General features: G+C 39.0%; 2 protein-coding genes, 1 long non-coding RNA gene, 1 other non-coding gene and 1 pseudogene across 9 annotated transcripts; 1 reads left to right on the top strand and 4 right to left on the bottom strand.

The window, feature by feature from the left end:
* Nucleotides 1–53,587: 53,587 nt before the first annotated feature.
* On the bottom strand, nucleotides 53,588–53,693 carry Mir6355 (microRNA 6355). The gene has a single exon (NR_105773.1). It is a non-coding gene; the product is annotated as a microRNA 6355 (primary transcript).
* Nucleotides 53,694–81,591: 27,898 nt separating this feature from the next.
* Gm52338 lies at nucleotides 81,592–85,013 on the bottom strand. Its single transcript, XR_003952597.1, has 2 exons — nucleotides 84,789–85,013; nucleotides 81,592–81,883 (listed from the first exon to the last, which is right to left on the bottom strand). It is a non-coding gene; the product is annotated as a predicted gene, 52338 (long non-coding RNA).
* A 136,973-nt stretch (nucleotides 85,014–221,986) lies between these two features.
* Nucleotides 221,987–457,983, bottom strand: Chsy3 (chondroitin sulfate synthase 3). The gene is made up of 3 exons (NM_001081328.1): nucleotides 456,839–457,983; nucleotides 453,775–454,058; nucleotides 221,987–224,439 (listed from the first exon to the last, which is right to left on the bottom strand). The coding sequence occupies exons 1-3, from the start codon at nucleotides 457,644–457,646 to the stop codon at nucleotides 222,877–222,879; spliced, it is 2,655 nt and encodes an 884-aa protein (NP_001074797.1). The 5' UTR covers nucleotides 457,647–457,983; the 3' UTR covers nucleotides 221,987–222,876.
* On the top strand, nucleotides 387,417–388,130 carry Gm19051 (predicted gene, 19051; annotated as a pseudogene).
* Nucleotides 457,984–556,360: 98,377 nt separating the features above from the next.
* Nucleotides 556,361–571,134, bottom strand: Minar2 (membrane integral NOTCH2 associated receptor 2). Of its 6 annotated transcripts, none has more exons than NR_033764.1 (5): nucleotides 570,761–570,942; nucleotides 567,438–567,488; nucleotides 566,334–566,413; nucleotides 560,906–561,130; nucleotides 556,361–557,765 (listed from the first exon to the last, which is right to left on the bottom strand). NR_033764.1 is itself a non-coding variant. In XM_006525878.4 (5 exons), the coding sequence occupies exons 3-5, from the start codon at nucleotides 566,382–566,384 to the stop codon at nucleotides 557,586–557,588; spliced, it is 456 nt and encodes a 151-aa protein (XP_006525941.1). In that variant the 5' UTR covers nucleotides 566,385–566,506; nucleotides 567,438–567,488; nucleotides 570,761–571,117; the 3' UTR covers nucleotides 556,361–557,585. The 6 variants fall into 6 exon arrangements, 4 of the variants coding, with proteins under 4 accessions (XP_006525941.1, XP_006525939.1, NP_001161397.2 ...); NR_033765.1 differs by having other exon boundaries at nucleotides 566,334–566,394; XM_006525878.4 differs by having other exon boundaries at nucleotides 566,334–566,506; nucleotides 570,761–571,117.
* Nucleotides 571,135–576,716: the final 5,582 nt, after the last annotated feature.

The raw sequence follows: 576,716 nt of genomic DNA, 5'->3' as shown, positions 1-576,716 counted from the left end.
CTATGTGGATGTGAGATGTTTCAAAGGTCTACAAAAATTAGATGTAGTCACAAAATGATGTTTTAACAGCAGGTAATTAAACTGTTTTTATCTTCAGAGAGTCATGACAATATCAACTCCTAGGAATATAAGTTGTGATCTAGCTAAATTATCAGGAGACATATCCTACTGTTTTACTGTTAATAATTCCCAAGGAGAAACAAAATATAACTTAACAAGTAAAGATAAACTCTTCACTTATTTTTAATGATATTATTCATTATCTCAGAGGGCAACTCCCACTGACCATTGTACTTCAGAGAACACTATAATGGTTTAAACATATCTTGAAAATTGAGGGGTTACATTAACATGGATTCATTGATAAGCAGAGAAAATGGTACATCCACTCTTAGATGTGAGCAATAAGTACCACCTACATGGACAGTGGGGCTTTAATGGACCCCTTTCTTGACCTCTCTTGACTATGCTCTAAGAACCATTCCCTACTCATGCTGTTAAGAGCATATAAGTGGCATTACCCCTTCCCCAGTTGCATCTTCTCAATTTGTTTGGTAAGTGGCAATTGAATACAATTTTAACAGGTTCTTATTGGACATACTCAGTGGCGTATTGTGTATTGGAGATTCCAGGTCATTGGAACTGATAGAGGTGAATATCTAGGATTACCAGGTTTACTGACACCTTCAGCAAAATTATATTTGTGGCCACTAATAGCATTTTCACAGTAGAGTTTTTCAGAAAAACAAACAAACAAAACAAAAGAGAACTGTTTTATAGTTCCAAGAGAAGTAATAATAAAATAGGTTATACTTCAAATCCTAAAGATAACCTGAAAAACAAAATGAATCACAATTTGGAAGATGGAATGGAAATAAATATTCAGAAAGGAACTTGGGCATTTTGGGAAGGACAACAGGAATGCAAACTGAAGGTCGAAGGGAGTTCATGGACAGGAGAGGTTTGTCCTGGTCCTGTAGGAGTGCTGGGATTTAAGCAGCGTTAAAAAGGAAGTTGTTCCAGGACAGCCAGGGCTATTCAGAGAAACCCTGTCTCAAAAAAAAAAAAAAAAAAAAAAAAAGTTGTGGGAACTGAAGACTAGAAGTAGATGATGGTCCTTCTAAAGGAGTACAGTACTGTGCCAAGAACAGAGCAAGGAGCACACTCATTAAAACGAAGCAGTAGTCATTAGCTCAATTCAGAATGGGGAACTGGAGTCAGTAATTTTGTTGGAGATGAAGAAGCACATGTAGGCTTACATTTTTTTCAAAACCTGATTTATTTAGGGCTCTTAAATGCTTCAGTCTCCCTTCTAACCCACTAAACATTAGTAGGGGAAAAAGAAGGTTAGTAGGAAAAGGATGTTGTGGAGCTGGTCAGAAGTAGTTCCTTGAGGTGCTTCTACTCTTCTTTGTCAGGCTACCAGCAGTGTAGTTCAATAACAAACACCAAACACAAACCAGTAGTGATGATGCAATCCAGCAGAAACAGCAAGGCTCCCCTGAATCACCAAAAAGCATCAGAAGCAGCCAGAAGCAGCTGGAATAGCACAAAAAATTCTTTGACCTATTTCTCTCTACAAAGTGAAGAGCCAAGAAGACCCCTGAAGACCAGTGAAGACCAGTGAAGCATCACATGGTGTAGCAATGTAAGTGCATCCTCTCTCACTGTGGGTTTCCATTTATATTTTCTAAACATCATATCCTTCTTTAAAGTGTCTGTTTTCAGCAAAACATCACATGCCCTTTCATAAGACAGCTTCCAGAAAAACATGTGACACAATTAATTTGTTAAAGGAACCAGAAAGTTCTACTTCATATACCCTTTTCTGTTTTTTGAAAAGTCTTTTTCTTTAATATTAACTATCAACACACAATAGAAATAATTATGAAAACCATAAAACTAGACCTTTACATCAAATTTTTAAAATGCTGCTTATGTTCAACATACCAAATAATAGTCAAACAAAACAACCTTATATATCTTTCAAGATACAATAATCAAACAGAACAAATCTAAATTTCTATTAGTAAACAGTAATCAAACAACACATTAAATTTTATTAAGATATATTAACTTATGCCAAAGTAAAATATTTAAGTCTAGTATTTATTTATTTATTTATTTATTATTCTCCTTTTCCTTCTTATTCCCCATTATTAGATAGAGGAGAGAGATCCGTGATTTAAACTTTATTTTCTCCCTGGATATAAGCAGTCATTCTAGATGATAAGAATCATAGCACGTCAAATGACCAAAAACATCCATACCACCTTTTCTGAATAGGGGTGTCATATTCTTAAAATTACTTATTTGGAGACAAAGATAACATTTGGGTACCCTGTGAAAATTGGGGTAACGGCCAAATCCCAGGAAAGTTAGCTGTGTCTTTATCTGTCCAGTCTCTGTGTTATGCAGTCTGTGTCATTCAGTCTTTATGTTGTTCAGGCTCTGAGTGATTGATCATTTGGGCTAGCCCTTTTGAAATTGATTTGCATGCATATTTTGGAGAGATCAGTGACTGAGAAAGTCTGTGAGAGTGAATCACCTGGGCTATTTGCTTTATAAAGACTTTCATAACTCAGATGATAAGAGGTTTTCCTTGGTCAGATCTAATCGCTAAGAGCTTGGTTGGTAACCATATTTTTTCATTCCCTGAAGATATATAAGCATAGCCATACACCCAACTTAAAACTACTACAGTTTTCCATTCTAGTGACAGCAGACTCTTATAGTATATTGATTGTCTTAGTTCCTCAGTTTTTTGTGTTGTTTGTTTTGATAACCCAATGTCTCTCTGCTGCTATGGTTCCCTTTTCACAAATATTAAGAAAATTTAGAGTAAACAGCCTTATTTAGTCTGTCCCTGGGCTCTTTATGCTTCTTTTTTTGTTTGTTTGTTTAATAAGCATCTATGTTAAGGTACGGTTAGGTTTTTCTACATTTCCTTGTCCTGTGCAATTATGTGGTATACAAGTAATATGTTTTATATTGTTATATGCAAAAAAGTCACCTTATTGAATACAAATGAGGGAGTATTTTAAATCATAATTTGGTCAGAAATCCCTATAGTTGCCATTATTTCCAATAAGTGTGCAATTATACAATCAGCCTTTTCAGAACTTAAAGCCGTTGCCCATTGAAATCCTGAGTATGTTTAAGTAGTAGGGGGCATGTACCTTTGTTTTCCAAATTCTTCATATATATATATATATATATATATATATATATATATATATATATATACATATATATATATGTATATATATACTTTTTATTAGGTATTTTCCTCATTTACATTTCCAATGCTATCCCAAAAGTCCCCCATACCCTCCCACCCACTCCCCTACCCACCCAATCCCACCTTTTGGCCCTGGCGTTCCCCTTACTGGGGCATATAAAGTTTGCAAGTCCAATGGGGCTCTCTTTCCAGTGATGGCCGACTAGGCCATCTTTTGATACATATGCAGCTAGAGTCAAGAGCTCCGGGGTACTGGTTAGTTCATAATGTTGTTCCACCTATAGGGTTGCAGATCCCTTTAGCTCCTTGGGTACTTTCTCTAGCTCCTCCATTGGGGGCCCTGTGATCCATCCAATAGCTGACTGTGAGCATCCACTTCTGTGTTTGCTAGGCCCCGGCATAGTTTCACAAGAGACAGCTATATCTGAGTCCTTTCAGCAAAATCTTGCTAGTGTATGCAATAGTGTCAGTGTTTGAAAGCTGATTATGGGATGGAACCCTGGATATGGCAGTCTTTAGATAGTCTATCCTTTCATCACAGCTCCAAACTTTGTCTCTGTAACTCCTTCCATGGGTGTTTTGTTCCCAATTCTAACAAGGGGCAAAGTGTCCACACTTTGGTCTTTGTTCTTCTTGAGTTTCATGCATTTAGCAAATTGTATCTTATATCTTGGGTATCCTAAGTTTCTGGGCTAATATCCACTTATCAGTGAGTACATATTGTGTGAGTTCGTTCGTGATTGGGTTGCCTCACTCAGGATGATGCCCTCCAGGTCCATCCATTTGGCTAGGAATTTCATAAATTCATTCTTTTTAATAGCAATTATACAATCAGCCTTTTCAAAACTTAAAGCCATTGCCCATTGAAATCCTGAGTATGTTTAAGTAGTAGGGGGCATATACCTTTGTTTCCCAAATTCTGCAAAATGAAAGCATCCATCTGCCAGATGTCATTTCTTTCAGTATCCCTAGGGACACTACCAGCAGGTAACAGAATTTGGTTGTATACAGAACACACAGGACATTTTCTTATCATTTCTTTGGCTTGTTGTCAAGTTATAGAATTTTTTTTACTTAAAATTCTCCCATTAACATGATATTTTCATAAAATTCTGAGGCTTCTAATGCATATCCTATTGATAAATGGTCAATTTCCTCATTTCCTTGTGCTATTGGACTTGGCAAACTTGTATGGCATAAAATATGAGTAAGATATAATGAATAGTTCTACTTGTGATGGCCTGTAACAATTTCATAAATAAGAAAGTTAATTCTGAGTCTGATTTATAACCTCCCATCTCTGTATTGTTTGCATCAATATGGAAGATTGGTGCCTCTGGAATTTTCTTTTGATCATAAATGGAACAATTCAGGTAGTTCTTTTCATAAACTACATATATGTTTGCTCTTTAGGTGCTTGTTATTAATTTCTCCCAAGTAGTTACTACAAACTCTTAGCCAATCTTCATTGATCACCCATAATGACATAATTTCGCCATTAGTAAGTAGTAGTACAATTTCAGCCAGATCTGTTCCTGTTAATTGATGTAGTCTTAATTTACCTTTATAATTAAGTCAAACATCTTTCTACACATAGCTTCAGTTTTTTACTTTGTTTATGTGCTAGGGAAATCCATTCCATAATACTACTTTCCTTTGCATAATGAGCCCAGTAGAACAATGAGTTGAAGGCAAAATAACCAAATACTATCAAGCTTAGGATCAATTTGAAGACGTATGCTTCTTGTAGTCTTTGTTCTATAAGAGTTAACTCTTTTTCTGCTTCAGCTGCTAGATATCTTGGACTATTTAAATATTTAACTATTTGAATCTTCTTATAATGTTTGAAACAAATGACTTATAAGTATGTAATTCACTTATAGGCCTCAGCCAGTTAATATCTCCCGTTAATTTTTTAAATGCTTCTTACAGATCTGTACCTTTTTGAATTTTTTGTTGACTCGTTTTATAACCTAAATAACTAAGTGAATCTCCTCTTTGTATTTTTTTTTTCTGGAGCAACCTTTAACCCACAGCAAGGTGGAATTCTTTGTGTTTCTTTTTAACATAATCTCAAATGCACCAGCATCTAAATCAGCAAACAAAATGTCATCCATGTAATGAGAAATGATAGACTGAAGAAATTGCCTACAAATTAGTTCTAATGGTTATCACACAAAATATCAAAATAAAGTTAGACTACTTAACATTCCTTGTGGAAGTGCCCTCCAATGGTATCTTTTTATTGGACCACTGTTGTTCAGAGTAGGTACTGAGAAAGCAAACCTTTTCCTATCCTGCTCATGTAAGGCTATTGTAAAAAATAAATCTTTTTGTCTTTGTCTTATGACTACATACAGTTTGGTAACAATTTGGTGATTCTGGTTTTAACAAGTCTACCTGTGAACCACATCAATCTCTGTGCTGTCCTATGTGTACAGCCATCACATCTGTGCTTCCTGTCATCTCCCATCTGAATGAACTTCTGCAGTGACCTTTGTTTTTATGATGTTTCCTGTGTTACCACTAATCCTTCCTCCCTACTCAGATACTTCAGTGATAAAGCTACCCCAACAACACCGGAACAATGACAACACCAATAGATATGCTAATATGAATGGAATGAAAGTAAACCTTAATGAGCCCCACTCCTATCCAAAGAACTGCAAGCAACTTAGGACTGCTCAGAGGTGGAGAATGTACTGTCTTCAGAGAACAAAACTCTGATTGGTAATCTAATGGCATTGGTTTGAGCCCTTCCTCTGCATCCAATCATGGAGTTTATGTTTACATCAGCCAATCAGCCATGCTGTGTCTAAATGACAGAATTCCATTGTGTTTTTTCTTCATTCTCCTGTGCTCACATTCTTTCTGCCCTCCTCTTCACAAGACTTTTATGAACCTTGGATGGAAGCTGACTCGAGAGATGACTCCATCTGTGGCTGAGCACTCAGGCACTGATGCTAAGCACTTTGATGGGTATCTGTTTTTAAAAGAATGAAAGAAGTATGAGAAAATATTTTAAGACTTTGAAATTTCATAAACATGAGAATCAAGATTTTCTAAAAGAAAACGAAATGCTGCTTTAGACATTCTTGCATTTATAGTCTAGTTTGGGTAAGTTTAAGAATTTATTATTTATTGTATTTAAGAATACTATAGATAAAAGCAACTATTTTGTGATGTGATAGCCATTATGTTAATATTAAGAATATCATTTATTTTCCATATCCTTCACACAGATAGACTATATCTAAACTGTCAAATTAAATGAATGTATGAAACAGTAAGGATATTAACAGATTGCCAAGTAAAATGGGAGTAACCTTAAACCTTGATAAAATTCCCATCTCGTCTGAATATTCAGAACATTGAAAGATAAAGCATTTGTTAACCATGAATAGCTATGGGATTGCAGTACTTTGTTATTTTTTTTTATATTTTATATGAAGAATGTTTCACTATTATTATAATACCCAAAAGTCATACTTTGGTTTTAAAAATGTAAATTCCTAGCAGTCAGTGTTTTCTCTATAACTCTGCAACTCAATCTCCTGGGAAAGAACACTAACAAAAAAGTGTTGTGTTTGTAATAATTTGAAGATAAATTATGTTGGAAGGTATGAAATGGGATAAATCTTATAACATTTATAAATGCATTTTCTGTCTCCTGCAGAACATCAGTGAACATATGTATTCCTATGAGAGAAGTGGAGTTCATAAGGAGCTAAATTACTGAAAGATCTGTATTTTTAGTTTTGAGATTGTTTTGTTCTGCAGAAGCAACTAGCCCTGAAGACCGACCTCAAAGTAACTTCTTTTATATTTAGTGAACTAAATGTTTCAAGAGAGTAGTAGAAGGATTTTAAAAGTTTTGTTTGTTGAATGAATGTGTGAACATGGTCTCCACCTGCTCTACCTAGAAGTGGCAATTTTTTTTGTTGTTGTTGTTGTTTTGTTTTGTTTTGTTTTGTTGAGACAGGGTTTCTCTGTAAAGCCCTGGCTGTACTGGAACTCACTTTGTAGACCAGGCTGGCCTCGAACTCAGAAATCTGCCTGCCTCTGCCTCCTGAGTGCTGGGATTAAAGGCGTGTGCCACCATGCCCGGCCCTAGAAGTGGCAAATTTAATGGTTTATGCACTATTGTGTCTCAGATACTATAGTTTTAATAAGTCAGACACAGATCAGTTGGGGTGTAGCAGAACACAGCCTCAACTGGCCTGTACACTTGAAAGTAATGTGATATTTCAATCCCAAGTTCAGAAGTCAGAGATGAAGCGGATTGCGAAACTCACCCTCTGCTAAGCTACTGCTTACTACAAAATCCTTTAAGTCTCAGACAAAGGAGTCCAAGTTTTTAAATGGATTTATATAGAATTACTGTGGTACCAATGAACTTAAAACTTAAACCTGGGAGCTGTGAGTACATAGTATGTAATTTTTCTCAATGCACACTGGTATATATTTTAAAAGAAAAGTAGAAACCCCTTTTACAATAGCATTTATAGATTTTTTTAAAGTATCCTCTTCTCCTTTAAAATGAGAAAATATATAAAGGAACACAATATTATGATACTCACCCCTTAATAATATCCTTCCAAAGCACCAACTATGAAGTTGAACTGAAGAAAGACATCAACTAGTTCTCTGTTTATTCTGCACTGTTTTCTCGTGTACTGCTCTGACATATCAGAAGCATATGTTAGTTGGCACATTCTAACTGTATGGATATTGAAATCGGGCTGCCAGGTAAGGTGGAAGATTAGAAGCCTCCTCGTTATCACCTCATGAAAAGTAAAAGTTGAAATAAAGAGCAATAGGCCATAGGAGAGAAAGGGCTGAAGAAAGAAACAATAAACTTAGTCTTCTCTATGAAGAAGATGCCAACCTGCCTCCAGCTGCTACAATTTCCTCCAGCTGCTTAGGTGGCAGCAGCAGCAGCAGCATCCTGAACACAGGTACCTAAGACCACTGAGTGAGACTTTCTGGAAAGATGCTGTGAACCCCAAAGGCTGATTGACTGAATAGAACTTCAGCGACTTGGAGAAATTAGAACACTGTAAGTTGAGACAGCATAATCTTTGGCTTTCTTTGATCCCCTTAACAACCATTTATTGTTTATGGGAACTAACATTGTTGTGACTGTTCAGTAATTCCTTTGAAATTTATAAACAAACCTGTACTTTCTGCCATCCAAAAGGATAATAATGCTGCCAGATACCATCTGAAGCTTATAGCTTATATTTTTCCATTCTTCTATAAGCTGCCTAGTTGATTTCCAGCTATGTATTTGAAAATTGCCTTGATTTGTGACTTTCCTTTTTCTGTTGCTTTAAAACTTTCTGAGTGTTAAAACATTGGAACATGGAAGTTGTGGTTACCTGAATCTAAGTTCCTAGGCTATGGTCACTCATATTTGGCTCCTGAATAAACAATCTCATATACTATCCCCTTTGGGGTGATTGTTGTAGTACACATACACACAGATGTGTGTGTGCGTGTGTGTGTGTGTGTTTGTGTGTGTGTGTGTGTGTGTGTGTGTGTGTGTGTGTGTAGCACTAAGCTAGAGAGATACCCTGGGTGGTAAAGGCACAAGGTCTGGATCAGTATTGCAGAATAAGAGGATTGGGATATCACAGGCTATGGAGTCAGGTAGAAGTGTGGAGCAGGAACCTGAAGCTGAGATTCTCCACTAACATCCCACAGTTAATTGCCCTAGAGGGGCACTACCTGGACAACACAGGGGTTAGCAGGAAATCACACTGCTAGAAGAACAGTATCCTAATGGGTATGCCTAGGAAGATCTCTTCCAGTGATAGGAATTAATACCAGTGGGTATTTTTTTTTTCAACATACTTAGAGTCTCAGTCACAGAGTACCATAAAAGAAAAGAACGTTCTCTAGACTCCAAAGATGATTCTATAACAGGCAGGCAGATGCCGCAGCTGACCCACAGAGACAAGAACAACACAGACACCAAGACGGGTTCACTCAGCTTCCTTCTTTACTTGCAGCTTTTCTTACTTAGGGCAAGGGCTGTATTTATACAGTAGCGGCAACTGACCTCATCTCGCTCCACACCACCTCATCCAATCAGAATCATACACGCTCCAGGCATGAGCTCAGATCGGTCACAGATAGGCTGACAGATCCGGATCACGAGAAATAATCTAACTTGGCAGGCAGCTTATGCATGCAGTTTCACTGCGCACATTCAGGCAAGGCAGTAAACATGTGGGTTTCACGGGGCCTGGTAATGGGCCAGAGCGCCATCTTGGCCCATGCGGCTGCACCCGCTTCCCGCAGACAGAGGCTCTCAAATCATGGAATTCAAAAAGAAAATGGAGTTTCCAAACAGAAGCCACTCTTAGAAGGAAGGGCACACTGACAAATTTTTTATGAATTACTGAGAATAAAAGGCCCCATCCAACTTGCAGAGATTAGCACAAAAGGCAGTCTAGGGAAAGTAGAAATCACATGTATCCCTGCCTGGATGAAATGGTAAATGACATTTAGTAAATTTCATTTCGTTTTGTTCTTCCGTTTTTATTTTTTATATATTATTATTTGTAATCCGGTATTTTATTTTCCACATATTTTGTTTCAGTTTGCATCTCATCAGAATGGGCTTTCATGGGTATTTTTCTCCGAACCTACTCTGTATTTTCTCTACTCTCTCTCATACTTCTGACCCATATACTTCCATTTCATTCATACTCTCTGCCCATTCCTTTAAATTTCACTACTTAACTATTAGTACCTTACATCCAAAAACACTATAAACTGCATTTCACTTAATTCTACTATCTCTGAACCTTCCTAGAGATTACAGTGGACTATGTACTATCTTCTAAAGGACAGGTACCTTATCATTGTATTTACTACTTCAGTTGACTTCCTCCTAAAGTGCAATAGGGAACATAAATCCAAGAATGTGATAGATGAAATACAGAAAACAACTTCAGAGTACTACTTTCATAAAGGATTAATGACAGCATGAATGACCCAACTAAACTAAGTAAGCAATAGGGCCTAGATGAGAAAGTTACCAAAGTGAGTGAAATGTGGTCAGGAATTTGGAGCAGAAAAATGAAGTGGAAATCTCTGGTTTCTTAAAGAACTCAGTTGTGTTACATGATGTTTTTCTGGTAGCTGTCTTATGAGAAGGCATGTGATGTTTTTCTGAAAACAGACACCTTGAAAAGGCAAGTGGTGGTTTGAAAGAATGTAAATAGAAGCCCACAGACAGTGAGAGGATGCTCTTTCATGGCTACACAGTACAATTCTTTGCTCAACTTTCCTGGTCTTCGCTAGTCTTCATTTCATAGAAGATGTGCCAAACAGCTTCTCGTGGTATTCCAACTGATTCTAGCCACTTCTCTTGGATCTAACTATTGCAATCATTTCCTGTCTGATGTTTGCTATTGGACTAAACTGCTGCTACTGGTTCATATTTGGTGTTTGCTATTTAGCTGGACTGCTGGTATCCTGACAATGAGTGAGATTGCCCCAGGATGTACTTCTAAACAGATCCACAACTCCCTTTCCCTGTTAACCTCTTTCTCCCCTACCTCTGGTCAGTGGGCTAGAAGGGAGGTTGAAATGTTTAAGAACCCTAAATAAAGTAGGTTTTGAAAAAATCTAAGCTTACAGTCAAACAAGAACATTAAGGGAAAATCACTAAGAAATTGACTCTGAAAAAGAACCAAACAGAATTAGTTGAAATTACTTTTAAAAAAGAGAAAGGATTGAAAGAATAAAGGAAAGAAGGAAGGAAGAAATGAAGAAAGGAAAGAAGGAAGGAAGGAAGAAAGGAAGGAAGGGAGGGAGGAAGTGAGGAAGGAAATAAGGAAGGAAGGGAGGGAGGGAGGGAGGAAGGAAGGGAGGGAGGGAGGAAGGGAGGGAGGGAGGGAGGGAGGGAGGGAGGGAAGAAGGAAATAAGGAAGAAAGGAAGGGAGAAAGGAAGGGTAGGAGGGAGGGAGGGAGGAAGGAAGGAGGGAAGGAAGGAAGGAAGGAAGGAAGGAAGGAAGGAAGGAAGGAAGAAAAAGAAGACAAGAAAACAACCTGTAGTAGAAGAAAGCACGTTTAATAACAAGACCAAGTAGAAGAAAAACTGCCAGGGAAGAGTACAGCAGAAAGTCAAGTGAAGACAACAATACACTCAGAAACAAACAATCAAAAAAGATGAATTTGACCAGAATGTCTACGAACTCATAGATACATTCAGTAGAACAAACAATAATCTATTGGTTAAAAGACTGAGTTGATATAAAGCCTAATTACAGTTTATTTGGTCAGTTAAACTACACAAAAATTTATATTCATGCTCTTGGTCCTCTGGGTTCCTTTCCTGTCCCCTACTCTCACATCAGATCCTGTTCCCCTTTTCCTTTACCCCTTCCCTCTCCCACCCAGATCCCTCTGTTCCTCTTCCTCCCTTGATTATTTCCTTTTCCTTCTAAGTGCAGTTGAAACATTCTTATTTGGGCCTTTCTACTTGTTATACTTCTTATGGTCTGTGGGTTATTTCCTAGGCATTCTGTATTTTTTTTTTTTTTTGGCCAATATCCATTAATCAGAGAGTACATACCATGTATGCCCTTTTGGGTCTGATATTTTCTAGCTCCATCCATTTGCCTGCAAAATTCATGATACCCTCATTTTTAGTAGTAATAGTATTCCATTCTGTAAATGAACCACATTTTCTGTAACCATTCTTCATTTGAGGGATATCTGGGTTGTTTCCAGTTTCTGGCTACTGTAAGTAGGGCTGCTATGAACGTGGTGGAGCATATGTCCTTATGGTATGGTGGGGCATCTTTTGGGTATATGCTCAAGAGTACTATAGCTGGGTTTTCAGGAAGAACTATTTTCAGTTTTCTGAAGAACTTCTAGATTGATTTTCAAAGTGGTTGTACCAGCTTGCAATACCACAAGCAGTGGAGAAGTGTTCCTTGTTCTCCACATCCTCAGTAGCATATATTGTCACTTGAGTTTTTGATCTTAGTCATTCTGATTGGTGTGAGTCAAAATCTCAGGGTTGGTTTTGATTTGCTTTTCTCTGATGGCTAAGGACTTTAAACATTTCTTTAAGTGCTTCTTAGCTATTTGAGAGTCTTCTGTTGTAGAGTTTCTGTTTAGCTCTGTACCCCATTTTTAATTGGATTATTTAGTTTTTTGTGGCAAACTTATTGAGTTTTTATATATTTTGTATATTAGCCCTTTTTTTGAATGTAGGGTTAGTGATTTCTTTCCAATCTGTAGATTGCTGATTTGTTCTATTGATGATGTCTTTTGCCTTACAGAAGCTTTTCAGTTTCATGAAGTCCCATTTATTGACTGTTGATCTTAAAGTCTGAGCCATGGATGTTCTGTTCAGAAAATTTCCCTCTGTGCCAATGAGTTTGAGGCTCTTTCTGACTTTCTCTTCTGTTAGACTCAGGGTATCTGGTTTATGTTGAGGCCCTTGTTCTACTAGGGCTTGAGCTTTGTTCAAGGTGATAAACATGGATCTATTTTCATTCTTTTGCACACAGACTGCCAGTTAGACTAGCACCATTTATTGAAGATACTTTCCTTTTTCCACTGTATGTTTTGGGGAGATGAATGGAGATAAGCAACATCGAGGGTGGGAGGTGGGGGAGTCCCTCTAGAAAGAAAATACCAGATACTCGGAGGTGAAAGACTTTAAGGACTCAATGGGGCTGACCTTAGCCAAAATGCATAACATTGGGGAGAGGGAACTCAAAGAGCCCAATAGATAGACAGAGCCCCACACATAGAGACAAAGTTCCTAACCCATAGTCAAAATCTCTGACCCAGAGTTGTTCCTGTCTAAAAGAACTGCAGGAACCAACATGGAAAAGAGACTGAAGGAAAGATGGTCCAATGACCATCTCAACTTGGGATCCATCTCATAGGTGGTCACCAAGGCTTAATACTATTCCTGAGGCTGTGATGTGCTTACAGATGGGAACCTGGCATGGCTGTCCCCTGAGAGGCCTTACCAGCAGCTGACTGTGACAGAAGCAGATACTTACACCCAACCACTATACTGAAGTTGGGGATCCCTAGGGGATTAGGGGAAGGATTAAAGAAGCTTAAGGGGAGAGCAATCCCTTAGGAAGACCATCAGGTCTTAATTTACCCAGACCCCAGGGAACTCTCAGAGACTGAGCCACCATCCAGAAGCACACATGGGTCAGTCTGAGGCCCCTAGTACAAATATACCAGAGGTCTGCCTGGTCAGGACTTAGTAGGAGATGTGCTTAATCCTCAAGAGACTTGAAACCCCAGGGAAGGGGGAGGTTTGGTGGGAGAGAACACCCTCTAGGAGGCAGGGGGAGAGAGGAAGAATGGGGTGGGGGGAGCAAAAGACAAGGCAATGACAGGAATGTAAATAAAATAATTTTAAAAAATTCTAGAACTTAAGGAGATGTTTATTCATCAAAACAGAAACAGTAATATTTATAAGAGGAAAGTGTCAGCTCATGGACAAAGACTAACAACTGAGAATACATCTGATTTCTTATCATCAATGCTAGAAGCCAGAGAAGTACAACTGAATGCAAACAATTGCCAACCAACAATGCTATGTACATCTCTTAAACTTGGTGGAAAAAGAAGAACATTTCAAGGGGTTGGGAAGATGTCTCAGTTGATAACAAAAGCTCTTTCTCTTCAACCATGAGGACCAAGTTCCATCCCTGGTATTCATGTAAATATGTTGGGTACAGCAGCACATACCTGTGATTCCAATAATGAGCAAGCAGAGACAGGAGGATCCCTGGGGCTTTCTAGACAGCTAGTCTAGCTGAATCAGTGTGCCCCAAAATCAATGAGAGATTCTTCTTTAAAAATTAAGGTGAGCAATTGAGAAATACATTCGACAATGACATCTGTCTTTCACTTACTCATACATACACATGTACATACACATCAACATACATTTCTGCACACAACACGTATATGGACACTATTTGGACAAGAAGTAACATTTCAAGAGAAATTCAAAATAAGGAAATTCATGACAACTAAGTCAGCCTTCCAGAAAGAATTTAACAAAATATTATACAAAGAGTGTCTTAGTCAGGGTTTCTATTCCTGCACAAATATCATGACCAAGAAGCAAGTTGGGGAGGAAAGGGTTTATTCAGCTTACAATTCCATACTGCTGTTTATCACCAACAAAGTCAGGACTGGAACTCAAACAGGTCAGGAAGCAGGAGCTGATGCAGAGGCCATGGAGGGATGTTCTTTACTGGCTTGCTTCCCCTGGCTTGCTCAGCCTGCTCTCTTATAGAACAAAGACTACCAGCCCAGAGATGGTCCCACCCACAAGGGGCCTTTCCCCCTTGATCACTAATTGAGAAAATGCCTTACAGTTGTATCTCATGGAGGCATTTCCTCAACTGAAGCTCCTTTCTCTGTGATAACTCCAGCTGTGTCAAGTTGACACAAAATTAGTACAATTGATTCCTTGTCAACTTGACACACAAACAAATCACTACTAAGCCTCAACTCTTACAATCTTATTCATCCCCAAGGTCTAAATAACTCTAAACGTCCCACAGTCTTTACATATTCTTAAATTTTCAATCTCTTTAAAATATCCATCTCTTTTAAAATCCAGTCTTTTTACAATTAAAAGTCTCTTAACTGTGTGCTCCACTAAAATAGTTTCTTCCTTCAAGAGGGAAAATAACAGGGCACAGTCACAATCAAAAGAAAAAATCAATCTCCAACCATCCAATGTCTGGGATCCAACTCACAATCTTCTGGGCTCCTCCAAGGGCTTGGGTCACTTCTCCAGCCATGCCCTTTATAGCACACGAGTCGTCCTCTAGGCTCCAGATGCCTATACTCCACTGCTGCTGCTACTCTTGGTGATCATCTCACGGTACTGGCATCTTCAAAACACTGCATTAACCCTTCAGTCCTGGGCCGTCAATTGCAACTGAGGCTGCACCTTCACCAATGGCCTTCCATGGCCTCTCACAGTGCCGAGCCTCAGCTGCTCTATGTGACCCCTTCATGCCTTCAAAACCAGTACCACCTGGGTGACCATTACACATTACCAAGTCCCGCTGCAGCAGGAGTACAACCTTGTCTATCTCTGGAACACAGACTCTTTGTGCTTTCAGAATACACTTCCCAGAAGATGTCACCTCAACGATGCCGGTCTCTTCTTAATCACCGCTAATTTCTTAGCTCTAGCTAACCAGCTCAATAGTCCCAGTAATGCAAAGTTTTTGCTTTAGTAGTTCTGGTATCTTGTTAACCACAGCTGATTCTTCAGCCCCAGCTAACCAGTACTACAGAATCTTCACAATCAAAACAGCAATGGCCATGAAAAGAGTCTTTAATTTTCCTTCTGAAATTTCACAAGCCAGGCCTCCATCTTCTGCACTGTTCTCAACATTATCTTCCAAGCTCCTACACAACATCTGACAGAGCTCTTAACAATGAATGGATCTTCAAGCCCAAAGTTCCAAAGTCCTTCCACAGTCCTCCCCAAAACATGGTCAGGTTGCCACAGGAATACCCCACTTCTGGTACCAATTTGTCTTAGTTGGGGTTTCTATTCCTGCACAAACATCATGACCAAGAAGTAAGTTGGGGAGGAAAGAGTTTATTCTGCTTACAATTCCATACTGCTGTTTATCACCAAGGAAGTGAGGACTGGAACTCAAATAGGTCAGGAAGCAGGAGTTGATGCAGAGGCCATGGAGGGATGTTCTTTACTGGCTTGCTTCCCCTGGCTTGCTCAGCCTGCTCTCTTATAGAACAAAGACTACCAGCCCAGAGATGGTCTCACCCACAAGGGGCCTTTCCTCCTTGATCACTAATTGAGAAAATGCCTTACAGTTGTATCTCATGGAGGCATTTCCTCATCTGAAGCTCCTTTCTCTGTGATAACTCCAGCTGTGTCAAGTTGACACAAAACTAGGCAGCACAAAGAGTAAGAAGAAATTCCCATCTAGAGAGCATTGAACAAAATACATCTCATGAGAAGAATGAATAGAAAATGAAGAACCCAAAGACTCTGCCATGAATGACACAGTAAAGCAGTACCCCTCTTCATACTAATAAGCAATAATCCATTCAGCCAGAAGAACAAAGAACAAGTCACTCAAAAAGACAACCTTAAACACAATTAGTTTCTAATTACTACTTGAAAGACAAAAAACTAGCCTAGTGCACTAAAAATCAAGATCCACTTATCTGATAACACCAAGAAATATTCCTCATTGGTAAAGATACCCACAAACTGAAAATTCTTAATGGGGAGAAAGAAGAAGTTAATAGAATAAAAGAGACATAAAAGGAGCAGGTGTGTGTGTGTGTGTGTGTGTGTGTGTGTGTGTGTGTTATTGACAGGGAAGATAGGTGATCAGAGGGATGGGGAAAGAAAGGAGAGAAGCCAATACAACAAAGTATGAATAAAAATACCATAAAACTTATTAATTTTAGGAAAAAATTAAAAAGCATGAAATAAGATTTAAATCATGTACATATATATCTATTATATGACTAGATACCAATATAAATGTAAATGGGTAGAAGAAAAGACATTTTGAAAGTGATTGGAAGAAGGAAGATGCATTTTGAAGGACTGGACTTTTTCATGATTTTATGTGATTCAGGCAATTTATAGTTATAGAATATTTGTGAATATCTTTTTTAATGATTTTATTAGATATTTTCTTCATTTACATTTCAAATGCTATCTTGAAAGTCCCCTATACTCTCCCCCAACCCTGTTTCCCAACCCACCCACTCACACTTCCTGGCCCTGGTGTTCCCCTGTATTGGGGCATATAAAGTTTATAAGACCAAGGGACCTCTCTTCCCAATGATGGCTGACTGGGACATTGTCTTAGTCAGGGTTTCTATTCCTGCACAAACATCATGACCAAGAAGCAGTAGGGGAGGAAAGGGTTTATTCATCTTACATTTCCACGTTGCTTTTCATTACTGAAAGAAGTAAGGTCTGGAATTCAAGCAGTCAGGGAACAGGAGCTGATGCAGAGGCCATGGAGGGATGTTCTTTACTGGCTTGCTTGCTTCCTTTGGCTTGCTCAGCCTGTTCTCTTATAGAACCCAAGACTGCCAGCCCAGAGTTGACACCACCCACAAGGGGACCTCCCCCCTTGATCACTAATTGAGAATATACCCCACAGCTGGATCTCATGGAGGCTCTTCCCCAACTGAAACTCCTTTCTCTGTGATAACTCCTGCTGTGTCAAGTTGACACAAAACTAGCCAGTACATCCATCTTCTGCTACATATGCAGCTAAAGACATGAGCTCTGTGGGGGTACTGGTTAGTTCATATTGTTGTTCCTCCTATAGCATTGCAGACCCCTTCAGCTCCTTGGGTACTTTCTCTAGCTCCTCCATTAGGGGCCCTGTGTTCCATCCTATAGATGATTGTGAGCATCAACTTCTGTATTTGCCAGGCACTGGCATAGCCTCACAAGAGACATCTCTATCAGGGTCCTGTCAGCAAAATCTTGCTGGCATATGCAATAGTGTCTTTGTTTGGTGGCTGAATATGGGATGGATCCCTGGGTGGGGCAGTCTCTAGATGGTCCATCCTTCCATCTCAGCTCCAAACTTTGTCTCTGTAACTCCTTCCATGGGTGTTTCGTTCCCCCTTCTAAGAAGGATCAAAGTATCCACACTTTGGTCTTCCTTCTTGAGTTTCATGTGTTTTGCAAATTGTATCTTGGATATCCTAAGTTTCTGGGCTAATATTCACTTATCAGTGTGTACATATCATGTGAGTTCTTTTGTGATTGAGTTACCTCACTCGGGATGATATCCTCTAGATCCATCCATCTACCTAAGTGCCGATTAGTTATAGAATTTTTAATAGCAAATATGCTTCATAAGTTTGTTAAACTTACCAGACCAATTGGTCTGGTAGATTGGATTAACCAAAGGATGCAATAACCCAAAACAGAAGAAAGTGAGGTTCAACTGAATCACAGAACACTTAACCTAAATCAGAATTTCACTTATGGGGCTAATGAGTTTACAGTGGAAGTAATTTTTCATTCACTTTCCCAGTAAAAAACTGCTTAAGCAATCAGTTTATTTGAAATTACCTGGTCACAGTTACTTATGCTTCTAATTGCTGGGAATGGGAGGCAAGGCAAGATTACTGCAAGTTTGAGGATAGGATGGACTTTCTAGTAATCTCTAGGCTACACTGGGCTAATGTGTAAAATTATCTTTCTCTTTCTCTTCTCTTTTTATTTTCTTTGTCTTTCTCTGTCTCTGTCTCTCTGTCTCTCACTCTCTTACACACACACACACACACACACACACACACACCTGCTTGAAATTTGGACTTTTGATGTCTGTCTGGAAGAAGTAATTCACTGGAGGACAATCTTGAGGCTTTATAGACTGGCACCACTTCCCAATCATTTTCAGCTTTCTGAGTATGGATGTACCAGCCATCTCCCTACTTCAGTTACCTTCCATGATCTCTTCACCATGATTGTCTGTACAACTCTGCAGCTATAGGACAAAATAAAGTTTCTCCATAAAGTTCCATTTCTCCATAAAGTTCCTTTTGTCAAGATGTTTTATCATAGCAACAGAAAAATAAGTCACTGACCAAAATGTTACAAAGTAGACACTTACCTTGAGACTGGCCTTTACAACTAGAGTCAAGTTCTGTTATAAAAGTATAAGATAGAATTATTGGTTCAGTCAATCAATGCACAAAAATATAAACATTAATATCTTCATTTTGGGGGCTGGGTAGATGGTTCACTGTGTGTGCTAGCTAGTTTTATGTCAACTTGACACAAGCTAGAGTCACTGGAAAGGAGAGAGACTTAATTGAGAAAATGCCTTAACAAAATCAGGCTGTAGGCAAGCCTGTAGGGTAGTTTCTTTATTATTGATTGATGTGTGAAGGCCCAGCTCATTGTGGGTGGGGCTACACGTAGGCAGATGGTCCTGAGTTCTATAAGAAAGCAGGCTGAGCTATGTGGAACAAGCCAGTAAGCAGGATTCTTCCATGGCCTTTGCATCTGCCCCTGCCTCCAGGTTTCAGCCTTGTTTGAGTTTCTATCTTGACTTCCTCCAGTGATTGACTGTGATCCGGAAGTGTAAGCCAAATAAACCATTACCCCTCCCCCCAACATGCTTTCAGCCATGGTGTTTCACTGAAGCCATAGAAACCCTAAAACTAAGACATTGGGCAAATGTACAATTTTTCAGACCTCCAGGCTGACAACCTTAGTTTGATTCCCCAGGACTCACATGTTAGAAGGAGAGAACCAACTCCTGCATGTTGTGTCCTGACTTCCTCATATGCACTCCGACTCATGTGTACTCATGTACAGCCATAATAAGTACATTAATTAATTAAATTATAAAGATATCTTCACTCTAGGTACCCAATCTTAATTGAATTTTTATGGTTCAGTGTCTTCATAATAAATTTATGCAATGAGGATGTTGAATGACTTTTTTTATGTAATATTTCTTGAATATTGAAGTCCTCACTGAAGAAAGGTGAAGCTGTACCTTTCAAAGTCAATACAGTTGTTCGGGAAGAGCATGTTCAGGAAAACTTTATGGAGGAGCTGACCTCTGACTCAGGATGTAGAACAGCAAAGAGAAATCGAAAGCATCATCCCCTACAGAAAGCATCAGTCGGTGGTTGTGCATGCGTGTCTGCTTGTGAGTGCACACACACAGGCAAATGCAATGGAACTGAACTAAAGACAAACAATGCAAACTCTATCTGAACTGGGCATTTACTGATGTGTTGGCTGTAAAAGAAAAAAAAATCTCATGTTTCAGTTTTGTAGTCCACTGACATTTCCTTAAAACAAGAGTCCACATTTTGTGGTCATTAATTCTTTATTTTTACCTCTTTGAGTCTTCACCAGAGTATTTCCACCCGTGGTGATTGATAACTGCAGGCATTCAATAAATAGGCGATGAATGAATGACATTCTTCCTTTCCCGTAGGCAAAAGTGCAAAGCTGAAGCACAGACCTCCAACCAGTAAAACGCCCATTGGACACTGGGATACAAAAATCTTTGCCTCTTGGACTCTTACCAATTCTTCAATGTTTCTGTAGTTACCCTCCACCCTGTCCCACTGTTCATTCCCCATAATGGCTAAATGGAAAACTCATTTTGTGCTCAAAAGACCTCAGCATACAACGGAGTGTTTAATATATAGCATGCACTGGTGAGTTTCCCCATCCCTGGAAGCACCAGCAGTACTCAGAGCAGCACTGGGTATGAGGAGTGAGGTGGGGGTGGGAGTTTGTGAGCTTGATAAATGAGGAACTTAAATGAAATCAGAGCCTGTTGCTTTGTCAGCTCGGCTTCATCAGACAGTTCTGTATCTGAAGACTTTTGAGTTCTTGCAGCAGTTGCTTTATGATGCTGTCTTGGCCTGAGACTGAAATGTTCCCATATTTATATATGGCTCACTAACTGCTGGCAGTACCTTCAGAGAGGCAATAGGCTGAAATGATTCAAGAGAGCCTCCAAGTTAGGTATAGTGCAGGCAGCACCATGTTTGCTGGTGAGATTTTGTGTGCCAAGGGCATTGAAGAATGTGTGTCTTTAAATGGCCACTTGACAAACAATCTCAGGGGATTTATTCATTTCAGAGCCAGTGAGTGTGAGTATTACTCAAAAAATCAACACATTCTCTTTACAGCCAGCACAAGGACTAGCAGATTCTCCATGAGTTAAATGAAAAAGAAATCTTTCATCGGCTCTGCTAAGAACTACTTGTTTGAGAACAGCCATTTTTCTTCTGATTCTAATTCATTCAGACAGATTAAATGTGCGGTCAGGTCCAAAGAGTCTGAATCAGGTGAAGTGATTTCCTTTTTAGCTTGGAAGGCAGGAAGGCAGTCATTTAACCCATCACCAGGATATATTGAAACAGAACTGGGGAAAAGGGAAACAAATGGACCACATATGTGACTCCCATTAAAAAACAAAAAACAAAAAGAAACAAACAAACAAAAAAGAAACACTTGTATAGCTTGACCCAGGACATGAAAAGTCACATATGAGACAATTGTATTTGGAAGAGAGGAGAGAAACACACTGAAATGTTTCTTTACTGAACACTTTTAAGTAAAATATGCCTAAATCCCGCAGAACATTCATAATAGCATTTGTAATGAAAAGCTCATTCATAATACAGGCTAAGGCTTTGAAAAGCCCTGCTGCCTGTGCTCCTCCATAGTAAATTGCTACACCAGACATATTTGAATTAATATGAGAAAAATTCTCATTATTAATAGGGTAAGGAAATTACAGAGTATGTTTATTTGTAAGTCATGATAGGGATGATGGAACTTTTGAAACCTGCCATAACAATGCCTATTGACTAACAACCCAGTGACGTGAATTATGCCACATCAACTTTGAAGTCGCAGAGCTCCAGACTCCACCACTGTATTGTTACTAATAAAAGCACTACTTAAGCTAGTTTAAACAAGAGGAGGGAATTTATTTATTCATAAAGTTTTAAATCATCTAGGAGAGTCAGGATTCAAGCCAAACTGAATTCAAAGATTAAATGTTCTCAGGGCTTAATTTTCCTCCACGTCTTGGTCTTGGCATGATCTGTCTTTCATGTCCTAACTTTATTCCTTTGGAGGGAAATATCTCTGCAGAATCTCTCAGATTACATTTCAGCCAGGAAAACCATGGATTTATAGAACAGAATTTGAAAACGGACCTGCAAATCGGGACCCATTATCAGCACTGAGGTAATTCTCAGTGACCAAAGGGTCACCAGCCAGCCATTTACTAAATACATTATGGGTGACTAATTTATCCCAGCCAAGCCTTATTCAATTGTAAAATCGGATGACAAGATTAGCTATTTTCTCATGTGTCTAAGGTTGAAATAAGTAAACGGTTTCTAAATCTCTTGGCAGAGAACATAGCAAATAGTGGGTTGAAAATAAATTTTCAAATGCTCCAGGAAGAGCTAATATAGGAAACTAGGATCCTGATCACAGCATGGAACTGGTCATGGCTCTCTGAATTGATCGTGTCTCTGAAACTCTGAAACTGAACTACATCTCTAGGAAAGTGTGACTAAGTACACAGAATAGCTCTCAAATTTGCCAGAGAAAAAGATCTCAGATTTACAGAGAATGTAGTATTTTTGGTAAAAAGAAAGAAAAAGAAAAAAAAATATCATTATAAGAGAAATGAATCTTGGTTTTTAAACCTTTCAACTCCCAGCGGAATAAAAGAGTCATCGACAAAAATGTAATTTCGTGCATTCATAATTTGGGTCTAGAAAATAAGCAAGTTTCTTTATAGCTTGTGGAATCCTTAGACTGGCAGCTTGAAGAAAATCCAGTGGAAAGCAAGAAGGGTAGGGAGAAAGAAGATACAGAACAGAAATTCATGCACGGTGCATTATTTGGGCTGGCGAGAAAGGAAAACATTTCTTATTCCTTTGTAGATAATATGATCTTCCATAAGTACCCTCAGTTGGGGACACAATGTGGACAGAATTTTGGTTCTACAGAACTTTGGTTCTGGAGTCTCTGTCTGAAAGTTCTGTCAAGCCAGAACCCGAGACATACTTTCTGGGGACAAATCCGACTTAGCAGATGAACCATGGTGGATTTCCCCATCACTTTAGCTCCATGCCCATGGAAAAGGCACCCAGAAAAGCACGGCAGACTAGGGCACTTATTGGCTGAGGAAAAGCTTGGCATTTGTCTGCCTTACAGGAGGTCTCAAATTATATGAGAAAAGAATGTACTTTCTTGTTTAATGACATCCAATGAATGTGTACGTATGTGACTTTGCCACAGCGTTATTTAGATTTATTGGTATACTATCTTAGTTTATGCAGGTGGATTTAGCAAAAAGGGCAGAATATTAACAAAAATGGTAAAATAGCAGATACTAAAATAATGGATGTTTTATTTATTTTTTGATACAAGATTTGAGGTTGAGAGGTTCAACTTATGGTGCTAGCAAATTTAGTTCCTGATGGGAACTCAGTTCCCTTCCTTCCTTTTTTTTTTTTCCCCTTAAAGGTGGAAGCAACTTGGAAACTTTGATAAACCCAATTTTTCTCTCCAGGAGAGCGCTGTTCTCATGACCTTCTCAAAGGCGTTAACGGCCTTACACCATCCATGAATGTATTTCAGCATGTTTATTCTGAATAGATATAAACTAATCTTACTGTGGGGTGAAATTATGAATTGAGTGAATATAATGAAATCACTATTATAGTTATCTAGAATAATTTCTGCATAACATAATGAAGAGACTTCCCGATGATATCTCCAGAGTAAGATCATAGAGAAGTAAAGGATTGCCGTCACCTGTGTGAAAACTGATTGTTAGAACTATCTATCTTAATTTCACTTATTGTTGCCACAATAAAATACTAGGACAAAAGCAATTTAACGGAGAAAGGGTTTATTTTCTCTCCCAGTTCCGAGCAGAAGTCCATCACTTCAGGAAAGTTTGGGTGGCAGGACCTTAGAAAGCTAATGACATCCATAGTCAAAAGCGGAGAGAATGAATGCATGTATGCATTCTTGTGCTCAACTTGTTTTCTTCATTCTTAGTTCAGGATCTTTTGCATAGGGAATGGTATCACCCACAGTGGGTGGGTCCTCCTACCTTGATGAAAGTAATTAAGATAATCCTCCACAGGTTCACAGGACTATATGATGTAGACAGATCATTTGTTGAGATTACTCTCCCAGATGATTCTAGATAGTGTCGAGTCTTTAATTTAAAGGAACCACAATACTATCTAAAATTCAGAGTCTGACTTAGAATACAAAGTTTTAGGGTCGTTTAAGGGTGTTGCTATCAGCAAATACATTTTACCTCTCACTAACATTACCATTAAACCAGAAAGTAATTTGCTGTGGTTATATAATATCTAAGCATGTATTTTCTCTTTGTACTTTAAATAGGTGTGTATGTGTGTGTGTGACTAATAGGAAAATAACTGACTCTTCCCTATTGCGTTTAAATTCTTTATATAAACTGAATTTTCTTTTAACTTCAGAAAATACAGACCAGATTCTTTCTCTCCTAGCAGCAACATCTATCAGTTACAAATAGCTCCTCAGCTAAGAGGAGAATTCCATAGCCCCTTCTCAACCAATGCTGAGATTTTTGTCTGGCTTGATTTGTGAAGGTTTTGGGTATGTAGTCAGAGCTTCTGTGAGTTCATGTGTGCAACAGTTCTGTCATGTTCAGCAAATAGACTTTTACTACAGATGTTGACTACATTTGGCTCATACAGTCTTTTTGCTTTCTCCTTTACAATGACCCCAAGTGTTGGAGAGAGAAGGTATGGAATAGATGTGATATTTAGATGTGAGCACTCCACATCTGTAGACTTTTATTCTCTGGATACTGACCAGTTATTGGTCTCTGCGTTAGACACTATCTGCTCCAAAAAGAAGCTTCTCAGGTGAGAGATGAGAGATGGACTAACCTATCGGTACAGAAACAAGAATTTAACGAAACAGTATAAAACTAAAATTTATTGGCTCAGTTAAAGTGTGTTTTGTGAAATGGTAATTCATATCTAGAAATCTGAAGTTTTTTCTACATCATTGTTCATAAGATAGTTATTCATAAAAACATTGAAGTAGAGTAATGTAGCTGACAATTAGTCTGATGGATGCAAGCATATTAGGTTCAGGTCCCGTCCAGATATGGCTCAATACCCTTTTGTTCTTACATTCTTTTAACTTGATGCATTAGTTACAATTTGAGAAGACTTTAAAAGGGATTTTCAAGAACTATGGCCCAATGTTGCCAATGTAAAAAAAAATGTCTTTCAAGAGACTGAGCTTGATAGCAGCATGAGAGAAATCTTCTGTACAATTAAATTTATTGGAAGCAGGGTCATATTTGAAGTAGAATTAGAAAAAAAACTTTTGGAAATAATATGTATTTGCATGTATATATATAAATGTATGTATTTTTATATGTGTTTAAATGTGTATGTGCTTGTATATGTGTCTGGATTTGAATGTGTATGCATGTGTGTATGTGTGTATCTGTATGCTTGTTTATATATATGTATATTTCTAGGTGTATACATGTGTATGCTTATGTTCATGTGTATGTGTGTCTATTTGTATATTTGTGTGCCTGTGTGTATATTTGTATGTATGCAAATGTGTGTGCATTTGCATGTGCTTGTGTCTGTGTGGAAATGTATGCATATGTGTGTGTATGTGTGTGTATGCAAGTGTATGCGTGTGCAGTTTAGGTGCTGATGCAGTATGCATGGACAAAATCCAAGACAAGATGTCTGTTTTCTTGCTCCATAACTCCCTGCCTAATTCCCTCGAGGAAGGTCTCCTATTAAACCTGGAGCTAGGCTGACAGTCCTAGTGACCTTCCTGTTTCCACAGGAAGGGTTGCAGGTGTGTGCTGCCACATCTGGCTTTTTATGCATGTACTGGGAATGCAGTACTCATGAGCCATCTTACACACTGCACCATTCCCCACCCCTCCCCCCTGTTTCATGATTTACTAAAGTCATTCAAGTGGTCATAAGACACAGCTTTAAACTGACCACACTGGTAGCTAGAATATTTCTGTTTCAAGGACCTCAATATTTATCCACAGATTATGTTTCAATTTTCTAAATTCTTTCCCATTAATTCAATATCTACAAAATAAAAACATTTTAGTTTTGATAGTATACTTTGGCTGGCAAATTTCCAATTAGAAAGTGATTAGCATTCAGACATGGTTGCGTCCCAATGAAGGCTTCCAGACAAATAGATGTGTAAATTGAATAAAGGCTCAGTTCCATCTCATTATTGAAGTGCACCATTTTGGCAATGTCTTTGTTAGGTCCTTTGTTTTAATAAGAGCTTGGCTGACAGTTTCTGGTCGATGGGCTGTGGGCTTCACTTCCATCCACCCCACTGTGCACTTGGAGATCACTGAATCCTGCTCCCCTTCCCTTTTGACCTATGCATTTGGAGCACCCTGTAATGGATTTGGCTGCCTGAGCCTTGGCGAGATGGTTCCAGAGCTCCTCCAACCACTGCTTCCAACCTTAATGCACTTGGATTGTGTTGATGAGCCCCAGCTGTGAGTTTGATTATTAATGCTTCCATAAAGCCTTGCTGCTTATTATGATTTTTAGGGCCAGGGGAATCACAACTTGTATCTTAACTAAACAGATTATAATTTAAGTGATTTAATTTATCTAACGATAGTGTGGCTGCACTAGCATGTCTGCCCGAGTGAATAACAAAGAGATAAACCCCTTATATGCTGACATTATAGCTCTGCTCATTGGAGTACATGATTCAGAAGTCATTGATATAAACTAGGGTTAATCAGCAACATATCATTCTCATTGCAACACATTTAAGCAGCTGGCATTAAATATCACATACAAGAGTATTAACTCTTTTTTATTAAATTATTTTATAATTTTACATTCTAAAAGTCCCCCCCTTCGTGGTCCCCCTATGTTTTTCACTCTATGCCCCCTTCCCCCTGCCTCTGAGAGGATGCTCCCCCACCCACCCACCTACCCTATCCTCACCCCTACCAGCATCCCTCTTCCCTGGGGCATCTAGTTTCCACAGGATAAAGCACATCCTCTCCCACTGAGGCCATACAAGACAGTCCTTTTCTTCACATGTGCCCTGGGGGCCATGAACCATCCCATATATGCTCCTTAGTTTTTTGGCTTAATATCTGGGAGCTCTGAGGGGCCCAGGTTAGTTGACACTGTGGTTTTTCCTATAGGGTTGCAATCCTCTTCAGTTCCTTCAGTCCTTCCTCTAACTCCTCCATATGAATTTCTAAACTCAATCCAATGGTAGGCTGTAAGTATCTGCAATTGTTTTAGTCCGTTGCTGGTAGATCCTATCTGAGGACAGCCATACCAGGCTCCTGTCTGCACACACTATATGGCTTCAGTAATAGTGTCAGAATTTGGTGTGCACACATGGAATGGATCCCAAGTTGAGCAGGTCATTGGGTGGCCTTTCTTTAAGTCTCTGCTTCATTTTTGCCTCTGCCTTTCATGTAGACAGGAACAATTCTGAGTTAAAATTTTTGAAGATGTGTGGGTGGCCTCCTGCCTCAACTGGGGGCCATCTACTGGAGGTACTCTCTTCTGGTTTCATCTCCCCACTGTTGGGCATTTCAGCTAATGTCAACAGTCCTCTTAATGACTATGGGATTCATTTTAACCCAATATATTAGACATATGAATAGATTGTCTTCCTGTTTACTAGTAATCCTGACATTTCTCAAGATTTTCTTTTCCTTAGTTTTGATAAATAAATTTCAGGATAAAACACGAGTTTTACTATTTGGGGAAATAGTAAGACATAATAATATGTCATTTGACTAACTTGAACTACATTTCCAAGAATTCTGTTTTGTATGTTTCTTATCAGTATGGGTCTTAAGATGACTTTTGCAACATTTTATAGGAGCAGGGAAGGAGTCTGGGAAGATGGTTCAGTCATGCAAGCATGAGGACCTGAATTCAGATTTCCAGTACCCAACTACAGAGCTGGGCCTAGTAATATGTGCCTCTAAGCTCAGTTCTGGGGATCCAGGTGGAGACCTGGAGCTCATTAACCAGTTATCCAAGTCTTCAAATGTCATGTTCAATGAGAGATTTTCTTTTAAAAACATGGAAAGTCTCTCTCTCCTCTCTCTCCTCCCCCTCCCCTCAACACACACAAACCACCTGATATTGAAGTCTAGTGTTCACATGCACACTCACCCACATGTGCCATCTGTGCATATACCCATATCTGCACTAACATGGATACAATACTGAAGCTCGGCCAATTAAAACCCTGTCATGATCCACAAAAATTCAATAAAAGGAAGATTTCCATGCTCCCCAATTTAAGAAGCCAAGAAAGATATGATAAAAGAAAAAAGTGACTCTTATATGAAATGATCATATTGCAAATGCACAGGAAAGTTCTGGAGCAAGTATAAAGTACTACTCCAGTGAGTCAGCCAATAATAAGGAAGCGCTGCATTTCCCTTGCTGTAAGAAGTGGGATAGATAGAACACCAGGCCAGGCACAACGCTCCCTTATGCTAAAGCCCAATATTAGCAAGGTTTCACTCTACTAAATTCCATAAAGGCTGAGAGAAATGAGGAAACTGCAGACAATATTTAAAGCCAAGTTGGAGTTCATAAGATTAAAGCCAAAACCCCCTCCCTTCAAACTGGAGCCTCTTGGGTAGGAGCAGGAGGAAGTTACCCAGGTGATCTGCGCAGCTGAGGGAGATTACCCAGAGGATCTGCACAACTAAGGCACCTGACCACCAGGACTCCACAGTGGAACACATCTTCACCATAAACCCAACACCCCTGAGAGAACATTCTTTTGAGGACTTTGATAACTATAGAGAAATCTGGGTCTGCATCGAAGCTTCAAAAGGAAGGGGATTCTCTTGTTGGAGACCAACTGACTTTTCCTTTGATGCCATGGTCATTCACCATTCAGAAAAGCCTAGGATCTTTAGGAAGTACACTAAATCTATTCCGTGTGAGCTCTACTTTATAAATAGAACTACAAAGTCTAGATGGTAACACATATCTTTCTATGGTTTACCAAACATTTGGAGTCCACTTTGGGGAATTACTATTTAGGGATGAAATATTCCTTTTAAATGTTTCTGGCAATACACCAGGGTCTCTGATGCATCTGTATTATGAGTTAGACATTCTTTCAAGCCTGCTAACACAAGACTCATTCTGCATCCCTTTCATCAAAGAAATACTTTGAACTTTGTGTCTTATAAGAACTATTTTTCCTAACACTCTACCATAGATAGTTACTCCTTTATAGTTACCCAAATCTACTCTACAGATTTGAAAAAAGTATGTTGAAACCCCTGAAATAATCACTGGTCTAAACACTGCAGGAACAATAACCATCCACGTGATGAGGCCAACTTGCCAGCATTCAAAGGATTTTTTTTTGGGGGGGGGGAGGGGAAGACGTTGATTTAAGTAAGCATGGATGATTTTTAGATATTCAAGAGTTCAATGAGGGAAGAAATCACAGAAGTTGGTATAAATCATCCAAACAAACAAAACTCAAAAATTAGAATTTGAAACTGAAGAGGTGACGATTGCTGCAGCCTGTGAGACAACTTGAATAAAGGAGGAGTTGCCTTGTATGGATGACCAGAGAAAGCAGAGTGAGATAGACTTAATATTTGTCGAGGGTACTGAGAACATGGCTGAAGCAAGGACATAGAGTCAACTGAACGTAAAGTGCCAGAGTTTGAGAGAACTGACTCTAATTTTCAAAGTTTTAGTGTGGGCAAAGTGCTTTCATATGTTTTCATCTGAACAGGAGAAAAAAAATTCTTTGATGTAAGAAAGCCACCTGATTCGGAAAGCTTCATTGTTGCATTAGGTTAAGAAATTGTCACCTCCACTGCAGCTTTTGGCAACCACCACCTTAATCCATTGGCAACCATCTTCATCCAGGAAAGTGGCTTGTGATTCACTGGAGAATCGTATGATCCTTAATATTTTTAAGCAATAAAGTATTGTCTATTAGATATTTGAATATTTTATACTTAAATCTATTACACACAAGGCAACAGAATTTTGTAAGCACGGTTTTTATGTGAAATGAAAAGCACCCTTCCAAAATGTGTGCAACTTGCTTGATTGGGATATTTGATTTATTGAAGTGGTCCAGAACAAAATCTGCAGTGTGCCTAAATTCTATACAGTTTGGAATATCTTTAAAGCCATCACATTTTGCAACACTATCATCTACAAAATATTCTGTTTGAAGAATAATTCTAAATAAAGTGACATAAATCTAGCTTAAACAAAAGAAATACAAGAATACATCAGTCATAGATCAACAAAATGGAACCTGTAATTACAATAATCATGTCAGATAAAATGGAATTCAAGGTGACAGGCTGAAAGGACTGCCAATTTTGTATTTATTAGAAAACAGTTCTTGAGAACTAAAAGTAGGGCACAAATATGGCACCTGCATCTGACAGTGGTACCTGGTAAGCTTCTCTGTGCATTTCATGAGAAAGACTTCATCTGAATGTCCAAAGGCAGAGAAAGAGAAAATGACATTATGATTAATGTAAAATTATCAGACAAAAAGTGGTTAACAAATTACATCTCAGAAGTCTGCAATGGTCATATGAGAAGGATACAGGTTAAGCAAGTCAATTTAGGAATACATTTTGCTGGTCTTGTAGTCACAGTTTCTTTTGTAGATGTCCTTGAACTCCTGATCTTCTTGCCTCCACGTGCTAAGAACGGCATCACAAGCAGGTGCCATGCCACTCTACCCATACAAATGAGGATATGTTAAGGTTGCACATAAAGAGCTATAATTATGTGAGGATTTTTACAGGATAATTTCTAAAGATGTGTTCTTTCTGAGCAGGTAATTAGATTTTATTAAAGCTCTCTGACAGTTTTCTAGCCAGTTGTTTCATATGCAAATAATTGCTCTAACAATATGTGTTTGTAATATAAGCAACAGCATCACCACAAGCACTGAGGACACTGGCTGCAATCTCAGCCTACAAGAATGGCTGCCAGAATAATAAAGCTAACACATTTCTGCTGCCGAGGCTAGCTAATAATGCCAGGAGCTAGATTTTCAAAAAACAGTTTTGCTGATGATGCCGTGGCTTAGTTATAAATTGAAGAAACTGTTTTATGATTTTTCTTGTTGATTTCCCTTATACAACACCCAGATTCATCATAGAAACACAAAGAGTAGATTCTGGGGAGATGGCTCAGTAGCTACAATGCTTGTCTTGCAAGCAGGAGGACCTGAGTTCAATTCCCCAGCATCTGCATAAGAAGCCAAGTGTGAGAGAATTGTTTGCCTGTGATCTCAACATCGCGAAGTGGAGACAGACTCATCGTCCAGTCTATTCAATCAGTAATACCAGGTTCACTGATAAGCTGTTTTAAATAATTTTGATAAGGCAACTGGAGAAGCAATTACTTTTTGTTTGCTTAGTTTAGTATGACATTCTGCTGTCAAGCCTGGGAACATCACAGTAGTGTTCAAAGGAAACAAAAGGCTCAGTTGATTAAATTTATGAAACGGCAGCTGGCCTGATTCTACTGGCATTGGAAACAAATGGTTCAGTTTGCTGAAGTTGACTAGTAGCATCTGGATAAACAGCTACAATTGTAGTCACCATCTGATTTTGGATTTAGCAACACTCTTAAATATACATGGGCATACAGAGTTTATATGCTGATAGCATTAAGTCCCTATAGGAAGAGGCAGCCCTTGGGCATCTGCTTTGTCCTTCCTACTGCTGTGATCCTCTGAACATTAGACTCTCAGGTTACTAAGCAGACATTCTTGTTCTGAATTTACCAATGGGAAACATCACCACTTGTGTTTATGAACCCATAGAACACTGTAAGGTTAAATCTGATCAAATCCTTGTGTTTAACCTGACTTTTACACTGTACCTTCAAAGCTTGTGTACTGGGTAGGAAGGGCAGATAGCAGTTATTCTGCATTACATAGAAACAGCACCCACTTAATACATCTTCATCTACCTGTGGTTTTACTCTTTTTGCATGATCAAACATCATTAAAATGGCAGTACAGAAGAGGATGCTCACAGTCATCTATTGGATGGAACACAGGGCCCCTAATGAAGGAGCTAGAGAAATTACCCAAGGAGCTAAAGGGGTCTGCAACCCTATAGGAGGAACAACAAGATGAACTAACAAGTGCCCCCCACAGCTTGTGTCTCTAGTTGAATATGTAGCAGAGTTTGACCTACTAGGCCATCAATGGAAGGAGAGGCCCTTGGTCTTGTGAAGATTATATGTTCCAGTCCAGGGGAGTGCCAGGGCCAGGAAGTGAGAGTGGGTGGGTTGGGGAGCAGGGCAAGGGGAGGGTAGAGGGGCCTTTGGGGATAGCATTTGAAAAGTAAATGAAGAAAATATCTAATACATAAATAAATAGGTCCATGCACAAGCCCCTGTGTTCTGAAGATATGTTTTAACTTAGTACACGTTTATGTTTCTTTTGTATTTATAACTTCCATTCGAGCTTCTGTCCTATGATGAGATGCTACATCAATAAATGTCTAAAGAAAGGACCAAACTATATTCATCAAATAGAAGAGGCTGCATCTCCTGATGAAGAATCTCTGTGAGATGTTGAAGCTGGTTTTGAAGAGCCATTTGCTAAACCCAAGTGTCCCAATACCCTATTCCCTATATCCAAGTCTTCAATGTCCTGTAATTACATTGGCAACAATCTAAGTTCAATTAGCTATTTATCAACTGGTCTTATATTAGTATTTGTGCTCAGTTTTATGTCAAACAATGTATGGCATGGCTTTCAGTGCCTTGAAAGCTCAACAGCTGTGATTACCTGCACAAGACTGCACTGTCCACGTTCTGCCATGGAGTTGGGGGAGCTCATAATTGCCTACACTTCCTGAGGATCTATATGAAATTAATAGCTGGTGGAGGAAAGAGACATTTTCTTCAGGGGTATGGCCATGGGTAAGGGTGCTTATATATAATGCCCCACCCATGCTAATCTATATTAATTGAACTCATTGGTTCACTTGCTTGCTGCAGGTCTATAGTCAAGTTTAAGGGTTCTCTGTTCCTTCCCCCCTGTTTATCAGAATCTGAGTTACAGACTTTGGATATTTGTTTGTTTGTTTGTTTTTTAGATATTTTCTTTCTTTACATTTCAAATGTTATCCTCTTTCCTAGTTTCCACTCCAAAAATTCCCTATCCCCTATCCCCTTCCCTCCCCCTGATCCCCATCCTACCCACTCCTATTCCTGGCCCTAGCATTCCCCTATACTGGGGCATAGAACCTTCACAGGACTTAGGATCTCTTCTCCCATTGATGACTGACTAGGCCAACCTCTGCTACGTATGAAGCTAAAGCTACAAGTCTTACCATGTGATTTCTTTGATTGGTGGTTTAGTCCCAAGGAGCTCTGGGAGTACTGGTTAGTTCATATTGATGTTCCTCCTAGGGGGGCTGCAAACCCCTTCAGCTCCTTGGGTACTTTCTATAGCTCTCTCATTGAGGACCCTGTGCTCAGTCCAATGGATGGCTGTGAGTCTCCACTTCTATATTTGTCAGGCACTGGCAGAGCCTCTCAGGAGACAGTTATATGAAATGAAAACTCAGCATAACACAGATTGTGGGAGCCAGTCAAAGCAGTTTATAGAAAGTGATTTATATCTGAGGACATGCATTATTATAAGAACAAATATACCTAAGTGATGACCTAGCTGACCATTTTAATACACTAAAGAAAAGAAAAAACAAAATACAAAGCAAGCACCAAAGAAAATATTAAAAATTAGTACAGATATCGATGGAATATTCTCCAAAGTATATACCAATAGTAGAAAATGAAGCCTCATTACAAAATTAAAATTACACACTCAGATTAAGTCAGAAATAACATCAGTACCAAAACAAACTACTTTAAAAAATTCAAAAGAATGTTGGGGAATCCTATGAAGAAATGCATGCTGAACAATTAGATATAATTAATGAAATAAAAAAACACTCTAGAACTCACTCAGAAAGGAATGGAAAATATAAATATAATGCAATAGAAAAATGACAGCATTAGTAACTTCACACTCTCTCAAAGGAACTCAAGGTCTAGCTCACTTAAATAGTAAATTCTAGGACATCTTTCAAGGGAAACTAATCCAAACTTTTACAACCTCTCTCAGATGTAGATGAAAAAGGAATAGCTCTCAACTTATTTTAGTGTGGCTATTATCGTTAACACAAACCCCAAACTACTCAAAAGTGCTGGTCAAACATCTAAACGTACTGACTCACATCTACTTTTAGCATATTTTTACTAAGCAAACAAATATTCTCAGTAAAATACCATCAAGATAAAGCTAGAGCTGTTTTAAACAGCTTTACACCCATGATTAAAATAAGTTTACCAACCAAACATCATATATTATAAAACAGAAATAAAGAACAATCACAGAAAAATCTCTGTATGATTAAAGACACTTGAAAAACTAAGATATCACAGACATCTTATCATAGATAGAGGATGTTTCAAGTGAAAAATGTCCTCTACAAAGAAGCCTGTCCTAAGATTGAAGCACTATTCTTCCTGAAATCAAAAACAAAACAGAGTTGCCCATCCTGAGCAATTTTCTGTTCAAAGCTGTAGGGACATGCATGAATTCCAGATAGGCCTGGACTAAGATTCATTCCTTCTAGATGCCTTTGTGGTTTAACATTGGCTACAAAGGATTTTATTGTCATTAATTCCTCAACATCTGTTACTCTTCCAACAGAGGTCCATGTCAGATCAATTAGGACGGATCTCACCTGCAGATGAGGAACAGTAAAGAACCACCAGATAATCAATCTTCACAGATTCAACAGAGAACCCTGCTTAGAGACAAAAGGGGAAGTTGTCACAGGTTACGTAAAACTATAGCAGGCATGGTGGAGCTTGCCTGTAATGTCAGCATTTAGGAGACTGAAACAGGATGATCATAAACAAGAGACCAACTGGGCTTCGTAGAGGTACCCTGTCTCAAAAATAACAACAGAATAGAGCCACTTTTCCCAGATGATTCAAAAGTGTGCAAAGGTAAGACAGTATAGAGAAATGAATCTTGCACACAGTTACCTGACACTAACCATGTTCTAAGCTTGGCTTCTGCTATTATTCTGCTAATGATATTTGTTTCAAAATACAGGCATATTTCTCCTCAACAGTGAGACTTCAAAACAAGGCAGGATATGTGACTAGGAGCTAGAATGGAGATATTTTCAAGAGATTCATGTGCCTTTCCTTTTGACTGTCAGACTAAGGAAACAATACAACCTAAGAAATTGGAATCTCCTTAGAAATCACATGACTGTAGAAGAAAAGAGAGAGGATTGGTTCCAACCACAAAAAAAATTTAAAAATTGTCTTCCAGGAGGATATTTGACTCAGTTCTGACAACCTTTACTGCCTACCTTCTAGGGAAGTAAAGACAAACATTGCCTAAAAATTACTGATAATCACCTTGACCAGGACTGTAAAGCTATGAATATTTCTTTCTGTCTATTTGAACCTAAATATAACATTGTATGACCCTAAAGATGAATTTGCAGATAGGGGAGCATTGACATCTTTTATTTTTTCTCCAATATAGCTACACTGACTAAATTTCCTTTTTCTGAACTTCTCCAATTCTTGTTTCTTTAATAGATCAGAGGACAGGTGGCCTAGCCTGGCTTGTTAGAATGTCAAGGACATAGGTCCTTATGCTAACATATCCAGTAATAATTTTGGGGAGGCAGCTGTAAATATATCTTTTATTTGCCAGATTTGTCATCTCTGAGACCTACTGCTGAATAAGCTCACCCTTCTGAGCTCTTTCTGAACTCTGGTTCTCTGGTTCAACTCAGCTATTCTGGCTCAAATGCCTCTCCAATATGACTAATTTAAATTGGCTTCTCTTGGCTCTGCTTGGGAAAACTGCCTCTGAACTCCATCAAGCTCAACTGCACTCAACTGAGCTCAGCTGTACCCACTGACCTGAACTAAACTGATTCAACTGAAATGACTGATGGTTTCTCCCTGTACTTCTTTTAAGTAGTCTCTCTTTCCTGTCTGTCCCTGTGAGAACTGGGTGTATCCTATCTATGACTCTTGCTGTCAAATCTTTCTCTGGTTCATCACTCTGTCTGTCCCTCAATTAGACATCATTGGGATTAAAGGTGTATACAAGGGCATGTCTGTATTCCAGTAGGATCACACATACATAGACACTTTCAGTGTGATTCCTTGCCAGAATACCCCATGTTGCTTGATTAAAATTCCTCTTCAGGTAGCCAGAAGATGGCACATATTGGGCATTAGCCATTTGCAACTAGTTGATCGTATATAGAAAGAAAACGTTGAATGATTCCACACATCTACTGAAATCACTTAGTTCCAGGAATGTTTTCTTGTCTTTATACCTCAGCAAGCATCAGTTGGCCTCTTGCTGTTGTTTAACCTTTATTTAGCAAGAAAAAAAGTAGAATTGGGATTTAATTCCAATTTATTTAGCTGGCAGTATTGAGCAAGAAAGAAAGTAGAATTTTGACGTTCTTTTAGATTATAAAGAAAGCCTTATCCTTGAAAGATCCTCCACTATTGATGAGCCTCACTTAGTCTTATTTTCTGTTGATGTGTGGCCTCCTTTGAATTACTTCATCTGCTCTTTTGAATGAGAATGATCCCTCATAGGCTCATATACTTGAATGTTTGGTTCGCAGGTGGTAGAATCATTTGAATAGGATTAGAAGGTAAGGATTTTTTGGAAGAGGTGTGTCACTGTGGACAGGTTTTGAGGTTTGTTATCTCTGTTATAGTATCTTATCATGGCAATAAAACAGTAACTAAGACAGTACAATGTTTGGTATTTTGTTTTGTTTTTGGTAAACTATCTGGACAACTGCCATTTCTGTCTGTCTTTGTCTTCAGGAATTGAACTGTTTCTTTCAGTTGAACTTCTTGGGCTATCATGCTATACATTATGAAAAGCCTTGAATTACTGGGTTATCTATTATATGACAAGAAAGGCTTTGGAGCTCTTCTGAGACACTATGGTTGTATTGAAATAAGTAAGGCAGAATAACAAGATTGTTAAGGAGATTTTATCATGATTTTTTAAGAATGAAAAATACTAAGTTTACCATCTTGGTGCCTTCTAGGGAGAATTCTCTTCTCTATATTTGGAAAGTCATTGTGGGAACTGTTACTTCTGTTCTTTTGTTTTTTCTTCTTTTGGAAAAGCAATTAGATAGATGCAGAACTTTAAGTTGTAGAATATTTGACAAACCCCACAAACATCTTGTAATATAGGATGTTAGTTCATGTATGCCTAACTACAGAAACTAAATCTTGAATTGACCATGACTAGGTAGACCAAGGGGTTATCCTGCCTACTATTGGCCCATCACTACTTCAGTTCCAGTCTCTTCTGCAATATTCACAGATAATAGTAGTTTTCCCCAAAGGGGCCATAACCTATGTATCCACAGGTTCCAGGCCACTTTGTCAGTGACATCTTTGTGTCATATTTCATTAAGTGGATATCTCAATCCAATCAAAAAGTAGGTGGTTGCCTCCATAACATTTGTGTCAGTATTGCTGGCAGGTTTATATTATAAGTCATAAGGTTCACAGCTGAGTGGGCCTCTTGATTACTTTTCTCCTCCAGTGCCATGACTAGGGATAGTACCTTCTGGTACTATGCTGTCCATAGGCATGAGGCTTTTAGTTAGATATTAGCTCCATTGCTCTGTATTTGATGGCATAAGTGATGTCTTTAGCATTAGAGCCTTACCATCAAGTTGTACAGGGTAACCAGTAACAATGGCAATACTCCGTGTAGGACCCTTTTACTCATAAATATACATTCCATTCTTAATGGAATAAGATATCTACCTTGTGTATTATCTCCTCCATTTTATTATTTCTACATAAAGCAACAATATGAGAGCTCCAATGTATGGCTAAGGGGAAGCTTTTTATTTGTATATTTGAAGGAGAGAACTACTAGTGGCATCTGAAAGTACCCAGAGCTGAGAGAAAGAGTAGTGGACTGAAAACAGCCATCAGACCAGACCTGGCCATGAGAGAAGCAGAAGGAAGGCAGAACATGGGAGAGTGTGGAAGTTGGGAGGGAAATGTAGAGAAGGCAAAGAGTGCAGACCAAAGAGAGAGAGAGAGAGAGAGAGAGAGAGAGAGAGAGAGAATGAGCAAAAGATCAAGCAGAAAGAATTAGCATAGCTAAAAGAGCAGTGTTATAAGGAAAATGAGCCACTGAGAGAAGAGAAGCTCCTAAGCTGCAGGAAGTTTAGGATGTCAGGGAGATGAGTATTGCTGAGAAGAGCCAGCATGGCTGTTCTACAGAAGAATGGACAAAAGGGACTTGTGATACTGTGGGAGCCTGTAGGTGAGCATGTATTTTGTTGTGCTAAGAGGTATCACAGATGGCCATTTGTCCCTTTTGCCACTGATAAGGGAAATGGCTCTATTTTATAGAGGGAAACAGGTTTCATGAGTTCCTGAGTAATGGTGGCTTTTGTCCAACCAGAAAAATTTGGAGTTTCCATTAGACAGAAACTTCATTTAAATTCTTTACATATATGTGTATATTTTGGGAAGATTCTGAAACTGTAGGTTTCTATATGACTTTTAAAAGGCCTTTAATATTAAAATCAGCCTTCCCCATTTTCATTCTCTTTTACGCTGTCCAACCATTCCCCTCCCCATTTAAACTTCTATCTTAGTTACTTTTTTACTACTTTGACAAAATAGCATGACCAAGGCACTTTATAAAAGAAAGCATTTAATTTGGAGTCTCGTAATTCTAGCGGGCAGCAGAGCTGGTGTTTATTATGACAGGGAATATGGCAGCTAGCAGCAGGCAGGCATGGAGCTGAAGTAGTAAGTGAAAACTTATATCTAATATCATGATGCAAACACACACACACACACATACAGTCATGATAGAGAGAGAGAGAGACAGAGACAGAGACAGACACAGATAGCTAGGAAAAAGACAGGCTTTTGAATACTCGAAGCCCATTTCCTTAAACACACTTCCCCCAACAAGGCCACACCTCCTAATATTTCTTAAACAGTCCCATCAACTAGCAAACAAGCATTCAAATATATGGACCTGTGGGGCCATGCTCATTCAAATCACAATAGTGTCATGTCACAAATCCAGAACAGGGATGCCATGGTGCTTGCCATGATGGTTATCAATTCCCCTGTCATCTAGAAATGCACCACATCTGACTGTAGGTAGGCCCATTGTTTTGGTTTTAGTTTTCTTGGCTCTAGTAAAATATTCCTTAAGCCCATGGAATATTGTTCTGCAGTTCAACAAAAAGTTACTTTTAAAGAAATAATAGTGTAAATGCTAGAAACCTATCAGGTTTTAAGTCATTCTTTTATGTAAGTCAACTAAGAAATTTTAATGTATACAATTTTTTTTTCACATGGCCAGGTTTCTTCGACTATTCAGAGCATATATTATGGGGAAAGCTACCAAATTAAAACCCATCTTCTTCATCTAGAAAGGCATAGAAAGTGACTTATGCTAGGACACTGTATTGCAAATGAGTAAGACTGAGAGCACTGAGGTACAAGCTAACAAAAGGAAGCAAAAGAGGCCAGAATTGTAGAAATTACAATGTGTCAAGGGCAATCATTGGAAAATGATTCATGAAGCCTTCAAAGTAGACAAATGGCCCATGTATGTCATTACCCTAAAAGCAGCTATTTTCCCTTATGATAGCTTTGAGATAGAGGTAGGAGGCAGTAGAGGCTGTTGGCAATTACTGATTTTATTCCGTAATACCTGTATGATTATAGCAATATAAGAAAAACATAGTTGCAGCTAAAATCCAGTTTCTGTGCTATTTCCTTTAAGGCACAGTTGGCTGAGGAACCAGCATTGAGTTTCACTCCAGCTAGATTCTCACTGCACTCACATCACTCATAAATTAAAACTCTGCTTCAAAGTCCTCTATATTTATGGAATATCTGGCATATCTGAAATATTGTTTGCCATGAATGTGTCCATTTATTCTGGAGCTTTCCTCAGACATCACATTTTGAATGGAGGAAATAACTGCTCTTCTGAGGACTAGGTCATTCTACGACAGGAAAAGATAACTGAAATTTATAGTGATATTATATCTAAGAGGTACATTTATTCTCTTATATGAATCATATCATATATTTCTCATTGAACATTCCCATTGCATTTTAAGAATATTCTTTTGAATGTTTAAATATAAGATATTAAATGTATCTAACACTTTACAAATTTGTGGTCTGAGACCCCGTAGTTGTGTTCTCCTGTGTCTCATCAGGTTGTTGACCTCCCATGAAGCTACAGAACACAGGGCTAGAAAGCATCATGGCACCCAGCACTCACATCACAGGCAAACAAACTGAGGTCAGGAGACAGTGATTTTCTCAAGATCCCCTTTTACTTAACTGGAAGTATAGGGTAAAATCTTAGCTCTTCAGTGGTCCTCATTTTACCTGACTGAGCCTCAACTTCAGGTTGCTAAAACCAAAAGCACTCTCAGCTTCTAGTTTCAAAGAGCCAGCACAGCAAAGCTGCTTCTCTAGAGGAATAGACTTATGGATTTATCATTCCATCCCCATTAAATGTTGCTTTAGCTGAGTCCTTGGTGTCATTAAAAGCTTCCCTCTGAGACCTTACTCATGAAACAAGGGCTTCACAAATGCACAGTAAAGGGCAAAGACTGTTGCCTTGATAATCTTCTTCCATGTTCTCCAATAGTTCTATGCCAGGAAATAGAACTTGGCAAATTGGGGAAGGGAGGAATAGAAGTCATAGCACAGTAGTTCACAAGTAGTTCTATGCCAGGAAAAGTGAAGAGAGGGCACTGGCTGGCTGTCCCAACCCAACTCCAAGAGCATTCAACTTCTAGAAAAATGTGCTCACTCATGGAGAAGCTGTTGCTCCCATTCTTAACTCCATGTCTTTTGGGGTGATTTGCCTTGCCTGGTGGGGCAAGCTTCTCTTTTCTTGCCAAATGAATTTACTTTATTTACAACAAACAGTACAGTCAGTCAAACCAGAAACAATGCAGGGAAAGAAAAAGAACATGAAGTTGGGTAGGTAGGAAGGATGGTGTGAGGGGAGTTTAGGAATGGGAAATAATATGATCAAAATATATCATATTAATTTGAAATAGAAATTTAAAAAAAAGAAATGACATTTAAGTAAAGCAGTAAAGACTGTAAGAGGCTAGTAACAAGGAACTCAAATACAAAGGGAATTTAGCCTAGTGGGACAGACAGCTGTATGCAATGAGATGAACTGGATCGATGATTAGAACCAGGGAAGTTGAGAGACATTACAAAACAACTAGACTCCATAGAACTGAACACATCAGACTTAGCTGCAGAATACACAGGTTTTCTTCTGTTACATATGAGATTTTTGCCTGGGAATGAGTGTGTAAACTCCAGCATAAATTAGGGTTTGATGCTTTTAAAATGATATAAACAACACAAAGCATATCTCTTATCCCAACGAAACAGAACAATTAAATGTCAAGAGAAAATCTGAGAAACTCATGGATGCATAAATTTAAAAAATACATTACCAGAAACCAATGGGTCAAAAAAGAAATCAAACAGGCAATCAGATTTATTTGAAATGAATGAGAAGAAAAATACAACATATACAAACCCTGGATTATGTGACAGCATTGTTCAGAAGTAAATGTAGACATGAATGATACATCAAGGGAAAGACCAGATAATCACCTACAGACATGCATGTGCACTAGTCTCAGGGTTCAGTTGTCACATGTTACCTACCTCAAGACAAGAAAGAAGAAAAAAGAAAGCAAATTGGAAAAGGGAGGAATAGAGGTCAGAGCAGAGACTGAGAAACTATATAAGCAAAAGTTGCAATCTATGATATAAAGGCTAGTTCTTTGAGAAGATCAATAAAATTGACAAACTGTTAGCTCAGTCTTTAGATCAAGAGAAAAGAAAAAGATCTCAAACACTCAGAATCACAGGTAAAAAGAGGGTCTATAACACTGAGTCTAGAGAATGTAATGCCAAATATATCATAACAAATGAGATTGTTTAGACGAGGAAAACAAACCAGGGCAGGAGATAAAGGAGGTTGTGAGAACCAAACTTTATTTTTGCGAAACTGTTTTGTGACAGTTTCGCAAGAACAAGGGCTCTGGGGTGCTAGTGGTGTTAATATACAGATTATCTTTTGGACTCACCAACTTTTCCCTACCTCCCATGTCTCTTCCCAGAACAAATTGATAGTAATCTCCTAATTGAACCACTTGAAATAGCAACCTGTCTGAAATTCTGTTATCAGTTTATTATCTGTTTCTGACTTTGTGGCTGTACATTTATTTTCTGAAAATACCTCTTGCCTTCAAAGAGATTAAACCTTTTTCAGACCTCACAGCCAAGTTCATACTGCACCTTAAGATCATTTAAGGCTCTGAAATTTGACCTGCTTTCCTGCTGTATACTCAGTCTTTTAAGTATGATCTTCCTTCAAGAGAACATGTAAGCAACTATACTATGCCTTGGATTTCCCATTGCAAACAGCCTTGAAAACCTAAGATAAATTCATAGCTTTAAGTTTCAGTTACATTATTATTATTCCGTGTTCCTGGCCCAAAATGAATAAGTGTGTGTGTGTGTGTGTGTGTGTGTGTGTGTGTGTGTGTGTGTGTGTGTGTTGTGATAGTTGCAGAGTGAAACCATCAAGCTGGACCACTCTGAGTATAAAAAAGTTTATTGGGGACAAATTGCCAGGCTGTCTCACAAGAGTATAGAACCATAACTGGGCAGGAAAGCAATCTGATTTTAGATGATAATCAGCAGGGTGGGGTGAGACGCATGAATTGCTGCATGCTGTTCAGGGTATTTGGGAACTTTGCCTATTGGAGAAAGCAAATCATTTGCTGACAAATAGAAACCTGGCTCACAGGTTTCAGAGGAATGATAAGTTCAGGTTCTGCATACCCTGTAAGACTCCTTCTGTTTACCCAGGAAGAATCTGGCCTGGGTTGGATCCAGGCCACCCTCTGTGTACACTGTCAGCATCACTGCCACTTTGGGGTCCCACTTTGTGATCCAACTGTAATTATTTGCTGAAAGTAGCTAACAGGTTGGAAATAACTTTAAACAAAATAGATATCTCCTAAATGTTGCAAACAGTGTGTGAATATATGTGAATAAAGTCCGTAGGAAGTTTTAAGTGCTTGTCAGGGTCGGCTGTAGTCAGTACAGTGACTTTTTCCCTTGTAGATCAGTAATCACAAACTAGAGACAGATGAAAGACACAGGGAGGGAGGTAGAAAATTCAAGTTTGGGCTCAGTCTTGGTCAAAGTAATCCCACAGGAAGTTTCTGCTTTCATTTCTTCAAGTGACTTTGATGAATAATCTATCAACTACTTTGTAAGTAACTGACCCCTGCGCTAAGCAACAACTGTCTTGGGGAGTTCCTCTGTGTCTTTTTAACAAAAGAATCATCCTAGATGGGCTTGTTGACTGGTTACACCATCTAGTGGAGAGGTGGGGGAAGTCAAGAGACCCCCACCTGGTTATCCAGGTGGGATTATAATGTAGTTCTATCTTAACTGCATGTAATGGCTATTTCTGGTTGTCAACTTGACTATATCTGGAATGAACTGCAATCCAGAATTAGAGGGAACAACTGTGACCCAGATCTTGAGGCTGGAAGACATAAGTTTCTGACCTGGATCTTGGCATGGTTATCTTGATACATAGTGGCTATGAAGAGTTTAGGCCCAGGCAAGGTAGTACACACTTTTAATCCCAGGAGACTGAGGCAAGGAGATCTCTGAGTTCAAGGTCAGCCTGGGACAGAGAAAGTCCCAGATTCAGGCCTGGTGGTATACAGCTTTAATTTGGGCAACACTTTCTGCTGGAGTCCTACATAAGGACATTGGAAGAAGGAAGTTTCACTTTTTTTTCAACTGCTTGCACTTACGTGCCAGCACATCTGTTGGAACCTACTACAGAAGACCAGCTCAAACGAGTAGCCTCATGGGATGGAGCAACTAATAGATTCTTGGACTTCCCATCCACAGCTGCCCATTGTTGTGTTTGTTGAATTACAGACTGTTAGCTCATCACAATAAATTCCTTTAATATATAGAGACATTCAATATGTTCTGTGACTCCGGAGAACCCTAACTAATACACTGCACATGTAAGTTATTAAGGGAGGGAGTTAGAGCATATAGGCCAGGGAAGACTAGGGAAGGGAAACTTCATCTATGTGGCTACAAGGAAACCTACACCCCACTGGACAAAGGTTTTCCAGGTAAAGCCTGTTGGGGTGGAAGAAGTTCATACATTCCTATAAATAACCCTTTTCATATGCTCTGTAAGAAAAGCTAATAAAATCACTGGTTCCTCAGAGTGAACTTTTCATGCCTTTATCTGTCATATAGACATCTGTCATATAGACATATATCTGTCATTTAGACAAACGGGTATATGTTTTTTTTATGTCTCCTTCTGGAAAGAATTATATGAGAATAGTTGATTCCTATTTATTTATTTACTTACTTACTTACTTTCTTACTTACTTTCTTACTTATTTTTGAGATAGGGTCTCTGTATCCTGGAAATTACCATATAGACTAGGATGACCTTGAGATCACAGAGATCTACCTGCCTCTGTTTCCTGAGTGCTGAAATTAAAAGTGTACATCACCTCTTCAAGAAGTGTAATACTTTTAAGGATAGACTGATCATCTTATCAGGTCATATTCCTAATTTGTACTGCTCAATTTCCTCCATTGTTCTTAGAAAAAGATGAAACGTGATTAGAAGGCCCCACAACTGGCTTCTGATATACCTTACCAGTTAGTTAACTCTCTCTTGCCCCGATCTGGCCACCCCTAACTTCTTATACTGTTATAGTTTTGTGTCTAAATCACCAGCAAAAGTATTTCAGAGAAAACAACAGTAAGGAAATAATAAACCAGAGTGAGAAACTGCATCTGCTGCAGACTTCTTGGCTCATAATAGCAAGACCAGAAAGAGTTTCTGTCACACGTTTTCTAAACAATTGTATCCAGAGATTATGAAATTGACTCTACAGGGTCTTCATATATGGCTCAAAGTCTCCAAATCCTGCATCTAAGATGCTTCCCAAAGCTTCTCCAGCTGCGAATAACGTTTACAGTTCATTGGGTAGTATATCTTTAGTGATCAGTGAAAGCTATAGTTTCAAGCCCTTCAAATGATCATCATCACTGGGGATAGAGCAAATAGAGGTTTTCCTCTATATTCATCCAACTGATATTTATAATATGCTTCTGACATATAGAAAAAAATTAAAATTTAATGAAACAAAGGACTTCTTTGTTTAAAATTGAAAACATTTTCATACTTTTGATTCATAATGAGGCTGCTTTTCAACTACTACTTAAATATTTCTCACAACTAATATTGGTGCTGCATAATGCCCTTCTTATCAGTGAACATGAGCAATTTGCTTTGTGTTTAGTTAAGTATATTATTTGCTCTGCTTAGGTCTTTGTAAACTTGGCACAAGTCAGAGTTATTTGTGAAGAGGAAACCTCAATTAATAAAATGCCATGGGTGAGCCTGTAGGTATTTCATGAAAAATGATTGACATGGGAACTCCCAGCTCAAGGTCTGTGGTTCCATACTTGAGCAGGTGGCCCTGAGTTGTATAAGAAAAGAGGCAGTGTTCTTGGGAAGACTGTTTCTTCCAAACATCTCAGCATTCCTTAGTTACATGTAGCTCTTTGTGTGGGCTGAGGTATCATGAGCTCCCTAGATACCATTAGCATATCTATGGTAGTTCTTGTTCATACCTGAAAACATGTATACTTACGTAACATTATACAGATGAGCAGACAGTACTTATATATTTAGAAATATATATGTATGTGCATGTACCCCTATATAATATATTAATAATTCATTCATATTTATATGAATAAAACATTATATATATATATATATATATATATATATATATATATACACACACACATATATACAAACACACATATATACAAACACACATATACCAATTACTGAATGAAAAACGAGTCTGTGATCATGAAGGAAAACAAGGGATTTATAGGACAACATGGAGGGTAGAGAAGGAATGGGGAAATGATATAATTATATTATAATATCAAAATTAAACAAGTGAAAAAAAAAAGAGAGGACAGACTAAAGAAGCCAGGAGGAGCAAGCCAATAAGTAGTTTTGCTCCATGGTTTCTGCATCAGTTTCTGCCTTGAGATCCTGCACTGATGTACTTCATAATGATCTATGCTATGTGAAAGTATGAATGAAATAAGCCCTTTCCTCTCCATGTTTGTTCTTTCCTTCCTTCCTTCCTTCCTTCCTTGCTTCCTTCCTTCCTTCCTTCCTTGCTTCCTTCCTTGCTTCCTTCCTTCCTTCCTCCCTCCCTTCCTTCCTTCCTTGCTTCCTCCCTCCCTTCCTTCCTTCCTTCCTTCCTTCCTTCCTTCCTTCCTTCCTTCCTTCCTCCCTCCCTCCCTCCCTCCCTCCCTCCCTCCCTCCCTCCCTCCCTCCTTCCTTCCTTCCTTCCTTCCTTCCTTCCTTCCTTCCTTCCTTCCTTCAATGGTGTTTCATTACAGAAATAGAAACACTAAGAAAGACACTATTCTTCAATCTTCCATGTTACCTGGTTTATTCAATAGCTCCAGAATTGGGAAAAACAAAACAAAACAAAACAAAACAAAACAAAACAAAACAAAACAAAACAAAACAAAACACGGGCTTCTGGCTTGCCACTGCTCTGTGGCCTGTTCTATTCTCTGTCTGTCCTAGAAACTGCAGGTGCTATTGGCACACTTGAAATCACCCTCTGTGTATTTATGGCACAGTTTTCAACTAGGTATTAATTTCTTGGGAAACCGTTTTATTATTTCTAATTCTGAAGAGTCACAGGGGCGGCTTTTCTTAGCTAAAACAACTATGAACCCTTAGCCACTACTGTTGATATATCAAAGGGACTTCTGGGAACTCACAGGCTAGTTTATGTTCTGGGTTGTAGCTGCATTGGTGCTGCTTGTTTAGTGAAAGCTCACCAAACAGTACACCTTACCTTTTATTCAGTCTTCAGAATGTGTATCATATACTTATAGTCTTATTTTAATAATGTCTGTCCCAACATATAGACTTAAAAACTATCAATAACTGTCAAAAAAATATTTCAATGAATACCCTATAAAGTTTAATCTATCTGTTATTTTATTAAATAATAACAAAAAGGACTAGAAAGTTGGCTTAGCAGTTAAGAGTTTATACTGCTTGTACAAGAGCCCCAAATTCTGTTCCCAGCATATACTTTTGGAAGCTTGCTACAGTCTATGTTCCAGACCAGAGCATCTAACTACCTCTTCCGACTTCCATGGACAGGGACATATGTGTACATACTCACACAGACACATATAAGTATATGTATATAATAAGTACATATACGTATATGTAAGTACCCATAATTCAAAATCAAACAAACTTTTAAAATAATAATAGTAACACATGACCAACCCTAAAAATACCTTCTTTTTTTTCTGAGATCTGAACACACATTAGGAAGCATAGCCGTCACTTTAGAGACCCTCGAGTTGTGTACAATGAACACAAGAGGTACATACTTCACTCTTGTTACTCTTGAGGTTTTTCCTGCATTTTTTATTGCCATTCTTACACTTTCCATTGCCTGCCAATTTTCCAACTTCATCAGAAAAATCATGTTGCTTTTCAGCCATGACTTAGTTTTAGTGAGGCCCTCCTTAATGATTCTGGTTCCATGTCCCAGTTGCATGAGTGCCAAACTTTTAATAATGCCTTTTAAATTATAGCTTGTTGTAAAGGTTCACTTTTTACATTTGCAGAATGTACACATTAGAGGGTCATGGATCACGTTTGCCTTTCTTTCTACATATTCTTCTAGAACCGCTTAGTATAAAAATGTAAGGAAGGATAATTCCTAGAAATCTAGAATTGCCTTGTTTTTCATGATCAAGATATCTATTCAAGGGGCTAAATGATTAACACTCAAGGAAGCGTAGATTACCAATCACTGTGCTGGTTAATCTGTATAAATCTTGATGTCCTAAGGATGACTAAGTAAATCTCTCTCAGACTTATATGATTACTGCAGGGCTTTTCATCCTTAAATCAAATATATTTTGATCATGGTACAAAGTTGTATTTATATACACACTCAGCCACTGTAGAGAAGAGAGAAGGGATGTCTAATGTTAGGAGGAAACATGATCCCTTTGTCTTTGAGGAGAATGACTATGAAATGCCCAGGCTTCTTTACAGTCCTTCCTTATTCCTCTCCATGTAGAAACAAAGTATCTGTTGTTATTTGACAAATATCTGAAAGTCATTGATTCATGCTGTTTAATTAGCAGAGATCATTAATTAAACATCCACAAGCACTGGGGGTTAATTTTCCTTTCCTTTGACTCTGTACAGCAAGGCAGTTCTCCCTGGCCAGTGTATCAGCTCAGCAGTTGCACTTTCCCTTGGGTGACTTTCAGCAAGTGTTTTGATCTGCAAACTAAGCCTCAGTCCCCCTACTGGTTTTATCAGTGCTAAAGTCAATATGTGATGGGCATCAGTCTACCTTCCATTTCTTATATCTTAAATAATTCTAGATCTAGGACAGGGGGAAAATTGTTTTGTTGATTTTCCCCACACTCAGCAACATCACTATCTACTTCTTTTCTTGGCTTTTCTTGAGATTTTCTGGTCGCTGCCACCATGACACCGTATGCCTAAAAGACCTGAGTCCTTTGCATGCTCTTTGAATGGGACTGGATTATCAATATGGCTGTGGCTACTCTGAGCACTGAGAGAAAGGGGCACATGTACACTGGCATCCAGTTCTTACATTATCAATACTGATAAATGAACATATCAAGGCAGAGTCACTTAATTTAACACACTTAAATCAAAGCAAAAGTTCAAGTGTTACATGTTAATTGGGAAACTTTACCCTTGTTATTTCATTCTGTCGTGGCATAGCAGAAGTTCCCTCTTTCTCTGTTTAAAAATTAATTAATTAATTAGTTAATTAATTAATTCCATATATTTATTTATTATACAAGGGTTGGTATGCTATCCTGTAAGTCAGAGAACCTTGAGGGAGTTGATTCTTTTGTTCCATCATGTGGGTTCTGGGGATAAAAGTAGCCTCTTCAGGCTTGGCAGCAAGTACCTCTACCCACATACATGTGAGCCATTAACACACTCACACACACACATACACACACTGAACTACTTAAATGTTGTATTGTCTCATAAAACTGACAGTTATTTCTCTCAGCTGAAACAATGACAACAGCCATGGACCACTAATAACTGCTGATGTTGGAGGGAACTTCTCAGGACTTGACAATCTATTGTTTATTCTGGATGGTGGTTAAATGGTATTTCAAATTTAGTGCCATTGCACCAAGTGGTACAAGTTAGAGTTTGTTCACTTTACGGTAGGTATGCCAGCTCAAAAGAAGCTTATGTTCAAAAGTCAATCAGAAGTAAGAGGAAGTAGACAATATTTGATGTAACATTGCAGATCTGTTTAATCCCCACACTGGAGCGGAAGAATACAGAGAAGTCTTACATCCTTGCAACATTTACAACTTCTGTCCTGTTGTCACATGACCCCCCTATACACATGAACAGTTGACATCTTATAAAAATATTAAAAAGTAATCACAAATGCTGGCAAATTATTTGACACCTCCTGTATTCGCTTGGTTTCTATTGCTGTGATAAAACACAAAGGCAGAAAGCAACTTGGGGAGGGAACAGTTGCTTTGACTTCCACAGTATGATCATTGAGGGGAACCAAAGTAGGAACTCGACCATGGCAGGAATCCTGAGGATCATGGATGAGCACTGCCCACTCAGCTAACTATCTTTTATGACCCAGAACTAACTGCCTAGTCATAGCACTCCCAGCAGTGGACTGAACCCTTAAAGATGAATAATTTTTAACAGTGCCCCATAGCTTTGCCAACAGACCAATTTAATAAAGGCATTTTCTTAGTGGAGGCCCTCTCTGTTCTGTCAAGCAGACAGAACCTAACCAGCATGACCTCTAAAAATATTTGTCAAAAATGATACACTAGAGTTGGGCAGATAACTCAGTGGGTAAAGGCAATTGATGCTAAGACCTAAGAGCTCTGTATTTGCATGCTGGTCAGGAATGAATGAATGAATGAATGAATGAATGCTGGTCAGGATCCACTTTGCCCCTTTGCCTGTGATCTCAACCATCACAACTGGTGGATCCTGAGAGGGGAAGAGAGGCTCTAGCCAGGACATAAAGGAGTTGAAACATCAGATGGTGGTGAACAAGGGGAGAAGTGAACAGGGAGAGAGGTGAGAACAGACTCTGGGAAGGTAGCTTTAGTGAGATGGCTCATTTTAATTGGGAGAAGATAACCTTTGGAGGTTGAGTAAGGGCTATCAAAAAATGAGTGTACATCATTGCCTCGGGGCGGGGTTGCTGGGGATGTCTCATTAACATGAGGAAGAATTCCAGGTGCTATTGGACATGACAGGGAAGAGGAAGTTTCACCTGGCTACTCTGGCTATGTGAACTCTGGTGGAGCAAATGTGGGGCCACAGAGCTACATGTGTTGGGACATGCAGGCTTGGGACAGAGGATATCAATACTACTCCTGCCAAATTCAAGATGAAATTTCTGGGCTTTGGAAATGCCTTGACCTCACTCTTGCTCCTGTTCTGCTCCTCATGGTTCCACAACTCTCTGGGCTCACGTCTGCAGACTCTCATTCTGTCTGTTTCGCAATTTGTAGCTGCATGTAGGAAAGTAAAGTAGGCCATCAGACCTTTCGGGGTCCCAGGGTCCCAGGGTCCCAGGGTCCCAGGGTCCCAGGGTCCCAGGGTCCCAGGGTCCCAGGGTCCCAGGGTCCCAGGGTCCCAGGGTCCCAGGGTCCCAGGGTCCCAGGGTCCCAGAGCTGGATCCTAGAAATTTGCTTCTAATAGATAGGAAATTGGAGTTATCAGATATCATCAAAACCCCCACTATCAGTATCTTATACACTCTATCTAGTCCTACACCTCATACCTTTTAATTTAGTAGTTCACATTTGTGATCCTTCATGGTTGAGACTGATAGCCCCACAGGAAGAATATATAAATGAAAACCGTGTTCAAATCAATCATAAAGACATTTCTTAGAGTTTTAAACATCAATTTTAAACATCAATTTTTTTCCTAGACTGTTTCCTTTCTGCCTCTTGAGATTAAACTCATTCTCCAGACATGGTTACTTTCTTTCTTTTTTTTTTTTTTTTTTTTTTTTTTTTTTTTTTTTTTTGAGGATCAGCAAGAAATTATATAGCAATGTACTGTTTTATATTTTTTAAAAATATAATGGACAATAGAACAGAAAATATCCTGGTAAGAAAAAATAAAAAAGGACTTATCCAGTGGCCAATAATACAAACTCAACTTGACCTCACTTAAGGAAGCAAATGACATAACAGCACACAAAGAGACTTAATGGCTATACTAATAAAGAAAGCAGGGGTTCTATTTATACAAATGTCAAGGACCCAGCACATTCTACTAATTGGCCTCCTAGTATGTACATTCCGACCCCTGAACACATGCTGCTTCCCACAGGCACAATTTGTTTTCTGATATTTGTTTAGTGTAGTTTAGTTCATCATTTACACAGATTACCTTTTATATCTTAACACAGTTATACAAAAATTTCGGAGTTATTCAAAGCTGGAACTAAAAACTAAGGCCACTTGGCTTCCTCGGTAATAACCATTTCCATCAAGATTATCAGATCAATATCTGTATTCCCAGGTTTGTTCTGCTTTAAGTACATAGGCACATACTCTTAAAACTTAGAGAGAGATAAGTGACACTTTTTTTTTCACAAGTCTTGCCAATATAAAATGTAGAAAATGTTCTGCCACCTTCATGTGTTCCTAGGCCATATGTATTTTCTGCTGTGACAATTGCTATTTTACTCAGTGCCCTATTTTCATCAAGCTGTTATTTTTATTACTTAGTAAAAACCATTAAATATTTTAGTATTTAATCTACTATCTATATGCGTATGCTTGGCACTGTAGCCACTTATTGTTTAATACTGATGGCAGTGAAAGTTTTTGGTGATAGGTATATTTTTTCCATTGATTAATTAATTAACTCATTCATTCAATAATTCATTCATATCCCAATAACTGCCCTCCTTCTAGTCCTCCCTCACACAATCCCTCCACCCACTCCACTCTCCTTCTCTTTCAGGAGGTTGGGACCTCACTGGTTATTTACCCCCCTCCTGTCACATGAAGTCTCTGCAGGGCTAGGCACATGCTCCCCCTGCAAGACCAGACAAGGCAGCCCAGTTAGGAGAACAGATTCTATAGACAGTCAACAGCTTTTGGAACAACCCTTGCTCCAGTTGTTGGTGGACCCACATAAAGACTGAGCTGCTGGTGGCCTAGGTCCAGCATGTGTATGATCCTTGGTTGGTGGCTCAGTCTCTGAGAGCCCTCTATGGGCCCAGGTTAGTTTACACTGTCGATCCTGTGGAAGACCTATCCCCTTTCTTCCCCTTCAGGGTCCTCACCCTAACCTGTTCATAAGAGTCCCTGAGTTCTATCCAACGTTAGATTTATATATATATATATAGATAGATTTAATCAATGTAGCTTTTTGGCTTATAAGTTTGTTTTACATGGTGTTTTTTATTACCTATAGACATAAACTTATTTTCCTCTTTATTAAGAAGTTTACAGCTAGCTTACTTTAGATCTATGATCCAGTGAGAATTCCTGTGTATGGTTGAAGTCAAATGCTCATCAATATTCCCAAAATTGCTTAAAGAGCTCCTAAGTTTTCTATTAGTTTAAAGAGCTATAATTATTGATCACTGATTTTCCAGGATAGATAAGTTTGAAAGTTCCATGTCAATTAATTATTTTCTCATAGAACAAATTATTTCACAGTGTGCACTGAAATTAACTTGTTGGTTTCTACACTCTGCTGTCACAGACTAATGGGGACCATAGTTACCCTTCCAGTAAGCACCACTACAAAACTCAACAAAATAACTAGATCAGTGAGTAGTTTTTGAGACTTTCAAGACATGTGGGGGAAAAAATCAATAAAGAATAGGAAGTAAACAAGGTTGATTCTACATCACTGTAGCTTATTGCCTGGCTGTTCCAAGTCCAAAGGAAGAACACCAGCTCAGGCTGGACGACTTCCTCAGAAGAAGATGGAGCACGAGTCCTAAAAAATCCATAACATCTCTTCATGGCCATTCAACAACACTCTACTTAACTAAGATCAACATAAAAAGTCCTCCCAAGGCATGTAGCTACATTACAGAACAGAATCAAAGCACCAAGAAAATGTACTACTGTGGTGTAGAATATGTAGAGTTGTAACACCATAGTGAAATATTGTAATGATGCAATGATGAACTATCATGACTGGAGACATGTTGATGTCACAATTGAGCATAGTAGTGTCATAAGGATTCATGTGATGAAACAATGTACTGCTATGGTTGAAAAATGGAGCACAGTGACATTACAATTCAATATTGTGATGGCACAATTTAGCATTATCACGAGAAGATGAGCCAGTGTAATATCACAATGGAGGATGGTGATATCATAATCGAGCACTATGCTGGCACAATCAGCATCATAATAAAACAGTACAGCACTGTGTTGGCACAATATGGAGTTGTGATATCACATTGGAGCATTGTGATGTCACAGCATAGCTTGTGATATTGAAAAAAGAATTGTAACATCATAGTACAACATTATTATGATACAAAAAGACCTTGTGTTATTGCAGTTCAGTATTGTAATATCATAATACGGCATTGCCATGACATGGTAGAGCAATGTGATATGGCAGTGTAGCTTCCTGTGATAAATATAGAACATTCTGAAGGCACGAATGCAATGTTATGATATGATAAGCATGGTGAGTATTGTAATGGCACATGGAGCACTGTGATGACAAAATACAATATTGTGTTAACAATGTTATCAAGGTGTACTAGCATAATATGAAAATGCAGTGTGTGATTATATAATATACAGCTGAGAATTAACATGATAGAATCTACTCTTTTAATGGCACAGTGAAGCACCCTGACCGCACAGAGAGGTGTTATAATGGCAGAAAGGAACTTTGTGAGGTTAGAGAGTATGGAGCATTGTGATGTCACAATCATCTCTGTATTTATTGAGTACAGCTTTTATGGTGTTGAGCTATGCTCCCTTTAGCCTTATTTTATTCAGGATTTTTATCATAAGAATGTGTTGAATACACAAGACCTGTTCAAGCTCAAGCTACAAAGATCTCAGCATAAAGGTGGAAAGAGGAACACATAACCCCACCACTGGCTGAGGGGCTATTAGCACTTGATAGCTATTGGGAGAGGAGGAGCCTATTAATGTGAACTGTGGTAGGTGGGCCACATGACAGAGCAAACCCCACCCATAAATACAGACTGGACATGATGAAGATACAAAAGGAAGAAAAAAAAGGCAGATGGGTAGGGAGGGAGGGAAGATATTTGAGGAGTTGGGTAAGAGGGTGAACATGATCGAAACACAATTATGGAATTCTCAAAGAATAAAAACATTTTTAAAGATGCGTTAACTTTAAAAAGAAGAAGAAAGTTTATATTTATACAGAAATGTCCAGGACCTAAGGATATATAAATCACATAGGCTAGCAGTCTATAAGAAAGGCAGAAAAACAAATATAACACACACACACACACACACACACACACACACTCACTCACACACACGGGGAGAAATCAGAAAACTGCAGCCTAATAATAGAGAAAAAAATCAATCAGCATCAGTCCAGAACTGAACACATGTCATCATTAACACCGCTGACATAAACAGTTCTTGTAGTTACATTTCACGGGTTCACAAAGCTGAAGAAAGGATTGAGTGGGGTGACCGGACAGAGAAACACAAAAACAGATCGCAGTCAGAATCCTAGACTGAACATTGTGGTCAGAAATGAAAAATCCTCCGGATGAATTGATAGCTGATTAAATAACACAGCCAAAGTTGTTGAACTTGAAGATACAGCCTTAGAAGCTATAAAATATGAAACAGAGCAGGATAAAAAAGTAAAGAAAATGGTGAGCTATGGGACTGCTTCAATCAAGTAAGCTAGTTAATATCCCAAAGGAAAAAGATCAGTGAATAAGAGTCAGCTAAAACAATTGTAAATAAAAATTTACATGTATCAAGAAAAGTATTATACAAAGTTTTACAAACCCAAAGCCAAAGAAGACAGTTTTAAAAGGTAACCATACTATTCTGTGGTCTACTCTAAAAATCAGGACACAATCCAGACAAGGACGGACAAACTCCATAATATGAGGAATAAAGATATGAATGTTATTAGATTTCTCACCAGAAGCACCGCAAATCTATAGGTCTTGCAAGATATTAGAGGAAAATGATGTTATTAAATCTATTTTCATTAAGAGACTCCAAAGTCAGAAAGAAAGAACTGCAAAGAACATGAAAATTGGGAAAGATGAGTATGTTATTGTTTGTTTGTAGTGAGGTGAAATGTATATGAGCAAACTGATTCAAATCTGTAGTATCTGTGGTCTGCTCATTGAATTCCAAGTATATTTCAATAAAGCCATTAGTTAATATTTTGCTTTAGAAATTATTCTCATATTTTTGTGAGATTATATCATCATACTGTTGTGTTGTTCCATAACTATGCTTCATTTTGCCATCAAATGATCGATCTACTGTTGTCAGAACGCTGCGTTTTAGACTCACATGGTCATGTCTCATTCTAATGTCTATTGGAGTTTAATCTTGAATTCTACTGATACGTGGTGACACATACAAAGATCTGGTATTTAATGACTTTGACTCTATTTTCTGTGCACCTTGTTTATTTCTGAACTAGTCTAATTGTATCAGATTGCAGTTTTACCATTTTCTATGTCTTGAATCTTGGATTTTTGTGTTCATACCTATAGTTGCAAAAGTGCTCTAGTTAACTATACTAAATGTAAATGAAACAAAAAAGGAATCACTCTTTCTGTTGGTATTCTGTGTGGACTCCACCCCCACAGTTACCTGGCCAACAGCCTGGTAGGCCTGGCCTACTAAAAAGGGAGCTGCTTGCCCCCTCCTCTCTCTCTCTTTCCTCTCTTACTCTCTTGCCCCTTGCCCCCTTGTTCCCCCTCTTTCCCCTACCCCCTCCCCATGCAGTTATGACCAGCCTCTACTTCTCTATTCTCTCCTTCTCTTTACCTTTCTCTGCCTCTGCTACTCTCTTAACTTCCCTCCCCATGCCCTGAATAAACTCTATTTCATACTATACTGTCATGTGGCTGGTCCCTCGGGGGGAAGGGATGTTTCTTCATGGGCCCGCCCAGATATCCCCTTCCCCCACACCCACATAGAACATATATTAATACCCTTTTTCTTTCTATGATCACAATACTTTCCCCGAACAATAACATCCAGCTTCCAATAACATTTAGCTACTATACAAAAATGTCTATTTAAAGTATAGTATCTCTGGATGACCAGATTCAAAACTGTCTTCTCAGAGTCTTCTGCACTGTGATTGACTTGAACAAACAAAGTTGAGGGAAAGAGTGTGAACTATTCATTTAGAAATAGAAGAATCAATAATGGTGAGAGCAGATTTCATCCTAGACCTCATATCCTTCCCAGATGGGCAGACACAGCGATATTTCCCCAACCTGAATATGTTGCATGATTTTTCCCTCTGTCAAAGTAGGTGCTTAGGAGTTAGCCCACTATAGCACATGTCTCTCCTTGATGCCTTCAATTAGTACTTCTAAATCATGCCAGGAAGATTTCCACATTGGTGACTATTAATACAGCAAGTCAACTGCTGCCCATAACAGATTTTATGACTTAAAGTTAACAGTGGTATTACACAGCCTGAAAGAGGCTGCTGGATCCCAGGTGTACTTGACTATCCAACTTGTGCAAAGCTTCCAGCAGCTCACTCTTTCAGACTCAATTAGCTAGCGATCAAGGTCAGAATTCTTACCAATAAAAACTCTTTATTGAGGCAGTGTTTGAAACCCTACTCCTTAGCAATTAGCTTCTGACTTCTACCTTGTCATCTGTTTTCAACTAAAAGGTCTATGTTGCTTTTTCCAAATAACAATAAAAATCATAAACAAGGATTGTGGATGTCTTTTCAGTCCTCTACCTTCAAATTTCATCCTAGTTTTAGGAAAGCACACTTGAATGTAAGCAATTTATGCTGACACACCATGAGGACCACAAAGCACTTGGTCTTTGAAGAGTCCTGGAGATCAGGTGCTCTGACTCCATTCCTTGTTACTCCAAATCTCCCTAATTCCAATTGTATTTCTTATTCTTTTCCATGTTAGATTGCTTGTATTTATTTTAAATGGAGAATTCAAGTCAGTCGGCAATGGGGAATTTAAAAATTCTAATCTCACAATTCGATTACATAATTTCGATTATTTTTTTTTTAGGTTTTTACTTTTTAAAAATTTTTCTTAGGTATTTTCTTCATTTACATTTCCAGTGCTATCCCAAAATTCCCCCATACCTCCCCCCACTCCCCTACTCACCCACTCCCACTTCTTGGCCCTGGCGTTCCCCTATACTGAGGCATACTTACTATCAGTCACTGGATTTTTATTTGTTTTATGCATTATATTACTTACTACATGTCTTTAGATACTACAAGAGAGATTGAATTTTAGCCTTTACTCTTTATTATATCTGGAAATTTAAAAAAAGATTATAAACATGTCTATCACATTATGTTTTTCTACCAATCTCACAAATTTCTATGATAGTTAACATGTAGTCTAGTTAGGTTAATATGTAGTCTAGTTAGGTTAATATACATTTTAAAATCTTCTTTGCACCATATTTTTGTGGTAGTCATAGTTTTATCAATGACAATGAATGATAAATGGAAATAAACTACATTAGAAGAAGTATTAAGCAAGTTATTAGCATATATATATATATATATATATATATTCCACAGGCAGGGCAGGCTTTACGAATCCAAACTCCAAGGAGCTTCCCATGATTGGGAGACAAATTATGGGGAGGAAAATTTACAGTCTTAGGCTTACATGATCCCGACTTACTGATCTCCAACAATAGTGCCATGTAGTATTTAGACACTAAAATCCTTCATAGAAAAATCAGCAGACTTCTTTTGTAATATTTGGCCAAGATTTTGGCTTCTTGTCGTGTTAACCCAGTTTAGTAACACTAATCATATTTGTGAAATACGATTGGCAGCCTTGAAATCAAGAGCAGTTTTCAGAGAAAACTGTCTGTTAACTAGAAAAGTGTAGAAAAATCTTTAGTAGATGAAACTTAATGCCTATGATCAGAAGGAGACAAAAGCTTTGAAAGCAACAAAATCAATGTTTGACATTGCTGATGCAAGCCAGCCATTCACTTGTGTTTACCACACTGGTAATGTCCTCCCTCACCTCCCACATTTAATAGGAAAGCCATCAGATAAATTCAAGTCAACACTTGCTCAAAAATCAAAGCTTCTTCCCATCTTTGCTTAAAGAAAAACCATGCTTAAAATATTAATAGGTTACCAGGCAGTGGTGTCATATACTTTTAGTCCCAGCATTGGGAGGGAAAGGCAAGTGGGTCTTTGTGAGTTAGAGATCAGCTGGTCCACAAGGTGTGTTCCAAGCCAGGGCTATACAGAGAAATCCTGTCTTAACCACCCCCCCCCAATATATATTGATATCGCAATCCAGTGTTGATACATTGTTAATAGGACTCTATTGTAGGTACTCAACATTTGTTAAGTCACCCAATCCTTTGAAAAAAAGAGATCCTAGGATATAATTCTTTTTTTTTTTTTTCATTTTAAAATTAGAAAAGTGAGGCAAACAGAATAGAAAATTTGCTATGGTCGCAAGTCATAAACACCAAACGTGGAGTTCAGTCTCAGACATAAAGATTTTTATTATGTGATTTTCATTGTCTGTGTGCTGCCCTTCTTTCCAAACAACTCCTCAGAACTGTGAATATATCACAAAATATAACTGTGAAAAAGGAGCCTTGCATGTATTTCTAATAATGAAATACTAATGCCTGTTTTGGGGTGGATCTGAAGGAAGAATTTTAATTCCTTTAAAGAAAAGTCCATTAGCTCATTTGGTTTCAGGAGGACTTGCCTCTTATCTGGAAGCCATCCTTCAGATACTGCTCAATTCGTTCTTCACTTTGTCAAGCTTTATCGACTTGGATGCAATTAATCTTTTGAAAGTGTACAATGTGCTACTTAAGACTTCTCTAAGTATGGACAGAAACTGTTTTCCATAACCACTCAGTGAAGAGAGTTCTTGAGGTGACTGGCCCTTTCCTGATGTTTTCAGTTCACAGTCATTTAAGGATACCACACCTGAGGCCGAGTGGGGGGCACCTCCTTACCTCCAATGCCCACCTCAGCTAGAGGCATGGAGCTTCCATCTCTGTCTCAGTGGGTAGAAGCTGTTCTTCAGGGAGTCAGTTCTATCTGTTCAATAAACATCAAAGGGATACCCAGGCAGTCAGTCCTTCATTTTATCACAAGGCAAACTCTTTCAGTTCTTCTCAAGCCATCCAAAGGGGTCTCTGGAACAGTCAGAAAGTGATTTACTGCTGAGTTAAGTAAGGCTGTAAATTCAAAGAGCAGACTTTTACCATAAAGGTTTATAGGCTTGCAAATCAATGTAAACAATTTACTTCAAAGGCCTCTGCCTTGGTTGAAATTTAAGGTTGAAATAGGTTTCAATACTGTCTTGTAAGGATAGGTAAAATTGTCCAGTAGATAATCTACCCATTCACGTGTTTCTGATTATTTTAACTATTTAATCTCTTTTGAGATACACCAAAACCAGTAGTTTAGCGTCCAAGGGGAAGACCAACAAAAATTCCTAGGACTTGAAAGAAGCGACAGGAGCATCGATATGTTTATAGATAATCAAATTAGATACATTACAAGTTTTACAGGTATAATTTGCATTCTTTTCTCTTAATTCAAAATAGATTTCCATCCAACATATTATGACCGCCATATATCCCCTCTTCAAATTCTTCCAAAGTCCTCCCTACATCCCTGTTGGAGACCATACCATGAGAAAGTGAGCCCTTCACAGTCTCCCACCCTTACAAGGCAAATGGCCTTGTGCTAAGGAGTGGGTCTTCACTCCCTTCTCCCTGTTCCCTTCCTGGCACCAGAGGCTGTAAAAGCTGAATTATAGTCCCCTGTTCCTTATGTCTTCCTGACTCCCATGATTTCCAAGGACATGAGTTACACGCTGAGCCCGGCCTGACACCCAAGGCTGTTAAGTAGGATTCCACCTTCTGGAGATAAGATGTAGAGTGCCCACTGCCTGGTGCCTGACTTCAGCCCTCGTATCCCCTGATGCTCACTTCTTTGTTCTTTGTTAATTACCCCTCAACCCCTCCCTATTCCCCTCGATGTATGCTTTAAAACCCGGCCTTTCAGCCTAATAAATGGAGACCTTGATAGGAATGATCTACTTGGTCTTCGCTTCTCTTTTCTCTCCCATCCCATTTTCTCCCAGGTTTGTGGTCCCCCTCACACCCACGAATAACTGAGTCCTGCTGGACAGGACACATCCAACCCCCAAAACCCATTAGAAAATAGATAAATATCTAAAACATAAAAAATAAATAAGATATAAAGCTAATCCAAATAAGACAAAATAAACAAGTGAAAAAAAATAGCCAAACAACAACAAAAAGCACAAGAAACATAGTACAGAAGCAGAAACACACACATTTACACATGTCAAAATCCCACAGAAACACAAAATCAAAAATCATAAAACACAAACAAAAGACCTGTAGGGTTTAGAAAACTACCTAGACAAAGCATTTTGAGACAAAAGAAACCCTCCATCAATGTCTTTGAATTCATTGAGTGTTGGCCACCTACTGCTAGGACTGAGGTTTGAACACCATGAAATTCCCTGGGGGTTTTCTTTGTAAGCAGTTATCAATTAGAGATAGCATCTAGGGTAGAGATGGGAGCTTGTGTCCACTTCTCATTTTAGTACTTGTACCCCATCTGTCTTAGACCTGTGCAGGCCCTGTATATGCTTCAGTTTCTGTGAGTTCATATATGCATCAGCATTTTTGTGTCTTGGAGGACTTGTTCCTAGGTATCTTCCATCCCCACTGTCTCTTAGAATCTTTCTGTCTTCTCTTCCATAGGGTTCTGGAAGCCCTGAAGTGAGGTCTTTGATGGGAACTTCCCACTTAGGTCTGAGTATTCCAACGTCTCTCATTCTCTGCACATTGTCCATTGTGAGACTCAGTTTTTGTTCCCTTCTACTATAGAAGGAAGCTTCTCAAAAGATGGTGACCAAGACACTTATCTATGATTATAGCAAAACATCCCTATCTATCATTTTAATGACTATGTTTCTTTAAAAAAAAACTGTAGTATTTATCATCCCGAAGTCCCTGGACTATCTGATCTTAGTCTCTTCACCATTAGAGCAGTGTCAGAGATGGATACTTAAATCCAATCAAACATTGGTTGGTTACTCCAACAAAGTTTGTGTCACTTTTTCACAAAAAGTATCTTATAGGTAAGTCACCATTGTACATTAAAAGTACCTGGGTTGATGTATGCTTTTCTCCTTTTGATAGCATGCAGAGAACCTTCAAGAACTATGAACATTACTCAGAGGGGTGAAGACTCCAGGTAGGCACCAGATTCATGTCTCCATGTTTGATGAACTACATAGGTAGTCTTCAGCAATAGGGTTTTATTATTAGTTTGTAGAGAGCAACTAATAACTTTGGCAATAGCCTAAGTTGTTTGGGGATGTCTATGGGGTGTTTGGACCAATAACTCAATTAGACGGAACCCATCCCTAGTCCTGGACGTTTCATTTGGTAGTGAAATAAATCTAGTTGGGGCTCTTTCTCCTGTATTATTTGGTGATTTTGTATAGATTTCTTTCATATATATATATTTTAAGAAGTTGGTACTATAGTAGTTATTCATATGACCCCTCAAATGGACCTTAGTTTTAAGTGTTCCTTCCTGTATTCTCCATCTACTGCCTCTTCCTTTCCCCACTTTGCTTAATTACCCATTTCAGTCTCCTCCCTGTCTATTCATAAATATATATTCTATCTTCTATTCTTATGCAGAGCCTTCCCTTCTTTCTATTTCCCTACTCTATACCTAACCTCTGTGGATGTATAGATTTGTAGCTTGTTTATCAAAGACTTAACAGTTAACATCCACATGTAGGAGAATACATACCATATTTGTCTTTTTGGTTCTCGGTTACCTAAGTATGGGTTGTTTTATTTTTTTTCAGCTCTATCCATTTAGAAGCAAATTTCATGTTTATTAACAGTTGAGTAGCTGGGCAGAGGCAGTGCACGCCTTTAATCCCAGCACTTGGGAGGCAGAGGCAGAAAGATTTCTGAGTTCAAGGCCAGCCTGGTCTACAAAATGAGTTCCAGTACAGCCAGGGCTATACAGAGAAACTCTGACTCGAAAAACCAAACCAAACCAAACCAAACCAAAACAACAAAAACAAAAAACAAACAAACAAACAAAAAACAGTTGAGTAATATTCTATTGTATAAATGCATTACATTTACTTCATCCTTTTTTGGGTGTTGTTGTTGATGGACATACAATTTCTGGCTATTGTAAATAGAGCAGCAATGAACATGGTTGAGCAAGAGTCTGTGTAGTAGGATGGAGCACACATGCTTTGGGTATACATTCAAGAGCGATATAGCTAGATGTGGAAGTAGCTTGATTCCCAGATTTCTGAGGAACCACTACACTGATTTCCAGATTGGATATATACCAATGGATGTATGTTCCCTTTAGTCCATAACCTTGCCAGCACACACTGTCATTTATTTTTATTGACCTTGCTCATTCTCACTAATATAAGATGACATCTTAAAGTAAGTTTGATTTTCATTTTCCTGAACACTCAGGATGTTGAACTTTTTTTTCAAGGTTTTTCAAAACCATGTATGTTTCCTCTTCTGAGAACTTCCTCTTTGTATCCATACCCCATTTTTCAATTGGGTTGTTTTCTTGGTATACAGTTTTGGGGGGGTTGTTTGTTTTATATATTAGGCTCCTAACTGATCAGTGGCTAAAACTCTTCCTATTCTGTAGGTAGCCTGCTGCTTTGTTTGAATGACAGTGCCCTTTGCCATGCAGAAGCTTTTCAGTTTCATAGGGTCCCATTTATTAATTGTTGAGCTTAGTCCTGTTCTGTCAGTGTTCTGTTCAAAGGGTCTTTTTCTGTATCAATGCGTTCAAGATTATTCTCTGATTTCTCCTTTCTGAATCAGGGTATCTGGTGTTATGTTAAGACCTTGGTCCCTTTGGAGTTGAGTTTTATGCAGAGAGATAGATATGGATTCTTTCACATTTTTCTACATGCAACCATCCAGTTTGAACAGAATTATTTGGTGAAGATGTAAACTTTGCTCTCTTAAATCAACAAGGGTCATTTTATTTTTACCACTTATGTCCATGATTCACTGTGAAGCAGTTTTAGAGGAAAACGCCTCTTTTAAAATTGATGATCTTGCTCCTTGGGTGAAAAGGATGCACTGAGTTAAATGATTACTAAGTCAGAAATGACAACATACTGGTTCAGAGACAGAACTAGACAGCAAGATTGTTAGAAAGTATTGCCCTTTTCCTTTCTATATTTAGGAAATTTTATTTCTCTGGCTAATGAGTCAATAACACACGGCATCTAACAGAACTACTGTTCTTCTTACCAACTTTTTTTTCTGATATTATTCTAGAGGGCATGGGAATTTTTCTTCTTCTGCAGAACTGGTCCTAAGGAACAGGTTCTGAAAAATAGAAAATCAAGATTCCGTTAAATGGTATTGCATAGTCCTAGAGTAAAAATATTTTTCTTTAACAACATTTGACAAATAAGCCACCTTTTTTCCCTATGATGTAAATGATCCCTATGATATGATGCCTGTACATTCTTGACATATCTAACACTGAGCTATATTTCCAGTCTTGAAGTGATACTATAGTTAATTTTTCAACAGAGTCTAGCATTCACAGTACAGACCAAAATTTCATTTCACAACAGAATTACATAAATATGATATTTTCATGTAGCAAGAGCAAAATGGAAATAGCTAACTTGTGGATTAACCTTTGATCTACAAAATTCATAGTTCTGCAGAAGTTTTGTTTAGCTACCAACACATTGCAATAATATTTGCCATTTTGAAGACTCGTTAAAGCAAAGATCTTTTAAATGATCATTAGCAAAAATGTTATAAAGCACAAGGAAACACATTAGAATGACACTTAATGCATACTTTTCCCCATATACTTCAGTCAAAAAATCTACAAATGTATATTCACTGTTGATTGGCAAATGCATTCTAACATTCTGATATTTCATGGTGGCATGTATATAGCCTTGTTAAATTAATTATTCTATATTCAAAAAGTCATAGTCTAAATCTAGTTTGCCATCAACAAGCTGTCTTTCTGAAATATCATATCTGGCTGACAGCCTGTGGAAAATACTTTTGTTCTAAATTTTGTCTTAGCATTGTGAGCATGATGCTGATATAACTATTCAGTTGTAAATATTCATCAATAATGTATATTATATTCATTCTTGTTGTGAAGCTGCATTCTTAAACTTTCTATAAAAATGTTGACGATGTACCTCAAGAATGTGAGAACTGAGCTTCTATAAATGGGCAATGTGACTTGATGATTAAATAAGTGTGAAAATATAATCTTGGAGTTCAATTGCTACACCACTGACCTATTTTAATTTTATTGTCTTGTGGTGAGTGAGTGAGTTAGTGAGTGAGTGAGTGAGTGAGTGAGTGAGTGAGTGAGTATTGAGTGAGTGTGAGCTCGTGATTAAGTGAGAGAGGATATGTGTGCATGTGTACACCAAGGGTAGATGTCAGGCATCTTCCTTAACTTCTCTCTAACTTAATATTTAAAACAAGGGGGGTTGTTTGTTTGTTTGTTTTTGTTTTTGTTTTAACTGAAGACTGTTAGAAGGACATAGGTAGACAAGAGCTGTAAATTCAAGATCTCTGAGATGATAGATTCTTGTTTCTTGAAGACATTTTGAGGAGAAATTGTGGGAAGGCATAAGGGCGGGTTTATCAACAAAAACAACAAAAGGAAGCAAGGGACCCTAGGGCCCCACTAAACACCTAATACTGAATCCCTTTTGTGGACTCACAGTCTTAGGGTCCTCATACCCCAAAGGGCTGAAGTTATTAATTTTGCATTTCTATGTCTTAGTCTTTCTAGATATTCCATTCTCTCTCCCAGGAAACAAGCTCTCTGCTCCCCAAACTCCCACCATAATCCTTTGTATTTGGGGGTGTGGGGTTCCCACCCAAGATTTTAGAAGACCTTTACTCAAGATCATACTCTGGACTGCAAATCCTGGCATAGGACTCAGACATAGCCTTGATCACCAATAACTCTCAGGGCTACTTCCAAGTGAGAGACATCACCACCACTGTGGCTAGCATGGTGAGAACTCTGAGTTAGCTCCCACCTTCACCAGGAATAAGATTAGTAGGTGATCTGGGCTCTGGTGTAACTTGAACCTCAGATAGCTGAATGCAAAGTTCTCTATAGAGAGCAAAAATGGTAGCTTATATAGCCACTCTAAGGCAAAGTAGAATCTCTCCTTGCCCCAATTCCTGATCATGTTCCAGAGGAAGAAAGGTGAGAGAGGCAATATTCCGATATTCCTCATTCCATATACTGAGGAGAGGTCCATGGGCATGCCACTCTTCTGTTCAATCCTTTTTCACACCATATCCAGCTCTTGGGCCCTTGAACTGTGAATGGCTACGTGGTGTGTGCTGCTGTCCAAAGGAGAGACTTGCTTAATATTTTCTAGTATTGCTTGAGCTATGTGAGCATGATCGAAAAACCTGAAGTAGTCTTGAAGACTTGCCAAGCTTATTGTAAATCTGTGAGAGAAGATGCCTGAAAATCAAATGGAGGCAGCTACAAGTGAGCAACAAGGGGGAGCTCTGTTTTGTGTAGGAAAGATTTGTTAAATACTGGCATGCACATGTGCACACACCAACACACACACACACACACACACACACACATACAAAGAGAGAAAGACAGATAGACTGACAGACAGACACAGACAGACATAGACACACAGAGAGACAGAGACAGAGATGGACATGGACACGGACACAGACATGGACGGGGCAGGGGCAGGGACAGAGATAGACAGACACAGATAGAGACAGAGAGACCACACCCAAGGGACTTTACCTGTTTTTCTGGAACTCATCTAATTCTGGGTTGGCAGAAAAAAAGTGCCTTCCTCCACAAACATGGCCCTTCCACAAGCCCAGGCTCCCCTTTGTCCCCTTGTGTGTGCAAAGCTTTCTGCTAGCTTTGCAAGAGATGCTGAGTTGTGGAGGTACCCAGGCCAAGGAGGGAGTATGGACGATGGTGGGTGGGAGATTACATGTAGGGCTTAGCAGTGAAAGGCTTGCTTAATTTTCCAGTCAGTTTGTATCTCTTCCCCAGCAATGTAAACACGTATCTGTAGAGAAAGCATCTTTGGTGGTTTTAAGGGTGACTTAAGCATTTTGCCTGCCATGTGCAATTTGCATAGGCCTGGGTTCCAGTAGCTGCTAGACAAACTCCTGCAGGTAATAGCTAGAGGCAAAGAAGGATCAACCTATTTGGTTGGGGGCTCCAGATGAGAACTCCCCTGGTCTTATTCCCTGATATTTCTGCCTGGCATTTATCTCCAAGACTCTTTTTCTCTAGTTGAGATACAATATTTTCTCCTTCCCTGTGACCTGCTTTTCTTTCTGCCTCACTGAATCCTGGGCACCCCTACTTTCTTTTCTTGTTTAATTTCCCAGTTGCTGTGATGCAAAAAGACTAAGAAAAATGAGCATTTTCTATTCCCTAGGTTACAGGAACATGTGGAAAATTATTCACTCAGCATGTTTTTTATGCTTGCTTAATGGCTTATAAAGTTAAGAAAAAAAAATCAAAGGAAACATATACTCTTGAGGTTATTTTGATCAGGTAGATCTTACAGAGACAAGCTAAACATGCGGACTCATTAAGGACATGTGATATCACAGAGTCACAACAATAAGAACAAATAACCTGAATGTATTTTTCCCAATCTCCGTCGTTTTCACTGATAAGGAAGGAGAAGGTGCAGGTATCCATGCCCACATCAATAAAAAAAAGTGAATAAATCTCCAGAGGATTCTCTGGAGAAGGAGCCATGGTAGATCTGAAAGTTGCTCCTTGTATCTTCTTTTGTCTTAAAGAAGGGTACTTGTCAGCAAAGGTTCCACTAGACCACATCCCTGTCCACTGGGATCTCTTCGGCCCCGCCTCCCGCTGATGACAGCATTGGGTGGCCTAGCAAGGGCAGTGCTGAAGCGCTCCCCCTGGTGGTGCAGATAAGGGGTAGCTGGCGGGCTGACCAAGTCACTTACCAAGTCAGATCCAGGTCTCTGGGATGCTCATCTATCTTCTTTTGTCTTTGTAGAAATGCCTAACTGATACTTCTCTGCATAGGGCCTGGCCTAAATATAAAGTGGAGGAACAAAACCTGGCCTCTAGCAGGCAGGTGAAACCCGAGGTGTGTAGAAAGTCTCCACAGCTGTGTGCAGCCCCTGGCATGTATAGAAAGCTAGATGGACTAGTTTCTTGCTAGGTGGCACATAAGAGGTCATTGCAGACAATTTCTGTGACAACTTCTGCCAGGTGTTGTAATTAAAGGATACACATTTGGGAAAGCTTCCAGAAACAGCATACTGAGAATATCTGAAACCACTTACTACTGTAGGGTCAGAAGAACAAAAAACAAACAAACAAAAAAACAAAAAAGAGTTAAGGCCTGGTCCTCTAAAGTATGACTACAGTGTTCTGAGTACCTGGAATGATTCTCCTTCTAGGTTCTTGCTTTCCATGGTTAAGGGGGCATGAAGGATCTGGTTTCAATGCCAACCCTATTTGTATTCTTCTACCCCAGACTCCAACCCCTAAGTCTGCTTCTAGCCTGGTTGTCACTGCCAGACACCACCAGAACTCAGAAGATACTGTTATTCTAGTGGCAAAGAGCATCTTTGTAGATGTCCACTATTTGCTCTGTAGATTCTTCTAGCCTTGAGATATTTGTAATTAGGACAGCTTTTTCTCCCAGTTAGATAACCCCCACCAGGAACAGCCTTGTGTTTCTTCCTGCTCAGAATCCACTCACACTAATGTGACTTATTTCTATGTTGCAGGTGCTACTTATTGCAACTTTAAACGTTGGTTACATTGTTGTGCTGTGAAATATGATAAGGAAGGTGGATATGAATTACCAGATATTGTTATAAAATGAGCAGAGTAATAGACAAATAGCAGTGGCTGAATGCAGACCCAGCATGGATCTGAAACCTTGCTGGCTGAGGCTGATAGGACATTTGAGTTGCATGGAGCATGCTTCATCTAGGTGACACTAGACTTAAGGCCTCTGTCACAAGCATAAAGCTTGTATTACCAAAAATTATCTCTGCAAATGGCCTTCAACCTAGAGACAAACTTGCAAGGGAAGAACAACTGTGACTGTTGGCTCTGTATGATAACTGGCTAGCAATTCTGACTGTTTTCCTGAAGTTTCTACCAAGGACTAGTGGGTTCAAGAATGAGAAAGAATGGACTTAGCTATCTTGGCTCTCATGCTTTCCCTAGTGGACTCTTGGCCACATGTGCATGTCGCATGTGTCTTTGGAGCACCTGTCTGTCTCTAGTTCTGTGAGCTCGGATATGAGGTAAATGAGGCTGGAGCAGAATACTGACCATTAACATAACTTGTACTCAGTGAACTTAATAAAAGGAGCATCTGGTCCCTTTCTGAGCTCATGTGGTTTAAACGCTACATCTCTTACCTACACTCATCCCAAACCAAAAGTATGGTTATGGTAAATCGCTCTGTAGACTATAGAAAGGATACTTTGTACTTTTATCAGGTTTACTTTGGAACTTATAAAGCCCCAGAGAGTAACAATATGTTCACAGCTAATATTAGTTTATTATGTATATAATTTAAATTTAACTTTCTTTTATTAAAATGTTACTATGAAGCACCCTCTTCCAAGTCATACAACTACCATAACACCGTCAGCTATACCAACTTGAAAGTATCACCAAAACTAGACTTATTGATTCTTGATTTTTAAATATTATTATGTCACATATGGTGGCTGGATGTTTTTCCAGAATGAAAAAGAATGGGAAGCTTAAACAAGGTACAATGATCTGATCAACTTACAAAAGGTATGTAAAAGGTCACAGACATCAAAGTTGCTTGAGTTAATAAAATTAATTCACCTACTCTCAATAACAATTGTAAGGACTGACTTAAAGAGCAAAAAATTACATCGAATTAATATTTATTCATTTAGCATTTGTTTAAATTTTTCTTTTCTTTTTAAAAATGTTTTTTGATCTTTTGTAAGTTTCACATCATGGAACCCAGTCCCACTCAATTCCCTTTTCTCTTATATTTACACTTTCGCCTTGCAACCTCCCCCACCAGAATAAAAAAAGACAAACAACAACAACAACCAAACAACAAATAAAAACAAAGCATAGAAAACATCTCATTATGGAAGCTGTTCCATAGTATACCCCTTTGTCCACACATCTTCACTTGCAAATGTTCGTTGCAAGGAATCATTGATCTAGTTCAAGATGTCTGGCTTTTGTGACACCATCCATATTGGATTCTCATTGGGACTTCTTCCAATTATCATGTTGTTGCCCTGTGTCATGGAGATCCTGCAGCTTTGGAACAGCAGGACTAGGCCGTTCATGCATCCCAACCCTTCACAGATGATAGAGATTTGGAGGTGGGCCATCTCAGAACCCTGGATCTGGGCCTGGGTGGTAGCTGAGTCAGCCTGCTGGCTCTCCCTTACCCATACCACCAGTGTGAGCTCTCCAATACCGCTCTGAGTAGGCTACTCAATGCTGCCCTTGGAACCAGTTCCCCACACCCATGACTCCAACTCCAGCTCCAGCTTCACTGGGCTGCCCAGTGAAGGCATGGGGCCTACTCTCCCAAGTGCTGCAGGCTGTGAGTGGCTGCTCCAGGTTTCACAGCCTCCAGGCTGGCTTGCCAGTGCCTTTGGGCCAGCTCCACTGGGTTGCCAAGCCAAGTACAGGGCCCCCTCTCCCAAGTGCTATAGCCAGTGAAGAGGCAGGGTTGGCTCTCCCATTCTCATGCCCTGGGGGTCAGCTTTCCCAGTACCGAAGGGGTTGAAGGGGTTGAGATGGGAAAAAGAGAGTCCCCCAACTCCTGTACTATCAACTGGCTCACAAATATGGAGAAACTAGTAAAAGAAGGGCAAGAGGAGCCTGGTAGAAACTTCATGGGGCCTTGACAGTAAATTCCACTTAAGGAGACACTAGTAATTCTAACATGCAGAGAATTCCTTCTCATTTCTTTAGCTAATGCTCAACCACTACTTCTATCAGCCTTTAAAAGGAAGCTTGCAAGCTAGAAGACACTGAAAATTATTCCTATAGAAAGCATAGAACTGGAAAAAAATAGAACAAAAGTACCATACAGTTCATAGGATTTAATTCTGAAATTCTATGATTTGGGCTTGTGATATTTTTTATTTTAACAATCTCTTAGGTATCATTTTAATAAGATAAATCTAAATTCTTTAGTGTTATAACAAGTTGAGAAGCTAAATAATTTACATTTATTTAAGAAGTTTACAAATAAAATTTGCTTGTGAATAATCTTAAAGAGTATATAATACTCTGATACCCCATTATAGGTAAAAAGAGCACTTTTTCTTTTAAAATTAATATTGTCTTCAGAGAATATATTATATACTGTCAAGTATTTCAAAATAAGTATAAAATAAAAAATGTTGGAGTTATTTGGCCTAAAATAAAGACCATCTGCTGAAAAAATACCTTCTATTGAAATATACCAAAGGTTGCATTAGAGAATAAAGAAGTTTGAGTTCTGGTTAAAGGAGGTAACTATGTACCAAGTATTTAGTCCATGCTATATTTAATGTTTAATGATTAGTATTTTAACATGCTTTAATGTACATAAATGTGTGAATTTTTTATTCTAAGAAGAAAATTATGCAATGTTCACTTGAAAATATTGTATATTTTGTGTACATTGTGTATATTGTATAACCAATAAGAAGATAGGTATAGATAGATAGATAGATAGATAGATAGATAGATAGGTAGATAGATAGATGTATGGGTGATGAAATTACTCTGTACTTTAGCGGAATATGTATAAGCCCACACACATATAAACAATTTCAGTTATTTTAGCATCCATTTCATTCTAAGAACACTGATTCAGGAAGTATATTATACAGTCTCCTTAAAGACATGCTCTGTGCTTAAGGTTTTATACACATCATTGTCTTTCTTAAAGTGTGGAAGTATTGTCTGTAACAATGAGTGCCTCGGTGTTAGGATTTCTCTCCTTCTGATATGGTAGATCACTGCAGGGACCCACAGGTATTCTCAGTCTCACTTCTTGTCTTATGATAGGCATGTAGAATCGTGAATAAAAGGTAGTATATGCTAAGGAGAAAGTTCTCATAAAAGGCATATTGTTAACAATGTAAGTGAGTTTTCACCACAGCTAGTTTGAATTTCCATTACTATAATAATTAGAGGGAATATATTTTTTTCAAGACAAAATTTCTTTGTGTGACAGCCCTGGAAGTTCTGAAACTCACTTTGTAGACCAGGATGGCCTTCAACTCAGAGAGATACACTTGTTTTTGCCTCCCAAGTGCTGGGCTTAAAGGTATGTGCCACCACTCCCCAATTACAGAACATTATTCATGAGATGAATTTTTGTTTTGTTTTGGCCATAGAAATAGAACAGATTTCACAAATTCGTTACAGCATGCAAACCCATTTTATGTAATTTTTTTTCTCAGAAAGGTGATGTATGAGTGTGTGTATATGTGGGTGTTCAATTTCAAAATTAAAATCATATTTATCACTCCCCAGTAGCAATGATATTGCAACCTCACATGCTCAGAATGTTATTGTAAAGTCAAATGTGAAGTGTAATTATCCCATATATGAAAAAGATTTCTCTTCATATGAGGACACATGAATACACTTGACATTCATCATTACCATCATCTTTCCTATAAAACCTTCATTTCTATAAAGCTGAGTCCAAGTGTCTCCAGGATAAGTATTTTTATACATTCCTAATATAATTACATGCCTTTTTACCTCTTTATGTAACAGCAATACAAACCAATTTAATGCCTTAATGAAATTTATTTTGACACTTGCTGGGGTGAAATATCAAAATAAGAATATAGAACAGATGTTTATATGGTTTGATTTTTCAATTCTGATTTTGACATTGAACCAGGACCCAATAAATCAAACTAGCATTGTCTTTTGCTTATTTTGCCATTTTTAATTTTGTCTTTGTTTTTGAAGATTTTATACAGCATATAATGAAATATAGTCATATGTACCCTGATTTTTCTCTTCCAACTTCCTCCACACCTTCCCAACAAGTCTCCTTTCCAATTCATCTCTTTGTGTTTTTGATGAGTCATGGAGTCTAGTTAATACTGTCAATATGAGCATGGATGTGGGACCTTCCAGTGCAGCCTGGTCCAATATAATAGCTCTATAAATAGCTACATGTTCAAAAATATCCCCCTTCTTCCAGCAGTTATTGGCTGCCAATAACTACTTAAGTAAGGGAAAGAACTTTGAGATCATCTACCCATCTATTCCAGAACTTTTGTTGGCTTGAGCATGTGCAAGTAACCACAGCTGCTATAAATTCATGAGAGCTATAACCATGCCCTGTCCAGAAGACAGCATTTCATAGCATGCTTCTCCATTCTCCAGCTCCTGTATTCCCCCTACCTCTTTTTCCACGATGTTCTTTGGACCTTGAGGAGGAAGGAGATGCTAATTTAGATATCCTGTTCAAAACTAAGCACACAGACTCTTATTCTCATTACCTTGTCCAATTATGCATCTCTTCTCTGAGTGCTACAGACTTCACAACTTCTCTAACCAAGGTTGAGGACATCCTATAACTATGGGTATAAATATTAATATTAATAAGGTATAGTAGTTGGTTTTATGTCAACTTGCTATGATTTAGAAACACCTGATCAGGAAGCATTACTAAAGAATTGTCTTCATTACCATAATATGAAAAGATCCACCCCAAATGTGAGGTGTGGCTTCTGAGAGTATCCCAGTAGCTATCTTGATCTTCCATCTTGACACAGAGTTTATATGGCCTCTTGTTATTGGTTGTGATAGTTTCAATCATATTAGAACCAGTCTTTCTAGATTTCCAATTCAATTGAAAACTAATGGCTTTCCAGGAACTCTTTAGGACTTCTGAGGCAGATTGGATCTGTCAAGGCACTCAGCCTGATGGACAAACAACTATTGGATTCTTGTTCTTTCAGGTGTGAGACAGCTGTTAATATTTGGACCATATTATTTAACTTACTCAATAGATTAACATATACCCGCATAGTGCAGTCTTATTGTGACAGATCTGACTATGTTTTAGGGAAGATTGTAGAAGGACTTTGAAACTTTGAGCTATAAAAGTCATTGAGTGGGTCATTCTGTAGGAGCTTTGAAGATAAGGTTGAGAGCAGTGCAGATGATGTAGGCCTGGTAAGTGACTTTTCTGAGGGAAGCAAAGATTCTACCAGTCTTTTGAGTGATGAATCTGGGTTATGGTTAGCTTGGGCTGAAGAATCAGCTGTGATCAACAAGAAACAAGAATTGGTAAAACAAAATCTTTGCTTTGATGGGATACTCAATGCTCGTTAGCTGGAGCTGAGTATTTAGTGGTGATAGGCTTGGCACTGAGAGAGGCCAGGAGAGGCCATTGATGAAGGTACAGCCAGAGTAGCAGTGGAAGCTGAGGGATTAAAGGGGTCTTGGGGGAAAAGTTGAGGCTTTGCACCATGAAGCAAGGCCTACAGAGGCTATTGGTGAGAGTTTAGCCCACTAACAGTAGAAGACCCCAGCATTTTAGAGATGCCAGTACCACAGAGTAACCTCCAAGAAAAGCAGCAGTGGTGGAAGGGAGCCTGCCCAACCTTAGAAAAGAAGCTGTGTGTGCTGCAAGAGGGTGGAGCCAACAAAGTGACCCAAGCCCTTTGGAGGAGCCCATAAGATCTTGTGTAGATCCCAGACACTGGACATTGAGTTATTTATACTGCTGAGAGTTTTGCTTTGTTCACATTGGGACTGTGCCTTGGTTTTTCCTCTTGAAATGAGAAGATATTTAATTGAATTTTAATTTTTACAGAAGCACACAGCTGAAAGACTTTGAACTTTGAAAGGAGTTTTTGGATTTTTAGAGAGAGTAAATGTTTTAAAGACACTAGAATTTGAATGTGTTTGAATTTGTAAAGACTGGGGGACTTTCATTAATGTTCTTTATGTTTTTAATGTAAGATCTCTAAGAAGAATAAGAAAGAAAAGGCTGTGGCTTAATAGTGGCATGTTTGTGTGTCAAGCTGATGAGTGGTCAGTTGTGCTGGTCAGTCAACTTGACATACAAACTATCATTATCTGAAAGGAGAGGACCTCAAATGAGAAAATGCTGCCATAAGTTCCAGCTGCAAGGCATTTCTTCATTAGTGATTGATGGTGGAGGGTTCAACCCATTGTGAGTAGTGTCATCTCTAGCCTGGTGGTCCTTGATTTTATAAGAAAACACCCTGAACAATCAATGGGGAGCAAGCCACTAAGGAACACCTCTCCATGGACTCTGCATCAGCTCTGATCTGTAGGTCCCTGCCCTGTTTGAATTACTATCCTGATTTCCTTCAATGATGAAAAGTGTGGTGGAAGTGAAAGCCAAATAAACCTTTTCTTCCAAAACTTGCTTTTTGGTTATAGTGTTTCATTACAGCAATAGATATCCTAATTAAGACATACACACAGACACAGACACAGACACAGACACACACACACACACACACACACACACACACACACACACACACTGTTCATCAGGTTATTCCTCTAGAGACCCTTGACTAATAAAGCAATTTGTGGCATAACCATTTCAGATTCTATCCTAGGGCCTATGACTTTACTAGCTATGAGTTCTTCAGTAGGGTTATAGTACCAGGCATAAAATTCCCTACTGTAGAATAGGACTCAAATCTATCAGAATGCCCTCATCTACTCCATCAGAATCATGCTACTCTTTCACTATTGGCCATATCTTGCCTGACAGCTCTGCATAGTGTAATGAATAGGGTCCTGTGCTGGATAAGACTGTTGGTGTTATTTCTTTTCCAGCAGCCTACAAAGTATCTTCTATAACTATTAAAGATAAACAGTGGAGGAAATATATTCTGGTTACTTTGAGCTTGATTTTCCTATATTCTGTAGCCAAATTGTGTTATTGTCCCCAGGGAAGTCTTAACTAGGTAGTTATGATGGGCAAACAAGAGCAATGGCCATAACTTGTGCTGTTTTGGAGACCTTTGGGAAATCCTAGCCAACATGGCAATAAGGAAGTTTCCTATTGTAATAATACTTTAAAAATATTTGAATTTAGTAAAGAATGTCTTTTAGTAATACTATTGTCCACGTAAGTTCTATTCAAATTCATCACCACCCCCCCCACACACACATAACTTGTATTTGAAATCAATAAATGGGTTTCCATAAGGCTTTTTCATAGATCTCCAGTTAATCCTTCAAACACTATTCCCTCTCCTTCTCAATTCTTCTCCTCATCCCTGCTTGTATTGCTTACTTTTGCTTTACTGTGATAAGACACAGCAACCAAGGAAGTTTACATAAGGAGAAGCTTATTTGGATTCTTACAGTTTCAGAGGAATAGCAGTCTATCATTATTGCATTTATAGAAGCATGGCAGCAGGCAGGCATGGCGACTGAGAATGCAAGCTGAGCACTTACACAGTATATTACAAGCATGTTGTCTTTGTTTTTAATAGCTGAGTAGTATTCCATTGTATAGAAGAACTATATTTTCTTTATCCATTCTTCAGGTGAGGGACATCTAGGTTGCTTCCAGTTTATGGCTATTACAAATAAAGTGGTTATGAACATAGTTGAACAATTGTCTTTGTGAAATGGTGGAACATCTGTTGGGTATATGCCCAGGAACGGTATAGCTGGGTCTTGAGGTAGAAGTATTTCCTGTTTTTTTATTTCCAAAGTAGTTGTACAAGTTTGCACTCCCACCAGCAATGAATGAGTGTTCTCTTTGTTCCACATCCTTGCCAGCATGAACTATCTCACGATATTTTGGTCTCAGCCATTCTGATGGGTGTAAGATAGATCCTCAGAGTTGTTTTGATTTGTATTTCCTGGTTGACTAAGGACTTTGAACATTTCTTTAAGTGTTTTATGGCCATTGGCGATTTCTTTGTTGAGAATTCTCTGTTTAGTTCTGTACTCCATTTTTTAAATTGGGTTATTTGAGATGTTGGTGGATGGGAACTCCACAGGATTGCTAACAGAATCAACTAACCCTGATCCTTGGGGCTCTTAGAGTCTGAATACCAATCAAAAGACATACACGGACTGGACCTATACCTCCTCACACATATGTAGCAGATGTGTAACTTTGTCTTCATTTGGGTCCCAAACAACTGGATCTGGGACTGTACTAAAAGCTCTTGCCTGTATGTGGGATATGTCCTTCTACCTAGGATGCCTTGTTTGGCCTCAAGGTGAGAAGAAGTGCCTAGCCTTACAGAGAAATGCCAGGGTGGGAGGATATCAAGGGGGACCTCACCTACTTAGAGGAGAAGAAAAAGGGAGGTGGGGGAAGGATTGTGGGAAGGAGTGACCAAAAGAGCAGCAATGAGCAGGATGTAAAGTGAATAAGTAAAAAAAAAAATAATTAATTAAAAAAATTACAAGCATGAAACAGAGAAAGCCAATTTGAAACAGTGCAAGTCTTGAAACTCTCAAAGTCCACCACCAGTGACAGTTCCTCCCACAAGGCAACATCTCCTAACTCCCCTAAAATAGCACCACCAACTGGAGACCAAGTGTTCAATCGCAAGACTGTGGAGGGTACCTCATTCAACCCACTTTGCCTATTGTACCTTTAAGTCTTTCTTCTTTGATTTCACATGTATTAGACTATTTTTCCAGTTATTTTTAACTCAATTTGTGAAATAGTGGTCTTTCATATAACTTTTCAGATGCCCATCATTTAAACATCTTTTTTTTATAGGATATATTCCCATGCAAGTGAAATATTATTTTTTCTTTTATTAAATGTAGATTTTTCATACAATATAATCCAAATACAGTTTTTCTTCCTTTTACTCCCCCTAGTTCTTTCCTACTTACTTCCACTTTCAGATTCACTCTCTTTCTCTCTTTCACAAGAAAAGAACAGGCTTCTAAGTGACAATAAGACAGTAAGATAAAACAAAAACCATTGTATCAAAGTTGGACAAAACGAGCCAAGGAAAAAATAACAGAACCCAAAGAGATGGCACAAGAAACCAAGATCACTTGTCCACACCCACTCAGGAGTATTATAAATGTATTTAACTGAAAGGTATTATATATATATATATATATATATATATACACTAATAACTGGTTCAGACCCCTGTAGGCCCTGTGACTGCTGTATCCCAGGTTTGCTCAGTTGTTCCAGAGGGCCTTGGGCTCCTCTCGCTCCTCTGGCTCCTCTATTCCTATCTCCTCTTCCCCAGAGTTCCTGGAGCTATGAGAGGGGATTTGATAGAGACCTATCCTTTAGAGGTGTGAAGTATGTGTTTCAATATCTCCCTCTCCCTCTCCCTCTCCCTCTCCCTCTCCCTCTCCCTCTCCCTCTCCCTCTCCCTCTCCCTCTCCCTCTCCCTCTCCCTCTCCCTCTCCCTCTCCCTCTCCCTCTCCCTCTCCCTCTCCCTCTCCCTCTCCCTCTCCCTCTCTCTTCATATTGTCTGCCTATGGATCCCTGTATTTGTTCCTCTCTGCTGCAGGAGGAAGCTGTTCTGATGATGTCTAAATAAGTTACTGATATATGAGTACAGCAGAATGTCATCAGGAGTCATTTTATTATTACTCTTTTTAAAAAGTATTATTGATTTTAAGTAGTATTTAGTTTAACCTTAGGTCTCTGGGCTATTTAGCCTTTCATTCTTGGTCACCCAAGCAGTGTTATATATGGGTTCCACCTCATGATGTGGGACTTAAGTCAAATCAAACATTGGGTTGTCTCTCACACAGATGTATGCTACTATTGTCCTACCATATTTTGCAGGCAAGGACAGACTGTAGATCAAATGTTTTATGTTTGGGTTGGTGTTTAAATTTCTGTTTTGGTAGCCTGAAGAGTACCCTTCAAAGATGCTAGAACATTGGGGTGAAAGTTCTATGTAGGTACCAGCTCAATATCTCCATGTTCAATGAGTTGTGTGGGTGAGATCTTCAACAATGGGGCTTTTCTGTCATTTTGTGGAAAGTAACCTTGGCAACAAACTAAGTTGCTGGGGATTTTCATGGGACTCTTTCAGGCCATAACTCAATTGGATGAAACACAGGCCCAGTACTAGAAGCTTCATCTAGTGACAGGAGATGGCCAGTTAGAGTTCTACCTCCCTCATTATTTGGAGATGTCATTAAAATCACCTTCATAAATTATAGGAAGATTTTACTGCACTACATTTGCAGACAGTCCCTCAAATACCCCTCAATTCTAGTGATTTCTCTCCTTATTCCATTCCTCAATATGATCTAGTTCCCTATTCTTTAGTTCTCCCCCAGTTCAAGTCCATGAATAAAATGTATTCTATTTCTGCCTCCTAGGGAGATCCATGTACCCTACCCCCACCCACACTACCTCCCAGTTTCTCCTCTATGCCTAACCTCTCTTGATCTATAGATTGCAGCTTGGTTATAATTTATTTAACAGCTAATATCCAGATTAAGCAAATACATATCACACTCATATTCCTGGATTATCTTACTCAGCATGATTTTTTTCTATTTTTATCCATTTGCCTGTAAATTTCATAGTGTCATTTCTTTTTAGGAGTAGAGTAATACTCTATTGTGTAATTGTACCACATTATCTTTATTTTTTTTTCTTCTCTTGAAGGACATCTAGGTTGTTTGTAATTTCTGGCTATTATGAACAGAGTATCAACAAACATGGCTGATCAAGTGACCCTGTGGTAGGATGAAACATTTTTGGGTTTATTCCCAAAAGCGATATAGCCTGATCTTAAGGTAGATCAATTCCCAACTTTCTGAGGAACCACTATATTGATTCCAATAGTAGCTGTACAAGTTTGCACTCCCATCAGCAACAGATAAGTGTTTCTCTGCTCCACATCCTTACCATCACAAGCAGCCTTCCGTATTATTGATCTTAATCATTCAGACAGGTGTAAGATGGAATCGCAAAGTAGTTTTGATCTGCATTTCCCTGATGGATAAGGCCAGTGAACATTTTCTTTCAGTGCTGCTTGGCCATTTGTGTTTCCTCTATTGAGCTCTCCGTTTAGATCTGTACCCCATTTTTAAAAATTGTGTTATTTATTTTTTGATTATCAAGTTTCTTGCTTCTTAGGTACATTTGCTTGAAATATCTTTTTCAATCCTTTACCCTGAGGTTATGTCAATTTTTGATGTCACCATATGTTTCTGGGATGCAGCAAAAGGAAGAGTTTTGGTTTTGTATCCATTCTGTTAGTTTTCTTTCTCTAGGGAATTGGGAGTCATGATATATTGAGATATCAATGACCAATGACTGCTGATACCTTTTATTCTCTCTCTCTCTCTCTCTCTCTCTCTCTCTCTCTCTCTCTCTCTCTCTCTCTGTGTGTGTGTGTGTGTGTGTGTGTGTGTGTGTATCTGTACCTCCTCTTCCTTTGATTTTGATGGTCTGGGTTTATTTTTTCACTATATTTTCATGGTTGTAGTTATCCTCTTTAGGTAGGAGTTTTCATTCTAGGGCTGGATTTGTAGATAAATATTGATCAAATTTGATTTTATCATGGAATATCTTATTTCCTCTGTCTATCGCAATTGAGAGTTTTGTTGAGTAATCTTGCCTGGCATCTGTGGTCTCTTAGAGTCTGCTGGACATCTTTCCAGGACCTCTGTCTTTTAGAATTTCCACTGGCCGGGTAGTGGTGGTGCATGCCTGTATTCCCAAAACTTGGGAGGCAGAGGCAGGTGGATTTCTGAGTTCGAGGTCAGCCTGGTCTACAGAGTAGTTCCAGGACAGCCAGGACTACATAGAGAAACCCTGTCTCGACCAACCAAAAAAAAAAAAAAAAAAAGATTTTCCCCTGAGAAGTCAGGAGTCAGGTCTAATTCTGGTAGTTCTGTCTTTATATGTTACTTGGTCTTTTTCCCTGGCAACTTTTAATATTCTTTCTGTATTACATTCATTCAGTGATTTGATTAATATGATGATGGGAATATCTTTCTGGTGCAGTCTGTTTGGTGTTCTGTATACTTCTTATACCTTTGCAGGCAGCTCCTATTTTAGATTAAGAAAATTTTTTCCTATGTTCTTGTTGAAAATATTTTCTGAGCCTTTGATATGGGTTTATCTTTCTCCCTCTATTCCTCTTATTATTCTTATTATAATATATTATTATAATATCTTATTAATCTTAGATTTGTTCTTTTCACAGTCTCACAGTTTTTCTGGATGCTTTGTGTAGGAAATTTATATATTCAATATTTACTTTGACAGATGTATCCATTTTTTATCAGATCTTCAACATCTGAGATTATTTCTTCTACTTTGCATTCTGTTTGTGAAGTTTGCATCTATAGTTTCTGTTTGAATTCCCCATTATATTTTTATTTTCAGAATTCCTTCAGTTTGGGTTTTCTTCATTACTTGAATAGCTTTATTCATTCCCTTCCACTGTTTATTTATGTTTTCCTGGATTCTTTAATGGATTTATTTACTCTTTAAGGAAATCTTCATATAGGCTGTTTTCAAGTCATTTTCTAGGGCTTCACCTATGTTAGAATACTTAGCATGTGCTCTGGTAGGGTTGCTGTACTCTAGGGAAGACATGTTGTCCTGATTGTCGTTGACTGTTTCGATGCTGATGTCTGGGCGTCTGGAATTGGGACGCTCATCAGTCTGGTAAATAATATCTGGTTTTGTCCCTGTTGAGCATTTTGTTCTTTGGTTTCTGCTTCCTCCCTGGACTTGAGCAGAATGTGATGGCTGTGTGTTAATTGGTAGGAAATTTTCTGCTGACCTGTTATCTTATGGGCTCAGAGAGGAAATGGAGACCATAGCAGCTTTTCTGCTATAGAGCTGGGAATGAGACTGCAGAGAAAAGGGGTCTGGGGGAGAAGAAGAAGAGATGTGGATCTGCTGACAACCTACTACTTTCAATGAGAGGACCATTCCTTGATGTATCAAGGGGAGTTCTAGTTTTTTAAATTGTGCATTCTCTCCTCACATATCACTTAATGTGTCTGATATAAGCCAGTGTTCTGTATTAATATATATTTAAATCAACAGTCAGAAATATTGGAAACTATGAAGTAGTTTATTAGGATATTATAATGGCCAGTGTCTTTAAAGGGTAGCTAGAAGCATAAGCAATCAGAATCTCTTGATTTATTTCCAAGGAGTGAAGTTTTCTTGGAAGCTGAGCTCCATAACTTGCAAGTACAGAATCACGTGATCAATATCCAACAAGAGCCAGAATCCCCAGAAGGCATGGCAGCACCGCAGGCTGCTATTCTGCAGACAACAGATGATTCCAGAAGAAACTAAGAAACTGAGAAGATGAGTCATGCTCTTGATAGTATGGTAGCACCTGCAAAGCAAAACAATAAAGACAACAGGTATTAATAACATTAACTTTCCTTTAGAGCTTTTGCTCTCAAGAGGAAAACAGATTAAGCAGGCACAGCTCATCTCTTTAGAATATTTAATGAACCATTTCATATTGCAAGCAAGCAATATACACTTCATTTTAATTTTTCCATGTGGTTTCATTAAGATGTAGGAGAATTTCAGGCACTTAAATTTGTTTCAATTAGCTATAATTATTATTTTCCTTTTGAGTCTCACCTTATACCAAATTAGTGAATGGAAATGTGTTCAAACTGGCTTCTTTTCTCACCACACCAGTCATTCTTAGGGCATCTCTGCTTTCCATCAATATAATATCTCCAACGCGTTGTACTTTTAACATTTACTTAGACAAAAACATGGATCAGTTACTTTTCTAAAGAAGCTTTCAATATAGGGTGTAATATAGTTTAAAATATTTGCCCCACCAGCCACAATGAATATATTGGGTAATACAACTCTTGTACCTAGAGCTCAGGAAATATTGCCAAACAGGGGGTGGAAAGATTTAAAGAACCAGAGGACCAGGAACTCTGCTGTGATAAGGTATCGCTGAGAATAGACATGAGCTTCAGCAATGTCACATCAACAATATGAGTGAGTAAAGAAGGTCTATCTGCACTCGGACAACACTGACCAGCATGTTAATATGGGAGAAGAAAAATCTCATAAGGCCCCAATATTAAACTAAGAGCTACAGGCAACTAAGGAATAATGAGAGCAGGAGAAATAGTCTTCCACTGGAATGAGCTGCTTAGTCAGTTATCCAATACCAAATGGTCAGTCCTGGAATAATACACATATGTTTTTAATCTAGGTTTTGTTATATGTATGCTTATCTAATTTTTGGTTTTCTGGTTAGTGTTACAATAAACATTCAGCACATAGGAGGAAATTAATATATAAATCTAAGCAATAGATACACTTTCTTCCTTCAAAGAGAAAACATAAAGAAATAATCAACAGGTATACGAAAAAATGTTCATCATCACTAAAAGCAAGGGAAATGCAAATTAAACTACAATAAGATAACCCCACCCCACTCCAGGAACAATGTCTATTATCGAGAATACGAACAATGACAATTACTAGAGAAGATGGGGAGGGAAGAGAATTCTGCACCACCTGCATTTTAATATGTTAATATAGTTATTATTCAAAACAGTATGGATGGATGTTCCTAAGAAATTTTAAACTACAACAACATATGACCCAGCACTTCCCCTCCAGAGTGTGTATTCCAAGGAACTGAAGGGTGGGAGAGACACCTGCCTTCCGAGTTCATTGCCTTCTACGATTTGAGTAGGATTTGCTCTCTCCAAAACTCATACAGAAGCTTACTTCCTCACTGAGGCAGGGCTTAGGAGCGTGGACAACATGGGACTGAGCCCTTAGGAGTACATCAGTGCTGCCTCACAGAAGTGCTTCTATACCCTACGTGGACTGGAATGATCACTCCAAGACTGAGTGGTACAAACAAGTTCAGAGGTCTCAATTTTCCCTTGCTTTCATCTCACTATGGGTCCTTCTTTGCCTTGTGTTCTTGGGCCATGCATGGAGCAGCAGGGGGACTTCAGCAAAAGCCACTTCATTTTGAATTTTCGGTCTTCAGAAATGTGACTGTTACTGTAAATAAACCTCATTGATTTATTACTATTCAGTATCAGGTATTTTGTCATAGCAATGTAAGATAGGCATGGTCTTGTCGATAATCTATAGTTTAAAAATCTCCATGTTTGATTCCACAAAAATGAAAAAAAAGTCACAATTATTTATCCAGAATTTCTTGGATAATTACAAATGGAGTACCAAGAGGTAGTACAAGGACATCGGGAAACATTTCTGCTAACATTATCTGCCACCATGCATCACCAAAAAAAATAAAGTGTGAATTTATTGGGTAAACTTATAAGAATCCATTAAAAAAAAAAGTACCAACACTGCCATGCTTCCTAATAGTCAGAAAATGTTTTGTATAATTCCCAAAACAAGGTTATGAGAAAATGTTACCCTTTTTGTCCCCTTTTGGCCTGTGTTTGTTTTTAGTTCTTTTAGACAGAATTTTTTGTTTCCTCCATGCCTAATAATGTTTTTATTAGTCTCGTGTGTGACACTCATGAGTTTAGATGCCCTCTGAGACATCTGAATGGAAATTATAGTAACAGTCATTATGTGAAATTAGTAGTGGCATCTTGACATGTTCTATTTACTTTGTTTTGCTTTTCTCCTCCATACCACACAGAACTATTTCCAAATATGGTATTGAAAACAAAGGAGACTGTGACTGGGTTACTTGAGACACTGACAGCAAAGCCATGGAAGGTCACCTTGATGGCCCGCACCTACGAAGGCTAAAGACTAATGAAGAAACTTGGAAAAGTCAGAGTCAAGGCTTGTGACTAACTTATATAAGATTTCTCTTTTTACGAAGTATTTGAAATTGTACTTATTTATTTATGCAATTTATTTATTTACGTAAGTAAATAAATACACATGTTTATGTGTGGAGAACAGAGGGCAAACTGTGGGAGTTGATTCTTTCCACTGTGTGGATGCTGGCACTTGAACTCAGATTGTAAAGGTTAGAAACAAATGTCCTTCCCTGAAAAACCAGCTTTCCAGTTCCTGCACAGTACTCTTGATGTGAGCTGAACTAACTAAGCATGAACTGTCTGGATAAATTAATACTGATCTTTTAATTTCTTCTCAGTAACAGACTAGAGATAACCTTTCCTACTTTTCTCAACTAATTGCCAAAGTTGTAAGATGATTATCAAACCTCTCAGATAGATACTAACTGTATAAAGCACCCGAGGGAGGTTTACACATTGTGCTATAGGACTTGTAATGTGTGCAGAAACACTCACCTTGAGTTTCATCCATTATCAACTGTTCACAGAGACTCGATCACCAAACACAAAGCTTGGAGAAATGGAGGAAAACAGGTAAGAGAGAATGTGGAACGTGAAGTTTGTAAAATGTGACTTGTTGATTGCTTGGTGGTTTTTGAGGGCCCAGATTTCTGCCTTTTGTGTTTAAATAAACTTTAAAACTAAAATTAAACATATCTGCCAATGTGTCGTGGTCACTTCTTTTATTCTAATATTTGCATGGAAAAATAGATTCCAAGCACAAATTGGCAACAGTAAATTTAATTCCATGTGTCATATTTATTTTTATAAAATTCTAGGTAGCAAAATTGAATATATTAAAAATATAATAATTAATAGACCATTTTTAAATTTTGTATTCGAATTTTGTTTTCATATAGTATATTTTGATCATATTCTTTTCCCTGTCCCAGATTTCCCTTTTCTCCTTCCTTACTTAACTTCATGTTCTTTCTTTGTTTTTAAAACAAAACAAAACCAATGAAGACTGAAGTGTGAACACTATGCCCCTCCTTAGAAGTGGGAACAAAACACCCTTGGAAGGAGTTACAGAGACAAAGTTTGGAGCTGAGATAAAAGGATGGACCATGTAGACACTACCATATCCGGGGATCCATCCCATAATCAGCTTCCAAATGCTGACACCATTGCATACACTAGCAAGATTATGCTGAAAGGACCCTGATATAGCTGTCTCTTGTCAGAGTATGCCTGGGCCTAGCAAACATAGAAGTGGATGCTCACAGTCGGCTATTGGATGGATCACATGGCCCCCAATGAAGGAGCTAGAGAAAGTACCAAAGAAGCTAAAGGGATCTGCAACCCTATAGGTGGAACAACATTATGAACTAACCAGTACCCCGGAGCTCTTGACTCTAGCTGCATATGCATCAAAAGATGGCCTAGCCGGCCATCACTGGAAAGAGAGGCCCATTGGACACGCAAACTTTATATGCCCCAGTACAGGGGAACGCCAGGGCCATAAAAGGGGAGTGGGTGGGTAGGGGAGAGGGGGTGGGTGGCTATGGGGGACTTTTGGTATAGCATTGCAAATGTAAATGAGCGAAATACCTAATAAAAAATGGAAAAAAAAAAAAAAAACAAAACCAAATCAAACCAAACCAAACAAAACAAAACAAAACAAAAACATTTCTTCAAGTTCTTCTTGGCCACTGGAGATTCCTTTGCTGACAATTCTCTGTTTAGAGATATATCATATATATCCCATTTTTATTATCATATATATCATATATATCCCATTTTTTGTATTTTAATTGGTTTATTGATACCCAGTTTCTCAAGTTTTTTATATATTTTGGAAGTTAGTCCTCTGTCAGATATACAGTTGATGGGAATCCTTTCCCATTCTGTAGGCTGTTATTTTGTCTTATTGACAGTGTCTTTTTGCCTTGCAGAAGCTTTTCAGTTTCATATTTCTCATTTATAAGTTTTGATTCTTCGTGCCTGAACTGTACTCATTGATAAGTGGATAATCACTGTAAAGTAAAGAATAATCATGCTATAATCCACAGACTCACAGAGGCTAAGTAACGAGGAGAGTTCAAAGGGGGTTGCCTAGATCTCCCTGGGAAGAGGAAAGAGAAAAGATAAGGTGTTAAGGTTTTTATCTTTTACTGTGTATTGTAATACTAAGTGTGAGTCCTCAGGATCTGGAGTCTGCTCACAGACCCAAGTGACCCTGTTTCCAAGTTATTCCTGATTGATAAATACAGATGCCAACACCCGATAGCTGGGCAAAGAGACATAGGTGGGAGTTACGATTCTGGGGCTTGGGGTTAGAGGAGAAGAAGGTGCAGAAAGAGAACGGAAAAGCCACCATGATATTAGGTGAGCCATAAAAACATGTCCCTGAGGGCTGGCCTATTTTAGTTAAGAGCAGGCCAGATGAAACATAGTAAGTAATTACTTGGAGTTATATATAGAAAATTTGATTCTAATAACATAAAGTGTAGATATCTTCCCAGCTCGTGTGTTGTTTAAAGCTTACTGCAAACATAAAGGTTGTGTGTATCTTTTATCCAGGAACTAAATGGCAAAAGCTGGGTAAAAACCCTGGGGTTGGAATTAATAACTTCTACAACAATATTGTAGCTGGAAGGGGGTGGATGATGCTGGAAACAAGAATCAAGTGGGGAAAGGATAGAGGGAAAGAGTACTGGGAGAGACAACTTGAATTATGGGGCACTTCCCAGGCAGAAGCCTAAGTAGAAGCCTAGTTTAATGGAAACTCCCAGTCATCTATTAAGGGGATCCCAGTTCAGACTCCTAATAATGGGCGATGTGGAGTCTGAACCAGCCATCTCCTAAAAGCTGGCAAGGCTTCCAGTGAAGAGATTGGAACACCAACCGAACCATAAAACATGCAACCTACAATTTATCCTGCCAGCGTGATGTGCTTGGGTAAAGGTGGCACAGAAATTGTGGAAGTGACTAATCAATGACTGGTCCAGCTTGAGACCCATAGCATGAGAGAGAGCCCATAACCAACACTGTCTGGAAGACCACAAGCCAGATCCCAGATGGCCCAGTGGTCTAGGATAGAACCAAACACTCCTGAGGGGAAAAAGAGAAAGAAATACATGATTACTAATGATATTTTGCTAAAGTTTTAAATAGAAGCCTGGTATGGTTACCAACAGAGAGGTTCCATTTAGCAACTGATGGAAACAGATGCAGAGACCCACAGCCAAACATTAGGGAGAACTCTGAGCATCTTGTAGAAGAACTCTGAGCTTCTTGTAGGGAAGAAAAGAAGGGGGGGTGGATTTTAGGAGTCAGCACAGTCAAGGACACCACAAGAATCAACTGACCTGGACACATAGGGGTTCATAGAGACTGAACTGATAATTAGGGATCACGGGTCTGACCGAGTCTGCCTGCACATATGCTATAGTTGTGTAGCTTGGTGTTTGTTGGGTTCCTAATAGAGGGATTGAGGGCTGTTTTTGATGCTATTGCCTGCTTTGGGGACACCTGACCTAAGACTGGGTCGACTCATCCAGTTGTAAAGTGAGGGGAGGTGCCTAGTGTTGATATGTTGTATTTGGTAGATATCCATGGAAGGCCTGCTTTTTTTTTCTGAAGTGAAACAGTGTGGGGCCCACCATTGGAGAAAACTGATTCTTCCACTCACAGTAAGGTATCAGTTGCGAATAGTTTCTCGGTTAGGGGACTTGTGTTCATGTCTCCTTCTAATAGAATATTTTAAAGAAATAATTTCCAAACTAGAGTAAAGAGCAAACAGAAAACTCAGTGAATCAGTAACAGACAAGAAAGATTACAAACACACACACTGAAAAACAATATTCCCTGATAAATACTATGTCTGTTAGAAGGACTTGGCAGCCTAAATTGGGGCACGATTCTCAGTTGCTCTTAGTCCTAACTGTATCTTAGGACTCCATTAAATCACCAGATGAAGGGTTCTACAGCTTCCGTTTTCCTGGCAAACAGAAATGACTTTCCATTTTGTCAAACTCTGGAAAACAAACACTGGTGTTTTTCTTATAATTATTGTCAGGAAGAATTTCCTTGAGGACACTGAACAGGCAGCCACAGGAAGACCTCCGAACACATTTGTCTATTTTTCTGCATTCAGAGACTGTTTTTCTCTCCCACCTCTGTAGCCAACTGTCACAAAAACACACTTGAACACATTAAAATTAGTAACCTGTGCTGCAGACACCCTGCACCTTCCAGAGCGGCCTGAGGAAGTGCCAAGGGTGTCATTGGTAGAGCTGACTTTAGCTGCAATTAGACCGAGATGCCTGTTTTGTGCTGACATTTGCTATGTCGCTCCTTTCTGCTGAAGTTCCTCTACTCCAGCATCCTATTTGTTTGAAAGGCTCCTTGGAAATTATCCCTAGAACCCATTATTTTCTGACTTTTCAGATGCAAAAGGATCTTACTCTCATCTCTTAATGGGGTCTATCAGTCAGGGAAGAGGGTGGGGCAAACAAAAATTTTCAAAGATAGCAATAAAAAATTGAAAGGGTTTTTAAATAGAAGTATTCCTTGTGTAAGTTGATTCCTTCTTCTTAAAAATAATTGAGAATGGGATAACTAAAATAGAAGTGATAGGAAGATCTAAACCGTTGACCTCTACTTTATGTCTTTGGGAAGAAAAACAGTTTGATTTGACCACATAAGGCCGCACAGAAGAATGCTAGCTTAAGTTAAGCATTTAACTGAAAGGAACTTACAAGCATGAGGGATGGAATTAGAAGCCCAACACACTTATCCACATATTTATTATTATAAATTAACATATTTATTACTGCAATCTACTGGCAGATAGACAGGAGATTGCAAGTCGATGTCAGACAAATTAAACAAACACAGGCTTTCCAGCCAAGGTCTCAGAACACATTTCACTGGGAATGCAAAGGCCCCCATAGTAGAGTGCTTGCATAGCCTGATGGAGAGGACACAGAAGTTGCTACAGCTTTTACAGATAGATAGGAAACACACAAGGAAGGAAAATAACGTCTAGTCATCAATCAATTATGTTATAGATGTTATGAAACCTTGCAGTCTATGAATAGAGAAACTTCTCTCTCTGATGATGATAGCACATACTTCAAAAGGACCAGGAAGAACAAGGAAGCTTGTGATTTATGACCCAATGAATTCATCCTACATAGGTTCTACATGGGATTATAAAATGAACTAAATAATAGAAAGACCCAATGACCTTTGAGAATTTCCTATGGAAAGCAGGTTCTTACCAAATTTAGAGTTGGAGAAAATATTGCACTCTCAAAACACGAAGCCAAGAAAATACCACCTAAGCCATTCTATTCAGTATCTAATCAAAGTGTTCTATAGACAGACACTTGCTGAAATGTTCAAGCAACTTTTCTCACATGAGTTTCTCTGTGACTTGATTTCCTCCATCTATAAGTTTCCAAATCTTACAAGAAGGTTTAGTTTGTTTCCCTAACTTCTTTCTCAGTCCTTTTATCCTTTCTGTAGAGAAAGGCCATTGATTTGTTTGAGTTAATTTTATATCCAGCTACTGCAATGAAGCTGTTTATCAGATTTAGGAGTTCTCTGGTGGAATTTTTAGGGTCATTTACATATATTATCATATCATCTGCAAATAGTGATATTTTGACTTCTTTCTTTCCAATTTGTATTCCCTTGATCTCCTTTTGTTTTCTAATTGCTCTGGCTAGGACTTCAAGTACTATATTGAATAGCTAAGGAGAAAGTTGGCGGCAGCCTTGCCTAGTCCCTGATTTTAGTGGGATTGCTTCAGGTTCCTCTCCATTTAGTTTGATGTTGGCTACTGGTTTGCTGTATATTGCTTTTTCTGCAACCCTATCGGTGGAACAACAATATGAACTAACCAGTACCCCAGAGCTCATGTCTCTAGCTGCATATGTAGCAGAAGATGGCCTAGTCGGCCATCACTGGGAAGAGAGGCCCCTTGGTATTGCAAACTTTATATGCCCGAGTACAGGGGAACGCCAGGGCCAAGAAGTGGGAGTGGGTGTGTAGGGGAACAGGGCAGGGGGAGGGTATAGTGGACTTTTGGGATAGCACTGGAAATGTAAATAAAGAAAATATCTAATTAAGAAGAAGAAGAAGAAGAAGAAGAAGAAGAAGAAGAAGAAGAAGAAGAAGAAGAAGAAGAAGAAGAAGAGGAGGAGGAGGAGGAGGAGGAGGAGGAGGAGGAGGAGGAGGAGGAGGAGGAGGAGGAGGAGGAGGAGGAGGAGGAGGAGGGGGGGAGGGGGAGGAGGAGGAGGAGGAGGAGGAGGAGGAGGAGGAGGAGGAGGAGGAGGAGGGTTTAGTCTGAGGAGATGCAGAGTGCCATAGAATCCCTTGAATCCTGCAGAATCTCCCCAGTTCCTTACTTCACAGTCTTTGTCTAGTTCCCACTCCTTACTTTGTCTTTGTTAGCTTCTATCTCATTTCTCCTTCATTAGCCTGCACTTTAACATGACAAACACAATCAGCTGATGAACAATTAGCATAAAACGAAGAGGTGCTTTTAAATTTGTTTTGGCTAGCTTCTTGTTTTTTTAACTAACTGAATTATTTATTAGTTTATTGATTCTCCAATAGCTGCACTTCACTTTTTCAATGGTCAGAGGACAGTTCAAGGATGCATACTACTACCAAATATGATAGTAAGTGTAAAAGTGTTCTGGATCTTTAATTCAGAGATAATTCCATTGATGCCACAGTTTAGTTTATTTAAATCACCAGAAAGAAAAGCAACCCTAAAACAACTCATTACCTTCAAAGTAGAATTTAGTTTGTTCCTTTCTTCCTTTTCTTCTTTCTTTTAATATATCAATTTTATTCACACAACAATCCTATTTTATTTCTGAATGTATATACATAGTTAAGATATTTATAAGTATACTTAAAAACATAATAACTCACTGACTTCAGTATCTTCCTATGCTAACATAAAAGGAATCCTACCTTCCCCAAGGGGTCACCAGTACTGCCAGAAGCATCTTAGTTAGAGGTGGAATCTCACAAGGCTGTCCACCCTCCATACTAGGTCTTCTCTAGGTAACCATAGCTGCTGTTATTATATATATGTGTGTGTGTGTGTGTGTGTGTGTGTGTGTGTGTGTGTGTGTGTGTGTATGTGTGTGTGTGTGTGTGTGTGTGTGTGTGTGTGTGTGTGTGTGTGTGTGTGGAAAAGGAGTCTGATGGAATTAAATTTAAAATCAGTTTTTCAAATTCTATAAATAATTGTGCTGTTATTTTGTTAGGGATTATATAGAATCTACAGATTGCTTTTAGTAGGATGACCATTTTCACAATATGAATCCTCACAATCCATAAGCATGGGGAACTATCCTCTCATGTCATCTTCAATTCATTTTTTCAGTATCTTAGAATTTTCATTACACAACTGCTTTACTTCCTTGGATAGATTAATTCTAACATTTTTAATGCTATTATGAATAGAACTTTTTTTTATACTGTCTTTCTTTCAATGTTTGTCATTTGTATATAGGAAGTCTATAATTTGGGGATGTTTATTTTATATCCTGCTGCTTTGATGAATGTTTTCATCAGTTGTAAAAGCTTTCTGGTGACATGTCTAAGGGTCTTTTATGTGTACATGAACAACATGCACAAATAGGGCTACTTTGCCTTTTTTTTCCCATTTGCATCCCCCTTACCACTTCATCTTACTCTTTGCTCTAGCAAAGATTTTAAGCACCAAGGTGAACAAAATAAGAGGCTGTGGGAACACTTATTTTATTCTTAATTTTAGTGGAAAGTTCAAGTTTTCTTCATTTAGCATTATAATGGAGTGTTGAGGTATATCTCCATATACTTAGATTGTCTAAGAACTTTTTTATTATGAGATATTATTGGTTATTATTAAAGGCCTTTGTGTCTTTAATAAGAGAACTGTGTGGTTTATGTACTTGAATCTATGTAGTGGTACCATTTATTGGTTTATGTATGTAGAGCCATAACTGGAACAAGACCCATTTGACTAAGGTTTTGATGTATTATCTTTTTTGGTTAGGTCTTTGTTAAATATATGGTATGTTATTATAGACTGTGCTAGGATATGTCTCTAGAACTGATTGCGCCTATTTTACTACCTGTTGTATCTGGGCAATTGGGAATAACATTTCAAAATCTTGACTTCAATGAGTAACATTTACATATTTGCCATGCACATGGGATTATTATCTTCTTGTGTATAGCTTATTTTATATAGCATGATGACTTTCATGTTCATCCGTGTTCCAAAACTGGCATGGCTTAGGCCTTTCTTTTTAAGGCTGAAAGCCTTAAAAGACATTTTAATTATGACATTCTATTGTACATACATTTATATCACATTTTCTGCTCCCATATATTTTGATGATGAACATAAAAGTTTGTTCAAATATTAACTATTGTGAAAAATCTCTATTGGATAAAAAAAGGGAGATATCAGTTAGATATTAGTTTCATTTATTTTGTGATATGCACAGTCCTAAGAATGCTAGTTCATGTGGTAGTTATCATTTTAAGTTCCAGGAATCTCATTACTGTCTTACAGTGGCTGTCATAATTTATTTTCCCAACATTGGTAAAGAGTTCTCTATAACTGGCTGCACTCCCCCTACCCCACAGTACTCATGTTCATACAAGCAACTGTATTTAAATTCCATGAGTAAAAAAACATCAAAGAAGAAATGAGTTTTAGAGAAGGAGAGTTTCTGTGGAAGAGAAAGGAGGATGGAAGATTGTAATGGCCAGTCAATGTGACTAAATATTCAGCATATACATGTATGAAATGGTAAATACATTTTTAAAAAATAAAATTTAAAATATCTCATTCAGTATGGCAATAGTGGCACATGCCTTTAATCCTAGCACTTGGGATGCAGAGATGGGTGGATCTCTGAATTTGAGGCCAGCCTTGTCTTTAGAATGAGTTTGAGGACAGCCAGGGCTACACAAATAAATTCTGTTGCAAAGGAACAAACACACAGAGTTTCCTTTTCTCTATTTCTTCACTAACCCTGCTTTCCTTTTTCCATTTCTTACTTCCTTTCCCTTTCCTTCCCCTCTCCCACTGCCCCTTTCTCCCTCTGTCCCTCTGTTTGTATATCTTCTTTTCTTGAGACAAAAATCTTGATGTATGTTCTGGTTGGCCTGGTACTTAATATGCAATCCAGGACCACCCTGAACATGTAACAGTCTTCTTGTCCTAAATGCTGTGATTACAGGTGACTTCTCTTTCTAACAGCCATGATATGAAACTTACTGCAGTCTTAATTTTAACTTCTTTTTTATTAGTGACATTGTGCTAATATCCAATATATATAAAGAACTCAAGAAAGTGGACTCAAGAAAATCAAATAACCCCATTAAAAATGGGGCTCAGAGCTAAACAAAGAACTCTCACCTGAGTAATACCGAATGGCAGAGAAGCACCTGAAAAAACGTTCAATATCCTTAATTATCAGAGAAATGCAAATCAAAACAACCCTGAGATTCCACCTCACACCAGTCAGAATGGCTAAGATCAAAAATTCAGGTGACAGCAGATGCTGACGAGGATGTGGAGAAAGAGGAACACTCATCCTGAGTGAGGTAACACAATCACAAAAGAACTCAAATGATATGTACTCACTGATAAGTGGATATTAGCCCAGAAACTTAGTATACCCGAGATATAAGAGACAATTTGTAAAACACATGAAACTGAAGAAGAACAAAGACCAAAGTGTGGACACTTTGCCCCTTCTTAGAATTAGAAACTATCACCCATGGACGGAGTTACAGAGACAAAGTTTGGAGCTGAGACCAAAGGATGGACCATCTAGAGACTGCCATATCCAGGGATCTATCCTATAATTAGCCTCCAAACGATGACACCATTGCATACTCTAGCAAGCATTTGCTGAAAGGGCCCTGATATAGCTGTCTCTTTTGATACTAGGCCGGGGCCTAGCAAACACATAAGTGGGTGCTCACAGTCAGCTATTGGATGGATCACAGGGCCCCCAATGGAGGAGCTAGAGAAAGTACCCAAGGAGCTAAAGGGATCTGCAACCCTATAGGTCGAACAACATTATAAACTAACCAGTACCCCGGAGCTCTTGACTCTAGCTGCATATGTATCAAAAGATGGCCTAGTCGGTCATCACTGGAAAGAGAGGCCCATTGGATTTGCAAACTTTATATGCCCCAGTACAGGGGAACACCAGGGCCAAAAAGGAGGAGTGGGTGGGTAGGGGAGTGGGGGGAAAGGTATGGGGGACTTTTGGGATAGCATTGGAAATGTAAATGAGGAAAATACCTAATTAAAAATTTTTTTCATATGTTTATTAATGGTTTGCATATCTTATTGATATGTGTGCATTCAAATTCGTTGCACACTTTTAAAGTTAGGCTATCTTTTCTGGGTTGCGTTATTTCTATACTTTATATGCTTTGGAGGTCAACTCTTTAAGACACATATACTTTGAAAACATTTCAGTCTTTTCAGGAGATCTTTCCATTTTCTCAATTATTTTATTTGTCATATAGGAAAACTTTAGCTTAATATATTATAATTTATCTATACTTGGTTTTATAGGTAATGATTTAGAGGCATATCTATGAAAATCATTGTGCAATCCAACACTGTGGAGTTTCCACCAGATAGTCAATTCTATTTTTCTAATAGATTACTTGCTTTTGGTCATCATTGCTATCATCAGTGTTTGTAGGATGAATTCTCTCTATGTTGCCCAGGTTGTCATAAAGTTCCTGGGCCCAAGTGTTTCTCTTGCTTCGGACCCAGAATAAAGGTTACTACTTTCTGTCAATACACTCAAGCTTCCTTGTGTGCACATCATTTATAGTTAACCTTCAATCCAACCTAGTTAGATGTATGTGGTGTGAAATCAACACCTATTTCCATTATTTCGCACATATGTCCATATTGTTCTAAGAGATCTCACCGAAACAACTCTTATTTCCTCAGCTGGTATTAATGGAAATCTTTTATTCATGGATTCATCTCTGGCTTCTATGTTTCTATAATTATATGTTTCATTTTATGCTAGTGCCATGTTGTTCTGTTCATTATACTTCTGCAGTATGATTTGATATTCAGCACTTCTTTTTGCATAGCATTTATGAGGTATTTGGGATCTCTTAGGATTATGCAGAAATGTTAGCATATTTTTTCTATTTTAGTGATACTAACACTTGAAATATTTTACATATATACATATATATATGTGTGTATGTGTGTGTGTGTGTGTGTGTGTGTGTGTGTGTGTGTGTGTGTGTGTGTGCATGTAATAAGTTTTGATCAAATATACCTCTTCCCTTTCCTCCAAAATCTTTTACCTTATCCCTACTACCACTTTGTCTTTCCAATTCCATGTACTCTGTTTTTTGGTTTTCCTTTTTTTTTTTAATTAATACCCACTAAGTTCCATTTAGTGATGTCTGTATGTGCAGTTGAATCCATCTAACTGGGACATGGATAGCCTCTCAGAGTCCCCATATCCGAGGAAAAAAAAATTTCCTCCACCAGAACTGTCAACATCCTCCCAAGTCTCGGGGTTCATTGCAGAAGAGGAAGCAAAAAGATTGTGAGAGCCAAAAGGAGTAAAGCCCGCATTCTATCAGTATTTGCAGGGCCTGACAGCACAATTGCACAGATGAATCCAGAGCAGCTTGAACTACATATGCATAACAAGCCAGTCGAGATGAGAGGCTCATGAAGTCACACCACTATCTGAAGAGCTATTGATGCTAACATTTTCAATAATACTAGACAGAACCATCAGGTGTATTAAGCCATGATAGCCATCTAAAAGATATTTTTATAAGACTGAAATGATCTTCAGAATAGAATAGCCAAGCACATGGGCATATTAGGGTACATTTTCCTTCATCATTGTACAAATCACTTATATGAATACTGTAAATTAATTAAATTTACTAAGTGCTAGCAGGGTATCAGAATAAAATTGCCTCAATAGTTCTTCTGAGAGGGATCATTAGATTGCAACCCCATTAGATTAACAGCTTCATTGTGTGAGAGGAAGAGGGAAGTCACTTAATTTGCAAAAGTGATAAATCACTCTGATTTGAATTTCAATCCATCAGTAAGCACACATTTGAGAAAGAATATAGTTAAAGTCTTCAAGATTTAGAGCCTTTTTCTTAGAACAAGGTTGTCCATTATCTGCCATTTAATGGAACATCAAATATCAGCAACAGAATAATATGTCTGCTAAAATTATCTTTAGAAAAGTTTGGCTAGGCAAGAAGTTCTTAAAATCTGTCCATATATGTTTTATTACCCCACTATTAATGGCTGTAGCTAAATGCAGATTTGTTTAGTTCATACATAATTTGGTTATCTGAACATAACAATTTTACCTTTAATAAAATACATGACAATGTTCTTCCCTTGAAACTATGTCACTTCCCTTATAATAGGTACTTACTTGGAGTTGCTTCCATGAATTTCTGATTGCTTGTTCCAAGTATCTTGCTATTACCTGGAGGTGTCACTGAAGAGCCTGAAGTCTTGTTCTTATCTTTCATATCTATTCTTCGCATGGCTGTCCTAGTAATTAAAAGGACAAACAGTTGTGAACAGCTATCTCCTGAAATGTAGATGTTGATGGAGAAGAGAAACAAGCCACATCTGTATGCAGTCATCTTTCAGCAGCATTCTGAAGGTATTGGACATGACAAGGCTTTGTTAATTAGACTGTACATGAAAATCAACGTAACTGCCATGTGGTTTTACATTTTTGTCTTGTTTCTCTTCATTCTGATTTTTGGTGGCTTGTCGGATGAAGTAACTGCCAAGTGGCATCAGCCTCAGCAATAACCGAGCCAGGATTATTGCATGGATCTGGAAACAGAAGGACTTTTGCCAAAGTACTTTTAATGATACAGCCCCGGGAAAATCATGTTATGGCACCCTCCCAGGTTCTTCATTGGCTAGCACACTCCCTTCTTGAGCATATCCTATTTCCTCAACTTTTTTCCTCACCTACTCAAACAAGCTTTTGCCTTCCTTTCAGCTGATTGCCCATGAAGGCTTCCCAAGGCATTGTTATAATAGCCCTTTTAAGATGAGAGGTTACACAGAAATCCCCTGTCTGATCTTATATCCACAAAAGTCCATCAGTCTGGATTTTACATGTTGGCTTCTGCCACCTCTGGCAATGAACCAGCTCAGCCCATTTGTTTTCTTGAGATGATTCTAGTTCAGTTGTTTTCTTTCTCCTATTAAAAAAGGAAAAAAAAGAAAAGAGAAACATTTCTGTTTTCTAATCACAGAGAATAGAGTAAAGGACAATTCCATGACACTGATTATTTTTTAACAAATCCCTTAACTACCTTTGTCTGTTTAAGCACAAAAACCATCCCTTTGTAATGGCAGTCCATGGCATTGACTATAGTCCATCGCACTGACCACTGCTTAGCTTACAGACAGTCATTTCCCAGCTCTCAGAAACTATTCAGGTTAAATTTAGAAATACACTCATGTGTCTAGTTTTCCTTGGATGCTAATTAACTTAGATGCAGTGGACCCAGTGACTCTGTCTTGTAACATAATGTGCTATGGGGAAGTGCCCTGGACTATGTCAGAATTAGTTGATTGGTCTGATGGAAGTACAAAAAGAGCTGTCTGCACAAATGCATATGTGTTCTGGGATGGGACATGCTGTATGGGGCAACAGTTATGATGGTTTGTTGTGATAACTGCAACATTTTCACATTTGAAAATGGGTATTTTACCTGGATACTATGTGTATGAGTGCTGTGGAGGCCATAAAGATGGCATTTGGTCCTTTGGAATTGAAGTTACAGTTGGTTCTTAGCACCCAAATGAATGCTAGCAACAGAGCTTGGGTCTTCAAAAGGAGTAACCACAGCTTCTAACCTCTGAGGCATCTTTGCTCCAGCCCCTCATATCATTTCCTAAACGTGTTTGGGTCCAGATTCTACTGACAATGACTAAATAGTTTATCTCATATACTGCTTCATATATAGTACACTTATAAACTGTAGAGCAGCAATTCAGCCAAAGAAAAATTAGATTCACAGGGAAGACTATATTGTTCCGAAAACTTTTACCATTTAAGATAATTGTGGTAGTAACTAGACTTTATGTTTACATGTGCCACTTACTAAGTGACATGCACACAGCAGTTCTTCTGTCTGTTTTGGAACTTTGGGAGGTAGATATTTAATTATCCTTATTTTAAAAATACAAACCTGAGCTCAGAGAGGTCAAATGCCTGCCTGGAGTGTGCAACTGAAACAGGGCTTGGTTTAGAGCTGAGACTGCATAGCCTGGCTCCAGAGGAAATAAACACCTTGTCTGTGCAGACACACAACATGATGCCACAGCCATGGATCTCCATACCCCAGTCACATCCCCATTGCTGTCATATAATTTCTGTTCTCTTCTGTTGCCCTTATACATCATGATCTCTAAAAGATTCTGACCACTCTTATCATTTATAATGAAATACTTACGGTGGCCACTTGATTCACATTTCCTAGTCTGTCACATGAAAAACCCAAGTGCCATATCTAATTGACTCAAAATTGTCTGAGAAATGGAAATACTGAGTAGCTCAAACATTCTAAATTCATGAATTTATGTTATTGTGCATATATTAGTTATCTTTTCTCACTGTCTCTATTTCCTCTACAGCAAGAATAACAGCAGTATTTCACAAAGTCATTGAGCATTAAATGAGTGGAAGAAAAATAATGTATTTAAAGATTTTAGTAGAAAACGGATTTAGTCACTATTAGCTACTATTATTTTCATCAGTTATTGTCACTTGCCACAGTGGATACTAACTAGTAGACTCAGTAACCATTTTCTAAATAAATGCATGCATGCACAAACAGAAGACATGGTGAAGTTTCCAGTTCTCTGAGTTATTCTAACATTCACTGGGGTTTTGTTATATTTAGTATATATAGGTTTTGAGATTGTTTGTCAAACCTAGTCAAAGATTAGTTCTCTGCCAGCCCTGCATCAAGGGCACACACACCATTTCTTTGAGTATCTTGATTTCTTTGAATCTGGTTTTGCAGTCCATAGTCCAGGAACTTGATAGCAAAATTCATGGAAGAAGGTTACCTACCAACCAGTTATGTACCACTGCTTCGCTTTCCTGGCTTTTTAGTCCAGTAGTAGAATTTTCAATTTTTTCTTGTACACATAGGAAAATTGATATAAAGAACAATTGGTGGAATCTGGATCCTAACTACTGCAATATTGCCTAACAGATGTGAAATGATAATGTCCTCGTCTTACAGCCAAATACAGTATAAAGCTTTTGTATTGATAATAGCCTAATACTGAACACCCAAAATGATTTTTCAAACTTTGTATTCATAGCCTGAATTTTCATTAAAGACTGTATGCATATTTTAAATAATTTCATCTCTCCCAGGGAGAGAATTGAATTAGTAGGAATTTTGAAAACTCTCTCACATGGAGAACAAGGAAGGGTATGGTTTGAAAACTGTATAGATTATTTTAATCTTAAACATTTTACTCCTTTGAGGTAGCTAAATGAGCACAACATCCCTTCAAAAGGAAAGAGGATTGTTTAAAAGTAACATATTTTTAACATATTGAAGGCAATTAATGAAAATATTAAACACAATTTCACTGGTAGGATGGCAAAATCACCAATGGCAAAGAGAAGAGTTAAACACTAAAAATATTTCTGTCATGGTGATTGGATATTCTGTATTTTGGAGGAAGCTTAAGAAATCGTTTTGAGTTTAAGCCTTTGACTTGTCTTGCTGTATCTTGTTTTATCTTGTTTGGCTGTCTTCACTTGAAGGACTGTTTTTTTATTTGTTTGTTTTATTTTTTTTGTTTTTTTGTTTTTTTTTTCCTGAAGGGTAGAGGAGTGGTGAGTTGGTGGTGGGAGAGGTGAGGAGAGGAGGGAGAGGAAACTGTGACTGGGATGTATTGTATAAGACAAGAATCTATTTTCAATAAATAAAGAATATTAGAAATTGCTGTCTTGCTCTCTGAGGAGTACAACAAGGTTGAGTGAATGGATTGCACTCTGTGAAGCCACAGTGTACAGATGTGTCTTCTAGAGCTGAAACCATATGCTTGTCATCACTAGTGTAAGACAATAAATTTGATTGGCTTTAGTGCCTGGACCAGTAACAACTTTCCTACAGGAACCCTGAGGGGCATCTGTTCAAGGGAAAAAACCTACTTCAAACCTCAGTTAATGGACCTGCTACAAGTATTTATTCAAAATTAATTTAAAGGGATTGTAGGTATAGCTCAGCAATTATGAACACTAACACTTTGCTCTTCCAGAGGATTACAATTAGATATCCAGCACCCACATGGCAGCTAACAACTATAACTCCAGTTCCAAGAGACCTCATGTCTTCCTTCTGGCTTCCACAGGTACTATGTGCACATGCATGCCTGTGTGCACATGCATGCATGCACACACACACACACACACACACACACCATACATATACAATTAAACTAAACTAAAATTAAAATTTAAAGTTTAAGACCATGGGAAAATGGTGATTGAAACATCAATAGGATTTAATCCCGATAAATAGTAGTAAACTGTGTCAAGGTTCAGAAATCCACTCAGTTGGTAAAGTGCAAGCATTAAAGCCTGAGTTCAATGGCCTGAAGACCATATTTTAAATCAGCTGGGCATAATACCATGCACCTGTATCTTTAATGCTAGGTGACAGAGACAGACAGATCCCCGAGGTGTGCTGGCCGATGAGTCCAGCTGAAATGACAAGCTTAAGCTTGAGTGAGAGGCTTTGTCTCAAAAAGTAAGCAGTTGTGAAGGACGGTCCAATTTATACCTCTGGCTTCCCATGTAGCAGTATATGCAAACACACACACACACACACACACACACACACACACACACACACACACACTGAAAGAATAAAGTATCTCAACTAAGGGAAAAAGATAAATGGAGACTTCGCAATGTTGAATTTTTTTCTAAGTCAGAGTCAAGTATACAGAGACACTGACACATTCACTGCCCAAGGTGGTCTGTAGCTCCTTTAAGCTTGACCAAAACTTACATATTTGTTCCCTATTACAAGTCCCAGACCATTGTTTCCTTCGAATATTTACTTGAGAAGAGCTCCCGTTGCATTGATCTTACCCCAATGTAGACTCTACGTGTAGACCCTCGAGGTAGGATGTGTTTATTAGCACATAAACAGCAAGGCAGCTACAGCTTTTACTAACCAATTTCTGCTTAGATTTGAGCTGTTCATAGGAAAGAATTCATGTCTGATAACAAACCAGGTCAAAAATCCCATAGCTAAAGATCTAAATAGAAAGCTACTTCTGTTGTTTTGCTAAATGAATATGTTCCCAAACTTCCTTCTACATTTTATTTTAACATGAAGGATGAAAAGCAACCAAACTGCCTTGAAAATATTTATGGGTATAGCCATAGGTTAGTTTTGTTCTCAACCTTAATAAGAGAAGCTTCTTTGGGCAGTGGGAAGTGATTAATGCAGAGGTTCATAAAGGACTATGTTCCTCACTAAACAGGACATCCATATAATTCTCTCCAAGGCTCATAGAATGTGACTTGAAGAGAGGAAAGGAAGAAGAGGGCAGTACTGTGAATTGTCTTCTTTACAGAACATGCCTGAGTTGTCATGAGCACATAGCAGCTATTGTTACCTGTGTAAGATAGAACGTGTCAGTAGGCATCTGTCATGGATGGGGAAGAAATTCATGAGGCTTCGTACTACCCTAGGAACCATTAAAAGTTAATGGAGAGAATGAATTTCTTCAGTGGTGTAGTCACTGTAATAACCCCCACCCACGCCAAAATAAGCAACCATAACTAAACTAAGTAGATTTCACATGAATCAGAAGGGTAGGGAAGCAGAAAGGAGGCTTGTTGGGAGAAAGACATTCCATAGGATTAGGGGGGAAGAGAAAGGGGAATTGACAAATTTGAGTATAAATATGAATACATATGTTAAATACACGCATGGCATCTTCAAAAAAAAAAAAAACAAGAGAAAGTTTAAATTGTAACTTTTTTCTTTTCTTCTGAGGCATAAATATCCCAACTTATTGTCAGCTTTATATCCCCAAGGGGGCCTAGTAATTATGTCTCTGAAATATATTATCAAGAAAAATAGTTCCTTTTTTTTCCAATTTGGGTGGACATTATGTCCATAATTCTGGAAAGTGTCAAGCGCCGAACATAAGCGACTTCCCATCAGCACCCCATAATTCTTTCCCCCTAATTTGCTCCAACATTTAAGAACATGCGCATCTTTTCTTACAGTAGACGTTGAGGTCAGAGTCTTGAACTTTGCTGCTGTAAATCTGGATGAAATCTTTCCTGCTTATTTGACTCTGTCTGACACAATTTATCTTTGATACCACAAGCCAAATCCTTTCAGAAATATACTGCTGGATGATCAACTTTATTAATCTCTAAATTCTATTCTATGCCGTATTTCCAATGGCTCTGTAGTAGCACTTTTAGCCAAGGAGGATGTGCAGAAAAGGTCATGCTTGTATACTATTGGGGGATGTAAGAAATTATCATCTTACAGAAAATAGAAACACCAAGTATTCCAGCAGTAATTCATTCTGAGTATAATATAAAAGAAATGGTATAACCCCAGTGTACTGGCTAGTTTTGTGTCAACTTGACACAGCTGGAGTTATCACAGAAAAAGGAGCTTCAGTTGAGGAAATGCCTCCATGAGCTCCAACTGTCAGGCATTTTCTCAATTAGTGATCAAGGGGGAAAGGCCCCTTGTGGGTGGTGCCATCTCTGGGCTGGCAGTCTTGGGTTCTATAAGAGAGCAGGCTGAGCAAGCCAGGGGAAGCAAGCCAGTAAAGAACATCCCTCCATGGCCTCTGCATCAGTTCCTGCTTTCTGACCTGCTTGAGTTCCAGTCCTGACTTCCTTTGGTGATGAACAGCAGTAGGGAAGTGTAAGCCAAATAAACCCTTTCCTCCCCAACTTGCTTCTTAGTCATGATATTTGTGCAGGAATAGAAACCCTGACTAAGACACCCAGGGAAATCAGTTTGCACTTTTCTGGTATCTGCGTTTCTGTCTTCAATGTAGCATTGCTAGACATAGGAAAGACAGGGGCTTAATCTGTGCCAATTTCCATCAACACAGGAATGGATGAAGCGCTGTTTTGATTCATTAGATTTTATTAAAAAATATTTTGAAGCCTACTCTCTCTCTCTCTCTCTCTCTCTCTCGTAATATCTTGCTTGTCCTTGATCACTTCTCCCTCTGTCAAACATGTGCGCGCGTGCGCGCGCGCGCACACACACACACACACACACACACACACACACACACACACACACACACCAATAATGTTATTTTGTTAGTGGTAACTTTTAGAATTTCTGTTCTCTTGTCTATGGGGGCCAGTGAATGGAATGTTATGGCTTGTATATGCTCTGCCCAGTGACTGGCACTATTAGAAGGTGTGGCCCTGTTGGAGTAGATGGGTCACTGTGGGTGTGGGCTATAAGACCCTAGCTTCTTGGAAGTTAGTCTTCCATTAGCAGCCTTCAGATGAAGATGTCGAACTATAAGGTTCTCTGCCATGCCTGTCTGGATGCTGTCATGTTCTTGCCTTGAGAATTATGGACTGAACCTCTGACTCTGTAAGCCATCCCCAATTAAATGTCCTTTATAAGATTAAAAAGAAGGAGAAGGACAAGGAGGAGAAGGAAACACAAAGAAGTAGTTCTATTCTCTCTCATTAACTGGGTGAAAGCAATTAAATTGTTATTATAATTAACTGTGTCCAACAGTTGAGGATACTGACATAAGTGAGCACAATTAACCAATTCTGATTTGTCAATGGACAAAGTTAGCTGCTATCTTACTGTTTGTGTATATACAGGAAAAGCTATAATCACAAAGAAAATTAGTATAGACAAATGGTTATTTAAACTGACTGCAAAGTTATGTTTTTACAGTGATCTCAAATTAACCTCTGTGTCTACATGTTCATTCACTGTCTCTGATTAAATATCTACAACAACTAAACTAAAACAGTAAAGCTTTTGTAAACAATATTGTTTTACTGTTATACTGCTACACATTCTATCTGGATGATAAAGATCAGTAAACATTTTAAATTTCAGCATTGCTGAAAAACAAAAGTACTATATTTTTACATGAATTATGTATGTTTGTTTTTTTGTACACCACTGCTGTCAAAATAGGCTAGCTCTAAAAGGAAAAATCTCACAACAACAACAACAACAAAAAACCACAATTACTCATCTTGCTTATAGTGTAAAATAAGTGACCAGATCTCTGTGACAATATATTTTGGAACCATCAGATCTCCATTTCAAATGTTTGTCTCTACTTTTCAAGATAATTCTTGGTCCAGGCTATGCCCCACCTCTTAGCCTCTTGCTTCTCTCAGACTGACAGGGCATTAGAAGAGCACCCCAGTCAGATGCTTGTCTCAAAATTCTGGGAGACATATTTCATAAAACAAAAATAGAATTATAAATAAAAAATCGTGCATAATTCCTTGAAGTGTATCTGTACAGGTGACAGATGCTGTAGTTTAAGGTTACAAATTAATGGTGACATAAATGTTGCTGAGGTAACAAGCTACTTTCTGATTGGCTTTAGAGCCTGCTCCACATGCAGAGTCTCATGCCAAGTGATGAATGAAGACAGTCTCTCTTCATTATACTGAATTGGAGATGGGTAATAAGATTTTCTATAGAACCCAAGCTCTGAGGGGTAATTTGATGTGTTTCTCTCTAACAATGTGGTTCAATATTATCCAACATTTGGATTTTTTTCATTTTTATTTTAAATATTATGTATGGGTGTGGTTGTTTTGCCTGTATGTATGTCTGTGTACTATCTATGCCCTTAGTGTCTGTAGAAGCACAGGAGGGCATTAGATGCCCTTGAATTGAGACTATGGATGTTTGCAGGTCATCATGTGGGTGATGGGAATTCAACCTTGCTCCTCTGGAAGAGCAACAAGTGCTCTTAATCCATCCTTCCAGACCCATGCATATTTGTTCTTATAACAGATTTATGCAGTATTCAGATCCTGACTTCTCTCAATGATCATATCAGTAAAGCTGTTAATAGAGAGTGATAAAGCCTCATTCTGACACCCTAGAGCCATACACAATGTCCAGGCTATATCTATTGAATTATGAAGTCACTGCAGTGAGTGGCCTCTACAAATCTTAGTCTTGGACAATACATATTTATTTCTCACAATTCTGTTCATTGTCCTGATATTTCTTTGCATGTCAGCTTTTTTGACCTAGAATGGGCTCACTCACTTGTTGTTAGTATGCTGTTTAGTGTAATAGATCTCATCCAATAAGGCTAGGATGGTCTCATTTCTTGTAGTCTTTTGACTTCTGGGGAGGTAGTCCCGGCTTTGGTGGCTGAAATGTCCCCAGAATCAAGAAGGTACAGATCTACAGCCACTTTCCAATCTTGTGCCTGAGTCACATTTGATGACCAAATACAGATTCACTAAGAGTAGCAAGACTACCTCCAGGTGGGATGGATCCCTCTCCCTCTCCCTCTCCCCCTCCCCCTCCCCCTCCCCCTCCCCCTCCCCCTCCCTCTCCCCCTCCCCGTCTGTCTTCTCCCTCCTTAACTCCCTTACCCTACCACCCCTTCACCTGTTCAGCAACTGGTGGTTTCAATATGTGTCTTTTTACTTCACCCAGAAGGTGACACTGAAGCAGTTGTTCCTGATCACTCTTCTTGCCTGAGCTAATGACAACAGTTCTGGGGGAAATTGAGAAGGAATCACAGTAAAGACAAATGAAGAAGGACAGGAGAGAAGTTCTTTGTGAGTTATCTCTGGTTTTATAAAAATTCTGGAATGGGATAGGAACTAACAATAATGATGACAACAAACCCACTATAATTTGACTAATTGAAGTTCACTACACACTGTTTGAAAATGGCTCATTTTGCTTGTTAACAAGGGACACTTCAAAGTACCCACATGTTAGTTTTTTTCATATGATGCTATATATTCTCTAAGATACAGACTGCTTAGAAGTTATCAAGTCATATATTAAATGTTCAATTAAAATATTTTTCCTTGAGCCTTACAAGAGAACCTTGAGGCTTAGAGTATTATCATTGCTTATTTAGTTACTTCATTTTGGCTGTTCTTATTTTGTGAAGTGGGATATGGCACTAAATGAAAGCTGAGGCTATTCTTTAAATCACTATGTAGCCTAGGATGGCTGCAAACTCACAGAGATCATCTTGCTCAAACCTCAAGAGTCCTGAAATTAGCACTGAGATCCTAAGCACATGTAGAGTGAATATCTTTTGTATTACAGGGATTTATCACCTGCCAGTTTAAAAACCTATGGGCTATAGGAAAGAGTAGAACAGAAGGTGGCACATCCAGGAGGCAGAAAGTATTCTGGGATAGAGAGAGACACAGGAGAGACTCATCCAGGAAGATACAATAAGATGAACACATGTTACCTGAGCACAGATAACCAGCCACTTGGCAGAATGTAGTTTAAAATAATTGGCTTATGTTAAGTTATGATCTAGTCAGAGAAGAGCCTAGTTATATGGCAAAGGTTTTTGTAAATACATTTTGAGTCTGAGTCTTATTTCTGGGAGCATGGGGCTGGGAGGAATAACCCATCTTAATTTCTACAGGCATAAGCCACAATGTCTGGATAGTAATATGATTTGATAGGAAAGAAAACAAGGTAGAAATGCTAAATAGATTTGCTGGAGAAAGAAATCAGAAGCAGAAATGCTGGTAAAACATAATAAAAATAAGATTTTGACTCTGCTCAGTATGCCTTTGGTTATGTCCTAAGCCTACGCCTACCAGCTGCTCCATTGCAAAGTCTTCTGTAGTCATAATTTATAAAAAACAAAAACAAAAGCAAACAAACAAACAACAACAACAAAAAAAAAAACCCACAGAACCGATCCTATTGTGTTAGACACAAAAGTGATTGCATTTGCTGTTTTAAAAAAAACAAAAAACAAAACAAAAAAAAAAGACAAAAAAAACAGGGGCTGTTTTTTTGTGCATTTGCAATTGCTTCCACTGTCGCCCTGCACTTAGGCTACTACATCTTAATACCTTAGCTTTGCTAGTATATAAACAACAAAAGTTTGCTTCTCCTAGCTTTGAAGCCTGGAAGTCCAGGTTAAAGTGCTGTGAGCAAACTTGGTGCCTGGTGTGTTCCTGGTTTTCTGGTGTACAGAGGGATGCTTTCTTAATTTAATCATCAGACAAAGAATCAGAACTTCCTTTTACAAAGGCTTTTTTGGCTCATGAGGGCTTGATCCTTGAGATCTAATCACTTGTGCCTGAAGGCACCATCTCTAATTATCATCACATTAAGAACAAGGTAGTGATCTATGGATGTGTAAGGAAACACACATATTTAGTGTATAGTACTACTTGACTAGATTGTTTTGATCCAAAAGAAAAATCTAGAAAAGAGAATAATGTGCATATTAAGCTGCCTGTTTTCTATTTTTTTTCTTTTTTAGACTAAACAAGATAAATCTCATAAACAGTACTCCAATTTCAGTTGTCCTAGCCTTGAATTTCTGTCCTGCCAATGGCTGGCTTGGTGCATAGCCACAATTGTCACCATTAGCTTGCACACTAGAGGATCAGCCATAGACCACAGACATGAGTTGTCCACAGCAAGCTAATTCTTCCTTTCCCCTATTTCTTTCCTTGAAGCATAGGTCTCCTACTGCATTTTTTCCCATTTTATAATCATGGAATTCTTTTATGTCCCCAGAGAAATAATAAAATGAAGAGCCATGAAGTGCAACCCAGACTATGTGATTTCCTTGCAACGCAGACATTCTTGCTTGCTATAGCCTTTTCTTTTAGTGCTCTATCATCTAAATGTAGATGTTTCCCCATCAAACACAGAGTATATTATACAAGAAACTATCTCTGCCTTCAGCACAAAAAATTTTGAAAAACTTTTTTTAAAAGGGTAATTACTTTGAAAAAGGACACGAACACAGTAAAATCTTCAAAATGTCAGACAGATTTTGTTATATTTAAATAGCCATGTTTTATTTAAAAGTCCTGAATATCAACTAAGCTTTAAAAGTATACAGATTGAATCTTTTTATTTGCAGTTTTAGAGCCTAAGAACATATTTGATAAAGATGTTGATAGAGGTGATCAAAGTTTTGGTACGATGAACATTTTCTCTATGTTAATCTTATGTTAATGTATGTCGATCTATGAGCATGGGAGATTTTTTCCATCTTCTGATATCTTCTTCAATTTCTTTCTTCAGAGCCTTAAAGTTCCTGTTATATAGGTCTTTCACTTGCTTGGTTAGAGTTATAACAAGTTATTTTATATTATCTGTGGCTATTGTGAAGGGTGATGTTTCCATGATTTCTTTTTCAGTCTGATAATCTCTTGTATAAAGGAGGGCTGCTGGATTATTTTTTCTTTTTAGTTAATTTTGTATCCAGCTACTTTGCCAAAGGTATTTATCTGCTATAGAAGTTCCTTGGTAGAGTTTTTGGGGTCACTTAGGGATACTATCATATCTCCTTCAAATATCAATACTTTTTCTTCCTTTACAATGTGTATGTCTGTGATCTCCTTTAGTTGTTTTATTGCTCTAGCTAAAACTTCATGTACTATATTGAAGAATTAGGGAGAGAATGGACAGCCTTGCTATGTCGCTAATTTGATATTGGCTATTTGCTTGTGGAATATTGCCTTTATTATATTTTGATATGTACCTTGTATCCCTGAACTTCAAGAGTTTTAATATGAAGAAGTATTGGATTTTGTAGGGTTTTTCTTTCAGTTTGTTTACATGGTAGATTACATTAGTGGATTTTCATATATTGAACCAACCCTGCCTCCCTGGGATGAAGCCTACTTGACAGATAATGTGATTCATTTACACAATAGGATAGTATGCAGCTATTAAAAACAGGGATATGAAGAATTTTACAGGCAAATGGATTGAACTCTAAGATATCATCCTGAGTGAGGTAAGTAAGACCCAAAAGGACATGCAAGGTATGCACTCACTTATGAGTGGATATTATCCATAAAGTATAGGATACCCATGGTACACTCTATCGACATAAAGAAGCTAAGGAAGGAAGGCCCCAGTGAAGATAAGATTTTAAATTTCACTTAGAAAGGGGAATAAAATAGTCATAGGAGGCAGATATAGAGAGGGAACTGGATAGGAGAGGGAATGAGGAGGGGAATGGGGAGATGTTCAGGATCATGTGTGGGGAGAGACAGGAGAGGGGGCCAGGAGAATGATTGGAAATTGTCTGCTGGCAGAGGTGGAGATGGGGGTGGGGGTATCTCTAGGACATGCCAAAGACCTATGATTGGGGAAGCTCCCAGGAGTCTATGGGGGTCACTTCTAGCAGTGGGGATATGGAACATGAAGTGGTCACCTCCTATAGCCAGGAAGGACCCTCAGTGAAGGGATAAGGGTACCAACCCACCCCAAATCTCTCTTGTCTACAAGAAATAGAGGAAGAAGGATGAAGCAGACTATGGCATGGTCAACCAATAACTGGTCCAACTTGAGACCCAACCCAAGAGCAAACAGTAATCCCTGACACTATTAATGACACTCTGTTATGCTTGCAGACAAGAGACTAGCATAACTGTCTTCTGAGAGACTCTCACCCAGAAGCTGACTGAAACAGAAGCAGTGGCCCACAGTCAAATACTGGACAGAGCTTGGGGAGTCTTACCGAAGAGTTGAGAGAAGAATTGAGAGCCCAGGAGGGGATGGGAACTTCACAGGGAGACCAACAGAGTCAACTAACCTGTACACTTGGGGGCGTCACAGAGACTGAACCACCAACCAAAGTGCACACACAGGCTGGACCTAGGACCCCTGCACATATGTACCATATGTGTAGCTAAGTCTCCATGTGGGTCCCTCAACAACTGGAGTCGGGGCTGTCTCTAAAGCTATTGCTTTCTGGTGTACAGAGATCTGTCTGTGGATCCAATTCTCCTAAATTGGCTGTCTTATTGGATCTCAGTGGGAGAGGCTGCACCTAGCACTGCAGAGACTTGATGTGCCAGGGTTTGGAGTATATCCAGGGGGAGCCTTAGATGCTTTCAGAAGGAAAGAATAAGGGAGTATGGGGAGGGACTTGTAAGGGGGATCGGGAGAAGGGGGCAGCTATCACTATGTAAAGTGGATAAATAATTAATGGTTTTAAAAAAAGAAAGATGATCAAAGCTTTTTTTTTTTAATTTAAATGATGAATACTTGAAGTAAGTTCAACTCAGCCTTGTCTAATAGAGATGTGCTAGCTACACATGGCCAGTGATGAAGCCATGTATGAGAAAGCTCACATCTTCCAGTTCACAAATTCTAGTCTATGTTGTACTTCACTACAACCCCTATCCCGTCCCTACATTCTCCTAATCATGCAGTCAGCCATGTTTCACATCTTGTGCTGATTGGTAGAAAGAATATAAACTTCTTTCAAGCCTTCATCATAGCATACCATCCCTGTACAGTTCATTTTTATAAATTTTAACTCTAAACCACAACTACCAATTATCTGCTCAAAGCCTTTGCCCAAGCTGCCAAGTACAGGCAAGGGGAAGGACATAACTGTATATATTGACAGCTGTTCCAAAGTAGTCAGTTGTAAGCAAACCCTTGCATTAGCTAAATGTTTCTCCAATATCTAATGCCCAAATATCATGAAGCCAGATTTTGTGACAGATGTTGGGGATCCCAGCATGAGAAAGGCTGAGGCAGGAGGACTATGGGTTTAAACCAGCCTGGGCTACACAGCCAGGTGACTTTCCCAGAAAAAAACAGAACAAGTGAAAAAAAAACCCAACAGATAGATAGATGGATGGATAGATGGATAGATAGATAGATGGATAGATAGATAGATAGATAGATAGAATGAGATGAACTGATTTACTGTTTACCTCAACTCTTCATTCATGAGTCTACAGCTAAGAAAAGAAACTCTTAAGGCATAAATAACTGAGTAACTCCCATCTTCAAATGCTTCTGGGTCTGTTTCTCCTCTAATACCTTTCCCTTTATATTTAAAGGTGTCTCTACTTTAGAATGCCCTTTGCAAAGCTGGAGGTAGTTTTTGTGCTCAGTTTTGCCTTTCTTCTTGAGTCGTTGCTTTTGGGGACTCATTGGCACTGTCTTCCACATATCATTTTAATTCTAGTCATCCCCTCTCAGGAATTATAGGATAGATCCACATCAACAGCTTCTTCAGGAACAATAAAAAAAGGCCACACTTTCTCTATAACTTTTTCCTCCTTAAAGGTTAAAGCAATATAGTGGTTTTGTTTGACTTTGGTTTTATGAAGGAACCAAGGTTTATTTTATGGACGCCTTACAGCTATGTGTTTATTTTAGTATACAATCCAACTTTCTCCTACCTTTATACTCCTACAATGGTTTCCAAATTATAAACATCAAATATCTTTTGCTGGAGGATCTAAAAAGTAGTAAAGGGAATTCAGAAAAAGAAATATAACATTTCCTACCTGCACTTTGAGGGGAGAAAAAGAAACTGGAGCCAGAAAGGCTACAGAAGGTCAGAAAGACCCTTATTCTCATTTAGTTCAATATATTCAGCACAGCAAGATGCCATGCCCAGGGACATGGTTTCTGAGTGCGGACAGTCCTGATTGTTAAGATATGACTGTGGCTCAAATTATAAAGCACACTTTCTTTAGTAGAAGTCACCAATCTTTGTCAGGACTTCACACAAGCTCCCTTTGTTATTCTAGAGCAGAGGCCCTTCTTTTACATGAGGATGGGGTTAGCTTTTGTTCTTAGTCAGAGCTGAGTAACTGGCTGGAGTCTCTACCTGGGCATATTAACTTCACCTGCTCTCCTTTTATTTATTGACTTGAGGACCATATGATTTTGTCATTTTCTCAGGTGAAGATCATTTCAGGCTTCTGTTTCTTCAACTGCTTCTGCTTGATAACAAGTAAATTGTAAGAGGTAGCATTTAAGAAACAAGGAAGAGTTTTAAATTTCCTCAAACATAGGCAGTTTATTGCTTTTGTGGTTAAAATCAAATGGCAACTGGAATGGCAATATTCATTGATAAGATGCATGAAAGCCTACTCTGTGCTGAGTGCTGTGTCTAAGGAAATAAAGAGGCAAACATGTAACCTGGGTTATCAAGGTTTCTTCTAATATAGCTATCAGATATATTTTCAGATGTGTTTCCTTTCACTCTTGTTCACCTTCAATCCAACACAAGAGAGTAAGTTTTAGAGAAATATACAGTTAAAATTATATAATGTCATATAGAGATTATGAAACACTTTATTTTACATAAATGAATGTATGTAAAAGTAGTAGTACCATGGATAATGTACTAAATGGTCAAGTGTTTTGTTTATTTTTGATTGTGTGTGTGTGTGTGCATGCCTGTGTGTGAATTTTTTAAACTGAAAATAGACTCTTCTCTCATACATACCAACCACAGTTTCTCCTCCTTCCCATTCCTCCTAGCTCCACTCTCTCCCAGATCCACTCCCCCTCTATTACCTCTTCAGAAATGTTGAGGCCTCCAAGACATGACAAATAGACAAGGTGAAAGTCCTCATATGAAAGCTGGACAAAGCAACCTCATAGGAGGAAAAGAGTCTCAAAAGCAGGCAAGAGAGGCAGAGACACACACTTCCACTGTTATGTGTCCCACAAAAACATTGAGCTAGCAGCCATAACATGTATGTAGAGGATCTAGTGCAGACCCATGCAGGCTCCATGTTTGCCTTTTCAGTCCCTGTGAGCCCATGTGAGTACTAATTAGTTGAATAAGTGTGCACTATTCTTCTAGTATCCTCCATCCTCTCTGACTCCCACAGTCTTTGTTCCTCATCTTTCCTGGAGTTGCCCTATCTGTGATGGGTTAAACCCAACTCAGACCTCCAATTTAGACTCTTTGTCCTTATAAGGTATGGCTATGGGTGTTTGTACCCCATCCTATCTGCTGCCAAAGAAAGCCTCGATGATAATGTCTAGAAATACTTATCAGTGTTTCATAACCAGTAGAATGAAGAAGCTCCAATATTCAGTTAAAGTTAGTAAGTTTAAGTTAATTTACTCTGAACTCCCAAGACCTAAAGTCTTTATTACATTGCAAAGGTGATTCTAAAACCCCATGTCTAAGGCTTAGAGCAAAAATCAACAAGCATTTTATTCCTTGCTAACTTCCTCTTTGTTATCCAGAGTTGTCATCGAGTGCCCAAGGATGTAAAATTTTGGTTAGAAAGAAACGAAATTAGCTGAGCAACTTAAAAGTTCTTAGAAATGCTGAGTTAGGGGGAAAAAAGGAAAGCAGGTTTCCAAGCTAGGGGAATCACTAGGTGTGGTGAACATGATATATCAGAAACAGACATATTTGCATCTTTCTACATTATAAGAATTCACAAGCTGTGTCACTTTTCTTGGCTATAATTTGTCCAGTCATTCAACTTTTCTTGATAGCTGGCTGAGGCAAATACAGTTTCTTTTTTTTTTTTTGTTTTCTAAACATGATTACTAATGTTAATTCTCAGATGCTAGGTGACATGCCACACAGTAAACATATCTGTACATATGTAGGTTAAACAATGACTAAGCAGATTTTAAGGTATTTTGAGGAAGGCATACCTGAGGGGATCAGGTAGCAAACAAATATACAAAGCGAAATTCTGTGGGAGTTAGGTAACCCACCTTGTCAGAGGTCTTCCGGAAACACTGCTGCAGTGTCAAACACCAGGGTCCAAGTTTGAGTTGAGCCTTTGGTTCAATTTAACTGCAGAAGTGAGATGGAAAGTACAGAATTTAGTATAGATAGACATTGGTGGGGTAAGAGCTGAGCTGAAAGTTCTAGGAGAGATGATTGTTCTCTGTTGCTCAGTCACATATACAAACCAGCTGGTTGGATGGCAGGTCAATGGAAGCCATTGTCATCACAATGTGGCGTATCTTTGTCTTTATGGGGTTCAGGTGAAGTTACTAAACCTTTCCTTGGTTCAGTGTGTGTGCTCAAAATGTTCTGAAGCCGAGTGGTTTTGGTATGAGTTAATTCAGCCTTTTGTGCTCATATGGTTCCAACCTACTTTAATAAAGTTGTATGGTAGTTTTCTCTCTACCTTAGAAATAAGATATCTATCAGATTATGCTTCATGGATGGTTATGGACAAACCGTGGTATTTATATGCTTACCAAGTGGGAGTCACACGGCTTCTGTTTGCACTCAAATTGGAGTCAAATGCTATGTAGCATGGAGTCTCTTAGAGTCTGAAAAAATAAATCCACTCTTTTATACAGTATATTGTGACTTTGAGCAGGACACAGTCTGATATCAACATCATGATCCCTTGGAGTTCTTCTGTAAATCGGTGATTTTGTCTAGGAGCTGTTACATCACTTAAATCCCTTCTTTTCAGGAAAAAAACTGGCTCTACTGAGCTATCTAAACATAATCTTATATCCATAGACATCACATTCACAGTTGCCTTTTTTTTAAAAACTTATTCAGTCATTGACTTTAGAAGCTGCTATTTCTTTTGCATTACATATTTTTTTTTGTGGAAGAATTTTAATCCAGTGACATGGCTGAGCAGATATACCCTTACTACACACTTTTAATCCCAGACAATGTAGGTAAGTTTAGATTGTAGAAAAAAGCATCCGTGTTTGAAAGTGGCATCTAATTTAGGAACAGACAAAGTGATGAATTAGAGAAATATTTGACAGAATGAGTCAGAAATATAATATGCCCAACTCTCATGAGGACAAGAAACAAGGGGCAACTTAAGAGCAGAGGGGTGGCAGAGAGGAGGAGGGGGGAGTAGGAGAACACTTTTATTATAGATAGTTTACATGTGAAGACAGAATGAGCCAGAGAATAAGAAGCCAGATTAGAAAATATGGCTAAAGTTAGTTTGAACCCAAGCAGAACAATTCAGTCAGAAACTTCAAGAAGCCAGTTTGAAACAGTCAGCTTGGAGAGGAGTTTAACAGAGAAGAAGAGTTGAATAGAACCATCCAATCAGAGTTGTGAAACAGTAAGCTTTTCATTAGTAAGTCTCCAATATGACAATTATATCTGTGAATAAGTCACTTTAACACATTTTTAAGTATGTATCTCTCCTGTAAAATACATGTACATGTGTGGGGGGGCACATTTGAATACATCTATATATGTGTCAGTATCACTAGTACAGTCACATGATGTTAGTGGCATCCTAGTAAGTTTAAATATTGCTGACACATAGGGGAAGGTGTTGTTTCCCTAATTAGTCCTTGATTGTGTCAATAAAGAAGGTTTGGAGTCAATTGCTGGACAGAAGGGACAGGTGGGACTTCTGGGTCCCAGGGGAAGGAAAAAGAGATTCAGGGAAAGAGAGAGGACTATTTGGTCAGGCTTTAGAAGGAGAAGCACGAAACAACCATGTAAGATCTTGGGGAAGTTAGAACCAGCGGCCTCAGCCACCAGCATATAGCCAAATGGGTTGGTGGGGGCTGGGTGATAAAGGCTAGCTGATAAGTTTATGGCAGGAGGTTCTGTGGCCAGCAATTGTGCTAGTAGGCAAATTCTAAAGTAATAAAACTTTCTGAGTGTTTTTCATTCCATAGAGCAAAGGTGGAGAGAGAGAGAGAGAGAGAGAGAGAGAGAGAGAGAGAGAGAGAGAGGAGAGAGAGAAATCCAGGGCAGTAGCTAACTGGCTAGCTGGAGGAACAAAAGAGAAGCAGAGAGGGAGCCAGTGGATAAAGGACAGCATCTCCCAGGTTTTCCTGATTGGGGGATGGTTGTGATCTATCCTGGGTTCAGCCAGATGGAGCAAAGAGAACAGAGCATGGGCCAAGCTCCTGGAAACGATGGTAACATGTCTTTAAAATTAAGGGCAATGCTGACATATGTAGCATATTTCATCATTACATTTGAGGAAATGGGCTTAGTCTTATTATCAAAATATTTAAATAAAGCATAAGAAAATTGAATCTGTTTCACTAGAGTTAACTCAAGGACCAAATCTCAATGTTAGATTTTCTTAATGATGGAAATAGTATTTTCTTTATTTTTTTAATATTATCTTTAATCTTTTTTTACAGTCCAGTCATTATTCCCCTTCTGTTCTGTCATCCAACAGTTCCTCATCCCATTCCTCCTCCCCATCTCTAAGAGGATATTGCCACGCCCCACACCTTCCATCATACCCTTTCTGGCCTCCCTGGGACCTCAAGTCTCTTAAGGGTTAGGTGTGTCTTCTTTCACTGAGGCCAGATCAGAGAGTCCTTTGCTGTGTGTGTTTCTGAGGCCTCGGACCAGCTAGTGTATGCTACCTGGTTGGTGACTCAGTGTCTGAGAAATCTCAGGAGTCTGGGTTAGTTGAAAATTCTGGTCTTCCTATGGAGTCACTGTCCTCATTAGCTTCTTCCAGCCTTTCCTTAATTCAACCACAGGGGTCCCCAGCTTCTGTCCATTGATTGAGTATAAGAATCTGCTTCTGTCTCAGTCAGCAGCTTGTTGGGCCTCTTGGAAGGCAGCCATGCTAGGCTCCTGTCTGTAAGTACATCATTGCATCAGTATTAGTGACTTGGAGCCTCACCTTGAGATAGGTTCCAATTTGAGCCAGACATTGGACCTTATTTCCCTCAATATCTTCTCCACTTTTGTCCCTGCAGTTTTTTTAGACAGCAACAATTCTGAGTAAGAATTTTTGACTATAGGATGGCAACCCCATCCCTTCCACTTGATCTTCACTAACCCCATATCTGATAGATGGTTAATATTCAAAATATATTAAGAACTCACGAAGCTTACCTCCAAAAACTCCAAGCAACCAATCAAAAAATGGGGTAGAGAACTAAACAGAGAATTCACAACAGAGGTATCGTGAATGGCCATGAAGCACTTAAATGTTCAAAGTCCTTATTCATCAAAGAAATGCAAACCAAAACAACCTTGAGATTCCATCTTATACCAATCAGAATGGCTAAGATCAAAACTTAGGTGACAGCACATGCTGGTGAGGACATGGGGAAAGATAAACTCTCCTTCATTGCTGATGCAATTGCAAACTGGTACAACTGCTCTGGAAATCAATCTGGAGGTTCCTCAGAAAATTGGAAATAGATCTTCCTGAAGACCCAGCTATACCATTTCTGGTCATATACCCAAAAGATGCCCTATCATGCCACAAGGACACATGCTCCACTAGGTTCATAGCAGCCTTATTTGTGATAGCCAGAAGCTGAAAACAACCCAGATGTCCCACGACAGAAGAATAGCTACAGAAAATGTGGTTCATTTACACAATGGAATATTATTCAGCTATTAAAAACAAGGACAACATGAACTTTTCAGGCAAATGGATTGTACTAGAAAATATCATCCTGAGTGAGATATCTCATACCCAAAAGGAGTACATGGTATGTACTCACTTATAAGTAGATACTAGCCAAAAAAAGTACAGAATACCCAGGATACAATCCACAGAACTCAAAAAGGGTTAACAAGCCATAAGGACCAAGTGAGGATGTTTTAATCCCACTAGGGAGGGAGAAGAAACCAGAGGGCAGAGGGAGGGAGGGAACTGAGTGGGAGAGGAGAGGGACAGGGGCTGGGGAAAGGGGGAAGATGATCAGGTATTAACAGGGGACATGAAGTGAAGTCCAGCAGAATTAATGGAAGTATAACCTCAGGAAGTGGGAGGTGGGAGGAACACTCTAGAATGTACCAGAGACCCAGGAGGTGAGAGAATCTCAAGTCTTAAAGGGAGGGACCTTAGATGAATTGCCCAATAGAGGAGAGAGGGAACTTGTAGAATCCACCTCCAGTAGAAAGACAGGGCATCAAGGAAATAGTACTTTGAAGAGCAGTAGAGTAGTGTCAGGAATATCTTCTTTAGTGTTAATTAAACTTTCACTGTATCCCATTCACTTAATAGTTTGTCTTAGCAAAATTTTAAAAAAGGATTCTTAATTTTAGCAAACAGAACCAAAGATCCTAATGGGATGTTTCATGATTAGGCCCATGCTTGGATAACACATTGTATCTGGCAGATCTGTTCCCTCTAGCACAGATAACACTTAAAACAAGATTTTCTAATGGCTCATTGATTTAGGATTCTGTGAAGACTTAATTAGATGTACAATTTTCATTTATGGAGCAATAGCTACATAGGTTTTACAACACTAATGAGCTCAAACTATTAAAAAGTACTCAATGGCTTTTAATGCCAGTATTTAAGCATTCTACAAAACGTAATGCCAATCCTTACATGAAATCACTGCATGAAGTAGATTCTATTCTGAGATGAACAGTATTCCACAATGACCAGGCTATATGGAATGTAGATGTGCCTGAAAGAGATGGATCATCTTCACAGTTTTCATGACTTTGTCCAAAAATTCATAGGACTGGCTTAGGTAGAGGGTTATGGATTGAAGATTTTCTTGCTTACATCTGAAGTGACCATGCCATATTTAAATTCTGAATTTTTACCTTCAGCTCTCTAACATGAGCTGTCTGTGCTACTGTTGGAGTGTTTTCTCAGCACAGGTACAACAGAAGGCACGCTTTTGGAAAGAAAATAATTTTTCCAAGTGGGAACTGAAAATAGAACTGTCATTTTTACAGAATCGTGATGTTCACTCTGCAACATCTCTCAGAAAGACCAAAGCACATTCATAATTTCGTTTTCATTTAAATCACAGTACATTTAGAAAGGAAAACACTACAGAATAGATGTAGTTACCTCATTCTGGAAGACTCTGAGTAAGAAACAAATCCCGAGACTAAAAGCCTTTCCATTTTATTAATGATAATATTTTTATGATTTTAAAAATGTTTCCATATTTTATTAAACCTTTATTATAATTGTAGTGATGTTTCTACTCATTGTTTTCATTTATCAATGTGTAATATAGAATGAAAAATCCTAATACTTATTAGCTCTTCTTTGCTTTGAAATAACTTTTATGGAGTTTATTTCTATGGTCCTCATTCAGGAATTAACTCCACCTTATTCCACCTTAAATCACTTCCTTATAGAACTGATTAACAAATAGGTAAGTCCTGGTACCCTTGTTTCAGATTCTCTAGAGGAAGTATGTAATTACCTTAGGTTTACTGATTCAGTCTATTCACTGGGAATCCTTGTAACGTAAGGATGGTAATATTTCACAGAAAAAACATAGATTTAACAACCATGTGCTTTTTATATCTTATGATAATGTATAGGCACACACTTGCTAATTTGAAGCAGTGTACCTTGATCAGAACTCTCCTGTGTTTTACTGAATAAAACATAGATTGTGCTATTATGTGGTATTTATAACATATATTTTGATTATCAATAAACCTAAAAGATTCTAGAAACTTTCTAACTGGGTTTTCTTTTATTCCTTTTTAAATTTTATATTATTATTATTATTATATATACTTACAATGTAGCCATTACCACCCCTCCCAGTCTCCCCTCCCACAGTTCCTCATCCCATTCCTCCTCCCCCACAGCTTCCTGTTTCCAAGAGGATACTCCCCCAACCCCCAGGCCTCTGCCTCCCTGGGGCTTCAAGTCTCTCAAGGATTACTCAATTGTTCTCCCCTGATGCCAAACCAGGCAGTTTTGAGTGAATGTGTGTGTGTGTGTGTGTGTGTATGTCTAGGGCCTTGGACCAGCTCCTGTATGCTGCCTGGTTGGTGGCTTAGTGTCTGGGTGCTCCCAGGGGTCCAGGTTAGTTGAGACTGCTGCTCTTCCTATGTGGTTGCTCTCATTTTCCTCTTCTTTCATCCTTCCCCTGATTCAACCATAGAGGTCCCCAACTTCAGTTCAATTGTTTAGTGTAAGTCTGCATCTGTCTCAGCTAGCTGCTGGTTGGGCCTTTCAGAGGTCAGCCATGCTAGGCTCCTGTCTGTAAGCACACCACAGCAGTAGTGACATTGTCAGGCCTTAGTGTCTCCCCATGAGATGCATCCCCAGTTGGGCCTGTCACGGGACTGCCTTTCCCTCAGTCTTTTCTCCAATTTTGTCCTTGCAGTTCTTTTAGGCAGGAACAATTCTGGATCAGAAATTTTGACTGTGGGTTTGTAACTCCATCCCTCCTCTTGAGGCTCTCTCTATCTACCGGAGATGGACTCTTCAAGTACTCTCGCCCCACTGTTTGGCATTTCATCTAAGGTCACCCCCATTGAGTCCTGAGAGTCCCTCACCTCCCTGGTCTCTGGTACTTTCTAGAGGTTCTCCTTCCCTCCTTCCCTCCTTCCCTCCTTTTTTCCCTCCCTCCCTCCCTTCCTCTCTCCCTCCCTCCCTCACCCCCCCCCCCCAACTCAGAGGCTGCATATTTCCATTCACTATGCTGGCCCTCTGTGCTTCTCTCTTCTACCCCACCCCATACCTGATCCTCTTCCCCTTTTCCCATCCTCCTCCCCAGTTCCACCCAATTCCCTTCCTCTCTGTGTCTCCCATGATTATTTTCTTCCCCCTTCTAAGTTGGATTGAAACATCATTTGTCCTTTCTGCTTGTTAAACTTCTTAAGTTCTGTGGGTTGTTCCTAGATATTCTGTACTTTTTGGCTAATATCCACATACTAGTGAGTACATACCATGTATGTCATTTTGAGTCTGGGTTACTTCACTCAGGATATTTTCTAGTTCCATCCTTTTGCCTGCAAAACTCATGATGCCCTTGTTCTTAATAGCTGAACAGTATTCCATTGTGTAAACAGACCACATTTTCTGTATTCATTTTTCATTTAAGGTATATCTATGTTGTTTCCAGCTCTGGCAATTAAAAATAAGTTTACCATGAACATCATGGAGCACACGTCACCGGGGCATGGTGGGGTGTCTTTTGGGTATTTGCCAAAGAGTGGTATAGCTGGGTCTTCAGGTAGGTCTATTTCCAATTTTCTGAGGTAATCCTAGATTGATTTCCAAAGTAGTATCAGTTTGCACTCCCACCAGCAATGGAGGAATGTTCCTCTTCCTCCACATCCTCTCCAGCATCTGCTGTCACCTGAGGTTTTGATCTTAGCCATTCTGACTGGTGTAAGATGGAATTCTGATTTGCTTTTCCCTGATGACTAAGGATTTTGAACATTTCTTTTAGTGTTTCTCAGCCATTCGAGATTCCTTTGTTGTGAATTCTGTTTAGCTCTGTACCCCATTTTTCCCCCAATCTGTAGGTTGCCGATTTTTCCTATTCATGGCATTTTTTTTTTTTTTTTTTTTTTTTTTTTTTTTTTTGCTTTACAGAAGCTTTTCAGTTTCATGAGGTCCCATCTATCAATTGTTGATCTTGGAGCCTGAGCCATTAGATTCATTAGATTTCTGTTTAGGTAATTTCCCTCATGCCAGTGAGTTCCAGGCTCTTTCCCACTTTCTCTTCTTTTTGATTCAGTATATCTGGTTTTATGTTGAGGTTCTTATCCACTTGGCCTTGGGGTTTATACAACATGATAAATATGAATCTATTTTCATTCTTTTTTAATATACAGACTGCCAGTTAGACCAGCATCATTTATTGAAGATGTTTTCTTTTCTCCATTGCATGTTTTTTGGTTTTTTTTTTTTTTGTCCATAGTTGTGTGGGCTTATTTCTGGGTCTTCAATTCTATTCCACTGAACTACCTGTCTCTATATGGATACCATGTAGGTTTTACCACTATTGTTCTGTAGTACAGATTGATGTCAGGGGTGGTGATTCCCCCAGAAGTTCTTTCATTGTTAAGAATTGTTTTTGCTGTCATTAGTTTTTTTGTTTTTCCATATGAAATTGAGAATTGCTCTTTCCATGTCTGTGAAGAACTGTGTTGGAATCTAGATGGGGATGTTGTTGAACCTGTCGATTGCTTTTGATAAGATGGCTATTTTTTACTATGGTAATTCTATGAATCCATGAGTATGTGCGATCTATCCATCTTCTTTTTTTTTTTTTTAATTTTATTTAATGTTTATTATTTAAGTTGCTTTCTTTTTTTTTCCATTTTTTATTAGGTATTTAACTCATTTACATTTCCAATGCTATACCAAAAGTCCCCCATATTCACCCACCCCCACTCCCCTGCCCACCCACTCCCCCTTTTTGGCCCTGGTGTTCCCCTGTACTGGGGCATATAAAGTTTGCAAGTCCAATGGGCCTCTCTTTCCAGTGATGGCCGACTAGGCCATCTTTTGATATATATGCAGCTAGAGTCAAGAGCTCCGGGGTACTGGTTAGTTCATAATGTTGTTCCACCTATAGGGTTGCAGATCCCTTTAGCTCCTTGGCTACTTTCTCTAGCTCCTCCATTGGGAGCCCTATGATCCATCCATTAGCTGACTGTGAGCATCCACTTCTGTGTTTGCTAGGCCCCGGCATAGTCTCACAAGAGACAGCTACATCTGGGTCCTTTCAATAAAATCTTGCTAGTGTATGCAATGGTGTCAGCGTTTGGATGCTGATTATGGGGTGGATCCCTGGATATGGCAGTCTCTACATGGTCCATCCTTTCATCTCAGCTCCAAACTTTGTCTCTGTACCTCCTTCCATGGGTGTTTTGTTCCCAAATCTAAGGAGGGGCATAGTGTCCACACTTCAGTCTTCATTCTTCTTGAGTTTCATGTGTTTAGCAAATTATATCTTATATCTTGGGTATCCTAGGTTTGGGGCTAATATCCACTTATCAGTGAATACATATTGTGTGAGTTTCTTTGTGAATGTGTTACCTCACTCAGGATGATGCCCTCCAGGTCCATCCATTTGGCTAGGAATTTCATAAATTCATTCTTTTTAATAGCTGAGTAGTACTCCATTGTGTAGATGTACCACATTTTCTGTATCCATTCCTCTGTTGAGGGGCATCTAGGTTCTTTCCAGCTTCTGGCTATTATAAATAAGGCTGCTATGAACATAGTGGAGCATGTGTCCTTCTTACCTGTTGGGGCATCTTCTGGATATATGCCCAGGAGAGGTATTGCTGGATCCTCCGGTAGTACTATGTCCAGTTTTCTGAGGAACCGCCAGACTGATTTCCAGAGTGGTTGTACAAGCCTGCACTCCCACCAACAATGGAGGAGTGTTCCTCTTTCTCCACATCCACGCCAGCATCTGCTGTCACCTGAATTTTTGATCTTAGCCATTCTGACTGGTGTGAGGTGGAATCTCAGGGTTGTTTTGATTTGCATTTCCCTGATGATTAAGGATGTTGAACATTTTTTTCAGGTGCTTCTCTGCCATTCGGTATTCCTCAGCTGAGAATTCTTTGTTCAGTTCTGAGCCCCATTTTTTAATGGGGTTATTTGATTTTCTGAAGTCCACCTTCTTGAGTTCTTTATATATGTTGGATATTAGTCCCCTATCTGATTTAGGATAGGTAAAGATCCTTTCCCAATCTGTTGATGGTCTTTTTGTCTTATTGACGGTGTCTTTTGCCTTGCAGAAACTTTGGAGTTTCATTAGGTCCCATTTGTCAATTCTCGATCTTACAGCACAAGCCATTGCTGTTCTGTTCAGGAATTTTTCCCCTGTGCCCATATCTTCAAGGCTTTTCCCCACTTTCTCCTCTATAAGTTTCAGTGTCTCTGGTTTTATGTGAAGTTCCTTGATCCACTTAGATTTGACCTTAGTACAAGGAGATAAGTATGGATCGATTCGCATTCTTCTACACGATAACAACCAGTTGTGCCAGCACCAGTTGTTGAAAATGCTGTCTTTCTTCCACTGGATGGTTTTAGCTCCCTTGTCGAAGATCAAGTGACCATAGGTGTGTGGGTTCATTTCTGGGTCTTCAATTCTATTCCATTGGTCTACTTGTCTGTCTCTATACCAGTACCATGCAGTTTTTATCACAATTGCTCTGTAGTAAAGCTTTAGGTCTGGCATGGTGATTCCGCCAGAAGTTCTTTTATCCTTGAGAAGACTTTTTGCTATCCTAGGTTTTTTGTTATTCCAGACAAATTTGCAAATTGCTCCTTCCAATTCGTTGAAGAATTGAGTTGGAATTTTGATGGGGATTGCATTGAATCTGTAGATTGCTTTTGGCAAGATAGCCATTTTTACAATGTTGATCCTGCCAATCCATGAGCATGGGAGATCTTTCCATCTTCTGAGATCTTCCTTAATTTCTTTCTTCAGAGATTTGAAGTTTTTATCATACAGATCTTTCACTTCCTTAGTTAGAGTCACGCCAAGATATTTTATATTATTTGTGACTATTGAGAAGGGTGTTGTTTCCCTAATTTCTTTCTCAGCCTGTTTATTCTTTGTATAGAGAAAGGCCATTGACTTGTTTATTTTATATCCAGCTACTTCACCGAAGCTGTTTATCAGGTTTAGGAGTTCTCTGGTAGAATTTTTAGGGTCACTTATATATACTATCATATCATCTGCAAAAAGTGATATTTTGACTTCCTCTTTTCCAATTTGTATCCCCTTGATCTCCTTTTGTTGCCGAATTGCTCTGGCTAATACTTCAAGTACTATGTTGAAAAGGTAGGGAGAAAGTGGGCAGCCTTGTCTAGTCCCTGATTTTAGTGGGATTGCTTCCAGTTTCTCTCCATTTACTTTGATGTTGGCTACTAGTTTGCTGTAGATTGCTTTTATCATGTTTAGGTATGGGCCTTGAATTCCTGATCTTTCCAAAACTTTTATCATGAATGGGTGTTGGATCTTGTCAAATGCTTTTTCTGCATCTAACGAGATGATCATGTGGTTTTTGTCTTTGAGTTTGTTTATATAATGGATTACATTGATGGATTTTCGTATATTAAACCATCCCTGCATCCCTGGAATAAAACCTACTTGGTCAGGTTGGATGATTGCTTTAATGTGTTCTTGGATTCGGTTAGCGAGAATTTTATTGAGGATTTTTGCATCGATATTCATAAGAGAAATTGGTCTGAAGTTCTCTATCTTTGTTGGATCTTTCTGTGGTTTAGGTATCAGAGTAATAGTGGCTTCATAAAATGAGTTGGGTAGAGTACCTTCTACTTCTATTTTGTGAAATAGTTTATGCAGAATTGGAATTAGATCTTCTTTGAAGGTCTGATAGAACTCTGCACTAAACCCATCTGGCCCTGGGCTTTTTTTGGTTGGGAGACTATTAATAACTGCTTCTATTTCTTTAGGTGATATGGGACTGTTTAGATGGTCAACTTGATCCTGATTCAACTTTGGTACCTGGTATCTGTCCAGAAATTTGTCCATTTCATCCAGGTTTTCCAGTTTTGTTGAGTATAGCCTTTTGTAGAAGGATCTGATGGTGTTTTGGATTTCTTCAGGATCTGTTGTTATGTCTCCCTTTTCAGTTCTGATTTTGTTAATTAGGATTTTGTCTCTGTGCCCTTTAGTGAGTCTAGCTAAGGGTTTATCTATCTTGTTGATTTTCTCAAAGAACCAACTCCTCGTTTGGTTAATTCTTTGAATAGTTCTTCTTGTTTCCACTTGGTTGATTTCACCCCTGAGTTTGATTATTTCCTGCCGTCTACTCCTCTTGGGTGAATTTGCTTCCTTTTTTTCTAGGGCTTTTAGATGTGTTGTCAAGCTGCTAGTATGTGCTGTCTCCCGTTTCTTCTTGGAGGCACTCAGAGCTATGAGTTTCCCTCTTAGAAATGCTTTCATTGTGTCCCATAGGTTTGGGTACGTTGTGGCTTCATTTTCATTAAACTCTAAAAAGTCTTTAATTTCTTTCTTTATTCCTTCCTTGACCAAGGTATCATTGAGAAGAGTGTTATTCAGTTTCCACGTGAATGTTGGCTTTCCATTATTTATGTTGTTATTGAAGATCAGTCTTAGGCCATGGTGGTCTGATAGGATACATGGGACAATTTCAATATTTTTGTATCTATTGAGGCCTGTTTTGTGACCAATTATATGGTCAATTTTGGAGAAGGTCCCGTGAGGTGCTGAGAAGAAGGTATATCCTTTTGTTTTAGGGTAAAATGTTCTGTAGATATCTGTCAGGTCCATTTGTTTCATAACTTCTGTTAGTTTCACTGTGTCCCTGTTTAGTTTCTGTTTCCACGATCTGTCCTTTGAAGAAAGTGGTGTGTTGAAGTCTCCCACTATTATTGTGTGAGGTGCAATGTATGCTTTGAGCTTTACTAAAGTGTCTCTAATGAATGTGGCTGCCCTTGCATTTGGTGCGTAGATATTCAGAATTGAGAGTTCCTCTTGGAGGATTTTACCTTTGATGAGTATGAAGTGTCCCTCCTTGTCTTTTTTGATAACTTTGGGTTGGAAGTCGATTTTATCCGATATTAAAATGGCTACTCCAGCTTGTTTCTTCAGTCCATTTGCTTGGAAAATTGTTTTCCAGCCTTTCACTCTGAGGTAGTGTCTGTCTTTTTCCCTGAGATGGGTTTCCTGTAAGCAGCAGAATGTTGGGTCCTGTTTGTGTAGCCAGTCTGTTAGTCTATGTCTTTTTATTGGGGAATTGAGTCCATTGATATTAAGAGATATTAAGGAAAAGTAATTGTTGCTCCCTTTTATTTTTGTTGTTAGAGTTGGCATTCTGTTCTTGTGGCTGTCTTCTTTTTGGTTTGTTGAATGATTACTTTCTTGGTTGTTCTAGGGCGTGATTTCCGTCCTTGTATTGCTTCTTTTCTGTTATTATCCTTTGAAGGGCTGGATTCGTGGAAAGATATTGTGTGAATTTGGTTTTGTCGTGGAATACTTTGGTTTCTCCATCTATGGTAATTGAGAGTTTGGCCGGGTATAGTAGCCTGGGCTGGCATTTGTGTTCTCTTAGTGTCTGTATAACATCTGTCCAGGCTCTTCTGGCTTTCATAGTCTCTGGTGAAAAGTCTGGTGTAATTCTGATAGGCCTTCCTTTATATGTTACTTGACCTTTCTCCCTTACTGCTTTTAATATTCTATCTTTATTTAGTGCATTTGTTGTTCTGATTATTATGTGTCGGGAGGAATTTCTTTTCTGGTCCAGTCTATTTGGAGTTCTGTAGGCTTCTTGTATGATCATGGGCATCTCTTTTTTTATGTTTGGGAAGTTTTCTTCTATTATTTTGTTGAAGATATTAGCTGGCCCTTTAAGTTGAAAATCTTCATTCTCATCAATTCCTATTATCCGTAGGTTTGGTCTTCTCATTGTGTCCTGGATTACCTGGATGTTTTGAGTTAGGATCCTTTTGCATTTTGTATTTTCTTTGACTGTTGTGTCGATGTTCTCTATGGAATCTTCTGCACCTGAGATTCTCTCTTCCATTTCTTGTATTCTGTTGCTGATGCTCGCATCTATGGTTCCAGATCTCTTTCCTAGGGTTTCTATCTCCAGCGTTGCCTCGCTTTGGGTTTTCTTTATTGTGTCTACTTCCCCTTTTAGTTCTAGTATGGTTTTGTTCATTTCCATCACCTGTTTGGATGTGTTTTCCTGTTTTTCTTTAATGATTTCTACCTGTTTGGCTGTGTTTTCCTGCTTTTCTTTAAGGGCCTGTAACTCTTTAGCAGTGCTCTCCTGTAATTCTTTAAGTGACTTATGAAAGTCCTTCTTGATGTCCTCTATCATCATCATGAGAAATGTTTTTAAATCTGGGTCTAGATTTTCGGTTGTGTTGGGGTGCCCAGGACTAGGTGGGGTGGGAGTGCTGCGTTCTGATGATGGTGAGTGGTCTTGATTTCTGTTAGTAGGATTCTTACGTTTGCCTTTCGCCATCTGGTAATCTCTGAAGCTAGCTGTTTTAGTTGTCACTGTTAAGAGCTTGTTCTTCAGGTGACTCTGTTAGCCTCAATGAGCAGACCTTGAGGGTAGCACTCTCCTTAGTTTCAGTGGGCAGAGTATTCTCTGCAGGCAAGCTCTCTTCTTGCAAGGCAGGTACCCAGATATCTGGTGTTCGAACCAGACTCCTGGCAGAAGTTGTGTTCCACTCACCAGAGGTCTTAGGGTCCCGTGGGGAGTCCCGTGTGGGCCCTTGCGGGTATTGGGCAAGACTCTGCTGGCAAGGAAGCCCGGGGCTCGAGTCGAGCGGAAGGGACTTGTGCCCCAGATCAGGCCCGGGTAGCCTGCTTCCCTATGTACGGCAGTCTCAAGTTCCGCGCGATCGGATTGGGGCAGGCGCTGTGTTCCACTCACCAGAGGTCTTAGGGTCCCGTGGGGAGTCCCGTGTGGGCCCTTGCGGGTGTTGGGCAAGACTCTGCTGGCAAGGAAGCCCGGGGCTCGAGTCGAGCGGAAGGGACTTGTGCCCCAGATCAGGCCCGGGTAGCCTGCTTCCCTATGTACCGCAGTCTCAAGTTCCGCGCGATTGGATTGGGGCAGGCGCTGTGTTCCACTCACCAGAGGTCTTAGGGTCCCGTGGGGAGTCCCGTGTGGGCCCTTGCGGGTGTTGGGCAAGACTCTGCTGGCAAGGAAGCCCGGGGCTCGAGACCTATCCATCTTCTAAGACCTTCTTTTTTTTTTTTTTTTTTTTTTTTTTTTTTTTTAGGGATTTGAAGTTCTTGTCATAGAGATATTTCACTTGCTTGGTAAAACTTATAATAATACATTTTGTACTATTTGTGGCTATTGTGAAGGGTGTTGTTTCCCAAATTTCTTTCTCTTCCTGTTTATTATTTGTATAAGCGGGGGGGGGGGTCTACTGTTTTCTTTTTCAGTTAATTTGGTATCAAATTATCAAAAAACCCTTTTGCTGAATGGGTTATTCAGCTGTAGGAGATTTTTGGTAGAAATGTTAGGGTCACGTAGCTATACTATCCATCTTTGAATATCAACACTTTGACTTTTTCCTTTCTAATTTTTATCCTCTTGATCTCCTTTTGTTTTCCTATTGCTCTTGCTAGAACTTATAGTACTATATTGAATAGGTATGGAGAGAGTGGGCATCCCTGTCTTGTCCCTGATTTTAGTGGGATTGCTTCAAGTGTCTCTCCATTGAATTTCATATTGGCTTATGATTTGGTATATATTGTTTTTGTTATGTGTGTGTATGGGCCTTGAGTTTCTGATCTTTCCAAGACTTTTAAAGAATTTTTGACAAATGCTTTTCAGCATCTAATGAGATGATCATGTGATTTTTTTTTTCTTTGAGTTTGTTTATATAGTAGGTTATGTTCATGGATTTTCCTATATTGAACCATCCCTGTATACCTTCGATGAAGCCTACTTGATAGTGGTGAATGGTTTTGATGTCTTCTTGGATTTGGCTTGCCAGAATTTTATTGAGTATTTTTGCATTGATATTTATAAGGGAAATTGGTCTGAAGTTCTATTTCTTTGTTGGGTCTTTGTGTGGTTTAACTATTAGTGTAATTGTGGCTTCATAGAATGAATTGGGTAGAGTACCTTCTGTTTCTATTTTTGTGGAATAGTTTGAAGAAAGTTGTTATTAGGAGTTCCTTGAAGGTCTGATAGAATTCTGCACTAAAACCATCTGGTCGTGGGCTTTTTTGTTGTTGTAGTTGTTGGGAGACTTTTCATTACTGCTGCCATTCCCTAGGGGTTATAGGAGTGTTTAGATGGTTTATCAGACCCTGATTTAACTTTGGTACCTGGTAGCTGTCTAGAAAATTGTTCATTTCATCCAAATTTTCCAGTTTTGTTGGGTATAGGCTTTTGTAGTAGGATCTGATAGTTTTTTTTTTTTTTAATTTCCTCGGTTTCTGTTGTTATATTTCCCTTTTCAGTTCTGATTTTATTAATTTGGATACTGTCTCTGTGCCCTCTGGTTAGTCTGCCAAGGGTTTATTTATCTTGTTGATTTTCTCAAAGAACAAGTGCCTAGTTTTGTTGATTCTTTGTATAGTTTTTGTTTTGTTTGTTTCTACTTGGTTGATTTCAGCCCTGAGTTTGATTATTTCCTGCCATCTACTCCTACTGGGTATATTTGCTTTTCTTCTAGAGATTTCAGGTGTACTGTCAGGCTGCCAGAGTAAGCTCTCTCCAGCTTTTTTCTGTAGATACTTAGAGCTATGAGTTTTCCTCTTACCACAGCTTTCATTGTGTCCCATAAGTTTGGGTATGATGTGCCTTCATTTTCATCAAATTCTAAAATGTCTTTAATTTCTTTCTTTATTTATTCCTTGATCAAGTAATCATTGAGTATGACATTGTTCAGTTTCCATGTGTATGTGGGCTTTCCATTGTTTTTACTGTTATTAAAGACCAGTCTCAGTCCACAGTGATCCGATAGGGTGCATGGGATTATTTCAATCTTCTTGTTTTTGTTGAGGCCTGTTTTGTGACCAACTATATGGTCAGTTTTGGAGAAGGTACCATGAGGTGCTGAGAAGATGATATTTGTGTGTGTGTGTGTGTGTGTGTGTGTGTGTGTGTGTGTGTGTGTGTGTTAAGGTGAAATGTTTTGTATATAGCTGTTAAATCCATTTGGTTCATATCTTCTATTAGTTTAATTGTGACTGTTTAGTTTCTGTTTCAAAGACCTGTCTATGGTGAGAATGGGGTGTTGAAGCCTCCCACTATTATTGTGTGGGGATCAATGTGTGTTTTGAGCTTTAGTAAAATTTCTTTTATGAATATGAGTTCCTTTGTATTTAGAACATAGATGGTCAGAAGTAAGATTTCATCTTGATAGATATTTCCTTTGATGAATATGTCCTTCCCCATCTCATTTGATAACTTTTGGTTGAATGTCTATCTTACTGGATATTAGAACAACTACTCCAGATTGTTTCTTAGGACCATTTGCTTAGGAAACTTTCTTCTAGCCTTTTACTCTGAAGTGGCAACTGTCTTTGTCATTGAGGTGTGTTTCTTCAATGCAGCAAAATGCTGGATCCTGCTTGCATATCCAGTCTGTTAGCTTATGTCTTTTTATTGGGGAATTGAGTTCATTGATCTTGAGAGATATTAAAAACATAATATTGTTAGTTCCTGCTATGTTTGCTGTTGGAGGTGGAATTGTGTGTGTGTGTGTGTGTGAGAGAGAGAGAGAGAGAGAGAGAGATTTTCTCCTTTTGGGTTTGTTGTAAGATGATTAATTTCTTGTTTTTTCTTTGGTGTAGATATTTAAATATGGTTTTGTCATGGAATATTTTGTTTTCTTCATCTTTGATGATTGAGTGTTTTGCTGGTTATAGTATCCTGGGCTAGCATTTGTGTTCTCTTAGGGTCTTCATGACATATGTCCAGGATCATTGGCTTTTAGTCTCTGTTGAGAAGTCTGGTGTAATCCTGATAGGTCTACCTTTATATGTTACTTGACATTTTTCACATACAGCTTTTAACATTCTTTCTTTGTTCGGTGCATTTATTGTTTGATTATTAAGTGACAGTAGGGTTTGTTTTTTTTTTTTTTTCTGGTCCAATCTATTTGGTGTTTTGTAAGCTTCTTGTAGTTTTATGGCTATCTCTTTCTGTAGGTTAGTTTTCTTGTATGATCTTGTTGAAGATGTTTTCTGGCCCTTTGAGCTGTCAATTTTTATCCTCTTCTATTATTCTTAGGTTTGGTCTTTTCATTGTGTGTGTACTGGATTTCTGGAATGTGTTGTGTTAGGAGTTTTTTATGCTTTATATTTTCTTTGACTGTTGTGTAAATATCTTCTATGGTATCTTTTAGGACTGAGATTCTCTCTTTGATCTCTTGTATTCTATTGGTGATACTTGCTTCTGTAGCTCCTGACCTCTTTCCTAGGTTTTTCATTTTCAGAATTGCTTATATTTGTGATTTCTTTATGGTTTCTATTTCCATTTCTAGGTCTTGGACCAGCTTGTTCAATTCCTTGACTTTTTTATTGGGTTTCCTTTATTTCTTTGAGGTATTTGTTTGTTACCTATTTAAGGGCTTCTATTTGCTTAGCTATGTTTTCCTGTATTTCCTTTTTTTTTTTAATTAGGTATTTTCCTCGTTTACATTTTCAATGCTATCCCAAAGGTCCCCCATACCCACCCCACCAATCCCCTACCCACCCACTCCCCCTTTTTAGCCCTGGCATTCCCCTGTACTGGGGCATATAAAGTTTGCAAGTCCAATGGGCCTCTCTTTGCAGTGATGGCCGACTAGGCCATCTTTTGATACATATGCAGCTGAAGACAAGAGCTCCCGGGTACTGGTTAGTTCATATTGTTCTTCCACCTATAGGGTTGCAGTTCCCTTTAGCTCCTTGGGTACTTTCTCTAGCTCTTCCATTGGGGGCCATGTGACCCATCCAATAGCTGACTGTGATCATCCACTTCTGTGTTTGCTAGACCCCGGCATAGTCTCACAAGAGAGAGCTATATCTGGGTCCTTTCAGCAAAATCTTGCTAGTGTATGTAATGGTGTCAGCATTTGGAAGCTGATTATGGGATGAATCCCTGCATATGGCAATCACTAGATGGTCCATCCTTTTGTCACAGCTCCAAATTTTGTCTCTGTAACTCCTTCCATGGGTGTTTTGTTCCCATTTCTAAGAAAGGGTAAAGTGTCCACACTTTGGTCTTCGTTCTTCTTGAATTTCATGCGTTTGGCAAGTTGTATCTTATATCTTGGGTATCCTAAGTTTCTGGGCTAATATCCACTTATCAGTGAGTACATATTGTGCGAGTTCCTTTGTGATTGGGTTACTTCACTCAGGATGATACCCTTCAGGTCCATCCATTTGCCTAGGAATTTCATAAATTCATTTTTTTAAATAGCTGAGTAGTATTCCATTGTGTAAATGTACCACATTTTCTGTATCCATTCCTCTGTTGAGGGGCATCTGGGTTCTTTCCAGCTTCTGGCTATTATAAACAAGGCTGCTATGAACATAGTGGAGCATGTGTTCTTCTTACCGGCTGGGACATCTTCTGGATATATGCCCAGGAGAGGTATTGCGGGATCCTCCGGTAGTACTATATCCAATTTTCTGAGGAACCGCCAGACTGATTTCCAGAGTGGTTGTACAAGCTTGCAATCCCACCAACAATGGAGGATTGTTCCCCTTTCTCCACATCCTCACCAGCATCTGCTGTCACCTGAGTTTTTGATCTTAGCCATTCTGACTGGAGTGAAGTGGAATCTCAGGGTTGTTTTGATTTGCACTTCCCTGATGATTAAGGATGTTGAACATTTTTTCAGGTGCTTCTCTGCCATTCGGTATTCCTCAGGTGAGAAGTCTTTGTTCAGCTCTGAGCCCCATTTTTCATGGGGTTATTTGATTTTCTGGAGTCCACCTTCTTGAGTTCTTTATATATGTTGGATATTAGTCCCCTATCTGATTTAGGATAGGTAAAGATCCTTTCCCAATCTGTTGGTGGCCTTTTTGTCTTATTGACGGTGTCTTTTGCTTTGCAGAAGCTTAGCAATTTTATGAGGTCCCATTTATCGATTCTTGATCTTACAGCACAAGCCATTGCTGTTCTATTCAGGAATTTTTCCCCTGTACCCATATCTTCGAGGCTTTTCCCTACTTTCTCCTCTATAAGTTTCAGTGTCTCTGGCTTTATGTGGAGTTCCTTAATCCACTTAGATTTGACCTTAGAATAAGGAGATAGAAATGGATCAATTCGCATTCTTCTACATGATAACCGCCAGTTGTGCCAGCACCATTTGTCTTTTTTCCACTGGATGGTTTTATCTCCCTTGTCAAAGATCAAGTGACCATCTATGTGTGGATTCATCTCTGGGTCTTCAATTCTGTTCCATTGGTCTACTTGTCTGTCACTATACCAGTACCATGCAGTTTTGATCACAATTGCTCTGTAGTACAGTTTTAGGTCAGGCATGGTGATTCCACCAGGGCTTCTTTTATCCTTGAGAAGAGTTTTTGCTATCCTCGGTTTTTTTGTTCCAGATGAATCTGCCGATGGCCCTTTCTAATTCGTTGAAGAATTGAGTTGGAATTTTAATGGGGATTGCATTGAATCTGTAGATTGCTTTTGGCAAAATAGCCATTTTTACAATGTTGATCCTGCCAATCCAAGAGCATGGGAGATCCTTCCATCTTCTGAGATCTTCTTTAATTTCTTTCTTTAGAGACTTGAAGTTCTTATCATACAGATCTTTCACTTCCTTAGTTAGAGTCACGCCAAGGTATTTTTTATTATTTGTGACTATTGAGAAGGGTGTTGTTTCCCTAATTTCTTTCTCAGCCTGTTTATTCTTTGTATAGAGAAAGGCCATTGACTTGTTTGAGTTAATTTTATATCCAGCTACTTCATTGAAGCTGTTTATCAGGATTAGGAGTTCTCTGGTGGAATTTTTAGGGTCACTTATATATACTATCATATCATCTGCAAAAAGTGATATTTTGACTTCTTCCTTTCCAATTTGTATCCCCTTGATCTCCTTTTGTTGTCTAATTGCTCTGGCTAGGACTTCAAGTACAATGTTGAATAGGTAGGGCGAGAATGGACAGCCTTGTCTAGTCCCTGATTTTAGTGGGATTGCTTCCAGCTTCTCTCCATTTACTTTGATGTTGGCTATTGGTTTGCTGTAGATTGCTTTTATCATGTTTAGGTATGGGCCTTGAATTCCTGATCTTTCCAAGACTTTTATCATGAATGGGTGTTGGATTTTGTCAAATGCTTTCTCAGCATCTAATGAGATGATCATGTGGATTTGTCTTTGAGTTTGTTTATATACTGGATTACATTGATGGATTTCCGTATATTAAACCATCCCTGCATCCCTGGGATGAAACCTACTTGGTCAGGATGGATGATTGTTTTGTTGTGTTTTTGGATTCGGTTAGGAAGAACTTTATTGAGGATTTTTGCATCGATACTCATAAGGGAAATTGGTCTGAAGTTCTCTATCTTTGTTGGGTCTTTTTGTGGTTTAGGTATCAGAGTAATTGTGGCTTCATAGAATGAGTTGGGTAGAGTACCTTCCGTTTCTATTTTGTGGAATAGTTTGTGAAGAACTGGAATTTTGTCTTCTTTGAAGGTCTGATAGAACTCTGCACTAAACCTGTCTCGTCCTGGGCTTTTTTTGGCTGGGAGACTATTAATGACTGCTTCTATTTCTTTAGGGGATATAGGACTGTTGAGATCATTAACCTGTTCTTGATTTAGCTTTGGTACCTGGTATCTGTCTGGAAACTTGTCCATTTCATCCAGGTTTTCCAGTTTTGTTGAGTATAGCCTTTTGTAGAAGGATCTGATGGTGTTTTGGATTTCTTCAGGAACTGTTGTTATGTCTCCCTTTTCATTTCTTATTTTGTTAATTAGGATGCTTTCCCTGTGCCCTCTAGTGAGTCTGGCTAAGGGTTTATCTATCTTGTTGATTTTCTCAAAGAACCAACTCCTCCTTTTTATTGGGGAGTTGAGTCCATTGATATTAGGAGATATTAAGGAAAAGTAATTGTTGCTTCCTGTTATTTTTGTTGTTAAAGTTGGCATTCTGTTCTTGTGGCTGTCTTCTTTTAGTTTTGTTGAGGGATTATCTTCTTGTTTTTTCTAGGCCGTGGTTCCCGTCCTTGTATTGGTTTTTTTCTGTTATTATCCTTTGAAGGGCTGGATTCGTGGAGAGATAATGGGTGAATTTAGTTTTGTCATGGAATACTTTGGTTTCTCCATCTATGGTAATTGAAAGTTTGGCTGGGTATAGTAGCCTGGGCTGGAATTTGTGTTCTCTTAGTGTCTGTATAACATCTGTCCAGGCTCTTCTGGCTTTCATAGTCTCTGGTGAAAAATCTGGTGTAATTCTGATAGGCTTGCCTTTATATGTTACTTGACCTTTTTCCCTTACTGCTTTTAATATTCTATCTTTATTTAGTGCATTTGATGTTCTGATTATTATGTGTCAGGAGGAATTTGTTTTCTGGTCCAGTCTATTTGGAGTTCTGTAGGCTTTTTGTATGTTCATGGGCATCTCTTTCTTTAGATTTGGAAAGTTTTCTTCAATAATTTTGTTGAAGATATTTGCTGGTCCTTTGAGTTGAAAATCTTCATTCTCATCCACTCCTATTATCCGTAGGTTTGGTCTTCTCATTGTGTCTTGGATTTCCTGGATGTTTTGAGTTAGGATCTTTTTGCATTTTCCATTTTCTTTGATTGTTGTGCCGATGTTCTCTATGGAATCTTCTGCACCTGAGATTCTCTCTTCCATCTCTTGTATTCTGTTGCTGATGCTGGCATCTATGGTTCCAGATTTCTTTCCTAGGGTTTCTATCTCCAGCGTTGCCTCACTTTGGGTTTTCTTTATTGTGTCTACTTCCCTTTTTAGGTCTAGTATGGTTTTGCTCATTTCCATCACCTGTTTGGATGTGTTTTCCTGTTCTTCTATAAGGACTTTTACCTGTTTGGTTGTGTTTTCCTGTTTTTCTTTAAGGACTTGTAACTCTTTAGCAATGTTCTCCTGTATTTCTTTAAGTGAGTTATTAAATTCCTTCTTTATGTCCTCTACCATCATCATGAGATATGCTTTTAAATCCAGGTCTACCTTTTCAGGTGTGTTAGGGTGTCCTGGACTGGGCGAAGTGGGCGTTCTGGGTTCTGATGATGGTGAGTGGTCTTGGTTCCTGTTAGTAGGATTCTTATGTTTACCTTTCGCCATCTGGCAATCTCTGGAGTTAGTTGTTATAGTTGTCTTTGTTTAGAGATTGTTCCTCTGTTGCTTTTGTTACCCTCCATCAGCAGACGTGGGAGGCTAGCTCTCTCCTCTGAGTTTCAGTGGTCAGAGCAGTCTCTGCAGGCAAGCTCTCCTCTTTCAGGGAAGGTGCACAGTTATCTGGTGTTTGGACCTCCTCCTGGCTGAAGATGAAGGCCCAAAACAGGATCTTTCCCAGAAGCTGTGTTGCTTTGGCCAGGAAGGTGGCCGGTTGTCTGGAGTCGAGGATGGCGCCGCCTCAGAAGCTCTGTGGCTCTCGCCTTTCCCAGAAACTGCTAGCCTCTGTATTCCACACCCTCTCCCGTGTAGCCTGCCCTCCGCGGAGTCCCGGAACCAAGGTGGCTCCCGCCGGAGCAGGGGATCCAGATGCAGAAACCTCTCAGGCCAGGCGGACCCCTGTGCTCTCACCAGGAAGGTGGCTAGCTGTCTGGAGCCGAAGATTGCGCCGACCCAGAAGCTCTCTGGCTCTCGCCTGTCCCAGAAACTGCTGGCCTCTGTATTCCACACCCCCACCCGTGCAGCCTGCCCTCCTCAGAGTCCCGGAGCCAAGGTGGCTCCCGTCGGAGCCTGAGGCAGAAACCTCTCGGGCCAGGCCGACCCCCGTGCTCTCACCAGGAAGGTGGCCGGTTGTCTCCCTGTATTTCTTTACATGAGTTAGTTATAGTCTCCTTAAAGGTCTTTATTATCTTCATGAGATGGGATTTTAGGTCAGCATCATGCTTTTTAGGTGTATTGGGTTTATCCAGGGCTTGCTTTGGTGGGAAAGATGGATTCTTATCGTTTCAAAGTATATTGGCTTCTGTTGCTTATGATCTTGCACTTGCCTCTGACCATCTGGTTTTCTCTGGTATTAGCTGGCCTGGGTATCTCTGTCTGGAGCCTGCCTCCTGTGTCCCTGAGTTGTAACAGGTCCTGAGAGATCTGTCACCCTAGCAGCAACAGATCTCTTGGGAGACCAGCAGACTGTGGGGTGTTGACAAGTGCAGACACTCAGATCTGCCCCAGGTGCAGACTGGAAGGGCTTCTTTTATTCCTTAATTAAGAAAAGATACCTATTTGTTCAGCTATAAGTCAATTCTCATGGACAACTGTTATTTATCATGATATAGAAATAAATGAACATCATTAGTCACTCGTGTAATCACTAACTCCTGCTTGTTCAGAATATCTGTTGAAATACTAATAGAATTCTGAATTGGGAAATCTCACCCCTCATTAATGTGTCTCACAATTAAATAAGTATAGCTTGGATTTAAATTGATTTAAATTTTCATAAAATATGTGACAATGGCATGCAATATAAAGATATTTTACTAATGAATTTATATTAGTCCACCTTATATAGTAACTTCATCTATCTAATATTTGTTAAATTCTTTGGTTATACAAGGTAGTCATATTTCAAACATATTTTGTAAGTTAGCAGTAATCAATTACTTCCAAAGAATAGACTATATGACAGAAAAAAATATTTCATGATGCAGAAAATTCTTTATCCAAGAGACTAATATGATATCAAATTCATCATATATCTCCTATTAGGTTTGAGATTAACAGTTTACATTTTTAACATTCTTCCAAAATTGTCATAAGCCAGTCAAATTATAAAAATATATCCTACAAACTCAAGTTGAGACTCAATCTAAAATGTTGACTCTATAAACTGTTAAGCTCATCTAAACATGGAAACTTCAGAAAGGTTCAGAAATATCAAAAGCAAGTATTTAAGAGAGCGTTACAAATCAGAAAAGACCAAGGAGATGTGAAAGGAGATAGAGTGTAGAAGCCTGGAGTTTTGAAAATTGTCAATGTCTGGAATCTCTTAAGTTATTAGTAAGGGACAAATGAAAACTTTGCACAAAATACAGTATGGAAATAGAAGATATTATCATGAAGGGGAAAACCTGAAGGGTTTATAAAGACTTGTCACATTACATTTAGAACTTTCTTATAAATCTAAAACAATCCAAAGCTGATTATTTTAAAACATGAATATATAAAACTAGTCTTGCTCAGTGTGATGGTTTGAATATGCTTGGCCCAGGAAGTGGCAATATTAAGAGGTGTGGCCTTGTTGGAGTAGGTATGGTCTTGTTGGGGGAAGTGTTTCTTTATGGGGATGGGATTTGAGATCATCTGCCTAGTTGTCCAAAGGCAGTCTTATCCTGTTTGCCTTTGAAATAAGATGTAGATTCCTGCCATGTCACACTATGATGGTAATGGACTGAACCTCTGAACCTGTAAGCCACCCCAATTAAATGTTGTCCTTTATATGAGTTGCCTGGATCATGGTGATTCTTCGCAGCAATGGAAACCCTAAATAAGACAGAAGTTTGTACCAGGAATGGGATATCTCTGTGATAAACCTGACCATGTTTTTGTTCAGAAGAATGTGGATAATGGGACTTTGGATTTGGAAAGCAGTGGAATGCTTTAAGTGGGGTTTTTATGGATCATCCAAGTAGGAATATAGAATACATGGGTGCTAAGGGTGATCTGAACTCTGGAGGTTGTTCTTATGATGTTTTGGTGAAGAATGTTGTTGCTCTTTGCCCTTCTCCAAAGAGTCTGCCTAAGACTAAGATAAAGAGATTTATATTAATTGCATTGATAAAGGAGGTCTTAAATAACTAAGTATACACTCTGGGATGTGGTTTACTCACAGGAAGATAATTTTGATCAAGCATAGTAAACTGAGAAAGGAATAATACAAAATATATGGTTGAAATAATAAAGTGATACACTGGGACTAAATCCTATGTTCCAAGAGGTAAACTGATTAAGGGACTGGCAAGCTCTGGTCAAGATTCTACCAGTTAAACTTATTGTTTTATGCTTTTGCAGTTGAACAAGATGTATTTACATTTAGAAGTTATTATTATTACCTGGTTATTGCTTTCATTTGAACTTTTCACCGGAAATGCACTACAATACAGAAATGAAGGAAACATCTGTGATTCAGATCTTGAGGCTGGAAAACACAGACTTTTGATGTGGATATTAAGACCTTTAATCCCAGAACTCGGAAGACAGAGGCATGCAGATCTCTGAGCTTAAGGTCAGTCTGTCTCCAGAGAAAGTTCCAGGAACAGCCAAGCTTAGGTAGTGAAAGAAATCACTGGAAAAGAGAAAGCTTGTGATAATGCAATAGAACAAGGAGTGGCATGTTCCATCCCCAGCAACAGAACTTGACAGCTTCTGATTATAGCTCTGGCTTTAGAGATAAGAATAGAAGGATTACTGGGACAATTGAAGCTGGTTAGCTGGACCTATGAAATTTGTGGTGATTAAGAAGGGACCAGCATCATGGAACTAAAATCTTCTGGGAAGTGTTTTCTGAGGACACAAAGAAGTTGTGATCCAGAGAGAGCAAAGCTTGTGCCTCATGCTGCAGTTGGACTTAGTAATGTGTAAGAATCACCCAGGTGGTGCTAGTTTTGAAGGTGAGAAGGAGTCATGGAGTATAGCTGAGGTTTGACTTGATACTGTGAGAAGCCAACAAAAGCCATTTGTAAAGGTTCAGTCTCAATTGCAGTTGATGATCCAGGACAAAAGGAGTCATGCAACAAAGTTGGATTCAGTACCATGAAGGGAATCTAGAAGAGATTATTGGTGAAGTCTAGTTGCAGTGGATAACTCCAGTGAATTGGAGATGCCAGTACTATGGAATGATTACCACATACAGCATCAGCAATGAAGTAGAGCCAACAAGAGCCTAGAGTACTACAGAAGTCAAAGCTAGAGAAGTGATCCAAGCTCTTTGGAAGAGTCCAGAAGATTGTGTGTGGATATTAGACATTGAAACAAGAAGCTGTAAAGGTGAAGTTGTCTTGAATAATCTAAGATGTTAGAGATGTCAGAGCTGTAGGATATCTGCTGAAGAAAGCTGCTAATACTGGGTGAAACCAGCGCAAGGGAATGAAGTTTACTTTTACTGTATGCCAGACCTGCCAAAAGCAGTCATCAAGGATGCAAGGAGTTGGAGATCTGAAGAGCTCCTTGACATCAGACATGGAGATACAAAGTTTTGAGTTTTCCCATCTGGTTTCCTGTCTTGTTTTGTTCCCATATTTCTTCAACATGAAGCTTTGGTATGGTAGTGTGTATCCTGTATGATATTGGAGTTATGTGATCTGCTGTTTGAATTTGATTTCTTAAGGGATTACACTTAACAGATTACATGAATCTCAGAAGAGACTCTGAACTTCGGGCTTTTTAACATTTTTGAAACTGTTATAGACTATGGGACTTTTGAAGTTGAACTACCTCTATTTTGCACTATGTTATGTCTAGCTATGACCCCATAGATTCCTGTGTTTGAACAAGCCTCTGGGCATCAGAGAGTGGAGTGTGGTGGTTTGAATATGCTTGGCTCAGGGCAGGGAGTGGCACTATTAGGAGGTGTGGCCTTGTCAGAGGAAGTGTGTCACCTGGACAGTAACACACTTCCTTTAAGCCAGTCCCAATTAAATGTTTTCCTTTATAAGAGTTGCCTGGGTCATGATGTCTCTTCACAACAATGGAAGCCCTAAGACACTCAGTTTTCAAATGTGTTAGATTATACTTAATGGACATTTTCCCGCTTGTTTTTAATTGGTGAGAAAAGTAAATATTACAGGTGTTTGATACTTGCTGAAAGACTTTGGATGTCATTATTATAAAAATGCCACGAAAAAAAATTCTCTTGTACAGTGTTTTACAAGTTTGGAGCAGTAACTAATACATTAATAATATTTTAAGAGTTTTAAGTGTGTCTGATAATATACATTATTCCAAAAGCTATTATTGTTTAATGTTCTTGAATCTTTTAGACACACAACCAAAAGCCTTCTTGAACACCATGGTATTATTTCTTTTTAAACTAAGTTCATTGAAAATGTTACATGAAGTGAATTAGGCTGAAGGCAAGTGCTGACAGTTCCTATTGACAGAGGGCACCCTTGCCAGTGTTCTGACAGACTCTTTTCTCTTTAGACTATATTTCAATGCTATTGAAAATATACAAATGTTTTAGAGATCATAATCCAATTGTTTTTTATATAAAATGTTAAGATGTTCACTAAAGCTGAATGAAATAAAGAGAGCTGATGTCTGTGATGCATATTAATTTCAAGTATAAATTCTCCTGTTATTGTAAAGACATTTTTACCACATTTTCCAAGATTTCTCTTCAGGTCTCATGAATAACAAGTATGGTAGGAAATGGGTAGAAGGAATAAGCATGCTCGATGGGGACACAATGTGTTTGGTATTTCTCTAAAAGCAGTGTACTAGTCAAAGGTAGGTAAAACTGGTTCTCCATATAGAGAAAAGATGGACTTTATCAGTATATGTATTTACACACATGTTATATTGTAGATATTTTACATCATCAACCAAACTCAGCAAGATATTCTGTGCTCCTCATAACCCTCTCTGTCCTCTCAGATAGATGAATTTCAGTTAGTCTTAAAGCATTTTTTATGTTTGTATATTTCCATAAATGCATGCCTATTAATTAGGTTGTATATCTATTCAATCCTTTAGCCCCCATGGATTTTCTACTTATGGGATTTTTATTTAATAAACACTCATTTTAAACGGCATCATCATGGTTTGAATTTTTTTCCTTTTATATTTATGGGATTTTTTATTTAATTAATAAACACTCATTTTAAACAGCATCATCATGGTTTGAACTTTTTTCCTTTAATATTCCTGAAATTACTTACCCCTGTGACAATGTCCCTGGGGAAGACAATAAATCAAAACAAACACAGAATTGAGAATCATGAAATGATGCTGTCAGCTTTGAATATTCTACCAACTCTCAAGCAATACCAAGGTCAAACTATGACCACAATAAAGTCACAAAAGATAAACTGAAAGCCATGTGCAATAAATGCCAGGTTTTTATCATCCCTATGGATGCTTGCCCAAGTGTGAAATTGAGTTAATACTGGTGCTATCTCAAGTTATTGCTTTTCATCGTTACATTTATTCTGTTACCAATCACTTGCTGATTGCTTACCTAGTAAATAACATAATTAGATATGCAAATGATAATAGTACAATGAATATTAATGATACTTGTTACCATTTTTTCTCATTAAGTTTTGCAAACTTGGAGAAGATAAAAAAAAAAAAACATTCACTGGAAAAAAACTACACTGGCTTTATTTTTCTATTTTTTTCTATTATTTTTGAGAATGTAATATAATTATATCATTTTACCCTCCATCCCCTCCATCCAAACTCTTCCATATACCACTCTTTGTTCTCTTTCAAATTCATGACCTCTCATTTTTTTTAATTGTTGTTACATACATATATGTATATGCCCATATATTCTCAACATAAGCTGCCAGTCTGAGCAATACCATTCCCATGTACATTCTTAGGACTGACAATTCAGTACTGCACAACTCAGTTGTGCTATTTTCTGGAGAATATTATTTCTCCCACTCTTTGCAATTCTTTCATTTACTATTAAATATGATTTTATTTGTAGAATATTTATATATACACATTTTTAGATTCACAGCATTAGGCAACCCAATAAATGACACCACAAATAGAGCATCAGTTGATAGCCAAGTTTTATAAGATTTTAGCCAAAACTATTGTTATAAACTATTAACCAATAGGATTTCAAAGCACTGTTCACTCAAAAATCATGATTCTTAACATATTTTGTAAGCATAGTCTAGTTTCATTATTATTTTTCTTGACCTGGGTAAATGTTAGACAGTTTGTTTCTTGGCTATTGAAGGTTGGCCTGTAGTTCCCTGTAAAACACCTGGTGTTGTAAATTCTCTCTGCTGCATCTTTAAGATATAAAGCTTTTCAGGGCTTTGCTTTTATAACCCAGGAATATTTTTCTCAAGTATCTGGTATCTGTCTTCTTAAAGTATAGTATTCTAGACAGTTGGAGTACCTATCACATTTTTTTGTAGGAAGTCCAAACTACAGTTTAAAATGATTATTTATCATTTTTATTAAAATAGATTTTTAAATTTTTTTCTTGTATTGAAAATGGATTCATTTCATACACTAGAATCTAAATATGGTTTCTCTTTCCTCCACTCTGTCCATGTCCTTCCTACCTTCCTTCCCTTCCAAATCCATTCTATTTCTCTTTAGACATCTAAAGATAATAATAAAATAAAATGAATTATGAGTTACAGTAAGATTGAACAATTCAGAATAGGACAAAACCAATGAACAGAAGGAATAGAGCCAAAGAAAAGGCACAGAAAACAGATAGATGCATTTCTTACTTGCCTGTAGTTTTTGTGTAGGGTTAAGGATTTGTGGTTGTTTTTTTTTTTTTTTTTTTTTTTTTTTTCTCCCACGTTCACTTGGGGATATTTACTCTTATCCTAGTCCGTTTATGTTTAGGCATAGACTAGTTTTCAGAATAAACATCTTATAACTAAGAAATTTCCTGTACTACTTAGACAGATGTAGGTTGGTAATAAAATAATGAGCAATGACAAGAAATGCTTTTCTTTCCTACCTCTGCTGCCCAGTGAGCAGAGTCAGAGGCTCCTGTGCATTCAAGACTAGGCTTCAGCAGTATGCTAACACCTCAGTGGAGGGAGGCATTGCTACTGGAAGCATAATAGACCTCAGTCCTGATTTACAAAGGTGCTGGAGACAGCCTGGATCCATGAGAGCCCAGGATGTGCAGCTAGCCCAGCTGCCAGAGCCTTAAACAAGCACCAACCCCATCTCCATGTGCTTGCATCCAGCTGCGATGAGCATGTAAATGTCAAGTTGGTGGAGACACTTTGTGCTAAGCAGCAGATTAACCCACCAAAGGCTGAAGACAAGAGTTGGTCGCTGTTGGCGAGGGAAACCCCAGGAAAGTAGTTGTGGTTGTGTAGTGGTTAAAGTCTATGACAAAGATACTCTGGCCCAAAGACCACTTCGTATGCAAGGAATGAACAAATAAAGCTTAGGGCTCATTTTTAATAAAGCTTAGGGCTCATTTTTTAAAAAGAAGAGACACATTTGTTTGGAACCCACTCCTGTGCTGTAACTTTCACAGTGTAAATGCAGCATTTTTCATGAACAGCACATCCAAAAGACTCTTAAACATGCAAGGCAAAGGAAAAAGACTTAAGCAATAGTACTAAAAATGCTCGGCAGCAGCACTGCAGAGAATTCCAGAAGCAAAAGGCTTTTCTGTAAGGATGAGAAGGTTGACACCTTAATTATTAATATGCAGTACATAAAACCCCATGGGTGCCAAGACCAAATATATGTCCAGAGTTTAAAGGATTTATATAATGAACTCAACAAAGTGGAAATCTTTCTTATTCATTTGAATCTTCTTTTACAAAACAAGTTAGTCCAAATTAAAAACAGCAATAAAGAATTTCTTAATACTGCACTCTTTCTTCAGGGATTTTTTTTTCCCTTTATGACAGAGTTCTATAAGAAAAAGTACCAAAATTCAGATTTTCTCTAAATCTCTAAAGCAGATGAAAGCTGCTTCCAAATGCTAAGTGCAGGATAATTATGGCTTAGTTATATAACTGGGTGTGGTACAAAATAATATGTAAATATTTACATAACAATTCTCATGGTTTTAGTAAAACATGCAAGATATTCTCAATAGCCTGTAGTACAAGCCATGAGCAATCCCTTTGATTTTTATATCCAGACAATTCCCATTACCCTTTATAAGAGAATATTTAAAAGTACTTTTAAACTCTCAATTTTTCACATAGACGTTCTAGTGTAAATTGAATTTGAAAAGTACGTCCATATTTTGTTTCAGAATTTATACCGAGAAATAAAACTGTACAGCAGATATGATGTGCTTTCAAAAAAGCAAAGTAATGTTTGAGAAATCTACATTTTTCTGATAATTTCACAGCTTTCCAATTTAAAATGGTACACCTTAAAAATAAAAATCTGTCTCAATAGTTGAAATGTATTTCATGAAGTCATTGTAAGAGGAAAGAATGGAGTTGCCACCTATAGTGTAAGGTTAACATTTATGATAGTAGCTAGTGATCCTGGAATGTTTCTATTTGATTTCCCAGTGGGTAGAGAAACACAAACAAGGACACATTAAAGTTTTCTCTCTTCTTTTCCTTTAATTATAAGTTTATAAACACTACCTAAAGCTTCAGTCCTCAAGAAGCAGCTAACAAATAATAAAATGTCATTGAAAGATCTAGAGAGTAGTGTACTGTGTTCACATATTGAATACTCAATATTGCTGAGACAATGTCAGATTCTTCCAGACTTATCTGTAGATGTTACAAAATACCAATGAGAAAACCCAACAAGATTTTTTGAGGACATTAATAAATTAATACTATAATTCATAAAATGACAAGTGGCTTGCTTAACTAGAGCAACCAAATTAAGTTTGGAAAGGGGTTTTGATTCTTATTAAAATAACTATTTATATATCTATATAAATAAATAACAGATAAATAAGGATGTATCACATCATTACAATTCTGTACATATCAAAAATCTATAATCAAGAGCAGAATACTGCAAAATGATAAATATACGGGTAAGCATAACAGAAAAGTGTGGAGACATAAAGCTCCCTTGGCTATAGACTATTATCTGTGACTAAGGACAAAGCCAGCTCAACAGATTAAAATCCTTTAACAGATGGCAATTGAACATTAGACATCCATTTGTAAAAATAACTGACTTTTCCCCATGGACCGCTGACTTATATCTCTTGAATGGATAAAATGAAACAAAAACTAGTTTATAAATAAAAATACAGTCTCTTAAAAACAGTTTGGAAAAATGACCATTGAAGCCCCACAATGTGAGAAAATGTTTAAAAAGCATATATTTGAAACAAACTAAGCATAGACTCAGAATTACAAAGAATTATCAAATTCTCAATAAGTAAATAACTCAAATGCAGGCAAGCTATGTCAACAGACAAGATAAGAGTAGCCAATAAGCACTAGCAAGCATGATGTGTAACACTGAACACTAAGGGAATACATACTAAACTCAGTGGTGCACACCACTGTGCCTAAATTAGACTAAGTAGATTCTAATCAGCATAATAAATTCCAAAAGAAGCCAATCTGTGCAACTAGAATTGCTCAGCATTGCTGATGAGATGGCAAATGGAAAGCAGCTTGGCAATTTGCAAATTAAATATCTACTAAACTCTCTATCCATGCCTCCTAAGCATGCATTCAAGTGAAAGGAGATCGATCTTCACAGAAAAATGTATGACTCCACATATTCATAAGTGTGAAAATTTGTAAATGATACATATGTCCTTCAGTTGGTAGATTAAGCAGCTAACTTGTTACTTAACAAGGGAAGTATACTGACTACTGACATGGCAAATATGTTTGGTGAAATCATTGTTAGGCTGAGAAAGACTGAAATCTGTATAACTTCTTCTCCATGTCATTCTACAACAGAGAAAACTGTAGTATGTAATCTGATCAATACGTGACAAGACTTATAGTTTAACAGGCTTCAGCACACAGATGGAGTTAATAGTTAAATTCAAACAATAGGCAATGTTAGTTAAAAAGGCATAGATGGGCTTAATAATAGAATTATTAAATGGATTCTATGTCTATACCACCCAGAATGCACTCAATCTCATCTGATCTCAGAAGAATTACTAAACTGAAATTATAAAATCCATAGGATTACCACATTAGTTGCTAACCTTTATATCTAAAGAAGTATTTTTCAATAAAGAAATATAAAAGTGCTTGGAAAGAAATATTCTTAATTTTGTGTTTGATCATGCTTTATAATCAAAATGCTTGAAATTGGCAAGTAGTAATCAATATTAAAAAGAAAGAGGGAGGAAAGTAGGAAGAAAGATGGGGAGAGGAAGAAGAGAAAATATTTTCTGTCTCGAGAAAGCATCAGTATATAGTATAATTGGGGAGATAAAATGTAAGAATTTTCATATGAAGACATTGCTATTTATCTTCAGATTTTCTGAATATTCGCTACTTTTTAGATGGAGAATTAGTAAGACATGTTAAAAACTGGAGAGCCTTATTCTCTCCTGGTGACATATCCAGTACTTGGTTCTATACCTTTTCATAGATAGATAGATAGATAGATAGATAGATAGATAGATAGATAGATAGATAGAAAGAATATTTATTTACACTTCAAGTGTTGTCCCTCTTCTTGGTTTCCCCTCCACAATCCCCCATCCCATCCCTCCACCCCCTGCTTCTATGAGGGTGCTCCCACACCCACCTGCCTCACCATCCTATCGTCCCCATATACTGGGACATAAAGCCTCCACAGGACCAAAAGCCTCCCCAAAGCAATCCTCTGCTACACAAGTAGCTGGAGCCTGGGTCCCTGCATGTGTACTCTTTGGTTGGTGGTTTAGTCCCTGGGAGCTCTGACGGTGGGGGCGGGGGTGGGGTGGGGGGTGCGGTGTTTGGTTGATTGTTGTTCTTCCTATGGAGTTGCAATCCTCTTCAGCTCCTTCAGTTCTTTCCCTAAGTCTTCCACTGGGGATCCCATGCTCAGTCAGATGGCAATTGAACATTACATGTGTATTAGGCTTTGGCAGAGCCTCTCTGGGGACAGCTATACCAGGTTCCTTTCAGCAAGCTCTTCTTGGCTTCAGCCATAGTGTTTAGGTTTGGTATCTGCAGATAGGATAGATCCCTAGGAGGGGCAGTCTATGGATGGCCTTTCCTTCAATCTCCATCCCACTCTTTGTCCCTATATTTCCTTTAGACAGGAACTATTCTGGGTTAAACTTTTTGAGAAGGGTGGGTGACCCCATCCCTCAACTGGGGGGCCGTGCCATCCAATGGATATGGTCTCTACAGGTCTTATTTCCTCTTTGTTGTGTATTTTGGCTACTGCCATTCATGTTGGGTCCTGGTAACCTCTTGCTTCCCTGGCATTTGGGACTTTTTAAGTGGTTAGCCCTAGTTCCCCACCCCCCACTGCTACACACATCCTTTCAATTTCCTGACCCTCTGTACTTCTTCCCTGTCTCCTTCCACAACTGATCCTGCCCCCAAATTCCCTCTCCCTCTTCCCTCCCTCCCTCTACATCCCTTGATTATTTTCTTCCTCCTTCTAAGTAGAACTGAAGCATCCACATTTTGGTCATCCTTCTTGAGCTTCACATGGTCTGTGAGTTGTTTCATGGGTATTCTGAGAATTTAGGCTAATATCCACTTATCAGTGAGTACATACCATATGTGTTTTCATTGTTTTGTTTTGTTTTGTTTTTTGTTTTTGTTTTGTTTTGTTTTGTGACTGAGTTACCTCACTCAGGATAATATTTTCTAGTTCTAGCCGTTTGCCTGCAAATCTCATTGTCATTGTTTTTAATAGCTGTACCACATTTTCTGTATCCATTCCTCCATTGAGGAACATCTGGGTTGTTTCCAACCTCTGTCTATTATAAATAAGGCTGCTATGAACATAGTGGAGCTTGTGTCCTTGTTTTATGTTGGAGCAACATTTGGGCATAAGCCCAGGACTGGTATAGCTGGGTCCTCAGGTAGAACTACTGCCAATTTTCTGGGGAACCACCAGACTGATTTCCAAAGTGGTTGTACCACCTTGCAATCCCACCACCAATGGAGGAGTGTTCTTCTTTCTGTACCTCCTTGTCAGCATCTGCTGTCATCTGAGTTTTTGATGTTAGCCATTCTGACTGGTGTGAGGTAGAATCTAAGGGTCATTTTGATTTGCATTTCTCTGATGACTAAGGATGTTGAACATTTCTTTAGGTATATCTTGGCCACTCAAGATTCCTCAGTTTAGAATTCTTTGTTTAATTTTGTACCCCATTTTTAATAGGGTTATTTGGTTCTCTGGAGTCTAACTTTTTGAGTTCTTTGTATATATTGGATATTATCTCTCTATTTTCCCAATTTGTAAGTTGCCGCTTTGTTCTATTGACAGTGTCCTTTGCCTTACAGAAGCTTTTCAATTTTATGAGATCCCATCTGTTAATAGTTGATCTTAGAACCTGAGATATTGGTGCATATATCTTATAATGAGATTTTTCCTTTTTTTCTTCATAGATATTTTCTTTACTTACATTTCAAATTTTATCCCCTTTCCTCATTTCCCCTCTGAAAATCCCCCTATCCCACCCCTCCCCCTCACTAACCCACCCATTCCCACTTCCTGTCCTGGCATTCCCCTACACTGGGGCATTGAGTCTTCACAAGGACAAGGGTTTCTCTTCTTATCAATGTCCCACAAGGTCATCCTCTGCTACATATGCTGGTGAAGCCTTGAGTCCCTCCTTGTATACTCTTTGGTTGGTGGGTGAGTCCCTGGGAGCTCTGGGAGTACTGGTTGGTTCATATTGTTGTTCCTCCTATGGGGCTGCAAACCCCTTCAGCTCCTTGGTTCTTTTCTCTAGCTCCTCCATTGCAGACCCTGTTCTCAATCCAATGGATGGCTGTGAGCCTCCATTTCTGTATTTGTCAGACACTGCCAGAGCCTCTCAGGAGACAGCAATATCTGGCTCCTTTCAGTAAGCACTTCTTGACATCAGCAATAGTGTCAGGGTTTGGTAACTATATATGGGATGGATCCCCAGGTGGATCAGTCATTGGAAGACCTTTCCTTTGGTTTCTGCTCCAAACTTTGTCTCTGTATCTCCTCCCATGGGTATTTTGATCCCCCTTCTAAAAGGACTGAAATATCCACACTGTGGTCTTCTTTCTTCTTGAGGTTCATGTGGTCTGTGAATAGTATTTTGGGTATTCTGAGCTTCTGGGCTAATATCCACTTATCAGTGAGTGCATACCATGTGTGTTCTTTTGTGATTGGGTTACCTCACTCAAGATGATATTATCTAGTTCCATCCATTTATCTAAGAACTTCCAAGACTTGTAACAGCTCAGCCTCTGAGAAGCTGGATTTCTCTGCAGTTTCAGTGTGTTTTGCTTTCTGTTGCTGTGATAAATACCAGAACCAAAAGGAAATTGTGGAAGAAATTGTTTATTTCAACTTTCTGGTTATAGACCATAATAAGGGATGGCAGGGCAAGCATGTGGAGCAGAAACTACAGAGAAATTTTGCTTACTGACTTATTCCCAGGCTTACCTTTCTTAGAGACCTCAAGTCCCCCTGCCAAGGGTTGGTGTGCCTATAGTGGGCTTGACTCTCCTAAATTAAATTGCAATTAAGAAAATGTGACCCAGACACCTCCATAAGCCAGTTCAGGAAGAAATTCTTCAACTGAGATTTTCTCTTCCAAGGTGCAGCAAGATGACAACTAAGATTAGATGCCATCCTCACTATGAGATATCAATTGGGGGAAAACAGTTGATATTGATATCTTGAAAATTTTGAATCTAATAAAACCTGAAGTTAAAGATTCTTCTTCTAGAGTTGAGTGTACGAAAGTGATGGGTCAGCAGAAGGCTCAACCAATATGAAGGGTGCATGAAAAACCATGGCAATGCCCTAAAGGGCATGTGGTAGTTTGAATGAGAATGCCATTCTTCATCCTGGATAAGCTAATATTGCATGCTTAGTCCCCAGTTGAACCTTTTTAGAAGGATTGGGGGTGTGGTCTTGTTGAAGTTAGTGTTGTCTAATTGGAGTAGGTGTGTCACTGGGAGTGGTCTTTGAAGTTTCAAAAGACCTTACTAGGCCTGTTCTTTCTGACTGTTGTCTATGTGTCAGGATAAGCTCTAAGTTACTTCGCCAGCAGCATGCCTACCTGCCTGCTACCATGATCAGCACCATAAAGATAATGGATTAATCCTCTGAAGCCTTAAGTAGGTCCAAAATTAATGTTTTCTTCTATTATTTGCCTTGATAATGGTTTCTTTTCACAGCAATAGAACAATAATTTAGATACCAAGGAGAGGGAAATTTAGTTTAAGTTGATAGTAGAACACAGACATAATAAAGAAAAAAGGGAGATAAACTAAGGGTTAAAGATTTAAGAAAGCTTGGGGAAATTAAAAGATGAAAGGGTAGGGGGGTTAGGTCAACCAATACTAGGAATATTTTTTTAAAAAAGGAATATATGAGTACACATTTTCAAGTCCACTAGCTTTTAGGCTAACTTAAAAATAGAAATTACCATTAAGTTTTAGAGGGAATCCAATAGCATTGGTAATAACCTATAATGCTTGGGTGGTGTGTCTATAGAAATCCATTAGTCAATGACTCAAAATGTTGCAATCCTTTCCTGGTACTGGGGATTTTATTTGATAACATATCATGACTAATTGAGGTATTGTGCCCTCACTACATGGTAACTCTTTTTAAACTTATATTTATATAAAATATTTATATATTTTAAGAAATATCTATAGTAGGAGGTTTCCATATGGCTTTTCAAAAAGGCTTTAGTATTAGTTATTTCTCTTCATCTTCCTTCCTCTATGCTGCCATCCCATCCTTTACCCCATTGAATTATCCTGTTCTTATTTCCCTTTATCCCTTTATAAGATCATATCTGATTTTCTCTTCCTTAAAAGACCCATTCCTTTCCCCTGGTCCTTTACTAGCACCCTAAACTCTGTGGGTACTCTAAATGAAACACACATATCCAAAGCATAGAAGGTAACATCTACATGAGAGAGAAAGTATGCAATATTTACTTTGCTTAGTTACCTTCACTTACCAGAAAATATTATAACTTCATTTTTCTTTACATCTGAATAGCGTTCTATTGTGTAAGTGGAATTCATTAGTTGATGGACATCTAGTCTGTTTGTGATTTCTGGATATTATAAATATAGCAGCAATAAACATGAATGAGCAAATATCACTGTTAGAAGATGTAGAATGTTTTGCCCAAGAATAGTATAGATTGATCTTGTGGTAGATCTACTTTCAGCTTTGAAGATTTTCCACATTTATTTCTATAGTACAAAGTTCTTTGAAAAATTAAAATGGCAACATAAATAGGCATGCTAATATAAAAGGGAAGAGTCTCACAGGACCTTACCCCTAAACAAAGAACTACCAGCATGTAATGGCTGCTGAGAGAGAAATACTAATTTTCCCAAAGAATGAGTTCTCTAATTGGTTATCCAGTACCAACTGTCAGCCCTGAAATCATGCATATACCAGCAATACCAAAGACTCAGCAGGTAGCATTTATACATTTATGAATAAATACATGTAGCAATAATAAAGAGTCCATGAATTGGAGAAGAGATATGAAAAAATATATGGAGGGATCGGAGGATGATAAGAAGGGAAGGGTTGCAAGGGAAGAAGGGAAGGGGAAAATAATGTAATTATATTTTCATTAAAATGAAATAATAAAGAATAGATATAATTATATGTGTTGGGAAGAGAGATTTAAGTCCTATGCATTGCTGAACAACACTGTCTCCATAGACACTGATTCAGTACTAATCTCTGTCAGCACAGCATACCCCCTATATGAGTTATTTGTTGGGGGAGGCAGAGGCACCCCAAGCCCCCTAAGCTATTGCCATTGCTCTTGGTCATCCACCACATATAGATAGTCTCTTAGTTAGGGTTTCTATTGCTGTAATGCAAAACCATGACCAAAACGTAAGGTGTGGAGAATAGGGTTTATTTGGATTATACTTCCATATCACTGTTCGTCATCCAAGGAAGTCAGGCCAGGAACTTAAACAGAACAGGAATCTGGGGGCAGGAGCTGATGTAGGGGCCATGCTGCTTACAGGATTGCTCCCCATGGCTTGCTCAGCTTGCTTTCTTACAGAATCCAGGACCACCAGCCCAGGAATGGCACCACCCACAATGGGCTGGGCTCTCCCCATCAAGCAAGTAGACCTCAACTGAATGTTATGGAGGCATTTTCTCATTTGAGGCTCCCTAATTTCCAGTGACTCTAGCTTGTGTCAAGTTGACATACAACTAACCAGCATAGACGGTAATACCCTACTGCTAAAACTGCTTCTTATTTTGTCTCCAAGACATAGAAAAATCAATCTCAACCTGACCAGGAAACTCTCCCGGCTGTCTAGCTTTCCCGGAGCCAGATGAGCAATGGAAGGAGCTGGAGGATAAAGGATATCAATTGTCTTACCCAGCATTAGACTCTGCGTGCTATTGTAATGGCCTGCTGACAAGAGGTAGTCAGTCAGGCTCAGTGATGGTATAATGGTTATGAAGTAACCAACCACATTCTAATTGGAGATGAGACCTGCTACACAGGAGGGATTTTATAACTGGCACTGTACTGTAAAAAAAAAAAAAAAAAAAAAAAAGCCCATGACTAGGGAGACAATAGTCCCTTTGGGGAAACCTATTCTTGTTAATTTACTAAATGATCATGCCGTCAAACTGCCTTCTAAATATTCATATTTACTCCCAGAATTACTGCTACTCTAAACCTTGGGTCAGAAAAGCTTCCTTTTATAGTGTGAAGTGGTTAATGCAGAGACTTCTACCTGGTCCAAGTGCTTAGTATAAGTAAGTGTGAGTACCCCATCCTTTGCCAAAGCTCCTCTGCTATGGGTGGGGCTGCTAGGGGGAAGGAGAGTCACTCTTCTGTGAGGACTAGGTCTCTGACATGTTGCCTATGCTCCAGCAGATGGTGGCACATTTATGCACATATGAAAGCACTTATTGAATTTAAGGGACTATTAATATTTACTTTAAAAGGAGATATGAAGTTGGTAGGATGATGGGGTGAGGGGGACAACAAGGTGGGGGGAGGGGAGCAGCAGTGATGGATGAATATGATCCTGAAGCAGACTTTGAAGTGTCAAAAGACTCACACCACTTCAAGTTAGCTCTCTGCCTCCTGCTTGAGTCTGAGATGTGAGCTCTCGGCTGCTACATCTACCAGCTACCACCACAACTCCTTCAACTACCACAAACTCCAAGGTTCTGGAACTGTTGTGTTCCCAATAAATGTTTTCTTTTATAAGTTGTATTGGTGGCGCTGTTTTTATTATAGCAGTAGAAGAGTAACTGATACAGATACCCTCTTCAAATTTTAAAAGAAGTTTAAGAAACAAGATTATTGTTAAGGTTTCTTTTTTTTTGAGTTTTTAAAATTTTTTAAAATATTTTTATTAGGTATTTTCCTCAATTACATTAACAATGCTATCCCAAAAGTCCCCCATACCCTCCACCCAACCCCCTACCCACCCACTCCCCCTTTTTGGCCCTGACGTTCCCCTGTACTGGGGCATATAAAGTTTGCCTGTCCAATGGGCCTCTCTTTCCAGTGATGGCCGACTAGGCCATCTTTTGATACATATGCAGCTAGAGTCAAGAGCTCCAGGGTACTGGTTAGTTCATAATGTTGTTCCACCTATAGGGTTGCAGATCCCTTTAGCTCCATGGGTACTTTTTCTAGCTCCTCCAGAGCTTATTAAGATTTCTTACTTGTTTGGAGGAATGTGGGCATGAAGTCCTTTAAATCCTGGCCTTTTACCATAATAATACTGGCTTATCTTTTTTATTTATTATTGCTCTAGTCAGACTTTCTACTTCATTGTGATTCTATCTTGGAAGGATTTATATGTCAAAGATTTATCCATCTTTTTCTAAGTTATACAATTGGTTGGTATGATATTGTCTGTAGCATTCTTTTTATGTTCTGTTGGCCTTTTATATTAACTGTAATGTCTCCTCTGCCATTTCTGGGTTTGAGTCTCCTTGTTTCAGTGGTCTATCCTGTTGTTTTTGAGGTTATGCAGTGATCTTTATCAGTACTTTGCTTCTATTTCCTGACACATGTCACTTTCATTACGTATTTAGTACTTACAATTGTAGTATTATCTCAAGCCCAAGTAAATGTTTTAATTCTTAAAACTATTGGTCAGGTCACATTAAAAAAGATGAATTTTAAGGTTTGAGCATGCTTCTGTTAGAAGCAGACAAAATAGTGATAAGTCTCCCTGGCCACACAGCACTATAAAGTGGAAGATGACAGTAAGAACTCTTGTGTGAACACATACTAAGAAATAGAACTATAAAATGTAGTGATGACAGAAACCTGAACACAAAAAGATAAATTTTCAATGAGTGCTATGGGTTTGGGTATTTTAGAAAAACAAAATAAAATAACCCCCACAAAACAAAAACAAAAACTAAACAAAGTACCACAAATATGATTGTGAGCAACCGAGGGAAAGGATTTCACCATTGTTTTATTATTTTTTACTTTATGTGCATGTGCATTTTATTTGTATGTATTTCTTCATAACAAATGCATTCAATATTTGTGTAGGCCAGCAAAAGGCGTCAGATCCCTTGAAACTGGAGTTACAGATGTTTATGGGCAGCCATGTAAGTGCTGGAAATCAAACCCAGAGACTCTGGAAGAACAATGAATGCTTTTAACTGCTGATCCATCTCACTAGAACAGTCACTGGTGTTTTTTAATTATATTAAGACTATGTTAAAATGCTAAAAGTAATTAAAGGCATTGTCTTAAAGGAAACAATTAACATTTGTGTCTCAAAATCCAGAAACTTTAGCAAACCAAAAGCATTAATTAGGATTAATTTTGAAACTAGTATAAATGGCTTTTTAAAGAAGCACATTTAGGTCATATTTATTTAAAATATATTTAAATCCTATTTGTGTCACTGTATAGATTTATAACTCTAGTCTAATTGTAAGCCTCATCTATGAATTAAGTCCAGATAAATATTAGTTTTACTTGCAGCTTCTCTACCAGAAAATATTGGCTTAGCCCAAAATTTCCTTATAATGTAAAGTCTTTACTAAGTCGAGGTTAGAAGTCCCAAATACAGTCTCCTGACTTTAGAACATTGACACTGCTTACCCGACTTAAGGAACAGACTCCTGCTTCATTGTGGAAGTTGCAGAAATGATTCTACAAGTTATTTGGGAAACCTCAGTAGATAAGACTTTTCTATTTTACCTTATTTATTAATTTATCACATTATTTATACTGACAAGAACTCCGTCATATGTATTTTTTTTATTGGGTATGTATTTCATTTACATCTCCAATGCTATCCCAAAAGTCCCCCACACACTCCCCCACCCACTGCCCTAACCACCCACTCCCACTTCTTGGCCCTGGTGTTCCCCTGTACAGAGGCATATAAAATTTGCACGACCAATGGGCCTCTCTTTCCACTGATGGCCGACTAGGCCATCTTCTGATTCATATGCAGCTAGAGACACGAGCTCCAGGGGGGAGGGGGTATTGGTTAGTTCATATTGTTGTTCCACCTATAGGATTGCAGATCCCTTCAGCTCCTTGGGTACTTTCTCTAACCCTGCCATTGGGGGCTCTGTGATCCATCCAATAGCTAACTGTGAGCATCAACTTCTATGTTTGCCAGGCCCCGGCATAGTCTCAAAAAAGACAGCCATATCTGGGTCCTTACAGCAAAATCTCGCTAGTGTATGCAATGGTGTCAACGTTTGGAAGCTGATTATGGGATGGATCCCTGGATATGGCAGTCTCTAGATGGTCCATCCTTTGTCTCAGCTTGAAACTTTGTCCCTGTAATTCCTGCCATGGGTGTTTTGTTCCCAATTCTAAGAAGGGGCAAAGTATCCACACTTTGGTCTTAATTCTTCTTGAGTTTCATGCATTTAGCAAATTGTATCTTATATCTTGGGTATTCTAAATTTCTGGGCTAATATCCACTTATCAGTGAGTACATATTGTGCGAGTTCTTTTGTGATTGGGTTAACTCACTCAGGATGATGCCCTCCAGGTCCATCCATTTGCCTAGGAATTTCATAAATTCATTCTTTTTAATAGCTGAGTAGTACTCCATTGTGTAAATGTACCACATTTTCTATATTCATTCCTCTGTTGAGGGGCATCTGGGTTCTTTCCAGCTTCTGGCTATTATAAATAAGGCTGCTATGAACATAGTGGAGCATGGGTCCTTTTAACCAGTTGTAACATCTTCTGGATATATGCCCAGGAGAGGTATTGCCGGATCCTCCAGTTCTGAGGAACCGCCAGACTGATTTCCAGAGTGGTTGTACAAGCCTGCAATCCCACCAACAATGGAGGAGTGTTCCTCTTTCTCCACATTCTCGACCTCTGCTGTCACCTGAATTTTTGATCTTAGCCATTCTGACTGGTGTGAGGTGGAATCTCAGGGTTGTTTTGATTTGCATTTCCCTGATGGTTAAGGATGTTGAACATTTTTTCAGGTGCTTCTCAGCCATTCGGTATCCCTCAAGTAAGAATTCTTTGTTCAGCTCTGAGCCCCACATTTTAATGGGGTTATTTGATTTTCTGGAGTCCGACTTCTTGAGTTCTTTATATATATTGGATATTAGTCCCCTATCTGATTTAGGATAGGTAAAGATCTTTTCCCAATCTGTTGGTGGCCTTTTTGTCTTATTGACGGTATCTTTTGCCTTGCAGAAGCTTTGCAATTTTATGAGGTCCCATTTGTACATTCCAGATCTTACAGTACAAGCCATTGCTGTTCTATTCAGGAATTTTTCCCCTGTACCCATATCTTCGAGGCTTTTCCCTACTTTCTCCTCTATAAGTTTCAGTGTCTCTGGTTTTATGTGGAGTTCCTTAATCCACTTAGATTTGACCTTTGTACAAGGAGATGGGAATGGATCAATTCTCATTCTTCTACATGATAACTGCCAGTAGTGCCAACAACATTTGTTGGAAATGCTGTCTTTTTTCCACTGGATGGTTTTTGCTCCCTTTTCAAAGATCAAGTGACCATAGGTGTGTGGGTTCATTTCTGGGTATTCAAGTCTATTCCATTGGTCTACTTGTCTGCCGCTATACCAGTACCATACAGTTTTTATCAAAATTGCTCTGTAGTACAGCTTTAGGTCAGGCATGGTGATTCCACCAGAGGTTCTTTTATCCTTGAGAAGACTTTTTGCTATCCTAGGTTTTTTGTTATTCCAGATGAATTTGCAGATTGCCCTTTCTAATTCGTTGAAGAATTGAGTTGGAATTTTGATGGGGATTGTATTGAATCTGTAGATTGCTTTTGGCAAGATAGCCATTTTTACAATATTGATCCTGCCAATCCATGAGCATGGGAGATCTTTCCATCTTCTGAGATCTTCTTTAATCTTTTTCTTCAGAGACTTGAAGTTCTTCTCATACAGATCTTTCACTTCCTTAGTTAGAGTCATGCAGGGTATTTTCTATTATTTGTGACTATTGAGAAGGGTGTTGTTTCCCTAATTTCTTTCTCAGCCTGTTTATCCTTTGTGTACAGAAAGGCCATTGACTTGTTTGAGTTAATTTTATATCCAGCTACTTCATTGAAGCTGTTTATCAGGCTTAGGAGTTCTGTGGTGTAATTTTTAGGGTCACTTATATATACTATCATATCATCTGCAAAAAGTGATATTTTGACTTCTTCCTTTCCAATTTCTATCCCCTTGATCTCCTTTTGTTTTCTAATTGCTCTAGCTAGGACTTCAAGTACAATTTTGAATATGTAGGGAGAAAGTGGGCAGCCTTGTCCAGTCGCTGATTTTAGTGGGATTGCTTCCAACTTCTCTCCATTTACTTTGATGTTGGCTACTGGTTTGCTGTAGATTGCTTTTATCATGGTTAGGTATGGGCCTTGAATTCCTGATCTTTCCAAGGCTTTTATCATGAATGGGTGTTGGATTTTGTCAAATGCTTTCTCTGCATCTAACGAGATGATCATGTGGTTTTTGTCTTTGAGTTTGTTTATATAATGGATTACATTGATGGATTTTCGTATATTAAACCATCCCTGCATCCCTGGAATAAAACCTACTTGGTCAGGATGGATGATTGTTTTGATGTGTTCTTGGATTCAGTTAGTGAGAACTTTGTTGAGGATTTTTGCATCGATATTCATAAGAGAAATTGGTCTGAAGTTCTCTATCTTTGTTGGGTCTTTTTGTGGTTTAGGTATCAGAGTAATTGTAGTTTCATAGAATGAGTTGGGTAGAGTACTTTCTGTTTCTATTTTGTGGAATAGTTTGTGAAGAACTGGGATTAGATCTTCTTTGATTGTCTGATGGAACTCTGCACTAAACCCATCTGGTCCTGGGCTTTTTTTGGCTGGGAGACAATTAATGACTACTTCTATTTCTTTAGGAGATATAGGACTGTTTAGATCATTAAGTGATCTTGATTTAAATTTGGTATCTGTCTAGAAACTTGTCCATTTCATCCAGGTTCTCCAGTTTTGTTGAGTATAGCCTTTTGTAGAAGGATCTGATTGTGTTTTGGATTTCTTCAGGATCTGTTGTTATGTCTCCCTTTTCATTTCTTATTTTGTTAATTAGGATGCTTTCCCTGTGCCCTCTAGTGAGTCTGGCTAAGGGTTTATCTATCTTGTTGATTTTCTCAAAGAACCAACTCCTCCTTTGGTTAATTCTTTGAATAGTTCTTCTTGTTTCCACTTGGTTGATTTCACCCCTGAGTTTGATTATTTCCTGCAGTCTACTCCTCTTGGGTGAATTTGCTTCCTTTTGTTCTAGAGCTTTTAGGTGTGTTGTCAAGCTGATAATGTGTGCTCTCTCCAGTTTCTTTTTGGAGGCGCTCAGAGCTATGAGTTTTCCTCTTAGAAATGCTTTCATTGTGTCCCATAAGTTTGGGTATGTTGTGGCTTCATTTTCATTAAACTCCAAAAAATCCTCAATTTCTTTCTTTATTCCTTCCTTGACCAAGGTATCATTGAGAAGAGTGTTGGTCAGTTTCCACGTGAATGTTGTCTTTCTATTATTTATTTTGTTATTGAAGATCAGCCTTAGTCCATCATGATCTGATAGGATGCATGGGACAATTTCAATATTTTTGTATCTTTTGAGGCTTGTTTTGTGACCAATTATGTGGTCAGTTTTGGAGAAGGTACCATGAGGTGCTGAGAAGAAGGTATATCCTTTTGTTTTAGGATAAAATTTTCTGTAGATATCTGTTAGATCCATTTGTTTCATAACTTGTTAGTTTCACTGTGTCCCTGTTTAGTTTCTGTTTTCATGATCTGTCCATTGATGAAAGTGGTGTGTTGAAGTCACCCACTATTATTGTGTGAGGTGCAATGTGTGCTTTGAGCTTTACTAAAGTTTCTTTAATGAATGTGGCTGCCCTTGTATTTGGAGCATAGAGATTCAGAATTGAGAATTCCTCTTGGAAGATTTTATCTTTGATGAGTATGAAGTGCCCCTCCTTGTCTTTTTTGATGACTTTGGGTTGGAAGTCGATTTTATTTGATATTAGAATGGCTACTCCAGCTTTTTCTTCAGACCATTTGCTTGAAAAATTGTTTTCCACCCTTTCATTCTGAGGTAGTGTCATTCTTTTTCCCTGAGATGTGTTTCCTGCAAGCAGCAAATTGTTGGGTCCTGTTTGTGTAGCCAGTCTGCTAGTCTGTGTCTTTTTATTGGGGAGTTGAGTCCATTGATATTAACAGATACTAAGGAAAAGTAATTGTTGCTTCCTATTATTTTTTGTTAAAGTTGGCATTCTGTTCTTGTGGCTGTCTTTTTTTAGGTTTGTTGAGGGATGACCTTCTTTCTTTTTCTAGGACATGGTATCCATCCTTGTATTGTTTTTTTTTTTTTTTTTCTGTTATTATCCTTTGAAGGGCGGGATTCATGGAAAGATAATGTGTGAATTTGGTTTGTCGTGTAATACTTTTGTTTCTCCATCTAAGGTAATTGAAAGTTTGGCTGGGTATAGTAGACTGGGTTGACATTTGTGTTCTCTTAGTGTCTGTATAACATCTGTCCAGGCTCTTCTGGCTTTCATAGTCTCTGGTGAAAAATCTGGTGTAATTCTGATAGGCTTGCCTTTATATGTTTCTTGCTCTTTTTCCCTTACTCCTTTAATATTCTCTCTTTATTTAGTGCATTTGTTGTTCTGATTATTATGTGTCAGGAGGAATTTCTTTTCTTGTCCAGTCTATTTGGAGTTCTGTAGGCTTCTTGTATGTTCATGGGCATGTCTTTCTTTAGGTTTGGGAAGTTTTCTTCTATAATTTTGTTGAAGATATTTGCTGGCCCTTTGAGTTGAAAATCTTTATTCTCATCAACTCCTATTATCCGTAGCTTTGGTCTTCTCATTGTGTCCTGTATTTCCTGGATCCTTTGAGTTAGGATATTTTTGCATTTTCCATTTTCTTTGATTGTTGTGCCGATGTTCTCTATGGAATCTTTTGCACCTGAGATTCTCTCTTCCATCTCTTGTATTCTGTTGTTGATGCTTGCATCTATGGTTCCAGATTTCTTTCCTAGGGTTTCTATCTCCAGCATTGCCTCACTTTGTGTTTTCTTTATTGTGTCTACTTCCCTTTTTAGGTCTTGGATGGTTTTATTCAATTCCATCACCTGTTTGGTCGTGTTTTCTTGCAATTCTTTAAGGGATTTTTGTGCTTCCTTTTAAGGTCTTCTACCTGTTTAGCAGTGTTCTCCTGTATTTCTTTGAGTGAGTTATTAAAGTCTTTCTTGATGTACTCTACCATCATCATGAGATATTCTTTTAAATCCGGGTCTAGCTTTTCGGGTGTATTGGGGTGCCCTGGACTGGGTAAGGTGGGAGTGCTGGGTTCTGATGATGGTGAGTGGTCTTGGTTTCTGTTACTAAGATTCTTATGTTTACCTTTCGCCATCTGGTAATCTCTGGCATTAGTTTATTTAGTTGTCTCTGGTTAGAGATTGTTCCTCTCATGATTTTGTTAGCCTCTATCATCAGACCTGGGAGACTAGATCTTTCCTCTGAGTTTCAGTGGTCAGAGCACTCTCTGCAGGCAAGCTCTCCTCTTACAGGGAAGGTACACAGATATCTGGCATTCCGTCCTCCCTCTTGGCCGAAGATGAAGGCCCAAAACAGGACTTGTCCCAGAAGCTGTGTTGCTTTGGCCTGTCACAGAAGCTGTTATCTTCTGTAGTCCACACTCTCACCTGTGCAGAATACTCTTGGTGGAGTCCCGGAACCAAGATGTCTGCTGCTGCTGCTCAGGCAAAGCGCTCCCGGGCTGGACGGACACCTATCCTATGTCCGGGAAGGTGACCGGATGTCTGGAGCCCAAAAAGGGGGCTGCCTCAGAAGCTCTGTGGCTGCTGCCTGTCCCAGAAGCTGTTAGCTTCTGTAGTCCACACTCTCACCTGTGCAGACTACTTTCGGCAGAGTCCTGGAATCCAGATGTTTGCCTCCTATGCTCAGGGAAAGCCCTCCCGGGCTGGGCGGACACCTATCCTCTGGCCTGGAAGGTTTCCGGATCCATATGTATTTATAATACAAGCTATAATATAAGCTATGGTATATTTATAATATATGCTATTTATTTGTTATTTTATTAAATTGTTTTTGCTTTGGCTCTTAGCAGTTCTTATGGCTGGTCCCTCTAGCATGGGTCCATACCCCATGACATTTACTCTTTATAACAGTTCCTTAGTCAATTGCATGAGCAGATGTTTCACAATCATGTTTTGTGTTTCCTGTCACAAATAAGATTTAACAAGTGACTGTCAGGTACAAGGTTGAAGGCCCCAGTTTGTGCAATTTGCTGACTTACATGCTTTGACTTTTCCATGGTTGTCACTTCCCAGTTTTTAACATGATGTCACTAGATGCAGATTTGGGAAGAGAGTCCCAAAGACTTAACAGCAAAGAACATTGCCACCACACCCCTGTGAACAGAGAAACCCTATCTCAGGAAATCTATCTAAATATAAACATAAACAATCAAACAAATGAATGGGAAAGAAGGAAAAAAACTGTGTGTAGTGACATGTGTAAGTCCGGCATTCCAGTGGCTGATAGAGGATCAGGAATTTGAGGCCAGCCTGGGCTACACAGCAAATTTTGTCTAGGGGAATCTGTTCCAGATACATTTGATGCATAATGAATTATTTCATTTAGACCTCAAATATAATTTCCCTGGGCAAGTAGAAATGAGGAAAAGTTGAGGATTATAAAATGCAAATAATTAGTGGCTTAAGAGGTAAAGTGAGTACATAAATAAATAAATAAATAAATAATCTAGATGCTGAGAGGTTCTGTTTTGTTTTGTTTTTCCTTTAAAATGTCTCTGGATGAATATATATATATATATACACACACATATATATACATACATATATATATATATATATATATTCCACATTACTATTTTAAATATTGATTATCTTTGCATACATGCCTTTTAAATTTTAAACCCTGGAGGCATAAATAATCAATTACTGGCTTCAATAAATTCATTGAAGAGGACAAAGATATAGAATGCCCATATGCTGGTGCTCAGAATTGAATGTCATGCAGGGATGGTGGTGAGTCTCTTTCAGCTCTAACTGGTTCCAACTATTCACTCAGAGCACTTCCTAGCCATCCTTTCTAAGGCTTTCTAAGTTTGTCAGAGCTGGTATTTTCGATAGGGGAGGTTAATGAATGTTACATAACAAAGAGAATAAACTAAAAATGGTGAAGCCATCTGGAGTTTCTGTACTAAAAGATGTCTATAGCAGTTTTGACACATAAATTTTCAAATTGATGATCTCCACATATATTGTTTTTACAAACAAATTTCCTTCATAATGTTTAACATGTAATGCCTAGCCCTGACTGTGCAGTGTTCAGAAAAAGGCATTTTGGATGTTAGGCAAGACTTGAATCTGTAAATGTTGACAAGCCAAAGGTGGCCAAGGTGTGTTAGTGGTACTGTCTTAGCTATTTCTTCCATAGATGGACACAATGAAATAAACACCACAAAATCTACCAGGCTGCTTTCCTTGCATACCACTTAGACAATGACTGTTAGGTTCCCTGCATGTATTTAGATTATTTGACTATTGGCATCTGTAAATAGGACCCAAGACACTAGGTGATCAGTGATGTTAAACACCTAGAAAAATGGAACATTATTAGTATATAAAAAGCAATCTTTGAGCCAGGCATGGTGGTGCATGCCTTTAATCCCAGCACTCGGGAGGCAGAGGCAGGCAGATTTCTGAGATCGAGGCCAGCCTGGTCTACAAAGTGAGTTCCAGGACAGCCAGGGCTATACAGATAAACCCTGTCTCGAAAAACAAAAACAAAACAAACAAACAAACAAACAAAAAACCCACCAAACAAAAAGGCAAACTTTGAATACCTACGGAATTTCAGTCACTGTTCTGGATGTGTAAAATATATTGCATTTTCTCTTTTTGGGGGGAGGAGGTTCTAGCATACCTTTTTTATTATTTTATTTATTTATTTGTTAATTTTCTTAATTAGATATTCTCTTCATTTACATTTCAAATGCTATCCCCTTCCCATAGTTTCCTCTCGGAAAGTCCCCTGTACTCCCCACTCCCTGCCCTGTTCTCCAACCCATCCACTCCTGCTTCCTGGCCCTGGCATTCCGCTGTACTGGAGCATATGATCTTTGCAAGACCAAGGGCCTCTCTTCCCAATGATGGCTGACTAGGCCATCCTCTGCTACATATGCAACTAGAGACACAAGTTCAGGGGGAGGGGTACTGGTTAGTTCATTTTGTTGCTCCTCCTATATGGTTGCAGACCCCTTTAGCTCCTTGGGTACTTTCTTTAGCTCCTATATTGGGGGCCCTGTGTTCCATCCAATAGATGACTGTGAACAAAATCTTGCTAGCATATGCAATAATAATCTGGGTTTGGTGGTTGTTTATGGGATGGATTCCCAGGTGTGGCAGTCTCTGGGTGGTCCTTCCTTATATTTTCTTTAAAAGAGGAAATTAGATATTGCAAAGTGTTACAGACTCAAAGTCTCAGGCTGTATGTTTATGGAGACGCAACAGGGAGTTCTTATCTTTTAAGGTAGTATTTTAAATACCTGTTAAGTAATACAATCTAATGTTTTAAATTTTGTGAACAATGACAAACAAGATAGTAAAGATTATTCATTTTCTAATGTTTTCTTGGAATTTTACTAACTATGTAAGTTTAGACAATTAAAAAAATCACCTACTCTCATCAATTCAGTGACTGAGGTACCTGAAAACATTTCTCTCTTAATGAAGAGTTTAAAACAGTTTCTATTAAAATTTCTCTCTATTTAAGTTAATATTACCCCCATTGTGTCCTGGGAGCCTTTCCTGGCATCTGGGACTTTCTTGTGGCTACCCCAAATCCCCCACTGCTACACACCTCTGTTCAATTTCCTGTCCCTCTGTACATCTCCCCCATCTTCTCTCACACCTACTCCTCTTTTATTCCCTCCCACTCCTCTCTCCTTCCCAAGTTCCCTGCTTCCTCAACCTCCCATGATTATATTGTTCCCCCTTCTAAGTAGGACTGAAGAATCCATCGACACTTTGATCTCCCTTCTTGAACTTCATATGGTCTGTGAGTTGTATCATGAGTATTCCATGCTTTTTTGCCTAATATCCACTTATCAGGAAGTACATACCATGTGTGTTGTTTTGTGACTGTGTTACCTCACTCAGGATATTTTCAAGTTCCATCCATTTGCCTGTGAGTTTCATGAAGTCATTGTTTTTAATAGATGAGTAGTGCTCCAATTGTGTAAATGTACCACATTTTCTGTATCCATACCTTTGTTCTGGGACTTCTGAGTTCTTTCAAGCTTCTGACTATTATAAATAAGACTGCTATGAACATATTGAAGCATGTGTCCTTGTTGTATGTTGGAGCATCTTTTGGGTATATGTCCAGGAGAAGTGTAGCTGGATTCTCAGGTAATACTAGCTGAAATACCCAACAAAGGGTAGAGAAAAAGTGGAGAGACCATATACAGAGGTTAGGCAGGGCCCTCATTAGAGGGATGGGGCCACCCTTCCATCTCAAAATATAAACCCAGAATTGCTCCTATCTAAAGGAAACACAGAGACAAAGAGTGGAACAGTGACTAAAGGAAAGCCATCCAGAGACTGTCCAAACTAGAGATCCGTTCCATATACAGACACCAAACCCAGACAATATTGCTGATGCCAAGAAGTGCTTGTTGACAGGAGCCTGATGTAGCTGTCTCCTGAGAGTCTCTGCCAGAGCCTGACCAGTACAGATGCATGCAGCCAACTATAAGACTGAGCATGGGGACCCCAATGGAGAAGTTAGTGGAAGGACTGAGGGAGCTGAAGTGGTTTCCAACCCCATAGGAAAAACAACAATATCAACTAACCAGAACCACCCCCCTCCCCAAGAGCTCCCAAGGACTGAACCACTAACCAAAGAGTACACATGGAGGGACCCATAGATCCAACTGCACATGTAGCAGAGGATTGCCTTATCTTGCATCAATGATATGGGAGGCCCTTGGTCCTGTAAAGGCTTGATGCCCCAATGTAGGGGGATACTAGGTTGGTGAGACCAAAGTGCATGGGTGGATAGGGGAGCACCCTCATAAAAGCGGGGGTGGGGGTGGGGGTGGGGATGGAATGGGGATTTGTGGAGAGAAAAACTCGGAAGGTGAATAACATTTGAAATGTAAATGAATAAAATAACTAATAAAGAAAATTACAATAAAATTCTTTCTAACTTAACCAATTAGATGGGAAGGCAGGTATATTTTTATTTATTTTATTCAATGGTCACTACACTAAAATTAGTGCTCAAAAACATACTTTTGTCTTAACAATTACATTCTAGAAAAATAAAACTGTAATTCAATAAAAAAGATAAAAACCAAATAATACCTTATATATCAGAATAAAAAGTATAAATCTTACAATTCTTTTAAAATTAACTTTTGTTAATGGTAAGTGAAATGTACCCAGCACACTAATGAGAGGCAGATATATGTGTTTCTGGCCATGCTGACTAGTTTGAGTACAATAACCACTTTGAAATGTTTACATATATCAAACTATCACATTTGCACATATTCAAGGTACTTGTTTTTTATATTCACCTTAAAAACGTGAAAAATAAATAAATTTAATTTTAAGAAGACATTGGAGTCTTTCCATGGTCAATGAGGCCTCATTCCATGAGAGTATAAAACAATCTAGTTTTCTTTTAAATAGGAAAGGACTGTTTTTTGTTTTCTTTTGTTTTTTGTTTTGTGTATGTGTGTTTTTTGTTGTTGTTATTGTTGTTTTGTTTTGTTTTTTTTTTGTTTGTTTGTTTTTCAGACAGACCAATAGCATAGTATTGGGTAGTTTTTCATTCACTGTGACAAAGAGGTGAAAGGGTGAAAAATAGATCTTAGAGGCATCAATAAAGTCTCTTCAGCATTTCCAGCTAATGCTGAGCAATTTCCTCCTAATGGAATGAAGATTAAACATTTTAACTTATAAAATATGTACTATCAGAATACTTTTTAAAACTTTAAGATAATAAAAGTCTCCTCCTCCCAAGATCAAAGGTGGCTTATTTGAAACCAGGATGGAATTGAATGGATTTGCTCAATCTGATCAGTGGTTGCTAAAATAAATCGTGAAGAGAAACACACACACACACACACACACACACACACACACACACACACACACAATTAATTAGCATTTCTCTAAACCCAATGAAGTATCATGATCTTTTTAATTGAAATTTTATTCTTTGTGTAGAGGAAGGCCACTTATTTGTTTGAGTTCATTTTATATCCAGCTTCTTTGCTTAAGTTGTTTATCAGGTTTAGGAGTTCTCTGGTGGAATTTTTGGGGTCACTTAAGTATACTTTCATATCATCTGCAAATAGTGATATTTTGACTTCTTCCTTTCCAATTTGTATCCCTTTGATCTCCTTTTGTTGTCTAATGCTCTGGCTAGGACTTCAAACACTATATTGAATAGGTAGGGAGAGAGTGGGCAGCCTTCCCTAACCCCTAATTTTAGTGGAATTGCTTCAAATTTCTCTCAGGTTATTTTAATGTTGGCTACTGGTTTGCTGTATATTGCTTTTACTATGTTTAGGTATGAGTCTTGAATTCCTGATCTTTCCAGACTTTTATCATGAATGGGTGTTGGATTTTGCCAAATGCTTTCTCAGCATCTAATGAGATGATCATGTTTTTTTTTTTTCCCCCTTTGAGTTTGTTTATGTAGTGGATTACATTGATGGATTTCCATATATTAAACCATCCCTGCATCCCTGGGATGAATTGATCATGATGGATGATCCTTTTGATGTGTTCTTAGATTCAGTTTGCAGGAATTTTATTATTTTTGCATTGATATTTTTAAGGGAAATTGGTCTGAAGTTCTCTTTCTTTGTTGCATCTTTCTGTGGTTTATGTATCAGAGTAATTGTGGCTTCATAGAACAAATTGGGTAGAGTACCTTCTGTTTCTATTTTGTGAAATAGTTTGAGGAGTATTGGTATTTTGTCTTCTTTGAAGGTCTGATAAAACTCTATAATAAACCCATCTGGTCCTGGACTTTTTTTGGTTGGGAGACTATTAATAACTGTTTCTATTTCTTTAGGGGATGTGGGACTGACCATCTATAGAACACCCACCTGGGGATCCATCCCCTATACAATCACCAAACCTAGACACTGTTGTGAATGCCAACAAGTGCTTGCTGACAGGAGCCTGATATAACTGTCTCCTGAGAGGCTCTACCAGTGCCTGACAAATACTGAAGTGGATGCTCACAGTTATCCATTGGACTGAGCATAGGGTCCCCAATGAAGGAGCTAGAGAAAGTACCCAAGGAGTGAAGGGGTTTGCAGCCCCATATGAGGAATAACAATATGAACTAACCAGTAACCCCAGAGCTCCCGGGAACTAAACCACCAAACAAAGAGTACACATGGTGGCTCCAGCTGCATATGTAGCAGAGGATGGCCTAGTCAGACATCAATGGAAGGAGAGGCCTTTGGTCCTATGAAGGCTCTATGTCCCAGTGTGGGGGAATGCCAGGAAGCGGGGAAGCAGGTTGGTGATCAGGGGGATGGATAGGGGATGGGAGAGGGTGGCTTTTTGGAGGGGAAACCAGGAAGGGAAATAACATTTGAAATGCAAATAAAGAAAATATCCAATAAAAAAGAAAAAGAAATTTTATAAAATGCTTAAGTTTTAGACTTCCCCTTGTAAGGTCCAAGTTTTGACACCAGGAGTAGAGGAGCTTCCTGCGTGGTCAGGATATTAAAAATAATTTGAGGAATCATAGGCATATGAGATGCTAAGAAGGAGGATCCTGGCAGGTACCTACCACATTCTGGCATACATGGGTTTCACTGAAACAGGCTCAGGCACACAGGCTACACATAGGCACAGAATGATCTGCACAGGCTAGCTGACAAAGGTAAAGGGTTAAGGTAAAGAACTCAACTCTGATGCAAATTTGTACTTATTCAAAATTACACTAAAGATCATCTTGTCAGGAATAGACTTAGAACAGATTGTATCACTGGTTACTTTTAGGTTCCCCAGTCGTCTAATGTCAGCCATTTTGTGCTGACTCATAGCTGACCTGATGTCCGTCAGCCATCTTGGTCTAGGCTTGGTGTTCATGTCAGGGCCATGTTGTCCTGACAAACTTGCCTAGATGGCCTTCAATCCTCTTCAATCCTCTCCTTAAAAACTATTTTAAAGCTCATGATTGTCTAAGATTACTATAAGCAATTGTAGATGGTTAACACTCTAGGCCAGTGGTTTTCAACTTTCCTAATGCTGGGACCCTTTAATATAGTTCCTTGTATTGTGGTGACTAGTGGCATAAAATTATTTTATTGCAACCTCATAACTGAAATTTTGCTACTGTTATGAATCATATGTAAATATTTGTGTATTCTGATGGTTTCAGGCAACCTCTGTAAATGTTTGAATTCCATAGGGGTCATGACCCACAGGTTAAGAGCCATTGTTCTAGGCATGTTATAAGATTATCTCAATTAATATTTAGTGAGAGATCAGGACAGGGGTACTGTTGTTTTATCCAGTTTCCCAAATAAGAAGGCTGAGGTATAAGAGGTAATATAGAGGTATAGGGTTACAGCTGACAGATTCATCCTTCCAAACCAAACATGAGCTTAGCTTGTGATCCAAACTCCTTACTATAAACAGGCTTCCCCAGAGACCTTCTGATTTCCAGACTCCTGCCTAGGAAAAATCATTTTAGAACCCTGGCCTGTGGCTTAAGAAAAAGCCTTTAAAACAAATGTAGTAAGTGTGTTGGTTTCTCTTTTTGTTTTGAGGATTATTTTTACCTAGAAATGGGATGACACATCACATCCAGACTCAAACCCTGTTGCTTTCACTTTATGAGCCCCATACACCAATTTTGATGGTACAAAGCTCCAAATGCCAGATAACTAGGGACAGCCTGTGCAATAGAGTTATAATAACTTAAATTAGCCAGCCTATAAACAGCCTGCAAATTATCCCCATCTTCCGTTCCATATGTAGCCTCTCCTGAAAGTTGCAAATTCCTGCTTCCTCTTTCAGAATCAATCCCTTGTGGGTCATGCCTAGAAGCCTCCTCTGAGTTGTAATGTCATTGTGTTATAGTCTTCTTCAGAAAGGGTATTTAACAGTTATAAAACAAATGGCATTGTGTGCAGGATGTCTGGCTTTGACTGCTGATTTAATTTCTCAGTAATTCCAGACTGTCTTCCATAGGATTAGTTTTGAACTTGAGTTCTGGCTTGTTACTCTCATGGGTCTGCCAGCAGAGCCAATGTCTGGCAGAACTCATTCCTACAGTTTGCTCACCTCTGGGTTGCTGTTTCTTGAAACTTGAAACAACACTGTAGTCTTTCTGTATTTTAAGGACTCTTTGCTGGTTGACTTCTCCACATAGAAGTAGAACCTAGGTAGGTGCCCTTGGTACTTAGGTGACAGTGGTGGCAGATGCCAGCTGACCTGGCAACTTTGCTACAACAAACCTTGCTGCAATCATCAGCAAATTTCAACCTCCTCAATTCTTAGTGTTTTATATTTGGGGACAAGTGAACAAAGGCTAGTGCAGAAAGAGTTTCTGGAGAAAAGGAATGGATATAGTACCTCTTCTCTACATACTGTTTCCCTAGAAACCCAATTATTCAAATAGTTCACAATCCAAGCTAAGAGCTTGGAGGGTAAAGAAATGCCACTCTTTAGTGATATGACACTAATCCACCAGAACACAGTATCCCTCCAAATGGTTTCTACACCTTTTTTACATACAGATATTCAGTCCCAAGAATGAACTGGAAACTCTTAGAGAGGGAAACCTCTGTCAATAAGGAAGGGCTCTGTCTTATATTACAGTTCTTGTTCTTTTCCTGTGACTGCCACTCATAACTATACTATGGATATCAAAAAGACTAAGAAATTAGGAAATACACAAACAGATATGTACCTCTACCCATGTCTATATTTCTACCACATCTATAATTAAACTTATTGATAACAAAGTTCCATGATTTGACCCAGCAAAAAATACAAGATTAACCCCTCACTCAGATTATTTAACAACAACAACAAAATGGCATTGATCAGCTTCTGTCCTTGTACAGCACACATTCTATTAAACCTTATTCTTTGAGATTTTCATGTATGTATTAAAGTGAATTTTGGACATTTTCCCTCCATTGCTCTTTCAAACCTCCTCCCATCTCCTGCTGAATCATCTCCCTCCTTTTGCCCTAACGTAGACAGCAAAAAGTAATTTTGCACACAGATAAGCACTGGAAAAGTCAGGAAAGCTAAACTTGCAGACATCCTTCAAAGGAAAGAGGTTTAGCCTGTTGTCCTCCTGGAAAGCTGGCAATGAATGTAGTTTACAACCTAGTGTTCCTTTGCTATCTGATAAGCCAGGATCTGCCCATATTTTCTAGAATTTATAATTTCCTTATTCCTAAATCCCTTCATCCCTAAAACCTTAAACATTGCTTCTAGACCATAAAACTCATCCTTCTGAAAGATGGCATTCTTACTCTATTATAGCCTAAGTATCTTCTAGGTTATCTAAGGCCAGATACTGTGTTTGCCATGGTCGTTCTCCCTACACTCTTATCTTGAGCATTGTTTCTAAGTCAACAGCAACTCATCTTACAAAAGAAGTCATCTGTACTTTGTAAAGAACTTCAATGTAAGCATATATGTTCTAAGTTGTATTTACAAAGCTGAGTTAATTGCTATCTAAAACCTTTTTTTTCCCAAAATTGTCTTATGCTTAAGTATGGCAAAAGTATATGGGCTGATGTCAGACTCCAAAAAGCCTTGATCCAGAACCTGTTACCTAAATCAGGCTGATAGGAGTTTCATTCTTACTCCATTCTGATGTTTTTCCCTCAAACTTTTCACTCAGCAGGTTAATATGCTGCCAGCATTCTATTAACAATAGCTTGACTTCAATTCTGAAGAGACACACATTCATTCACATAGATACCATAAAGAATTCAGGACTTTTGGCCCCACATGATATATTTGCAAAGTCTTTAGTGCATCTACCCTACTCTCGGAATGCAGATGTGTGTGGATATTTGAATGAAGATGTTACCCATAGGCCCATATCTTTGAATGATTGGTCCTTAGTGGAATTCTTTGGAAAGGAGTAGGTGGTATGGCTTTGTAGAAAAGGTGGGATTTGTAATTTAATAAGCTCTCACTAAGCCAAATCTCTGTCTCATTCTTGTGGATCAGATACAAGCTCTCAGGTACTTCTTTGGCACCATTTCTGGCTTCTTGCTGCTTTGCTCCTTGCCATGATGGCCATAGAGTCACCCTGTGAAATTGTAACACCCCAATTTAATGCTTTTTTTTTTTCAAAATAAATTTCCTTACTCATGGTGTCTCTTCACAGCAATAGAAAATAACTAGGACAATGTAATATTGGATTGGTGACACCCTCTGCAGGGATTTTTTTTTTTTGACTAATTCAATAAAGACACACAAACTTGACACAGGTTTTAGAAACTTCCTCTACTTCCTAGAGTTTCTGAACCTGGGGTGTTTGAGCCCTCAAACTTCTGTTATCTTTGATAAAAGAATGCATCAGTCTCTTGATCCTAACTTATTATACATGTGAGATCAAATAAAGGCAAGAAGAGGTCAAATAAATTCTGAAGTAGAAGCAAAAGGTGGAGGATCCATTGCAGTTTAAAAATCATAGAATATTTGAGGCTAGGGATAAATCCATACATTTATGTTTAAAATACAGCTCCATGAAGAGGGAATCAGGTCAGACAGATTGGGCAAAAATAGAGTATAAAAGAGCTTTTAAATAATCTATATGAGAGATAGTAAGAACCTCATTTAAGAGCACAATAGAGATATAAAATGCAGTAGTTCTTGAGGTAAATTCTCATTAACTGAGGGCAAAAATTAAAGTTGAAACACCTGTGTGGTGTTGAGTATCAAGCAGGAAAGAAACTGTAGATAGTGACAATTTTCAAACATAGTCAAAGAGCAAAGGCGCTTTCCTAAGACTCTTGAATAATTTAAGCTCAAAGTTTCTACCATGTTGCAAAAAGACAGAGAAGAATCCCTTCAGCACATACAAGTTTGTTGTTCCAACCTTGGCATGTAAAGGCAAATAAAATATAATTTTATTAGAAAAGAATTAAAGTGATGATTTAGGATCTTTGTTGAAGTCACCTATCACCTCTGGCTCCTATAGTCTTTTCATACTCTCTTCAACATACATCCATGAGTCTTGAAAGAAGAGGTGTAATACAGATATTTGATTTTGGGCTGATTGCTGCAACACGTGTTCTTTTCTGCACACTGACCAATTTTAAATTTTGTGTTAATTTCTTTTATGCTGCAAAATATATCTTTTCTAATGAAGGTTGAGGGATGTACTAGTCTGTACTTATGACAGTAAGCCATTAGGATTGGTTTTACTGATTGGTTTTACTGATGTGTCTGTTTAGGAGTAGGGTTTCCCCAAGGGTCTATAACATAGATAGAGACAGGCTATTGGCCTCACTGATGGTATCAGGTACCTACACACCAACTCCTGGAGTGAGCCTTAAATCCTTTAATTACAAAGCTGATTGGTTAGTCTTCTAACATCGATGCGACTATTGCATACATGGACATATATTGCAAGGGAGGTCATTGTTGTAGTTTTCAGGGTTCACATCTGAGTGAGACTGATGATTGCTTTTCTCTTCCAGTAGCATGCATGGCACATTCCAGCACTATGAATACTAGTCTGTGAGGATGAACCTTCCAGTTTAGTAGGAGCTTAATGTCTCCATGTTCTAACAAATATATGGTGTATTGAGCTATAGGGTCTTACTGAAACATGTTGGAGAGTAACCAATAGCACTGGCAATATCCTGAAATGTTTGGTGATTGTGGGGATGGTCTATGGGATTCCATTGGACAACTTAACAACAAGTAATCTATTTGTGGTACTGAAGGTTTTATTTGGTTGCATGTAGTACTAGTAGAGATAGTGTCCCACGTTTTAGGATAACTCCATTTAAACTTTTAAAAATGTATAACTATATATCCTAGATTCTTTTATGGTAATGATTTTAATGTGTCATTTTCAAAAGACCTGTGGTGTTTGTTACCCCTTGTTGTATTACTTAAGAATTAATGAGGGGGGGGGAGACACTGTAAATTTCAATTAAGAATTTTTTATTATCTTTGCGAAATTAGGTTCATGTAAAATGTTCTTCTTTAGCAGTAGATGGAGACTTGTTTTATTTTATATACATTTTTGTATCAGTGAAAAATATTTCGGTGAGTAGATGACATGATATAGGGTATATGCCTTTCAATAAAGTTTAATGTAGAGAACAGCAAGAGGATGGAGGGTGAGAGAAGTACATATTTGGTTGCTTTAATGTTTTGATTTCTGTCTGCCTGTCTGTCTGTTTTACAGATGGCCAAAAGAGATTCATATGAGAAGAAATTAAATTAATTTCAAAGCGATATTAGTAAATCCAAGAAGAAATTTGGTATTCATGACTTTTGCTAGCTTAACAAATTTTAGACTTCAGCACAGACTACTACTGTAACTATATGAAATAATTTTAGAAAATAGTCCAGACAGTTGCATAATTTCTTAAGTAAAATTTAAAAATCATATAATAGGATAACATAGGAAGGCAGTTTTATTAATATATTAAAATAGGTTTTGAAAAACCTAAGCCTACAGGTGTGCCTCAGGCATTATGGCTAACTTGCTTCTAAAATACTAGAAGAAAAGTTAAGTTTTGATGTGTTACCAATGCTGTTTAAGGATGTTGGCAAAGTAGCAACAACTGAAGCTGGGTGGTCCCCTGCCTTATTCCCAGAGGGCTTTTGTTTGTTTGTTTTGCTTTTCATGCTTTTCATGTCTGCTATTTTGAAAAAGTTTAGAGGAAAAACTGACAGTTCACTTCTGTTAGAGAAGATTCCAGAGGGCTACCCACTTAGAGACTTTGTAGATAAAGGTAGAAGTTCTTCAAAAACAAAAAGAGCCAGTGGGAAGAGAATAAGAGGGTTTAGTCTTTGTGTTTGAGACCAGGAATTTAGCACAGAGGATAAAAGCAGGAAGCAAACTAGGCTGGAAGATAAACTGCCACCCCATCCTGCTCCACACAACTTCACTGCCAGTCAACCAGAGCACCTCAATGAGACAAAGGGCTGGGAAGAGCAGGAGGCAGTACTGATTTAACAGATTCTGATGAGTACACTACAAAAGAATTTGCTCTGGGTACCTTCAACTTTACCAGGCTTTGTGCAGCGTAAGTCTGCTCTCTCTGGAGGCCAGGCTTATAATGAATTGACCTCACATCCAATAGAAAAGGTAGATCTAAAGCATTTTAAAGAGGCTATTGTGTTGTATGACTTGCATTCTCTATTTCTTAAATAAACCCTAAATAACTAGCCTATGCAGCATAGGGTAATTCCCCAGGTTTGGAAGGAACTGGTGTCAGCTGTACTACAAGCTGGACAGCAGTTATAGTGGTTGTTGTGGTGGAGGCATGAAGTCATCAAATAGAACAATATAATTTAGCAAGGGAGAAAAATGTTACTAAAATCTAGCTGAAGGGCATTATGCTGACTTACAAGAACAAATCTGATTGGATGATGGCACAATTGAACAATGTTGTGTTATGGCTTTAAGAGTTTGGGATATGATTGAGGAGTCTGAGGAAAAAAAATCCACCTCATTTACTAAGATAATACAGGGTTCTGCAAAAGCCTTCACAGAATTCTTGCAGAGGTTGGGTTCTGCTGTAAATAGAGCCATATCAGACCCTGAAACCAGGTACTTATTGATAAAAAAAATATTGACATTTGAAAGTGCAAATACCAAATGTAAGACAGCAATCAGATCATTGAAAGCACAATGAGCTCCAATAGATGAATGGATAATGGAGACAACTGGTATTGGTTCTCAGGAGCATAATGCCAATATCATTGGGTAAACTGTAGCTAAAATTTTCAGGAATCAAAATGCTGGATGCTTTAATTGTGGTGAATTTGGTCATTTCCAAAGAAATTGCAAGGCTAACAGATTCAGAACTCAAAATATCAGATACATTGACTCTAGATAATATGGTTTACATAGAAAAAAAACAAGCAAGATCTGGTTTCTATGAGCCACAAAGGCTTCAAGAATATTGTTATGAAAAGGGCAAACATTGGTCTAAGGATTGTCAGTTCAAGAGAGACATGAGATAATCTCTTGCCATCAGGAAATGAACTATGGGGAATATCAGTTCGAGGCCCTACAGTAAAAAATATGGGCTGACTTCCTTTGGTCAGCCAGGTAGTATCAAGTGGTCAAGAGAACCATTACTGAGTATTTCTGATCTTATTCATGGTACAGAAAGAAGTACAGCTTTAGAGCTAATCACAGATTTTTTTTTCTTACAAATCTCTCCTAATATTGAATGTTACAAGTTGACCATTGGTGTTTATAATCCTTTACTCTCAAGGACAGTGGGAATAAACTTGGGAAGAAGTGGATTAACTTCTCAAGGATGTATTGTACATCCAGTTATAGTAGATGAGAATAGCAAAAATGAAATAAAAATTATGCCATATGTGATAAAGGGCATGAAAGTTGATGCAGGAGTTAGAATTGCTCAACTGTTGTTTCTTTACATCAAGGGCAAGCCTGCTCCAATAGAAAGAACAAGTGCTTTTTGGAGGTCTGGAAAAATGTGTGTTCTGGCAAACTGTGGTTAATGATCAGAGACTCAAATTAATGGTACTAATGAGTGGTGTTGATATAAATGTTTTGATATAGTGGTAGATACCACTAGAGAAGATATTGATACAGGTTATCAAGAATGACCACAAGATGTGTCCATTATCCAAACACAGGGCATCACAGATACCCAATTTTCAATTTTATAAAAGTTGCCATTGATTACACACCAACAGGCTTGCCTCTAAAATGATTATCAAACCGACCTGTGTGGCAAGATCAGTGACCTACCATAAAAGAAAAATTGCAGGCATTAGAAAAACTGGTAGAAGTACGTCTGGAGACAACATATAGGATTCCACCAGCCCATGGAATGCCCCTGTATTTGTTGTAAAAAGTAGATCAGGAAAATGGAGGATGATAACAGATTTAAGAACAGTGAAAAAAGTAATTCAATCAATGGGTCCTGTGCAGCCTAGACTTTCTTTACCTTCTTTGTTACCTAGATCATGGCCTATAGTAATAATTGACTTGAAAGATTTCTTTTTCACAACACCCTTTCCTGAGCAGAATAGGAAAATGTTTGCTTTCTCAATACCTACTCTGAACAACAGTAGTTCAATAAAAAGATACCATTGGAATTTACTTCCACATAGAATGTTAAATAGTCCAACTTTATGTCAATATTTTGTGGAACAATCATTAAAAATAATTTGTAGGCAATTTCCTCAATTTGATGTTGATCATTACATGGATGGCATTTTGTTGGCTGATTCTGATAGAGCTGCTTTAGAGAAAATGTTCAAAGAAACAGAACGAATTCTGCCATGCTGGGGATTACAGACTACTTTAGATCCACCCCATAATCAGCATCCAAACACTGACACCATTGCATACACTAGCAAGATTTTATTGAAAGGACCCAGATGTAGCTGTCTCTTGTGAGACTATGCCGGGGCCTAGCAAACACAGAAGTGGATGCTCACAGTCAGCTAATGGATGGATCACAGGGCTCCCAATGGAGGAGCTAGAGAAAGTAGCCAAGGATCTAAAGGGATCTGCAACCCTATAGGTGGAACAACATTATGAACTAACCAGTACCCCGGAGCTCTTGACTCTAGCTGCATATGTACCAAAAGATGGCCTAGTCGGCCATCACTGGAAAGAGAGGCCCATTGGACAAGCAAACTTTATATGCCCCAGTACAGGGGAATGCCAGGGCCAAAAAGGGGGAGTGGGTGGGTAGGGGAGTGGGGGTGGGTGGGTATGGGGGACTTTTGGTATAGCATTGGAAATGTAAATGAGCTAAATACCTAATAAAAAATGGAAAAAAAAAAAAAAAGAAGAATTGCCGAGAGGAGATTCATTTAGTTATTTGGGATATAAAATCAGTCAACAAAATCTTCAACCATAAAACTTCAGTCCTTACCTTAACTGGCTGAGGCCTACAATTGAATTGAGTATTTATGAGTTAAGTAAGTTGTTTCAAACATTACAAGGAAATTCAAATTTAAACACTCCAAGATGTCTAACAGCCAAAGCAGAAAAAGAGTTAACTATTGTAAAACAAAAACTGCAAGAAGCATATGTGGATTGAACTGATCATAAACTTGATTATATTCTAGTTATTTTACCTTAAACTCATCCTCCTACTGAGTTCATTATGAAAAGGAAAGATAGTAGTATGAGATGGCTTTTCTTATCTCATAAACAAAGTAAAACATTTAAAGCATATGTTGAAAAGATTTCTGAATTATTATAAAGGGGAGAATAAGATTACATCAATTGTCAGGAACAGATCTGGCCAAAATTGTAGGTCCTCTTACAAATGCTGAGACTATGTCATTATGGATGATCAATGAAGATTGGAAAAGAGCTTATAGTAACTTCTGGGGGGAAATTAATAAGAATCATTTGGGCTAGCTAGTTGCTGATTCGTGAATGGTGTTTGCAAGTGGATTGAGCCAACATTGTTGATTCGTGTGAACTATAGTGCTAATTTCCTGACAAGCAAATTGGATTTGCAACAAAGAACTATTTCTAAACAGGTCCACATCCTCCTTTGCCCTATTAACCATTCCTGTCCACTACCTCTCATGGGTGGTGGCCTAGAAAGGAGGTTAAAGCATTTAAGTACACTTATTAAGTAGGTTTTGAAAAATATAAGACTATAGGATTCTTTGCTGTCCTTTTACTAGTCTGTCTCACTTTGCAATCTGTGCTTCAGCATTGCATAGATGTCCTGTCTTTGTATGCCTCTCAGTACCTTCTCTATCTCTTTCTTCTTCTTGTAAGAACAAGAGTCATTTGGATTTAGGGTCCATCTTCATGACAAAATCTTAATAACATTCACAAAGGTTCTATACCATAAAGCCTTATTGACAGATACTGAGATCAAAACAATAGATGATTAAAGGCACACAATCAAAATATGAATAGATGAGTAATTTCTTACTCAAAGACTACTATAGATATATGCATTCACTTTGAAAAGCTTTCTTAGGAAATTGCATGTTTGTTTTCTTTCTTTCGTCTCCTTAGAGAAAATTGAGGTAAAGATGAATTTTTGTTAAGGAAGAAAAATGCTTGGCTAGAATCTGTATACAGCCTAATTCTCCTCAGATATAGTGGTTTGAAGGAGAATGACTCCAGTGAGTTCATCTGTTTGAATATTTGCTCCAAGTTGTTTGAACTGTTTGGGAAGGATTATGAGTTGTTAAATGTTTTCTCGTTGGAGGGTGCTTGTCACCAGAGGTGGGCTTTAAGCTTTAAAAATACTTGTATCATTATGAGTTGATTTCTCTGTCTCCTGAATCTCTGTCTCTCTGTTTTCATGCCTGTCTCCCTATTTGTATGTTTCTCACTCTCCTTCTCCATTTCCCTTTCTTTCAATGCCTCAAGCTTTAGAACAAGATATAAGCTCTCAGCTACAACTCCTTCACCTTATTAGTGTACAACTTTGAATACAGAACAGAGTCAGAGCTTTAGTTTTCCTTTTCTTCACAGGTGAAGCATTTGACTCTGATATATGATGTGGCCTTCCTGAAGGCCATTTAGGTCTCTTCTCTTTAGGTCATTTAGACAAACTTGAACAACATGAAAACTTCCTTTGAGTCATCTGGCTGTAATTTTTTTCTTAAGAGGAAAAAATATAACAAAACCTAAACAGGAGTCATCCAGCATTTCCACATCCACTAGATAGATTCAGAAGTGTGGCCTTGTTGAAGGAGGCATGTCATTAGGGGAGAGATTAAAGTTTCCAAAGTTGCCATCATTCCCAGCTCTCTCTCTCTCTCTCTCTCTCTCTCTCTCTCTCTCTCTCTCTCTCTCTCTCTCTCTCCCTCTCCCTCTCCCTCTCCCTCTCCCTCTCCCTCTCCCTCTCCCTCTCTCTCTCCCACCCCCCCCTCTCTCTCCCTCTCTGTGTGTGTGTGTGTGCCTTGTGCTTGTGAAATTAAGGAAAGTTCCCAGATTCAGCTCCAGTGTCATTCCTGTCTGTTTGCTATCATGCTTGTTATTCCTAAATTCCTTACATATCTACATAATTATATACATATATATACATATATATGTATATAATTATGTAGATATGTACTATGCATTTAGCTATAAATACATATAGCTAAATATGTAGTAAATTCTGTAAAGGATGGCAGAAGGGTACTCATTAGCAGCTCATACCTCCAACATTTTTTTGTCCAATTTTTTTTGTTAATCTCCTAATGTTGGTTGGAATCAAAAAATATTACATCAGTAGTTTTAATGATCTTTTGTCATGATATGTAAAACAGATATCAGAGACCAGATAAGTGCAGTGTGTGAGCAACCCTTTGAGGATTCACCCCAGAAGCATGCCCATTAGTCATCTGGAAAGCCTGCAAACCAGCTGGCAAGGCTGGAAAGAGAACTGACTTCTGTAAATAAAACTAGTGGGCATGTGACTCAGTGATGATTGATACACAGTGTTGGTAAAAAGAGTTGTCACTAAAGATGGTTCTATATGTAAAGATGCCTCCTACCAAGCCTGATGACCCATGCCAAAATCAATCTAAATACTGTGTCTGAAAGCCCAATGCTGGCAGTAAGAGACAGAATGCCAGGGCCCTACTCTTTGGGAAGTCTAGCAGAAACTAGGAACTTTAGACTCAGTCTCAGTGAGTCACTGCTTCAGAGAATGAGGTGGAAAGTAGTAGACTATTGACCTCTTACCTCCACACATCCACACACAAGCCAGAGTACTTGTACACATATGTACACACAGACATACCACCTTCTTTACACACATACACAAAAGAAGACAAAAAAGAATAATATCCCTTCACATTTTGTCTCAACACAAGCTTTCCTCAGAAATCGACGCAGAGTGCTCAGATCCAACCCACCAGCAACCTCTCTCAGCACTTGTTCTGACCTGCTTCATTAAGCCATAGCATTGCCCCATTTGGTCACTCACCTTCTGAAATGCTTGCCTCCCACCACTTACCTTTATAACTTCCTTCCTTCCCTCCCTCCTATCTCACAGGCATATTCAACTCAGCAGCACAATGGACTTTTCCCTTCTTACTTTATAAGTACTGGAACATTTTACAGCTCACTTTTCTATCTTCTTTGCTCTCTGACCCTCATAATTTCTGGGTATCTGTGACCTACATCTCTCTCTCTCTACCTAAAGATTTATATCTCTGTTGGTTTTACACCTTACTAACTTCTTACTTTCTCTACTGAACACAATTCCACATACATGTCTTAGCCTTCACTGATGTTCTGTAGATGTCTATTTTTAATACAGCAGAAACACTTAATTTTATCCCACAAATGATGTTTAAAGTCTTTAACTACATTTGTGCCCTGGATGAAATGCAGAAGGCTGCTCTGGGCTGTAATCACCTTCTTAATTTCAGATCATCTTCATTTCCTCCAAACTTCTAGCTTCCTTACTGTACTCTAAATTAACCTGATTTTCTCCAATCCTCAGCTGTTTTACTTGCCCCCTCAGCAAATTCCTTCTGGAAACTCCCACTGTCATTTCTTTCCAACTTACTCTGTTTTATTTTTTTTTATATCACTAAAATAATACTAGTGATACAGATGTTTACTCTTTACCTCCCCATAAGAATTTAAACTCCATAGAGACACAATGCTCTTCTCTGTATTCTTATCACACTCAGCTTTTGAATCACAGAATTGAAGCTTAATTCATGTATTTGGATCATGAAATAGCAAAGTGAATCATTATCCCAGACCAATGTAATATTACACTCTTTTCTGACCTTCTAAGTATTATTTCTACTTAATGGTCTGTTTCTTCTTCTTTTGCATTCTTTGAGATGTGGTCTCATTCTACAGTTTAGGCAGCCCCAAACTCAATATGTGGCCAGGCTGCCTTTAAATTTATGACAATCTTCTTTCAGCTTCATAAGTGCTAGTATTTCAGGTGTGGGGTACTATGTTCAGATCCCTAGAGTCTGTTCTGATCAAAAGTTGTTGGATTATTTTGGTTAAAGTTAGGAATAACATTTTTAAAATATTGATTGTGTAGGCCCAGAGAAGGCTGGAAATGCTGGTGCTGTATATTGAGCCATGAGACCTCAAAAAAGCAAAGCAAAGCAAAGCAAAGCAAAGCAAAGCAAAGCAAAGCAAAGCAAAGCAAAGCAAAGCAAAGCAAAGCAAAGCAAAGCAAAGCAAAGCAAAGCAAAGCAAAACCAAACCAAAAAGGCATGGAGTATCTCATTATCCAGGATTTTAGCAGATGCAATTAGTGTGACTGGAATCTTTGCAAGAAGATGAACACAAACACACACACACACACACACACACACACACACACACACACACACACACACCACATTGGTGGGGATGTTGGAGGAGAAAAATGGCATATGAGAAGAGGAAAGTAATAAATCCCAACCAGTGTCCCAATTTTGGCCTAGTAGCCCCTAGAATGATGAGCCAATGCATTAATGCATTGTTTCTGAGGATAGTTAGTTTATAGTACTTGGTTGTGACAAACTGGGAAGGTATATAGGTGAGAAATCTAAAGTCGCCGGTGCTTCTGAGAAAATAATACCTCTGGTAGGAACACAACTGCAAGTGTATCATTTTAATATTTTAAATTGAAAATAGACATTTTATACAATATATTCTGATTATGGTTTGCCTTTTCCCAGCTTCTCTTAGATCCTCCTTACCTCTCCACCCACGCAAACTCATACCATCTGTTTTCCTCCCTCATGAGGAAACAAACAGGTATCTAAAATAAATTTAAAAAAAAAGAGAAAAATAATGAGATAAACCAAAAAACCATTATATCAAATTTGGAAAAGGCAAGTCAATGGAAAGAAAAGGGCCCAAGAGAACAAAAGAATTGATGACCCACTAATACACACTCTCAGGATTCCCACCCTCAAAAAAAACATACATATGAAAGCCATAGTGTATATGCAGTGCAGAGGACCTGTATAGGCCCTGAGCTTGCTGCTTCAGTCTCTATGAGTTCCTATGAGCTTTGCTCAGTTGTCTTAGGGGGAACTCTGTGGTAAAATTTGAAATTGGGGTTGTGAAACCCTCCAGCGGTAGATCTTTTATTGTTAAGAGGTTTTTTAGCTATCCTGGGTTCTATGTGTTTACATAGGAAGCTGGAAATTGTCCTTTTAAGTACTATGAAAGAAGAACTGTGTTGGAATTTTCATGGAAATTGCATTGAATCTATAGATTGTTTTTTTTTCCATTTTTATGAGGTATTTAGCTCATTTACATTTCCAATGCTATACCATAAGTCCCCCATACCCACCCACTCCCACTCCCCTACCCACCCACTCCCCCTTTTTGGCCCTGGCGTTCCCCTGTACTGGGGCATATAAAGTTTGCTTGTCCAATGGGCCTCTCTTTCCAGTGATGGCCGACTAGGCCATCTTTTAGTACATATGCAGCTAGAGTCAAGAGCTCCGGGGTACTGGTTAGTTCATAATGTCGTTCCACCTATAGGGTTGCAGATCCCTTTAGCTCCTTGGGTTCTTTCTCCAGCTCCTCCATTGGGAGCCCTGTGATCCATCCATTAGCTGACTGTGAGCATCCACTTCTGTGTTTGCTAGGCCCCAGTATAGTCTCACAAGAGACAGCTACATCTGGGTCCTTTCGATAAAATCTTGCTAGTGTATGCAATGGTGTCAGCGTTTGGATGCTGATTATGGGGTGGATCCCTGGATATGGCAGTCTCTACATGGTCCATCCTTTCATCTCAGCTCCAAACTTTGTCTCTGTAACTCCTTCCATGGGTGTTTTGTCCCCACTTCTAAGGAGGGGCATAGTGTCCACACTTCAGTCTTCATTCTTCTTGAGTTTCATGTGTTTAGCAAATTGTATCTTATATCTTGGGAATCCTAGGTTTGGGGCTAATATCCACTTATCAGTGAGTACATATTGTGTGAGTTCCTTTGTGAATGTGTTACCTCACTCAGGATGATGCCCTCCAGGTCCATCCATTTGGCTAGGAATTTCATAAATTCATTCTTTTTAATAGCTGAGTAGTATTCCATTGTGTAGATGTACCACATTTTCTGTATCCATTCCTCTGTTGAGGGGCATCTGGGTTCTTTCCAGCTTCTGGCTATTATAAATAAAGGCTGCTATGAAGATAGTGGAGCATGTGTCCTTCTTACCAGTTGGGGCATCTTCTGGATATATGCCCAGGAGAGGTATTGCTGGATCCTCCGGTAGTACTATGTCCAATTTCCTGAGGAACCGCCAGACTGATTTCCAGAGTGGTTGTACAAGCCTGCAATCCCACCAACAATGGAGGAGTGTTCCTCTTTCTCCACATCCACGCCAGCGTCTGCTGTCACCTGAATTTTTGATCTTAGCCATTCTGACTGGTGTGAGGTGGAATTTCAGGGTTGTTTTGATTTGCATTTCCCTGATGATTAAGGATGTTGAACATTTTTTTCAGGTGCTTCTCTGCCATTCGGTATTCCTCAGCTGAGAATTCTTTGTTCAGTTCTGAGCCCCATTTTTTAATGGGGTTATTCGATTTTCTGAAGTCCACCTTCTTGAGTTCTTTATATATGTTGGATATTAGTCCCCTATCTGATTTAGGATAGGTAAAGATCCTTTCCCAATCTGTTGGTGGTCTTTTTGTCTTATTGACGGTGTCTTTTGCCTTGCAGAAACTTTGGAGTTTCATTAGGTCCCATTTGTCAATTTTCGATCTTACAGCACAAGCCATTGCTGTTCTGTTCAGGAATTTTTCCCCTGTGCCCATATCTTCAAGGCTTTTCCCCACTTTCTCCTCTATAAGTTTCAGTGTCTCTGGTTTTATGTGAAGTTCCTTGATCCACTTAGATTTGACCTTAGTACAAGGAGATAAGTATGGATCGATTCGCATTCATCTACATGATAACAACCAGTTGTGCCAGCACCAATTGTTGAAAATGCTGTTTTTCTTCCACTGGATGGTTTTAGCTCCCTTGTCGAAGATCAAGTGACCATAGGTGTGTGGGTTCATTTCTGGGTCTTCAATTCTATTCCATTGTTTTTGATATGATGACCATTTTACTATATTAACCCTAGCTATCCATCAACATAAGAAATCACTTCATCCTTTGATATATTCATTAATTTCCTTTCTGATGGTCAACTTTTTTTTTTATCATACAAGTCTTTCTTTATTTGCTTGGTGAGAGTTACTCCATGATATTTTATGTTCTCAGGACTATTGTAAATGATATTACATGAATTCTTTCTCGATATGTTTCTCATTTGTATATAGAAAGGATAGTAGTTTCTGTGTATTAATTTGCATGCAACTACTTTGTGACATTTTCTGGTGGAGAATGTAGGTTCATTTACGTATTCAATTACACAATCTACAAATAAATGTACTTTAACTTCTTTTCTTATTTTTATTACCTGATCTCCTTCAGTTGTCTTATTGCTCTACTTAAGACATCAAGAACTATATTGAATAGGTTTGGAGAGAGCACAGCCTTGTTTTGGTCCTGATTTCACTGGCAATGCTTTCAGTTTCTCTCAGTATAGATTGGTGTTGGTCATGAACTTGCTGTAAATTGCTTTTATTATGTTGAGGTATGTTCTTTGCATGCCAATCTTAAAGCACTTGTTGGATTTTATCAAAGACCTTTCTTGCATCTAATGAGATGATCATGTGGTTTCTGTACTTCTGTTTGTTTGTATGGTAGATTATGCTGATTGATTTACAAATGTTGAGCCATCCCTGAATGTCTGGGATGACACCTACATGATCATGATGGGTGATCTTTTTGATGTGTTCTTGTATTTGGTTTTCAAGTATTTTATGGTAAAATTTTGCATCTATATTTATCATGGAAATTGCTCTATAACTTTCTCTTTTTGTTGGGTCTATATGTGGTTTGAGTATCAGGGTAATTTTGGACTCATGAAAATAATTAGGAAATGTTACTTCTGTTTCTATTTGCAGAATAATATGAAGTGTATTGGTGTTAATAATACTTTGAAAATCTGGCAGAATTCTGCACCCAATCCATCTGTCCCTGGACTCTTTGGGCATAGGAGACTTTTAATTATTGCTTCCTTTTCACTAAGGGTTATAGTTCATTTTCAATTGAATATTCTGTCTTGACTTAACTATGGAATGTAGCATATATCACAAAATATATCCATTTCTTTATGTTTTCTGATTATTGGTAGAGTCTAGGTTTTTAACATATGTCTTTATGAGTCTCTGGGTGTACTGGCTGGTATTATGTGTCAACTTGACACAGGCTGGGGTTATCACAGAGAAAGGAGCTTCAGTTGGGGAAGTGCCTCCATGAGATCCAGATGTGGGGTATTTTCTCAATTAGTGATCAAGGGGGAAAGGCACCTTGTGAGTGGGACCATCTCTGGGCTGGCAGTCTTGGGTTCTATAAGAGAGCAGGCTGAGCAAGCCAGAGGAAGTAAGCCAGTAAGGAACATCCCTCCATGGCCTCTGCATCAGCTCCTTCTTCATGCCCTGCTTGAGTTCCAGTCCTGACTTCCTTGGTGATGAACAGCAGTATGGAAGTGTAAGCTGAATAAACCCTTTTCTCCCCAACTTGCTTCTTGGTCATGATGTTTTGTCCAGGAATAATAAACCCTAACTAAGACACTGGGCTTCCTCAGTGTCTGTTCCCATGTGCTATTTTTGTTTCATTGTCTATGACTCAAGGTCCTAGCTTCCCTGGTGTCTTCTTCATAGCCCCTCCTAATAAGATGAGTCTTCAAATTGGTGGAAATAAGTGATGACTATGCTTACATTGAGTTCCTTACAATTCACCTTAGGAATTCTTGACTCTTAATCAGTTTTTGCTTCTTTAGCCAACCCCCTTCCAGATCCAGCAGTAAAATATAATTCTTGGAAGATAGTATTAAGTTGCCACAGTAGAAACCACTATAGTAACAAGCCCCCCAAATCCCAAGAGGTACATAGCATTTACCTCACAAGTTTGCCAAACCCAGACCATGAAACACCCTCCTAATGATGAAGGGATGCAAATAAGGCCATATCAAAGGCATTTTTTATCTAATACCTTGGGAGCAAGAAAAGGTGCATCAGAAAACTTTTTGTTACTCCCAGGCCAGCAAACTCTTTATACCTCAAAAATAGTCTAGCCCTTTGAGAATTCACTAGGCAAGATGTCATGCCAAAGGGTCAACTCTTCAATCTAGAACAGGGCAATGGCAGAGTCTGAATTGAGCAACTCTGACCACAAAGAAGAAAGGAAAGAAAGAGGAAAACAAACATCAGATTGTTTCACAGAAATTAAATGTTTAAAAAAATTCAGATACCATTTTTGCCCTAATCCAAATATTTAAGATTGATGGAGCCTTAGACGATCTATTTGATTGGATATGCAGTGAAATACATCAAACATGGATGCCCTAATTTTTGCCCTAATCCAAATATTTAAGATTGATGGAGCCTTAGACGATCTATTTGATTGGATATGCAGTGAAATACATCAAACATGGATGCAGAAACATGGAGGAACCCACTAATGGTCAACGTAGGTCCATAATGTCATAGTAAGAGAGAATTGTGATTTGAGCTCACATTTTTCAACTATTACAATTTATAAATTGTAGAGAGTGTATTTAGCTTACATCATGATGTTGGGTCTAAATACAAATTTTGAAATTTCAGCTCTTAGTGTTTTTTTTTATCATACCACATTGTGACTGCATTTTATTTCAAAGAAAATTTTGATTGATCATAATCCTCATTAGAGCCAGACCATGCTGGATTTTTGCACATCATGGTCTCAGCACAGCACTTGCTGAGGTAACTAGTGAGATCAAAAACATTTGTTAAGTGAATAAGAAATGTTTGTAGCAGGGAGAGCTTCTGTGGTGGCTTAACGAGGAGCCCTCAAAAATATGTGTATATCCAGGCTCTTAGAATTCAATTGTGTTCTGAAATCATAATTCCTGTCAGTGGTATCTTTACACAGCATCATAAGACAAGATTAGGAGATACAGCTGAATAGAGAGAAGATGCCATATGAATAAAGAAAAAGACTGAGGTTGAAACTGTAAGGCCAGGAACACCCAGGATCACTAGCTGCCATAGAATCAAGAAAGAAGTAAAGAAGGATTCTTCTTCAGCCATCAGTGAGATCATGGCTCTGCCTGTGCCTTGGAGTTGGTATTCAAACCTTTAGGACCGTGAGGCAATGAATACCTGCTCCTCTAGTCACAATACCTAGGAAATAGAAACAATCTAGCTTTCCTTAGCTGATGAATGGAGAATGAAAATATATACACTATGGAATAGTATTCAATTGTAAAGAAAAATGAAATAATGAAATTTGCAGATGAATGGCTACAACTTGAACATCATATCAAATGAGGTAACACAGAACCAGAAATATATAGACTTATCTTCTCTTTCATTTGATACTTGTAGCTCCCAATCTTCAGATGTGAGTACATAACTTGAAGTAACTGCAGAAATGAAGAAATTAAAGAGAGACCATTGCTAAGATGTGGCAGTGGGGAAGCAATCAAGAGGGAATGCTAGGGAATACATGATCTGACATATACTCTGACCATGGAGAAAGTCAGTAGGAAAACTGTTACTAGGGATGGGAGAGGGAAAAAAATATAGAAGATGGAGGGTAAAATACAATTCACAGACCACATGAAGCTCAAGAAGAAGAAGAAAGACCAAAATGTGGGTGCTTTGATCCTTCTTAGAAAGGGGAACAAAATACTCATGGCAGCAAACATTGAGGCAAACAAAGTGTAGAGCAGATACTGAAGGAAAGGCCATCCAGAGACTACCCTGCCTGGGGATCCGTCCTGTATACTGTCAATAAACACAGACACTATTGCTGATGCAAAGAAGTGCATGCTGAGAGAAGCCACATATAGCTGTCTCCTGAGAGGCTCTGCCAGAGCCTGACAAATACCGAGGCAAATGCTTGCAGCCAACCAATGGAGGAGTTAGAGAAAGGACAGAAGGAGATGAAGGGGTTTGTAACCCCATACGAAGAAAAACAATATCAACCAACCAAACCTCCATCCCCACCCCAGAGCTCCCATGGACTAAACCACCAACCAAAGTGTACACATGGAGGGACTCATGGTTCCAGACACATGTGTAGCAGAGGATGGCCTTTTTGGACATCAATGGGAGGAGAGGTCCTTGGTCCTGTGAAGGCTAGATGCCCCATTGTAGGGGAATTCAAGGGCAAGGAGTTGAGAGAGGGTGAGTGGATGGGGGAAAACCCTCATAGCAGCAGGGGGAGGAGGAATGAGATAGGGGATTCAGAGGGTGGGGTGGGGGGAGGATCAGGAAAGGGGATAACATTTGAAATGTAAATAAGGAAAATATACAATAAGAAATCAGTAAGAATGTATGTAAATATAAAGACTCATATTGTCAACTAATTAAAAATGTCTAAAATACACTAAAGAATACACACACACACACACACACACACACACACACACACACACACACACACACACAGCCCTCTTTTCAGTTGGAACCTACTTTGTCAGGATTCCAATGAGGTACCAGTAGCTCTCTGGGAATTCCCCAAGACTCCAGCATTAGTTTGTAACCTCTGAGACACCCAAGTACTAAACAGCTACTTGATTCCTTTGTTTTATGTTTTGCAGATTTATATTTTTGAGGAGGGGCTTCTAGTGAAAACAATTCATGCAGTGGTATAGTTGAAAGACACAGAAAATGAAGTCCAGAGCAGTTAGACTATTTTCTTAAGTTGTCTGATTCCAGAACCAAAATTAATTTCATCTTTGTCATGTAGTGGTAATCCTAGTATGTTAGCACACGGCAGGTTGGATATAGATTCTGAAATGTACTACGTGTTTTAAATAGGGTAGAGAAAATATTCAGAAAGTTCTCAGCATTTTGAGGTGACAAATCCTTGAGGAGATCCATACACGTCTCCTAACTTAAACATTGTATGATACTTACATATATTAAATATCAAAACATCACATAGTAATATATACATGCATATAATTTTTCATATCCATATTAATTAAAATGAATAAAATTAAATAAAACTGAAGCTTACAATGTGTAACAATCAGAATATACAAATATTTTTAACTGTCTCAATTCTATTATAGGTCATAACATCTGTAGAATCAGTTCTAAACATTTTCTTAGGAAGTATGGCAGTTATTCTGTGGACATCTGCTTTATATATTGTCATACGCTGGCAATAGATAGTTCTCAAATACAGCCTAAGATAACTTCTGTATACAAATGTCATGATCTGCTATTGGAAGTAGTGACTGCATAAGTGATCCTCGGTATGTTATCAAAGTTTGGTGAAAGGGCAAATGGTGACAGCCCTGCAGCAGCCAAGATTCTTACCACGCAGTCTTACCTCAGCAGCTGACAACTTGTCAGGAACATGGGGTTTAACACTCTGCTTCAGCCCCAGCCAACAGCATGTGTTTTAACAACAGTTCCCAAGGTTGGAAAGAAATATCCTAATATATCATATAGAAATATTAGCCTCATTAAAGTCAAAAGGAACAGGGAAGTAATTAATATCATACACACACACATATAGACATAGACATAGTCATAGACAGGTATAGATGATACACACACACACACACACACACACACACACACACACACATATATATAGACATAGACATAGACATAGACATAGATATATAAACTGGATTCCAGGATATTTATAAATGTGATCCAGGGAAGAACCCATAAGTGTATATTTGTGTCTGTATCCTTGTCAGTGTCCTTGTGTCCGTGTATGTGTGTGTTAAAAGAGAAGGATTTATTGGTATGAGTTACATAGCCTTATAAATTCCCTGCACTACAGTCAGCAAGCAGGAGACCCAGGGGTGCTGATAGTGTAGTTCTTTTTCTAAAAGTTGGCAACTCAGAGAGCCAGGTATTCAATTCAATCTGAAGCCATTAAAAACCTGATGTCCCAGTTTAAGGCATCCAGGCAAGAGAGTAATCCACTTACCCTGTGTTTTCCTTCTAGTCATCTCTTAAAAGGAGTCAGTGGCTTGGATGGGTCGGGCAGGGAATATGGCCTACTTTGTCTACTAACTCCAAATGTTCATTTCTTCTAGAAATGTCCTTACTGACTAATGTGTAACTTCTGGGATGCGGTTATGAATCAAATCATTATGTGAAATTGTCATCATATTTGCTAACTAAAGGGAGAACCTTGACACACATACATAGGGGATTAAGAAAGTAATTCATGGGGCTAGAAAGTTTGCTCGACAGATTAAGAGTGTGTTCTGTGCTCACAGAGGAGTCACATTCAGCTCTCAGATCCCATATTAGGTAGATCAAAACTGCATGCAATAACAGCTAAAGAGGATTTAATTCCCTCCTCTAGGTTCTGTGGCAATCAGGTACACTTAGCCACACACAGACACAATCACATACATATAGCTACACACAGACACACAGACACACACACATGCACACATACACACAGAAAGAGAGAGAATTTAAAACAAATATTTAATGTGAACAATCTATTTCCTACTCCTATACAGAATTTAAGATAATTTTAAGAGAAAATTATTCATTTAGTTCTAATACACATTGAAATAACAATGTCAAATAACTCATATGCAAAAAGTAAGAGTATTTGTTCAAAAATATTCAGCTACCACAAATATATCTTAGTATGAGCTTTTTGTAAAATGAGTGATAGGTGATATTGGACATTGTAGTTTAAATTTTAAACCTTAAATTTTTTTAAACAAGTTGCAACTTATTTGCAATCTGGGACATAACATGTGTCCGTAATAGCAGATTAAAAAGTAGAAATTATTTCATTTTGTGTTTCTTAAATTTTCTTTTAGATTAAATTGTATTATTTTGCACTTATGAGTGGTTTTATTTGGTTTTGTCTGTCTGTGTATGATACATGTGCCTGAAAAAATTAGAAAAACGATATCAGATTCCCTAGAACTGGAATTGTAGAAAGATAGAAGCTGCCATGTGTGTTCTGGGAATGAAACCCAAGTCCTTTTTGATGACAAGTGTTCTCAACCACTCAGCTAGTTCCCAAATCCCATCATTCTGCTCTTTTGTCATGGAGAATTATGTTTTTAAGATGGTTTATGGGTGCTGGAATTACCAATTAAATGTACTTAGGAAAACAGATAATCTTGCTGAATTGAATCTATTTTTTAAGAAAACAATTGTTAGTGTATTTCTAGAATTCTATTTTCTTTATTGCTTTATTCAGTAGTTCAATAATATTCACTATTAGGCTTTATTCATGCTGTTATATTTTAGAAAAAACATGAAATATAAAATTGTACTTTATCATTATTAAGTCTTCAAGCAAAGCAAAGAATATAAGATCCAGAGGAGATGGAGAAAATCAGGAGAACTTAACCCCAAATATCAACTGAGCAAAGCTCATATAAACCCCTAGAGACTAAAGCAACAATCATAGGGCCAACACATGTTTATACTAGGTCCTTTGCATATGTATATATATATGTATAAACTTTCAATATTGTGTTTTTATGTAACTACTGCGTGTATGAACGAGTGGGTCTTTGATTCTTGTGACTTCTCTTGGGTTCTTTTAATTCCGTTGGTCTGCCTTGTCCAACTATGATGTAATAGTTTTTATTTTATTCATTATATTGTGTTGTTACCTTTTAGAAGACTGTTCTTTTCTAATGGGAGAGAGAAAATAAGTGGATCAGATAGAGGAATGTGAGGAGGAACAACTGGGAGGAGTAAACTGTAATCAGATTATATGAGAAAAAATTGATTTTCAATAAATGGGGCAGAAGGTTTTAATTTTTGAATTAGGCTAAAGACTTAAGAAAAAATAAACTGTATGTTTGTATAACTACTTCTGAAGACCTTGCAAAGAATACTCAAAGGTTTTCAAGAGGTTGCAATGTTCAACCGAAGCTTACCTGATTTTCCAAGAATGCTTCAGCAGTACTTCACCATAAAAGCACCTACTCAGCTCTCGTGTGCTAACCACCATGATGTGTTTGCCATCCATCAACCCAGACATAGCAGCTGGACTGTTCTGTCTTTATAATGGAAACTTGTTAGATTTTGTCTAGGATAGCCAGAAACCTGCTCCATAATGATGATATAATGCAGAAACAACATAGGATGACATCATAATTTCTCTAACTCTTTCCTTAGGGAAACTTTTGCTTGCTAGTGCTAGCCTGAGTTGATCTAAAAGCTTATTAAGAGAAAATGAAAGATCTGTAACTGGTTCTGTTTGTTTTAAGTAAGAATAGGAATGTGTTGCTTTTATTCCCTGGAGGAAAAATATGCAGCAACTTGATTCTGCCCTTTCCACTGTAGAAGCCAGAAGCAATTTCCTCATAAATATTTCCATTCTTTTCCTCCAAGTCTTCCATAAAGTGTTTTACCAGCAGAATGTTCCAGAAAAGAATAGCAGGAAAAAACATAAATTATGAACAAAGGTACATATTTAGATTATTTCTATTGGAAAGAAAATCGATGTGAACTGTATGAATTGAATGTCTCTCTTAAGCTCATAGAGGTTATCTTGGTGGCCTGATTCATATAAAGTTGTAAGAGGTTTGTTTAACTATGAAGGGAAACTTGCTGTCTGTTGAAAGTGTTGTTTGAGATGCATTGATTAGACTGACCACCTGATTTATTGTAGTATAAAGTTCTACATACTTTTATACTACCTCATCAATCATGGCCTGATAAGAGTTTATTCATATTCATCTACAGTACTTTGACATACCAGCAGAATTTTTTTGATGTATTTATTTTTTGTAGTGTGGTAGTTGGAGAATAAAAGTCACTTGAAAGTTTTATTCTTGTTTGAGTAGCATGTTTTGTAATCCAAAGATGAGAAATTTCTTTTTAATACTTTTTTTCTTGATAATAAATTCATTCATCCCTTTTATTATTTTGGTAAGCATCCAAATACATTATTCATGCATTGGTAACTACATCGATAGCTGAGAATTTTTCTATTCTTTTCAGTTCAATCATAATCTAATTCTAATGTACAGATAGCTAATGACTAAATTACCACCACCAAGAAAATAAAAAGGTGTGGAAATTAATATGTGTAAGTATGCAAATAGCAAACAAATATTGCTGCAGTTGCGTCTATAATTGGTTATGAAACTAGAACTGGAGCTTAGTATTACTATACTTGAGTGGCACAGGTTTTCCCCCTCTGGGGACAGAACATTAGTAGTTTGTCTTAACTGAAACTGTTTGAAATATTGTTCATAGCCTGCTGGATTTAGAGGTTGGATGGAAGAGCTCTCAGCTTCAGAGATGCTTGCAGTCCTTTCTTTTTTTTCACTATAGCATCAGTCATAATCACAAACTGTGAGATCACCACAGTCTATCAATCCCTTCTGTACCCATTGGCTTAGAGTCATGAAGAATGCCAATGGGTAAATAGCTGCCTCAGCATTTAAACACCATTTTATCTCTTGAGAAAGCATTCCTACTTTGGAAAGCAAGAATTCTACATGTTCCAAAAGTAATAAAATTGGTGAAAGCAAAATCTTGTATAGAAGGCTCTATACAATGGAAAGTACCCAGTTTCTGTACTGTACCTCGTGAAAGAAGGATATTGGGAGAGGGCATCCTGAAGGATAACAGCTAATCTGCAAACCATTAATAGCTAGTTGATGTAAATTAGTTTTCATGGCACAATTTGTGATGAATTTCTTTCCTTTTGTTGAGGGTTGTGGTTGATACACAACTTTTCTATGTAGTCCTGGTTGTCCAGTAACTCATTATGTAGATCAGGCTGTCCTTAAACACATAGGGATCCATCTGACTCTATCTTTCAAGGGCTGAGATGAAAGGCATGTGCCACCACTCTCAGCAAATTGTGATGCATTTCTAAGGAATTTGGTTTTTTGATTTTTTTGTTTGTTTTGTTTGTTTTTAATTTCATAATAAAAGTTCCCTGTCAGAGTGGTATACGAGGGGTCTAGTAATAAAAAATAAGGTAATGGGATTGTTTAAGGTAAAGCATATTTTTTTCACCTATAAAGCTGGCTCTTACAACTGTCGATATAACTAATTTCTGCCTGTGCTAATAATAGACTAAGCAGTTAACAATATGACTATCTGCATCAGCTTTGGTGGAGGAAACCAAAGTTAGTGAGCCTAGATATAACTTCAAGCCTTATTTCTGGTCACTTTCCCATCTACTCATCTTGCAAATAACCAGTGAAGTAATATAAAGTGTCCTGTTGATGTCAGGTTATTGAAGGTCTTGTCTATAGTAGGTATCATCGTTAGTATTTGCAAAGGATAAATATTTCCTTATGATTTGGGCCAATTCTGATAGTAACATATATAAATGAAATAAAATCTTGTTTCAAATTCTTAAATCTTATTTCTTCTATTTATATGAATATTTCACACCAACAATTTTGCTACTGTCCATGAATCAATATACATTCAAACTTATTACTATCTCATTTAATATGTCCTTGTATGATTCAGAGACAAATAACTGAGTCTTAACACTTCATTGTTAGCCAGGGATGCTATATAGTATACAGTTATGAGCATATTAAGCAAGCTAGCATTTCTTTATTCAATTGTGTGTTAAATGTCTTAGCATGCCCTTAGATGTAGTAGAGAGATTCATGAAAAGACATACTGAGTATCATCAGTCACTTGCTCAAGCAATTTCCTGTGGGAGCATGTTGGGGCCAGTATTAAATCTAATATGTACTACCACTGCCCCTAAATAGTCATAAAAAAGATAAATGGTAGCTCATGAAGAACAGCTAAATTAATGTGATTATTTTGTAATATGATGTACTTTTATGCCATTCACTGCTAAGGTACTATAGCATACGTAGAGAAAGGAAGCTTGCAGTTACAGAAGGCAAGGGGGAAAAAGGGAGAAAGAGAGAGGGAGAGAGGGAGAGTGAGAGAGCTAGAGAGCTAGAGAGAGAGAGAGAGAGAGAGAGAGAGAGAGAGAGAGAGAGAGAGAGAGGATTTCTGATGAATTTCTCATATGACCATAGATAAAAAATGGCACAATAAAGCACTTATATATCAGATATAAGGTGATCCACCTTGATCAAGAGGGCTTGGTCAAGAGATGCAGAGATGGTTCAACATATGTAAATTGATAAATGCAATCTACCATATAAACAGACACAAATACAAAAAGCACATGATCATCTCATTAGATGGATTTAAGGACTTTGACAAATTCTGATATTCTTTCATGATAAACATACCAGAAAGATTAGAGACACAAGGAACTGGTGTGTGTAATATTAAAAAATAACCCATACTATCGCCAGTTAAACTCTAGTAACTGGTCTCCCAATCCCCATGGTCCCCCATGAGGTAGCTACTCATGCTTGCTGCAGAACCTGCCCACATTCCCAGCCATCCTACCCCCCATGGTTAGCTGTTACAAATCCCTGTAATCCAGAGAAATCAAAACTCTAGAGGCTTGTTATATATCAGTTAGATTTATATCAGTGAATTCTCAATCCATAAAATGCCCACACAATGAACTCAGAGACAGTTGATAGTGATGCAAGCTGCCCACCTAGACTGGACAAATTGTCCTATATTATTCCATCCTTTCTTGGATATTCATAGCTACCTGTGGCTATTTAAAGCCATTTAGATCGGGTTTGCCCCCTTCTTCCATATTCTCTTTCTGTGCACTCTGTCCCTATCTGTCCTGTCTCTAAAACTCTCAGCCCGCCTTCTTTTTCCACTGCCCAATCACAGGCTCTAGCCTTATCTTCTGCCTGCCTTCACCTGCATATAGACAGCAATCCACAAGGAACATGCCTTAGCATAATAAAATAAAAGTAGTTTACAGCAAGTCCATAGTCAATATAAACTTAAATGGAGAGATACTCAAAATATTTCCACTAAAACCAAGAACAAGACAAGATTTCCCATTCTTCGTATATATAATATTGAAGTCTTTTAGCAATAAAACAGCTGAAAGAGATCAGTGGAATACAAAGAGGAGTGGAAAATTTCAAAGTATCTTTATTTGCAATTATATGACAATATACATAAGTGACCTGAAAAATCCCACCAGGAAGCTCCTGTACTGATACACTCTTTCAGAAAAGTATCAAAATACAAAACTAACACAAATGACAATTAGACATAGAATGAAATCAGAGAAACTATATCTTGCATAATAACTTCAAAAATATAAAATAACTTAGGGTAACTCAACCAAACAAGAGTTGATGCAAACCTCATCAAAATTTGGACACAATTTTTCATAGAACTTACAAGGACAATTTTTTATTTTTTTAAAATTTTTAAATCTTCTGTGTGCTAACGTGTGTGTCTCTGTTGTTTCTACATGTGTTTCTTATGTCTTTCTTTGGATCTTTACCATCTGTTGGTTTATTTTTTCTATTCTAATTTGTTTGGTTTTTGTATGTAATTTTACTTTATTTTACTATTATTACTTAGATACCTATTTGCTTTCTAATGAGAGAAAGAAAATCTTGTATCTGCATGGAAGGTGCATGGGGAGGAACTGGGAGGAACTGGATGAGGAGAACTATAATTAGAATATACTGTATAAATAAAAGCTGTTTTTAATAGAAGGAAGAAGTAAGTCATTATAGGTATACGTCTTCTAGAGAATCATTTGTCAAGCCATAGCAGAAGTGTCCAAAGGGTACAGGCAACTATCCTTCAGGATGACAAAGTCTTGGAGAAAATCTCTCTCTCTCTTTTTTTTTTCAGTTAAGGCATTTTTTATTAGATATTTTCTTCATTTACATTTTAAATGCTATCCCCAAAGCCCCCTATACCCTCCCCCTGCCCTGCTCTCCAACCCACCCATTCCTGCTTCCTGGCCCTGGCATTCCCCTGAACTAAGGCATATGATCTTCGCAATACCAAGGGCCTCTCTTCCCATTGATGGCCTTTTAAATTCTTTAATTACAATTATTTCCCTCTGATGACAAATACACAGAAATATAAACCCAGGTCATGGTGGTGCGATAATTCTCTGTCTATCATGATAGACAGATTCTCAGATAGAATGATTCTCTGTCTACCCTGAGATCATAAAGAAGGTGTCTTCTCAGGTCAATATGCTTCATGAAAAATAACAGGTTTGTGGAGAGAGGTAAAGAATAAGGGGAAGAGAAAAAGGGAGGGAGGGAGAGATAGAGAGATAGAGAGAAGAAGGGAGAGGGGAAAACTGACTCTGATTTCAGGGTCTTGAAATCAGTCTTGTAATGTTTCCCTGTGCTTTTGTTCTTTCATGGCCAAATTAATGGTAACTCTTTACAAATCCCATTTGGAGATGACTTTAAATCAATTTTGAATGATTTGTGGTTTATATGTTTATGTAAAATGTATAGCTCCTTTTGCTTTGAAAATTTATCATTTCACTAGAAGTGACAATTTCCCTTGTATCGCCTCTAATAGGTTTTTTTCTTCCAACTAGGTCTATGATTAATAAGCAGTTTCTTCCTTTAGATAAAAGTAGAGCAAGATAAAGGCACTATACAAGTGCTCTATAACTGAGCCAAATCCCTAACTCAACTTTGTTTTGCATTTCGAATGTGCTATCTCTTTCCTGGCAGAATTCTAGCCAGCAGGGCTAACATGTAGAGATATTATTACTCATATTCACAAATATAATTACACTGTAAACTACCCCAGTATTCATGTAGTGAAAGATAATTATAACCAGAACAAAGACGTTAACTAGCACTTAGCAGAAATGACAACCGTTACAGGTACAATTCTTAATTTCAAGAGCCAGAAAAAAAGGCTTTTCTGAATTCTAAATGAACCTCTCTTATCAAATGCCAAAGAAGAGAGCTGAGACTGCAGGGTCAATAACATAACACATAAGGTTGGAAAATATTCCAGATGATAATCTCAGCACAGGCCTCCTGCCAGTGTGGGGGAAGGAACCGTATGCTAAGTCCCTGGAGGAGGAGATGTTATTTTGGAGGCAGACATCTGCTAAAAGTAGAAAGGAGGGAAATGCACACATGAAGTTCCTGTCATCTGCTCCCTGCAGAGCTGAGTTTCCGGTGTAATGACTGAAAGAAACTTTACATAGGTCTTCTGAGGACAGAAAACCTGTACATTTTATATCATGTGCATTCTATATTGTGCGCAGTCTAAGGAGGTTCTTTTGCCTCAGAGGTGCGTATTATGAGTAGCATCCAAGTGATGGTGGAGGCAGAGGTCAAGTCAGAATTTACAGGGCAGATTCCTTTATTCTCCACAGCCATGTAGGAATTGGAAAAATTCTTGATGAGTGAAGTCCTTGAATGGATATGTTTTGTTAATATGGATACAATCATGACAAGGACATAGGCCTTGGGATCATGGAAAATTTAAAAAAAAAGGCATTCCTCAATACGGGTCAGGCTGGAAACTTAAAAAGACTTCTTCTGGTCCAATAGCAGTGTTTATTGAGGATTCATCAGTGGGTAGAAAAACTAGCAACTCTAGCCTCCACCTTCTGAATGTTTATAAAGTGAGACTGCTGTCTACAGAGACCACCTACCAAGACTAGTTAATCAGTGGCCCTGTACTAAATAATATATAATCTGGTCCAAGTTCTGGGTTTCTTCACTTGTGGATGTAGCCTATCAAAGCCCACAACCACCCTGAACCCAGCTTTTTCTCTCTGCATGTCTGTCTGTCCTTTCTTCATTCCCTTGCCACCAGAGTTAGGTTCCAGACCCAAGCTACAGTAGTAGGATAAGGCAACTGAGCAGAGTCCCATTAGGTAAAGACAATGAGTATGGAGAGCAAGAAGCACAATGGGGATGTGAATGATAAGTATCTGAGTTTTGTAGATCTTTAGCTTGACCTGTTAGTTTAGGATGGCAGGAAGCGGGCCATGATATTGTTATTTAAGCCAAGACCAGAATCCCTACTTAGCAATTCCTGTTTAATTGTGACATTGGCTGTTTGGTACACAGCCAACAAGATGTGGTAAAAAAGGAGAGAGGGGGGGGGGAGGGAGGGAGGGAGGGAGGGGAGGGAGGGAGGGAGGGAGAGAAAGGAAGATAGACACCTAAGCAGCACTTGGATTGTGTGTGTGTATCTCAGTGATGTGTGTGTGTGTGTGTGTGTGTGTGTGTGTGTTTGTTTGTATGTAAATGTATATGAGAGGTGTGTGTGCATTTGGAGAGCAGAAATCAGCCTTGAGTATTGCTCTATGAACCACTGATCTTGGCTCACTGATCTGGAATCACCTAATTGACTGGGTTAAGCTGGATGAAATGCAGAGGTCCTGCTGCAATCACTTCCGAAGTTCTGGGATTACAGGGGCTCACCACCATATCCAGCTATGCTATTTGAGTGCTGGCGATCAAACTAATATCCTCGTGCTTGAACAGACAGTATTTTACCAACTAAGCTACCTTGGCTCCCCCTGCTTTCGATACCATTTTTAGTGATTGAACTGCAGACTAAACATTACCTGAAGGGCTCTAGTAAGACCCAGCATGACAGACAAGGCTCTGGAAGGTCTTGCCCTCTCCCCATTCCCTCTGACTCACTAAACTCTTAGATTCCATCCCTAAAGCTAGCCACCTGAGTCTATTCCCTTATTTGACCACTTCCTATTCCTGATACTGACCGCCAAGGTCCGATTATCAAAGTATTAAAGTCTAACTGTCAAAAGCCCCTTTTGGCTACCCTAATTAACAGGTCCAATCAAAATTAATGAACTCATACTAATGTGACATTTCCCTTTTCTCCTTATAACCTGCAGTTTGCCTCTGGGCCATGCCTGTCTTCTATCCAGATGCAGTCTTTTGTCCTTTTGTTGCAAATATCTCTTCCCCTTCTCCCTTGCTCCTTTTCTCCTCTTCCTCTTCTTTTATTTCCTGTCTCTTATTCCCTGCCCCTGTCCCTCTAGGGCAAATAAATCTTTGTGCTGTAAACTTGGTCTTGGTGCATCTTGCGCTGATGCTGGTCCTTTCTACACTGAATCATTTCAGTTGGCATGTCTGTCTTCCATCACTAGCAGAAAGCACAGGGTAAGGTCCACACAACTGATTCATGTAGAAATAACTTTCATCACCATATCTGTAGTGTTGTGGAGGCTGCATCTAGAGAGGAGGTAGATTTCAAAGTTAAGCCATCACACTCTTCGAAGGATGCCTGATTTGGAAAACCTCATGTGATAAATTGCCTCTGAAAGACAGTCAAAGGCGATAACAAATAAATGAGACATGCATTCTCCTCTTTCCTTCAGTTCCCTAGAAACACATTAGAGGAGAAGTTGATGGGAAGAAAATAATTCCCTTGTATGCTATCAAGGTGACTGGACACTGCAGCCCAACTACTGCTACCTTTAAAGGGAAGCTAAAATATGGAAATCTTTCTTTATTCACATTCTGATTCAAATAATGTTATTTTCAAGGAGATGTTACCTCAGTGGCTTGAGGTTTCATTTAATTACAGGTGAAACCTCTCCATTTCAGCTTACCTTAGTTCTGGGTAATATACACAAGAAGGAATCTTATGTGGCTTGCCTTCAACCAAGCTACTTGATAGAGGAAATGGATTGCACTTCAGAAATAAATAGTGCACGTGGTTTTGTTTTCCAGCTTTCTGATGTATGCAAGTCACAGAATATAAAAATGTTAAAACATGCAGAACAGGACAATGACATTAAGAATCAAGAAGGCAACGGATAGAAACAAAAATATATCCAAAAAATATATCATTGAAATTGGATAGAGACATTAATACAAATACTAGCACTATGAAGTAGTTTTAATTAGAAATTTAAAGTTAAGTTGATAAAATAAAATTACAATGGATATCTTCCTCCCTTCAGTACTAACTACATGTTATTTCATAATTCATGGTAATGGAGTGAAGAGGAAGCTAAAGAAGAAATACAAAAGGCTAACTAGCATTTTCATAATTGTTCAACATCCTTAGCAATCTTGGAAATGCAAAGTAAAACTCCTTTGAGATTTCACCTCATCCTAGTCAGAATGGCCAAGATGAGAATCAAAGGATGTACGATGTTGGAGAAGGTGTGGGGAAGGATAAATCCTTATTCTCTCTTGGTGGGAGTGTAAATTGATAGTTACTGTGGAACTAGGCATGGAGGGTCCTCACAAAATGCTAAGTAGAAATACCATATGATCCAGTTATATCATTCCTGGTAGTATACCCAAAGGACTTTATATTCTACAGAGGTACCTGCTCATCCATATTCATTATAGCTCTAATCACAATAGCTAGGTCATAGAAACAGCCTTGATGTCCATCAACTGTTGAAAGGATAATATCTGAGCATGTTACATTTACGAAATGGAATTGTACTCATCTGCAAAAAACTATTTTAAGGTAAATGGATAGAATATATATATTGAATGAGGTACTTCAAATCTAGAAAGACAAATGTCACATGCTCTCTCTCATACAAGGATTCAGAGTAGTGTGTTTAAGTTGGAGTACCAGAAGCCAGTAGACTTAGAAAGTGGGGGGGGGAGCGTGAGAGGGAGGGGGAGGGGGGAGAGGGAGAGATGGGGGAGGGGGAGAGATGGGGGAAGGGCAGAGGGAGGGGGAGAGATTCATTTTACAAGTTCTGTGATTCTACAGATCCCTGACTAAAACGGAAGTCTTTCTTCATATATTATTTTCTACTTTTTGTGGCAGGGTGTGCTGCTGAGTTTTGAGCTCTCCTTGTCAGTAGTCTAGCCAGCTAGCTTGCTGGGGGCATTTTCTGCCCCTGACATGCTGTGATTGTGGTTTGGGGGAGCACTGACATGAGTGCTGGAGATTCAAACTGTTCCTCAAGCTTGCACAGCAAGTACCTGCTGAGCCATAAGTTAGGTTTGTTTTTAAGATAACATTCAGAGCACTGGGTATCACTATGGATTTTTAATGTACAGTTATCACTCTGCTGATTTCTTGCTTGTCTTCCTTTCTCACTACTCTTTCCATCTTCTCCTTGCTCCTTCTTGTGACCTCCCTTCCTCTGTTCAAGGCACTCCCACTTCTGTTATCAAGTCACAAGTCTTTTTTCTCAGTAACTTATTTTTGAAATTAGTGCATTAGTTTAGGGAATATAGTAGACCCTCTGAAAGCATTTGCAGAATTATAAACCATTACATAGTATAAAATTAACAGAACACAGAAAACTCAGGGGATACACAGAATTTTCATATGTTCTTCTTTTCCTCCTCCTCTTCCTCCTCTTTCTTCTTCTTCTTTTTTTTAGAATTATTTATTTATTATATATAAGTACACTGTAGCTGTCTTCAGACACTCCAGAAGAGAGAGGAAGATCTCATCATGGATGGTTGTGAGCCACCATGTAGTTCTTGGGATTTGAACTTAGTGTCTTTGGAAGAGCAGTCAGTGCCATCTCTCCAGCCCTCATATGTTCTTTAATCCAGTACATAATATGCAGAGCAGGAAAGTCAGCCTTTGCTTATGGGGTGATGTGGACAACAGCAGACATAGCTACAAGCTCCAGTATCCATTTGGAGAGCAATAGCAAGGCTTTAAAGCCACTCACCAGAGGTTACTTACGGGAGCAAAGGTGACTGTGCTGAACTATCATGAGCTCCTGCTTGAAAAAATATCAGTATTTTACTATCATGGAAAGAAATCAAATTATTTCTAAAATTTCATTATACAATATTAAAATTTTAAGTACATCAATATTGAAAATACAAATGAATTAATATTGTTCTGAGCTATGAAAATCAAAAGAGATGTTTACATAGATAAAAATGTAACACTCCAGATCTATTCACTGAAGTAACATTGATCTTGGTTATAGGAAAAGTCTTATGAATGTGTTATAAATAATCTTTAATATAGACTGTTTTCTCTAGGGTGGCTTATGTTATGAATCTGTGATTAAATAATATGTTATTTTCCTGTGTGGAACTGTAAATATTTTGTAATTTCTCTAGACAATTGCTAGAAACACAAAGCACCGAGTTAAATATACTCTTGAGATTTAGGTTGTTGTGTTAAGTGAAAAATTTTGTCAGATCAGAACTTTTGATAGGCGAAACCTCTTATCACAACATTTGCATTCTGCCAGGACTGCTTTGTTTCTATGAGAGGTTGAGGGGTGACCTCATCAAGAGTTTTTGAAAGGCTGTCTCCAACCTCGTTCCCTGAATACACCAGCTCTTTGCGTGAAAATGAATGAATAAATATATAGGAAGCACTTAGTCCTTTCTTTCCACGGTTCAATACATCATTTTGTTTCCGTATTGTCTAATATTGGCATTGAAGATTGAAGTTTTGAAGAAAGTCAATATTTTTCACATTTATTAATTTTGGTGTGTGCACATGCATATTATGGCAAAACCAGTAACATATGGGAGGCTCTTATACATTAGCAAGTTCTGCTGCCTGTTTGGGATGAGCTTTTAACATTTAAGGATTCTGAAATTTCCAGTGCCTGTTGCCAAAGCATGGCCAAATAGATACGATTCATTTGGACAAATCTACACAAATTTAAAAGAGGCTAAGTTCTTACGTCCAGCAAATCATCACCAGATTCAGTAGTGAGTTCCCTACTCAATGTAAACCACTGGGGTCAATTTCATAGGAGGAAAAAAATGCTACTTATATCCATCCCATAATTATCCTCCAAACGATGACACCATTGCATACACTAGCAAGCGTTTGTTGCAAGGACGGTGATATAGCTGTCTCTTGTGAGACTAGGCCGGGGCTTAGCAAACACAGAAGTGGATGCTCACAGTCAACTATTGGATGGATCACAGGGCCCCCAATGGAGGAGCTAGAGAAAGTATCCAAGGAGCTAAAGAGATCTGCAGCCCTGTAGGTGCAACATTATGAACTAAGAAGTACCCCGGAGCTCTTGACTCTAGCTGCATATGTATCAAAAGATGGACTAGTCGGCCATCACTGGAAAGAGATGCCCATTGGACTTGCAATCTTTATATGCCCCAGTACAGGGGAATGCCAGGGCCAAAAAATGGGAATGGGTGGGTAGGGGAGTGGGGGGGGGTGTGGGGGACTTTTGGGATAGCATTGGAAATGCAATTGAGGAAAATACATAATAAAAAAAAAAAAGAAATTTTCATGTGCTTTTTGAGCTCATTGAGAAGCTGACTCTAGAGATGGAATTTGGTTCTCCTACTCCAGACTCATGCATGTTTGTCTTACCATTTCCTCCAAATACCTGTTTTCAGAGTTAGATTAGCTCTCTGGCTCTGTAACAGGAGAACAATAAGACAGCTAAAGTCACTGTGACTGTGTTTTTGTTTTTGTTTTTATTTTTGTTTTTGTTTTTTAATCTCACGATCTAAAGCTCTATCTCTATCTTTTACTTGCACTCATATAAAGCTGAAAGTACAGTTGGGGTTGATTTCTTTGCACTCTACAATTACTGGCCTGCAATTTCTGTAAGATTGACCTGAGAACTTTCCAAGCCACATAGTTAAGAGTATGCACATAGTTAACATTCATGTATTATGCATGCAGTTTGGATTCACTTTTTTTTTTCATTAAGGTGGTATTACACAGCACTATTTCCCAAGGCAAACAACCATCATGCCATCCACTCTATCAACTTGAAAGAGATCGTCAAGGCTACTTTGGTTGCTTGTTGATTTGTTTAAGTTGTTGTATCGCATACGGGGCTGACTGTTTTCCAGTATGGAAAAGAAAGGTAGAACATTAAAGCAAGTTACAAAGAACTTTGCACAATGTCAAAGTTCAATAAACTGATGTCAAACATCTGATTACATCAATAGAATGATCGATCTACTCTGGATAAGTGTTACAAGGTCTGTCTTGAAAACAAAATTGTCTAATAATTTATTTAAGTATTTGGTTTGCTCCCAAGTTTATCTAAATATTACATTATAGGTTAAAAAGTATCAGACTGGTGTAGCCCTTCTCCTGGGCTTTCAATACTTTGAAGCTACAGTCGTGTGGTCAGTGGGATTAAGATAAAAAGATTTTCCTTCTTGGTCTCCAAGGTCACTTAGCTCCTAAGAGACTGTGGGGCATAATGTGGAGATTTACATGTCCTCTTCTTCAGGGAGTTTATGAAGACCCAATCTTGTGAATTCTAGTCAGTGTCTAATATAGAAAAGTAGGTCAAAAGAGGAAAACCTTTCTCCATGCTTCCAAAGGAAGCCACAGTCTAACAAAGTCTTTGATTTATCCGCAGTAGATGGAACAACTGGTAAAAGCAAGGCTAGGGGAGCTTGAGGTTCCCCCCAAGTGATCCTAGATAACTAGATTACTTAACTCTCCTTGACATTAAAAACCGTGATTAATTCTGACCACCTGCATGGTCTTAAATACCAAAAATATATATAATACAAAAATATATAATCAAAGACTGTGGGATCACACTCTCAGATCAACTCAACACTACAGCACCTACCTGCAGCTGAGACAGGCCCACTATTATTTTAACCTAAAAATAAAATGTTGGTAAATTTTCTTCTTTCCCTCATTCTCTAGAAACTATATAGAGAGAACCTCACAATGATTCTAGCCAGTCCTACAACTATCCAAGTGCCTGAAACTAGACCCTGAGTTTATCACTCTTAAGAATTGTTTTGGACTAACAGATAAGTGGGATTTTTCTGGGAATGGCCACCCTTCTCTGAGTTATACTGTGGTGACTTCTGTCATCATCTCCACTCCTTCATCTCCTTTAATTCTACAGATGAGGTTCTAGATGTATTGCCTGCCAGAATTTTACCACAGCATCCTGTACCAGCCATATGAAACTGCTTTATGTAAGTCATCTTTCTCTTGGTCACACACCTTCTAGACCAGTCATTCTCAAGCTTCCTAATGCTCCAACGCTTTAACACATTTCTTCATGTTGTAATGATCTCCAAGCATAAAATTTCATTTATACTTCATAACTATAATTTTGCTACTATTATGAATCATAATGTAAATATCTGATTTCAGGATATTGGATATGTGACTCCAATATGGGTGGCAACCCACATGTTGAGAAGCACTGCTCTAGAGTGTCTCCTCTCAGCATGAAGCATCTATGACAGTCATTACCATCTCCCCTGGTAGGAGTCCCTGTCTGGGATGGGGAAATGAATGAGAGTTTCTGGGACACAGGAAGACAAGGAAGGCAAAAGTGAGCTTCCTGGGATGGGGGCTTCTTGTTACCCAGAAAACACTCTGGGCAGGAAAGTGAGGATAACATGGGTAGGTATCTAAACAGGACCAGCAGTGGAAAGGAAGCAACCCATGGGCCCTATAAGATACTAAAGTCAATGACATTTCAGTAAACTTCCACCTTCAGGCCTCTCCCAACCCAAAGTGCAAAGCTGTTAATGTCACTTTCTCCAAGTCTTGGTCTACTATTTTTCCAGGCCATTCAGTTATTCGTCTTTGCCACAGAACAGGCTCAGCAATTCCCTAAATGACCACCTGCCCTCTTGTTACATAACTATCCATAATTTCTTTCCAAGCAATGAGGACATATCATGTCAGCATTTAAGGGTACCTAAATATTTCTGCAGAACTGTCCGTGTATTCTTCACCTGGCTGAGAATTGATGAGAGAAGATATCACAGTCATAAAAAAATGACAAATGCCTAGGGATGTATTAATCTCTCTGTGGTAGTAGAAAAAAAAAAACACTTTCATTTAAAGAAAGGTCAAAGACAACCATAATGCTGAGATTCTGCTACAACTAAAAGTAAGCTTTATCAAATCAACTTTCATCTGGATTTGAATAATTGTTTCAATTTGTGAATATGGTTATTTAGTAAAAACTTCAAATTTTTACTGAACAATAAAAGATTAAGAAATGGTTGTATACTAAAACAGAAGGCAGAAAATAAAGAACACACACACACACACACACACACACACACACACACACACACGATTTTAAGTAAAAAAGCAAACCAGTTGTCTTCTGGACAAAACACTGAAGCAGATGTGATTTCTACTTTTACTTTTTAAAGTATATACTATATTGCTTCTTTTACTTTTTTGAATAAACATAAAGGTGTATTTTCAAAAATTAAATTCCCTGACTTCACAAGTTAGAACATTGTTAGGAAAGGGGAGACATGACCATCTGGTAACTCAGGATTGAGAGAAAAGAGTCCACAAGAGGAACTGAGAGAGGGAGTGGTCAGCCCCAGCCTGGTGGTGAGCTGACTCAACCTCTGGACACTGCATGATAAACCACACATTATTTGAATCACTAAACATGTCCTTAGGGAAGCCACCGGAGTGTCAGCAAAGAAGGTTTCATGAAGTGGTCACACATTTTCCATGACTGAGCTTTTTCAGCAGAAAGAAAAGGCACTCCAACTCAAAGATAAATAGACACACTGGAAGTTACACTCAGATCAAAACCACAATGACATTCTCCTACCCTGGAATTATTTGGAGTACCAATGTTAATGATTCTGAATGCTTTTCATCACAAAACAAAAACAAACACCCTTTGATTAAGAATAGTAAGTTGAATTCATGAAATTCTTAGGCAAATGGCTAGAACTAGCAAATATCATCCTGAGTGAGGTAACCCAATCACAAAAGAACACACATGGTATGCACTCACTGATAAGTGGATATTAGCCTAAAGCTCAAAACAACCAAGATACAATTCACAGACAACATGAAGCCTAAGAAGAAGGGAGACCAAAGTGTGGATGCTTCAGTCCTTCTTAAAAGGGGTAACAAAATATTCATGAGATCAAATATGGAGACAAACTGTGGAACAGAGACTGAAGGAAAAGTCATCTAGGGACTGCCCCACCTGGGGATTCATACCATATACAGTCATCAAACACAGACACTTTTGTGAATGCCAAGAAGTGCATGCTGACAGAAGATTGATACAGCTATCTCCTGAGAGGCTCTGCCAGATCCTGACAAAGACAGAGGTGGATGCTCTCAGCCAACCATTGAACGGATCACAGATTCCCCAGTGGAGGAGTTAGAGAAAGGAGTGATGGAGCTGAAGGGGTTATAACCCCAAAGGAAGAACAACAGTATCAACTAACCAGAGCTCCCAGGGTGTAAACCACCAACCAAGGAATACACATGGAGGGCCCCATGACTCCAGCTGCATATGTAACAGAGGATGGCCTTGTCAGGCATCAGTGGGAGAAGTGGTCCTAGATCTCATGAAAGCCTAATGCCCCAGTGTAGGGGAATGTGAGGAGTTGGGAATGGGTGGGTGGGTGGGGGCACACCCTCAAAGAAGCAGGAGGAGAGGGGATGGGATACAGGGTTTCTGGGTTGGAAATTGGGGAAGGGGATAATATTTGAAATGTCAATAAATAAAGTATCCACCTTTAAAAAGGAAAAGTATAAGAGTAGTAAGTTTTGTCCTTTGAAGGGCAAATAAACTGCAATTAACTTCTGTACAAGCTGGAGACTCACAAATGCCAGTCTCTTTGACCTACAAATCTCTCAACTGTTTTGAATATATTTGGTACATTTCCCAATAGTGTCAGACTGGGAAATCAATATGAAATGTAAGGAAGCAATCATTTTGTGTTCTATGCCAGGAGCTGCATACATTCCCACAGGACAGACACATAGAGACATAAAGAAAACCAGGGAATAGTTTACATAGTAAAATCCCATTCCAGTGGGAAATATGAGGTGGATTTGGGTTTGGTGTTCCTTAAGTCTACTGAATCAAGTTTTTATCTTTATGTGTTTTTCCATAATGTCTGGGAAATAAAAGCAGTTAGCGAAATGTACTTGAAATATACCTCTGAGATAAAAGTCAAGACCATTTAATATCATAAAGGCATGTTGTCTGTTGTCCTGATAGAGGGACAAGAATCTGCTGCCTGGACCCTGAAATGAAAACCATGAGAAGAGGTGCTTCAATCCGTTCTTATGAGACCATCAAGCAAGAATTACTCATTCAACCTTTGGAATAGGCTGAGACTTAACACAGGGGCTCCAACGCCTTGAAAAGACCTCCATGTCTGCCTGAGCCACGGCCTTCCTAGATGTTACTAAACCATCTTACTTGTATGTGAATGAGTCCAGAGGCTATATGGGATGTTCTTATACAAACCTTGGGACCCAGTAAGACACCAGTGAGTATCTGTCCAAGGGGCCACCCAAGAGATGAAAGGCAAACATCCAGGTGACCCAGTACCATATCCTGCTTATGGATCAACCCTATATTCAATTTCACAAGATTTGTGACATTGTCAGCCCTCAACACAGCCATTCTTGCCCAATTGTTAATACCAGAAGAAGTATTGTTCACAGACACGTCAGTTCCACCCTAAACAGAATCGGGTATGCAAGGGCAGCAGTGGAGTCCAAAGATAAGCTTATCTGGGCATAATTTTTATGCAGGCGAACCTCAGCTCAACAAGATGAACTTTTATCTTTGACTCAAGAATTCTACTTAGGGGAAGACAAGACACCACACACACTAATTACATATAAGATTTCACCAGGCTCATGTCCATTGGGCTCTATAAAGAGAAAGAGGATTGCTAACCTCAGCAGGAAAAGAAATCAAACATAGAAAAGAAATTTTAGCCCAATTGGAAGCTATTTTGCTACCTAAGAGGGTGGCAATTATTCATTGCAAAGGGCATCAAAGGGCAAATATTTCCTTAAACCCCAGAGCAGTAGAGTAGCTGACCTGGCTGCCTGGGAAGTGGCCCTAGATTCAGTAGAACCTCTTTAAGTCTTGGTAACCCTGCCCGGGCCCAGCTTAGCAGACTACCCAGAATACACTCCAGGTAAGAGTGGAAGAAAGAACTGGTTAAAAAGAATAATAAAGGATGAAGGATGCTATTTGACAGCAGACCCATCTTATGAAATTATATTAAAATTATATTTGGGAGACTACCTCCCATCCTCCCCAAACATCAAGCTTTTCCCCAGGCGGAATGTTTAATTCCACCTTTCTCAAGTCCTTGCGTGTTTTGAAGGAAGCTCACTGATTTGACTGTGAAAGAAATCCTCTCATCTTTCTGAACCCTCCCACTAGTTCCAGCTAGGAGACTTGGTATGGGTAAAGAAGATCCCCAACCTAGTCTCAGGAATCTGTCTAGAATGGACTCTACCTACTTATCCTCACCATCCCCATCACTGTCAAAGTAAGTGGTGTCATCCTTTGGGAAAAGGGACACTGAGGAAGACCGCAGATGGACTTGGACCTAGGGCTCTTAAAGATAAGACTGAGGAGTTTACTAACTGGGATACACAATCCTCACCAGGTCCCAAACTAAACATGGGAATTTATAACAAAACAGAGATGAGAAATTATCTTTTGGGTGGCCCTCTGCTCTCTGACATCTCTTCCATGGGTAGAGCAATATTGGTCTAGAAAGAGATAAGGGTCAGTAAATCAAGTTGTGAAGAATACTGGTTAGACAACTACCTTCAGGGATTACAATTTTATACATGTATTGTTAATGATGAGTTGTTCTGTCAAGGACAGGGTACAAGCATCATATCTTCAAATTACCTGACTAGATTAACTAGGTGTGCCTCCTTCTGTGCTATTTCTCAATATATGCACATAATGGAGAGGAGCAGAGAGCTCATACTGACCTTCACTCAGTGTTAACAAAGTTTAAAGGGATTTCAGCTGAAATCCTAGTAAGAAGCAGGGATATTCTGTGCAACTGCCAAAGGCATCTCAGCCTTGAGGGTTGGGAACCAAAACTTTAGGAAACTCAGTTCCCAGGTGGACTTTGACCTAGGCCATTTGAAATGTCTATTTCCAGGTTGGAAAGCCAAGTTTGTCCCATGCAAAGGTGGTTCTATAGAGCCAAGGAAGATGGAACCTTTATTTTGTGAATCAGGGAGGTGTTCTCATGGCTTTAGGAGAAACTTTCTATGCCAACCAATTAGGGGAAATGAGGGGAAACCTTGTATGGTCAGAAAAAACACAAAGAAAGGAAAATAAAGGAGCCATATATCAGATAATTGGTGTTTGTCTCTGTTAACCTTGTCCCCATGGATGAAGAAATTATTGTCAGCCTTAGCCTGACTGTTAATTCTTATCCTCATCAGGCTAATGGTAGAATCCTATAGCTTCAACTGCATGACCAACTGTATCCAACAGAGACTAAAGTCAATTTAGTCACCCGGTCCTTAGGATCAACTATGGTCCCCTAGAACAAGACAAGTTAGTAATTTAACTCGTGCCCATAGAATAAGTGGGGATTGTGACAGGGCAAGAGAGTACAGAGGTTCCTTCATATTGGTTTTTTTTTTTTTTTTTTTTTTTTTTTTTTTTTTTTTTTTTGAGGCCAATGCAGGTTTAACTAGAATTTGATCTCCTTGATTGAGAATCACCTAGAAAAATACCCAACTTTATTCAAGGAATTCAAGGTCAAGATGCCCCAGCTGAATAATCTTACCTTCTGGGGTAGTGGTGGTTGTTGTTTTTTGCTTGTTTGTTTGTTATATTTTATTTAGTTACATTTCAAATGCTATCCCCTTTCCTGTTTTCCCTTCTGAAAACCCCCTATCAAGTGCCTGCTTATGCAAGGCCTTCCTTCCATATAACCACATATCTTAGCTTCTGTTAAACTGCTTGCATGTGTAAACGCTCCCCCTGTATGTAGCTTCTGTGTAAAATACAAGGCTGTGATTTTTTTTTCCTTGCTCTAAATGCTTAGGTCTACACTTAAGTGAAAAGATACCTGAGTTTAGTCACACTTGGCTGGAATAAAAACTTTCAATTAGCTATAAACTGTGTCTGAGTGGTCACCTCTGGAGGGTATTCCATAACAAAATGGAACATCATTTACATATTTTGAGGTAATTGCTTTTATAAAAAAATAACTAATGTTTACAACAATTTCACCAAATAGCCATGGGAAGAGTTTCAAAATGTAAAGTAAAAATATAAAACTTTTCTAATGTCTTCAGTCACTGAAGAGTCTGGAGAAATCAAGTTGAAAGAGGGAATAACTTAGCTATTCTATCTTAAGACATGGGTTCTGAGACAAGAGAAAGAAATGAGCTACAGGTGATGGTTCCTGGTTTTGAAATATTTTCCCTCCGAATGAAAATGTTAGTAATATCAAACTCCATCAATAAATAAAGAAAATACCAATACTGTGTCTATCTATCTATCATCTAGGTATCTATCAATTATTGCTTTCTCTCTATTAATCAATCGATCTATCATCTACCTATCAATCAGTCAATCAATCATCTATTTATATACATGCACACAGAAGGAAGAAAGATACCAGATTCCATTCCATTATTATTGGTTTGTGTGTTGGAATTTAAGGTAAAATACTTTTTCTGAGTAAAGAATACTCAGAGAAACTGACCCACAAAAACCCTTCCTTTACTTAAAATGTGATATTGCAAATTGTTTCAGAAGAATATTTGTTGCTTCAAATACAGTTTGATATTTTTCCACACAATTCAAATAATAGTTTGTTAATTATTTACATAAATTTATGAAATATCCATTAGTATAATGATCTTAACAATATTAAATCTTCTGATTCCAAAACACAGATTGGATCCCCATTCATTTGAGTCTCTGTTAGTTTCAGTATTGCAGTGAGAATTTTGGTTTCTTAATTTAAAAACGGTATGTGAATATGTTTTTGTTTTAATTCAAGGGGTGAGATAAGAGGCTGCCTCACAGCAGGTGATTAGGATTTGCCTTGAGCAGTAGCAGAACTCTAATTTTTTTTTCAAACTGCAGATAGTTTAATTCTGAGGGTTCTGGAGAGACAATAAAGCAAAGAGTCCTGAGAGGGTCTGTGGTGGCTGCTACTGGTTCTTTCTGTTGTGTTTGCTGGATTGCTGTTTGGAGATATTTTTACAACGAAGACAGGACTTGCCTCAAGGAACTCAATTCCCCTAGTAAACAGGATGTAGTCTAAAGAGGTCTATGCCCTCTTTCCTCTCTAACCTTCTTTCTCTCCTACCTAGTGTTGGGATCTTGGAAGGAATTAAGGTGAAAAAGGGGCTGGAAGAGTGGTAAGTATAAGAACCCAATAAAATAGCTAAAAAAAAAAGGAAGGAAGGAAGGAAGGAAGGAAGGAAGGAAGGAAGGAAGGAAGGAAGGGAGAGAGGGAGGGAAGGAGGGAGGAAAAAAGGGAGGGAGGGAAGGAGGGAGGGAGAGAGAGAGAGAGAGAGAGAGAGAGAGAGAGAGAGAGAGAGAGAGAGAGAGAGAGAGAGATCCATACATTTAGATGGTCTGAAGCAGTAGACCATATATCTTAGAAGAATAAAGCAATGCCTTTGAAAAAACTTATCTATAGTTAATAAGTAAACATTGCAGATTTTGTATTTTAGAAGCTCATGAGCATTTGACTCCATTGCAGAAGACAGGCACCCTCTGTTTTGAAGTCTTGCAGGAATTTGACTCTGAATCTTTTTCTTTTCATGACTCTCAGCTTCTCTCTCAGTGCTGTGTGGTGACTAATTGTGGTTTGCTGAATTATAGTCTACATTAATCTTTACAACAAGTTCATTAAATAGCCATGGGAATAATTTCAAAATGTGGAGTAAAACCATGAGACTTCCCCAGTGTCTTCAATTCCAGGAGATTCTTAAGAAATACATTTAAGTGAGAGCACTCTCTGGCAGGTTGATGCTGTCTACTATTTACACAGTGGTTGGATCAAAACATTATCCCAGTACACAGTAAGTTGTAAGAGCACATTCAAGGAAAGAGTAAGGAGGGAAGAACTGAGAGGAAGGAGAACTGATGGCATATTACTAGCATCCCTGCATCTCTATCCTGCTTGGAGTTCTGGAGTCTTGACAGATAGCAGGGCAACTGAATGCTCCTACCACCGGAATTGTTTTAAACTGAAGAGAGATGTGCTTTGGATATATTGTTGGAAGATGAATGAAATTCATTGAGAACGCATCCAGTCCTAAATCAAAACTATCACATTTATATTTTGAATAACACAATGAATTTTATGTTTCTGATTAATTTTGCTTGTCTGTAAGGTAGAAATAGTGATGCCAACATTATATATGACAAGACTGGAGGGAGATAAGGTTATATAAATAAAAGTGTGAAGTAAACTGCACTAAATACTACTTGCTATAATAATAATGTCAAATAATATAAATAAATTTCTTTGGTTTTCCTGTGTGTTAAAATGACCTTCCATGAAATGAAAAATGGGAGAAAAGTTTGGATACCATGCACTTTTTCAGAATTATTCCATATTAGGTAGGGACGAGGTGTGGAAAATATTAGTGCCCATGAACAGTAATAATGTTCTTCCTTTTTATTAAACTCATGCTTGAACTTTAAGCTTAGTAAAAGATTGTCTTGTATAAAACATGAAAAAATAAGCATTATTAATATCAAGAGAACAATGAATGTCAACTATATAAATAGTCCCAAAATAATATACCTTACCAGAAAAAAATATGCATATGTATGTATATGATTACTTCACAAAAATGTATACATATACATTATATATATATATATACTTTGCCTATATATACATGTGTATACATATATATATATATATATGTATATTTACTTTTCAAAAGCAACATAGCTTTTGAAAATACACATTTAATTTTATTCATGAAATTCCTTCCTTAATGAAAAATTTGCTCAGTAAATATTTTGATGCAATACAGTTTCCATTAAATCCAGGATTGAATATTGAACATATTAATTAGGGAAAGATAAGCATTTGAGGGGGAAATCAAAGAATTCGAGTCATCTCTGCCTTTAGTCTTTAATCTAAATGCTCACCAGAGTGTATAAAAGCTGCTGGGATTCCAATCAACTGCCTAGGAGAAGAAATGCATTTCAGGCTGCTCTCAGCAGGCCAGGATCTCTAAGGAAGAAAGTTGAAAGCATCATGTGAGTACCATCATTCCAGCTCATGAGTTACACAGAAGGACACTAGTTCGAAGACTTTGAGAAACTTGTCCAGACTGTAGAGACTTATATCAAGATATTCCTGTGTGTGAAATAGAGAAATGTAAATAAAATACTGAATGGTAGAGAGAGTCGTGAGCATGCTTAAATGCCATGTACAGTGAGAGGGAAGTGGAAGAGAAGAAAATAATGAACATCACCCACCACTATCTTTAACCTTTTATTTTCCTTCTATTAGACCTTGCAATAGAAAGAGATACTGGAGCAAATTTGGTGAGTGGGAAAAAAATTATAGGGTAGTTGTGGAAATGGAATACTTACTATGGAATGTTTTTAGGGGTGGGAACAAACCTGAAGGTTGGGGGGAAATATTGTCATTTTTATATGAACTTTTGGCAAAATTTTTATTTATTTATTTATCATTTATTTTTATACCCCGGATTTTACTCCCACCTCCATCCACCCTCTGATTGTTCCACATCCCATTCCTTCTCCCCACCCCACTGTCTCCACATGGATGTCCCCACCCCCACCCCACTTGACCTCTAAACTCCCTGGGGTCTCCAGTCTCTGGAGGGTTAAGTGCATCATCTCTGGATGAACACAGATCCAACAATCCTCTGCTGTATGTGTGTTGGAGGCCTCATACCAGCTGGTACATGTTGCCTATTTAGAGTTGTATGTCTTCACAGTCTTAGAGTTTTGACTTAGGAGTATTTTTACCAAATAATTTCTCAATAAATATTAGCTAATTGTTTAATGTGGTGGGTAGCATGAGGGTCTCATCTTTGTTCATGCCGTTCTGTGTTTGTGTTTATATTGTAAGTCTTTTTACATAGTAAGACAACTTCATATATGATTTTATCAGCTCAATTGCCTGTTGACTAAATTCTCTAACATGGGACAGTAGAATTCCAAAAACCTGTTTAAGTATTAATAATGTATCAACGAACTCAATCTGAACTCTTTGTCAACCTGCAGAACTAATATATTGAAAAAGTCTCATTGAGATAAAACCCAGTATGGAATAGAATCCCACATGTGGCTCAGATGTTGGTGGCACTGCAGATCAGAATAGAAGAGGGAAGTGGACAATTGGGTATGAAATTGAAGTTGACACTAAAATGTCCTGGCAGGCACGGTGGTTTCTGGATTGATCCAGATGCAGCTTCGCTTCATCACCATCTGTGGGAATGAATCATTGCTGGTGTCTCACATCATCCTCACCATCTGTCATGGCAAACTTGGCAGAACGGCTGGCATCTGAGGGAGGCTGTGGCTGAAAGAAGCTGGACCACATTGACTACAGAAGCTACTCCCTGTTGATGTCCCTGAAGGATACAGGGACTTTTCATCAATACAGACACAATCCTCTAATACAGCATGCTAAATAAAAGTAATTAAGATGCTGAAAGGAAGATGACAGGGGAAAGTAGGCAAGCCCACAGCAGTTAAAATCTCTCCCTTTATTATCCGTGAAGACATCCCCTTGTTGGCTTATCCTGTACCAATACCCCTCAACCCAGGGCACTTTCTAAAAACTGAAACGCCTTTAGTAATTAAACATAAATTAGAAAGTAAGTGTATAAGTTTCTTGATTCCTAGCAGTAGATAAATCACTAGAGTAAAGCACATTAGCTTCCTATAGGGCTCAGGACCACAGGCAATTAACTGAAGCAAGAGATAGTGGGAGCACAGCGGTTAGCTTGGCTACCTGAGCAGAATGTGCAGAGAGCTTTGCTTTTGCATTCAAACAGTACCATCAAGGCCAACATGAAGCTACAGATATTTCATGGGCTACTGGAGACTTGCACTGCTATATTTATCTCCATGAACCAACGTGGTGTTAGGAGGGAGAGAAGGGAGAAGGCAAATCTCCAGATCGAGCTCTGCCTATGGTGTTATCCCCAGGACAACATAATGAGTCTTAGCTGAATGAATTTCTGAACAATCAAGCTGATAGAAAGAAATGTCATACACTGAGCTCTGTTCCTTGAAGGGAGTGTTCAGGGTTAGTCAGTTCCAGGCACGGTGCCGCTGACTTTGGATTTCTTATGTTAAAATGTTAGTTTATTGTCTATGTCTTTGATGAACATTTATTTACTTGCTTGGATCACGAGCACACATATGAATATTTCATCCCTGTACTAGGATCTCAAACTATTAATTATTTATAATGGTCTCAACTCTTAGATCTCGAAACATTTTGTTCATGGCAGTGTACTTATCTTGACTCTGTATGGGACTGACATATACAGCCACGGTCACATGCCAACCTTCATCAGTGTGGAACCCTTCTGTACCTAGCTGGGTAAGATGAAACAGAAGGATGGCTGCTGGCATCATGGATTTTGAAGATACTTTGCTGAAGTCCAGTGTCTTGTCTGCACGTAGACAGCTACAAGATTCCCTTTCCCTAGCAGAGCCTGGTACAAAGGATCCAACAAAGTGGGAGAGGATTGTAAAGGTAGTTTGTAAATGCAACAAGCTTAGATCTCCCCAGAAGAACATGTGGCAACAGAAACAAGTTCAAGAGTGGATCAACTATGTCTATGTTGACAGCTGACCTTAGCCCTTCATTGATTAATATATCCTGCCCAATCCCCAAGAATCCATCTTTGGCAGAGGCCCAGGGCAAGGGCTTTCTATTCAGCTATTTTAGCTTAAGCATGAATTGTATAGAGTCACTTAAATGATGGAGGTCTCTGTTTCTTCATCTGTTGAACATATAAAATACTCTGAATTATCCTGAGAGCTATTTTGAGGATTGTACTTAAAAGGGGAATTAAAGTAAAATGTGTGGCATGCTGGTGAGTGGGTGGGTAATTACTTACCTGTAGTTTTGCTGAAGGACAAAGGAGCTTTGGGGTTGGGGGGTGATATTTGTTAAAAATGTTTACATGTATCCAAATAAGAGAATGTTGTGTATGCATAGCTGAGACTGCACATCTTTTACTTCTGACTGCATTCACATTGTATTTTCATTTAACCTTCCTTCATGGAGAAAACAGATACCATATTAACAGGGCAAACTCAATTTTACTAATATCAAGATCCTTAAATCTTCAGGGAATCCTGCATTATCTGAAAAAAAAACTTGTCAGAAATTCAAGTTAAATTATAGAACATATTTTAGATACACCTATATAGAGAGTGCTGATTTGCGGTTACATTCAGATGAGATCTCTGTAGCCCTTCATTTCTTCTATACATTTCCACCAATTCACAAAGCATCAACCCTACAAAGAACTATGAGAAGCTAAGAAACACTGAGAGTGGAGAGAAATAGTCTTCCCCAGGGAAGAGCACACCTATTGGTTATCCAAAACCAAATGATCAGCTCTGAAAATATATATACAATTGGCACCATAAGACAGGGAAGGTTATATTTAGGGAATTTATAAAAGTAAGATATATGAATTTCACAACAATTAGTAAGAAAGGGATCAAGGATTTGAAAGAAAGCAACAGAGGTTATGAGGGGGAAGGGGAAATGATGGAATTTTATTATAATCTCACAAATAAAAGAACCAATAATAAAATTAAAACACTACCTTGTCCCTTGGATAACGCTACAACTTAAAATATTTTAAACGAGGCATTTCAGGAAGCAGGAGTGAGTGGATTGGGGATCAAGGCAGGGTGGGGGAGGGTATAGGGCACTTTCCAGATAGCATTTGAAATGTAAATGAAAAAATATGTAATATAAACTGTTTTTGAAAAAAAAAAGAAAAGAAAAAATAAAAAATTAAATGAGGCATTTATGTTTACTATTCTGTAAAAACCTCTTGTATCACTCATTTATGTTAAAGAAAATGGTAGGCTCAAGTAAGTTGCTAAAACATCAACTAATTATGATCATTTGGTACTAATTATACAAAACAACTCACCGAACATTAACACATTTGCTTTTTAAGAAAATAAAGTGTATAAAAGAGTTAAATGTAATGTAGGAAAATAAACTATTAAAATAAATCTGTGTGAAAACCGGAGACAATGTGGAATAGAGGTCAATTTTAAATTGCTGTCCCTGTCAAGATTCTAAAAATGAAAGTGTCATTAATTCTTCCCTTTGTAGGGAACTGAGAATTACTTAGATTATATGTTTAGGGATGGAGATTTCCATCCTGCTTTTCTCAGTAGTAAGTAATGTTATTTTGAACCCTGAAAATATTTTCAGTAAAAGATGTTTTTACCTGGTTAGGACCCACCGTTGTTCTGTGGCCTTGTGGAAGTCTGTTCCAAATAGCGACAATAATTTGTAAGATGTGTACCCAAAATAATTTTGGTGAAAAAACTAAAGGCAATTTCTTTACTTTGCTCAAACAGGGTAAACTGTAAAAGATGTATCTTTTCTTCATTAGAAACTAAAGACAGGTATGCAGACACATGTCAGCCAAAACAGTGATCTGGGTGGTACCAAGAAGGTCTGAGTGGAATGCAAGAAAACAAGACCATTGCAGAGATTTAAGCGTTTTTCCTTTGCTTTTTGTGTAAATGTTACTTGTTTGCAAGATGATTTTTAAAAATAAATCCCATGAGGCTTCCTTGGGTACTTTTGTGCATTCTCCCTTACATTTCTTAAATATGATTGTGTTTCTCTAGAAATTCCGTTTAAAGAAAAATGGGAAAATTAGATATTTCCCTAGGTGTTTTCTCATAATTATAAAATTAATTTTATTTATAATTTCCCCCAGGGTTATTATATTTTTATATATTTCCCAAGGCAGATTCTGAACTAGTCTTTTGTGGTTAGAGGAGCCCTAGTCTCCAGAGACTGGGAAGAGAGTCCCCTTTCAAATGGTGGATTACTGAATGAAGAATGTGTTCTTGTGAACCACTTCCGAAGGCAGAAGGAGTAAGGCAGAACACAATACATTTCTCATGATCCTGTGGCATTTTTTTTCCTACATAGTGAAGCAGGCATATTTTGCTGAACATGACCCTAAAAATTACATCAAATGAGACAGAAAGTAAACAACAGAGCTTTATCAATGTTTTTGAAAAAGAATACGGTTATACCTGTGTTTTATTATAAATAAACAGGTTCTGTCATATTTTATCTTCTTGCCAGCAAATGAAGGACATTGTTTCATAAAGCTTCTAAAATGTACATGAATATTTCATTAAATCATATTTCCTTGAGAAAATAAAGTTCCTTCGCATTTAGAGCAGACAGTTGTGAGGAGTTTGTAATTGTAAGACCAGGGTAGCCAGTACCGCTTGCTTGTGGAACAGGACTCCTCAGTTTTTAAAATTTTTTTTCTTAAAAAATAAACATACAATCATAGGTGTTCATTTACTTTAAAAATTCTAACGATGAAGAAAATTATTGTCTATATATTTAAGTCCTCGTATAAATTACAAAACTCAAGTTTCTGTCACAGAGTCCCTTCCCCATTGGGAAGCATAAAGCACTTTTGTGGTACCTTTCACTGGTAAATATTTATATCACATTGAAGTTGACAAACAAAAGAAAAGTCAATATTGCATCTTTAAGCCCTAAGAGAACATTCTTCTAAGCTGTCTCTTGTGATGTATGAGCTCCCAAAGTCATTTGATTGCCATGATTTAACTCAATCTCAAATAAAGTCATATAAAAGTAAGACATGTATTGACTTCAGTAGAACTTCTGACTGTGAAATATCAGTGAACTGCAGACTCTTCTTGCTTGAGGTCAACAAACACCCTTTGGAAGACAACTTTAAGACCAGGACAACAAAATAAAATTATAACAACAACAACATCAACAACAACAACAATAATAATAATAATAATAAAATAACAATAATAAAATAAAAATAACAACAGCCAACACTGAGGTAAACTCCCCTTTCCAAAGGCAATATGTATTGCCTGGACTGTCAGGAGAGAGTTCGATTATCCCTGACACCCAAATGTTTTTCTAACCAGAGTTCAGCCAGTTGCATGGTTGAGGCAAAAGTACTTGCTTTGGATCCTAAGCACATCTTATACTGCTTAGGGTCCAAGTTAGGATCACAATGAACAGGATGGAAAATATGCACCACTCCCACTTCTTGACTTCTGAAGGGCCGTAAGCCAGATAGGATGACTTTATTATAGAGATCTACATCTTCCAGTCCCCAGCCTTGTATTGAGGTATCAAATCCACCTGCACCCAGTAGATCGCTTTTGTAAATGCATGTGATTCCGTAGCCATAGTCTCTCCAAAACCCAGTTTCCTTTGAGAATACAAAGTCACCCTCTGTGGGAGGATTTCTCATATGGGTGACCTTTGGGTCATACTGGCTAAAGATGATGGGGTAATATACCTGTTGTCCCTGAACTGTATTGTCTCGACAGCGTTGGAGGAAGTCTCCTCTGAAAATCAAGTCAACATCACAAAATAGCAGCAATGTGTCATTGTCAAACTGGGAAGAAGCCATTTCAAGACCAAGACCTCTGGAAAACTCTCCCTTCATGGGAATGAGCATCATTTCTGCACTGGGATACCTGCTCTGATATTCTTGTATCAGCTCAATGTGCTTGATGGACTCTTGGCCAGCATCCCTGCTGAAAAGGATGATGACAAGCTTGACATTTTGCTTTGGGATAAGACACGTACTTTCAAAATTTTCCATGAATCTCAAGAAAATGTCGTACCTTCCAACGAGTGGAACGAGAATGTGTACTTTCTTTTCATTGTGCCCTCCTATGTCTTTGGCCTCTTGAAGAGAAGAGAGAATTTTTAGAGAATTGGATATAACGGAGAATGACTGTGTACCGCTGTTGATACTCTCCACCAGACGGTTGACGTCGAGTTCTTCCACCTCTCTGAAGAAAGGCTTGCTAAATGGCTGCTGAAGATAGGCATGGCGCCTCACAGGCACAGTCAGTTTCCTTCCTTTGTGCCTTTTGTACAGGAGTAGCAGGTCCAATATGTACTCAACCCCGTGCATGGGATCAACCCTGCGGTAGCCATACTGAATTTCCTTGAAGTCGATGAGTCGGCCCCTACTCTTGGCATTCTCGTTGATCATCTCCATCACCTGCAGGACAGTGTCATCCAGAGCTGACCTTAGGATGCTGTTGATGCTCTGTCGAGGAGGCTGGTTCTCTGCAGCTGAGTAAAGCAGCTTCCCCGTCAGGAACTCCCACTCCATGACTTCATTTCTCTCCCGAGGCTGGAAGTGGTTGAAGGACGGCGTCCTTCCCAGCTGTTGGTCCTCTTTGCTCACTTCACTGTTGCTGAGCTTGCTCATGAGAGCGCTCTCCCGGTGGAGCTGGATGGTGCGGTAGCGGAGCTCGGAGATCTTGCGGCTGAGCATGTAGTTATGAAGTCTGTACTGGTACGCGGGCCTTTTGTTCGGATGGAGCGTGATGGCTGCGTGGATTTTGCTGTTGTGGAGGTCTTGGATGTAACCCTTGCGATTGTGTTCGTAGTTTTCATGGAACAGCTGCTGCATCTGAAAAGAGAACGGCAGCCAGAATGTGAGATGGGAATGAGAAGGAGAAGGAGCATGAAAATAGTTAATAAATACGAACTAATGTGGCACTTCGTTAATAATATGCTTTGTAAAATTATATTTATATGAGATCACAAGTCTTATTACTAAAACCAACAGATAAAATTGTATTTATCATGTACAGTATGAGCTTCTGAAGTATGTGAAGTTAGCGAAGTGACTAAATCTAGCTAATTAGCATATTTGCTACATCATAGTTACCCTTTCATGAAGTCCATCCTCCAAGCACATGCAGTATTAGTGACCTCAGCCTCTGCCTTGTATAATGGATCCTTTGATCTTATTTCTAGTGTGTCAGGGAAACATTTGACTCAACCCTCCTAGAAACAACCATTTTACTTTCTGCTTCTAATTAGATCAATATTTTTATTTCCACTTGGACTCAGATAACAAATGTTAAGAACATAGGAGGGAATACTGTAAACCACTGTTTTATGTATTTTCAAGGTTTTACATTTTTATTTCTCCTGAAAAGAGCCCCAAATCATTCAAATATTTCCAGAACCTCCTACTAGTCCTTTTAGAATAAAGACGCACAGAGGACATGACACGGGTATCTCTAAGAGGATGTTCATTGCAGAGTGAAACAAAAAGACTGATACCCAACAGCAGGAATAAATTCTTGGCCCGGTGAGCACTGAATGTTGCTAGTGTCCTGGTATGCTAGTTCCACAGAAGTTCTTAGTAAGATGCTCATGTCAAGTTATATCTGCTTAGACATGCTTGACACTTACAATCCAGAAAAGTATTTAGACCATCTATTAAAAAAAGAAAAGAAAAGAAAAGAAAAGAAAAGAAAGGAAAAAAGCCAAAAACAAAAAAAACAAAACAAAACAAAACAAAAAACAAAAAACAAAAAACCCTCACTAAACTAGGAGCATAAATGAAAAACACATTTTAAAATCAGCATTTAAACTTCCAGCTCACACTTCTTCCTTTGACATGAAATCAAAAGATATGTGGTAGACCACACTCTTCAAGATATGAACTGAGAAGAAGAGGAAGAAGAGGGTGGAGGAAGAGAAAGAGAAGGAAGCTGAGGAGGACTTCAAGAAGTGTCAATGTACATGAGATGTTTGTCAATAAACTAATGAATAAGAAGAAAGGAATACTAGGATGCAAACTTAAGAATATAATATTAACACTTATTCACAAGCCTAATACAAACAATACAGCTTTCAGAAATAACATTAAAGAACCAAGCAATAAGCTCACTATTGTGTCATTGGGCATATCTTACAGGGAGGTCATCATTATATAGCTCATAGGGTTCATAGCTGGGTGAGGTCGAATATTACCTTTCTCCTGTAATAACACACATACAGTACCTTTAGCACTGTGAATGGTAGCAAATAGGGGCTAAGTTTCCTCTTGAGTAAAAGCCATATTTCCCCACCTTACAGTCATGTTGTCGACGGGTAACCACAGTGTTTGGGAGTTCTATGGGACATCATCTGTCAATGACTCGAGAAGAGGTAAGACATTCCTGTACTGGGGTTTTATTTGGTAGCCTATGGTGTCCAGTTTGGGAGTAGGAAAAATTCTTAAAAGTAGCTCGTTTTTAGCCGGTGTGGTGGCACACACCTTTAATCCCAGCACTCGGGAGGTAGAGGCAGGTGGATTTATGAGTTCGTAGGCCAGCCTGGTCTACAGAGTGAGTTCCAGGACAGCCAGGGCTATACAGAGAAACCCTGTCTCGAAAAACAACAACAAAACACAAAAACAAAAAAAGCTCATTTATACAAACTTCAGGTAATATAGAAATTATGACAGTATCTTCAATACATTTTTACAGGAAGCATATAGCGTTTTGTTCAATTTTTTTCTTTCACATTTAGAGAGGACCAATCTATAAAGAAAGGATAGTCAAGCTAAGAGCTAGACTTTGAAACCAGTTGGAATTAAGTATGCATACGTATTTGAATTTATTGTTACACTTTACTAAATCAAGTTCCCTCTGTCTTTGCATTAATTAGTAATGGAAATATAGTATTTAGAATCTAAGGAATGACTATAGAGTGCAAAATAAAAGTTTAAAATCTTTTAGATATGGAGGAAAGTTTTGGGTATTTACATAACACAAGGCCATTATAAGAATAATGGAGAGCTGACTCAATGGATTTCATAATGACTATAAGACTGTGCCCGTTTACTAAATACCATTAAACCATACAACTGCACAAAAGAAGAGTTCCATGAAATGTAAGCCATTTAAAAATAATAATATTGAAAATATAATACGCCCAACTTCGATTTAAAACTCATAAATTGGAATGATATTGGTCACTAAAAAAATGCTGGGATTGCCAAGGGATGCTGAGGATGAGAAGACCCATCTATAAGCAACTGGTCACAGAAGGAGAAGCAGGGCAGAGCCTGTAGTGAAAGCCCTCACAGACAGCAGAGTTCACAGAGCACTAAGAAAAGAAATTGTCTCGAAATGTTGAACATAAAACTGTCAGTTTATACCTTGGGTACAGACATTCACATGAGAAACTCAGGTAGAATCAACTGCTGGATTCAACATTTGTTTCAGAGAAGTAGAAAATACCTAGCTATGCGAGGTATGAAACACATAAACAGGCTTTTCCCCATGGAGCAGATTTAATATTAGGCTGCAAGAAAAAGAAATCAATGTCTCATCTTTGTTGAAATTAGCAAGTATAGAACTGTTTTGAACACACTTCCAAGATGAATCTAAAGGTGATTGTCTTGCTGGGGTAAAAGGAGTTCTTTCTGAAATGAGTCATTTTTCTAAGAAAGAAAAATAGTGGAACAAATTTAAAGTCCAAGTTAAAAATAAAATAAAATGAAGAACTACCATTTCCCCCAATCCCCATAAAAAAAGAAATAAGTCATGGCACCAAGGAAAACATTTGGCAAACAAAACAGATAAATCAGATAGTAGGGATGTAATGGCAAGAAGAGCCTGTAGATTTAAACATAACAAAAGTGAACTGTCAGAGACTGGGAAACAAAATGAGAAGAAAAGAAAGGTGGTAGATCCTGTAGAATGACTGAAAAAAAAACTGTAAGATAGCAACAGACACACTAAAAAGACAATTCAAGGAAATATGTTTGTGATGGTGGTGGTGGTGGTGATGGTGGTGTGTGTGGGGGTCGGGGTGGGAGGGATGATTCAACTGGTCAAGGGGCTTGCTGCCAACCATGGTGACCTGGGGTTGATCTCCAGAACCAACAGTATGAAAGGAGGGAATAGACTATATCAAGTAGCCCATTGTCCTTTGATATCCACATATGTGAACATGAACACAGAGAGAGAGAGAGAGAGAGGGAGGGAGGGAGGGAGGGAGAGAGAGAGAGAGAGAGAGAGAGAGAGAGAGAGAGAGAGAGAGAAGGAGGAGGAGGGAGAGAGAAAGAGAGACGGAGACAGAGACAGAGTCAGAGAGACAGGAAAATTAAATAAATGATAACTCTGATGAAACAAATTTTAAAAAGAAAGTATAATATCTATATGCTAAATTCACTTAATTATATTAAAGATTAACTCAAAATAGTTTTAAAAAGAGAAACAACAAAACCCTTGAGAGACAGACAAAATTTTCTAGCCAACGTCCTATAAAATAATAGCTAGAGCAGTAATTCCATGTTTTTTGAATTGAACACAAACAAAAGATTTTGCAAATACATGCACACAAGGTAAATGAAAAGTTGGAACTAAATACTTGCTACAAATAAACTATAATGGATTCAGGATATATATCATAGATAACTGAATCTTGAAAACTGCAATGGGAAGAAATTGGAACAGCTTAAATAAGAAAACCGAATGGGGATCTGTATAATAGTAGAGAAAGCAGCTAGTGTTAACACATCAGGCATATCAGACAACTGCCCCTTTGTGTGACAAGATACATGTTTAAAAAATCACACATTCTATAATCTATGGAGTAGTTACTGTAGTCTTGGCAGACAAGAGCCATTCACATTTTTCAGAAACTGTAACCAGACTTTTCATCTCCTGTGTGTGTGTGTGTGTGTGTGTGTGTGTGTGTGTGTGTGTGTGTGTGTGTAAGGGTGGAGCTAAGTACTGGGTGTCTTCCTCAATTATTCTCCATTATGTATTTCTTAAATAGTACTGTTTTACTATTCTTTAAATTTACATTTATACAAAGTTTATTATATATAAAACAGTACCTACCTCCAGGCTCCCTAAGGTCCCCCACTCAGTATCTCTTCTAACATCATGCACATTTTTATTGTTCTTAGTAAGTCCCTGAGTCCATCCAGCATTAAATGTGTTAGGTAGCATTATAACATCTTCTAAAGAGACATACTTCATGATTCTCCTTCTGCTTACTGCATCTACCTTCTGCTGTTCCATTCCCTCAAGAGCTCCCAGTCTCCACATTCATTTTGGTTTTTATGATCCATGTGTCCTTTGCCTATTCCTCACCCTTCATCATGTAAGTCTCTTCATCTGGGTCTCTTTTCTAGAATTTTAGATTTTGTCAACACTTAAACGTGTTTATACAAAACCATAAACAGTTTAGGCTAGAGTATGTGGGAGGGCATAATTTTCTTTTCTGTTTCTGTACTTTTGTCACCTCACTTAATGATCACTTCACTTTCCATAATCATCGATTTTCCTAAAAATTTCATGACATAATTTTTCTTTGCTGCTGAAAATATCCCACTGTGTCTATGTGTCATATTTTTGTTAGCCATTCATCTGTGGATGATGACCAGGCTGATTCTATTTTCTTTCTATTATGAATACAGTGGCAAGAAATATAGTTGTTCAAATGTCTCTGCAACAGAATAAAGAATATTTGGGATATACACTCAGGAAATCCGCCTTAATTTCTGAGACAAGGTCTCTCTGAAGCTGGACTTCATCCATAGGAGATACTATGGCTGGCCAATAAGGCCCACAGATCCCTCTGCCTCTGCTCTCTGCAGTTCTGGGTTTGCAAACATGTGCATCAGGTAAGGTGGTAGGTGAGAGCTAGGGATCCCGATACAGAAATCCATGGTTGCACAGAAAACACTTTACTGATTGAGTTACCTCTGCAGACCCTCTTATTCTTAATTTTAAACATTTTATCAAAGGGACCAGCCATTTTTATAGAAACAGACTTTAGAAAAAATAAACAAGAAGAAATTAAAGTAAAGACATCAAAAGAATAGAGGAAGTGGTTGGAATTTTTATATAAGTGGTGATATAAGGTCATGCTGATATATATATATATATATGTATGTATGTATATATATATATACCTAATCATATGCTCCATTACACTTCTCTCTATATATAACCTACACAGCAAAAATTAAATGTAACAGTAGAAATTTAAATTTAAAGAAAAAGATGTGGGAATTAAAAGTGATTTAAAGAGTCTAGAAGGGTAAACCAAAAAAAAAAAAAAACATAAAACAAAACAAATCAAAACAGATGTCAGGCTGACTGAAGTCTAGAAAATGATCAGATTCATCTGAGATGTTTGAATACACTGGGGTGATGGTCATTGTAGAAGAGTCAACAGGAAACTGGCAAGGAGTTAATAAAACGTCTCATGAAAACTTCCCCCAGATGCAACACATGAAGTGGTGGCCTTTTCAAATTGAAAAGGCTCATTTACCCAAGCCATAATGATGGAACTAATTCATGGAATATACATCCATGAAACTTTAGGATCCTGTGGTAGAGAATATGCTGGAAGCCAGTAGAAGGGGAGGAAGGAGAAGCTTTGAAACGTGAGTGTCTTCAGACTTTTCAAAGACATAATAGAAACATGAGAACGATTGTTTGAAAATTTGATGGAGCAAGGATGTCAAGCCTGTCTCAAGAGCAGGAGATAAGGTCATGTTCTTAATAGAAAAATATCTCTAGTGCATTTCACAGAAAACCATTAGCAGAGATGTTTTACCAGAGGAAAAAACAAGAAAAAGAAAGACATTTTAAAAACAGGGACCTGAAAGGAAAGGCAAGCAAAATGAAACTGATTATCATGGAGATGTTTGTGAGAGTAAACTACATGTGTATGTCATTAAAGATATTATTTGTCCTTTATGAAAGAACACAGGGCAAGATGTACTTGTGCAGTGGGTGAGAGAAGGCTTGACTTTGTTTAATCATCCTTGATCTACAAGAGTATAACTGGATGGTTACAGGAAAATTGGCTTTCCTTAGCAATTTCTTAGGGTCTATTCATAGGAAGATTTTAATAAGCTCATGGACATGTAAAATAATTTAGTTTTGACTTAAGTTATAAAGATCAATAAATGTCGACCAGCCACCTTCCTGGTGAGAGCACAGGGGTCTGCCCGGCCCAAGAGGTTTGTGCCTCAGGCCCCGGCCTCAGGCCCCGGCGGGAGCCTCTTTGGCTCTGGCACTCCGCGGAGGGCAGGCTGCACGGGTGACGGTGTGGAATACAGAGGCCAGCCGTTTCTGGGACAGGTGAGAGCCACAGAGCTTCTGAGGCGGCGCCATCTTCGCCATCTTCGGTCCAGACAACCGGCCACCTTCCTGGCCAAAGCAACACAGCTTCTGGGAAAGATCCTGTTTTGGGCCTTCATCTTCAGCCAGGAGGAGGTCCAAACACCAGATAACTGTGCACCTTCCCTGAAAGAGGAGAGCTTGCCTGCAGAGACTGCTCTGACCACTGAAACTCAGAGGAGAGAGCTAGTCTCCCACGTCTGCTGATAGAGGGTAACAAAAGCAACAGAGGAACAATCTCTAAACAAAGACAACTATAACAACTAACTCCAGAGATTGCCAGATGGTGAAAGGTAAACGTAAGAATCCTACTAACAGGAACCAAGACCACTCACCATCATCAGAACCCAGCACTCCCACTTCGCCCAGTCCAGGGCATCCTAACACACCTGAAAAGGTAGACCTGGATTTAAAAGCATTTCTCATGATGATGGTAGAGGACATAAAGAAGGAATTTAATAACTCACTTAAAGAAATACAGGAGAACACTGCTAAAGAGTTACAAGTCCTTAAAGAAAAACAGGAAAACACAACCAAACAGGTAGAAGTCCTTATAGAAAAACAGGAAAACACATCCAAACAGGTGATAGAAATGAACAAAACCATACTAGACCTAAAAAGGGAAGTAGACACAATAAAGAAAACCCAAAGTGAGGCAACGCTGGAGATAGAAACCCTAGGAAAGAAATCTGGAACCATAGATGCCAGCATCAGCAACAGAATACAAGAGATGGAAGAGAGAATCTCAGGTGCAGAAGATTCCATAGAGAACATCGGCACAACAATCCTTAGCAATTTCTTAGGGTCTATTCATAGGAAGATTTTAATAAGCTCATGGACATGTAAAATAATTTAGTTTTGACTTAAGTTATAAAGATCAATAAATGTCTGAGAAAATCCTTTTGAATAAGAAGAAAATAAGAGACAACAACCAACATAAACACAATGGCTAAGTGGATAAGACAGAGAACAGAAAATGCTACCAACAAATTCATAATGTTGAGCAACAGAGAGAAGGGAGTTTGCAATAAAGAAATAAAAACAAGATGATATAAAATAAGAAAATTTTCTTAGAAATAAACAGAAAAAGGCTGAGGAGTAAATTATTAGCTGGCAAAAGCCAGGGATTCTTTTGTTTTTCATTATAAATCTCAAAGCACTGCAAAATGTTTCAACCACTTTGCTCATAGATTTAGTAGAAGTGAATTTAAACCAATTAATTGCATACATATAGATTTAAACAAGCATTAGCCACACCTGTTTTGTTAGAAAACATCCTAGGAAAGGTATCAAGTTTCCCTGATTTTGAGCAGGGTGAGAGGCAAGAATCTAGTTCTATTCTTCTACATATGTGTATGCATTTTGACCAGCACCATTTGTTGGAGATACTGTCTTTTCTAGAATGTGTCTGAACGGTGCTGTTCCTGTGTAGTTGTTTGATGAAGATTGTTTTGAATCTGAAGATTGCTTTTGGTATGGTGGCCAGTTTTTATATTAGTCCTGCCAATCTGTGAATATGGGAGGTCTTTTCATCTTCTGGGAACTTCAGAAAAGTAAGGGCTAGAGGAAGTAGATGACTATAATGAAACAGACACAAAGTAGCTGCATGTTAGCACTCAAAGTAATTAAGACAGCATGAACAGGACCTATGCAGCCTCAAGCCATGTAGGCAGCCAATGCCTAAAAGATGGCGCTGGTTTCCGGTACACTGTGGCCATAAACAACCTTACTGTGCCTGAGCTAGTCACCACTTGGCGCCAACCCCTCCCGAGCGGGTGCATGCTAATGAAGTGTCAACAGGCCGACCAATCCCAGGAGGACACATAGCCCTCCCCAGTGCTGGGGTGTATATAAGCAGTCCTCCCTGGGTTCCCAGGGTACCCGTAACATCATCGAGGAGTTCCAGCAATAAAGGCTGTTGAGAAGAATCCCACCTTGTTGTGTCTTCCTTGCCGGCCGAGGTGGGTGCGACAAAGCCAGACCAAATAAAACATGTAAAGGGGGGTGGGGGTGGGTAAGCACGAAGTCCTACCCTTAGCCAAGGAGCTATAGTTTCTGTGGGGAGGGAAAGGGACAGATTTAATCCTGTAGCCCTGGTAAATTGATCATACTCCAATAGAAGGCCATAAACTCAAAATTATGTGGGAAAAACAACTTGGACTTAATTGGTGTTAGAAAGGGAAGGAAGAGGAAAAAAAGACTTAAAGTTGGGTGTATGGAAAGGTAGTTATAGAAAGAGGGTTTGGGTGGAGGGTTGACTATGTCAACACATATTTTCTAAACATTCTGAAATAAGTTTTTTCTTTGGTTGTTGTTGTTGTTTCTAAAATTAAGAAATGGCCCTAATTTGCACAAATTCTCCATCCATCACCAATTCCCACTATAAGGAGCTCAACAGTTTCTTTCCAAAGGTCTTTTCCTCCTTTCTGCAGCAAGCCCATCTGTTTTACTTTCTTCCATTATGTCAGTAAAGTGAACCACATCACAGATAAGGTCACCTTTGCAAACCACATGGAAGAGCTTGCAATCCCTACAGAATTCAAAAATTCTCCTCTTGCATTTCTTAAATAGCTCTGACCTCCCATAGTCTAGTCTAGAAACATTTGCTTTTTCTCTCCTATGGGATTTTAAATATTCTAAAGAAAAGATTGAGCATATCTGTCTTTTCTTTAGATGTTCCACTGCAGAAGAATGGATACAGAAAGTGTACACAATGGAATATTACCCAGCTATTAAGAACAAGGACATCCTGAGTTTTGTAGGCAAATGGATAGAACTAGAAAATATCATCCTGAGTGAGGTAACTCAGACCCAAAAGGACATGCATGGTATATACTCACTAATAAGTGGATATTAGCCAAAAAAAAAGTATAGAATACCCAAGATACAGTACACAGAACTCAAAAAGATCAACAAGCTGAAGACCCAAATGAGGACACCTCAGTCCCACTTGGGAGAGAGAAGAAAGCAATCATAAGTGAGGAGGAAGGGAAGGACCTGGGAAGGAAAGTGGACTGGGTGGGGGGGAGAGGAATGGGGAGAGGGGAACCTGATCTGGTATTGAGTGAGGGAAAATGACTGAAGCCCTGAGGGCCAGCAGAAAGAATGGAAACGGGCAACCATGGGAAATAGGAGGTTGGGGGGACTCTCTAAAATGCACCAGAGACCTGGGAGGTAAGAGACTCTCAGGACTCAAAGTGAGGGATCTTAGATGAAATGCCCAACAGTAGGGAGAGAGAACTTATAGAACCCACCTCCAGCAGGAAGACAAGGCTTCAAGTGAGAGATGGGGTTGCCATCCCACAGTCACAACTCTAACCCATAATTGTTCCTGTCTGAAAGAATTACAGGGATGGAAATGGAGAGGAACCTGAGGAAAAGAAGATCCAGAGACAGGCCCAAAGTGGGATCCACCTCAAGGGGTGATTCAAAGGCCTGACACTATTACTGAGGTATGGAGCACTCACTAAAAGGGGCCTATCATGACTGACCTCCTGAAAGGCCCAACAAGCAGCTGAAAGAGTCAAATGCAGATATTTGTACCCAACCAATGAACAGAAGCAGCTGACCCCTGTTGTTGAATTAGGGAAGACTGAAAGAAGCTGAAGAGAAAGGCGATCCTGTAGGAGGACCATCAGTCTCAATTAATCTGAACCCCCGAGGTCTATCAAATATTGGACCACCAAACAGACAGCATATACCAGCTGATATGAAGCCCACAACACACACACAGTAGAGCGCTTCCTGGTCTGTGTTAATTCAGAGATGATACACCTAACTTCAAGAGACTGGAAGCCCCAGGGAGTTTAGAGGTCAGGTGGGCTGGGGGGTGGAGAAGAGGTATGGAATGTGGAACAGTCTGAGGGTAGATGGGGGGGAATAAAAAATGGAGTGTAAGAAATAAATTATAAAAAATAAATTTTAAAAGAAAGAAAAGAAGGAAGGAAGGAAGGAAGGAAGGAAGGAAGGAAGGAAGGAAGGAAGGAAGGAAGGAAGGAAAGAGCTATTTCTTTTTATTTGTCTCATCATAACTCTTAGCTAGTAGATGTACCTTGCAACTTAACACTCAGACACTGAAGCCAGCAAATCAAGGATGGACCTAGCATTAAAGCTAAACAACCTTGAGTAGTACTTACTTACTTCCCCAAGCTTCAGTTTAAACCATCTTGTAACAGGCATGGAAGGTCATGTAACACACAGAATACTGTTAGCTGTAACTCTTTATCTGAAGCACTTAGAAAATCATACGACACATAATAATTGCCACAGGAGTCGCCATTTTGATTGTGCCCATTTCTGTAGCTATTTGCTTTTCTAATAGTATTATTGAAAGTGTTGAGTAAGTAAATAAGAATGGCATTGGCTAAATTTTCCTTAGAATATTTCACTTATCATTTGATATATCACTTGAAAACTAACAAGCTGAGTACTTGAATCATGAAGTCTTTAATGAGATGAAAAAGGAATGAGAGACCAGGCCATTATTAGGAAAGCTGGATGTGACCGTTTTTTGATGCTCCTCATTAAGGAGAAATCATTGCATTACTTATTCTTCTATTAAGTAGAACTTTGACTTAATTTATTTGTATAAGAAACCATTTTACTCTGCCAATATCTATTAGCAGACTGTGTTTGTCTGAGAAGAAAAAAAATCTTTTTATTGTAAGCATTTTCATACATTTCTTTATTTTGAGATTAAAGAGGGCTGGGAAAGAGGCATTGTTATACTCAGAAGTGTATACTCTACAATTAGAATGATTAGGAAGGCTTACAAGGAAATAATGAATAATTAACACAGTATAAAACAATAGTGGCAATGTATTAAAGACTTCATAATCTGCCCTTTGAATATTTAAACTTACTTCATTTTCTGTGATTTAGTTATATAATATTACATGACTATATGGAGAATAGTTCTGCTCTAATACAAATGCATAATGATGCTTTTTTATTTCATAAAATAGTAAAAATAGGAATCCTAAGAGGAATAGTGGTTTCTCCAATTAATCCTATTATTCCCTCTTATTCTGTCTTCAAATATTATCAGAAATATGCATGAGGTGTGTCCTACTTCTCTGTGGGAAAACACTTCATAGAAGACACAGCTTGATTTTAAATGTTAAGAAGTAATTTTAGACAAAAATCATTTAATTCTATAATTATAGAAAATATTTTAAACTTGTCAAATGATCTATGGTAAAGAAACAGTTGTGAACAATGAGTTACTGTAAGCGTAACAAAATATGCCATATCATTTATGCTTTTCATATAAGCTATTGTTTTGTCATAGAGATTTATGGAAATAACAGCACTTTGGAAATAAGCACAATTAATCTATAAATTGTGTTTTTAAATTCATTGCGCGACATGAGTACAAGAAAGTATGAGAACACGCACACTCACACATATACACACACATACATATATACATACACAAGCTAAATGAGAGTGCTGAGTGATATGACAAGACTATATCAGTGAGTTGATTGTGAAATTAAATGAAAGAGCTATAAGATGCTGTCTTGGGGATTCTATTGCTGTGATAAATTACCAAAGCAAATTAGGGAAGGTTTAGCTCGTTTTATAGAAGAGAAGTCGGGGCAGGAGCTTAAGGAAGAGAGAAACTGAAGTAGACTCTGTGGATGGACACTGGTAACTGGCTTCCTTCTCCTAGTTTTCTCCATTTGTTTTCTTATATACTCCAGGACCTCTCTTGCCCACTGATGCCACTGCCTACAGTGGACTAGCTCTCCTATCAGTCATCAATAGAGAAAATGCCTAGTGGTCCATTGTGTTGAAGGCATTTTCTCAATTGAGATCCTCAGAATCTCAGATGTCTATACCTTGTGTTAAGCTGACAAAACAAAGAAAAAAGAAAAGAATACAATCCTCAAATCCCCAAATAACCAGGACAGACACTGTACAAGAGGGCTAGAGAGAGGTATAGAGAATATGTATTGTTTTTAAGAGCATATGATAAATCACTATCTCAGAAATAAAAACAAAAATTGAAATAATTTACATTTTAAAATATTTTCTTTTCTTAGTAGAGATCACCATACAATATATTAAAGGCAAATTTTGAAGAGCTGTAGCCCAAAGGCTACCCAGTAATCATGTCAGTGCTGTGTTTCTTAACAGTCAGGGAGTTCCGCAATTTGAATGAATTTTAAATTGAAAAATATTAAGTGGCCTGTGTATTTTGGTCTGATCAACTTTCTCCGTGTTTGTTTAATAGTTTTAATTTGCTTAAAGTCATTTGTGTTTTCAGATATCCTGTTTATAAGTCATGAAAAACTTACTTATTTTTCCCTTTGAAATCATGTGACTACTATATTATGGTTTAAACCTGAGAACACTATTATAAGTGACACAAGCCAACACACACACACATATACATGCGTGTACACACACACACACACACACACACACACACAAATCCAGCTACTATCTGACAATTCCACTTATGGAAATTATCTGAAGTAAGCAGGCCAATCACATATAATCAACAAGAATGATAGATGCCAGAAACATGAGGAAGCAGACATGGAAGCTGATGTAGAGTGGATACAGTGATGCAGTGTTTCAAGGAAGATTCTAGAGCCCTGATGTATAACATGTAATAATACACTTGCCATTGCTGAACTCGATGCTGCAAATGGAAAAATAGCTCCATTTATTTTACATGATGCTGTAATTCTCTGAAAGAAAACTCACTAGAAATGTCAGAGAGGTTACCCATGAAGTCTCGTCAGTATGACTGCCTAAATAAGACTTTATGGTACAAGTGGATATGTTGACATGAACGGAGGAAAGCTTCAGGTGCCCTACCCCTGGGCAAAGAACTACAGGCAAGCAAAGGATGGTAAGAGCGGAAGAAACAGTCTTCTCCAGGGAAGATGGCCCCCAGTGACTCAGTACTGAGTGGTTGGCTCTGAGATCTTTTCCATACTGGCAACATTACACACACACACACATTCCTTAGTGTGTGTGAGTGATTGTGCATGTGTCTAAAAATTAAAGAGGCCATGCTAGAGCAAGGTGAATTTATGGTGAGTTTGGAGGAAAGAATAGGAAAGGGGAATGATGTAATTATAACTTCAAAAAGTAAAAGTTAATATAGAGAAATCACTCTGTGTATATATATATATATATCAAAGCATCCTGTATGCTGTAAATGTATACAATTTGGGGAGGGGGAGACAGAACAAGCAAGAGAAAACAAACCCCCTCTAACTCCATTTCCTGACTTCTGTTTCAATACAGTTGAGTTCAGTCTTTCTCTATATCCTGGCAGCTTGACTTAGGTCCTGTTGCCTGGTTTAGTTCTTCTGCTCTGGTGACTTTTGTTTAGTATGGGTCATGGGAAATACCTGGTGATGTACCAAGCCACAGTGTTTATAGCTCATGATTCCTTTAAAGCTTGCACATGTTAACTTAAAAAACTGAGAAACAAAAGGCTCAAATTAAGATGCAGCTCCTTATGGTGTAATCAAGGATCTAAGTAGTGCCTCCTTCTACTTATTTTATTAGCATTAATGTTTTATGATCGATTATAATGATCCCCAGAGCTAAACACACAATTATAATAACATAAGCATGGCGGGATATCTATTATAATGTTTTTTCTTAGAAGAAAAATCCTAATTATAGTGCTGTAGACTTGCATGAGGCCACAGAATGTCTTTGGGTAACAAGACTCTAATTAACAAGTGGGCGCTCCCAAGATGGTGGTGACTAAAAATAAGTGGAAATCTAATCAGAAAGTCAAGTTTTTTGGAAGTAAAAATACAAAAACTTGAATAACTCTGAATTTGACCTTTCTAATTGTATTGATGCACCTTTACTCGGGGACTGTATAGAGTTTGTTGTTTAGGGCTCTCAGGTCTAAAGCTGTCACAACAAAAAAGATATAATTTATGTCATAGATTAATAAAGCAATTTCATGAGATCAAACATGTTTCCCACTGTTCACACTGTCTCAGCATTAGCTACAGTGAAAGGGTAATGGGTAATTTAATTTTATGTAAACAGAATTATCTTCTAATCATACAGAAAGGACTTCTAATTGTTCCAGTTGACCAGAAGAAACAAATGAACTACTTCTAGTGATCAAAAGCAAACACAGACTTTCAAGGTGAAGCTGATGGGAGCCGAGGAACTGTGATGGGGAATGAATTGGCATGAGTCAACAGGTGGTTATATTTGTTAGGTTGAAATTTTATTTTATTTTATTTTATTTTATTTTATTTTATTTTATTTTTTTATTTTTTTTTTTTTTTGGACACAGGCTTTCACTATCCAGTTCTGGCTAGTTTGGAAATTACTCTATGAACAAGGATGGCCTCAAACTCCTCACAGAGAGCTTCCTGGGCCACCACACCCAGCCAAAAGCTGTGTTTCATTAACAAGCTTAAGCACACATTACACACCCCACAAATACAGGAATTTACATGCCTGTTCTAGCACTATTGCTACAAATATTTAGCAAACATTCAATATTTATTGCACATAATATGTACAACAGTATTATTTTAAACAGATCAATTAAATGAAAAAATTTACATGGATATAATGTAGCTTATTCTTTGCAAAAATATTTTACTTAAACACAAGTGACTCTGAGTCACAAATTCACAAATTTGTAGCTCAGAGCAATTTTCTATTTAATAGGAAAGAATTAAGTTCCTAATTATACCTACTACATGTCTTATCCTCCATCTATACATATATATGGATGCTTTTGTGTATATATGTATAAATATGGTTTCTTAATATCACATATATGAAAGATGCACTAGAAACACAGAGTAGAATTTTAATTTTTTTCATTTAAGAATATATTTATATTCACATGGAACAAAGTAAGAAAATATAAGCTAAGTGTTTACTTCTTCTAAGCATATTGGGAAATACTTCTAGTGAAAAATAAAAATGTAACCAAATCCAACAGATTTGAATACTATATTAACATACAAAATTTCCCAAAAGACTAACACTGAAGGTCTTTTGAAAGAGCCATATGGAAATCTACTATTATAGAAGCTTCCTAAAATATCCACATATGGAAAAGGGAGTTTGAATGGAGTCACTCTATACAGGCAGGACAATATCCCAACTAGACCTTATATGCTACCAAATAAAACCTCCAGTACAAGAATAGATTACTTCTTTTTCATTTGTTGGCCAATGGGGTCGCCTAGATCTCCCAATATTAATTTCTCAAATCAATGCTACTGGTTACCCTCCAGAACTTGCTGTAAAACCCTATTGCCAAAGACATTACATACTTATGTCATAGAACACAGAGATATTTAGATGGTACTCATTGGAAGTTTTATTACTACTGGTTAGATTTATAGTTCTAGAAGGTGAAATGCAAGTTACTGGAAGAGAAGAGTAATACCCAGTCTTACCCATCTTTACACTGTACAAGCTATAGCAAAAACCTGTCCAACAGGATATGACCACTGGTGAAATGGTAACATGAAAGTTAGGAGACCATCTAACTACTTTTTAAGTGCATACAGGAGATAGAATTCATACCCAACACTGTAAATGAGGCCAACAACCCGAGGCTCCATATGTCATGGCCACCAGGAGAAATCTACTACTATTATTCTGCTAAATAAACATAGCAATAAAATAACTCCTAATGCTATACTGCTATACCCATGGATCAGTGTCTTATTCAACCATCATCAGAGACTCTTCTTATTTTTCTTCTTCTTGCAGTAGATGGGAATTAGCACAGAGACTCACAGGTCTTCAACATGCACAGAGTAAGAGAATTTGGGATGTTCATCTTATATATGATACCTCCATTAAACTCCTCCCCTCACGGCTTGGGGAACCTATGCACAAGAGAGAGTGGAAAGATTTAAGAGCCAGAAGAGGTGGAGAGTTAGGGGAAAGAATGTTTTCCAGATAGAGCATAACAGAAGCACATATGAGTTCACAAGAGACTGACAGCATGCACAAGGTCTACATGAGCTCTAGGCAGACAGAAATCCCAGCATTCAGGAGAGAAGGTATGTAGAAGTCCCATCCCTATCCAAGGAACTATTGATATTTGGTTGATGCTGGTTGAGGGATAGTTTTTGTAAATGAAGTGACACTTGATATATCAACTACATTCTGTTGTAGGTTTAATATAAAGGAATCCATTACAAAGAGAGTAAAAATGCAATAAACAAAGGAAGGAAGGAAGGAAGGAAGGAAGGAAGGAAGGAAGGAAGGAAGGAAGGAAATGAAGGAAGGAAAGAAGGAAGGAAGGAAGGAAGGAAGGAAGGAAGGAAGGAAGGAAGGGAGGGAGGGAGGGAGGGAGGGAGGGAGGGAGGAAGGAAGGAAGGAAGGAAGAAAATCTGTAATTAGACAGCTTAACATAGTGATATATGGAAGCCAATGAAAACTTGAATAAAAAATGTATTTACTTAAATATTTTTTTTCTGGCTTTCTAATTAAAACCAAGAATCTGTGTGGTTGTTTGTTGGTTGGTTGGGTTTTGTTGTTGTTGTTGTTGTTTGTTTTTTCCCTGAGGCAGATGAATGAGTTCAGTGTCATCTCAGACTTCTTTCCTATAACTGTTAGCATCAAAATCAACTCATTCCCTTTCTTTCTTTCTTTCTTTCTTTCTTTCTTTCTTTCTTTCTTTCTTTCTTTCTTTCTTTCCTTTTACTTTTACAATTGCTCCTTAATTATATGTTTCTTCTCATTTATTATCTGGACTTTATGAATTATTACAAACATCTCTTCTATGGGACTAAGACATTAATGCTCAAAGAATACACAGAGGATACAGACAAACAGAGTAAGACAGAATGGGTAATTTTTGAGAAAGCTAATTCAGAGGCCATGAGAAACTAGGGAACATATTAATGTGATTCTAGGGGCCTATTTTCTTCTTCTCTTCAATAAAAGAAGTTCTTCTTTAAAAGCTGATAGATTTTAAGTTTCCAAGCAATAGCTGCAATTGGAGAAACATGCTTTAAACCGTTTCTCTCAATCTCCTTTCTTCTATAGCTCTGACAAGTCAAATGACCTCCTTTTATTTCTTTAAATTATTTATGTGTGTGGTGCTGGCTATTGAACTCAGATCCTTACACACCCTAGGCAAATTCTCAACCCCTAATCTGTATTCCCAGCTCTGCTATTGTCCTCTAAATCTATATATCTTCCTACCCACAGTTGCAATGCCCACAGATTCTCAGCCCCCTTAGCTTTTTCTAAGGCATCATAAAGCCAGACATACCACATAGCTTATGTTTACTACAATGCTTGGCTTTCTAAATGTTCTTTTATCAAATTATAGGTCTAATCACTGAATGACAATTTAACTAGCCAATTAGCTCTTAGTTCTTTTCAATCCTTCACAATAGTTACATCCAAACCTTATTTTGATGAATGTATCTCATTCCTGCTGGTGTTGGGGTTATTAAGGACAACCAGACACCATTAAATAATTATGGTTTCACAGAAAAAGAGATGGCATTGACTCAGGACAAGAGAATTATCTTAGATGAGGTTTTAGAACAAATAGAAACAGGTCTGCAGGGATCCATGCTGAGAAAGATCTAGAAGCAAGAGACATGATTAGCTGGCCTTGAGCCAGCAGCCTACCAGTAATGTGTTCCTTTGTGAGGAAGTGAAACAAAACCATTAGGCCACTGTCTTCGATAAAATGTCTTATTTTATAAAGATGTGTGTGTGTGTGTTGTTGTTGTTGTTGTGTTTCTTAAAAAATTAGAATAATTAACAAGGATAAACTTTAATTTTTTGACAGATATTTTGTTTCTGTACTCAAATATAATCAAGAATGTTACTAATAGATGTAGTTTACCCTAGACACAACCACACAGGCACACAAGAAACACATATACACAAATATGTCCACGTGTGTGCACACATTCACGTGTACACTTTCATGAGTCAAGGACTCATTATGTAGCCCAAGATGTACTTGAATTGGGTTCTTCCTGCATCAGTCTCCTGAATATGGGATCACACGTCCTGTGCCTTCACTCTGTCTTACATTTAGATTTCTTTTTAGAATGAAGCTCAACATAACCATTACTTGACAAACATCCTTTCATGCAATCTTTCATCAAGTTGTTTTGGGGGGCTGGGCATCAAAATATATGCTAAGTGATTTAATTCATATTCTGAGTGCTGATTCGCACAAGTTGCACTGATTGAAAAATTGCTTGTTTGATGACAAAATAAATTGGAAGGTAACGCATTTACATAGAGAAGGCACAATATTGCTCCGTTCATATCACCCAAGCTTAGATTGGAGTTGATTGCAGCTATGTAAATGAATTACAACTGCATTGTGTAATCCTTAGGACAATTGGTATCTGACTCACCTATCATCTTTAGAGATCCCAGTCTTAGAATGTGATTTTGGCTATTACAAAGCCACTATTTACAGGAAGGATAATGAGAAATAAAATACAAAGCAGTTACATAAAAAAATAATGATAGGAATCTAGGGTATTTACAAGAAGGAATGTTAGACATCAGTTGATTTTATAAGGTAAACACTTAGGCTGGAAGTCAACTGATCAACTGTATACACTGCAGACATTATTATTTTCTTCTTACTTATTATGTGAGGAAAATAGAAGCCAAACACAAGGAATATATGTAACTGTTACAATGAACTCAATCATCATGCACAGTTAATGCATGCTATTTAAAAGTACAGTTAAAATAGAGTGTACATTCATACAGAAAGTTATGTGAGACAATTAAAATACCTTTACATGAGATAAAGAAGCTGAGGAGAAGGGCAACCCTATAGGAGGACCAGCAGTTTCAGTTAACCTGGACCTATGAGATCCCTCAAACACTGGACCACCAACCAGGCAGCATCTACCAGCAGATATGAGGCCCCCAACACACATACAGCAGAAGACTGCTGGGTCTGGGTTCAATCAGGGATGATGCACCTAACCTTCAAGAGACAGGAGGCCCCAGGGAGTTTAGAGGTAAGGTGGGGAGGTAAGATGGGGCATGGGGGACATCCTCATGGAGAAAGGGGGCTGGGGAGGAGGTACGGGATGTGGAACAGTCACAGAGTGAACCAGGGTGGGGGAAATAAAATCTGGAGTGTAAAATAATAAATAACTAAAATTAAATAATGTTATGGGTCTGAGGTTGCTGCAGCACCACACTTGGCCCATTTTGGGGCAGTTTAAACTCAGAAAACTGAGCTGTTCAATGGTCTCCAGAGGACTCAAAAGTGAGTCAAAACACCAGGTACCATTGGGAAATCATCCATTGACCCTGAGCTCAACTCCTTTAGATGCAGGCTCCTCTCTGTATGAAGACTCATTCATATCCAGCCTTGATGTGAGACTTGCCACACATCACAGGTTACCAGTCTGACAATTAATAAACTTAAAAACAAAACACAAATCAAACAATCAAAAAAAACAAACATCAATGGGCATCTTTAAAAAAATGCATCTTGTTTCAAATGACAGACAGACTTATTAAAATGCTCACGAAAACAATGAATGGCATTTATCATCGCATACAGGTGTTTTTAAAGGGTCTACTGAGAAATGAGCCAACTGACAAATACTCATTACTGCAAGAGTTAGCAAGTCTTTCTGAGGGGATCATGAGAAGAGAGATGCCTTAACAGCTGGCTGGTAAAGACATAGACACGAATGCCCATGCTACGGAAGCAGAATAAGAGATCACAGAGTGCTCAGCCCCAAAGAGTATATCATACTCTTTCCTCTTAAAGTTCAGTCATCTTTAAAGAGAGATCGTAAGAGCCTAAGGATTTAAGTCTGACTACTACAAAATGGCGTCTGTAGGACATGATAGGGCCAAAAGCTCTAGATTCTGTATCTCAAACTATAAGTATTGGGACAAGATCAGCATCTGTGGCTGCCTGGACAAGACTTACACAAAACTGAGGCACCAAAACCCAACCATGGATGGATAGTGGAGAGAGGGTCTCATGATGTCCTACCCACAGTTAAGGGGTTACTGACAGTTTATGACTGCTGGAGGAAGTAGAGTCGGCTTTCTTCAGGGATGCATCCCCTGGTTGGTTTTCCATTTCCTAGTGGGTGGTTCTATTACCACAATCGCCATATACATACAGCACTGAATGGATTCAGTGGGCTACAAACGAAAGAGTGTGCATGGTTGAGACAGAAATGGTGAGCGGTATGAGGGAGGGCATTGAAGGAAGGGTCGGGGTTGATGTTGTCAAAACACATTCTTTACGTGTATGCCCTCCTCAAAGAATAAATTGCCAAATGATAGGAGCAAAGGTGGAACTACATATATGCAGGAGGAAGAAAGTAAGTCATATATATGTATGGGCAGCTGTAAGAGCTCCACAGTTAGAAGATGTTTTACTTGGGAAAATTCTCTGTTCTGAAAAATCACAAAGATCTGTGCTAAGAAGCTATTATACTGGTCTGTGTTCATTTTAATGACTCAACTGTGAACTCTTATTTGTTAAAATGTTAAATTATGGTTCCAAAACGTAGCTGACTAATAGACCTGGGTGCTGGATTGCTTTTCCTGTTAGAAATGTTAAGGTTTATTAATAAAACAAATTGTAATAGTGCTTTCTGGTATTTGAATTAGTAAAAATATTGTCTAAATTAGGGTTTCCATTTCTGTGTAGAGACACTATGACTATGGCAACTTTTATATGGGGAAACATTTCATTTGAGCTGCCTTACAGTTCAGAGATTTAGTCCACTGTAATCGTGGTGGGAAGCCTGGCAGTACATAGGCAGATGTGGTTCTGGGAAAGGCGCTAAAAGTTCCGCTAAAAGTAGGCAGCAAGAAGAGAATGCCACACTGGGCATGGCTTGAGCATCTGAGACCTCAAAGCCCACCCCTCAGTGACACACTTCCTCAAAAAAAAAAAAAAGCCACATCTCCTCATAGTGCCACTCCCTATGAACCTATGGGAGCCACTTTTAAGGACCACCACAAATATATATACTGGGGCTAGAAAGACGGGTCAGCTGCCAAGAGTTCTTACTGATAATGTACTTCGATGTGGTTATATTAAAATAGTAAATGAGTAAGTAAATAAACAAAGCTCATTGAAAGAAGGAACAGCTGTTTGCTTTAACTGATTTCAGTAGTGTGGTAACATACAGGGATAGATAAATGGATTAATAGAATGAAATGGGCCATCTAGAAGGAGATATACCCAGGTATACTCATTCAATACCGCTGTCAAAAAGAACTTTACTAGTAAGTAGGTGGGGAATAAGTTGGTCAATAAAAATATTATAATAATCATCTATCATAAATATATTAGAATACTTGCCTATAATATAGGAAAATAAAATTGATATCCAACCTGCAACACCCACAAATACAAAGATTTAACTAACTAACATTATGTACTTTAAAAGATAAAGTGCAAATATTAGCAGAAGAAACTACTCCATCCCAACCCTCTGCATCCTTTAGGATGTGCCCTGAGTAATGGGAAAAGACTGTGGATTAGATAGTGGAAAGCAATCATCACAGAGGCCTCAAGAGTTCCCTCTGCTGCTTTCGGGCTTCCATTTCTCAAGAAAAGGCTAAGATTAATCCATTATTTTCTCTGTCTCTGTCTCTGTCTCTGTCTCTGTCTCTGTCTCTGTCTCTGTCTCTGTCTCTGTCTTTCTGTCTCTTTGTATCTCTCTCTCTGTCTCTCTCTGTTTCTCTGTTTCTCTCTCTGTTTCTCTCTCTGTTTCTCTCTCTGTTTCTCTCTCTGTTTCTCTCTCTGTTTCTCTCTCTCTCTCTCTCTCTCTCTGTTTCTCTCTCTCTCTGTTTCTCTCTCTCTGTGTGTTTCTCTCTCTCTCTCTCTCTCTCTCTCTCTCTCTCTCTCTCTCTCTCCCTCTTTAAGTCAAATGGACCAAAGTCCCTAAGTATGTTTGCCTGAGGAAATGCAAGGAGGTTTTGCTTGGGCCTTTCTATATTGTCTTCTGTAGATCCCAGATATTTTACATGTTTCTGTCCTACAAGGCATTCATAAATGTGCCTCGAATTTCTATGAATCCTTGCACTGTTGCCTGGCTGGGGGGTCCATCAGTGACTATTTCTAAATCTCCATTTTCACACCCTTGAGATGTGGGGACTATGGTTGTGATGTGTCTTAAGTTAGCATATACAGAGTGCTTTGAAGAATCTGGCATTTATTAGTAACTCAGAACTTTATCTTTGAGGAATTAAATTCTCATGATAGTCGATAACCTATTCTGGAAAGTCGGAAAGAAAAGGGAAAAAGATGTAGAGAGAGAAAGAATGAGAGTGGAAAAGAAGGAAAGAGGGAGACAGGGTGAGGAAGATAAAGAGAAGAAGGCAGACCCTTGTCCCACTTTTTGACCTTGTTCCTTGCTAGTCTCCCCAAAGGGTTAGCTGTGGCTGCCATTAAACCCTTCCACTGAGAAGGTCTCCTTCCCCTCAGTTCTCTCACCATTTGCCTAGTGAGCAGTACTTTCTGGATCAGAAGCTTCCTAAAACAGGAGACTTCCGTCTGCAGCGTGTTGTTTCACCGTGGAGGTCCCTTCAGGCTACCGACAGCACATTGCCTTTATGAGAGGAAAAGAGAGATTATCAAGAATCTCTTCCTCTATGATGATAAAGGAATCAAAATTGCCGTTAGTTCAGAGACATGAAGTACCTCTAAATACGGAAAATGCAGAAAAGCACAACAGACCACGAATGGAATTTGAAAGGGAGATGGGAAGCCATCAGCAAAAGGAGGGACTTACAAAGGGAAAGAGAGCGCCTCTGGGAAAGAACTGAAACATCAGAGGATACAAGACCCCTTGATAGGAGAAAGGATATTGCCTCTGTTATAGTAAGGGGGAGTGAGGAGAGATGCATGCCCAGGTGGATGAGTTCAGACCTTGGTAGCAGAAAGACAAGCTGGTTTCTACACTTGGACTCTGAGCAATTATTTCTAAGTTAGACAGGTATTGGAACCCAATGGACAAGGAACTTACTGTTCCCAGTTTAACTCTGCTGAGCTGAAATGCGTAAATCTGTGGTTTTGATTTACGTAATCTTCTATGATTGAAAATACTCAATCTGTTCCTAATTTAGATGCAAATGGAGATGCAAGATTTGACAGAAATAGTCCAAGGTGAAGTTATCTTTGAATGGCACATAGGAGTTTCATTACTACGTCACACGAACCCTGTGCATCCTTTGGTATACACAAAGAACAATGATAGTATGAGGAACTTATAACTGTCTGGAGCTGACTGCATGGGATGTGTTTAGTGGCTGATTGACAGGCAATCACAGATGCTCCTGTCTGCTTCTGTCCATTCAGTTATCATCAAGAATCAAGATTTCCCAGCTCTCACACCTCTGGTCATTTTTACAAATTTGGTAAGACAGGAATAATTGACATATGCTAATCCTACCGTTTAAAATGATATGGCCAAATTTGCATTTTTACATAAAAATGCATAATTATGTACTAGATGTTTGTATTCAGGGTTGGATTTTACTTGCTGTGATGGCTCAATCAGAAGGATTGGAAGAGACAGGGGAGAAAACAGAAACTCTTTGCTTCTAACTAAATTTAATGTACTGTCAAGTACCACTGGATAAAAATTGCTTTTAAATATCTGAATACAGAATTAAGGAATAATGATTTCTATTATACAGAAAATCCCTGTGGCTAAAAATTTTATCCTTGCCGTAAAGTAGTACTCTTCAGACTTGCTGCAAAAATGTTGAGGTGAACTTTCCAACCACCTGTACTTCCTTTCATATGGGAACATCACCATTAGCAAAGGTCACTTCCCTAATTAACAATTACTCCATCAAAGGCTGTCCAGGGCATAATATGAGGGACTTTAAGGTCTTTCTTGTCTAAGTCCCCCAGTTGTTATAAAATTCATTTTATTGTATCTCTTTAAATCAAGAACTCCCATAAGGTATTCTATAGCATTTAGCTTAGGTCATATCATGAAATTAGTTCTATTTGTTCTTGAAGAACAGGAGATGACCAGAGAAGCAGATTTGGGCTTCTGGCTCTTACAAGCCAGTCTCCAGAGCCATGCTTCTGCTATCCACTAAAATAAACACCAAAGGGTAGGTCTTAGTACTTGTTCTCAGCTCACTTCCTTCTTATATGTGCTTCAGGACATGTCTTTGCACTTGATTAAATATTGTGTCCTTTATCTTCTAGTCCCTGGTACTAATTCTAACTCTTTGTGTGCTGCAGGACCGACTCAGATTTTGTCCATGACTTGCCTTCATGAAAGACAGTCATAGTCACTTAGGTTGTCTGCTGTGCAGCTTAAAATAGATCCTGGTAGGATGCTCATCTCCTATGCTACTATAGGATTGTAGTCTTCTTAGTGTATTGTAACTAAAACCAAACTCAAAATGGTGCTTCCGGTATGGCCAGAAGAGTGAGGTCATTCTTTATGCCACTGCTAAAATGAAGAGAGAAGTGGGGGACACTAAGTGATTGGGGCTGGGTGGGTGGATGGATTGACAGATGGACAGAAAGACAAAGAGACAGACAGAAAGACAGACAGACAGGCAGATAGATGATTGAAAGGTAGATGTAGATAGTCCCAGGTTGCTGCTTTATCTTATTTCCTACACATTTGGAGACCATAAACAAGTTAGTGAACTTGTGTTTGAATCTAAGTCTCCCTTGGAATCAGGCAAGTGGTTTTTAGCTAAAAGATTTAATCCATAGGCCTAAATTCTTAATCTCCAAATTGAGAAGCACAATACATCTGTATAACTGTCATAGTGCTGATGATTTTCCCCTAGAATATGCAGTAAGAGGTCCTTTTTTTTTTCCTTGATGATTAAAATGATAAAAACAATTTCAGGCTGTTCTCATAGAGGCGGCTGTCAAAAATCTAATCCTACAATTTTAGTAAGGAGCTCTCTGCAGGCGAGTGCTACTGTGGGGTGCATTTTGCTTACATATCGACAATTAAGTCTATGAAACACACATAAACTGTGATGAATAGCGCCTATGGGGTTGAGCAAACAACTTCTGGAATTACTAATACTCTGAGTACCGACTGAGTGCTGATTCCAAGATACTATTATACATTTGATGCCTAGGCTGGTGCCACGACCCCCCCCCCCAATCACGCAACTTTTGATTTGCAGTTTTTCATTCAAATAACTCATCTCCATCATCCTACTCCTCTGATCTATAAAATGGTGATAATGATGTTGACCCATCTCCTAGGCGTGCTGTGAAGAAATGCTAATTAATGTTCACAAAACACTTTGAAAACACAAATTGCCATTTAAATGCTAAATCTGTGTATTCAACAGATGCCAAGCATACCTTGGGATTAGCATGTCCTAGATGCTGAGATGCCTTATAAGCAGTGTAGAAACCAAATCAACAGCCTGTCACCTGCTCAAAATTCATACTCTCTCCCACTCTACTTTGAGCAACACATTTTTTTTTATGGATTTTGTAACCAAAAGGTAAATATGCAGTGATTGACAATAAGGCATCGGATATACTTTATGTGATTGTTAGAGAGCTAAGTGATTAAATTGTACATTGTTTTATAAGTGCCTTTAGGTGTTTTATGCTATAAGATACCTGACAATTCTTTTCTGTAAGACTCACCATGGCTAATTAAGGGATAATTGCAACCTTTTCAAACAGGAAGGTTGATTGATTTGGATTAACAAAAACAACTGCATTCAAATCTAAACTTCCAAGTGGGAAAAAAAAAAACACAAAACCAAACAAACACATTTTCAATTGTACAGTGTATGAGACTTACAAAAGGATTCAAAGACTGGAGCCAAGGAGAGCCACCCCATCAGGTACTCAGGCAGCCTGTTCTAGAGCTCAGAGAGCAGCTGCTTAGCAGAGTCTCACTAATATATGCTATCTCAGGAATCCTGTCCTAGCCTTCCGAGGCTTCGGGAAAAGGCTGCCAAATAGTCCTCCCTGTGCTGCTACCAACCAGTTCATCACAGGACCCTCTGTTGCTTTGAGGACATAAAGAACATAATGCCTAAACCATCTGCAACCGTTTTACTCCAGTTGTCTTGCTACCCATCAGGGGCCTGTGGCAGGATTTATATTTTCAAGGCTTTTCAATTTCAACAGTTAATCATCTTAGAGGACAGGGATGTGCAAAGTTGGCAGTGTTTCTTGGGAGACTTGATAGAAACTCAGTAGAGGGAAAGAAACATTTTTTTTGAAGTAGAGGGTTGCATTAAACATGAAATAAACACTCCACTCCTGTGCTGCCAGCCTAAAAATAGCTGTGGGCCAGATTTGAAAGAGCCATTCTATGCTTTCTCCAGTGAAGCTACTAGCATTAGCATTAGCCTGATTACTACACAAGGAGAGGGCCAGATGGCCTGCCCTTGAACTGAAATCAAAGGGCCCTCTTTTACTTGCAGAGGGTACTTCCTAAATACGTAACGGTCCTTCGGTTGTTATACAAGGGACATTTGCGGCTCTGTTAAGACAGATTCATCAAGCTAAGTTCGGTATTCCTTCTTCTTGGCATACTGAATAGTTAAAATCAAAGTTAACTATCTTGAAAACACCTCATCATCACATTGTAATATACCCCAGAGTGAAGCAATCTACCATTGAACCAATGTCAAACTCTCTGGGAGAGTCAGATACGTTGGGTTTGTTCTTCAAGACATCATTTTGAGTATTATCTTAGAACCTAAGAGATGTGTGCTTCTAAGCCCATTAGAACTAAATGAATCAGCAGCGAAACTTAACAAAATCCCAGATGACTTGAATGCAAATCAAAGCTCTATTGCCAAGGAGCTACATAAGGTTTCTGCCCAGTTCTCTGCTTCCTAAGAAAGTCCTCTGACACTCTGAGAAGTCCCTTCACAGTACTTTAGCTTCTACTGCTACAGAGGAATACAGAACAGAAAGGAGTCTGATCTTAAAAACGTCTATACCAGATGTAGGTAAGATATTGCTACTTATTTAACATCTATGTGTTATATAATTCTCATAAATGAAGACAACGTACGGACCTTTCAATGCTTAGTGACACATGCACACACTGAATGATGGATGAGCTTAGAGAAATTGCATTCAGGAGAACACCAAGCATCTCCGAGGGGAGACATAAGAGCAAGAATGGATTCACTGATCTAGAAAGGTGAGCTTGTCCCTGATACAATGTTCTGTTCTCTATTGTAAGGTGTGTGGCGTTCAGCTCATGGAGTATGACACACACTGTGATAACTACAAGGGCAAGAGAAGATGCATTTCAGTGACAAAATGAAAAATATCTGTTCTGAAAGGAATTTCTGAAATTCCAGGCCGGGTTGCCATTTCACCAAACTTTTTTTATATAGTCAAGAGTCAGTTATATATGTCAAAGATACATCTTTATACATCTTTATGATATAAGACAGTTTTAATGTTTAAGAAAAAGTTACTACTTATAAAAATGACCAAACACATACCTAAAATTGAAGCAACCTCTGTGGGATGTATTAGACCAAGGACGAGTACTGTGCCATCTCAACATAAAGTCTAAATAATGGTTCTCAACCTTCCTCATGCTGAAACACTTTAATATGGTTCCTCATGCTGGGATGACCCTCAACCATGAAATCATTTTGTTGCTATTCATAACTGTAATTTCGCTACCGATGTGAATTGCAATGCAAATCTCTGATATGCAGGATATCTGATATGCAACCCCTAAAGAAGCTGTGATCCACAAATTGAAAACTGCTGGTCTTGAACTTTGTGGCTACCCAGAGGCTAGCTGGTAGCCTCCAGGATGTGCAGAGACAGGCGGTAAGAGCTGTCCCAATGGGGTGGGTGTAGAGAGAGGTGGGTCTCCTCTCAGAGGGCTGGGGGGTGGGTAGGTTTGAAAACAGCTCAAGCTGCCAGCAAGGTGATGAGTGATTTCCCAGATTTGGAAATATTGACTGTGACTTCAAGTTTCAAAATGTGTAAAGAGAGAGAGAGAGAGAGAGAGAGAGAGAGAGAGAGAGAGAGAGAGAGAGAGAGAAGGAGGGAATGTTGCAGGTGAGAACACTGCACTGGCAAACACGACGTAGGGTGTTGTATGGATGAAGCATAGGCCAGGGCCACCTTGGAGAGTGCCCAGAGGCTTCATCATGTACTGAACGTTAAAAGAGTGTTAAGAGTTAGTGAAGAAATTTGTTATTTTTGTTCTGTTTATTATTGTTGTTGTTTTGTTTTTCTTAAGAAGGCCAGTGTCGGCCGGGAGTGGTGGTGCACACCTTTAATCCCAGCACTCAGGAGGCAGAGGCAGGCGGATTTCTGAGTTCGAGGTCAGTCTGGTCTACAAAGTGAGTTCCAGGACAGCCAGGGCTGCACAGAGAAACCCTGTCTCAAAAAACAAAAACAAAACAACAACAACAACAACAAAAAGAAGGCCAGTGTCAGCCTGTGGTAGAAGAAACAGAGAACTTCACTTTTAACTAGTTTCTCTTACATGCTCTGCCTTTGATTTCATTGGGACCAGAGAGAGAGAAGAACAGGAAGGAACAATTTCGTATTTCACCCCATGTAAAGCTGCTGTAGCTTAGGCCAGCAAGCAGCTTCTAATAATTTCTTCAGTGTTTCAGAAACTACCAAAACTGAAAGAAGACATTTAACAGATGTTTAAAGGGCATTAAATATTATCAATCAAGCTGACTTCATATTTCTTTGAAAAACAGCTGTGCTGCTTTTAAAAGAAACTGTGTGTCTGTTGCTTTATCTATAGAATTAATTAGAGGTATCCCATCTGCGATTTTAATTATTTATTTACTTCCAACTTTAGCAAAAGAACATTGATTAAGAATTAAACTCCCCCTCTTTTCCACATCATGGAATTGACAGAAAAAAAAAACTTTAAATGCTCTTTGGTAAGGAAAAATAGCCCAAACAGAAATATCTCTGAGAATTATAGGCAGGGGAGAAATGATGAAATTGAACTCAATATTAAAACATCCTGTTAGGCATATTTTATTAAAATTTCCAATCTGTGTTCTGGAAGTCATTAATATATGCAATCTATAGCTGTTCTTTCCAAACTCAAGAGTGTCAGGATGGGCACACTGAAGTTTTGGCTGAGATCACAAGGAATGGAAACTACTTTGGATCTCAATGTTTTGTGCTATTTCCTCACAGTAAGAATGAGGCACAGATGCTTGCACCAATTTTCCCACTTTTGTGTGTGTGTTTACGTGTGTGTGTGTGTGTGCATGTGTGTGTACAGGTGTGTGTGTGTGTGTGTGTGTGTGTGTGTGTGTGTGTGTGTGCGTGTGTGTTGAACGTTCTCAGGTGTGTGAATGACCTTTCCCATGCATGTGCATGTAGAGGCTGGCATAGCCATTAACTTTCTTTCTCGATGTCAGTGAAACAGATCGGCTATGCTTGCTGGTCAATGAACTACCAGCTCTCCATGCCATGAACCCAAATATGGGGTTATAGACATACGCAGCTCTTTGCTTGGGCTCAAGGATTCAAACTCAGGTCCTCAAGTGCTTCACCCATTAAGACATTTCTTTAGCACCAGCGTTTATTTTAGAAATTTGTAGAATTGTGTTGTGCTGGTTTGTTTTATTATTTTATTTTATTTTATTTTTTGGTCAACTTGACATGAGTTAGGTTCATCTGGGAATAAAGAACAATTGGGAAAATGCCTCCTTCAAATTAGCCCTGTAGGAAAAGCTTTGGTCATTTTCTTGATTAATAATTGATATCGGAGGGTCCAGCTCAGAGTATGTGGTACCACACCTGTACAGGCGTGCCTGGGAGGGATGAGAAAGGTAGCTGGTCTTGGTGAATGCAAACCTTTAAGTATCACTCTCCATGATCCACGCCTTAGTTCCTCTGTGAGTTCCTGTCCTGACTTCTCTCAATGATGGGCTATGGGAGTGTAAGAGAAAACAAACTCCTTTTCCCCCAAGTAGATTTTGGCCATAGTGTTGATCACAGCTATAGAAAGCAAACCAAAACACAAGCATGCACATACACACACATACATATACATATATGCATACATAAATGTGTACATGTACACATACTTGTACATATAAATAATTAAAACCTGTTAGATCCTGCTAGGTTCATTGAGTGTTGCTTATGTGTATGTGACTAGGGCTGACCACTTGGAATCAGATGACCTATCAGGGGTTTGTCTCTGAGGAAAATAGATTTGCCTTCTCTTAGCAGTCATTGGTTGGCCATATCTATCTTATCACCCAGGAGTAGGACCTTATGAGATTTTTCCCTATCTGCAGAGCCATATAATTCCTGTTGTCATCATGAAGACCTTGTTCAGACACCCATTGTGCTAATATTTCATGGTTGCAACATCTATGTCAGATATGGAAGGTGCTCTCTTGCACATCCTGGTCCCTTGTCCCCTCTTCTGTGATGTTCCTTGACTCTTAGGTCTAAGGACTGCATTGTAGGTATACTCATTGGAAATGGTAACTGCCTGGCCACCTAATCTCTACATTTTGATAAGTTATGACTTTCACTAGCAGTCTCTATATGCTGCAAAAAGAAGCTTCATTGGTGGCATGTGGACACTATATTTACCTGTGGGTATAAGAACAAGTTTTTAGAACACAGTTATAAGTTATGTTGGTGTAATAAAATGGCAGCAGTATACCCTCTTCTAGGGTTTATGACTTTACCAGCCATGAATAGTTGGCTAGGTTTACAGTATAGGCACAGATTCTCTCCCATTGAGTAAGACATCTCCAATTGGATGGCTCTTGGTTAAGAAATAAGTGTCACTATGGCATGCTTAGGGATAACTTGCCATTGCTCATCATTGTTGCGGCTCTATCATGTGAAAGAAAGTTGAGGTGCTTCCTACATTTCAGTGTGCCTGCTTTTTCTTAAGGTTAACCCTAGCTATGTTGTTTTTCAAAAGGTGTCCAAAGTTATTCTATTAGGAGTACTCCCTGAATTATGCTTTGAATGATGTTGGGTTGATTATGCTAGGTTGGCTCAAGGACACCTATAACTAACCACAGCTAAGGCCTTCTGAGTTATACACATTATAGTAATATAGGAAAATGTGGGTTTCCTGTATGCTGAACTTCACCTGATTTGTATTTTGCAATGGTCCCGGCACTCACCTCAGCATCTGGCACAGGCTGACTCAGAAAGTATTGAATAAATAAACAAAAAACCTGAACTGAGCATGTCAGTGCTTGATTACTGACATTCATGTATTTTGCTTGGTCGTCTGTTCGAATGCAAATATCAGGAAGTGAAGGATGTGTGTTAACCATGGGAAAACATACTATCAAAAGGGTCACATATAGACTTCCAGGGACGATAGTATGCAAGTTGTTAACTGTCTTGAAGTTACCATTATGATGGGGTTTTTACTCTCTAACTACCCACAACTAAGAAAGTAGCCATGGAAGTTGTAATACCTCTACAGATCATGATTAACCAGGCCCACATTCAAATGTCTTCTCAAAGTTACCATAGGAAAGAGCTATGATACCAATAGTCCCTTTAATGGCTGTATGGTTCCAAACCCAATTGTGATGAACCACAGAGCAGCCCCAACCCTGGGACTTAAGAGCCTGTGAGATGATTTTGTATTAGTTGTCATGCTCTGAGACCAGCCCTGTGTGGTGTTTCAACTGGAGCTAGAGTTGCTGGGAAGAGCGACACATAAGCACGTGTTTTCTGTGAGGAAACCTCCCACAATATCTCTAGAGTGCATGAGAATATTTTATGGAAATTTAAAATTACAGAAAACTCAGAGGAAGTTTCATTCCTTCCTAGAGACTCAGACAAGATTGAAAGCCTGTGCCATAAGCTACTTCAGTAGATCCAATGTTACTTCCCACTGTGCCTTTTATTAGTAAGGGAATGAAATGGGAAAAAATGTGGATTATAGTTCTGAGGCCCTTATTCATTCTGCAAGCTAGCACTGTTAGAATGAATAGTTCATAGAACCCTAGGTACCATAAATAAATAAATAAATAAATAAATAAATAAATAATCCCGAGGCAGTTCACTGAGACTGCCCAATGATTGGAAATCTATTAATACTCCACATTCAAGTGTTAGATGATACTAATGTGGGTTCTACATTCTCTGATTCTCAAAAGTATATTCAGTTGTTTCTTTAACACATTGATTCCATGATCTTTTTTCCACTTAAAGTAATAAATACTTATGTTACAAACTTTTGTGAACATATAAAAAGGATGCTGGGGTTCCAAACCACTGGAACCAATAATCAATATTTTATTAATACTCCACATTCAAGTTTTTCTATGTCACTCGTACAGAATTAGCATTAAAAGAGATAAGCAGTTTCATAATCTGCTTTTTACAAATATTTTAATTTATTCTTTGAAAATTCCAGGCATGAATATAGTGCATTTGATTATATTCATTCCCTATAATTTCTCTTTTCTCTCCCTGGACCTTTCTTCCTCCTATCAAGGTCTACCTATTCTCATGTCTCTTATAAGTTAATGAACCATGGAATTTGAATAGAATTGTTTGCATGAGCATATTTGCAGAATTACATACTAGAGCATGGGCACAGAAGATTAGTGATTGCCCCTCCTGCCCTGTGGCCATGAAGTGCCACAAGCTCTTCAAGTAGGGGTAATGCCTCATACTTTCATGTTCTTTACATGCTGGCATGTTGATTGGCTTGACATGCAGGTTACCATAGCTCTGCAAGTTCATGAGGACCATGCCATATCCTGTCCAGAAGACAGAATATACAACTGCCCCAAGTGCTGAGAAAAAGTGGCTGTAGACCCAAAGCTCTAAGTGGGACACCTATATCAAAACTACCACCACCACCATCATCCCCATCGATTCAAGAAACATCACTGAGGATGGGGTGGAAGGAAGGTCAGAGGCAGAGGATGGGGAGAAGCACAGCTTCCAGACAGGAGCTCATCTACTTTTAAATGAGATTGTCTCAAGTTATTCATAAACCTCATTTGACATTTGCAGAATTAGGTGTGAATTACATTTATTTTATTTTATTTTTTATTGGATATTTTATTTACATTTCAAATGTTATCCCCATTCCTGGTTTCCCCTCCAAAAAAAACACCCTCCCGCTTCCCCTCCCCCCCTCCCCCCTGCTAACCAACCCACCCACTCCAAAAATTACTTAATTTCATATTTAATTAAAGGAATTTGGACATAGTTACTAATATCCTTACCAATAAAAGACAACTCTGTCCAGTTCTGGGGAATATATCTGACCCTTGTCATACTAAAGTTTTATGTTGATTGAAGCTCTTGTTTCGTAAATAATCAATTTAATTAAAAATAATATTTGTCAACCTAGGTATCATTGAACATGTGATTCATATGCTGAGTGCTAAAGAAGCTGGAGACATCTTTGACCTGCAATTTGCATGTAGAATGGTATCTTCTGGTAATATTCATCAAGAATCAAACATCTTTACAACTTACTTTCTGTTTTCCTAAAGTTTAATCTAAAATCATCATGAAAACTGACAGTGTTTTGATTAACCTGAAACAAATAAAAATCAATTCACATAGTCACTAGAAGCATACATTTTAAAAACTTCAGCTCAAGGACCTGTTCAGAAAAATGGTTTCTCAACTCATATACTTCATGACAAGATGAGTCCAAATGGGATGTGAATATTACCAAACTAAAGGCATTACCATTTACCTTTTGTGACTCTAGAGAGCACTGTGTGAGAATAGAACCAGCTGTGCTGCCATTAGATAATAAGATGCAACATTCTGAGTTTCTGAGAATATTTTTCTATATCCCAAAGAACCTTTATTTATATTAAAATAAATTATCAAGATGTTGGCATTGATAAACATGGAAAGGCTTCTAACTATTGCTCATCTTCATAATGATGGCCATGTGGAAGAAACACCCTTAATTCACCTATGCATGGAAAGCTAAAGACACCTTCAGATCATTATTATCAATACCAAGATACCTTCAGATTAAAAACCTTAATAATCATAAATCCATGTACACACCCAAATATAAGACTGAGTGTACGAAGTCAGGGATAGAGTACACTCTATAGACATTTACTTATTTAAAGTTCAGACAGTACAGCTCATTTTGGCCATAGAACTGTTAACACGGTGAGTTGTTTATGTGCCTTTGTTATATATTTTTTGCTCATGTTTTTCTTGATAAGGTCAATGTTTTATTTTGTTAGTGTACCTGTTCTCATAACTTCTCAGTTCTGGAAAGATCTTCTCTTTCTGTTTCAACTATGAGCTCAGACTAGTCCCATTAGTGTAGTTGTGACAATAACCAGAATATAGAAAAGATGAAGAAAACATTCAAGCCCTGTCTGAAAGGGAGTTCCTACACTTTTATCCATAAAGGTTTACTCTGTGTTGTAATTAAGAGGTTTTTTTTTGTTTTTTTGTTTTTTTTTTTTTGTTTGTTTGTTTTTTTTGCCCAAGAAGACATAATATAAGCTTAGCAATGCTAATTAGCAAGAAAACGGTGTTCACAAGTTGTAAGCAGCCAAGGCCTAAAAGATGGCGCCAGTTTCCGGTACACCGTGGCCGTAAACAACACCACTGCACAGGCGCTAGCCCGAATCTGGCGCCAACCCCTCCTGAGCGGGTGCATGCAAATTAAGGTGCCAGCAGACTGACCAATCCCAGGAGGACACAAAGCTTTTCCCTGTGCTGGGGTGTATATAAGGAGTCCTCCCTGGGTGCCCGGGGTTCCCGTAGCATCGAGGAGTTTCTGCAATAAAGCTGTTGAGAAGAATCCGACCGTGTTGTGTCTTCCTTGCCGGATGAGGTGGGCGCGACAACAAGTCACAGTGTTTTCTGTTAGAGATTTAGCACAACAGAACACAGTCAGCACCAGCATCCCTTTTCTCTTTAGAAGTGAGTCCCCCTTGCCCTCTCAGAGTTAATTCTACCTTCCCAATATCTCCTGGGTTTAAAGTATGGGTAATTCTAACCTCTGCCCACATGTGTTGACTGGATTCCTTCATTTTTCTGAAAAAGAGTCCTTCTAATGCAGCCAATCACTCACCAAGGCAATTGTGAAGGTGAGGGTTGCAGATGCTTCGTCCATAGACAGTGAAGGTTTGGGACTTAGAAACAAAACTCAGGAGTTCCCTATATGTTAACACTTTTGCACACAATTCCTTGCATTGAGAACATTCAAGTCCTTTCTACTAGTTATTCTGACAAACACAATTAATTGTGAACCACAAGTGTTCTCCCATGCTGCAAAGCACTGGAAGACATTTATCCTGTCAAGTGCAGCTCTGTAGCCCTTAGCCATCTCCTCTACTTATGCAATTCCTAGGTTCTGATGACCAGTGTTCTATTTTTGTTTTCCTTTGGAGACTTTTAAGTCTCCACTATAAATGAGAGCATGCACTATTTTAATCTTTCTTATTGTCATTTTTCTTTACTTACTATAATGCCCTCAATTTCTATCCATTGTTACATAAAACAAAATGGAAGAGTTAGAGAAAGCACCCAAGGAGCTAAAGGGATCTTCAACCCTATAAAGGGAACAACATTATGAACTAACCAGTACCCCGGAGCTCTTGACTCTAGCTGCATATGTATCAAAAGATGGCCTAGTCGGCCATCACTGGAAAGAGAGGCAAATTGGACTTGCAAACTTTATATGCCCCAGTACAGGGTAATGCCAGGGCCAAAAAGTGGGAGTGGGTGGGTAGGGGAGTGGGGGCGGAGGGTATGGGGGACTTTTGGGATAGCATTGGAAATGTAAATGAGGAAAATACCTAATAAAAATATATTAAAAAATTCAGTACTTTATACTCAGTATTAACACACACACACACACACACACACACACACACACACACACTTCTTTATTCATGCATCCATCAATGGGCATATAGGATGATTTCCTATCTTGACTACTGTCAGCACACTGGTTTTATGTATATGTGTATGTTTGTTCACTTGACTGCCCCATTTTTTCTGGAATTCAGCCCTTTCAATCCAACTGAACACTCACAAGGCATCTATGGAGATGGAGGTTGTGGATTTTCTTGACTGTGGATGGAACCAAAATATATTTATACATTCATCTCACTATGGTTTTAATCATTAATTCCCTGATGATTAGTGAACATTTTAGTGTGTGTATATGGAGTTGGGCATAAAAGTCAGAATTTTACATTGCCATGATACTGATGTATTCGATGAGCACTCTGATGAACATTTCTTTTCCATTATTTTTCGACATTTGTATATCTTCTTTTGAGAAATGTCAATTCATAGTTTTTGTCCACTTTAATTACATCATGTGCTTACTGCTCTATTGCTTGAGTTCCATACATAGGTCTTTCCACTAGTCCTTCGTTGGGTGAATAGCCCACGGTCATTTTCTTTCAATCTTCCAGTCCAGCTGTCTCTTCCTTAAGTTGGCTGGCTCTGTGCTTTGCAGAACAGTGATGTGTTAATATCCACTTCCATTACTTGAGCTCTGGGGAGGGGGATATATATCCAAGCAAACCTTTACTCAGGACCAGTGCCCTCCAGTGATTTCCACAGGTTCTTTTGTGGCCACTTTATAGGTCTTTGATCTTTCTTGAATTGATTTTTGAATGTGATTCCCTGCATATATAAAGCAGCTTTAACTCCTTAGATTGTTTTTTGTTGTTGTTGTTTTGGTTTGGTTTGGTTTGGTTTTTGGTTTTTTGCTTAGAGACAATCTTAAAAGTAAAGATTACTAATCAGAATTTATACTATCATTTATTTTTTGATATTATGCTGCTAATACTTATGAACCTATGATAATGATTATGAAAAAAATCCCGTGTTTCACATATTATCCCAGTTCTCTTGATCACAATCATATTGGAATATTTTATTTCCACTTTACCTAAAATCATTTTATAAAAGTGAGGTTTCAATGGTCTAACTTGAACAAAAAGGTTGTAAACAAAACAAATAGCCTCTCCCAAGGCAGAATGTGTGTTAGACTCATAAGAAATCATCTCCAACAAAGCCACGTGTAATTTAAAGTTCTCTATTAAAATATTCATCTTCTTCACTTGTCACATTAGGGGTGGGGGGTTGGCCTTTTGAGCCAGTTTAACTCAAATGGTACTAATTGTTAGTCTGGTTATGTGAAAGCTACATTATTATTGTGGATTTTAAAGATGAGCTTCAAAATCTCATCACACTTGACTTGATAAGTCATAAGTAAATAAGTGTTTGAAGCAAGATCTATGATTATGAAAATATGACATAAGTGCTTTTAAAAATTACATTTTAAGTAACATAATAAAATGGATGGCTTAAAAAATATTAACTGATGTATTCAATCTCCCTGAGATATTTCAGTGGATATAGTGATTCCTAGAGTCGATTTTGTGAATATTCTTTCTGTAGATTTACTTTTAATTATAGGTAAGTATATATGTCTGTGTCTTGTGTGGGTATGTGCACATGAGTGCAGGTGTCCATGGGGGGACAGCCTCATTGGTATCCCCAGAGATGGAGTTTGAGACAATTGTGTTCCATTTGATCTAGTGTCCTTTCCAAGAGCAGCACTGATGTTCATAGCTGATCCCTTTTCTAGCCCCTGTAGATATTATTTTTCACAGTTTAAAATTTAGAATTCTCAGAGTCCAAATGCATTGTTTTCTAGTTTCTTGTGAAGACTCACAGGGTGATCATGTGTCCCTGCAGTAGCATAGAAAAACAACAACAACAACAACAACAAAAAAAGAATTTGACTTTAAAATACAACAGTTCTCATTTTTTAAATAAAAAAATATGTTCGCTTGATATTCTAGAAATTCTTACCATGAATAGGAGCTGCATGCCTCACCAACTATCTAGCCATTGGTCCAGTACAGGTTTATGCAAAGTCTAACTGGAAGCTCACAGGGTGGCTTCTTGTGTGGCTAACACTTGGCAATGCCAGCAAAGCTCTCTCTGAGCTCCTCAGCTTCCTGTGGTGGAAAAAAAATCACCCCCTGCTGTGATCTCTACCCTTCAAGGTTATTCTAATGGTTTCTTGCCCAGGCGAAATCCTTAGGCCAAAGGAATTCAAATTTTAGCTGAAGTGATATTTTAGATCCTTTTTTATTATTTTGTCAGATCATCATTTTACTTGAAATAAAAGGACTTGGGTTCCACTTGCTGGAATTGCCTAAGGTTTTAGGTCACTTATCCCAAGTTCTTGTCCCTTCACTGATTACCATTTTGGCAATCTCTTGTTGATAGCTAAATCAGATTATCTATGTGTGTATCTATCTATCATCTCTGTATTATCCATGCCAGTACTTACAAAATGACACCCCAAACTGACTCAATGATCTATTTTCTATATTATATATGATTATCCCCATTCCAAAGATAATCAGTTTAAGATAGTATATAATTTATAACTACGACTTAATGGTATATATCTACAGTAGTTTGAAAGAAAATGGTCACCATAGGCTCATAGGTAGTAGCACCATTAGGAGCTATGGTATTGTTGGCATAGATGTGGTCATGTGGGAGGAAATGTGTCACTAATAAGTAGGCTTTGAGACCTCAGAAGCTCAAGCCAGCCCTTTGTATCTCATTCTCTTCATGCTGCCTCCAAATCTAGATAAAGAACTCCCAGTTACTCCAAGTGGATCAAGGATCTCAACACAAAACCAGATACACTGAATCTAATAGAAGAGAAAGTGGAAAAGAGCCTTGAACTACTTGGTACCAGGGAAATTTCCTAAGCAGAACTCCAATGGTTCATGCTCTAAGATTGAGAATTGATAAATGGGACCTCATGAAACTGGAAAGCTTCTTTAAGGCAAAGGACATAACTATAAGGCAAATTGGCAACCTACAGATTGGGAAAAAATATTCACTAACCCCGCATCCAATAGAGGGCTAATATCCAAAATATAGAAAGAACTAAAGAAGCTAATCACCAAAAGACCAAACAACCCAATCAAAAAAAAAAAAAAAAAAAAGGTATAGAACTCAACCGAAATTTCACATCTGAGGAATCTCAAATGGCTGAGAAGGACCTAAAGAAATGTTCAAAGTCCTTAGTGATCAGAGAAATGAAAATCAAAATGACCCTGAGAGTCCACCTTACACCAATCAGAATGGATAAGATCAAAACTTCAGGTGGCAACACATGTTGGAAAGGATGTGGGAAATGAGGAATGCACCTCCATTTCTGGTGGGATTGGAAACTGGTACAACCACTCTGGAAATCAATCTGGAGGTTCATCAGAAAATTGGAAATAGATCCACCTGAAGACCCAGCAATACCACTCTTGGGAACATAGCCAAAAGATTCTCCACCATGCCACAGGGGCATGTGTTCCACTATGATCCTGGTGGCTTTATTTGTTATAGCCAGAAGCTGGAAACAACCCAGATGCCCCCACCACAGTAGAATGGAAACAAAAAATGTGGTTCATTTACACAATGGAATACTACTCAGCTACTAAGAACGAGGACATCCTGAGTTTTGCAGGAAAATGGATGGAACTAGAAAATATCATCCTGAGTGAGGTAACTCAGACCCAAAAGGACATGCATGGTATGTACTTACAAATAAGTGGATATATATATATATGTATATATATATATATATATATATATATATATATATCTCCCAAGATACAGTCCACAGAACTCAAAAAGGTCAACAAGCTGAAGTGCTCGAGTATGCCTCAGTCGCACTTGATGCACTTGAGAGAGAGAAGAAAGCTATCACAAGTGGGAGGGAGGGAGATACTTGGGAAGGAAAGTGAATGGGGGGAGGAAGTGGGAGGAAGAGGGAAACCTGATCTGGTATTAGGTGAGGGAAAAGGAGTGAAGCCCTGAGGGTCAGCAGAAAGAAGAGAAACAGGCAACCTAGGGAGATAGGAGGTGGGGGGGGGGCTCTAGAATACACCAGAGACCTGGGAGGTGAGAGACTCTCAGGACTCAAAGGGAGGAACCTTAGATGAAATGCCCAACAGTAGGGAGAGGGAACTTATAGAGCCCACCTCCGCAGTAAGACAGTGCATCAAGTGAGGAAGGGGGCATCCCACAGTCAAAACTCTGACCCATAACTGTTACTGTCTGAAAAAATTATGGGAATGGAAATGGAGAGGAGCCTGATGAAAAGAAGGTCCAGCAGCAGGCCCAAAGTGGGATCCAGCTCATAGGGAGGTCCCAAGGCCTGACACTATTACTGAGGCTATGGAGCACTCACAAAAAGGGACCTAACATGACTGTACTCTGGAAGACCCAACAAGCAGCTGAAAGAGTCTGATGCAGATATTTGCACCCAACCAATGGACAGAAGCAGCTGACCCCTGTTGTTGAATTAGGGAAAGGCTGAAAGAAGCAGAGAAGGTTGACCCTGTAGAAGGACCATCAGTCTCAATTAATCTGGACCCCCAAGAGCTCACAAACACTGGATCACCAAACAGGCAGCATATACCAGCTGATATGAGGCCCCCAACACACACACACACACACACACACACACACACACACACACACACACACAGCAGTGGACTGTTGGGCCTCTATTCATTCAGAGATGATGCACCTAACCCTCAAGAGGCTAGAGGCCTCAGGGAGTTTAGAGGTCAGTTGGGTAGGGGGTGTGGACATCCACAAGGAGATAGGGGGGTGGGGAGGAGGTGTGAGATGTGGAGCAGTTAGAGGGTGTACAGGGTAGGGGTTATAAAATCTGAAATGTGAAACAATTAATTCATTAATTAATTAATTTAAAAAATGAGAAAACTCCCAGTTACTTCTTCAGCACCATAAATCTTTGTGTGCTACTGTGCTTCCCATCATGGTGATAATGAACTAAACCTCTGGACTGTCAGCCAGCCCCAATTAAATATTTTCTTTTATAACAGTTACTATGATCATGATGTCTCTTAACTAAAACAACATCTTAGTTTTAAAAGATATAAACAAGATATAAACAAGACTCTCTCATCATTTGCTTACCATAAACAAAATCTTCTAAACCTAATACTAATTAGTATTCTCATGTAAAACACACATTTTACATAAAGGCACAAATCTAGGTAAATGTTCATTTGTATCTTCTTAGAAGACTTTAAATAACTTTTCATATTTTAAAACATTAAATTCATCCAACAACTATTAATCACTCACCAATATTCGCTGGGTACCATATAAGATCAGGAAAGTAGAAGCAAATTCAATGATGTGTCTCTTGCCCTCCAGCCATTCCTCTAGGCTATTTTCTATAGTTTATTTCAGAGTCTCATCGGGGTCAACAATATGATAATTATAAAATCAATTAACTTTTTGTGTCATCCTCTGGCTTTCAACCATCTGGGATGATAGCAATAATGATTAAATGCCATAAAGTTCACAGAGTCTCGACTGTCTTTATCTGCTGAAAATTGATATGAGCACATAATGAACACTGCAGAATTTTTTGGAGTATATTCCACTTAAAGTTGAGCTAAAGAAATTGCCCCATTTGGTATACTTACTAAGAAAGAAATTGACAGCTGTGGGAGGGGGCAGATTATTGTAAATATTGCTTCAGGAGAGATTTATGTTTTAAAAATGGTTTGTTCGAGTGTTTGTTCCTTTCCAGAATTCAAAATTTCCTTAAAAAAAAACTATACTTTTAAAGGTAGAAAATATTTTAAAGACTAGACTAAACAGAATATCAAAACCAAAAACAAGAACAAAGGTATCTTCAGAAATTGTCACTTTAGAAATACTATGCATAAACATGATAAAACTATATATGATACAATTTATATATGAATATGTTATATACTTATGCATAACATGATCATATGCCTAGTCTTGGTTGCATCAATAATTTGGATATTTTTCTTTTTAATTTCCTCATTGCTCTACACTAACAAAAATTATTCAGATGCCCATGTCTATATATACATTTCAAATTTGGAGTCTTGAGTTATTGGGTAAGAAAAATGATAACATCTCCTTCCACCATGCTGCCCCACCCATTACATTCTTAACACCATCCAATATCTCCTATTCCTCACAGATTTAGCCTCAGGTTAGCCCTCAAATGAATCTCAATATGGGCATAAAAGATGTAGATGAATTCAACATTAAGTCAGCCAAGCTGTTCCCCCCATTTTGTCTCTGCTCTCTGTTTTATCTTCTTGCCTACAGCCACTTTCTACCATGAAGTAACTCCTACTTCAGACATCGACCCATGTGTTTGACTCTGAAGTCTTGGACTGTGTACAATGTCTCTTTCTAGCCCAAAGTTCTTTCTGGTTTGTTTCACAGACTTCCAGTTAAAACCCTACTACCTGAAATATTTCCTAGCTGGCTGCCTATGCCTACTTCCCACCTCGGCCTTCCCTTAGACCCATGCTGAGATGTTGTCCTCGGTTTATAGTGCACAGGTACTTGGTCCTGCCTCTGCCCTTGTACACAGTCTTTATCCCAGCTATACCTCTCTAACTTCAGTCTTCTGCCAAAGGGGCTTTAATTCTGAAAAAGGCATCATTAGTGTTACAGAGAATGAATCAGCAGTCTGCTGCCTAGCCTATGGAAGCATTCCTGTGTGTTGCTTAATTAGCATGCTGTTGATACACTGGGTTTGTTTTACCTTTGCTTTCTCCTTTGCTTTCTTAAAAAAATTAGCTATCAAAATTTAGAACTGAGAAAATAATACACACACACACACACACACACACACACACACACATACACACACATACATTGGGTTTGTTTTACCTTTGCTTTCTCCAAAAAATTAGCTATCAAAATTTAGAACTGAGAAAATAATACACACACACACACACACACACACACACACACACATAATACAACTAGATTTCTAGGTTTGATTAAAGGTGGGGCTGTAGCAATACTGTGTCTGTATCGCAACAGGACAGTGGTTGTGACCCTTCCAGCTGTTAATATCTTTTCAGATGATGTAGCTTTACTGTAGACTGTCACCTCCCTCCATGAGGTCAAATATAACTGACCCTTATTATTATGTTTGTATTATTACTCTTTCATTATGGAAGATGAAAGTGGGCAAGAAAAGATTCAAACCATAGATCTATGATTTAAGATAAAACATTTTTTTTGTCACCGGTAAATGAATGAGAAAACCAGAAATTGATATAGTCACATGTTAAATTTGTGTATTTGGAGAGAAGGTGAAAGAAGGAGAGGGAGGGTACAAGAGAAGAAGGCAAAGAGGGGGAAACATGGGAGAGGGAGAAACATATATATTCTCAGACACACATTTCTTACTTGATATTTATTGCACGTGTCTGCTGTAGCCCTAGGTAAACTCATGCATTCACATTATCTGCCAGATCTTTGTTGGCACTGAGATTATTTTTAACCCATTATGATAGAGTTCTGGGAAGTGGAACTGGATGTCAATGGATTAAAAGTCAAGAAGAAACCAGAAAATATTAGGATCTTCATTAGGTAAAGAGACAACCTTAGCTGGCCACAATAATCTCATATATGTCAAGCCACTAAAGACATTTTTATGTTGTGTGGCTTCACAGGACTGAAAGAAAAAGAGTTGTAGGGAGAGATTGTTATGTTTTGGTGCACACAATAAAGGTTGTGTGATGTTTTCTGACTGCAGATGTTGTGGGCTCAGCCTATTGGAACTCCTATAAGCCTTAAGTGTACATGTTCTTAAAATAGGTATGAGTTATTGTATTCAAAATAGTGATTTGTTACCAATGTTTTTCTGAAGACTAGAGAGATATACATGAGGAAACTGATGAAGGTAAGTAAAAATGTTGAACAAATATTACTTGAAGTCAATGGGAGTCAATGAATCTTTTTAATATTTGTTACCAGAGGCTAGAATAAGTAAGAATGAGCTTGCTTTTCCCGTTCTTCTCTCTCTTCTTTACTGTCTTTGCCTTCTTTCATCCTTCCTTCTTTCTTTCATTAATTTTTTCTTCCTTCTTTCCCTCCTTTTATTCCCTTTCCCCTCCTTTCTCCTCTCTCAAGTACTGGAAAGGGAGTGCAGGGTCTTGTACATCATAAGCAAGTGTTATGCCACTGAGCCTCATCTCTAACCTGTAGATCAAATTACTGATGATGATCTAGTTTGTGGTTGTATTTAAGAATTGTTATTAATAAAACTTTGTGTTCTAGATGAATATTATAAGGGGATTTTTATACAAAAGATAATGTGAGGGGAAAAACATTTTAAGCCAAATTAATTTTTGATGAAAAATCTTCAAAGAGTCATTGTTTAAGCATTGCAAATAATGAGATTCAGACTAAAATCTAAAGACAATAAACATCTACACTTAGATTATCTAATTATAGTTCTAGATATTTGAGGTAGGGTACTAATGTAAATATATGCTCTTAATTCCAAAAATATGAGGCATGTGAATGCAAAAGACAAAAAAAATGTTGTTATCATCTTGAAAATATGTTTATACTGTGAAAATAGAAGCAAAGAAGAAAATTCACAAATTATGTCTATGTAAGCAACATTATGATCTATGTCTAGATCTCAGTGATGAAAAATTTGCCTAATATACATCAAGCCCTGTGTACCATCTCAGCAGTGCAAAACCAAAGTCACATCTGGACTACTGATTTTGGCACCTTCATATTTCAAATGTGTTCTAAGCATCTGTTACATCTTAGCTAGAAATCTGTGGTTGGCTGGAAACAAAAAGTGGCAAGTGGGATAGATGCTAGCTTTTAGAGTTTCAAGGTAGAGAGTATCTTAGAAGAGGAATGGAGACTAGATAGTCAATCTTATAATACCCCAATGCTGCTTGCCATGAAGTGATAAGTTAGAGAGAACTCTATAAAGGTGGAAGGAAAACAATTTGTGTGTTATATCTAACACAAGGTCAGTGATGACCTTTCCCAGGATACAGCCAGCACAAGGGACCCTCCATGGATATGCTTCTAAATGGGGTAATCTGAAGTATTAAAGAATAAAAAAAAATACTTCATTAACAGGATGAAGCTCTGAGGTTGGATGTGTTTACTAGAGGAGATAAAATATCCTTGCCCACCACAAGAAAGCATTCCTCTGAATTTTTATTCAATTGCTTCTGTTCTCTGTTAGTTTATTTTAACCTGTAAATGGATCAATCTTCATGGATACTGACAATCATACCCTTATCTTCACCCCTTTTCTAATGTCAACCAACATTGACAATATCCAATTGCATGTGCTCAGTCATCAACCAGTTCTTAAAACTCAAGATTCAAACCTACAGGATTGCCTTCCTCTAACTGCAGCCTCTTTCATGCAGTGGTCTGTCCTTGATCACTGGAGTTGTTCTCCAGATCAGTGTTCCAGTTCCCATTCATGAGTGAGCTTTACAGACCACACTTGCAGATTCTACTTCCCCTCTCTATTGTCCTTTCACCATTGTCATAACCATCCCAGACTCTCATGGCTCAATGACCCTTTTGTCCTTCTTCCTGTCTCACATCTTACCCCAACTTCTATCCACCTTCCACATGAATTTTATAGAAAACTATTTTAAAGGCCTATGCAATTTCACAGACTGCCTCTTTTCCTTTCCCAGTGGGCAAAGTCTAAACCCTTTATGAAACACATGAGACTGAGACTTCTGAGATCTGGTCCCTGATACTCCGCTTGCCATTAGCATGTAGGACTCTGGCATGATTGAACCTGGCAGCTTGCAGATATAACAGCCTCCTTTGTATCTGGGTCAATTTCTTTTGTAATATGAAGAGTTTGCTCTGCACTTTTCTGGTAATTTGCCTCTTTTCTTCACATTTTCCAGGAATCCTGTGTATTTAGGACAGAATCGGCTGGTCAGTAGGTCCCAAGTACCCATTTGTTGGGTGACTCAGCATTGGATTAGGTTTTGTCTGTTTCATTTATGGATAAACCTCTCTGTATTTTCTTTCCACCATTCCTGCCAGTGCCTAAGTCTGTCTTCCATCATCTGTTGCCTGGACTATTTCAAGTAGCTTCTGAAATTGCCCATTTTGGTCTTTCTCAACTTCATCTGTCATACTATCGTCAGACTTAGAATCCGCTCATTACGTCCCTGCCTTAAAACACAGTTGCTCAAAACTCCTTGGTATCAGGCTTTATGGCTTATTGGATTCTTTACAACCATATGGGTAGTATATTCCAATGAAACAGAACTACTCACAGCTTCCAACTATATTATGTTGCTTCTTGCCTTTATTAACTTATTCCTCTGCTTGGATCGCTCCCCACTTTTCAGCTGGTTGCATCACCACACTTGCCTTTCTCTATCTGACTTCATCTCATCTACCACTACGAGTCCAAATTATTGATTATACTTTTCTGAAGCATCCCTCCTTGTCTTCCCTGTCTGGCTTTGGCAGATAAGATCTTCTGAATTCCACAGTATTCAGCACATATCTGGTCGATCCTGGTCCTAAAATTTCTGATCAAAGTGATTTGGTTTTTCTCTTTCAAGTGCTTTAGAGAAGGAAAGGGACTGGAGTTAACTTAAAGAATCTAAGCACATGGCATAATGCTCACCATGTGAACAACCTTAAATTAATATTGGAATGAACAAAAAAAGAATCCTTAGTTTTGTTTGATCAGCTATCTAAAATCTGGAGATAATTATTCAAGCAAAACATCAGCAGAGTTTGTGGTTTTTGTGAGCCTGAGAATTAACTGTGGTGGTCAAAAAATATTTTGTTTCTAAATTTTATTAAGAAATGTATAATCAAGAGATAATCCTCCCGAGAAAAGCTAACTTTTTCCCAGAGCAATGGATAATGAGATTGCCACCACATACAAAGTCTGAGAAATTTCTAAGCAATACTTCAGTGATGGTTCTGACATTCAAGAAAATCAATTCATAGTCATATGGAGAAATGGAGAAAATGGTGCCACCTCCCACCCGTAAAACAAAAAGGAATTTGAAAGTGCAAAATGTCAAGAAAGAAAATGGCTGATATCAACTCCAAGGTTAAATAAAAACAAAAATACTACACGTAAAAGGAACTAGCATATTTCAAATAGTTAAGATGCTTCATGATTTTCTAAATTCAAACTTCAAAATATGATGTTTTAAAGTATGGGCTGGTTGTGGTGGGCCCCATTTTAATTCTAACACTTAGAAGGCATTAAAATTACTTAAAGAGGGTTTATTGGTACCCTATCTCTTATAATCTTTCTAGAGCCTCTTCTTTGAAACTCCTGGAGTCCTAGGCATCAGGCTTGCATTGCAGACATACCTGCTGGGGTTGGTGCCTCGAAGTTGCCTGGCCTCTGCATTTTGATAAATCTGTGGATCTCTGAATTGGTTTCCATCTGCTGCAAAAAGGAGCTTTTTTGGTGAGGGGTGAAAGACACACATATCTTTGGGTTATAATGCAGTTAGAAAATATATTGGTTTAAGAACGTGGAAGTAGTAGGACTCCAGAGGTGAGCTAGTAGCCTCCAGACATGATAGGGAAACCTCATCCAGGAAATCGGAGTCATAAGGTTGCCTAAACAAGACCTGGATCATTAAAACACCAGTCCACAGGACAGGGGGCATTTCACAAGTCCCGACCCCTAGAAGAATACTGACAGATAATCATTCTTGCTGAGAAAGAGAACATCAGCTCTCTCTAGGGAGAATCCTCTGAGAGGTTATCCAGTCTATATTGACCAAACATGTACATATCAGTAATATTGAATAGACTTGGTAGAATGCAGATGTGTCTACAACAATAGCTAAAAGCCAGTAATATGAAATTCATGGTTGAGGAGACATAAGAGGAGTGGAAGGAGAGGGAAAATAGTGTTTGTGACAATTCTGTAAATACAGTACTCATTTTTGAGAATCTTAAATAAAATTTAAATTAAAAAAATGAAGAACTCTTAGTAGACAACACAGGCTAACAAATAAAATGTCCAGCACCAGGAACGATTATATCCTCCGGAGTTTCTGGCCAGTGAGATTCCCCCCCCAACACACACACACCAAACAATACACAAGCTATTATTTATCATACTTGATTACCCTCCAAAACTTGATGGTAAGATCACATGCATGAGTCACAGAACACCGAGAATCTAACCTAGTTCTAATCTGAATGCTTCATCCCTACAGGCATGCTTCATGGTACCAGGAGGTACTATGTACACTACCAGAGGAGAAACGCCATAATCAATGCCATTCACCTGGAAACCTTGCAAGCTACAGGAATGTCAGGCCTGGAAGATATGACCATGACTATATTAGTGGCATACATGACATGAGAATAACCATCCATTTCACGTTGGATTTAAGTCCCATTTCAAAAGAGAAAACCAATACTTGATATTATCATGCAGATAAGAACCTATGGCTAGACAGGTCATAGACCCTAGGGTAAAACTACTAAAATCAGGGAAAAAGATTGTGAGACAGATATGCAGAGATCTTCTAGATGGGAGTCTTAAGCTCTGTGGGTTTGGTAGCTTCTGAAGAAACCTGAGTTGATAGAGTGTCAGTGAACAACTGCGAATGTTTTATAACCTTTAAAGAATGTGTGGTGGTTTAAAGAAGAAAGAGAAGAGCCAAGCTGGGGAAGCACCACTGGAGAACAGACAAGGAGAACTGAAGGTAGGAAGAACCAGGCCAGACAGAAAGAGGAAAATAGAACCTGTCTATGAGATTGGCAGAGGGGAAAAGGAATATGATATAGAGGTGTAACTCTCATTCAAAACCTTTTCTTACAGCAGTGGCTTAGAGATATGTGTTTTATAAGAATATGAATAGCTGTGTGGAGGAGACCCATGGACTTGAAAGAGTAAAAGACTCAAGGATGTAGTTAAGGACAATACAGAAGAAGAAATTTCTGATCCTCAGGGGGGAACCTTAACAATAGCCTTGGCACTGCTGATGCAGGTTGGCAGAGCATATGATGTGCATATGATTTCTCTCATCAAGGAAAGGCAAGGTGCAGCGCTGACAGTAGACTGGAACAGTTAGGCACCTTCTGGAGCACTTGTCAAAGGCTGAGAAGAGTTGGTGCCAAAGAATCATATGCCTGTGGTAAGGGCTGCTGCAAGTCTGATTCTACAAAGAATGAACAGGGTAAAATGGTGTCATCTTAGCGCTGAAAGCCGGGAGATGGACACTGAATGATTTGAGATATATATACAATGGACTGAAGAATATACATATAATTATTAACTGACATGAAATTCTGGGGAAAGTGATGCGTGAAAATCAAAAACACATAAGCTAGGATAAAATCATCATGTTTCACTTAGGTTTAGGTCTGATTTTAGAGAAGACACAGAGGGTAGTAAAGAGAGAGAGAGGTGGTGAGAGAAAAAGGGGCAAGGGGGAATAAAAATCAATCATACAGCACAACTAAGAACTAAAAAGTTAGGTCATACAATTGAAAAGTATGCACCTTCAATCTGTACATAAACTCTGGTACACTGACATTCATAATAGATGTTATTTAGCACAATTAGACTGCTCTGTTTCTACTTCCCTGCAAAGCTGTCTTGGCAATGGAAATGGCTATTCTTGGCATCCTAGCATTACTATTGAAAGGCAGTTTTGCTTTACTAAAAAGTCAGATGAAAAATATTATACTAAAAATTATTTTCAATAATGCAAAGTTTATTCACGTTTATATAACGAGTTTTGATCATTTCCCCCTCTCCAGACCCCTCCAAGAACCCTCCACATCTCCTGAAGACATTAGGTAGATTTATGTTTACAATGCTTGTAGTACCTATAGGACTTTTATGTGCATTTTCTCATTAGGTCCCTGTAGCTGCAGACCTTACATCAACAGAAAAGAAACAACACTGGGGCCACTATAAATCTCCCTTGGGGTCTGCTAGAAAGAAAAAGGGCCAGTTGCAAGGTACAGCTTTGACAAAATGTCCATTGTTATTTCTAAGACGTTAGTCATTTAAAGTCATATTTTACTATGAAATTCTGACATTACTGTGTGTATTCACACCACCATTTTCCAAATAAAATGAAGGAATGAGTATGTTATTGTTTTCATGAATTTAACCAAATAAGAAATACTTAGTATTCTATGTTGCCTGTTAAAAAATAAACAGGACAAGAAAATCTTGTGTGTTAGGAATTAATTTGTACCATGCGTAAGCCTACTGATATAGTTGTTTTTCTGAACCTTGGGGACTCTTACACGTGTGAATGAGATGCACAACATGGACAGAGCTCCTGATGATACCTAGCCTTTTGTAGCTATCCCAGTTTCAAGTCAGTCCGACACTACTTTTACTTGGGCTCTTCAGTTAAGAAATGGCATACATTAAGTTGATAATCTCTTCCTGTTACATGTGTGTAGAGGATGGTGGATTTCTGCACTAAAATAACAAAACAATCTGTGCTGTTCATAAAATTGGTAATGATCATCCTGAAGAAACTTGGCACAGCAAGCTTCCTTTATGCAACAACCAACCTGCCCAGTTCACATGTGTACCCAGAAGAGGACATGTTAGGAGCGGGTGTGGCGGCAGTCCCAAAGGCGCCAGGGACTGTAGCTAAGTCGTATGACTTGCACCTGACTTCCTCATATAAGCCACAAACATCTTGAGAGCTGCGCAGGTGCACCAGGATACCGGTGAATCCAGTTTGATGGAGATATGCCCCTGCTGCCCTGATTAGCTGAAGCTGCGTGCCTGGTGAGGCGGCGTGGCCTGCTGTGCGTGGATGAGAGTATAAAAGGAGTGAGAGGCCCAGGGTTCAGGGGAGATATAAACAAGAAGAATCGGGACTAAATAAACTGCTGTTAGAAGGACTGGTGGTCGTGTCGTTCTTGCTGGTCGAGAGCGGACGAGACAAGGACAGGCAAATGTGTGTTTGTGAAAATTTCTCTAATTTATTGGCTAGCTACAATAAACAATATTTTCCATGAGCATTCTCTATACAGAGGTGTTAGAGACAAAAGAGTCATAATAAGGTTTGTAATATATTATGTATATATATAGTCTATTATACATATACACACACACACACGTGTGTGTGTGTGTGTGTGTGTGTGTGTGTGTGAATATATAATAAATGAACAAGAAAGAGAGGAATTAAACATGTATGGCCAGTTTGAAGGTGAATGTGCATTTATGAAAATATCAACAATTTCAAAGCTGTAGGTATATTCATACTCACTGAAAGTTTTCTACTAAGCCTTCTGTTTCGTTTGTATTCAGTAAGAAACTTTAACGAAGATTGACCCTCAGAAAAAATAAAGTATATAGCACAGCATTATCTTCAATCATCATGGTGAGCTGTAGACCTCATGGACATCCCAAATGTTCCAACACTGTGGCCATGACCTTCCCTCTTGTACCTTTTCACTTGGCCTTTTGACGCTGGTAGTTCATTCTTGACTTTCTGAGTTTTGACATTTTACATAGAAAGGAAATCATGGGCTATCTTCTTCCAAGCTGACCTCATGTGGCTTAATGTCCTCAAGTTCCAATCATGTCATCAATGACAGGATTTTTTTTTCCCCCGTGAAGATGGACATTTGCATTATTGCCATAGATTGACTATTAAAAGTATTTATGTCATCTTGCTATGTTTTTGAGAATGGAATCTGTGAGGAGGAAAATTTTCTCTATGTGATTTATACTGTTGTCATTTCATAGTATTTATTCACTTTTAGGAAAGGAATAGAATTCTTGGTTCTAACTAAAAACATGGTTTTGTACTAAACTCTCTGTAAAGTTGGTATACATTTCCTTCCAAACTTTGAATAACTTAAAGTTACATATTGTCAGTGAGGAGGTGATGATTTCAGTACAGACCTACTTCCTTGTTGGAGATGTGCTGAAATTGTGCCCCGCTGGGGTAATTTAAAGTCTATATATTTATAGAATCAAGAACACGAATGCTGCATAATCACAATAAAGCATCCCACACTCAGAGATAATCTTTAGAACAGAACAAAACATTGTTTGCCTATGATCACGGAAAAATATATCACTTGAAGCCGTTAACTCTCAAGTTGTCAATAAATAACATGCTGCCATTTCACCACAGGTAAAATTTACGTCATGAGCACATAAAAATTCATGACTGTTAAGTCTTCCTAGACTTAATGATTGTCTAATAACAAGAAAACCAAAGCAAAGTACTTTTATTCTTCTATGTTAACAGATGCCTGCAGTCAGGTGGTGAATGAGTGAAGGAGTTTCTAGGTTGAAGGATTGCTGATAAAGGGCATGTAGGGATTTAGCAGAAGGTCCATGTGCTTAAAGCCAACCAGACCCAGGATGTGATCCAGAATCTACTGTTACAGACTGGGCAAAAGATGAATAACTCTGTTTTGCTTTTTCTTTATATTTTATACGGCCACATAATTCTAAGCTTCAGGACTGCTTAATAATGACAAATAATGTTGGGAAATGCCTGGTACAGCATAGCATATAAAATTATGAGGCTGAAATTAGAATATTAATATTAGTGTGATTATCTGAAAATTAAAATTGAGAAAGGGAGAAAGAAAATCTCTAAATTTGGGATTCCAAGAGAAGGCAGTGTGGACTATATTGAATCAAGTTGGGAATTTCTTTCAATTTTTAACTATGTGTATGTAGGGAGGATGTTACATGTCTGTGAGTGCAGGTGCCCACAGAATCTATAAGAAGGTATCCTATACCCTTAGAATTTGCTAGCTGCCTGACACGAGTGCTGGGAAGTGAACTGAGGTCCTCTGGAAGAACTGCAGATGATTCTCTTAAGCAATGTGCTATCTTCGGCTCCTGTAGCACTTTGTCAAATGTATAAGTTGAAAACGTGTTCATTCAGAGATGATGCACCTAACCCTCAAGAGACTGGAAGCCCCAGGGAGTTTAGAGGTCAGGTGGGGTGGGGGGTGGGGCATCCACGTGGATACAGGGGTGATGGGGAGGAGGTGTGGGATGTGGAGCATTTGGAGCGTTGACAGGGGGCTAGGGAATGGAATATGGAGAATAAAAATAAATTAATTTAATAAAAAGAAAAGAAAAGAGAAAAAAAAGGAAAAGAAAAGAAGAGAAGAGAAGAGAAGAGAAGAGAAGAGAAGAGAAGAGAAAAGAAAAGAAAAGAAAAGAAAAGAAAAGAAAAGAAAAGAAAAGAAAAGAACACAAAGTTACTGCTTGGTTCGGTTACACTCTCTTATAGCATTTATACATTAAAAAAAGCAAGTCACTGCCTTTCATGGAATCGCACCATCTTTCATGACTTTCTGAAAGATGCTCCCCTGCTGCATAGCCATACACTCTGAGCTATAGTACCACAGCAAGGTCCTTCCTAAAAACCATCATGGCTAGCTCCAGGTAAACCCTTAAAGTGAATATAAAGCAACCTGGTCCTACAATCTGAATTTACACTTCTCTTCTTGAATAATAAATTTATCCTTTTTATTCTCAGTGTTTTCTGCTTTGCATGATTATAGTCCTGCTATTACCAAATTATAGGATCAAAAAGCCAAAAAAAAATATGTATATAACAGAATGCTTTTTGGCCACCAGAGTTGTTTCCTACCAGAGCATAAAACCACAAAATCCTACATTTGTGGAACGCATGCAAAATCCTTACTTTGTACACAGAGTTTATAACCTCCAATTCCTGGTTTTGTTTTCCCTTGCACAACAAAATGACAAGGTGATCTTATCATTATGGAAAAAAATACAGACAGGATTACCCAGAAAGTACTGACTAATCCAATCTGTATAATTATGCTTTTCTTAATTCTGTGTTAGCATCCTAATGACTATAAACACAAGTCCAACATGGTACACAAGGACCCAGAGGTAGGGTAGCAAAATGATCCTGCTGCTGCTTAATACCCACTAGGCTTTCCTCAGTGTGTGAAACCAAAAACAGCTGACCTTTCTTCCTCAGGTAAGGTTAATGAGCCCAGCAGGGGCTACTCAACAGGAAATCAATGCACACATATTCATCAAATATCCACAGAGTGTTAAGAACTCAGCGTTGATGAGACAGCCATACTAGACTCGTGATATGAAATCTGTTCTCAGCAACCTCAAAATGTCATTATTAATTAGACTAGCATTTGACAAAAGACAAAAAAAAAACAACTATATAAAAGGCTTCACAAAATCTAAATTCAAGGTATTATAACAATATCAGATTTGTTCACAAATAAAATTTGTAAAGAAAGCAACAGGGGGATGGGAAGTTGGTATTCAAGTGAAAATCCATGAATACTTGTGCCCATTTTATTAGCTATGGAGTAGAAGAGGTAATGTCAAGACTGTTACCTCTTTGGACAATCATAAAAAATCATTTCCTAAAACATAAAAGTGAAGCTTTCTGTCTATCCAAGGCCACTCGTGTCACCCCCCTGCAGTAGCCTCTCTCCAGGAGCACAAGAGTGCTTGCATCCTTTGGTTTTGGATGTCCTCCCAGTGACCCAACAAACTGAAATCGAACAAGCCTGCTTCCAAGACACCTTGACAGTGGTGTAAAGATTTGGGTTCACAACTGAGACAAGGTGCTCACTTTTGACATCCATAGTTTTATATTAATTCAATGTAAATTAAGTCCATCATAGCTTCAAGGGTGAAATTTTTATTGCTAGCTGAGCATTTACTTTCCAAAATCTTAACTATCTTTTGTTCTTCGGGAATGATTGTAAAGGGAGAATCAACTGACATTCGGCACATTAGTCTCGCAAAAGTGCTTGCTCTGTTGAACTTTTACTGTCATGGAAAGCAAAATGCCAAAGGTGACTGAAAAACAAGGAGAGTGACACAGAGCCAGGCTTAAAGAGGATCATTTTTGAAGATAGAACCGTTGAAACATGCACACCATTTCGAGATGCAGAAGGCACTTACTCTATGTCTCGTACTGGTTATGACGATGTCCACTATTGCTTTATCCTCAATGGGAGCACTGCCCTGATTACTTAGAGGGAAACAAAGGACAGCACTGGAACAAGGAACGCCTCATATGACAAGGCTGGCTTGGCAAATGCAAAGCTATTTCAGTTCAGACTACCTTACCATTAGGACTTGTCTGACAACATCACTTAAGAGGCATCCAGAAAATACCTCCTTCAGCTTTATCACATGACTTCTCTATATTTTATATACGCCATTCTATGCTTTTTACCCCAATTCTCTTACCTGATCTCTTCTTTACGTCGGTAATCACTTTCTATTACAGAAATAGTTCGGGGTACTACTGATTTTAGGCATCCATGCCTCAGCCATGACCAAGTGTGTACATGGAAAAAATACAGTCAGACGCTCATGTATCCTAACAGCTTTATTTGAAACACCCAGCTTTTTTTTTTTAATGAAATTGAAAACAATGAATTTAGCATCCAAAACATTGTCTTTTCTTGGAATTACAAAGAAATTCTTTCAAATTGTAATAATTGTATTGTTAGCATAGCAGCAATCATATACAATTAATGTTATTTTAAAACTATGTGATGCTTCTACTGTTAAGGCTTTTCTTTAAATAAATTATTACTATCATTATTTTTTGAGTGTGGATATTTTCTCTGCATATATTTCTTTGTACCACATGCATGTTTGCTACCTATGAAAGCCAGAAAGGGGCTTTTAGATTCCCCAAGATCCAGAATTATAAACAGTTGTGAGCTGTCGTGTGGGTGCTGGAATCAAACACAGACCCTGTGAAAGGGTAGCCAGTGCTCTTAACCGCTGAGCTGTCCCTCCTATTCCATTAGCTGTTTAATGACACATTTTTCTTGTACTCTAAAGGGTAGAGGTCACACCTAGCAATTAAAAAAAGAAAAATGAAAGAACCCCCCCCCCAGCCAGTTGGATGGATTCCAAATTAATTTTCTTCCTCTGTCCACCACACAGCCATGATTTATATGTGGCCTAAAAGAGAATAACTTCAATGACCCTTTCTTGACTGGAGATAAATTTTCTTTAATTTTTTTTGAACGTTTGAAATAGTCCAAAACGTACATCAGTTTGTCCAGAGAAAACAAAGCTCTTCGGTTCTAGAAGTGACTTACACACAGCCACGCTCTCAGTCTGAAGCCAACAGTGGGTGTTGTCTGCCTGCTACTGGAGGGCTGTCTCAATGCTGGTCTTTGAAATCAGACACAAATACTTGCTTCAAGATGATCTTATTAGAGAGCTTAGTGATTCCTCTGTGCTACTTGCTGCTATGGGGTAAAAATGCGCCTTTATTTATTTGCTTTTTCCTGGAAAGGCTTCATGAGAAAGCCTAAGCATCTTGGTCATTAAGAACCAAAGAAAGAACCATAAAAATTCACAGATTTGATGGGTTATATCACCCTTTGCCTTGTCCCAGTAGTGCCTTAAAAATATGTGAAAGGTAAACTCCACTCCAAGAGCCTGGACTGCAATAGTCATGGAGAAAAGACAAAACAGCAACAAGAAAAGTGAATTAGAAACTATGCACGTCTGCTACAAACAGTCTTTCCTGAGTGTGTGTGTGTGTGTGTGGTGTGTGTGTGTGTGTGTACTCCCATTTGTGCATTAATTTGCTTGTTCACTTTCTGCATGTATGTGTGGAGGCAACCACTCTATTAATTCTTTTCTCTGTTTATTCATTTTTGTACTCATGGATATATTGGCACATCTCAAAAATTCTGACTCATAAACTGAGCATAGGAGAGAGAGAGAGAGAGAGAGAGAGAGAGAGAGAGAGAGAGAGAGAGAGAGAGAGAGAGAGAGAGGTGAGAGAGGGGAGGGTGTTTAGGGGGGAGTCTAACCATCTGAATATATCCCCTCAGATAGAGTCTCTCCCAAAACTAAAACTAAACCCTCAGGAAGATCAAGGCTGGCTTTATGGTTGAACAGGTCTGGCCCCAGGCCCTAGGAGAACGGCCAGTGATCTGCCAGACAGGAAACCACAGGAGCTAAAGTCCTGCTCTTTACTTAATGACGAATTTCTCACAGCAGGCTCCTTTGTTCCCAGCCTCATCCATCTCAGCTGCATCACTTTCTCCAATTCTAACAGAAGATAAGTCCTCTGGAAACATCGTGGCTCAATCAATAACCCTGTTTGCCTCAACCCTTGTCCATTACCGCTGACACAGTATGTATGTTCTGTCATTTCTCTGGGGGAAAACAAAGTGTTAAAGTGATTTTAGACATATCCAAAAATTTTACTACCCAAATTCTTCAAAGTTAGCATAAACTTCAGGGTTCACAAACTTCAAGAGGTGGTTATTTAACTAGTAATGTCTCCCTGATACCCATGTACAGTGGAGGCTGTGATTTCTTTTTATTTCATTTTATTTTATTTTTAACTTGAGCTTCATGAAGCTCTGGGAGAAAGGGAAGAAAACCCCTCTAATGGGTTTATTGTCTGTCTCTAAAGTGTCAAAACTGTTCACCCACGTAAAGTCGTTCACAGCTCTCTTCCATCATTTTGTCTTCATCAGACATCTTTTCTCTAAATAAGTTAGACAAATGCATCTCCAGTTCCTTACTACATATGAAATACGGCTTCATCCTACCTTTTCAACGTCAGCTTATCCATCTAGACACTGTCTCTTTATGTAGTCACTGTTGTATGCTGAGAGTACCCCTGAGTTTTAGGATCTGGCTATTCAAAGGGTAGCTCAACAGCATTGCAAACTGGAAACATTGACTAAAAATCCATATTTTAACAATCCCCTAAAGCTGACTTGTATGCACTAAGGTTGGGAAATCACTCTAGAGACAGTCTCACCCATGAGATTTGCAAAGGCTATTAACAGAATCATTAATAGCCATGACCACCACGAAATTAAAAAAGATGGAAGTATTTTTCCAAGGTGGCTTGACAAGTGGAGATTTTGTGTAAAGTAGGAAAAGGGACCTTCTCCTCTCAGCAGTAATATTTGCATGCCTGGACTCAAGGATACAGGAAGTGACATCAAGACAACTTTATACATATTTGTACGTAGTGTCAAAGAAATAGGTTTCCAGGGGTAAGGGTGAAAAAGAAGGGAAAAAAAGGATAGTGGAAAAAGGAGAAAGAAGGAGGGGAGGAAGACTATTTTTTTAAGTAGCATCTTATTGGATAAGGAATAAGTGTGTGTGTGTGTGTGTGTGTGTGTGTGTGTGTGTGCACGTGCATGTGTGTGTTTCAGAAATGTGACTGTGGTAGCAATTATTAAGAAACAATATATGGGGTCTAGAGTAGGGTAAAGACACACACCATTATGCCTAATGATTCAGTCCAACCTTCCTGACCCATGTGGTAGAATGAGAGAACCCACTCTTGCAAGTTCTCGGGCCACATGGACACATACATGTGCACACACAGAGCACAGACATGCACGCACACACACACACACACACACACACACACACAAAATAATAGTGCTTAATATTTTAAAAAAAAAGCTATGAATCTCGAGGCACTGATATAACCAAGGTCTCCAAGACACAAGCCTGAGAAAATCCATTTACCTTTAAAGGTGGGAATTGACAGCAGGCCTCTGTGAAGCACAAGTCAGTGATAGAGATGAGATCTCAATACAGTGACATGGAGATGACATGGAGGTGGCATGGAGACTTCTTCCTGAGGCTAGAAGTTTTGCAAAGGCATGGCACATGCCCATGTAGCAATTACTAATACAAAGAAATCATTTAGAGCAGTAGTCCTCAACCCTCCTAATGCTGAGACCTTTTGATACAGTTCCTCGTGTTTTGGTGACCCCCCCCCCGCCCCAACCATAACATTGTCTCATTGTTTCTTCATAACTGTAATTATACTACTGTTAGGAATCCTAATGTAGATCTCTGTGTCCTACTATGATTTTATGCAAACCCTATGAAAGGGTCATTCAACATATACATATGGAGTCATGACCCACAGGTTGAGGACCTCTGAATTAGTTGCTCCATGAGGTTCATTTTTAAGCTTTAGGTCTGCTTACAAGCAAAGTGGTAGCTTGTACCAATGGTTTAGAAACTTCTAAACTACATAAAGATAACAGACCGTGGCAGTAGCAGTCACTTTGCTACTGCACAATCCTGAGCTCCAGCAGGGAAACAAGTTTTAAACACACCTGTTGGAAACTCAATTTTGCTATCTGAGCAATGAGAACCCTTTTTTGGCTATACCCAGTTTATGTATCACTTTTCGTGGTGGACTTGGGACAGCCTTTGTTCCCCACGATTACTTTTTATAGTTTCCTTTCATCCTAAGACAGCCCAACTTTGAAGGTGGAAAAAGCCTTCCTCCTGTCCTCAGGACATCCAATGATATGTTTAAGCCACCACTGGGCTTGTCATGTAATCCCCTTCCCTTATGTTCATGTGAAGGATGAAGGGGGCCTAGGTATGAGTTGCTACTGTAGAGTTGACTACCAGCATAGCTAAAGACCAACACACAACACGATCCCTATTTTGAGAAACCATGGTTATAGAGCTTCCTTTTAAAGAAAAGTAATACTACTTCATTTTAAGCTTACATGCAAGGAAAGGGAAGTTATGCTAATGTGCAAAATGACTACTAAACAAGAATATACTGTGTAGCTCATGCCCCATTCATCTGCAGATAGACTAGTAGCCTCAGGTTAGTGTTGATGCTATTATTAGCATATGTAGTAATTGGCCCCAATGGTCAAGCTGATTATATTCAGAGTAATTGTGTTCATTGTAAGAACATCTTGGCAAATTGTCTTGATAAGTCTAACCTTAACTGAAATCACTGCAAATGCTTTGACCTACACAGATTGAAATCAAAGCTACAATTTCATTACTAATGATCAGAAGTTTGTAGAATACAGCAGTGTTTCTTTGGGTTCCAAGAAAAATGACCTGGAAGCATCAATCTTAGGCAGATGTCCATTCCATTTGATACTAAGTAGCTTGTTAGATATCCATCCTCACTAAGAGAATTTTTGGTAATAGAGTTAAGAATACATTCTTGTAAACTTTTGAAATCACAGAAAATATGAATGGAAGAGTCAGGGCTTTGCTTATTATATGCCAAGATAGATTGTCTGTGAAAGAAACAACCAGCTAAAATAACTGCTGGAGATGAGACTTGGGGCATTAGTGTTTTCAGTAAAAGCAGCCAAGGGAAATGTTCTCCATTGGGAATTAGAAACTCAAGCTTATGTTCCTAGCAGTCAATGAGATCTCAAAGGGACCTCTTGAGTTCTAAGCCTTCCTTTTCAATGTTCCTCCCTCACCACCTACTCACCATCCCAGGGTCCCTTAGAGACTACTGACCTAGCAGTCTCCTGTGCTCCTCTGCTCCTTGTACTCTTGCACCCATGCTTGCAATCACTTTCCCACTCTTAACAGTTCCTTGTGTCTCCCCCGCAGCCTTAGTTTCCACACTCTTCTGGTGCAGATCCATGTTCCTCCATACTTCCTTACACCACTGTGGTAAATTCCTAAATTCTCCTCAACACACACTCATCCAGCTCCATATGAGTGACAAAGGCCGACAGAAACTAAGACATTCTACAAGAACTATGGTGCTTTTTATTCTCTTATCTCTCCCTTAAATATTGCCTAGGCTTTGTCTTCAGAGTGATATCAGGTTTCCATATAAGTGGCAATAGTCAACATGTCCATTGTTCTTAGTACAATAACACATGAACTCTTAGATAATTTATGCTAAATTGGAGAGGTGAATTTTTCCATCAAGGTAAGGCAGCCAAGTTGCTTAAAATTCTGCTGACTGGGCCTTTCCAAGTCTAGCTCATTTTGGCTTAGAGAGGCATGCCGTATCTCCTGACCTTTACTTCTTGTGCTGGCTTGGGTGACCACAGAAAATCTATGAAGCAGCCAGCTGTCCATTTCAAGAGGTGATGAACTAATGAAATCAGGAAGAATCAGTCTTGTTTGAGTCAATCAATCGCCCACTGAGAAAGAATGATTCTTCCCAGCCAGTGTATTGACTATAACAGACAAGAAAAGAAAAGCATGGAGCTGTTAAGCTTCTTGCTCATACTGCTGAAGTAATAGAATGAATACTGCCCATACATCTTCCTACTGTTTGATGCATTTGAACACCTATACAGTCTATAAGAGCAATCTGCAAGAATTAGATATCGGATATAAAAATATCAGATAACATGCTTTTAAATGTGGAGAGTTTATTCTAATTTTGAATACAGTGTTTATAGCCTAGTCAGAAAGAGAAGGTTACATACTCCGTTTTTGTCCCATTTGTACGAATTTTAATTTAATGGCCAATTAAAGCTTTGGCAGTAGAAATCTCCTACTTAATGTCAGACATGTTTTTGCCACTTGGGTCAAGTGTCTTAAAACTTCTGAGAAGGAATTTCCAAAAATAATTCTAGGAGACAAATAAGGGAATCATTAGAGAAATTCGGGAGAGGAAAGGAATCTTGATAGACTTGAGCCACTGGAAAGCATCCCGTAGATCAAATACGAGAAGTTCTAGAGCCCACAGAGGGGAAGAGAAGCATCTTTGAGCTATTAAGAAGGCAGCTGACAGGAGGCTCTGCCAGATGCTTCAGGGAGGATGGAAAATGATGCCTTCCTTAGACTGTCCAAAGAAGTACCAAGGACAATGTCATTCTATAGAGTAGATCTGACATTAGTGTCATGATGTCGTGGACAAAACCCACACCAAGTATTATTCAGCACTAAGAGTTTCCCACACCTTGTTCTCTGCAGCCTGAAATCTATAAGATAGCTGGTAACATCCAGAGACTTGAAAAAAAATGGACATTAACCCATAATGGACAATAAGTCTTTACATTAGTAAAGTCTAATCTAAACAGAGCCTTGCAAAAGTAACTGCTACAGGAATAGAGAAGGTAGCTGGGATTGCTGGACAGACAGGTAGAGACAGAACAGCACTGTAAGCAGTCAAGCCCTGGACCTGAGACTCAAACTGTAGTCATCCAGAGATGTTAGATGTCAAGAGGAATGTCAGAAAGTATTGAAAACACAGGAAACACTATTGGGATTGTGGGGAAAAAATACAATGCTTTTTTAGAAACCTTTTTCTGATATACTACTATAGTTGAGAATGTATATTACAACTAGAACAACGAACCTTAGTTATGTTCAGGAGATAATTATATGCCCCATGTTTATATGCAACAAACCAAAAATAAGACATTAAAACTTTGTTCTAGAAATAAGTTTGAGGTTTCAGTAAAAAAAAAAAAAACAATCTATAGTTTTGCCTATTATAACCTTTCCTTTTCTTAAACCTATGTGTTTACCTTGTGTGTGTTCATGTGTACATGTGCATATTCATGTGTGTATATATTCATTTGTGTGTTCACATGTGTTCATGTGTTTGTGCACATATCATGGGTCATATGAGAAAGAAAGAGGACAACTTTGTGGAGCAGTTTCTCTCCTTTCATGGTCATGGTAATTGAACACAAGTCCCCAGTTTAAATGGCAAGCACCCAAACATACTGAGCTATCTCATCAGTCCTCCTATGCAATATGTCACCTCATTGTGTAAGACTGATAATTAGGAACAAAACCCACCTAAACCGGACAAACCATTTTAATATTTCCATAATTAATTTTCTACATTGGGGGGCATTGTTGTAGTAACACGGCGCATACAAGGTAGAGTTCTCAGTTACATCTTCCTAAGTGACATCTACAGATTCTGCTGAGAGTTAATGGATCTAGTTCAGAGTGTGCAGTAGAACAGTGGCATCTTCAGAGGTGAACTAAGGACAGAGGGTTCTGCAAAGCCACCTGGTAGAACAAACACAGGTACACAAAGAGGGAATAAAATGAAGACCAAAGTGTGGACACTTTGCCCCTTCTTAGAATTGGGAACAAAACATCCATGGAAGGAGTTACAGAGACAAAGTTTGGAGCTGAGACAAAAGGATGGACCATCTAGACCATGTCATACCCAAGGATCCATCCCATAATCAGCCCCCAAACTCTGACACCATTGCATACACTAGCAAGATTTTGCTGAAAGGACCCTGATATAGCTGTCTCTTGTGAGACTATGCTGGGGCCTAGCAAACACAGAAGTGGATGCTCACAGTCAGCTATTGGATGGATCACAGGGCCCCCAATGGAGGAGCTAGAGAAAGTACCCAAGGAGCTAAAGGGATCTGCAACCCTATAGGTGGAACAACAATATGAACTAACCAGTACCCCCAGAACTCATGTCTCTAGCTGCATATGTATCAGAAGATGGACTGGTTGGCCATCAGTGGAAAGAGAGGCCCATTGGTCTTGCAAACTTTATATGCCTCAGTATAGGGGAACGCCAGGGCCAAGAAGTGGGAGTGGGTGGGTAGGGGAGTGGAGGGGTGGGAAGTGGGGGACTTTTGGGATAGCATTGGAAATGTAAATGAAGAAAATACCTAAAAAAAAAAACCCAAAACAAACAAACAAAAAACAGATTATGTCTTGCAGCCTGAAAGTTGAGATGACACTGTGAGAGACAGACAGACTGCAAGGCAACCGTGCAGTCATTTTAAAAATGAAAAGGGCAATCTAGAAGGTGACACTTGCTTCAGGAGCATCCTGTGGTGAGGCTCTAAATGAGTCAGACTCTGGTTAGTTAATTCACTATTGCATTTGTCAGATAATTCCATGGCATTACGTGTTAGGCCTGTGCTCGTTACATTATAAATACTAACTTATTAGTTCCCAAAACAGCAGCATGGAATGGGGACCATTATCAAGTGGGTGCAAAATAAAAACTAAAATGTCTATTTTATACCTCTCTAACTTCCCCTACAAGCTTTGGTTTCTTAAGAAGTCAAAAGAACAACAACATCCAAAAGTTTTTCACTCCATTATCCACAACTATAAATACCTCTCATGTCTTCTCTGTATTCCAACCATCATCACTTGGATGACTTACTTCCTAATCCTCTAGTTGGGAAACACTCTAGCTTTTTATTGTCCATGGAAGTTAATATCAAGAATCACATTTAAAACATGTAAGGAAAACTGGTTACAGTGCTGTGTGTTGGTAATCCCAGCACTCATGAGGTTGAGGCATTAGGATTGTAAGTTTGAGGGCAACTGGGCTGCTTAGCAAGACTATGTCTTAAGACTATATTTCAATCTCCTAGTGGAAGACCAATAAAGAGTAAATACATAAATATCACCTGAGCTTATAATTCGTATTTCATTGTTCCCTTAAATGCATTTCTATAATTTTCTTGTGTAGTTTTAATGGGCTTTAATATATTTCACTAATTTAGGATAATGTATGTTACAATAGTAATGACATTTACAGAAGCCATCATTTGAGGTTTCAATCCTACACCCATAATGTGCTTGTTCAGTCTTTTTTATGTAAACAATTTACTGCAGCGTAAAAGAATATAAGTAAAAATCATGTCTCATAAAGTGATTCAGCATAAAACACAGAGAAAGACCATTTCTCATGCCCAAACACATCATGTAATTCTTGTGGTGGCACCAGTAAAATTAGAGTATAACTTGAAATGTTACACTTACAATTCATATTGGCTCAAGGAAAAGAGAGAACTGTGTTACTTTCCTGCTTTTTAGCAATAATTTCCAGCAGGTACAGGATTTTAACACAGTGGAGGCTTCGAATGTATCCATTGTAAAAACAAGGTAACAATCATGGCTGACAAAAACACTCTAGCTGGCTGGACTCCTCTTCATATCTGTTTCTCCTACTGTTCCTGGGAGGCACAGGACTTAAGGCTCGCCTAGAGAATAGTCCATACATGGACCAGTAATACAGTAGGAATGGATCCCACACATTTTGGATACCTAATCTGCCAGGATTTGTAGAGAAGAGTGTGCAGGCTTCCTAAGTGCCAAGCCATTATATTGCCTTATTTCATTCTGAGTTATTTATTTTATAAAGAAATTTTGTTGGCTGAATTTAAAATGCTATTTCAACATATCCATTTTACTTCTCAGTTAAATAACTATTGTTATTTATTCTAAAAGATACTACAAAGCACATAGAATAACATTCAACATCCTACAGATGCTAGAACACTTTGTTTCATAAGGATGGGAGAACAATATGAATGTGAGGCAAAAATATGATAGGACATGTTGGATTTACCTATTTTTTTAAGCTTAGATGTACTGTAAGAATTATCTATGATTTCATCGTTATCTCCCGTTACGAACACCATCTGATACTCTACCCCATGTTTTTATACAAAATTCTCTGTTATAAAAGTATGTGAGATTTTAATAGCATGATTCATGATTACAGAATTCTAAATATACCTCTTATCCCAATACAGCTGTAGAAGGGCTAATACTACTAGCTTAAAATATGACTTCTAATTGCTTCTAAATATTAGCTACAAATGATTCCATGATAGTAATTATCTGCATTATATTGGTAGCTACTGTGTGATTTACCCAGAGGAAAAGGGAAAGAGGATAAATTAGCAAAGAGGGATAGAAGGAAAGACTATTGGGGGTTTGGTTGAAAAAGTGATTCTGTTATCTCTGTAATCTCATTCATTAATTTCTTCTTATTTATTATTTTGCTCCCATGTTCTCCATTTCTCCTCAGGAATGCAGCAGCAACTGGTTCAGTTTACACAGGAATGGGTTGTGTTAAATCATTGACTCAACTCCGGCAGCAGTTTCATGAGGTTTGCAAAAGTGCATCCTGACTTTACAGAAAGGGAACCAAACACTTTCCTGCAGTGGAGCTGGGCCTCAGAATCTCTGCCAAGTTATTGAGTTCCCAATTGTGGTCCTTAAATCTGTTGCATCAGATTCCTTGGAAAACCATCAGTTGTGATTTACTAGGAAAAAAAAAAGCTTGCAATTACAAGATCTGAAGCTATGCAGCCTGTCCCAGGCTTCCTGATCAGAGAAGTGTTGGAAGATCCCAGAATCTCATAGCACACTTAGCAGTTTCTGGATATTTTCTTGAGGTTTGCCTAAAAATGCATGCCCAAGAGAGTGATTTACCTGTAAGTTCAGAAATGACTTTCAGCTTCTAATGGAAGTTTCTCATGTGAGAAATTGCTAGAATACAGGTTTTTAGACAACACAGACTCCTAGCACTTTAGCAACTTTGGGTGATGGCTAAGGATTTGCATTTCCAAGTCTTCCAGTCTGAGCATGCTGGTGACTATAGTTGAGCCAACTATTACATATGCTTCCTGATGCCTAGTGATCCCATATATATGTTCATTATAACAGAAATCAATTGTATGTTATATTTTACCCACTACAATCTCATTGCACATATGGTATCTGATAGCATTTTCTTTCCAAATAGCTGAAAAATATCATGATAAGGTATTGGGTCCTGAACATGGTAGACTATTGGGTTCACCTGGTAACTAAATATGACTAGTTTCATTTGGGTTTGATGTAGCCAGAAATCTATTTGTTAGAGTACGTCAAGTGCATTCTAAACAATTCACCAGGATTACCTTCACCTATGCATAGACAAAACGCTTCCAGAATAAAATATGTGGGATTTGTTCTTTCACACCACAAGGAATCATTGAATAAACCACATTTCTTCAAGTACATACAGAAGTGTTTAAATACTTGAGCTGATTGTCAAATGTGTTCACAAATTTAGCAACAGCTGGATCTTGACATATCTAAGACAGTGGGACAAGCCCTACCCCTTAACCTATAAGGTTCTTAAAATATTCATTTTTCAGTAATCTAGTATAGTATAGTACAGTACAGTATAGTGTAGTATAGTAATACTGTATAGTGTATGAAAAAGAGAATTTTAAATCACTGGCTACTTTAACAGCTAATTCTTCAAGTCTGGCTATGCTGTTAAAATACAGATTCTGATCATTGAGGATTTAACATTATTAGTTGCCCTGCCTGTAGGCCCATGTCTATGTGAATTTGTGCTTTCGTGAATCACATATGTGAAGAACTCATGCCATGGGGTCAGGAATGATACCTGAGCGTACATAAGTTGAGTGAGCCTCTCTCACAGAGCAACAACTATTTTTATACCAGCACACATCAGTTTCTCACTGTTAAAAACATGGACATTTTATTACAAATAACAGCCAACATGTAAGAGATCCAGTTCCAGTGGAACCTGAAACAGTGGCAATATCAGTGAATCCAGGACACATGCCCAGTCCCCAGGGACAGCAGAATTGCCCACATTGCTTCCTATTCTTAATCTCAGATTCTTGGAATCAAATTTGAAAAATATTCCTGTTGAAGACATAGATAACATTTAAATTTTATTTTATCTGGGTTTAACAGGCCTCCACGTTAATGAAGTACAGAGAAATTCATAGCATACCAGTGATGACCTATTTTACATTCACAAACCTGCTGCAGAAAAAATTTATGTCATTTGTATATATAAAACCACTGATGACATAATACTTCTTTGTCCTAGATATAGATATCTCAACATGAAATCAATGTGCCTTTCAACTACATTGAAATATACATGTATGTGAATATCTTCTATCCATTAAGGGGATTGTCTCCCAAAGGCTCAAAGCATCTTAGTCATAACCGAGTTTCATATACGGTCATTATAAAAGCCTATATGCAAAAGGAAAGCCACAGATTCCAAGATGGTTTCTGTGGGTTCACCTTCAGGGAGTGTTAGAACATGTTTCTTGGGAATCACATTTGTGCTATCCATAGCTGCTCCTGCTGTGTACTACAGTGGACGTAACAGGAGATGAAGACAACCAGGTAGGATTTGTTGTTCTTGATAACGTTTTTGGAGCCCATCTGCCCATCTGCTACACTTCTTTTTAGTAGGGAAGAAACAGAACTTTTATCAGATATGTATCAAGATATTAAGTAAAACATACTGACAACTATATTAAAAAAAACAATTAAGTCATAACTCACATTAAAAGTCACTGCAAATCCCACAGTGGAAAATCCTGTTTTCACTACTAGGAAGAAAGCAATGATACTTCCTTCCCCTTTTCTGTCCTTTCTCCCTCATCCTTCTTCTTTCCTTAAAAAAAAAACAACAAAAAACAAAAACAAAACAAAACAAAAAACAAAAAAATCCCCAAACTTCTCATTAGTTAAACTGTGTATGTACCTGTGCATATGTGTGTGTGTGAGTGCGCATGCTTTTGTGTGTGTATGTGTGTGTTTGTATGTGTGTGTGTTTGTGTGTGTGTGTGTGTGTGTGTGTGTGTGTGTGTGTGTGTGTGTGTGTGTGTGTGTGTGTGTGTGTTAGGAGCATGCCATGCATATGTGGAGGCTGAAGGGCACCTCATTGGAATTGGTCCTCTCCTTCCATTGTGTGGATTATGGTATCTGACTTAGTGTCTACCATTTGAGCCCTCTCGCCAACCCTTATTTCTGGTATTTTGAGACAGGATTTTACTATGCAGTGCAGGCCAGTCTTGAACTCATGATAATCTTCCTGCCTCAGATTCCAAAGTTCTGGGATTCAAGGCCCATGCCATCACAGCTGGCGGCATATTTCTCTTTCTTGGAGTCATCACATGTTGCTTGGGATCTCCATTTCTAGAACTGATGTATCTTGTCTCCCGTACCTTGGAAGGGATGGTCTTACAAGGTTATCCAGCCTTCCCTTTTCTCCATCATCCCTGCTCCTTACCTAATACCCAACCTCCAGCACAGGCTGCAGTCTTTTCAAGTCACCTGTAGTTTGAAAAGCACACTGTTATTATGAAGTGCAATGATGCGAGACTCTTAGCCAGGACAGAACCTAATTCTAAGTGAACACACAGCACATCTCACAATCAAACGCTTTTCAAGTTCCCAACCAGTATTTCCTAACACATCTCTGTACAAAGGTTTACATAGAACATATGTACATGTTTTTCAAAATGTTCCTCTCTTTAGAATATGAAAATCTATTCTTTATGAAGAAGCTATGGAGTGCTTACAAAATAGACTTTATATTCCAATTAATGAGGAAAAATAAGTCTACTGAAATTATGGAAATTGAGGAGAATAACCTGCCTTTGAAGACTAGAAGTGTATTTGTAATAAAGATCTTGATGTTCCTCTTGGTTGGATCTAGATTCAAAAGCATTTGTTTACTTTTCTCTTTCTTAAAACCCTTTGCTGAAAGTGCTTTAACTAGTCAAGAACTTACATTCTCAAATGTCCTCCTTATGACTTTCAATAAGAGATCACCCCCTAGTGGAAATGCAGCTCATACTAGGGTGTTTGCATGCCCTGCTGGGAGAGCTTCCATGGAAATCTATGTTTATGTCCCAAAGCAAACAAAGAGAGGATTTTGTAAGCAAAAGATTTTTAAGGTACAATGAGTTCTTGTCTTTGTAAAAAGATATTAATGAACAGCATTCCTTGGACATAACACCTAGTCCCTTAAGAACCTTTTTATATTTCATTTTCAGGCTATAATATACCAATTAGGATAGAATATGAAATAAATGCATGGTAAATTTGATCTTATTTCTGCCCAAAAATATTGAGAGTGTAAGACAGAAGAGTGACACCCATGCTTTGGATTCTTTGGGTCTATATGTACAATAAATTGAACAAAACTATGAAATCTTATTTGCCTCATACTGATTAAATGCGGTATGCCAGGTCTATTCTTCGTGCTTAAAATGTTATTACATTAATACGATTTAAGTATACTAATTGCTGCATTATTATCGCTGCATGAATCCACTTCCAAGTTAATAATGTGTATGGATATCCTAACAAAAGCCTAAATAGAGAGTTTTCAAAATGTAGTAAAAGTTTTATCACACTTACAAAGCAAATAATAAATTCAAGCAAGCATCACATTAATGTCACAATTCTACATAAATATAATGCACATGTTTATTATTGTATATATATTTAACCATGTTTCATAGACTAGACTAATTAATCAAAGCATTTTCTATCTTGATTGTAAATGTTGCTCTGAAAGTAAAACGTTAAAGTTAGAATTTAGTTGAAGCAGAAATCCCTGCTTAAAAAGACAAATGAAAATTGCTTACATCTTACAGGGACTCTGGACTTAGCCATAAAAGGCACAATATACAATACACACAGCAGTATAACCATGGAAGGCATGATTACAGAATGATTTATAAGGGTTCTATAAAATCATGATTGGAGATTCTAGAGTGCACATGGTATTTACAGGAAACTTCAAACATGTTAATCATAGATGTAAAGATACATGTTTATATATATCCTCATGTAATTTGTTAAGTGAAGTTTTGGCAAGGATTTTTAAATAAGTTGCCTATACAATAGAATAACTCAATAACTAAATTAAGTAAAAATACTAATTCTTCTAAGAAGGATTCGACTGTCCTGCCTTTTGCTATTTGGATTCTTCAGTTCTCTGGATTGTAAAATAGTTATCCTGGACCTTTTGTCTAATATCTATTTATAAGTGAGTACATACCATGCATGCTCTTTTGAGTCTGGGGACCTCACTCAGGATGATATTTTCTAGTTCCACCCATTTGCCTACAAAATTCATGATGTCCTTGTTTTTAATAGCTGAGCAGTATTCCATTGTATACCACATTTCCTTTCCTTTCCAACAAGAAGCCACAACTTTTTTAGTGATAGAAACAGTACAGATTTTAAACCAAGCTCTAGTTCCACTTTTCAAACAATAAGCAGGGAGGGGAGGGGGTGTTCTTGCTGTCAAATAGTTACAATGTTAACTTGTAATAGTATTTACAATATTGTTACTGTTGTTTTTCAGCACTCTGACTGCCTTTTGTCTTGACACATTTGGTGGTGATTTGACAAATGCTATGTCTTTAACTTTTGCACCGGTTTCATCAACCTCTGCCTGTTCACTCTCTTGTACAGTTGGAATCTGAGTGTTTTCTTGAATGTTTGAAACAGCTTCATCTTGACCTGTGCATTACTCAGCAGCTGCTAATTGTGCTTGCTGAGACAAATCTTCAATCTTTGCTTCCCCCAAAACTATGTAGGTATCTGAAGCCGAGCTCTTCTAAACATACGGGAACCATATTTTCTTTATCCATTCTTCAGTTGAGGGACATAGATATCAAAGGTGGATGGAGGGAAGGACTTGAGTGAGAGAGAGGAGGATTCAGGGAGCAAGGATGGTAGATCAAGTGTAGGGAGAACAGGAGAGAGAGAAAACAGAAATTAACAAAGGGGCATCTCTAGGATGTGCCAGAGTCTGGGATGGTGGAGGGGACCTAGGGTGCTATGGCAGTAACTCTAGCTGCAACTCCTTGCAATGGGAGATATAGAACTTGAAGTGGCCACTTCCTGTAGCCAGATAGGGCTCTCAGAGTAGTGCTAAGGACAGCAACCCACCCACAAAACCTTTGGCCTGCCTACAAGATGTGCAGGATCAAAAATAGAGCAAATATGGAGGGAGTGGCCAAACACCGATTGACCCAAATTGAGACCTACTCCATGGGCAAGAACCAACCCTAAACACTATCAATGATACTCTGTTATGCTTACAGACAGGAGCCTAGTGTTACTGTCCTCCAAGATGATCCAACCAGTGCCAATGGAAACAGATGCAGAGATGCAGAACTAAACATTAGATAGAGCTCAGGGAGTCTTGTAGAAGATTTGAGAAGGACTGAGGTACCTAAAGACAGCAGGGTCTCTACAGAAAGGTCAACAGAGTGGCACCAACAATACATGGGCTAGACAGAAGTCCCCTGCATATATGTTGCGGAAGTGCAGCTTGGTCTTCATGTGGGTCCCCCAAAACCTGAAGCAAGGGCTGTCCATGAATTTATTGCTTACCTGTGGATCCTGTTGCCTTAGCCAAGTCACCTGGTCTGGCTTTAGTGGGAGAGGACAAGCCTATTCTTGAGTGACTTAATGTGCCTGGTAGAGGGGTGGGTGCTTCTAGGAGGAGAAGGGGAGGGAAGTGGGGGGAAGACCTGTGTGAGAGGATCCTTGGAGGAGATGGGAGGCTAATATTGGGATGTAAAGTGAATAAATAAATACATTTAAAAAGAATATCAATTCTTGCTCCATCTGTCTTCACATTAATATTTGAGCACAACAAGAACTTCAAGGGAGAACCTGAAAGTTCATTATACATTATTAGTAATTACAAAACTGTCAGGTGTCTTTATGTTTATAGTCAGATGGTGAGAAGTTTTGATAATAAGAATGATTTTTCTCAGGGTATACACAAAGACCCTACAAGCTTTTTGAAATTCTGGCTGAATACTGAAAGTCCGCAATAACTTGGCTAGTTCATTTGGTGAAGCAAAAGCAGTTGTAAGCAGAGTAGTCAATTGATTTGTGAGATAGTAGTAAGAAGCACAGAAGAGATTGTTGCCTTGAACTTGGTATGCAGAATAATGGCAACTAGAGCTAACTACCAAACTGACCTGACTCGACTGACTAAATATCATTAGACATTATGCTATTATCTATGTCAGCAGTTTTTGAGTATGTGATTTATCGTCTCTATGGCAAAGAGAAATTCAACCATAAACATTCAGTACTATAGAGGAGTGAAGTTAGGGGCTGTCTAAGCTGATAACACACATTAAAAAGCAATGTGTGTGTGTGTGTGTGTGTGTGTGTGTGTGTGTGTGTGTGTGTGTGTGTGTGTATGTGTGAGTGCACGTATAAAGCTGAAAGAAAACAGCTCCGTTTCGCCGGGCGTGGTGGCACACGCCTTTAATCCCAGCACTCGGGAGGCAGAGGCAGGTGGATTTCTGAGTTCGAGGCCAGCCTGGTCTACAAAGTGAGTCCAGGACGTCCAGGACATCCAGGACTGCACAGAGAAACCCTGTCTCAAAAAACCAAAAAAAAAAAAAAACAAAAAACACAAAAACAAAAACAGCTCCGTTTCAATTTTAGTATCAGCATTACTCCCTTAAGTAGCAGTACATCAGCCCTCGATGGAATGTTTAATTGCTATGAAGGAACACCAAGCAACTCACCTTCATCTCTAAATCTACAATATTCATTTTGCTGAGCCAGGAGGAGCTGTAGGTTACTACTATTAACATTAGCTTCTATAGCATTGTGAAGAGGTCAGAAGAGTTTACACTTTATATCACTTTGAGTGGTAAAACTAATTCAGATCACATTAACATTTGTTTCTATAGAAAGAGAGTAAAGTCAAGGTCATTATCCAGATCCCACAAGTTACACAAGTGACACTCATGTATCTTCAGTCATCACAATATTAACTAAAATCCATCATCAAGATTATGATATAAACCATACCAATAGCACAAGTGACTAATATTTTAATAAACAGTCTCAGATCCTTCAGAAACTGGTTATCAAAACAGAATTGGACCTTTATGGAGCTAGAGCGTAATTATTGTTATTCAACAATAACTTTTCAAAGGATGATCACAATATAAATAAATGAAAAATTAGAATACGGGACATATGTACAATGAAATTTTATGTAGCCAAAAGAAAAATGAAATCATAATATTTCCACTCAAATGGATTTAGCTACATGTTATTAGGGCAAATGAAATAAGCAAAAGCCAGGAAAATAAATGCTACATGTTTTCTCTCATATATGGAACTAACCTTTAAATTATGTGTGTGTGTTGTCATCTCTCAGTCTGTGTGTATGTGTACGTGTATGTGTATGTGTATATGTCACAAAACTCTTAAAAGGATAATGAGAGAAAAGGAAGCAGTGTTAACGTAGTAGGAAAGAGAGAGGCTGGAATGTAACTGTGGGAAGATGGAACCATCTGGAGGTGGAGAGCAATGGGGCAGGGGGGTGGGTGAGAGAGAAGAATGGGTGAGAAGAAAAGATAATCATATATATTCTATTATGTAGAGGAAGACACAATGATGAAATCCATTACTCTATGTGCCAATTTACAGTGCTTTGAAAGGTCATTGAAATTATGAAGCATACATTCAAGAGAAAACAGGACTATGCACATAAGCCAAGAACTTTTTTAATAAGTCTGTTATTCAGGTGTCCCCACCCATTTAGTAATAAAGGGTGTACATGATGCAGTTAGAGGTAGATATTATAACTTTGAGAGCAATGGCTATAGAGATCATAAATCTACGTCTATACACAGACAAACTCTACCAATGAGTCATAGGTCTGTGAATATTCAAATAGATGGCATTAAGTCATACCAAGAACAGGTGACATTGTGCTCCATTCCTTCCAATCCTTTCTCACTTCTACACCACTTTGCTTTCTGTCACAAAGCTTGATCACAGATCAATCTCAAACAGGGTTCATCATCACTAGAAATTAGGGAAATGTAAATCAAAACAAATTTGAGATTTTATCTTACCCTAGTCAGAATGGATATAGATCAACAAAACAACTGGCAACTCATGGAGAAGGGGTGTGAATAAAATGGAACCTCATTCTCTGTGATGGGATTGCCAACTGGTGCAGCCACTCTGCAAATCAGTTTAGAGAAATCTCAAAAAGGCTAGATATAAATCTTCATTATGGCTCAACCGTACTACTCTTTGGCATATGCCCAAAAGACTCTCCATCTCTTCCCCAGACGCTTGCTCAGTCATGTTTATTGCCATTCTGTTCATAATAGCTAGGAAATGCAAGCAACTTAAATGCCCTTCAACTGACATTATCAAGAAATAATGCTTTAGAGTACTATTAAGCAATGACCAAAAAAAAAAAAAAATGAAATCATTAACTTTGCAGGTAAATGGAAGGAGGTAGGAGAGACCATGTTGAGTTAGGCAAACCAGACTTGAAAGACATGCCACGTGTTCTCTTTCATTGGAAGCTCTAGCTCCAAATCTTCAGATGTGAGTAAACATCCTGGAGGAAATTTAGAAGGTAGCAAGGTTAAAAAAGGAACCCTTGGCAGTTTGGGGATGGGTGGGGAATGGTAGAGAAGGGGATAGCGGAATACAAGCAGACTGAGTGAGGAAGTGGAGAAAATCTGGGATTCTAACTAAGAAAGAGAGAGAGAGAAATACATATTAAGGAAAGGATGGTAAAATAACAGCAAAGATGTTTCAACATGTCAAAAGGAATCATACTCTTATGTTTTACATAAAAACATAACACACTCACACACTCACATACTCACACACTCATTTTCTTATGCAACATCAGGCATAAAAAGCCCTTTTTGAGATGTTAGTCATGGTTACCTGAGAGAGTCCTAATATATTACAAGGTATCACTAAAGCTATCAATATCACTATCATTCTCTCTCTGTGTGTGTCTCTCTCTGTATCTCTCTCTCTTTCTCTCTCTCTCTCTCTCTCTCTCTCTCTCTCTCTCTCTCTCTCTCTCTCTCTCTCTCTCTCATGCATTCCTGAATGCGGCAGGAAGCAAAGCTGTGCAGCCCTGAGAGTCACACACCACACAGGAAGGACTCAGTGGTGGCTCTGAAAGGAAGATGTAGAGTTGTAAGGATTACAGGCAAGGAGTTCCTACTAGAGAACATGGTCAAGTCTAAGCAAGTCACTCTGTTCATCCCAGAGGATTTTGGAGATGCTCTCTGAGGGGCCTTCAAGCACAGCTATAATTTACATTCTCAGAATGGAAGTCTGAATTACAATGATCTTATCCCTTGCCTCTGCTTTGTCATGTGCTATGCTGTTCTCTCTCTCCCTCTCCCTCTCCCTCCCCCCTCCCCCCCCTCTCTCTCTGCCTATTGCCATTGGTTGTCCCCAGAAAGTAAAAGATAAGTCCTCATTGCTGAAGTTACTAGTAGCTCTTAAGTTACAACTGACCAGAAAGCCTCCTCCTCAAGGGCTAGATTTTATGTTACCAGAAGGAACTTTGTAATTTTCCAAAGGAGGGAATCAACCAACAGTCCTATCCAGCTCTGACACCTACAAACCACACCCACAACCAGCATGATACAATAACTTTAAGGATGCAGTGGTAGCATGCATACCTTGGTGGTCAACAACAACTCTCTGATTGCATTTAAGACCCACCCAAGAAGAGGGAAAACATGACTGGTACTGGAAACCCAGCCATCTACCCAGAGAGCTAGAGAATCTTGGACTTGGAGGAGAACCTACAACAGTCATTTCACTAGCTCAGCAAAATCCCTTCCTACATTCTAAAAATTATACCTTATATCCACAGACAAGCATAGTCTTCATCCCCACTGAAGGAAAGTTCTCCTTGTGACAGACAGAGACCATTAAATAATACCACAACCAATTTAAATGCAGACTTGTAGGCCCAGCCACAAAGGATATGTCTACCAAACATCTCCCACAACTAAGGCTTGGGAAACATTGAGGAATAGGGATCAGAAAGATGGTAAAAGTCAGGGGATTATGGAGTTGTTGTGAGATCTTAGCTTCTAGTAATGGTGGAAGTTACACCCATAAAGTCTCACCAACCAGCTCAATATGCTGAACAAGTACAGCAACAATAGCCATGCTGAGATAGTATGGATTCTTCTCCTTTGCTGGTGGAGATGAGATGCCAAAGCCACAAAATGCTTCACTGATAAGACTGACCATTTGCACCAGGAGGAATCTAGTAATTTAGGAATGCCAACAATTAACAGATGGTATCTTATGAAATTTAAAAGCTTATGCACAGCAAAGGAAACAATGAAGTTAAGAGACAACTAACAAAATAGTATACAGTCTTTGCTAGTTATACATCTGATAGATGATTAATAGGATTAATATCTGGATCACTCACAGAATTCAAATACCTAAATAAGAAGAAATCAACCTTGCATGTGGTGATGACACATGCCTTTAATCCTAGCACTGGGGAGACAGATGTAGTTGGATCTCTGGGTTTGAAACTAGACTGTTCTACAGAGTCAGTTCCAGGAAAGCTAGGGCTAGACAGAGAAACCCTGTCTTGAAGAAGAACGGGAGCAGGAGGAAGAGGTGGAAGAGGAGAAAGGAGAGGAAGGAGAAGAAGGACAGAGGCGGAGGAGAAAGAGGGAGGAGGAGAAGAAGAATCAACCCAATCAATAATGATGTAAAGACAATGAAATGAAATGGACCAACAATTCTCCAAAGACAAATAGAACCAGTAAACATTGAAAAAAAAAATAAACGCCTAGTAATCAAACAAATGAGAATTAAAACCACACTGAGACCTTACTTGGTAAGAATCTCAGTCAATAATAAAACAAGTAATAAATGCTGGTGAACATGCAGACTAAAGAGAATTCTTACATACTGCTGGCAGAGCTGTAATTTAGTTTATTAGTTTAGCCACTACGGAAATCAGTTTTGAGATTACTTATAAAATAAAAATAGAGCTACTGCAAGACTGAGCCATACCCATCCTGAGTATATACCCAAAGGACTCCACATTAGCATAGCACAGATATATTTGCTTATCAATGTTTATTGAAGCACTACTCACAATAGCTAAACTCTGAACCCGATATTGGTACCCAACAGCAGAGGAATGTATAAGAAACATGCAAGCACACACATGGACACACACACACACACACACACACACACACACTACAATTGTTTTCAGACATAAAAATAATATCAGTTATTACTTGATTTTATATAAAGATATAAAATTGTATGTATATATGACTTGAAAACCCAAGAGAACCTGTCTTATGAGATAAACGGTATAAGGAGAAAGTAGAACTGAAGAAGGGTGAGGTAAAACAAGAGAATATTCTCAACGTATGGTATATACTTGTAAAATGATGTATGGCCAAGAACCACATTTAATGAATATTCATGAATGAATATAATATGCATAAACTATTTTCAAGTGAATTGACTGACGTCCACCTGGTAAAGACATTGCTGAGCTAAGTGTGATGTAAAATTATCTCACAATACTCAGTTGACTCCTTGCATCGCCTGGAGCCATAAAGCGGCAGCATCAAGAGCGCTTTGCTAGCAGAACCTGGAGACTCTCATCCTTGAGACTCTGAGATAACACCACTTGGGCTTGTTTGTTTTGAGATGGGAAAGAAGAGTCCCATTTACATACAAGTTCCACATAGTCACAATGAAAATATTCTCATGAAATTTGTCTAAATGTTTATTTGGAAAAAAAAAAATCCCAGCATGCTCGTTATCAGGGTGATGTCACCCTATACTTAAATATATGTAGGCAATCATTGACACTTTAGCAAAATAGTGCCTGAATTGAAAATTTACATATGCCCAAGACTAGTTTTATGTTTGATCTTTATCTGGGATATTTTGGCTAAGATTCAATGATATGACAGTGGCGGTAACAAAACTTAAAACCAGTGATTGCAGTTACTTTAGAGAACTCTATCAGAAGTGGAACCATAGTTAAATTGCTTCAAATGTAAATATAACTCAAAGTACCTAGTGAGTAGCTGCTATATAGAAATTTGCATGATATGACAGCATAGCTGTAAACTATTTTCAGACTAGAAGAGCCTGAGATTAAGTTATGCTAAATTCCATGCACTTTATTCCAGGAATGGGTTACTTTATGCAGGACGCTCTGAGACAAGAAGTCTGTCTGTCATCCCTGCATCTAGTTGACCTCAAGTGACTTGGAGAATTGCTAGTAAGCACAAAAGCAAGTGTAAGGCATTAGGTTAGTATGAAGGTCTCCTCACTCAGGAGTCACCCCTATCTCAAATTTGCACCCTCCCAGCAAGAGTGAAATATTACTCCAAACAACTGGCATTTGAAATAAAGCAGTACCTCAGAGCACTTATATTAACATGTTCACATTGTTTTGAAGAGAAGAGGAGATCAGGCCAAAGCGAAAGGGAGGGGAGTGTACATCCAGGGCTATTGTTCAGAAGTGACTCATACCTTACTTTCCTTAATCTAATATTCATATTTTTCAGTTCTAATTTACTGCCACACTGCTGTCACGTTAATTGTCTCCAAATGACTAAGGCCACTCTATCCAAGCATCAGGAATATTTTCTTTGACCTGATGAATCTCACCCAGTCTCCTCTGTCTATCAGTTGAGGCTCTGATGACCTGACCTTGCCTGACCTGCCGTACATTAGTGTTCTTGATGACACTTTACAATGTGTCTTTTCCTTATGATCTCGCTCTTTCACATTGTGCTGGATAGTTATATGTCAACTTGACACAAGTTATCGTTGTCTTAGGGGAAGAAGCCATAATTAAGATAATGCCTCTATAAAATCAGGCTGTAGGGTAACCTGTAGGGTATTTTCTTAATTAGTGATTAATTGGGGAGAGCCCAGCCTATTGTGGGTGGTGCCACCCTTGGGTTGGGGTCTTGGATTCTATAAGAAAGATGGCTGAGATTTTTGCTGAAAGGACCCAGATATGGCTGTCTCTTGTGAGACTATGCCGGGGCCTGGCAAACACAGAAATGGATGCTCACAGTCAGCTATTGGATGGATCACAGGGCCCCCAATGGAGGAGTTAGAGAAAGTACCCAAGGAGCTAAAGGGATCTGCAATCCTATAGGTGGAACAACAATATGAACTAAGCAATACCCCACCCCCCCCCCTGAGCTCGTGTCTCTAGTTGCATATGAATCAGATGATGGCCTAGTTGGCCATCAGTGGAAAGAGAGGCCGATTGGTCATGCAAACTTTATATGCTTCAGTACAGGGGAACTCCAGGGCCAAGAAGTAGGAGTGGGTTGGTGAGGGAGTGGGTTGGGGAGCATGTGGTGGACTTTTGGGATAGCATTGGAAATGTAAATGAAATAAATATCCAATTTAAAAAAAAAATCTGGAAAAAAAAAAAAGAAAGAAAGATGGCTAAGCAAGCCATGGGGATCAAGCTGGCAAAACACTTCTCCATGGTCTCTGCATCAGCAACTGCCTTCAGGTTTCTGCCCTGTTTGAGTACCTGTCCTGGCTTTCTCTGATGATGAACAGTGATATTGACCTATAAGCCAAATAAGCCCTTTCCTCCCCAAGTTGCTTTTGGTCATGATATTTCATTGCAGCAATAAAAAGCCATATAAACACACATATAAAAACACATATAAAGTCTTTTTGATTGTTCCACATCCTACCCTATGAGAACAGGAGTCTCTAGGTTTTACCTTATAGTATTAAGCATTCACACCAGACTTCAATTTTCCAGTTTTACTCTCTGGGTCACATTACAGTGCACTGATGAAGCCCATTGCCATGATTGAATGGGATATGTAAAAACGCATCTATTAATTTGGTCAGGAGTGTTATTTCAGTCTTTGTGTTGTGCATGCATGTGTGAGAGCTCTTTGGTAAAAAAAAAAATTCTCATAAGAAAATATTTCAGCTTCAAAGTATTGGAATATGTGTTTAATCAACAGCTTTGTTTTTAATCCTCTGGCAAACACTGTAAAAAAAAACATTTTTAAATCAATGTGAATAATCAGGCTACATACACTTCCATTGAATTTTCTAAGCTACTGATGAATTAGAAAAATGTAAGCAACTTGAAGCATAATTCAACTTACAAGCAAATTTGTCCCAAACTAAGGTGACAAAAATGAGCTTTCAAATTTAACAACGAATAGAATAAATGCATTTAAGTATATGTGAAAGAAATAACCTTTAAGTCCATCGGCACATTTATCCCTCTTTATAATAAGCATCTATTTTTAAGCTATAAGCCACATTAAAGATGTAAGACAACATGGGGAAAAACATTATTAATGAATCATTGCAGCGTAAACAATCTACATCCATGAAATCAGGCAGTGCTATGGGGGCACAAGGGCTAGCCAGATGAGGGTAGTGTTAAAAGGCATGGTTTCACTATGTATTGCATGCTAGTACCTCAGGTGAAATTCTGTGTGATGTTTCCAGTAGCAAAGTGATGTTTTTATTTTTAAATTAAGTCACTCGGAAAAAATATTCCACTTCCCTCAAAATTATTTCCTACATCGTCCACATGCATATATCTGGGTTTTCTTTGTCTGTTTTTTGTTTGCTTGTTTGTTTGTTTTTGCCCACACTTATCCCTAAGAATGTCTACCTAAATTTTAGTTCTATAGTGTATTTATTTAAAATGTTGAAACTCTATTAAGCCAAAAGATAAAAAGAAGATAATTACAAGAGAATGAAACTGTTGCTCACGGAGATAACATAAAGGCAAACTAACTTTACCAGGCACACATTTATCTTATTTCCTGTTCTCAATGTGGAACAGTGCCTTGGGATGAAAAGCTTGTCTAGAGTAACTCTAATACAAACTCAAGACATGATAATTCTAGATCTGCACAGGCCCTTTCAGTTCTGGATGTGCGCAAGCCATCTTAGGCATAAGTAGGTTTTTCACACAGCTAAAAAATTTGGCCAGAGGGATAAACACGACCACAGAATATGGCATTGCTAGAAATTTTCAACATTCTAGAAATGGCTCCGAAAGTGTGTGGCTTGTTCCCAGTTGGAACATTTTAATTAGTCTTCACAATATGCTCCATCTGGCTGAATCTATGGTTGTACCCACACATCAACACCTGTAAGACACAAGGCTGAAAAGCAGTCCTCCTTTTTCTAACAGGATATGCCATTCCATTGATATTGTTTTTAGGCAAATAACTTGTTCTACTTTTGACCTTTGAGTTACCAAGTAAAAAATTTCATTCTCCAGTAGGATACTCTGCTAGATTCATAACCTTTCCTTCAATAACAAGATGCTAGAGGAAAATGTATGGGGAAAAAAAAGGTGACAGACAAGGCAGGAGAACGCTTATTTAAACAATGGCCAAGGCAGTGACTGGCCAAACTTGAGACCCATCCATGGACAAGAATGAATCCCTGACACTATTAATGACCCTCTGTTATACTTGCAGATAGAAGCCTAGCATAACTGTCCTCTGAGGGGCTCTAATCAGCAGTTGACTGAAATATATGAAGAGACTAAGAGCCAAACTTTTGAGAAAGCTCTGAGAGTCTTAGAAGAGTTGGAGGAAGGATTTTGGGACCAGAGGAGATAGGGACACTACAAGAAGAAACCCTAGTCGACTAGCCTGGACCCTTGGGAGGCTCCTAGGAATTGAAACACCAACCAGAGAGCATACATTGGCTGCACCTACACCCACCCCCTCCCCACACACATATGTAGCAGATGTACAGCTTGGTCTTCATATGGATCCCCCAACAACTGGAGCAGGGGACTGTTCCTGACTCTGTTGCCTGCCTGTGGATCCTGTTCCCTTAACGGGGCTGCCTTGTCTCTTCTCAGTGGAAGAGGATCTGCCTAGTCCTGTAGTGACTTGATGTGCCAGGATCAGTACACTGGGGGGCACCTCCCTTCCCAGAGAAGAAGGGGAGGGTGAATAACAGGAGGAGATATGTGAGGGGGACTGGGAGGAGGGGGGTTGTGATTAGGGTGTAAAGTGAATAAATTAATTAATGGAAAAAAATAGCAGGTGCTACAATTTTCCTTGCAGACATCCCCGTGTTCTTCACAAATCAGCCAATATTCAAAAGCTTGAATGCCAGCTAAAACGCATTATAACTTTGGGCTTTGTTATGAGGACTATGGCTGATCATCACATATTTTTATACTCGATTAGTCACATGATCGCATATCTATCAGATGAAATATTAGCACATGCTTGAACGTGCTTGAAACAGAGTCACTAAGCCCATCTGAAAGTGATTTTCTTTGTGCTACTGCTCTGGACTACTTCACAGCCATGTTGGCTACTAAAACAGATGCAACTACTGCTCAGTAGGTGGGAGTTGATTATCTGTCTATCTATCTATCTATCTATCTATCTATCATCTATCTATCTATCTATCTATCTATCTATCATCTATCTATCTATCTACTTAGTTATTGTGTAGGAGGAGAGTTGTAAGAAAAGTAAAAGAATATTTTTCTAAATAGTTAATCTCAGTAAAGATTTCAAATTACACAGTGACTACATCATGGGCATTTAAATCTTAAATACAATAGTATTAGATATTAACCATGAAAATAAAACCTGTAAATAATCAACAGATGATTACCACATAGCTACATGGTTTTTAGTGTTGAAAATTAATAGCCACAACACTATCTTGCTGTTGGAATGTTGACTTTCTTCCTTGAATTTTCTATAGATATCCAATTCAATTTATCTCTAATAAGCCAAACAGAAAGTTAAGAATAGGCAAAGATGACTTTTGTAGTAGCTATGGAGTACAATTTTTGAAAATATATAACTAACATTTTTTGAAAAACAAACAAACAAAACAGCCACACTACTTAAATACAAAAAAAATCAATGTTTTCCATAATTAGTGGTTACTGAAACATACAAAATGCATTAGAAGTCTAGATTCTAAAATGGAAGGCAATTTACATTTACAAAAGAAAGAGACTTTCCTTCTCTGTATCTTGAATTGTTCCTATTTTGTTCTTGTAAAAACTTCTGTCAGCAATCTTTGGTGTTTTCAAATACAATGTGTATTTTTTAAATCTCTGTGTGGAACTTTATTTCTTGTATCACAATTCAAACAGATAATAAATAGCAGATGCCCAGAACCCATTATGGGTGGGGCCCACTCATTACAGTTGGCTCCCTCTGTTTAGGACAAACTGAATTTGAATCAGCTCACTGGAGATTCTGAAGCAACTTTCCACCAACCCCGAGGCTTGGCGGTGTCTCCTCAGAGGGACTATGACAGCTAACTTTGTGATTTTTCACTCAAAGGTCTTTGTAAATTATTATCTTTAGAAACATATCATTTCTTGCTTTTGTCTCAATTCTGGGCTCAAAAAAATGTAATCCTCAGAGTTGATGCCTCTTCACACAGGTGTGACATAAATGAAGAAGTAGAATTCATATTGTCACCTTTGTAAGGAAAGACTTTTAAACATAGAAAATAAGTTGGCTACAAAATAGAGCCATTTTCATGCATTTGTATATAAACAAGTGAATTAAGGCGCTTACAAGGACAAGGAGGATTCTAATTACTTTCCTTTTAAATCAAATACTTTGGAGACTTGGTTGAGACTTCACACAGCCACTACATCTATGTTAAAATGTGCCCCAGCTTTGGTAAAAGAAAACATCACGAACAGTGAACACATCCTCTTGCCTCCACATCACTGCCAGCACATAAAGGTGATGTGGAGAAGTAGAAGCAGTGCCTCCCACACGTTCTCTCTAAGATCTGTTTGGAAAGGAGCATTATAAATGCCAGAAAGAAAAACAAACGCAACATAATTAGTCCATTCTTACCAACTGTCACACAAACATCATTTGTTAATCTTCAAACTGGTTTACAGGAGACAGCACTTGGTTTATTTTAGATGCATATGGCTGTGTGAGGAAAATAAATGTGTTAATTTGACAATATGTTCTATCAATTACAGACGTGGCTTTGACCCGAGGCTCTGGGGATCTGCAGAGCTCATACAGCGTGGTTTCAAACCTGCTCGAGTGAGTCTTGAGGCCTGTGTTGCCAGACATGCCCACACAGTATCAGGAAGGCATTTTTTACCATCCAATGAGAGTTAAATGAACGCCAAATGTTCATTTTTCGCTATTCTTACTCACTTAAAATATGGACAATGGATGCTTTCTAATTTGAATTTTGATTTTATACTTCTAGAATATTGCAACAGGCAATTAATTATTTTGGTGAAAAAACCTTGTATGAATGTGATGTTTTTATTTCCTGATAGGGTTGAGTTAGGAATTTGGAGCTCCAGCCTTCTCCAGTCCTGAGTCCTATAACAGCATCTTCAGGTGGCGGCATGTACCAGATATCCTGCTGCCTAATAGACTTAACCCATCTCATTAGTTCTGCCTGAAGCACTCTGAGGGTATGCATCACTATTTCTCGCTCTCCTTTTTGGGGGTTAGGGGGGAACTTCAGGAAGTCTAGTCTGTCCAAGGTCACAGATAAAGTAAAATACCCAGTGATGCTAATCCTTGCTAGCTTTGTACCTGGCCTGTCCCACCAAAGCAGAAGAATGGCAGTTCTCCTGAGTGTTGAAGCAGACAGATGGCTCTGAAGATGTGCCACAGCTGTGGTGGCACACTCAAGCCGAGGCACAGGAGAAGACAGGAAGGCAACACATGTGTCTGTCACAACCTTGTTCCAATGCAGTGTGCATGCAGAACATACTCCAAATCACTGCTGTCCTCTTGGTTTCTCCCCCCTCCTTTTATAAAATCACAAGAACACGTGGATTCCATGACCTCAGCCCCTAATTTTATTCATCGCAGAATAGTACTTAGAGGCTAACACAAAGGGCGTTTTTTTAGTCATGTTACAGTAACAATGTGCCTGGAAGTCAGTATAGTGAAAACAACAGTACAGCTTATACGTGGATACTCTTTTTTATTTAACTGTATTAGTTTTCAGACTCTGCTTTTAAAAATACTTTTAGCTAAATTCTATTCCAATTACACAGCACATATTTTTCTTTAGAGAGTTATTTTTTTCTTAGAATGTTTGAAATTATAATTTCTTTTTTTTTTGGTGGTCCATTTATTTTTTTTAATTAGGTATTTTCCTCGCTTACATTTTCAATGCTATCCCAAAGGTCCCCCATACCTACCCCCCGAATCCCCTACCCACCCACTCCCCCTTTTTGGCCCTGGCGTTCCCCTGTACTGGGGCATATAAAGTTTGCAAGTCCAATGGGCCGCTCTTTCCAGTGATGGCCGACTAGGTCATCTTTTGATACATATGCAGCTAGAGACAAGAGCTCCCGGGTACTGGTTAGTTCATATTGTTGTTCCACCTATAGGGTTGCAGTTCCCATTAGCTCCTTGGGTAATTTCTCTAGCTCCTCCATTGGGGGCCGTGTGACTGTGATCATCCACTTCTGTGTTTGCTAGGCCCCGGCATAGTCTCACAAGAGAGAGCTATATCAGGGTCCTTTCAGCAAAATCTTGCTAGTGTATGCAATGGTGTCAGCATTTGGAAGCTGATTATGGGATGGATCCCTGCATATGGCAATCACTAGATGGTCCATCCTTTCGTCACAGCTCCAAATTTTGTCTCTGTAACTCCTTCCATGGGTGTTTTGTTCCCATTTCTAAGAAAGGGTAAAGTGTCCACACTTTGGTCTTCGTTCTTCTTGAATTTCATGCGTTTGGTTTATAATAGCCAGAAGCTGGAAAGAACCCAGATGCCCCTCAATAGAGGAATGGATACAGAAAATGTGGTATATTTACACAATGGAATACTACTCAGCTATTAAAAAAATGAATTTATGAAATTCCTAGGCAAATGGATGGACCTGGAGGGTATCATCCTGAGTGAGGTAACCCAATCACAAAGGAACTTGCACAATATGTACTCACTGATAAGTGGATATTAGCCCAGAAACTTAGGATACCCAAGATATAAGATACAACTTGCCAAACACATGAAATTATAATTTCTTAAGTGGACTAAGGGTCACCTATTTAAGGAGAAGTAAAGGAAACACCTGTCCTTTCTTCTACTCTCCTTCGTGGTGCAAGAGATCAGTTCCCCCTTGGACAGTGTATTGGAAACTTGCCAAAGACCAACAAAAGGCCTGCCACTATGCACCCTACAAGGGCCTTACTGGATGTGCAGTCCGAAGGGCTCATGCAGAGGAAAATTGCATTTTTATATGTGGCATGCCAGTTTTTATCATTAGAAAAATAATAGTGACAGTCCAGCGTGAGGTGGAAGGCAATGGTTATCATCACATTAAAGAAACAGAAGAGATAATATGTAGGAAAATAGGTAGTAAAACATTAAAATAATTTGCAATTGTCACAGAGGCATATTGGATTTTTCTGTGTCAAAATAATAATTCCCAAGAGTGTGTTTCTGGAGTACCGCCAGGGTTGCAAAAGCAGAGGCGAATATAAACTTCCTCTTGGAGAACATGCTCTCTACTTAAAGAACAGCCAACCAGAGAAAGTATTGCTCAAAGGTAGACTTTATTATCCTGTTGGGTCAGTTACTGGGCAATTCTATTCAACCTACTATATCTCTCATGAATTCCTTTCTATGTGAAATAGGCCACATAATGGATAGCAATCAAAGTTGCTCTAATAGATTTCAAATGTAGGGAGCTAGGAAGCATTTAAGATAAATAAGTTTGCAGTGGTCACTAGAGCTATTATTATGCTTACACAGACTCTCTTGGTTGGTAAGAAAACTCTGCTTTGACAGAAGTCATAGTTTTAATATTGATAATCATGATTAAAAATAGCCATCACTTCAAAAAGTACAGTGTGATAAGAAGAGTCAGGTAGGCATGATGGCGCACGCCTTTAATCCCAGCCAGCACTCCGGAGGCAGAGGCAGGTGGATTTCTGAGTTCCAGGTCAGCCTTGTCTACAGAGTGAGTTCCAGGACAGCCAGGGCTACACAGAGAAACCCTGTCTCGAAAAACAAAACAAAACAAACAAACAAAAAAAGAGTCAGGTAGACGAAACAGTTATTGGTTCACAAACTGCTGGTGCATCTACATTTTTTCTCTGTGTCTGATACTTAGAGGCTCTGGAAGTTTTCACAACGCTTACTTATGTCTTCCTCAATACTGTTTACTTTTTATATATACTTACATATGTGTCATTGTAAGGAAACAAAGTTGTGTGGTTTTCTGTGAATTATGTGTGAATTTTTCATAAATAGTCAGTGTTACTTAAAACCACAATGCTATATATAGAAAAATCTCCCTTTATTTTGTTGGTCAGGGGAGTCCAAAAGACACCTTCCCCCAAAGTATAAGCTGATATTTCTGCCCTTGGTTGCCTCCAAGAAACTGAAGGCAAAATCTTATTGCTGAAGACAGTACACACTCTGGACAAAGGACATAGAAAAGTAGAGTTGGAACCAGCTTGGGAGATTCATTTCTGAGAACTAAACCAGAGAAAATAACCAGAAGGAGATAGGGCAGCTTCCAAGGGGAAGGCAATCAATATCCCTATGCAGCTTTGATGCCTATGAGTGACAATGACTGGAATGGCAAGACATTCTGGAAGTCACAATAGTGGTAGTCATGTACTGAGGGTAACCAACAACAGTCTAATTGAGCTAAAGGAAGAGTGTTCATGCCTCTTCCTGTATATATAGATAACTGTACATGGCTTCTGAGCTCATTCACCCTAGTGGAGAGCTTATTACTACCATTTTACCAAGCCATTATCAAGATTATATCAAGAGTCACTGTTGCACCATTTGGTGATATGTTCTTGTGACTGTCATTATCCAGATGAATTGGACCATTGATTTCTTTTCTCCCCTTGGCAGTTTGCATACTATTCTGATACTGTGAGAGCCACTCCTCAGGTTTCCAGGTGGATCCAACTCCATCCCTGCTAGTCCTGTGTCTAAAGAATACGGTGTTTTCAGCAGTGGTATCTTAACCTTCAAGTTCTCAGACAGAAAAGGGGTTGCCAACAATAGCCTATCTTATTTTCGGTATACCTTGAATGCCATAACCTGAAACAAAAGGAATATGTCTACATTTCAGTCCTTTGAGGCATCAGAACACTGGATTTTAGGAATAACTGAATCATGAGTGGTTCCCTTTAGTCTGTCGTTCTAGGCCTGTCATATCAGGTGGGATATTAGACATCACTATAGTTGGGGTCTCAGGTCAGGTAAATGTTGAGGCAACAGTGGGGCTTAGTGAATTTCTTCATCTAGGGCTCAGTACTAGGACAGGCCTGCCGACCCGTTATGCTAGATTTGTCTCCCAAACTACTGCTTTTATAGTGTGACAAAATCAGGTAGGGTAGAAGGTAACCATTCCTTTGGATCACCCAGAGGAATGAGGTGTGGTTTCAGTGTGTTGAGGGTCTGAGCACAGCTACAGAGTGGCCAGAGACATGAGAGAAAACACTGTGGGTCTCCATGTGGTTCAGTGATAGATTTCCATCAGTGCTGATAGACCAGAGTATAAAATTGATGGACCAGAACCAGTCACTGCCTGGGGCTCTTCAGTAGAACAACTGCTTAGGATTCCTATCTAGAGAGTACCAATTGCCTTTTCTATTAGTTGACAAGAGAAAGAGTTAGTAAAATAGGAACTTTCACCATAATGTGAGCTCATTTTAAATTCAAGGCTAGTTAACCACGTGATATATGAGGTCTAGATGTCCCAGCTAATTCAAAAAAATAGGCTACTGCCAATGGAAAGTTTTAATGAAAATACTCATAATACCCCTTTTCACAAATATCCTTTAAAATTTTTTAAAATGCTATCTCCCCATACTTAAATACTTATCATTAGAAAGGATACTCATTTATCATGGTTCCTGTATCAGGGACTATTTTATCATATAATAATCTTATGAACCTTTGAATTAAATTGTCATCCTTAACTCTACAAATGAACATGGAAACTTAACAAGCACTGTTTGTTTGAGTATTGTGGTTTTTTTTTTCTCCCCCAGCAATTTATGCCCATGTTCTTATTTTACACAATAGTACGAAGGCCTAAAAATATCTTATTTGGCCTGATCTTGCTACCCAACGTGTAAGCTATTCACAGCTATTTTGCAGATAAGGCAATGGATGCTTTAAATTCTGCCCAGTTTCTCCCTTTATTTCAAGATTAATTTTCTTTACTAAGCAGGAGTTCAATTTCATTTGTTTATACTTAGTATCTCCAAAGCACAACTGAAAACAAGATGCTACTTTGGGACAAAAATATAGATATTCATTTCTTTCAAACAGAGGACATTGGGATAATTATATGCTAAAAAGCACTGAATCATGGTCTGACAGGAGAAAAGCAAAACCCTATATTTAAACATAAGAAAAGCAAGAAATGTTTTTAAAGTTCGGAAAGAGCCAATCTGCAGCAGGTGGCACCAGTCCAGACACAGTTCTGGTAAATAGGGATGACAAACACTTCACAAACAGAACATCTCCAATGATAAAGTAAGAAAGTTAGGCAGATCTGAACGGCAAGGAAGTTCCCATGTGTCAGACAGATAGTATTTAGTGTGCTGTGCCAACAGAAGGCTATAAATAGCCTATCTGCTCCCTTGTTGCATAAGACAATGAATGTAAGTCCACCTCAAAGAGTCTCAGCACCCCTGGAAAGGGGGAACTGCTTTCTCATTACATGATCTCTTCCTCCACTCCATCATTGCACTCACACTCAAGAGTGCGACACTTAAACAGGGACAACTTAGCACTCTGTGTGTTTGAATAAACAGACTTTCGAGATAGCATTTGAAATATAAATGAAGAAAATATCTCATAAAAACTTCAATGAAGTCTACACATGTTGACTATAACAACTCAAAGGAGAATGGGGAGAGAGTAATATATAGTTCTTTCCACATCCTCCGGAGTTTAAAGAACGTGCAGACCGGTGTTGTCTCATGGCTATAAGTGTTGAAAGACTCCAGAGCTACGCAAAGTTCTGCAGGGTAAGGGAACAAAAATGGGGTTAGAGGGAAGGGACTGGATGGGGACCCTTGAGGGGTGAAATCAGTTTTGCTTTCCTAAGTGTGACCGCATCCATTAAATGACATCAACAGAGACTGTTGGGGAGCTGGCACTTCCAGAGAGTGTATTATATGGTGTTTAGTTGATGTGCCTCCAGTGTGAGAGGGTTGAAGAGCCTGGAACCACAGCACAGGGTTTCTCCCAGAACAACAACAATAACAACAACAGCAAAATCTCACAGCAGAAAGACAATCGACTGGGATGGCCAGCTCTCAGAAAGCACCAAGACCACCACAGGGCAACGCATTCCTGTTTCCTCGTTTTGGCTCTGCAGAGCCTCCAAAGCAGAAGCAACGTGGGAGAAGAGGAGACAGGGCAAAAAGCCAGGGCTGCCCTAAGCAGAAGACAGAACTTTCCATTTAACAAGACACTGAAAACGTCGATATGTAACACTTGGAGTGTAGATGGAAGTCCTGAGAATTTAATAGATTTTAGCCAGAAGCACAAAGACTAGATAATGGAATGAAAAGATTAAAAAAATGTGTGTGTGTGTGTGTGTGTGTGTGTGTGTGTGTGTGTGTGTGTGTGTGTATGTGTGTGTGTGTGTGTGTGTGTGTGAGAGAGAGAGAGAGAGAGAGAGAGAGAGAGAGAGAGAGAGAGGGAGAGAGAGAGAGAGAGAGAGAGAGAGAGAGAGAGAGAGAGAGAGAGAGAGAGAGAGAGAGAGAGAGAGCTGTTATGTTCAGGAGGTTCAATAAATCACTTACAACTGTATTTTCACATTGAAGTGTAAATACTGGTTGAATGGCTTCATCAGTCCCCATGTTACCTGGGCACATGCCGGCAGGAGTAAGCTTCTATTTCCCTTGTCATCAGGACTTCATCAGTACCAATTTACAGGGCTGTACGTTTCACTTCCTTGTCAGTCTCCATATATCCACACAAAGAGAAAGGCATACAATTCACACACATAACCAAAGGGAATCTTAGTTTCTGTACACTAACATGTAAAATGACATGAAGGTCAGGTCAAACCTGTTAACCTTACAGCTGCTCTGTTGAATCTGTCAGGTGAGCCTGCCTTCCCCATCACAACCACACCAAATGGCGAACGTCTACCTCAGAATTAAACAAACGGATATATTTTTGTGTCATTTAGAAATTAAGACTACTGATTAGTAAATCCCACTTAAACGTCATTATTTTCTCTGCTGACCACTTTATATTTAATCCATTAAAAATGAGGTTTTGTTGTTGATCAAAATAACTCCATGTCAACCAAGGGGAAATATTCTAATTTTTAGAAGCCTTCATAATCATGGACTGTTTCGTTCTGACATCAATTTAATTAATTTTCACCTTTCTGTTATATTTTCAAAGCTACAAAAATTAAAATGTCTATGTGTTGGTAAAAACAGTATGTTTCATACTTTTCTATTCAAACATTTTTAAAAGTCTTACAATCTTGACAAACAATTGATAGAATGTTCTAATACATGTATATATTGGGGACTGCAGAAAACGTACACTAGCATATTTTTTCACCTCAAACATTTTCATTCTGAAATCTCTAAGCTAGTTTGAAATATTCCAAATCTTTGCCTGTACTTAAAAGTTAGTAATAAGTATTTTCTCATCTGTTGGAGACAGTTAATTTTCTGTATTTTAGGGTGTTAAAAACAAAGTTACAAACTCTACAGCTTGCCTAATTGAGGACATTCTAAGCATAACATCAAGTCTCTTAAGACAACAACATAATATGCTTCTGAACTCAGACAGGCTTTTTAAGATAGATTACATTGACTAGTTTAATATTAATTGTACAGCTACAGAAAATCAAAGAAAGAGATACCCTGGGTTGGGCAGAAGGGCTACTTACTAACATTAATGTTCACTTCCATTTAGAAGGAGAAAAATTCCTGTCATGTCACTTCCCACACATAAACAAAAAAGTAATGAAGCAAGAAATATAAAGAATATTAACATAAATCTGCTTATGAAAAGGTCAAAAATACATATTTAAAGATGTGTGGGCTATTTCCAGATGGGAAAAAAATCAAATAAACAATAACAAAACTCTCAGACAATTTTATTATAATGACCTTGAACCATATTACATTTTCCTGGAATTTAGGATTGTATGTTCCAATAATTCATAGAAATATAAATGCATTTTAGAAAGATGCATTGGGAAAAATTGCTAAGATGAAAATGCATATAGAGAAATTAACTATTGATTATAATTTTTTTGAAAATAGTCATTTTCATTATTTCTTTAATAATGGCAGGTATATTACATGTTATCACATGTGGTGACTCAAATTGGCTTTAACATTTCATTTGTCATATTCATGCCTCAGTAATAAAACTTCCTTATGAAATCAGACTGTTGGCCTTGGGGCAGTGGAAATGAGTTTTTAGAAAGAGGAAAGATAGAGCGTGTTTTCTTATGCATACATTTCCATAAAAGGTTAATGGAGCAGAGGTATATTTTTAAATTATAGAGGAGGAGCCTACAAGACAGTCGAGTAGGTGAAGGGACTTGCCACTAAGGTTGATGGCCTGACCTCTGAAGAGGACATGGTGGATGGAGAGAACTGACTGCTACAAGCTGTCCTCTGACCTCCACAGACTAAAAACCGAGTTAGCTTTACAGCTGATTAAATATGTACCTCTCAGAGGTAAAAATAAAATAATCCAAAGGAAACCACGTAGTAATTTTGAGTCACAGAAGTCACTTGTACGTTTTTATATGGCAGTCAGCAGGATCTTACTACATCTGTCAGAGCATTCAGTGGGGACTTACAGCATTGCTGTCACCTCTGTTTCTATCTTAACACAATTTACCTTTGGAAAAATTCTTCAGTACCTCTGGAGAAGTCTTATTGCAGAGGCATGTGTGAGTAACTACATACACCTATTCCTTTAACTGAGAAAATGCTTAGCATGTATTCCCTGAAATAATTTTTAATAAATACAAGAAATATAATCAACCATGGGGCTAGCTGCCTGCTTAACTTATCCCATGTCCATTCAGCCATATGTGATTTTTGGTGATGAAAAAAATGACACGTTTAATGGGGAAAGAGTCATTTAAAAAGCCCACCAGGCAAAGATTTTGGCAAGGTGTGCAGGCTAGTCGTCCATGTCAGTTATCTATTACTGTCTACTTTATTTTCTTAGAAAAGGTCTCTTACTGGTCTTGATTCAGCTAGTTAGCTGGGCAGCAAGCCTCAGGGAGCTGCCTCCCACCTCTTGCTTCTTCACTGATAGGATTATAGGCTAGCTGCCTCTCTAGGCTTTTACGTAAGGGATGGAGATTTACACTCAAGAGGTCATACTTGGGCCGCATTCACTTTGCTTTACTGATTTAGCCATCTCTGTAACTCCCTCATTGATTTTTTTTTTCAAGCCAAGGGATTAGCACTAATGGAATTTATACAGATAAGCTTTTATAACAATAAGGGAAAGCATGATAAAGCACTAAGAAAAAATATTTTATTAGTTCAAATACATCATTTGAAATGAATTACATGCTGTGACTTGAATTTCTTGACTGTAAGAAAAAAGTAGAAACTTTTTTCTCAAACTTGTCATTATCGAGACTCCCTTATATAAATCTTCTATATAGAATGCCTGCTTTTGAAAAGCTATGAATTCCATGCAATTATCAGTAAGTCGCTATTCTTCATTCAGAGTTCTTTTTATAGAACACATGAGTAAAAGGTCGTCAATCTGTTCTAAAGTTTTGGGGGGTTTTAATTGGAATTCTCCATCATAATAATTCGATACACCTTCACTGGGGATGATAAATGCTCATCAGTGGTTATAAAAAGAGAAGCAAACATGCTAAGGTTAGCATGCCATGACTTTCTGATTTGGTTATTTACCAAGGTTTATATTAAGGAATTAGATAATTGCATTCCAACTTCTAGATATTATCATTTTATTCTAAGAAAAAGGTCAAAATATTATGAACAAAAATAACATGTTTATTATAAAACACCTGTTTTACAGAAATACACTGTGGGAAGAAAAAAAATTCTAGTGGACTTCATCTGACTACCCACAGCAACCAGGAAGTCATTTTTTAAAGATTTATTTATTTATTTTAGGTATATGGGTTCACTTTTGCTTTCTTCAGACACACCAGAAGAGGGCATTTTATTCCATTACAGATGGTTGTGAGCCACCATGTGGTTGCTGGGAATTGAATTCAGGACCTCTGGAAGAGCAGTCAGTGCTCTTAACCAGTGAGCCATCTCTCCAGCCTCAGCTCTTACACTTAAATATCCTTATTGTCCATGGATAGGAGGTGGCCTAAGCTCAGGCACATTGCTAATGATGGACAGAACCAGGAGTGTTGAAGCAAGAAGACCATTGAGAAGCTCTGGCCACACATAGATTGAGTTCATGGTACAGTGAAAGCAAATGCTTGTGCCTCAACTTACTGAACAAAGAATGGATTCATTGGTCAAGTGCAGTATCCTTAAGACTCTATCATGTGACATAGCTCTAGAGAGAGGTAAAAAGTAAAGACAAAGATTAAGAACTTGAAATTGAGAGCTCGCTTATTTCATAGTCTTCAGGTTTAAAAGACAGCTGCACAGAGAACCAAAGATGGCGTCATCCTGTCCACACACACAGCAAATTGATGGAATTCAACATGGCTTGCATAAATAGCTGCCTGACATATGGTAGAGAATAGGCAAAGGAACAAGAAATGCAAGTGTGTGGGTATATATATACATACTCTTATACATATATGCATGAATATACATGCACAGAAGTATTTCTTCAGGGCTAAAGGTACTTTGCTGAGCAAGGCTGGCTCCAAGTTTAATGGCAAATACTAATGTTAAGAAGTCATAGGGCATGTTGATTGCTAGGTCAGAGGAAAATGTCACGTTTCAAATGCCCACAGCAATATACTGGATATATCTATGGATTTTAAAAAGCACATGAAGCTAAGTAGTCAACACCATTACAAACCTGCCAAGGACTTCATGGTTTCATATTTTCTTCACAACAGCCCTAGAGAGAGTAGGTACAAGATCCCTGAAGTCAGGGGGAATGGTAACAGGTAGTATTCTAGCACAGCTCTGTAAAATTAACTCTACTTTCTATAAAAACCCAACTCCAGTCTATAAAATAAAGGAACCAACAAAATCAAATGAAGTAGAAATAATACTTGATGTTGCATCTAACAGGACAATATGTTGCTGGTATATATATATATATATATATATATATATATATATATATATATATATATATATATATATATCCTAGAGTTTATCCAAATGTTGAAACTTCAAAAGGATCAAACTTGGAAATAAGATTTTTGTCATGATATTTGCCTTTGAGTCTTTCAAAAAGGAAATTTTTTCATTTAAAACAATACATCCAAAAGTGTCTAAGTTAGATTTGAAAGGAAATGTTCTCCTCAGAATTGACAGCAGCACCCAGGCTTAAATGTCTACAGAAACAGTTTCTGACCCTCAGCTTTGAGTCCTGTGCTCCCTACAGCTGACATCCTGGCTGGGGATGTGGCAGAAAGGCTATTGTCATGGGTCTCAGAGACAGACAATAGAGGGACAAAGAATGCTGCTCTCCCCCAGACACAACAGCTCTTGATATTCAGACACAGCATTTCCTCTAATGTTTGCAGGAATCTTTAACAAACATAATCTCATCAATCCTCGTAATAACCTTGAGAGGAAACGAAATCTGCACTTAATGTCCTGCTTTGATGATTATAGCATATTGGACAAGTGAGCCCAAAGGGATGATGATAAGAGAAGAGATGGAGTATGGTAGACAGGGAAGGGACATAGCTTGGTGGATACCAGTTTATTCTCTGCAGTTCTGTATGGTCTCACAACAGATACAGGTGACTATTACAGTTGTCTGTCTTCTCTTCCTCTCTGCACCCCAGAAAGCTGAGTAAAGCTATGAGGGCATCCTAGACAGCATCAATAGAAGCTGTCTACTGCATTTTGTATTTTGTTGTTTCTAAGAGTCATCCAGCTATCCTAAGCTCTTCAGTGCATTGTTTCAATTAGAACAATTGGAGTCAGCAGTGCAATGACTGAGTAGAGCAGTGAATCTAAATTGTAACTGTATTTTCTGAATACTTGATACAAATGCAAGTGAGCATCAGTGGACAATCAAACTGATTTGCAAACAACACAATGTGCCAAAGATAACCTCAGAAAAGAATTATTGTATCCTTGGGGTGACCACATTTCTCAAGCTGCAAAGGGACCACAGTGCATTTTCCCAAGTCCTCTTCTGGAGCAAATAGACAACCTATGGCCTAATAGTATCACAGTGTTGCAAGGATGCAGAGTTTATAGAAACCAAAGTTTCTGTTCTAGATTTGCCAGGTTGCCAGGGAAGTGTTTGCTACTCAGGAGCCCAGGACTCATCTGTGGACCTAGGTTGATGATGACCTCCTACATCACATATTTAGGATCTGGAATCAGACAGCCTCCTTTAAGATCCAACCAGAAACACTTATAAACAATTCCAACTTCTACGACTTATTGATTGTCTCTAAACCTCTCAGTTTTCTCACTCATAAATGAGAATAATATTTCAGCACATTGTGTGGAGATCAAATATATACAATTTGCTTGGCTTTATGGCTGACAAAGTAGGTACTCAATAGACGACTGTTCTAAGAATATGTTCATATTTTTTGCTTTCTTTAGACATGGTTTTCCTAGGGAAGTTTCTATTGGTTCCATACAATAGTACTTATAAAAGTTTCTCCAATGCACATTTTAGCATTATATGTACATACAAACACAAACATACACTAACGGTAGTTAAGTAGACTAACTAGTTAAGTAGGGTAGAAGGTATCTACTTTTGCTCATGATTTCAGGTGGCAGTAAGTCACTGTGAAGTTAAGATGGCAGCTAGTCACATCCATAGTCAAGAACAGAGAGAATGTATCCATGAATGGATACACTCAGTTTCCTCTTCCATTCATAAACAGTTTAGGAAATTCCGACCTTGGAAATGGTTTCACCCGCAATGGGTAGGTTTCCCTTTCTCACAAAAGGTAATCAAGATAATCCTGAATGACATGTTCATAGGCTGATACAGACAATCATTTATGGAGATTTTTCTCTCCCAGGAGAATCTACATGCTATCAAATTGAGTTGAAATTAGCCATCACACCAGTATGGACCTCCTTGTATCTAAAATATAACATGGCCTTAAGTCCAATTATACAGCCATGCGTTACCACTAATATTAAAGTACAGCTTTATGCATATCTTGTCATGTTGGTTGTTGCTTTGGTTCAAAGGTGTCACAGTTGGGTGGCACATCTACTTTCTTCTCTCTCTTGGCAACTTGCATAGTAGTTTCTGGGCCCATGGAAGCTGGACTACAAGGAAAAAGCTTCAAGAAGGAAGCTTCCAAGTGAGATCTAGCTTAAGTAATTCCAGCTTTTTTGTCCTAAGAGTGTGGTGTCTTCAGCAACAGGGAGTTATCTTCAAGCTCTGGAGACCACTAAAGGCAACAGCGATAGCCTATCATATTGTCATTTCAACATTAATGGAGTCATTTCAATCATCCTTACCAACCACTCAAAAGGGGGTTCTTGTGTCTGTGGCATTTGTTAAACTATGGTTCAGATGAGGGTCATTGTCAGCCTAAGTGATGTAAGCTTTGTGACATGTATATGCGTAAATATACTTACATCTGTTGCACAGAATTTCAGGTAAATATAAACTTATATGACTCCTTGAAGCTTTATCAGACAACCTTGATGTTATTTGTCTCTCACTTCTCTTTTCCAGTATTGACCTGCATCTTCTCTGCAGAATTCTGGCCCTCTCCACAGACCTCCAGTCCTCTCCACAGACCTCCAGCCCTCTCCACAGACCTCCAGTCCTCTCCACAGACCTCCAGCCCTCTCCACAGACCTCCAGTCCTCTCCACAGACCTCCAGCCCTCTCTGCAGAACTCCAGTCCTCTCCACAGAGCTCCAGTCCTCTCCACAGACCTCCAGCCCTCTCCACAGACCTCCAGCCCTCTCCACAGAACTTCAGACCTCTCCACAGAACTCCAGACCTCTCCCTAGAACTTCAATCCTCTCCACAGACCTCCAGTCCTTTCCGTAGAACTCCAGCCCCTTCCACAGGACTCCAGCCTTCTCTGCAGTTGGGTCCCCCTCTCCATTTTTCTACTCCCCTTCATAACACCTGCACTCTGCTATTTCTTTCAACCTTCAGTCTTCCGAAAAGCATGTTTAATTTATATTTTCTTATGGCTATTACATATCATATACTCATATCTGAAGATCTGGCATTACGAAAGCAGATGAGAGAGAACATGTGGCCTCTCAGTAGGAGAAGAATCGTGCCTATTACTAGAAACCCATCCAATTTCTGAGGGCTAATGAGGCCATGAATTGTAGAACAGATTCTACTACTGCCACTTTGGTAGTGGCATAATTTCTGCATAATTCTAAATATGCTCTAAATCTTATCCTTGTGCCCACAGATAAGTATAGCTACCACACCTCATCTAGAAACATCTCTTTATAGCAAAAGGAACCATTACAATAATTCACAACTGGACAATAGAAACATCAACAGACTGTGGGGACCCCAGGCTCAATGTATAAATCTATATCACAGTTCTTACATCTATGGCTAAAAAAAAAATCAAAGAGGGGAGCAGAAAGATTGAAGGAGACAGAGGACAAAGAAGAAGTCTACTGTGTGTCTTCCTCTCTTATAGAGAGATGCATAAATAAGACTTAAACTTATGTGTGTGTATATATATGAGAGGCTATACATTTAAGAGCACTGAAAAATCCCTAATGTACGCCTTCATTATCTCACTGCAAGGAATGCTCTTCCCAAGCTTGCAGTGGGCATGCAGAGAGGTCATTTCTCCATCTTCTCCACACTGACAAGGTCCTGTGTTTAGGCTTTTGAGATCCTTTCCTTATTTCTGCTACCCAGTAACCCTGCAATGATCTCTCACTTCTAAAAATATAGAAGATGGCTGTGCTTATCGACTTTCTTCTTGGGTTTTCAGCATACACTCCAGCCATATCTCTTTCATCCATATTAATGAGTATTTTACTTCTTCAAAAGCTTCAATACAAGGAAAGACCACTGACCACTCAGCAAAACAACATCTCCACAAAGTTCCATTTATATCCCAGAAAAAGAGATATGTTCTTTTCTTAATTCCAAGTGTAAACCTCGAGATAAAGGAAGAAAGATCATATCTGTGTAGCTAAATATATATTATTTCTTTAGAGAACTTTTTAAGTATGCATGTAGGAACGTTTCCAAAAATATTAATCTCAAAGAAATGTTAAATTATTTAAGTGTGAAATTAAGATCAGCTTTTATGTATTCATTACCATCTATGTAGAAATATTCCTTACTGTTTTACTCCAGAAGATTCAGGAAACTGGAATGGAAAGAAATAGTTCTATTCCTTAGGATTCTATAAGCTAAATAAGGAATAAAGTTTGTTCTCAAGTAATTATAATGTGATACGGAATGGGATAGAGCCACGGAGAATGTAAAAGCTGAGAATTGTAAGATTTCACACAAAGAGATTTGCATGTGGTTGGGAGTGCTGGTTTCCAGAGAAAGGAGGAAGGCACACAGTGAGAAAGAACACAGGCAAGGTAGCACCCAAACCATCTGCTCACGGCTCATGGAAATCACTGTGGATGAAGGCATCTCAGGACAAGAGCAGACATGGCTGAGATAAGACCTACAGTTGTAAAGGGTATCTGCAGGAGGTGGGGGATCAACTGCAGGAAGGCAGCCAATGTTGTACAATTCCACACAAATCATGGGTTAGTATCCTTCTGAATGATGAGGAAAGGCATACGTGCTACAAAGATGTTAAACATTGACAGCTAAGAAGGTGGTGATGCCCTTAAGCAGGAAGATGAGATAAAAACCAAACAATATCTTAAAAAAAGATAAATTTGAGTTGTGTATCATTGAATTTGGGATACTGGAATAAGGAGTAGAATTTATCCCAGGTAATATGAGTAGATTCTGTGACCAGCAATGATCTCAGGAGGTGTGTGTCAGACATGATCTTATGCCATGCATGTGATCATTTCCTTTCTCGAGGTGGCATTATTTTATCTTTCCCAGCTATTTGTATTTTAGTATGTGTCTTTATTGTATTTACAGAACCAAATGCTAAGGAATTTGAGACCGTGGGTTTTTTTTTTTTTTTAAAGAAAACTGACTTTCAGATTGAACAAGTTGCATTTCTTTACTACGAATATTTCCTCATATATATGAACAATTTCAATATAAATTAAGAATTTCAACAGTATTGAAACAAAGAAGCCATGACATTAAAAGAGAACCAGGAAGGGTATATGTAAGGTTTTGGAGGAGGAAAGTGAAGGGGTGTATAATGTGATTATATTAAAATCCCTCCAAAGAAATAATTCTAAAATTCTGACTCTGTATTTTTAGTAATGGCTACAGAGATTCTTATTAAGTAACAGCTACGTGAGTATCAACAGTATGAATGAATGTAAAAAGTAAAGAATTCTAACTACAGATTCTATAAAAAGAAAATAGCAGAAGAATCTGGACATGGCTACAGAGGAGTGACTTTGGTAGAATTAATACCATCACATAAGTTGAAGCAAACCAAGTGCATGTGAGCCTTCCATTTCATATTGTTTCTTCTGTATTATCCCTTCTTTTCAATTAGTTGTTGTATATTCTAAATATGTGGCTGTTCTAGAACTAAAATTTCTATTAAAATAATTTTGGCTCAGGAATATAATAAAGGTGGGTGTGTTTTAGCACTTGGGCTGAATTTTTTATTCACCGTTTTGGATAGAATGACTAATATTTTCTTTCTCTGACCTTGACAGAGAAAAATAAAGAACTGTGATTTTTAAAGCAAATGGTATCACATCCAGAATGAGTACAAGGCTCTACAGTCAATTACAAGCCCTGTATTCTGATGGATCTTCATGATAGTCTAATAACAGAGGGACTCTGATTCCGTTTACAAGTGATCAGAATAAAGATAATGTATGCAATCATGTGACTATTCAAAAGCCTGATTATTATCATCATGGCTCTGTTTTATTTAAATCTAAATGTCCATTTTTCTGAAATATGACTTTCTTCTCTGTCTTTGGGATTTAAGCCAGGATTCCACCTCCATTCAATAACTATTGACTTCTAAATATAGTGGTGATATAGTCATGCAGTAACATTGTATCCACCTTCATTCAATAACTATTGAATTCTAAATATAGTGATGATAGTCGAGCAGTAATGTTGCACATTATGTCTGTCTGAGATTAATGGAAAAGTGAAGTAAGAACAATCTTATCACCGCTAATAAGCTAATAAGCTAGTTTTTTTTTCTCCCAAGATTATTACCAGAAAATATTTATTTTTAGAAGTAATGAATATTTAATCCCAGATACTATGGTGCTATGAACATCATGTCGAAATTATGTTTGATATGGTGCCAAAGTTTTATTTCATTACCTTCTAGATATTGAGAGCTAGTTTAATAATAGTAAAATGTACACTCTCATTTCCCTGCATATTATTCTAGTATATATGATCTTAACAGCTTTATTCTACTAAGAATGTAGAACATTGGGGCTGGAGAGATAGCAAGGTGTTTAAAGGTATTTGCTGCTTTTGCAAAGGGCTTGAGTTCATTTCTCAGCACTCAGTCAGGTGACAACTCTATCATTCCGGTTCCAGATGACTTCCCACCCACTTCTGGCAACTGAGAACATCGCGCACATGTGGTGCACAAGCAGAATTCAGATCATCTCCTCTGCTAGAGAGTCCATTATCACATTGTTTCTATTTTTACAAATAGTTAAGCTTTATACTATGAATGCCTGTGTGTGAGGTTTTTTTTTTTTTTTTCAATTTTAACTCAAACTACAGTCATCAGAGAAGAATTTAAATTGAGAAAATGACTCCATCATGTTACCTGTAGTACAATGTATTACACTGCTCTTGGGGAGGCGGTCTTGGGATATATAAGGACAGTGGCAGAGCATGGGCCTGAGAAGCAAATCAGTAAGCAGGTCCCTAAATGAACTCTTCTTCAGTTCCTTCTCTGACTTCTCTCAATAATGTACTGAGACTGGAACATGTAAGCCAAACTCTTTTGTCCCCAAGTGGCTTTTGGCTATGCTGGTTTGTCACTGCAATAGAAAGCAAAATAGTACATTTAAAAAAAAAACAACTCTGCTAAATTGTCCAACATTTCACAAGAATGCACAGGGTCAAGTGAAAAATATCTGAGCTCCCACTTAGAGAAAAACTGCTTATTGCAAACTAGATCTTGAGAACTGGGATTCAGATCAGCTGTGGTATCTTGTTCTTCCTGTCTCTGACAAAAAATGGGGATGCTCCCCTTAAATGTGTCATGAATGTCAGATAGTAAATAATGGTAAACATACATGAAAATTAAATAAATATATAGTAACATAAAAAAATTCAGGAAAGTTATCCATACTAGAATATTCCTATAATTCCAGTATTTGTAAGCTGGAGAATCAAGAGAGTTAGTTCCATAGTGAGGTTGAAGATAGCCTCAGCCACATATGAAGAAGAAGACAAAGAAGATCAAGACAGAGAAGAAAAAGAAGAAGGAGGAAAAGGAGGAGGAGGAAGAGGAGGAGGAGGAGGAGGAAAGAAAGGAGGGAGGGAGGGAGGGAGGAGGAGGAGGAGGAGGAGGAGGAGGAGGAGGAGGAGGAGGAGGAGGAGGAGGAGGAGAAGGAGAAGGAGAAGGAGAAGGAGAAGGAGAAGGAGAAGGAGAAGGAGAAGGAGAAGGAGAAGGAAAAGGAAAAGAAGATTTTGGAGGATATTATTATAGTTGGTTTCACTTATATTTTACCAGGAATGATTTTTTATTTTTATTTTTTAGTACAAGCTTTGTGTATGTGAGTGTATTATGAGGGCATGTGTTTTGGGGGGGAGTGTGTGTGTTTATGTGGCAGTGGTGGGTGTGGTGTGTGTGTGGGTATACACATGCATGCTGCCAATATTCTTGTGTCATCTATGTTGTTTTTGAGATAGGATCTTTCACTTGACCTAGAGTCTTCAAAGTAGGATAGATTAGTAGTGGTAGATAGACTAGCCTGGCTGGACAAGAAACTTTGCACATTATCTACTCAGAATTATATTTATGGGTGCATGACCATACTTTACTTTCCCAGGTGGGTTCAGGGTATTGAAGTCTGTGCCTTGAATTTTCACAGCAAACAGTTTACTAACAGACCAATCTCCCTAGCATACTTTTATATGTATTTCAAGTGGAGAAACAATTAATAGACATGTTTATGAAATGCATTACCATGTTTCCTTCCATGTACATGTTACATGCTGTGGTGTTTCCTCTGCTAACATTTCTGGTGTGTGTGTGTGTGTGTGTGTGTGTGTGTGTGTGTGTGTGTTTTCATGTGGCAGGGGTGCACATGTGCCAATAGAAATTTTGTAATTATTCTTTTAGCAAGAATATTAGCTGAAGGGGTCTGCAACCCTATAGGTGGAACTACAATACGAACTAACCAGTACCCCCAGAGCTCATGTCTGTAGCTGCATATGTAGCAGAAGATGGCCTAGTCGGCCATCATTGGGAAGAGTGCAAACTAAGTGGGAGCGGGTGGGTAGGGAGCAGGGTGGGGAGAGGGTATGGGGACTTTCAGGATAGCATTTGAAATGTAAATGAGGAAAATACCTAATAAAAAATGGGAAAGTTAAAAGAAAAGAATATTGTATATTCTATTTAATGTGTATCACGTTCTTATAAAGTGTGCTCACCACGCATGACAAACCATCACTTAGAATCCCTCCTGTATAAATGAAAAGGTCTACCCTGTAACCAACAACCTTCTTTTTCCTACATCTTCTCCTTCACACCAACTTCTGGCAGCTTCCTTCCTTCTCTGTATTAGTTAGACTAGTTCAGACTCCACAATAATGTGACTTTACCCAGTGTTACTTTTGTGTTTCTGAATTATTTCACTTGGCGTATTTTCTACTCACGATGTCATACATGACAAACCCCCACTCTTGCTTTATTTCTTCACTTTTACATTCATATAATATTCTACTTTCAGACACTAAAAAGATTGATATTGTTAAAAAACATCTATACTATCCCAAATAAGTTACAGATTCTATATATTTCCTCTAAAATCCCAATGACTGTTATAAAATATAAATAGAAAAAATCCTAAAAATTCTTATGGAGACACAAAAGTTTGAATAACAAGAGTAATCTTGTGAGGAGCAGGAGGAGTGGAGTAGATTTGCTAATTGCCATACTGTGTGTGTGTGTATGTGTGTGTGTGTGTGTGTGTGTGTGTGTGTGTGTGTGTGTGTGTGAACTTGAAGATCATTACACATATATAAAATGATATCCAATTTTTAATAATTAAAAACAGATACAAACACTGATAAAGCCAAGTACTGATTTAAGAAATAAATCCACACACACACATAATCAAAATTTTTTTCTGTACAAAAGCTATGAAAAGCTATGTAAAACAAAATTTTCTTCAGTAATTATTTGGAAAAGTAGATACCTAGATACATATGACTACATACACAGAAACAATTAGTCCACTGATTCTGACTGAAATGTGCGACCTGAATCTGCTAAACCACAAACGCAAACAGGAAAGGCTTTATTACATCTGTCTACACAATGGCTTCTTGGAAATAACTCCAAAAGTACAGACAGCGAATGTCAAAAGCAATGAAAGAAACATGAGCAACCATGAAGCTTCTCCCAGGACAGCAGACAAGAGCCTTCATGCGAGAGTCCAAACCACAGTCTGAAAAAAGGCTCATAGGCTCATACAGAAGTAACTCAAGCTACAACAAGAAACCACATTACCTGACTGAAAATGCAGCCAATGGGTCAGACGAAAATTAAAAGCAAAATTACATATCACCTTTACGAACATTTTACAGAATTGGACGACCTTTAGAATTACATACCTTTAGAATTACATAAACACCTTTTAGAATGTTTTACAGAAAGTACTAATAATGACATGGAGTGGCAAGGATGTGGGAAAAGGGAAACACTTTTATAGTGTGCTTCTGGGAATGTGAATTTGTAGAGATATATTGGAAAATAATATAGGGATTGTTCAAGAGTCTTCAAGTAGATCTACCAGGAGATCCAGAAGCCAATAAGAATAAATCAAGTATGCAATACTGCAGGGCCATCTGTACACAGTCTTCATCATTGCTTCCAAAGTCCACCGTGAATGAGTGAATGAAGAAACCATGGTGTGCACTTGTGTACAGACAAGCTGGGGAGGCTTGTCTAGTTAGATAGGCTTTGTTCTTTTCAATGATGTCATATTTCACTCCTTTTCTTGCACAGACAAGAGTTTCACTCATTTGTTTACTCCATCCAAACTCTTCAGAGAATTCTTCCACTAACTTTCCTAGCATCCAAATACCAAGTTCAGGAACATATTTGGCTGAACACCTACATTTGCATGCAAAATTCTAAATGCAAAGTTATAGGCTACCAAGAACTGGCTAATTCTTTAAGGAAGGATTTTGACATATAGAACACAGATATGAAAATGTGTCTGTATGGCTTTTCTAATTAGTTAATAAATAAATGTGCTTATAAAGGTATATGGGTCTCAAAGTTGTTATAAGAGAGCATTGATTTCTTTCATTGACAAATTAGGACACACGAGTACATGATGCACAGGAAAGCGGCTACTATCTGTTTTTTTAATTTTCGAATTTATTTTTTTCTCATATATTACATCTCAAACTCAGCTGCCCTTCTCTCCTCCTCCCCCAACAAAGACCCTCTTGTTTCTCTGTGATGTTAAATGGGAGATATATTTTAATGCATTTATGTCTATGAACCTTCAGACTACATCCCCTGAAGTTAAAAAAGAAATCAAGAGGCCAGAGAATGAGATGGCTTAGCAGTTAAGAGCACTGACTGCTCTTCTAGAGGTCCTGAGTTCAATTCCCAGCAACCACATGGTGGCTCACAACCATCTATAATGGGATGTGATGTCCCCTTCTGGTGTGTCTGAAGAAAGTGATATTGGACTCACATGCAGAAAATAAACAAATAAATCTTTAAAAATTTTTTTCAGAGAAAAAAGACTTCTTATTCTTATAACATAACAATAAACAGGTATGGAATTAGAACAGCCAGAGTATTCCTGCTCTTTTTATTTCACATCAGTTTTATTTTGGATCTATTAAGAGTCTTCCTTTTAAAAGTCATTGATGATTGATTGATTGATTGATTGATTGATTGATTGATGCGGAGTATGTACAGGTGAGTACATACTTGCAGTGCCAGTAGAGGACAGAAGCTGGTTTCAGATCCCCTGGAGCTAGGTTTACAGATGGTTGTGAGCCCCAGCACATAAGTGAGTGCTGGTAACCAAACCTGGGTCCCCAAGAAGAGCAAGTGTGCCCTGAATCACTGAGTCCTCTCCCCAGCCTCAAGGTGTGACTAGCTGTTACTTATAGTTCAATAATGTGACCATCGGTGATATTATCCAAATAGTGACAGTTGAGTTTATTTCCAGGTCATTGTAGTACATGTCAGGAGGGGGGGCATTTGGCTGCATAATTGGACATTGGTCTTAAAATTACTTTCTCTTTCAACTCTTAGTAAATTAATTGTGCTTACTCATTTTAGTGTTACACTGCTAAACGAAGAGCTCCACAGTTAATTAAACTTTTACAACTGGAAAATGTTTTTGCTTTATTGTTTTAAGCCAGCCAAATCCACAGAAAGTTTATTGAGATGCATCAGGGAAATCTGGCCTTGGATTTTGCTGTCTCTTCAATTGCATTTTCCATCCAAAGGTTAATTAAGGCCTGGGTTGACTAATAGAAAGTATGGATCTTTTATGACAAGATGTTTACAGATAGGTATACATATGTTGGCATAGTAAACTACTGACTCATTTATTAAAAGAAACTAATTAATTGAGTTGTAGACTAGTAGCCGACTCTACAGATGCCAAAGCTGCAAACCTGAGTCTCTTTCACCAACAGGATTTTTTTTATAGTAGCTTTGGATCATGCTCTGTAAGTAGGTGAAAGATCAGATCTTTAAGCCAGAACCAAAGCCTGATGGGCTATAAACAAAGTGGCTGCAGGCATCTTGCACCACCATGACTGATGAAGGCTTTTAGAAAGTATCTCCGGTGGCAAGCCATTCAGAACTTTCCTTCATAAGGAAACACTGGTACTTACTTTCTATGAACTGGCTCCATACTTTCTGTCTAGACTTTTGTGGTTTGGCACTCCCGTGTCCTGCTGCATCACTCAGGGACGCCTAGGGAGCTCTCCACACTCTTCCATATTAGGAATAGAGTAGCAGTTTTGTTACATAGCCCTTTCTGAGCTGGGGGAGTGCAGTGTACTTTTGAGGCTATTTCCCAGTAAAGATTGATTAAACAGGAAAATAACACAACAGAGGCAGCCCATCCTGCAAGCAATTGGACCACCACAGAGACCACAGAGAGTCACAGTCCCATCACAGAGACTCTTCGGGAATTATAAAATCCTCTGACAATGAATAGTTTTCCATCATATTTTCAATTTTTTTTCTAAGAAATTTAACAATATGAAATCTCTTCAATTGCAATTACAGGGTTTGTTAATGGTGACTACAGGGTCTCTGTATAGGACAGTCACACCAAGTTCCTGAATGAGAGACCAATAGAGATTACAAATTCAGCCCAGATTGATGTTACAACAATTTAAGGGGCTGGGGAGATGGCTCCGTGGTTAAAAGCACTGGTTGCTCTTCAAAAGGTCCTGAATTCAATTCCCAGCAACCACATGGTGGTCTCACAACCATCTGTATCCCTTCTGGTGCGTCTGAAGTGAGCAACAGTGTACTCATACATTAAATAAATAAATAGATGTTAAAAACAAAAACAAAAAAAAAAACAAAACAAAAAACAAAAACAAAAGCCACAATTTGAGAAAGGGGTGAAAGCAGATACTGAAAGCTTAAATTTATAGATAATACATTTGTTATAGTTGTCCGGACATTATGGGCTGAGTAATAGGTTTAGTTATTGGAACATTCATATAGAGTGATGAGCATTGCATGTTCACAGACTGAAACTATAGCGGAATTCACTCTATTATTTGTAGGCACCTAATAAATCACTCAGTCATGCTGCATTATCAAATAAGTGAAGCTAAAGACCAAAGTACAGTCTGTGTCTTTGAAATCATAACCAAGTAGGAGACTTAAAAATCAGATATTGCAAGCATCTAGATTCACTCTGTCTTCGCACTTTGCCATGACCGTTCCTTGCTCTTATACGAACCTGTTTCCTTGGAGGACAGTGTTTCCCAGTCCCTTTTCTAGGATAGCTATTTTCTGTCTGCAAAGCTTAGCATCACAAAATACAAACCTGAGTAATCTTCTTGTGCCTTCACCCCAGGATGAAGTACTCAGTTTTAAATTCTACGTTCCTGGATTCTATCTAAAATCCCACTATCACTGGACAGCTCTGAGACTCTATTGTTCAAGTCTCAAAAAAGAAAGTTAGCTGCCGAGAATTTTCAACACCATCCCTGTTCTTTGGCATATCAACACCCACGGAAATCATTCTCTCAACACTGTACTTTCAAGTCTTAATCTCATCATCTTCCATGATTTAACAAGTTTCTCCTCTGTATAACCTCGGTTCTTCTCTGCCGGGCCATTTTCTGTCTTATTAAAATCAGTACATCCTTTCCATGACCTATTTACATTAACCTCTTCTACAAGCATTGTCTTTTCTCACTCCATCTCACCAAAATTAGTCAGTGTCTCCAGGACCAACAACCAGTCAAGCTAATCACCACTCAATTGTTGTTTCAGAACCCAGAGCCCATTTTTACAGTCTGTCTTAGACAGACCCTCAGCTACTTCCACTCATCTGTTCACTATTAAAAATCTGTGACTAAATCCAGTCATCTACTTATTTTCTACTAACAGGAGAGCAAAAGAGACAAAAACCACATGATCATCTCGTTAGATGCAGAAAAAGCATTTGACAAGATCCAACACCCATTCATGATAAAAGTTTTGGAAAGATCAGGAATTCAAGGCCCATACCTAAACATGATAAAAGCAATCTACAGCAAACCAGTAGCCAACATCAAAGAAAATGGAGAGAAGCTGGAAGCAATCCCACTAAAATTAGGGACTAGACAAGGCTGCCCACTTTCTCCCTACCTTTTCAACATAGTACTTGAAGTATTAGCCAGAGCAATTCGACAACAAAAGGAGATCAAGGGGATACAAATTGGAAAAGAGGAAGTCAAAATATCACTTTTTGCAGATGATATGATAGTATATATAAGTGACCCTAAAAATTCTACCAGAGAACTCCTAAACCTGATAAACAGCTTCGGTGAAGTAGCTGGATATAAAATAAACTCACACAAGTCAATGGCCTTTCTCTATACAAAGAATAAACAGGCTGAGAAAGAAATTAGGGAAACAACACCCTTCTCAATAGTCACAAATAATATAAACTATCTTGGCGTGACTCTAACTAAGGAGGTGAAAGATCTGTATGATAAAAACTTCAAATCTCTGAAGAAAGAAATTAAAGAAGATCTCAGAAGATGGAAAGATCTCCCATGCTCATGGATTGGCAGGATCAACATTGTAAAAATGGCTATCTTGCCAAAAGCAATCTACAGATTCAATGCAATCCCCATCAAAATTCCAACTCAATTCTTCAACGAATTAGAAGGAGCAATTTGCAAATTCATCTGAAATAACAAAAAACCTAGGATAGCAAAAAGTCTTCTCAAGGATAAAAGAACCTCTGGTGGAATCACCATGCCTGACCTAAAGCTTTACTACAGAGCAATTGTGATAAAAACTGCATGGTACTGGATAGAGACAGACCAGTAGACCAATGGAATAGAATTGAAGACCCAGAAATGAACCCACACACCTATGGTCACTTGATCTTCGACAAGGGAGCTAAAACCATCCAGTGGAAGAAAGACAGCATTTTCAAAAATTGGTGCTGGCACAACTGGTTGTTATTGTGTAGAAGAATGCGAATCGATCCATACTTATCTCATTGTACTAAGGTCAAATCTAAGTGGATCAAGGAACTTCACATAAAACCAGAGACACTGAAACTTATAGAGGAGAAAGTGGGGAAAAGCCTTGAAGATATGGGCACAGGGGAAAAATTCCTGAACAGAACAGCAATGGCTTGTGTTGTAAGATAGAGAATTTACAAATGGGACCTAATGAAACTCCAAAGTTTCTGCAAGGCAAAAGACACCGTCAATAAGACAAAAAGACCACCAACAGATTGGGAAAGGATCTTTACCTATCCTAAATCAGATAGGGGACTAATATCCAACATATATAAAGAACTCAAGAAGGTGGACTTCAGAAAATCGAACAACCCCATTAAAAAATGGGGCTCAGAACTGAACAAAGAATTCTCACCTGAGGAATACTGAATGGCAGAGAAGCACCTGAAAAATGTTCAACATCCTTAATCATCAGGGAAATGCAAATCAAAACAACCCTGAGATTCCACCTCACACCAGTCAGAATGGCTAAGATCAAAAATTCAGGTGACAGCAGATGCTGGCATGGACGTGGAGAAAGAGGAACACTCCTCCATTGTTGGTGGGATTGCAGGCTTGTACAACCACTCTGGAAATCAGTCTGGTGGTTCCTCAGAAAATTGGACATAGTACTACCGGAGGATCCAGCAATACCTCTCCTGGGCATATATCCAGAAGATGCCCCAACTGGTAAGAAGGACACATGCTCCACTATGTTCATAGCAGCCTTATTTATAATAGCCAGAAGCTGGAAAGAACCCAGATGCCCCTCAACAGAGGAATGGATACAGAAAATGTGGTACATCTACACAATGCAGTACTACTCAGCTATTAAAAAGAATGAATTTATGAAATTCCTAGGCAAATGGTTGGACCTGGAGGGCATCATCCTGAGTGAGGTAACACATTCACAAAGGAACTCACACAATATGTACTCACTGATAAGTGGATATTAGCCCCAAACCTAGGATTCCCAAGATATAAGATACAATTTGCTAAACACATGAAACTCAAGAAGAATGAAGACTGAAGTGTGGACACTATGCCCCCCCTTAGAATTGGGAACAAAACACCCATGGAAGGAGTTACAGAGACAAAGTTTGGAGATGAGATGAAAGGATGGACCATGTAGAGACTGCCATATCCAGGGATCCACCCCATAATCAGCATCCAAACGCTGACACCATTGCATACACTAGCAAGATTTTATTGAAAGGACCCACATGTAGCTGTCTCTTGTGAGACTATGCCGGGGCCTAGCAAACACAGAAGTGGATGCTCACAGTCAGCTAATGGATGGATCACAGGGCTCCCAATGGAGGAGCTAGAGAAAGTACCCAAGGAGCTAAAGGGATCTGCAACCCTATAGGTGGAACAACATTATGAACTAACCAGTACCCCGGAGCTCTTGACTCTAGCTGCATATGTATCAAAAGATGGCCTAGTCGGCCATCACTGGAAAGAGAGGCCCATTGGACATGCAAACTTTATATGCCCCAGTACAGGGGAACGCCAGGGCCAAAAAGGGGGAGTGGGTGCGTAGGGGAGTGGGGGTAGGTGGGTATGGGGGACTTTTGGTATAGCATTGGAAATGTAAATGAGCTAAATACCTAATAAAAAATGGAAAAAAAAAAGAGTAGCAAACAACAAGAACATACCAAACCCAGACTCCAACATCCTCCTTTGACATCACTGGCAGCTCTAGCTTTCCAGTTGATCAAGCCAACCAGAACTGAATTTTAGTTCTCTGCTTAGTTCATGTCTCATCCAATCCACTAGCAAATTATATTCAATTTCTTCAAAGCATATCCCCCATATTGGACCACTTCTTACCACTTATACCACCCCTATCCTCAAGTTCCTTGTGAATTAAAGGATGTTATTCCACACTTTATGTCCTCACTATTATTAACATATTATCCTCTAATTCTCTCCTTGCTCTTTGCCCATCAGTGATAGTAAGTCATAGTTGAATTACTGCTGTTTCTAGAATTAGACAAGAATAAGTCATAACATATGACATGTTCTTTGATCTAGAGTGTCCTTCCCTCAAAACTTACATGATTTGTATTTCAGGTCAGATGTTATTTGCATTGATACAATTTCAAAATGTAGACCCAATAAATGAGTGGCAAGATAGGAAAGAAATATGGATTGTCTATTTAGCTAGTGAGAGTAAAACACAAGGCCAGAAGGAGCAAGTAAGCTATAAGAAGTTATGAAAAATCCGGGGAGAAGAATATCATGTCAACACCTGTGATGATTCCTCTAATTAGAAGAAACATCTTTACAGACAGATGGATCCAGGGGTTTCTGAGTCAGATCAGATGGCACTATGTTTCTGAGTCACACGGCTTTCCACCTTCAGAATCCATGCTTTCCATGAAAGCATCTGGTAATATACATTGGATGCCCATGAAGCATTACTTTAGATATTGAACAGTTTACCCACAAAATACATTTATTTCGCTACTTCTTTAAAATGTCACCATTATTCTTATAATTTAGAAATCCAGGCATTGACCTATAGGCAAATAATGTACCACTTAATAATGTGAGCATGTTAGACATGATATGCTGCTTTTAAATAGTAGCCTCATATTTTGGCAGCCTCTTCAGTAAATTAGTTTTCTTCAAGGCTAATATGTCTCATCCATGAACTAACTAACCACTGAATTAACTTATACAGCATGTAGGTCCAGAACTCACAATAATTTATTCCAAAGTAAAAATCTCCTATAGGTGCAGTCCTATTTGTGTAGTGACTGCTAGTAGCATCTGCCTCATGATTCTACACAGTTATTTCCATTTCTGATTATGAATAGATGTGATGAAATTCTCAGAGAAGTTCCTGTATTCATAACAGAATAGCAGAGAGAATACAATATTGAATGTGCCATTGCATCTATGGTCACATGTTAAAGCAACAATCTGAAATAATTCATGGCTATAAGTCATGAAGGAAACCAAAATTCTCAGCAAGGAAAATTAGAGAATGGTTCAGCAAGGAGGTTATTGAACTGCTATTGGAAAACCCTGGTTGTCAGTTTCCATAAACTAACAATAAAAGTAATTTTAAAAATTCACACCTAATGTCAGCACAGCTTGTGATAACAGAACAAAAATGAAATTCAGGCAGGAGGAGAAAGAGGTGTTAATTTGCAGATTTCTAGCAAAAGAACATGAAGCAAATTCCTTATAGTAGCAGGTCATGTAAAGGAATTCAGCACCCCTGACTATGCTGCCAATGGATCTGGTACAACCGCATTCAACACCTGGCCAAAGTGGACACTACTGGCTGATCAAAGACAGCAGGTTCTAATAATATTGAGAGTGAATAGAGAAGGTTGCTCCTGCCTTGCACTTTTAGATTATTATTATTTTTTTAACCTTGAATAAGTTGAACTTGACTATTTAAAGAAATGACTTCTTATTTTCTTCATTGAAATCTTGAATTGTATAATACAAATCACCCAGTGTCAAAGTTTATGGAAGTTAAATGTAAATAGTAAAATTAAGAGGTGAGAGTAAGTATAAAAGTAACAGCCAGAATTCTCAAATATGCTATGATTGGGCCTGTCAGCACATTCCCTGGGGGTAATTAACTCCTACAATGCTAAATATTCCAATGAAAGAGTTCCTTTTAGGGAAAAAATAATATAGAAATAAATCCGAACATACAAGAAGGTTTTGCAAGTTCAAATTCCGTCTCCATTACTAATTGTGGCTCCACAGTAGCGCTTAGTATTCAAAAGATGAGTGCCCAGCCAAGACCTTCTCTGGTTCCATCATACTCTAATTTTTGAAGTCTAGCAAATCATTGGACCTAAAACAGTGTTTAAAATCATCCAATAGATTAGTGTATACCATCAACACGAACAGAAGATCTTTGTCAGATCCTCAGTAGTCATGGATGCTTCTTGTGGACTGTGACTGAAGAGAGAAACAGGAATATTTAAAAGAAAGTTGTGATGACTAGAGCATATGACAAAAACACTGGAATAGGCTGGTCTGAAGAAGCATGGAGAAATGAGAGCAGACTCTTGGCCTCTTCTGTTGGTGTACTGTCAGGACATGTGTATCCAAGTTTGGGTTTATTTTCCATGGTAGGAGCCACGGAACAATGTGTTAATGCCACATAAGTGAAAGCATATTGGGAAGATCTTATGATAATACAAAGCAGCATGAATAAGGACATTGTTTGGGATTAGGAAAACTGTGGGTGCTAAACAAATGTGACAAGAGAGGAAACTGTGATGCAGACACTTCAGTCAAGAAAGCTGGAATCTCACCAAGCAAAAAGCCGATGGATGGATGTAATTAAACAATAATGTTTGACAGCAAATTTAGGAGCGCATTAACAAACCCGATCACGTGTCAGAACAGAAGTGCATCTTTCTCTTGATCCCTTTACACCAGGAAAACAGTAGCAGCCTCTTACATACTTCACACTCAGCCAGCTCATCTTGCACTGTGAATCAGGAACTCTCAGAATATGTCTTGCATAGATCCCCACCAATTCCTTGGATGTGCTAAAGGCAAGAAACTACGACAGTATATAGGAAGTACACCCTAGGATAGGAGGCTGTACCTTGGAGGAATTCACACAAACACTAGCAAGCCAACTCATAAATAAATAACAATAAATTTCCCATAATCAGAATTTTCTAAGAAAATGAACACTACTAGACCACATCCCAATAAATATCCTTTTTAATGTGCAATAAAGAGAGATTGAGGACTAGCATTAATTCTTCCATGAATATTTAATTAAACATTGTTAGAAAAGGACTTTTACAAAGCTGGTTCTAAATGCCAATGTTTTTATTAGCTAGCAAGTTTTCTTGCTTCAAAATGAACCTACTATTAGAACAATGAACCCTAGGTTTATATTTGAAGGCAAGATTCAAACCATACCACAAAAAACTGCTAACATTTCTAAATAAATTCAATCTTTTGTAGGCATTTGCATATGTTGACAAAGTAGTAGTAAAAGAATAGGCTTCTTCTAAAATGAATGAGTTACAGGAAGGAAATTCTAGTCAGATCATATGTTGGGAACTAAAAAGGGGGTCCCAGGGAAAGAGGGGGGAAGTAGACCCATGCCCCACCAGAGTTTTACCTATTTTCTGGTCTGTCAGGTGTGGGAGAGCTGCCACACACTTTCCACTCAGCCCTGGGTGGGCATTCAAGCCTCTGACCCACTCTTCAGGGGGTGGCCAAGGGGTAGCCCTATCTGGGAATCCCGGAGCTACTTTGCTAAAGCCATCAGGGTTATAGGAAAGAGGGATGAGGGAAGAGGTTCCCAACACTGACGAGAGTGAGCACAGCTTTGATGAGCAGAGACTATCTATGGTTTTAGAGATTTATTATAGAAAGGCAGGAAGAAAGAGAGAAGAGAGAGAGACAGAGAGAGAGACAGAGAGAGAAGACTAGAGAGAAAGAGAGAGTATGAAGGAGAGTAGAAGAGAGGAGAGAGGAGAGGAGAAGACAAAGAGAGAGGAGAGAGGGGGTGAGAGTGGGGGTAAGAGAGAGACAAGTAAGAGGTAAGAGGAGCAAGAGAGCAAGCAGGGGCTGAACAGCCCTTTTATGGTCTTTACTGTTGCTAGGTAACTGGGGAGGAGTTTAGCCTGAAGGTCAGAAGCTTGGGCCATTGACTACATGACTACTGACCATTCTTCTCTTGTGGGGGCTGTAGGGGGTGGTAACTTAGGCAGGAGCCAGAGTTCCAGGAGCATAAGGGAATGCCTACCGTGTCATGTAGGTGAACTATCACCATCAGGGTTCAGATCTCAGTTCAACTGGAGACCAGCCTATCTGTGCATAGCCCAGTGCCCCACAATCATATGCAGAAAATCATTGCAAACACAGTAAAGAAAAGAAAGTGAGGAAAAGTACTCTAGCAATCTGATGCATGCAAAGTATAACTATACTTCAAACCCTGTCTGGTGGTAATAGAATAATATCCCCAGGAAGCAACCCAAGCAAGTCCTTCAACTCCATACAAGGCAGCATCAGTAGAAGGAATAATAATGGCTTCTCGGTTTCAGAACAATTAGTTGGTAACCTTTCTGACTTTTCTCTCTGCTCATGGTGAGTGACTTTGATTGGATGGTCTACACCTTGCCAATTACTTAAAAAGAACTCTGAGAACAGCCCTGGCACTTGGGAAATCTCTCAGACTTGGCTCCAAATGAAGAATCAGACATATGCAGATTTAAACATCATAGATTCATTATGCAAAACGTGGAGTCAGTGAATAGCAGAAAAGCCTTTCATCTGTTTCCCAAATTAGCCAAAATTATTTAGACTTTTCTAAATTCTTAACATATGCCTCAGAAATAGCCCTACTTCGGAGAACTGCCTAAAGCAAGTAGAAAATCATTTCAAAATCACCATGCCTATCCAAATACTACAGGGATGATCAATGGTGAATTGAAGCAATAAATAGACCTACTCTCTGGGCCTGCCACAGCTAGTATAACTGTGTAAAAATTCCTTAACTTCTGTCAGCTTCAATTTCTTGGTATAAAATGGACCTTGTAGTGCCACACACAAGGCTATCACAGGAATAAGAGAGGACTTCCAAGTCCCTGGGCATGTTTTTCACATAAAGCTTGTGTATAAAACTGATCAGTAACATTATTTTTATTTATTTATTTAATTTTTATTAGATATTTTCTTAATTTACATTTCAAATGTTTTCCCCTTTCATGGTTTCCCCCTCCAAAAACACCCTATCCTCTCTCCTCTCTCCCTGCTCATCAACCCATCCACTCCTGCTTCCTGGCCCTGGCATTCTCCTACTCTGGAGCATAAGAGCCTTCATAGGACCAAGGGCCTCTCCTCCTATTGATGACCCATTAGGCCATGCTCTGCTACATATGCAGCTAGAGCCATGAGTCCCACCATGTATTTTCTTGGTTGGTGGTTTAGTCCCAGGGAGCTCTGGGGGTACTGGTTAGTTATATTGTTGCTCCTATGGGACTGCAAACCCCTTCAGCTCCATGGATCCTTTCTCTAGCTCCATCATTGGGGACCCTGTGCTCAGTCCAATGGATGGCCTGTATTTGTCAGGCTCTGACAGAGCCTCTCAGGAGACAGCTATACCAGGCTAACATTATTATTAGAGAGGACATCTATCATGTTATAGACAAATACAGAAAGTATTTTATTTAAAACTGTATCTGAAATGGCAACCCCACCATTTTCTTTGAGACTCAATTCCTTTAATGATAAATAAGAGATACAGAGGTCAGGAAGAGGAAATTTTCCTATAGACATGGACACAATGTTAACTATTAGAAGTCCTGGTAACCAATATGTCCTTCCTTAATTTCCTAATCATGCTGTGACTTGAATACCTCCTTCTGTTGATATGGATCAAACTGGGTAGCATTATGACATGGACCATAAAGAACTGATTAGGCCATTGGGGGATCTTGGTCTTTGTGAACAGGATTAAAACTCAGATTAACTTGAGCTACTTTGCCTTCTAACCTTTCAACTTTCTATCAAGTCCTGACATCAAAAGCCTTCTCACAAAATACTAAAGCATTGACCTTGAAGCCCCCCTCAAGCCCCAGAGATGTGAAATGAATTTTTGTTATTAATAAATTATCTGGTCTGCATTGTTCTGTTGTATGGGCACAGAGGCATCACACAGCCTTTTAGCGATGAATGATCACTTTTCTTTTCTCAAAAAAAGGACATATCCTTCCAGTGTTTTATGACAGCGATATCAATGGGAGATCTCAAGAGGAAGGAAGTTGGAATAAATAACAAGCATGACAAGGCACTACGTAAATGTATCTTAGATATCACAACAGTAAAACAATTAGAGAGACACTGTATCTCAGTGGAAAATGTACTACTGAACGCACCCATTTTCATGGGAGTTAGCACCTGATAACAACTGGTGCCTTGGAATGTAAGTAAAACTTGGTTCTGGGAGCCACTCTGGAAATATGCAATCATCTCTGCCAAGCTACATCCCTCCTTGTCCCTAGAATGCGTCTCTTCATCCTCTACACACGTCAGGTGACCTTTGAGGTGTAGGCAATGAGACAGTCACAAAATGTTTCTGCAACTTACAAGCATATAATAGAAAAATTTATACCACTCACGAACAAGTGAGAGTTAAGAAATACAGCTGTTAATTATATAAGCACAATTTATACTGCTGGTTCTCCAGATTGGAAGACTTTTGAGATGCAAGGAAGGAAAAGAAAACTATGAGAGGTAACAGTCAACAAAACACAGGAGCTAATGATTATCTACTGAGCCCAAAATTATTTTAAATACGGGTCTGGTTTTCATTTGAGAAATAAATCCTATCTGGAAATATTTTCCCAATCTGTTTGGTAAACTTGGCCAAGCTTGGGGGAACTAATACATACTTTAAGATGCAGTCATTATTTATTTTACACAGAATGGGGTTGAGTTATAAGTTGTAACGTAACTTGCCAACAAATTATTTATTCACTGGAAGAAACTACAGAGAGCTTGGCAGATGAACAAATTAATAAAACAAATATAGTCTGTACTAACCTCTGCACCCGGTGCTTAGGAGTTGCTCCCGGGCTGGAGAGATGGATCAGGAGTTCAGAGATGTACTGGTCTTGCAGAAGATCTGAGTTTGTTTCCCATTATCCATGTCACATAGTCCTTAGCTGCCTATAACTCCAGATCCAAAGTATCTGGTGCTTCTGGCCTCCATGCTCACCCCTTCCCATCCACCCACATATTTATATATTAGATAAATTTAAGTGAAGAAATGTATTTAAAATATAGAAATTTGGTTGCTGGCTTCTATGAAGATAGTTTTGCTAAGTAGTGCTTTTGGTTAATTTTACTTACTTACTCACTTACTTATTTATTTTTTGGTTTTTGAAGACAGGGTTTTTCTGTGTAGCCCTGGCTGTCCTGAAACTCATTCTGTAGACCAGGCTGGCCTTGCACTCAGAAACCTGCCTGCCTCTGCCTCCCAAGTGCAGGGATTAAAGGTGTGGGCCACCACTGCCTGGCGGTTAATTATAAACATCATTTAGACTTTAAATTTTCATTTAAAGCATTACAGTTGGCTACATTGTCTTATACTTACGATGCTCTTCTTTCTTAAGTTCTCTCCATCACCATATTTATTCTCTGTTTTGAGTGACACTATTTTTCAATCATGGTTGTTGTTGGTTACTGTATTATGAATTCTGCGGCACCTCATGATACTTCATAATTTCCTATACCATATCAATCAGGAATTTCTCAATTATAAGGTAGTCGTGGTAGGCAAAACCATGGCCATTCAATCCCCCAAATGTGTACCTCTAATCGCAGAAATGATATTGTTACCTTATTTGGGTAAAAGTTTCTCTGATGTAGCTGAGTTAAAATTTTTGTGATGAAATCATCTTAGATTATCTAGATTGGGCTTTGCATTAGTTAGGGTTGTGTTGTTAAAACACAAAACAGAAAATGGAAGAAGAAGAAGAGGGAGAGGGGAGAGCAGCAAAGACATATGGGAAAGAAGAGAGAGGGAGGTTTTGTTTGTTTGTTTATTTGTTTTGTTTTTAAGAGAAATTACTTTTTTATTGGCCCTGTCTTATTGGCAATTTTGAAATCCACAAATTGCAGGAAAGCTTGCAATTTGGCTGAAAATTGATCCTGAAGCTTCAAGACTGGAGTTTGTAGGGCACAAGAAGAGGGCTGGCAATGTGAACACAGTTCTTTCTTCTCCACATCACATCTTGCTCTTTTTTAAAATGTATTTTTTAATCATTTTTTCCAGTCCAGACTTTATTCCCCCTCCCGATCCACTCTCTGACTTTTCCACATCCCATACTCGCCCCCCCCCCCGGTCTCCAAGAGGATGTCCCTACCTCCTTACCCCCACCCTACCAGACCGCCCCACTCCCTGGGACCTCAAGTCTCTTGAGGGTTGGGTGCATCTTCTCTGACTGAGTCTAGACCTGGCAGTCCTCTGCTGTATGTGTTGGGGGCCTCATATCAGTTGTTGTATGCTGCCTGGTTGGTGGCTCACTTAAGGTCCCCAGTTAAATTCATGAGGTCCATAGTTATTATGGAGAGCAATCTACTTTATAATAGCATTAATTACCTCTGCAAAATGCTATCACCTAGCCATATAGACTTCAGAAAAGCAGAGTGCCCTAACCAAGTACACACCAGCCTGAATCTTAAGACAAGTGTCTTGATACAGTCATACAAACAAAGGCCTAGAATAGAGGCATGGTTACTGTCTAGGAACCTAGCCACAGCCACAGGTAGACAGATGAGGAAAAGAACCACTTCTCTCCCAGAGACTAAACAGTCTGGTGGCACTGTGGAGTCAGACATCTGGACTCCAGAATCAGGAAAGAATGAGTCCTAATGTTTACCAAAAAATGGCTATTATGTAGGAAAACAACACACTGGCAGCTGATACAATAGACGCTAACAGAATCAATGCTCACTTCATCTTACATACTTGCAGTTATTTTATTAAATTTCTCTAATGCACTTGATGGAAAAGACAATGAATAAATGATGAATAAATAAAATAATGTTGTATTGTATTGTTAGATGATTTTTAACTTCCCATGTGTGCTTTTCACAATACTTACCAATACATAAAAGGAAAACTGCTCATTGCAATATTTTAAAAGCAATAAGCATCTTGCTTCTAATTCTATTATTAGATACATGTACTTTTATTAACAGATACAGTTTTTCAAGTATGTAAAGGATAAGGAAAGGAGAAATTAAGACTCTCATCTTGAGTCATAAAAGAGGTAACAAAAAGTAAGGTTAATAAGCAAGGGTGACTTAAAGGAAAGATTCATTAATATTTAGTCTTTGCTGAAGGAGGGATGTATCAGATATAATTAAATTTGGAGTAGTGAGTGGTTAGTAAAACAAACGACATGGATGCAGGTGCAGGTAGAGGTACTGCATATCTGTGTGTGTGTGTTTGTGTGTGTGTGTGTGTGTGTGTGTGTGTGTGTGTGTGTGTGCGTGCGTGCGCGTGTATGTGTGTGTGTGTGCGTGCGTGCGTGTGTGTGTGTGCGTGTGCGTGTGCGTGTGCGTGTGCGTGTGTGTGTGTGTGTGTATGCGTGCACACAGTGCATGAGCTTACAGGAGCACGTACACTCTCATATAATTTGTAGATAAAAGGAGACACTGGGGAAGAATGGGGATCAATAAAGAAAAGAATAATTAAAAATGAGAAAAGCTTAAGTTCAGAATTTATTGACCTTGGGATTCGGTGAAGCATCTACATATAAATAAAATGTTTTCATTAGCATAATGCTACTGCTAAGGAAGAAACAAGAAACAAGTCCAACATTTATGGAGTCTATCACTAGGCCTCTCCCATTTCCATTAAAATAAGCATAAAAACAGACTATGCTTTTGATACACGGTCTGAAATGAATATAGATGTCCAAATTATACATCTGAAGTTACATCACTGATGAAAATATCGTGGGAACACTGATAGCATTTTCTTCTAAGTGTCGCATATCCAATTTTCTGTGCTTTTTATACTTGAGCTGTGTAAAGGAAACCAATATGTTTTAGAAACCAAGATGTTACTAGAAACCATCATCACCCGTAAGAGGAACTGGAGAAATTGTTTAGCAACCACCGTGCATGATGTCAGTCATGATCATATGCTATTTCTGCCAACAGCTTCAGAATCAGTTTCATTTGAAGCAGTAAGAACATGAGGTTTCCATACTCTTGGGCGATTTCATCAGAGGGAAACATAGACCACAGCACGCACAGTGATTCCATGCAGTGGGCACTCTTCCCTGTGCTCTCTTAGTATAGAGTTCTCTTACCAACCGTAATCCTGCACTAGAGAAGGGCACACTAAGTAAAGGGGTAATATGCACTTAAAAATTTGCCAAAAGCCATTCAGACAATATGGACTGGGCCAGGATTTCACCTATAACACAAACCACAAGCTACACTCTTCTTTTCAGAAGATGGTGAGTTACTTCCAGTTACGAAGTGTCCTTCCCTTGGTGCCCGCCAACTCTTCATTTTCCATTGAAGTGGAAAGACGCTATGATACAGAAAGACCAATTAGAAAAGTCAGCCTTCTCTTTAACCCCTTTTCTCCTGAGATAAGTGAATATGCATTGTGGCGAGTTATGAAATTTCCTTCCTACAGATCATAGCAGTTCTGAACATGCTAGAGTACTGCCAGTCTAAAATCCTAGAGATGGGATCTGTGGCGAACAGGGTGCCATCGTTTCAACAAAAGGGCAACATGCATTAAATGGGAGTGGACGCTGAAATGTCACATGGGTTTGTCAGATTCTTTCCTTCAATTTCTTACGTCTGATGAACCAGAACTTCCTATACCCAGCTGAGTGAGAAAGTAAAAGTTCTAAACCCATGTCATCAGACATTTTCTGGGTCAAAGAATTGCATCCAACCCAAAGAGATTGGTAGTTCAGATGAATGAACAAAGTTTGAGGTTTTCAGGGAATGCCACATAAACTAGTACTTAGGTAGGAAACTATAAGCATTCAATTTCTCCCTCAACGGAGAAAGCTAATAATTTACGAAATTTTAGGCAACGTTAATATTTATGATCAAAAGCAAAAAATAACCACAATCAAATTTCATTCCATTTCGAAAACTTATTTTTTTTCTTTTTTTTTATTACGTATTTTCCTCAATTACATTTCCAATGCTATCCCAAAAGTCCCCCACACCCTCCCCCCCTACTCCCCTACCCACCCATTCTCATTTTTTGGCCCTGGCGTTCCCCTGTACTGGGGCATATAAAGTTTGCCTGATCAATGGGCCTCTCTTTCCAGTGATGGCCGACTAGGCCATCTTTTGATACATATGCAGCTAGAGTCAAGAGCTCCGGGGTACTGGTTAGTTCATAATGTTGTTCCACCGATAGGGTTGCAGATCTCTTTAGCTACTTGGATACATTCTCTAGCTCCAAAACTTCTATTAGCATTATTTTCAGTATACATTGTCTCTTGGTGATGAAAAATAGTTGACGTAGCAACAGATATGTCATAACAAGAGCAGGACCCAAGGTACTGCTGCCATCGTTTTGCATGAGCTCAAACATTGAATGTGTCATCTCATCAAACTGCCCAGGCCTCACTGGCACTCTGTCTGGAAAACAGGCCACAGTGTTTCTGGCAGAAGCAGCAACTGCTGCTGTTGCTGCTGCTGAGCTTCAGGTCTCCTACTCGGACCATTATTTTGGACGCTCTGAGAATTATACACTCTTATCTCTTGGAATCCATGGAGGCTGGCTCTAGAACCCCCCGACTGCTACAAATTCTAAATACATTCAGGACTCTTGAAATGCTCTTGTATTTTCCTTTTCCTTCCCAGAGCATTGTCAATCATCTCTAAATTCCTTCAATCCCAAGGTAACATAAATGCTATGTTAATAAAAGTTATACTGATGTTCTTACAGGAAGAAAAAAAAAGGGACTTCTACATGTTCTTGCAGTGCAGATGGGTGAAATATTCCTAGATTATGTTCAATCCAGGGTTGGTAATTAAGTAATTAAATAAGTAGCACCCAGGAAATTGAAGGGTGAAGTGTTTACTGCTTGCCTCCTTGAGTATTTGTGCCTTCCTGTCTTCTCTTAAATATGTTAACTGAGTCTATGAAAATATTTGTCAGGTCAGATAAGCAATGGCTAAAACGTTCATGTTCTGCAATATCTAATAAGAGCAGAAGAGCCGCAGACTGTGTTACTTTCCATAAGTCCCCAACTCTTACTGAAATTCATTGAGAGAAACTCCAGCTTGCCAAGAAAAATCAAACTCTCCTATTAATGGAAATACTCACACTTTATAGCCACATACCATAAACTACTATATAAATGAAATCAAAGGTCTTTTAAAATGCTTTGTAATACTTTTTCAGACTGATGAATAGCTAATAGTGATTTTTTTTCCTTTGAGGAAGAAAGTTTTATATTCATAAGTACTCTTCTCCACTTTTCTTTGGTTAACATAAACTCATAATCGCTATACTTGCAGACAGGAGCCTACTATAAAAATCCATCTGAGTGATTTCACCCATTGGCTCAGGACAACAGATGCAGAGACCCACAGTCAAACATTAGGCAAAGCTTAGGGAGTCTTGGGGAAGAGGGGGAAGAAGTATTGGAGGAGTCAGAGAGGTTGAGGATACCACAAGAAACGATACAGAATCAACTCACCTAGTTATATAGGGCCTTACAGAGACCAAATAGCAATAATGGGATGGACCTAGTCCTCCTACAGTTATGTAATGGGTGTTCAGCTTGGTCAAAATGTAAGACCTCAAACAGCAGGAACAAGAGCTGTCTCTGACTCTGTTGCCTGCCTTTGGATTCCTTTCCCCTAACTGAGCCTTGTTGAGCCTCAGTAAAAGATGATGCAGCTAGTCCTACGAGAACCCAAGGTGGGTTAGCATAGGAGGTCTCCCTTTATCTGAGGAGAAAGAAGGGGCATAGAGAGAGGTGAAGTGAGAGTCAGGGACTGGGAGGAGAGGAGGGAGGAGAAGGTCTAAAAAGATTGTAGGGTAAATACATAAATGAATGAATGAAATATCTTAGTTATAAGTAAGTGTCTATCATTGAGGAAAGCTGATCCCAGGAAATAGGTCATATTTATAGTAAATTCAACTCTTCAGCATAGGTTTGTTCCCCATGTTTCTGCCACCCTGTGATCAACACAGTAATCCTGGGAAGGGCAAACTGGGAGGATGGGCATTACTGGGAGTAATGTGATAATTCAATATATCAAAAGGTATAAATTTGTTCATTAAATGAAAATTTTCAGAAATAGAAAGTTAATAAGCTTTAAATTACATGCCACATTGAGGATCATGATGAAAACGTGCCATTTTAGACAAGTCATCCTATGTACAGGATATCCATGTTTTATGTACTGTCCATTAAATACTTAGTAGTTGTCCCAATTATTAGGTCAGCTGTCATGTGAGCACAGTGTGTGGATTAAAGTAGCCTTTTTTAAAATAAGAGTTCCAAACAACAAAGGTAAGAATGTTCATAATTCAGATATAACAAAGAGATATATGAAGTGTTTCATATGTGCTCAACTTAAAAAAAAAAAAACCAAAAACAAAAAAAACAACTGAAGTTGATAAGTTCTATGCTGAGAATAAGAATAAGTCCTTTGCCCATGGAATGATGAAGAAAGAAAAAAAGAATTGATGCTAACTTTGCAAAAAGCATGGCACAATGAATCGTTATGTACTTAGCATACTAATTACAGAAAGGCACTGGGTTTTCAATGCGCATATATAGGAAATAATGGTATGGAGAGAGTTGGGTAGTATCCATGGGTTCAAGCATCTAATGTGGGACTTGAGCTACATACTTCATGTATGACAGTGAGTGCTCTGAGAATATGCATGTGTGTGTGTGTGTGTGTGTGTGTGTGTGTGTGTGTGTACACAATACACACATATACACAAATATATATGCAGAAGTATCTCAAAATTACATTAATTACAGTTAATATTACCAAGAAATATGAGCCTATTCTATCCATATTATAGAGTTTAGCAGTCAGGAGAGAGAAACCTAAATTGATCACTGGTCTTCTCTTATTTAGTTTCACAGATGAGCTAAATGAAAGAATGTGAACAGCTGAAGGGCAAACTGGGAGGATGGGCGAAGGGGTTCTCTCAGGAGCAATTACCTCCATTTGCAAGAGAACCATGACAATGCAATGCCATGTGCCCAGGGTGGAGGGGTACAGTGTGGCCTTGATTATTTGGTGCAATTCCTTAGATACATTTCACCTCTGTTTGCAAAGTATGGTTTTGGTTTTAAATCATCTTAATGCACACAGCTGTCATCTCTCACTCTACTCCTGGGTTTTGACTATCACCTTACTGCCTGTCACCTTCTCTGGAAGCTCAAATTCTCTATCTGGTTTGTAGGCAGTTGTCTTTCCTCTAGATGACTTTAAAATAACATCTCACTCTTCTAATTAATTATCCTTTTCAACTGTCTTGACCATTCTCCGCAACTTCTTTGTAGCTCCCTTTCCTCCCTTGAGTCACATATATCCATTACCACCCTTCCCAGTCAAGATCTCTCCATCTCCTCGCATGATCGCATTTTTAGTTTCCTCCCTGCCAAATATACATACACTATATATACATATATAGATACATATGTAGATACATATATATGTATATATACACATATATATAACATGTAAGAGAATATGTATAACATGTACATATATATGTATATACAGTTACATAGGCATGTATACCACACTGTGTGTGTGTGTACACATGCATGTTTAAAAGAGAGTGTTCTGTCTTTCTGATATAGATGATTATAGGATAATAAATGCCAATTCACTGTTATTCATTGAAGTTATAAAATGTGATAATTTAATATATTAAAAGTTGCAATTTGTTCCAAAATAACTGTTCAGTAAATATTTAATATAATCATATTATATCCATTGTTCTACAAATTTATGACCAAACCAACCATTATGAAAATGTCAAGTTTGAAACATTTTAATAACTAGGCAGTTTTTAAATGACTGCTCATAATGCCATCTTCCTGAGCATCTCCTGTAGTTCTGCATGCTTTAGCATGGTTATAACACTTTCCTATAAGCAAGCCTAACTTTTGTCACAGAGGAGGCAATTGACCTTCACTTGCAGTTTGAATTACCTTCTAATCTTTGAAAGATTAGGATGTGAGAGATCTGAGTGCAAACATGTGCTACTTCTATTTAAATCAATATAATATTAACAGAGAGCCTCCAGGGCCAGTGCCTTTAGTACAGTTATCTTCTCGCAGCCTTAATAGCTTTAGGAGAGTAGGGACTGTCACTTAGGAAGTGAGCAGAAGGTAGACTGAAGCTACAGCAAGACACAGTGGCACACTGAGACACTTAATGGGAACTCATTCCCTCAAGCAAAACGAATTCATGAGAGCAATTCAGACTTAAGCACCCTTTGGAAGGACTGAGAATATTTAGCCCCTCTGAGCATGCTGGGGGGCGTCACTATTTCCTGCTATTACAGAAGAGTCATAAACGTGGCTAGACACAGATTAAGGCAAGTTAAAGGATGCTTCAGAGCTCTTAATCTGAACATCAATCCTGCACCCTGGCTTCTCCTGCATTCCTGTGGACAACTCTGACATTCCATCCCAGTGATACTCGGGTACACAGATAGGATGTTAATGTTATTCAGCTCTGATCTTCTCGGGACTTGTATCATTAGCCATACCCATGGTCACCAGCATGGACCAGGTCTCTAAGATCTCAGACTGTCATCTCCAGAATGTTTCTGTACCCATTCTGACCCTAAGACTGCCCTTGACTTACCCCAAACACTTGATGTTTCCTCCAATCTCCATGCCTGGCATGACTAAAACATTGAACTAAACTCAACCTTTTCCTACTTACTCCTCTAATTGGCTATGACCTAAATTTGGATGTATTCTGAATGAGCTTTTTCCTAACACTAGTGAACATATTTGAGGTTTTACTTTATACTTTAAATGTCTCACCGTGTCTTGCTACTTTTACTTGCAATTTATTTGGTTCCACCAGAAACAAATGCCCTTTAAGCCACCCAAATATCATTGTCTGAAACTTATTTTTGGTATCATTTATTTAACTTTTGTCATTTGCCGAGAAAAATGTTATTTTCTCTGTAATTCTCATGGTGATATCAACCACATTGAAATACCACAACGCATATCCTTCAAATGGTCATATGCTGATGTCTTAATTCTCTGACTTTGTCACCTCAAATAACCCCATTAATTTTTCCTGACAGCCTGTCACTCCTTTAATAAAAGCTTAGTTCTAAATTTTGCCCAGAAATATGTACTTTGTTGTAATCTTCAGCCCTGCCCTCTCATTATATGTGCTTCTTCACATTCTTCAATGCTGTGCTCTCTTTGTGCCTCCTTCTCCTTTCCATTCACTCAAGCACAGGTTACAATGCCAACTACTCTCTAAAGACATTCACAGACCATGTCTTTATGAAGCGCTTCTCAATCTCTTAGCTTTGATTGCTTCTTGCTTAGATCCTATGTGCCATTATTACAGTCACTGCCTTAATGTTCCATATTTCCAACTCCTTGGTCACCCCAGACTCCTAACACAATCTAAATATATGTTTCTGTCATTATCTGCATATGTATCAGCGTATCTAATTTCATAGGAAGAAGTATACAGTAAGCTGCCTTCACATTATAAACTAGATATGACCTTCAAAATTGGTTTTTACATTTCCTAATAAACTGAATTCACTACTCCCTAAATAATTACTAAGCACATCGTCTTCCTCAAATAAAGTGCACGGATTCTTTTCCCATAGATGATTTTACAATTCTCTCAGTTAATTTAATAATATTCAGAATTCTCTGGATTATTGAATGTGTCAATCTACGCACATCTCTACCTTGTTCAAGTCTTGTTTCTGTGGTGGATTCTCTTCTTTTACACAAGACCAGTTTCTAAAGTCTTCTCAGGATTCTACCTTGTGCTTCTTTTTCTCTCTAAACTTTTGCTGTTACAAGATGGTATCTTAACCTTATACCACAAAATCCACTTTTTACGTTATGCTATTTATTATGCAAAAGCATGCTGAAGAGTTTTTGATACACATACATGCATGCACACATACACAGACAAATATGTACAAGCACAGAAAAGCACATGAATATAAAATGTTTGTCACTGTATTTGATCTAAAAACCATCTTCCTTCTCCCTTTCAAAGCAAAAGCCCTTAACTTTTTTCCTCCTCTGATTCACAGTTCAGCATACACCAATCTGATGTCTCTGAAACAAACTTGTGAAACTTGTCATTAAGATCATCTTCAATCCCTGCTGCCAAATTCAATGAGTTTTCTACTTCATTTCTTCTACGTCTGATGCAGCTGACCTATACTCTTCCATGACCCTTTCCTTGTCAGTGACATTCACTTTGATGGTTTCTATATTACTTCCTTGCTGATTCGTGAGTTTCACTTTTCTGTTCTTTCTCTTTGACCTCCAAATAATAAAATTTCTTGACAATTAATCTTGGCTGGTTCAGGTTCTCTTAATGGACAATGTCTTCTTAGGGTCAATTTACTGTTGGGCCTTTAAATGTCATCTACATTTGCTCTAAGAATGACAGCTTTTCAGCACAAGTCTTTCCAGTTGTAAATGTTCTGTTTCCTGATTCAGTTCAGCAGTGTGCCTGACATTTTCATAAGGATGCCTGACCTGCTTGTCACCTCACTGTGGCCATATCTAAAGCCTGGTTTCACTTTAATGTTATGTTCCTAATCTAATCTTCTGGCCTCCATTATCACAAGAGATAACATCAATATCCACCCAGTCCTCTCAAGTAAAAACTGAAATGACTGTCAGGGATTTCCTTTCTGTCTCTCAGCAGCTCCTACTGCTTCTGTCTCCAAAATATGTCAGTTTCTGTCCACAAAATTGATCAGAAAGCCATTTGTTTTCTTTAATCCTAGTGTTACTAGGTCTGATTACCTATATTTCATTCTCTGAAGGAGCCATTTAAAAACAGCAACTAAATAGTTTATGTTCTTGCTTTAAAACAAGCACGTGCCTTCCCATTGTTCATACACCAGTATTCCCTCTATAAGGCCCTGTGAGATTTGGGCTGACTTGCTTAACATCATACTTTAGAGCTCTCTCTCTGAACTCTCAGCTCACACCCAAGACCACGGTCTTCTTATCTCTACCTGAGCATGTTAACCATTATCCTAGCGGCTACAGGTTCAACTTACCTAGACCCACACAGTACAGTTCTATCCCGTGACCTCATTTTTTTCTCTGATATGCATTTTTTAATATTTATAACAAGCTTTATCTAATTTATGATTTCTTTAGTTCTCCTAATAAGCTTTAAGAATCACAGTGGAAGGCATCTTATACTAATCTTTAACTCTGTGTCCTTTGCATTTATCAAGGGTAGGTGCATATCATGGATACTCAATACTTAATGAACAAAAAAAAAAAATGAAAGAATACGTGGACAACTCAATCTGTGTTTAGTGCTCTCAGTTTTTACAGAACCTCATGATCTAGCATGTCAATAAATTACTCTTCTGGAATGTAGATCTAAGTAGTTATTAAAACAAGAAGCCAGTAATTTCCAAAAAAGTTTTAAACTGTTAATGTTCTACTATCATTAGCATAAATAAAAATGAGGGCACACTTCCTGTGCTCTTCTAAAAATTTATAAAGCTAAATAAACCCTAACCCTAAGACAGCAACTGCAATAATGAATGAAATCTTATGTGATTTACTGTCATGACAAAAGGCAAATTCTGGGAATCTCTAACACTATTACTCTGTTGTACTTGCAGAGAGGAGCATGTTGTCTTTTTTTTTTCCAGAGAAAGTGCCTTAATTAATTAATTAATTTATTTATTTTTAATTAGGTATTTTCTTCATTTACATTTCCAATGCTATCCCAAAAGTCCCCCATACCCTTCCTCCCTACTCCCCTACCCACCCACTCCCACTTCTTGGCTCTGGCATTCCCCTGTACTGAGGCCTATAAAGTTTGCAAGACCAATGGGCCTCTCTTTCCACTGATGGCCAACTAGGCCATCTTCTGATATATATGCAGCTAGAGACACGAGCTCCGGGGGGTACTGGTTAGTTCATATTGTTGTTCCACCTATAGGGTTGCAGACCCCTTTAGCTCCTAGGGTACTTTCTCTAGCTCCTCCATTGGGGGCCCTGTGATCCATCCAATAGCTGACTGTGAGCATCCACTTCTGTGTTTGTTGTCTTATAAGAGGCTCTTTCCTTCAGCTGACTCAAACACATACAGACACTCACAGACAAACAGTGGATGGGATTTGGGGACTCTTATGGAAGAGTAGGAAGAAGAATTGCAGCCCTGAAAGTGATAGGAACTCCACAGGAAGAGCAACAGAGTCAACTAACCTGGACCCTTGGGGCTCTCAGAGTCTGAACCACCAGTCAAAGAACATACACAGACTGGACCTAACTGGACCTAAGCCTCCCTGCACATATGCTTGGTATTCATGTGGATTCCAAACAACTAGAATGGAGGCTATCCCAAAGCTGCTGCCTGTACATGGGATATGTTCTTCTAGCTTGGCTGTCTTGTCTGACTTCAATGGGAAAGAAAGTGCCTAGCATCACATAGACTTGAAGTGCCAGGGTGGGGCCCTGAAAAGTAAGGAAAGGGGCGGGGGGTGGAGGATTAGGGAAGGATTGTGGATAACTGGGAGGGGAGCAATGAGCAGGATGTAAAGTGAATAAGTTAAAAAATAATTTTAAAAAGGGCCTTTGATCCACTTGGACTTGTGCTTTGTGCAAGGTGATAAATATGGATATATTTTCATTTTTTAAAATACAGATCACCAGTTAGACCTGCACCATTTATTGAAGATGTTTTCTTTTTTCATTGTACAGTTTTGGCTTCTTTGATCAAGTGTCCATAAGTGTGTGGGTTTATTTCTTGGTATTCAATTCTATTCCATTGATCAACCTCTCTGTCTCTGTACCAGTACCCTGCAGTTTTTATCATTATTGCTCTGTAGCACAGCTTGAGGTCCGTCAGGGATGGTGATTCCCCCAGAAGTTTTTTTTTATTGTTAAAAATTGTTTTTGCTATCCTGTGTTTTGTTTTGTTTTGTTTTGTTTTTCCATATGAAATTGAGAAGTGTTCTTTCATGTCCGTGAATAATTGAGTTGGAATTTTGATGGGAATTGCATTGAATCTGTAGATTGCTTTGGTAGGTTGGCCATTTTTACTAGGTTAGTCCTACTGATCCATGACTATGGGAGATCTCTATTTTCTGAGCTCTTTTTTGATTTCTTTCTTGAGGGGCTTGAAGTTCTTGTCATATAAATCTTTCACTTGTTTGGTTAGAGTTACCCCAAGATATTTTATATTATTTGTGACTATTGTGAAGGGTGTTGTTTCCCTATTTTCTTTCTCAGCCCATTTATTATTGGTCATATACCCAAAAGATGCCCCACCATGCCAAGGGGACATGGGCTCCACTATGCACATAACAGCCTTATTTGTAATAGCCAGAAGCTGGAGACAACACATATTTCCCACAAATCAAGAATTGACGCAGAAATTGTGGTTCATTTACATAATGGAGTAGTACTCATCTATTAAGAACAAGGACATCAAGTGTTTTGTAGGAGAATGGAACTAGAAAATGTCATCCTGAGAGAGGTAACTCAGACCCAAAAGAACATACATGGTATGTACTCACTAATAAGTGGATATTACCTGAAAAAGTACAGAATACCTAGGATAAAATCCATGGAATTCAAGATGGTTAAGAAGCAAAAGGCTCAAGTGAAGATACCTCAATCCCACTTGGGAGGGAGAAGAAAGGGATCAGAGGGACGGAGGGACCTGGGTGGGAGAAGGGGAGAGGGAAAGGGAAACATGATTGGGTATTGTGGGGGGAGACAGGAAGGAAGCCCTGAGGGCCAGCAGAATGAATGGAAATAAGCAACCTGGGGTGTGGGGCGGGGGGGGGGGGGAGAGGTTGTGGGAGGGATCCTCTTAAAAGTACCAGAGACCTGGGAGGTGAGAGACTCTCAGAATTCAAAGGGAGGGACCTTTGAAATGCCCAACAGTGGGGAGAGGAAACTTACAGAGTCTACCTTCAGTAGAAAGACAGGACATCAAGTAAAGGGATGGCATTGCCAACCCACAGTCAAAAATCTCTGACCCAGAATTGTTCCTGTCCAAAAGAACTACATGGAAAAGAATAGAGAAGAGATTGAGGGAAAGGCAAGCCAGTGACTGTTCCAACTTGGGATCCATCTCAAGGTAGGGCTCCAAGGCCTGTCACTATTACTGATACTATGATGTGCTCACAGACAGGAACCTAGCATGGCTGTTCTCAAAGATCCAACCATTGGACTGAAGTCTGAGACCTCTGTGGTTGAATTAGGGAAATCTTTGAAGAAGCTGAGGAGGAGGGCCACCCCATAGGAAGACCAGCAGTCTCAACTAACCTGACTTGAGATCTCTCAGACACTGAGCCACCAATCAGGAACCTGGTCAGAGATCCCCAGACACATATACAGCATATGACTGCCTGGTCTTGCCTCAGTGGGAGAAGTGTCTAACCCTAACTCTTGAGAGACTTGAGACCCCAGGGAGTGGGGAAGTCTGGCAGGGGAGGGGGAACATCCTCCTGGAAACAGAGGGAAGAGGAATGGGATGAAAAAGCGTGGGAAGGGGGAGCTGAATGGCAGCAGTGGCTAAATTGTAAAACAAATTATTATTATTATTATTATTATTATTATTTAAAAAGGCAAATGTTACTACAAGAATAACCATGCTGTCCATGCCCTTTCTTTAGTATCAAATCTCCTGGCATATAATAAAATGCATATTCTGCATTACTATAATCTGCTGAAAGAAAATACAAACATATCAATGCAGACATGCCTATAAAACCTGCCCCTTACTTCTAATTTCTAAGGCACATCATCTCCAGCTATCCAAACTCATTCAAATTCCCATTACTGTGTTAAATTCTATCCTCAGGGAAAGGTCTGAGAAGTCATTCATCTAGTGTTATAAATTACAATATTGACACATGGATAACTTCTTCCAGCACTGGGAACATTTAATAATAAAGTCATAATTTGATACAGCGAAGAAAAAATAAAGAAGACCAGATGCAGTCTTTGAAGAGGGAAAGACTCCTTGTTAACAATGAATTCACATACCAGAGGACACTCCCTCAGCTTTTGGGCGTTCCTAAAAGTAACTGCACAGATTTCAGGAATTATAATGAAGGTCTGAAGCTATCATCTAACCCTTGGTACTCAAGGTTAGCTTGTCAGACCATGGGACAAAATTCCTCAAGCTCCTATCATGATGGCATTAAGCAACCAGAAAGTCAAGCTTTTCTGAACATTTCTGTAATGATTGTTGAATAATATGTGGTATTATAACAAGCAGAAACTTTTCTGGGGTACTCTACAATGGAAAAAATGCTAAAATAAAGTTTATGAGCTATATGAAGTATCAACAATATTAGAACATACACAGGAACTCACATGGCACTACAGATAGAGATAGGGATTAGCTAGAAATAGAGATTAGAGAGAGAGAGATAGAAAGAGAGAGAATCTTTTGATTCTATTTCTTTAATCTAAAATCTATTCATTTAATCAAACTGAAAGCCTTAAAATCAAAAGCAAATAAACATTGATATCCTGCTTCATATGTGCAGAATATAATCAAACAAAGTGATTGTCTTGACTACTTAAAAGCAGTCAACAAGAGGATTTGATGTTTTAATGGGATTTTTTTTTATTTTTAAATTGCAAAAGAAGTTGCAAACTATTCAGGATTACAGTGTATGAATATTTATTTTGCCTTGATCTAATTAAAGATTTGCTTGAGTAATTACTGTCTGGAGGGAAATGCATGGATTAGTGAGATGCTATAGAACAACAAATTCATATTTAAATTAAAAGATAAAAATACAAACATGTCTTATCAGTGGAGATTTTAACTATTAATTCTAATTTGTTCCTTAAAAGTTCTTATGAGTCTCTTATACCTTCTATCACTGTTACCTTCCTCCAAACTTCCTACGCACTAGAATTTATGAATACACAAGTATTCTAAATTGGTATGCTAAGAAATACTTTTAGCCTTTATAAAAGAATAGGATCATTGTGTTTAATACTCATTAAAACATTAATTTTCACAAATGTTAAGATGTTGCTTCATGACTTTCAAAATAAACAAATTAAAAATAATCACTAAATGAAAATTTAACCACTAGGATATTAGGTATTTTTGTGTCACTGTGTCAAACTCCAAAGGGACAACTTGAGAGAACAATAATTATATTAGCTCAAGTTTTTCATGGCTTGGTTAGATGCTGCTTGACCTCACAGACTCAGACAGGACCCCATGTAGTAGAAATGAATGAATGAGGCTGTCACTTCATAGTGGACAGGAAACAGAAAGGGAAAAGGGCCAGTGGAACCACATACAACCTTCAACACCATCCTTTAGGTGATCTACTTCTTTCTGTTAGACTTTACCTCCTATAATTTCTAGTACCTCCCTCTTAAATTAGTTCAGAATACAGCATTCAGTACACACACCTGCAGGGGTACCATGGACTCAGAAAACATGTAATACTCTCTATCTATCTATCTATCTATCTATCTATCTATCTATCTATCTATCTATCTAAATATCGACATATGTATATCTATCTTTCTCTCTCAACACCCCCCAACACAATATCTTTCTAATGCTTCTTGTATCTCTTACATTTGGTATTAGTAGCAGAGAAGTACAGATTAAGTGAAACAGCAGGCACTTGTACTGCATTGGATTGCTTAGATACAGGGCTCTGTGCAGTTGTCCTTGAGGGAGCATTCTCAGGAATAGGGGGATGCAGAGCAGATGTAGGGTTCTCCTGTGGTCTGCCCTCTCACCTCATGCCAGTCTGATAGCTTGGAAGAAAGATGGATGTAATTGCCAGCTGAATTTATTCCACCTGAGACAAAGGGGCCTCCTGTTCTATCATCTTCCAGTTGCTGTCAATCATTAAATGGGGGAAGGAGTGAGATTTCCTTTATAGCTAAGATAATTCCTACTGGGCCCAACACAACTATATAGAGTCAGAGGGAGGCAGCTTTAAAGCTGTTAGCAAGCAATACTTTGAGCAGTCTACTGATGGGCACTCAGGCAAATGAGAAGGGGGCTGAGACTTGTCCCAGGAGGGGCATAGACCTTAAGTGTCACATCCTTTCCTTCCATACTAACTGCTCCTGTAAAGAAATGGGCAAGCAATTTTACTGCTTGGGCATTATATTATTATTGTCTTCTGAAATCCAGGTTGACATGTTGTATTTTGCCAGTAAAGAACTTCTGTAGTGTTCTACATGAAACAGACAGACATAAAAAGACAGCAACAGTACAGAGAGAGCTACTTTTTCTTCTTCCCGGAAGAAATACTGTCAACATGGACACGTTGTAAACTGTGCTAGGTGTCCAGTGTCTGTGCTGCTTAGTTTTCTATCAACTTCCCCAAAACTGGGGTCATCTGGGTAGAGGTAATCTTATTTGAGAAAATGCTTCCTTTAGATTGGCCTGTAGTGGAGAATTTTATATTAATGGATAGGATGGGAGGATGAAAGGACCCAGCCACTGTAGATGGTACCAAGCTCGGATAGGTGGTCCTGGGTGTATACCAGAAAGCAGACTGAGCAAGCCAATAGGCGCAAGCCAGTAAGTAGTATTACCCATGGATTCTGCTTCAGTTCCTGACAGCAGGCACCTGCTTTGAGTTCCTGCCCTGATTTCCCTTCACGATTCATTATAAACTCTTCTCTCCCCAAGCTGCTTTTGGTCAGTCAGTGTTTGATCACAGCAGTAGGAAGCAGATAAAAAACAGCACAACTATCAGTTTCTTTGAAACCTAGCCATTAGCTTATTTGAATGTCCATCAAATTTGAAATTCCTTAGTGTTCTGACTTGTACTAGTAAAGCTGTTATATTACACAGCTTTCTGTGACATAGTACTGAGAACATATGAGCCACAGAGATTTATCTTTGACCATTAAATGAGTAAATTCTCAGGTAGGCTGAGACATCTCCATCTTCTTAGCACTTACAATGGTCAAGAAAGGCAGTTTTGACAGTTTAACCATCTTCATAATTTCAAGTACATAGTACTACAAATAAGAACAATTTGAGAAACAAATTTTAGAATGAATACCTTGTCAGAGCATGGGAATTGGTGCTCTGGAGGCTGACAGTTCTATAAAACCTGCCCTATATTCTGTCTCTTAGACTCTAAATATGAGATGGTGATTAAGGTTAACAGGAAAATGACCACTGATTAGCAATTGAAACTTGCTTTATTTTAGAGTGCCACTAATTCAGAGTCCACACAATAGCACCTCTTCTCCAAGTATCTCCACACTCAGTGAATATCAGGAATGTGGTCAACTGCTCAAAAACACAAGGACTCAAGTTTAGAATGCTTCTAATAACACCACTAGCTTCCCCCCTCCATGGAAATGGAGCAGTTTTTCTTCAGTTTACTTGAAATGATAATATTTGAGCATCTTATATTAGAATACAAATGTGTGCTAAAATATTGGAAAATAGATTATTACAGTAAGTTAAAGAATCTAAAAATGTTAACTATGGAAATTTAAAATCCTATTGTTACAACTTTCAGTGGGGGAAAATGTCTCTCAAGGTTACCACTTCCTAAATCCCAAAGTTGGCAACAAAATTGCTAAACATAAAGTAGTCCTATAAACAATCTAAACATCTATAATGGAATGTCAGAAATTTAGTTTAGAATCTCTTATATGCATTGCCTGTCAATTAAAAAGAAAAGCCAATGGTCAATGAGCTGAGGCAAGAAATAGGAAGTGGGCAAGAAGAAAGAGAATTCTGGGAAAGAGTGAGGGTATATAAGAGATTCAAGAGATCAACCGGGGAAGATGTGAGGAGATGGATGCATGGTACCTTAGCAGAGGTAATCAGCAAAATGACAGAATGAAGTTAAAATAAATGAGTTATCTTTAGTTATGATCTAATCACAGTAGAGCCTATCTATATGGCCAGGTATTTGTACATATATTTTGAGTCTGAGTCTTATGTGTGTAAATATGGGGCTGGGAGGCAGAACCAGGCCTAACTTCGACATACCACACCATCCTTCAGCCCATAGGGTTACTGAAACAGGACAAAAATGATACTGATGTCTGTGCATCCATTCTGTCTCTTAGAGGATATGCAGATTTCCCCTGTAACAGGTGGTGACTCCACTGAGGAGAATGTGTTTCCGTTTTGGGTTCTTAGACTTATTGTTAAAGAATTTAGAAGAAGGATCCAAAAGAGATGGAAGGTGTTGTCATTAGAGTTTAAGAAGGAAGAAAGTGGAGGCCTGCAACCTAAATTTTAGGAGCTGCTGTGAGGAAGGAGATGGAGACCAGGAAGAGAGGAAGCCAAGACTTTTGAGTTAGGATCCAAGAAAGCCAACATGTTCAACATGGACTTCTGCAAACAGCTACCTTGTAGAAGTAGAGAGGGTTTTCAGCAAAAGAGTGATAAGCCCCAATTATCAGGGGAAGCATACGCCCATGAAGGGTCCAGTTTAACATTATAAACTCCATTTTGCTTTCAGACTCCACTTTCTGATTAACTTGCCCTCTGAAAGAACTCAGCTACTGGAAGAACCCCAACTCATTCTAGAAGCCATGTCATCCTGGTAACAATCACAATTCCCATGGGAAAACAGCCACTCTACCCCTAGCAACAACCGATCAGTTCTCAAAGGGACAGCACCTAATACCTTAAATCAGATTGATTAAGCTACAAACCATTGTTCATACCAAGCTGAAATCATTATTAGCCAGTAGAAGAGCACTACGCAAATGTCAACAAATCACATACCTGCCAAGTTGGAACATCCCTTATCCTGCTACAGCAACCATAATAAATAGGCAAGGCTTGTCCCACCTCAGCACCTTCCACACCTTCCAATGTGCTGGAGAGGTCCAAGCTCAAGCTTGAATAATTACTCTTTGCTTTTGCATAAGAGTTGGATTCCTGGTAGTCCCTGGTGGTCTGTGGGGACCTCACAATCTAGGCATAACATCCCAGGTTCCAGAAAAAGAGAGAAATTGAATGTTAACACGGTTTGAGTCCTAACTCAAAGTGTTCAAATTTAGCAATGAGGCCAGGCAGAAACCTCTGAGAACAAGTGCAACCAAGGGAGGAGCTGCTCGAAAAGGCAGCACACTGTCTTCTTAGAGGGCATAATCATGCCTCCCAATTTGTTAGCATATTCTTGATTAATCACTTTTAGAGGAATGAGGTGATAGTGGCCACCACTGCACAGCTAGAGGGTATCTTAATGAAAGAGACAAAATTGTTCAGTGTTCTCTGCTCTTTGGAGCAGGTAAGAATGACATGTTTCTTCTGACGTGGTCAGAAGTACTTTATTCTTTTGACTAAGAGCCCTAAGAAGGAGCAGTTATGATGTTTTCCTTTCTAATGCTACCACAGAAACAGATAGTAGGGTCCAAAGCTGACCATGAGGGAAGGGTCATCCTCACTGGTCTCCAAAGCTACTAATGCCTGAATACTCCCTAACACTCTGATTAAAATTAAGTGGAATAAACATTCTTCAAATTAAGGCTGTGTTTTCAATTTTAACAAGTTAGTTGTACTATTACAAGATGGTAATTGAATGCCTATGCAAAACAGCTCTCACTTTAAAGGGAATAAGATGTACTTTATTCTTGAGCCAAATATGAGTGATCACAGCCTAGAAATATAAATTCATGTTACCTCAAATACAATGTTCCAACTCAGAAATGGTTTAATTGATATTTTTATAAAAGAGACAAAATAAAATAATAAATCAAGGCACTCTTCAAATATCTTGGTAAAATATCAGGGTGTTGATTATAGTAAGGCATGAAAATCTCTGGAAAAAATTTCACATGCTAATAAGTCTCTTAGATTTTTGTGGGAGCTCCTTAATCCATCTCACCAGGTTGTACAAACCAGCCCGAGTGCTAGAAAAGACAAAGGCATGGATGGCCATATTGGACAATGGCTGTTATCCATGCAAAACAACCGAACACAAACAACAAAAATGAAAATGCACCTCTCATTTTAGAGGGAATATGAAATAGTTTGCTCTGGAGACAATGTGAATGACCATGGCCTAGGAGCATAGATTTAGCTTACCACAAATTCCATGTTCTAATATGGAAGCAGTTTCATCAAGTTTTATGGTTTAACAGAGCAAAGAAATTCATAAATGAAGGTGAGTTTAAATACCTTGGTGGGTACATCAGAGAGAGAGAGAGAGAGAAAGAGAGACTTACATTGAGATAGAAGATTTTTCTGTAGTATCAAGATGCAGTCTAAGACACTTTTATTTTTGAGGTGGTAGAAGCCGGTTGGATTACTAAATCCATACTTTCAATCAGTTTTTATCACTTAGTCACAAGATGTAAGTTCAGACAGTGGTGGGCAACAAATGGCTATTCTAGGGTGTGGGGAGCGGGTGTGGCGGCAGTCCCAAAGGCGCCAGGGACTGCAGCTAAGTCATATGACTTGCACCTGACTTCCTCATATAAGACACAAACATCTTGAGTGCTGCGCAGGTGTACCAGGATACTGGTGAATCCAGTTTGATGGAGATATGCCCCTGCTGCCCTGATTAGCTGAAGCTGCGTGCCTGGTGAGGTGGCGTGGCCTGCTGTGCGTGGATGGGAACTGAGAGTATAAAAGAGTGAGAGGCCCAGGGTTCGGGGGAGATATAAAAACAAGGGAGATATATAAACAAGGGAGATAAAAACAAGGGAGATATATAAACAAGGGAGATATAAACAAGGGAGATATATGGAGAAAGAAGAAACAGGACTGAATAAATGTGTGCAGAAAGAAAAAAAAAAGGGAGATATATAAACAAGGGAGATAAAAACAAGGGAGATATATAAACAAGGGAGATATAAACAAGGGAGATATATGGAGAAAGAAGAAACAGGACTGAATAAATGTGTGCAGAAGGATCCTGTAGCAGCGTCGTTCTTCCTGGCCAGTTGAGCGCACGCAAGAAGTGGTGCCAAAACCCGGGAAAAGAAACATCTTCAGGCATGAGCGAAGACCCCCTGCTACAGGAAGGATTCAGAACTGCATCACTGGGAAGGAGCGGTTAATAAAGTGTTCCCGTAAAACAGACTGTTGAGAAGGATCCGGCGTGGATTCAGAACTCTTCAGCTGGGGAACGGTACTGATGAAGAGAAAGAAGAAAGATGAAGACTGAATAAACTGCTGTTAGAAGGGCTGGTGGTCCTGTCGTTCTTGCTGGTCAAGAGCGGACGCGACAATTGGTGGCGGGGATCCGACTCCCCCACCGAGTTCAGAACTTTCAGCAGTCAGTGGTTGCCAGCAGGGTAAGTTCACGGTGAGTGAAACTTGCGACCCCAGGACTTTGGGAAGGACCTCGGATAAAATAGAGGTGAGCATAAAGTTGCCAGGAAGTAGGCACAAAGTAACCCAGGAGTTTGGGAAGGACCTCGGATAAAATTGAGGCAAGTATAAAGTTGCCAGGAAGGAGGCACAAAGTAACGATAAGGTTCCTGGCTTTGGGACAAGTTAAGGTTCCTGGTTTTGGGACAAGTTAAGGAACTATGATAACCTCAGTGTAGTGATCAAGAGATCCTCGCTGTGTAGTTATGCTTTTTTCTCCCATTGGCCCTTTGTGGGTAGGTCTGATAGTTTTGGTCTTTTTTGTTCTGATATATGGACTCTGTTACTGTTTGAATCGAGAGACAGTCAAGACAGGTCAGAAAATCCTTATAGAGCAACAAGAGAGTATGTCGGAAAAGGAGAAGGGCTTAAAAAGAAAAAGGAAAAAGAAAGGAGACACAGTGTTATCAGGTGGACAGAAAGGACAAAATAAAAGAGCAGAGGCGGAGGAGGAAGGCGAATTAGCTTCTGCTCCCCCTCCCTATGCCTCCTCGTCAGCCGCCTATAGGTGGACCTTCTGTCCGGAGATTTGGCGTATTGACTCCCCAGATGGACACACAGGTGATTGAGGTTATGGTCTCATCACCACAAGGTATTGTGTCCATCTCCCCTGGGGATCGACAGGATCAGGTGTTGACGTGGGCGAGAGGGTCTGTTTGTGTGTTCCCACAGGACCAGACGGAACCTCTTTGGGTGCTGGAGAGGTTGGTGAGACGCTGCAAGAATGAGGCTCCTGATCCAGTTGCCCCTGTGGATGTGGTGGATGGTCCCACAAGCACAAACGATGGAGCCAAGATGGGAGATCCTTTCAGTGTTCCAGAAGCCGATACCAGCTCGGCATGACGTTCAAATTTTTCTATGCCTTTTTGATCCCTGAATTCCCCTTAAAGAGATAGCCCCTCTGGCTATCTATCCCTTGCTTCAGGGAAGATGAGCGGGGGTGAGAGCCCTGGGATATATGCTTGTTATAGTGTGTGTGTGTTTTGTGTTTGGCACATGTGTTAGGTGCAGAGTGTGCGGGCCCGCACTTTCGCCATGGTAGCATAGGCTTTTGCTGCAGTGGAGGCGGGACAATCTCCTCAGATTCGGTTTGCCGCTCTAAAAGAAATTATGCTGCGTTATGCCGTGGGGTGCGAGGCTAAGCACTGCACAGAGGATAGCTTGCTGTTGGCATCCTGTGGAAGGCACGTCTGATTGCATGAAGGTTCAGTGTCCTAGTTCCCTTCCCCCAGGAAAAACGACACGGGAGCTGGCCAAGACCTCTCTGGGTGATGAGCCTAAGGGATGGTTTTGTGTAGGGCCCCTATGCTTGCACACTGGGGATCAGACCTCTACCTTCACCCATGAGGCTTGCTTGCAGCAATTAAGATCTGGCCATAGATTAATCAACATCCTGGCCTTTTGATGCACCTGCCACAAGCAAAACACAATCTCCCCAGGTGTGGCTTGGCATGATAGAGAGGTAGTCAGTGATAAGACTCCCTGGGCATGTCACCAACCTAAGACAGGGATCAAACCAATGCTGTTTGTCACCCAAGGACGGGTAAGGGGCATGGCTGCTGGGGGCTATCTACAGACATTCTCTCTGCCAAAAAAGAAAAAAGGGGGAATTGTGGGGAGCGGGTGTGGCGGCAGTCCCAAAGGCGCCAGGGACTGCAGCTAAGTCATATGACTTGCACCTGACTTCCTCATATAAGACACAAACATCTTGAGTGCTGCGCAGGTGTACCAGGATACTGGTGAATCCAGTTTGATGGAGATATGCCCCTGCTGCCCTGATTAGCTGAAGCTGCGTGCCTGGTGAGGTGGCGTGGCCTGCTGTGCGTGGATGGGAACTGAGAGTATAAAAGAGTGAGAGGCCCAGGGTTCGGGGGAGATATAAAAACAAGGGAGATATATAAACAAGGGAGATAAAAACAAGGGAGATATATAAACAAGGGAGATATAAACAAGGGAGATATATGGAGAAAGAAGAAACAGGACTGAATAAATGTGTGCAGAAGGATCCTGTAGCAGCGTCGTTCTTCCTGGCCAGTTGAGCGCACGCAACACTAGGGGCTAAAGCTTTCCAGCATGAGGTAATTAGGCTTTGGATCTTCAATATTCTAACTATTCTCCATCATTGCAGTTTAATTCAGTCTATCAGTGGTAGACATGGCTTCTTTTCAATTCTCAACTATCATGAAGTTCTTCTAGTCAGTCATGAAGATTTGTAGAACCTTTGACATAGGTGAGGCTTTTCCCCACTGAGAACGTCTATTAGCAAGAACTATGCTGGTTTTGATTTAAATATTTTAGGAGAAAAACACAGATATATACACATTTTCTCATGTGCACACATAAAGTGACTTTTTTTTCAATATTTCTAAATCTTTCTCAGAGATGCTTGTTCACAAAAGCAAAGATAATTACTAAACATTAATACCCTCCCCTTTTCCTGGGGAGAGATATCTAAAGCTATTTCCTGCAGATGGTTAAATACAAGGTGAATACAAATTTCAGCTACTCCCCCTGGAGATGATATTAACCTGCTAAGCCTGTATCTGTATCTTTTGAATTTACTTTTGCTGCATACCACAGGAATTGGGGAAGATCAAATTCAAGTTATCCTCTCACAGATATTTTTAATGGTCCAATAGCATCAAAAATTAAAGTTCCGAAGGATACATAATTCTAAAAGAAAAACTATCTTTAAAATACCAATTATTGCTGCATTTTTTAAAAAAAAAATTCTATTCTCCAGTCTAATCTCCATACACCAGAAAATGGCTTCTTTGAAGGCATGACAGGACTCAATCAATTTTAGCTGCACAGATAAAGGATGCTCTGATTGCTCTTCTCTTCTTAGGGTATGACCCTGCTCCCCACCAAAACCCCAAAGAGCATAGCCTGGGTATCCTGGTGGATATCTCATTTTTAAATTTAAAAAATCATTAATAAAAGAGAAAAATTTGCACTTTTAAAGGGTTCTTTGTTGAAACCAAAAGCTTTTTACTTGTTCTTCTTTGTTTTGCTTTTAATGCTCTGTCAGTCACTTTCTTTTGTTCTCACTCTCTCTCTCTCTCTCTCTCTCTCTCTCTCTCAGCCTCTGACCTCTGACCTCGGACCTTCATGATCAGTGTCTCTTTGTCCTCCCTGTAGGAAGGAACTAAGAAGAAAAAAACCTGAGTTCACTTGCCTCTCGAGGTCTTCAACCTTGAGGGTATTAATTGTCCAGTGTAACTCATTTGTCTGATATTGTAAGGACGGCTCTAGACATTAAATACAGCCCATTTTGAAGCATCTTCTTTTAGTTTCCTTTTGATGTCTGAATAAATCTCTCTTGCTGTTCTTTACCCTTCCCGTAGCATCTACAACTCTTATGCCTACCACTAGCAAGAGACAGCTTTGGATCTTTCACAGGGACCACCCATTCTTGAAGAAGCAAGCACCTACTATAGGAAAGATACTTTCCTCTTCTAGTATCTTTCCTTGATTTAGTCTAGCTTTTAGTTTACATAGGGAGAAGTCCAGTCCCTGGTTTGGACAATGGCTCTCCATTGTAATGACAATGGAGGTATGGAGTTTCACATTTTTCACACTTAAGGCTCTCTAATACACAACATACACACATACACACACACATACACACACATACACACACAGAGAATGGGTGGAATAGACTAGAAAGGGAAGAAAGTAAAACTATATTCACTCTGCTACACATTGACCAATTTACTCAATAAAGTTTTGTGCACATGAGAAATCTGAGCTCATGGAGGCGAAGAGGGAGCCACCACCAAGCACAGCAGGCGTAAGATGCAGCCTAAAGGCTCCAGGATCTGATTTCTCCTCTTAGCGGCCTGTGTACATTGCTTTCTGTGTTTTTCAACGACCTTTCCCAGTTTAACAAGGGACCTTATATTTAAGCAAAAAACAAAACAAACTTTGCCTGCAAAGTAGAACGACTACAGTCTGCCCACCTAGTGTCTTTGCAATCAGGACACATTTCTAAAGCAACTGTGTATTTTGGGTACTTTTAAAATTCAAGGCACACGAAGACTTATAGGTGAGTAGAAAGATACATAAGGTATGCAAGGCAAGTGTTGAGATGTATTTAAATGCACACAAATTTCAAATTTGCTAATTGTCTCAAGTAGAGAAAATAAGATGTAATTCCCCGGGATTGAGAGCAGTTGTGACACTTCTCACTGTGCTCCCCAGAGTGCATACTCCATAAGCATTATTTAATTCATGCTCTACTGTGTCCCAGAAAGAAGTCAGTGTGCACCACCTTTTGCCTTTGTTATATGTTTGAGTGCATCAGTTTCAAGGTGCTAATCTATCTTCCTGCACTTGCCTGACAGTCTGCGTGTGTGGTTCCAGAGCTCTGCTGCCGGGCATCAAAATAATGATTGTGCCTGCCACCGTGATGTTCATGAGCTACTTGCGAGAGCATCACTAAATGAACAACTAAATGAACAATCAGGCTTAGGCACCTGCTCCTGAGCATGCCAATATCGCAATCAGCTGCATACCTGCTCTTAATTCTAATGCAGAGAGTTTAAGTTGTCAGTGGCATTTAGAAAAGAAAGGAGCTTGAAATCAATACTTTGTTCTCCTAGAGACTGGAGGTCTGACCTAAATATTAGAATTTTTATGAATTGTGTTGATTAATTCCTGTCCCACGGTAATTCTTCTCTGCTGCTGACGGGGGCTTGTTTCTGTTTTCTGGGTGTTGAAGCAGCACTCATTTTAGCTTCTGTAATGTTGCACATAGCCTGAGGCTACCTGTACAATTCATGTGGCTTTACATTAAAGACATAATGCTGTTTGCAATTTTCTGTTGTAGAATTTTTTTTTTTAGTATAAAAACACAAAAGAACACACATAGATGATTTTCATTGTATTGTAGATATTTGTAATTTAGGGTAACTATCCTTTTGGTTGTTTACTACACACACACACACACACACACACACACACACACACCAGACTTAATGCATCAGTTTCCATCAGAAAATCCCATTAGCTGTCTTTACACACAAAGGAAACTGGCCCTGCTCTCTGCCTTTGCAATTCCTTTGGGAGAGGTGGCTGCCATTAGTTGGACTGGCACCACAGTCTCCTACACCTCTATTCTTTCTGATTCTTCTCTGATGGTGTTACAGTGGACTCTCAATACATGTCACACCACTACTAAAACTGAATGTACTCCTATGCATGCCCATTGGGCTACCTTAAATTTTCAACTGCTAACAACTCTAACAGGACTTATATGTTTTCTCTTGAGTCTCTAGCCTTATCTTCTCTATGGATTCTTTGGCTCACAGTGCCTTTGACATATGAATAGCAGTCTTCCCTACCCGACCCCCACATACACACCTTCTTCATGAATACTGAGCAGGTTTTGTTACTGTTGTTTTCATCAGAGTGCTGCCTTACTCCCTATTCTTCCTAGTGGAGATGCGCATTACTTGGACATCTTTATTCCTCATTGTTAGTTGCCATTGGGTCTCTAGTCAGGTGCTATTTTTTAGTGACAACTTGATGATATTAAAATTATAGTACATTGGGAACTTTGGCCCCACCCTCTTTCCTTTTGTACACCCACAGAAGAGCTTACAATGAAAGTGCATGCTGGGTATGTTTCTTGCTTGTCCATTTTTGTTTCCCATGCTTTCCCTGAATATGACCTTGGCACAGTGAATGGTTTGTTTGGTTTTTTTACTGCTTAGTTCTGGCAGAAGAAACTATCTTTGAACCACACATTCCTGTTGAATGGATTATTTTTTGTTCTGCCTTAGAAAAAAAATCAACTATATGTTACTGATGAGACTAGTGAGAATGGCATAATAAAATGTTGCTAAAATTGGCAGTTCTCAGATTCCTATTTGGGGAAATGAATCATTCTTTTCAAAAATATGAAGTTGTACTTCTTAAAAGAAGGAAAAAGATGAATTCTTATTAACGTGAGAAGTTCATAATCTCCAACAGGAGAATAAGTACAGAATCAAAGCTAAGACGTCTATCAGTGTTCAGTCTAAAGAAAGTAAAATTTGCTTTTATTTTGTTTATGATGTTCATGAACAATAATTTAAAAGCATCCCCATCTTAACTTCTATTCTCACATGAGCAAAACATGATCAATATCCGAGCAATTTGCAAGCTAATGTCTGTGAACCTTTTTCTGTAGGTACACTTGAGCCAAAAGCATAGCTCTTAGTTTCTGTTTCTCTAGTAAGTCCATCTTTGCAAAACATTCATTTAAAATGTGTTTTCCTACAGCACCATCTCTGTTCAATAATGCAAAGAGGTTATTGGGGCAGTCACTGTGAAATTATTCACAGCAGCAATGCTAAGAGCAAAACACAAGCCAAGTGGCAATACTGTCATCAGTAGTGATGCAAATGAAGATACGAGTTAAGAAGGGACTTTGGTGTTCACAGCCAAACATGAGTCATTTGTTAAGAAACTGAATTTTACAGGAGCTTGATTAAGACTGTACAGTTGGGTGGGGAAAAATGCTTCACATTCCAAATGCTGTGCCTTCAATCCTCAGAGAATTCGATTACAAGTTAGATTACAATGAAGATTTATGAAGTTCCTAAGTAAAGCATTTTAGCAGCCTCAGTAGTAACTAGCTGAACAAAGACATTGTCTTGTACCTAGTGGTGATCATGGTTTATCTGAGTCAGCTGCATCTACACTTACCAAGAACATACTACTGAAAGCAACTGGACAGGTGTGAGAAAATATTTAAAAAATAAATCACAAGTTTTGCATGGCAGGAGAAAAGGGATAGAGAAAGCTTACAGATATGGTTTCTGAACGAGGTCTCTGCATTTTAATACTAAATGAAGCGAGAAATAAAAAAGCATTCAAAGCAAGCAACAGGGAGTCAGTAAAGGCTGGAAAGGTTTTGAGAACGTCTTACTTGACAGGGAGAAAGCTAGTGTACATACAACCAGAGGCAGTTTATAGAGTGGGAGAAAACCTCTGATAGAGGATAAACTTGTACAATATACAAGAAGTCAGAAAACTAAACCCTAGGAAAGTGACAATTCAATCAAAATACTGATTCTCAACTAAACAGAGAGTTCCCCAAAGGACCACCCAGATGACCAATGAGCTGTGTTTTGTTTGTTTGTTTGCTTTTGTTTTCTTTTCTTTTTTTTTCAATTTTTTATTAGATATTTTCTTCATTTACATTTCAAATGCTATCCCGAAAGTTCCCAATACCTTCCCCCAGCTCTGCTCCCCTACTCACCCACTCCCACTTCTTGGCCCTGGCGTTCCCCTATACTGGGGCATATAAAGTTTGCAAGACCAAGAGACTTGTCATCCCAGTGATGGCCAACTAGGCCATCTTCTGCTACATATGCAGCTAGAGACACGAGCTCCGGTGGGTACTGGTTAGTTCATATTGTTGTTCCTCCTATAGGGTTGCAGACCCCTTTAGATCCTTGGGTATTTTCTCTAGCTCCTTCATTAGGGGCCCTGTGTTCCATCCAATAGATGACTGTGAGCATCCACTTCTGTGTTTGCTAGGCCTCGGCATAGCCTCACAAGAGACAGATAGGGTTTGGTGGCTGATTATGGGATGGATCCCCGGGTGGGGCAGTCTCTGGATTGTCCATCCTTTCGTCTCAGCTCCAAACTTTGTCCCTGTAACTCCTTCCATGAGTATTTTGTTCCCTATTCTAAGGAGGAATGAAGTATTCATACATGGATCTTCCTTTTTCTAGATTTTCTTGTGTTTTGCAAATTGTATCTTGGGTATTCTAAGTTTCTGGACTAATATTCACTTATCAGTGAGTGCATACATATCAAGTGAGTTCTTTTGTGATTGGGTTACTTCACTCAGGATGATATCCTCCAGATCCATCCATTTGCCTAAGAATTTCATAAATTCATTCTTTTTAATACAATGAGCTGTTTTTTTAAAAGGGTTTAATGTCCCTAATGTTTAACTGTCACGTAAATGCAAATAAAGACTACATTGAGATTCTCTTATCTCATTCTTGTGAAAATGGCCATTGTCACGAAAACAAATGATTACAAATGCTGTGTGGAATGTAAGGGGAAAAGAACATCTGCCCACTGTTTATGGTAGTGGCAACTAGTATCCCTACAGACATCAGTATGAACATGGCTCAGACAGCTTCAGACAGCACTACCTTAATGAGCATACACCCAAAGGGCTTTACACACTATGATAGAGGTACTGCCCACCAGTGTTCATTGCTGTTCTAGTCCCAAAAGCTAGAAAATATAGTCAGTATAGATGCCCACCAACTGACAATCAGATGACTAAGATGTGGTTCACTTACTCAGTGGGGCTTGATTCAGCACTACTGAGGAATTGTCATTTTCTGATTTCAACTTATATTAAAAGCATCTAGGAAGTGGCAAGCTGAGCTTTCATTTGTTCTGTTTTACTTATCTACATAATTCTTCAGTAGAGGTAACACCAGAAATAGACAGATATAAATAAAGTCCAGATTTTTACATGGGTAAAATTGGTCTCTTAACTATTTCTTTTTAACATTTATTTATTTGTTGTGTGTTTGGGAGGTTGTCTTTATGTAAAGGTCAGAGGAAAATTTGCAAGAGTCAATTCCAGCTCCGTTCCTCATCCATGGATCCCAACGTTTGAACTCAGAATGTCCGTATTCAAAGCAAGTGCTTGCACACACTGAGCCACCTTCCAGTCCATAGGAAAAGTCATTTTCTAAAGCAAATAAGTATAAAGCATAGAACACAGAAAGCACTAAAACCAAAGTCTTCATATATATAAGCAGTCTAGAAACGATCACTCTGGGAACCTCAGGTTACCTAGGCTCTAGAACTCTAGATACCTCCGATATCCAGACTCTAGAACTCTGGGACACTAAGCAAACTGGATTCTGGGTCCTCCATTCGCCAAGTGAAGTGTTTCTTGTGTACAAAAATTGGTTTAAGAATCATTCCTGACATTTGTAAGGAACATGAGTGCGAGTGTATCTATATGAACAGTAGAGTTATTGATAATATCAAAAACACATCTGGAAGCATCACCACCTTCACTATTCTTAAGGTTTCACTGGCTGGTCTTCAGGTACATCGAGGCATCCTGGGACCCAGTTGTTTCTTCTTTTATCCATATGCCTTTGCTTTGTGAGTGGCTACTAGAAGAACCAGAACTATGTCAAGTAGAATAAAGATGAATTTAAGAACAAAGCAAAGCAATGTGTCACATCATTTACAGACTAGAAAATATACCGTGTCCTCAGAGAGGAAAAGAAATGAAGAAAACCAAGACTTTGATGATTATGTTCAACTGGAATGTTTTTTAATTAGTTAAAGGTGACTATTTAATGACAAAAAGCACTTTAAATACCATATGCATAACATTAGAAATGACAGGAGTATTTCTCAATGAACATGGCCCATGCAGATTATCCTGAAGAGCACACTGGATGTCCATCTGTGCAAAGTAAATCCTAGTAAACATCCTCCTGGAATCTGCCTTAGCTTTCAGGCCAATAGCACAATCTTTTCAGGATGCTGCTGTCTACAGGTAGACACTGCCACACGGTCCAGGCTGCTCTGAAGACATACTCTGCTTCAGCTCCTAGCTGGGCTGACAATAGTTGTCAAGTCTGCATGGTTGCCAAGTGACATCCCTGGCCCACGCGCTCCTCCCTTCACAGGTTTTTTAGAGATGAATTGAAATCTCTGAGTTTCCTCAGGGAAATTCGTTCATGCCAACCCAACTGTGATTCCCCCAGACAGATGTCTGAACTTAGGGAATGCCATCAGAGAGGTCTCTTTAAATATCTCTGCTCATTATTTGACTATCACTTCTGAGAAGATGAAGGGATGGAACACACAGTGGAATTCTCTCATAATCCTCATGGAAGATATTCTTGCCAGGCTTAGAGTGGGTGTTAGTGGCCTACTTCTTCATGTTGGAAATAAAGCAGTATTGTATCACACAGGAGTTCTTTTTTAAAAAATCTAATACAAATGTGCCTATTTAAAGTGTCTCAGCTAAGGCTTCCATTTTAACACCTTATTGCACGGATAATCACAGTGTAACAAAATATTGTTATATTAGTAGAAATGACCATACTTATAAATCTAGGTGTGATGAGTTCTACCATGCAACCAATAAACAGCTTGGGATGGAAATACTTCTTAGAATCCTAAGTTATCTCACATCCCTGCCTGAGCAAGGAGAGGTGATATAAAAAGATAAAACACCATAAGTAAAAGGAATAGAATATAGAGATATAACAGATACACTCCAAACCTATATACATGCTGTGGTTGATCATGTGTCCTGCAAATAAAGGCGTGAGTGAACTACAAGGTTAATATTAGCTTTGAATATGCCCCGTGCTTCACTAGTTATCGATGTTCTATGATTTCTATTATTTATTTTAAAGGGAATTTCTTTTTCTTCTTTACAGTGTCACATATATGATGGAATTGGATGACCTAACCATTAATGTGGAAAGAATATTGTATAAAACAATGTTCAGGATGTTCATATTGTATAAAACTCACACACATCTCCTCAGTACTCCTACGGAGTGAAGAAGTCCTGACTCTCAGAAGTCTCTGAAGGCCAGAGACGTAAGAAAAGAGTTTACCAAGTAATCCACTACTACTGGTTTTCATTTAGATTTACCTATGTTCACACTCATATGCCCTCATACACTCATACACACAATAAGCCCTTGGGAAAGAGAATGCTTTTCAGACTTCATATCATAACCAAAACATGCAAACTTGCCAGCCTTTTTAAAAGATGATAAAAAGAATAAAAAATAAACGCCTTTTGATTCACTGTGCCATTATTTAGTTCAAATTTGAACAGATTAATTCTATAAATTATCAGAAACAAGGCAGTATTTTAAAAATTTGTTGAAAATGAATTAATTTTTAGAACATAACCTAATTAAAATGCTCCCCAATTTGCACACAATTTTAAGAGCCAACAGATCCCATTTTCCTAGAATTGGTTTGAGAATATGGTTATTAAACATAATTTCCTTATAAGAATGTAAATTGGCAAATTAGGCACACAAATTAGGAGGCACAAATCCATTTACATCAATAAAACTAAAACATATCAGTGCTATTTATAGATCCCACCTGACAGACTATAACAACATTTTTTTTCTGCTGGTAAGAGACAATAAATTCTGTTGAAGGAAATCCTGTTACGAGTGTTTTCAGCAGGCAGTCAAGTTATTTAAAAAAAATGATTATCATCTTAGTGTTTAACTCTAGTGAATGCAGTGTACATTGTTCACCTTTGTTTCTTCACTGAGAGTCTTTAATACTTTCCCAAAGAAAGTACAATGTTTGTCAAGATGCAGATAGATAATTAAGAAGAGATGCTGTGAACAAAGAGCAGTTTCTGCCCTCACATGATGCATGCATGTCATGACCTACCTGTAGAGCCTGTAATTAGCAGAAAAATAAAAATATGAGTGGCTCCTCTGTTGAGAGGCAGCATGGCTCTGCTTGTTTGCATCGGTTCTCTTCTGCCCTATCCTGGTTCCCAGAGCCAACCCATCTCAAACCTGTGTGTCTGCAAGATGATAAGGACACTGGTGAAAAATGTTCTCACTACTTCCTTCCCATGTCTTCAATATGGCATCTGCTAAATGATCTTTCAAAGTATAATCCAGACACTTTATGCTATAAATATCATAGTCCCAGAATTCACATATTAAATTTTATCATCCACTGATGACAGTATTTGGTGGTGGAAGTTCGGGGAGAAGATTAGATTAAAAGGGCAGAGAGATCATTAAAAGGGTGTTTTGGCCCATAAAAGAAAACCCCAGAGTGTCTGCTAGCGTTCCTCCATTTGAAGATACAAGAATTCTGCTGCCTAACAACCAAAAATCAGAAGCCCAGAAGACTGGATTTCTGCTCATGCCTTTGACATAGGCTTCCAACCTCCAATCAAAAAGCTAATGTTTCTATGAACTTTGCAGCTTATGGCTTTTGGTGACAGCAATATAAATGGTGCAAGACAATATCATTTTCTTGTTTAACCCTTCAGCTCATTTCAATAAAAAATTATTTTTGGATGGTCAGATATTTTTCTTTTTAAGAGTCATATTGTTATTAATCATTTGAGAATTTTATACATGCTTACACATTCACATACATTATCCCCTCTCCTTCCAGGTCCACCTTTTCCCCTCCCATTACATACAATCTCTTCTTTAAGTTTTAAGTGTTTTTTTCCTGTTTTAGAATTTTACAAAAGTATTGTGTTCATATTATTTAAATGTTCTTCCTCCCTCCCCCTGCTTCTCCCATGTCACCCTTTTCTTGTCTACAATGCAATCCCTACATAATACATCTCAGGAAACACTGTGGAAAACAGGAAGGGTAGATTTTAGGAGTCCAGGACCAGGACACCTGCTACTGGATAGTGTCTTCTGGAAATGGCAGAGACGCTGCCATGTTAAGAAATCTCAACAGTATGACCACATAAACGAGACCAGCATGACACCAGGTGGCATGCCAACACAGATGGGGCAAGTTTTACAAAGCCAAAACTTAGATGATGAGTCACAGGTTATCAGTGGCTTCTGAGGTAGAAAGACCGATTGTCTCTAAGGGTTGAGCTATCCAGTCTCAAGTGGCCAGCCCTAAACACAAATACTTCAAGCAACACTAAATGGACTCAATAGGCTACACATGTATACATATATGGTATACATACCTATACACATTATATGAGATGGGAATTTTATAGGCTCTCTAGCCTGTGTAAGTCTACCTTCTTGCTTTCACTCTAGGCACACTATTCTGTTTCCTTCAGCCAGTTTCCCCCACTGTGCCTTCCTAGCTGTTGTGTGGTTTCTTTCTTTAACATTGTGTCTTTCCCTGAACGATGTTTTGCTAATATTTTGGCAAAGCTAATTTCATTACCACTCAACATAAAGGTTATTTGCTTAAGAAGATTTCACTGATCCTGACTTCAAATTTAAATAGATGCCTCCTATTCTTCTCTCTCATTCAAAGACAAATTAAAGATCCCTATAGCTCTGGAATACTCTGAAGTAAATTGAATATCACATGGTGAGCGGGGACTGGAGGTGATATCATCAGAGTCCTCACCAAGGAAGGAAGTCTTCATTTTCTAGTACATATGCTGATTTAGGCCATAAATTAATCATTCATCAAATGTTTGCTGAACCAATGAACACAGTTAAAAACTGACTGCAGTGCCAACACTGTCAGTCTAGTTTGGTCTTATGCAGAGTTGTCCAAGTCAGATGACTAATGTGTAAAATTGGAAAGCAAATAATACTGTTCTCTTTTCTTCTCTTCTATTTTCTTTTCTTTTCTTTTCTTTTTTTTTGTGTGTATGTGTATTTTACAAAGACTGAAATAACTTCACTCATTACCCAGTGAAGTATGCCTTTGTATCTGACAGCCTTGCCAGTTTATACAAGTAACTCCTACAGAGGTCTCAGGCAAGATTGGAATCAAGGCTAGGATGCTGAGTTCTGTGCTTCATGATACGATTTACCCTTTCCCCTTTTCTGTTACCAAATTCTGTCTCTACATAGACATTTCAAAAGAAAATATCCAGGGAGAGGGGGTGCTCAGAATTGCTTATCTCATATCTCAAAAATTGTCTGAATGTTACTACGACATCTTGTATAATTTTTTTTGTTTATGCAATCCACTGTTACAAAGACTTTCTGACTTCTCACCACTTTTCCATGCAAGTAAAAAAAATAAGTCTCAAAAATGTCAATAAGAAACATTTTATAAGTACTATTTAATTAAGACTAACATATACAGTGTCCTTAATGGGTAAAAATGGGATGGGATGCCAATGTGTGAAGTCTCACTGTCCCAAACTGTGAGACACTGGTTTATGATCTGTACAATAATTTTTCCCACAAACGAAGCACTCTCAAACAAATTGCTTTATGTTCAAAGCAAAACAGGTCCTTCCCTTGGTTTTATTAACTTAAGGCTCAGTGCAATAAAACTGTTCCAACAGACTTTGGGACTGGATTGCTGACACTAAATTATTACTTTTTAAAAATCTTATAGTGTTCACTTAAATTAGAATTGTAAATCTGGAAAGAAGTCTTGACAATTTGTTTCTAATGTGGAAATAATTTAGACTCCTGTGGGTTCTTCAAGGAATGGTTACACATTTACACAATCACGGGCCTGGTGAAAAGAGGTCAACAGGAGAGGACCAGGTTGTGAGTTACTGGGGACCAGAGGAGGATGTGGACATCACGGGTGACTAAACAGGAGGTATACAGTAGCACTTAGGTAGACACTGAGCACATCTGTGTACTTGTATATGTCTGTAGATGTGGAACTAAGGCCCTCTCTTATTTGCCAGGCAAGATCTTTACTATCCACATATAGTTTTTACCTTTGATGGCACAAGGGAATCCACTCTCAAAAACTGATGACACTGATATGTTAAATTAAGAAGATGGACAAAAGTCACTCATACAAAAAGTGGAAGAGGGGAGAAAAAGGAAAGGAACAAACGAATGAAGGAAGAAAGGAAGGGAGAGAGGGGGGAGGGAGGGAGGAAGGGAGGGAGAGGGGGAGGGAGAGAGAGAGAGAGAGAGAGAGAGACAGAGAGAGAGAGAGAATATTTCCTCTTGGAGAACTATTTTCAAAAGAAAATAGCATTTGCTGTCCCAGTGCTGAGGAGAGAAAACACGATTCCTCCTGCACAGGTTCATCCCTGCCTTGAGTCACGTTTTGTCTCTGTACACTTTAGTAGTACACTGAATAAAGAAGGGGTGAGGTGTAGAGTGTCACAAGGCAGGCTCCAGTGTTAATTTCTGTATAGCTGCTCTCTGACTCTCTAAGACACATCATGATGATGACCTTAGATTTCAGCATCCTCAGCTCACCATCTACACACGTTTTACCAATCATGTGTGAGCCTGAGAGCTTAAGACACAATGATTACCCAACACTCAACAACGGTTGGTCTGCTCTTCTCTAAAGGGTATTCACACAGCTTTTAAATAGTAATGAAATTATCATAAATATCCTTTTTCACTCAAAAATAACTTCCCACTTTATTTTTACAGTACTATTGCATATTTACCTTGACAATAGATAGTTTAATGGTGAAGTAAATTGAAAAATAATTCTCCAAGAAAAAAATACAATGTCAACACAACCAACAGTCAAAACACATACATGATTCCTGCTGCCTTGTCTACTTTTGCAAACACACACACACTGACTATTTATTATACTCTCTATAATTTAGTTGATAAACACCGCTGTATCTGAAACCTGTTCTGTTTTCTGTAAGACACATAGAAAGGAAAAACTGAAAAGCAAACTTTAAAGATTCTTGATTAGAGAGTGTCCCGTTTGTAAAGGAAGGATAAAAAATATAATAAAATAATAAAACCCTTCTGACCTGGACACTTTTAAATAATTTAAATAATTTTGTATATTTTTTAGAAGTTCTTTTCTAAAAAGCAATGCAATGACAGTAAATGAGTCATTCTGGAATTCATCCTTGTTTTAATTCAGTTTTGCCCCTTACCAAATATGAAACAGAGTTGTATACTTAACTTTCAAGTACATTCAATTCCACTGGAATTTTCAAAGAATCCTTCTATAAAATGGGAGGTGCAAAAGCAATATATACACATATATACATATGTATATATATATATAAACACACTCACTATACTCATGGTAATACTGAGTGTAATTTATCACTAATTTTAAATGTATTCTAGGTGTATTCTATGTATTCTATGGAAGCCAAGAAAACAAGGTTTAAATGATGTAATTCCTTAGAAGGCTCCTTTGAACCAATGACCATGTCTAAGTTAGGATGATCAAATTGTACACTGAGGAGATCATTCGTTAAGCTTATCACTTTGCTCTCCCCTACAACGTACTTTTCAAAGCAACTGATTAACGACAGTTGGTTGAACAGAGTTAAAAGGTGAAGGAGGGGAATGTCAGATACGATTGGCAGAGAGTGAAAGAATGGAACTGGTTTTGCTCTCAGAGACTCACATTTCAGTATGCTGGATCAATTATAAGCAGCTTCACCACTCGCCCGCCGTTTCCTCTCTGGGACACATCTTTAGGGTTGGTGTTACAGTAAACAAGACAAAGCTTTAGTCATAGAATTGAAGAGAATTCCTCATCAAAATATGTATTCATTACATTTCTTAAGATAATATGCTTGACTATATAGATATACTAGAAAGAGGTGTGGCCCACAAACATGGAGAGAAAGATGGGTTCTTTGATATGAGCATAGGCTGTTCTTCAGTTCATAACCACCTGAAGTTTCAGTTCAAGATCTGACACCTCTGATTTCCATGGGCACTGTCACTCATATGCACATAACTACACACACACACACACACACACACACACACACACTTCAATGGGAAACTCAGATGGCAGAAAACAAGATGGTTTTGGTAGAAAGAAGTGTTCACAACTCTCATGATCACAGAACTCTTTCTTGTATCATACTGTAAATCATATAACCAAACGCAACCAGCTGTCACTCACTAAGGAATATTTTGAAAAGAAAACTCCTCCTTTCAGATGACAGATTCCATCTGTTTTCTCAATAAATGGCCCAATTTGTTTATCCAAATGACAAACAATATTGACAGTTCATCACTCTTTGGCGTGGATCAGTGCTGCAATAAAAGGGACATGCTTTGATGTAAACCTTTTTCATGGGTGGTACACAATTACATATCTAGGCTGGACAATGTGTAAACACAGAAAGGAAAGCTAACTTACTTCTAAGCTTATTAAACTCCCAATTATTAGAAAAGTCTGGGCAACCCTGAAGGAAGGACCAAGTCTTTAAATTATAACACATTTTTCCTTTTCTCAATCTGGGAGGGTTTCTCCTACATATGAGTTTACAGAGTCTGTTTCTGATGAAGGAAACAGAAGGGGTAGGGCCAAGTAACTGGAGCAGAAAGAAGCATTACAGTTTAGTCAAGAGTTGATTAATTTGACAAAATAAGACCTCATGTGTGTTCATGTGTGCTTTGTGCTTGCATGTGTATACATGTGTATGGATGCTTGCATGTGTGTACGTGTGTGTGTGTGTGTGTGTGTGTGTGTTGTGTGTGTGTGTGTGTGTGTGTATTTGTCTTGTGTTAAGAAAACAAACCAGACTCCACTAGTGTTCCTTCCTGGCTAAACAAATCCAAAGCTCCATTACCATGGAAACTGACAGGAAAAGCAATTCATGTGTGTGTCTGTTTTCTCCCCACATTTACTGAAGAGAAGACCAAATTGCATTGATGTACTTAAAACATTGATTCAAATATAAATGAAAATATTAGTAGGTTTAAAAGCCCTCCAGCATTACTAGTTGGGTGTTCAGAGGGCACTAACTATGGTTGTAGAAAGACAGCAAGGAAGCACCGGTGTAGCCCTAAGAACCCACATTAGCCATGACCCCTCATTTTAACAAAGGCTATGCTATTATCTGCTTGCTGGTGAATCAGAATGAGATTGTTACTAATAAGCCTTTCATCCTAAATATACAACAAATGGCATTTTAAAATGGGTGATACAGAGATGTCAGTGATTTCACAATGTACAGTGTTAAACATGGCCCCACCTGAAATGCATACCAGCATTCATTTACCAAACACACAGACATCCGCCATACCATTGTGGTGACTTGAATGAGAATGGCTCCTACAGGATCATATATTTGAAAGCTAGGTCCCAGTTGCTGGAAATGTTTTGGGAAGGATTAGGAGGTGTGGTGGTATGCCACCAGAGGTGGGCTTTGAGGTTTCAAAAGCCACTCCCATGGCTTCAACTTGCAGTTGAGATATTCTCAGCTACTGCTCACCATGACCGCCAGCCTGACATCAGGCTCCTACCATGATGCTCATGGACTCATCCTCTGAAACTCTAAAACAAAAGTCCCTAATTGAATATCTTCTTTTATAGTTTTTCTTGGGCATGGTATCACTTCATAGACATAGAATGGTAATTAAGACAAATGCCAAAGTATAATATACAAATACTGAAAAAAATATTACTATATAAATATGGCTCTATCTCTGGTATCTAAAGCAGACTTGACAAGAAAACCATGCAAATGACTAGAAATACTATGAGATGAAGTGGGATGGATAAAGGTATAAAAATAAAATTATGAGCAAAATTCAGAGCATCTTACCAGACAAAGTAGAGGACAGTGATGTGGTCACAGGCTTCCCAACATTAACAGAAGGGCTTCATCGGGCAGCTGAGCCACTGTTTATGCAATTTCATGATTACAAGCTTTGGCAAATGAAGGTACAGAAGCCAAGATTCTGCACACCCTCTTAAAAACTGTGAATTTGTGTGTGTGTGTGTGTGTGTGTGTGTGTGTGTGTGTACACAGGAGTACACATGCCACAGCATCTATGTGTGGAAGTCAGAAGTCAACAACAGGTGTCTTATACCTACAAGATCCCTTTGTTGTTTTTCTGCTACAATGCCAAGCTAGTTAACACACAGTCTTCCAGGGACTCTCCTGTGCTCACCCACGTTCTCCCTGCAGGAATGGTAAATTATAGAAAGAGTTGCTACTCGTCCTGATTTTAAATGGATTCTGTGCCGGTGCCTGGCAAACACAGAAGTGGAGGCTCACAGGCAGCTATTGGATGGAACACAGGGCCCCCAATGGAGGAGCTAGAGAAAGTACCCAAGGAGTTAAAGGGGTCTGCAACCCTATAGATGGAACAACAGTATGAACTAACCAGTACCCCCCAGAGCTCATGTCCCTAGTCGGCCATCATTGGTAAGAGAGGGCCCTTGGTCTTGCAAACTCTATATGCCCCAGTACAGGGGAACACCAAGAAGTGGGAGTAGGTGGGTAGGGGAGCAGGACGGGGCGGGGGGAGAGTATAGGGAACTTTCGGGATAGCATTTGAAATGTATATAGAGAAAAAAATAAATAAAAATTTAATAAAATAAAATAAAATAAATGGATTCTGGGGACTCGTGTTTGTATGTCAATAATTTACCCAAGGAGGCGTCTCCGCAGACCATTACATTTTAAATATGTAGCTTAGTTGGCTCAGATACACACAGTTCAGAATGGAAGTGTCCAGAAAAGCAGCATGTAGCATCACACTCAGATACAGACGGTTTTCTCCAACCAAAACAAAGCTGAGACTTTAATCCGCAGGAGGTACATGAGCAAGACACTAAAAATAATATTCCTCCGAATAGTGGGTGTGCCAAATTTGTGTTTTAATAAGAATTTCTGTAAAATAACAATATAGAGAAAGTATACATGGCACACTGCTAATGTCAATAATTCACAGAAACAGAATGTTCTAAAGTTCTTTGGCAGAATGCTAATTTGAATTGACTGCCCGTTATGTTAAGTGGGAACAGTTGCAATGTAAATTAAGTCAATCACAATCCCTCATGTGATCTTAATACATATCAAAAATGTCCATTTCTTTTAACCAAATGGTATAACTGTTAACCCATAAGGCTTTGGGAATAGGTCTCTGCTAGGGCCAGCAATATCAGAACTGCTGAACTCTGGGCATTATGTGAGTGGATAGAGCAACACTTAATAAAGAAAACTAACAAAACCTCTTGACAAGTTAATAATTCTATGGTGTTTTATGTAAAGTATCCAAGAGGCACTTCACCAAAGATGTCAAATCACTTGTTATTCTCCAGAGTATATTTCTATAAGGATCTGGGAGACAGAACACAAGATTAATTGGAAAATGCAGTGATCTAAAGAGGGGGTAATAAAAGCTTGAACTAAAAATGAAGAATGACAAGTGGGGAGACAGGGAGAGAGGTGATGGCAGGAAAGCAGTAAAAAGATAAGATAGATCTAGAGGAGCAGCAAGGAGGGATGAGTCAGAAGAGGCAGAGAATAATCCTTCAGGTCTCTGAGTTAATGGGGCAGAGCAAAGTTCATGAGAAGAGGTGGCAAAGAGGGTTGTTCTGGAATATGTATATTAATGTTTTATAGTATTTACATGATAATAGTAATTTTAAGACCATTTTCAATAGGTATAAAATAATAATTTAAATGTAACTATAGTACATTAAAAAAACCTCTTCTATGTGATGCATAAAGCTGGGAATATAAGAAATCAAGACGTCTGGACAGTTATGGTACCATGCCTCTTGATGATTAGAAGTCCAAGGAAAATGTTTGACCCGTATCCTTACAAATTCTTCAAAATGAGAAAATCTTTAAAGACATGAAGCAACAGCAGTCAGACTGAGCTTAGTGAGAGCCGGAAGCACAGTGCTTTCTAACAGTCACTATTAAGTCTGTTAAATGACTGGAAATGTATGGTTTTGATGTAAATAATAACAGTTCAGGTTGCTTGTTAAAATAGCAAGATATGAAATACCAAGAGGCACGGATATTAATTTGGTAAATAAGGGCCTACTACACTTCCCCTATATGAGTACAATTTTGTTTTGGCACATAAGACTATGAAGTCATAATCTTTCCTTAGGTGAAAAAACAAAATAGTTGAGTTGGAATGATGTCACTTGGAAGAACAAAAGGACTTAAAGGTACACCTCAGGGACAGCAAATCCCCCTTACAACTTCCTGGCTGTGGGCATGCATTTGGGAGTCCTGGCCTCTTAGCAGGAAACAACACCTACTCTAAAGGAAGTATGTGTCCTTCAGCCTCTTGCTCCCAAGATAAGTCAGGGTCAAGTGGTTTCAAGATGGTTTGATTAGAGTATCTTCTCTGCCAGAGATCTCCTAAAACAAACAGAAACAGCACTGCTGTTCTTTTCTGCAGTTCTGGGGTTAAATTCAATCGATACCATTGCTGCACATCTTTGAGAAACTTTCTCTAGCGATTTCTTTTTATCTTTATACATGTGCTATGATGTATTTATATTCATATATGTGTGCATACATGTGTGCCGTGGATCTCATACAGAGGAGGGGGGGGGGGGCAGAATTAGGTGTTTGCTCTCACCTTCCAGTCTGTTTGAGATTGGTCACTTTTTCATTCCTACATATCCCACCTTAGCTGAACTAACACTTCTGAGGACTCTCCTATCTCTGCTGAGATTACAGGCATGTACTACAATTCAGGGCTTCACATGCAGTCTGGAGATCCAAATTTGGGTTACCGCAATTCTGTGACAAGTGCTTTATCCACCGAGCCATCTCCCTAGCTCAACGTGCTTTATTTAAATATGTTCTAATGCTATGTTGTACAGAGCTCAGTATTCTACAACAAATGACAGCTCATAGACTCCAAAATGGGCAGCCCTGTAAACATGCTATTCTGGCTCACAGGCTGAGTGTGAAACAGCTAATTATTGGTGTCAACAAAACAGATTCCACCATGCTATCTATAGGCAAAAAAGATAGGAGGAAATGGCTAAAGGAATAAGCACTTAATCAAGAACACTGGGAACAATTCTGACATAGTAGCATTTGTGTCAATTTCTGGTTGGAATGTTGACAACATTCTGGAGACAAGTGCCAATATGCCTTGGTTCAAAAGATGGGAATGCAAGTGGGACCATACTGCTGGGAGCTTTGGATTGTATCCTACCACCAACTCATCCAACTGACAAGCCTTTGCAATTGCTCCTCCAACATGTCTACAAAATTGATGATATTGGTACCGTCCCTGTGGACCAAGTAGAGTCTATATTTTTCAAGTCAGATAAGGGTGGTTACCCTCACCCCATATCACAACTGAGGTAAAATCTGTTGAAATATTACGCCATGAGGTTTTGAGTGAAATTGTTCCAGAAACAATGAGTTTCAACATAAAGAATGTGCCTGCCAAAATGTTAGACATGGTAGCATTTCTGGGAAAAGCAAAATTGACCACCAATGGTAGCAGCTGGCTTGGCTGCAAGATGATTATGCTACACTATTCAAGCAATATTAGTGATGGTTATGCCTCTGTACTGGTTGTCACTTAGCTCACATAACTAGCAAGCTTTCTGAGCTTTAAAAAAGAGTGATTGCTAAGCACAGTGACACGTGTCTTTAATCCCAACACTTGGGAGACAGAGGCAGGCAGATATCTGTGAGTTCAAGCCCAACCTGGTCTACATAATGAGTTCTAGGACAGCCAGAGATATATAGTGAAATCCTGTCCCAGAACAAAACAAATCACACAGACACACAGACACACAGACACACAGACACACAGACACACACACACACACACACACACACACACACACAATTGATTACCATTCTGTTAACAAACTGGGAGGGTGGCTCTAATTCCTGAAATTTGGTGGTGCAGACATTGTTGCTATGGTTCCAGGCAAGCCCACGTGTGTCTATACCTACTCTGACTCTCCTCCACTGTGTTGTTTTGTTTTGTTTTGCTTTGCTTTGTTTTGTTTTGTTTTTTGCTGTATATGACATGAGAAAGACAATTGCTATACAAGTCAACAAAGCTGTGGACAAGAAGGCTGTTGGAGCTACCAAGGTCACCAAGACTGCACAGAAGGCCACTCAGAATTATCCCTAACAACTAGCACCCCATTCTTACTCAGTAATGAGTTTGTCTACATTGGCTATTTAGGTTTAACAGTAGCAGACTGTTCAATGACAACAGTGCACTGTAAACCCTTCAAAGGGATAATGTTTCATGAACCATTTATTATTTATTTATGTATTGATTTCATGTGTGTATGTGTGTGAGAGAAGAGTTTTTAAAATCAATATCTTAAAATGGGAAACAACCAAAAAAACAACCCTGTAATAGAATTTTGAGACCCGTTTAAAATAATGATAATAGTAATAACAATAATAGTCTATACCTTACCACTGTGAGCTTCATAGTGCTTACAACTGAACCTCCATGACATGCAAAAGAGAATATTATGATTCTTCCAAGCAACAGCATATGGACACATAAGGAAGCCAAGCAGACCACAACCTTCATGTGCAGTCAACAGAATTCTACTTATTGCGATGGCTATGTATTGATAATAATGCTAAACATGGGCTTAGAACATCCTGGGTGTAAATAGTAACAATAATTTCCCTATAGTTTCATATAGAAACTGGCACAATTTTTTAAAAAATCTCACTCTTTGTCTTTGGCAGTATTTGTAGTTTTGTTAGTGGATTAAGATTTTAAAATGTAAATTGCAAGAATATAGTCTTTTTTATTCCCCTAGCCTAAGCCTTCAGAAAATTACTCTGGTGAGAGCATGACAATTATAATTAATAATAAATAATAATAACATTTCTAGAAGATGTGGGAGCTTTAAAAATGTTACTTATTCTTTTGAAATAATTGTATTATTACCCTTTTCTAACCAAAAACATGTATAAATCCACACAACACACACTACTTTTCTAAATCAGTATAATTGTAGTTGCATTATAAGTATTTATCCTTATACCCATAAGAAAGTGTAACTCTCACCCCTCACCAAAGAACCTTCTTTTTGCAGGAGTTGGAGATCATTATAGACAGCCATGGTTGGTGAAACCACCAGTTGATTGTAGGGTGCCTAACCCCAGTTGATATATCTACAACACAATGCCTACACCTAAGGCACAGAGAACACCACAAAAGTAGGGTCAGACCACAGGACCTGGAATTCTGCTGTGAAGGGAAGCTACACCATGATCTCAACAACATGGCTGCCTAAATAAGGCCGGAGCAATTCTAACACAGATAGACATGCCACTGGAAATGGCAAAAACCTCACAGGGCCCCACCCCCAGATAAAGAGCTATAAGCAATTAACAACTGCTGACATGAGGAAAAAGAGCCTTCTGATTGGTTATCCAGTACTCTAGAAACATATACACAGAGGAAACAGTGAATTAATTCAGTAGGTTGTATTTATATATTTGTTTATTTTTTTATGTGTACAACATGTAAAAACAATGTTTAAAAAGAAAAGGAGCCCAGTGAATTTGGGCAGAAGTAGGGATGTTGTAGGCATGGGGGAAATAAGAGAGTATGGGAAATGATGTAATTATACTTTAAATAGAAATTTAAATTAAACATATGCATGCTTGGATCAACTCTAATTGAATTGGTGTTTCTATAACTTGCTAAGAACACTGATTTGATGATTTACTTAAATTAATATAGAGCCTGAAATGGATTGATTCATTCTTTTCCATTTCACTCAAATTTGATGGCATACTAACATATATTGATTAAACAGAATGAAAGGAACTTTTTAGTTAGGGTTTCATTGCTGTGAAGAGACACCATGACCAAGGCAACTCTTACAAAGAAAAACCTTTAGTTGGAGCTGGTTTATAGTTTCAGAGGTTCAGTCCATTATCATCACGGTGGGAAGCATGGCAGCAGGCAAGCAGACTTGGTGCTGAAGGAGCCAAGAATTCTACATCTTTTTTTTTAATTAGGTATTTATTTCATTTACATTTCCAATGCTATTCCAAAAGTCCCCCACACCCTCTCCCACACACTTCCCCACCCACCTACTCCCACTTCTTGGCCCTGGCATTCCCCTGTACTGAGACAGAAAATGTGGTACATTTACACAATGGAGTACTACTCAGCTATAAAAAAGAATGAATTTATGAAATTCCTAGGCAAATGGATGGACCTGGAGGGCATCATTCTCAGTGAGGTAACCCAATCACAAAAGAACTCACATGATATGTACTCGCTAATAAGTGGATATTAGCCCAGAAACTTAGAATACCCAAGATATAAATTACAATTTGCAAAACACATGAAACTCAAGAAGAATGAAGACCAAAGTGTAGATACTTTGCCCCTTCTTAGAATTGGGAACAAAACACCCATGGAAGGAGTTACAGAGACAAAATTTGGAGCTGAGACGAAAGGATGGACCATCTAGAGACTGCCGTACCTGGGAATTCTACATCTTAATCTGCAGGCAGCCGAAGAGGGCAGTCTTCTAAAGGCAGCCATGAGGAGACTCTGATTCCACAGTGGGTAGAGCTGGAGCATAGGAGACGTCTAAGCCAACCCACTAAGTAACAAGGCCACACCTATTCCAATGAGGCCACACCTCCTAGTGGTGCCACTCCCTGTTAGCCAAGCATTCAAACACATAAGGCTATGGAGGGGGGGGGGGGGAGGACCTATTCAAACCACCACAGAACTGTATTAAATAGAGTACTTGCTCATACCATTTGAATTTAAATATAGCTCAACACTGTCCAACAGAAAAAAAAAGCCCTATTTGAAATTTTTGATCAAATTATATATAAATGTTTATAAGACATTATTCCATGTTCACCAAAAGAATAAAATTATTTCAGGAATTTGTTCAAAAGTACAATGAACACATAGAAGACAAAGACAATTTCCTTATGTTTCCTATACTTGTAAGGGCCAGAATTCCAGGAAATCTCCTGTGAACCAGTCTTTCCTAGACATGCTCACAGGTAAAAGACAACATTTTACAGGGCCCCATTCCTAGCTATAGAACTACTAGCAACTGATGACTGCTAAGATATGGACCATTAGCCTCACCCAAAGATGAGTCCCTTTGTGGCTTGTCCAATGCAAAGTAATTGGCCCTGATATTGTATACACACAGCAACAAAAACAGATTCAGCAGGTTGTATTTATATAATTGTGCAATATATATTTATATATGTATGTATATGTATATATAATTTGAGAGAGGACACAAAGGGAGGAAAAGGAAAGAGGAAAGTGATATATATTTTTAAATGTATTAAAATAGCAAATATCTATTTAAGGAATGAAATTGTAATATCTGCAGGAAACAATTGGGACTAGGAGGTATAACAGTAGCCAAGATAAAAAGGGCTCCGGAAACATGTACCACATTTTCTCTCATCTATCAATGACATGACATTGATAGCTGAGGTGACAGGCGTATGGGAGGGAGAAAGCTAAGAAGAGAGGAGGGAAACATGAGAGAGTAACAACATAAGGGACATAACTGCAGGCACGACTTGAAGGAAGGAACAGGACAAGAAATGAGGAGTGGCAACAGAGGAAGACAGTGTGGAAGCAAATCTGAACAAGATACAAGGATACACACATATGAAAATTCCAAAACAAAGCCTTTTATTCTAACCATTTTGCTCAAAGGTGAGAAACTCAAGGCTTTCTCATGAACATCTGGAACAAGTCAAGGATGGCTTGTCTCTCAACATCTTCTGGAAGTCTCTACTAATGGAACAGGACAACAAAAGTTAAACCTAGGTATAGGTTTAGGTATAGTAGAAAGAATGAATTTCTCAAAAGAGTAAAGATTGCGTTACTGCAAGAACAAGTCATATCAGTACAGTGTATTCCCAAAGCCAGCACACCACAGGGAAAACCCTTTCATTTACGATGGGAATGCAGAATGGCACAACAAACATGAAAGATAATTTGATGATAATTTGCTGATTTTCTTGAGAAGATAAACAAACTCATTCTTGTATGGGATCCAGCAACTACACTCTTTGGCATTTAGATTTTGTTTCTCCAAAAATGGCTCCTGGGGCAGACCTAAGGAGGGTGGCAAGGGAAGGAATCAAAGAGGATCAGGCAGACACTCAGAAAGAAAGCTAGGATTTAGAGGTCTAAGTTCTGAGACCACATGGCATGGAGGAAGATCAGCATATTTGTTTTCTGTATTTGAACAGAGAGGCCTGGTTATTTAATTGAGCTGACCAAGACAGTGGGATCATTATATTCAGATAAATCAAGAGGCAAGGCTTATGGTGTTCAGCTGGATGGAGGAGGTAGCCTTGGCTAATCTTGTTAAGAGTAGTCTCTGTAGAGGAGCCGTCTTTAAGTCATAAATATCCAGAAGGGAGAGTTGTGATGGACATTGTCTGCAGACACTGCCAACATTCACACTCAGTCCCCTGAGGAAGGATTTGTTATGTCTGTCAATTTCACTCGCCACAGAAAGAAGGCTTTGCCATTCCTCCATGGGCCGGAGGCTCCGGGGTCTTTGACATGCCCAGCTCATATCACCACACACAGTCACTAAAGACTTTAATCTCTCTCAGGGCTTTCTCTGATCTCTATAATCTATTTTAGTTGGATTTTTTTATTCACATAGAAATCACTAAACTAAAGCTGCCTTATGCATAATTATCTGAAATTAGAAGTCATGTCTGTCATTGGTCAAATGGGTAAACAAAGAACTTAACAGTGGGACATAAGAATTGCAAAAAAAAAAAAAAAAAAAACAAAAAAACAAAAACAAACCAAAAACAAAAAAACCCTAATGTGTTCTAGAGCCTGATATGTTGTTGCATGCCTATAAGTGAAGCTCTTGAGAAGCAAGGAGACCTGGAGTTCACGGTCATCCACATACAGAGGACAAGTCCAAGATCAGTCTGGGCTATATGAAACCCTGTCTCAAAAATGTGAGTTATCGATCTAAGAAAACAATAACAAACACATGGGAGATTCTGAGACGCACATTGTAAACAAAGTAAAGCCAATTTGAAAAGGCTATGTGTACCTCTGTGTGTGTGTGTGTGTGTACTAATCAGTAAAGAGCCGGCCGTGGTGGCGCACGCCTTTAATCCCAGCACTCGGGGGGCAGAGGCAGGCAGATTTCTGAGTTCGACACTACAATTAAAGCATAATTATCAAAAATAGTTATATTTTTAAATCAAACATTCCTAAATGTTATACGAAATATGTCACTAGACTCATTTTTTCAATGCAAAATAGAACATTAAAAGGCAGCCTTGTAATGAATAATAATCTTGGAAATAAAATAAAACCTAAAAATAAATTATTTTAAGTAACTTAATTCACACCACAGTAGAGTTCTTTATAAGGAATGAACATGTGAACTTTCTAGAAGAATGCTCTATTTGAATGGAAAATAAACAGTGAGTAACTAAGAAACAAACAACAAAAATCAGATTTGTTTTGGGTTTTTATTTGTTTAGGGTTTTTTTGTTTTGTTTTGTTTTGTTTTGTTTTGTTTTGTTTTGTTTTTCGAGACAGGGTTTCTCTGTAATAGCCCTGGCTGTCCTGGAACTTACTCTGTAGACCAAGTTGGCCTCGAACTCAGAAATCTGCCTGCCTCTGCCTCCCAAGTGTTTGGATTAAAGGCGTGCGCCAACCACTGCCTGGCACAAAAACAGATTTGATCAAAGAATCTATATGGATTCTTCCCATCTTGCCATACTAAAATCTCCATTCAGAAATAATCTCTATTATATCTTTCTGCTGAAGTATGCTGTTTCGGTCTTTTGCTTATGACTACAGTGGGTATATTAAGCAATCAATTCAAGTAGATCATTCAGTATTTCCAAATTCATTTAAAAGACTTATTTTAAATTAAAACTTTAGTCTTAATCATTTTACCAACACCTTTATGGTTATAATAAAACTTGATATTTGAAATCTTTTATTTCTTCACAGCAAAAACAAACAAACAAAAAACTTGCTTGAAATAAGTAACTTCTTCTGGAGCCCACAAACTTGGGAAATTCTTTGATTACGACTTTGTTTTAAAATATGTCTCTACAGTTATTGAGAATGTTACACGTGTGTGTGTGTGTGAGTGTGTGTGCGCATTGGGTGACATTAGATGAAAAAATATTCTATTTATTTAGTGAAGATGTAGCATATGCACAAAGGGCTGCTGGATTCTGAGCTGCTGATATTCAGAAGGATAGATGGTCCCTAATACAGCGTTCACGTGAGCTTGCTTATATGCCCTCATATTGTGGCTACTTAGTATTTAAACATATCACTTCTCCTTCAGATACCCGCCTTTTGGGATGGCTGAATTCTGAATCCTCATCTCATCACTTCTGGGTGTGTCCATGTGGGCGTTTCAAAGGTTTTAACTTAGGAGGAAGGACACCCCCATCGATTGGGAATTGAATAACAGAGGAATAAAACAGAAAGCTGGCTGAGCCCAGTTCTCACCTCTGTGTGCTTCCCGAGTGTAGACAAATTGTGAGCAGCCATTCGATGTCTGTATCATGCCTTCTATCTGGACAGACCAGATCTCAGACAAAACAAAATTCTTTTCAAAATAAATTCCAAGTGGCTTCTTGCCAGGAATTTTGTCACAGCAACCATTGAAGTAAATAAAAAACCTTTACATTAATTACTAATATATCTTCTTGAATTCCTTTGTGTGTGTGTGTGTGTGTGTGTGTGTGTTTTCCTGTTTTGGGGAGCCAGTTTCCACAAGAAATCCAAATCATTTTGTCCTTAAGAATGCATTTTGGATAAATGTCAAATGGGAAAACAGCAAGTTCTGGGACTGAAACAGCTCAGGACAGTTCTCAGATTACTTTAAGACCTCTGCCACGCCTCAGCCTGTGGACCGTTATTTCCCTACACTGCACGCTGGAAATGCGCAGCCCAGTTTAAATCACTGCTTTTGATTCTTGATACAGGAAAAGAGCAGAGGATACCCTAAGGTACCTGATATCTAGAAAGCAGTTGTGACTCTTTCTGCTGCTGTTATCCCCTCCACTCAAGGATGGAGATGTGAGCTCTATTTTCTGTTCCTGAATCGCATTCTCTGCATTGACTCTCTCTGCCAGAAAGGCAGATCTCCAAGTGTCCCACCTATCCATCTGCACTCGACAGCCCTGGGGAAGAGTAAGAACCAGAGGTCTTGCAGCTGCTTCTCAGCCATAACGCTTTCATTTCACCAAAGGCAATTCAAGCAGTTCTGCTGTTTTACATTCCCAGTTCACACGTTAGCAGCTGCAGGTTATGGGTGAACGTAAACCTACTTCAATGCTCGCACGTAGAATAACGGTCCCTCTGACAGAGCAAACCCATGTGAAAACTCACAGCATCCCCATGCCTGGACAATCCAGCCTCACAGACACTGCACTTCTCAGTACTGTGATGATGAGTTTCACACCCAGACTGGCACATTCCATTCCTCCGAGGTGATTTACAAAGAGGGGATCAGAGTGTAGCTAGCTCAGTGTAATGGGATCCAATTGCTAATGGCATCCCCAGCAATTAAGAGCTCTCAGGAGATACTGCACTTAAGGGACAATATAGTTTGCCCTCAATACATTCGGTGAATTTTCAACTTTAAGATATTAAGTGATTTTAAATAATAAAATATTTTTATGATTACTGAAAATTAAGAAATGGTCAATCTATGAAGAATTTAGGGCAAATGGGCTTTTGCAAATCAGACCAAATCAGAGTATTCCAGACCAAAGACACAACATAAAAAAAATAAAATAAAAAATAAAAATAAAAAAGTAAGCTGGGCATGGTGGCGCACTCCTTTAATCCCAGCACTGGGGAGGCAGAGGCAGGCAAATTTTTGCGTTCAAGGCCAACCTGGTCAACAAAGTGAGTTCCAGGACAGCCAGGGCTACACAGAGAAACCCTGTCTCGAAAAACCAAAACAAACAAACAAACAAACGTAAAATAAAAATTCATGGCATTGTGAACCAAGTGCCAATATACATTATGTCACAAGGAGTTTAACTTTCCTGGGAGCAGGGTAATTTTTCTTGAGAAACTACACAGAAATAGATTGTGTGTGTGTGTGTGTGTGTTTTTTTTTTTCAAGACAATGAATGATTTTAAGTTTGAAAGTACCTTATCCAGAGTGACATATTTTAAAAAGATAACTGTAAAAGTGCTCACTTGGCAAGAGGGTATGCATAAGAAGCCAGGCCCTCATTCCTCCAGGGAAGGTAATGAGGCCCTTGATCAAGGCTCTGCTTATAAAAACTACGGAAAAGATGTTTTACAGGACAATGGAGACGACTGACAATTCCTAACAGCAATCAAACAATGGGAGTATTAGGAAGTAAGAATGTATATAATCATTTTCAAATCATGAATGAGGTAAATTGCATCTAAAATTATCTTTAAAACTCAGCCGCAATTTGAAAGGAAACACTTTGTATTCATTAGAACAGGAATACGAATTTTATATGCAGAAAGTAGCTAGTTATGTGGGAACATAATTCAGAGACATAAAAAGAAGCAAAAGTTGTTCCATTATTTGAATATGCAGTTAGAGGTAGCTAAGTTTTGAAAATTCAGGGGGCTCTGAAGTTTCTAACTTTATTAAGAAGTGTAACAAATAAAAGAGGAATGAGTTATTTCAGAGACGCATGTGGTGATGTATGGATATGTATCAGTGATGATAGCTGATAGGATTATATCGCTAACAAGGCATAATCAGCAGAGACAGAATGTATGACATAGAGGTTTCATAAACAGCATGGCAAAAAATTAACTCACACTTAATTACAGAGCCATCAAATCTAGCAGAGACACCGAGAACCGCATGACCACTATGACCAAAAGGTTAGAGCGACAGACAAAAGTCATGAGACACAACATGAGTTGGGCTAATGAGTATGACTCATCATAAGACCTGGTCAGTGAGCTAAAGATCAAACGGAAATTGAGCTAAAGAGGCCAGAGAAGTCTAGAAACAGTAGTGAGATAGGAGAGAAGGCAGAGAAACAAGACAAAGGCAGCAGAAAGTACTGGAAAAGGCATCATGTGGGAGCAGGGCATTCTGGACAAACACAGAAGCACTTCTCAGAACATTGTTCATTTATTACAAGTCTGCTTTCAGAGAGCTCTGGGTGAGCAGATGGGAGAATGAGTGGTTTGTAATATTCATCTAGACATAGACATATGATGGCACACACACAGCAGAGATGAGATGTCATCGGAGCTGTGGTCACAAGCTTCTGAAACAGACACTAGGATTCTTGTCGGATAAGAGGGGCCTCTGCTACCAAGAATTTTTAGATTATACTAAAAGACCACGATGTTTTCTTTATACATGCAGGTAGAGTGGATTAGATGAGAAATCTTCCAAGAATCCTGAAACCTCACAAACTGCAATCAGTAAGAGAAACACTATTGAGACAGAAATTCAGTGTCTCCCTGCCAGCCCCTGTCTACTCCCACGGTTTTCATCCTTTTATCTTTCTGAGTCTCTAGAAATCTGTTTAGATGGTGGGATTATTTAGAATATTTGGATCTTGGAATGGCCGGGATAGGGAATGCTAGGGTCAGGAAGCAAGAGTGGGTGTGTTGGGGAGCAATGGGAGGTGGGAGGGGATAGAGGATTTTCAGAGAGGAAACTAGGAAACGGGATAACATTTGAGATATAAATAAAGAAAATATCTAATAAAAAAAGAAAAAAGTAAAAGAAAGTGCATTATAATACAAAAAAATACATTCGTAGTTTAAGCAAAACAAACAAGGAAACAAAGAAAAAAACTGGGTTGTGGGGTGAAAAAATACACTAAAATACAACACTAAGAAAAATATAGGCAAAGGAGCTTTCTCTCTCTGGAAAGGGTTGAGTGACAGCATTTAGCCCAATTCTGTCCACAAAGCAGAAGACAGTCACTCCAGCTGGAAGGCAAGATACAAGGCAGAAATGAGGAGGACATTGCTGTACCAGTTACATTTTGTTGCAGGGATAAAAGTCCATGACTAAGGAAGTGTTTATTTGGCTTACAGTTCAGGATTGAGAGTCCATAACTGTAGGGTAGGATGGCAGCAGGTGGCAAGAGCAAGAAGCAGAGTGACCTCATCTCAAAGCTCTCCTCCTCTGTGATGTACTTCGACCAGTAAGGCTCAACCTCCTGATGGTTACATAGACTCTCTCAAATATCCCCATCAACATGGGAATGATCGTTCAAATACATGACTCTATAAGGACATTTCTCATTCAAATAACAACAACTATTAACCCAAGGCACGGAAAACAGTCACCCCATCATCCCCAGACACTGTTCAGTACTAAGAGTAATTTGAAAACTTGGTATTGGGTTAATAAAAACTATTACTCTGATACATTATACCTCTCTCTTAGATCACCAAAAACCTGAAAAAATATATGTATACATTTACAGATGGTATCCTGATAGTGAGTTATTTAAAGAAATTAGGCACAGGTAATCTTTATTATCTCTTAAAGACAAACAAAACTAAAGGTACACAGCCTGTGATGAAAATCCAAAAAGAAAGTTAGCTTAAATGGAACAAAATAACAGTGCACATATTCTTAATGATGACATTATACATACATTTCATGTTCAGTTAAGCCTTTAACGAATTTCAGCATGACAAGTTCTTTTTATAAAAAAAAATGGAATCAATTGAGCTTTTGTGGATTGTCAAAATTAAAGCATGAAATCAAGTGTAAGACACTTTCACACTATGATTCAATCCGAGCCGAATGCTTGTATCCTTAGCTCTCTGTCTGATTGACAAGTAGGTGTCTCTAATTAAGTATTTCTTCTTAGTCTCAAAAAATAGTTTCTCCCTTTTGATCTAACAAAGTCCCAACCTGAAAGAAGTTAAATGAATATTACTAATATTATTGAGGAACTATAATCCTTACCTGGGAATTCAGTTTATTAAGTATAACTTGTAAGTGTAACTTTTATACTTCTATTGATAACTGTCTCAGAGGCTTACTGCCTCTGTCTGTTATCCCAGGCATCTTCCTGGAAGTTTCTAGCCTCTGTGCAATCTTATCTAGACCTAGACTGTTTTCAGCATCTAAGACTTACTGCTGAATAAGCTTACTCTTTCTAGTTCTTTCCGGACTCTGGCTCAAACTCCTCCCCAAGCTGATTGACTCAATCTAGCTTCTCCTAGTTTCTTACTGAATTTCTCTGCTTGGCCTCCTTTCTAATTCTGGCAATTGTCTTAAATCTCCTGGCTCTCTCAGTCTCTGGCTCATTCTGTCTTCACCTGTGCCTAGCTCATTCTCTCTTCAACCTTTCTCTGTAAAGCTCTCCCAATAAAACGGTTTCCTTTTCCTTCCTCCCTCCTCTGCCTTCTCTTCTCTCTTAAGTAACTTCCTTTTCCTCTCTTCTCATGAGAATGGGGTATATCCTATTCTGTCAAATCTTTCTCTGATTTGTCACCTTGTCCTCCATTCAATTATACATCACTTTCAAACATGGGTGCTTCCTTTTACAAACCAACTTTACCTTTATTGTTTGGGATTAAAGGTATGCACTAGGGGTCATCTGTATTCCAACCAGAGGGATTAAAGATGTGTGTTAAGGGCTGAGCCACAGCACAACAACAGACAGGTGCTTTCAGTAAATAACACAATCTCAGGTTCATGGTGTTATCAAATATCCTGCAACAATAAGTAGATATTAAATGCCACTTGTGTATAGACATTAGATGATGCTTGTTTATATATACTACTAGATATTTCAACAGAAAGTGAATGAGTGTGTGAGTAAGAACCTTAATCATTGCATGTCTACAGTTTATTTGAAAATCAAGTCATGAGGAGGATGAAGATAAATGATCATGCAAAGATTGAGAGAACAAAGAACTGTGAAAAACAAAAGAGGCTAAAATAGTTCTGAGAAGCAATAACTCATAGGGATGAGAATAGTGGAGAAGACCTTTGGCAGTGAAGTTGACGCTAGCTAGATATCCAACATGAGTGACATCTGCCCATGCAGTAAGGTCACTGCAAGCAGAGAGAACACCACCTGCACATCGCCAACCCCCCACCCACCCAAGACCTTCTATCAGGTAACTAGTCTTTAGGACTTAAAGACAAAGTGGAGACTGGAGATCTGATGTGGTTTTAATCCTGCTGATAGATGATGACACAGTTAGTCACTTTAAATAATTCATATATTCTGAGGGTATCAGACAACACTGCGTTCTCTATGTCGATCACCCGCTTGGACTCCCTCAAAATTCCCACCTGATTCATAAGGGGAAACTGTCTCCTGCCAACACTATTTTGTAAGGACCACTGAGGGTTGTCCTAAGGGAAGCAGACCATTCAGACTTGAATTAACTCGAGATGAAGCAATGAGTAAAATAGTGTTGCTGAAGTCCCAGAAGAACGAAAGCATATGTGGAAATTCACAGCTGCCAGCAACGATCTTACTCTACACAATGAGGTCTCTGGAGACAAGGCTCATGGAGGGTTTTCAACTAGCCATAGCACCAGTAACCCATATAAATGCTTGCTGATTTACTGAATGGAAAGTGCAAACTAAGAGTGTGTCTGAATATTCTTTTATGTGAAGATGGTATTTTCCAGAAACTATATGATACAATATATGAATTTAAAGACACATCAATCCATTCCAGGATTTTTTTTTCTGTAGCAATATGGTTTTAGGACAGTGATTTGGGCACACAATTTTCTTATTTGTAAAATATAGGTATTAGTGCTCTTTTGCAAAGTGATTGTGTAACATGTTTAAAATGTCTACATTGTTGCTTAGAAATATAATGGAATAAGTAATTCAATCAATGGCATTTAGTTTTATGATGTTAGTCTTGTTACTCAATAACTAGAGAATTTACAAAATTAAATAAATGAGATGTGACAATAAAAATAAAAACAAATCCATATTTTATTATTATTTAATGCTTACACTGTTTTGACTAATTAAATGATGCACTGAAAAATGATTTTTCACTGTGAAATTTAAAATGCGATCACAAAAATTGTTATCATGAAGATTCAAATATATGCAAAGCTATTTCTTCCTTATTACATTTTAGAGAACAGACTATCTGGGAATTCTCTTAATTATCAGGGTATAACTGTCATATGCCCTCTAAATTGAAAGTATTTTAATTCTCCCATAACTTTTCTTCTATTTTAAAGTAGAGTACTAAGGAATTTGATAATGGTATGTGCCTATGTACAAATGGAAATCAATTTTAATCTTCCAGCTTTATTAATAACTTATCTAATAAAGGCATTTTAAACTACATTTAACTACATAACTTAAGAATTGGGCCCAGTGACTCCTTTTTATCCCCAATGCTACCGAATTCTTCATCAAGTTTAGCACTTCACAAACTCAAATCATATTGTTTTCTGGTAGCATGTTAAAGTAGATTATAACATTGTTAACAAATTTATACTCACAAATCATTCTTTGTGGAACAAAAAGAATAAAATGTACTCAAAATTAAGAAAGAAAATGGCATTTAAGGTGTTGAACAAGTCACATACAACACAGTAGGCAAAGTGCAAACTCCTCAGAAACCAACACAAACCACACTATCCTTGATCCAATTCATCAGTTCTGCTTATATAGTTTAAATGAGTGTTAAATTAGTACTAAAATGTATTTATTCCTTGCCAATGAGCAGACAGGCAGAATTTAACATTAGCACGGTATGGACTTTCCATCTCCCACTACTCAAAAGCTTTTACTGTCCATCTCTCCATCCATTCTTTCCTTACAATACATACTTTTAAGTTCTCTTACAGACCATAGTATTCCACTATGCTCTGCTTATGCAAACGTTTGCTAGAGAGATGTCTTCAAGTTGCTTGCAGTACAGTGGAGAAGGCAGACAGGCAAGAAGCAAGTAAACAGCCACGTGCAAGTTATGATAAGTCTTCAGGAAACAGCAGGTAAAAGGCTGAGGTGAAGCCCTACGTTAAACACACTGACGAAGCCAAGGTGAGCTAGGACTTGCATCCACAGGGACCTAAAGGCTGAGGAAGACACAACTTTGCAGGAAGACAGGAGTTGGGTGGATGAATCTATACAAGCAGGCAGATAATATATGGCAAAAAAATTCCTCGCTAGGAATTGGCTCAGAGTGGTGAGAAAACTCCAAGCAATTAAAGTAAATTCAGCCTACAGATAAGTATGCGCACAATGGTGCACTAGCTTTCGGTTGAATAGGCCTTATTTTCTTTTGATTCAACAGAGGCTGACCTGCTGCATTAATTAAAATAGGACATTGTGCTCAAGCTTATACTTCTGGCTGACCTTCAACTACTATAGAAATAGACTAATGGGTACCTTATCCAAACGAGTGTAACTGAATAAAATATGAAAGCGTGTAAGATGGTGGAGAATATATTTCAGACTCATATCATGCAAAGCCACTTATATTATGCTTTGAAATTACATATTCTTTACACAAAATGAAATAAATTAAATTTTGGAGAAGAAGAAAAACTTTCATTTAAGCTCAAGATCACTAGGAAGCGGGGAAAATAACTGATTCACACAAGATGTATTTCAAATTAAATGTCTGTAAAGAGTAAGAAAATGAGTGTAGCAGGCAATCAGTACACGCAATGACTTAGCTACAATTAGCTAATGCTTAGTTGAAGAAAATATGCATCATAAAACATGACCCATTTAATTATACTAAGTAATGCCTCATAATTAACCATTAATGAATAAATCATTGCATTAATAATGGAAATTGTATCAACTACTTAAAATATCACAGTATTTATGTTGATTTCAGAAATTGGTTCCAAATTTACACCAATGTATTTAACTCTACCTGTATGCCCTCTCAAGTATGTGTGTCTGTGTGTCTGTCTTTATCTTTGTATATTTAAGCACAGATAAAATTTTGAAGCATTATTTTAATATTTAATATTTTAATGTCCCTTTACTTCCATTGCCCTATAAATAATAATGCTGAAAAATGTATACCAACATTGACTTAGCTGCATATCGTATACATTAATTGTTAAATATTCATAGAAATAAGACACAATCCAAAATGCCACAAAGAGAAGTCACTGGTTAAAGATCCCTAAAGGTGGATTAAATGCAGTGCCAGGTTCTCCAGAGAGCTTGGCAGAGAAGTCTAGGGTCTTGCTAGAAAATCTTCACTAAGGAACCCAAATTCCCATTAAGGTGGACAATGCTACTGCCACACTTTGGAAAGCTTTGACTGCTCTCTGCAGCTGGAAAAATCTCAAGAAAATGTTCTAAGCTCACAGTGGCCCATTTGCTGGGGGATTCTGTCACAGAGTGCTTAAAATTTAGTAAAAACAACTTTATTTGCTTCGCAATTGTTGTGACCCATGGAACTGTGAGAAATGTCTCTCCTCCCTAGACACATGTGTAACAGAATTCCAAGGAAACCAGTGAGAACACAGTCTGATCACGTGACTAAACACCTACCATACCACAGGAGGAGCTGGAAAAACCTCTACCCTCCTGTCTCCAATGTAACTTTAAGTAATACTCAAAGTCAGTTTGAGAACTGCATCATGAGAAATAGATTCAACACTGGGAAATTGTGCAGATATGGCACACAGTTACATATAATAATTTTTCCTTTAAAGACAGATCACACAGTGGCTAGGGAGATGGCAGTTGAAAAGAGCTTGTTCCGCAAGCACAAGAACATAAGTTCAACTCCCTAGAACTCACAAAATACAGGAAGTCAGGTGTGATGATGCACATTTTAACCCCAGTGGTAGGGAGGTGGAGAATGCCACATCTCTGGGTGCTTGGTCACTCTGTTTACCCTACTTGACAGATTCCATGCCCATGAGAGAATCTTCCCTCAATGAACAGGTGTGTGATTCCTGAAAAATGACCCCTGGATCTGCCTGGCTTTCACATGTACATAACACCCACCTGCATATGTACCCATACAAGCAGATGCATGTGTGCACACGTTCATACACACAGAGATAAACAGGCCACAGAGAAAACAAATACGATATGATCTCACATATAGCAAGCAGCTAAGCTCACTCACACAGAGCAGTGAAGGAGGTGGTCTCACAGAAGTAGAACATAGAATAGTGGGCACGGGAGCACTCTTTAGGAAGAACGTGCTGCCCAGAGGACAGTTAAGAGGCACAGACGTGCAGTTGGAAAGGAGAGCTGACTTTTAATGGTGTATAGCATAGCAGGATTGTTACAGTTAGAAACAACTAATTGAGCATTTCAAAATGGCTATCAGAGAATGAGTTAATTCTTTCAGTAGATAATGGCTATAACAATTACATGGCAATGATCACTGTGCATTAGGCTCTTGTACTTAAAAGTTACTTTGTACTTAATTCAGAGGGGCCATTAGTTGTAAATTAAAAATTTGGCGAACATCTTTTAAAAGACCAAACTTGAAAATACATGGCCAAATTGTAAAAGCACTCATTACACAGATAAAATTTAAAAGTGAGGATTCAATCAGATTTAATGCATGTTAATTTCTAGATATTTCTATATATGGATTTTTAAAGTGTGTCACTCGAATGGATTTCCAAATGGTGTATATTTAACAAGACACAATTGACTTGCTGAAATCTCACAATAGGTGTGAGGATTGATTCTCCATGAACCATTATATTTAGGAAACATACTATTTTAAGAGCCAGTGGAGTTTAAAAGTAGTCACTATCCTACTTATGGAAGAGGATTTGATTCATATGAACCAATCTGTAATATCTCAAGATTACATGTGTGCCTTTCTTGTGACTTCAACCAAAACAGTCATGCAAACATAATAAAGATGTCTTAGCATTAGGTGAAATAAATCCAGACATAAATGTCATTTCTAGATGTGTCCTTTAAAAGCCCTTACTATAGTTGATTCCAAACACTTAGGCAAATTAATGGCTACCAGATGCAGAGTATAATGCTTGAAGACTCGGTCAGGTTTAAACATGGTTTGTCTTTGAATGATTCTTTCTCCTCACTCACCATCTTCTGTATAATTAATAGCCACTTTCCCAAATCACATGCCAATTAATGGGATGCAGATAAAGGCTTAAAGGTCTGTATTGCAATTCAGCCTTAATGAAAGTCAATATCCCTTTGCCAAGAAAGCCCAGATCACATTTGGCTTTCTCAGATAATTAGTAAGGTTGTTATGGAACCAAATAGCAGTGACTGGTAAATAGCAGACCTTTTAAATAAATGTCATATTACCCAGAAAAAAAGAACAGCAGAAGACACTCTTCAATGTGTACAGAAATGAATTTGTTTTATTCTCTTTAAAGAATATTTGAAAGAGAACAATACACACGGAGAGAGTGAAAGAGAGACAGAGAAAGACAGAGACACAGAGACAGAGAGGGAAACATACCTATGACAGTGTTCCATGAAAACTCTTTAAGCACTGTCACATAAATGTGGTCCTCACCTATGTTTTGTAACTCCTGGACCAAATAGTAACTTTTTAGACAGATGTATAAGACTATTTCCTGATTCGATTTTCTTCCTTTGAACTCTTTCTCAGTCTCTATAAATGTGTTCTGAACACTTTAAACTAGAGGCTTGTGATATTATTATTATTTCATACATGAGGACCCTGCAGTGAGTTGAGTAGTGAAATTTGACTTTAAACACAAGGGCCTTTGACTCTGAGTGCCTTTTCCATTACAACCCGGTCGCTCTACATTGGCTACATAAATAGAAGATGGTCAGAATCATTCATTTACTGCGTTCTTAAATTGCTTTAGGCAACAGTAACACTAGACACGTTGAGACCCTACACAAGGAGTCCTTTGACTTTAAGTATGAAGTGACTTACAGTGTCTTCAGTGTGTGGGGACAGTGTGGTCACTGAGAAAGGGAATTACGCCAGGCATTGGCTTCCACATTGTCACTTCTCAGGACTTTTTCTCATCTCCTTTACAGAATTAAAACCATTTCAAGAAAGCTAATCCTCAATAATGGGTTAGTGATTTTTTTTCTCTTTCTCTCAGTTAGACACTGGATAAAACCGAGTGCTTCTAGGGCGCCGCAAAAGCCCTCACTTAGGAAAGATTCTTTTTGAACATGAAGACAACAATTCCCACACTGTGAGCAAAAGGCACATCCTGGAATTACTATAATTCCATACCTCTAAAATAAGCTAAGTCAGAAAAGAAAAAAAAGTATCATTTTCGTCTACTACAATGTCTATTCATAAGCATGTTAACATCTATGCAATGTTCTAATGTCTCAGTGATCCAGTCTCACTTTACTCAGTGATTATGCAGAAGTCCACAGAAGACAAGGCTACCTGGCCAATCTGCTGCAGGGGAGGACTCCGGCCTGAGAAGACCGTGGGCCTTGCGGATGATTTATTTGCCTGCTGTGCACTGATGGCTGCAATTCGGCAACTGTTTTCTGAGTTCCAGTTGTTCACATGACACTGGGTTATTCCAAAGACGAACTACATTGAATCCCCAGGTTAAATAAAAAGGACATACTCTACCCTTTTGGTTCTGGCATACACCCACTCTGTAATGTTTTCCTAGCTGTTATTCTATAATCATTTGTTATTTCTCATACTTTACAGAAATATAAAATGAGCATGTAAAAAAAACCTTCTTGTCACAGCTTCATATTATATAAACACACTAAAAAGATAGTCACAATCTTAGTCACTCAAGTCTCAGTGAGGTGGGCACTGTTTCTTTTAGCTGAAAAGGCACAAGTACAACAGAACCTGTTAAGGCTATGGCTCACTTTTGTGTGGCCTGATAGCCCATTTTCCATGTTACACACACACACACACACACACACACACACACCTGTTTTTTCCCAGCCACTTCAATAGTATCTGTTTCTCAACAGCATCCATAAAATCCTTGAAGGCCAGTGACAAAATGATAAAGCAATGTCTCTGCAAGTCCCAGGGACAGATGCCACCGGATGCCATCACTGTCCATGTCAGTTACACGGCAGTAACACAGATATTAAACAAGCATAAGTGTGAATCATGTTAAGTTGCTTTTAATTTTTTTTGAAACTTCAAACAGGTAGGAATGAAATATACACCAGCAGTTCACAACCTATGGGTCACAGTTCCTTTCAGGGTCATATATCAGATATCATACATATCAGATATTTACATTAACATTCATAACAGTAGCAAAATTACAGCTATGGAGTAGCAATGAAATAATTTTATGGTTGTGAGTCAACACAAATTGAGGGATTGTATTAAAGGGTTACAGGATTAGAAAGGTTGAGAACCGCTGTTATACACGATTCAACATATATTTTGCAGTAGCAGGATAAATATATATCACAAGGATACTTTTGATTGAATTTTAAAAAAGATAAAGATAATCAAGAAAGATCAAATTACTTTGTGTTTTCAGGCATGGCATAGCTCTAAAACCAAAGAAAAACCTGAAGAAGTCTTAGATTGTGAAAGGCATCATGTCTACAGAGGTTAAAAGTTCTTCCTAATAATGTGAATTTTAAACACATCAGTTACTTGTATCCTGCATTGTGTCTCCAATTAAGGTTCTTTCTAAGGTAATAAGTATTCTGGGCATATTATTTGGTAGACACCTGTAAGTATTGTCCTAAATAATCCAATCCCAGAGTGGATGTTAAAACAAGAGAATGAACTTTGCAGTTTCACAATCCCAGCCAGAGTAGGTTAAAACCTTTCTGATTCCAATATGTGGATGCAGGATTTAGCTACAGTAGCCTCACTTGCAGGATGAGTTGAAATTATCCTCTTCTTTCCTTGAATTATCTTTACTTCCTCTTACATTTTTCTCCCAAGCTAGAAACTATCCTAACAGAGAACAGTAGAGCCTATGGTGGCCAAAAGGAATTCCACTTCATTTACCTGCTATTCTATTCACATAAGTATATTCTGAGCAAAATGCTTGGATCGTCATAAAGCTATTCCAGGATCAGATGGCAATAAACAGCCTCTAGTGTACACAGAAAGACTGGCTACAGGAAAGTATACAACCCACAATCCATTCCCACCTAGTCAGGGTGTTTGTTCCTGACTGGCACACCTTGTAAGATGTGAAAATGGAGAGATTTCTCGTCAAAAAATGAACTCTAGCACATACAGGCAAACTTTTGTTGGGGAATTTCAAAGTCTTAATGGAATCCCTCAAAATAAATACAAACAAAAATTATTCAAGCATGATGCCACCTGGGACCCGGAACACCCTAGCCAGTCCGGTGAAAGAAAATTAAAATGTGGATTTTCTGAGTCAGATAGTATTAGAAATACTGGAATGATGACGAAGGGCAAATAACACCAGAAGAAGGTCACAGGCTCTGTACATGCGGCTCTGGGACTCATCCCAAACACAACTGAAAGCAAGTCAATGTAACAGCTGAACAGAGAACTGCATTGTGAAGAGCAGTTGAACATCAACTCTGCAGTGTCATATGCTCGTTATTTTCCCACTAAATCACACTTCAGTAATATGTTAATAGTACACACTGTGACCAGAATAGTGTTAAATGTTAAACTGATCTCATGAGGGCAGCACAGAAATTAGATGATGTGGCTGCTTCACTTGGCTCTGAGACTCAAGTACACAGTCAAATTATCATTTCTTCATTCACAGAAAAAACAAAATTGAAGAAATGGTGACTACCTCAACCACAAAGATTAAGTAAAATATCAACCGGCATAGTAGATAGAAGTAGTTTCCTGTACACTAAAAAATGTAGACATATTATTTCTCTAACTTGAGAAAGGTCACAGTTCCCTATTTTAATGAAATAAGATCTTCATTTTTAGATCATTGAATATACAGGGCCCATTCCTCTTCCTCACACTATAATTTTGCGGATCAATTATGAGTAACAATAAGTTATAGTCATCGGGCTTCACCAATGGAGCTGGAATACTGGCAATGACCTTGAGTTTCCTCACAATTTCCAAATAATAAAATTTCATGAATTTCATAAATGAAGTGGTGCCTTTTGTGGATAGTAAGATACAAAATAACAAAGCATTAGAATAGAAGATGTTTGTAACGGTTTCTGAAATTATTAAATGTATGGTGCCCTAAGAGAAATCAAAGGTACAAGTGCTGTGCAGGAAGATCTCAGATTATGCTGTCATAAGAAATTTAGAGTATTGGAGAATGATACAGAGCACACTCAGCCAGTGTTGCAATTAGGATAATGGATAAGTCTTATACTGTATAAAGGTATGGGGGTGTAATATAGTGTAACTAAATTGTATTCATAGAGTAGATAAGAAGAACATTTCAACCATCATGTCTGAAAGGAAGTAGCATGTAGTCCATGTTTTCATTTCAAGCAAAAGAGTTCAAGTCAAAATTTTCATATTCTATCAAAAAATAATTTTCTTTATACTAGTACAATTTTACATACTGCTGTTTTATGTATGTATTCAGTCTGAATGTGTACATGAATGTTTGTGCAAGTATATACATGTGTGTGTGGATACATGTGCACAGGCTAGAGGTCTCTCATGGTCATCCACCAACATGATTTTTGAGTGAACCTGAACTTGGAATGTACAGATTGGCTATGCTGGATGACCACCATGCCCCATCTCCTCTGTGCCTCCTCAGTACAAAGATTACCCATTTGCTGAATCACCTGATGTTTTACCTAGGTGCTCAGAATCTGAACTCAGGTCTCCATGCTTGCCTGGTGTCTTAGGTAGAGTTTCTATTGTTGTAATAAAACACCATGTTGATTAGACAATCTCAAAAGGCTATACAAGTCATGTCATTATAAAAATCACTTTTCCCGTGCTGACAATTATGGGTCAGTCCATTAGAGACACTGCTTTGCCTGTACTTCACCTTGCCTTTGGTAAGGCAGTGCTGCCAACCAGCTACTCTGGGGCTCAATGAAACCCATTACATTTAATTCATCCAACTGAACAACAGCATCTCAAACCCTAAGGTCTGACACAGGAGAAGGGTAATAACGAAGCTCTTCACATGTGCTGATGCCCTCTTGACATTTTGAATCTTACAGTATGTCTTATTTTCTTCTCCATAGTTATGATAAAACATCATAGCCAAGACAACTTATAAAGGAAAACATTGACTTTGGGGCTTATGATTTCAGATGGCAGGGCAAAGACATAACAGCAGAAATGGTTGAGAGCTTACAAGTTGACCCACAAACATGAGGCAGAGAAAAAAAGAGATACAGAGGATGCCACGCGGGCTTTTTAAAACCTCAAAGCATTCCCCTATTGACACATCTCCTTCAACAAGATCACACCTCCTAATATTTCCCAAACAGTTCCGCCAACCAAGTATTCACTATGTGAGCCTATGGGGGTCGTTCTCATTCAAATCACCATATTCTACTCCCTCACTCCCCTTTCCATAGACATGCAGCCATATCATAATGCAAAATGTATTTAGTCCATCTCTAAAAATCCCCATCTCTCACAGTCTCAGGATAATCTAAAAAATCCAAAGTTAAGAGTTTCTTCTGAGGCTCAAGGCAATTTCTTAACTGCAACCCTGTCCATAATCAAAAGCAAAAGCAAATAACATAATTCCACCACACAACATCACAGAATAGCATTACCATTCCAAAAACCAAAACAAACAAACAAAAAACAAACAAACAAAAAACCAGAAATTTGGGTATAGTAAGGAAGTCCTGAATAAAAGCAAGACTAAAACCCAGCAGAGCCAAATCTAGATGCTATAGCTCCATGTGTCATGTCTAAGAGCTTGGATGGCCCTTTTGTTCTGGTTTTACTGCTTACAATACACTTACCTCTCTTAGAATTGTTCCGTTCCCTGTCTGCAGCATTCCTTAGCTAATGAATCATAACTCTAACATTTCCAACATCTTGGGATCTCCAATGCAATCCAGGATTCACTTTTACAGCTTCACAAAATGGCCTCTTTAGGGGCTTCATGCTGGGAATCTCTCTCTTTCCCTCCTTCGTGTGTGTGTGTGTGTGTGTGTGTGTGTGTGTGTGCCTCAAATGGCATCCTTAAATGATGCTTATCTTGGGGGAGTCTTGCCCTCAGAGCAGGTCTTTCTTTAATCTTCTCATTCCTTTTAGAACTAAACTTCACTCCAACATTAATTTTTTTCAAGTTCATTTTCTTCTCATACTGTACAATTTATATTTTCTGATGCATGGCTTGCCCTTTTTCATTGTAAACCTGAATTAGAGTGATTATAAATCATCATATGACAGAATCAATATCAGGCTCTCTTGAAATCTCCTCTGCCAAGAAAATGAATCTAATACTCTTCAATTTAACTTCAGGCAGATTCTTAGGACAAGAACACAAATCAGCCATATTCTTTACCAAAATATCACAAGATTGGTCTCTAGCGCAATTGCTAGTATTGTACCCATAAGAAACCCCCTGGGTATTGACAGTCTGTTTACATAGTCTCAGCACTCCTGTCTTTCAAGCTTCTAATAGGTTGGCCCATAGGGACTCAAGTTCAATTGCTTTCATAGTCCAAAGTCCTCTCATCTTTGAAATTCTTCCCAAAAACAATATGGCCAGGTCTTTCACAGCAATGGTTCACTCCTGGTACTAGTTTCTACCTTAATCTCTATTGTGGTTATGAGTCACCATGACCAATGCAACTTATTTTGTGGGGACAAAAAGTTATTTAATTTGGAGATTATAGTTTCAGACATTTAGAGTCCGTAATGGCAGAGCAAAGGCATGACAGTAGGAACAACTGAAAGGTCATATCTTGATCCCGAGTTCTAAGCAGAAAACAACACCAGGAATGACACATGTCTTTGGGAACCTGAAAACACACTTCCTCCAACAATCTCCTAATCCTCACCAAACAGTCCCACCACCTGAAAAACAAGTATTCAAATCTATGAAGTGTGGTGGAGGCACTCATCAACTAAGGCAATCATGGACAATTCTGTCAGATCAGGCTCCCTATCCAGGTGATGCTAATCTATGACATTAAAATCTTCTATAATACATGATAAGCACTTTATCAACACAGCCATCTCCCCAGCCCAATAAAGCTATTCTTGGAAGCCAATGTGAACATGTTTTTTTTCCTCTCAATTCAAATCCTTTTAACACAATTTCAGACCTTCCCTGCATTTATATGGTGTTATTAAGAAAATAGGCATTCTCAACAGCTTCAGAAATGTCAGAAATATCCAATTTAAAAGGAAAGAGGGGAAGGAAGCAATTACTCCTCGGTGCGTTCCTTGCATTAGCTGAAATTTCCACTGACTGTTGTCTGAAAACTCATGTCTGTACCATTTATGGTGAAAAAGCAGGACAGCTTTGCCACAGTCAACCAAACATTCCAAGTCAAGTCACTCTGGGAAGAATTTCAAGTAAGAGCAAGCTGTGGAAAGTTTCTGCTGGTTTGCTCATATCCACTGGTGGACACAGCATGTAGAATGGCTCAAAATGTAAATTACAATTCGATGACATAGAACACTCTAGACACAAAGTAAAATAACTACAAAGGCAGACTTTTGCATGCTTTTCTGTTTATGTTAACATTAGGGAAAAGGTATATATAAATTATTTCCTAAAAATGTGTTACATAAATTGCAAAAAAAAACATAAAAACTACTTGACTTTTAAATAATGACGTAAATTAATTATTTAAAAATAATTAATTAGCATAGAAAACAATTGGCTTACTAAAGCATTAACTGGAAATATTTATTATTTGTAAAAACTGTTGGCTCATTACATTCAGTGTCTCATAATTTTAAAACAAATACAATGAAAACTTGAGCTGGAGTTTTAAGAAATCTTCCATAATTTCTACTTTCTCATGTACTTATGTGAAATATTCAAATATTTTATCTTCTCACTACCAGATGTCTTTTACAAATGGAATTAATATAAAACATGTTTTAAAAATAAAATATAAATATCTTACTCAATTCTATAATAAAACTTACCTAGCTTTAGATTTGTTTTTCTCATCTATTAAAAAATAAAGTTGCCAAGTAATAAAATCTTAGCATTAATGACCATTTTAGTGGTCATTAAATTTCCCAGGTATTTTCTAGGAAAAAAAATCTATTAGATTGTTTTCACCTCTCTATTATTTCTAGACAAAGACTTTCAGATAGATTTCAAACTCCAAAAAACAGCAAGCTTCCTTCATTCATTTACTCAGCTGTATTTAGTGTCTGTTCCATGCTAATCCATTCTCTTGTGGATCGAAAGGCAAGAAAAGTCTGTAAGGCAAACGTGGCAGCCCAAGGATTGTGTTAGGATGGGAGGTCAGGGTCTCTGCAGAGGAGGCCAGGTCCTAGACAAACTGTTTCGTTATGACATCATGTGTAGGAAATGAAGCAAACCCTGAGTGAACATGTAGTTCTTGAGTGTGTGTCACTGATATGAGCAGAGTCAAGTCAAGGACCTCCAGTATCTTCTGACTGCAGGAGCATCATAGCCTAGAGGCCTGGTGGGATGACACAGGCTTCATCTGATCCCTGTGCCAAAGCTGAAAGTGTATGGAAAAACTATCAACTCCAGCTTCATCCTTAGGGTTGACTGCAGCATGAGACTGCTCTGCAGGAATCAACTAAAGCTGCCTCTCTGTATACCATAAACCCAACTCCTTATTCAGCTCTATATCACAAACCCATCTCCTCAATTCTCATGTGTAAAACATCTGGCTTGCAGTTGGTGCCCTCCATCAGATCAGAGCAGCCCACTTGATCTCAGACTTTCTAAACATGTGTCTAGATGACTATCCTTTCTTTATTCCCTCATTGCTCCAGTTGGGTTTTCAGAACCAAACCCCACAGGATGCGACAGTCTTGATATGATGATCATCTGTTGTCAAAAAGTAGTTTAAGATTAATAGTTCCTGGAACTAAGGGATTTCTAAGGTCTGTCTGATACACCCCCCACAACTCTTCCCCAAACACAGATATGATAAACAATTGTTGGTAATGTAATAAGCTAATATGATATCAACTAAGTTTGTAAGAGCTGTTACTTTAAAAAAAGTCTTTTAAAATATAATAACAGTTAAAGAAATACCTTAAAATTTAAAAACATGCACTTACAAAGGAAAAACAGATTTAAAAAGGTGAAAATTTATGACAATTCTCATTAGTGTCTTTTCCATTTGCTGACAAAGAAAATACACAAATAACTCAGAAACACTATATATTGAAACCACTGTTTCTACAACAGTGCTCGTTTAGTTGCATATTTAAGCTGAATAATGGTGAGTTCAAGTATTCTAGATATAAATATATTTAGTTATCTTCATTGACAAGATTAAACCTAGCATAGCATATCACGTTCTTACGTAGGGATTTCTTAGTTATACTGGATAAACTCATTTTGTTTTGTTAGTTTGTCTTTTGTTTGATTTGGTTTGGTTTGGTTTGGTTTGGTTTGGTTTGGTTTGGTTTTTGAGATAGGGTTTCTCTATGTAGACCTGGCCCTCCAGGAACTCAGTTTTGTAGGCCAGGCTGGCCTTGAACCAGAGATTTGCCTGCCTCTGCCTCCTGAGATCTTGGATTAAAGGCATGCACCATCACCTGGTTTTAAACAAAAACTTGTAAAGAAAGGAGGATATAGTATTTGTGTTTAATTGTTTCTTCCCATAATCTCAATACCTTAAAGTGTAAACTATAAACATAAATGCAAACTCAACCCCAGAGGTGGGTCTTGGAAAGGTAGCAACTGGGAAATCTTCTGGACATGAACAGTATTCTGATGTAGAGAGCAAGTAACAGATTGTAACTGGAATTTGGTGATGAAATCAACATGGGTGTTGCCAACTGGTCAATGGTATTTACTTAGCTATTAGGGGAAACATATCCAGGAAATAAACAAACATAAATAAAACTTAAAATCCTCTTTATGACATGGTCCACATCAAGTAGTGAATAACAGTAACACCCAAATCAGCACCTGAAGAAAAATATGGTAATTATCACAGGGAGGGAGGAGTCAATCTATGCTATGCAAATGTGAGCACATCCATTTGGAGTTTATCCAAGAACACTTCATTTAAAAGTACAAGCTGGACCATGAATGAAGAGTTATGTTTACCTAACAAACTTGAGTAACAAGTCATTATTTAGGTTACCAGGAAAATATTGAATTTTGCACTGTAATCCTTTGGGGATTAATCTTTTAAAACATTTAGCATTCAGAAATAATCTCATCCTTAAAGAAACTACTTCCTAAATGGATATCATCTGGCCAGCATTAATGGAGCGATTAGGAGAGATTGTTTGAATTGTCAAAAGACCACCTATATGTAACTAGAAATATTTTCATTCACATTTTTTTCTTTCCACACCTTTAAAAAATACATAAATATAAAAGAAAGTAGTAACATTAGAAAAAGCAGAAAAACATGAGTGAACTAAGTCCTATATAGAAAATAGGAATAAACTCCGTATGTTACTCCAGCCTTTGAGAACCTCTTAAGGACAGCAGACTCTTGTTTCTCATAGTGTTACTCTTTGCTTTACATTTTTTGTAGATTAGAAGTAATTGTCCCATTTGCAGATAATTGGGATAATTAGTTAATAAGAATTAGCAGTTAAGTGTTACTTAATAAGTGACATTTTCGATCCACTCAGCCCCTTCTACAGAGTCCCAGGCAGATTCTCCTTCAGGAAAGGACCTAGCAGGAAGTAAGTCTAGTGATCGAGTATTTGAAAAAAAAAAAATCCACACTGTATAATTAAATAATCAAACAGGGCTTTCATTCAGACAAGAGCAGACAAGCAAATGCCACCAAATGTCTAAACCACCATGAAGAGAAAGAAGTAGAAGTGCTCATAATTCAAGACAGAAAAGGGGACATAGCCATACACATATGAACCTTCATTACCTAAGGCATCACTTCTATAAAGGTGAAAAGATTATCAGTGCAGTAATTACATACAGAAGAGACAAGGAAAACTCTTCAGCTGAAAATTGTGTTTACAATGAAATAAAAATGAACCCTCAATATTTAGAAGTCAATCATATAGTTTCAGAGCATCTAAGAGGAAGAGAAAAATCTAGACCTCCTGAAGACCTTTAGTAGAGTGGAAACACAATTTCAGACAACCAGACTGTTGTTCACATTGTATAATAGAACATAGATGGAAAATAACCTCATTCTTAAGAAATGTGGCACATGCCTTTAATCCCAGCACTTGGGAGGCAGAGGCAGGCAGATTTCTGAGTTCGAGGCCAGACTGGTCAACAGAGTGAATTACAGGACAGCCAGGGCTACACAGAGGAACCCTGTCTCAGAAAAGAAAGAAAAAAAAAAAAAAAAAAAACCAAAATGATCCTAACTCAAAACATCCAAGAAATCCAGAACACAATAAAAAGGCTAAACCTACAGATAATAGGAGTAGATGAGAATGAAGATTTTCAACTTAAAGGGCCAGCAAATATCTTCAACAAAATTATAGAAGAAAACTTTCCATACCTAAAGAAAGAGATGCCCATGAACATACAAGAAGCCTACAGAACTCCAAATAGACCAGACCAGAAAAGAAATTCCTCCCAACACATAATATTCAGAACAACAAATGTACTAAATAAAGACAAAATATTAAATATTCCAGACTTCTCACCAGAGACTATGAAAGTCAGAAGATCCTGGACAGATGTTATACAGACACTAAGAGAACACAAATGCCAGCCCAGGCTATTATACCCAGCAAAACTCTCAATTACCATAGATGGAGAAACCAAAGTATTCCATGACAAAACCAAATTCACACAATATTTTTTCATGAATTCAGCCCTTCAAAGGATAATAACAGAAAAAAAAAACCAATACAAGGACAGAAACTACACACTAGAAAAAGAAAGAAAGTAATCCTTCAACAAAGCTAAAAGAAGACAGCAACAAGAACAGAATGCCAACTCTAACAACAAAAATAATAGGAAGCAACAATTACTTTTCCTTTACATCCCTTAATATCAATGGACACAATTCCCCAATAAAAAGAATTAGGCTAACAGACTGGCTACACAAACAGGACCCAACATTTTGCTGCTTACAGGAAACCCATCTCAGGGAAAAAGACAGACACTACCCCAGAGTGAAAGGCTGGCAAACAATTTTCCAAGCAAATGGTCTGAAGAAACAAGCTGGAGTAGCCATTCTAATATCTAATAAAATCGACTTCCAACCCAAAGTTATCAAAAAAGACAAGGAGGGACACTTCATACTCATCAAAGATAAAATCCTCCAAGAGGAACTCTCAATTCTGAATATCTACGCTACAAATGCAAGGGCAGCCACATTCATTAAAGAAACTCTAGTAAAGCTCAAAGCACACATTGTACCTCACACAATAATAGTAGGAGACTTCAACACCCCACTTTCATCAATGGACAGATCATGGAAACAGAAACTAAACAGGGACACAGTGAAACTAACAGAAGTTATGAAACAAATGTATTCAACAGATATCTACAGAACATTTTATCCTAAAACAAAAGGATATACCTTCTTCTCAGCACCCCATGGTACCTTCTCCAAAAATGACCATATAATTGGTCACAAAACAGACCTCAACAGATACAAAAATATTGAAATTGTCCCATGCATCCTATCAGATCACCATGGACTAAGGCTGATCTTCAATAACAACATAAATAATAGAAAGCCAACATTCACATGGAAACTGAACAACACTCTCCTCAATGATACCTTGGTCAAGGAAGAAATAATACTTGTCTCAATCTCTGTTCAAAACCTGGCCATCTCTTTGGTTCTCAAAATGCATCCATCAATCCTCCAGGTCAGATGTGTGGTTTCATCTTACCCTACCAAAAGGGAGTCACTTCACCACCATGATTTCCAGGCTACTCCAGCAGTGATGACTCATAAACTTTTATCAAGAAAACAAATCCTTGAATTTATGTGAGGGGTGACACCTAAGCATTGATGTTGCTAGGCCAAAGCTCTACCTCTGAGCTGCAGGGTCCAGCTCACATCCAATTGTATCTTCCTTCCAAGAACCGCTGTGAGAATCTCTTGACAGTTCAGAGGTCTCACACCCATCCAGGATCTAAAAATGGAAGTAGAAACAATAAAGGAGACCTAAAGGGAGAAAACTCTGGAGATAGAAACCCTAGTAAAGAAACCAGGAACCATAGATAAGAGGATCAGCAACAGAATACAAGAGATGGAAGAGAGAATCTCAGGTGCAGAAGATTCCATAGGGAACAAGGCCACCAACAGATTGGGAAAGAATCTTTACCAATCCTAAACCAGATAGGAGACTAATATCCAATATATATATATAAAGAACTCAAGAAGGTAGACTCCAGAAAGTTAAATAACCCCATTAAAAATGGGGCTCAAAGCTAAACAAAAATTCTCACCTGAGGAATACCAAATGGCAGAGAAGCACCTGAAAAGATGTTCAACATCCTTAATCATCAGGGAAATGCAAATCAAAACAACCCTGAGATTCCACCTCACACCAGTCAGAATGGCTAAGATCAAAAATTCAGGTGACAGCAGATGCTGGCGTGGATGTGGAGAAAGAGGAACACTCCTCTATTGTTAGTGGGATTGCAAGCTTGTACAACCACTCTGGAAATCAGTCTGGCAATTCCTCAGAAAATTGGACATAGTACTACCAGAGGATCCTGAAATACCTCTCCTGGGCATATATCCAGAAGATGTTCCAAATGGTAATAAGGACACATTCTCCACTATGTTCGTAGCAGCATTATATATAATAGCCAGAAGCTGGGAAGAACCCAGATGTTCCTTAACAAAAGAATGGATGCAGAAAATGTGGTACATTTACACAATGGAGTACTACTCAGCTATTAAAAAGAATGAATTTATGAAATTCCTAGGCAAATGGATGGATCTGGAGGGTATCATCCTGAGTGAGCTAACCCAATCACAAAAGAAAGCACATGATATATACTCACTGATAAGTGGATATTAGCCCAGAAACTTAGAATACCCAAGATATAAGTTACAATTTTCAAAACACATGAAACTCAAGAAGAATGAAGACCAAAGTGTGGGCAGTTCTGCCCCTTCTTAGAATTGGAAACAAAACACCCATGGAAGGAGTTACAGAGACAAAGTTTGGAGCTGAGATGAAAGGATGGACCATCTAGAGACTGCCGCACTGGGGATCCATCCCATAATCAGCCTCCAAATGCAGACATTATTGCATATGCCAGCAAGATTTTGCTGAAAGGACCCAGATATAGTTGTCTCTTGTGAGACTATGCCAGTGCCTGGCAAACACAGAAGTTGATGCTCACAGTCAGCTATTGGATGGAACACAGGGCCCCCAATGGAGGAGCTAGAGAAAGTACCCTAGGAGCTAAAGGGGTCTGCAACCCTATAGGTGGAACAACAATATGAACTAACAAGTACCCCCAGAGCTCGTGTCTCTAGCTGCATATGTAACAGAAGATGGTCTAGTCGGCCATCATTAGGAAGAGAGGCCCCTTGGTCTTGCAAACTTTATATACCCCAGTACAGGCAGGGGAACACCAGGGCCAAGAAGTGGGAGTGGGTGGGCAGGAGAGCATGGGGGATGGGGGTGGGGATAGGGGACTTTTGGGATATCATTTGAAATGTAAATGAAGAAAATACCCAATAACAAATTGAAAAAATTAAATTAAATTAAATTAAAAAAAAAAAGAATGTCAACAAGTTAGGGTAAAAAGAGCTACCCACTAGACCATGAAGGAATGAATTGATTGATGGTACCAGATTGTTGGACTTAAATGTGACCTGAGTGGAGACCAGAAGGGGCTCAGTGAAATGACTCATCAGTTCCCATCCGGTGGCTTCCAGTTATCAGGGGAGTGTTTACGGTTTGGGAAAGTTCATACATAGTGAAAGTGAGGAATGTGATACAGTTTTATATACAGTGTAAAACTCTGTATGGTATTTGAGTTTGAGGAAGTAAGTTGAGGTGTGCCAACTTTATATCCTATTTGAGAAGCAGAGGAAGTCAAGCAGGGTAATTTTCAGCAGAAAGGAGAAGTACCTCAACTAAAACGCAGAGGAAAAAAATGGAAAGCTTTTAATAACAGTTTTTGCTAACTGATGCTTACTGATACAGAGTCATTGTACATTTCTATAGTTTAAAAAATGTTTTTAGACACCAGACTTCTAAAATATCCTTAACAGAGATGGTAAGTTTAAACTCCTATCAAACCTAAGATTTAAAATTTTTGAAAATTCCAATAAAAAACTTAGAATTGCCTTAAAAAAATGGAGGAAGAAGAAAAGAAATACTCTCCAAATGAAAAGTTCAACCAAGTATAAGTTTGGCTGTAAATTGGAGCAGGCACTGATTAAGAAATTAACTAGTTGTGTCTTAAGATGAGATTAAAACAAATACTCAATAAAAAATTATAATGTGCTAGACACTTAAAACATGAAGCCATGCCTTTCCAAAGTTCTTATAGTGCTGTATTTTCTGAAGCCTGGATTTTTCTAATATTATGTTTATATGCTATCCTTATATATGTTAAGCTTAGAATTCAGTGTCCTACTGTGCACCCTATTGAATCTAATATAAAGAGTAATAGTACTATGGCTGATGTAAGTCTTCATTTCTACCCATCATGACAGTTTTAGGAAGTGGAACCTTCCAGAGGCTATTCGGTCACAGGGCTCATCCATCAAGAATGAGCTAATACTGTTAGTGTGATTGTTAATTGGCTACTGTGTGACTGGAACCCTATGAAAACTTGAGTTCAGACCAATTTCCCTCCTGTCCTGCATGTTCACTGGCTACCAGCCATGTTCTTACTCACAGAGAAGGCCCTGGGAGAATATTGAGACTTCTTATCCTCACAAGGTACCAAAGAAATGTCTATGGTTATAAAAAAATAATAATAATCAAAGGATGGCACCATAAAGCTGTGTTAAGAGCATGGTAATTACACAATGGTAACCAGAATGTTTTCCCAGATAGGCAATGAAACTTTCAATAAATTGCCTAAGAATTTATCAGTGTGAGCAACTCATTTTACACTTGGTGTCTAGCCATTTTTGACACTTGAAAGTAATTTAAACTCCAAGGTCATCCATGGTCAAATGGGGACCATCCTTTACTTCCCAGGATTTGATGACTAAATGAAAGAATATATTCCAAGATCCAGCCCTGGATGTGGATTGCAGTAGACATTTATGTAACTTTCCTATCTTACTTAGCACACATCTTACCTTTATTGGTGTATCCAAGGAAACTACCACAGAATACCAGTCTCATCCCAGAGGATGCAAAAGATATGTCATTATCAGAACTAATGTAGAAATAAAACGATCTCTCAGGAAATAAGCTTGAAATGCCCCATAAAAAGAAATTGCAGAATTTAAAGAATGAGGTGGGAATTTGCATTAAGAGCACCAGATGGAAAACACAACATACCGAATGTGACCAATGAGAGATTTTAAAGCATAAAGAGGAAAATGTAGATGATCATAAACACAAATGGCAAGCTGAGACTACATGATAGCTTACAGAAGGGGTAAAAAGGCATCAGTAAGATACGTAAGCAGTAGAAGGAACTGAAGGCTTGAAGTGCTGCACCACAAAGTCAGAATGAGTTTGTCTAGCTGGGCATCCACTGTAAGCACACTGACAGCTATTTTGAGTTATAGGCTAATAAAAATAGGACTCAGCTTTCTGGTATTACATGATCTCAAAATACATTCCAGAAGTGCACAAAACCTAATTATTATTTCTTGTTAAATTTGGATTAAATTGTTTTTCCAACTGAATATTGGTCGCTTCTCCTGTCAAGTCTGCAGGACAAGCACTATGGCTATTGTTTAATGTGAAGCATCCTTTCTATATTTGCTCAATACAGACATGTCAGACTCTTAAATTTGTTCTTTCTTAACAGCCCCCAGATGCTTTCTCTCCTTGTCTTTCCCCCTTTCACTGAATGCTTACTGGCTGGCATAGCCTACACCATATGGTATGTAAGTTTAAACTTATGCTGTGCTCTGTTTTCCTGTTTGGATGCCCTGTTCTATACCAGATTGCTTGTATACTCACTCCACCTTGTGTACCCAGTCCTTAGCAGATGTAGATCTACCACACATCACAGTACTAGCAATGTAAACCAGAAAGCAGTTCAAAGCAAATGCTGATGTATAGACCTTAATTACACTGTCATGACAGCCCTTGAAAAGTTATCTCTTATCAAGTGGAGCTTTGCCTTCTCAGCAGCACTACAATAGGTTACACAGGTAGAACTTTCAGGAAGAAAGGTGGCTCACAGTTCTTCCATAAGCATCTTCTGAAAAACCTTAGAAAGTCTAGATTCGAGTACACACATCAGTAAGCTCCCAATGGTATTCTCAGAATATCAAATATATACTTGCTCAACCATCTTTGAGCATTAACACACTCTAAAACGTATTGCCCTAAGTTTTAAGGTCGACCAACTTCACTGAATATCAACTCAGTGCTATGGAATTGTCTGCTTCCTACCTATGTCCTTCAAATTGTTTCTCAAAGTTGTCCCCAGAGGGGAATGACGGGATGATAACACAGTAATACTACGTGGTCCACTTTTATATGAGATTTGACAAAACTGGAGCCCTTCACATAGGGAAAACCCTTTAACACTGCAATTATGTCATTTATACTACCTTTTTCAGCTAGTCACATTAGTTTATCATTGTAGAAAGCTCTAGGTGTGCATGCAAGGAATGTGCATTCTACTGTTGGACGGAATATCCTTCCTGTGAAGTTTCTGCACAGCAAAGGCAAATAATCAGTACAATGAAAAGTTTCTCCAAGGATGTCTGGTTTTTAGTCTTATGAATGAAGGTGCTCATGTCATTTACAAAAATAAATAAATAAAATTAAATGACCCAACTGCATAATCTCATTTTCATGTAGAATCAAAAAAAGTTGTCAAACTGTTGGAAACAGTAGAAGGATAGTTACCATTTTTAGATAGTGGCAAGTTAGAGAGATGTTGATCAGGGTTAGGATCATTAGGTATGTGAATAATACATTCTGGAGATACACTGTACACCATGGTGATTATAATTTAGACTACAACTAATTATCCATGACTACTTAACTATTTCCACCTCCACACAAAGGTTGTGCAACTTTATAAATGTAACTAAATTATTTTCATTTAAAATCTATACCTTTGGGGTATAGGGAGATGGATGTAAAGTACTTGTGACACAAGCATGAGGGGTTGAGTTCGGATCCCCAGCACCCATGGAGAAGCACTGTGGTGAGGGAAGAGACAGGAGGAACTCCAAGAAGTGGTAGCCAACTTGTCTAGCTACAACAACGAGTTCCACATTCAGTGAAAAACCCAATCTCAAAAATTAGGATGGAAAACAACAGAGAAATATGATCCGGATCCGGATGTGGACTCTGTCCTCCATATATACATATATTCATAGGAACACACACCAAACCAATATGTGTGTGTGCTTCTTTTTTGTTATTTGTTTGTTTGTTTGTATTTTTGCTTCTTGGGATAGCCTTTCTCTGTGTAGCCCTGGCTGTCCTGAAACTCCCTTTGCAGACAAGGCTGGCTTCCAGCTCGAAGAGATTTGCCTGCCTCTGCCTCCACAGTGCTGAAATAAAGGTGTGTATACCTTTATTTCGCCTGGCAACTTTCTAATTCTTTCATTGTAAATTTTATCTTGGTCTAAAGTTGCACAGTAATTCTTTATACGAAGAACTCTTCTAACAAATATAATTCCCTAATCTGACCTCAAAAGCCTTCTTTAGAAGAGAGTCATAAAATGAGAAGAATTTGCTGGACAAGTCTGCTTTCCCTAAATGCACCCATTCCCGTATACCCAAAGACTAGAAAACCAGGTAGTGAATCAAACAGTGATATTCATAAACATGAAAAATCTTGGCTGGTCCCGCATTGCACCCCAGCTCGTCAATCTGCTCTACTGTGATGCTATTCAAGTCATTCTAGGAGTGGGAAGGCAGATAAAAATAAGTCTGGTTAGAAGAAGATCTTTGTAGGTTCATGTCTCTCAAAGTCACGGAATTTTTTCCTGCAAAAGTCAGAACTCATTTCTACATGAAAGAAAAGGAAGAGAGGGAGGAAGGGAGGAAGGACTGTACTAGTTAATTGACACTTTGAATAAAACTAACACCCCTGCACAAACACACAAACATATATATATATATATATATATATATATACACACACACACACAAAGCAAGGAGAATGATTCCAAGACACTAAAAATGCTAAGAAAGTGTGGATGTAGCAGTCATTACAACATAGTTGTGTTTTCCTTAATAAAGAGGGAAATTGAATAAAAAAATGATCATTGTTTAGCCCCCCTGCACCATCCATGGGGCTTTCTGCTAAATACTGTGTGGAGAGGCATGAGTGAAGACTTCTAACTGCATCTGCCCATCTCACCTCCGTACTCCACAAAACAAAACGCCCACCAGTCTTTTTCTCTCCCCTTTACCTGCATTCTTAAAAGAGAGAAAATTCCTACATGTCTCCCATCAGAAGTGTCTCAGTAAAAGAGAAAGCACACACCCTCGCACACTGCTTCAAGTGAATGTGATTTCTAAAAATAGTGGCATGCTTCAGTTTAAATTTTTCAAGTTTTATAAATTAAAACTTATATTTAATTCCTTACTATAGATTTGTTTTGTCTTTTTTTTCTTTCTCAAAACTTTGAGAAAGAGTGAAAATTGAGAAAATGTTGGTGTGTTCATTCTGTAAGCTTTCTTGTAGTACTCAGATCAATTGTTAACGGAAAAAGAACTTTTAATTTAGATTTCCCCTAGCTTCCTATGCATTCTGCATTTTCTACATGCTCAACACTACTCTTGTCCAAGAGTCTCTCGATATCGTTCTTTGCTAAGTACTATGGTAGCTGCTCCCAGTAGGTTAGAGAAACACAGACTTTAACTATTAATTCAGTTCTTGAGTTAGCATCAGTTTTCACTAATGGGAAAGGATCTGGCACACAGGTTTATTTTAACTTCCAATGGAATGAATTTTGGTTAACAAATATTTTAAAATATAATGCATTTCTAGCAAAGTATATCAGTGTAGCAAGACTTTTTTTTTTTTTTGCCACAGTTATTTCCCAAGGAAATGATAAGAAAAGCCTCGCACTTTTTTAAACTCCATTTTGCTTCTCATTGCCATGACTATGGTACCTATCTATAGAAGAGAGTATGTCATCTCAATATACATAGTGTGTTATAATCAAACCATGGATTTTGCATCTCTGTGATGAGAACACCGAGAATCCTCTCAACTATTTTGAAATGTTCACTTCCGTAGTATTAACTATGATCAGCTCCTATGTCACAGGACAAGTGAAACAACTCCCAGTAACAGTGATTTCTTCACTCCCACATAGCCTCTAACCTCTACCCTCCCTTGTACTTGCAACCATTTTCAATCTAAAATCCATGTTCTGGACTAACTGATGAAAGGGGGTGGGGGGCGTTGTGACGGCTATGAAGAAGAGAGAATTTTACTTAGAGTTCCAGCTATCTGATGCTGTGATGAATACAGTGACCAAATCCAACTTGGAAAGGAATGGCTTCTCTGACTTGCAAGTAGTAGACCCTCACCAAGGGAAGCCAAGGCAGGAACCTGGATGCTGGAACAGAAGCGGAGGTCAAGGGAAAATATTACCTACTCTGTTATACAACCCAGGCCTCTTGCCCACAGTGGCCTGAGCCACAATTAGTAATCAAGATAAGCTCTACAGACTTGTCTACAAGCCAAATTAATGGAGGAAACTTTTCAGTTGTGGTTCTCTTTTCCCAAGTGTCTCAAATTAAGAGTCATTTAGTACACTTACAAATTTGTATCAGTCAATTTGCTTTATAAGATGAGACATCATTCTTAAAAAAAAATATTTAAAGGAAGAAAAACAATAGAACATAAGACTTTCATCTGTAGCAAATAAGATTTGTCTTCATATAATGATTTTAGAAGGAAATTGACCCAAAAATGGTGGAATACATCTTTAATCTTGGCACTTTAACCTGGGAGGCAGATAAAAGACAGATCTCTGTGAGTTCAAAGCCAGACTGATCTACATAGCAAGTTCCAGGCCAGCCAAGGCTACATAGTGACACCTTACCTCAAAAAAATAAATAAAATAAAATAAAATAAAATAAAATAAAATAAACAAAATAAAAAAAATAACATCTAATAATGACAGGTAAATAATGCAGTCAAAAGTTCAAATGGTTAAATTCATTGTCTCTAACATAGTGAGTTGGAGCTTTATGCTCCTCTACCTGAACAATATTTTTTTAAGACCAAGGACAATTTTATTAGATTTTCAAACCCCATATCATCAGAATAGCATGTTGCAAATGCAAATCGCTACCAGAAAAAAGAAGATGGAGAAGAGAAACAAAAGGCCATCCTGTTTGCGTTAAGCTAGCATGGAAGTTAGCCTCAGAGGAGACAGCCACATAGTGAGGAGAAAGTAGAAGGAAACCCAACAGTACCAGACTTAAAAAAATTAAAATTAAAATTAAAGATATTTAAGCTCTGGCCAGCAACCAGATGAAAGACAGAGGAAAGAAAAGGGAAATGTTAGGCCTCTTTCCTTCTATTTTTCTCTCTCTTTCTCCCTTTATCTCTTTCTTCCTTCCTTCCTTTCTTTCTTTCTTTCTTTCTTTCTTTCTTCCTTCCTTCCTTCCTTCCTTTCTTTCTTTCTTTCTTTCTTTCTTTCTTTCTTTCTCTTCTTCCTTCCTTTTTCCTTCCTTTTTCCTTCCTTCCTTCCTTCCTTCCTTGTTCCTTCCTTCCTTCCTTCCTTGTTCCTTCCTTCCCTCCTTCCTTCCTTCCTTCCTTCCTTCCTTCCTTCCTTCCTTCCTTTCTGTGTCCTGACTCAGATCAGCAGCACTTCATGGTGGCCCTGTGTCAACTAGAGAGAGGGCAGGAATTCTGAGAAAGACACAATGTCTCACAATGTCACATGATTATTTATTCTTCCTCTCCCCTTCACAAGGCTTGAGGTGGATCCACCTTCATGAAGTGGTCCCTTGGTCTGGTCACTAAGCTACTGATCTAAATTAACACTTAAGGACAGACAACGGTGGTAGGTGTCCACCCATAAGTCGATCCCAGTTTTTACTCTCCCTCCTTTGAAGCGATGACTCTAAAATCAAATAGAACCCATGTTCCCCATGAGAATCCAGATACAGGATATCAGGAGCTTGGTGTAACTCAACACTGCTGTGTCCTACCTGCAGCTGAGAGAGAAAGGTCCACTACTGTTTCCAAGGGATGGTTATGCTTCTTTGTTCTGTGTCTAGAAGCCATCTAGGATGGTACTCATATTGCGATTCTAGCCACTCCAACAACAGTTAACTCTAAAGTCCATCCTCAGAGGCCAAAAGAAATGAGGAGGAGGCCTCCTCAATAGATGGATGATGCCTTTGCAAGTCTATTACAAGATTCTAACTAGTTTAGGCTTGTGATTTTTAAAATATTGTTTTTGGCATCTCCTGGTGTTCTGTCTAGGACAGTTAGTGGTAATAAGTCTTATCTTTATTTCTTCCTCATGTCTATCCAGGAACCAGAATATACAAATGGAACACTGGAGTTCTAATTTGCCATACTGGAGGGCTATCCCAACTGCCCCACTGGAGGGCTATCCCAACTTCCCCACTGGAGGACTATCCCAACTGCCCCACTGGAGGGCTATCCTAACTTCCCCACTGGAGGGCTATCCCAACTGCCCCACTGGAGGGCTATCCCAACTGCCCCATTGGAGAGCTATCCCAACTGTCATACCTGACAACCCCATTCAGCTCTAAGAGTCAGATAAATAGATGTCTCAATCCACTGGATGACAGTTAGGGTTACCTGATCACAGGAAAATGGTGAGAAGAAGGCATAGAAGTTGGCTAGGTAGACTTAAGGAAAGGATGCCCCACCAGTAGTTCTTAGTCCTCTGGTCACTAGTGCCAGTAAGGAATTCTGGGTTCTTATCTGCTAAATAATCAACTATCTAGAGGTGACACAGGAGGATATGAGTAAAACTACTGGTGTCCTGGCAACTTAGAGAACCATGACCACATATCCATCTGAGGGAATTACAGCTGAATCCATCCTAATGCTCTTCATTAGCAGTCTAGAACGACCACTCTTCTTCCTCATTCACCTCTCTCCAATAAATTATCATGGGTGTTCACATGGGTCAGAAAGCAAGCTGACCTCTAGGTCAGAGTTAGTGACCTTTCTTTGGGTTAATGAGGAATGTAGCACAACAATGTTTAAATGACAATATTCCCAAGAATCCCAGGAGATGCAGTAAACTCACAGCTGAAGCCCATTGGAAGTGACAGCTATCTGAATATCACTTAAAAATAGACCATTGTGTTTGATAAGCACCTACCACTAGAAAAGAGACAGAACAGACTGAAGGGGCATGGCATGGTCTAAATTATCTTTCCTGCAACCCTCAAACCCTATGGGTCCCCCAGCAGGGCACAACTTACTGAGCATTTATCTAATTTTGGAAGATATCTACTTAATGACTTTTAAATAATGTGGCAATATTTAAAAATTAACCATAACAATTTCAAATACCTATCTTTATCAAACTTTTAAATGAGAAAAAGTAATTATTTAAGCCCTATATCACAGAATTTAAAAGTATCAAAGTTATAATTTAAATTCATAGATATGCATATGAACATAAGTACAACAATTTTATGTGTGTATTTTTATAAATATATAATTGTGTGCATAAACATACTTGTTGACAATTATAAATTTGTATATTTGAATCTACTTATGTATTATGTAAGATTTATAATATATCTGCACACATATCTATACATTCACACAATGAAATACTATACTAATTTTAGTAACAATGAAAAATTACAAGTGGCATTTACAAAAAGAGGAAGGTCAAATTCATGTAATTTTCTGAAGAATAAAAAGCATAGTTTAAGAATAGCATTGGAAATGTAAATGAGGAAAATATCTAATGAAAAAAAAAAGAATCTACATTATATGAATTGGTTTTAGGCATATTTTAAAGGTTATCAATAATGTTTAAAAGTCATATTATAAAAACAAATCTTGTTATAATCTGTAATGACATAATTTTTTAATTACCTCATGGGCTAACACTAATTTTTTTTATTCACATCTTAATTATTATGGCAAATGCTCAGTTAATGAGGACCAAAGAAAGGCCCATCACATCTTGAATAATTTGATTCAACTTCAAAATTCAAAATTCAACTTCATGTTGTAGTAAATAAGAAATTTTTTTGCTATTTAAAAACTAACTAGACACTCACATCACTGTAGATTTCCTTTCCATCCATTTTGTACACAGACAAGGTATGGAGTGGGTAACAGTGGGAGCCTGTTCTACCTGGGAAGTAGGGCTCCAAACTCTAAAGGGGAATTTTGAAATTTTCTACTCAAGAACTCTTTCAATAACACTTTAATTTGATCTCCATGGCCATTAATTAGAACCCAAGATCATGTATCTGGCTCACACATCTTCAACAGTTCTCTAAGACAGATAATACACAACAGACCCTGGTGATTGGGAACATTTCCCGCTCTACAGAACTGAAGACTCGGGCTGAAGATGCGTTTGATCTTTAGGCCTTGTTCCTAGGGCTTCAAGGTTCCATCCCATCTTGTGGCAACACTTATGAGAGGTTCTCCTGCTAACTGGCTCTGTGGAGTAAAGCTATGAGAAATTTTACTTTCAGCCCATCAAGTTAAAATCTGGCAAAGATTATTCGTGGATTAAAATCAACTTGGTCTCATTAAAACAAAGTTCACTTCCTTGCGTAAATTCAAAGTAACATCTACACAAGAAGATTTTCTATATGCTAAGCTTTCATTTAGCAAAAACTCCACAGCTGTGTTTTATTTTATATCTGAAAAATCCTATACTATAATGTACTAGTATTATACTTAGAATTTTAGGAGTCATTATTAGTTATTTTACTTATTCGTTTTATGAGTTATACTGTAACTATAATAGTTATAATACCGCTATTAGCTAATTTGATAATTTTTGTTGAGGAAAATGCAGTATTTGAACGTGAAAATTCTTGAGCACACACCGCTGAACTCTGACTGCTGTTAATTATGATAACTTCCTGAGTTGACTGACGCCCAGCCTTCATGGGCATGGGAGGAGAATGGAAAGGGAGGAAAGCTGGAGAGTGGCAGGGAAGAGGGACAAATTCAAGACGTTCAATTGGCTTTAAAAAAAATAGGAAGATATCAACCAACATCCCTTTCAAGCTTAGAAACAGGAAGGGGAGAGGAGGGGAGGGGAGGGGAGGGAAGGGAAAAATCCCAAATGAAGGGGTGTGTTTCTTCATGTAGGTAAACAATGACTGTGTAGGCAACACTTGAAGGACAATCTGTACAAATGGGGATGGAGGGGACTCCGGAGCAAGTTAGGAAGGTTAAGGAAATGAAAGCATTACAAAATCACAAGACATCCTAATGGAAGAAGGAAGAGTCTATGGACAGAGTGTAGGGAGTGGAGAAAACGTGAGCTAGAAAGATATAAGCCAGACACAAGCTTTCCTGAAGGGACTTTGGTTACTCTCCATCCTTTTGTTTGAGGAATTCCCATCATACATCACAGGATGATACACGAAAAGGAGTAGTCATGTTCACACTGATGCATATTGCTCTAGTATAGAAATCTCACCTGACAGAGCAAGTCAGACCCAGCCACTTAGGCACTAGTAATAGTAACACAGGGAAGCAAAACCAAGGTTAGCTGTTTCCCTGTACTTGGGATGACCACGGAGGCCACTACTTTTGGCTTTAGCCTGACAGTGGTAACTGAAGTCTGGTGAGTGATCAGTAGCAGCAACAGCACTCAACTAAATATGAGCTGCAACCTAATCCTGGACACTGCCCTGGCAACTGGAACTCAACCTTGGCCTTGGGCCATAAAAGTATTCATGGACTGCCCATGCTCCTTGGATGAATCTGACTCTGCAAATCACCCAGAAGTGGTCCTTTTGCTTTCAAACAACAACTCAAACTTACATGCTGTGCAAACCACAAAGCTGCTGTAGTGTACAGTACAGGGGACAAAAAGGCCAATTAAAGCATGTAAAAGTTATCTGCGACAGAATCAAAACTAGAGAAATAACTAGCTTTAAAATCTCTTTAATAGCTCATGTCTATGATTTGCATTCGGGCCTTCCCCACCCTCTAATATTTACATTTTCTTGTTCTCCTTTCACAGTATACTTTATCAATGTGTTCATTTGTTTACATAGATAGTTATAGTAGCTAGATTCTACATATGAGAGATAAATTGCAAGTTTCTTCTTCCTGAGATTCTGTGACTTCACATGATATGATAGATTCTAAGTCCATGCATTTTTCTAAATCCACCATAGAGAACTCCATATCCACCATAGAGATATCTGTGCTTTCATGTTTACTGTTGCTCTATTCTCTGTTGCAAACAGTTGAAACCTACTTAGTTGTCAATCAACAGATGGGTGGGTAATGATTTTCTTTTTAAACATGCGGCTTTTGTTATTGTTGCCTTTTTGTTTTGTTTCCTTTCATTTTGTTTTTCTGCCAAAATTTCTTTTTGGGGTCAGCATATGGGATGTTTAACCAACCCAGTCCCTAGATGTATCTGATCAGAAACTCCTCTGCAGCCATTTGAGCTTTCCAAAACACTGGGCAGGATATTTTCCTTACCACCTTTGCAGTGGAATACTGTCTAAAAAAGATCAGGAAGCTAGGACCCACGATAGTCAACACCTGGCCTGCAGCGGCTTCAGCCTGGTGTAGGAGCCTTAGACATGAAAAATGATGATACCTATAGACATCATTGCATGAAATTAAGGAAAACTGAGGAGGTCCCAAGCCCTGACAGACAGAAAAAGTCATTTCCAGGAAAGAGCTAACTAACAGGTTATCCAACACCAAAGGGTCAGTTCGAAAACATATGCATACAAAACAACAAGGCACAGATGGAATGGGTTGTATTTATCTATTTAGCAATACACAAACACACACACCAACAATTCAAGAAAAAAAAACCCACAAATGCAAAACCAAGCAAAGAGGTTTTAGTAAAAAGGAAGGGTTTAGAGGAAGAAGGGACAAAGAAAATGCTATATTATAATCTCAAAAAAACTTTTAAAAATATTTTTTAAAAGACATGCAATCCACTCAAAACATGGTAGAGGCTAAGTAAATTGGGAGACTATGTCCACTTAAGTCCTAAGTGAGAAATGCTAGGTTTTCAGTTTTTCATTTTTCCTTATGTTTTTACAGTCAGTTCCATTTGGGAATAATTTCTTGCAGGCAGCTATGTGTTATTTTTGTTGTGGCTGAATGAACTCTGAAAATGCAATCTGTGTCAAATGAATATTGTGGCTCAATGATCCATTGCCAAGAACCGACCTTTCAATTTCATGAGGCAGCGTTCATAAGACAGTTGCCCATCCTTTATTTTGGACAAGAAAACAAACATTCTGAGGTATGGTTGGTTATAGGATGAATCCAATTTAAAGGAAGCATGTGATAAATATACAGCCAACCAAAGCTTAGCAAAAACAGTTCTCCATATTTCATACTTCATATATGGCTTTCTGTGAGAACTAGAATTATATAATTTCATGCTTAGAGTTTAAACAGTAAGGGGACTTCTTAAAGTACTTGTGGTCCACAGGCCTACAATCTCAGAGGCCAGGGTTCTAAGACCCTGAGTTGAAGCCAAGCCAAGCTGTATATTGAGATCTAGGCAAGTCTGGACTACACAGTGAGACCTTGCCTACAAAATAAACAAGTTGGGTGAGGCATGTAAACAAATAAAATAAGTCAGAGGTCAAAGAGAAGGCTTAGTGAGTAAAAGCGCTTCTAGTACAAACTTGACAAGCTGGGTTTGAGCTCTAGCGCTCACAGAAAGAGATAACCAACTTTATGGGGTTTGTTCTCTGACACCCCCCACACACACACACATGAGTGCCACAGCAAGAATGCATGTGAACACACACACATAGGACACACACAGGAGAACAAATATGTTAAATGTCAGAAAGTTTGCATCACAAATGCTAATTTCAATCAGTGAATTAAATGGTCTCCCAATAATGCAAAACTCTAACCGCATTGGAGAAACGAGTCCAATAGAGATATGTTTCCCTTTAGGAAAGATTCATGTCTCCATATACAAATTAGATGGCTCTTTTATTGTAGTTTCTTTTCCTTTTGTAGCCTCGCTTTCAGTATGATTCATTTAATGTTAGGGAAGGGCTAACTTTAAACTGAGTATTCTTAAGATATCTCAGTTCAGTTATCAGCTCTATCCAAGACCAGAACTGGGCCTTTTAGACAGCCCTTCTCAAAGAAACCTCCCATGCTGCTGACAAAAAACTTCCTACCCGTCTTCTGCAACCTGGAATTACTCCTCCAGACTGTTCCCTAAATACTGCTTCAGTCATTTCCCTGAAAGGCTATCGTACTCTGAGTGCTCACCACTGCACAGAATCCCACGCTCTCTCCAGCATCACAGCACTTTTCACCTCACAAATAAGAATGTTTAATACCATCCATGTTTATATCACAAATAATGAGAGTTAAGCCTGGTGGGGCATATGCTTGTAATCTCAGCACTCAGAAGGCAGAGACAAGAGGTTCACCACAAGTTCCAGGCCAGCCAAGGCACTCAGTGAGGTCCTGTCTTTGAAAAAATAAATAAATAAATAAAATAAAAATGAAAAATAAATAAAGGGAAAGGCAAGGTCCTGCCTTTCATGTCCTGAGCGTAATGAAACTCTATACTGGATAGAGATATACTTTACAGTCACCCTTTACTCTTAGCTACAGTAAGGATAGCTCTCACCCCTATTAAATAAATTTCTTTATAGAGGAGACAGAGATCATTACATAGATCTATAACTGGTCAAACAGAAGAGAACAACTTACTGCGGTGTGTATAACCCCAATTGATGTGGGGGGTGGGGGGAGTCTCTGCAAACACCAGTCATCAGAGTGTCATCCAAGAGAGGCAAGGAAGAAACTCATTTCAACGTGACTCAGAAGCCAGCGTTGGTTCAGACTCTGAGAGTTTGAGGCCAGAGAGTTGATTTAGGTAAATATATACACAATACACCCTGGGGGGGGGGGAAGGTTTCTGGGTAATAATTAACTCAAGTCCTTTTGCACAACAGCACTTAAGACATGGTCACACTGAAACTTTTGTAAAGTACCAGTGACATCTTCTATTAAGATGGGTTCTGTAGATTACTAAGGAAGCAGGCTCAAGGTAGGCAATGCTTATGGTAAGGGTCTCTGGAGAATAGTGCTATAGACTGAGATAAACAGCCTTAAGATAAGGATCTGAATGAGCTGATCTGATGTGCCCTGGCCATTTAGATAGTGTAGGGGTCACCTAGCTATTAATTATCTATGCTCCCAACCTTCTGGGCAGAAAATAGTTTAACAGGAAAACATCTCTCCCTTTGAGGAGAGAACCCTGTGTGTTTAACATTCCTGGCTTCCCTGGTGCATATCTGTGAGCACAAGTACCCACGTGCCTCCCACAAACTGATACATCTACAATGCAGCCACTATACTTAAGGCTCAAAAGAGGGAATGGAAAGGTTCCTAGAACCAGAGAACCAATATGCTTGCTGCTTTGAGATATGATAGGGAAGATGCATGGTAAAATCCCAACAATATGGCTACCTGAACAGGACAAAGCCACGTGCAAACATGGATGAGGAAAATTTCACAAGACCCACCCTTATAGGTAAAGAACTATAAACAATTAAAGGCTTGTGGTAGAAGGTGAATAATTTTTCTCTAAGATGAGTGACTTGATAGATTATCCAATCCCAAACCATAAATGCATGTGCATATAAATAATACCAAATAACATCATTAGGAAATGCATTGTTTGTATACTTAAGAATATCTGTGTAACAGTAGTAAAGAGGAGGTCACAAATTTGAGAGGGGGGGAGCATGAGAGATGTCAGAGTGAGGGAGGCAAGGGGGGAGATAATAGAAATACAGCATGAGCTACCCCAAAGATAAAAAGAAAGTAAATAAAGTGAAAGGGAAGTGAAAAGAAAAAGAAAGGAGTTACAAGGCTGAGGAGATAGCTCTGCTTGTAAAGTGCTCACATATAAGCATAATGATATTTATTTAATTCCAAGAACTCGGGTTTTTTTCAAATAAATAAACAAATAAACAAATAAATAAAGTAAATCTGGTGTGATCTCAGTGCTGGGCAGGCAGAGACAGACAGACCCCAGCTGACTGGCAGTTAAGGGAAATGGGTGTGAGTTTCATGCATGGTGAAAGATCCTGTCTCAAAACTATGATAGAGGGTGACTGAAAAAGATGTCACTATTGGCCTTTGCCCTCAATGCACATACACATGCACACAATACGTGTGCACACAAAAACGTGTGAGGTCAGGTCTTTGTGATCACCACATCATCCACTCTGTACTCGTAGAACCTTGACTTGTCCCCTGGAGCTGTTGAGATCTGTTCCTACCCATCTCTGATCGAGACCTCAGTCTCTTGAATTGGGGCATGACCCCATATGAGATCATATCATGAGTAGCAGGGAGGTGATGAATAATTTGTCAACTGTAAAATGTTTCTGAGCCTGCAATAGTCATATTTATTTAAAAAGATGAAACATAAAGAACCTGTGGTGTTTCTGGCAGTGCAGGGAAGGAATTCACTGCAGCCTTGGTGCTAAACATACAACATTTGCACTGCACTGGTGATCATGCGGGACCATGCCTGACACACCTTAGCTCAGAAACTATTATAATATGTATTGTGATGCTTTTAATAATCTTATAGAACTCAAACGGCTTATGAGAACAAAGGATTTTAATATTTTCCTACTATCATTCCTTCAAATGTAACTGCCAAACATCTTTGGATGATACTGTGTTAGAGTGTTTGATTTTGAAAATTGCCATTTGAGTTGGTGACTTAAGTGTCATGAGAAATCATTAAGTGCATTTGGCTTGAGATTCAGAAAGATTGAGGATCAATTTCTGAAATGGCCCTTATTACATTTTTGCCGTGTGGTGCAACATACATAAAACAGTATTGATAACTAAACAATCAAACTGTTGATCAACTCCAAAAAAATATGGAATATATTCTGCATTCTGTATTATCAAATATTCAGCCATTATTTTACTTTCTTTGAAAATCAGCAAGCACACTTATGCTAATGTACAAAATTCCTTTTGTCTTTAATAAAAGCTAAAAAAAACAATGCATATACAAATTAATTGATTTAAATGTGTGATTTTCTACCATGTATGCTGGATTGATACTACTGTATAATTCAAACACACATAAGAAGTTACAAGTTAGAAGTGGGTATGAGTAGAAGAAGCTTCAGTCTAGGTGACCTTGCCTGGCTGTCTGGGACTTCATAGTCAATCCATCCTGTCACTTTCTTGCTGTGTTTGGGAGGTTTCCCTACCATGTTTTCCAAGTTAAGATCAACTTACCCATGAAACTCTTAGCAAACCTTATGACCCCAAGTGATGACCCACGTAAATGTCCCCACCCCTGGGCTGAGTGTGCCTATGTTGTTCATATACTTATTCTTCTGTACTGGTTCTCATCCCTAGGGAGGTTCTGTGCCTTGAGCAAAGCATAGTATCTTACACTTAGTGGTTACACTGCTCATTCAGATATGTCCTACTGCCCTGATAGCCCTACTGTGTGCCTTCACATTTCCATTAAGCTTCAAAAGTGGGAGTATGTTTTCAGAGGGCTTGAATGGATTTCAATCATTTTGCATTATGTCAGAAGCTAAGCGCATGTCTAGAACTCATAGCCGTCTTGCATTGATGATTAGAATTGAGGTCATAACAACACTACTTATCTTTAGGGAGTTTCACAAGGATCTATTAATAGCTTAATTTAAGTAGAAGACATTAAGACAGTCATTCTTGAAAGCTAATTAATATGAAAGATTCATTTTAAATGCCTGAAACAATAGTTTTTATAACATTATAGATATTAGATATTTTGTTTCATATCATTTAGCTAGTTCTGATAACTTTCATATATATATATATATATATATACCCAGGAGGAGAACAAGATCTACTTTACCTATAAAATGCTGAATTTTCAGAACATATTACATTAAGCAAGATTGCCTTGTGATATGTATGCCCACATGCACTCTGTTTGTAAAAGTACAGATGGAAATAAAGGTCATTTAGATAAAACTGACAGCCCACAGTCTTATCTTTGCACTGACACCCAGTAAAAGACAATGTTTTGTTTCTACTAAAAAAATTTATTCTGCTATTAATATCCTGGAAACATGCTAACAGGCAGAAAGCAACAGCAAATTTGATCTCATGCATTCACACGTCACAGATCTATCTCGGAAAGACAGGTATTCCTTTCTCTTCAGCAGCTAAGCATGTCTAGAAGAGGAGACAGTACAATCATTGGATACTGTTCTCAATTCCATCTTTGTGGTCTAACCTTGCTCACTTGTGTGTTAATTTCCCAACTTCGTCCAGTGGTGTGTACACATACAGCCGGCCTGGTGTATCTACCATGACATCAGTTTCAAACTAAAAGTCCAAGGCTGTCCTTTGAATTTATAGACATGATGTCAGTGTAACAATTTGATAAGGGTACGGCCATTGGAATCATATAAATCAGAGTTCAACATGAGACTGTCAGTTCTTCGGCTGTGTGATCTCTGCTAGTTGTGTAACTTCTAGTTTGTACCAGCACTTGTAGCATAAGATGCAAGAATCATCTCCTTGAAGCCCTGCATAGCTCAGAAACCCTCAGAGTGCAGAGTACCCACTATAGGAACAAGTACATAGCTAATGCTGAGCAGTTACAGTAATTATCATTTTACATACTAAAAATGTTCAAATATAGGTTATTGTTCATCACAAGCATAAGATTTTAGACTTTTCAATTAATTAATAGCTTTGTTTTATTCTACAATGAAAGACAGTAGACCTTCATATGACCACAACAAGCTAGAGATTGGCTTCTGGAATATTTATTATAATATTTTTATGCTATAATAAGTTACTACTCAAACTTCTAACATCTCAAAAAGTCTCAAAATGATGAAACTCTCATCTAATTTTACTGTAATAGTAACCCTAATGTACAGATTTAATATAGTTTATCAAAACTGTTTGATAATGCCACTGGGATTACCTTCTAATTTTTAAATAACAGAAAACGTACTGGCTCTCATTCTAGAATCAGAACTGGATTAATTCAGTCACAATAATTATATTTCATAAAAAAATGATGATACAACTGAGCTAAGAAAAATATAGTGTTCGTAGTTTTCTAATATTCTAAAATCTGCAACTACTAACGGCATAAATTATCCTGAAGGCATTATCTGCCATCAACCCCACAAGGGATTCATTTTGCACAGACTTCGTGGGAGTTTGTGACACACTGGGTAACTATCCTAAATATATGTGTGTAACACACACTAGAATTGTATGTAAACATGGAGAAGGGGAAACAAACAAGCATTAATCCTCCTGATTCTTTAAAAAAATTAAACAGACTATTGGTAATCACAAAACTTTGAAGCAAACAATGAGATGAAACCAGGTGCTCTTTGAAAAATTCAAATGTGTTCCCTCAGCTAGGGATTGTCAGCATCCTCAGGACTTACAATCTTACACAAAAAATCCCTTCAAGTTGCCCATATATGATAAAATTCAGAAAACTGAAATGTTGGTTGCCCTTACTAACCCTCAGACACACACTGCGACTGTCTGCCCAATGGGGAAAACCAGTTTCACTCACTGACCGCTGTTCCAATGGCACTCAACGCTAGTGCCATTCAAATCAGCTCAAATAATCAGCCTCTCTGTAGTCCTATGCACTGCGCTGAACCTACAAGCACAACACCCTGGATGCAGCGCCTAGGCTGTGTGCACATCTGCCAGGACTTTCACGGGAGCACATAAGTAAAAGGTAGAGCATGCTGTGTGAAGAGTACATCAACGCAGCTGTATTTCACCAAAGAAATCAGTCTAAGACACACCGTGACAAAATTAAAAATGATAATGGGAACACTAAAACCAGAGCACTGATAAAGGAGAAATATTTCAAAATGAGAATTAGAGATGAAAAACATCGAGCCCAGTTAAAATTAAAATGTACATAATTTAAAATTTATTCAAACTAGAGCCTTAAAAACACTATAAATACTTAAAATTTTTATTGAGGTATTATAATTATATCATCCTATAGTTATGGGTATATATATTCATTATTATACTGGTAATCCTGAGACTGCCAGGTCCCCCCCAAAAAACTAATTTATGCTATTAAATGTTCTCCAAAAGAAACAAGTCTGTTGTTGGATTTGAAAATATTTTTGCAACTGCCACTTCATTAAATATTCCATGGGAAAGACTTACAGCATGTACAGTTGGATGTACATCTAAACCATACAGCGACACAATAACAAGAATAATCCCTGAGAGGAGGCTGACAACCGTAGAGAACAAAACCTTTATCAATGCTACTACTGCAAAATGGTGTCAAGAGGAAGGGCTGATCAACTAAGGTCCTAAGACTACACACAGTAGGTCTTGCTGTCGACTTACAAGTCAGAAGTGTTGAGAGGAAGGGCTGATCAACTAAGGCTCTTTTTTTGTTGTTGTTATTTTATTTACATTTCAAATGTTGTCCCCCTTCCCAGTCTCCCCTCCACAAACCCCCATTCCACCCCCCTCCCCTTTGCCTCTAAGAAGGTACTCCTCTACCCACCCACTCCTGTCTCATTCCTCTAGTATCTGCCTAGGCTGGGGCATCAAGCCTTCCCAGGACCTAAGAGCTTCCCCTCCCATTGATGCCAGATATGGCAATCTTACTCTTTGGTTGGTGGCTTAACATCCCTGGGAGCTCCGGGAGGGGGAGGGGGTCTAGTTAGTTGATATTGTTCTTCCTATGGGGTTGCAATTGCAAGGCTTCACACAGTAAGTCTTTCTGTTAACCTACAAGTCAGACAGCACTGTCTCTGAAACCTGATTTGTCACAACTCCATGAAGTGTTAACATTATTTAATGGAAAGAGAAACCAAGGCAGATGACGGTCAGTTATGAGAAATGCAGAATGTGAAACAGCCACACTTGAATCGCATGAGCACTAAACTATTCTAAGCCACTGTGTGGGTAGAAAATCAAGAACAGAGTAATTAGCAATAGATTGAGTAATTAATCTGAGGTTATTAGTTCAAATTCACTTTAGTCAAAGAACCCAAACTTAGTTACATCAAACATTATTATATGTTTGTAAATCAAGATATCAGTTCCATATAGGAAGGCATATATTTTTTCCTTTGTTTGTTTGTTTGTTCTTGAACTCCCTCCCTGAAATCATATAGTCCACAAACAGAATTTACCTCTAACACCACAAAGCATATTATCTTCCCAGAAGGTACTTAGGAAATATTTACAGAATTAATGACTAAATAACAAATTATTTATTATTAATAATTAATAATAAAATTAATGTTGAAAAGGCTAATCATTGGGAAAGACAACACTACTTTCTGGGAATAAAAAAAACATAAAAGTGGGGATTTGAGAGTAATGAGGAGTTCATTTTCCTTTTTATTCTCCAAATATGATAATTCAATCATTTTGAAGTTCTAAGCAGCCATTAAAATAACACATAAGGATATTTGATACTGATATAAGAGTAATTCTCTGCTAACACTTTTATTGTCACCGTAACAAGTGCATGAGAGAAACAGTTTAAAAGGAAGATTAATTTGGGTCCCTGGGTTTCTGAGGGGTTTAGTCCATTATTCAATATCATAGTGATATGAACATATAGCCAAGGAAGCTGCACACGTAGTAGCAGCTGGGAAAAAGAGGAAAATGGACCAGGGACAAGGAATGCACTCCTCCAAAGGCAGGCCTCTGTGGCCTGCTTTTCCACCAGACTCCCCCTCCTCCAGGCAGTAAGGTTACAAACTCATCCTTGATAACCCCCTAATGAAGCTAGTGCCCTCCCAACCCAATCACCTCTCATTAGCGCCACCAGCTGGGCATATGGTGCATGAGCATCTTGGAGGGGATGCCTGCTCATCAAAGTACATTTCCCAGCAATGCTCATAACTGAGAAAAGTTAATGTTCAGACCAATGCATACATTACTTCTTCTATTTCCCATTAAAAACTAGATAACCAGGGAAAGAAACTAAATCAAAGTTTTCTGACATTCAAGAGAAACTGAAAATAGAGGAAAGAGTCTTAGTTGTTTTTAAATAAAAGAAAAAATGTTGGGAGGAAAATCTAAAGTCAGATGGATTGCAGAAATAGGAATATTTTTCACTACATATATTTTATTTGTATGCTCTGACCACTTTATTATATTATTTTCACCCTATTATATTCAGTATTTTACATTTTATTTAAATAAGTTTAAAGCAAATGACTTTAAAACAAAATTTTAATCCAAAATCAGAACTCTCACACTATGAACACAATGTCTCAGGCATCCAGTCTCAAGTGCCCCTTCCACTTCGGGACCTTGAATTGACTGAAGGAGCCCCAGGCGCTTGTCACCATGGTCAACAGTGAGATGATTATTTACACAAAACTTGCCTCACCTAGAAGTGAAGTTGATTAAAATGAATGCAGATAGGCAATACAAGACAATGTTCATTGTGGGTTGGGACCCATGCCTTACTAGCCAGAAAACTTGTTCAAGGTACATGGACCTCAAGTCCTCCCAAAGACCATCAAAGCCATACAGGCTGTCTGCCCTCCCTCCTTTCTCTATTCTGATCTTGCATTTTCAACACTCCTGTCTCCACCTGAGCTTCCCTTGACCTCTAGCTGGCTCTCGGCTTACTTGTGCATGCTCCTTTGATAAGTTTTTCCTTGTCCCCTACTCACACTTTGTCTTCTCAGTAAAGCTCACCTTGGCTCCCTATAAAGAGTTCTGTACCACCCTCCCCATCTGTCTGTCTTTCTGTCTCTGTCTGTCTCTCTCAGTCTTTGTGTATGTCTTTCTCTCTCTCTCTCTCTCTCTCTCTCTCTCTCTCTCTCTCTCTCTCTGTGTGTGTGTGTGTGTGTGTGTGTGTGTGTGTATTGTGTCTGCCTATCTGTCTGTCTCCATCTCTGTCTTTCTCTGTCTCTCTATCCCTCTGTCTGTGTGTGTGTGTCTGTCTGTCTCTCTCTGTCTCTGTCTCTGTCTCTCTCTCTGTGTGTCTCTGTCTCTGTCTCTGTCTCTCTCTCTCTCTCTCTCACCCTTCCTGAGTCTTTTCAAGCTTATTTACCTTCTTTGTAATCTAGAAAATAAAGTCAAGATTTGGTTCTAATGTTTGCTGAAACAGCAACCACTGGAAGAATGCCTGGGCATTAGACAGTCATGACTGTTTACTGAATATATGAATAATGAATAGAACTTGGTGTGCCCTAAGCAGACATCCTCCTGTGTTCTTCCAATTCTGGAAACATATTAGTCACTCAGACTTGCTCATCTCATATACCTTACCACTGGGAATACTATCATCTTCAAGCCTGAATCCCAGGTGACCAGGTTAACCATCCCTAGTCTACTATTGCACACCTAGATTGTCATGACTGCAGCCAATTCTGTCTCCTCTATGATCATCTTCATCATGTTCATTTCCTCTTTGTCCTTTTCAATACCCAAGATATAAGATACAATTTGTAAAACACATGAAACTCAAGAAGAACAAAGACCAAAGTGTAGACACATTGCCCCTTCTTAGAATTGGGAACAAAACACCCATGGAAGGAGTTATAGAGACAAAGTTTGGAGCTGAGACGAAAGGATGGACCATCTAGAGACTGTCATACCCGGGGATCGATCTCATAATCAGCCTCCAAACACTGACACCATTGCATACACTAGCAAGATTTTACTGAAAGGACCCTGATATAGCTGTCTCTTGTGAGGCTATTCTTGAGCCTAGCAAACACAGAAGTGGATGCTCACAGTCAGCTATGGAACACAGGGCCCCCAATGGAGGAGCTAGAGAAAGTAACCAAGGAGCTAAAGGGATCTGCAACCCTATAGGTGGAACAACAATATGAACTAACCAGTATCCCCCCTCCCCCAGAGCTCGTGTCTCTAGCTACATATGTATCAGAAGATGGCCTAGTAGGCTATCAGTGGAAAGAGAGGCCCATTGGTCTTGCAAACTTTATACGCCTAGGTACAGGGGAATGCCAGGGCCAAGAAGTGGGAGTGGGAGAGAGAGGAGAGTGGGCGGGAGGGCATGAGGGACTTTTGAGATAGCATTGGAAATGTAAATGAAGAAAATACCTAATAAAAAAGGGAAAAAAATCTATCTCACATGGTCACCAGCTACAACGAAATCGCATAAGACCCTGTCCTTAAGCACGGGGCTGTTAAGGCATCCTCTTGCATGAGAGACATTCAGAGAAACATCTGTGTGATATTCTCCACTCAGAACTCATCCAAGCTTTTCTATGACCCAGTGGGTTGATTTTCGATACCAGCTGCTCATTAACATCAGTCAGAATGATTTTTCACAATCTTACACTTTCTTCTAGTCCCCACTTACCCACGAGAGTCTAAGACTTCCTCACACATTTACAGACCCATCTGAACTTCTGAGTATGATGTGTATGTCCTTTATAACTGGATGCTGCTACAGTTTTTAATTCTCACTTTTCATACCTTTGATAAGCTTAACCCAAACACGCTATTTGATACTGTGCAGCCTTCCATCCTCTCCCCTATCTGCCAACTGTCCCGTACAGTACTAAAGGTTTGAAGGGTACACTGCATTTTCCAGCTCTAAGGAGCCTTCCTTTCCTTTATTTAAAATCAAGTACCACATACTTTGCACGTCCAGAGAAGTCAGTACAGTGATGAGCAAAGGAATGTTTACTGGCGACAAGCAGATGACATCGCATTTACATTTAAAGATTTTTAAATCCATGAAGTTACCATTTCTGGAGTTTATCATACAAGTCACTCTAATGCCTTTTATCTTTAAAGCACCAAAGTCCAATGCAGTAAGTCAATATCACAGCAGCAAAATAATGGGAATCAACATGCAAGTGTTTTAGAACTCTGTTATTATATCACTCAGATATAGTCATTGGGAAGTGCTATAATTCCCCAAGCCTTGAATGTGTGAAAATAGTTTTAAGAATGTCTAAAGAGCCACTCTGCTGTTCTTTGTAAAGTAATATTTGAGCACAGTCATTAGAAGAGAAACCATGTGGCTGTAAGTGATAGTTTTATATTGTTGCCTTAAAATCTGAGGACTTTGCTGCTTTAAACAAGTGGATGACAATTATATAGCAGTTTTTGTTAGTCTCTATGAGTAAAAGAAAATATTGAATAAAACTCAATATTGGCTGGATATTTAAATATGAGAGTTAACTTAAAATCAATATACTTGAGAACTGGAGAGATACCTGAGTTGGTATAGTACTTCTGTGCAAGCCTGAAGGCATAGGCTCCACCCCAGAACAAACATGAATGTGTGCCATGCATATACTCTAATGGGTACTGTGATGCCAACACTACATCCACCTTAGTCACTTAGAAAATACACTAGGACCACCTTACTCACCTAGGCTATTTCAAACGATAGGCATCCCCTGTAAGAGATTCTGATATATTGGACCATCAGTTGGTTCCAATAACACAACTATTTTTAACATCCCACAGAGAATACCATTGTGTAGTCAAAATCAATAACCACTACACTGAGACTGGAGAGATAGCTCATCAATTAGGATTACATACTGCTCTTACAAAAGACTCAAATCTGGCTCCTATCACTCACGACAGGTAATTTATATAAATCACCTGCAACTCTAGTTCCAGGGGATCTGATGTTCGCTTCTGACATCTACAGGCATTTACACTCATGCATACACATTCACATACAGATGAATACAAAAATCAATCAATCTATCTATCAAGACTTCCCCTACTACAGCAGAACAGACCTTTCAAAGACCCATTATAACTAAACTTTCCAGTTGGCATTACCCTCTTCCTATGGGGCATAAGTCATATGAACACTGCCATTTTGGATATTAGAAACATCTAACATGAACACATGGCTTGTGTGCTGAGCAAGATTCTAAAGACCTTCAAAATATGGACGTTTTATATTCCCCACAATGACTCTATAAGTTGGCACTACTTTATGGCATTTTGCTTCTTTAAAAAACAGGGAACAATACTAGCTACTACTCTGAAATGCTTCTGTACACATTGAGCTATTTAGTCTTCCCAGAAGTGCCCTTTAAGAAAAAAAAATATTGCAATACCATTCAGTAGATGAGGAAATGAAAGCCTAATAACCAAGAGACACAATAACTTGTTCACAGTAACACAGCCCATGAATGGCAAACTAGGGATTGGAGTGGGGATAGTTCAGATCTAGGAGTAATTTGCAATTGGCAGTGGCCAACAGAAATGAAGGACACTGATAGAGAATGAAGTTATTAAATGTGCCTATCAATATCTTTGGAGAGCTAAGAAATGCCATTGCTAATAAAATTGAGTAAGAGTGATACCATCTGTATTATGACACAGATTACCACAGTTGGACTCAACTGGAGATTCCATGGTGCAGAATGAAAATAATATTGAGAGACGTGTCTGAGGTGGGAGCCCAATTCTGTCAGACCTGAAGGCAAGAAGTGCGCTAGAAGCCAGAGTCCTCCTCCTCGTCCATGCCATAGATGAGAAAGGTGGACTCATGACACACTATCTGTAAAGGGGGCTCCACGGACAAGGGAAAGCAGCTGGATATATGAGTAGACCACTTTAAATGAGCTTTAACAAATGTATTTTTCAGGATTCATACTCAGGTACATTAAATACCCTCATTTCATTAAGTTTTTGTCTTGGCATTACCTCATTAAATCCTCTTATATTCTGATTTGTGATTGCAAAGTTTACCTTAAAATTAAATTAGTATTTATGAAAAGAGACATTTCTAAACATCAGGTCACAGTTATGTAATGGTGATTTAATCTTAGGCCCATTTGTTTGGAATTCCACTCAACCTCGTCATCTAAGCTCCTCAGATAGGATGGCCATCCTCTTCTAGAGATGGCCAAGTGTTAAGTCTGCAGTGGTCCCCTACCATCCTTTGATTAGCTAAATCACACATACAGTCTCTCAACCAATACCACAATACCAGTACATTGAGTTTTTAACATTTCAAGCTATCTGCTAGCCAGCCTAATAGAAAGGATTTAAGACAGTTCTACTTAGCTACAGAGAAATCTCCGAAGAACATTTTTTTCCTTTCAAAATAAAAACCAGCAATATACCAAACACCTTTGTACTTGATGACAACTGTTGTCTCTAAAGGAAATTCCTTTTGCAGGATCGCCCCCCAGCCTCCAGCCTGGTGTCTGTTGAGGGAAGTTATATGAAGCATCCAAGTGAATCCACAACCTTCTATTAGCGGTGGTGCTCAGAATGACCTGGTGCGCCTCCACACTCCTTCCCCTTGCCTGCTTCTTTTTATTAGGTCCTAATACTCTGAATTCTTATTTAATGTTCAGAAAACAAGAGCCAATATGTATTTTCATAGCTGTTGCCATATTTTTCTGAAGTGTCATTTTCTTTGAAAGCTTTGAACTTTAACAGCTCTTTTTCTTTTGTATGCATATCCAAGCCACCTCTTAGAGATATAGTTTTTAGAAATAAATAACTTCCCAATAGAAACTAATGAAACAAAAAGAGATAGTAAAAAAGAAATCTTCAGATACTATTGAATACAAAGAATGAAGAACGCCGCTGTCAAGATTAGAATCAGTAAATAAAGACTGGAGAACCTCAGAACAATTAAGAAATCAATTTTATTGTCTATTAGGCTCAAGACAGTGCCTGTTGGGTTTTAAAGAATAAATCATGTTTATTCAGTTAATTCATAAGCTTGTAGCACATTTACTGAACTGCTAATGTCCAATACAGAACAACATTAAACACACATGAGGACTGACACTGGGCTTGGACCAGGGTGCTTCGTAGGAGATTAAATAAGAACCACACTGGTCCTGTGAGACCCAGCAGCCCTTCAGTCCCCACCTTCCTTGATTGGTTTTGGTATTTGGCAACATCAAATAATGGGTCACACATCTCTGCACTCTCTGTTCCTGTATCCATTAAATTCCTTGAACAAAATGTCCCATTACAAACTATGCCATTCTACAAAAGAAACATGGCGTAACACAAACTGCACTTCGATGTCTGGTGCATTGCCTCGTATTTTGAATATTTGCTAAGTAGAAGAACAGCTGAACTAATGCTTCTCAGGGGAATACACTATTTCAGACAACACGACAATGAAAGTCGATCCAGAAACTGACTTGATTTGTTTTTCAAGAAACTGGAATATTTGTGACTTATTAGGGAAGAAAACCATTTAGACCTGACAGGGATGTCATGCTATCATTCCGTTTGTTCGCAGTTGTCTGAAGGCATCTCTCAAACTTCAATAGCATCTTCAACTGTTGGGAAGCATCTATTTAGAATACATAAATTGTCTCAGGTCAGGTGATAAGGGACCACTTAGCAGTGGAAACGCCCGAAGCTTACAGAGCACCGACATCTGTAGTGTGTTTGCCATAATTTCAGGAGGTGATTTTATTTTTGTACAATGAAGAAAACAGCGCAGCAGCAAGAGAGACTCACAAAGACAGTCCAGGATGGTTTCATCTGACAAATGGGGCAGGGAGGAAAGAGCAGACGAGAGAAGCTTGCTGATATTAGGGAAGTCCAACAACAAAAGCTTCAGAAAGACTGGCTTTTGAATAAAAAAATAATCTGTGTCTTAGACTTTACTGCATATATTAATTAGTTCTAGGGGACAACAGACATTCTGATAACAGAGGTTAGGGCTGGAAGGGGTGGCTCCATGGCTAGGGTGCTTGCTGTGCTATTATGAGGTGCTGAGTGCAGGTCCCCAGACCCAAAACTAAATCACACATGGTGGCACGTTCTGTAACTCAGTGTTTAGAACTGGGATACAGAGTAGCCTAAAAGGTGAACTCTTGGTTCAGTTCAAGATCCTACTTCAAACACATGTGATGGCAAATATCTCAGGGAGACACCCAACATCAACCTCTGGACTCCACACAGGGACACACAAATGATGCCAGTGGCATACACATGTGCACACACCTATACACACTCATGCATATACCAGAGAAGAGAGAAAGCGAGAAGGGGGATAGATGACGAAGATGACAGTGAAGTAAAAGAGGAGATGGAGGAGGAAGAAATAATAATTCACAAAGACCAGGAGGAAGCTAAGAAGTCTCTTAAAAGAAGGTGACAGCCTGGAGGGAATAGCTGAAAGATTTTAACCTAAAAGATGCTATGAAGACTTTAATATAACCCAAAGCCACAGCTCTCTGGTGTTGCTTAAAAGCTGAAGAACAACTCAAGCAACATATCCCTTTGTAAAATAATAAATTCACTAAAATGTTCATAGACATTAATAGGCCAAAAGGGAACATCAGACTTCTCACATTAAGTTAGCCATGAAAAGAGTCGAATAAAATTCTGTTCATTCATGGGAAATGGATCTGTAAAGTCACAGAAAACTATTTTTAACCAATGCAAAACAGACTTCTGAAATAACATCTAGTTGAAGTACGTATCTTCCCATTTCTTTTACTACAAAAATCAAAATGAGAAAACCTAACAGTCGTCAATTGATCTTTAATGATCAAAGGTAGACCTCACTGGGGGAGAACCATTAATAAAGTTAAAATTATTTTAATTCTTAAATATAAGTGATACTAAATAAAAATTTCAATACTGCTAATAAACTAAACATGACTGTATACATGAGCTAATTTACCATAAAAATGGAAGTATACATGATACACAGTTTAAAGGGATTTTCTAAAAATGTTTAATTCTTTATACAGTGTGGCAATATTATGAATGCATCTCTTATATTCTCAGAGACTGGAACATTTTCTGGACCTCAGAGCCAGAGTGAATAATATACCTTAAAGCTACTTAAGACTGCTAGCCTACTGTGTCCTCAAACTGTTTAACTTGCCTTTAAGAGACCAGTGTAAGAACCTAAATGCTTGCCTTCAGTTATCCATGTTAACAATTTTTACAACCTAAGATGATGCACAGCTGTAATCTTGAATTATGCACACTTCCATGCTCCTGGCTCAGGTAATGTGCGTCCATCATTTCCCAAAAGCAGAAAATACAGAAGACGTGAGTAACTTTCTAAAGTCCACCACGAATGTAACCATTTATGGATATTGGTTGGTAAACAAGGATGCTTCTTACCTGGGTCAGTTAGGTTCATTTGGAGCCAGTGACTTAATCCCTTGTAAATCTCCTTTAAAGAGGTTTGTAAAGCAGTGGTTCTCAACCTGTGGGCACGACCCCTTCAGGGGTTAGACTGACCTTTTTGTAAGTTGCAAAGCTGGTATTCTGCATATCAAAAACTTATATTACAATTCATAACAGTAGCAAAATTACAGTTATGAAGTAGCAACAAAAATAGTCTTGGTAGGGGGGTTGCCACACTGTGAGGAACTGCATTAAAAGGGTCACAGCATCAGGAAGGTTGAGAACCACCGCTGCTGTAAAGAGTCCCATTCCTTCTTCCTGTGATGCTCTCCATGCTTCTCAATAAAGACAGAGAGAAGCCCTTAGTTAGGGACGGTCACATACACCCGAAAAACACAGATGCAGACAAGGATTCAAATTCAGACTCACACATCAGACAGACAGAAGACAGAGGCACGGGAAACATGAAGTGGAGAATTCAAATCTTGACTTGCTCTTGATTAATCTACTCTAAGGGGGAATTCTTTCATTTCTTTCCTTAATGGGACATTCATAGGTGACTCGGACTTAATCACAACTAAGTATAATCTTCACAACAAAGTATTTAAAATATAAATTTTATTCTTAACTGCCAAAGTTCACGTTATGGAAACAGATCTCATAAAATTTGTAGCCCAAGAATCGTTTCCCTTTTTATCAGCTAGGACCAGGCTTATAAAATAAATTCCCATGGAAATCCTGGTGTCCAGTGAGACATGAAGAGAACTGAAAGCTGCCTGCCTCTACTGAAGGAAACATAAAACAAGACACAAAACTTTAAAACCTCCGTTGTCAAGATAATGTTGAGAGCCTCCTAAGATGAGAGCGATCCACAGCAGTCTAAGTCAGGTTTCCACGGGACATGTGACCTTAGCCGGCAGGAGAGAGTCAACAGGGAGGGGGGACAACAGAATCGCCTTCCCACAGGCTCCAATCCATACACAGAACCTGTCTGTGTATGTGAGTGCAACAGCAACTTTTGGGGTTATTCATTCTTAACAACTTGGACATTGGATGTCTCAGTCCCTAGTAGGAAGGTATCCATCAATACTCTCCAATGGCATCTGGCACTTTGTGTACCTCGAAAGACAAGCAAGTGGGGGAGTAGATGGGGAGAAGAGGTCACCTGACAAGCAGACTCTCAGGATCTGATTGCCAGGCACTGAAGCTGCAAGTTAGTGTCTCAAAAATCTTGGGACACAGCAAGAGAAGTTTCCAGCTGCCTTAAGAGATGAGTTCCTAAAAACTAAGCAGATTGCCAGCTGGAGAGCACTTGAGTTGTTTGGGTGTGAGGTAGTCACAAATAAATTGCTATAACATTTACATAAATATTTCTGTGTAAATGTAGGTTTTTATTTTACTAAAGAGTTTTGCTGTGATTTTTTTTATTTTTTTCAGGGGGAGAGAGAGAGTGTGTGTGTGTGAGAGAGAGAGAGAGCCAGAGAGCAAGAGGAGGGGGGGGAGAGTTTGTGTGAATGAAGGGGGAATGGGAAAGCAGGAACTTCCTTTCCTATTGAGGCTAAGAAGACCTCAGGAAACAGAACAGAGCTCTTGAAATGAATCTAGGAGCCGTCTGAGTCATTTTTCATTAAGTAGATATAGTCTAACCTGTTTAGGATTCTTGAACAATGCCAAATGAAATAATCTATTCCACACATTCTCCTTTAATTTGGTTACATTATAATGCAATTTAGAAGCATTCTGGGTTTCACGGTCAGTTTACTCTCATTGGGTTCTCGGTATTTCTAAACTAAAACAACACAGTTTTCTCACTCTTGGTCACAAAAACCATTAAAGCATGTAACATGTAATTAAAAGTTGTAATTTTTAGTCTGGCTCTTTGGATAATGATGAATCAACATTACCAGTGACTGCTAAGTTAGTAAAGTTTAAGAATCCATGTCATATAGCTCCTGATGGAATACCACTGGGCTTGATGCACAACACTTACCGAGACAATGTAACCAGCATGTGTTGACACCAGGACACAAACTCAACACTGTCTGTCTGGGGGCCTTAGCACTGCTCAATGTGTCATTTACACTCTGCAATTCAGGAGACTTCATTTTTTTCCAATGCTAAAACCAAATGTTGAAATGACCTATTTCCTACAGACTCTGACATCATTGACAGACAAGTGTCATTCCAAATTGAAACATACTGCAAAGGTTACGGGGAATATCGCCAGTGTGAGGCCTATAAGAGAGCTTGCACATCACTTGAGAACATTTTCTCGCTGTGGAACATGAACAGGGAAAGCACAAGGTAAAGACTGGACATTTGTACCTGAATCAATGAGAATGTGGGAGACAATAAAGATTTTGGTGTTTACTAGAACTTTCTATTTAGCAAAAGGTAATAAATTATCAAGAGCTCTATATTTTCTCTGTTTTGCTTTCACTCATCCTTTCAAAATTGCTTATCTTCACGTGAAATTAGCTGAATTCATTTTATACATTAAGTATTGGTTGTTTCCCAGATAATTTTATATTAGAGAGAATTCTTCATTGACTTCAGTGACGTTACCTTTAGTGTTAAAAGTCGTAATACTTTGCTGTTAATCTTCTAAATACTGTCATTTTGTTTTGCTTTTAGGATAGAGTCTGCCTGTATTGGTCAAGCTAACTTCAAACTCATCGTCCTTCCTCTTCAGGCTTGCAAGTGTTATAATCACCGCATGGATTACCAAAGCTATAGGATAACTTTATAAAATAAATATTGCTACTTTATTATTGAAAGCAATTGCTTGTATAATCATCTTAATTTGCCTAATACAGATCCCAAATACATAATTATCAGTAAGTTTCCCTGTGTGTAATAATTACTTAAAATACCTCAATGAATTGTATCACAAGACTTTTTAAAAACTAAATAGATATTACACCCCTGGAAGAAAAATAAAAGGAACCATGTAACATTGAGAAACAATTGTTTCACTTGAGACATATTTTCCTTAAATACATCCTCCCTGCTAAATTTATGAAACTTTGGAAAGTAAAGAAGTTAAAATGCACTCTGTGTCCACTGGGAAGGTAAAATAAAATTAAACTCCAAATAACTGCAAAGCAAACTGCATTAAAATTGCAATGTATTATTTAAACATCAAATCAATTGTTTCTAAAATTATCTTTCAGGAAAACTATTTTAAAAGACAATTCATTTGATTTCAAAGCCAAATTCTAAAGGAAAAAAAAATCACAAAACTAATATCCACAATGTCATAACAGTCCATTCCTCTCCATATTTAAATAATTCTGGCTTTTGATAAATTGTCACAAAAACAGACATAAGTAAAGTCTAGAGACCAAGTGAAAAGCAGAGTCATGTGACACCCTCAGGCAATTTCCCAGATTACCCACACATTATCAAATAAAGCCGTAAAGTGTTGGAAATGAACCTATCACAATGACATATTGCCGACCTCCCCCTAAGTGTCCAGTTCCCACTTGAAAGTTCTCAAGGACCTCACATGTTAGCCTTGTGAAAACAAAGAGCTGTTATCACATAAATAAAAAAGAAAAACAAGTCAAAAAATAATTTAAAATTATGTGGAAGGAACTACAATTAGCCCTCTTGTTAGAGACAGCAAATGAATACACATGCATATAGACACCCAAAAAAAGCAAATAAAGAGGGGTGGGGAGATTGTATCCAGCGGCAGAGATGTAACGGAAAGTGTGCTTAAAGTTAAGATTCAACAACAAAACCTCAGCGAGGCTTTGGGTCTGATAAGAAAGATGCATCCCGAGATCATTTCCAAATCCGTGGTAAAGTCACGTGCTATGATTTTGAATACATAGGACTGTTGCCCAGGATGCAAAGCGCCATCCTTGTTAGACAAGGTTATCTCGTCACACCTTCAAGGCTTACCTCATAAGACCAGACACACTGCGTCCCGCCGAAACGGCGAACACACCTTCCTACTTCTACGTCTTCGTGTGTGGTGTACATCTCTCGGAGGCATTCGCCGATATGAGGCACCATCCGCCTGAGAACCTCTCTGCTGAAGATCATGCCAGGTCCTCCCATGCAGAAGTTCTCCCCGGGCTCCAGCCCCAGCTTTCCAAGTTCTTCAGTATTGCCCAGGCCCGTCTGTCCCAGGTAGAGAGGCTTGCTGCTATTTAGGGATCTTAGAAATTCTTCTAACTTATCACCTAAAAAGAGAAAGCCGAGAGTCACCTCCTGTCCTCATTTCACAGGCAATTACCATGTTCAATGGAGTGAGAGAATTTCCGCCATTTCTCTTAACCTCCGCGTACACCTGGTACCATTGAGAAAAAGAAACAATTCTCCTTTCTGTCATTTTTTTTCCTTTTTATCAATTATTTTATCTATTTACATTTCAAATGCCCCCCCTTTCCCTGTCCCAACACAAAGTTATGGGTATTTCTTATACCTTAACACAATTTTAACGAATCTGTCATCCAATTTCAGCAGAGGTGAGATGAAGATAAGGGGAATAAAGACTGTGTCTTAGCACATTTGAAGTAACAAAGACTCCCAGGAACACAACATAATATCAAATGCTGATACTTGGTGTTGGTCTGGCAATCCACCAATCGTTTTCTTTGTCTGTATTTTTGCGTCTATTTCCTGATGTGTGGGGATTCACACACACACAGAAGCCAGAGTTCAACCTCGGGTCTTCTTCCTCTGGCTCCAAACACTTTGGGTTTGAAGACACTGTGTTTCTAACTGGCCTGGGTGTATTTTATAGGAGAGTCTTTCTCACTTGCCTGGAGCTCATCAAGTAGACTAGACTGGCAGCGGGGAGAGCTCCAAAGCGTGTTCCGCCATAGCTATTGTGCTTTTCTTTTTGACATCGTTTTGGGAGGTGCAAGTCTGGTCCTAACTCATGCAAGCCAGGCAGTTTACCCATTTAGCTACCTTCATAGCTCCAATATCCAACGATTCTTTTGTTATAATAATCAACTAGGTTGGGTGTTGCTCATTAATTAAATTTCAGTCATATATAAGTTACATTATTTAGGAGGCAAATGAAATGAAACCTCATCTTGAAATTGAACTTGGGGAGGCATTATTTTAGAGAGAAAAAAATCAGGAACATTACAATCAAAATAATGAGATAGACTGACTTATGTGTGGTAAGTTGATCAAAAGAAGGGATTTAAAATAAAATCCTGTAGCAAGAAGAGTTCAAAGCATTTGATATTCCATATAGCCAAACATGAGAATAAGTTGTCACCCTCTTCAGTGTTCTTAGTCAGCCTTGGCACTCTCAGTTTTGATGAACAGGGTGTGTGGCCACTGTCTCCATCCCGTGGTTCACCCTCCAGCTGTCAACAAGAATTTTTTAAAACTATAACTGGATACTTAATAGAAATGCATTTTAATTTTAATAGAAACAGAATGTGGCATTTCAAAGACTTGAGGGACAATATATTCCAAATCATTAAAACAAACAAATGGCAGGAGTAGGCCCTAGCAATGGACGCTGCAAAGTGCGAGCCCTTTGCCAGAAAACCTTTGTGATTGTGATGGGAATTAGAAGCTAGTCATCCTAAAGTCTAGGTCCCACCAGGCAATGAGCAGAAGGCAATACTTCTGAAGAATATCACAGTTTTCACCATAAACATCACATTTGAGGAGTACAATTGTAATAGACTTGTTGCCGCTGAACCATCAAAATCTCTCATTTCAAAAGGCACCACAGAGATCTGCTCCTCCCCCTTAAACTCGGAACAGCTCTGTTAACCGGACATCGACTCCTTGCCCCAAAGAAGACCTTTGAATCTGCTTGCCCTTGCATTATGTGAAGGGTATTAACCTTGATCATGACAAAGTCATAGGTCTACAAGTAGCCCGCACTTGGCGAGACAGGATTGCACTCCTTAGAATAAGAGGTAGGGAGCATAGACAGTGAAGATTGCTTCTCCAGGACAAGCCTATTTCTTTCTTTGCAATGGTGTTCCCATCGTCTCCGATGTCTGAACCAAAATGTTGACTCCTGTGCTCTAAGAAACTTTGAGCTATTGAGCTCTGAAATTCTCTGGCCAGGACTGCTGACAATCTGGATTAAAAAGCTGCTCCTTTCTTTTAACACTGACAAAGTTTCCTCACGCTGTGGCTGTATGGTATGGGCTGGGTAGTTCTAGAATCTGTTCAAACGCTGCAGCAACCAAGATCGCCCGGTCAGATTCGACTGTTAGTGTGTATGATGCAGCTTGAGGGTACCGGGGTCTGTACAAGTCCAATGCACTGTCTACCCCTTTTCTTCACCTGACCTTTGGGGTGTCATTGCCAATAGATTTTATTAAAGTGTGGCAAAGAATGGGGAATAGGCTGGGAGGTACAGCACACTGGGCTAGTGGGTGTATTCAAGGTCTCAGTGTGGGGCAAGTTTCTAAAAACCCCAGAATGTTCAAACAGGGGCTCTGGGACAGTAAAAGATGGCTATCCTCAACTGCAGTCATCCTAAAACTGCTCTAGGTTAAGCTGAAACAAAGGCACAAGGTAGTAAAGCAACAAGGTAAAATACCCAGCCCTGCTCTAGCCAGCATCTTGCATCTTGCAATCCTTTAGCCAGGACACGCCCCTCTGGACAGATTTGGGAAACTATCACCTACCGCGAGCTTGGGGGAGGGGCGGGAATCGCTTTGGGGTTAGCTATGAGGTCCCTTTCTTCGCCTTCAGAGTAGAGACCTGAGGCAGATGGAATGAACAGCTGCAAGAGCGAGGAAAGTGAGTGAATAAAGCTGAGCAGGTATGAGGAGGGTACAGACTGCAGGCAAGGAGGTTCAGGCTAAGAATGATGGGCGGATGCGAGGGGTGTGGATAGCTGGCCAGGGGGCTGCAGAAGCCCAGAGCAGGTGCTGGCAGAGAAGCGGTGGAGGAGGTGGGTAGAGGCTGGGGTTGACAGCAGAGAAAGGAATTAGGAGGTGGGCAGGGGGGACAGCTAACACTGGGAGGTCACCTTTGATGTAGACATCGTCGTCGGCGCGCATGAACCACTCATACTTGTCCAGATAGTGGTCGTGCATGTACTTGATCATCATGAAGGACTTTTTCTGGGGAGGGTAGGAATCGTCGACCCCTGGCAGCGCGATGACAGGCAAAGGTGGCGGGGGCTGGCCAAGCGCAGCACTGGGAGATTGCTGACTGGAAAAGAACTCCACGCGGCCAGGGATGAAGCGCGCCCAGGTCCGCTGCGCGGCCAGCGCGCGACTGCCCAGGTACTTCTGTGCGGTCATCACACCCACGTACAGGAAGTCCCCGGGTCCGGAGGTCGGGACAGCGGCACCCCCGTCCCCGCTGCCGTTGTGGCTGCTCCCCGGCCGGCCACCCTTCCGAGGGTCAGCCGCGCCCCCATCCTCCTCCTCTGGTTCCCCTTTGGCAGCCGGAGCGCCGGGAAGCGCCGTCGCACCTTCGGGCGTGTGTCCTCGCCTCCTCTGCGGCAACAGAGCCGGCTGCTGCCAGGGGCTGCTCCGAAAACTGGGACCTCCGGGCGCCGCCTCCGGCTGCTGAGGACCGGGGAGCTCGTGGCTGGCAGGGGGCGGCGACTGCTCTAGCCGCGGCCGGGACTGGGGTTGGGGGAGCAGCTGCTGCGCGTCCGCGCGGGGCCCGGTAGCCGAGCGGCCGTAGTAGGAGCAAAGACTGGAGCCGCGTCGCCTCTTCTCGCTCAGCTCGGCCACCCGGGGGGCGATGAGCCAGGACGCGGCGGTGAAGCCCAGGACCAACCCCAATGCCACGCTCACCCATGGGCGGCGGGAGCGCACGGCCATCGTAGCGGCTCGGAACACAGAGGCAGAGTGGGCGGTGTGGGCGCTGTCGCGGGTCCCCTAGGCTGGCTGCCGCCCCGGCTGGGTCTCCGCGCCCCTAGCCCGGGGCCGTGGAACGCTGCCTGCCCGCCGACGCGGGCTGGCTGTCCGCACGCCGAGCTGCGCTGCAGCTCCGGGCGAGGTGGCAGCTCTGCTCGGCGCTGGGGCTCCCGCCGAGGGTCGGGAGTGAAACTTCGGCAGCGGCAGAGGCGGAGGCGGCGACAGCGGCGGCCGCGAGAGGAGCTGCAGGAGGAGGAGCGGCGGCAGCAACGCGTCCGCTTCTCGGCTGCCACCCTGTCACAGGCGCGCCTGGTCCCTCCTCCTCCCGAAGCCTCCGCCCTCGCTCCCCGCCTCCCGCCCGCCTGCTGCTGGGCTCGGGACCGGTCCGAAGGAGGAGCCACCCGCGTCGTGGCTGCCAGGCGTGGGGAAGCGCGGGCCGCGGTATTTCCCCATCACCCGCTCTTGGACGCCCCCCAGCCTGCGCCTGGATCGGCCATTCTCCTCTCCGGAAGGAAACGACGCCCGTGCGGCCACCTCGGGCTTTCAGCGCGCTGTCCCCCGGTGTCCCCTCCTCTGGCTCCACTCTGGGTCCCGACCCGCCCCCACCCCCGCCCTCTAGACACCGCTTCCCGGGCCTTAGTTAAGCTCCTCCCGATGTCTCTGCCCCGCTGGGTTTTTCCAGGGAGCTCGGATGCTGGAGCCCCCAGCAAGCTCGCACTGCTGTGGGTGGGATCCCTGGGATCCCCTCCCCCAGCCCCTGGCCCAGAGCGTCCTAGCGTGACCCTCTCCCACCACTCCCCGCCCGGGGTCTGAGGAGCCACTTTAGCGGTTTTGGTTCTTAGTGGCTACACTTACTGTTGCTACTGTGCCGCGCCCTCTCTCTCCACTCACTGCCAGGAAACCAATGGTCAGCCCCAGCCTAGCTGCCCTACCTGCATCTTTCTTACCTCCCTCCCCTGGTCAGAGCATCAGCTACACTTGGTGTCTCCTGAGAAAAATTTGAAATTGAAAATATGCACTTCGAAGGCTGGGAAAGAGAAAGGTGAATGGGGACCAGGGGAGGGTATTTAATCCTCCAAAGAACTTGCAAAGACTGTCCTCCACCTGTTGACTTGGGAAATGTGGGACTGCCTGATCGTCCCCTCCTCCGCTCTTCTGGTAGTCTCTTGTGTGGAAATAAGAAGCATGAATCATTTTCTGTCTGGAAAGAAGACTAAGTAGGACCGGCAAATGACTACAAAATGCGAACAAATCAGAATCAGAAAGCCTCTAAGAACCAAACTGAGGAAATTCTCGTCCCAGCAAACTTAATCATAAAATAAAATAAAATAAAATAAAATAAAATAAAATAATAAGAGGTGTAATTTAACAGCCTATTCTGATACACTGACGGGAGCTAGTTCATCTCTCTGGAGAAGGAACCAAAAATGGTTAAATTGTATTGACCAAAATGACTTTGATGGTGTGAAGAAATTATCTGATGGTGAGTTATATTTTGAAGGAGACACTTCAAATTTGTTCTTTGGAGGCTGTGTATCTAACCATATACAGTCTGCTGTGTCTGACATCCCAAACCTTTACTTCTCAAATTTCCATGTTCTGCTTTATACATCAACCTCAACGGGGATGGTATTGAATGGCATTCAGCATAATGGCTCAGTGGAGCAAGGCGCTGGCACCATCTCTGGAACAGTAAGTCTGCCTGGAATCATTGCAGGACGGTTCTTTCCACGCCAGTCATTGGCTGTACAGAAGCCCAGCTAACTAAAGGTTGCTTCTGTTTGACAGTGAACCTCCTTTCCTTTCCACGTCTGGGGCTTGCCCTGAGATTCATGGGAATGAAGACCATCATATTCTTTTTAATGTCGAATTTCAACTAGAAAATAAAGCTAGCCAAGCAAGCAGGACTCTTCTGGTTTTCCATCTATTTTCGCCATTTTAATTTTCATGTAACTGATACCTCATAGACTTCTGCTATAAGGAATATTCTTTATCACTTTCATGGTAAACAATGACCACGTAAGATTTGGGGGCACTTGAAATGTGGCTAGTGTGACTGAGGAAATGCATTTTCAGTTTTATATAATTTCAATTAGTTCTGATTTAAATCGCCCCGTATGGTCAGCTACTGCTACAATGGGTAGTACATTTTCAGAGTTTCCCAATTTCGTGTGGTTAGTGGTTGAGAACCACATCTGCTTACACATCAGCAAACTGCCCTGCAAGCTCCTAGCTGCTCTTCATTCAAACGGGCTAGTCTACAAAGCCATTAATTCTCATTAGGTACAGATAACTCACTCAGGACTCGTTTAGAATAATCGTGAAGAAAGTTAACTCCATTTACTAATCTGTTTAACAAGCATGTATAAGGTATTGCCTACTGTTCAAAGCACAGAGCTTTGGACTTGGAGACTCCAGCTAGATAATTGCTGCCTCCTGACACAGAGTTTATTATGCAGACACTGATGTCTAGGTGGAGTTAACACCCCACTGCAAAGTATCCCAGGGTTGGTAAGTAATAGGCTAGAGAAACACAGTCCTCTTGAGAGTATTCTAGTACCTTAGTAGATCAGTTTGGGAATCAGGAAGGCCCAAGAAGCTTTTTGTAATAAAATGAAGGTTTTGAAGCAGTATTCAATGCTACCTGTGTGATTTGGGGAACCTGCTTAAAAATCGTTTGAGCTTTAGATTTCTCTCATGACTGTCACATTCTGTGAGAATTTATAAGCACACGGAATGTGTTAGTACAGCCTGCGGAGCCAGGGGATGTTAGTTCTTACTCCTGATCTCTTCAAATATCTCATCATTTCTATATTTATTTTCTTTTATAAAGTGTGTGTGTGTGTGTGTGTGTGTGTGTGTGTGTGTCCATGTCTGTATGAGGTCTCCCCTTCAGTGATGAGGGTTTCAGATATCAATGTCAAGTCATCAGGCTTGGCAGCCGTTAACACTGAACTACCTTGTCAACCATCAATTTTATGTCTCACTCCTTTATTTATTTATCACATATTTAGTATTCTTTGTGAACCTGATGCTGTTATCAACAAACTGCAGTAAAAAGACAAGGCCCCTATTTTTGTAGCCCTTGTATTCTACTAAGGGAAAAGCAAACGTGCTCTGTAAGGATATATGTAAGTAAATAAGCATGTTTTCTGATCAACCCATGCTTTCAAAAATTGAGATAGATAGTAACAAGATGCATGGGAATGAGGCAACTTAAAATTGTTATATCAGAGTTATTTCTGATAATTTATCAGATAGAGGCAAAAATAAGGGGAGAGACTCTGTCACCAAAACTCTGGGACAGGCTTGGTATATCGAAAATCACCAGAAATTAGTGGAGTTTGGAAACAGGAAGTAGCTGCTGTCCAAAAGGAGAAATGTGAACTTGAACTCCGAATGTGAGCGATGTAATCATAATGTTTAACAGTCACATTTAAAACTAAACTATTATGATTATTTTCCCTGCCCTTAAATTAACATTTCCAAAATGGCATTATAGTATGTAATCAATAAAAAATTATTAATGAGAAGTTTCACAGTCCTTTTAGTGACACTAATTTTTCCGTATAACAGGCCATATAACAGTTCATAGGCGCAGTTTCTGTGTTTAGTACATACAGGCAGCTTGTGGCTAACAGTGGACTGTTTATATTTAGTGTCTTAAAACCATTTATAAAATGTCTAGATTTATTCTTCTGAGTGACAATAAAGGTGTTATATAAAGTAATCTTATGGTTATTATTTTTATTTTACAGAAGTAAATTACTTATTTATTTTTTTATAAATCCACTCTAATACCTATGGGAGAAAAATGTAGAGAGATTTGTTATAGAAAGCATTGAAAACATTATGCTCAGAAGCTGGGTATATCTACCAGTGCTAGAGACCATGCCTTGCATGTGTGAGGCCATGAGCTTAACTATAAGCCCTGCAAAAACTCAGCATAAATAAATACTTTTAGCAAACAAGCAAACAAAAAGAAAAATGAAAACGCCCTTTTGTTCTTCACCTACAGTGCTTGCACTTCTTTCTTGATTTTTTAAGGAGAAGCTATAAGAAATGCCCTTAAGTTTTGTATTTTAAATTACACTTTATTTATTCATGGGAGTGGCAGATCTTGTGCCATGTCGCGTATGTAGGGTGAAAGGACATGGAGCAGTAGGTTCTGGGGATTGAACTCAAGCCATTTGGCTTCAGGCACCTTTAATTTACCCACTGAGTCATTGTGCCAACCGGAAAGTATTTTTATTAATCTGAATTAAGTATTAGGTTTGTTGAGATTCTTATAGTTACTTATTTGATATTTCCCAAAGCCAGTGAAACAATTTTTCCATACTTATTTTAATCTTGAATTTTATACACACAAACACACACAAGTACATATATTCTAAGAAGAAAATTCTCTCTGGGCAAGAGATGTTAGAGGCATATGTACATGGAATCTGTCACTCAAGAGCAAGAGATAAATTATGTGTAGAAGAGAAAAGGTGATTGATTGCATAGGAAACAGTAAAACAGTCTGTAAGTAAGCAAAGAGCACTTGAATGTGTCAGGGAGGTGTGGTCCTCTGCTTGAAGGTCCCAGGACATTTGCTGTTCTTCCCTGGACAAGGATGTCTTATTATGCAAACTAACAAGCCACCTGGTAAGATCTCTGTGAAACAACATGGTGGCCAGTTTCGAGAGAGGCAGTAAGAATAGAAATATCCTAAAATTGTAATCTTGAACAAAGGAAATCACAAAATTGATTCCCTGTCCTCCTTCACTATTTTTAATATTTCAGAGGTGACTAGATGTAAGTAGTGTCACATATGGATTCATTCACAAAACCTCGGAGATAAAGTCCCTGAGCTATATTGTCATCTGGATTCAGGGTCTGGGTGAAATTCCCAATGGTAAGGTAGAGTTGGATGGCAGGATGCCCCCCACCACTGGAGACTAAGTTATGACAAAGGTATGCCTGTTCTCTGAGGACGACGATCCCTTGTGCATTTGAATACTCCTAAAAAGCTAGCAACAGCTAGTAGAAATTGTTAGGTAGAGAGTTCCTAGTTCTGATCACTTTACTGAAGGTAAATATTTAAATAAATAATTCGACACATACTCCAGAGGCTCTAATGGGAGTTGAGGCTGGTAATGACACTTTGATTTGTGATTCTATTGAGCTATTTCAGATGTCAGCACTTTTTTTTTTTTTTATTTCTTGAAAGGTGGAATTGATTTCATTTGTGTGAAGCAACTGTGGCATCTAGTGGTTAGTGATCATAATGGTAACACAGTTTGCTTCGAAAGGATAAATTATGTCATAGGTACTTTTCTCATTGAGGGTTATTACAACCATAGATAGAAAGGTAGCTATTTTGTTATACACTTATTCCCTCAGACATCAGAAGAGGGGGAAATAGTCAAAGTTTACACAATGACTATCTCAAATTGAATAGATTGTGGACTGAGTTTAATCTATACTTAGGTAAACCAATGAGAAGCTGTGGTTATTTTTTTATATATATATATATATACAGTGACTGGACATCTGATTTTTAGAAATAAAATAGCAGTTGCTAATTCTGCTTTTACATATGATAATGCTATTAGGGCATGATTTTTTTAAAGAATAATTATGTTCAGAGCAATACTCACATGTTTACAGATGAGCTGGTATGATAACATTAATTCAAACAACGTTGTCTGAGGTGACAGTAACTGGATCTTGACATGTACGAAGCTTAATGACTTGGGGAGGGGGCTTAGTTCTGGGGAAGGGTGATTACCTTTGGAGATATTTAGGACTCTCCATTATAAGAAGCTTAAGGCAACTCTTTCGTTTGTTTATAATGAGTGCAAACTCAACATTTTTTTCAATAGATTTAATTGACTGAGATAACATAGCCACCCTCTCAAAGAGTCACTGAAAAGGTCATTTGGCAGGGGACTAAGATGGTAACTTGTGTTGGTTTGAATTACGAAAGTCTGCCAAGGCCTCTTCTATTTAAACACTTGCTCCCTGTTGGTGGCCCTTATGAAGTTCTGAACCCTTTTGTAGGTGTCCTTCCATACATTCCTGGGGGAGGGGCTTGGGGGTTTATGGTTGTACTAGTTAGGCTTTCTATCAGTTTAACACAGACTGGGGTGAACCTGGGAAAGGGAGTACCTCAATTGAGAAAGATGCCTCCAACAGATTGATCCATTAAATATATCTGTGGAGCATGTTCTTGATTAGTGATAGCTGAGGGACAGCTCTGGGCAGAAGAGCCTGGATTGTATGAAAAAGCAAGTACAGGAAGCCTTGTGGGAGCAAGCCAGTGAGCGGGGATCCTCCATGGCCTCTGTTTCAATTCCTGCCCTGCTTGCATTTCTGCCTTGGCTTCTGTGAATGAGGATGGACTTATGCCCTGGACATGCAAGCCAAATAAACCGTTTCTCCTCCCCAGGTTGCTTTTGGTCATGATGTTTGTCAAAGCGATAGGAATTGGGGACGTTTTAACAACTCCACAGGAATAGACTATGGCAGTAACCTTGACTACTTCCTGCTGTGGTGTTTGCTTCCTGTTTGTGGATGGAAATGAACTCAGCCACCTCCTGCTTCCTCAACCTAGCTTTCTCTGCCTGTGGCCATGCCTCCTTTGCCATGATGGGCTTATTTCTCTGGAACCTGGAGTTCAAATAAACCCTCTCTTCCTAAAGGTGTTTTTGGTCATGATCTCTTTTGTTTTCCAGAGCAACAGAATGATAATTAATTTGGCAGTGTCATAAAGGAGCAGGTCAGGAGACATCCAAATCTAAAGAAAAGCATTATCTTTCGTATTCTCTTTACCACAACGATACCCTCAGTCGTAAGAAAACTGCCTGGCTGAATTTTCACACAGAGAGAAGCACCATTTCTGATGTGAGGATTATTTTTCCAAGTAGAAATAACTGTAATTATACAGCAAGCTGCAAAACTTGTAGAGAAGACTTCATCAGAAATAGGATTTTATTCTCAGAAAAGATGTCTACCTTTAATTTTCTCTTTTCACTGTTCTAAGATATTAATAAGCTGCAGTTCAATACCTTAATCTTAGTATTTTAAAAACATATGTGCCTCCTTCCTCTGCTCCATGTTTAAACCCAGCTGCTTCCTCCTGCTGACTTGTTTCATGCGGCAATGCTGTGCTAGACATATCATCCAAAAATTTTCTAGTAACCACACTTTTAAAAGTAAAATTCATTTTAATATTGCATTTTTTACTCAATAATTTCCTCTAGGCAGTGAACCTTAAACCCCAGTTTTTTAAGTTAAAAGAAGACCCATTTCAAAACATTTATAAAATTTGTTGTACTGCTTTCTAAAATTTTCACATGAGTATATTCCATAGAGACACACAACAATGTGGTGTGTGTGTGTCTTTGTGTGTGTGGTGTTGATTTTATGGTATCATATTTGTTCAGTGCCATATTATTATTAAAAAATATATAACAGGGGAGATTAGAAATTGTCCTTGCTGATCACATTCTTATTAAATTTCAGGGTGCTTTACTGGGATGCAGGCAGGCTTAGGCATCACATCTTTAAATAGATTGTCAAGGAGTCATGCATGCCTTAGGCTTAAAGACTGAATATTCTATCCAAGATTCTACATCTTGAGTGAGTCAGGCATGGCTTATAATTAATTTTATGGTGGCTGCAGACAGCCCGACTCTTATTTAATTTTGTAGCAAACTAATCATGGCCCACAAGTGTCCCAGTCTTGAGCATTAAGTTGTATGCTTGTGTTAGCAGTAGGGTGACAGCTGTTTTCCTGACTCTTCATGATCTTTTGTTGGTTTTAGAAACAGAGTAATTTCAGGGAATAGCTTATATGTTCACATTAACATGTAATGATTGTTATTTCATATTAATTAATAGTTTGATATGTAATACTTCTTGATTTTAAATTCTCAAATAATATTTCCACTCCTTGACATTTTTAAAGATTTGTTGCTGTTGTTATTACATTAGCATTAGTGTGTATGTATGTCTGTGTGTGTGTGTCTGTGTGTCTGTGTGTCTGTGTGTCTTGCATGTCTGTGTCTGTGTTGGTATGTGTATGTGTCCTTGGAGCCCAGAGATATTGACTCTCGATGGAGCTGGAGTTACAGTTGCCAAACATGGATGCTGAGAATCACACTCTTATCTTCTGCAAATGCAGGCCACACTCTGCATTGCTGAGCCATGTATGTGACCCTCTTCATTAGTTTTTAAAAATGTAAAAAAGTGTTCTTTAAAAAATGTTTAAGAACACTAATCTAAAGAAATTCCTTCATGTATCCCTTTCTTCTCCTGGAAGCACTGCAAAAAGTTCTCCAGGAAGAGGAGTTTAAAGCTAGCTAACCTTGGCTTGGTAGCTCATGCTTACAGTCTCCACAGAAAAGAAAAGTGAGGCCAGTCTCGGCTACAGTGTGAGACCCTGGATTGCTCCTGGAGAAACTAAGGTTCCTTCTCTTTTATTCTTCGATTCATTAGTGAGGAAATTTAGAAATGGACTTGGGAGGGAGCTCAAGGACAATTTTATTAAGGTTTGAGAATAAAACAACTGGACAGGAAAAGCTATAACCCTCGGTGGCTGCTGGAGAAAAAAAAAGATAGAGAAGAGGAAGAGGAAAAGCTACATCATGTGTGGCCACGCTGTGGAGACACATCTCCATCTCAGAAGAGGGGGAGTAGCTTCAGAGACAAAGAGTGAGAAAGGCCGATGCTCAGGGTGGCTTTGGCTTGCATGAGAAAGAAGAGAGATGGAAGGAAAAGAAATCAGACGAATTCACCCTATCTTCCTGCTTCCCAACAGAAGCCCTGAAGGGTTCCATGGAGTAGCAGCTTCGTAGACGGAAGAAGAGTACATCATTTCGTTAAAGGAATAAGTATTCCTCCCATTTCCTTAGCTTGCACGCTTCTGAATTAGCCTCCCTGAGTGGAGGAGACCACAGGATATCATAGTCTATTTTTAAAGCTCTTCATTTGTCCCATCCACACCCAGAGCCATGGGCATTCCCTTCTCTAAGGTCTAAGTAGTGGCAAACCTTTTTAGTGTTCCTTCAGAAATGGAGCATGGGTTCCAAAGTCCCAGTGGCCTCTGGGACCTCTAAGGCAATGCAAAATTTCTTCCTCAAGAACTGAGAGCTTACCGTTGTTTAAAAATTAGATGAAAGGATGGACCATCTAGTGATTGCCATATCCAGGGATCCATCCCATAATCAGCTTCCAAACGCTGACACCATTGCATACACTAGCAAGATTTTACTGAAAGGACCCAGATATAGCTGTCTCTTGTGAGACTATGCCGGGGCCTAGCAAACACAGAAGTGGATGCTCACAGTCAGCTATTGGATGAAGGAGCTAGAGAAAGTACCCAAGGAGCTGAAGGGGTCTGCAACCCTATATGTGGAACAACAATATGAACTAACCAGTACCCCGGAGCTCTTGTCTCTAGCTGCATATGTATCAAAAGATGGCCTAGTCGGCCATCACTGGAAAGAGAGGCCCATTGGACTTGCAAACTTTATATGCCCCAGTACAGGGGAACGCCGGGGCCAAAAAAGGGGAGTGGGTGAGTAGGGGAGAGGGGGATGGGTATGGGGGACTTTTGTGATAGCACTGGAAATGTAAACGAGGAAAATACCTAATAAAAAATTAAAAAAAAAATTAGACCGACCAAGGACATGCACCTGCAAATATTTATGGCATTGCAGACAGGTACCCAGGACAAGAAAGAGTATTTTGACTTCTGGTCAAACACAGGAATAGAGGTCCCTGTTTCATTTTTTAAATTGTCCATCTTCATCAGTATTAAAAAATAAATTAAAATGCAGAACAAGCCAGCAACTAAGAGTTAAAATACTTTGTTGCTAGCTTTGCACCCTGACATAACAGCTTCTGTCCTTGAATTAGCATTTGTTGAAGTTTTCAGTGTTGTATGTTGGGATGCTAAACCCAAAGAAAATAATGTAAACTTCTTTAAAATGGTTTGAAAAAAAAAGATTTACAGGATTCAAAGTTTGAGACAGGAGACTAGAGAGATGGGGTAAAGTCTAGGGAAATGGGGTGATGGGTAAAATGATTGCTGCTCCAGAATGAGGATCTGAGTTCGAATCCCTAACAGTGACATTAAAAACCAGGAGCTTCTGTAATCTCAGCTCTGAGGGAGATATGGTTGCAGATACAGGGAGATCACCAGAGCAGACTGAGCAACCACTCTAGCACAAACAGTAAGTTCCAAGATTCTGCAGGAGACTTGATTTCAAAGACATAAGCTAGAGAACAAACAATAGAGGAAAACTCCCCAAAATCAGTCTCTCACCGTTGCATATGTATAGTCATGCTCGTACACATACACAGGCACACACACACATCATGCACACACAGACACACACATACACACACAGAGGCACACATAGGCACATACATACACAAACACACCGAGGCACAAACACATTATGCACATCACATAATTTTTTTCATTAAAAAAGTATGATGCAGATGAGGAGGGCATGTGAGGTTAATTCTTTTATTGGTGCCCCTGGATTCATCTGTATGGGGAGAAAGAGGGAGGGAAGAGTTTTCAGTGAGTAAGAGAAGAGTAAGAGCGAACAAGAGCCTCACAGCTATGTGACTTCTCATCAGGAGTGCTTTCTGGTTTCATCTCCTGAGTAGGCACAAAGGGACTGAAAATGACATGTGGCTGAGGCACACCCAGAAATGAGGGAGGATGTGGATGGAGCACAGCATCCCCAACTCTGTTCTCCATTCTAGGCAGCATTTTTCCCCAGCCTTCATTTCTGATGTATACCTTGACAGAAACACAGAGAGGAATAGTAGCAGTGTCATCTGAATCAAGTTAAAAGGAAGTTTAGGTTTTAGTCTTAGTGGCAGAGAATCAGGACTCCTGAACGTTTGAACCTGGTACAGCCACCAAAGTCAGCTCAAGACTTGTCTGTCCGACAAGTAGACCAATGGAATAGAATTGAAGACCCAGAAATGAACCCACACACCGATGGTCACTTGATCTTCGACAAGGGAGCTAAAACCATCCAGTGGAAGAAAGACAGCATTTTCAACAATTGGTGCTGGCACAACTGGTTGTTATCGTGTAGAAGAATGCGAATCGATCCATACTTATCTCCTTGTACTAAGGTCAAATCTAAGTGGATCAAGGAACTTCACATAAAACCAGAGACACTGAAACTTATAGAGGAGAAAGTGGGGAAAAGCCTTGAAGATATGGGCACAGGGGAAAAATTCCTGAACAGAACAGCAATGGCTTGTGCTGTAAGATCAAGAATTGACAAATGGGACCTAATGAAACTCCAAAGTTTCTGCAAGGCGAAAGACACCGTCAGTAAGACAAAAAGACCACCAACAGATTGGGAAAGGATCTTTACCTATCCTAAATCAGATAGGGGACTAATATACAACATATATAAAGAATTCAAGAAGATGGACTTCAGAAAATCAAATAACCCCATTAAAAAATGGGGCTCAGAACTGAACAAAGAATTCTTACCCGAGGAATACCGAATGGCAGAGAAGCACCTGAAAAAATGTTCAACATCCTTAATCATCAGGGAAATGCAAATCAAAACAACCCTGAGATTCCACCTCACACCAGTCAGAATGGCTAAGATCAAAAATTCAGGAGACAGCAGATGCTGGCGTGGATGTGGAGAAAGAGGAACACTCCTCCATTGTTGGTGGGATTGCAGGCTTGTACAACCACTCTGAAAATCAGTCTGGCGGTTCCTCAGAAAATTGGACATAGTACTACCGGAGGATCCAGCAATACCTCTCCTGGGCATATATCCAGAAGATGCCCCAACTGGTAAGAAGGACACATGCTCCACTATGTTCATAGCAGCCTTATTTATAATAGCCAGAAGCTGGAAAGAACCCAGTTGCCCCTCAACAGAGGAATGGATACAGAAAATGTGGTACATCTACACAATGGAGTACTACTCAGCTATTAAAAAGAATGAATTTATGAAATTCCTAGCCAAATGGATGGACCTGGAGGGCATCATCCTGAGTGAGGTAACACATTCACAAAGGAACTCACACAATATGTACTCACTGATAAGTGGATATTAGCCCCAAACCTAGGATACCCAAGATATAAGATACAATTTGCTAAACACATGAAACTCAAGAAGAATGAAGACTGAAGTGTGGACACTATGCCCCTCCTTAGAAGTGGGAACAAAACACCCATGGAAGGAGTTACAGAGACAAAGTTTGGAGCTGAGATGAAAGGATGGACCATGTAGAGACTGCCATATCCAGGGATCCACCCCATAATCAGCATCCAAATGCTGACACCATTGCATACACTAGCAAGATTTTCTCGAAAGGACCCAGATGTAGCTGTCTCTTGTGAGACTATGCCGGGCCCTAGCAAACACAGAAGTGGATGCTCACAGTCAGCTAATGGATGGATCACAAGGCTCCCAATGGAGGAGCTAGAGAAAGTAGCCAAGGAGCTAAAGGGATCTGCAACCCTATAGATGGAACAACACTATGAACTAACCAGTACCCCGGAGCTCTTGACTCTAGCTGCATATGTATCAAAAGATGGCCTAGTCAGCCATCACTGGAAAGAGAGGCCCATTGGACACGCAAACTTTATATGCCCCAGTACAGGGGAACGCCAGGGCCAAAGAGAGGGAGTGGGTGGGTAGGGGAGTGGGAATGGGTGGGTATGGGGGACTTTTGGTATAGCATTGGAAATGTAAATGAGCTAAATACCTAATAAAAAATGGAAAAAAAAAAGACTTGTCTGTCCACAGACAGAACTCAAATGGGTGGGACATCTTACAGGTAATTAACATGTTGGTGGCAGGGTTGTTGAACAGAATGTGAATGTAAATGTTTCTAATTCCTAATTTGGTTAAACTAATTATGAATCTAGATTCCTACTGAGCCAGAAACTCTAATGGGGAGAGCCAAGAATGCATTGTTTACTTACTCAATTCTTAAGCTACTAAAGTTTGTGAAAAAAACTGTGTAAATTTTCCTAAATAATTGGGGTAATTAAAATCCTAACACATTAAGTTAAACAATGTAAGATGAAAGTCAAGAACTTCTAGATCCGTGTCTAAATTCTAAGTTCTTCAGCTCCAAAACATAGAAGACCTTCCTTTTTTCGTTTTTGTTTTCAATTATATGCTTTTCTATCACTCTGTGCTTTAATTGGGCCTCCCCAGGAAACACGTTTGAGTCCAGGCTTTAAGAGCAAGTGGTTAGAGCCACCCCCATAGATGTTCTGGGGTCCCTCCCCTGCTGATCTCCCTTCTCTCTCCCCTGCTATTCCTACATACAATATCCCCTTCCTCCCACCCTCCTTCTGCCTCTCTTCCCATCCCCTTACCATCCAGTTCCCTTTTTCCATTGACCTCTGATCTCTATTCTGTTTCCCCTTCTGAAAAAGGCTCAACAATCCTCCCTTGGGTCCTTTTTGTTATTTGACTTCTTTGGGTCTGTTGGTTATAGCATGGTTATCCTGTACTTTATGGCTAACATCCACTTATAAGTGAGTACATACCATGCAGGTACTTTTGGATCTGGGTTACCTCACTCAGGATGATATTTTCTAGTTCCACTCATTTGCCTGTGAAATTCATGGTGTCCTTGCTTTTCATGGCTGAGTAGTATTCCATTGAGTACATATAACATATTTTCAGTATCCATTCTTCAGTCAAGAGACATCTAAGTTATTTTCAGTTTCTGGCTATTACAAATAAAACTGCTATGAACACAGTTGAGCAAGTGCCCTTGTGGGATGGTGGAACATCTTTTGGGTATATGCTCAGGAGTGGTATGCTATGGATTTGGTTTAATTCTTGTATTATGTTAATTGAGTTCCCAAGATTGCACTAGAATATGCATGTAAGATGCTGAGGGGCCCTGACCCCAGTTATTCTCAATTGGTAAATAAAGTTGCCAGTGGCCAATGGCTGGGCAGGGACAGAGTCAAGACTTTAGGATTCCCAGGCAAGGAGACCAAGAGAGGAAGAAGTATTTAGAACTGCCATGCCTGGAAAGGAGTAAGGTCCAGGCCTGAGAGGTACAGAAGAAAAAGCATAGCAATAATGTAAGAGCCAGGGAAGAGCAGGCCCAGGGGCACCTCCCATTGGGTCTAGGGCAGCAAAGGTGAAATATACATTTTAGTAAGTATAACTTAGGAGTATCAGAGGGGAGGTATTAGCCATGCGGAAGTTAGGGAGTAGCCCAAGCCATTGAACTGTTTAAGGCATACTAAAATATAAGGCTTTGTGTGTGTGTATGTGTGTGTGTGTGTGTGTGTGTGTGTGTGTGTGTGTGTGTGTGTGTGTGTGTGTGTATCTTTCATGCAGGAATGCCAGGTCAATTTAAGTAGAGGTTAATTGGCAACTGCCACAGTTGTATAGCTGGGTTTTGAGGTTGAACTATTCAAAATCTTCTGAGAAACCCCAAAATTGATTTCCAGAATAGTTATACAAGTTTGCACTCTCACTAGCAGTGAAGAAGTGCTCCCCTTTCTCCATGTCCTCACCAGCATGTGCTGTTCTTTGAGTTTTCAATCTGAGCCATTCTGATGGGTGGAATCTCAGAGTACTTTTGGTTTGCATTTTTCTTATGATTAAGAATGTTTAACATTTCTTTAGGTATTTCTTGGCCATTCAATTTTCCTCTGTTGAGAATTCTCTAGCCCAGTACCCCATTTTAATTGGGTTATTTGGATGGTTAGTGTCTAACTTCTTGAGTTCTTTTTATATTTTGATATTATCCCTCTGTCAAATGTAGGGTTAGTGAAGATCTTTTCTCGTTCTGTAGGCTGTCATTTTGTTCTAATGACAATGTCCTTTGACTTAAAGAAGATTTTCACTGTCATGAGGTCCTATTTATTAATTCTTGACTTTAGAGCCTGTTCAAGAACTTGTCTTTGAGTTCCAGGCTCTTTCTCACTTTCTGTTCTACTAAACTTAGTTTATCTGGTTTTACATTGAGGTCTTTGATCTATATGGACTTGAGTTTTGTGCAGGGTGATAAATATGGATCTATTTACATTTTTAAATGCAGACATCCAGTTGAGGAACACCATTTTTTAAAGATGTTCTCACTTTTCCACAGTATGGTTTGGCTTCTTTGTTAAAAATCAAGTGCAGTGGGGGATATAGATCCTAAAATGGATGTTTCCTATAGCCATTCAGGACTCTTAGTGGAGGGATAAGGACAGTAACCCATCTACAAAACCTTCCATACAAAATGTGTCCTGCCTGCAAAATGTGCAGAGTCAAAGATAGAGCAGAGATTGAAGGAATGGCCAACCAATGACTGTCCCAAAGCGAGACCCATCCCATGAGTAAGAACCAATCCTTAACACTAATTATATTCTGTTATGCTTGCAGACAGGAACCTAGCATAACTGTCCTCTGAGGGATTCCACCCAGTAGCCAATGGAAAGAGATACAGAGACTCAAACAAACTTTAGATGGAGCTCTGAAGTCTTTCAGAATTGTTGGAAGAAGGATTGAGAGACCTGAAGATAATAGGGACTCCACTGGAAGATCAACAGAATCAACTAACCTGGACCACTGGGATCTTCCAGAGACTGAATCACCAACCAGAGAGTGAGCACAGGCTGTGACTAGGCTCCTTGCACATACGTAGCAGATGTGCAGCTTGGTCTTCATGCAAGTTTCTCCAACAACTGGAGCAGGGGTTGTCCCTGAGCCTGTTGTCTGCCTGCCTGTCAATCCCAGACCCCTAAATAAACAGCCTGGTCTGGGGGAGGGACTTGCATGAGGGCATATTGGGAGGAGAGGAAGGGATGATATCAGCTTGTAAAGTGAATAAAAATAAATTTAAGATGATGATGATGATGATGATGATGATAAAAGAGCAAGTGGTTGTTTGGAAAGTAATCCCAGAGAATAGAGGAAGAGATGTAAGCAAGAAAAGGAATGATAAGGGAAAAGAATAAATTACTAAATGCAAATTTTGAAGTCTACTACCTTGATAGATGTTATCATTTGAGTGAGAGTGTCTTCCATTGGCTCATACATTTGTATATGAGCAACTATTTAGTTCCCAGTTGCAGCTGGCTGGACCCAGTCCTTCCTTCCACCCACGGGAGAAATCAGGGTCCCAGTACTCAGGTAGGCAAGGAGTCTGCAAGTGACAAACAGACAGGAACACAAGAGAGTGCTGGATCTGAGTGTAATTTCTCAAACCAAGCATCAGACTTATATTACAGAAGAAAACAAGGAAGTTAGGTGATACATCAGACAAGATGTCACAAAACAGAGAAATGCATACATTAAGACTGGCAGGAACCAGGCAATGTAACAACTGAGACAAAGTCAGCCATATCTAAGGTCAGCTTATTCTTAGAAGCCAGGTGTGAGGTCTTTACACCCCAGGGGCAAGGGCTTTCACACCCAAGCCATAGTTCTAATTCTAAGTTATTGTTTAATCTACCACCAGCCAGCTACTCATAAATACCTAACTGCTATTCTTCTGGGCTAGTGAAAGTATGTGCTAGGGATGTGCTAGAGTTCTGCTCTAGCTAACCTTCTCATGAATAATGCAATACTCTAGTTCCTTCTAAACCACAGCCCAAACTTCTTCCTAAACCATTGTAAATTCCTGTCTATGGGAGTGACTCAGCTGTTATTCTAAGTGTTTTGTGAGGGACCTCCATTTACCAGAGGAGCCCACCAAACTTTCCTCTATTAAGTAATGTAGTCTGCCATACATGACTATAATAAGAATTCTAAACTTTCTTTGTTAAACTTGCCCTGATCTTTCTAACTCTATCTAGTATATTGTAATGCCTGATTTCTTCCACTATCTCTATTTCAATACTGGAGGCATTTTGTCTGAATAAGTAACATTCTTACTAAATTCCAAGCCCAGGGTAGGCTCAAGGACTACCTAGGGAATTAGGATACCGGTGAATGCCGGGAAGCAATGTTCAATCTAACTAGCTATTTGTCAAATCATTCCTTGGGGGTATCTATAATAAAACAATACTGAAAGAAAGCATGCAAGATCCTCCACACTATCGCATGGACAAATCTGGAGCACTTCTGTGTTACAGGACACCAAAGACTCCAGGAGACCAGTTTCTGTGAAACTTTGTGCCTCAGGACTGCGGCCAAGCTTTTGGACTTGTCATGCAGACTCCACTGGAGTGGGTGTGGCACCCAGTTGGGGGACTGTTTAAGAAGGATTATGAGGTGTGACCTTGTTTGAGAAGGTGTGTCATTGAGGATGGGCTTTGGAGATTTCAGGAAAAGTCTCAGTTATTTTCTGTACCTCTATGTCAGTGTCTCTGTCTCCCTGTCTCTCTGACTCTGATGCTATGTCTGTCTCTCTCTTCCTCTGTGTGTGTCTGTCTGTCTGTCTGCCTCATACTTCCAGATCAAGTGTGAGCTCTCAGCTACAGCTACAAGTCCATGCCTGACTGCATGTTGCCATGCTTCCCACCACAATGAGCATGCACTCACCCTCTGAAACTATAAGCAACCCTCCAATTAAATGCTTCCTTTTCTAAGTTGCCTTGGTCATGATATGTCTCCACAGCAACAGAACAGTAACTGAGACAGTGATAACTAAAGTTTAACTCCACTCCTAGACTCTTATAATAGTATAGAACCTGGAATATGGATTAATCCACTGTAGAAGAAAAGAATTTGGGAGTTTATTGGCAGACTCATCAGTCATTGATTAGTGGCTGCTTCCAGGAACACTCATTTCCCAATATCTTCCTTTGTACAGTTCACAGTGCATCCCAGCTGTTAGCTAAAGGGAAGACAGACAGCTGGCAGCACTGAAGGGGAGGTCACATGGCCACAGCTCTGATAAACTCCCCCTCCACCCAGGAGTTAGAATTCACAGTCACTCCCACAGTACTGTAGTCACATTTCACATGACAGCTCAAATACATTTCTCAAAAATTCAGATTTATTTTAATTGAGGAATGGATCTTACATTAGCAATTTTCAAGGATCTATTTGTCATGGTGTTTCCTGGATGCCTTTGCTGTTAAACTATTGCTAATATTTCATTGAGGAACCTGCAGTGGCCATCTAACCAGGCTTGGTCTTGAGAATTCCCTTCAGCTATTTGAAAAATCTTTTTACAAAGGAACACTTTTTTCCCTCTTCTGGATATCCAGCTTCAACACTTCTACCTTAGGTATCTTAGCTTTGTCTCCTAGTCCATCCCTAGCTGGATCTAATGATGGTTCCATAATATCCAACTTCTACTCCATCAAGCCCATAGAATCAGTATTGTCGTCTGAGGCTCTTCAACATTTGTACTGGATTCTGTCTGCATCTGTTGTTTTAAAGAAACTATGTTTTGTCTAAAAAAGAAAAGAGGGAAACTGTGCCTTTTTCCTTCTGAGATTCCCACAACAGAACATACAGACCTCCTCGATGTGCTCTCACTTACCACAGTTCTCTAGACACTCACTGTGCCCTCTGAAGTGGTAAATTAACAGTAGACTCTAGAAAACGGCAAGTCCAGGTTCATATTTTTCTCTTATAGGTATAATTTACTTGATAAGTTGTACTGTGTTCTCTTAGGAGTAGGGGAGTAGTGCATGTCTGTCCTTAACTGGTGTCACCAATGGATACTAGATTCCTTGACTAATCTACTGATTGTCTTATTAAAAACTGCAAGTGGACATATTGTAAGTGTTCTTCCTCTATTACCTGAAACACTTCTGTAAAGAAAAACTTACAGCAGTGGGAGCAGATGAGCGCAATCCTGCCGTGACTTCATGTGCCAGGTTAAGTTGGTACCCATGGGGGTGGGCTTCCAGTTTATGAGGAGAGGGGAATGGAGTAATGGGGTAGGGAGATTGTGAGAGTGGGACTGGGCAAAGGGGGTGCTGCGATCAAGATGAAAAGTGAATGAATAAATTACTTAATGAAAAAGGAGAAGGAAAACTAAGAAAGGAAAAGCTTACTGTAAATTTACCTTTTCAGACCATCTGTACAAGGGGTGCAATTTTGCTCTCTCACCTTTAATTTTAATGCTCGAGAGAGTTTAAAAGTCAAGGCTAGACAGATTCTGTTCCTACCAAAAGCAGCCTATTTTTCTAACCTAACCAAAACCCTGTAACTATATTCGAATGCACATAACACATAAAACTAAGAGTCTGAGGAGAATGGAAGAAGCTATGTATTTTTGTATTTTTGCTTTTTATTTCTTAAATTACACTTATTCATCTTCTCAAAATTGTAAGCAAGCGGAGAGTTGAGTCAAGACAAGAATTCAAGGTTACACCCCCCCACATTACGTGTTTCTTAGCCTCCAGAATTCCTTATACACCGAGTGTGGGTCACTTATGACTTGCAGGATATTTTATTTTACATTTAATAAGTGTTTGGTAGAATCGGATTTGAAAAAGGAAGAACTCCATTGAGTGTGGTTTAAATGGTGAACAAGCATAGTGAATCCTTAAATCCTTGTCATTTTGGGTGGTTTTGTCACCATTGTTGTTTGTTTTGGGGCAGGTCAGCTGTGGCTTGGCATCTGCTGCTGCTAACCCCTGATCGTCTTTTCTTCCTGTATCACTCATCGATGATTCAGCAACATCAGACATCACAGGGCCTAACCTGAAGCCATCCTGTTCCCCTAGCTTGTGGTTCCTGTGACCCCAAGAATTCCCTCTCTGTTGTCTCCACCTGTGTAAAGTTAGGTATTGGTTGGGATAGAGCAGAGGTTGACAAACTGCATCCCATGGGCCAAATCCACCCCTCTGCCTTCTTTGACACAGTCTACAGATTTAAAATGAGCTTTCCCCACTCGTTTCCCCAAAGGCTTTACACTTTAATAGTTTTGCCTTTAATATTTAAAACCTAAAAATATTTAATATTTACTTCTTGCAGATGAAATTCAGCAACCCCCAAACGATAGTTGTAATTTTCAAACTGTTTCCAGTAGCAGAATTTAGAAAAGAGAGGAAGAAAGATCCAACTCTAAGCTTTGACTTAAAGGAAATGAATGAATAATTACTTAAGTGACCTTATTTTGTCTTAACAATTGTTCACTAGAAAAGTACAATTCAGAGAAGAAGGGCTGCTTTGATGAGCGTGATAGACTATGGAAGGACAATCTTGACATTGGGGATTGTAGATGACAATTACAGTATTTGAAGGAAAAAAATCAGCCTACAATTTACTGTGGATTTTCTCTTTTTGTTGTTGTTCGAGTAGTTTAAAAATAAAATCCTGCTTCAAGCAGATAAGTGATTAGGAATAGCAGCATTTTTTTAACAGCTCACCTTGCAATCTTAGGACATTTTGAAATTAAACTGATTCAAATACTTATGAAGAGAAATAGAAAATTTTGATTCTGCGCGCAATGTCAGAAACAGCACTCATCATCAAAATGCAGCAATCAGGCTTGAAGCACCAACAATTTGGAGTGAGAGATAAAGCTGGGCAGATTCTAGCATCCCCGGAGTGCGCTTGGGATGGAGCCACTGGTAAGTGGCTACAAGGTGCAGTACCCAGGGATGGGTTTGCTCCTGCAGCCTTGTGTTGGTGGACAAAGAGCTCGAGTTGTAAATAGAGGGATGAAAAACAACCTTTTTATTTGAAGTTCCAACTTCAAAGGTTTAGATATGTGTACAAGTACAGCAGTTGAAGCTGATTGAAACCATAGTTAGATTAAAGATAGTGTAATTGCACTTCCATTTTATAGGAAATTAGGGCAGAATTGTAAATAAACCGGAAATTAAGTCCAGTAAAAATTTACCCTTGAAAACCCTTTATTTGTCTATAAAGATGATTATCCACGGTCCTGGATGTGCACCCCTATGTAGTTTGATTTATACCCCTGAAATTTGAGGACTCACAGCTCAGCCAGGATAAAAGCACACATTCTGGTGTGTAGACACCCTGCCCTTGGGAGACTCCTCCATGTACTTGCATAACTAAGGAGCCAGTGGAAATACTAAAATGTTTGCTGCATTTAGGACTTAATGTCTGTTAAAATAGGACATATTTGCAAGTTATCCAATCACTTAAGTGAATGCGACAAGGCAAACATTTTCAGCATTGAGAAGGTCTGGGACAGAAAGTGCTTGATCCAAAGTACCTATGTGAGAATACTAGAATATAACTCAAATGTGCATGCGCACAACAGCCAGTTTGTATAAAGATCTAACCTTAGCACTTGCACTTTGATGCATTTTTCTCCAGTATTGTTTATTCAGTAAAGATTCCCAAAGCACCATCTATGTGTTAGGTGCTAAAAAAAATTCTTATCTAGGTAAAGCAAACCAAAATCCCATGACTTTATTCCATAGGACTCACACTAGTTGAAAATGACCATCAAAATGAGTGTGGTTTGTTCTGGGAACACCAGGGAAGTTAAGAGGCAGAAGAAAGAGAAAGAGGAATGTAAAGTGGTGATGTCAGCACACACACACACACACACACACACACACACACACACACACACACGCACACACAATATCCTTCCAGGACAAAACCTTCAGGTCTGTTAGCTACTTTCCCGAGTAACAGTGCTACTTGAGAAATGGAAACGCAGTCCAATGTTTCTAGAACCCCGAGGCCCTCTGATGGACCCATAGGTCACAGGCTTGTCTCAGGATTTAGAAGATATCTACAGTGTTCAATCCTCAGTCTGTGGGAGTCCAATCCCAGCTAGTGATGCTCTTTAGTTGGCTCTCTAGTTGTTTATACATATTTATTCTACTTTTCTTGGTAATGATGTTGCCTCGTTCTTTATCTAGCTGCTGCTTAACGATGCTCCTGGCATCTATATTGGGCAGCATCTCCACATCACTGCAGCTGAGATGCATTTGATGAGTCCCACTCCAAGAGGCTAAAGTTGACACAATTTCCTTATCATTGAGGCTTTACTCTGGAGGCACTTCTATTGAAACTGCCCTGATTCAAGCTGCAGCTCTTGATTATGCAGTGCAACCTGAAAGCTTTTTTTTTTTTTTGAGGCAGTGATTTATCTTTATCTTTACTATTTCTCCGTCCTCACATTTCAAGCTGAGGGTCAGCCTATTTGTTTCTCTTGATCTCAGACATTTTACAGAACTGGAAGTAAAATCCTCTTAAGGAAAGCTGTCACCCTTAGCTTTTTATAAAATATTGGCTCATGAGTAAGATCCTTTGGGCTCATTCCAACCAGGTAAAGAAATGGATTAAAGATCATTTATCATATATATAAGTGGGACCAAGGTGTGTGGGTCCCTAGACCATTGGCTACTGGAGTCATTCCAGCAGAAAGTGCTGAACGTGCTAGGAAGTATGCATCCTACGCTCCATGTTATCAACAGAGACTCGAGGCACAGGGAGCTGAGGCCTGAGAACCTCTGGGCTGGGAAAGAGTTTTATAAACAGCTACTGTGCACAACATAACTTCAGGCACTGGAGGCACATGCTGAGAACTGAGACAGTTCTAATGGAAAGGTACATCCTAGAAAAGCCTTCAGTCTCATTTCTTAACTTTTACTGCAGCTAGAGGCCTGGGGGTGGAATAAAATAAAATAAATAGGGCTGAGTGACATGTATGCCAATGATCCCAGCACTCCAGAGGCTGAGGCAGGAGGATAGTGAGTTCCAGATAGGGAGGTAGACAGTGAGTCTATACATGAAATAAAACAAAAAGGAAGACCGGAGGAAAAACAGAGAAAGAAAAAAACCATGGTACATACATATTGATGTGTATCATTTTATTTAATAAACATTCCCCCCATTTTCAGGTAGTAATAACCTAACTAAAAATAAGTGCCTTTCTCAGTACTTTTTACATAAAATGCTAATAAATTCTGCTGTAAATCAAGGGTTTTTTTTAAATCTGAACTTACCTAATTCTAATTTCATATTCTTCAACCAAAGAATGTGAATAAAACTGACATTCATCCAACATAGATTTTTCTGCTCCTTGATTTTATGCCTTTGTAAACTGCAAGTTAGAGTTAGTATTATAAGATATTAAAGTATTGTCTAAAAGATGAATTATTGCCAAATGCTATAAGTACTAAATCAGACCAGTCAAATTTCATCTATTTAATCCTTAAAAGTTAATACTTGGTTAGACTGTCACAAATTTGGATCTGGGTATGTGACATTTTACATTATTCCTGTAGTACCAGAGCATCGTGATACAAAGCTAATCTGTAAAAGGTCTTATGATTTACATATGATGTGGGTTTAAGGAATGTGCCTCAATCTTTGTTCCTGATGGCTGAAATGACAAAGATAGCTTTGTCCTCTTGGTGGTGTTTTCTGAAGTTGCTACTTCATAACGTCGATATATATGAATGGACACTGGGGGCATTCAGTACTCCTTTATACTTTCAGATTTTGCATGGCTAGCATCCTTTTCAGGAATCATCTGACCTTCTGCAGTGTTCCTGTTCAGTCTTTCTGACGTAGATGAAGCTAACTATCTTTAGCTACAGCCAAGCTCTGGCCACTAATCAGCCTCAGTCATGTGACCCAATCAAGGATACCATGACCCTCCTAGGGGTGATTGTTGGAAGAACATCACTGTCTTTTCTCCATGAACACTGGCTGCAAAGACTTCCAGAGCCTCAGCTGCAGGGAGTCACTTCAGTCTAACTCTCAAGAGTCAGCGGCTCTGAGAGTTAGAAAATGGAGCCATACTGGGGATAAAAACTAGATCCAGCCATTCCCCAAACCCATCAGGGTTTGGAAACCCGTTTGTGTGTGATGTGTGGCAGTGTGTGCTGTCTTTCGCACACTAGACCGATGTTAGACTTGTGTCCTTCATTACAAGTAGGATCTTCACTAAAACATAGGGAAGGGCTCTTTAAAGTAACCGGACCACAGCAATTCCCCTTGCTAGCTCTGTGAGCTTGAATTTGCTGTTAATACCTTGAACCTCCATTTGCTTCTTGTGGCATACATCATATGCATGACAATCTCCTTTATTGGAGAATATTATGAACAGAAACTGTGTATATGTGTGTGAGAAACAGAGAGAAGGATATGAAGAGGGGAAGAGAGAAGGAGGAGAGAGAATTGAAGGAAGGGAATGGGAAGGAAGGGGAGAGAGAGAGAGAGAGAGACACACACACAGAGAGAGAGAGACAGAGAGAGAGAGAGACAGAGAGAGAGAGAGACAGAGAGACAGAGAGAGCAAGCTAACTGGCTATGTCTGACCCATGGTAGATACTGAAGATGCTATGCTTATACACTAAGCAATACACAAACACACACACACACACACACACACACACACACACCAAAAAACAAAACAAAATACAAACAAACAAAAAAAAAACAGTCTAAGAGCAAATAGATTTAAAAGAGCCAGACAACAGATCAAAACTTTAATTTTAAAGGCAAAAAAACAAAATGAGGAGGACTTAGAACACTGAAATCAAACAGAGCTCAGAGAATAGGAACGCAAAAAAAAAAAAAATCTGAATCTAAATGTCTGGGTTTGAAGATACCAGCTGGCAAAAAAAAAAAAAAAAAAAAAAAAAAAAAAAACCTGTGAATCACAGGTTGTCAGCCACTGGCCCAGACACCCTATTTATTTTGCTTTTTAAATGGAATCTATGATTCTGGCATGAAAACAAGAGCTCTGTGCATAGGACCAAACCAGCAGATATTCTAAACTGGCATCATTTCTGGTAGCAGTTTCTGTAACTTAATCATAAATTTTCCTTAATTTTTTTTCTGTCTGTAGTGCTAACAGGATATAAAAATCTTGAACATTGAGTTTCCAGTTTTCTTGGAGTTTTGTACACACATAGCAGACATTTATATAGACATGGTGTAACAGGTATTTAGTGGATTGCAGTTCCAGTCTGGGCCTCTTATTTATTGGATGAGGCAAATAAAACTATTTCAAATTATATGCATTAAAATAGGAAAACTAATTACATGGAAGAAATTATTGTATTGAAACTATAATTTGTATTAAAGTGTAGTGCTTTCTTTTAAATGTAGCACATTGCAGGACTTAGGTCAAAATGTAAAAATTCAAACTGGATTTAAAATAGCACAATGAAAATAGAAAAAAAAATCACCAATATGTAATGAATAGAATTTTTTTAATTACTGGTAACTTCAATATTCTCCTTTTCCCCCCAAATTTTGGTGTTTTTTAAATTTTAATTTTTAAAATTTTTTTCTTTAAACTAAGTGACATTAAGTATGGTTTCAGCTGGAAAGACAAGAGAAATTTCATGGTAGAGCATATGCTTCCCTATTGTATAATACATGAGTGTAAACACAGAAAGTGATTGAGTGTTATTTGAACATCACTGTTACTAATCATGTCTTGCCTTGTAGTGTCAACAAAACAAATTATTCAAACATATTTGAACAATACAATTCCCATGTTTAACTACATGAGAATTTTATTTCTATAATGGAAGGCTTAAGGCTCAGCTTATTCATTATTATGTGCATAAAGCCACTACTTTACCAAGCTTCTCTGGTACTGGATAACAACTGTAGTATTGCTTCACACACACACACATACACACACACACACACATGTATTCACACATGCATCCGTGTGTGCATACCTGTGTGTGTGTGCACAGACAACTAAAGAATACAGAGATCTTTCATTTTGTGTTGTTCTTCTAAACTCTATATGAAAGGCATTCAAATCAGAGGGGGAATTTTAACAATGGAACATTTTCTTTTGCTTTAAGCAGTATATTTCCTTTTTAAATTATTATTCTTTAATCTTTTATTACAGACCAGTCGCTATCTGCCTCCCAGTCCACCCTCTGCCAGTTCCTCATCTTGTCCCACCTCCCCCATCTATTCCCCATTTTAAAACCTTTAAACTTAAAACCCTTTCTGTTGCGTTGATATTCTCATTAAAAGTTAAGCACACAAAGTTTCCTTTCCCATTTATTTTCCTGTGTAAAGAGGTATTAGAGTCTCAGGGGACCATAGCTCTCAGCATGGAGCAAGAGCTACCTAGGTTCAGGAAGTCTTCTTTATCAGTGTCTGTCACGGGACACCAGGAAAGGTACCTAGATCCTTTGCACTTAATTCTGCACAGTGCTTTACCCACCTCAGGGTAATGAGAAGAAGCCAGTCTATCTGCACTCCCAAGACTCCAGCTAGAGATCCAGGCACAAGATGTTTTGTTTCCTCTTTCATTTCAACATGGATCCATGCATCAGTGTGATGACCACGGCACCAGCAGAAGGAAGTCAGGGTTGTGATGCTGACCATGCTGCTGCCATGGTCTCTGTTAACATCTTCCTCTATCTAAAGTCAAGAAGGTTAGGCTTCTGTATCGCTCCTTTCTCTCTGACCTGGCCACCTTTACACCATTCTCATACAGTACCTGCAATATTAACATTCTTATGATCTGACCCGCAAGTTCTGGCCCATGATAACTTGGTGAAATCTCCAGTATTTACATTCTGAATATGGGGCATTAAATATCAGCTCCCTTTTCCCTCGGCCTTTTTTCCAGTAACAGAAAAAACTTACCCTAAGGAAAAACACATACAGAGAAATGACAGATAACTAATCACATGAACGGAATTTTAAAAAGGAAGCATACAAAATAATCTCAAAATCTGTGCTCATGTTTCAGTACATGCCAGTCCATCATTTGTGCAGAGGTGAAAGGTCAGATGGGCTCTATTATGATTAATGGAGCACGGAGTTAAATGTGTCTCTCCATCGTGAAGGCTCGTGGAGGAGTATGAAGAATCATATAAATTGCACCATAAGTTTAACCATCTGAAAGTAGAAAGGAAAGGCTGAATAGATAATATTCAGCTATGCATGAAAGTTTGAAATTATGTGCTTGTATTCTGGACAACATTAGGAAAAATACTGAATTATAGCAGTCATAAGACAGGTTTTGAGCACCATTCTCTCTCTCATTCATGTGCAGGGTGACACCAGCATGCTGGAGCAATAAAATTCCTCTTGCTTTTGCACTGAAAAAAAAAAAAAAGATAGGTTTTAAAATGTTATATCCAACATAGCCAGCAATAAAGTTCACAAGTAAACCATGGGATAAATAATTGTTTTGGTTTTTTTTATAAACAAGTCTAAGTACGACATGCAAATGGGGTGTGCTCTTCCCAGAAAACAAGACAAATCAGGAGAACCCACAACTGCTTCTCTAGTACTTGCAAGCTAAGAATAACATTGAGCTTCTCCCTGTACTATCCCTTTCTTGTCCTTGGTGTTTTATAAATAATTTGTGTGTGTATTTTTAAGTAACTCTATACTCTAATGAAACTCTATACTCTAATGAAACTGACCAATGGTAAAATTGACTCACTCAGCACATGTATGGAACAGTTTTCCAGATAATGGGAGAGTGTGGAGGGATGTAGTATCCTGTTATTGGGGGGAAAGGATAAATTGTCTTCACTGCATGAAGAAGAGTTGTGGTGTGCTGTTGGGAAAAGAGGAATTTCAAACTTTTGCATAGAGTCTTAGATGTTACATATGAAAATGTAAGTTTCTAGTTAAACTCACTCACTATGCGTTGCTATAGCAAATTATTTGAAGTGGAGTATATTATAAGAAAAAAAGTTTTTTTTTTTTAACTCACAGATCTGGAAGTCCAAGAGGATGGCACTATCTTGGTAAAAGTCAGCTTCTTTGTTTTACAGCATGACAGAGAAACAAAAGCTAATAGCCACTTGCAGAAGAACCAGATATGAGGGGTGGCTTTGTTTTATAAGAACCTGTTTTTGCAAGAGCTAACTCATTCTGAGAGATCAACACAAATCATATCCCAGGTTGTGCCTTTGCAGTCAAAGTCTAAGATCAAGACTCTGAAAGTTCTGCAATCTCAACAACATCTTAATGGAGATCAAGGGTCCAATATGTGACCCCGTAGGACTAAGCAACAGGATCCATATTTTGCCTGGGACACTGGGACTGAAATTCCTGCTGCTTAAGAATTGCTTCTTTTTCAATAAGCTTTAATTGGACACGAGAGCAAGTCCCAGGATACAGAAGAAAGGGTTGGCACATCACGCTTGCCTGTACTGGCTTCTTGTCCAGCAAGGAGGCTGGAGCATTTCCCGTACCAGTGTTTGAGTCAATCTTTGTCCATAATTTTATTATTTTTCCATCACTTTATGTTTTCCCCATCAGACTTACCTTTTATTCCATGCTTCTGGCACTAGCTTAGCAATGTCTTGCTCTGACATTGGGAAATAGACTCCATGGAGTCCCTCTTTGAGCTTCTAATTTTAAAATTCCCTTTGTTGTCCAAATCCAAAGGTGTCAGCTGCTTCCCTTAGTTAACATCTTCTGATACGTTTGTGTTCCTTTGGGTTGGCTAGTTAAAAATACTTCTGGAAAATTCTTTCTTTGGAAATATGAATATTCTCTTTTAGAGCACTGAACTGATGAAAATAATATTTTTTCCTTGTTTGTAGGTTGAAAGTACTTGCTCTATATGTCAAGTATGGTATTCCATGTAGCAAATAGATACTCCAAAATTTTCTAAATCCTTATACATGTTAATTACTTTGTCTCAAAACAAAAAAGGTAGCATATCATTGGTAGAGAAGTAATTAGGAAAAAAAATAAGGCACAGAAAGTAAGTAATTCTACCAAGATCACATGGCCATTAAATAAAAGAAATAGGTTTTTAGAATTGAAATCTGTCAAAATATTGCTTTTTAGCTACATCTAATGGTACTTATGTACTTATTTAAAGTCCTAGAAATCAAGACTCCATGTGAAAAATGAGAATGGATCCAGGCATTCCAAACAGCAAAGTGTCTACTTTAGGTGCCTAGTTTTTTTTGTTGTTATTGTTGTTTTTTTGGGTTTTTTGTTTTTAGTTTTTACAAGCCCAAAAGAGATGGAAGGACAAATGCATCACCAAACATTTACTTAGAAGTTGATCCCAACACTGCCAACCAGCATTCAGGCAAAGATTGACAATATTCATAATTCTAGGAGTATTGCAGTGACTTGTCACAGTCGTTGTCAAAGCCCTCTCAGAGAAGAGGTGAGCTAAACAGTACTCCCACAAAGATGCCCAAATCCTAATCCCAAGGGTACTGTCAGTGTCTTTCACATAGAAATAGGAAATCTGCATTTAAGAATAAATTAAGACTAATTATCTGGGTCATTTATCCTAGATTCTTGGGTGAGCCAAATATAATCAAACTGTCCTCTTAAGAAGGGAGATGGCAGGGTCAGCTTTAAATAGGAGCTTAGAGGAAGCTGAATTGCATGTAAAGCTGGATGGGGCTGAATGGTAGATAATGATCCTCAGCCTGACAGGACATAGAATGACCCATGATATATGCATCCACGATTGTGCACACCAGGGATGGGTTATCTAGATTAAGTTAGCCTTTAAGCACACATGAGTAGTGTTTTCTTAGTAGGTTAATAGAAGCAGGAAGAAGCAGCCTAGTGTGGATAGTGCCTTCCTGTGGTGAGACAGATATAAGGACACCCTTTCCCTTCGTCTCTTGCTGGAGGATGCTGCTGATCCTGATGATATCATTCTTCGTTGACATCAGAACCCAGCTTCGATGGACTTCCAACACTGACAGAAGACCTAGGCTTTCCAAGAATGTCTCGGTCCTTCTGCACCTGTTTGGGCCTGCTGAAGACACACAGCTCCATGAACTAGGCAGTTACCTGAACCTCAGTTTTGCCAAATGAGGCAGGCAACTGTTAGAGAATCCAACCCACAGCTTGCAAGCAACCTAATAAATCTCCTTTTATTATACCCAATACATTTATTCTATTCCTCTAGAGCAGTGGTTCTCAGTCCGTGGATCACAACCCCTTTGGCAATCACATATCAAATATCCTACCTAAATATTAGATACATTACAGTTCATTAAGAGTAACAAAATTATGCTATGATGTAGCAATGAAATAATTTTATGGTTGGGGGTCACCACAACATGAACTGTTTTAAAGGGCCACAGAACTAGGGAGATATAGAAACACTGCTCTAGAGAACCTTAGCATGAACCTATCACAAGCCATCCATGAGCAGATTATAAATACAAGACAAGTCCAAAACCATGAAAATAGAGATGGCTCCCTAGAGTCTGTGAAAGGAATCAAGCCTTGTGCTTTATGACTTCTAGTCTTTTGGAATCCTAAAAGAAGAAATCTGGACTGTTTAATCACTAAGTCCGTGGTAACTTGTTTCAGTAGCAACAGGAAACCCAAGTTCACATGTCCACAAATTAGCTGTCCTGAAAAAGAATGTTAAGATTGTTAAGTTAGATACAAACAGCTGAGGAATATGTCTTGGATGGCTAAGGTTATGCTCCTGTTTTTCTGATCCAGTAATTTAAGAATGCACCCTTACAAGAATCTCAACCCCTAAGGAGATAGGAACTCCACAGGATGATCAATAGAATCAACTAACCTGGACCCTTGGGGGCTCCCAGAGACTGACTCACCAACCAAAGAACATACATGGGCTGGACCTAGACCTCTCTGCACATAAGTAACAGATGTGCATCTTGGTCTTCATATGGGTCCCGAACAACGGGAATGGGGGCTATCCCAAAAGCTGTTACCTGTCTGTGAGATATGTTCTTCTAGCTGGACTGCCTCATTTAGTAGCCTCAGCAGGAGAAGATGTGCCTAGCCTCACAGAGACTTAAAGTGCCAGGGTATGGGGATACCCAGGAGACCCACTCAGAGGAGAAGGGAAGTGGGGGGTAGGAGGAAGAATTGTGAGTGTGGGTGACCAGGAGGGGGGAATTGTGAAGTGAATAAGCAAAAACTAAACTAAAGAAAAAAGAACACATCCTCACACATCTACCTCAAAGACAGTTATTACTGGGTCTTTAAACAAAGCTAAGATAGTAGTACATCTTAACAGACAGAGGAGGTTATCTCTGCTGACCAAGAAGGTTCTGAAAAATACGTGGTTTCTAGCTTCTCAAATCCATTGCAGCGCAATCTAAATCCAACACCCCAATTTCCAAATTACCACTACTCCTTGATAGATTCTGACGCTCTCATCAAAAAGCCCCAGAGAACCGGGTTAATTCTGTGACTCCTGGATAGGACTGAAGCCTGGTACTATTCTGGCACCTTTGGTGCCACCAGACCTACACCTCCAGAGTCCCCAAACATGCTGTCTCTTGCCTTTCGTGACTGTTACTCAGGTGTGTCCCCCTTTCTCTTTAATGCGGAATGTCACCTATCTTTCTGATGTAGTTCACATTTAATATCCTCCGGAGGCTGTATCTTATCTAAGTGCTGTGAGGACAGCCTCACGCAGCCTAGTGAACTTGGTGAAGCAGCTTCATCACAGAGAGACAACTAGGAGCAACAGAAGCCCAGTGTGAGTGGAGATGCAGCACACAGCAGTGCCATAATTTGTAGTAAGTACTCCTTCTGTGATACATAGGTGAGAAGCCTGGACAATCTTTGGTTCCATAATGATGGGCTCCAGAAGCCACAGTAATTGTCAAACTAAAGTGGGACAAGTTCTAGACAGGATATAGACACCGACCTGGCTTTACCAGACAGCTCCTTGTATCCCAGAATACTGCATATTGATCTTGAGAACTGTATTAACGGTGAGGGAAGCTGGGTCTGCCAAGGCAAGGCAGAGACCTGCTTCTTACCTGCTTCTTTTTCTCTCCTGTGATCTTTACTGTATTGAGGCTTCACGACCATGACACTTAATACCCATTCAATGATTCTAACGTTTGAGTGCCCAGAAGCTTGCTGCTGCTCACAATACCTTTTAGGTAAACAATTATTCAGTTGTGTTTCCCAAAGCTTGGTTATGGCTAGAAGCACAATAACTTACAGCTGAGTGAATAAAAATAACACAATAGGTGAACTTTAGTGGTTTTGTCAATACTTAAATGAAAGAAACATTTGCAGAGTTTGAGCAGTGGTTGGAAGCTAGCTCACCAGGGAATATTTTTTAACAAAGTATATTGCTTTATAGGAAGCTTTAAGTCTTTTTCATTTATGAAAAGCATTAGTGGGTAATTAAGAATTTCCTGACAATTACAGGTGAGAACAGAGAAAGTTAAACTACTAACAAACAATGGGATAAACTCTCTTTGGATATTCTTGGTGTCATGCATAATCATTGTCTTGACCTTTCTGTGGAACACAGCCTTCCCCTCCTTCATACCCAGCTCTGATATTATATTTTAAAGAATTGCCTCCTCTTTCACAAGAATAAATAGCTCTATCAAAACATCTTTTGTCACAAACTCTGCTTTCCCTTACATTTAAATTGTTAAAATAGTGCCAACAAAATAAAAACGCATTGATATTCAGAGCTGCGTAAGTGCCTTTGTCTAAATTGGGGAGGGTTAGGATGATATGTCGCCTCAAGTGCACTCCTAATATAATTCTATTTTCCCTTTATCATTATATATTAGATGCTTTTTTAAATGATTTATTTATTTATTCACTTTACATCTCAATATCAGCTCCACATTAATTGTTTTTTGAGATAAATTTTCTTTGCTTTATTATTTTTAATTCTATAATATTTACAATCATTACTCATTAACTCTTTCCAAACCCCAATTACCTTCCCACTGTGGGATAAAATGAATGCATTTCCACTAAATGAATTTATATTTTTTCTATACTGGGATAACTGGGTTCAGTCAGAGAAGGTGCACCTAACCCTCAAGAGATTGGAGGCCCCAGAGAGTTTAGAGGTCTGGCTGGGGGGTGCAGATCCTCGTGGAGACAGGGGTGCGGAGGAGCTATGGGGAATAAAATCTGGAGTGTAAATAAATAAATAAAAGATGAAGAAAAATAATTTGCATTAAAACACTATTTAGGAACTGTTCCATTCAGAGTAAAAAAATTTTTTTTCATTCCATGTGGTGAGTCTTCTGGCATCTGCTGAGTCTTCTTCATGCTTCCTCCACTCCATTACCTTTGTGTCGCATCAGCTCTGGTGCCTGCTGGCTCCTATTTCCTCCTCCTGTTAATGACAAACAGCCATGACTGGTGAAACACTGGGTAAACATACAGCATGCAACAGGCTATGCATTCACCCCGATCTTTAGCACAATAGCAAGATCAAAGTGAAAACTGGGTGAGTTGTGCCAAAATATGGACAGACATCAAGTGTATTTTGAGTGTGTGCGTGCATGTGTGTGTGTGTGTGTGTGTGTGTGTGTGTATAAAATAAGAAAGAAAAGCAAGCATCTGGTATAATAGAAGCAATATAGAACCCGCGTAGTTTATGTATGTATAGCCCTTAAACGGCATTTAGACCAATTATTCCGTTAACATAAAACTCCCCAAAACTGTGTGCTACATTTTTATTATGCAAGTCTGTAGCTGTGACTTGATAAGAATTTCACTTAATAAGATTGCTACATACAACTTCTGGAAATTTTTAGTAAATGATGTACTTATTGCATTTCTCAAAATATATGAATACATGTCATTATCTAGTACTTTGAGAACTACAAAATCAATTATTTTCTGGAGTTTAGTACAAAAATCGCAATCACCAAGAACCATGGCTTTGCCTTCCTTAAAAAAAAAAAAATACAACAGAGTCAAGCGAGTAATCCATTTCTTTTAAATTTCCCAACTTAATAGAGTATAGTTTATGTTTTTAAAGGTCTTTCCTTATAATAGTCTGTTTTTCTTAGGTATGTATTAATTCCTTATAAGTACAGTATTATTTTTATTAACTACATTAATTTAAAATTAATAAAAACGATATAGAATAAGCCTAAGAAAAGAAGTTAGCTTTTAATGAAGTAAAATTCTCTAACAATGCCTAGCAAAAGAACAAAAGGATTGGAAAAAATAAATAAGGATCAATCCAGCATATGATTAAAAAGGAAGTTTCTATAGTGATACACATTTTAAAATATAAAGAGAATAAAGGCAAATGTTACCACTCCAAGTTATTATCGCCCTGCGCTCACTGCTTCATCCATGTGTATGTGCCTCTGCTTTCTGGGGATGTTGTTCTTCAGATAGCATAGGGCACTAAAGCCACCTTGAGTCCCATAAGGCAGATTTTAGTGTAGAGTTTATAAAAATAAAATGGGGATTCAGAGTAGTAAAGTAAAATTTCAATACTCGAGTAGACCAAAATTATAATATCTCCAAACAATACCACCCAAGTCTTATTTGTCCTCTTCTTTTAATTTTATTTTTTTTTTATTTTTTTTTCTGACATGAGAGGTGACTTATGGTCTCCTCCTTCCCTCTTGCAGTGCTTCTTGGGTGATTGCCCTCTCTCTTATATTTAGCTATGTCCATTACACACAAAATGACTTCACTGCCAACCTTTTCTTCGTTATGGAAATGCCAGAGCAAAACTTTTCCAAATTTTCTGCATCATTAAATTACCTATTTGGTCTACCAGGGGAAAGGGCGTTGAGTTAAAGTTAATCTTGGAGAACATGAGCCCGTGAGGCACCAGTTAAGCTCGCATAGACGTTATGTCTTCACTGTCTTGCAAAGAAGTGTTGTAGCTTAGCCAACATGAGCAATAGATACTTTGGTAAGCCTTCTTCTGTCCACTCACAGAGGCTCCAGGTCTCAGAGTCTACCATTCTAGGCAGTACTTGGACTCTGAACCTAGTCTATTTGACATAGATTAAAGAGAGGATTAAGATTCCTTTCTCCCAAGGGGTGATTCTTTTCCTTCTGGCTTTAGTGAATAAAATAATAGGACTACATTCACCATGTGGGTTGTGCTTACTCAAGCTTGAGCAGTAATTCTCGGGAAAGCAATGCCCATGTTGTCAGCTGTCTAGATATGCAGACACCCTGGCATAGGCTCCTTTAGGAATCATTATACCTCAATGTGCTCCTTTAGAAATTATTTTTCTCTGGTGGGATTCTCAGTCTACATTACAAACTTAAATTCTTCCTTAGCCCACCTTGCAGATACAAACTAGTCATATAAGCAGGCAAACCTAGTCCTTCCTTGTCTCTGATTTACTCTGTTCCTCATTTATGTGTGTTCATTTTCCCGTTACGCCACCCTTACTAGAGAATAGATTTTCTCATACTTAGGGCACCCTGAACAGTTTTTGAGGTATAATTTGATACACATGATTTTGTATACACCCCTTTTAGATCTTTTACCCTGGCCGACATCTATGCTATTTACATCTTGAGGATCGTGGTCCTTTTAGTCTTTCACTTTATGCATAGTGCTCATGTCATGGAGTAAGGGAATGAAACTTTTGGTTTCTGAACATTATCCCAATTATGTAGCAGCAACTCTTATCTTTTCATGAAAAGCAGATAATGATATTTTTGTGTAGTAAATCATGTCTTGCCTGATGGTCTGTTAGTATGATAAATCCACAATGATCAAGCTGGTGTCATAGCCTTAAGAACTAGACTCTATTTTCGGATAGGTACAATCCCACTTAATAAGGAACCAGAGGCGCTAATCTAGAGCAATGTAAAGCACAGAGACAGGAAGCACAGAGTCCTTGGGTGGATCTTTGGGAGTTAGGATTAGGGGAGCTATATGCATTCATTTTTGCACTTATAATGCTGAACCACATAATGGCTGTTGTCTCAGTGTATATTCAGCATCCTGAAGGATAAGAGGTGGACTCCAAACCATAAAGGTGACATTCAAATGCTGGTGCTTTAGCTACGTGTATAAGGAGTTATTCTCTGGCTTCAGTGATGAAGAATACCTTAGGATCTATAATTATTTTCCCATTGTCATGTCTACTTTATCCAAGGCCACGTTATGTGAGATGCCAGGATGATAAATCAGAGACTCTGAGCCATCAGATAATATTGGTAGCCAATTTACTATGGGATTGGATGGAAAAAGTCATACTCATACATTTATCAGTGCCAGTACATGCAAATTGTTAGGGTTTTGTTGTTGTTGGGTGTTTGTTTTTTTTTTTTTTCCTGGCTGAAATGGGTCTGATTTACTCAGCTTGCCACCAAGTGACTGTTTCTTGAAGTATAGTTCCATATTGAGAGTTCAGCATCAATCTTTCCTATTGAGAGGTTAGCATTAATCCTTGGTAGTAAATATGTCAGCCTCAGCAAGAGGAAACACATACATAGCCTTCATGCCTGACACTCTGACTACTTCATTTAAAAGCCAATTTTTCAACTCTGTGCTGCCATGGACAGGACCTGAATGCATTTCAATATACAAAACCCACATCACCCTAGTCTATCTGTTCAGAGCTTTCTCTGCTGGGTGTGACATCGATGTGAGAGCAAACATCTACCCTTTGTATTCCTGTCTGGTACATCTCTTCATATGTTACAGCCTTGCCCTTCCCAGGTGACTGCAAGCAATTCTTCATACCTCCAAGCTTAGTCGATTCCACCTGAGACCACTTCTTTCCACATTTACCTCTTGGCCAGGTATGCTAGTCAATGCTTTGCCCACAGAAGGACATCATCCCACTGCTGCTAGATGACCGGCGTGGAGTCAGATTATAATATAGCAGCAACACAATTGTATCATGACAAGCTTGAAGCCTGTGGAGCATTGTATCAGCTAGTCATGAAGAATTGGCTTCAAGATCATAGGAAGTGGGGATTAGGGCAATAAAGGTGACAGGGGAGGGAATGTAAGTCATCTTTAAATTTCTTATTCCCCTGGTCCTGTGTAGCCTAATATTACTTATGTTAGTTTTATACAATAAATACATCACTCTTTGATCTTATTGCATGGTGGTTCTGACAGCATACAAATGTTGATGTACACACCTATGGTCACTTGATATTCTAAAGTCAAATAACAAGCTCTACTTAGGGCCCAGAAACAGGTTGGAGCTGATTTTTCTGCTGCTAAAACTTTTCTGTTGCAAGTGGAATGATGTTGTTTAAATACTATAGGCAGTGTGCAATGGGTCTCTTCTTTTCTTAGAACTTGAAAAATACCTACCAACCATCCTGAATCTATCACAGAAACCACTAGCCTCACAGTGTTCACCATGACATTTGTCCCAAATAACAAAAGTCATTTGTTGTACCATATATGTGTTGCAGGATTTTCCCTGTCCAATAACATTAAGGCAGGGGGAGGCTAGTGATTGGACAGGAGAAGGGTGGTGGAGAGAGAAGTTGAGGAGACATTGAGAGAGAGAAAGAGATATCTCAGGAGGAGGGCCAGAATGGAACCAGAATGGAGGCCATCATGGTGTTATCAAAAGATTAGAATAATTGGGTTAAAGCTTTATCATTAGCATTTGGCTCTGAAATTATTGTATGGACATCTTGTAAATTGTGTTATTATTGATGCATAAATCTGATTGGCTAATTAAGAGTCTTGATTTTACCAGGTAATTAGGTGTTAAGATGTCTAACCAGTGGTGTATGGGGCATTGTGTGAAAGCGAGAGGAACTTCAGGGAAGGGGGAGGCATCTGAGAGATGGCCTGGTGGGAACCACGTAGCCTCACAAGGCTGGCGAGTTGGTGGGCCGAGAGACCGAGCAAGTGAGATCACCTGACACAGGGGTTAGCTCTAGAGAGTTGGTGGCAGGAGCACAGGAGTATGGCCTGGCCCCGCTGAACCACTTCATTTTTTTTCTAATATTTCTCGTAACATATATGTACTGAAGAATCCAACCTAAAATTGGCAGTCTTCTGTGCCACCCCATCAGTTCACATCATCTGACATAATCCATCTCATTTTTCTGAGGACCATACCTGTGAGTTGTAGAGGGAAATAATGGGAGCAACATTTTACCCATTAACACATTATACCCTGCTGTACTGGCTAGTGTTGTGTGTCAACTAGACACAGGCTGGAGTTATCACAGAGAAAGGAGCCTCCCTTGAGGAAATGTCTCCATGAGATCCAGCTGTAAGGCATTTTCTCCATTAGTGATCAAGGGTGGGAGGGCCCCTTGTGGGTGGTGCCATCCCTGGGCTGGTAGTCCTGGGTTCTATAAGAAAGCAAGCTGAGCAAGCCAAGGGAAGCAAGCCAGTAAGAAACATCCCTCCATGGCCTCTGCATCAGCTCCTGCTTCCTGACCTGCTTGAGTTCCAGTCCTGACTTCCTGTGGTGATGAACAGCAATGTGGAAGTGTAAGCTGAATAAACTCTTTCCTCCACAACTTGTTTCTTGACCATGATGTTTGTGCAAGAATAAAAACCCTAGCTGGACAGTGGTGGCGCACACCTTTAATCCCAGCACTTGGGAGGCAGGCAGATTTCTGAGTTCAAGGCCAGCCTAGTCTACAGAGTGAGTCTACAGGGCTACACAGCGAAATCCTGTCTCAAAAAAACCAAAAAAAAAAAAAAAAAAAAAAAAAAAAGAATAAGAAAAGAAAGAAAGAAAGAGAGAAAGGAAGAAAGAGAGAAAAGAAAGGAATCCTGACTAAGACACCTTTCTCCCTTTCTCTTCTCCATAAGACAATGCATTAAAATCTTCTGTTCTCCATACAATGGTGTGTTGATCTTGGCCAAATTCAGTGGGTTCAGAAACTTTTAGTTGACCTCCATGCCTCTTCAGAGTCTTGGAGCATAGTTAAGTTAAAGGGCACCTATTAATCAGTAGAAGACTATACCCAGCTACCAAATTTATTCACCCACAAACCAAGGGAGTGATAGTCAGTAGACTATCAATCAGTATTTTCCACCAGCCTATGGTTATTACAGGAACATCACAGTAGTATTCTGTTGCTTTCTCTCATGGCATCTCAGTTGAGAAACTATATTAAATTGCCTGAGATTTGAATATCTCATTTTCCTCCAGGAAAAATTCAGAATAATTGTATTTTTCTGAAGAAATGATGTTGAGTTCTTCAGAACTGTGGAACATGCTATAGATATTTCAAGATCCTGTCTTAAGATTTAGTTTTATTTTCTTAAATCTGAAAGTGCCACATTTGCGAATAAGTTCAGGTTTGGAAACTCAGCCAAGAGCATGATGTCTTTTGCTATAACTGACATAAATCTGTTTCTGAATTCTTAATATTTTTTTGGTTACAGATGTGAACAAAACTCTACCTATCTTGACCTAGGATGATTTTGGTCTTTAGGTCATACCCTTGAGTTTTATTGACTAGAGAGTCCTGACTGTCCGTACCACTTCCCATCACAGAAATTTCATCCGTCCTGATGATAACTTGATATTTCATTTGGCCTTGGCTAGTTTAAGGGTCTTGTCACTCAGAGAGCCCAGTCCTACAAGATCCATGCTATTCTTTACCTTTCCCAAAGAGGAAATCCATTGCTAAAATCTTCAGCAATGTTGGGTCTTTTTCCCTTTGTATTTACTGGGTAAAGCAGGAGGGATTTTTCTGCTGTGACTTTAAGAGGAACAGAGTCCATTATTCTGCTGTGTCTATAACAAATTGGTTGTTAAATGTCATTTACTTAGTACTCATCCATAGAGTTTAGCTGTCATCTTGTCTGAATTCCAGACTATATATTTACCACTTATTAGACATGGCTGCAGATGCCATTGGAGAATGCTAGCCTTTAAACCACAAGATGACTTCAATTCCCAACATGTTTTTGTCCTGACATGATTTTGATGGATGTTCTGTTTCCTTGAAACAGTAACATAATTTTCCTCCTCAGTTCACAGTGAGTCTAGGTCTAGCTCATGATCTAGCAGCAATAAGGGGCATTGAGGCTGGCTTTAATAAGAGTTAGTATCATTTCCAGGGCATACCCTTTATGTTATCTAGGTAAGGGGAGATGTTACCATGGCCAGAGGAACTTCTGCTGCCCAAGAAAGCTTAAGGCAAATATGAGAACCTGGGTAGAACCAGTGGACTCAGAAGCCTTTTGCAGGTTCCTGGTCTAACAGGTGTAATAATTCAAAACCAGATTCAGAAGAGAATTCAAGGATGATATATGGGAGGCAGACAGAGAAAGCAGGGTCAGCAGTCTCAGTACTTGAACAGAGGCTTTAGAAGAAAAACAGAAAGAGGACAAAACTCAAGGTTAACAACAAAATATATACAAGTAATGTCATCAGGGAGAGGAATTTGGAGTAAGTATATACACATTCTATTAAGTCAATAGTTATTCTTCCAACTTTGTCCTCAGCTGTATCATAAATTTTTTCATCTGTCTTTGTTAGGTTTGTCCACTTTGATTCAGATTCCCTCCATAATGCATGAGGCCTCCAGGCTTGTTTGAACAAGGAAGCATCTGATGTCTATATTCAAAGAGTATTACTTTCCACTATGACATTTGTAGAGGTAGCAAGCGTGCCACTGATCCTTAGCCACATTATTTCTTTCAACATATTGACATTTATATGTCCATAGGGAGCTCCCATAGTAGAAGATAAATGTCCACAACAGAAAGGAAGTCATCAGGTACCTATCATGTCTTTTTTTTTTTTGGTCAGTGGATTCTGACATACTGATATTCATACATCCCAGAAGATGCCTTAGAAGCAGGTAGGTCTCTCGTCTTGAGTGCACAACTGTAGAACAGGTACAGGAAAAAGTGTTAGGAAAAGGGATCTATATGATAAAGATGGAAGGCAGCCAACTTATATTGCAATGGAAAGTATGTCTACATCAGAGCGTCAAGAAGTTTAAGTAAGTTAGTATTCACAATAATATCTATTGGATAAAAATCTTTAACATCCTGCACTCATTACACATACCCACACACAGACACATGTGCACACACATAATTAAAACTAGGCATGCTAACATGAAGGGGAAAATCTTATGGGTCCTTAACCCTGGGAAAAGAACTACAGACAACCATAGAATGCAGAGAGCAGGAAAAAATAGTCTTCTCTAGGAAGGAGTCCCCACGATGGTTAGCAGGTGATCAGAATCCATGCAGTCTGATCAGATTGTGTTTAGATATTTAGGAATATACATATGTATGTGTGAACAATAAAAGAAGTAGAGTCTATAAATTTGATGGAAAGCAAGGTGGGAATTTTATGGCGAGGGCCAGAGGGAGGAACAGGAAGGGGGAAATGATATAATAGCATTATAATGTCGAAAATATAAAAATAAAAGTTGAAATGGTGCAAGGGGGGGAGAAAGCACAGTAGTTAAGAGAACCCAGCACCCATTATGGGCTACTCACCTGAAGCCATTATTTCAGCTCAATGGGATCTGCTGCCCCCTTCTGGCACTTACAGATGTCTACACCCACATGCACATACGGATGCATATGCATACACATAATTACAAGAACAATAAATATTGAAAAATCATTAACCCATAGTTGGTTGTTATTATTATTGCCAAGAATACCCTTGTGAGAGCTATTTGTCATTTGTTTTGATATGAATGAAATAAGGATGTTGAGAGGAGCACATTGAAGAAAGGCTAAATATCTCACTATTAATGTTTTTTAGCATAGAAAGGAATAAGGCAAAATTTGCAGACAGTTCAGTCTGACACGTAATTTATGCATGAAGCAGTCCACATTCTCCTTCTCGGAAGGATATGAATTGTTTATAAAACATGTCAGAGATTCTTTTTTTGAAAACTGTGAAAGAGATGAGCATCTTCTGCTAGGCAGCCCTCTGCTGACCAGAAGTCTAATGATCTTGAATTGAAACTAAACAGCCTCCCTCCATTCCTTTGTCCCTGTCTTCAACCTCCTCTTTTCTAATCATTCTCTTTCTCCATTAAATGGCCTTACTGAAAGAACCAGGCTTGTTTAGAATCCTTTCCCTTTTGAAATGCATGAAATGAGACTTGGACAGATAGTTCAAAAAATAAAGTGTTGTGGTTTTTATTTATTAACACCTATGGTGTTGGAAACGTATGAAACCAATATATAACATCCCTTCCTTGCTTGTCTAACTTCTGAATGACAGTGAGATTCTTCAGTACACATGAAGCAATAGATGAGCATGGTTTGAGGCCTGCTGTTCAACTGACCTAGCTCCCTTGCCCTGTGCTGTAGTCATTTACTTCTTCAAAATGGACTGCCCACCACCCTTGCACTCCTCATCTCAAATTTCTGGAGACAAGTTAGGCTGATAAGATGGCTGCAAGGTAGAAAAGAGATGGGATTGCAAAATGCCCACTGGCCAGAAAAGCTTCTGTGGGGACAAGGGACAGCTGAAAATATTTTTGCTGTCAGGAGGGAGCAGGGGTAGCAAGGAGGGAGAAGTAGGAAGTGATGGAGGGAGGATAGAAAGAATATGAATTAGAGGAGGAGGAGCAAGCAGAAGGGTGAGTAGAAGAGAAGGGTTGAAGAGGAAAGGGAGAGAGAGAGGAGGTGAGAGAGAGAGAGAGAGAGAGAGAGAGAGAGAGGGGTGTTTTCCAGCATAGATAATAAACATCTTCAAACAACCATTTCTTTTGAAAACTAATTGTTTATAAGCAGACCATACAATAATGAATCTGACTAGCTGCTGACAGACTTGAACGACTACAGCCTGATGCTCTGTAACAATGACCCAGAAGCACCCACTGAGTATGGTGTATCACGGAAGGCAGAAACAGCAGTGGTGCATGCATGGATACCTTCAGGATACTGAGGAAGCCTGTGACTTAGCAAATGGGTATTTGATATCCTGCTGACACACGGAGAGAAACTGCCTTCAGTATGAGTTTTGAATCCCAATAGGAAATAAAGTCTGCTACTAATTGAGTCATACTAATATTCTCAGGGTGAAAGAGACATGATGGAATTTTTCTCTACCTGCTTAGCTCACTGCATTTTTTTTTTTTATTTTTTTTGGTGGTTTGGCCAGACAGTTGATTTTCTAAGACACATCTGGCTATGTCATTAGCAGTTATTCCTGAATGTTTCCGCTGTTGCCAAAGCGGTCTGCTAGTTTAAAACAGTCAGAGTACCATCTTGGGAAAAATTACCCTTGCAAGCTGTTGTATCAAACCCAAGCAGTTGTCCTGTATAAACTGTTTTTAACAATGCACATGAAAGCCTCCAAACATTTGTGTCTTTAATCATATTTAGGTCACTAAAAAGTCCAATACAGAGAGAATTTTCTTGTATCTTATTCTATATGTGCAAATGTATTGGTTTACAGACACCAAAATGCTCTTAAGTGATAAGGTTCTCCTGACAGACTACCACCTTTGAAGAAAACCAAACATCTACCAAGAGCTTTCCCTAAAAATCTTAGCAGACGAAGGATGGAAAAATAGAAATCCTCATTCAATTGACTGTCCCATTTCTTTGTCTTACCCTGATCTAAGTTGGGGTATTTTGGTTGCTCTTATTAGAGAAAGTATTTCCAGTAATGACTCATCTCCCGGTAGTTGATAGAAACTGTTGACCACTTCACTTTTATTTCCAGTGTAAATATGTATCCATTTCATCGGTGACAATTTGAGTGTACTCGGAGCATTTTAGAGAGCATCCTCATTTTCACAAAATGAAAGGTTAATCCTTGAACACCAGCTAAACACTCTAAACACTTTCACATATGGATTCGTTTCATTATTCTAACAACCCTCTGAAGTAGGTTTTGTTTTTAATCTTACACTGCAAACCTAGAGCCAAGGCACAAAGAGGTATAGGATTTGCTGTAAGTGATGGGGCAGGAGCTTGCATCAGACCCTGTGTTTTTAGCCACTCACCTTGCTGTACCTGCTTCTCCACCACAATAAGGAAGAAACTAAATACTCTGTCAGTTTAGGAAAGGAAGACATGTTTCTTCATACCAGTTTCCTCCTCTCTGCTCAGAAGACTTTACAGAGGTCATAATCCCACAGACTCCGTATTTTCCCTTGTTTCTAAGGTGGCACAAGAAGTGCCAGGATTTTAATGGGTACCATTAATGTATAACCCTTTATAGCCTCCCGTCACAATGACAATCCCAAAACTTTGCAAGGCTCTCAAGTTCAGTTGTTTGACTACATCTCCATGCTCATTCCCCTGCAGTGAACCCCCCAGGGCCCTCCTTGGTTTCAGTGGCAATAGTTTCTATAGGCTCTCTTTACCAGCTGTTTCCTATTCCCTAGTTACAGGACTCTCTGGGTCTTCTGTGTGCGTTTCTTCGAGGTGGTCTTGAGATGCTAAAACTTTTAAGTTCAGACTCCGTTTTAGAGAACCTGACCTAAGTTTGAACTCAGGTAGACTAACAAGCTGGTATCTAGCATTAGTTTCCAAGTTGCCCCACCCAACAGAAGAACCTGAGCCTAGCTCTAGTCTCTAGGCTAATCCCCAACAAGAACAGAGTTTACAGGTTACACCCTCAACAAGACCAGTGTCTCTAGGTTATTCCCCCAACAAACCTGCATCCCCAGGTTACAAGCCCACTCCTTGCCTAATGAAAATCATGCAGAGGGGAGCAGAAATTAATTATGATAGGACTCCCAGCACCGGCCAATTATGTTAAAGGCCACAGGAGCTTTCCAATTAGATGCTTGCACACATATTCCCTGCTTGCTGTTTACTATAAAGTCTTGCCCCTATACACATTCAGGGCTCCCCCACCACCCAAACCATCCTGTGTGATGATGTTGTGTTGGGGGTGGGGCAAGCTAGCTCAATAGGATAAAGACCCTGCTGTGAGTTGCATCAGATCTGCTTCTGTGTGTGTGTTGGGAGATCACTAACATTTTCCTGGCGCAACAGTCTTCGGTTCTATTCCCGTCAAAACACTCTTATTCCACACTATTGCTGTCTCTGCTCTCCTCTCTTTGGAAATAGCCAGAATTTGTTACAACACTCGTGTAGGAGACACAATCTTCCTGTATAAAATCCAACTCACACATGACAGCAGCTGCCTCATGGCAACCACTGCCGGCTGACATTAACAGAAAGCAAAATAAGGGTTGGGAGTGATTGGATTTCAGGAGAGACCTATGACCTTTGAACTCCTGCTACCAGAGTCATTTAATGATTTGGTACATTCCCTCCTGTATTTTTGTGGCTGTTTTGTTTTTCTGGTTACCTTTTTCAAGTTTTCAATTAGCACCATGAAATGGGTTTCATGGTGGAATTTTCCTAATAAATTAACTCTGTAGTTACTCCTTTTGCCTACACATTTTAAAGTTTCAATATTTTGGAGTTGCCTTCACCTTAAATTTTTAAATTCACAAAATGTTATGTTTTATATCTCATCTTCTGATTTTCATTATATAAGCTAAGAGAATTCATACACAAATTTATGAAACAGGCAGGTCATAGTTTTAATATTCACAAAAATGTAAAATTTTACTTATAATCATTGAATTGATCAGTAAGAGAGCAAGTATGTAGTTGCACAGATACTGTGAAAGAGATTCAGGCTGTCAGAAGAGGGAAGCAGACTTGATGAATGCCCTGGTTTGAATTCTGTTGCTGTGGTGAAACACTGTAAAGGCAACTTAGGGAAGGAAGAGGCTTATCAGGTTTATAGTTCTTAAAGATGTCACAGTCCATCTTTAAGGAAAATCGTGACAGGAACTCAAAGGCAGAAAGCATCGAGGGAAGCTTGCTGGCTTGCCCACCTGGCTTCCTTATACAGTACAGAGAATGGTACTGTCCACAAAGGGCTCAGCCTGCCTGTATCAATGAATTATCAAGATAATTTCCCACAGCCATGCTCATAGGCCAACTTGAGCTGGACAAGCCCTAGACTGAGACTCCTTTTTCTTTTCCTTTTCTTTTTCTTTTTCTTTTTTAGATTTATTTATTTATTTCATGTATGTGAGTACTCTGTTGCTGTCTTCAGACACACCAGAAGAGGGCACTGGATTCTCATTACAGATGGTTGTGAGCCACCGTGTGGCTGCTGGGAATTGAACTCAGGACCTCTGGAAGAGTAGTCAGTGCTCTTAACTGCTGAACCATCTCTCCAACCTGAGACTCCTTTTTCATGTAACTCTAGGCTGTATTTAACTGGCAGATAAATCTAGCTAGGATAATGACACAAGATTGTCAGTCTGAGAATTTGTTTCTAGGTCAAAATACAAATGTTCTTAAATTTGTGAAAATATTAAATCATAATTTTAGAACCAAATCACTTCACTTTTGCAGGTCAAATAATAATTCCTCTTTATTGATATAATATAATTGAAAGGACATGGTATTACAATTACACTGATTAAAACCCTAAGTCTGACACTTTTTAACATGTGTTCTTAGTCATACTGCATTAGTTCAGCTTCCTCTTCTCTAACGTTGGCTCATAACACTAGAAAAATAAAACTCTTATGGTATCCCGTCTTTCTTGTGATAGAACCATCCATTAGACTTAACTTTTAGAAGAAAGATAAGTTGTGAACCAAGAGTGTTGGCCTATGCCCATAATCCCAGCTACCCTGAAAGCCAAAAGAACGGGTATCACAAATTCAAGGCTAGAATGAGGACCTATCCCACAGGGGTCAATAGAAGCCTGTAGAGCACGCCGTGGCTATGAAGTATGTAACTAGTGAACATCAACAAGTATTCTGTTTTCAACAACACGAACAACAAAGAACTAGAGTTTCTCATTCTCTTATTCTAAAACTGAAGACTTGATGAGTCCCTTTAAAATAGGAAACCATGCAGGAAGATTAGAGTTAGAAAGGTTTCTACTTCTGTCTACAGAAAGAGAGATAGAAAGAGAGAGAGGGGGAGAGGGAGAGGGAGAGGGAGAGGGAGAGGGAGAGGGAGAGGGAGAGGGAGAGGGAGAGGGAGAGGGAGAGGGAGAGGGAGAGGGAGAGGGAGAGGGAGAGGGAGAGGGAGAGGGAGAGGGAGAGGGAGAGGGAGAGACTACCCCAGTCCTGGGCAGAAATGCTGTTTAGGTTTTGTTCTCTGGATGATTAGAAAAATAGAGGATTTTCTGCGAAAGAATGTAGGGAATTTAAAAACAAAACAAAACAAAAGCAAAAACAAAAAAACACCCTTCTGTATCAACAGAACAAAAGGGGGGAAATGCATGCATTTTCATCAGTTTGGGCAGTGGGGCAAACTGATGAAGGTATAAGGGCTCTCTCTTGTAGTTCAGACACCAAGAAGTTAAATGGAAGAGCCTGAAACAAAGTACGAAACAAAGTACAGAAGCTTTGACAGTAAGCCAGCCTAAAGCCTGAGCTGCTGTCCCTAAATCCTGAAGATAAGGATGACAATAACCCAAGATGGAGTACTTTATTGCAACACAATGGTTACTTTCTGTTATATAAAAAGATAGAATAATATGAAAAAGATATTCTTTTCATTCTAACACAAATCATGAAGTGTACCTTAGGATTGGATTTCTATCTTGACCTTGCTATGAGAGAGTCTCAGTATAAATCACTAAAACCTGGCTTCAAATCTCCTCATCTGTGAAATTAGAAGGTTGGATTAAATGATCTTTTAACTCCCAAGTTTCACTCAGCTGTTAAGTTCTCTGATCCCATGTATTAAATATTTAAGTCCATCAGTGTGGCCATCAGACTTTCATCAAACAATCCACTTATTATCTTTATCCTAGTCAAATAAATAGGATTCATTCGCTGACAAATTTTGAAAATTCTTGGTGCTTTGAATACAGCTGTATAAAAATAAACAGAAATGTCTGCTGTTCTGCAGCTTATGTTCTAAAGAGAAACAAGTATACCAAAGGAGAACAAATGAAATACACATTGTTAGAGAATGAGTACCATGGAGAGGAAGTGTCAGGGGTAGAAACTGTTGGTATGACTGAGATGGGGACTTCAGACCAGAAACTACAAAGCAATAAGCAAGCCACCTACCTGGGTACTGGGGGCAAGGATGCTTTAGGGAGAAAGAGCCAGACAAAGCTGCACCTGAAAGGCTCACAAGACATCATGCAGGTCAGTGTTGATGGAACAGGAGGTACAAGATGCAGTGTCAGGGGGAGAGTTATCTACTCAGACCATGAAAGGTCAGTGGACAGTATCAGAGAATCACTGAGAATTTATTGAAGGTGGTACTGATGTGAACAGGGAAGACGTGGTTGATGAAGTCTCCAAGGGGTCCCAGGCTTGAATAGGAAAAGGGGAGTTGTTACCAAGCAAGCTACAGGCCAGAAAGCTAGCCACTGATAGTTAGGGTATTAAAGTGTGGAAGAGAGCAGGGACAATGCCTATGTACAGAAGACTGCATGCCAGCTGGCAAGGTCAGAACTAGGTGTGAAACTCTCTCACCCATCTCTCTTCCTACCTTTCTCTTATCTGATAGAAGTCTACAGTGTTACAACCTAACTGAAGTCAGGGAACAAGGTCACAGCTGAAAACTTACTCATGCAGAAATCAAGATGCCCACCCTGACTATGACTGTTACTACCATGGAGTGGAGAATAGATACAAGCAGAAGTGTATGCAGGGTACAAGGGTGTCAAAATACTAAGCCCATGGAAGACCTAATAAGTTATAGATGATCTGTGAGAATATTACACTTTGTTTTGTAGTTAGTGGAATCAATCCCATAGAAAAGCCACAAAAACAGTATAAAATATTTTAGATCACCTCTAAGTTAATATTTTCTCCACTTGTTATTTTGCTTGGTAGAAATTCAGCTATGTAAATATAGATTTCTAATATAGAAATCGATGTGTAAACAGTCTTGTATTGTTTATATATAATAAAGATATTTATTTAACCATGCATATGTCTATGGGGTATGGGTATGTACAGAAGGAAAAAGATAAAATATGCGTGGAGTGAAGGACATCATCCCAGCCATCGTTGATGACAATAACAAGGTCCAGGAGTAATGTAGCCTGACAGCATGAAATGCTAGCCTAAGCACAGTTATAGGGGAAGAATGTTCTAGAAGCTGCAGGCAGCCACAGTGATTCGCTTTTGGGCCACTCTTTACGAGAAGTCAAGAAAACAGCCACAGCTCTCTATCAAGAGAGCAGCACCATTTTCAACATAGGTGCAGAAATAATTAGAGAGAGAGAGAGAGAAAAGATAATGTTCAAGAACTCTGGTAGGACTCGGGAAACCTGCTCCCGAGAGGTGATAGACGGCATGAGACATAAAACATAGTGTTAGGGAAAGCCATAGGCTTGCTGCTTTATTCCTGCAGTCCTATAACAGGAGACACAGGCAGGAGAGTCACTGCATGGCCAAGCCCTCAGGAGATTAGCATGTGGATGGTAAGAGAGCTTGCCTTCTGTGTAATTCGAAGTGACTCTAGACAGTTTGAGAGTGACAAGCATAGCTCGTCGCCTCGCTCTTCTCCCCCACACCCTCTTCCCTTGCTAAAAATTGTTAGATTACATTCCTCAAGGTAACCCTCAAGATACTTTATTTGGCCACTTCCTCCTCCTAAGGCTGACTACCAAGGTCCAATTAGCAAAGTATTGAAGTCCAGCAACCAAAAGCCCCCTTTGGGTCACCTAATTATCATGCCCAATTAAAACTAAACACTTCAGCCTAACCCAGGGTTTCCCATTTTACCTTCACAAACTTCCATTTTCCTATGGACCACGTCTGTCTCCTCTTTATCCAGAGGCAGTCCTTTATCCCCCTCCAGGCCAAATACCCTTCCACCTCTCCCCTTTTCTCTCCTCTTTTTTCCCCTTCCCCTATTCTGCTTTCTCTATTTCCTGTCTTCGTCCCGTATCCCTGCTCTCTCTTCATTCGGGGTAAATAAATCTCCTTTGTACTGAGAACTTGGTCTGGGGTGTAAATATGTATACATAATTATCTGTTAAGGGAAAAAGAGGACATGATTTTGAAAGAGACCAAAGAGGTATGTATGGGGGGGGGGGTAGGGAAGAAAAGGGGGAAAGTTGTGCAATTGTATTATAACCTCAAAAATAAAGTAAAATTTTTTTTTTAAGTCTCACAGTTATACCATCTTCTTGGGTGTTCAAAGCATTCTCTGCATGCAATGGTTATCAAACCTTATACCACCAAGCTCTGACAATAGGAAAAAAGGACACATTTACTAATATGAATGCTGTTCTCCAAAAATGCTCAACAATGCAACAATGGTGAGAGAGCACTTGCTTTACAAAACTGCAAATATAGCAAAAAAAAAAAAAAAAAAAAAAAAAAAAGCAAAATGAGGCAAAGACACCCACTTGGAGAACTGTCTTCAGTTTGGGTGTCTTCTGTGGTCTCCAAAATGGTTAAGAATGGATAGTGATAAAGTTTTCCCTGAGCAGAATCACAAACTCTCCTTTCTAATCTCTGCTCACGAGGAACCTTGTGCTCCCTAAACCTGGATAGACTTGAGGCACATTCCCTGTGAGCAGAGGTGTGAGAAGAGGAAATTGTGGCATCCAAATCCACAGCAGTGTTCCCTGGTATATACACTGTAACTGTGACATTTCCGTAAAGGGCTGGAGGGTGAAGAAAGAAGAGGCCCACACTCCACCTCTTGGTAAACTCCAAGAACAGGTTCTTCTATGAACTCCAGAAGGAAGCATTTCTGTCTATCTTGGGGCTGCTGTAGGTATGACCAGGGAAGGTGTGATGAGTCACCACATCTATCACCTTGAACCTGCTTAAAAGCCGGTGTCCCGAAAATAATTTTTGTTGTCATTCAGTGAGACAATAGATACAGATGCAAAACGGCAGACCCAGGAGAGGATGCACACATACATTATGAGATAAACTCAGGATCCAGGAGAAGATACACAACATAAGTTATGAGATGCACAGATGGAGTTTGGCATTGGGGAAGATCAGATCTCAGAGAGGAAAGGCAGGGATGATCAGGAGCTGGAAACAAAGCTGAAAGACATTTAACTGGGTGATGGAGCGATGAAGACGAGTGAATGAGACAAGCAGGGAGCAAAGCACAAATGGCCCTTTAATGGCATTGTTTTATTGTAGTTGAAAAGATGGCATGGAAATGAACAAGAGAGGAAGACGAATACACAATCATTTTTTGAACCAATTTATTGCAATGATTTCCAATGTTAAATGGTTACAAAGTCTGCTCCAGGATTCAATTCTTTACCTTGAAAAAGCATTTCAGATGGCTTCCTAATTGCCTTGCTCTCCTATTTTATAAGTTCTTACATCAAAGCATCCTGTATCATTTTCCATTTATTCTGCTGAATGACATTTCTGGCACTGAAGCACAATTCTAGTAAGTGGTCTGCTCTCTAAAACAGACTCTATTTCTTTTTAATCATCTAAAGTGTTAGCGAAGAACAACAAAATGGAAGGAACACAAAAATGCCACGAAAATAACATGGTTTTCCTCCTTGTTATAAGCAAGCACAGTTGACCCAGTTCGCTTCTGAAAATCGCACTGATGGGACTGGTCAAGTACAGGTATCTTAGGAGTAAGCGGTGTCCATAGACCTAATCAGAGATAAAGATTTATCTTAGGCGTGGCCTGCTTTTTCTTTCCCTCTGGTTGCATCCTTTATCTTACAGAGTCTGATTTACATATGTCTTTCTTCAGCCTTCCAAATCCTTGGGTGTGGATCAAACATTGTAGTCAAGATCTCTTCTGAATGCCAACCTGAGGTCTTATCCACCAAGTTCACACATCTGTACAGTTGTCTCAGAATCACTTTGGACTCAACATGACTAAATTGAATACACAATCTATCCCCTATAGCCTGAAACTCAACCAAGGACAATACTATCTATCAAAATAGGCAGACTAGACCAGGAACACAGAAAGCCACCTGTTACTTACCACCATACATTACTTTAGTACACTTGTATACCTACTTTATCTCTAGGAAATCAGATTCCTTTGACATATTTACTACAGAACATTCATGTCTTTCATTGCTACCACTCAAACTGAATAAATGGGCATCACATCCTGCCATGAGATTAGCATTCCTAGCGTGCCCTGCAGTGGCCTGGGTAGACATTGAGCCTGCCTCACTGTGTGCCTCTCATCTGAGCTGCACTGAGCCTTCACATCCTTTAAATCATACACTTCCTTTGATTTGGGGACACTCATAAGCTTTTGTTTCTTTTAGATGCACCCTACTCTTTTTCTAGTTTATCTATGCTTGGTCCCAATGTTCCTTCTTTTTCATATGTTTGCATCTGTTCATATGGCTCTGTGAGCATATAGAGGTGAGAGGACAGTGCCAGGTGCATTGTTTGGTCTTAGCTTTGTTCCATCTTATTTTTTGAGACAGGGCTTCTCACTGAATCCATCTTGCATGGCAAGCACTTTACTCAGTCAGCAATCTGACCAGCCCACAAATGCCCATCCCTGGAGAATTGCCTGACCAGATGTCTTATGCAGTGTTTCTATTTCTACATCATGACCAAGAATCAAGTTGCTGAGGACAGGGTTTATTCAGCTTACACGTCCACAATGCTGTTCATCACCAAAGGAAGTCAGGACAGGAACTCATACAGGGCAGGAACTTGGAGGCAGGAACTGATGCAGAGGCCATGGAGGGTTTGCTTACTGGCTTGCTTTCTTATAGAACCCAGGACTACCAGTCCAGGGATGGCACCACCCACAATGGGCTGGGCCCTCCTGCCTGGATTACTAATTGAGAAAATGCCTTACAGCTGGATCTCATGGAGGTAAGTCATCAACTGAGGCTCCTTTCTCTGTGATAGCTCCAGTTTGTGTCAAGTTGACACACAAAACCAGCCAGTACACCAGATCTGGCCAGATTGCATAATATCTTGTGATTTCTTTCATAGAACTTACATAGATCAACTAGACAAAGAGTAAGGTCCAGTCATCTAAAAAAAAAGTCTGTGACTGTCCCCAGTCAAAGGGAGTACATGTATTAGAGGATACGAAGGCTCAGTGCAGCTCAGATGAGAGGCACACAATGAGGCAGGCTCAATAATATCCTAGTACTTCCTTCACAGCATCATCTCTGCTCCACCTTCCTCTATGCCACAGCGTCTAGGAGAATGTATAGCACACAGTATTTGCTTAATGTTTTACTCAATAAATAAATATCTGAGTGTTTCCACCAATGTGATCTGTTTGGTTGTGATCTCTCCTGGTCTAGCACAGCACCTTAGAAGTCTCAGTCAGAGGAAAGAAGGGTCATCACTCTGAAGAACCTAATTACATAGCTTACTGTCTAGGAGTGTGGGAATATTCACCCTCTGAACTTCAGAAAAAAGAACCATGATAATCTGAAAGTTTGGGACTCCTTGAAGGTTCCAAAGTCAGAAACTGTGGAATGGAATCAAGTCAGATATTTGACTCTGACTATTGTTAGTTTCCACTTCCTAAGAAGATCAATGGCATATTTTTTAAAGATTTATTTATTTATTTTATGTATATGAGTACACTGCCGCTCTCTTCAGACACACCAGAAAAGGAAATCTGATCTCATTACAGATGGTTGTGGACTACCATGTGGTTGCTGGGAATTGAACTCAGGACCTCTGGAAGAGCAATCATTGCTCTTAACCGCTGATACATCTTGCCAACCCCCAATGGCTGTTTTCTACTCTCACATTTTGGACAGATAGAAGCTTAGTCACTACCAAATGCCCTTCACCCATTAACTCCACTGCCTCCCTCTATCTCCTGCCTGCTTCTCCTCCATGTCAGCTCTTATCCACCCTTAGGATTCCAAATTTTCCCTACGAATATCTAGAGCAAACCCTTCTTTTCTTCTCTAATTGTTTGCCAAATTCTTCCACCACAACCCCCACCAAATTCAGATGCATAGACCCAAGTAAAAACAATAACCATATTTTAGGAGTTAACTGAAATACTATTTCTTCTGTGCTAAAAGAGCAATTAAATCACTGGGAGGGGGTATCAGTAATTGGAAATTTAGCCAAATGTGGTGGCAAATGCCTTTAATCCAGCACTTATGAGTTTGAGGCTAGCCTGGTCTATGGAATAAATTCCAAGACAGGAGGGCAGGCAACACTGAGAAAGCTTGTCTTGAGAAATCAAAATCAATCAAACAAACAAAGAATTGTAAATTTAAAACTATCATTAATTAAGTGTTCTTTTTTTTTTTTTTTTTTTTTTTTGCTCTTTTTTTTTTTTTTCCATTTTTTATTAGGTATTTAGCTCATTTACATTTCCAATGCTATACCAAAAGTCCCCCTTACCCACCCACCCCCATTCCCCTACCCACCCACTCCCCCCCTTTGGCCCTGGCGTTCCCCTGTACCGGGGCACACAAAGTCTGCGTGTCCAATGGGCCTCTCTTTCCAGTGATGGCCGACTAGGCCATCTTTTGATACATATGCAGCTAGAGTCAAGAGCTCAGGGGTACTGGTTAGTTCATAATGTTGTTCCACCTATAGGGTTGAAGATCCCTTTAGCTCCTTGGGTACTTTCTCTAGCTCCTCCATTGGGAGCCCTGTGATCCATCCATTAGCTGACTGTGAGCATCCACTTCTGTGTTTGCTAGGCCCCGGCATAGTCTCACAAGAGACAGCTACATCTGGGTCCTTTCAGTAAAATCTTGCTAGTGTATGCAATGGTGTCAGCATTTGGAAGCTGATTATGGGGTGGATCCCTGGATATGGCAGTCTCTACATGGTCCATCCTTTCATCTCAGCTCCATACTTTGTTTCTGTAACTCCTTCCATGGGTGTTTTGTTCCCACTTCTAAGGAGGGGCATAGTGTCCACACTTCAGTCTTCATTTTTCTTGAGTTTCATGTGTCTAGGAAATTGTATCTTATATCGTGGGTATCCTAGGTTTTGGGCTAGTATCCACTTATCAGTGAGTACATATTGTGTGAGTTCCTTTGTGATTGTGTTACCTCACTCAGGATGATGCTCTCCAGGTCCATCCATTTGGCTAGGAATTTCATAAATTCATTCTTTTTAATAGCTGAGTAGTACTCCATTGTGTAGATGTACCACATTTTCTGTATCCATTCCTCTGTTGAGGGGCATCTGGGTTCTTTCCAGTTTCTGGCTATTATAAATAAGGCTGCTATGAACATAGTGGAGCATGTGTCCTTCTTACCAGTTGGGGCTTCTTCTGGATATATGCCCAGGAGAGGTATTGCTGGATCCTCCGGTAGTACTATGTCCAATTTTCTGAGGAACCGCCAGACTGATTTCCAGAGTGGTTGTACAAGCCTGCAATCCCACCAACAATGGAGGAGTGTTCCTCTTTCTCCACATCCTCGCCAGCATCTGCTGTCACCTGAATTTTTGATCTTAGCCATTCTCACTGGTGTGAGGTGGAATCTCAGGGTTGTTTTGATTTGCATTTCCCTGATGATTAAGGATGTTGAACATTTTTTCAGGTGCTTCTCTGCCATTCGGTATTCCTCAGGTGAGAATTCTTTGTTCAGTTCTGAGCCCCATTTTTTAAGGGGGTTATTTGATTTTCTGAGGTCCACCTTCTTGAGTTCTTTATATATGTTGGATATTAGTCCCCTATCTGATTTAGGATAGGTAAAGATCCTTTCCCAGTCTGTTGGTGGTCTTTTTGTCTTATAGACAGTGTCTTTTGCCTTGCAGAAACTTTGGAGTTTCATTAGGTCCCATTTGTCAATTCTCGATCTTACAGCACAAGCCATTGCTGTTCTGTTCAGGAATTTTTCCCCTGTGCCCATATCTTCAAGGCTTTTCCCCACTTTCTCCTCTATAAGTTTCAGTGTCTCTGGTTTTATGTGAAGTTCCTTGATCCACTTAGATTTGACCTTAGTACAAGGAGATAAGTATGGATCGATTCGCATTCTTCTACATGATAACAACCAGTTGTGCCAGCACCAATTGTTGAAAATGCTGTCTTTCTTCCACTGGATGGTTTTGGCTCCCTTGTCGAAGATCAAGTGACCATAGGTGTGTGGGTTCATTTCTGGGTCTTCAATTCTATTCCATTGGTCCACTTGTCTGTCTCTATACCAGTACCATGCAGTTTTTATCACAATTGCTCTGTAGTAAAGCTTTAGGTCAGGCATGGTGATTCCACCAGAGGTTCTTTTATCCTTGAGAAGAGTTTTTGCTATCCTCGGTTTTTTGTTATTCCAGATGAATTTGCAAATTGCTCCTTCTAATTCGTTGAAGAATTGAGTTGGAATTTTAATGGGGATTGCATTGAATCTGTAGATTGCTTTTGGCAAGATAGCCATTTTTACAATGTTGGTCCTGCCAATCCATGAGCATGGGAGATCTTTCCATCTTCTGAGATCTTCTTTAATTTCTTTCTTCAGGGACTTGAAGTTTTTATCATACAGATCTTTCACTTCCTTCGTTAGAGTCACGCCGAGATATTTTATATTATTGTGGCTATTGAGAAGGGTGTTGTTTCCCTAATTTCTTTCTCAGCCTGTTTATTCTTTGTGTAGAGAAAGGCCATTGACTTGTTTGAGTTAATTTTATATCCAGCTACTTCACCGAAGCTGTTTATCAGGTTTAGGAGTTCTCTGTTGGAATTTTTAGGGTCACTTATATATACTATCATATCATCTGCAAAAAGTGATATTTTGACTTCCTCTTTTCCAATTTGTATCCCCTTGATCTCCTTTTGTTGTCGAATTGCTCTGGCTAATACTTCAAGTACTATGTTGAAAAGGTAGGGAGAAAGTGGGCAGCCTTGTCTAGTCCCTGATTTTAGTGGGATTGCTTCCAGCTTCTCTCCATTTACTTTGATGTTGGCTACTGGTTTGCTGTAGATTGCTTTTATCATGTTTAGGTATTGGCCTTGAATTCCTGATCTTTCCAGAACTTTTATCATGAATGGGTGTTGGATCTTGTCAAATGCTTTTTCTGCATCTAACGAGATGATCATGTGGTTTTTGTCTTTGAGTTTGTTTATATAATGGATTACATTGATGGATTTTCGTATATTAAACCATCCCTGCATCTCTGGAATAAAACCTACTTGGTCAGGATGGATGATTGCTTTAATGTGTTCTTGGATTCGGTTAGCGAGAATTTTATTAAGAATTTTTGCATCGATGTTCATAAGAGAAATTGGTCTGAAGTTCTCTAACTTTGTTGGATCTTTCTGTGGTTTAGGTATCAGAGTAATAGTGGCTTCATAAAATGAGTTGGGTAGAATACCTTCTACTTCTATCTTGTGAAAAAGTTTGTGCAGAACTGGAGTTAGATCTTCTTTGAAGGTCTGATAGAACTCTGCACTAAACCCGTCTGGTCCTGGGCTTTTTTTGGTTGGTAGACTATTAATAACTGCTTCTATTTCTTTAGGGGATATGGGACTGTTTAGAAGGTCAACTTGATCCTGATTCAACTTTGGTACCTGGTATCTGTCCAGAAATTTGTCCATTTCGTCCAGGTTTTCCAGTTTTGTTGAGTATAGCCTTTTGTAGAAGGATCTGATGGTGTTTTGGATTTCTTCAGGATCTGTTGTTATGTCTCCCTTTTCATTTCTGATTTTGTTAATTAGGATTTTGTCCCTGTGCCCTTTAGTGAGTCTAGCTAAGGGTTTATCTATCTTGTTGATTTTCTCAAAGAACCAACTCCTCGTTTGGTTAATTCTTTGAATAGTTCTTCTTGTTTCCACTTGGTTGATTTCACCCCTGAGTTTGATTATTTCCTGCCGTCTACTCCTCTTGGGTGAATTTGCTTCCTTTTTTTCTAGAGCTTTTAGATGTGTTGTCAAGCTGCTAGTATGTGCTCTCTCCCGTTTTTTCTTGAAGGCACTCATAGCTATGAGTTTCCCTCTTAGAAATGCTTTCATTGTGTCCCAAAGGTTTGGGTACGTTGTGGCTTCATTTTCATTAAACTCTAAAAAGTCTTTAATTTCTTTCTTTATTCCTTCCTTGACCAAGGTATCATTGAGAAGAGTGTTGTTCAGTTTCCATGTGAATGTTGGCTTTCTGTTATTTATTTTGTTATTGAAGATCAGCCTTAGTGCATGGTGATCTGATAGGATACATGGGACAATTTCAATATTTTTGAATCTGTTGAGGCCTGATTTGTGACCTATTATGTGGTCAATTTTGGAGAAGGTACCATGAGGTGCTGAGAAGAAGGTATATCCTTTTGTTTTAGGATAAAATGTTCTGTAGATATCTGTCAGATCCATTTGTTTCATCACTTCTGTTAGTTTCAGTGTGTCCCTGTTTAGTTTCTGTTTCCATGATCTGTCCATTGGTGAAAGTGGTGTGTTGAAGTCTCCCACTATTATTGTGTGAGGCGCAATGTGTGCTTTGAGCTTTACTAAAGTTTCTTTAGTGAATGTGGCTGCTCTTGTATTTGGAGCATAGATATTCAGAATTGAGAGTTCCTCTTGGAGGATTTTACCTTTGATGAGAATGAAGTGTCCCTCCTTGTCTTTTTTGATGACTTTGGGTTGGAAGTCAATCTTATCAGATATTAGGATGGCTACTCCTGCTTGTTTCTTCATACCATTTGCTTGGAAAATTGTTTTCCAGCCTTTCATTCTGAGGTAGTGTCTATCTTTTTCTCTGAGATGAGTTTCCTGTAAGCAGCAAAATGTTGGGTCTTGTTTGTGTAGCCAGTTTGTTAGTCTATGTCTTTTTATTGGCGAGTTGAGACCATTGATGTTAAGAGATATTAAGGAAAAGTAATTGTTGCTTCCTGTTATTTTAGTTGTTAAAGGTGGCATTCTGTTCTTGTGGCTGTCTTCTTTTAGGTTTGTTGAGGGATTACCTTCTTGTTTTTTCTAGGGCGTTGTTCCCGTTCTTGTATTGGTTTTTTTCTGTTATTATCCTTTGAAGGGCTGGATTCGTGGAGAGATAATGCGTGAATTTGGTTTTGTCGTGGAATACTTTGGTTTCTCCCTCTATGATAATTGAGAGTTTGGCTGGGTATAGTAGCCTGGGCTGCAGTTTGTGTTCTCTTAGTGTCTGTATAACATCTGTCCAGGCTCTTCTGGCTTTCATAGTCTCTGGTGAAAAATCTGGTGTAATTCTGATAGGCTTGCCTTTATATGTTACTTGACCTTTTTCCCTTACTGCTTTTAGTATTCTATCTTTATTTAGTGCATTTGATGTTCTGATTATTATGTGTCGGGAGGAATTTCTTTTCTGGTCCAGTCTATTTGGAGTTCTGTAGGCTTCTTGTATGTTCATATGCATCTCATTCTTTAGATTTGGGAAGTTTTCTTCAATAATTTTGTTGAAGATGTTTGCTGGACCTTTGAGTTGAAAATCTTCATTCTCATCCACTCCTATTATCCGTACGTTTGGTCTTCTTATTGTGTCCTGGATTTCCTGGATATTTTGAGTTAGGATCTTTTTGCATTTTCCATTTTCTTTGATTGTTGTGCCGATGTTCTCTATGGAATCTTCTGCACCTGAGATTCTCTCTTCCATCTCTTGTATTCTGTTGCTGATGCTCAAATCTATGGTTCCAGATTTCTTTCCTAGGGTTTCTATCTCTAGTGTTGCCTCGCTTTGAGTTTTCTTTATTGTGTCTACTTCCCTTTTTAGGTCTAGTATGGTTTTGTTCATTTCCATCACCTGTTTGTATGTTTTTTCCTCTTTTTCTGTAAGGACTTCTACCTGTTTGATTGTGTTTTCCTGTTTTTCTTTAAGGACTTGTAACTCTTTAGCAGTGTTCTCCTGTATTTCTTTAAGTGATTTATTAAAGTCCTTCTTGATGTCCTCTACCATCATCATGAGATATGCTTTTAAATCTAGGTCTAGGTTCTCAGGTGTGTTGGGGTCCCCTGGACTGGGCGAAGTGGGTGTGCTGGGTTCTGGTGATGGTGAGTGGTCTTGGTTCCTGTTAGTAAGATTCCTCCGTTTACCTTTCGCCATCTGGTAATCTCTGGAGTTAGTAGTTATAGTTGACTCTGTTTAGAGATTGTTCTTCTGGTGATTCTGTTACCGTCTATCAGCAGACCTGGGAGACAGATTCTCTCCTCTGAGTTTCAGTGCTCAGAGCACTCTCTGCTGGCAAGCTCTCTTACAGGGAAGGTGCGCAGATATCTTGTATTTGGACCTCCTCCTGGCCGAAGAAGATGGCCCAAAACAGGACCTTTCTCAGACACTGTGTTGCTTTGGCAGTTCCCAGGTGGTACAGACTCTCACCTAAGCAGACTAAATTCCTAAGTTCCTTGGAGTCCCGGGACCAAGATGGCGACCGCTGCTGCTGTGGCTTAGGCCGCCTCCCCAGCCGGGCGGGCACCTGTCCTCCGGTCCGGAAGGTGGCCGGCTGTCCCCGGCCCACAAAGGGTGCTGCCTCAGCGCCTCTGTGCTTCTGCCTGTTCCAGAAGCTGTCAGGTTCTCTGGCGCACCCTCTCACCTGTTCAGACTAATTTCCTAAGTTCGGCGGGTCCCGGACCAAGATGGCGACCGCTGCTGCTGTGGCTTAGGCCGCCTCCCCAGCCGGGCGGGCACCTGTCCTCCGGTCCGGACGGTGGCTGGCTGTCCCCGGCCCACAAAGGGTGCTGCCTCAGCGCCTCTGTGCTTCCACCTGTTCCAGAAGCTGTCAGGTTCTCTGGCGCACCCTCTCACCTGTTCAGACTAATTTCCTAAGTTCGGCGGGTCCCGGACCAAGATGGCGACCGCTGCTGCTGTGGCTTAGGCCGCCTCCCCAGCCGGGCGGGCACCTGTCCTCCGGTCCGGAAGGTGGCCGGCTGTCCCCGGCCCACACAGGGTGCTGCCTCAGCGCCTCTGTGCTTCCGCCTGTTCCAGACTAATTAAGTGTTCTTAAGCATCTCTATTTCATTATTTTAGTAATCTCTCTACACAAATACTATATTTTACAGATGAAGAAGCGGGTTTATAATAGTTCAGTGACTAAGATCATCAAGTAAGAAAAGATAGGACTCGGTCTCTGCTTTGCACACCTGAGTATTTGAAAGATCGTCTGATGCCAGCAGCAGGCAAGTTTAGATGCTCATCAGGAGTAAGAATCAATCACTGTGTACAGTCAGGCAAAGAGTAGCAGGAAGGGAAAATATACATCAAGTAAACAGGAAGGACTTGTGGTGACAACAGAGTTAAACATTACTCACCCCATTCCTATTGTTCTATTTTTGGTAAAATGTGGTTGGTTATGGATAATTTATACACTATAGAGATTTAAAATATTTTTTAAGTGCCACAGTCTCATAATTCAAAGGTAACATTATAATGGTGGCAAATATAATTTTCACATATTATTGTAGTTTATTTTCTTGCCTCTTAGCCTGTTTCATACTTTTTCTTTCTAAATGGTTCTCCTACAAGGCATTTTTGGAGCTGGTGCACAAATCTTAGAGAATTTTGCATTTCTGTCCATCATCTATTAAACTCCTTTTCTTTGATCCAATTCATTCGGAAATTTGTTAGTTGGGACTTGTTCAAATTGAAAAGATTTTGAGGTTTTGGCAGGCCTATTTTCTCTGTTTGCTCTGTGAGTTTGAGCAGATATGAGATGACTCAATGTTTTTCTGTTCCTTGGACAAACATGATATAAAGCTATAGATACCTCTTCATGCTCTTTCCCTACCAGGCTTTTTGCCAGCATTCTGAACAATCTGTTACAATTCTTCCTAATACTGCTCTTCTTGGTGATGGCAGATGCCCATTAGGATGACAGGCCTCTCCTGGCATGCCTCCAGAAAAGAGTTAGAATAGACACTAAAGTAATTTGGCATCAAGGTCAGATGAGCAAAGCTCTACCTACTACTTACGTTTGTACTTAACTATCCTAATTTTAAGTCCAACAGAACAAACTGGTCCTGGACATGCAGGTGTCTATAATGACAGAATTGTGGAGGTAAAGACCAGAGGATTGCTGGGGCTTCCTTCCTCCCAGCTCAGGTCCAGGTTCAACAGGAAACTCAGTCCTTTGTTATTGTTCTTTGTTTGTTTTTCGAGACAGGGTTTCTCTGTGTAGCCCTGGCTGTCCTGGAACTCACTCTGTAGACCAGGCTGGCCTCGAACTCAGAAATCTGCCTGCCCCTGCCTCCCAATGCTGAGATTAAAGGCGTGTGCCACCACCGCCCAGCAGGTTTTATTTATTCCTAGTAGGAAAACTTGGTCCTCTCTCAATTACTGTCCATCAAGTTGCCTGCTTTTTCAAGAAATCCATTTTTTCTTATCTTTTTATTTTTTATGATAAAAGATTTACCGTTGGGCTAAAGAATATCACAAAATATTCTTGCCGAGTACAACTTGGCCATGTAAGGGACAGTACCATATGGTTTCTGCCCTGGGAACAGAGCCAGCAGGGTGTGGACCTTCATGAGTGTTGATGGTTGCTATGGGCCTAAGGTTCCTTTGTATAACAGTGCACATATTTTCAGGTTTCACCTTCAAGGAGTGAACTCTCTGCCAAGGTTAATGATTCCACGACAGTCAGAGATAGCAATAATCTGGAGTTAAGAGTGTATCTTTGTCTCAGCAAAATGGAAGACTACTATAGCTTTCAGGACAGCCCTTAAGGCTGTGGGAAAGAACTCTGAAACCATGAATTTAAAAATACACAATTTCTCAAATATTCAAAACATAGGATGCTTCATGAAGCAAAATAACCCCCCCAAAAAAAACAACAAACAACCAACAACAATAACAAGCCAGAAGCAACTGCAGTATGAGCCAAAAAGATACTAAGAAAGGAGATAAAGAGATTTAGAGAGTGGTGCTTGTAGACCAGAACACGGTCCCACCCAACGGACTTTACAAAGGCAGGCAGGTCTCTGAATTATTTTCCAATGTTTTGTTGTTGTTGTTGTTGTTTGTTTGTTTGTTTGTTTGTTTTGTGGGGGGGGGGCTTGCTCTCTCTTCCTTAGAGTCAAGGGGCTAAGGTCAGGGAATGCTAATTCAGAGGGTGGTCAAGAACAAACCTGGAATAAATAACTGAATTGATATGTAAATTTTTAAAACTGGGCTTTTGGTCTGCATGAGATGGGCGTGCAGAAAGCAATAGCACTTCTCATTTTTAGAATGTTTTTTTAGTGTGAGTTGAGCTGTCTAGAGATCTCTGGAAAGCAAACACAACTCTTCAAAAATTTTTTCTAACAGGATCTCTGATTTTGCTTGGTAAAAGTCCATGGAGAGTGGACACTGCTCTTTTAGAACTTTTCGTGGCTCTTAGAATTTTTTTCTAGCAGGAATTACTTAGAGAGTAAATACAGCTCCTTTAGAATGTTTTCTGGCTTTCTGATTTTGATTGGAAAACCCAAGAATTAATTTTAGAATTTTTTCTAATGGGATTTCTTACTTGGTCAAAAAAAAAAATCTAAGAATTTTTAATAGTAGCTTTTCTGACTTTGGTCAGAAAACCCATGAGGTATCCAGTGAGCTTTTTAATTTTTCTAGCTTTTTGCTAGAGCTAAAAGAGCTGTCACAACCAGAAAGTTTTTTTAGAATAACAAGAAAAAGCTGTCTTAAGGAAAACACACACACACACACACACACACACACACACACACAGAGAGAGAGAGAGAGAGAGAGAGAGAGAATAGGCCATCAGCTTAGACCCACATTTGACTTCCAGTCATTTGTTTTGACACTCACAGATGCCCCTTCCCCCAGAACCTGCCAAGGCTGGTCCTTGGCATATGCTGTTTGTTAGTATTTAGGATTTAAATTTATGTGTCATTGTAGACTCTTATATAGCACAGTGTGACATTAAACATGAAATGTGTAATCATCACCCAGAGTCATTAGTGCCTTATCTCTATTCTGCTCCCAACATTGCCCAAGTTGATTCCACACTTTGGCTATTGAATGCTGCTATGCCATACATTCAAGGTCAGATGTCCTTTTTACATGATGATTTCATTTATTCAGATTGATACCAAGTAATGGATTATTGGAGACTTAGGCATAAATCTAAGCAAGGGGGCAAAAGGAATTATGCCATGTAAATTGTAACAAACAGACGAAAAACTCAAGGATGACACAAAAACATAAAAAAATTCTATGCTCATGGATTAGAAGAATTTTGTATCCAACACCAAATTGTTAGCTCTGAAAGCATACATAATGTAATATTATACAGACTGAGAATATTTAGAAATATATTCCTAAAATATACCCATAAATATGCATATTATTTTTTTTAAAAAAAAGAGGCCATGAATTTGAAAGAGGGTGGAGAGTATTACAGGGGAGGTTTTAGAGAGAAGAAAAAGAAGGGAAATTTTCTGAAAAATAAAAAAATAAAAGTGAGTATTAAGAGATCAAAGACAAGGTAGATTAACTGGATCATTCTATAAAGAACAGTTATAAACTTAGAGAAATATATGAAGAAAGAATAAAGTGCTTTGGTACACTATGAGGAAAAAAAACCTAATCTTCAAAAAATGGCCACTGGAGGAGAGGAATACCAAATACATAGAATATAGTTCCAAGGGGCAGAAGAGATGATTCAGTGACTAAGAGTACTCATTGCTTTTCCAAAGGACCAATGTTCAATTCTCTGCACCTACATAGCAGCATATAACCATCTCTAACTCCAGTTCTAGGAAATCAGATGCCTTCTTCTAGCCTTCCAGGCCCTGCCTGCATGTGGTGCACAGACATCTATGCTGGCAAAATATCTACCATGCACATAGAATAAAAGTAAAAATACTAAGGAATGCATTTTTAACAAAATCATAAATGAACTCTAGAAAAAGAGATGCCCACCCAGATATAAGGTTCCAACACACACTAAGTACACAGGAGCAGAAAAGAAACTTCTTACAACATATTAAAGTTAAAACATCACAAACATAAGAGCAAGAAAGTTCATTTAAATCTGAAAATATTTTCAAGTCACTTATAAAACCAGGCCCATTAGAATAACAATCGATTACATTATAGAAAAATTTAAAGCTAGAAGTGACTGAAGATGTATTCCATATTCAGAAAGATCACAATTTTCAACCCACAGTAAATAAACTGCCTATTAAAATTAAAGGAGAAATAAAAAAGATTAAAGAGTTGATGACCACTAAGCTGATTCCACAAAGGAAATAAAAAAAAATGCTTCAGTCAGAAGAAGGGTATGAATACAACTAAAGGGTCTCAGGAAATAATAAACAATGCCAGGTCAGTAAATAAAAAGGCCTATAAGAAAACACGACAAAGTCATCAAAATCACAGTAATATACATCTTTCAATAATAACTCTGAATAGTTACAGTCTCAATTTCCCCAGTGAAAAGACACAGATTAGCAGACAAGATTAGAAAACAGAATCTTTCTTTTCTGCTGCCTCCAAAAAACGAAAAAAAAGAACAAACCACACATCACCATAAACAGTAGACACTACTTTAAGGTTAAAGGATGGAAAACAGTATCCCAAGCAAATGTATCAAGAAGGGGAAAAAAGAATGGAGGAGCTATTCTATCTGATAAAATGGACTTTAAATCAAATGAGTCAAAAGAAATAATGAAAGTTGCTCCTTACTGGTAAAGGAACAATCCACCAAGAGGATATTACAGATTCACATCAAACATAAGAGCAACAATTTCTTAAAAATAAGAGTACTCAATATAAAACTATTAATTAATACTTGAATAGTGATGATGGGAGACCTAAATACCTTGTTGTTACCAGATCCAAAGGTAATTCTACTATTCAAACCAGCAGAGTATATCTTCACAGAAAGAAAAAAAAATGTTATATGGAGTAATTAAAGACCAAAGATTACCAGAAAAATCCAGAGCCAATACTCTAGGGGGTATTGTCATGCCTGTTTCAATTCATACTATAGAGCTATAGTAATAAAAATTGTATGGTACCCGAATGAAAACAGACATATAGATCAGTAGAATAGAGTAGAGAAGACATACATAACTCCATGTAACTACAGTTGCATGGTTTTTGACAAAGATGCTAAAAATATACCTTGGAGAAAAGACAGAGCCTTCAATAAATGGTTCAGGGAAAACCTGGTTGTCAACATCCAGAAAAGTAAAATTACACCCTTTCTTCTCACTTTGCAAAACTCAGCTACAAATGGATCAAGGAACTCATAAATAAGACCTGATATCCTGAAATTGTTTCAAGAAAATGCAAAAGAACACCTTGCTTTGTAGGCACAGGGAAGGGATTTCTGAATAGGGTGTAACAAATCTCATGAAGCCAACAAGCTGCTTTACTGTACAGGAAGTGGTCAGATGAGTGCAGTGGAACCCACAGAGCCAGAGGATGCAGGGAGTAATGTGAAATGCATTATTCTCGACGTGATGTGATACTATAATTACAAGCTCACAGGACACGTGTTTAGGCTTAGATTTTTTTTAAACCTACCTTTAACTAGAGTTCTCAAATGTTTCCACCCTCCCCTTCTAGCCTACCATTCAAAGGTAAGGGAGAAAACATAGTAAATAGGATAGGAGGCTGTGGATCGGTTGGGAGTGATTCCAATCTCAATTTATCAGGATACCAACAGTCCAGTTCAGTAGTGCCAGGATACCAAACATGAATCAGCAGTGGTGGCAAGATCCAGCATAAACCACCAGGCCTCTGCGGAATCCACAGGAGTCAGCTGGAATGACCAGGTCCAGCCAGGATGCCAGAAGAAGTTCTCTGCCGTGCCTCTCTCAATGAAGCAAAGATCAGAGACAACAAAGATGGAGTCATGAGACCAACAAAGAGTTGCAAGGCTGGCTATGCAAGTGTGCCATCACTGTCTCTTGAGTACCATTTATACTTTCTCCAAACATCACATGTCCTCCCGTGGGTCTTGCCTTAGCAAAACAACATGTGATTCTACATCACATGACCCAACCAAAAACTTCCACTTCACATGTGGTTACTGTTCAAGACCTACACAAGGTGATTACACACACACACGCACACACACACACACACACACGTGTGTGTGTATATATATATAGTTCATATGACATGAAGCTAGAAGACCATTGGATTGCATTGTACAGGGGAAATTTAGAAAAAGAGAGTGAAGGTAGATGTGATTAAGATGCATAAGATATATAAGATAGAGTATACATCTATGACATTTTCAAATTGTTTTTAAAAATTGCTATTTTGCATCAGTTTATTCAGATAGAACAATGTTACAATGTTTTGTGATAAAATAGGTAAATATTATCTGAAATTTGGTAGCGATAGATGTAGAGCATTTAGGTTGTGTGTGCAGATAAGATGGATTGCTCAATGAAAGTGAGCACTGGCTCAAAGCCTAGTGTTCTGCAGAGAAGGCTGAGCCAGACCGCGAAATGTCTGGTGTTATTGATGTTAGGGGCATTTCTTACTCACAGCTCTTCTTCTCATTGGCCACTTGACCTTGGGCATTGTTCTCATTGCTTTTCAGTCTGGGACATGCTAATAATGAGACTTGTGATTCCATCAACTTTAGAGACTGAAATGATTGTGCCAATAATTAAGAAATCTCACAACACTGTAAGGTTTCAGTGAATACTACAAATCATAATTAACTTAGGATACAAAAGCCTATGACCTCTTTTGTTTGTTTGTTTTTTATTTAATTTTTAATTAGGTTTTTTCTTCATTTACATTTCAAATGCTATCCCAAAATTCCCCCAAACCATCCTCCCCCCCTTTCGTTTTTTTAAGTTTGATATTTTTGACCCTCTTGTTAACTTCAGTGTTGCTATATGTAAAAGAAAGTCCTTTAAAATCCTTTTTTAGGTTTTCTGTTTTTAAAGTCTGATTTTACAGGAGGATTGAAAAGCGCCTCATCCTTAGAAGCTGGACTCTGTGGAGCCAGTTAGTGTCTCCATTGACCTGCTTTTAAGGTTAGTCGATTCTATTTTTTTCAGAAAGTTGAGAAAACTTAGCTGAAGTGGTTAAACGCTAGTAGCAGACACATTTAAAAGAGGCTCTTAGTAGTTCCCTGACTCCAGGGGTGCAAGCTTATGCTTTCTTCCTTCCACATAGTGTAGAGGCCGTGCAGAAAAATCAAATTCTGGAAGTCATGTTACAGCTTGGAAGATCCAGAGTGGCCAGGGTTGAGGGTACTGTGGAGAACCAGGGCATATGTGTGGAGTGTGCCTTGGAGGAGCTGGCGCTCTCCTCACACTCCTGGGGTTGCATGTGCATCTTACACATCAGTTTTCAGTCTTCCTTGTACAAAGGGGCAAATGAAGCAGAAATAGGTTGAGATGTGCATTAAAAATTAAATGATAAGAATGTACATTTGCCATAGCGAAATCAATAAAAGTCAGTAATGGGGGAAGCGCAAATCATTTTTCATTGTTAGAGATGAATATAGATGAAGATATTCATGAAATGCTTCTTATGCCTCCTTTAAATGTAGATCATTGAAAGTGGGACTATGTAATAGAGGGACCACCTGCTGAGCTCAAATATATGTACATTATGGGATTCTTTCTAAAGAAATAAATCAACTTAATTTTAAAAATCTTTTGAGTGTTGCAAGTCACAGATACTGGTTTTGACTTTCTCATACTAGTAGTGATTTCCCATTTTCATAGGTTAAGAATGGATTCCAATAGACAACCCACCGCATAGGAGACACTTTGCTCTCTAAGATTACGGTTCTAGGTCATGATGTAAAACAACCAGAGATACAGTGCAGAAAACTGTTGAAGGCAGGAAACTCCAAGGGAAGAGAAGATAGCCTGTCCCAACCACATAAATGTCATGGGTATTCAGAAATATGGAGCTACAACTTAAACAAGTTTCTTTAGTCTATTCAGATCTAGCTAGCCTGAAATGTAAGGTAAAACACATGCCTGAAATAAGATGAGTAGTGTTACCTGTAACAAAATAGTTAAGCCTGCTATAAAATCAGTACTTGAAATGCAGCTCTGCAGTCAAGGGGGAATTAAATATTGCTATTGCATAGAAAGTGGGCATCAAACTCCACCGAGTGACATGTTTCTAAAATCAGTATTGCTCCTATGAGCCCTCACAGTTTATTCTAAGACATCTATCTGCATGCTTCAGCATGTCCTTCCAAAATGGGAAATGGTGCTGTTTTATAAAACTAAAACTGTGCAGAAATATATTTCTAACTTTTAATAGCCTCCTTTAAGGCAATTATAATGACTTTTTTTCTTACTGACTTGCAAAAAATGAGCCTAGGTTTATACTTGACAGTGATCTAATTATGACTTGTCAGGAAGAAACAGAACTGAACATTCACATAGACGATTGTTCTAAAGGCTTGCTCTTACTTTACCCCAGACTTTCACCTGTGAAATTTTTCAGTGCCAATGACAGAACACAGAGAAAATTAAGTAGGTCACTCCTTCAGATTTTGGAAATTTTTCACTTGGTATTTTGCTAAGAACGTGTATGTGCCCATGTCTGTCTGTGGGCCTGTATTAGAGGTGTTTCTTAAAAGCAAACACAGTTACAGAAAGAGAAAAATATGTTCTTTTTAAACAGGATGAATTCTGGGATCAAAGGTTAAGCTGTGGCATGATGGGAGACCAGAAAAGGAAATAAAGACTTACTGGCATTAGTCTCAAAAGGACACTAGTGAGATACCATAGAGACCTGATGCTCTCCTTTGAAATGGAAACAAGAGCTTCACAGATCCAGGAAGCATGTAGGGAACAAATAGACTCCCTTTGACAGTTTCAGAAGCTGTGAAATAGAAACCTTGTAAAGAAAAAGAGCTAGTGGTAGACTGGGCAAGTGAATCATGAATATCTATGACCACAAAAAAATATGTCTTTATACTTCATGGGTGTTCACGGGTTGCTATGGTCCTCACCATGCCTCACAGATAACAGCAGGTTGCTCTGGTCCTTCTTATGTCTCTCATAGGTGTCTACAGGTTGCTAGGGTCTTTATCATACCTGACAGGTGACCACAGGGTGTTATCGTCCACATCATCTATAAAGTTAGTTGTCCTAGAATAATGACGGATTTCCTCAAAAAACAATATCTTTTTAATTACAAGGTATTCTGGTTCAAGAGAGCTAGAAGTGAAATCTCGTGCTTTGATTTGTATTTTCCTAAGTACTGATAACGTTGATCATCTTTTCAGGTATTTATTATTTATATTCTATGGAGAACTACTTGTTTAAAAACTTTGCCTATTTTAATGAGGTGATTTGCCTATTTATTTTTGGCTTTCTTGTTGTTATCTTTTCTAGAAAATAACCAACTTAGGAAGAAGGCACAGCCACTGAAACTCTTATCCATCATTGGTAGGAATGTAAAATGGTGCTATCTCTGAAAAATATTTTGGCACGTTACAGTTGCATTGGCCCATCAACTCCTTTCAAATAAATAATCTGGAGAGTGAGAAAGCATTCACACTAAATATGCTTACTTCATAATGGTTCTATAAGTATATATTACTTAGTGCTCATTGTTAAGTTTGTAAACCCCCAAAATTTTATATGTCTATAAAATGTCACATTATTTCAGAATTTAAAAAGTATTGACTTTTTTTTTTATTTTGTTATGTGGAAAAAACTTCAAGACTTTATCCTAAGTATAGTAGTGACCTTTTGTGCTACAATGAAATACTAGCCAAAAAGCAATTCAGGAAAGAGTGATTATTTTGACTGCCTGAGATACTCTTCCTAGAATGGAAGGGGTGATGGAAGAGGCTTGTGTGGCTGGTCACAGTGTACAAGCTGACAGGAAGCAGCAACAGGAACACCAGTGTCCTACTTTCTTTCTTCTTTTTACTCTTTGTCAGACTTCAGTCCATGGGAAGATGCTATCCATGTTCAGAGTAGTCCACTCTTTCCAGTTAAACCACTCATAGACATGGTCTTAGACACACTCAGAGGTTTATTTCTGGATTTTTTTTCTAAATTCACTCAAGTTTGACAGTGAAAATTAACTATTACAAGTTTGCCAACTGACACCCAAACACTCCACTTCAAGTCATAACCGTTCACCCCATTACCCTGAAGTCTCATTTCCATCTCATAATATCAAATGTATTTAGTCCATCACTGATAGTTCCCCATATTCATTAACAACCCCAACAATTCAACAGTGCAGAGTCTCAGTTTCTTTGAGACTTAAGTTAGTTTCTTAATCATTAGCACCTAAAAAAATAAAACAAAAACCAAATTATATATTTCTGGAATACAATGGCACAGAATATACGTTGACAGTTCAAAAAGGAGGAATGGGAACATAGTTAGAAAAGGTCAGACCACAGCAAGACCAAATCCCAACAGGGCAAGCTAGGTCCACTGCTTAACAACATACCAAATAAATTCTATCTTGCCATATGTTGTAACATACCCATGGTAATGGTCTTTTGCCAGGAAGCATTTGTGAACCCCAAAAGACCACCATGTCATTTCCAAAGTAATCACATTAGGGTCTCTTTATTACAACTCCAGTTTGGGCTTCCTCACTGCCGACCGCACAGAAAGGTTTGGTGAAGCAACCCCAAATTCTCATCAGGACAAGGTTTTATAGAAAATGGAAGCAAGTAAGGGGCCGGGGTCCATCCTGGCAAGCATCTAACGGAATGTCCATTGTAAAATGACAGGTGGGTGCTCTGAAGCAAGGCCATATACAATCACGAACAGTCGGGAAGTACATTTGAAACAATCAGACTAATGTTTGATTAACTGTTGGTAGGAGGTACCTAGGGAGTAACTCTGGCCAAGGACAAATCATGGGATCCCTCCTGGTACTTGGATGCAGCTAGGGTCCAGCTATTGGCCAAGTTCTCAGGCCCCTTTTTGTTTTTCTTTTACGATGGAAGCAGGTTCCAAGATGGAGTAGGTTTGGCCTCTCAATGGAATTAAGATGTTAATATTTTTGAGTGCTGTTACTATGATGTAATAAGCAAAGAAAAATTTGTTTCACTGCCACATATATTAGCATGCCCTTAAATTTCACAAAATAATGTTACGTAGTCTGTTTATATGAAATTCAAATTATAAGAAGATAAAGTAAAGTGACAGAAATTAGAATAATGATTTCCTGACTGACCTGGACACATCGCATGTCGGAAAATGTAGAAGCAGAATCCTCGTTTCCCCAAAGCATCCCAATTCTACATTTTCCTGGACAGGATCAGGAAAGCTGCTTCTTTGTTCACATATTCTGTGGATTGCTTCCAGAATTTTTCTACATTTGATGTCCTCCGCCCAAACATTCAGAATGTGTTTTAAATCTCCCAAATAAATCTCTTCCTGCTTAAAGTTGCGGGAGTGGATTATATTTCTTGTAACTGAAAAAAAATTTTTTTTTCATATTATGTGGCACCAACAATAGCTCAGCAAAAAGCTATTTGTCAGGCAATTGAAAGTATGAGGGTTCACGCTGGTAAGGCATAAACGGTTTCTTTTAAATCCTTGTAATCACTGAGCACTGTTGTTGTGTCTCGTAGGTGATACAGGGAGTATCAAAAGGTTACCACTCTTATCCGTAGCCAGTCATGGGGATGGCTAGATGCAAACCCAAAGCTTTTCAGGTCGGGCCCTTACTGCAGTCTGCAGCTTGGTTTTATTAACCTTTCAAAATTAAATGTCCCATATACTGAACTCTCACGACTTTTCTTCCGGTGAGTATTTTACTAGCTCAAAGGACCCTTGCCAGCTTAATTTATTTCATTCTTTTCATATACTGACTTATCAGTCAACTCCCTTGGTTACAAACAATAGACTCTACTCTGGCTACCTTGGGTGTGATAGCAGTGCACTTAAATGTATCAGATGGCTAATAGCTTCACACGGATGTCTGGGAAAGGAATAGGAAAAAAAATTCTCAAAAGCAAATCTTTAGCAGCAGAATTCCAAAGCATAGTGTGGAATGGGTTTGTTAAGGAAATCAGGTGATGTTCTGACTTGAATAGTAAAATGCCAAAGTTGCCATACTGGTAATTCTGACAGCACCAGATCACAGTGTATTAGAAACTCCAACTAGCTGAGTAGTACTACTCAGCTATTAAAAAGAATGAATTTATGAAATTCCTAGGCAAATGGTTGGACTTAGAGGGCATTATCCTGAGTGAGGTAACCCAATCACAAAAGAACTCAAATGATATGTATTCACGGATAAGTAAATATTAGCCCAGAAACTTAGAATACCCAAGATATAAGTTACAATTTGCAAAACACATGAAACTCAAGAAGAACAAAGACCAAAGTGTGGACACTTTGCCCCTTCTTAGAATTGGGAACATAACACCCATGGAAGGAGTTACAGAGACAAAGTTTGGAGCTGTGACAAAAGGATGGACCATCTAGAGACTGCCATATCCAGGGATCCATCCCATAATCAGCCTCCAAACGCTGACACCATTGCATACACAAGCAAGATTTTGCTGAAAGGACCCTCATATAGCTGTCTCTTGTGAGACTATGCCAGGGCCTAGCAAACACAAAAGTGGATGCTCACAGTCAGCTATTGGATGGATCACAGGGCCCCCTATGGAGGAGCTAGAGAAAGTACCCAAGGGATCTGCAACCCTATAGGTGGAACAACAATATGAACTAACCAGTACCCCAGAGCTCTTGACTCTAGCTGCATATGTATCAAAAGATGGCCTAGTTGGCCATCACTGGAAAGAGAGGCCCATTGGACTTGCAAACTTTATATGCCCCAGTACAGGGGAACGCCAGGGCCAAAAAGTGGGAGTGGGTGGGTACGGGAGTGGGGGGAAGGGTATGGGGGACTTTTGGGATAGCATTGGAAATGTAAATGAGGAAAATACCTTAAAAAAAGAGACTATGAAGTCAAACCCTAGCCTATGGCGAAATGAGGAAGTAACCCCCTGCATTAGAATTAAACCTAGTGCCTTTGCAGTCTCTGTGTGCTTCTCTTCTGCTTTTGTGAGTAGCTGTGGAGAGCCGTGCTGTGAGCAATTGCCATTATAAGATGGCGCTGGCTTCCACTGCCCCTAACTAGTAAACAAGCCTTACACGCAAGTGCAAGAGTAAATTCACGCCCAGTCACTGCCCATCTGGGGCATAGTAATGGGGTGATGGGCAAGCAACTAATCAGGTGCTGTCACGCCACATCAGGTGCTGAAACATCAAGCTGCAGGCTAAATAAGCAGCACCATTTTCCGGGTTCGGGATCTTCCTTATGTTGAAGCAATAAAAGCGTTGCCGTAGAAGGATCCGGTTGTCCGAGTGAATTCTTGCCGGCGAGATACTAGCTCGGTCAAGAAGTAGCAATTTCTTCTGACCAGAAGTTTGCCTTGTCAAGGCTCTTGCTTTGTCACCCTGGATGTGTTTTTAATGTGGACAGAAGCTGAGAGTGTACACCTTGCCTCCTGTGGGTTTTCGTTTAAACTCTAATAAAATTGTCCTTGAGCTTAAAAAAAAATCAAATGATAGTGACTTAAAATAATGTTTTTAATCAAATATTTCATAACAAAGAAAACCAAGTTTAACCAGTTTCATAATGTTAAGAAAATATTAGTGATAAATAATTATTGAAAGTAAAACATTAGAAATAAACAATATCTAGCAGTTGGTCCAACAACTACTCCAGATATGTCCAATAAACACTTTAATAACTGTGGTTTCTATTGGATAAAAAGTAATAAACACATCTTCTCTAAGCTAATGTGGCTGCTTCCCTTCCTTCAAACCTGAAGAAAATGTGGAGATTTCAGTTGTAGAATAATTAGTAAAAGTAAAAATGTACTTGTTTTCTACATAAATTGCAAATCCCTTTCTAGTCACTAATATGTTGAGAGTGAGTGGTCTCTGTACAAGAAACAATATGATGCTTGGCCTAGAATGTTTCTTAAGGGCACAAAGGAAGAAGAAAAGGAATAGGATCTTACTGTGTAACCTAGGCGGACCTTGAACATGCATGCTCACTCTTTCCATATCAGTGGACTAGATTCTAGGATTGTTAGAGAGTACCACCACACATTGGTTAGTCAGTAGAGACAGTGAATGGATCATATTAAGGGGTTAGGAATCTGTCAACCCACACATTTCTCTTTCTCCTCAACAATGGACATGCGTTTGTAAATATTGACTGTTACGCTTTGCTGTGGTAAATGTTTGCATATTCCCAGGTTGTAATCTCACAAATAAAATCATATTTCTGTCACAATTCCTTCCATATTCTCAAAAAAAAAGAAAGAAAGAAAGAAAGAAAGAAAGAAAGAAAGAAAGAAAGAAAGAAAGAAAGAAAGAAACTCCAACTAATCTTGCCCATGATCCCACTTCCTGCATGATTGACTTCTAGGACTCATTTCTACATTGAAGGCCCAACAAACAGGTTGTCCTTCTTTGGCCTGTCTGTTAGTGTAGATATGACTTCTGATTACTGCCCTAGAGGGCCAGTGAGCCCAGTGGCATTCCCTTACCCCACCCAGGTACACTAGCCATATGGAGATAATGGAAGACAAATATGGAGATGTCCACCATAAACAGGTTAAAGTTTGATGTCTAGGCTGTTTTCTATCTATTCATTGAAAGAATTAATAGCTTACTTATCCTGAGTAGTTGTCATTAGTAAATAGCTAGATGCCCTCCTCTAACAGGTTTACAAACCCATGGTTGCCTCTTCCCCATTTGAAATAAGTTGTCGGTTTCTAAGAAAAATGGTTCTTAAATGAAAGATTATGGTAATGAATATTCAGTTGGCTAACCATCCATCTCATAAATGGATAAAACAAATGATCATTAGCATGCTGCTAATTTCTCAGTTGTGCATAATTTGACTTTATTTCCAGCCTACACAGCTCCTATGTGTCTTGTGTTTGTAATGAGATTTTTCTTATTCACAGATGTTTGTGAGTAACCTCATGAGAATAAATGGAGAGTTATGAATTGGATGTTTAAATTTTAATCAGCCTACTTTTAAATTAGACTCTCTTTTAGAACACAGGATTTTCTCCCATGGTTTTACTTCACTAGTGCTTCATAGGTATTTAACAGATCACATACTTTATACTTAAGATTTGACACGGTGCATAAAGGCAGATGAATTGAATGCAACTTAACTGTCAAAAACTAATTATTTCTTTGAAATTCCCACAGGCAGTAATTCTCCTCTGCTTTACTGCCTTGCAGAACCTTAAAAATAATAAGTTAGTTCACCTCTCTCTTTCTCTCTCTCTCTCAGTGGGAAACATGGAACACACATTCTTCTGTGGATATAAATGGGCAGCATTTTTAATAATATTTCTGTGATGTTTTCCTTTCACATGATTTCAATGTGCCTTGACCTTATTGTCATAAGCAGCTATCCCTTTACAGCATTTTATGAAACTCTGTAAGCACTGTTCTAAATTAATAAACACTAAAACATATGACTGGTGAATTATATACCAATATGTAAGAAGTTCCTATGATCTTCCATGTAACAGCTGCTGAGAATAAATACAAGAACTTGTTAAATAGACCATCCAACCCCACATGTAATTTTATAAGAAAGACAGACATGTTAAGACAATTATTCAGGCTAAGATCAAAAATTCAGGTGACAGCAGATGCTGGCGTGGATGTGGAGAAAGAGGAACACTCCTCCATTGTTGGTGAGATTGCAGGCTTGTACAACCACTCTGGAAATCACTCTGGCGGTTCCTCAGAAAATTGGACATAGTACTACCGGAGGATCCAGCAATACCTCTCCTGGGCATATATCCAGAAGATGCCCCAACTGGTAAGAAGGACATATGCTCCACTATGTTCATAGCAGCCTTATTTATAATAGCCAGAAGCTGGAAAGAACCCAGATGCCCCTCAACAGAGGAATGGATACAGAAAATGTGGTACATCTACACAATGGAGTACTACTCAGCTATTAAAAAGAATGAATTTATGAAATTCCTAGCCAAATGGATGGACCTGGAGGGCATCATCCTGAGTGAGGTAACACATTCACAAAGGAACTCACACAATATGTACTCACTGATAAGTGGATATTAGCCCCAAACCTAGGATACCCAAGATATAAGATACAATTTGCTAAACACATGAAACTCAAGAAGAATGAAGACCAAAGCGTGGACACTATGCCCCTCCTTAGAATTGGGAACAAAACACCCATGGAAGGAGTTACAGAGACAAAGTTTGGAGCTGAGATGAAAGGATGGACCATGTAGAGACTGCCATATCCAGGGATCCACCCCATAATCAGCATCCAAACGCTGACACCATTGCATACACTAGCAAGATTTTATCGAAAGGACCCAGATGTAGCTGTCTCTTGTGAGACTATGCTGGGGCCTAGCAAACACAGAAGTGGATGCTCACAGTCAGCTAATGGATGGATCACAGGGCTCCCAGTGGAGGAGCTAGAGAAAGTACCCAAGGAGCTAAAGGGATCTGCAACCCTATAGGTGGAACAACATTATGAACTAACCAGTACCCCGGAGCTCTTGACTCTAGCTGCATATGTATCAAAAGATGGCCTAGTCGGCCATCACTGGAAAGAGAGGCCCATTGGACATGCAAACTTTATATGCCCCAGTACAGGGGAACGCCAGGGCCAAAAAGGGGGAGTGGGTGGGTAGGGGAGTGGGGGTGGGTGGGTATGGGGGACTTTTGGTATAGCACTGGAAATGTAAATGAGCTAAATACCTAATAAAAAATGGAAAAAAAGACAATTATTCATAGGATAAATATTAATTTTCTGTCTCTTACAAGACCCTATCCTACCATGTGCCCACCTCTATCCCAGTTATGACCTATTATGACCTTTCCTATTTCTTTTTTTCTTTTTCTTTTTCATAATTTCTTGATATTTATTAGCCCAATGAGACTTTTAAAATAGGAGTAATTTTTTTATTAGATATTTTGTTTATTTACATTTCAAATGTTATCCCTTTTCCCGGTTTCCCCCTCTGAATTCCCCTCTCTCATCCCCCTTACCCCCTGCTTCTATGAGGATGCTCCCCAACCCATTCACCCACTCCCATTTCCCCGCCCTAGCATTCCCCTACACTGGGGCATAGAGCCTTCACAGGACCAAGGGTGTCTCCTTCTATTAATGCCAGACAAGGCCATCCACTGTTACATATGTGGCTGAAGCCATGAGTCCTTCCATATGTACTCTTTGGTTGGTGGTTTAGTCCCTGAGAGTTCTGGGGGCTCTGGTTGGTTGATATTGTTGTTCTTCCTAGGAGCTGAAGGGCCTATTTCTAAACAAATACCATGTGAAAGAAGTTAGCCAAGCCTTTAGCTTTTTCTTTAAAAAAATTATTTATTATTATATGTAAGGGCATCAGATCTTATTATGGGTGGTTGTGAGCCACCATGTGGTTGCTGGAATTTGAACTCAGGACCTGAGGAAGAGCAGTCAGTGCTCTTACCTGCTGAGCCATCTCTCCAGCTTTTTCTATTGTACTCTACGCCAGATCCTCTCACACAGTCCTGGGGGCTCTCCAAGGTCAACAGAGCCCTGTGTTGCAACAAGAGATTTCCTAACATTTGACCGCCTGCAGCAATAGCCTCTGGAAACACCACTCTCTTCTTTAGTATCTGTGATGCTTTCTGCTTCTTGAGCTCTCTGTCTTTAGACTCATTTCTTCACTCTTTATAGACTGTTCTTTTGATGTGAATTTTCTCATGCTGCAGTTATTTGAGAGTCCTAACTTTCCTCTTCCTCCTAGCATATCTTGAACTACCCTGACTGCACATGTTAGAGACCTCACAAAGCCCCATTCAAAGCATCCTCCAGTACCTTTATCCTGAGCTCCACAGCCCCATGGCCCATTTGTGTGGGGATTCCTGTGCAGTTTAGACTCACTCAGACCCATCAGCCTCCTGAAATTGTCACAATTTGTTCCCTATTGCAGAAAAGTAGTTTTCAAGTTTTTAAGCCTATGAGCAGCTTTGTAGACATTAACATTGCTGGGCTCTTCCACCAACCAGGCAGCACACACTAGCTGGTACACACACACACACACACACACACACACACACACACATATATATATGCCGTGACACATATACACCATAGGACTGCCTGATCTGGCCTCAGTGAGAGAAGAGAGGCCTAGCCCCCAAGAGACTTGAAGGTCCAGGGAGTGGGGAGGTTTGGGACATCCTCTCGGAAATGGGCAGGGAAGAGGAATAGGATGGGGAATGCTGAAGGGCAGACCAGGAGGGCGATAATGGCTGGATTGTAAAAAAAAAAATTTTTTTTTAAATCAAGATAAATTAAAAAACAAAACAAAACCATTTTGAGCTTATACAGGGCTTTCCTACATGTTAATTTTAATATTCTTTACAAAGGTTTTGAAATTTTAATCACTTATTCATTCATTTAAAGAATAATAAACATATTGACATGCTTAAGATAAATAACCATATTTGAAAATAAAAGCATCTGTCAAGAAGACCATCTTTTTCATTTTTTTTACAAATTTATGAATATATGGGTGAACATTAGGGAAGCTGATTTTCCTATTTGTTTCTCTGTTTGATATAGGAACCTCTACTGTATGTTACCATAAATAAATGATATTCAAAAGCTAAATAACACTTAATTATTACAATATCTTTTTGTCTCGTTGACTCCGTTCCAAGATTCCCATATCACATCTGAGAGCAGCTGGTATTGGTACAAGAAAGCAGAGCTACAATAGCTGGCTAAATACATGCTAAGTAGATAAGCTAGGTAGTGTAAAATAGAGAGTCAAAATAAATTCACAATGCTGATAAAAACGAAGAGGGGTTGGGGGTGGAGTTGAGGACTTGGGGTGATATCCAGCACTGATATGGTGGCTCACAACCATAGTAACACTAGTCTCAGTATTCAGTGTCCTTTTTTGGACTTCTATAGGCACTGCCCATATGCAATGCACATAAAGGCAAAATAGCACATACATAAAATAATAAAATAAAATAAAATAGTTCTTAAAAAAAATGTAGTGCAGATCAATGAGACTGGGTTCAAAGTGGATGAGTAAGACAGTTAGCCAGTAGAAACTGTTGAACTGGTGAAGCCAGGTAAATCGCAGAATTGAGGCAGTATAAAGAACCAGACGAGTTGGGCAGAGTATCACTTGTCTTTCCAAAGTGTTGAGATAGAGAGATAATGTCACAGCAAGAAGAATTGCTAAGGCACAGAATTCAGAATTCATTTGTGCTAAGGCAGGGCACATGATGGACTGCAGTAGAAAGAAAGAGTGGGCTGGGCATGGTAGTGCATGCCTTTAATCCCAGCACTCAGGAGGCAGAGGCAGGCAAATTTCTGAATTCGAAGCCAGCCTGGTCTTCGGAGTGAGTTCCAGAACAGCCAGGGCTACACAGAGAAACCCTGTCTCGGAAAAAAAAAAAAGCAAAGACACACAAAGAAATAGTGGAAGACTTTCTGCTGTATCAGTAAGAACCTGCCATATTCAATATGGCATCCTAGTTACGTTTCTTTTGCTGCAAAGAGACACCAGGACCAAAGTGACTTGTCAAATCATTTTGTTGGGGGCTTGTTTATAGTTTCAGAGGGCGAGTCCGTGATCATTGTGGCAGGGAGCATGGCAGCAGGCTGGCAGGCATGACACTGGAGCAGTGTCCACAAGCATGATCAGTGTGAGAGACAGCAGGGATGGATGGTGTGGGTTTTGGTAACCTTGAAGCCCTCCCTCACTGGCAGACCTCCTTCAACAAGGCTACCTCTCCCAATCTTTACTGATCTGTCTGTCACATAGGAATCATACATTCAAATGGAGCCTATGGAGTCCATTCTTATTCACACTACCATGTATGGTATGCACAGTGTTGAAAATTAAAAACCAGCTTGAGGTGGGTAGTGTAGGGATCAAAAAGCTTTTGCCATCTAGTGGGTGTGGAGATACTGGCTAACTCAAGTTCAGGTCTTCCCATGGTCTTTTCCCTTAAAGTTTCTAGCCAGATGATTCAAAGAAAGGTTTCCTTTTGTTCAGGTTTGTCTAAATGACCTAAAGAGGAACAGCCTTCAGGAATAGCCACAACATACATGGCACAAATGCCCCTGCTGTGAAATGAGGGGCAGCTAAAGCTGTCTCTTCTCTGCTTCCCAAGTGGTACACTTGTAGGGTAACCCCTCCAGGCACTTCCTAGGGGGAGTTGATTTATTAATGAGTGTAGAAAAATGTGACTCTTCACTAAAAACAGAACAAAACAAAAATAAATAAATAAATAAATAAAACAATTAACAAACAACAACAAAAACGTGATAACATAATGTTTCATTGGCCAGTCCTGTCTCTTTCTGTATAGGAAAGATTTCTGTACCCAAATTCCTATGACAAAAAAACCCAATTATTATACTAAAACAATCAAATGCACATGAGAAGATGATGGCGGATTCAAACAGATTCCATGGCTGTTTTTGTTGTGGCCTGTCATCTCTATCTAATGCACATACTTAAGAAATCACCAACTTAGAAATTGAATGGGCCTCGCAGTTTTTGATGGAACTATCAGTAATGTACTGAACTGTAAAACAGCAATAGCGTCTGGCAGGTTAGCCTGCCCCAGCATTGGTATATATTGGTTCTATTTACAAATGCCTTTAGCTAGATTGACTGAACTTTGGTTTCAGGAGTAGACTGCATACACTCTGTCCATAGAGGCAACTTAAGTATGAGTTTGAGCTATGGCTACTCTTGGTTGTCCACTTAACTACAGCAGGAAGCCTGGGTATATCTGTGAGAGTTGGTTTTTGGCTTTGGGGTTTTGTTTTTGTTTTTGTTTTGTTTTTAATTAAATCATTTGAACTTGGAAGACACACTTATAATCTTGATCTTTTAAAATGGCATAGTCCATCTTTAATCTGAGCTACACCTTCTGGTGGAAGAGGGTCTCTCTCTCTCTCTCTCTCTCTCTCTCTCTCTCTCTCTCTCTCTCTCTCTCTCTCTCTCTCCCTCTCCCTCCCTCTCTCTCTCTCCCTCCCTCTCTCCCTCCCTCCCTCCCTCCCTCCCTCCCTCCCTCCCTCCCTCCCTCCCTTCCTTTCTGGAAAATCCATTCCTTCACTGGCATTAGAGTTTACTTCTTCAGGATTCCAGTGTATACTGAAGACCAACTGAGACATCAGTCTTGTGGATAGAACAACCTTTGGACTTAATGACTTTGATTTGGTAGACAGACTCTTTTGGATTAGCTGGGTCACAGCTTGTAAGCCACTCTAATAAATCCCTTTTATCTATCTATATACAGATGTAGGGATAATCTCTTATGCACTGTTTGGAAGCATCGATAGAAATCTGATAGCCAAAAACCTGAGGCAGCATTAGAAGGTAGGACATCAGGCAGCAAGAGAGGAACTCTCAGATAGAGGCATAGGCAGGAAGATTCCCAACCCAGAATTGGACAAAGTCAGATGCATGATTCTTAGGAGAGGTAAGTAGTTATGTGGCACACATAGAATAATAAAGACAGGTTAATATAAGTTATTATCTAGTGGGAACAAGCATAGCTATTATCTAAGCATTTAATTAATAAATAATAAGCCTCCAAATCGTTATTCAGGAACTGGAGAACAGGTGGAAACACCTGTGGTTACATACAGTTTCAATCTATCAGTTCTGTTCTCTAGGGAAGCCTGACTAATACAAACATCTACTACTTAATTTATTTAGTACTCCAAATTCATTTACATAGCTACTATGTAAATGAGTCAGATTTCTTGGTCATTTCCAACTGTAGTGGACAGTCTCATGTGTACCTATGTAGTGGTGTATTTAACCGCCCATCAGGTGGAGTGGAACCTACTCTTTTCCTATTTTGTTTCATTTTGGGGAATTTGTGGGCGTGAGTCTATAACCCATCAACAGAATGATGGGTCTAGGACTCACTTAGTCATGCTCGGCTACTAAAATACTTGAAACTTTTCCAGATTTTCTATCCTCTAAGATTGGTATTTCAAATTCTTTTGATGCTTCTGGCTACACATTTTCCTTTCAATAACTTGTCTTTCCATTAAGTTAGGCGAATTGGTTTCTATTGATTATCAGCAGTTATCTTTTAAAAAAATAGATCAATAAGAGAAGTCTGGTTCTAGACAAAGGATCCTTGAGTCAATGTTTGCTGTCTGAATGTGGTTTAAAATAAGACAGAGTAAACACACTGGGTCTTGCATTTACAAAGAAACAAAGGGGAAACTCCTAGCCGCATCTAGAATCAACAAATGTGTCACCTGGTGCAATGCGCCTGGGATAGGGTATCTAAAGGGGATGAAGCATGTCAGACAGTAGGGCAGACTAGTTCATCTTGATGGGTGTTAGTCTATTGTTTTTTGTTTTTTTTTATGTTATGATAAGATGCCCTAGTCGAGCTATCTTTATAAGGTAGAGGGACTAATCTAACACACAGTTATGGAGATTTAGAGCAAGGCTCTAGCGCTGGCTTGACTCTGGTGAGTGTCACATCAGAGATGAATGTCATCACAGTAGTGGATGTCCATGAAGGCGGAGATGTGATGCTATCCTAGATCATCCACAGTTAACCTAATGACCTGTGACAAGGCACACCTGTTGTGATCATACCACTTCCTACTTCCACCATCCTGGGACCAACCCTATAATCCCAACCTCTGCTGAGACCCATTTAACCCCCTTTCCAAGCCACAACATAATGGCATATGATAAATTAAAATTTAGGAAACAAGTTCACTTTGTAAAAGCCTTTATAATCAGGGCACAGAAGGCACATACAAGTCTATCAGCCTTCTTCGGACAGTGATTAAAGACACTAGCATTTGGCCAAAGATCACACAAGTCACAGTGGACTATTGATTTTTTTTTTAATTTTTGAGCCACTGAGTTACGTAAATATTTGGTTTAATAAACAACCTTCCACGCCCCTTTCAGGGAAGGACTCTGATAAAGTAACAGAGAGGCTTTGATACACAAACCAGGGAAATCTCACAGGGTTTAGAGACACTGACAACCTGAGCTGAGCTGTAGGGTTTGATCTCTTTGTCCCCATCTTGATGAAATGGCATGTGCTTTCTTGAGAAATTAAACTCCTATTTTTGCCTCATTGCTCAAGTCAGACTTTTAAAAACTCAGTTTTGCTTAGATAGTAAAATGAAAAACCAGGAGAAAATCTTTCATCTAAATCCATGAATTTAAGGTGCTTAGGAATGTATATCAAGATAAAGTGCTTAAAATAAAGATGATAACTCATTTTGAATTACAGTGATTTTTTTCATCTGGGTAAGTGAACTCAGTACAGTTTCTGTATCCAACATGACAGATCCATTCAAATCTAGGTTCCTTAATAAAAACTAAGTTAAACATAGTCACTGAGTAACAAGATTTACAGGAAAAGTCTTGGCATAATTTGAAAATATAGATAGAAGAATCTGGAAGCCAAAAATGGCAGAGTAGATCTCTCATGCCTCCAAAAACAACAAAACAAAACAAAACAAAACAAAACAAAACAAACAAACAAACAAAAAAACCAAACAAACCAAATAAAACAACAAAAAAAATTACAAAAAAACAAGTACCTTGCAGAATTCCTGACTCAACCTTTTCCCAACACTTCTGGCAAAATAAGTCTTTAAAATCAACTTTTCTGCCTGATCCTCTCTAGCCAAGAAGAGGTAGCTACTTAGATGCTCAGATTCGTACTCTGAGCTTATCACAGATGGTGGGTGCCAGATGTAGGAGACCTAGCTAACATCAGCAGGAAGAAAAATAGGAAATGCTAACAACTCAGGCTGGGCAAAGGTTTCACTGCTTTATCCTGTGTTTACCTTCTCAGGGAGGTTGACTTCTGCACTTGTCAAAAACAAAGACCTATCTGGAGTATCCCTTCAGAAAAAAAAACTGAAGGCATCGCATGAAAATAATGAAATAATACCAAAAATATATGTTTACTGTTCAGTGCATGATCTTCTAAATAGTTAAAGGCAGAGATAAAATATTTTGTGCATATATGATGAACATTTCTTTCTTCTTATACTCTCTGAGGTCCCATTCACTATACTTAGGACGAACATAGTTTTAAGGATTCTTAGCTGCATTTTTTTTTACTTTCATTTTTCATGTTCAATGATGTCTAAGCTTTAAAAGAAATAGGCACTTTTTTTCTCCCATTCTCACCCAGGCAGAATATATTTCATTCACTTAAAAGCAAAACTTTTAGTTACCTATTTGCTCTATTCAATGTAAAAAGCAAGCCTGGCTTGACATTAAATACAAGGAAATTGTGAAGTCAGTTATATTTATTGCTGTGGCTTGGAACGGTGAGAGACTCTGAATTAGCTTTCTACAGTAACGTGGAATTGGGCAGAACCTTGAAGGCAGAAATACATTACTTGGGAAGACAGGAACTGAGGGTAAATATCATCCAGACAGCAAGTCGGCACTAAAGCTTTAGTGTAAAATTTCTAATGTATTTCTTTGGGGATTTCTTGTTGTTTACAGTGTGGGCAATAGAAATTTTAACCAAAGCAGACTAATACTGAGTCTGTGATCATGTAAACAATGTACAGTGCTTCAGTATAAACAAACAAACAAACAAATAAAACTCAAAGTTTTAACTCAGCTGATTTTGACACACAAAAGAAAAAAAAAAGGTTGTTTCCTTTTCTGGTGCCACCCACACACTTTTCATATTCTTATCTTCTTCCAGGGACACAAATGGACATAGATCCTGGACATCATATCAACGTTTTCCTCTGTTAGTTGTGACAAAATATGTGACATGTACAACTAAAGGGGGCATGGGTCATGGAGGAGGGACATAGCCCATTGTGAAGAATATGCAGCAGCTGGTGGCTGAACTGTGGCTAGTGCTTGCAGCAATTCACATCTTGGCTGATCATGAAGCAGAGAGCTCACCAGACACAGGATGGACTATAACCCTAAAATCCCAACACTCTGACTCTACGTTCCCAGGTAGGGTCTGAGTTCAGAAGGTTCCACTACCTTTCCAAATGATGCAACTATGCGGGGACTAGGTCTGCAGACGCATCAGCCTGTGAGGGCCTCTATTTTAAAGTTTACAACATGATGCCTTAAGCTACATTACAAAACACTGTGCTGTTGAGTAGTTTCCTCAAGTCACACTGAAAGACTCATCCATCTGACTGACTTGTCTACAGCACACAAGGGCAGCAAAGCATAGAAAGGTTATACTTTATTCAACACCTCTTGCAAGCTTGGTGAGTCCACCATGGTGCTCCTCCTTGAGACTCTGCATCTTCTATTTCCTCAGAGGACTTGGGAGCTTTGATAACCATGTCTGAGAACTCAGTCCTTTCATAACTGTCATCTAAGAAGTCAGAATGGCCTTTAAAAGGCTGAACTGGAGTTTAACTTTCTGCTCATGCTACTCAAAAAATCTCTTCTTTGCTGTATGCAGAGTGGGAGGGTGGTAAATATTGAGGGGACTCACATTCTAGAAGTACCATGGATATATGTGACCTAGAGTGATGTGGGAGAGGCTACACACTTTATGTTATACAAATCAAAACTATACATTTAACACGAGCGAAATAGGGTATGTTGGTCACAATTTCCTGTACACTCTGAATACTTATATATTGTAATCATCATCAAAGAGGATCAATAATGTATTTGATAGAGTAATTAGAAGCTTGCCTTTAGGCACAATGAGAATAAGAGAGTATCATAAATAGCTATGAAGCCAACAGGAAAAAGTTTTTATTCACTTTCCATTCTGATCACAGTCCCACTCTCTTTTCTCCTCTCTTCCCAGTCTCACCCTCATATCCCTTGTCCCTCCTTATCCACTCACCTTCTCTTCAGAGAAAGGGAAGCATTTTGGGGGTACCTCCCCACCCCAGAACATCTAGTTCCAGAAGGACTAAGCATATCCTCTCCCACTGAGGCCCAACCAGGCAGTCCAAGTAGGGATGGCGGTCCAGTGGCAGACAATAGAGTTCAAGACAGTCCTTGCCAATTGTGAGGGGACTCACATGAAGACCAAGCTGCACATCTGCTACAAATGTGCAGGGAGTCTAGGTTCAGCCCCTGAATAATCTTCAGTTGGCAGTTCAATCTCTCTGAGCCCCCGTGGCTCAAGTTTGTTGACTTGGTAGGGTTTTCTTGTGATGTCCTTGACCCCTCTGGCCACTCTTCCACAAGACTCCCCAAGCTCTGCCTGTTCGGCTGCAGGTCTCTGCATCTGTTTTCATTCACTGCTGGATGAAGCCTCTCAGGAGACAGTTATCCAACAGCAATCTTGTGACCTTCTGTCTCATGTAAGCAATTAGACGGGCATAGTCATTTGACAGTAAAGGACATATGAAGGGATTCTTGGAAAATATCTGGAAGAAATGAATCAAAGGAGAATTTTCATGTGCACTGATAAGAGAATAGCATTAGATAAATACCTCTTTTCTCTCACTATTCTTTTTTTTTTAATTAGGTATTTTCCTCGTTTACATTTTCAATGCTATCCCAAAGGTCCCCCATACCCACCCCCCCCCAATCCCCTACCCACCCACTCCCCCTTTTTGGCCCTGGCGTTCCCCCGTACTGGGGCATATAAAGTTTGCAAGTCCAATGGGCCTCTCTTTGCAGTGATGGCCGACTAGGCCATCTTTTGATACATATGCAGCTAAAGACAAGAGCTCCCGGGTACTGGTTAGTTCATATTGTTGTTCCACCTATAGGGTTGCAGTTCCCACTATTCTTAACCAGTGGATCAAATGACCTCATAAGTGTCAAACAGCTAAAGCACACACACACACACACACATTTGTACAGAGGTCTACACAGTCCTGGGTACCTTGCTAACATGATGCAGATACTGAAATTCCAACCTACATAAAACACACTGTCACTACAATATGTATCAACTCTGATCTCTAACCCTTACAACCCCTGAAGCCTAGAGATTAAACAATCACAAAGGTATTGTTTTCTAAGTTTTCCATCCCTAAAGCCTAACTCTCATCCTTACTCATAGGCTGAGTAACATTAGAGTAGAACTCTTCAAAAATATGCATTTGGTGTTATACGGAAATGTTTCAGGAGTTGGCTCTCTGTAAGTAGCGAGGGGCCCATGGTAAGAACTGCAATTTGGGCAATAAATGTTGGGGTTAAAGGAATGTTAGGTTTAAAACAGCAAAAGTAGTGATGCTGGGGATGAAAAACAAAAAGTTTCCAGGTGGCCATTCCATAGCCAAGTGGGGCTGATAAGAGAAGGACAGGCTCTGAGAAGCAAAGGTACTAGCTACCCTCTAGGAGATCCCCCACTGAAGAATGTACACTAGGTGCTATTTCTCCTTTACATATTCTTGTTTCTAATGCAGCTCACTGTAGCAGATTAACTCATAACGGTTTCTTCTGTCACCTGTTTCAGGAAAGAGACCCTAGGCCATCTTGGAGATAGTCAATTGCCTAAGAGTGAATGCAGCTGGGATTGTGGATGTGATGGGAGTTCCAAGCTTACCACTAGACCCGAGAACAAAGCAAGAGTAGGAAAAGCCACTTCAAGTGTTGCAGCAGCAGCAGCCAATCACTGATGGCTGGCAGCCAAGGTCAATAACCAACAAAGCTGGAAGCAGAGGTGAGTCGAGTGGACTTCACACCCTAGCTGCATGAGCTGTGTGTGAATGCAGCATGATCATCTAACCCCCTAGATGGCAAAGAGACATTCATGGAGTGGGTGGGCTCTCCATTGTGTCAGCGGTCATACACACATAGCCCAAGATCTGACTAATCTTGGAGGGATTAACTTGCTTTGTCCATTTTCTGCTGTAGTACCTTATAACCCACGAGATTAGTAGTTCTCAACCTTCCTAATGCTGCCACCCTTTAATACAGTTCGTCATGATGTGGCGACCCTAGCCAAAAAATTATTTCATTGCTACTTCATAGCTGTAATTTTGCTGCTGTTATGAATCACAATGTAAATATCTGATATGCAGGACATTCGAGATACGACCCCCAATAGGGGTTGCTACCCACAGGTTGAGAACCACTGCCCTAGATGACACCATTTATCATTTCCTCTTTCAGACACCTCCCTGTCGTGGGACGTGTTCAACCTTTTCTTTATGTCTTCTTTGAATTTCTCACATTCTATTAACCTCCATGTCTCTGTTGTACTCTTTAGTAAAGCTCACCTCTGCTGCGCTTACTACCGTAAGTGTCCACGCTGGCTGTCGATTTTCTTTGGCCAGAGACAATGAACTCCAGAGCCACTGGGATGATCTTTCCTGATGAGGGGTTTCTGACACCCCAGATCCTGGGGTCATGGAGAAAGGACATGCTGCATTTAAAATACCGAAATCACTAATGTGTATGTATTCATGTGTATGTGTATATTCAATGTGTGTATACACATGTGTTAATGTGTATGTAATGTGTATGTACATTTTGTGTATATATGAGAGTAATACTATTGATTCTCAAAATAATTCAAAACATCTCGAATCACCTTATAGTGAGTTTACATTTTACACACTTACTACAGCTTCTGTGTTATCACTTTTACCTCCTGTTTTGTATCTTAATTTTTTGCTGATTACCTTATTTTTAATGATATATGATATATCATACACATATACACATGTATATAATAATTTGTATCTGTACTTCTCTCACACGCGCTATTGTCTCGCCAGCAAGAACACACGCATGAGAAACCGGATCCTTCTGCAGCAACTTTATTACACCAGTTTCAACATGAAGAGGAAGACCCCAAGCACCAAAAAGGTGCTGCTTATATACACCTTAGTGTGGTGTGTCCACACCTCATTGGCTGCTCTCCCAGAGCCTCATCACCACGCTCCGGGATGGGCCGTGACTTGGCACGAAAACACTCTCGCACATGCACACATTGCTTGTTTACTAATTAGGCCACGCAGGCACAGCGGAAACCGCTTCCCACATACTTCGGGTGTAATTTGAAATGTATCCATTTATTTATTTTTCTAATTTTTTCTTATTTATCTCAATGAGAGGCAGTGAATTTCTCTGAGTTATTTGAGTAAGAGGTCTTTTTTTATTTCCCTTTAGTTTCCAAGACATTTCCAGAATTCTGCCTTGATTACTTTTCCCCTTTAACTTGCAGTGCTCTGAAGATGTCAGCACGTTGTGTTCTAAAGCCTGAAGTGTGAGCTGTAAACACTGCTGGAATTCTCACCTTCCTGCTGTTTGTCTCTGTTCTTTACTGAGCTCAGCTAGTCAAAGCCTATGTCAAAAGAAGACAGGTCTGGGGTTCAGCAAGAAGAATAGGCGTTGCAATGGCCATTGGGAATTGTCAGCAAGTAGAATTTAAATTCATGTTGTATAAGATTACTAGAGAAATTAGCATAAATGAGAAGCTATGGAAACGGGGAGAGGAAGGCATGCTCACATGTGGAGGCTAAGGAACTAAATATCCAGCAAAAATGCCCAAGTACCAGAGAGTCAGCTTTGTAAAGGAGATCAACTTTTTTTTCTACAAGACTCAAGCTAGCAAATGATCTTGACCAGTTGAAGGATCGAGCACTTCCCCGTTGGGTAATATAGATAGCCTTGCAATTTTAAAAGCAAAGAAATGTGCCCTGTCTGGTACAGGTTTTAGAGCAATTTTTTTTTCTGAGTTCTGTTTGTAAGATGAAATATAGTTTAATATGCTAATCTACTAAGAAGAAAGAGCTAGCCAGGAAAGAGATTTTACCAAGGCAGGAAAGAGGAAAGAGAGAGAGGTCTGGCTTTGTAGCAGGGGAGCAAGTATTTGAAGATAGGAACTAATACCATTTACACATGGAGAGATTGAGTCTGGGTTAAACCAAAGAAGTCTTGAATTCAAATGGTGGGGGATAAAACACACATATCAAGGAGGGAGAATTTCTCAGGCATGCTTTTGTTTGCTTAGTGAAATATAAACTGTGTCTTGCTTGCAAGCCATTTCCAGAATGTGTGTCTTACTTACCTCTGTGCTATTAATTATTTTATTCTTGGATAGGATATTCATCTCCTAATCTTCTTGTTGAAGACCTCATTGACCTCCCAGTGTTCACCGGTGAGCCCACCCTCAGCAAATGTTCTGATCCCCAATGGAAAGGGCCCTGCCATTGGCTTCCAGGCTACTGAGGTGCCAGCCACTACTATTACCTACACTGTCCTCAGGCATGCTGTGCCTTGGATTGATCTATTGGTGGGGCATTTCACCTTTTTGAAAGGAGAAAGTGGTTTATTCTCAATAGTAGTTAGCAGTTGGGTGATGGTTGTGATAACAGCAGCTGGAGAGTTGACTAGTAGTGACTAGGTTGCAGATAGATAATAAAGGGTAGTCCTCAAGAGTTAACTACTCTAAGAAGTAGTTACCTAGAGATAGCAGATAGTATTTTTGAAATGCCATTGTTTTTATACTTTGTTTATCAAAAACCAAAACAAAGGAAGGTGGTGTTGATCTATAGTATGGCTTTGGTCCTTGATTATATCTATTTAGCTACAATATTCTCCCACCATTTCCAGGAAAGCCTTTGTGCTATGAGCTCTATCAGACGTGGCTTGATCCTGGAAGTCTTCTGTGCTTTGTTTTTCAAGTCTCTTTTATTTCTTCCATGCTTCACATACTATATGGAATTCAAAGAAAAGGCATCTCAGTTCCCACTCTGTTCCACTCCATCAGAAAACCTCACTCAGGTCAAGACTGTATTTACAATTTTGACTGGTATTTCTGTTCTCTTCTTTCTTTACACCTCACTAACCCTGAAGCATGTTTTCTAGAAACAGCATCAGCTCTCGATCCTTCCCCACATCTCAGCTCCTGACTGCCAGGTATAGTAAGTACTGTCTGCAGAGTCAACAAACAAAATGGGAATACAGGGCACAATTTCAGAGCATTTTAAATGGAAATATGGTGAAAAACATCTTAAAATATTGGAGGAAATAGTTCTCAACGTAGTAATAAAATAACAATGATAGCATTAAATAATATATAAACTAAATGTGAGTAATTTTAATGCATTTTATAATTAAAGAATGACCCAGAATATTTGCTTTAAATTTATTTGCAGATAGAAAAGCTAAGAAGTTTCAGAAAGAATCAAAAGCATGGTATTATAAAATAGCTTCATTTTTACTGACTTTTGAATGATAATTCACTTAAGTCTACCTGTGAGAATTATTTGAGGGCTGGTGAGATGGCTCAGTGGGTAAGAGCACCCGACTGTTCTTCCGAAGGTCTGAAGTTCAAATCCCAGCAACCACATGGTGGCTCACAACCATCTGTAACAAGATCTGACGCCCTCTTCTGGAGTGTCTGAAGACAGCTACAGTGTACTTACATATAATAAATAAATAAATCTTTAAAAAAAAAAAAAAAGAGAATTATTTGATCTAAATACAGAACCTTCTGGCAACACATATAACATTGCTATTGAAGGACAGATAAGTGACAGAGAAAAAGTCAAGTCTGGGAGTGTATAATTTTATGAGATTTTGAGTTTTAAACACTAATAGCTTCTTGTGTTTTACCCTAGATTCAGGATTCCATCGCCCACCAACTACTTCCTGACGCTGGTGTTACTCACACATACAAGTCAGCCCAACTCTTGGCTAATATTTTCTTCGTGGGCGTGCATCTGTCTCTTTATCAAATGTCTTTTACTCATTGTTTCCCACAAGGGTTCTGCAACTTCTGGGGAAATCTACAAACCATGTACTGTCTGAGAAAAGGTGGTCACAGTGATCCCTGCTTTACGGATAGGTTCCAGAGAGAAATGGTACAGAAATCAAGGAGATCTTTAAAACAATGTCTCCCAAGCACAAGACAGCAGGAAGAAGTCGGAGGGGAGATTTGTTAGTAATTCCCCCTCTCTAAAACATCTGTTTGGGTCCCATCTGACTTCTTCAGTCTGCATGGTGAGATATGAAGACTTCCACGGGGAACGGAGGAGAGCAATCTAAAAGACTTCTTCTGGAGAAACAGTTCTCTTAACAAAACAAGGCAGGTTCAGCGTAGCTCACAAGAGGTCTGTCAGTTTCTCCCTCCAGTTAACCTCCCTGAGATTGAAAAAAACAAAAAAAAACAAAAAAAACAAAAAAACTGAAGCTCAAGATGGACACAGACAGGTTAGGACACAGTCATGTTTTTTCAAAAGGAAGGAGAGGGGGTAGAGATAGTTTTTTTTTTCTCTCCCAATGAAACAAAGAATATATAAAAGCACACACACACACACACACACACACACACACACACACACGCACACGCACACACATATATATGTGTGTGTATATATATATATATATATACACACAATGCTTAGATCTTTAGATATGAGGTGCTGGCAGGTGCTTGGTATAGTGTGCAGGGCTCAAGGCCACCCAGCCCCGCACAGTGCCACAGAGTGAGTAAACAGACTCTTACCACCAAGGTAAGAAGGTGTAATGGACCAAGGATACCTGGTCCATTATGTTAGTGAATTCTGTTCCTAGACTCAAACCCTCTCCAAGGCGGGGGGGGGGGGGGGGACGGGACAGTAGAAGCAGAAGAATGACAATCTAAACTTCCTCGAACCTGAGTTAGTAATCCATAGACATGATGACTGAACTGAATTTATACAGAATACCTAATATTTCTAGGGGTGGGTGATTGTTTCTCTTGCCACTAAAATTAGCAACTAAAATTTCTATCTTTTACACAAGTCTGAAGTCAAATAAATTGAGCTTGTTTCATTAAAAAAAAAAAAACTTTAAAGGCAGAATCACATACAAGTGCCACTGATGTACAGGATCATTGTGGTCTGTGTGATGGTGGAGACCAGACCAATAGTTCCTCAATAGGAAACGATTAAAGTTCCATTTAAAATCAGCACTAATTCTGATTCCACTTTTTAGACACACAACACACAGAAAATAACGACAAACCTTAGACATCGCAAGAGCTTAATTGCTTGTGAATTTTATATCCCGGCGGAGAGTTACATGGAAGGGGAAAGAACCTTAAGAAAGAGACGACTCCTATGTCATTGTCCCCGAGAACCACAGTGGAACCTTTGACTCTTGATAATCAGAAAGAGGAGGTGAAGTCTGCAGTATCTTTTCTCAAGTTTGACAGAACTAATCAACCCCGAAGCTGGCTAAACATGAAGGTTCGTTTCAGCTGTCCGGGAGTCAGCATTTTTAACAAGCTATCACTTAGTTCTGAGTAAAACCACTGCTGACTTGGTTAATGAGTGCTGGCGCCCAGGTCGAGCTTCCTGAATTTGAAATCCTCTCTGTATGAGATCCCAATTACTGTCACTTTCTGTGCTGATGCACACTGGACAATCCAGGACGGCCCCTGTCCCCCACTCCAGGACTTAGCACAATGATTAATCATTCTTCCTTTAGAAGTTCTCCAGTCATTTTCTTTTCTAACAGGATGGAAGCACAGTCCTTGAAGGTGTGCGGGCAGTGCGTCTGCATCTTGTCGCGTGACTGCCATCTGGTGGTAAGTGAAGAACTAGACGATACTGGGAGATTAAAAGGGAATCAATCCCTTTTTCTTTGGGGGTAAAGATGGAAGTGTGAATGTACACGAAGTGCACATTAAGGAATGTACATTCTTAAGGCAATGTACAAAGATTCGAAGCTCAGGAGCGAAGTCTAGGAGGCAGTGCCTTGAAACCTTACCTGACAACGAGAATTTGCATCTTCTCCTGGAAGCCTTAGATACAGATGTGGACATGCAGGATGTGGGAGGTTGGATTTTTTCATTCAAGTAGGTTTCATCTCTGTTCACCTCTAGCCAGGGTTCTTGGTGAACTTTAGAGGAGGAGATATCTAATCATCAAGTAGTCATAAAAGAAAGCCAGTTAAGTTAAATTGTGTGTTCTGCTACACTATGATAGATAACAGAAATTCTGCCAACATCGCTTACTAGGAAAAAAGTAATTAACCCACAGTCGTTCTTAATGATGGGGTCTGGTGTTTACTTTCCACTTTGCAAAGATTCTCTCTAACCAGAGTCGGCACAGGTTGTTGGAATCGGGATATACTGTCGTTCCCAGCACAACTGTGTCCCTGCTTATTTAACTCATTTATAACTTCTCTACTAATCCCTGCAAGATAGGAGCTGAAGAATAGTAAGGAAATTGTATATGAATGACTATGGAGATGAGAAGATTAAAAGATCCCCTTTTGTCATCAGCAGCTGAAGTGCATGAAGTCCAACACTTAGATCAGATCACTCAGAGCAGCTGAAAGGTGTCTCCAGTTTGCATTCCGGCTAGGTGTTTACCAGCTCCGAAATTTAACCTCTTTCCTTGAAATTATGTTCTGTTTGTATCTCAAAGCAGTACAATGCAAAAGAAATGAGACTGTTGTGGGAGCTTTGGAAATAACAAAATACAGAAAATAGGAGTGCCCCTGTTGCAACATTTATTAGCTGCAGAGAACTCTACTGCAAGGTGGGATGCGGAGGCTCAGATGAGTGGACATCAGATGTGGTGCTGTGTGACACCAGATGTCCAAGGTGAATGTCTTCTGAGGCTGTTAGAGAAAGAGTTCTCCATGCAAATTGTTTCAAAGCAGAAAATGTCAAGGCTGAATGACAAGCATGAGAGAACCAAATTTGAAAAGGCAAGCTTTTCTTCCTCTTTAAAATTATACTTTCATTTTGTTTCATTTTTCTTTTGAATATCAGTCTTCTCTTCTCTTCTCTTCTCTTCTCTTCTCTTCTCTTCTCTTCTCTTCTCTTCTCTTCTCTTCTCTTCTCCTCTCCTCTCCTCTCCTCTCCTCTCCTCTGCTCTTTTCTTTTCTTTTCTTTTCTTTTCTTTTCTTTTCTTTTCTTTCTTCCTTTTCTTTTCGTTCTGGGATCCAACCAGAAGCTAATGCATGCTAGGAAAAGCATAATGCAAATGAAGCCACATCTTCATTCCTGTGTTTAGCTTCTATATCTGAATGTATTCATTTTATCAATGCAAACGTGTAATTCTCTACACACCCCTGTATGTCTCCAGACTCTGCATCTTGAAAGTGGGGGAAGGGGACCAGGTGTGGTGGCCCACACCTTTAATTCCAACACCCAGGAGGCAGAGGCAGAGGCAGGCCGATCTCTGTGAGTCCAAGGTCAATCTGGTCTACATAGCAAGTTCCTGGACAGCCAGGATTGCATAGAGTATCATCCCACCCTCTGCATACCAAAAAGTGAAGGGGAAAATCAAACAGGTAGGAGATGGTATGTATATTTGTAAGTAAGGGCGGAGTAAGATATGGAGCCAGGATAAGGCTGAGCACCTAAGGCACACACACTCTGGAGAGGAGAAGCCATATTTCCACCCTGATTTTTTCCAGTTGTTTGCACAGAGGGAAATCTGATCAGGCATATGAGTCACCATGTTCATAAAATGAGTGAAGAGCTGCCACTCTGGCAGGAACTGCCTCCGTCTCTGAAGTCCTTTCCTCTTGCTTAACATTCTCACCTGAAGTCCAGCCAAAATCTGCACTAAGTGACTGTTTGGAAGGCAACAAGAACCTTGGTTGTTTGGTGTTTTGTTTTGTTTTGTTTTGTTTTTTTGTTTTTTTTGTTTTGTTTTTTGATTTTGGTTTTGGTTTTTTTCTTGTAAAAACAAAACAAAACTGTGTGTCTGGACACAAGACTTTGGAGAGGCTGCGATTTAATGGTCCTGTCTAGTTACAATTTGAAAAAAAAAAACTTATATATGACAAAATTACATTTATCCAGTAATATGAGGGGAAATTTTGAAAACTGGTACTTACAAAAAGTATTAGTTCAGGAAGAAAGGGAACTACGAAAACTATTTGAACAGAAGAGATGGCACAGTGAGCATGTTAGCTGTGACAGAATCAACAGCAGAGTCCAGACTCCATGAACCCACATCCAAAGCTGAGAACTGCCACCTACTCTGCCTGCAAACCCAGTGCTGTGGAGGCTGGAGACAGACAGATCGCTGGGATGTGCCGGCTGCGGTCAGGTCCAGGTTCCGTGAAAGATTCCGGCTTGGGGGAATAGAGTAGAGGGTGCTAGAGCAGAATGCATGAAATACTGCTGTGGACTCTGCATGCATGCATAAGCATGTGCAGACCTGTGAGCACAAATTCTCTAAATTAATTAACTGATTGATTGATTGATTGATTGATTGATTGATTGAAAAATGTAAAGACTCCCTGTACTGGCTAGTGTTGTGTGTCAACTTGACACAAGCTGGAGTATCACAGAGAAAGGAGCCTCCCTTGAGGAAATGCCTCCATGAGATCCAGCTGTAAGACATTTTCTCAATTAGTGATCAAGGGAGGGAGGGCTCATTGTGGGTGGTTCCAACCCTGGGCTGGTAGTCTTGGGTTCTATAAGAAAGCAAGCTGGGCAAGCCACGAGAAGCAAGCCAGTAAGTAACATCCCTCCGTGGCCTCTGCATCAGCTTCTGCTTCCTGGCCTGCTTGAGTTCCAGTCCTGACTTCCTGTGGTGATGAACAGCAATGTTGAAGTGTAAGCTGAATAAACTCTTTCTTCCCCAACTTGCTTCTTGGTCATGATGTTTTGGAGAATAGAAACGTTGACTACGACACTCTCCAATGCAGAAAGCTACCAGTATACAAACAGAAGACCGTAGGAAATCTAAAACAAAGCAGCAACGGTTTAACCCATTTGAAGAAATGAGGAATTAGTCATCCTCTATAGCAGTGGTTTTCACAGGGGTTGCGTAAGACCATCAGGAAACACAAATATTTACATTAGGTATCATATCAGTAGCAAAATTATAGCTATGAAGTAGCAATGAAAATAATTTTATGGTTGGGGATCACCACCCAAAGTGGAACTGTATTCAAGGGCCGCAGCATCAGGAATGTTCAGAGCCGCTGCACTGAGAGACTTCTAGTGTTCACAGATGACGTGCAGTGGAATCTAAAGTTTATTCCGAGGTTCTAGCTCTGTCTTGGTCAACCCGAATCACTGCTAGTCACATGTCCTTTCTAGAAAGATAAGATAGTGTAAAAATCAGCTTTACAAAGGGCAGACAAGAGCTCTCAGCCCCTTCCCTACCTGCACAGTGCCCACTTCTTCCTGTGTAATTTCTTCGCGGTGTAAGCGCAGGCATAACAAATGTGTCCTCCAGGTGGCAGCAGCGCACTCTAATTTGTGGAGGGGCCTTGGGGGACGGGGGCTTGCATCCCCATAGGCCACTCATCAAATTCTCCACTAGGTGGCAGCAACCGAAATATAATTGGAAAAAAATCGTTAATAAGTGAAAAAAAAAAAATATCGACCTTTCTGTTTATATCTGAGAGCAACACTTTAAACAAGTGTAAACGTTCTATTTTTTTTCCTGGAAATTGTGACATCATTAGCTTATAAGATTTCAGCACACTAACTTAATACACAAAAAGAAAACACACACATACAAACAAGAAAGCAAACTCTTGCAGAGGAGCCTTCTAAATAATAAAGGGGATTTTGTATTTGAAAAAAAAAGTATTAATAATTTAGGTGTACAGATTTATTTAACCCAATTTAGGGGGTAATAAGGATACTAAAATAGAGTTGCTGACAATGGGACTTATTATTTATTGACTAGTTTTATGTGCCAAAGTGATATTTAAAAGCTTAAAAGGAGAAAGAGAGACAAGAAAAGAGTGGACCTGGATCAGAAACTCTCAAGCAAACCCAGATTTGAGCATAAAGCCTGGACCATTACTGCTGTCCTCTCCATGACCCTACACATTTTTTCCCCCTGTTGGAGCTGTTTTCACAGGGGGAATTAGAAGTGCATGCAAGATATAAATTTGCATGCAAACAAGGACACATTCCCATTATGACTTTCCCTTATGTGCAGGACACATACCATCAATTCAGTGAGGAACAATATTGTATTTTGAGTCCAGTTACCCTGAAATGGATATGGGTTTAAAAGCAGAGTAATAAATTCACTCATGCAGAAGAAATAAGTGTCCAAAGGTATCATAAATAAAAGGGGAGCAAGGCTAGAGAGCAGAGGAGTTGTAGGTGCTTGCTTGACTGGGAAGGAGAAAGGGAGGCTGGAGTGGGGGCTGGGCAGGCTAGGAGCTCACAGAGGATGCCTTCACATTTCTGTGGTTACCCGTCCGGATGTATATAGAAAGCGTCATCGGGCCTTGTCTTGAACAGACACAAATAACACAGTTCAGCACAGAGGAGTGTCTTGTGTGGGGACCCCTGAGCAGGACTTGAATCCTCAGAGGCCAACATGGGGCAGTCAAACTTTGAAGACGGAGTGACAGCAGGCAGTGTCTAAGGGTATCCCCAGCGGAGTTAACCAGGCATCAGAGCGCCCCCTCACCCTCATTTCCCTGCCATTCTTTCTACATTGGACTGCACTCCACAGCAAAAACGAGGAATAACAACCCAGACAGCACAGAGATCAGTAAGACACATTTTGCTTTGTACACAATTATTTATTTTCCAGTAAACCCTCATTTTTATATACTTTACTTCAAGTATCGTTATAAGCAATACAGCGAGATAGTAAGGCGTTATCAAGGGGCACGAGAGGACGGCACTCTTTGGGAAGAAGAAGAAGAAAAGCCTTATTTCACACACTAAATAGCATTGGGAGTGGCGCTGAGAGCCTTAGGTAAGAACGTCCAGGGAGAAGACAGACACTTTGGTTCTTTGTATCCTGGGGCTTGTTCCCAGGTATCTGCACCCACCAGAAGGTTGTCAATACACAAAGAAAACGACATCACCACTGAAGAAAAAGCTACAGGTTAGGAGCCAACCGCTCTTCTCCCCTCCATGTTGTACAGAATCCTTAAGCCAGTTCCCTTCTCTGACAATCTTTTGTTCAGGCCTGACTGTCATTCAATTGAATGCTCAGGGGGTGGCAGCATTCCTGGACTCTTTCCAGTGCCCCTCCACCTATTTCTGGTAAACGTGTACCCACTGCCACTAGAGGTCACACTTGCCAGTTCCTATCAATCCCCAAGCACGATTGGATGTAACTTAATTGATTATGCAGCTGTGGCTGACCAAGTTTGTTTCTGCTAAAACAACAACATACAATTTAGGTTTCCAGAAAGGATCACTGGGGAAATTACAATAGGTTTGAACAATGTCTCCCTTCGACTTTATCCGCCTTTAACTTAAGCGGAGATAAAGGAGGGTAAAACAGATCTAAACTGAGGGGTAGCTCAGCAGAAGCCTTCTGGTCACCCTAGCTGTTGGGCAGATGAGCTACAGCTTCCCGAGTGCCCAGAGGAGAAGGAAAAGAAGGAGGAAGAGGAGGAGGAGGAAGGAGGAGGGAGGAGGAGGAAGGAGGAATGATGTGAAAAACAGGTAAGCATGAAGACAAGCAGTTGCCAGCACTTGGCGCAGTCCGCTTCCAATCTAAAGCTTGATTGTTAACTGTATGGAGTGACTTTTGATATTGTGAGCCCCTGGAATACCTGCTTCACAAAGGACAAACCCAGACTGGAATGACACACAGGTTTCACAGACCAAAGCAGAGAGGCCAACATAACACAAGCGACGCTCACATTCTAAAGGACAATGGTGTTTGGTCACACAGTTAGCAATGCGGACGTTCACAATGCACAGACAGATTCTCTTGCAAGTACTTAGAAGGCATTTTAGAGCTTTAAAGATGGGTCTGCAGCTTCCTTAAGAGAATATGGTGCTGAGAGTCACTATGGTAACCAGAATGGAGGCCACAAGGAGTAAAATCAGACCCATGTGACACAATTTTGATCGCTTGTTGCGTTTCTTCTTCTTTTTCAGCAGAGTGTCGAAGCCAGGAGTGTACGTATCCCCCAACCAAAAGCGCAGGTCGTTGGGGTTTTCCTAAAAGAAAAATAACACCGAAACATCACTGATCAGTGACCAGTCACCGTTATAGATGGAGACTTGAGAAGAAGATGATGTCAAAGGTGCTGAAGCCTCTGTATTTGTACTGTTTTGGGTGAGGCTTAAGTTTCAATGTTTAAACACAAGGCTTATCATCTCTAAACGTCTCAGATATACTGCCATAGCCTGACTGTCCACTGATACCCACAGGAAATCTGTCTGTATCGGAATGTGTTGGGTGGCCTGCACAATCTCTGTATTAAATTGTTCACACATCCAAGTCAGATATATTGCAGTCATCTCTTAGGCAAATGTGTGTTTATAGCATTTTTGTTTGTTTGTTTGGTTGGTTGGTTGTTTGTTTGTTTGGTTGGTTGGTTGGTTTTTGAGACAGGGTTTCTCTGTATAGCCCTGGTTGTCCTGGAACTCATTCTGTAGACCAGGCTGGACTCAACTCAAAAATCCTCCTGCCTCTGCCTCTCAAGTGCTGAGATTAAAGGCATGAGCCACCACTGCCTGGCTTATAGCATCTTATAAATAATGCCTACAAATCAATTAAGTTAAAATACATTTACAATTCCTAGCTTTATGTGAACTTTGGAGGTTTTATCTCATCTCTGTGTCAGGGGTAAAAATTTGGTTAAGTTTCAAGAGATCCCCAGCTGACTTCCATACAGGAAGGATAACGCTAGGTGTTCAGGGTTCCTTCCACAGCTAAACTACAGTGCATCTTTCACAGAGAATCTCTGGGACATGACACATCTTTCCTTTTGTTAGCTCTTGACCATAGTGTGTCTCTGTACCATTGGCTCCCTAAGTCAGCCTGCTCTCAAGTGCCCAATTGGTCATCAATAAACTCTACTATTCCATATGCTTTTTTTTCTTTTTTTAATTCCCTCTAAGATCTAACTAGTTTAGTGCAGAGTCTCTGTGTTCTTGACAGGGAATGAAGTCTCATATATTAAGTCTACAAATCATGGCTGTTTTCACTACCAACTCTAGGCCTTGTTTTTTCTTTGCCTAGATGTTTTGAAGGATTTGAAACAGGCTGTCACCCTCAACACATTCAGTAGACTTATGTTAGCTAGTGGGGGTCACAAAATCAGTCTCCTGTAGCTGGCAGCCCCTAGGGTCTCTGAAAAAGCTTCAGAGTTAGGGTTGTAGTGCCAGGAGAGGCAGACGCACTCCTGTAAGGAGCAGGGATATATTTGGCAATGGTGATTCTCTAATAGGAAGGTGTAAGTGGGTTTAAACCACCTACTTACAAGTGCTTAAGAATTACTATTTCGTTTGAAAGACGTGAGCAGAAGAATATCAACTTTAAAACCCTTGCTTGTCTGCATTCCTCTTGTTTTTCATCTTGTGTTCTAATCAGAGTCCTGAATTTTGAAACTTCATTGCTTTTTTTTTTTTCTTTTTTTTCTTTTTCACCAATGGCTTCCCTAATAGAGACAATGCCCTCTCACAGCCTCACTTTGGCTCGCACTGGTAATTAAGTGTAACATTACTTTTATCTTTTGTGATCTAAAGCTCTTAATGACAAAAGAAGCTGATATCAAGAATCATAATGAGGGCGGGATGCACAACTTTTCATAAGATTCCTGTGCAAATTAACACTTAAGAATGTGCACCAAGGGGCCAGCACACTGCGTAAGAATACAGCTGCTGTGAGGAGTATGTGCATGCACAGAGGGTCAGCTACATGAGGGACACTCAGTGTCAGTAACACGGCATACCCATTAGATTTCTGTTTGATCATGTACATTTAACTTGAAAGAAAGAAAAAAAAACTTTCCTATTGCTAATAATCTTGAATTGTCTAAGTCTGAGATCCAAACTTAAAAAACAAAAAACAAAAAAAACTTTTGATAAAATGTGATTTTTTTTTAATTGTCACATGAAGTCACAGTCTTAAGTCAGATGAGCTATCTCTGTCTAATCGGTTAGGTGGATTTGTGCGCAGACAGGGATGCAGCATCTGTCTCCACAGACCCCTCTGTCAGCCATGCACACAGCAAAGGCAAGAGGGCAGGCACCAAGTGACTGTGTGTGAAATAAATCAATGCATTTTTACCCAATAATAGGCTTAATGATTTGAAGTCTTTGGTAAGAAACAGGAGATTAAACCAAAACAAAGAAGACAGAAAGAAAGGCATTGTTGTCTTTTGGCAACTGCTCAGAAAGGAACTAAAGAGGGGATACCTCCAAACAGGGGGATTAAGAGCTGTCAGGGATTCTAGACCATGATGTATTTCAAGGAAGACACACTCAAGGTTTTAAAACTTGTGTGCAGGATATGAAAGTCTACGGTACTGTCCCTATCAAAAAAAAAAAAAAAAAGTGATTCACTTCAGGCAGTTAAGGTATGAACCTAGACCAGACACACATTTTTAAATGAAAGGTATTTGGGAGATATCAGCCCTTTCTGGCTTGAGGCAGGTGGAGGCAAGCCAAGGCTGATCAGGAATTTTGTCTTTTCAGACAAGGGAAGATCCATTCTGGTTTTCAGATATTTGAGTCTTCTGTGTGGGTGACATCAGAGAGCAAAAAGAAAAAGTGGGGGAAGAAAAATCACAAGCGGGGTGAGTGAGTTCACTGCATACTTCTCCCTGGTGAACTGTTTTGTTTTGTTTGGAGACACAAGAAAAAATGATCAAGATGTAAACCTGCTATTTTAAATCATTCAATGGACTGGGAATGCTAATAAAACATCATTGTTAAGGGATTCCTTGCCTGGTGCTTAAGCTCCAATCACTTTGTAAGTGGTTTTAGAAAAATGTAGAGTAAGAAGCTTATTCCTAAGTGATAATGAGTCTAAACACAAGATTACAAAGTAGAGAAAACATATGTGACCTTACAGATTAATTTTTAAAAAGTACTTTTATCTTCTCAGGAGACCTTTGGTCATTGCTACTTCATCTTTCTTCTCTCTACAGATGCCATTGGCTTGTGCAAAATATGAAACAAATAAGTAACCTCTCATATTGGCTGGGAAAGAAATAATTTCAAGGATGAAAAGGATCTGTGGTCTGGAGATTGTGTATTCGCTGAGGGACTCCTGCCATTCCACCACTGCTTTCTAGGTTCCGGTCAACTGGTCTACCTCATCCGTTGGAGACCATCCTTAGTACACACACCTTCAGATGTCCAGAGAGATTTGTATGCACAGAATGCTTGTCATACTCCTCAATGGTCCATGAAGGACTCTTTTTCCTTTCTTCCATAGCTTCTTCCAAAGTTATGTCACCATACAACGGGTTGTTCTTCATAACTGAAGACATGGATGCTGGAGGACTCTCAGGAAGGACTGGGTTCTCCACACCAAATCCCTTGATTCGCTGAGTAGCAATGGTTTTTTCTCTCTGTTGGGAGATTAGAGAATGAGGTTTCTATTATATGATAGGCTTCCTGGTGGCAGTGTACTCAAAATGGCAGAAATCTGCATCTGAAAACTTTTTGATTCTGTCTCAAACCCAAGAGATATAGCAATGAAGTTAGAAAACAACCCCTTGATCTGCCTCTATCTAGAATCCTTCCATTTACTGACTTCTCTCTCTTTATGTTACCTTGTTGAGTTTAGTATCCATTTCACTGGTATTTTTCAGTCACAAAGAAAGAATTGTGTTCTTCAATTCATCTAGTAGAATTCTGAAGAAACTCAGTTTTCCAACTCCTGTGCGTTAGAAGTTAATGGCATTTTATGCCTTATGTGTATTACAAGAGTCATAAAAATGCTTAATATTATTGTTTAAATCCAGTAAAATTAAGATTAAAGACATTTTTCAAGGACTGCAAAATGGCTCAGCAAATAAAGGTGCTCACTGCTAACCTGCCAGCCTGGATTTGATCACCAGACACTCATAGTACAAGAAGAGAATGGAATCCCAAAGCTGCCAATGCCTTGTTCCTTACCTCCTCACACAAGTCCTGGCAAGCACATGAACAGACACATACACATACACACACACACACACATGCACACACGCATACACACACAAATGAAAAAAAAATCTTCTAAAATAATAATATACCTATGTCTTGGCTTGTTATAAACAAATCATTAGCTTCCCTGTCATAGAGTTTGGGAGTGGGGATTGGTACTCCATAGTTTCTTCTCTCAAATTGAAACACTCCATGCTAGACCAAGACTGAAGGTTCATTAAATATGGGAAGCTAGGAATGTATCTTACCAGGCTCAGGAAACTCAATACACTGAAATTCTCTAGAAGATTCAAAGGCTGCAAGATTCACAAGTCATCCTCCCAAGCTTATATAAGCAACAAACAATTGCTAGGGTATATATAGGAGTCATCTCTGTGGAGCTGCCTGTTAGCTGGCACAACAGGGCACAACTGGGGATGCAAGTTCTGTGAGTCCGCCCCTATGCTAGATTGGGCTTTCTTGGTACTACTGTTGGCTATGAGCCACCCATGTAAGGTTCTGTAATAAAACTATTGATTTAAGTGGAATCATTTCTTCAGTTTGTTATCAATACCCTAACTGAGGTCACATCTCCCTGGCTCCTGGAAAAGTCATAGAGCAACTGAGTCACTTCAATGTCATTCACCACTGTGTGTCTGTGGACGAACTGTCTACTAGGGGAATAAGTCGTCAACTTTCAGAATTTTAAAAATTGACATTTAAACATAATATATACATAGGAAGAACACACATGACAATATATGTGCTTTTTCCACAAACTTTCACATGTGTGTGTTTGTGTTTGTGTGTGTGTGTGTTTGTGTGTGTGTGTGTGTCTGTGTGTGTGTGTAACGATGCTGGTGACTGAATAAGAACATTGGAGATAGGAATTACATCCTTTTTAATCATGTGTGCCACAACCCCTAGTCATACATAGATGGCCTCAGCATCTCTTAGGACATAGAAGCCACACTAAATGTGTAGTCCTATAAACTAAAATTGTAGACTGGAGTTACATGACATATCCTTTCAGAAATAACTGGTAAATAAAGGAGAAATTAGTTTTGATGCCACTATTTGTGTTCTTCTGGGCACTGAGTTTCTGTGGCTTTTAAAAAATATTTATTTTATGTGTATTAGTGTTTGCCTGTGGGTATATATGTGCATCACATGTGGGCCTGGTGCCCTCCAAGGCCAGAGATGATGTCAGATCCCCTGGAACATGACTTCCAGACGCTGTGGATCTTGGGCTCTAACCTGGGTCCACTGGGAGAGCAGCAAATGAGCTAAGGACTCACTCATCTCTCTGACCCCCTCCTGCCTTTGTAATAAATCCATTTGTCACATGTTAAATAAATCCATTCGTTACATGTCTAGAGGTCACTTTGGAGACCCTCTCCGACTTTAATTTGTTTTTTTTTTTTTTTGCATGCTAGAGGACAATCCATGGTTTATAATGCTAAGTTGTATAATAAAATAATACATTTTATCTTAACATTTAGCTTGAAGATGCAGGGCTTTCTCGGTGTTTTTCTTAATTAAATAAAAACATGTTGACAAGAAGTCAAGGTTAGTTGAGTTTTGCATAATTATAACTCTATTGTTTTCTTGAAGCCTGGACAGCTTTGATCATTTTTGGAGTAGGCTAACTCTTCTGACATGCACAAATTGTCTTTGTTACGTTCTTTTCCTCCTAGACTGCTCCTTCAATGTAAATATAAAGGTTTGTTAAATGAGGAAAAGAAAATGTGTGGCTCAGATAAAGTAGACATAAACTATATAACATGTATATAGATTTAGATAGAATTAATATACGAAGGTATCAAAGCAGAGGTATATTCTAAAGCAGAATGTAAGCCTTATTTCTAGGCCATTTCCTTGAAAAAATGTAATATTTTTTTCTGAAATGTGTTCTTTATTTTGATCTTCACATCACTCATATCTGAAGGACACACCAAAGAAAACTAAATATTAAGGTTTATTGCTAAGGAAACCATTTTTAAATAATTTATATATTAATAAATTGTTCAAGAAAGGTTTGGTGGGATTACTGGGACAAGGTTCAGAGACCGAGCACATGCTTAGATGACTGGAAATTGTAGGGTTCATCCCTGAGATAGCCAAATATATACTGATTATTATACAATGGAAGAATAAAAGTAAATACTAGTTATGAGGCTGGAGACAGTTCAATGCCAGAGGGCTTACCTAGCAAGAGTGAGACTTCCGGTTCAAATAGCAAGTTTACAAAAAAAAAAATGCTGTGAATAATTTGTAATTGAGTATTTTGTTTTCCAAATAGGTTTAATAAAATAATGAACATATATGCAATTCTCACTTTCCATGCTACATTTTAGGTGAAATATTTAGTAGCATCTGCATGATTTTAATCAATTAGACTGTAGAATAAATTCCGCTAGAGAAGTAACACTTCAAAGTTCAGCTAGAGTTTTACTACTGGGCTGAACGTTGTCAATTTATTTTTATTCGTTTTAATCCTAATACTCTAATGTGAAAGTAAAATGGCACCTATTTAAAGAGCTAGAAGACATATTTGGCCAAACAAAATCTAAAAGGGAGCATCTAACTGTCCATTTAAACAGGATCCTCTGTTCTTAGACATCAAGAACGAGTAGAGTTAGTGGTCGCCAGGGAGATGAAGCCAAAGCACGCTGAAGAATACATAGAAATCGATAAGATAGTAAGACTATAATAATTCGAGTTTTAAAGTGAACTAGAGAATCAGACGGTAATATGTTTGAAACAGTTGTCAATTAACAAACTAAGACCCAATTGCAGGGGAAAGATAGAGATGTTGTTAAAATCAGAGAAAGAGTGTTTACCTCCAAATTACTAGAGCAAGGAAAATTGTCACGACAAGTTGACCAATCTCTTAGTGGACTCGGGTATAAATATAAAGAGTAAGTCAAGGAAAAGTCGTACGCAAGCATACTAACCTGAAGAAGACTTAACTCCTTTCAGTGACAGAGATTGGCAGATCAGATTTTAAAACATAAACACTGCTTATACTCCCTGTTACTTTGTCACTTGCCCCAAGGGTGAGGAGTAGCCTCCCTCACCAATGCTGAAGAGGTGCTATAAAGTGGCCATTGTATCCCACTGCTACAACACCCCAGAACCAGGAACGAATACTGGAACTTTATTCTAGCCTGGTTTGTATATGTGCAGTGTGTGTAGATGATGCTCTGTGTATATGTGCTTGTGTGTATACATGCAGGCACAAGTGCACATGAGTAGACACCAGAGGTTGCATTGGGTGTCTTCCTAAACTACTAAACTCCTTATTTTGGGGGACAAGATCTTTTGGTGAGCCTAGAACTCACAGATTAAACTGGACTGGCTGTGAATGAGCTTCAGGGATCCATCGGTCCCAAGACCACCTCACCCCAACACTAGATTGAATTATGGAAACATGTCCCTGAGCCCAGCTTTTCATGTCAATGATGCAGAACTAAATACAGAGCATCAAAGTTTCATGGGGGGCTTTCTACCATCTCAGCCATACCTGTATCTCCTGATATTGGAAGTTTGGAGACAGTTACTCAAGTTGTACAGTTAAAATCATTTGGTATAATTGTTAGTTATGGTAGTCTGGGAGATAATTAGTGACTACTAAGTTTAGAAGATACTTGTGGTAAATCTGAGAATTTACATAGTCATATATAGCAAGTTGAACCCATTTCTATATGACTAGAGTCAGGAAATCCAACAGGATGGTTTAAAGTGTGGGAGGAGGGTCTAAAAGTATGGCTTTTCCTAGTGTAATAACTGTAGACCCCAAACCTTGAGATGTAAAATTACTTCCAAACAAAAATTGGGGACAAAGGTGAGGAAAATTTCTCACCTGTATAAAGTAACTGAAGGCAAATATTATGTTAAAGACATGGTTTTATAAGCCTCACTCATTAGGCCAGACCTTGGAGAGATGGAGAGAAAAGCCAGCTCCTAAGGACAGTTTGAGATCCATGTCTTTAAAAGAGCTTTAGGGATACTGTATGTGAAGAAGAACAATCTGAGGCCAAATAAAGAGGACTGTGTTAACAAATAGTTAATTAACCCATAGAGGAAACAAATTACTGAAGACACTACAAGATGAGAACTCAAGTCGTTAAAAATAAAATAAAACCATTACCTACATCTCCAGTCATTTAGACGTAAAAACTGAGAATAACCACAGAAACAGCATACCCAAGTTTCAAAAGACAATAATAAGCACAGGTCTCCAAGTTCCCATAAATAAGCATAGACATAAGCTCTGAGACCTTCCCATGAGAGGAGGCTGTGCAGAGAGAGATTAGGGGGTCTTCAAAGAGCAGAAATGGCTATGGCCCTGCCTCACCTCCAGGGAAGGGGTCCCAGAACAACTTTGGAATACTGATTATGCTGATGCTTAGAAAGGAAAAAAAAAATGACTAACAACTTTTTTACAGGGGAGTTTGTAGATTGTCTTGCAGGAGTTGCTGCTAACCGTGGATATTAGACACAATCTATCTGATAGACAAGCTCAGTTGTCAATTCTGTGGCTAGAGCAAGTGTTTAGAAAGAAATAAACTGTATCTATAGACACATATGTAATATATTTGACACAGAACAGTTGGGTCAAACTCAAGCTTGACTACTAACCTCCCCAATAGTACATGTGTCTTCCTCTCTGTCTTCTTGGTATGCAGGCATAATGCAGATTCTGATATTGTAGAAAGGACCTCCAAAAAAAAGAATTTGAATTCTGCCTTTAGGTAAAGCCTCTCAGGATGTGTATAGCAGCAATATACCAAGGGTGCAGATGTGAAGTACACCTATGGCATTATTAGATTTCGGTATGTTTGCTTTTGCAAAATAAAATATTCTACTACAGAATACATAATGTAATAATATAATATAATATAATATAATATCACAATATAAATATCAAACAAAATAGACAAAGCAGGAAGCTTTAATAGCTACAAAGGTTTTGAATAAAAGTAGCATCGCTAGCAAGGTATAATAAATATAAAATACTCTGTAGGCTATAAAATGATTGTAATAATTAAAATTTAAAGTAATTATTAAATTACATATTTCCATGTAAAAGATTCCTAAGGATAAAGACAATTTGTACAACAAAATTAACAAATCCAATCAATTGACATCACCAGTTGAAAGTACTCCATTTTGTGAGTATTTTCAAAACATTGGTAGATGCAATAACTTCTGAATGAAAGCACACAATGTAGTTAATGATCTCAAAATCAATAGACACATATCTCAAATACAAATTTGGCAAATATTTAGACGGCATTTTAAATAAAAAGCAATGGAAGTGTTTCAAACTATGACACAGTAGAAATAAAATGTGGCGTTACAAAATGGAAGGCTAACGGACAAGTGTATTTATACACACTTACATACATACACATATCTAAACACACACAAATCATATAGACATATACACACATACTAGCGCATACACACAAATCCATAGACATGTACACATACAAGACTCACATATATTTAAACTTACATACACATGTATGTACATCTAAAGTCATATACACATATACACACATGCACAGATGAACACACATGTACATACACATGCATATAGGTGAACATGCACACAGACACATATGGATGCTGGTATTTAAGGATAACAATGGTTTAGGACAGCAAAGCAGTGGTGGACACATGTTAGGACAGGAAACCAGTGAATGAGCCTGTCTAGAAATAAGGAAGCCCATGTCTCACCGCCGCCTTTTCTCTCCGGCTCACAGAGTTCCTCTGAGAAGCCACGGGGCTCTGAAACCAACGTGGAAAGAGTCAGGAATAGAAAAACTAAACAAAACAAAACAAAAACAAAAACAAACAAAAACACCTCACTTTGAGTAGACTCAGAGGTCCAGCTGCTCATCACATCAGAAAAGCCAATTCCCACCTTTAAACATTTTATCACTTAACTAAAACTAGGTTTTGGTTTTTTTTTTTTTTGAGTGTGTGAGTGTATGTGTGTGTGTGTATGTGAGTGTGTGTGTGTGTGTGTGTGTGAGTGTGTGTGTATGTGTGTATGTGTGTGTGTTCCTGACCATGTGAATGAGTGGCAGTCTCCCATTGGTAGAATGCTTACTAGCATGCATGAACCCTGGATTCAATTTCCAGAGCTTCTAAAACCAGGTATGATGGCATATGCCTGCAATTCCAACCTGCAGGGAATGAACAAGGAGGTGGAGGACTATATGTCTAAGGCCACCTTTGGTCACGGATTGAGTTTGAGACCAGTCTGAGGTACATGAAGTTCTGCCTCAAATCCAACCCAAATATCATGAAAGTAAGTAACAATATTATCTGTTAATTTTTCAAATCCTATACTATCTTTTTTTTCTTAGAAGAAGAGGAAGAGGGGAAGGAGGAGAAGGAGGAGGAAGAGGAAGAAGAGGAAGAGGAGGAGGAGTAGGGGAGGAAGAAGATGACAACAAAACTACAGGCACCCTGAATCCTTGGTCCTCTTGATCCTACCTAGTGAGTGGTGGGATTATAGGTGTAAATCACACATGTTTTATGCAGTACTGGGGGCACGGGAGGGGGGAAGACAAGATTTTCTGTGTGTTGGGATTCCAGTATTCTATCAAATGAAATACAACACTCCAACCCCCAACCTAGCATTTCTGTTTCTACTTCTTTTTTTTTTTAAGATTTATTTATTTATTATATGTAAGTACACTGTAGCTGTCCTCAGATACTCCAGAAGAGGGCATCAGATTTCATTATGGATGGTTGTGAGCCACCATGTGGTTGCTGGGATTTGAACTCGCGACCTTCGGAAGAGCAGTCGGCGCTCTTAACAACTGAGCCATCTCACCAGCCCATGTTTCTACTTCTTAAACTGTTACAGAAAACCGGACTCTATTGTCTTTTCCTTATACATTATTTGTTCTCAGTTCTTAAGAACCTAAAGAGACTCTTGCGATAATTTTACAAGAGCTCAGACTGAGGCCTGGGCTGATCAAGGTCAGCAATAGATCAGTCTCAAAATTTCTTCCTGGAGATTGAGCTGAAGTGTTTAATTGAAAAAAAATTTTTTTGAACATGTGATACGTGAGAATGGTGTTTGCATAATCTCCCTATTTGCTTAATCCCCCTAAACATGGAGGAATTTAATTAAGAAATATTTGACACGTCCTCTTCAGCTATGCTTAGCACCCCATTCAATATTCCTGATATATGGAAGGAAGTTTTTTGAAACATCGTTCTATTTCAAAATTTCATGTTCCCATTTCATATTTATTTACTTTGTATTCAATGAGTATGTCAGTCTTGATTTCTAGATCCACTCAGGCAGTTCACTAGTCATTGTGAGATCACGTGACTTCACTCATAGTTTGGACCACGCCTACTAATTTCCTGAATTTGCCCTTGTCTACCATGCCCTCCCACCATCCATTATTTCAGTAGTAAACTAACTCTCACGAAGTTACTTGTCATTTTCTTGGAGGGTTAAAAAGATAGTTTATTTGAGGTTGGTCACCAAAGACACACTGCAGAAGTATACCTCTTTGTTTCTTGAATAATTATTTAGGCCCAACAGGGTCTATACAAAAAGATGCTAGTTAGAAGTCTGCATTTCCTTGGATTATGAGTTTTAGTTGTGAAATTGCAAACCTAGGCAGTAGATTTACCACACTCCCAAACAAAAGATGTTAGAAGACAGATGTGTCCCAGTGCTCCCCCACAACCTATTGGCTATGTGACCTTACAACATACGTCATAGACAGGAAGGTGGGAAGGAGCAAAATGTAGTAAAATCATTTTTAATTCTTTTGTTCTATAACATAGACCATGAGATACAGGAGGAACTTTGTTTCATTTTAACCAAACAAAACACAAAACAGCAATAAATGGGTCTGCATAGAAAGCCACCAGAATTACAAAGACTGGATATAAAACTAAAAAAAAAAAAAAAAAAAAAAAACAAAAAAAAAAAAACAAAAAAACAAAAATCAGTTGTTATAACAAGCTGCTGACTTAAAATGGAAATAAATAGAATCCTTTATAGGATAGAGACCACTTACACTCATTTGAGTGTCTCTGACTCTGAATGATCTCATGACATATGTCCCAAAGAGCCTACAAACACACCACAAAGCAGTCACTGTGCACCAGGACTCATGAGCAACAACTGTTCTTAAAAGCAAACGAATTTCTGTCCAGGGAATTTGAACACTCCAAAGGATTTAATGATTCACAGGGGACTGAGAGGTCAGTTACTTCAGTTCTGAAATGAAATGCTCTTTCCTCCTTCTACACTGGAGTAGCCCTCAATGCCTGGCCGCCATTAGCCTTCACATCTTAAAACAAGATTATCCCTGTTAGATTAGCTGCGCCTCACCAGGGGCCTTTGTGTTGATCTCAGCAGATGGAATGCATTAGTTTCATTCTTTTGTGAAAGAACAAGACCAAAACACTGCATTAGATGGGAAGGTCTTATTTCTATGGCTGGTCCATGCAGACACCTGTGGAAATGGCACATCTAAGCTGAGAGCCACCACTTTCCAAGATGGAGAGGGGGCAGTCTTTCCTGTCACGCACTATCCTTTGCTCCTTTGTATCAAAGGAAAGGGAGTCTAAAAGGGCAAAAAGCAAGGCTCAGGCTTTCTCAAAGGCAGGAACACCCTTTCCCTGCAAGCATTTGACATTTCATGTATAGATCACACCAATAGATACAGGTTAAGTATGTCTCCCACTCCACCCCCACCCTCTGAAGCTTATTTGAAAATGTAACAGTTGGTTTACTGTGTTCTAAAGGGAAGGAGTAAATGAAACTTAACACAAATCTGAACCGAGGATAGGCAGAGAAGCCAGGATTGGAGTAGAATGAACCCACAGAAGAATTTGCACATCAAATACAGAGCTTACAGGAAGGGATGGGGAGGCACAGGCAGCTTCTTTGTATCCCCCCCCCCATGCTGCCCCCTTCCCCCCCCCCCCGGGCCTCCTTCTTCACACGAATAAGAAAATGTCATATACTGAGAAAGAAACACGCCCCCACCCTTTATTTTTATGCCCTTAGATCTTACCTGTGAGTAGACAAGGTTTTGCCAGTGTTGTGTGGCAGGATAATTTCCACCCGGAAATCTCGCGAGGCTAGCCTGCAGAAGGGTTGAGCTCCTCATTAAAGACTTCACGTCAAGCTGCAGGAATTTGTCAGGATGGTTGTTATTGGGCAAAACAGAAAGATCCATGTCCCCTTTCATCTACCGTGGAAACAAAGCAAGCGAAGCTACCCCTGTCAGGCGCCTCCATAATTAATGAGCCTGAAGATGTTCCGGCTGGGCTGGCATCTGAAACCAGGTTTCTCCCGCTGCACACAAAAGCCACTTTCTAAAGGCCACACAGGAACAAAACAACAAAGCAGCCCTCCCTCCTACCTTACACCACACACACACACACACACACACACACACACACACACACACACACACCGAGCTCGAAATGAATTGCACAAAAGGTTGCATCAATTAAAATTAATAGAGTGAGAAAACTACATATGTGTTAGTTACACTTTCTATCTCTCCCAGTCAGAGTCTGAAATGGCTACTTTGTGTATTAGAGCCACCATAATCTCAGTATGAGAGTCCATCATTTGTAGCTCAGCAGGGTCACTTGAAGAGACCCACTGTTTGATTTCGATTTTGTCTTTGTATTGCTCCACTAAAGCCTTTGCTCAGGCCCTGGCCCTGCCTCAGTCTTTTGTGATGAGTCTGATCTCATTCCTTCTCAGGTTCTGAATCCTAGTCTCAAGCTCACGGTAAACTTCACTGGGTTAAAGTTGGCAGTTTGTTCTAAGTGGGAAGACCGCAGGCATGGACTTTATGGGTTGTTGCAGTAAGTCACTGCAACACACTGCGGGGACCCCTCAGTATTTAGGTGCCCTTGACTCTATCCCCAGCAGTATCACTGCCTACGATATGCTGGTGTTCTTAGGCACATTTGGAACCCAATGGTAATCGGGCTGCTGAGTTTGGATGATGCTCTGGGCTGTAAGTAAACACATCTGTTGTTAAAACAGCCAAGGTCAGGGTGACTTTATGGCCATCTTGGCCAGCCAACCACTGATACATTTAATATAGGCATGCTATCTGTGAGAAACAAAGTTTCAACAGCCTACCTCTCTCACCTAGAAGTATGTTAAGTCATCCGGAGGAAGCAGACTTCCCACTTGGAAGACTATTGAAGGGTAGATATGTCAATGGTCTCTAATACACTTCAATTGTCCATAATTTTACCATCATTATAAAACCCTCTGATGTAGCAGGAAGGCTTCTCTTCCAGACACAGTGTAGTCCCATGTGGAATATGTCAGGAATAGATTTCAGGAGAGTGCCATATAGCTTACAAGAATCAGGATGTTTTTGAATCAGGCAAGGCACTGGAGAGCACTTACCTTCTTTATAGCAAAAATCACAAGGGTATGTGATCAGACAGAAACCTGACCTATTTACAGTCATAAACTCGGTTAAGAAGTTAGCATTTGCCACATGAATGTTTTGCACATGAAGTTTATCATTATCTTCCAAGGACTGTTACATCTTTTGGATGCTGATAACATATTTGCGAGAGAAAGCAACTTAATGATGACAGTTAATCACAAAACAAATCAAACCATTAATGTCTCAAGAATCAAGTTTATTATGTGCTTATCATGTGCTTGATATATTCTGGTTGCTGCCAAAAAAAATCTAATGAACAAGTATTTCTCAGACTGCTTTTCCTAAAGTATTCTTTGGAGGAAAATACACATCTTCAAGAAGAGCCTAACTTGTCTTTGGCTCTCTGTATTGGCAAGTGGAGTCACAGAACTTACATCCAAATAGATTTGATTAGACCTTCTCTTAGCCAAAGTATGAGGTAGGTGAAATGAGCATTCAATTCTCCTCAGGCTTCTTCCAGATTTCTCTGTATTGCCCCATGCATGAAGTTTTTATACTGACTCTCAATTGGCACATTTAGTTTCAGGGTCTCCATCTTTCCCCACATCTCGTCTTTACCATAAACTCTACCATTTCTCGTTCCTTACTGCTATCCTTGAAGCCTATATGTTGCAAACAGGAAAACAAACATTCTTCCCACACTTACTGGTTCTCCTCACCATCATCACACCAAACTGACACATCTGCTCGAGTCTAAGAGGTCTCTTCTCACCCCTACCGCTTGCAGGCCTCCTAATCATCTGTGAGTCATATCTGACACAGAACCTTCTAGAAAACCCCATCTCTTTAGTAAATAGGACTTTTCCTCCTTTGAAACTTTAGAGTAATTCATTTATACTTTTGTCTGTTTGATGATGTATTTCCTAATTTTATCTTAAAAGTCCCTTGTGATGGTTAATGCTGATCGCCAATTTGACAGTTTTCAGAATCGCATGGGAGACATGCCTATGTGGTATTATCTTCAATTACTAAAGAAAGACTGACTCTTTAACTATGGGTGATGCCAGTCCATGTACTCTTATCTCAGAGTGAATGTCTAGAACATTAGTTCAGTATCGTCCTTCATCTCCCTCTGTTGCTCACTACAGATCCAAGGTGCCCAGCTGCCTCGTGCTCCTGCCTGCCCTGATATTCTCTGCAGAATGATCTGTACCCCCAAATGTGAACCAAAATGAACACTTTCTTCCCTGTTGATTGAGTCTAGTATTCTACTATAGCAATTAAACTAGTAACTGATGGAAAATTGGTAGGAAAAGTAGATATATCAATGGTTTGTTGTAGTGATAAACCTGATGCCAGGGCTTTGGGATTGGTTTGCAGGTGGAAGATGGAAGAGTTTGGAATGCAGGACTCACCTCTTAGATGCTGTAAGCAGGAAATGACCCAGCCATTCTGGTGGGAGCTTGGAGAAGCCACAAATGTTGAGGAAAATGAACAAAGTGGAGGCCCAGGTCATGAGGGTACAGAGGGCAATGTGGATTACAGAAAATGTTTGGGATAGAGGCCCTTCAGACTATATGTCATGGCAAAGAGTGGCTACATGTTTCCCTGGTCCTGAGAATTCATCTAAGGTTGAGTTGTCAAAAATAATGGATTAATTTACTTGTTGAAAAGAATTTCTTTTTTTTTCTTTTTTTTTTTTTTGATAATGTCCCATATGAGTTCTTTAATTAAATCACTTCCCCCACTACTTCACCTCCTTCCAATACCTCCAATCCCTCTTAAAATCATGGCCTCCAATCTTTAATTGTTATTAGTTTATATATGCACAAATTATTAATTACAATCTGCTGAGTCCCTTTCCTATTGCTTCTATGTATTTGCGCTTAAGGCTGGTCTCTTGAGATTGGATAGCCTATCAGAGGGAGGCTCATCCTTGGAGAAGGCTGACTCTTTCTCTCCTAGCACCCAGTAATTGCCTATAGCTTTTCCTTTAAAGATGAGGTCTTGTGATATTTCCGCATCCACCCTGGAATGCCAACTAGTGCTGGCATTGGGCTGGTCTTGTTTACCCCACTGTCTTCATCACTTCTTGGGTTCAGCTTCCCTATAACATACAGAAGAAACTATATTACAGAAGACACCTGAGTCCTCTGGCTCTCAAAATTTTTCTGGCCCCTCTTCCATTATGATCCCTGAGCCTTAAAGGTAGGAGTTGTGTTGCAGAGTATCAGTTAGAGCTGGGCACCCCAGATCAGTTGTCTCTGCGTTTTGGCCGGTTGTGGATATCTGTAATGGTCTTCATCTGCTACAAAAACAAACTTTTTTGATAATGGATGAGAGCTACACTTAGCTGAAGGTATAAGAATATGTATTAGAGTGCAGTGAGAAACTGGCTGCTTTAGGGAAGTGGCAGTAGACAGTTCTCATTTAGTATCTACCATGTCATTAGCTGTTGGTAGTGGAATCGTTTTACACTAGCAGGCATGAAGTCCCTCCTCTTGTGGGGTCCTAAGTTCCAGTTAGATAGTCTGTTGGCTGCTCCATAGGACACGAATGTCACTATTACACCTTTCAGGGATAGCTTGTTGTTCTGGTCATTGTGGTTTGTAAGCATTAGAGCTGGGCAGCACTGTTGGCTGCGTTTCCTTCTTGGCTGCTGTCCTACTAATTTCCAGTCTGATGAAAGCCAGGCCTTAGGGAAGCAGCTTCTAAGTCAGATCCAGCTCAATTCCTCCCAACCTTTGTCCTAAGTGGCTAAACGTGGAGGGTGTTTAGCAACAGAGCATTGCCTCAGATTTGTGGAGGACAACCAAGGGCAATGGCAATAGCCTGTATGGTTTGGGAGTCTCTTGGACTCCCTAGAACAATAACATAAAAGTGTGGACCTGGAACTTTTTTTTTGTTTAGAATTGTTTATTTTTATTTTATGTGTCTGTTTTGTCCTTGTGTATGTAAATGTGCCATGTAAATGTATGCAGTGCCTTTGGGGTGAGAAGACAGAGTCAGATACCCAGAACTGGAGTTAAAGACCTTAGTGAGCCATGCAGGGATGCTGAGAATCTACCTCTCCTCCCTCCTTTTCCCTCTGTACTGCCTTTCATTACCCCCCCCCCCCGTTAATGTCTCCCTTACAGTATTTCCCTATACAATATTGATAATGATAATATATTATCACATAAACCACATATTATTACATAACACATATTACATATTATATAATGTACATAACATTATATATATATATTATATGCTATATAACACATACGCGATATTATATATTTTATTATATATTATATAATATGATATCAGTCTCCTTTCTAGAGTTCCCTTACCCTATGGTTCCTTATTATTTTCCTGATTTCGCAGTTACTCTAGGTTATATACTCACAACAAAAGATTCATATCAAGGGTCAACAAGCAACAGAAAGCATGTACTATTTATCTTTTGGGAATAGGATATCTTACTTAGTATAATTTCTAGTTCCATCTATTTACATGTAAATCCCACAATGTTGGTTTTTTTTTTTTTTTTTTTATGGCTGAATAGTATTGCAATCCACATACACACACACACACACACACACACACACACACATAAACACTGCATTTTCACTATGAATTCATCAGTGGAAGGGCATTGGGTTGTTTCTGCTTCCCAGCTAGTAAATAGAGTGGCAAGAAATATGACTGAACAAGGATCCCCTGGATGGACTAGGATGCGGAGTCCTTTGTGTAAGTGCTGAGGCGCTGTAGAGCTGGGCAGTATGGTAGGTTGATTTAAGGGTTTTGAGCATTCTTTGCTTTGATTTTCAGAGTGGACAGAGAAGTTGTCAATTCCACTCACAGTCAATAAGGTCTCCTCTCCCCATGTGCCTGTCAGCAGCCACTGTCAATTGTTTTCTTGATCTTGCCCATTCTGACCAGGGGAAGATGAAATCTCCATGTAGTTTTAATTTGCATTTCTCTAACTGCCTAGGTAGCAGAACACTATTTTTTTTAAAAAAAGATATTTCTTAGCCATTTTTATGTTTGAGAACTCTCTGCTCAGATTCATAACCCATTTTTCATTGGATCATTTGGTTCCTTGACTCTTTGATTTTTGAGTTGTTTATATATTCTGAAATATCAATCTTATGTCAGACATACTGGTGGGAAATATCCCCTCTGTCGCTGCCTTTGCTGTATAGAAGAAGCTTTTGAGTTTTATGAGGTCCCACTTTGTCAACAGTTGGTCTTAAGGTCTGAGCAAATAGAGTCCTATTAGTGATGTTTTTCTACACCGACATATTGTAGGGGGCTGTCCATACTCTAATCCAGAAGCTTTGGTGTTTCAGGTTTCACATTGAGGTCTTTGCTCCATTTTTTGTTGATTTTGTGTGTGTGTGTGTGTGTGTGTGTGTGTGTGTGTGTGTGTGTGTAGGATGATAGATAGGAGTCTAATTCCATTTTTCATCAGGCTGGCGTGCAGGTTTTAAATACTGTTTGCCAAAGATGTTACTTGCCATGGTGAACTTTTTGCATTTCTGTCAAATATGAGATGGATGTAGTTAATTATATTAGTGTTTGGGTCTTCCGTTCTGTTCTACTGGTCTATATGTCC

This window comes from Mus musculus, chromosome 18, assembly GCF_000001635.26.
Source record: "Mus musculus strain C57BL/6J chromosome 18, GRCm38.p6 C57BL/6J".
In the NCBI taxonomy this organism is placed as follows: domain Eukaryota; kingdom Metazoa; phylum Chordata; class Mammalia; order Rodentia; family Muridae; genus Mus; species Mus musculus.
This window is presented reverse-complemented; position numbering and strand designations above follow the sequence as displayed.

What these genes read in the sequence shown, in the direction of transcription:
- Minar2 (NM_001167925.2), bottom strand. Translation starts at nt 570,937, where the DNA reads ATGAAAGGGGACATGGATCTTTCTGTTTTGCCCAATAACAACCATCCT. An exon ending in AAAACCTTGTCTACTCACAG is followed by an intron (nt 567,489 to 570,760) that starts GTAAGATCTAAG and finishes CGTTGGTTTCAG; the next exon opens with AGCCCCGTGGCTTCTCAGAG. An exon ending in GCCGGAGAGAAAAGGCGGCG is followed by an intron (nt 561,131 to 567,437) that starts GTGAGACATGGG and finishes ATCTCCCAACAG; the next exon opens with AGAGAAAAAACCATTGCTAC.
- Chsy3 (NM_001081328.1), bottom strand. Translation starts at nt 457,646, where the DNA reads ATGGCCGTGCGCTCCCGCCGCCCATGGGTGAGCGTGGCATTGGGGTTG. An exon ending in CGACGATGTCTACATCAAAG is followed by an intron (nt 454,059 to 456,838) that starts GTGACCTCCCAG and finishes TTCTCTTTTTAG; the next exon opens with GTGATAAGTTAGAAGAATTT. An exon ending in AGTGTGTCTGGTCTTATGAG is followed by an intron (nt 224,440 to 453,774) that starts GTAAGCCTTGAA and finishes TTCTCTTTTCAG; the next exon opens with ATGCAGCAGCTGTTCCATGA.